This window comes from Heptranchias perlo, chromosome 4 (genome assembly GCF_035084215.1).
Source record: "Heptranchias perlo isolate sHepPer1 chromosome 4, sHepPer1.hap1, whole genome shotgun sequence".
Classification (NCBI taxonomy): domain Eukaryota; kingdom Metazoa; phylum Chordata; class Chondrichthyes; order Hexanchiformes; family Hexanchidae; genus Heptranchias; species Heptranchias perlo.
The window spans coordinates 37,325,157-37,834,902 of NC_090328.1; the positions used below are offsets into that span (position 1 = coordinate 37,325,157).

At 42.0% G+C, this 509,746-nt stretch overlaps 2 protein-coding genes across 6 annotated transcripts; one reads left to right on the plus strand and one right to left on the minus strand.

Moving 5' to 3' along the window:
- Window positions 1-1,681: 1,681 nt before the first annotated feature.
- Window positions 1,682-29,106, minus strand: tmem167a (transmembrane protein 167A). Of its 2 annotated transcripts, XM_067982801.1 has the most exons (5): window positions 28,978-29,106; window positions 20,444-20,553; window positions 13,247-13,281; window positions 7,216-7,322; window positions 1,682-2,101 (listed from the first exon to the last, which is right to left on the minus strand). In XM_067982801.1, exons 1-4 carry the CDS (start codon window positions 28,981-28,983, stop codon window positions 7,240-7,242), a joined length of 234 nt encoding a protein of 77 aa, XP_067838902.1. In that variant the 5' UTR covers window positions 28,984-29,106; the 3' UTR covers window positions 1,682-2,101; window positions 7,216-7,239. The 2 variants fall into 2 exon arrangements, with proteins under 2 accessions (XP_067838902.1, XP_067838903.1); XM_067982802.1 differs by lacking the exon at window positions 7,216-7,322 and having other exon boundaries at window positions 28,978-29,086.
- A 51-nt stretch (window positions 29,107-29,157) lies between these two features.
- xrcc4 (X-ray repair complementing defective repair in Chinese hamster cells 4) lies at window positions 29,158-451,235 on the plus strand. Of its 4 annotated transcripts, XM_067982798.1 has the most exons (9): window positions 29,170-29,396; window positions 33,257-33,425; window positions 71,609-71,767; window positions 78,564-78,754; window positions 184,178-184,344; window positions 194,077-194,229; window positions 195,151-195,278; window positions 336,969-337,104; window positions 450,104-451,235. In XM_067982798.1, exons 3-9 carry the CDS (start codon window positions 71,617-71,619, stop codon window positions 450,216-450,218), a joined length of 1,041 nt encoding a protein of 346 aa, XP_067838899.1. In that variant the 5' UTR covers window positions 29,170-29,396; window positions 33,257-33,425; window positions 71,609-71,616; the 3' UTR covers window positions 450,219-451,235. The 4 variants fall into 4 exon arrangements, with proteins under 4 accessions (XP_067838901.1, XP_067838899.1, XP_067838900.1 ...); XM_067982800.1 differs by lacking the exons at window positions 33,257-33,425; window positions 450,104-451,235 and adding an exon at window positions 305,491-305,542 and having other exon boundaries at window positions 29,158-29,396; window positions 336,969-337,080; XM_067982799.1 differs by lacking the exon at window positions 33,257-33,425 and having other exon boundaries at window positions 29,170-29,297.
- The last annotated feature ends 58,511 nt before the right edge of the window (window positions 451,236-509,746 follow it).

The following is a 509,746-nucleotide window of genomic DNA, read 5'->3' on the forward strand; positions in this document are numbered from 1 at the left end:
GCTAAAGAGCACGCTATGGACTGCCAAGAGATCCCACAACCAACGGATTAGGACAAAGATCTGCAACCCTGCCACATCTAGTTGTAAATGGTGTGGACAATTAATCAAGTAAAGGGAGGAGAAGGCTTCATGAAAATCCCCATTCTCAACAATGGCAGAGCTCAGCATGTGAATGCAAAAGACAAGGCTGAAGCATTGCAACTATCTTCAGCCATAAGTTCCCAGTAGATGAGCCTCCTCCTGAGGTCATCACGTTTATGCAACCTATCCTCAATTTAACCCTCTAAGCTCTTGTGATGAATCTGCGCTGCACCTCCTTCTAAGGCCATTATACCCTTCCTGACATGCTGTGCCCAAAACTTAACGCAGTACTCCAGATGGGGTCTGACCAAGGCTCTATACAACTGAAGCAAAACTTCCTCCCCTTTGTATTCCAGTCCTCTTGATATAAAGGCCAACAATCTATTAGCCTTTTAAACTGCTTTTTGTAACTGTGCACCGGCATTAAATGATTTGTACACAACAGACTCTAACCACCTCCCCATGGCATTCAATGGCATTACCATTGCCAAGTACGCCACCATCAACATCCTGGGACTCACTATTGACCAGAAACTCAATTGGACCATGCCGTGGCTACTAAAGCAGTTCATAGGCTTTTTTTTTTACCTGCTTCATTATTAGTGATGATCCTAAAGACCTGTAACGTCAAAGTGTATTTTAAGCTAAGCATAAATTCTAGCAGTCACGTGCTGCAGTGAGTGACTCACCTCCAGACTCCACAAAGCCTTTCCACCACCTACAAGGCACAACTCAAGAGCATGATGGAATACTCTCCACTTGCATGGATGGGTGCAGTTACAACACTCAAGAAGCTCAACAATGCAGGACAAAGCTGTTCGCTTGATCGGCACCTCATCCACTAACCTAATCCTCCACCCCTTACACTACCAGCATACCGTGGCTGCAGTGTACACTTTCTACAGGATGCACTGCAGCAACTCACCAAGGCTTCTTTGGCAGCACCTCACAAACATGTGATTTCCATCACCCAGAAGGATAAGGACAGCAGGTGCAGGAGAACCCCATCACCTCCAAGTCTCACAACATCCTGACTTGGACATATATCGCCGTTCCTTTATCGTCGCTGGGTCAAAACCCTGAAACTCCCTACCTAACATTGTGGAAGCACCTTCACCACACGAACAAATGCGGTTCAAGAGGCCCACCACCACCTTCTCAAGGGTAACTAGGGATAGGCAATAAATACTGGCCTTGCCAGCAATGCTCACATCCCAAGGATGAATAAAGAAACAAAAAAAAAATTATATTTTGGTTAACAAAATAGAAGTTATCACCTCAAGTATGCATAGGGATACTACTGAAGTTTAACTAGCTAACAGTGCATGGCTTAGCAACACAGGACACCAGTAAGTTAATCCGTAGCCAAGTAGGAAGAATCCAGCCCCCAAAGACAGGTCTGTCCACCAATGAGGCTGGATAATCAAGGGAAGGCTTGCCTGGTGCAGATATCAGATTATCCATCTGCCTCAACTCCAAAATGCCAGATGCAACCTCTTGGAGCCAACTTGCCCCAGTGAAACCCTACTTACCTTTATTTGGTGTGAGAAAGCAAACCGTAGGATCAAGATTTCATCTTTTCAATGAAAAATTTAAAAAGTTCACTTTGAAGAATTTTATTGACAATACAATGTTTAGACAGATACACAGCAATAATTGATCAGATGATTCTCATAGTGACAATAGCTCTCAAGTGCAGAATGGTTGTTTTAGTCCAATAGCAAATTCAGCCACAATGGAGCTCCATCCCAAATATCTCAGTCCTTGGTCCAGTAACAAGGTTGGAGTTGATGTCACTACTAAAAAAAAGCTTGTGATGCAATAAGCACAATATGGATTTTGGAAGCTTCAGCCATTCTTGGATCATTTTCACATTTATAAAGTTCATTTTTGTGTTTTTTTTAAACCAATGTCTATTATCCATAGTGCTGCCCTTTTCAAGCTGATTGTTACTGTGTAAAGAGAATACTGAATGCCATTACTATACAACATAGGGCGACATAAGGGCTTTTCCGTTCACCTGCAAAGGGAAGAGAAGGATGTAAATAGGATATCAAAAGCAGAATTAAATATTACAATGTACAGCTATGATTCTTTAAATACACAAATGGCACAATTCTATTAACAAATAACACTCGTTGAACAAACGAGGCTACTAAACTAAAAGGATAAATCTTTAAAAGGATTATAAAGAGCAGTAAATACCATCACATATTACAGCTGGTGTTCAACAGATCACTGTCCCTCAGTGACATCATCTGCAGGGATAGGTTAGCTTTCACATGTATACTGATGATACCCAACTCTACCACTTCTCTTGATCACTCAACTACCTCCGTGCTTTAAGACTGCCTATCTGACGTCAAGTCTTGGCTGCGTCACAACTTCTTCCAGTTCAGCATCAGAAAGACCAGCGCCATTATCTTTGGCTCCACCATTATCTCCACTCACGTGCCACTGATTCCATCCCCCTTCCACCCATACTTTGAGGAAAGTTGGAAGGGTACTGTTTATCATTTGTATTTCTTATTTGTTTACAGGATGTTGTCTTAGTTGCCCTGAGGTGGTGGTAGTGGGCCCCCTTCCTGAACCATTAACTGACTGAATTCTGTTTCTCTCTCGATGCTGCCTGACCTGCTGAGCATTTCCAGCTTTTTCTGTTTGTTTGCAGATTTTATTTGTTTAATTCCCACAACCCAGTTTCTTTTTAAATTAGTTCTATGTTTTGGAAGTTGGATCTGCGTGCAAGGAGTATTCCAACTTCTCTTCCACCCGTCGTATTTTTATTAGGGTACTTTCAATATCTCACTCTTAACTCCATTACACTTTTTCTTTTATTATGACATTTCTTTTACTTTTGTTTAACTGATCTTCCCCACCCCCCTTTTCTCCTTTTAGGAACCTGTTGTTCCCAGTCTTATCCCCCAAATCCCACTCTTCCTGGATTTCAGGGCATTTTTTCTTTCCATTATCATAAATTTCTTGGCATTATCATAAATTTCTTGGCTTTCATAAAATCATAGAAAGTTATGGCACAGAAGGAGGCCATTCGGCCCATCATATCTGTGCCGGCGAAAAAGAGCTATCCAGTTTATTCCCACTTTCTAGCACATGGTCTGTAGCCCTGTAGGTTACAGCACTACAAGCGCTCATCCAAGTACTTTTTTAAAATGAGTTGAGGGTTTCTGCCTCAACCACCCGGTCAGGCAGTGAGTTCCAGACACCCACCATCCTCAGTGAAAACATTTCTCCTCAGCTCCCCTCTAATCCTTCTACCAATTACTTTAAATCTAAGCCCCCGATCACTGACCTTTCTGCTAAAGGGAAAAAGGTCCTCCCTATCCACTCTATCTAGTCCGGTCATAATTTTATAAAACTCAATTAAATCTCCCTTCAGCTTCCTTTGTTCCAAAGAAAACAACCCCAGCCTATCCAATCTTTCCTCGTAGCTAAAATTCTCCAGCCCTGGCAACATCCTCGTAAATCTCCTCTGCACCCTCTCTAGTGCAATCACATCTTTCCTGTAATGTGGTGACCAGAACTGTATGCAGCACTCAAGCTGTGGCCTAGCCAATGTTTTATACAGTTCTAGCATAACCTCCCTGCTCTTATATTCTATGCCTCGGCTAATAAAGGAAAGTATCCCGTATGCCTTTTTAACCACCTTATCGACCTGTCCTGCTACCTTTAGGGATCTGTGGACATGCATTCCAAGGTCCCTTTGTTCCTCTACACCTCTCAGTAGCCTCCCATTTATTGCCTTGTTTGCCCTTCCCAAATGCATTACCTCTCACTTCTCTGGATTGAATTCCATTTGCCACTTTACTGCCCACCTGACCTGTCCATTGATAGCATCCTGCAGGCTACAGCTTTCCTCCTCGCTGTCAACCACATGACTAATTTGATCAAGCCCCCACACTCAAGTCCAAATCATTAATATATACCACAAAAAAGCAAGGGACCTAATACTGAGCCTTGTGGGACCCCACTAGAAACACAGCCTTCCAGTCGCAAATACACCCATCGACCATTACCTTTTGCTTCCTGCCACTGAGTCAATTTTGGATCCAACTAGCCACTTTCCCTTGGATCCCATCGGCTTTTACTTTTTTGACCAGTCTGCCATGTGGGACCTAGTCAAAAGCCTTGCTAAAATCCATGTACACTACATCAAATGCGTTACCATCATCGACCCTCCTTGTTACTTGCTCAAAAAATTAAATCAAGTTAGTCGGACACTATCTTCCCTTAACAAATCCATGCTGACTGTCCTTGATTAACCCGTGTCTTTCTAAATGGCGATTATGCCTCAGAATCGATTCCAATAATTTGCCCACCACCGAGGTTAGACTGACAGACCAAATAACTCTAGGCCAATCTCTTTCTTCCTTTTTAAACAATGGTACAACGTTAGCAGTCCTCCTGCACCATGCCTGTAGCCAGGGAGGATTAGAAAATTATGGTAAGAGCCTCCGCTATTTCCTCCCTTGCTTCTCTTAGCAGCCTGGGATACATTTTGTCCGGGCCTGGTGATTTATCTACTTTCAAAGATGCTAAACCCCTTAATACTTGCTCTCACTATGTTTATCCCATCCAATATTTCACACTCCTCAATTACAATCTCTGCATCGTCCCCCTCTTTTGTGAAGACAGACGCAAAGTATTCATTAAGAACCATACCCACATCTTCCGCCTCCACACATAGGTTACCTTTTTGGTCTCTAATAGGCTCTACTCTTTCCTTAGTTATCCTCTTGCTCTTTATGTATTTATAAAACATTTTTGGGTTTTTCTTAATTTTACCTGCCAGTATTTTTTCATGCCCGCTTTGCTGCTACTCTCACTTTTCTCTTGATCTAGTTATAAATGTCAATAAATGTCAGATTGGGAACTCCTTTATTTCCTTCTGTATTCTCACCGACTCCTAGCTTTCCCTTCTTGCTCTCTAAATTCTCTTCCTGATCTTAACACTGCAACACTTAAAAATAAAAGTGAGACCAAAGCTTGAAAATGCTGTTCTAATTATGTACTTGAACTTATTTTAATATTTTTATAGTTCTGAAGAAGGGTCTGCATGCAAAAGAGTTAATCTGCCTGTTACCTCCATGGATGCTGACTGACGTGCTCACTTTTCAGCATTTTCAGTTTTTGCTTCAGATTTCCAGAATCTGCAGTATTTTGCTTTTCACTGATTAGGTTTGCAGTTGTGAATATAGATTCAATCAAAATTAAAAGTTGAGCACAATATTAGTAAGTGACGCTTTCAAAAGGACTACAATGAGCTAAAAACAAAAATCAGGAAAAGGTTTTTTTTTCTACCAGCTCTTGGTATTTCCTCACTGGCATTTCACTGAATAGCGTACACATTGTTATATAAGGATTCTGAACATACCCGACTTAGATAAAACACCATTAACTTTCTGTAATAAAGAACCAATAAAATAGCTCTTTTAGGACAATTTTTATACGACTCCCAGAAAATAAATTTAAAGGATTACATAATACGATAGCAATACTTAAGGGAATTTTAATTCCCATTAAAATAAATGGTTAGTTTTCTCCATTTATTGCATTTCTGAAGCTCTATGCCTTTCCTAATAAACCCAATGTATTTTTGGGCAATCCACTATTGAATAAACTCTAGGATACAATTTAATGATATTATAGGGTCACCCTGACTGGACTGTTGATTTGCTGAAAATTGTGAAAAAAAGTCTACTTTCATTTCCATTTCTCATGTTGAATAAGAAAGGAAAAAATGCCTTCAGATGTCTGTGCAAAGGGAACCACCCGAGACCATCTGGATCTCCAGTTCAAGATCTCTTTGTCTGCAAAGTATTTTAAGATTACACAGTTAAGTTTTATATTAATAAGCTCAAAGGATATTTTGTGGGAGTTTATGGGCAAAAAAATTGATGGTAGATCAGAGTCCACATTTTTCTGAGCAATAATGGATCCAGTGTGGTCAATTTCTAACGGTTAACACTTCTCAAGAGTACAGCTGTCTGAACTATCACTCATTTAAATAAGTTCTTGAGAAAATGCATTTGCCCATCATTAAAGGCATTAAAAGAGGACTGAATAAGGACCTTGTATGCCTAAAAGTTAAATCTTAGTAGAGTGGCTAAAATGTAATATCGATGCAAAGCTAATTAAATATTCAACGGTGTAATCTGAAGAAATTGCAGCAGTTTGTTAGATTATCAGTCCAAACTAAATCACATGAAAAATTGTTTAGATATTTTAAATGAATAAAACCAAGCTGGATCTTGCACACAAAATACATTACTTGGCCCACCTTATTTGGAATACACTGTACTGTATACATTAACTGTCTAACAAACTAATAAGTAAAAACACACGTGTGTTTGCTGTCAGCAGTTGCCTTGAACATGGCAAGAACAGGATTTAAATAGCTCAGAAAGTGTGTACAACTCAATACCATGTAGAGACTGACTGACTTAACAAAAATCTTTGGCTCATTAGGTTTTCTGTCAATTACCAGTCTTCTCTAAAGTGGCCTCAAAAAACCTACAATTTTAGTAACTTTAATATGGCTCGGTATAATGTTCTGGTTGCTTGGTTTCCGCTAACAGCTGAATGTTGCCATAGTGACAGCATTTTACAGACCTGCGTTCTTGTTCTCATCTGTTATAAACCCTGTTGTGCGATGCAATTAGACTAGGCCTCTGATTATAGTAGAGCATAAAATTTAAAAAATTACATTTTTGTGGAATTATGAATATTTCTTAAAAATTATCTGCCAAAGCCATACACCACTCGTCAGGTTGGGAGGTAGTGCATTTAGGACTTGCTGAATGCCACTTTAAACAACCATAAGAGGTGTCCAGAACAGTCTGATGACTCGTCTTCTTGTACCAAAGGAAAATCACTTAGCTACAGCATATAGTTGAGATCACAAAAGCAGCAATGTGAAGAGTTGCAGCAGTGAACAGACAGACCATCACTGCATGACTCAATATTTTATTTTAATAAATTCAATAAAGCACAAAATAAGCTCAATATTTTCCAAATACTACTGATGGCATTGATGATTGTTAACAGCTTTCATCACAATGCAAGGTGACGATGGTTAAAATACGTGAACTAAAAATACTTTAGGTTTGTGCTTACGAATGTCCAGTATGGTGCTAATGATCATCCTACACTCTTTAGAAAAAAGTCCATTTTACAAGTGAGCACTTCTGGCTGTCCAATCTGCTCTTCCATTGGGCAAGGTCCTGTGTAGGGAACGCTAACTTGAAAATTTTATTCCACTACATAATGGTAGACAATATACCAATTTTCATACATGGCAGTCATTAGGCGTCAAACATTATGCTTAATAAAAAAAATATGCTCCATGTAGATGAGATAACAACTTGCATTTATATAGCACCTTTAACGTAGTAAAATGTCACAAGGCGCTTCACAGGAGCACTATCAAACAAAATTTGACCGAGTCACATAAGGAGGTATTAGGACAAGTAACCAAAAGCTTGGTCAAAGAGATAGGTTTTAAGGAGCATCTTAAAAGGAGGAGAGGTAGAGCGGTTTAGAGAAGGAATTCCAGTGCTTCGGGCCTAGGCAGCTGAAGGCCTTGGCCGCCAATGGTGGTGATTAAAATCGGGGATGCGCAAGAGGTAAGAATTGGAGGAGTGCAGAGATCTGGGAGGGTTGTAGGGCTGGAAGAGGTTACAGAGATAGGGAGGGAAGAGGCCATGGAGGGATTTGAAAACAAGGATGAGAATTTTAAAATCAAGGTCCGGGAGCCAATGTAGGTTAGCGAGCACAGGGGTGATGGGTGAATGGGACTTGGTGCGAGTTTTGGATGAGCTCAAAATAATGGTGGAAGATTGGAGGCTGGCCAGGAGAGCACTGGAATAGTCAAGTCTGGAGGTAACAAAGGCATGGATGAAGGTTTCAGCAGCAAATGAGCTGAGGCAGGGGCAGAGGCAGGTATTGTTACGGAGGTGGAAGTAGGCGTGTTGGCGATGGAGCAGATTTGTGGTCGGAAGCTGATCCCTGGGTCAAATAGGATGCCACGGTTGCGAATGGTCTGGTTCAGCCTCAGACAGCAGCCAGGGAGAGGGATGGAGTCGGTGGCTAGGCTTAGGGAAGGAACTAAATACTGGTACAAGATAGCTAGAGTCTGGAGTTTTAACAAATACATACTAATGCAATTATAAAGAAAATTAACCTCAATATTTTAATAAATTAGAAATAGATAATAGAGCTCGATGCTCGCCCCACACTACACTTCATAGAATCATACAGCACAGAAGGATAGCCATGAAGTTGATCGCTAGGGTGCAAAGTTTTCAAATGGGGGCTGAAAATAATGGCTTTTGTCCTCCCAAAATCAAAGTACAAGAAATTCTGGCTCATTCATGAGGTCTTGACAGTGCGGGGATTATTGTGAGGTGAAGGGAAGTGGCAGAGAGGTAGAGCTGAGCTTTGTTCGCATACACGTAGAAGCTGACCTCATGTCTGCGGATGACATCACCCAGAGGCAATGTGGAGATCTAGAGGAAGAAGAGGTGAAGGGGTGGATCCTTGGGATACAATGGAGGTGATTGTGCAGAAGCCGCCTTTACTGGGAACGCACTGGCTGCATTGAGACAGGTAGGAGTAGATCCACGCAGGGGCAATCCGACTGAAATGGACCACGAAGGTGAGGCAACGGAGAAATAAAGTGACACGTTGCAATCAGAGAAGTCCCAACGTGGTGGGCATAGCACAAAACCCACTGACTGAATTTGCATTGGGAACTGTGGGTACACAACTTGGAAAAGGGGAGAGCGAGAGAGCGCATGAATGACAAGGGAGGTGAGCAAAGGGAACCGCAAAGGCCAGAAAAGGTAGTTGGGTGGGGAGGCGAACAAGGGGATAGGAGGTGGATCTCATACCGAACCACCAAACAGGACGGGTCCTTCCCTGTTCAAATACTTAACCAGTGTCCTCTCAGCACATACCCATGATACAAGGCTTAGGACTAAATCTGGCTAAATGAAATGATGTTCACAGTCTAACATTTATAAGCCAGCTCCTGACATTTATAAGCCAGCTCCTGACATTTACATTGCTAATACCAGTTCTCTCATCCTGGCAGCAGATTCGTAAATCCAGTTTCTCGTGGGTCCACCATCAGTTTGTAGACAGCAGTCTTCCCAAATCCCAACTAAACGAGCCAGTACAAAAGTTTACGATTAATGTCCCATCCACATTAATCCAAAATTGGTGTGCATGGAGACATCCCTTCACTTCTCTCAAAAAGGTTTGCTTAACTGAAAGCAACATTTAAACCATTCCCAGGTTCTTGTTACAATTTTAATGAATTTTGTGCAGAGCACAATGTTTGCATTTGTTTAAGTATTGCTCGATCCAGTCTAGAATGACTTGTATTTTATCGCGCCTTATCAAGCATTACAAAAACATGTCGAAGCACTTCGCATTTTGTGAATTACTTTCGCTGTGCAATGATTGTCATGTAGGAAAATGCTGCGGCCATTTTGCACACAGCAAATCTCAGAGCAAGGAGATTAATAACTGGTTAATCTGCACTTAATTGCTCATCACTAAATCTACACTACTTTAATTTCTTAACAAAATCCTTTATTTTCAGCTTCTGTGCAATTATGATATAACAAGCTCTGCCTATGAAGGTGATATTACACCTGCCCAGTGTTAGCATTGGATACTGATGAATTTCCAAAACCTGTAACTTAGCTCTGAGCAACACTTTCAGAAGATCAGACCAGAAACTGTAAACTTCACTTGCTATATGTCACTTCAGTCTGTGCCTGTTGAGCTTTATGGTCTAACCTTATTGACTGCATATTTAGCAAACAGTACATGTATTCTAGAATGTAGTACTATATTTCATCATTACATAGCTTTATTATCTCTTGAGCTTTAAGATAATGTTTAAGACAGGTAACATGGAAGAGATGCCACAATAAATCCAAAGAATACCAAAGAGGTATAGAACTACATATGGTAATAGGTCATGTAACCTAAAAGTTGTGTCACACTCCTACAAGGAGGAATGAAAAACTAAGGTAACATGTACAAAAGCAAAAAACTTAATAAATGGCTGGTGTAGCATATCAACTACAGTGAGTACCACACAAAATTACAATGATCAATTATCTAAGCTGCATTGGCATCTGACATGACACACCCCATCAAAGTAGGGTCAGGAGGAGAAGAGCTAATAATGAACAGCTTGCAAATACATAAGGTTTGTCATCATTTCAGAAGCTAGCAACATAAAAGTTAGACATTTCCATAAAATCCCAACCAAAACAAAATGCAGATCAACATGCAGTATACCAAATTCTAAAAACAGAAATGTTATTCTGGTTTTGCCGTGAAAAAGGGTGCTCAAGTCTTTGATAGCTCAAAGGTTTCCATTCCTGAGCCACATAGACTAGGAAGGTCCTAGGTTTGGTCCTTGGCCTGTGCTAAATTAGGTGATCTCACCCAGAGCAGCTGTAAGGGAGCTACAATTGGTCACAGCTCCCGGGGTCAGGAAAAAGAATAACAGGATAATTGCTCGACTCCTACAGTGACCCCTACTGGAAATGTCAGCATATGGTAATATCACCTTCACAGGCACAGCTTTAAGTTGCTATGACCAAACCTTCCTTTTCTCAAAGATAATATTGTATCTCAATTTCACAGAAGCTGAAAATAAAGGATTTTGTTAAGAAATTAAAGTAGCGTAGATTAACGATGAGCAATTATGTGCAGATTAGCTCTGAGATTTGCTGTGCACAAAATGGCCACTGCATTTTCTTACATGACATTCACAAAATGCGAAGTGCTTGGACATGTTTCTGCAATGCTTAATAAGGAGCTATATAAATACAAGTCGTTCTAGGCTGGGTTGAACAATACTTAAACAAATGCAAATATTGTATACATATCTGGTGAGGATATGATTGGTCCTGAATATAATGTCCTGCTTAGTGTGACTCAACGTCAAGGCTCACATGAACAATGACCATACATGCAAGATACTGGAGGGCAATCACAGCCCAAAGAGCTGTACCCCAGTGTGTGTCTTTACATTTCAAGAGAAGAAAGAATTGGGTAGCAAATTAAAGAATTTTTAAAAATTGCTCAGAATATTCACCTACAGTAATCGAAAATGTAGCTTAAAGAAGTTTCTATGAAAAGATTTTGTGCTACAAATATTAACATCTTTATAAGCATACTTTTAAAAATACAATGGAGTACTAAAAAAGGGAAGAGAGTTTATACATAACAATATAGTGGAATTTGCCTCATTACAGTATACTAATTTAAGAAACCATATTTTTCTCTCCCCCTTTTTGTAAAAGAGCAGGCACAGCACAATCAATTTCTTTCACAGCAGCAGGAAGCATAGACTATTTGTATAATAAATAGATGAATCCTTTGAAACAGGGTGCTACTCTGGCAGCAAGAGAGTAGCTTTTGTTATCAGTTGACGTAAATGGACCTCAATTGTTTGATTTAGAGAGCAAAATGCTTCACTATTCTCAACTATTTAAAATTCTTGTAAAACAGAAACCTATTCAATCCAGCAATGTACAAAACTCTGAACTAATCTGGGCCCCATTAAGAGTTATTTAGTACAGAAAATAGTGGACTAAATTTTGCTAAAATAGTGGATCAAAAGGGATGAATACAAAAAAAATCAAAAAGGAGAGAAATTCCAAGTGCAGTACTTAATAATGGACATAGTCAGCTGTACAAACATGAAAACCTGATCTGAACCCGATCTCTAAGCTCCAATTATTCTAATATTCTAAATATGCTATATTTCATTTACATGTGATGGCCCCCAAATTACTGGGGAGGCTGGATCTTCAGCGGGGCAGAACCAGTGATCCTATTGGAAATCCCAGGGTAATTTAAACATTAAGATGGGCGCCAACGCCCTTTTTAGTGCGATTAAAGCGCCTGCTTCACTGGTTAACTGCATAGCTGACTAGCCTGGCAAATTTTCAATTCACCCCCACCCCCTTAGCAATGCTAAATACCAGGTAGGCACAGGAGTCATTTTCCTCATTTGCATCCTATTTGTAGGTAAGCATATAATGCCTTTTTTAAAATCTTATACACGGGGGTTTAAACATTGAAATTGAACAGAAGAATACCCAAACTGCCTCACATATGGGGATCATTTTGGAAAATCATAGACTCTGCTCATCCAGGACTGTAATATTTAAATGACAACTTTCCCTCCAGACAGTCCTGGCTCCAATTGCTGATTTTAAATCTTTCTTTCCTTGTATTTTAAATCAACAGCGATAGCCTGGACTGAAGCCAGGAAAGAGAGTTGCCAGTTAAGTATCAAAATGTTAGAGGAACACAGCAAAGGTTGATGGCAACACCCGATAAGAATGCACGCCGCTCCTCCGGTGCTGAAGTCGGCAGGGAGAGTTGCCATTTAAGGATAGTCACACTTTCACTTTTGCACTGATGCAAAGTGGTTTTGGCTTTGTAGTGATAATATAATTCTGGAATCAGGTCTCCACCGGAGGCTGAGCTGGGCTCCAGCAATGAGAGGAAAGAGAGGATTGAGTGGAGACAGTTGGGCATTGCGTGACAGACATGGGCCAAGGCCCATCAGAACAGGAGGCCTTGAGAAGCAGGGAAGGTGAAGGCCGACAGTTGGTGAGATGCAAGAATGAAAAGCAAAGCAGAGGTACATGAATGAGGGGGTAGCTACAACATGGTAGCGGAGGCTGGAGCTACGATTGTGGAATGGGTAATTGTCATGACAGCTGAAAGGGGTCTGAAAATAAGTTGAGTGGATTAATTCAAAAACAACTAACATTGAATGAAAATCAGAAAGTTTAGACATAAGCTAAACCAATTTAAAAAGCTGAAGTTGAGGGTTCAGACAAAAAGTTATGTAGATAGACAGAAATAACATTTTGATGGGGGGGGGGGGGGAAATATTTTTACTGAAACACAAGGCCATTTTTGGGCTTCAAGTACTCCTTAGCTGTAACTTTCACTACAATATTCTTTATTAACAATATTGTTGAAGATGGGGATTTACAACAATAAATGCTAAAAATAAAACTGAACATAACAAAAAGAAAAACAGAAAATACAGCATTCATAGTTTTTCTTTATACTTTAAAAACATGTTAGTTTTCCTTACCTATTCTGGCACATTTCCAAAATATCCCCAGAAGTCTGGAAAACAAATAATAAGTTTGGAAAAAAATCTATTGTTGAGAAAATCTGAATGATTACAGTTTTAATGAATTTTAGATTTGACACTATTTGGGAAGGGAGAAATGGTAAGGTACTTTACACAAAGTATTCTTCATCTTATGTAGGTTCCGAAACAGTCTAGCAATATACAAAATTAACTCTTCTGTGAAGAACTCCTCTATAGTTTTGTGCAGAATGAAATTCCTGACAGACAGGTCTGCACTGAAGGACCATTATGGGAAATGTACACCAAGAATTGCTCACTCTAATACATCATGAATTAAAAACATCAAATGGGAGTTTTGTTCCTGCAACCAAATAGAAATTTATATATTTTAAATATATAAAAATCAAGGAGCTGGTTATAAATTACATAGAAAGTACATGGAGTATAAACAAGATCTTTGTTTAGTGATGGCACCATGACAATAGTACATTTGTTGGATGGGTTTACTGATGGAAAGAAGTGTCAAGAACTGCCAAATTAAAATTTCAGATTCATTAGTGTGATATGCAGTTCCATAATCAACAATGACACTTCAGAGAGTTGGAGGAAATGGAAGTAGACACACTCAATCTGCCAAACTAAGGCATGAAATAAATATCAGGTTAGATTCATTAACTCCATATTCATCTGAAATCAGGCTATGAAACACAAAAAAAATGGATTTAGAGAATGCTAATTTATGGCAAAATATATCTACTGCTTAAGTCACACCCCCATATTCATTTCAGATCTTTCAGGCACAAAGGACGCACTTTAATGGGGAATTCTTCTATAAATTGAGATGTTGTTTTAAAATCTACAAATTAACATTTTTGATTGTCTCTTTCCTATTCATTTTAGATGAATACACAATGCACATGCTTAAAGATACAGAATCATGGAAGGTTTTGATTGTAATTAACAGGGAAACTTGAGTGGTTTAAGAACATCTGAATCCTAAAACGTAATAGGCTTAAAAGTCTTTTTAACACTCGTTGCGATAAAATGAAAACAGCACTTTTAGTGAAACTATTATATTGAATATTGAGAGACTGTTGGTGTCAATGTAGAATATTGTCACATGATAGGAGATATTCTGTACCTCAAGAATTAGAAGGCAATTACATTTTTTTTTTAGTGCCCATTTTTCATATTATAGCTTCGTGCTGAGTGACAAAGGACTTCACATGATACTAGGTTATGAGGAAGGAATTCACAATGCTCCATAGAATACAAATGAGAGATTGATTTGTAATTGGAGTAAGTTTTTCTCAGAATTTTTCTCCACTATCCTGATCTCTCATTTTTCCGACAGCTGACCAGTTTTCAGGCCTCCAACGTGCTGCTCAGAACCAGCTGCTTGGAGATTTGGAAATATCTCCTTCCTCGCTAGGTAGTGCTTGGGCTCAGCTAGCCCTCTTTCTCCTGTGACAAAACTGAAATAAGAAATTCAAAGTGGGAAAAGATATTGTGGGTTACCTATACCATTGTGATACAATATAAAAGATGAACGATAATTGGGGGAGGGGAGAAAAACATGTGTATCAAATTTAATTAAAATGAATGACTATTAAACTTTGCTATAGAGTAATTAATAATCATGTTCTAACAAACTTGGTAAATTAAAAGTTATATTTTTACTGAGAATGATAGATTTTTGCCAGACAAGGGTATTAAGGGTTACGGTACCAAAGTGGGTAGATGGAGTTAAGATACCAATCAGGCACGATCTAACTGAATGGCAGAATAGGCTTGAGGGGCTGAATGGTCTACTCCTATACCTATGATATGTCCAATTACCTTCAGGCTCCCCATATGTTTAAAACAATCTAATTACCACAGTGCACCTTATTATCAGCAAGCTACCCAAGATTAAATCCTATTTAAAATAAAACATGAATTAGCAAAAGTTAGAGGGGCAGGCAAGGAACAGGCGATTGCTTGTAAGGATTGTAAACAATTAATTTTATTTTTTAAAAAACTGGTGAACTTTGGTTTTACATTACAGATTGCAAAGAATTATTTTTCCTCGAGTTTCTCTAAAAGACAAACAAAAAGTCTGACTTAAAAGGCTGAAGAGCCTGGCTATTATTTAGTCATAAAATAGAAAAGCAAGTTCCTTCCCAATGATTTTAACAATAATATTTTACTTAGTGTAACATTTTTTAAGGATGGATTTTAAATCTTTCACTTGAAAACTTCCCTATTCATTTTCAAATCTTCACTATATGTTTATAGCTAGGAACTACTTTGTTCATTCATTTAAAAAAATCGGAAGAATCTACAGATCACAAAGGGGTGGCCAGGCCATTAAGCCTTCATATTGTACTCAAGAGACTATACTGGAACCATTTGTTCAACTGTATAAAGCTCTATTTTACTTCCTTGAGACTGTAGAGATGACAAGATTTTTTTTGAAAGAGTTAGATCTTTGTTACTAGAATTATAAGATTGTTAAGTATGTTTGCTTCTGATATAAAATTAATACTATTATGAGGGATCAGGATTGCTTGTTAAAAATGTTTATGATCTTTCCACACATTTATGAATGGCACATCATTGTCTTATATCTTTAAAACTCCTAAATGAGTACTTTTTAAAAATCTGTCAGAAGTAATTTGGTGAAGTACCTCATGAAATTAATAGCAGAGGTGACGACTCATGGGGTCAGTGAAGTAGCAAAGTAGTTTGAAAAATGGCTAGACAAGAAAACAGGGCAATTATAAAAAGGGTTATTTTTGGAGATGAGAGAAGCAGCTCACAGCATTCCTCAGGAAAACAATCCTTTGACTTCTATATATTTTTTTGGAGTCACCTCAATGAGGGAACTTAAATTATTTAGGGTCATAACATTCTATAAGTTAGCAAATACTTATTACAGGCACGTGTTATTCAATAGGATTTAATGGGGAGAGAAAAGTAAAACTATATCAAACCAATTTACATTCACACAACTCCAGTTCCGGAAAAATGGAACACTGTTCCATTTTTGCTACTCAGTGTTGGCAGCAAACACTCCAAGGTTAGGTGCCTCACTGGCCAAATACAGACAAAACAAACCTTCTTCCCTGCCCTAAGGACATAACTCACCTCCAACATCAGTAGGATACTCCCTGCTGCACCAGTGTGAATGTTTCCATTTCTCACGTCAGCATTCCTGAGCCTCTCAGCGAAACTGCCAGTCTGTACCAGATTACAGGCAGTTTTGTGCTATGAAATCATGTCTGCCAGGAACTAGGTTATGACTGTCTAAACTTAATTTAGGATCTTTGTAGCTGCAGAAACAGCTCCATCAGCTTGGGCTGGATTTAAAGCTTAGTCTCAGAAGGTGAAATGTAAGGGCGTAGTTAAATTACACCCACTGGTTAGACACGGTGCACATGTGTACCGTAAAAAGTTAGCTTTGTACCAGTTGTGGTGTAACAAACTGGTGGAACACTAAATTAGTCTCAGACTACCTCCTGATGGTTTCACATTCAAAGCAAAATGTCAAACTGATCCTAGTTTAGCTTCAGTTACATTGCTCACCTCATGTCATACAACATGGTTTCCATGTTGCAGAGATGCAAGCTGTGCAGGCAGATCTACACTGGAAATGGGCTAACTCCTTCTGCCAGTTTCTTTCTCTCTCCAGATGTAACATTTCAGTTGTGCCTTCTAATTACTTACAATGCACTATATTTGGTAAGTGCTTATAGTAGCTATGGTTTAATATACTTTCTTGGGTTTCAATGGACAAGTGAGGGAAGCATTTACTTGCAACCCCCCAATCTATGGTTAATGTTGCAGCAAACATAACTTTGAAGGCATTTCAAATAGTTACCAGTGTTGAAATCAGTATAAAATGGGATACATCATCTACTTAACTGATACAAGTAGGGACGGTAGATCCTCAGAGGTTTGGCTATGTAACATCTGTAAATTCATATTATAATTGTTTACATGTGCTGCATAAATGCATTTGTGCCTGTGGTATACCGAGGCAGGTACTTCCACCTTGGGATGAAAAGATTTAGTTCCATGTGGACTGGGCAAGAGATTAAATATCCTTCAGGCAGATCTGAAATGCCTCTCAGTGACTTGAACCTCCAACCTTGTGGTCTGAAGGAAGAGATTATTCTATTGTTGAACTACACGGTCTTTCCTTTTCTATTCCTTTAAAGTTCCATCTTTCAGTTCAAGCAAACACTAAACTTCTTATTTTTCCCAAGAAAATGTTGAGATCTAATGATGTTAAATTAGAGGTACAACTTAATACTAAGTCAGGGCATAAATCAGGGCCTAGGAGCAGGTTGCTTGACAGTGTGATTGGGGCTGGTATGAGAAAATTGGAGAATCCTACAGAATTCGAGGTGCCGGTGGACCGCGAGCCAATGTAGGTCGGCAAGCACAGGTTCATGGGAACAGGAGTAGGCCATTTAGCCCCTCGAGCCTGTTCCGCCATTCATTGAGATCATGGCTGATCTGTGACTCAACTCCATATACCCGCCTTGGCCCCATATCCCTTAATGTCTTTGGTTAACAAAAATCGATGAATCTCAGATTTAAAATTAACAACTGAGCTAGCGTCAAATGCCGTTTACGGAAGAGCGCTCCAAACTTCTACCACCCTTTGCGTGTAGAAGTGTTTCCTAACTTCACTCCTGAAAGTCCTGGCTCTAATTTTTAAGCTTTGTCCCCAAATCCTACACTCCCCAACCAACAGAAATAGTAACTCCCCACGTACCCTATCAATTCTCCTTACTATCTTGAAAACTTTGATCAAATCACCTCTTAACCTTCTAAATTCCAGGGAATAAAACCCTAGTTTGTGTAATCTCTCCTCGTAATTTAGAGCCCAGGTATCATTCTAGTAAATCTACGCTGCACTCCCTCCAAGGCCAATATATCCTTCCTGAGGTGCGGCGGCCAGAACTGAATACAGTACTCCAGGTGTGGCTTTGTATAGCTGTAGCATAACTTCTACCCTCTTGTATTCTAGTCCTCTAGATATAAAGGCCAGCATTCCATTAGCCTTTTTGATTATTTTCTGTACTTGTCCATGACATTTTAATGATCTATGTACATGGACCCTTAAGTCTCTTTGGACCACCACTGTTTTGAGCTTTTCACCATTTAGAAAGCACTCTGATCTATCTTTTTTATGTCCAAAGTGGATGACCTCACACTTGCCTACACTGAAATCCATTTGCCACAGTTTTGCCCATTCGCCTAATTCATTAATATCTCTAATTTTGTGCTTCTATCTACACTGCTTACAATGCTGCCTATCTTTGTGTCATTGGCAAACTTGGATATGTGGCCCTATCCAGTCGTTAATAAATACAATGAATAGTTGAGGCTCCATCAAAGTTCCCTGTGGGACACCATTAGTCACATCCTGCCAATTTGAATGTCCATTATCCCTACTCTCTGTCTCCTGCCACTCAGCCAATTTCCTAACCAGATCAATAATTTGCCCTCAATTCCATGAGCTTCAACTTTAGCTAACAGTCTCTTGAGTGATTTTATCGAATGCCTTCTGGAAGTCCATATAAACAACATCCATACACATCCCCCTGTCCACTACTTTAGTCACCTCTTCAAAAATTTCAATCTGGTTCGTCAGGCATGACCTACCCTTTACAAATTCATGCTGGCTCTCTCTGATCAGCTGAAAATTTTCAAGGTGTTCAGCCACTCTATTCTTAATTTATAGATTCTAGTAATTTCCCGACAATAGATGTAAGGCTAACTGGTCTATAATTACCTGGTTTCCTTCTCTCACCTTTCTTAAATAGCTGAGTGACATGTGCAATTTTCCAATCTAAAGGAACTGTTCCGGAATAGAGAACACTTTGGAAGATTATAGATCGAGCATCTGCAATGTTCTCACCTACTTCCTTTAAAATCCTGGGATGGAAACCCTCTGGTCCTTTGTCACTCTTCAGTGCCATTATTTTCTTCATCACTATTAATTTGTTTATGTTAATTATGATGAGTCCCCATCCCTGATTCAAAATTAGTTTCCTTGTGGTGCTCGGCATGCTAGCCTCTTCCTCTACAGTAAATACTGATGCAAAGTAATTATTTAACATGTCAGCCATTTCCTCATTTTCATTTACAATATCACCGTTATCCATTTTTAAGGGACCCACGTTGCTCTTGACCACCCTCTTTTTCCTAATATAATTGTAAAAAAAGTGTTGATTTTGAAATCCCTTTCAAGTTGAATGGATTCCTTAAATCAATGTATTAAATCAACAATGTAGTGTTTCCTCCTTTCAAATGAACAAAATGACAATGTACAGATCTGCTACCCACCAAAACAGCCATCAAAATTATTAATGTGTGTTTGGAGGAGTTAATACAGGCTAGTTAAGATGTTAAAATGGTATCAACTGTTTACTGATTACTGTTGTCATGAAGTCAATCGAAAAAGGTGAAGCACATCTGTTTCTTAATGCTGCCTAATAGTTTGTCCTTTCCAAATAAAATTTAAGGTCTGAAGAGTCACATTTGTTCAAAAAATAGCTGAAGATTAAGTCTCAAATGGTTTGCTCAAATGCATGGCTAGCATATAGATCATTAACAGAAGCCACACCTCCTTATACTGTTGATATCAATAAAGCAAATGCATGATTTGTTACAGTAAAATGGACAACAGCAATACAAAAGCAAAACACCAGAGAAAAACAGAACAGTAAATCTTTGTTAATTTCAAATAACCATATAGACAAGCACTCAAAACGGTTATCACGTAATGCATTAGTGCCACAATGCACTTCACGCAAGAGTTTGTCATTCAGAAAGATTTGCAGTAATAAAGCTTTAGCATATGGTGGATCAAAATAGCTTAAATTGAAGTTTTGCTGTTGTTGTTACTTGCGGAGCTTCTCCCAGCCATTAAATAGACCTATGCACTTTCAGAAATCACAGTGCAAAATGTGAGACGTTAATTTGGGGATAAACTTGTTAGGGACAATCCATCATTAGTTAACACTCCAAAGGCCAAAAATTATGAGTCATTAGTGATTATGAACATCCAGTATTCAACGTATTTCTCAAGTATAGCCTGCAGCATATAGCTATATCATTGCTGAAAATAGTGTTCAAATCAAAAAGACTGTTAATTTCAGTAATTTATTGAACCATCAGGAAATATAGTGTACTTACCCAGTTTTATTCTTGTCCAGAAAACTGGGAGCTAGGGCCCTGATGTAAGCACAGGTACAAATCAGGAGTAGTAGCACCGTCAGTAGACTCTGAAAATTGAAAATTGCCGACTGTGGGGATAAAAATTGCAACGAGTCTTACTTGTGTCCTGCTGGAATACAGATTACTGCAAATTCAGACCTTTGAAAAAGTAACAATGCAAATAAATTAAATGGAATAGGAAAACAGGAACGTTTACACATCTTGGATAAAATGAAAGGTTTGGCTGTGTACTACCATAGCTTCCAGCATCTTCATGAGGATTGCAGGAAGCACAAGTTTGAAAAAAAATGATAAAAGCAACCCAAGTGTTTCTCTTGAACCTTACAACGCTCTAGGATCTCATTGAAAGCCACTAACTGGCCCACACAGTCAAGAGTGAAATCCAACCTACATGCTTTCACTTTCTTCTTAAAAATGTAAACATGGAGTGCATTTCCAAAAATATTTTTATCAAAATACTATCAATTAGCCAATCCAACTGTTAAACTTACAGGTACAAATAGGATATAAGATTATAAGCACACCAAATTGTATTTAAAAAGGTATTCTAGTAGTTCAGCATTTAAATCTTTTATATATCAAAACATACCAAATATATACATCCTACTTTAGTTGCAGGTGAAAGTTTTATAGCTAGACTGTTGGACAGGACTTTGACCCGTAAAATTAGTATTTTTGTAAATGTACTCACACTATAATGAAAAGAAACAGAAGACATATGGGCAGGGGGGTGCGGGGGGGTGGAGAAATGTGCAACACTGATAGGATAGACACGTGACTGCATTTTAGAAATTATGAAGCTATGCCCTACATATCAATTGTCCATGGATTGTGGACATTCAGCTTTAGACCCAGTATCTGGTTGTCTAGTGTCCAGTCACATCTGGAGTCTTACAAGGATCCATTCCTTACCCTCATCTACTCTTCCTCCTCTGCTGTCCCTAGGTGAAATCAACTGCAGACACGCAGCCCTACCTCTCCACCCCGACATAGTCGGGCTGCTCGTTTGATAACCAGCCATAACATTATCCAGCTAAACACTGGAAAGACCCAATGTTTGGCCGTCGTCACAAACTCTATCCTTACCATCAACTCCATCTCCCTCCTTTGCCACTGCCTCAAGCTGCACCAGACTGTTTGCCACTTTGGCATCCAACGTAATCTTGAGCTGAGCTTCGGACCCCATATCCTTTCCACCACACAGAATGCCTGTTTCCACCGTCGTAACATCAACCTCTGTCCCTACTGAGTCCACCTGCTGCTGAAACCCTAATAGAGGCTTTTGTAATCTCTCAATTCAATTATTTCAACGCTGTCTAGGTCAGCTTTCCATCCGCCATAAACTGATTCGTTCAATACTCTGCTGCGCATATCCTATGCTGCAACAAGTCCTAATACTACCATAATAAACAGAAAATGCTGGAAATACTCAGCAAGTCAGGCAGCATTTGTGGAGAAAGAAACAGAGTTAACGTTTCAGGTTAAAGACCTTTTGTCAGTTCTAATGAAAGGTCTTTGACCAGGAACATTAACGCAGTTTCTTTCCCCACAGGTGCTGCCTGACTTGCTGAGTATTTCCAGCATTTTCTGTTTTTATTTCTGATTTCCAGCATTTTGCTTCTGTCCTATCACTCGCATCTTGTTGGCTCCCGGGCTGGCTGCTCCCTCGGCAGCTCCTTTGCTATGCAACTCTATCCTTAGAAATCCGTTGCCATCCTTTGCCCTTTCTCTGCAATCTCCTCTCTTCCACTGTTTGAGTCCTCCTGGCTCCAATAGTGGCTTCATTTAGCCCTAATTACAAGTTCAAGCTGTTTGCAGCCTTTGACACGGTTGACCACACCATCCTCCTCCAACACCTCTCCTCTGTCCTCCAGCTGGGTGGGACAGTGTTCGCCTGGTTCCATTCTTATCTATCCAGTCGTAGCCAGAGAATCATCTGCATTGGCTTCTCTTCCTGCTCAGTTACCCCTGGAGTCCCCCAACGATCTATCCTTGGCCCCCTTCTATTTCTCATCTACATGCTGCCCCTCGGCAACATCATCCGAAAACACGACGTCAGATTCCACATGTACGCTGACGACACCCAGCACTACCTCACCACCACCTCTTTCGACCCTGCCACTGTCTCTCACTTGTCCTACATGCAGTACTGGATGAGCAAATGTTTCCTCCAACTAAATATTGGGAAGACCGAAGCTATTAACTTTGGTCCTGCCGCAAACTCCGTTCCCTAGCCACCGACTCCATCCCCCTCCCTGGCCACTGTCTAAGGCTGAACCAGACGGTTCACAACCATGGCGTCCTATTTGATTGAGATGAGCTTCGGACCAACGCTGCTGAAACCCTCATTTATGCTTTTGTTACCTCTAGACTCGACTCTTTTAATGCTCTCCTGGCTGGCCTCCCATCTTCCACCCTCCATAAACGCGAGCTCTTCCAAAACGCTGCCCGTACCCTAACTCACACCAACTCTCGTTCACGCATCACCCCTGTGCTCGCTGACCTACATTTGCTCCCGGTTCGGGAACGCTTCGATTTTAAAATTCGCATCCTTGTTTTCAAATCCCTCCATGGCCTTGCCCCTCCCAAGCTCTGTAACCTCCTCCAGCCCTACAACCCTTTGAGATCTCTGCGCTCCTGCAATTCTTGCCTCTTGCGCATCCCTGATTTTAATCGCACCACTATTGGCGGCTGTGCCTTCAGCTACCTAGGCCCTAAGCTCTGTAATTCCCTCCCTAAACCTCTCCACCCCCCTCGCTTCCTTTAAGACGCTCCTTAAAACCTACCTCTTTGACCAAGCTTTTGGTCACCTGTCCTATTATCTCACGTGGCTTGGTGTCAAATTTTGTTTGAAAAATCGCTCCTGTGAAGTGCCTTGGGACATTTTACTATGTTAAAGGCGCTATATAAATGCAAGTTGTTGATGACATATCTTAGCTCCCAGCCCCCCAACAACTTACATTTATGATTAAATCCCTCCATGGCCTTATCAGTCCCTATTTCTGTAAGCCTTTCTAGCCTCACCCCCCTCCAAATTCTTTGGCCTGAATTGGCCATTGTATGGAATTCCCTCCCTAAATCCCGTTGCCTCTCCACCAGGACCTCTCTTAAAACTCACCTCTTTATCCAAACTTTTGATCACTTCTCCAAATGACTTCTTTAGCTCAGCAAGTGTTCTTATTGACACCCCTGAAGCACCTAGGGATGTTTTACTGCATTAAAAAGGCACTATGTAAATGCAAGTTGGCACTCTTAAAATGCATGCAAGAGAACTGTGGATTTGCAAGAAGTGTCAGATGGAGGAGCTTGAGCGGCAGCTGGCGTCACTATAGTGCATCTGTGAGGCTGACAGCTACAAGGATAGCACGTTTCTGGAGGTGGTCACCACACAGCTTAAGAGAGTGCAGGCAGAGGGGGACTGGGTGACCGCCAGACAGACGAGAAGGACCAAGCAGGTAGTGCAGGAGTCCCCTGGGGGCATCTCGCCCTCTAACCAGGTCAGAGGCTGGGTATTCTGCGGCGAGTGACCCACCTCCTGACTCCCCAAAGCCTTTGCACCATCTACAAGGCACAAGTCAGGAGTGTGATGGAACACTCTCCACTGCCTGGATGAGTGCAGCTCCAACAACGCTCAAGAAGCTCCATACAGGGCAAAGCAGCCCGCTTGATTGGCACCCCATCCACCACCCTAAACATTCACTCCCTTCACCACCAACGCACAGTGGCTGCAGTGTATACAATCCACAGGGTGCACTGCAGAAACTCGCCAAGGCTTCTTCGACAGCACCTCCCAAACCCGCGACCACTACCACCTAGAAGGACAAGAGCAGCAGGTAGATGGGAACAACACCACCTGCACGTTCCCCTCCAAGTCACACACCATCCCGACTTGGAAATATATCGCCGTTCCTTCATTATCGCTGGGTCAAAATCCTAGAACTCCCTTCCTAACAGCACTGTGGGAGAACCTTCACCACACAGACTGCAGCGGTTCAAGGAGGCGGCTCACCACCACCTTCTCCAGGGCAATTAGGGATGGGCAATAAATGCCGGCCTCGCTAGCGACGCCCACATCCCATGAACGAATAAAAAAAGTATTCAATTCTGAATACTGGTGAGGGAGAGGGTTCTTCTGATGAGTGCAGCCAGAGCCAAGTCCACAGCACCATGGGTAGCTCAGCTGTACAGGGGGCGGAGGGGCGGAGAAAGAGAGGAGGTCAGGTGAGTAATAGTGATAGGGGATTCAATAGTTAGGGGAACAGACAGGTCTGTCTGCGATTGCAGACGTGATTCCAGAATGGTATGTTGCTTCCCTGGTGCCAGGGTCAAGGATGTCACTGAGTGGCTGCAGAACATTCTGAAGAGGGAGGGGGACCAGCCAGCTGTCGTGGCCCATATCAGTACCAATGACATGGTAGAAATTAGAGGAATGAGGTCCTACAGGAAGAGTTTAGGGAGTTAGGAAAGATTAATAAGCAGGACCTCGAAAAGGTAGTAATCTCCAGATTACTCCTGGTGCCACGTGCTAGTGAGTATAGAAAAAGGAGGATAGGGCAGATGAATGCGTGGCTGGAGAGATGGTGCAGGAGGGAGGGCTTTAGAGTGGTGGGGCAGTGGGACCAGTTCTGCGGAAGTGGGACCTGTACAGGCCAGATGGGTTGCACCGCAACAGAGCTAGGACCACTATCCTTGCGGGGAGGTTCGCCAGTTCTGTGGGGATGTGTTTAAACTAATTTGGCAGGGGCTTAGGCACCAGGATGTAGCATTGGAAAGGAGAAACAAGGTTCACAAAGCATTGGGAGAGACAGATAGCACTAGAATAAGAAACAGTACGGTATTAGATGGGATCAGACTAAGAGAATACAAGAAGGTCGAAGCTAGGTTTACAGTGCATGTGTGTAAACGCACGAAAGGTAGTAAACAAGGTTGGTGAGCTGCAGGCACAATTAGCCACATGGGAATATGATGTTGTGGCGATAACAGAGACCTGGCTCAAAAAAGGGCAGGATTGGGTACTAAACATTCCTGGATACAAGGTGTTCAGGAAAGATAGGGAAGGAAAGAAAGGAGGGTGGGGGTAGCAGTATTGATTAAGGAGAATACTGCAGTGCTAGAGAGAGAGGATGTCCTGGAGGGGTCAGGAACAGAATCTATTTGGTTAGAGTTAAGAAACAATAGAGGTGCCAGTTCACTACTGGGGGTATTCTATAGGCCATTAATTAGTGGGAAGGTTATAGAAGTGCAAATTTGCAGGGGAATTAGAGCTGTGCAAGAACATAAAGTAGTGATAATGGGGGACTTCAACTATCCTAATATAGACTGGGATAGAAATAGTGTAAAGGGCAAAGAGGGGGAGGAATTTTTGAAATGTGTTCAGGAGAACTTTCTTGACCAATAAGTTTCCGGCCCAACGAAGAAGGAGGCATTGCTGGATCTGGTTCTGGGAAATGAGGTAGGCCAAGTGGAGCAAGTATCAGTTGGGGAACATTCATGGAATAGTGATCATAGTATCTTAAGGTTTAGATTAGCTATGGAAAAGGACCACACTAAAGTAATAATTCTCCATTGAAGAGCCAATTTCTAGAAGGATGAGAACAGATCTGGTCTGTGTAAATTGGAATCAAAGATTAGCGGGCAAAACTGTAATTGAACAATGGGCAGCCTTTAGAAGAGGAGATGGTTTGGGTACAGTCTAGGTACATTTCTACGAAGGAAAAAGGTAGGGCAACTCGCTATCTTTCTCCCTGGATGACAAGAGATAGAGTGTAAGATGAAGTAGAAAAAAAGGGGCGTATGACAAATATCAGGTTGATAATACAAGTGAGAACCAGGCTGAATATAGAAAGTTCAGAGGGGAAGCAAAAAAGGAAATGAGGGGCAAAGAGAGAGTTTGAAAATAGACTGGCAGCTAACATAAAAGGGAATCCAAAAGTCTTCTATAGACATGTAAACAGTAAACGGGTAATAAGGAGGGGTGGGACTGATTAAGGACCAAAAAGGAGATCTACGCATGGAGGCAGAGGGCATGGCTGATACACTAAATGAGTACTTTGCATCTGTCTTTACCAAGGAAGAAGATGTTGCCAAAGGCACAGTAAATGAAGAGGTGGTTGGACAAAATTAAGTCACTTGGATTAATTAAGGAAAGATAGCATGGATTTGTTGAAGGCAAATCATGTTTAACCAACTTGATTGAGTTTTTTGATGAGGTAACAGAGGGGGTCAATGAGGGCAATGCAGTTGATGTGGTGCATGTAGAGTTTGATAAAGTGCTGCAAAATAGGCTTGTCATCACAGTTGAAGCCCATGGAATAAAAGGGGCAGTAAGTAACAGGGAACAGAGAGTAGTGGTGAAGGGTTATTTCTCGGACTGGAGGAAGGGACACATTGGTGTTTCCCGGAGGTCGGTACTAGGACCAGTGCTTTTCTTGATATGCGTGACTTGGATGTACAGGGCACAACTTCAAAATTTGCAAATGACATAACACTTGTAAGGGTAATGAACAGTGAGGAGGACAGTGATAGCCTTCAAAAGAACATAGACAGGCTTGTGGAATCGGCAGACACATGAAATTTAATGCAGAAAAGTAGGAAGTGATCATTTCAGTAGGAAGAATGAGAAGCGGCAATATAAACTGAAGGGTACAATTCTAAAAAGGGTGCAGAAACAGAGATCTGGGGGTATATGTGCACAAATCGTTGAAGGTGGCAGGGCAAGTTGAGAAAGCGGTTAAAAGCAGATCCTGGGCTTCAAAATAGAGGCACAGAGTACGAAAGCAAGGAGGTTATGATGAACTTTTATAACACTGGTTCGACCATAACTGGAATATTGCATCCAGTTCTGGGCACCGCACTTTAGGAAAGATGTGAAGGATGAGAGGGTGCAGGAGAGATTTACTAGAATGATTCCAGGGATGAGGGACTTCAGTTTCATGGAGAAGCTGGGGTTGTTCTCCTTAGAGCAGAGAAGGTTGTGAGGAGATTTGATAGAGGTATTCAAAATCATGAAGGGTCTGGACAGAGTAGAGAGAAACTGGTCCCATTGGCAGAAGGGTCAAGAACCAGAGGACATTGATTTAAGGTAATTGGCAAAATACTTTTTTTAACACAGCAATTGGCTATGATCCAGAATGCACTGCCCGAGGGGGTGGTGGAGGCAGATTCAATCATTGCCTTCAAAAGGGGAGGGAAAAAATTTTCAGGGCTATAGGTTTAGGGCAGGGGAGTGGGACTAGCTGGATTGCTCTTTGAGAGCAGGCATAGACTCGACAGGCCAAAAGGTCTACTTCTGTGCTGTAACTATTCTATTCTATAAAAACATTACCATAGTAACTTTTGCAATCCTTTTAATGCTATGTGCACGTACAACCCCCCTCTCTGGATTTTCAATTGCTGACCACCCCTTTTTCAGGCGAGAAGTGGACAATCAGTAGTTGAAAATTTTTAAATAACTTCATCCTAAATAAAGCAGCTCAAGAAAAAAATTAAGCATGCAATGCCCCAGAAGGCAGTTAGCAAATGCAGCACTAATAAGAAAAATATTTCAGTTATGTCACTTAAATCAATCCTAAAATTAAGGGTTTATTTAAAATATATATTCATATTTAAAATTATTTGATCTAAATGTGGATAAAATATGACAAGCCATGACCTATATCCCAGTCACTACTTGAACTCAAATTTTATCAGGTTAGCTTGCTCATATCCCACAGCTCATCATCTGTCCTATATGGGCATATGTAAGGAGTCTTACAACACCAGGTTTATAGTCCAATAGCTTTATTTGAAACCACAAGCTTTCAGAGGCTTCCTCCTTCGTCAGGTGAGTGTGGGATTCCGTAAAGGTACAGCATATATAGTCAGAAAACAATGCCTGGTAATTACAGATAATCTTTCCAACTGCCAGTTATCAAAGCAATCAAAGGAGTTGAATGGTGTTCAGACAGAGAAACATTACATACAAGACTACTGAATACACAAACAGTCAGAACACAAAGACAGAGACCCACCACTATATGGGCATAGCTCTATTATATATATATATATTACACTTGGGCCTGGGGACCAGAGAATTGTGAATATTACCCCAATACTCAAAATAGAGTGAGGCACGCATTGTGGAATTTAGACCAGTGAACACGGATACTGGGGAATTTTTGCTGTTGTTGAACGGTTATACAAATATTTCTCGCCATTAGGCGGTCCTTTGGAACGAAACATCTGCATCTAGCGTTAGCCACTCCACAATTTTACTTACTTCTATTGATTGTATCAATTAATAATTTCGATTACGGCCAGTACAGCCGGGATACGACAGGTGTGAGAGAGAGAGAGTTTATCACCTGGAAGCCCTAACCTCACTCCCCCTGCCACCCTCCGCCTCCACATCACTCACAGGCAAATGTGAGCTACTCAGTAGCACAGTAACTAACCGCTCCCTCCTTCACTCCCGCACCACAACTTCAACAAGAGAAAGACAAACCCTCACTCACCATCATGTACACTTCATAGCCACATCACACTTCCTGCCAGACCTGGAAATGACGCACACCTCTTATCGCCAATTGGCTCCCTGGCTGCTCCGATCTCGCATCCTTCCCTTGGTATCGCCACACAGCCGCACGGAAGTGATGACGCTCCACACACGGACAGGGTCGGTGCTCAGGCACGAGTTTGTGTAAAACGTCATCGGAAGTGGGGTGGTTGGTGTGACGCGCTGCGATGCGGGATTGGCTGGGCCGGAGGAAGGTTGTGTGCTCGGTCTGATGTCGGTGTGAAAGTGAGCGGAGAAGTTACAGCGAGAAAACTGGCGGTAAATGTGAACAGCGTCACCATTTAAACTTAGCTGCAGTCGGGGCTGTGGCGTCAAGTGAAGCCGCCTCTGGACAGCTCGGGTATAAAGGGCCTAAAGGTACAAATCAAGGGTTTAAATGGTTCTGTCACTTTGTTGTTATGAACTTTATTCGACACGAGTTATGGCTGTTTGACCCCCGGATAGCCTAGCCCTCAGCTTCACATATTACTTTTATGAAGGTGACAGCTTGTAGACCCCCTTGAACATATGGAGGGTCACAACAGAAAGTTTGCAATTTTGATACCCGCAAGATTTCCCAAACAGACGACACTTCATTAAACCCTACACCACTCATTTGGAGGGGGGGGGAGGGGGGGGGAGTACTTTGTGGCACAGTCATCCACACTTCAGAAGGATTTTGGATGTCACTTAAAAAAATGATGAAAGCTACTTTACACTACTGGTTTTCAAATATTGCTCTGTGGGGAACCCTGCAAATATTATTATATTCCTGGGGCTCTTGTGTCCTAATTTCCAGCAGACAGTGCCAGTTATTCAAAGAAAAACAACTATCATTGCAGAAAGCATTTTTATTAGCATACCACAAAATAAATAACATGAAAGTAAGTCAACAAATACAGAAATCCGATGACTGATTGATAGAAATTTGATGACCTGTACATTCAGAGTAGGCTCTGTTTGCAATTGTATCAACAACACCACAGCTACTAAGGGCCTGTTTTTTTCCTTTGAGAATTTTATACTCGACAAAATGAAGGGTATCAGTTGCGGAGAATGGAATACTTTTCCACAGGAAAGCTTTTTGAACTCTTTTCCCAGTAGATACCTTAACCTCAACCTTAGATTCCTTATTGCAAGTAGCCACCCTGTCTGTTCCTTTTGAACTGCCCAGTTAGGGCAGTGGATTCAGTGGATTCACAGCCATAAGAATAGCCTGTCCAAACTCATTTCACTCTGGTCTATGAGGAAGATTTTCATTCTATCCTGGCTAGATTGAAAAAAGTCCCAGTGGTGAAAAAAGTTTGCTAACCGACTGTGCCATCCAGTCCAGTCAAAAAGTCTATTTTTGTGGAATTTGTGCATAATTATTGGGAAAACTGAAGCCATTGCCTTTGGTCCCCACTGCAAATGCAATTGGCACCAACTCCATTCCTCTCCCTGGCCACTGTCTGAGGCTGAACCAGACTGTTGGTAACCATGTCATCCTATTTGATCCTGAGATGAGCTTCCAACCACATATCCACTCCATCACCAAGACCGCCTACTTCCACCTCCGTAACATTGTCTGTCTCCACCCCTGCCCCTGCTGCTGAAATCCTCATCCATGCCTTTGTTACGTGTAGACTCGACTATTCCAATGCTCTCCTGGCCGGCCTCTCATCTTCCACCCTCCATAAACTTGAGCTCATCCAAAACTCTGCTGCCCGTATCCTAACTCACATCAAGTCCCGTTCTCCCATCATCTCTGTACTTGCTGACCTACATTGACTCCCAGTCTGGAAATGTCTTGATTTTAAAATTCTCATCCTTGTTTTCAAATCCCTCCATGGCCTCGCCCCTCCCCATCTCTGTAACCTCCTCCAGCCCTACAACCCTCCGAGATCTCTGCCCTTCAATTCTTGCTTCTTGCACATCCCCGATTTTTTTTTAATCGCTCCACCATTGGCAGCCGTACCTTCAGCTGCCGAGGCCCAAAGCTCTGTAATTCCCTCCCTAAACCTCTCTACCTTTCTTCCTTTAAAACGCTCCTTAAAACCTGCCTCTTTGACCAAGCTTTTGGTCACCTGTCTTAATATCTCCTTATGTGGCTCGGTGTCAAATTTTGTTTGATAATTGCTCCTGTGAAGTGCCTTGGGGTGTTTTACTACATTAAAGGTGCTATATAAATGCAAGTTGTTGTTGATGATTCCTCTATTGAAAAATGAATATCCAGCTGTCAAAGACTTTGTGGAAGAGCTGTTTCATCCCCTTTTGTCTCTGGAGACTCTCCATCCAGTTTTATCTTTTCCTATTGAGAGGTGCCCAGCCTGTACTCAGCACTTTTCTGTGACAGCATGGCCGATACCAAGAATTCAGCAGAGCCAGAGATTATACTTGCATCGCACCAGTCTGTTATAACGATATTCCAACGTGTAGTAACATTGAGCTGTCCTAATTTACATCAGATTTTAGGAATACTGCAATTTAGAATTATAATTATGAACATTAGTAAACTTTTGGCTGATGGCATGTTCAACATCTGCAATTTAATCAGTAGATTTTTCATCACAAAAAAGCACTTTTCCTATGACAGTGTTGATCTTGTTGTACTTTACCTTGCAGAATTTCTCTCCCCGCAAGGTGCTGAGATCAAATGTTGTCCTCGGACCGTGGCTCAGTGAATACAGACTGGGAATCAAACTATGGTTCTTCTGGTCTGTAAGGGGCACTGAGCAGTGGTCTTCACCCATTTGGCCACTAAGGAGGCTTGCATTCAGATTCTAAGATACCTTTAGCATATCATATAACCTAATGATTTATACCATGGCAATATTATTTCTAGTGTTTAGTGGAAGACAGGCCAAGGCTTCTTATTAGGTGCAGATTGGAAAATGAACATTTGCAGGGAAATTTAACCTTCCCTTCTTGTATCCCAATAAATTTACCCTTACCTATAGGTAATCCTTTGTGACATACAGAGAGATCTATTCATAATTGGTACAAATCTCACAGTATAGATGCAAGCTGAACTGGATTCTGGCTTTACTTGTAGTACACAGTTATAATTTGGGAGGTGAGTTATCAGTGCAGAATGACATGCTTAGTGATGTCCTGTGAAACAGCTTGAAATTGATGAAAAGTAGTTTTGAAAACAAATTCAAATAAACATGTTTATTTTAAGAGAAGACACGTTGCTGTTGGTATTTTTAAACAATTGAACTACTCTTGTCAATTTTCTGTATTTTTAAAACATTTTTCAAATGATGGCTGAGTTGTGGTTTAAACCAAGAGTCTACACCCCACATTTATATTATAATAAGTATAAATGAATATCATTTAATAATTTACCATAAAATATGCCAGAGGCAATCCCTTCAGTGCTAAATCATGTATGTGTAAGCAGCATTTACAATATAATGAGCTACCATTATAGAATTCTTCAATTAGAGTGGAAAAGTACTTTCAAAGCAAAAAAACCTTTACTGTAGAAAATTTCACAATGAATACATAATGCATTATATATAGAAAATAAGATTGTTGAGAAGGCAGTAATTTAATTTTGGGTACTTCAAATGATAAACATATAACGCTTCTGGCATATTGCATTACCTAAACTACTCAGTTGTATTATCTTCTAACTCACTGATCTTATGTAATGATTGGGGATCGATTGTTGCAGTAGATTGATCAAGGACTGAATAATGCAGTGGGTTAGATAACATACTTTCGCTATTTAGGACCTGAGTTTAAACCTAGCATAGACTGATGGGAAATTGGTCTCCCCTCTCTCTTGACTGTAATGGAACTATGTGAAATGAGTTTGAGTAGCCTCAGTCCAGTTCCCAGTGAGCATGGTCCAGAGCACAAACCTGATGCTGATTTACCATTAATTGGCAATCTCACTGAAAGGGTCTATGGGATGTCTAGTGTGGGGAAATAGGAAATTCTACACAGGCACAGTAATTGCTCTTCAGAAGTAAGGGCTGATGCACATGGTTGGAGCAGAGTAGAAGGAACTTTATTCTGCATCTGACTGCTATAATCGACATGGGACTGCTTGATGCTGATGCTGCATGTCTAAAATGGAAAGTGTTCCATTCCCTAGTACTAACATCCCTCAGCATGATGAGCAGAGTTACTATTTATTTCTTCTATCACCATTATGTATTGTAATTTCTGTTTCTTTCCTGTTTCCCTGGCTTTATTTCTCTCTCACTTTCTATCATCTTCTGATATTCTCTTTCATTCTTCGCCAGACCACAATAACCAGATTTGAGGGATTAAGCTGTGAATGCCTGCTGCAACATAATGGGCATTAAACCAGGAACAGATGAGGAAAGTCTCTGGTTCAGTCGGAGGTCTGGACTGAATTAACTGCTCTCTTAGGGCAGCAACTGGGACACCTGGGCTCGAGAGAAATATCAGGCAAGATTTACACCCCGGTTGCTATCCAGTGACAGTCACTAGAAAATCAGATGTTTGGGTGAGCACAGGATTGGGCTCTTCGATGTCACATAGCTGTCGGCACTTGCAGTGTAGAATTTCACATACAAAATGACCTTTCGGACAAGTTAGCAGGCATCTATGGAACTGCAGTCCAACATGAGTCAGCACCTTCAGGAGGGGAGAAAGAACATTGGAGGGAGAAAAGAAATGGCCATCAAGATTTTGAGGAGGCATACAATCATGCATATTTTCTTTGAGAATCTCAGCTGTCCAATAAAAAGTCTAATAAAACGGGCACTTATAAGAACTAGAGTTTCTGCAGGATCTGGAAATCCCTCCTGAAAGTGGAGTATAGAAGTGTCCAGTATCCCTCTGCATGATATAACTATCAGCTGCAAATGATTTCTTAATAAGTTGGCAATAATGATGCCAAGATCAAACATTAATTCTTCAGTGTTAGCACCATCAGGATCAATGACATGGAGAACACTGACAGTCTTTACGAGCGGCCAGCTGCTGTTGGCACAAAGATGAACTCAAAACTGAGAAACATACAATTAACACCATATAATTACTAAAACAGGAAAGAAATAATGTGATTTCAAAGCAGCAATCTAATCTTGGAGATCAATTGATGGTTTTTACAGAGTAGTTTTTTCTCATGGCTTATGACATTATCTGATCTCCCCTTGATTTACTGCTTTGTCATTTCTCACTAATATTGATTAATTTCAGTTTCCTTTCAGATAGTCCATGAGTTTCTACGATACTTTCACTCACCAAGGTAGTTAAGAGCATGATGGACTAAGAAAGACCTTTTGGCGTAGCAGTGAAGGAACAGATGTTCTCTTTTCCAATGCGTTCTAGTCACTGAATATCATTTATTTGAGTGAAGTATGCACAGTTTAGTACTTTCTACATAAAGCTATAATGTGCTTTTGGCATTTCATTTGTATGCTTCACTGCGCAAGAGAATCCCAAGTGGTAAATTTGGTCAGTTTTGCAATATTGGAAAACTAATTCATCCTATAAACTACACTCTGTGCTGTGTGGTGGTGGGGGGAACCATGATATAATCATATTTTCCCTTTCCATTGTCTTCCTTTACTGAAGGTAGGAACACTTGCTGGGGTTCGTACAGGTGCCCATCTTTCATGTGTGAATGTAGACTGCAAATGTAAGCAGACTCGAACAGAGGGGCAAACAAGTCTGATCCTGATGTCCAAATACATGCACTTTCCAGCAGGGGTCACTGCATAGCAAAAGGCAGCACAAGTTCTTGATAATTTGACCCTCTCTTTAGGCCATAATTGCTGAGGCCTATTCTAGCGCCCTTATGCCAACTAACCACAAAGGTCAGTTAATTCAATACAGACTGGGAATCAGATTAAGAGTTGGTCATTTTTGATGATTATCCACTCTCAGTTGGTGACAGAAGACCCAACTGAAGTGTGGTGTACAAAATAGTGTGATAACCGTGGGATAATAGTTGGCAGTAAATTATGAGTGTCTCTGTTGATGTCAAAGCATGAGCATTCAAAACTCATTAGTTGCTTTTTGTTTTTGTAAATCAGTAAATTAAAAATGAAGTATGCTGAATGTATAATCATTTTTGACATTTCCTGTCTAATGCAGGATGATGTAGGTGAAAGAGCAATCATGGATTTAAAGATACCATGTGACCAGTTATAATATTTCAAGTTGTTCTTGAAAAGTAAATTACTGGAAAATAGATCAGCAGATTGCATAGTGTGCAATCATAGTCACAGTTTCAATAATCTCTGCATACAGTTCCTAGGTGGTCTTTAGTTTTTGGGAACTTGAAGTTGATGTTAAAAGTTGTGCATATTTGTGTTTGGAATTGAAACTGCCAGCTAAGCAATAACACACCTGGCTAAAGGTAACCTTGGTAGGTGTTGAACTGATACTCATATTCTGCAATTTGGATTAGATCAGGAAATGTGCAGTTTCTCAAAGGTGCTTATGATACAAATTTAAACTGGGTTGAGATGCTGTCCGCTGGATTTTGTAGCTAACTTTTCCAAAATTATTGGTGTGAATAAAGAATCCAGGTACATTTTTTTTTAATGAGTACAGGTGTGCATTGTATTAGTGCCAGTTTGGGAATTTACTAAGAAAAAGTTGTAATGCCTAATAAAATTTATTGGGCAGCTATGGTCTAAACAAATATTGAGTGGAAGAATTTTTTTTTAATCGACATACTAGATTTTCTTATATTCCTGAATAATTGTATGCAGAGATTTGAAGTAAACAGCTAAAGTAGGATGTGGACAGCATAGGCCTTTTAGGATATTATTGTTTTTGGTTGAAATTGCCTCTCTTGAATGTGCCTTGCTTTCAAATTCTGTTGACCATGAGTTTGTCTTATTTCATTTTTGTCTTTTTAAAAATTTCCTCCTCAATATTCACCCCTTCCCTCCTATTCTGAAGGTATCGACTCCTCTTGGGTAAAATTCCACAGGTGCCTGTTGTCCTCTAATGCCAAGTAGTCATTATTCATGTGTGAGCCATGACGATGAGTGTTAGTGTGCTATTCAACTTCCTGAAGCATCACAGCTAAGCCCAATTGTGTTCTTGCTTAATGTCCACATTTGCACACTTCCAGTGGTTTCTGTTTCCTGAATCCAGGGATGTTGAGTCCAGTTGTAGTGCCCCATGTACCCCTACTGCCATCCTGGTGGAGATCAAATAAATTAGCACAGACCAGGGACCAAACATGTTTTTTTTTCTAGTTTGTAAGGCTCAGCTATTCATTGGATAAATTTGCTGAGATGTTGAGAGCATTTTTATTTTTCTTCCTCCTCCAGTTTTTTCACCTTTCCCCTCACCTGAAAGTAGTGACTCTACAGGCATTGGCATTTTAAAAAATTTGTTCATAGGATGTGGGCATCGCTGGCAAGGCCAGCATTTATTGCCCATCCCTAATTGCCCTTGAGAATCCCATATCTTCCCCATCCCCCATTCTCAGCTTTGCCCAAGCTATCAAGTATGTGTGAACTTAGACAGTAAGTGTCAGCAAACTGTTTGATCATGGGAGCCATCATACCCAATCCCAATTCTGTCCTGACCATCATCTACAGCATATTTACAGCAGGTGTTACTGAACCTTAGAACTCCCCTCTCCAACCTGGTGAACTGAGGTCAGTTGTATTGTCCTAGTTGCAGTTGTATCTGAGATTGGTTCGTGGGATCTTCCTAATCCGTATGACTCAGTCCCACATCACATGGTGCATTTACACACTAAGCTATGCAATTTAGCCATTAGACATTTTCAAGCACACAAGGAAAACTGGTGAGAAAAGCAAAAAAAAAGATGATGCACAAATAAATTGACATCAGTCTGGAACTGTTTATCTCATTTCAGGAACAGTGTGAACACCTACAACCTAGTTTAAATAAGTTCCAAACCAGAAATTATTAACCAAAGATCATAAAGTCGTCTTTTCACTGGTATGATTGTAAGCTGGAGAGTGGCAGAGTATAAAGCAGGTATTTGCAAGAACTGTAATGGTTTAACTTTGCTATCTGTTGGCACAGCATTTCCTATGTTCATGTGCATGGAAGGACCTCTTCTTCCGATACACAATGGTAAATTACCAAGTACTGTTAACAGTTGGAGCTTTCAGGTTATTTCTGCTTTGAATGCTCAAGTAAAAAAATAATGCCACATTCCAGGATAACATTTGTGTGATCAGCTGGTTCACCCCACAATTTTGTTTTGCTTTTTTAGGAAAAGGGTCCATAAAAAGTGCTTTATTTGTCAAGTAGAAATGTCATGAGCAATTTGAGAAATAGTTTTAAGTGAAAACTATAGCACTCAGGATTGAATGATATGGAAAATTAATATTTATTTTGTTCAAGTAGGACTGTTTATTTTGAGAGGGAGAGAATTATTTGCCAAAAATGATATTTCTAGTATGCTAAGCACTCCTGTAATTAATGTGTTTGTTGTAAGATATGGATTCTCAAAGGAAAGTTTAGGAAACATATTATGACATGATCCAAAAGTATATCATCTTTAACATTTTGCTGAAAATATACATAGCTACAGCAATATAAACAACAAGGTAAAAGGGTTGTCTACAGTTAAGTGAAAGTATGTTTAATCATATCTGCATGCTGCAACCACTCGCTTTTTCCAGGAACAACCTAATTTAATGGAACTAAAACATGTTGATCTTTGAAGGTAAAGACTATGCTGATATTACTCCGTATTGTCTACATCTACCGGCTTATCTCTAACTTTTCCTTTGTTTCCAAAGTCTTAAAACTTGTTGTTGACTTACAACAATGTTCCCAACACTGCCTGAGATCCTCTGGCTTCTGGTCTGCATTGACCAAAGTCACAAATGACAGCTTGAGTGATTGTCACTGTGGTTCACTTCCCTCATCATCCTCCTTGACCTCTTTGCTGCCTTTGTAACACCGTTGACAACTCTATGCTCTGCCAACATCACCCCTCACAGTCTATCTTCATGATACTGCTCTCCTCTGGTTCCATTCTTAACTGTTGGAACAAAGACATTTCATGGTCACTTCTGGTATATTCCTGAACTTAATCTAGGTCCCCTCCTCATTATCTTCATTTATATGTTGGCGATATTACCTGAAAGCATGGGGTCAGTTTACATGTGCTTGCTGTCAACGTCCATCTCTACCTTTCCTTCATGGACCCAAAGATGGGTGTGCACACTCTAGTTATCTATCTGACATTAATACCTGGATGAGCCCTAAGTTCTTCCAGCTTAAGTTGGCAAAACTGAAGAGACCCTCTTTGGCTTTTGTAGCTCTTGCGGAACTCTGGCCGTGACTCCATTGATCTCCCTTGCTGCTGATTCGATATGTTGTTCGATCCCGAGCTGAACTTTCTGATCCACCTCAGTTTTGTTACCAAGATGGCTTTCTTCCTCCTCGGTTACATTACCCGTCATCATCTCTACATTACCACAACCGCTGCAGAAATCCCAGTCCATGCCTATATCACCTCGAAGCTTGACTTCACTAATGCTTTCCTGAGCGGCCTTCTCACCTCCACAAATTCAAATTCATTCAAAATGCTGTGGCTTGCACATTCACCTGCACAAAATCCCACACTCCCGTCACCCTTTCCAAACTATACTGAACTGTGCCCCAGTAAATTTATTTCAAGAAAGAAGACTTGTAAACATAAAGGGAAACAGTAAGGGCTTTTATAAGCACTTAAGTAAAAGGATAGTCAACGAAGGGGTGGGACTACTTGGAGATGAATAAGGCCACTTTGTATTTGAGAGTGAATATTTACAGTAGATTCAAAAGGAAACAGTATTTAAAAAAAGTTAATGGGGCTACAAGTAGAAAGGTTACATGGCTCAGATGGTATGCATCCCAGAATTCTGAGGTTGGACAAGATAGTGGAGGCACTAATCATAATTTTCTCAAAATATTTGGAAACAAGAACTAGAGGGCTATAAGTGTTCTGTTCAAGAAATGGATAAACCAGAAAATTATAGACCAGTGGCCTTATCTCAGTCATAGGTCAACTTCTAGAGATGAAATTAGTGAACTGTTAGACAGGCATGGGCTAATTGGGGACAGTCAGCATGGATGTATAAAAGGAAATCCGTGATTGACTAATGTAATTGAATTCTTTGAAGAAATCACTGCATATAGACAAAAGGTATGTTGTTGATTTTGTATTTCAGGATTTTGAGAAAGCATTTGATAAGATACCACATGAGACTTTTAAAATTTGGGCATGTGCTATTAAAGGGAATAAGGCTGCATGAATAGAGAGATGGCCAGGAGACAGAAAGCAGAGAGGGAGCTGAATACATATTTTTCAGATTGATGGAATTTGGGTAATAGTGTGCACCAGGGATCTGTGCTGGGATCTCTTTTTTTAAAAATTAGTTCTGGGTATCCACATAATGATGTTGAGTAGGGAATTCCAGGATATTCACCTAGCAACAATGAAGGTATGGTGGTATACGTCCAAGTCTTGTGATTTGGAAGTGATGATCTCATGACATTGCTGCTTTTATCCTTTTTGGTGTTAGAGGTGGCATGGGCGGGAGGTGTTGTTGAAGTAACCTTGGTGTATTTCTTGTGAACAATTTTACAACACCAAGTTATAGTCTAGCAATTTTATTTTAAATTCACAAGCTTTCGGAGGCTTCCTCCTTCCTCAGGTGAACGTTGTTGGAAATGAAATCCTCGAAATGAAATCACATTTATAAATCACAGAACAATGCTTGGTGATTACAGACAGTTTTTTCAACTGCCCGTTGCCAAGGCAATCAGTGTGCAGACAGACAGGTGTTACCTACAAGTTCTCTGAATATACAAATCACCAAAAAAAAAACAGAGATAGAGAGGTAGAAACATAGAAAAGACAGCAACTGACCCGTTATATTAAAAACACATAACATTTGTTCGCTGGTGGGGTAACGTGTAGCGTGACATGAACCCAAGATCCCGGTTGAGGCCGTCCTCGTGGGTGCGGAACTTGTGCTCTATTGATAAGATACCACATGAGACTTTTAAAATTTGGGCATGTGCTATTAAAGGGAATAAGGCTGCATGAATAGAGAGATGGCCAGGAGACAGAAAGCAGAGAGGGAGCTGAATACATATTTTTCAGATTGATGGAATTTGGGTAATAGTGTGCACCAGGGATCTGTGCTATCAATTTCTGCTCGACGATTTTGCGTTGTGTGTCTCAAAGGCCGCCTTGGAGTACGCTTACCCGAAGGTCGGTGGCTGAATGTCCTTGACTGCTGAAGTGTTCCCCGACTGGGAGGGAACCCTCCTGTTTGGTGATTGTTGCGCGGTGTCCGTTCATCCGTTGTCGCAGCGTCTGCATGGTCTCGCCAATGTACCATGCTCTGGGGCATCCTTTCCTGCAATGTATGAGGTAGACAACGTTGGCCGAGTCACAGGAGTATGAACCATGCACCTGGTGGGTGGTGTCCTCTCGTGTGACACCTGTCTGTCTGCACACTGATTGCCTTGGCAACGGGCAGTTGAAAAAACTGTCTGTAATCACCAAGCATTGTTCTGTGATTTATAAATGTGATTTCATTTCGAGGATTTCATTTCCAACAACGTTCACCTGAGGAAGGAGGAAGCCTCCGAAAGCTTGTGAATTTAAAATAAAATTGCTGGACTATAACTTGGTGTTGTAAAATTGTTTACAATTGTCAACCCCAGTCCATCACCGGCATCTCCACATCTTGGTGTATTTCTGCAGTGCATCCTGTAGATTGTACATTTTGCAGTCACGTGATGCTGATGGAAGAAGTGGATATTGATCCTGGTTGCAGGGGTGCCAATCAAGCAACCTGTTCTGTCCTGGATTTTTTTTTGTTGATTCTCAGGATGTGGGCGTAACTGGCAAAGCCGGCATTTATTGCCTATTCCAAATTGGCCTGGGAAGTTGGTGGTGGGGCTTCAGATCGTGTGGTGAAAGTGTTAGACAGAGTGTTCCAGAATTTTAACTCAGCGACGATGAAGGAATGGCGATATATGTTCACGTCAGGTGGTGTGTGATTTGGAGGGGAGTTTGGCGGTGATGGTATATTCCCATGCACCTGCTGCCCTTGCCCTTCTAGGTGGTGGCCCCGATGTTAATGAGGAGGACCTTGCAGGGTCGACTGGGCTGATTCAATGCTTACGTGGCAGATGAGTGGTCTGTTTGGTTTTATTTTTGTTTTCCTTTGTAGCGGTTTGGTACAACGGAGTCGCTTGCTAGGCTACTTTAGAGGGTAGTCAGTCACGTTGGCTTGAGACTGGAGTCACATCTAGATCAGACCGCGTAAGGATGTCAGGTTTCCTTCCTGAAGGACAATGATGAACCAGTTGGGTTTTTACAACAATCCAACGGCTTTGTAATCACCTTTATTGATACCAGTTATTTTTTATTTCCAGAGATGGTGGGATTTAAACTCATGTTCTCTGGATTATTAGTCCAGGCCTCTGGATTACTAGTCTAGTAACATAACCACTACACTACTAAGGCAGAGATTATAATGTTATTTAAAAAAGGAACTGGACAAGTATTTGAAAAGGGAGAATGTAGATGGCTATGGGATAAAGGACAGCTTGGGGTAGATAGCTCCAGTTGAAGAGCGAGCACAGATATGGGTGTGATGAGCCGATTGGCATCCTGTGTTGCAATTTCTATTACTAACCAGAATTAAATGCATATGGTATAACTGTTGGATGGGTGAAGATGGATTTTGGAAAAAAAATACTGCTTTAAGGGTAAAAATTGTTACTTTGGCCAAGGTTTTGGAAGCTTTGTTGAGGTGTAACTCATGAGACGAATGGAGACCACATTTTGCAGTTTATGTTGTGATGGAAGAGAAGAAATACTACTTTCAGACAAGGGAAAGCAGAGACTTCAAATTAGCTCTGTGAAAATATACAGACAGTACCACTTTTGTATTTCTGACTTAGAAATTCATTTTGAGATTAGCTATGTTGAAACAGGAACTCTCAAGAGAATTTTCTAGAGTTACTGATGTCTGAATCATACTGTAACACACTCACTTGAATCATGACTTCGATTTATAGTCTTCCATGGAAAAGCAGAGATGCAGCCAAATCAGATGTTTCTGGTGGGGAAGGAAAAACTGAATGAGGTAGTGTGAGAATGGGGTTGGTTTGTCCCAGCATAGTTTCGACTTGTTTTCACAAATGAGACAGTTCAATGACTGTGACATAAAAGGGTAGTTTGTTTCTGTCTACAAAGGGAGCTTGGAGGCCACCCATTGTACAAAGAAGCTGGAAAGGAAGAAAGTGCCCAATCCTAAGTAAAGGCACTCAGCTGTGACTTAGTTACAGAGGAAGTGTCATTAAGTTCTGAAAAAAAGGAGCACACACAAATTGAAAGAATTCAGGTGGGGGGCTTTAAGGCTTCGCAAACATTTTATCTTGGCTGAAGGGTTGGCAAATGGGTAGTATAAAACCAATAAATTAGTTCATTTGATGAAAGCAGAACATGTACAATGTATGATGCCTGTCAGAATAAAATTTAATGACAAAATAAACCTTTTTAAGCAATTACTCTGGTTGTAATTGGCTGATCAGTCAATTACAATCACAAAGATCTGGTTAGTGGAAATGTGAATAAATTTGCTTATCATTTAACCAGACAATACAGGTGTGGAAGAGTTATAGTATCCACGTGTGATTCAGTTAATCAGAGCTTGTTTAGCAAATATTGCTGATGAATGTTTCTCTGATGAAATATATACTAAAATGTTTCAAACTCTCTTCCACATCATCCCTCATTTGTTAAAGGCTTTGAATCATCTTGGGGACAATAGATTCCAATGTGTGGTGAAACCAGTTTACCTGCAGATAAATCGCCAGGCCCGGATGAAACGTATCCCAGGCTGTTAAGAGAAGCAAGGGAGCAAATAGCAGAGGCTCTGACCATCATTTTCCAATCCTCCCTGGCTACAGGCATGGTGCTGGAGGATTGGAGGACTGCTAACGTTGTATCGTTGTTTAAAAAGGGAGAAAGAGATAGACCGAGTAATTGTAGGTCAGTCAGTCTAACCTCGGTGGTGAGCAAATTATTGGAATTGATTCTGAGGGACAGCATAAATCGTCATTTAGAAAGGCACAGGTTAATCTACTTTACCATATACATTTTTAAAAATCCCATAGTGAAAATTTAAAAGAACTAAATATAAGAGGCATCTCAACCCAAAATAGCATCTAGTCAAGCTGCTTTAATTCTGTAACTTGATATATATGAAGGAAAAATAAAATATAAAAATGGAGGATATACAATTTTTGTCGCTGGCAAGTATGTCCCTGTCAGCACAGATTTGTTATGGGAAGGTCGTGTCTGACTAACTTGATTGAATTTTTTGAGCAGGTAACAAGGAGGGTCAACGAGGGTAACGCATTTGATGTAATGTACATGGATTTTAGCAAAGCTTTTGACAAGGTCCCACATGGCAGATTGTTCAAAAAAGTAAAGGCCCATGGGATCCAAGGGAATGTGGCAAATTGGATCCAAAATTGACTCAGTGGCAGGAAGCAAAAGGGTAATGGTTGACAGGTGTTTTTGCGACTGGAAGGCTGTTTCCAGTGGGGTCCCACAAGGCTCAGTACTAGGTCCCTTGCTTTTTGTGGTATGTTAATGATTTGTACTTGAATGTGGGGGTCTTGATCAAGAAGTTTGCAGATGATACAAAAATTGGCCGTGTGGTTGATAGTGAGGAGGAAAGCTGTAGACTGCAGGAAGATATCAATGGACTGGTCAGGTGGGCAGTAAAGTGGCAAATGGAATTCAATCCAGAGAATTGTGAGGTAGTGCATTTGGGGAGGGCAAACAAGGCAAGGGAATACACAATAAATGGGAGGATACTGAGAGGTGTAGAGGAAGTGAGGGACCTTGGACTGCATGTCTACAGATCCCTGAAGGTAGCAGTACAGGTAGATAAGGTGGTTAAAAAGGCATATAGAATACTTTCCTTTATTAGCTGAGGCATAGAATATAAGAGCAGGGAGGTTATACTAGAACTGTATAAAACATTGGTTAGGCCACAGCTTGAGTACTGCATACAGTTCTGGTCACCACATTACAGGAAAGATGTGATTGCACTGGAGAGGGTACAGAGGAGATTTACGAGGATGTTGCCAGGGCTGGAGAATTTTAGCTATGAGAAAAGATTGGATATCTTGGGGCTGTTTTCTTTGGAACAAAGGAGGCTGAGGGTAGATTTAATTGAGTTATATAAAATTATGATGGGACTAGGTAGAGTGGATAGGGAGGACCTATTTCCTTTAGCAGATGGGTCAGTAACCAGGGGGCATAGATTTAAAGTAATTGATAGAAGGATTAGAGGAGAGCTGAGGAGAAATTTTTCACCCAGAGGGTGGTGGGGGTCTGGAACTCACTGTCTAAAAGGGTGGTAGAGGCAGAAACTCTCAACTCATTGGCAAGCTGGGTTTTGATTTATAAAATAAAGCATAATTTTTCTGTTTGTGTTTTAAAGTTGTGCTATTGATAAATGTTTTTGCATTGCATCATTTTACAGTATTTATTTTAAGAAGTGAAATCACAAGCAGCTACTACATTTTGCGTTTTATTCTGTTGTTTTGACATTGTCTGCAGCACTTTCTGTGCTGAATATGGTGGTTTATGTATACTTGAAAAAAAAATTCAACCATTTAGACTGAGTTTGTTTCAATAAAATAAAATGTTCATAATTGTAGTTAAGCTGTTATGAAATAATTCATTTCTTGGTAAATTTTTTTTGCAAGTGTTGCCTTATTTTAATTCCATCTATATATTATTAAAAAATCTTGTATAAGGCCTGCACTTCATGTCCAACAACTTTCCTTTCCTTGTCATGATTTTGAGTCATGCTTTTTATGTCAACATTTAACATTGAAACTGCCTATGGTAACATTTATCATTGCAATCCTGTATGTAAACAGTCGGATGCCACACTGTAATTGCAAGCCTTTTGCCACTAGGTGGTGTTGAAGTGCTTCCTGCTACCTCCTGCTCCCCTTGCTCAGCTGCTGACCCTCCCCACATCTCTCAACCTGCTGCTGTTTCTCTGAATCTTTGCTTTGGAAATTGACAGTCAGTTTCCAAACTTTATACTCCGATTTCTTTTCTAATTTCTGCTGATCTCCATTTTCTCTTCTCAGTAAATAAATGTTGCTCCTCATTCTCATGTTTTCCAGCCCCACGTGGCTCTCTTTTATTTCAGCCTGCATGCCAGCTCACCCCACTTTATGCTTCACTTTTGTACCTATAATTTCCATTTCTGGTCCAGCTGCACTCCTTTTTAAGGCCCTCTGGTCCTGGGAATAGCGCTGCTTCCTTCCACTAGCCTGACAATTCTGCTCCTGGTTTGGTTTCCTGCTCATCCCACTAAATTTTTCAATTGCTCCCAATTCTGTTCCCGGTTTGGGATCCCGCCAGCCTCTCCAGCTTGGTCTTGTCATACTCGCACATGACTTGATTCCTCCCACTTTACACTGCTCACATGCTTCCTGTTTCGAGCCTGCCCATTTGCCTGCTCCACTAATTTTTAAAATTTTATTCCCAATTTGGATTCTTGCTCATCTCCCCTAACTTTACAATTTTGTTCCCAGTTTTATTTTCACTAACTCTGCCCCCCCTTTTCTTTTAAAAAGGGCCATTGATTTTTAATAATACCTGCCCTGCTTCTCTCCTTCCTGAGGTCCTTTGCTTTTTAATAATGCCAGCTCTGCTCCTTAGCTTTTTTTTTTGCAGTCTGATGGTTTTCACTAGTGCCAGTTATGCTCCTCTTTTTTGAGGCCCTTTTCTTGATTCAAACTCTTCTACTTTTTCTCCATATGGTTGTCAACCCTCCAGGATTGCTCTGGAGTCTCCAGGAATTGAAGATTAATCTCTTGGAATAGGAAAGCAATCCAGGAGAAAAGGCATAGGGGCATTTAAAAAAAGTATTCTTTTCATTTTCTTTGAAGATATTAGTGTTTGGAGATGGGGAAAAGGCTGTTTGATTGACAGCCAAGAATCATCCAATTGGGTAATGTAGAGTCTGTTCACTTTTCAACTGGTGTGAGAAGGCAGTGCTACGCTAGGCGCGGAGGTTGGGGGTTGGAGGAGGGACGACAGTAATGAAACCTCCAGGAATACATCCAACCAGAGTCGGCAACCCTACTTTCCAGCCCTGCTTCCTCTTGTTACGTGTTCTCCTGCTCACCAAGGTCTTGAATTTTGCTTCTGCTTTGTTTTCACTAGCTCCCTTTTTTCCCATGGCCTCTGCCCCCAGAGTGAACAAACTAGGTAGGCAAAGAATTGAGATTGTGAAGATTTCACTTTTCAAGTAACTGTTATGGAGGGTGAATCTCATGCTGCAAGTGCTAATTTAGGCAAATTAAATGCATGATACCATTCTGCCCACTTGTATCAACATTAGGATCATTCTAATTTTGTCGCTATAAGTGGTTTGCTGAAATAAGCAGACATAAATGTATATAAAATCACCAACAAAGAACTTCTAAACTTTAGATTTCTGTATATTTATTTACATTTATTTTCCTTAACTTATTTAAAAAAAATAGTATTAAGAGTAGCCTGTTTCAAACGCAACACTTGATTTGGGATTAGTGCTTGTAGTTCATCCAAACACTTAGCTGCTGCTTCCATTTTTTTTTATGGCTCCATTGAAAAATAAATGTCTACAATCCATCACACATGCTAAATACTTCTTTGCACGTTATATGCTGTCATCATTGTTTCCATGTTCCTCGATTTCTTGTTGTCTTGACCTCCTTTACTGAGGCGATGATATCTTCATCTGTCAGTACCGCATCCAATTGACAGCAAGATTTATGAACTCTTCCTTTGCAAGCCTAAAGCTTCTTCATACAGAACATGATTGTTGGTGTCATCTTTAGCACTATAAAATGTGAATCCACAGAAATCATAATCTGGGATCGCAGAAAAAGACATGCAATTTTGATCTATCTCTTGTTTTACCAATGTCCAGGCTTTAAAAAAATTGTACATCATCTCCCAGTAGGTTTTCTGTAAACTCTTCCTTGGCATTGATGGCTGCCAATTTTTCATGAGCTATATGTTTTTGGTGGTAGCATTTTAAAATTTTGAATAATCCCTTAATCCATTGGCTGGATTAAGAAGCTGGTATTTGGAGGAATAATAGCTAATGGTTCATATATCACGAACATGAGGGGGGACTAATGATACTGTTTTTGGATCCATCTTATAAATATCAGATGTCATCCAGGCTTTGGAGTTGGCCTCATATTTGACTGGTTTTATGTTTTTAAAGCATTGTGGGTTTTTTGACTACTATTACGAGAAGCAGTAGCTTATCTCTTCCAGTCATGTCGGCAGTGATGAGAACAAAACACCGTCTTTGTGTTGTTTGCTCCCAGTGGACTGTTGCTCATTGATGCAATGGGTTTTGTCTGGGGAGCACTTTAACAAAAAAAAACAAGGTGGTCTCATTCTTGTTACAAACATGGCCCGAATTGCAGTCCCTTAGCATTTCATGGAGACTTGTCAATAGATTTACCCTCACCATGCATTTTCTTGTACGCACCACCATGCCGAACCTTGAAGCGACTAAACCACCCACCGCTGGTGGTTAAATTTTCTATGTCTAACTGATTGGCAAAAGTCTTGGCCTTCTCAATAAACATGTTGCGATCAATTGTGATGGTGGGATCTTGGGCGAGTTTTTTTTAATTGAAACACGCAGCTAATAGATCGTAAACATGTTCATATCTTGCATAGTTTTTTTGTTTATCTGTGATACGTATGTTCCTGCTTCTTACTCGGCCCTTATGCATTCAACAGATTTCCATTAGCCATATAGGATGATGTGCTTCACAGAGAAGGCTTGGCAGATTTATTTTCTGGACTTTCCACTTTCAGTTGCTTTGCGTAATGTTTATCTTCGAGCGTTCTCAAGTCAAGTTTGCATTTAATTCCAGTTTTGGTATCCATCTAAAGTAAATTATGATGAACACTCACAATATGGCTAATTTATAGGCCTAATAACCATGTGTCACACTCACTCGTGTCACATATGAAGATAAGGGCATATTGACACAAGTGGTAATAAAAGAAGGCCTTTAATACTGTTGGAGACTTAAAAATTATGTCGAATTAGGCATGCCAGAGTCTACGTCGCCGTTGACGTACATGGTAAGTATTAGTGTAACTTCACTTTTTTAATCAATATAAGCGGGATGTCGACATAAACAAGTTCAAGATAAACGGGTCGAACTGTATTACCGTTATTTTCTGGAATGAGATGGAGTAAGCTCCAGTAAGTCGAGTGCCTTTTCTGACATAGGAATTCTTTTCTTTTGTAATTTCTCCTGTCTTTTTTTAGTTTATTGATGCCTCAAAACATACTTCATTTACTATATCCAGGCTGGTGTGAACTGCTACAGCTAACTACAACAGCTCAACTTGCAAATCAAAAATAACATTTTCGGTGAAATACACCAACATTTTAAAATAAAAAAACATGGCTTTTAACACGTAGCAAATTTGATACAGAGGAGCATGCACTTTTAATACTAGGGGTATATGAGGTATGAGAAATATTTTGGTCACGCAAAATTCCACTGATTTGTGCTACTGCCTAGAATATGTGACTTTTCAAGTTAGCACATCCGAATCAAAACATTCCATCATACAGAATATCTGTTGAAAATAAGTTGTTAATTCATAGTGTGCAGTTCATCAGTTTGTGTCCTGTACAGGTCAGTGGTCATGAATCAGTCTAGCTGATGAATTAATTATAGTCAATTATTGTTTTCCAAATGGATCATAAATGATCTAATCATTTTATTGACATTATAACTGCGCTACAAGAGTGATTTGCATTTATATCGCATTTTAATGTAGAAAATGTCCGAAGGTGCTTTACAGAAGGGGAAAAATAAATAATAAGTAATGCCAAACCATGGTGGGATGGGTGGCCAAAAGTTTGGCTGAAAAGAGGAGTTTTGAAAATGTGTCTAAAGGTGAAGAGAGAAGTGGAGATGCAGATAGGTTTAGGGAAGAATTCCAGGCAGTAGAGTTGATGTCACTGAAGGCTCGGCCGCCAATGATGGAGGCGAGGGGAGGATGTATCCATTGCCAGAGTTGGAGGACAAATGGGTGCAGAAGAGGATGTCAGACTGAAGGAGGTTGTGGAGGGGTTGTAAATGAGTATTTAAAATTCAATGTGATGGGAGACAGGAGCTAGTATAGGTCAGCGAGGACGTATTTATGGTCGAGTGAAACTTGGGACAGTATATAGGCGGGTATGTTTTGGACCAGTTGGAGGATGAGATTCTTTGTAGAAATTAAGTCTAGAAATGCCAACAGTGTGGATTAGGGTTATGGTGGTGGTGATTGAGGGGCAGAGCCAGACAGTGTTGCAGAGGTGGAAGTAAGCAGTCTTGGTATTGGATGGGGTATGGAGTTTGAAGCTTAGCTCTGGGTTGAACAGGACATCAGGGTTTCACACAGTCTGATTGAGCCTGAATGAGTGGCAGGGCAAGGGTGCTAACATTTATGGCGAGGACTGAAAACAGTGGCTTTGATCTTCCTGATGTTCAGTTCGAGGAAATTATGACTCATCCACAAATTTGTGTTTGACAGGCAATCTTTGACAGCACAGAGATGGTTGAGGAGTCGAGCGAAGTACTGCAGAGGTAGAGCTGGTTGTTGTCAGCATACTTGGTAGTATTGGCATGGTGCAAATACATTTGATCCAGTCATTTATTTCTTGTGCTACAGTGAATACAACTATTATAGTTTGGAAATGAAATGAAAAGAAAACATTAGCATTTATATGAGATCTTTAATTCTTAGCCAGGCAATTTCCCAATATGCATTGGCCCAAAATGCAATTTAATATGTTGGTATCCATAATGTATTAAAAATAAATCCGCATTTAACCAGGAAGTTGCACCATTTTAATGATTTGATATAAAGTTAATTGTCTTAAGAATCTGTAGAATTGGTTTTATATATCTATGATGATGAGCAAGATTGCTCATAGTGGGTCACTTCTTGTCTGCATGCCAAAATCAATTTGTGCACATTTAAACAATAGGAGTCTGTTTAAGCAGCGTTGTCCAATACATTAGCCACCAGCCACAAGTGGCCAATTGGGAATCCAGATGTGGATAATTGTATTTCTGATTAAATAAAAAATTAGTAATAGACACAGTCATTGGGTATGTGATCTCAGTACTCCTCTTTGCATGGCATGTGCATGCGTACTTTAACCTTTTTGTGCACTTGTTGGTAAAGGATGAAAAGCAGAGTGTGTGAGCATTTTTGGATCATTGAGTGCTTTAATTCCTTGGTTACTTAATGGTGGTAGATGTTTATTAATTAAATATACATACGAAGTATTTTGCAAGTGTATGTGCAGCGTTTTCTACTAAAATTAGTGTATTTGGCTAAAACGATATCACTGTAGCTGCACCTATGACTAGTCAGCAATTTCTATTGGACAATACTGGTTTAAAGGTGATAGATTAACACTATCATTAGACTTTAATTACTATTGTTGCCACTTTATCGAAATTACACATAACTTTTCTAGGCTTGAAAAATTAATTAGAAATAGTCACAATATAAAGAACGTGTATTCCAAACACAAAATCAATCAGTATGGAACTTGATATTTTAATGGATTGTGCTTGGTTTCTAATGGTGGTGACCTATGCATTCCACTTACGGTATTGTGCAGCAGCATTAATTCTTTTTCACCGTCTCCAGAAGTAGAAATGTGGGCTGTTTAATAACACGCAATGGTAAAACTCATTATAATTATGTGGTTTCCATTATTGTGGTAATTGTAAGCCGTTAATTAAGAAAATATTGCAAGCTCTTTAGCGGAACATGGAAGTTTACATATTCAGCAAACAACTTCAGAATGATGGTATTCTGTATAATATAATTGCTGAGTAAATGGAATACTTTTGTAAACAATTATTATGGTTAAAAAAATCACTGACATCTGTGGATAAAAGCAGTATTTAAAGAATAACACAAGAAGAGGTGAAGTGCAAAATTGTCTGAAAACTGAATTAATTAGTACGGATTTTTGTACAAAATTTTGCAATTTGCGTAATGAATGCAGAGTCATTCTTAGCTAGATTAGACTTCCAGAGGTTCAAGAGTACAGTTTCTAAACATTTGACATTTGATCATCAAAACACAGTTGAAAATCCCAGAACCTTATGTAATAAAAACTGACTTTGATTCTATCCAGTCACCATAAACCAGTGGAATTATAGGAAAAAAAACATCAGCTTGACACAGTGGTAGTACTGTTGCCTGAGTCAGAAGGTTGTGGATTCAAGCCCCATTCCAGGACTTGAGCACATAATCATGGTTGACACACCTGTGCGATACTGAGGAAGTGCTGTATCGTCGGCATTGTCGAAGGTGCCATCATTTAGATGAGATGTTTTTTTAAAAAAAGGCTGCATATGCCTGCTTACATGGATGTAAAAGATTCCATGGCACTATTTGAATAATAGCAGCAGAGTTGTCTTGACCAATATTTATTCCTAAACCAACACCCACCAACACAAATCAACTGTTCATTTTTTCTCATTGTTAGAATGCAGGAGAGTAGTTAGAAGTTGGCTTGTTTGTCAAACAAGAGGACCCACTGGTATGGGGAAGTATTACCAATTGAAGGAATTATTAAGGAAACAAAGTTAACCAGAATGAACAGCTTTAACAAATGTTTTTGTTAGTTTCTTGGAACCTTTAGTAAACCAATAGCATTCTGGTAAACGATTACTCAATGGCATGAATGTCAGCTTTTTTGCCTTTGTGAGCTAACTAGGTGAGTACCAGGGAGCCTGAGTCCACATATAACATTCCCATCACTTTGTATATAATGAGCTACTGTTACTGACCTTAGTGTTCTGAATTATTCATCAATGAGGCAACAGTGGTAAGAACAGCCCTTTCCAAATGGGGCAAACTAGCAAGTAAGAACAAAATGCACAAATAGAACTGAGTTACTTGGATTTCGAAGGTTGGATTGCCTGTACTTGGGGGCCACACAGGTCGCAGTTTCGACACTCGTGATCCATGACAATATTTACAATAATTCTTCAATAAAATAAGAAACAATAAGTTTTTCCACAATGAATTTTAAATGAATTTAGATTGTGGTCTGAAAAGTCCAAGTGGGATAGATCGTACAATAAAACTGAAAATGCAGATATTTTTGATTAGCCAACAAATAAGAATTGTGAAGGGGAGAACAATATCTGTATTTTCTCATATTCATTAAATCTCTAAATTTTCCTTTTTTTGTTTCCTCAACTGAGCCACCTACAATCTTTATTAGCCCAGAGGAAGAAAGTTTTTTTAAATATATATATAGACTTTGAGAAGACTGCTGGGGTACTGCAATGATTGGCAGAAAGTTGTGCTTAGGGCTCAGTTAGTGTTGTTATGTAAATGCCTGATTGTAGATACATAGTAGTAATTGGTGCCACTGTTCCTGGGAATCTTTTCCTTCTGGTATGAAAACACTTGACTTATGCTTGAAGTTGCCCCATGGCTGAGATTGGAGACTTGCTAGTGTTAGGGTTTGTAGGCCTAAACCAATGTTTTACCAATTCCATCACAATATGTGTAGTGATTAGAAGTACTTTTGACTTGATTATATTATTCAAAATATGGTAATTTTATTACCACTTAATGTTTGGCTTGTTTTTGACATTGATTTCATTAGCTGATCTTTCTGTCAGCTTTTATCTATCTGTAATACTGAGTACAATTTCACAGTACCACTGTTCTGGCTACCCAACAAGATCATTTTTAATGTACAAAGCATTTTGTGTTATGTAGAGTCCTAAAAGCTTTTTTTGTATGGTGATATGCAACTGTGAGACTAAGTTTTTGGAAAAGTAGGTATTTTTTCTTTTCTTAAGAGTTTGAGGTCAGCTTAGTGGTGGTAGGCTTGGATTGGAGGTGAATGTGAAGTTTGTTTTGATGTAGTTCACATTTGCAATAAAACTACCTTTTTATAGCATTTTTGGTATACTGCTGCAATTATTTGAATAGTGTCAAGTGGAGAGTAATTATTAAAATTTTGATTTTGAGGGACATTTTGCAGTTGCAGCTTCTGGTGACAAAGTACAAAGAATACGCTCATAGCAAACTCTGCACAATCAGGGTTGTGGGAGGTACCCTGTGTTAACTATCTAGAAGAGGAGTGTCCAACCTTCCAACTTGTTTTCTTGGACTTTTTAGGTGAATACTGTATAGCCATATGGGCCAGTTATAAAGTTTTAATCCATGTTCTCATTAATTTGCATGTATCTCAAGCTGCAATAACTAACATATCTGGATGCTCTGCTTTAGGATTTATTCATCAATGAGGTAACAGTGCTAGGAACAGCCCTTTCCAAACCCCCAGGACCACAAAATGCAAATTTGTGAGCAATAAATATAAGCACAATTAGGACTGAGTTGCCTGTTCTTTGTAGGCTGGATTGCCAGGACATGGATACCCTTGACCTAGTGAATGACCTTCAATGGGAAGTAATTTGACTGCTTTATATCAGCAACTATTTACTTGTTACATTGTGTTTTTGTTTTGGCACGATTCAATACTTGATGTCGTGTATGTTTAGCTGTTCAGTTTAAATATGCTCAAAATATTAACAAATATGGTGCTGGTAGAAAGAAAACATGTTTCCAGCTCTGTTTTTCGGTCAAGCTGGCTTAGAAACTGTTGCAGTGTATCTCATGATACTTCTGATGGCATCACCTATTGAGTATCTCGTGCCCAAGACATAGAGACTACCAGGAAATGCCTAAGAGTGACTCTTGAAGTTATCTTCTGTCCCTATGGGGAAACACTTGACATCTGATCAACACTTCCCTGTAATGACATGGTGACATATTTGAAAAGTATAAAAGTCAGGAGAAAAAAATCATCCTGGAACCCATTTTTAACTTGTGTGAATGCATATGCTTTAAAGCACATTTAAATAATCGTTCTTCAAAATACTTACGTGCAAAAATGGTCCAAAATGCCAAACTACTCTCCCTCCCCGGGTAGCGTGCTCTCATGTCAGCTTTACAGCTTGCTCAGAAAGAGTATGTGCTCTTTATGAGGTGCACCATCATAATCCCAGGAGCCCATGAGCTCTTGCCTGATAGACATAAAACCACGGTGCCTGGCACCTCTGACCCAATGTGCCAACTACACTTCCATGTGTTATGTGGCGAAGCATCCCTGCGGCGTCTGGCAGGCCCTGAATTGTCTGAATGACCCCTGTGGTTGGACCACCATGCACCCCCAGCTTCAATTCAAGATGGTAGCTGGGTGCTGCTCTATTGTTCTGCCTCAGTCTGTTCTTCTGCCATCTAGACAAAGTAGACAGCCAATGAATGGTTTGCCATGTTCCAAGCCGTACAGTGTATCACGTGGCATCCCACGTCTACTCCCTTGAGCGGGTAGGACACACAAGGATATTTTATCCAGCACAAGGTGTGGTGCAAACCTTCTTCCCAAACATTATAAGTCCACCATGTGTGACTTAACATTCCCAAGATATGGTGCCTTTTTAAATTCAGTCTGAGGTGAGCTTTCTGATCGCTTTTCCTTGAGTCCTTGAGATGAGAAAGACAGACAGAAAGCTTACCTCTCACTTCAGCTGTATCTCCTCCAACTCCCCATAGTTTATGATATCCAGGTCTTTCTGGTCTGTGAAACCCTTAGAATCATGTGGTGTGCTGGTTGCTGCCACTTGCCCATCTCCCTGGTTCTCAGAGCTGGTCCAGTATGCCCTCTCCCTGAAGTCGCTTTATTTCTCTTGTTCCTACTGGTGTGGGAAGCCTGACACCTTGTGCAACTTGGTCAGCAACTTCTGCAGCTTCCTGTGCTGAATCAATATGGCCCACTCTGTGTTGCTACGCCCTGATTTCCTCTTCCCAGAGCTGGTTGCCGCTATCCTCCTCAGAATCTATATAATTTCCTGGTAAAACATTGAACAGCATGGATGAATAAACTCCTGCTTCCCTTACCCCTCTTACCAAAATATTCCAGCTTGACTTTGTCCAAAAATACTTTTGAGGTCATCCACTGTCCCCAAATACAGGCAACTTTGCCCTTTTACGTAATGGTAGTCCTTCATCAGGCTGCCATGTACCATCCTAGAAGTGAACATACAGAACAACAGTTAGGATCATATTTAATCAATACAACTTGTAGTGTAATATAAAATGAGGAACACATTATACTTCCCACATCAATGGGTGATCTTGCTTGACTTAAACAAAATGATTTCTGACTACTTTCTCTCATATTCTAGCCTTCTTGAACCCTTTGCTACCTGACTGCCTCACAGCATTCTGTTTCAAAACCTAACCAAGTGTATGTGACTCTGTTTTATCTTTCGGTCTTCACAGCCAGAAAAGGTATTCCTGCCAGACCTCCAGCTGAGTGCCTGTGATCAATGAATTCCCAACTAAAGGGATGTGAGGTCTTTATCAATTAGACCAGCTAATGAATTGCTTATTATTTACAATCTGTAGGGAAGCAACATCAAATCTACCACCTCAGAGCCTTTTTAAAAAAAAAATATTATTTTGTGAATACACTATGCTTTAAAATGCAGTATTTAAAAGTAATTCTGTTTCCCAAATTTTTTTTGTAGAATAATGGTCAAAAATGGTCCGGCAAGAAGAAACTAGCCAGTAATGACACACCATGGATGAATCAAGAAATAAGGGCAACATTGAAAGTGAAAAGGCAGAAACTAAGTACATAAACAACAGAGAGGATGACAAAAGGGAATTCGAAAAGGTTAGGAAAGAAGTAAAAAAACAATTAGGAATGCAAAGAGAAGACCACAAAATTAAATTATCAAGGAATATCAAAAGAGATAGTAAAGTATTCTACAGACACATCAATAATAAAAGAAAAATCAGGATAGGGCCATTAAGGGATACGCACAATAAAATCACAGGTAATGACAGCGAAATGGCAGAAATGTTAAATAATTACTTTGCCTCAGTATTTACCAGGGAGACTTACATGGTGGCATTACATTCAAAAAAGAGATCAAGAAAGATATAAAAACATTTAAGATAGAAAGGGGGGGATAATTGATAAATTAATCAAACTTAGGATAAAACCCCTGGTTTGGATGGATTGCATCCATGCATATTAAAAGAAGTTAGGGAAGAGATAGCAGAGACGCTATTATATATATTATTAGAAAAGGGAATAGTGCCAGTGGACAAGTGGACAGCTAATGTGATTCCTATATTTAAAAAAGAAGATGGAACAAGTGCAGGGAACTATAGACCAATTAGCTTAATATCAGTGGTAGGAATAATAATGGAATCCTTACTCAAAGCTGTAATAGAAAAACATCTAAAAACCAAAAATATAAAAAATAATAGCATGGATTTTTAAAAATTCATTCATGGGATGTGGGTGTTGCTGGCAAGGCCAGCATTTATTGCCCATCCCTAAAAGCCCTTGAGAAGGTGATGGTTTGCTAGGCCATTTCAGAGGGCAGTTAAGAATCAACCACATTGTGTGGGTCTGGAGTCATATATAGGCCAGACCGGGTAAGGATGGTAGATTTCCTTCCCAAAAGGACATTAGTGAATCAGATGGGTTTTTACGACAATCCAGTAGTTTCATGATCACCATTACTGATGCTAGCTTTTCATTTGACTGAATTTAAATTCCCCAGCTCCTGTGGCGGGATTTAAACTCCCGTCTCTGGATTATTAGTCCGGGCCTCTGGATTACTAGCCAAGTAACATAACCACTTTGCTACTGTACAGATTTGAAAACGGAAGGTCATGCTTGCCCAACCTTACTAAATTCTTGGAAGAAGTAACTGAAAGGGTAGACAAGGATAATGCAGTAGATGTAATGTATTTGGATTTTCAAAAGGCCTTCAATCATGGTAGATTCATGACCAGGTCTGAGCATGTGGAGTCGGGACAAGGATAGCAAGCTGGCTTAAACAGAAAACAGAGAGTATGGGTTTAAAGGTAGTTACTCAGAACGGCAAAAGGTGGGAAGTGGTGTTCCACAGAAATCAGTGCTGGGACCACTGTAGTTCATCATTTACATAAATGATTTGGACTTGGGAATCAGATGTAGAATTTCAAAATTTGTGGACGACACCAAATTGGGGGATACATTTCATACTGAGGAGGACGATGACAAAAAACAGGAAGACATTAATAAACTTGCAGAATGGGGGGGTATTGGCAAATGAATGTCAATATAGATAAGTGTGTGGTGGTACACTTTGGTAGGAAGAATAAGGAGGCCACATATTCCTTGGAAAATAAGAGTCTAAATGGGTTTGAGGAGTAGTGGGACCTGGGGATACAGATACACTATTAACTAAAAGTAGTGACGCAGGTTAACAAGGCCCTTTTTTTTAAAAAAAAAAGCAAAGGTCTGGGGTTCATTTCTAGAGAGACAGAATTGAAAAGCAGGGAAGTTATGTTAAACTTGTATAGAACCTTGGTTAGACCACACTTGGAGTATTGTGAACAGTTCTGATCTCCATATTATACAAAGGATCTAGAGGCACTGGAGAAGATGCAAAAAAGATTTACTAGGATGATACCAGCACTAAGAGGTTATACCCATCAGGAAAGATTGAACAGGCTGGGGCTCTTTTCTCTAGAAAAGAGAAGACTGAGGGGTGACCTGATGGAGGTATTTAAGATTATGAAAGGGTTTGATAGGGTAGATGTAGAAAAGATGTTTTCATTTGCAGGGGAGACCAGAACTAGGGGCCATAAATATAAGATAGTCACTAATAAATCAATTAGGAATTCAGGAGAAACTTCATCAGGGAGTGGTTAGAACGTGGAACTTGCTACCACAAGGAGTAGTTGAGGTGACCAGCATAGATGCATTTAAGGGGAAGCTAGATAAGCAGGAGGGAGAAAGGAATAGAAGGATATGCTGATAGGATTAGATGAAGTAGGGAGGGAAGAGGCTCATGTGAAGCATAAACACCGGCATTGACCTGTTGGGCCGAATGGCCTGTATCTGTGCTGTACATTCTATGTAATTCTATGGTTATTTTTCAGACTGGAGGGAAGTGTGCAGTGGTGACCCTCAGAGTCGGTAGTAGGACAACTGCTCTTTTTGATATATATTAATGACCCGGACTTGGGTACAGAGGCATAATTTCAAAGTTTGCAGATGACATGAAATATGGAAATGTACTAAACAATAGGAGGATAGCAACAGACTTGAGGTGGACATAGACAGACTGGTGAAATGGGCAGACACGTGGCACATGCAATTTAACGCAAAGTGTGAAATGATATAATTTGGTAGGAAGAATGAGGAGAGCCATATAAACTCAATTTTAAAGAGGGTGCATGAACAGAGAGACCTGGGGTGCACATACACAAATCTTTGAAGGTGGAAGGACAAGTTGAAAAGGCTGTTTTTAAAAAAAAAACTTTGGATCCTTGGCTTTATAAATAGAGGCATTGAGTACAAAAGCAAGGAAGTTATGCTAAACCTTTATAAATCACTGGTTAGGCCCCCGCTCGAGTATTGTGTCCAGTTTTGGGCTCCACACTTTAGGAAGGTTGTCAAGGCTGCAGAGATTTATTAGAATGGTACCAGGTAAGTGGAACTTCAGTTATGTAGAGAGACTAGAGAAGCTGGGGTTGTTCTCCTCAGAGCAGAGAAGGTTAAGGGGAGATTTAATAGAGGTGTTCAAAATCATGAAGTTGTTTTGATAGAGTAAGTAAGGAGAAACTGTTTCCAGTGGCAGAAGAGTCAGGAGGGAACATAGGAACAGGAGTAGGCCATTCAGCCCCTCGTGCCTGCTCCACCATTTGATAAGATCATGGCTGATCTGTGATCTAACTTCCATATACCTGCCTTTGGCCCATATCCCTTCATACCTTTGGTTGCCAAAAAGCTATCTGTCTCAGATTTAAATTTAGCAATTGAGCTAGTATCAATTGCCGTTTGCGGAAGAGAGTTCCAAACTTCTACCACCCTTTGTGTATAGAAATGTTTTCTAATCTCGCTCCTGAAAGGTCTGGCTCTAATTTTTAGACTGTGCCCCCTACTCCTAAAATCCCCAACCAGCGGGAAATAGTTTCTCTCTATCCACCCTATCTGTTCCCCTTAATATCTTATAAACTTCGATCAGATCATCCCTTAACCTTCTAAACTCCAGAGAATACAACCCCAATTTGTGTAATCTCACCTCGTAACTTAACCCTTGAAGTCCGGGTATCATTCTAGTAAACCTACGCTGCACTCCCTCCAAGGCCAAAATGTCCTTCTGAAGGTGCGGTGCCCAGAACTGCTCACAGTACTCCAGGTGCGGTCTAACCAGGGTTTTGTATAGCTGCAGCATAACTTCTGCCCCCTTGTACTCTTGTCCTCCAGATATAAAGGCCAACATTCCATTTGCCTTATTGATTATTTTCTGCACCTGTTCATGACACTTCAATGATCTATGTACCTGAACCCCTAAGTCCCTTTGGACATCCGCTGTTTTTAACTTTTTACCATTCAGACAGTACCCTGTCCTATCCTTTTTTGATCCAAAGTGGATGATCTCACATTTGTCTACATTGAATTCCATTTGCCACAGTTTTGCCCATTCACCTAATCTATCAATATCCCTTTGTAATTTTATGTTTTCATCTACACTGCTAACAATGCCACCAATCTTTGTGTCATCGGCAAACTTAGATATGAGACTTTCTATGCCTTCATCTAAGTCGTTAATAAATATTGTGAATAATTGAGGCCCCAAGACAGATCCCTGTGGGACTCCACTGGTCACATCCTGCCAATGTGAGTACCTACCCATTATCCCTACTCTCTGTCGCCTTTCGCTCAGCCAACTTCCTAACCAAGTCCGTACTTTTCCCTCGATTCCATGGGTTTCTATTTTAGCTAACAGTCTCTTATGTGGGACCTTATCAAATGCCTTCTGGAAGTCCATATAAATAACATCCATTGACATTCCCCTGACCACTACTTTAGTCACCTCTTCAAAAAATTCAATCAGGTTTGTCAGGCACGACCTACCTTTCACAAATCCATGCTGGCTCTCTCTGATTAATTGAAAATTCTCGGTGTTCAGTCACCCTAGCCTTAATTATAGACTCCAGCATTTTCCCCACAACAGATGTTAGGCTAACTGGTCTATAATTCCTTGGTTTCCCTCTCTCTCCTTTCTTAAAAAGCGGAGTGACATGTGCAATGTTCCAATCTAGAGGGACAGTTCCTGAATTTAGAGAACTTTGAAAGATTATAGTTAGGGCATCTGCAATGTGCTCACCTTCTTCCTTTAGAACCCTGGGATGGAAACCATCTGGCCCTGGGGATTTGTCACTCTTTAGTGCTATTATTTTCTTCATTACTGTTGCTTTACTTATGTTAATTTTATTGAGTCCCTGTCCCCGATTCAATATTAGTTTTCTTGGGATTTCCGGCATGCTATCCTCTTTTTCGACTGTAAATACTGATGCAAAGTATTTGTTCAACATGTCCGCCATTTCCCCATTGTCAATGACAATATCCCCACTTTCAGTTTTTAAGGAGCCAACACTGCTCCTGACCACCCTCTTTTTCCTAATGTAACTATAAAAGTTCTTCGTATTGGTTTTGATGTCCCTTGCGAGTTTCTTTTCATACACTCTTTTTGTAGCTGTTGCAATCTGTTTTGTGACCCTTTGTTGATCTTTGTATCTTTCCCATTCGCCAGGATCTGTGCCATTTTTTGCCTTTTTGTATGCCCTTTCCTTATGTCTTATACTGTCCCTTAGTTCTTTAGTTGTCCATGGCTGTTTTTTTTTGGCAAATAGAGTTCTTGCCCCTCGGATATAAACCGATTCTGTATCACGTTAAATGTTTCTTTAAACATTTCCCACTGATCATCAGTCGTTTTACCCATTAACAGATTTGCCCAGTTTACTGTGGACAGTCTCTGTCTCATCCCATTGAAGTCGGCCTTGCCCAAGTCTAGAATCTTAGCAGCTGATTCACTTTTTTCCCTTTCAAACACTACATTGAACTCGATCATGTTATGATCACTATTGGATAGATGTTCACGCACAGTTAAGCCGTTAACTAAATCTGGTTCATTACTCATTACTAAATCTAGTATGGCTTACCCCCTTGTTGCCTCTTGGACATACTGCTGTAGAAAACTATCCTGGACACACTATGCCTTTCTTACACGCTTGTCTAATCTCTGCATTTATACAATCTAGCACTTCAGAGCTCCTGCCAGGGCTCCTATATACAACTCCCATTATAGTCTTAGATCCTTTCCTATTTCTCAATTCAACCCATAAGGTCTCTGTTGGCTGCTTACCTCTCGTTATATCCTCCTTTATCATTGAAGTGATTTCATCTCTAATCATTAAGGGTACTCCTCCCCCTCTTCCATTTTCCCTATCTCTCCTGTAGACCTTATAACCTGGTATAATTAGTTCCCAATCCTGACCCTCCTGCAGCCATGTCTCAGTAATAGCTATCATGTCATACCCTCCAATTTGAATTTGAACCTGTAGTTCATTTAATTTATTCCTTATACTCCGTGCATTTGTATATAGAACTCTTCGTTGGGCCACACACCCTATCCTGACCTTCAGCTTTGATGCTGGGTTAATTGCCTTACGCCTTCTAGTTTTTATTTTATCTGTCGTGCCTAAAGTACACTTTCTTTCCGCTGCTCTACGCTTTTCCCTTTCAGTTGTTCTTGAACAACTGTTTGTACTATTTGTATTGTAAATTTCCCCTGGGTCTTCTCCTCTTTTGCTGCTCTCAACTTTACTCCCTTCTGACTCCCCGCTCAGGTTCCCATCCCCCCGCCACTCTAGTTTAAACCTTCCCCAACAGCACTAGCAAACACCCCCGCGAGGACATTGGTCTCGGTCCTGCTTGGGTGTAACCCGTCCCGCTTGTACAGGTCCCACCTTCCCCAGAACCGGTCCCAATGTCCCAGGAATCTAAATCCCTCCCTCCTACACCATCCCTGCAGCCACGCATTCATCCTGTATATTCTCCTGTTCCTATACTCACTAGCACGTGGCACTGGTAGTAATCCTGAGATCACGGTAACCAGAGGACACAGATTTAAAGTAATTGGCAAAAGAACCATAGGCTGGAGGAGGAGAATTTTTCTTAACGCAGCAAGTTGTTATTCTCGAGAATGCGCTGCCTGGTGGTGGTGGCAGATTAAATAATAATTTTCAAAAGGGAATTGGATAAATACTTGAAAGGGAAAAGTTTTTAGGGCTATGGGGGAAGGGCAGGGGAATAGGACTAATTGGATAACTCTTTCAAAGAGCTGGGACAGGCACGATGGGCCGAATGGCTTCCTTCTGTCCAGTATTATGCTTTGATTCTGTAAATGCCAAAACGTTACACTTTTATATTTTAGGTTGGCTCTGAACACTATCTCTGTAAAACTAAGTAATATAGCCATAGCCAACTTCAAGGGGAATTTCAACAATTGTGTTATGTACTGAGCCCATGTGCTACTTTACTATGCCAGCATGCATTTTGTGTTTCATCATTTGGCAATGAGATAGCAATCTAGTATTTCATGGATGTCTATAGATTATCATCACTTAAATTCTCAGAATGATGCCCATAATTCGAAGTGGTCTAGCTAAAGCTGTGACTCTGAGAATAAACAGGGAATGCCACGTGAGTAAGTAATTCATTGAGCCATGCCATAAGCTTGACTTGTAATAGGATTTTTAAAAATCATACATTACACAACATCGAAGTACACTTTTTTTAAACTGAGAAATCAAAAGTGAAGGTCCAAGCTCCACATGTAGGCTGCCACCAATATTGAAAATACTAGAAAAATCAGGAAGTAGTGATTAGGTGATGGCATGCTTGAGTTCTAAAAGTCTGAAAATGAGGGAGTTCCATTATGTTGAGAATGAGTTAGAATAAGAGATTTTGTGCAAGGAATCTTGTTTTCAACACAGGGGGAATGTAGGAAGGAATAAGACTTGGTAGAATGGAGTTTACAAGGAACAAAAAAAAACATTTAGGATAGCACTGACCAAAGCAGTGTTGATAAGATAGCAACAGATGTGTGTTTGGGACGAGAGATCAGAGTCCAATCTTCAACCAGCTTATTCTTGTTTTCTGCCTAAGCGTTATTGTATGATTGTACTTATTTATATAAGTTTTTTATTGTATAATTTATAGGGATAATTCACAGAACCGTAGAGGTTTATAGCACAGAAGGAGGCTATTCTGTCTATTGTGTCTGTGTCAGCTCTGCTTTCTCCCCATTTACAGTTTTCACCTCCCCGAAATAGTGAAAGGCAGGAAAGCTGCCATTCAAATATTAAAATCTTCTAATGCTTTAACAAACACCAATGAGAAAAGAACAGCCTAAAAGGTCGAATTAAAAATAAGCTGATCCAGTCGATTTAAGCTACTTTTATATTGTTCTTTCTTTTTATTTGTTCATGGGATGTGGGCGTCACTGGCGAGGCTGGCATTTATTGCCCATCCCTAATTGCCCTTGAGAAGGTGGTGGTGAGCCGCCTTCTTGAACCGCTGCAGTCCGTGTGGTGAAGGTTCTCCCACAGTGCTGTTAGGAAGGGAGTTCGGGGATTTTGACCCAGCGACGATGAAGGAACGGCGATATATTTCCAAGTCGGGATGGTGTGTGACTTGGAGGGGAATGTGCAGGTGATGTTGTTCCCATGTGCCTGCTGCTCTTGTCCTTCCAGGTGGTAGAGGTTGTGGGTGTGGGAGGTGCTGTCAAAGAAGCTTGGTGAGTTGCTGCAGTGCATCCTGTGGATGGTACACACTGCAGCCACTGTGCGCCGGTGGTGAAGGGAGTGAATGTTTAGGGTGGTGGATCGGGTGCCAATCAAGCAAGCTGCTTTATCTTGGATGGTGTCGAGCTTCTTGAGTGTTGTTGGAGCTGCACTCATCCAAGCAAGCGGAGTGTATTCCATCACACTCCTGACTTGTGCCTTGCAGATGGTGGAAAGGCTTTGGGGAGTCAGGAGGTGAGTCACTCGCCACAGAAAACCCAGCCTTTGACCTCCTCTTGTAGCCACGGTATTTATAGGCTGGTCCAGTTAAATTTCTGGTCAATGGTGACCCCCAGGATGTTGATGGTGGGGGATTCGGCGATGGTAATGCCGTTGAATGTCAAGGGGAGGTGGTCATTGCCTGGCACTTGCCTGGCGCGAATGTTACTTGCCACTTATGAGCCCAAGCCTGGATGTTGTCCAGGTCTTGCTGCATGCGGGCTCGGACTGCTTCATTATTTGAGGGGTTGCGAATGGAACTGAGCACTGTGCAATCATCAGCGAACATCCCCATTTCTGACCTTATGATGGAGGGAAGGTCATTGATGAAGCAGCTGAAGATGGTTGGGCCTAGGACACTGCCCTGAGGAACTCCTGCAGCAATGTCCTGGGGCTGAGATGATTGGCCGCCAACAACCATTACCGTGTTCCTTTGTGCTAGGTATGACTCCAGCCACTGGTGAGTTTTCCCCTTGATTCCCATTGACTTCAATTTTACTAGGGCTCCTTGGTGCCACACTCAATCAAATGCTGCCTTGATGTCAAGGGCAGTCACTCTTACCTCACCTCTGGAATTCAGCTCTTTGTCCATGTTTAGACCAAGGCTGTAATGAGGTGTGGAGCCGAGTGGTCCTGGCGGAACCCAAACTGAGCATTGGTGAGCAGGTTATTGGTGAGTAAGTGCCACTTGATGGCACTGTCGACGACACCTTCCATCACTTTGCCGATGATTGAGAGTAGACTGATGGGGCGGTAATTGCCGGATTGGATTTGTCCTGCTTTTTGTGGACAGGACATACCTGGGCAATTTTCCACATTGTCTGGTAGATGCCAGTGTTGTACCCGTACTGGAACAACTTGGCTAGAGGCGCAGCTAGTTCTGGAGCACTAGTCTTCAGCACTACAGCTGGGATGTTGTCGGAGCCCATAGCCTTTGCTGTATCCAGTGCACTCAGCAGTTTCTTGATATCACGTGGAGTGAATCGAATTGGCTGAAGACTGACTTCTCTGATGGTGGGGATATCGGGAGGAGGCCGAGATGGATCATCCACTCGGCACTTCTGGCTGAAGATGGTTGCAAACGCTTCAGCCTAGTCTTTTGCACTCACGTGCTGGACTCCGCCATCATTGAGGATGGGGATGTTTGCAGAGCCTCCTCCTCCCGTTAGTTGTTTAATTGTCCACCACCATTCACGACTGGATGTGGCAGGACTGCAGAGCTTTGATCTGATCCGTTGGTTGTGGAATCGCTTAGCTCTGTCTATAGCATGTTGCTTCCACTGTTTAGCATGCATGTAGTCCTGAGTTGTAGCTTCGTCAAGTTGGCACCTCATTTTTAGGTACGCCTGGTGCTGCTCCTGGCATGCTCTTCTACACTCCTCGTTGAACCAGGGTTGATCCCCTGGCTTGTTGGTAATGGTAGAGTGAGGAATATGCCGGGCCATGAGGTTACAGATTGTGCTGGAATACAATTCTGCTGTTGCTGATGGCCCACAGTGCCTCATGGATGCCCAATTTTGAGCTGCTAGGTCTGTTCTGAATCTATCCCATTTAGCATGGTGGTAGTGCCACACAACACGTTGGATGGTGTCCTCAGCGCGAAGTTGGGACTTCATCTCCACGAGGACTGGATCGTATAGCACAGGCCTCCTGAGGTCCGTGACTGGATCCTGTAGCATGCCCCCCCCCCCCCCCCCTTCGAGGTCAGTGACTGGATCCCGTAGCATGGCACCCCCCAGGGTCAGTGATTGGATCCTGTAGCACAGGCCTCCCCGAGGTCAGTGACTGGATCATCCTGTAGCACGGGCCCCCCCGAGGTCAGTGACTGGATCATCCTGTAGCACAGGCCCCCCCGAGGTCAGCGACTGGATCATTCTGTAGCACAGGCCCCCCCGAGGTCAGTGATTGGATCCTGTAGCACGGGCCCCCCCGAGGTCAGTGACTGGATCATCCTGTAGCACGGGCCCCCCCGAGGTCAGTGACTGGATCATCCTGTAGCACAGGCCCCCCCGAGGTCAGCGACTGGATCATTCTGTAGCACAGGCCCCCCCGAGGTCAGTGATTGGATCCTGTAGCACGGGCCCCCCCGAGGTCAGTGACTGGATCATCCTGTAGCACGGGCCCCCCCGAGGTCAGTGATTGGATCCTGTAGCACGGGCCCCCCCGAGGTCAGTGACTGGATCATCCTGTAGCACGGGCCCCCCCGAGGTCAGCGACTGGATCATTCTGTAGCACGGGCCCCCCCGGGGTCAGCGACTGGATCATTCTGTAGCACGGCCCCCCCCCCTCCGAGGTCAGTGCCTGGATCCTGTAGCACGGCCCCCCCCCCCCCCACCCCGAGGTCAGTGCCTGGATCCTGTAGCACGGCCCCCCCCCCCCCCCCCCGAGGTCAGTGCCTGGATCCTGTAGCACGGCCCCCCCGCCCCCCCCACTCCGAGGTCAGTGCCTGGATCCTGTAGTACGGGCCCCCCAGAGGTCGGTGACTGGACCCTGTATCATGGCCCCCCCCCCACCTCCGATCAGAAGATCAGTGACTGGACCCTGTAGCATGCCCCTCCCCCCCCCCCCCCCAAGATCAGTAGATCAGTGACTGGATCCTGTAGCACGGGTCCCCCCGAGGTCAGTGACTGGATCCTGTAGCATGGGCCCCCCCACCCCCCACCCCCCACCCCGAGGTCAGTGACTGGACCCTGTAGCACGGGCCACCCCGAGGTCAGTGACTGGATCCTGTAGCAGGCCCCCCCCCCAGGTCAGTGACTGGACCCTCTAGCATGGGCCCCCTGAGGTCAGTGACTGGATCCTGTCGCACAACCCTCCCGAGATCAGTGACACATCAATGTAAACCTGCCGGATGTTTTTTAGACGGATGGTGAGGAAGATCCATTTTTACCAGCACTTCCTGGCTACTGCTGGTCTTACTGGGGCTAGTAAATGTGCTGCTGCATCATAATGTCATCATGTAAAGAACATTTCCACTATTTCTGCAGTGCTGTCATGCACATTGATCAGAATATCACGATCAGCCTGCACATGCATGGAATGTTAAGTCCCACAGTGCAGCTGATTTACAGGAAGACCAGCTGCACATTACAAAACTAAAAACCAGCTCAGTTCGCTCATTCTCCTGACAACTGGATGCAATGTAAAAGTTGCTTCACCCTGCCATATCTACACACTTTGGAGTGACATTAATGATATGTGTGAAATAGTGTATTACCAAGACTAACCTGCCTTTCTGGCTGATGGAGACCATAAGGGAGTGATGTATGATGAATGACCACATTTTTTGTGAAAAATTTAATTCATAGAATAACAGATGAATGAATAATTCATCATTTTAAAATTATTTTGGTCATCTTTGTTTGTGATCAAGTGGAATTAAATTGGAGAACAAATTCCTTCATTCCTGATCCAGTGTAACTTTATGTACCTGTTCACAGTAATTATCATTGAACCAATACAAAACGAATTTCTTCTGTATTCCATCTTACAGTATATCCTTGTTCAAAAGCCACTGACATAGCTGCCTTTATCTTCCTTCATTTACATGTCTTCCATGAATGGGGACAGTCAATCGTTTCCCATCCTTATAAATTCTCGTGCCACCTTAGTTTGATTGATTTGAAGCTAGAAGATAACCAGCATTTTGTTCCCTGGGGCACACGAGGTCAATTGTATATCAGCACCTCACCATGTTAGAACTGAAGATCTGAGTCGAGACTGCAGGTGGTAGCAATCTAGCCACGTCCCACGCTTATAAATCATTAGCTTTATGGAGAGCTCCAAACAGCTGAGAATTAGGCTGTTTATCTTGAGCACTTGGTTTCATTAGCATTCAGTGTGATGATCTTTATTAGTTACAATCAACCCTAGTAGTCTTGTCAAAGTACTTCTATCTATTTAAGGCAATTGAGGGCTCTTTGTTGGCAGAGTTGCCTTTCACTGACGATTTCTTCAACTCCCATATAATAATTTATTTTAAACATTTTTCTGACAGAAACTTTAATCTCAATCATTTTTTAACCAATCTCAGTTTTTGGACTATTATGTCACAGAAATGTTCAAAATATCACTGGTTTTCATGCAATTTATACATTTATTTTCATGGAATAAAATCACCAATTTAATGGCTAAAAATTACACACAAAATGTGTAAGCAGTTGTAGTATTTAACATCCCAAAACAAATTTGTGGAGTGAGGTGGTTGGTTTACTGTACCCATTAATCACACTAAAATTATTTTGAAGATTGTTTGCTGTATATTTTGCCTTGAACAATATGGCCTAAATGGCATTCAATGCTTTGATTTGAACTGCTGCTATCATTTTTTATCTTATCCTACAAAAAAGCTGAATCTATGTGATACACAGTAATTACAGTACATATAACAAAGCTGCAATTCTTTCACTTAAAAAAAAATTAGTCATGAAGCTGCCAACGTTAGCACATTACCAGGAGGAAGAGCTGATGAATGCAAAAACAAATGCAGAAATTTTATTCTAAGACTTGGACAAAATGGAGGGGGAGGAGATCTGCTTTGTTTAAGTTAAAATGGAGGTGGCTATTTGCCTTTTAGGACAAATTAAACAGGACCACGCTCAAACTCCTCCTGACAGCTTGTTATAGAAAGGACCTGCTTGCTTTCTTGACTGACAAATTGTCACTGGCGCTGTGGACGACTTGAAAAATAGAAAAGGCGTCAAGACAGTGGTGGAGGAAACAGTGAGCTTTACACACCAGAATGATACATCAAGACATATGCTGGTTCCCCATATTTTTAAAGACAACCATAGAATTTTACAGGTTAGAAGGAAGTTGTTTGGTGCATCGCAGCAGTGCTGGCTCTACAACGGTTATCATTCAGTCCCATTGCTCTGCCCTTTCACTATCATTTTAAATGTTAGTATTTAACATTTTTGGGTAGATGCTAATATCATAGCTGCACTATAACAGCTTGACTAGGGGCGCAGCTAGCTCTGGTGCACAGGCCTTCAGCATTACTGCTGGGGTGCTGTCATGGGCCATAGCCTTTGCTGTGTTTATTGCACTTTGCAGTTCCTTAATGTCAAATGGAGTGAAATTGGCTGAACATTGGCATCTATAATAGTGGTGACCTTGGGAGCAGGCCAAGTTGGATCATCCACTCAGCGCTTCTGACTGAAAGTGCTGGCAAACACTTTAGCTTTGTCTCTTGCATTCAAGTGCTGAGCTCCCAATGTTTGAGTGGGCATTTCATGATGACTTCTCTTGTTAGTTGCCTAGTTGTCCACTATCATTCTCGACTGGATGTGGTTGAGCGAGAAAGCTATACTCTGATCCATTGGTTGTGGAACTCCTTAGCTCTATCCATATCCTGCGGTATTTGGTATTCAGTATGCAGGCAGCCCTGTGTCCCAGCTTCACTAGATAGGTACCTTCTTTCTAAGGTTGCTTTTATATCTTTCCTAAAACTACACAATATTCCAAATATGGCCAACTGAGGAGTTGTACAAGTTCAACATTACTTGCTTGCTTTTGTATTTTACGCTTTTAGATACACAAGCTGAAGATTCAGTTTGCTTTTTTATGGCCTGGTCTACTTGCATTGCTACCTTTTAATAAGCTGTGTATCTGCACAAAACAGTCCCTCTGCTCCTTTGTTCCATTTAGAATCTTACCATTTAAGATGTAGTTCTTTTCCATATCATTCCAAAATATATTAATTCACATTTTCCTACATTGAACTGCATCGGTCACTTAACTGCACATCCTGTTAGCCTATTGGTGTTTAACTAGTTTTTCACAATCGTTGACACAACGTTCCAAAACTCCAGTTTGGTGTTATCAAAATTTCAGTATTGTTCCTTCAATTCCTAGTCAGACCTCTGTGGAACGACACGCACAATATTTTTCCAGAAACAACTTTTATCTCGGTCTTTGTTTTCTGCCCCCCTCTTGAGTGTCAGTTTAGCTCAAGTGGTAGTATTCTCATCTCTGAATCAGAAGGTTGCAGATTCAAGCCCTACGCTTGAGCACATAATGTAAGCTGATGCTTCAGGGCAGGACTGAGGAAATAAAGAAGGAAAAAAGAAAAACTTGCTTTTATGTAGCACCTTTCATGACCTCAGGATGCCGCAAAGCGCTTCATAACCAGTGAAGTTCACTGTTGTAATGTAGGCATGATGAATTCTCAGAGGTGCCACCTTTTGGATGTGATATTAAAACAAGGTCATTGGGTTGGATGCAAAAGATCCCATAGCACTATTCAAAGAAGAGCAGTGTCCTGGACAACCTTCATTCTTCAACCAACACCAGCAAAACAAGTTAGCTGGTCATTTATTTCATTTTCTATTTATGGGACTGTGCTATGTTGGTTGCACATCTGCCGACAAAATAATAGAGACTATACTTAAATAATTAATTGGTTGTAAAGTACTGAGGATGTGAAAGATGCTATGTAAATTCATGTTTTATATTCTTTTTCCAACTATCTTAATATTTCTGTATTTAAGTGCATAAATTGAGGAAGGAAAAGGTGACCGTACAAATGGGACCAGGAGGAGAAGGAAACAAAGGAAAAGAAAGGAGCTTTCAAGACAGGAAAAAAATGCAAAATATATTTTTGAATATGGGAGTGGGTGCAGGGTGGTCGTAATGCAAGCTGAATATGGCAGGAGTAAATTCCAGCAAATAGACGCGTAGAAACAAATTGCATGTAAGACATTCTGCCAAATGTGTGGCTAGCTACTGCAGTAGGGCAATGGGGGTAGCATGAAGGCTCCATGCCAGCAGCAGCCCAGCTACCTTTTCTGAGTGAGCTTGGGCACAAGGCCTGGCTACAGCCTAGGGTACTGGGTACATACTTACCATTGGTGATGGGAGCTGAGGTTTGGCCTTTTTTCTGTTAATGTTGAACCTGGGAGCCCCATAATACAGAGCATGATGATGTTGCAAGATCTACCCATGATTTTATGTTCACTGCCAAGCTCCTCTTCAATCCTCCAATCCTCTTTTTTTCATTCCTCTCAATGTGTCTCTGTGCTTCTTTTCACTATCCAATAAATCTCGTGCCATTTAGCACTGGTGCCTCTTTTTACAGCAAGGAAAGTTAAGGAATACTATTAGGAGATGGAACCAAGTGAAAATCTCAAATACACTGAGTAATAGATGTGAGAAGAAGTTGGATCATAGCTCTTCGTGATGCACGACAAGCCAAGGGAAGTGTGAAATATATGGACTAAACATTATGAAGAATAATAAATAGCTGACCTTGAGATTAATTTAATTTTCATGTTCTGTGATGTTCATTAAACCACTTAAACTTTTATCTAATGGTTTACAACTGACCAGCACCACTTGAATGAATTGTAACTCATACTTCAATCCCAGCTATATCCTGTATCCTATATTAATACTCTTAACAACCGATTATTGCTGTTACTTAACTGGAAGCTCCAATACTACTGTAAAATGTCATCCCTCAGCCTAAAATCTTTTAGTCAGAAAATGTATTGTTTTGTTCCTACTAAATGCCATTGTCATACATCTGTAATTTGAATGTTCCAGATAACCCAGTTTCTTTTTCTTCTAGAAACTAAAATGAGCATAACAATGGAAAGACATATTTGCAGAATCTGGCCACTCTCTGCACCTGACACCATATACTATCTGCAGATGAGTTGGGAGAAAGACCTGGGACGAGGTTTTAATGTGACTCTCTGCAATGGAGAACAGGCTTGGAGTGGAAGAGGTATTCTTTAGGTGTTTTTTAACTTTTTTTTTGTTCTTGTTGCAGGCATCACATCTACAATCTCTTGTTTAGATTTGTTGTTCGATGCCCATGTCTAAGTCTGTTGCGCTCTCTCTAATATGGCAGTCTGATTATAGAGGAATGCAGCCATGCAGGACATGGTTGCTATATTTAGCTTGCACAAGAGATACTTGTTCTGAAGGCAGATTCATGGGACCAACGTCTTGTGGATCTTTTATACTTCGAAGTGCAGACAATGGCAGTAGAACCATGCGTTTGCTGTTGGCTCTGCTCCTCGAATGTTTCGCAATGCATACCAAGCATTCGAATAATGATTGACTTTCTTTAATTTTCAGAATTAAACTACTTTTAAAGAAATTAAAATTAATCCAAATGATCATGTTTTATTTGTTGTCTGGCCATGCTGTATTGGTGAGCAAATATCATTTGCATGCTAAATTCTATTCTTTGAGTGCTGTTTGACTGGATGCAATGATGCAGCACTTCACGTGATTTGGTAAAAATTCAATTTGGAATGGATTTCGAGTATTCTTTCTTTAGTGTGCCAGAAATCCAGCAACCCAACAAGAAGAAGTAACCTTGTGTGGCATACCATAACTGATGCAGTTGTTTCCTCTTGATCGTACAGTTTGGTATACTATAAAAGAAAACATCCTGCCCCCTCCACAAAGTAAAAAGCTGGAAAGGAAGCCATTTTAAAATTATTATAATTTTAATACAATACCACCAATATTCCACAAAAGATTGGAGAATGGAGAAATGGTCTTGATGGATATGTTGCTTTAAAACTGCTTCTGGAAAGCAGTGTCTGTGATCGTATGCTCCTCCTTGATGTGGGGTGTAGATTTTCGTCTTTACTGCCTGGACATTAGCATTGTGTGGGAAGAGCCCAGAAAGGAAAATCTGTCAGGTTCTGTAATGGCGTACCATCCACCCGCCAGATGTTTCCTTTCTACGCTTCACCCAGATTATGCTTAGCACCCAGGCAGTAAAATGAAAATCTAACCTGTGGTAAAATAGATGTACTAAGTGCAACCCAAATTAATTTTTTGCCATGACACAAATGTTAAAACTATATTGGTTCAAAGACAGGAAAACTGATTATAAAGGTAAAATGTTTGTGTTGACGATTCAATGCTGAATCAATTTTACCAGTGAGTCTTGTGTGCTCAGGCTGTCTTGCTTTTGGCCAAAGTAGGTGCAATAAATCAAACCATAAATAACATAGATTGCGTTTTGTTATGTTAAAGTTTCAAACAAAAAACTAAATTTGTTTCATGATTTTCATGTAAACAGAAAATTACTCACTTATTATAGCATGCGAAACTGACGTATTTGAAATGCTTCTCTATGAATGAGGCTAAAAACATATGGCTGAATAAAATTTGTAGAGGCTGCAACTCATCGGAACTCACGGGTAACCTATCTTTCTGACGGATTTTATTTATTCCAGGTGTGGTGAATATGGAGCTTCTTCCAAAACAGGTTTTTTAAAAAATTCGTTCATGGGATGTGGGTGTCGCTGGCAAGGCCGGCATTTATTGCCCATCCCTAATTGCCCTTGAGAAGGTGGTGGTGAGCCGCCTTCTTGAACCGCTGCAGTCCGTGTGGTGAAGGATCTCCCACAGTGCTGTTAGGAAGGGAGTTCCAGGATTTTGACCCAGGGACGATGAAGGAACGGCGATATATTTCCAAGTCGGGATGGTGCGTGACTTGGAGGTGTTGTTCCCATGTACCTGCTGCTCTTGACCTTCTAGGTGGAAGAGGTCGCGGGTTTGGGAGGTGCTGTCGAAGAAGCCTTGGCGAGTTGCTGCAGTGCATCCTGTGGATGGTGTACACTGTAGCCACAATGCGCCGGTGGTGAAGGGAGTGAATGTTTAGGGTGGTGGTTGGGGTGCCAATCAAGTGGGTGCTTTGTCCTGGATGGTGTCGAGCTTCTTGACTGTTGTTGGAGCTGCACTCATCCAGGCAAATGGAGAGTATTCTATCACACTCTTGACTTGTGCCTTGTCGATGGTAGAGAGGCTTTGGGGAGTCAGGAGGTGAGTCACTCGCCGCAGAATACCCAACCTCTGACTTACCCTTGCAGCTACAGTATTTATATGGCTGGCCCAGTTCAGTTTCTGGTCAATGGTGACCCCCAGGATGTTGATGGTGGGGAATTCGGCGATGGTAATGCCGTTGAATGTCAAGGGGAGGTGGTTAAATTCTCTCTTGTTGGAGATGGTCATTGCCTGGCACTTGTCTGGTGCGAATGTTACTTGCCACTTATGAGCCCAAGCCTGGATGTTGTCCAGGTCTTGCTGCATGTGGGCTCGAACTGCTTCATTATCTGAGGAGTTGCGAATGGAACTGATCACTGTGCAATCATCAGCGAACATCCCCATTTCTGACCTTATGATGGAAGGAAGGTCATTGATGAAGCAGCTGAAGATGGTTGGGCCTTTGACACTGCCCTGAGGAACTCCTGCAGCAGTGCCCTGGGGCTGAGATGATTGGCCTCCAACAACCACTACCATCTCCTTTGTGCTAGGTATGACTCCAGCCACTGGAGAGTTTTCCCCCTGATTCCCATTGACTTTAATTTTACTAGGGCTCCTTGGTGCCACACTCGGTCAAATGCTGCCTTGATATCAAGGTATTGGTGGACAAAGGCATTCTTCCAGACCCAGTTCGGAGACACTGGCCCATCCAGCTCCCCACTCTTTTTTACTATTAAAAACACCTTGCTCTTATATAGCATTTTTAACGTAGAAAGCATGCAAAGCACTGAACAGAGGTGTAATCAAAATGGACGTCGAGAGAAGAAAGGAAATGTGAGGGGTGACCAAAAGTTTGGCCAAAGCTGTGGATTTTAAGGAAGGTCATAAAGTAGCTGAGGGAGGTGGAGAGACAAAGTGGTTTAAGGAGAGAATTCCAGAACATGGGGCCTAGGTAGGTGAAAGCACAGCTGCCAATGATGTGACGACGAGATGGTGGATGCATAAGCGGCTAGAGTCGAAGGAATGGAGAGTTAGCGGGTGGGGGGTGAGGTCAGAGGGCTGGAGGAGGTTAGAGAGAGATGGGGAGGGGAGTGGACATTAAGAGATTTAAAATGAGGATAAGAATTTTAAGTTTATGGGGTTGGGGGACCAGGAGCCGATGTACGTCACTGAGGATTGGGATGATGGGTCAGCGGGAGGGTGTGGGATAGGGATATGGGCAGCAGAGTTTTGACTGAGCTGAAGTTTGCAGAGGGTGGGTGATGGAAAGCCGGCCAGGATAGCATTGGAATAGTCGAGTCTGGAGGTGACTCAAGGCATGGAAGAGGGTTTCAGCAGCAAATTGGCTGAGTTATGACTGAGATGGGCACTGTTATAGAGGTCAAAGTAAGCATTCTTTGCATTAGTGCAGGTATGGGGTAGGAAACTCAGCTTGGGACCAATAGGACACTGAGGTTTCAAGTCATTTGAGTCTGCCTTAGACAAAAACAAATCAATACCTCAATTAATCATTCATTTTACAGAGATGCTACCTTCTCTTACCCTCCCAATTCCTTCCCCTCCCTCATCAATGGCACTATTCAACCCCCTCTAACTCAGTTAAACTGATACTCTTTTACTCCCCACCTATTCAAACTGGTACTCTTCTCTTTCCCCCCTCCCCCACATAGAGCTCTGGCTGGCAGTCTTTGCCCCCCAGTTAAGCTGGCACTCTCCATCCTCATTTCCTTTCGGCTAATGTTGCCATTCTCCTTCCTCCCTCACTCAAAGCACCACGTTCAACTTCTCTCCCAATAAGCTGCTCAGAGCATCCCCCTCTTCACCCCAAAGCGCTGCTCCCAGCTCCCTTCCCCTTCTCCATCCCCTTCATTGCTCTCTGTTGTCTTCCATTTACCTTCCTCTTCAATGCCTTCTCTCACCCCTTTGTTTTCCTTCTTCCCTCTTTCCATCCATTTCCCCTTTCTCTGCCATTTACTGACCCATCTTTTACTGTTATCCTGTCCTTTCCCCTTGTCAACCATCTTGCCTCCCCCACCACCACACTGAGTAACTGAGTCCACCTGAAATGGGGCAGGTGGAGCATGTTTCAGTGGGGGAGCATTTGGGGAACAGTGATCATAATATCATTAGGTTTAGAATAGTTATGGAAATAAACAATCAATTGTGAAAATACTTAACTGGAGGAGGGCTGATTTCAGTCAGTTAAAAAGGGATCGTTCCCAGGTGAATTGGAATCAAAAATTGGCAGACACAACAGTAATTGAACAATGGGAGGCTTTCCAGGAGGAGTTGGTTCGGGTACCAAGTGGACACATCCCTACGAGGGGGAAAGGAAGAGCATCCAAAGCTAGAGCTCCCTAGATGAATCAAGATATAGTGATTAAAATGAAACAGAAAAAGGAGGCTTATGACGAATGTAAGGTTCATAATACAGTAGAGAATCAGGCTGAATATAAAAAGTACAGAGGAGATCTAAAAAAGGAAATAACAGGGGCAAAGAGAGTATGAGAATAGATTAGGGGGTAACATAAAGGGGAATCCAAAAGTCTTTTATAAACATTTAAGTAGCAAAAGGGTGGTCCGATTAGGGACAAAAAAGGGAGATCTTCTTGTGGAGGCAGAGGGCATGGCTGAAGTACTAAATGAATACTTCACATCAGTCTTCACTAGAGAAGAGGATGCTGCCATTGCAACAGTAAAGGAGGAGGTAGTAGTGATATTGGATAGGATAAAAATAGATAAAGAGGAGGTACTTAAAAGATTGGCAATACTCAGAGTAGAAAAGTCACCTGGTCCAGATGGGATGCATCCTAGGTTACTGAGGGAAGTTAGGGTGGAAATTGCGGAGGCTCTGGCCACAATCTTCCAATCCTCCTTAGATATGGGACGGTGCCAGAAGACTGGACGATTGCAAATGTCACACCCCTGTTCAAAAAAGTGGAGAGGGATACACCTGACAATTACAGGCCAGTCAGCCTAACATCGGTGGTTGAGAATCTTTTAGGGACAATATTCCGGGACAAAATTAATTGGCACTTGGAAAAGTATGGGCTAATAAATGAAAGTCAGCACGGATTTATTAAAGGAAAATCGTGTTTGACTAACTTGATTTGAGTTCTTTGATGAAATAACGGAGAGGGTTGACGAGGGTAGTGTGATTGATATTATGTATGTGGACTTTCAAAAGGCATTTGATAAAATACCACACAATTGACTTGTTAGCAAAATTAAATCTCATGGGATTAAAGGGACAGTGGCAGTGTGGATACAAAATTGGCTAGGGGACAGAAAGCAGAGAGTAGTGATGAACATTTGTTTTTCAGACTGGAGGGAAGTATACAGTGGTGTTCCCCAGGGGTCAGTATTAGGACCATTGCTCTTTTTGATACATCTTAATGACCTGGACTTGGGTATAGCAGGTATAATTTCAAAGTTTGCAGATGACAGAAAACTCAGAAATGTAACAAATAATGTGGAGGATAGTAACAGACTTCAGGAGGACATAGACAGACTGGTGAAATGGGCAGACACATGGCAGATGAAATTTAATGCAGAGAAGTTTGATTCATTTTGGTAGGAAGAATGAGAGGCAATATAATTGGTACAATTTTAAAGGGGGTGCAGGAACAGAGACCTGGGGATGTAAGTACACAAATCTTTGAAGGTGGCAGGATAAGTTGAGACAGTTTTTTTTAAAAAAAGCATATGTGACCCTAGGCTTTATTAATAGAGGCATAGACTACAAGCAAGGAAGTTATGCTGAACCTTTATAAAACACTGGTTAGGCCTCAGCTGGAGTATTGTGTGCAATTCTAGGCACCACACTTTAGGAAAGATGTCAAGGCCTTAGAGAGGGTGCAGAAGAGATTTACTAGAATGGTACCAGGGATGAGAGACTTCACTTATGTGGAGAAGCTAGTATTGTTCTCAACAGAGAGGGTTAAGGGGAGATTTGATAGAAGTGTTCAAAATCATGAATGGTTTTGATAGAGTAAATAAGGAGCAACTGTTTCCAGTGGCAGAAGGGTTGGTAACCAGAAGACACAAATTTAAGGTAATTAGCAAAGGAGCCAGAGGTGACATGAGGAAACATTTTTTTACAAAGCGAGTTGTAATGATCTGCAATGCACTGCCTGAAAGGGTGGTGGAAGCAGATTCAATAGTAACTTTGAAAAGGGAATTAGATAAATATTTGAAAGGAAAACATTTTCAGGGCTACGGGGAAACAACAGGGGAATGGGACTAATTGGCTAGCTCTTTCAAAGAGCTGGCATAGGCAAGATGGGCCGAATGGCCGCCTCCTGTGCTGTCCCTACTATGACACAATGAATAGGCAGGCCCAGCTCTTCCTTTCAGCACGTTCCCAGTGCTAATGGCCTAGATTGTCGCACGTGCATACTGTATGTGGGACCTCTTGTTCTCATAAAAGTTCTAGATTATAGTATACAGGGGCAGTATTTGAGCCATTAGTAGTGGAGGCCTGTGGAAAGGATTGGGGCCTGTCTGTTGCATAGCCAGTGGACTCGAGGGACAAGCAAGAGAATGGTCAGTGGGCATAGAAGAGGGACCAATTATTCTGATTTGTTTCAGCAAATGTTGACATGCTGACTGGGTCCCCAAAACCGTGTCAGTGCAAAACACTGATAGAGTTGGCATGTTTGATCTCACACAGGAGGTGGTACCTTTGAACCAAAATTTTGGATCTTGGTATGTAAATATGCTTTTATTTTTGTGATGAACCAAATTAAAAATGAAATTATTTGACGTAATTAATTTGCCTCTTCTACTCTTAGTGTCAAATAATCAAGTAACGAGGGAAGCAAAAGAGGCTGAAATGGACAGAGAAAAATATGTGGATGAACTTCGCAGAGCACTGACAACAGGTGAAGAAAGAACGAAAAGCTACAGCTTTGATTTTTTTAAAGATAGTGACAAAGAAGAAGTTTTCCAATTCTCGTATGAGAAGCTTTTACAAGACATCTCAGTAAGTACACTATAATTTTATATCTAAGTACAGACATTTTTATTTAAGGTGAAGAGATGGGAAGGTTATAGTAACTGTTTGCCATACTGGTAGTTTGGTTTTGATGGAATGTCTTTGTAAAGTTAATATTCTAGTCAGTATAAATGGATGATTATTTATGAATGTGCTTTTCAAACTTGGAAAAACAGTTTTGTGGAAAGACATTTCTCTTAATCTCCTAATTTTACAATGATGGTCACAAATCCCTGAAAGATGGAATATGTTGTCCCCTTGTAATATGGACAGACTTTTTAATTCTGTGTCCCAAGTGTTTCATTTTCTAGTCTGTGCATTTGGGATTTTTGAGGAGTACTATTCTGGTGCTTTTTTTTTAAAGCAGTGTTAAACGTACAATGTAATTTCTAAAACATTTATGTGTCGATGACCTATTGATTTTATCAATACAGATTCTAGCCTGATAACATTAATGTGGAGATGCCGGTGATGGACTGGGGTTGACAATTGTAAACAATTTTACAACACCAAGTTATAGTCCAGCAATTTTATTTGAAATTCACAAGCTTTCGGAGGCTTCCTCCTTCCTCAGGTGAATGTGGAAATGAAATCCTCGAACCCTTCGCATTTATAAATCACGGAACAATACTTGGTGATTACAGACAGTGTTTTCAACTGCCCGTTGCCAAGGCAATCAGTGTGCAGACAGACATGTGTTACCTACAGATCCCCCGAATATACAAACCACCAAAAAAAAGAGAGAGAGGTAGAAACATCGAAAAGACAGCAAATGACCCGTTGTATTAAAAACAGATAACAATTGTTCGCTGTTGGGGTAATGTGTAGCATGACATGAACCCAAGATCCCGGTTGAGGCCGTCCTCATGGGTGCGGAACTTGGCTATCAATTTCTGCTCGACGATTTTGCGTTGTCGTGTGTCTCGAAGGCCACCTTGGAGTATGCTTACCCGAAGGTCGGTGGCTGAATGTCCCTGACTGCTGAAGTGTCCCCCGACTGGGAGGGAACCCTCCTGTCTGGCGAATGTTGCGCAGTGTCCGTTCATCCGTTGTCGCAGTGTCTGCATGGTCTCGCCAATGTACCATGCTCCGGGGCATCCTTTCCTGCAACGTATGAGGTAGACAACGTTGGCCGAGTCACAGGAGTATGAACCATGTACCTGGTGGGTGCTGTCCTCTCGTCTGATGGTGGTATCTGTGTCGATGATCTGGCATGTCTTGCAGAGGTTGCCGTGGCAGGGTTGTGTGGTGTTGTGGACGCTGTTCTCCTGAAAGCTAGGTAATTTGCTGCGAACGATGGTCTGTTTGAGGTTGGGTGGCTGTTTAAAGGCGAGTAGTGGAGGTGTGGGGATGGCCATAGCGAGGTGTTTGTCGTCATTGATGACATGTTGAAGGCTGCGGAGAACATGGCGTAGTTTCTCCGCTCCGGGGAAGTACTGGACGACAAAGGGTACTCTGTTGGTTGCGTCCCGTGTTGGTCTCCTGAGGAGGTCTATGCGATTTTTCGCTGTAGCCCGTCGGAACTGTCGATCAATGAGTCGAGCGTCATATCCCGTTCTTACAAGGGCGTCTTTCAGCGTCTGTAGGTGTCCATCGCGTTCCTCCTCGTCTGTGCAGACCCTGTGTATTCGCAGGGCCTGTCCATAGGGGATGGCCTCTTTGACGTGGTTAGGGTGGAAGCTGGAAAAGTGGAGCACCGTGAGGTTGTCTGTGGGCTTGCGGTAGAGTAAGGTGCTGAGGTGCCCGCCTTTGATGGAGATTCGTGTGTCCAAGAAAGAAACTGATTCTGAGGAGTAGTCCATCGTGAGCTTGATGGTGGGATGGAACTTGATGTTATCGTGTAGTCCCTTTAGTGATTCCTCGCCGTGGGTCCATAGAAAGAAAATGTCGTCGATGTATCTGGTGTATAGTGTTGGTTGGAGGTCCTGTGCAGTGAAGAAGTCCTGCTCGAACTTGTGCATGAAAATGTTGGCGTATTGGGGTGCGAATTTGGTCCCCATTGCTGTTCCGTGTGTTTGGGTAAAGAACTGGTTATCGAAGGTGAAGACATTGTGATCCAGGACAACCTCACGATGCTCCACTTTTCCAGCTTCCACCCTAACCACGTCAAAGAGGCCATCCCCTATGGACAGGCCCTGCGAATACACAGGGTCTGCTCAGACGAGGAGGAACGCGATGGACACCTACAGACGCTGAAAGACGCCCTAGTAAGAACGGGATATGACGCTCGACTCATCGAGTTGACAGTTCCGACGGGCTACAGCGAAAAATCGCATCGACCTCCTCAGAAGACAAACACGGGACGCAACCAACAGAGTACCCTTTGTCGTCCAGTACTTCCCCGGAGCGGAGAAACTACGCCATGTTCTCCACAGCCTTCAACACGTCATCAATGACGACAAACACCTCGCTATGGCCATCCCCACACCTCCACTACTCGCCTTTAAACAGCCACCCAACCTCAAACAGACCATCGTTCGCAGCAAATTACCTAGCTTTCAGGAGAACAGCGTCCACGACACCACACAACCCTGCCACGGCAACCTCTGCAAGACATGCCAGATCATCGACACAGATACCACCATCAGACGAGAGGACAGCACCCACCAGGTACATGGTTCATACTCCTGTGACTCGGCCAACGTTGTCTACCTCATACGTTGCAGGAAAGGATGCCCCGGAGCATGGTACATTGGCGAGACCATGCAGACACTGCGACAACGGATGAACGGACACTGCGCAACAATCGCCAGACAGGAGGGTTCCCTCCCAGTCGGGGAACACTTCAGCAGTCATGGACATTCAGCCACCGACCTTCGGGTAAGCATACTCCAAGGTGGCCTTCGAGACACACGACAACGCAAAATCGTCGATCAGAAATTGATAGCCAAGTTCTGCACCCATGAGGACGGCCTCAACCGGGATCTTGGGTTCATGTCACGCTACACGTTACTCCACCAGCGAACAAATGTTATCTGTTTTTAATACAACGGGTCATTTGCTGTCTTTTCGATGTTTCTGCCTCTCTTTTTTTGGTGGTTTGTATATTCGGGGGATCTGTAGGTAACACCTGTCTGTCTGCACACTGATTGCCTTGGCAACGGGCAGTTGAAAACACTGTCTGTAATCACCAAGTATTGTTCCGTGATTTATAAATGCGAAGGGTTCGAGGATTTCATTTCCACATTCACCTGAGGAAGGAGGAAGCCTCCGAAAGCTTGTGAATTTCAAATAAAATTGCTGGACTATAACTTGGTGTTGTAAAATTGTTTACAATTGATAACATTAAAGCAGCACATCATGGATCAGTTTTTTAAGAATATTGTAATTTCAGTTGATGCCATTATCCTTCCTTTAGTCCCTCTGCTCTCCCCATCCCTATTGTTCTAGCCCCCTCACACTTACTCTCCATTGCTTGCTGTTCTGCTTCATTTCTGTCATTTTTATTCTGCTTAAAAAGACTTGAAATAGCCTGATGTCACATTGACACTACAGCTTAATTGGCTGTGAAGTGCTTAGGGACAATTAGTTATATAAGTTATTTTTTGTTTCAAAAAAAAAGAATTTGCTTATATTATAAATATTTGCACTGGCTAATAATATTCTGAAGAGAGAGCTAATTGAAATTTTACGAACTAGCTCACCATAAAAGCATAATCTCTGTTTGAATGTTTATTGAAATGGTAATTTGGATTTTCTTGAAAGTAATTTGAGGTTTTATGGTTCAGTGAAGTCTTCCAGTAACTTAGGAATATATTATGGTGCTGCATCTGTGTAAGCATACCATCATAATTAAACAAACTTTATTTGAGATGGCTTCTCATCAGATGCCAGGATGCTTTCAAAAATGAAGTATCTGTACATACGTGCCCATAAATACTTGATCAGATCATTGAAGGTATTTTTATATTTTAGTAAAAGTTTACAGGTGAATTTTTCTCATATTTAATTTTTATTTCACAAGGAGATCTGCTAGGAACAGTATGTGTTTGTGCAAATGTGACCACAAACACAACATATTAAATTGATAACTCCATGATGTCTGTGTGTCATTCTCCTTTCATCAGTGCCTTTCACAGATGGAATATTGGGATCTGCCTATGGGACTAGTTCCCAAAAATCAGATGGAGATTTTTTTTGTCAAAACACTAACTTCTGAGTGGGCAGCACAGAAATTAGTGTTGCTGTTTTTTTTTGCTAAAGGCAGTAATTGGCATATAAAAATATGCAGGTAAATGCTGGTGATGCATAAGCCAGAAGCCCAGCCATTACTACGAGTGAGGAGAGGGCTGGAAGTCCAGGTTAGTGGGACTGGATTGCTGTACTTAATGAAATACAGAGGACATAGTTCTGTTTGAATTGAGCTCATTAACCAATTATTAATTGTGTTCTATAACTCATCTGCTTTCTGTGTCAAGGAACAGCGGTCTATCATGGTATTACAAAACATAGATGGAATTGTATTACAGCTTTAAAAAATAAACTTCTTGCAACCCCCACCCAATCTCCCGAGTGTCATATAAGTACATAGGTAGAGTTCAAACATTCAGAGGATAAGATCTCTAGCCCTGTCTGAGCAGAGACAAACCATTGAGAAACAATATATCAGTAGAATGGGAGCAATATCGACTCAATTTGGACTTGTATCTAAGCATGCTTCTTTTTAAAAAGTGGCACTCATGTCAGTAATTTTGATACATGCCAAATATATAGTTTATGTCATACCTACTGAAAGTAAAGCAGTGCAATGTGTAAAAGAAGAAAGCCTAAAATTGATGACCTTTTAATGTCTTGAGTTATTAAAAGTAACATGACTAAAACCGCATACAAGATTGGAATTCTTACACTCACTTTTAAATGGGTCCATAAAGTGATCTCTGATGCACACTGACATGCATAATGTAAGGACAAATTATCTGTATTGTAACAAGTGGCTGCATCATGAACCATATACATGGAACCAAGATTGACCACAGAATAGGTCTTTGGAAATTGTAAGTACCAAGTAAGCGATAAGCCACAGCATTAAAACAACAGTGGCTTTAATGGGATTGGTGCACAGAAAGGCAATTGTGTGTCACCACCAGCTGCAGTGCATACTGGGCCACCCACACACCAGGCTCAGTGAGGGGCCGCCAAAGATTCCAGATTGACTAGTCAAACCATTGACACCTAAACAAACACCACAGCACAACCACAGAGTTAGCCCATGATCTAAGTAGGTGAAGAAGTTATTTATGGGATGGGGTAATCTTTATTAGCCACATACAACATTTTGAAGACAAGTAATAGATTATCTGTAAATGAAATGCCAGTGTTTTCTAGTATTGTTTTTGTCCTGAAAGTATTCATTTAGTACTGATGAGAACATTGTCTAATTTGGGAAACTTTAATGCATCTTACAAATGTCCAATATCCACTTAAAGTCTGCACATATGGCTGTATCTTAAGTGCTATCTTTCGCAGCACAGGTAGGTTTTGTAAATGCTGAATCTTGGATCCAACTTTTCAGTAGCCATTTCTGTCATGGAGCTAAAAAATAGTTGTGGCATAGAGAATAGCAAACAAAACTGCTATTACAAACAAAATATACAAGGGATATAGCCCAATGCTGTAATTAAATCTTGGTGTTTAGATGACTTAGAAATGGATGAAACTTCACTTGTGTCACTTGAACCTCTGCATTAAATTGTAGCCTACTCCTTCCCAGGCACCCACTATATTTTCTGTTCTGTTAGTGAAACTTTGAATGCTAATAAAATAAACACACCTTTTTAGATATTACTGCGAATTAAGAAATGTTCTGCAATTGCTGTATATTTTCCTACTCTTAAATAATTATTCAAAATTATGCATCTGTGTGAAGTATTTCTCAAAGCTGCAATCAACAAACTTGAATTATTGGGATCAGTGAGATAACACACAAGTTTGAGATGAGCTCTGTTTTTCATTTGGGTTTTTACAAAAGATACTCTGGTCCCGCATCACTGACCAATCCCACACGTGGACCTTGTTTTCCTTACAATCCAGAGCGTACCTTTTCTTGCCCACTATCTAGATAAATGATAGAGAGATCCAGAGATTGTTACAGAGAATCTTTACTCCGTGCACCAGCTATTGGATCGTATTATCGGCTGCCATGTATTCTCCTCTCAATGAAAAGCAGACTGGATATTTATTCTTACTGAATTGAGGCTCTGCCTCCGAACTAACAAATGGTTTTATTTAAATAAATCAGATGAATGAATAGTATTTGGTTTGAACAGTGAATCGTGCATTTTTCTACTCTCAATACATAAAATAATAATGACACTACCTGCTTTTTCTCTAAATGTAGACTTCAAACAGAAGTTTAATTGATGTAGTTTCAATCTGACCTAGCACCCCTACCTGATGGGGCTAAAATTTAAAACACATTTCGTCGGCTGCTGGCGACCAGACCGAAACGTTCACTGTAGACACAGAAATGACGCCCATTATAATTCCATGAGTGGAAAGCGCTCGTCACTGAGTTGTCCATTAAAGTGACCCTGCTCCCTTCTCAGAGGTCTTGGACACAGTTGTCAATCAAACTACCCCAGATTGGGCCTGAGTTTTGATCTTTATCAAGGTGCTGTGGGTCCACCCCTAGAGACATGGTTACCCATAGAAAAATGACTCAAATACCTTTGCAGTTACACGGAAATAAAAAACTGAATTTTCCCTGTCAATCTTAAATGGATTCCTAACCTTTGACAATGGCAAGGCAGTTTATTCCCACATTTGATCTATCTGTGATAACTGGAACTAAATATTTCTTCACCCAGCCTACATTAGCATATGAGAATACCTTTGTTTCACAGAAACCATTGCCCTGATGCATAAGAAATATGAGCAGGAGTAGGCCATTTGGCCGCTCGAGCCTGCTCTGCCATTCAATAAGATCATAACTGAGTCAATCAAGGGATATGGCTGGAAAGTGGAGTTCAGGTAGATCATCAGTGTCCAAAAATCTACCGATTTTAGTCTTGAGACTGACTCAGTCATGAGCACCCACAGCCCTCTGGGGTAGAGAATTCCAAAGATTCACAACCCTCTGAGTGAAGAAACTTTTCCTCATCTTGGTCCTAAATGGCCGACCCCTTATCTTGAGACTATGACGCCTAGTTCTACACTCTCCAGTCAGGGGAAACAGCCTCTAAGCATCTACCCTGTCAAGTCCTCTAAGAATTTTATACGTTTCATTGAGAACTCCAGAGAACATCGGCCCATTCTACTCGATCTCTCCTCATAGGACAACCCTCTTATCCCAGGAATCAATCTAGTGAACCTTTGTTGCAACCCCTCTAAGGCAAGTACATCCTTCCTTGGGTAAGGAGACCAAAACTGTACACAGTACTCCAGGTGTGGTCTCACCAGAGCCCTATGTAATTGCAGCACGGCCTCCTTACTCTTATACTCCAACCCCCTTGCAATAAAGGCTAACATACCATTTGCCTTCCTAATTGCTTGCTGTTCCTGCATGTTAACTTTCTGTGATTCGTTTACAAGGACATCCAAATCCTTCTGAATACCAACATTTCCTAGTCTCTCACCATTTAAAAAATATTTTGCTTTTCTGTTCTTCCCACCAAAGTGGATAATTTCACATTTCCCCACGTTATACTCCATCTCCCACCTTCTTACCTACTCACTTAACCTGTCTATATCCCTTTGCAGTCTCTTTGCGTCCTCCTCACAGCTTACTTACCCCACCTAGCTTTGTAGACAGCAAACTTGGATACATTACACTCGGTCTCCTCATCTAAGTCATTAATATCGATTGTAAATGGCTGAGGCCGAAGCACTGATCCCTGCGGCACCTCACTAGTTACAGCCTGCCAACCTGAAAATGACCCGTTTATTCCTACTCCCTGTTTTCTGTCCGTTAACCAATCCTCAATCCATGCTAATATATTACCCCCAATCCCATGAGCCCTAATCTTGTGTAACAACCTCTTGTGTGGCACCTTATCGAATACCTTTTGAAAATCCAAATATATTACATCCACTGGTTCCCCCGTATCTACCCTGTTAGTTATACCCTCAAAAAAACACTAATAGATTTGTCAAACACTATTTCCCTTTCATAAAACTGTGTTGACTCTGCCTAACCATGTTATGATTTTCTAAGTGCCGTGTTACTACGTCCTTAGTAATAGATTCTAGCATTTTCTCCGCTACTAATGTCAGGCTAACTGGCCTAAAGTTCCCTGTTTTCTCTCACTCCTTTCTTGAATAGCAGGTTTATATTTGCTAGCTTCCAATCCACTGGGACCGTTTTAGAATCAATACATCCACTTTCTCTGCAGCCACCTCTTTTATAACCCTAGGATGTAGGCCATCAGGTCCAGGGGATTTGTCAGCTTTTAATCCCATTAAATTCATAGAATCATAGAAAATTTACGGCATAGAAGGAGGCTATTCGGCCCATCATGTCTGCGCTGGTGGCTCCAGTACTTTTTCTTTACTAATCTTAAATACTTTAAGTTCTTCACTCTCATAAGGCCCTTGGTTCCCCATTATTTCCAGTATGTTTTTTGTGTCTTCTACTGTGAAGACAGATACAAAATATTTGTTTAACGTCTCTGCCATTTCCTTATTCCTCATTATAATTTCTCCTGTCTCTGCTTCTAAGGGACCCACGTTTACTTTCGCTAATCTCTTCCTTTTTACATATTTGTAGAAGCTGTTACAATCTGTTTTCATATTTCTTGCTAATTTACTCTCATTTTCAATTTTCTCCCTCTTTATCAATTTCTAGGTCATCCTTTGCTGATTTCTAAAACCCTCCTAATTGTCAGGCTTACTACTCTTTTTCGGAACATTGTAAGCCTCTTTTAATACTATCCTTAACCTCTGTCGTTAGCCACAGTTGGATCACTTTTCCCATGGAGTTTTAATTCCTCAAGGGAATGTATATTCATTGAGAATTATGAATTACTTCTTTAAATGTTTGCCATTGCTTATCTACTGTCAGATCTTTTAAATTTAATTCCCCATCTACCTTAGCCAACATGCCCCTCATTCTATGTAATTGGCTTTGTTTAAATTTAATACCCTAGTTTCGGACTTAACTACATCACTCTCAGAATTTTATATTGAGTGTATCATATTATGATCACTCTACCCAGAGGATCCTTAACTATAAGATTACTAATTATCCCTGTCTCATTACACAGTACTAGATCTAAAATAGCCTGTTCCCCTAGTTAGTTCCTTGACATATTGTTCCAGAAAACTGTCTCTGATGCATTCCATGAACTCTTCCTCCAAACTACTTTTGCCAATTTGGTTTGCCCAGTCTATATGAAGATTGAAGTCCCCCACGATTATTGCATTACCCTTGTTACATGCTCCTCTAATTTCCTGATATATACTCTGTTCAACACTATAGGCCCATAACAGTAGTTATAAACGACTCCCACCAGTGTTTTCTGCCCCTCGTTATTTCTTAGCTCGACACATACTGATTCTACATCCTTATTTTCTGAGCTAAGATCCTTTCTCAATACTGTCTTTATTTCATCCTTTATTATCAGGGCTATCCCCCCCACCTCTTTTTCCATTTTTCCTGTCTTTTCTAAAAGTCAAGTGCCCTGGAATATTTAGTTCCCAATCTTGGTCATCCTGTGACCACGTCTCAGTAATAGCTACTAGATCGAACCCATTTATCTCTGTGTCATTAATTCATCTATCTTGTTACGAATGCTTCACGCATTTGGATATAGTGCCTTTAATTTTAACTTTTTACTATTTTTCCCTGATATGACCGTAGTTACTAATGCCCTATTACCTTTGTTAAACTCTCTGTCCCTTCATGACACACTGCTTGTTTTTACCCAAATTGCTACTCCGCTCGACAGCCTTGAGTTTTCTCTTTAGTCATAAATTTACCCTCACCTGAACCTCCCCGCCCCCCCTCCCCCCACCCCCCCCCCCCCAAACTTATTAGTTTAAAGCGCTATCTATTGCTCTAGTTATTTGATTCGCCAGGACGCTGGTCCCAGCCTGGTTTAAGTGGATCCTGTCCCAACGGACCAGCTCCCTCTTTCCCCAGTACTGGTGCCAGTGCCCCATGAATTGAAACTCCTGCCTCCCACACCACTCTTTCAGCCACGCGTTTAACCATCTAACCTATTTGCCCCATGTCAATTTGCGCGTGGCTCAGGTAGTAATCTGCTTTTTAATTTGGACCCTGGTTCCTCAAACTTGCTCAGCAGAACCTCATTCCTAGTTCTGCCTATGTCATTGGTTCCTCCGTGGACCACGACAACTGGATCCTCCCCCTCCTGCTTCAAGTTCTTCTCCAGCCGTGAGGAGATGTCCTTAACCCTGGCACTGGGCAGGCAACACAACCTTTGGGACTTCCGGTTGCGGCTGCAGAGAACAGTATCTAACCCCCTGACTATACTATCCCCTAACACTACCACATTCCTTTTCACTCCCCCCACTTGAATGGCCTCCTGTACCATGGTGCCGTGGTCAATTTGCATATTAATTGACCTTCATCTGCCATAACAATGTCTATTTTCTGTTCATGGCAGACCCTAGCTCACAGAAAATCACAATTAACCCAGTATATTATTTCTAATAATTTGACAATACATATTAAAACAAAAATTACAATATGCTTCTGGCTCTTTTTTGGAATAAATTATATTTAGTGTTAAATTCAAAGTATAAAAGAAAAAATCTCAGTTTAATTAGTGATCTACAGTTTTGCTAATGAGATAAAAGTCACTTTTAAAGTACAAATTGTTATTCTCTGGCTTTTAACAATTAAACTTTCAGATCTTGAAATTAAACTTTTTCCACTTTTTCTGACAGAGACCTGATTATCAACTAGATATTGCTGTTGGCTAAGAAGGTTTTTAATAGTATATCCTAAAGGCATTACCTGAAAATAAAACCCTGGGTAAACTCAGCTTCTGGCAGACAATTTCCTATTTTAGCATCATATGCTGGGTTTGCTTTAACAGGGCAAGTAGGTTCCTCTGAAATAACATACTTTTAGACCAAATATAAACAGGGAATGACCTAATTGTAACCACAAAATAATAAATACATGTATACTCTATCTTCTACTCATAACTGTAAGCCAAATGGAGCTCTGAACTATTGGGATGTAAAATAATGCGCTTTGTCCACTAATGACGCCTTATTCATAAGTGTGAAGTGAATAGTTTGAATGTTTTTTTTGCATCCTGAAGAGCAAAGCCAAAACTGATGTTTTTCGTGATAGCTGAATTTTTCAACTTATTTCAGATGGACTTAAAACAAAACTGTAATACTAAATACACCATAATACACTTGACTCAGTGGGAGGGTAACTGAAAATAAAACAAAAAAAGAACAAAATGTAGGAAAGTGCTATCTTAAAGGGTGTCTGCACTTATAAGTAATTTTCAGCTGTCCACTTTGTATAATCGTTATAAATTGTATTGGGACTTTGAAGTTTGATATCTGGCCTGTGCTGAGTGAGCTGATTACAGCTAGAGCAGCAGTAGAGGGAGTACAATTGACCTTAGTGCCCCTGGATTAGGGAGAGAAAAATCATTCATTTCCTGATCTCCTGAAGTACATGTGTACAAGTGCATGTAGATGTTGGGTAATCGTCAGGCTCAATTGTGATGTACTTTTTTAAAGATTTTATAGATACATAACACTATTCTCTGACCAGTGTGGAGTCTGATGACAATAATATATCAGGGGGTTTTACCAAATCAGTGATCCTCCTAGCACTTGGCTTTGCCTTGCCAAACAATTGTTGTTGTAAAATTCCCTGATAAGTCCACACTTTGTAACTTTGGTCTTTGTTGCCAAAATCTATTAGACTGGATAATGTAAAGCAAAATGTTGTAATCCTATTATTTCTAGAATTAAATTATTAGGGAGTCATTATGTTATTGTGAGCACTTAACTAATTAAAACAGCTGATGGTTTGAGATCTGACCTTGGTTTTGCTACTTTAGCAAATTTTTCATCACTGAATATAATGTGCATCTATTTTTATGTTTGTAGTCTAACCCCATTCCTGTGTTTTGATCGTTTGCTCATGAAATTTTGCAGCACTATAAACTAGTGTAGAAATTTGTTGGTATGATTTAGATGTGAATGCCTGTGAATAAAGTTTATAATGTTTCATTGCAGTGCTTCCATCACAGTAATTACACTGATCATTTAATCACTTTGATTACATTTTTATTCATGTTCCATCTTTGTAATACCACCTTTTTCAATGTCCGTTCCTGCATATCTTGATATTTTTGCTCGATATGTCAAGTATTTTGTGTTAACGTTCTTGTCACCCCAGTCAACTGCAATGTTGGAGCTATTTATAAATGGAATCAAAATTCAGATACTAGAAAACTGCAGAAAGTGATTTTATAGGGATTTTGTTACAACAACTTGCATTTATATAGTGCCTTTAACATAGTAAAATGTCCCAAGGCGCTTCATAGGAGCAATATCAAACAAAATTTGACGCTGAGCCACACGAGGAGATATTAGGACAGGTGAAGAGGTAGGTTTTAAGGAGCGTCTTAAAGGAAGAGAGAGAGTTAGAGAGGCGGAGAGGTTTAGGGGGAGAATTCCAGAGCTTAGGACCTAGGCAGCTGAAGGCACTGCCACCAATGGTGATGCGATTAAAATCAGGGATGCACAAGAGGCCAGAATTGGAGGAGCGCAGTGATCTTGAAGGGTTGTAGGGCTGGAGGAGGTTACAGAGCTAGGGAGGGGCGAGGCCCTGGAGGGATTTGAAAACAAGGATGAGAATTTTAAAATTGAAACGTTGCCAGACGTTCCCCTCCAAGTTACACACCATCCCGACTTGGAAATATATCGCCGTTCCTTCATCGTTGCTGGGTCAAAATCCTGGAACTTCTTTCCTAACGGCACTGTGGGAGAACCTTCACCACATGGACTGCAGCGGTTCAAGAAGGCGGCTCACCACCACCTTCTCGAGGGCAATTAGGGATGGGCAATAAATGCCGGCCTCACCAGTGATGCCCACATCCCATGAACGAATTAAAAAAAATCAGGAGCCAATGTTGGTCAGCGAGCACAGGGATGATGGGTGAATGGGACTTGGTACGAGTTAGGATATGGGCAGCAGATTTTTGGATGAGCTGAGGTTTACAGAGGGTGCAAGGTGGGAAGCCGGCCAGGAGACCATTGGCATAGTTGAGTCTAGAGGTAACAAAGGAATGGATGAGAGTTTTAGCAGCAGATGTGCTGAGGCAGGGGCAGAGATGGGCAATGTTACGGAGGTGGAAGTAGGCAGTCTTGGTGATGGAGTGGATATGGGGTCAGAAGCTCATCTCGGTCAAATGGGATACCATGGAAAGACGAACTTGTACAGTGCATTTAATATTAAAAACAAGTCGTCCCATGGCGTTCCACAAATCGAAGTAGATAGGGAAACAGACGCCAAGCCACTGAGGGAGAGTTTAGGAAGACTGAGCGAAAAATTGATCAAAAAAATGTATTTTGAGATGGATTTTAAAGGAGGAGAGAGAGAGATGCAGGGTTTTAGGGATGGAGTTCCAAAGGATGGACTGATACAGCTGAAGGCACTGCCATCATTGGTGGAGCAAATGGAGGAGTTGAAGCACACAAGGCCAGAATCAAAAGGACCGAAGGACCAGGTCGTAAGGATGGAGGAGGTTGCAGATATAAAGCGGGGCGTAGCCCTGGAGGGGTTTTCAGATGAGGCCAAGGCGTTTACATTTTGGGACAAGATATGGGCAGCTGCATTTTGGACAAATTGATCTTTGTTGAGGATGGAAGGCCAGCAAGGAGTCCATTAAAATAATCAAGTCTATAAGAGGCTGAAATTCTTTTGCCATTCCGGCAGACTCCCACCAGAACTCTGGCAGGAGTCTGCTGACACAGCTACAATCTCTGGATCTGCTGGGTCCCTGCTGTGGAGCAAAGTTTCTGGGATGGGCTTATGGAGGTGGAGTCTCTACCCACCCCTACGAAGCCATCAATGTCAAGGGGGCAAGTGTCTCAGGACAGGGATTCCTTAACTCAGGGGTTTTTGCACCACAGCCTCACAAAGACACGGTGTAATTTAGGAGGTTGGTGTTCCAAGTGATGAGGTGCCTGTTGAATACTTCCACCAGGGAAATTGTTTTCTTCGTTATTGTGACCCCCTATGAAGGGGCCAACTTGGGGCAGCTTCAAAATATTTCCAGGCGTGGGAGGAGACCCTCGAGCCTGTTTCGCCATTCAGTTAGCTCATGGCTGCTCTGTACCTTAACTCCATTTATCCGCCTTTGTTCCATATTCCTTTATACCCTTAACTAACAAAACATCTATCAGTCTGAGTCTTGAAAATTTCGATTGACCCATATCAATACAAGCTAGGTTTATGCAACCAGACCTCATAATTTAACCTTTTAAGCCCTGGTATCATTCTGGTGAATTTGCACTGTACCCCTTCCAAGGTCAATATATCTTTCCTGTGGTTCAGTCACTTTGTGCAAAGGGGTTTATAAACGAGTGTGAGAACTAGTTTTGTGTTTAGGGAGGAACGTTGAATTGGATTTTCAGACAGTGAGATATCTTTACATTGACTGGTGATATTCTGTGAGCAATAATTACATGCAAATCTTTTTTTCCATTTGTTTCATCTTCTTGCTATTTCAAAATTCATTACCTTATCTTTTCTACATTAAAGTCCATCTACTTTTGTTTTTATTTGTTCTCAAGATGTGGGTAACTCTGGCAAGGCCACATTTATTTCCCTGAGAAGGTGGTGGTGGCCCCCATTTTTAATTGTATAATTGGTCCAGCTGTGTGTCTTCACTTGCCATCTCACCACATTTCATAATACATACACAAGAAGTGCTCTTATCCATGTTATTTATGAATATGTTAACGGATGTACCCTGTGAGACTCCACCAGCCACTGCTCCCTAGAGTGGGCTTTTTCCATTTACTATCAATTCCTGTTTCCTATTGCCAAGCCAGTTTTCAATCAAACTAATTCAAGTACATGAACAAGTTAAATCCATTTGGTGGGGTGGTAAGTTCAATTCCCTGTCTGTGCTTAGCTAGCTGACCTCAATTGGAGAAGTAGTTGTGGCACTATACGAAGCCTCAGTGATAGTAGGACTACATCACAATGTAGTATCATTGTGACGATCTAATGATTTCTGTATACACACTTGTTTGTGCTGAATTTCAGTGGTGTGAACTTGCTCAGAAATTTAATCTGGTTTTCCCAAGATCAAAGGGAAACAAAGACAGCCAAAAAAAACCCTCAGTTCAATTTCTTGGTTTCTGCATTGCCTCATTAATTCTGTCCAAGACTGACTAATATTATTCGTTATTAACTTTAATTTTAAATGCTATATAATTTGAAACATTTAAATTTTTTCCTAATTTCCCTCATGTTTTATGCTTTTTCTGGATTCAGACACTACTGGAAAATAGTTTCTTCTTCAACATAGAAAATATCATCCTGAACTTGTAATTGTATGCATTCTGATAAAATGTACTGCAAGTAGGAATTTGGAGGAGAAATCTGCTGTGCTGAAAGGGAGAGTACAACAAAGAATAGTAATTACTCTTATTTTACTTGTGATGAAATAAGCAAATTCATGACAATGCAAACAATACTGTTTTGTAGCTAAATGTTGGTCGAAGTTTTGAGAAACTGTTTATATATTTATGAAAATAAAAAATTAAACTGATTAGGCTGTACAAAATTGTGCTTAAAATTCAGTTTGTTTGTACTAATTCTGATGCGAGTTCTCCGCTAATACATAACTAACTTGTTTTGTTGGTTTTATTTGAAAGTGTGGAAGTAAACAAATGCACAGTAGTAGGGGATGGATGTGGTGAGGTGTAGGAGACAGAAGGAGGGGGCTTTGGGTTGTGGGAGTACTAGGAGGTTGATGCATGTTGTAGGATTAGTGTTTTAGGGGGGAGTCTAAGAGCAGTGGGTCCAGGTTGGTAACTTGGGGTTTGGGAGCAGCAGCTGGGGAGCTTTGGGAAAAAGGATGTGTGGCTGCAGGTCTTCTGGGAGGGAAGTTATGTGGGCTGGAAACATTGGGGAGAAGACCTCACAGGATGTAGGAGTGTGGAATATAATTGTGCAGTGCGCATGCGCGGGTGGGGTCTGCGAGGGTGTGTCATGACTGGGGAGAGGAGTCTTGGGGTCTGGGTGGATTGAAAGGGGTAGGGTCTGGAACTATTGAGGGGGAACTGAGTCTGTTTTTCATTATTTTAGTGTTGAGCTGGGAAGCCTGTTGTAGTTATTTAGAGCACTTAGCTCACTTGTCCTGTAGTTGCTGACTGTTTATAGAAACCTGCTCCCATGAAAAGCCCGATAGCAGTATTCCAAATAGTGACCTACGAACAGCTTTATGTTCTTTAAAGCACTAACAGAACTTTTACAATTTTAGATGGATAGACTGCTGAGATTACATATGGAACACAGTTTCAGTTTTGAGAATTCTCCCTTCAAATAGTTTTTGAGTCATTGGAGAGGGTCTAGAGATGAATGGCAAGGAGTCAAGCACTTGGTGCTCTAAATTAAGAGAAATTCACAGAACTGAACTCCTTTCTATTAACAAGGAGAGGATAGAGAGTAGACCAGGTTTTTAAGTGCTGGAAGGAATGGTTAATGCACATGCGGGCTGATTATTTAACTTGAATTTTGAACGCAAAGCTAGAGGACATGGTATAAAATTAATGAGCCTCAGTCAATACTTGGAATTTAAAGGAATTTTTTTCCCCTGCAGAATTTTAGATGTGTGGAATATCCGTTCCAGTAAAGCAGTTAATGCTTTGTTGATTAGCACTTGTAAAACAAAAATGGTTGCATGGCTATGTGGTTATGGAGAGAATTGAGAGTTATAAGGTTAAGTACAGGTGGCGATAATTAATAGCTATGTGCAACAAGATATTCCCTGAGCTCCTGGGACAAGCCACTGGTCTAGGATGTAAGATTAGATTGGTATTTTGTTTTTTTTTGTTGATTTACTTTTGGGAGACAGGGAGGCATTTTGCACAATCTTTTCTCAGAAGTTTATATGGGTTGGGTTGAGCCCATGATGGAACAAATTGTACATAGTGTGGTAACAATACTTGTAGGCAACATTGCAAAGTAAGGTAAATACTAGAATAATAGAAAACTAAGTACTAGAATTACAGAAAAATAAACAGCTGCAACATCTTAATCTATCCTTGTGCTTCGTGTAGACTGTCATACTTTTCACAGAGGATAGTGACTTGGAACCATGACTGAACCTGACCTTCCTGATCTGTGTGACCCAGTTCTATACTAGATAGTAAACTTACCAACTGAGTCTTTAGAGACGCCTTAGTCTGAATGTTAGGCATCTTAATTCAATAGTAGGTTGTCTTTTATTTTATTTTGTCGTCGTATTTTAAGAGCATTTAATTTTTCTTAAAACAGACCTCGATTTTTGGTGATGCAATTTTAGATCAAAAATAATGCATAGAATCCCATTCTCTTTTCATGGTCCTCTTTCTTTTTATATAGACCTGTCTTCCTCAGTCGCTCCATTCTTTCGGCTTCCCTGTACTCCATTAAGATTTACTTTATTTATCTCATGTCCCTGTTTTTCTACTCTGTCTTTATTTGTTCTCATTTTGTTGTCTGTGCCACCTTCACAGCTGTACCTACAAACTGCTTGTTTTGTTATTTCATCTGACCAGCAAGTTGCTGCCTAATTCTCCCTGAGGTAATGTGGATTTTTGTCTTACTTGCACAGCTGGCATGAAATTATTTTGACCAATAGTCTTGAGAGACAGTGTCTTATATTTTGGCTTCCCAACATAACCCCTTGAATTCCCATAGAAATTAATGAGACATGAGGTGGTCTGCAAAATAAATGACTCATTGGACCGGCGTTTCAAACTTTAAATGAGGTAAGCCCTTGCAGTTTCTTCCCCTGCCCCCCCCCCCCCCCCGCAAGAAACAACAGCTCAAATAACACTCTGGTTTTGATAAGATCACGGTTTTATTAATTTCCTGGTTATGTCAAATTTTGTTTTTAGGACATTAAAATGTGCAGCAGATGCAATCTATTTTATATCTGTTAAAAATATCCTACAAATTAAAATCCTATAGGCAGGTACAAATTAACTTATTTTTTTCCCAATATGTTGCAGTTTACCTGAGGTGGAATAAGTATGAGATGAAATACAAAATATACATCAAAGCAAGTGCATCATTGTTTTATTTTGGTACATCTGTGTGATCCACAACAACGATAATTCAATGTTAAATTCTAAATGTGTTGGACAAATAAGTCCCATAAGTTCCCCCTGAATAATTGAATTCATTTACTAAATATTGCTATTTTGTACACCAATTCTTAGGTGTTATTTTGCTTCTGAGGCTGAAACTAATTTCAATAGATAGTAGTCGATCTCTTGTAGCGTTGCACACGGAGTGTAAAGATCAAATGTAGTACTTGGGTCAAGTCAGGTTAGAGGACAGTGAGTGGACGATGACTAATAGACCCATGTGAGGAAAAAGTTTTGGGTAAAGGAGAGGGGTAGGGGGAAAAGGGAGCGGTAGAGGGGAATTTGCAAGAGGGGGTTGGGAAAGATGGGGGAGGATGGATGGATGGGTAGGTGTGAGGAGAGAGGGGGTGGGGAGGAGCAGGAGGAAGGTTGGGAAAGGGGCCCTTTTCCTCTGCAAACTAGCTCTCAATGGGGTGTTTGTGGCAATAGGATGGAGGGAGTGAAGACAAATGCCTCTCTCTTTACCAGGCCTGAAGTTTGCTTTGGAAGAGGTTTCATCGGGTCTTGATTTGAATAACAGCTGGAAGATGGAGGTACTCATTTCAAGAACACTACCTGATTTCCAAGCAAGCTTACGAATGCGGGTTTTTGGCTGAAGCGATGAGGGGAGTGAGGGACATCAGCAATCCGGTGCAGGTCAGATGCCAGACTTCCATTGTCGGCAGAAGCAAAGGGCGGAGTTGCTGGCCAGAGTTCTTTTTTACTTTGGGCGAAGATGGATGGTGAATACTATTGACAGTTTTACTCTATTTTGGGACATGCTGATATCTGACATTTGTTTAAATCCATGACTTAAGCCTGTTCTGTTAATGGTGGTGTATAGTGTAACTAAAGAGGACACAAAAGAAACCAAGAATTTTTATTTGCACTTCATTTTTATCAGATGATCTCAACTTTTTGTCTCATTAGATGGGCCGTAATTATTATCAAAATCATCTTTGGTCTTGTACAGTCATGTTCAAGAATTAGGTTATACAGCATGGATTTTGTTAAGTTTGTCAGTACTATGTCACACTAAAGATACACTTCTACATTAAACTTGTAGTGTGAATGCACCCATAAGCTCTCAAAATCAAAGATTAAACAATAGACCTTGCATTTTTTGTGTGTTCATTTCATGGGGGAAGTTTTGGTGAAAGTACTACTGTAGAACATATTTCAACTTTTTGCATTCGGCAACAACAACAATAACAACATGCATTTATATAGTACCTATAATGTAGAAAAACGTCCCAAGGTGCTTCACCAGGGTGGAATCAGACAACAATGGCCACTGAGCAAAAGATGATGTTAGGAGGGCTAACCAAAAGCCTTGGTTAAAGAGCTGGATGTTAAGCAGGGACTTAATGGGAGGAGAGGGAGGTGGAGGGGTTTAGGGAGGGAATCCCAGAGAGTAGAGCTTAGACAGGTGATGGCACAGCTGCCAGTGGTGAGGTGAAGGAAGGAGGGGTGTATAAAAAAAGTGATCGGGACTTGGTGCGGGATAGGTTTAGAGCAGCAGAGTTTTGGATGAGCTGAAGTTTGCTCAACAAGGAGGATGAGGCAGAGGGGGCAGCCAAGAAAGCATTGGAATAGTCAAGTCTGGAAGTGACAAATGCATGGAGGAGGGTTTCAGTAGAAAATGGGCTGGTGGCTAATGTTATGGAGGTGTAAGTAGGTGGTCTTTGTGATGGAGATTATATGGGGTCTAAAGCTCAGCTCAGGATCAAATAGGACCCTGAGGTTGCGAACAGTCTGGTTCAACCTGCGAGAGTGGCTGGGAGGTGGATGGAATCAGTGGCAAGGGTACGGAGTTTGTGGTGGGGGTTAAAGATGTTGGCTTTGGTCTTCAGTGTTTAACTGGAAGAAGCTGGCTTATTCAAGACTGGACGTCGATTGTCAAGCCTGGCAACACTGAGATAGTGGGGGGGCCAAGAGAGGTGATGGAGATGTAGAACCGAGTGTTGTCAGCATACATGTGGAAGCTGACCCCATGTCTTCAGATGATGTTGCCAGGGGGCAACATGCAAATGCAAACGCTGATGTTGAGAGAATAAGAAAGGATGAAAGTTGAAAGGCTATTTAACCCATCAAGCTCATCCCTTTCGTAGATCATGTACATTCTATTCTATCATGGATTCTAACCTAGTTATTCCATTTCCTGGCAGAAAGTTCTATGTAATAGTTTGTGATTCCCAATGATGATAGAATATCTTTTATTGAACTCTAGCTAGCTGCTACGAATTCAGTTGCTGTAGTACATGATGTACAATACAATTGGGATTGAATTTGTTTCTCAAGCTTATGTCCAACAGTGATGAAAGAACTTTAATTTGACCCTAGCCAACATTCTTCCCCCAACATCAACAAAAACAGAGTAATTGGCTAGTCATCTCATTTATTGTTTGAGAGATCTAACTATGCACACATTAACTACTGCATTTGCCTATATAACATCGACTGTACTTCAAAAATTAAACTAATTTGGCAGGCAGAGGGGCACCAGGATGAAGCATTGAAGAGGAGATGACGGAGACATTAAATAAATATTTTGTATCTATCTTCACAGTAGAAGACACAAAAAACATATCAGAAATAGTGGGGAAACAAGGGTCTAATGAGTGAGGAACTTAAAGTAATTAATATTAGTAAAGAGAAATTAATGGGACTAAAAGCCGACCAATCCCCTGGACCTGAAGGTCTACATGCTAGGGTTTTAAAAGAGGTAGCTGCAGAGATAGAGGGTGCATTGGTTTTGATCTTCCAGAATTCCCTAGATTCCAGAATGGTCCCCGTGGATTGGAAGGTAGAAAATGTATCCCTGCTATTCAAGAAAGGAGGGACTGAGGGAACTATAGGCCAGTTAGCCTGACATCAGTAATAGGAAAATATATTATTAAGGATGTAGTAACAGGACACTTAGAAAATCATAATATTATTAGACAGAGTCAACATGATTTTATGAAAGGGAAACAGTGTTTGACAAATCTAATAGAAGTTTTTGAGGGTGTAACTCGCAGAGTAGATGAGGGGGCATTCAATAAGGTGCCACACAAGAGACTGATAAACAGATTAGGGGTCATGGGATTGGGGGTAATATATTAGCATGAATTGAAGATTAGTTAACATAGGACATAGGAACAGGAGTGTAGCCTATTTAGCCCCTTGAGCCTATTCTGCCATTCGGTGAGATCATGGCTGATCTGTGACTTAACTCCATATACCCGCCTTAGCCCCATATCCCTTAATGGACTGAAAACAGAGAGTAGAAATAATTGGGTCATTTTTGGGTTGGTAGGTTGTAACTAGTGGGGTACCGTAGGGATTGGTGATTTAGATGAGGGGACCAAGTGTAGTGTATCCAGGTTTGCTTACGATACAAAGCTAGGTGGGGAAAATAAGCTGTGAGGAGGACGCAAAGAGGCTACAAAGGGACATAGACAGGTTAAGTGAGTGAGAAGGAGGCGGATGAAGTATTATGTGGAGAAATATGAAAATATCCACTTTGGTAGGCAGAATATTTTTTTAAAAGACACTAGTAAATGTTGGTATTCAGAGAGATTTGTACACGAATCATAGAAAGTTAACTTGCAGATACCACAAGCAATTAGGAAGGCGAGTGGTATGTTAGCCTTTATTGCACGGGGGTTGGAGTATAAGAGTAAGGAGGTCTTGCTGCAATTATATAGGGCTCTGGTGAGACCACACCTGGAGCACTGTGTACAGTTTAGGTCTCCTTACCTAAGGATCAGGAGTAGGCCAATTAGCCCCTCGAGCCTGTTCTGCCATTCAGTGGCTGATCTGTGACCTAACTCCATATACTCACCTTAGCCCCATATCCCTTAATACCTTGATCAACAAAAATCTATCAATCTCAGATTTAAAATTAACAATTGAGCTAGCATCAACTGCAGTTTGCGGAAGAGTGTTCCAAACTTCTACCACCCTTTGTGTGTAGAAGTGTTTCCTAACTTCACTTCTGAAAGTCCTGGCTGTAATTTTTAGGCTATGTCCCCTAGTCCTAGACTCCCCAACCAACAGAAATAGTTTCTCTCTATCTACCTATCAGTTCCCCTTAATCTTCTAAATTCCAGGGAATACAACCCTAATTTGTGTAATCTCTCCTCTTAATTTAACCTCGTAAGGAAGGGTGTATGTGCCTTAGAGGGGGTGCAACGAAGGTTCACTAGATTGATTCCCGGGATGAGATGGTTGTCCTATGAGGAGAGATTGAATAGAATGGGCCTATATTCTCTGTAGAGTCCAGAACTAGGGGTCATAGTCTCAAGTTAAGGGGTCGGCCATTTAAGACTGAGATGAGGAGGAATTTCTTCACTCAGGGTTGTGAATCTTTGAAATTCTCTACCCCAGAGGGCTGTAGCTGCTTAGTCGTTGAGTATATTCAAGACTGACATTGATCGATGAGGATCGGGTGGGAAAGTGGAGTTGAGGTCGAACATCAGCCATGATCTTACTGAATAGTGGAGCAGGCTGGAGGGGCCATATGGCCTACTCCTGCTCCTATTTCTCATATTCTTATGTTCTTAAAAATGGCAAACCAAGCTGTGGGATTCATTTCTAGTGGGATAGAATTGAATGGCAGAGAAGTAATGTTAAACTTGTATAGAATCTTGGTTAGACCACACTTGGAGTATTATGAACAGTTCTGGCTCCATATTATAAAAAGGATATTGAGGCACCGGAGAAGGTGCAAAAGAGATTTACTAGGATGATACCAGAACTGAGAGGTTATACCTAACAGGGAAGATTGAGCAGGCTGGGGCTGTTTTCTCTAGAAAAGAGAAGGCTGAGGGATGACCTGATAGAGGTCTTTAAGATTATGAAAGGGTTTGATAGGGTAAACGTAGAGAAGATGTTTCCACCAATGGGGGAGACCAGAATTAGGGGCCATAAATATAAGATAGTCACTAATAAATCCAATAGGGAATTCATGAGAAACTTCTTTACCCAGAGACTGGTTAGAATATGGAACTTGCTACCACAAGGAGTAGCTGAGGCGACTAGCATAGATGCATTTATGGGGAAGCTAGATGAGCACGAGGGAGAAAGGAATAGAAGGACATGCTGATAGGGAGGGAGGAGGCTTGTGTGGAGCATAAATATTGGCATGGACCTGTTGGGTCGAATGGCCTATATCTGTGCTGTACGTTCTATGTAATCATTCTATTATTCTATGAATTGAATGTGGAACATAAGAATATAAGAAATAGGAACAGGAGTAGGGCATACGGCTCCTTGAGCCATGATCTTACTCCTATTCAGTAAGATCATGGCTGATCTTCTACCTCAACAACTCTTTCCTGCCCTATCCTCGTATCCCTGGATTCCCTTAGAGTCCAAAAATCAATCAATGTCAGTTTTGAATATACTGAATGACTGAGCATCTACTGCCCTCTGGGGTAGAGAGTTCCAAAGATTCACAAGCTTCTGAGTGAAGAAATTTTTCCTCATTTCAGTCCTAAATGGCCAACCCCTTTTCTTGAGACTATGACCCCAAGTTTAAGACTCTCCAGCCAAGGGAAACAACCCCTCAGCAGCTACCCTGTCTAGCCTCTTAGAATTTTATATGTTTCAATGAGATCACCTCTCATTCTTCTGAACTCCAGAGAATTCAGGCCCATTCGACACAATCTCTCCTCATAGGACAACCCTCTCATCCCAGGAATCAATCCAGTGAACTTTAGTTGCACCCCCCTCTAAGGCAAGTATATCCTTCCTTAGGTAAGGATAGCAAAACTGTACATGGTACTCCAGTTGTGGTCTCACCAGAGCCCTATATAATTGCAGCAAGACCTCCTTGCAATAAAGGCTAACATACCATTCGCCTTCCTAATTGCTTGCTGTACCTGCAGGCTAACTTTTTGTGATTCATGTACAAAGACACCCAAATCCCTCTGAATGCTAACATTTCTTAGTGTCTCACCTTTTTAAAAAAAAGTATTCTGGTTTTCTATTCTTCCTATGAAAGTGGATAATTTCACATTTCCCTACATTATACTTCATCTGCCTCCTCTTGCCCACACACTTAACCTGTCTATATCCCTTTGCAGCCTCTTTGCGTCCTCCTCACAGTTTACTTTCTTACCTTGCTTTGTATAGTCAGCAAACTTGGATACATTACACTCTGGTCCCCTCATCTAAGTCATTGATATATATTGTAAACAGCTGAGGCCCAAGTACTGATCCTTGCAGTACCCCACTAGTTACAACCTGCCAACCTGAAAATGACCCACTTATTCCAACTCTCTTTTCTGTCCGTTAACCAATCCTGAATTCTTGCTAATATATTACCCCTGATCCCATGAGCTCTAATCTTGTGTAACAACTCTTGTGTGGCACTTTATCGAATGCCTTTTGAAAATCCAAATATACTACATCCCTTGGTTCCCCCTTATCGACTCTGCTAGTTACACCCTCAAAAAATTCTAACAAATTTGCCAAACACTATTTCCCTTTCATAAAACTGTGTTGACTCTGCCTAATCATATTACGATTTTCTAAGTGCCCTGTTGCTATGTCCTTAATAATAGATTCTAGTAACAGTTCACAAGAAATGCACATAGTAGTATTGTAAACGCTTTAAGAAGTCCCGAGGATATGATGAGGTATTATATAGAATCATAGAATCAAGTTCTTTTATTTCTAGAAAACTTGAAGGAACAATATTTCTACACTTCGAATGGCTTTAGCTATAATAATCTAGTGCTTAAGTCACTGCTGGCATTTTGTTAAATATTTTGTGTTTTGCATCAATGCTGTCGTACAGTTTTCTCTACTGGGACAAATTAATTAGAATAGTCATGCAAGAATGCATCTATGGTTTGCCATCATGCCTCCTTGTATTTCAACATCAATTCAGCAAAAGTAAATGTACTTCAGATCCAGATAGACAACAAAATCAGTAGTTAAGATGCACATTGTGACTACAGGGACTACTCTGGAAGTAGACCTCCCTATATTTGCCAAGAGGCACAAGCAGTTGGAATCAAATTGAAAGCCCTCAAGATTTCACAATTGCTGCAACATGTTATTGAAGGATATCTTTCAACATTTAACACATGGATATTTGATTGTTTCTTTCCCGTGCAAACTACTTTTGGCCGTGCTTCTTTGTCTATCTGTGGGTGCACTGGTCTTATTCCAGGTCTTGATTAAAATGCCATTACCATGGAGAGTTTTATTTTGCAGATATTGTTCCAGTAAAAGTTCACAAGAAATGCACACAGCAGTATTGTAAAGCAGGTTTAAGACAGAGATTTGGGTAATGCTGTTTATTTCAAAGAGTATTGCACTCCATTGTCTCAAATATAGAATGATTCAGTTACACTATACAAATAAAGTAGAGATTACATCAATACTGTGTTTGTTCACTAAATAACCTGCACAATTTGAAATTATTGCCTAGAAATGACTGTGCAGCAGTTGCGGATAAACTGAAAATCACTTGTTGATTTGGTGCTTTAAAGTATACTAGTTAACCTAATGTTTTACTCTTTTTGTTTAATGTGAGATGGCACGTGTTGTAATGATTGCATAATGGTGCAGTGAGTGATGTGAAAGACTAGCTATAGTAATCATGTCCAGCACCTTTCTAAAGTTGAAAGCAGCCACTTGGCTTTTAAATACCACTCATCAGCTCAGCCCAAATATTTCCTAAATAATTTCAATCAGATTTGGAGTTTGGGAGACAGCATAAGTCCCATTTTAATGAAGAAGTGCTTGACACTGATTCAAGAAATGAGAGAAAGGAAGGACAAAATCTGTGGGATGAAAGGCTGTTTCTTCCCCATCTCCCTGAAAAACTCCTGCTTCAGCAGCCATGGAATGTAATTGCTGAATGAGTAAATGCTGTGTTTAAAAAATAACTGCTGGACCTGGAACAATGTCAGGAAAAAGATGGTAGACCTGAAGAAATAAGGTGAATCAGGAATGTTAATACTCATGACACGAACTTGGCATAAGTGGATAAGTAGGAAAAATCAGTCTTGGCAAAGTTCTCATCATTTTCTGCTTAATGAAAACCTGTATGAAGAAGTTAACTTGTGCAATCTTGCTATAAGGTAATCAGGAGAATGGATGATTTACATGAATGGGAATATCTATCTATCTATCAAAAAAGAACTAGCTTATGGTACATCCTGTCCACAAGCCTTACTTCATGTCATGATTTTAAGTCGTACTTGTTAAGTTGTCCTTGTTTAGTCGTCATTTAACATTGAAACCGCCAATGTTAACATTTGAGACATTGATTTTTTTTTTAAAAAATCTGGCAATTTGTGGGCGAGCACCAGAAAATGACCATGAAAGCTTTTGGATTGTCATAACCCAACTGGTTCATTAATGTCCTTGAGGGAAGGGGACTTGCCAACCCTATGCAGTCTGGTCTACGTGTGACTCCAATTCCACATTACATGGTTAACGTTTAATACTCTAATGGCATCTAAGGATGGGCATTAAATACTAACTTGCCAGTGTTGCCCACATCCTGAAGAACAACGTTTAAAAACAATCATATTTGGCAAGGGAAAGGAAAATTTTGTGATAGATTGATGGGATTTTCAATTATCCAGCTTTGGTAATTATTGTAAAGCATTTTGGATTAATGCCTGCCACTTGTCTCCTTGTATCGGTGGTTCTGCAGCTACATCTTCACAGTCAGCTGTGTGATAAGCGCCTTCCACCACCCCCACCCCCCACCCGCCCCCAACCTCCAAAATTCAGCCTGGGTATCTGAAGTGCTGCTTCAAGATCCCAACTGTATGGTCTGACAATCCTAAATCAATGTACTTTAAAACCATATAATGAGTGGCACAACCAGGATGAACAACGTTACTAATGGTTTATAGAGAAATATTCACCAGCTCATTCCAATAAATTTCTCACCCTTAACTTCTGAAATAAATACGATTAAAACATGCCGGCATGCTTCAGAGTAAAAAGAAACAATAAGAAGCCAAAGAGACCAGAGGCAACACTCATAAGAACACTATTTGTACAATATAAGCTTAGTTTTTATCCACTTCATTATTCAAATTTGTGTATACCGAGTGTGTATTTTCATTTAATGTAGGCTATTGTACAGTATCCATTCATAAATTAAAAATGGTAAAATAAAGCAAATAAAACGTATTCCAGAAAACCCATATTCAGTTTTTTTTTATGACCTTTGTACTACAACTGGCAAGTCAATTATGATGAGTGTAATTTGTCTGCAAAGCAAGTAAAATGTAGAATCCTAGCTTAATTTACTGATTTCACCCTTTTCTCTCCCCTCCGATCCTGAAGGCAATGACTTTGGCTGGGGTATAATTCCAATTGCACCAGCCGCTCTCCAGTATTTCACCCAAGTGGCCACTTTTCACACATAGGCCGAGGCAATGAACATTGGCAAATTATATGAATGCATGAGATATCACAGCTGAGTTGAATCGATCTCCATAGAGACACTTTCCAATAAGCGTCACTCCTGAATGATCAGGAGCGAGAACTTGGCAGATTTTGCTCTCCTCTGGCCCAGGAGACCCGAGGTCAACTGTTAAGGACTTACTGACTCATCTGCTAAGATCAGTTCACTCAGCACAGATAGGGATTAAACCTGGGATCTTTCTGATCTATATGGCTCATTAAGAAGCTAACTTAATAATTTTAAAATATTGTCGAGGCATTAATGCAATAAAGACAAGGACATACTCATTTAACAGAGACATTCACTTATCAGGCAATGACTGATGCAGTGTCAGCTGCAATCTCCCCAGACCAACTTCAGTAGATAGCAAAAATGCAACTTACGTATTGTTTGCACCTAAATGTTAGAGTACAGGAAACACTCATAGCTGGTAGTGATGAGTTCTCGAGAAAGTCCTGTTAACCTCCCATCTATTGTAGGCATTAGAGTGATAAGGGTGGAATCGTGAAAGCACAAAGTGGGCTAACTACTTTCCCACTATCAGCAGCAACCAGACAACATTCCCTGGAAACGGAGTCTGAAATAAAGCAGAGCACATGCCATCTTAGGAGCCGGGAGGACTGATCTGCTTCTGTATCGACATAAATGAACACCAATAACAGCTGGGCCACCAACAGCCATTCTGAATCACGGCACCAATGTCTCGCTCATGTATTTTGCACATTTAGTGGAAACTAGAGCTGCATCAGGAAAATATTCAAAAGTTTTACTTCATCAGAAAATTATACATTTTTAAATATATAACCAGAAAAAGTATGGCTCATGATTTCAGCAGTAGATAGGCTGAGGCAGAGGCAGAGATGGGTGCTATTACGGAGGTGGAAGTAGGTGGTCTTTGTGTTGGAGACGATATGCAGTCGGAAGCTCAGCTCAGGGTCAAATAGGATGTTGAGATTGCGAACAGTATGGTTCAGCCTGAGACAGTGGCCAGGGAGAGGGATGGAATCGGTGGCGAGGGAACAGAGTTTGCGACAGGGGCTGAAGACAATGACTTTGGCCTTCCCAGTGTTTAATTAGAAGAAATTGCGTCTCGTCCAAGATTGAATGTTGGACAAGCAGTCTGACAAATATAGAGGCAGTGGAGGGGTTGAGAAAGTTGATGGTGAGGTACAGCTGGGTGTCATCAGCGTACATGTGAAACTGACATCGTGTCTTCAGATGAGATCGCCGAGGGTCAGCAGGTAGATCAGAAATAGGAGGAACCCAAGGATAGATCCTTGGGGGCTCCAGAGATAACAGAGTAGGGGTGGGAAAAGAAGCCTTTTTTTTTATTCGTTCACGGGATGTGGGCGTCGCTGGCGAGGCCAGCATTTATTGCCCATCCCTAATTGCCCTCGAGAAGGTGGTGGTGAGCCGCCTTCTTGAACCGCTGCAGTCCTTGTGGTGACGGTTCTCCCACAATGCTGTTAGGAAGGGAGTTCCAGAATTTTGACCCAGCGACAATGAAGGAACGGCGATATATTTCCAAGTTGGGATGGTGTGTGACTTGGAGGGGAACGTGCAGGTGGTGTTGTTCCCATGCGCCTGCTGCTCTTGTCCTTCTAGGTGGTAGAGGTCGCGGGTTTGGGAGGTGCTGTCGAAGAAGCCTTGGCGAGTTGCTGCAGTGCATCCTGTGGATAGTGCACACTGCAGCCACAGTGCGCCGGTGGTGAAGGGAGTGAATGTTTAGGGTGGTGGATGGAGTGCCAATCAAGCGGGCTGCTTTATCTTGGATGGTGTCGAGCTTCTTGAGTGTTGTTTGGACCAAGGCTGTAATGCGGTCTGGAGCCGAGTGGTCCTGGCGGAACCCAAACTGAGCATCGGTGAGCAGGATATTGGTGAGTAAGTGCGGCTTGATAGCACTGTCGACGACACCTTCCATCACTTTGCTGATGATTGAGAGTAGACTGATGGGGCAGTAATTGGCCGGATTGGATTTGTCCTGCTTTTTGTGGACAGGACATACCTGGGCAATTTTCCACATTGTCGGGTGGATGCCAGTGTTGTAGCTGTACTGGAACAGCTTGGCTAGAGGCGCAGCTAGTTCTGGAGCACAAGACTTCAGCACTACAGCTGGGATGTTGTCGGGGCCCATAGCCTTTGCTGTATCCAGTGCACTCAGCCGTTTCTTGATATCACGTGGTGTGAATCGAATTGGCCGAAGACTGGCTTCCGTTATGGTGGGGATATCGGGAGGAGGCTGAGATGGATCATCCACTCGGCATTTCTGGCTGGAGATGGTTGCAAACGCTTCAGCCTTGTCTTTTGCACTCACGTGCTGGACTCCGCCATCATTGAGAATGGGGATGTTTGCAGAGCCTTCTCCTCCCGTTAGTTGTTTAATTGTCCACCACCATTCACGACTGGATGTGGCAGGACTGCAGAGCTTTAATCTGATCCGTTGGTTGTGGAATCGCTTAGCTCTGTCTATAGCATGTTGCTTCCGCTGTTTAGCATGCATGTAGTCCTGAGTTGTAGCTTCACCAGGTTGGCACCTCATTTTTAGGTACGCCTGGTGCTGCTCCTGGCATGCTCTTCTACACTCCTCATTGAACCAGGGTTGATCCCCTGGCTTGTTGGTAATGGTAGAGTGAGGAATATGCCGGGCTGGAGAATTAACGAGCAACGTCTGAAGTTTGATACACACAGACTTTAGATAGATTAAAAAAGGGAAGTAGCTTCCTGACTTGTTTTATATTTTTTTTATTCGTTCCTGGGATTTGGGCGTCGCTGGCGAGGCAGCATTTATTGCCCATCCCTAATTGCCCTTGAGAAGGTGGTGGTGAGCCGCCGCCTTGAACCGCAGCAGTCCGTGAGGTGAAGGTTCTCCCACAGTGCTGTTAGGAAGGGAGTTCCAGGATTTTGACCCAGCGACGATGAAGGAACGACGATATGTTTCCAAGTCGGGATGGTGTGTTACTTGGAGGGGAATGTGCAGGTGGTGTTGTTCCCATGTGCCTGTTGCCCTTGTCCTTCTAGGTGGTAGAGGTCGCGGGTTTGGGAGGTGCTGTTGAAGAAGCCTTGGCTAGTTGCTGCAGTGCATCCTGTGGATGGTACACAGTGCGTCGGTGGTGAAGGGAGTGAATGTTTAGGGTGGTGGATGGAGTGCCGATCAAGCGGGCTGCTTTATCTTGGATGATGTCGAGCTTCTTGAGTGTTGTTGGAGCTGCACTCATCCAGGCAAGTGGAGAGTATTCCATCACACTCCTGACTTGTGCCTTGTAGATGGTGGAAAGGCTTTGGGGAGTTAGGAGGTGAGTCACTCGCCGCAGAATACCCAGTCTCTGACCTGCTCTTGTAGCCACAGTATTTATGTGGTTGGTCCAGTTAAGTTTCTGGTCAATGGTGTCCCCCAGGATGTTGATGGTGGGGGATTTGGTGATGGTAATGCCATTGAATGTCAAGGGGAGGTGGTTATACTCTCTCTTGTTGGAGATGGTCATTGCCTGGCACTTGTCTGGCGCAAATGTTACTTGCCACTTATCAGCCCAAGCCTGGATGTTGTCCAGGTCTTGCTGCATGCGGGCACGGACAGCTTCATTATCAGAGGGGTTGCAAATGGAACTGAACACTGTGCAGTCATCAGTGAACATCCCCATTTCTGACCTTATGATGGAGGGAAGGTCATTGATGAAGCAACTGAAGATGGTTGGGCCTAGGACACTGCCCTGAGGAACTCCTGCAGCAATGTCCTGGGGCTGAGATGATTGGCCTCCAACAACCACTACCATCTTCCTTTGTGCTAGGCATGACTCCAGCCACTGGAGAGTTTTCCCCCTGATTCCCATTGACTTCAATTTTATTAGGGCTCCTTGGTGCCACACTCGGTCAAATGCTGCCTTGGTGTCAAGGGCAGTCACTCTCACCTCACCTCTGGAATTCAGCTCTTTTGTCCATGTTTGGATCAAGGCTGTAATGAGGTCTGGAGGCCGAGCGGTCCTGGCGGAACCCAAACTAAGCATTAGTGAGCAGGTTATTGGTGAGTAAGTGCCGCTTGATAGCATTGTTGACTTCACCTTCCATCACTTTGCTGATGATTGAGAGTAGACTGATGGGGCGGTAATTGGCCGGATTGGATTTGTCCTGCTTTTTGTGGACAGAACATACCTGGGCAATTTTCTACATTGTCGGGTAGATGCCAGTGTTGTAGTTGTACTGGAACAGTTTGGCTGGAGGCGCGGCTAGTTCTGGAGCACAAGTCTTCAGCACTACAGCTAGGATGCTGTTGGGGCCCATAGCCTTTACTTTATCCATTGCACTCATCCGTTTCTTGATATCACGTGGAGTGAATCGAATTGGCTGAAGACTGGCTTCTGTGATGGTGGGGATATCGGGAGGAGGCTGAGATGGATCATCCACTCGGCACTTCTGGCTGAAGATGGTTGCAAACACTTCAGCCTTGTCTTTTGGACTCACATGCTGGACTCTGCCACCATTGAGGATGGGGATGTTTACAGAGCCTCCTCCTCCCGTTAGTTGTTTAATTGTCCACCACCATTCACGACCTTTAAATCAGCTATGAACTGCTGAACGCAAATTTGGATCACATGAAAATCATTCACTTCTTTTGCCAAATGACTATTTCAAATCACTGACTAAGATATTGAGGTCTTCATATGGCTATTTCAAATGATTATGATATTCACATTTAACTTCTAGAATACAGGTTAGGTTTTCATCGTCTAATATTTTAATTCAAAGTGTACATGGTTAAAAAATATTCAAATACTGTTACTGTTTAAACATTGTAAGAAATCTTACAACCATTTATATTTTCGAGAAAACGGGAAAATGTTATCCTTGGCATTTTCAAATGGAGCTTTAAATGTATTGAAGCTTACCTAACAGGATATGAACTCATATTTCCTGAAACAGCATGTTGAGACACTTGCATCTCCACTGACCAACCCCTCAATGTAGGCAGTGTCAATAAAAAATTTTCAAAACTTTACTATAGCTCCAGCTGCAAAAGTTATGTGTTCTGGGGACTGAACAATACCAATTGGTTTTTCTTCACTGCTATTACGATGATTCTTTCTACAAGCTTTGCAATGTGCACAGTTATTTTTATGAACACTGCAGATATTATCTTCACACTATTTCTTCGTACAATATTCAATTTGGAAACGCACTCTAATTCAATATATTTTGTGTTAGTCCAATAAAAAAAATTATATGCAAAAAACATACATTAATGCAATAAACATAAATTAATGATGTGGTCAAAGAAAATTCAGGACAAGACACAAGATCATTCATCTACTCCTCTGGAGATAATTTAGCAATAATACTTTTGTATTCTAGCTGACTTATGAGCAAAGGCCGGTTGCTTACTAAATAAGTCTCTCATTGACAATGAGACAATCACAGATACTGTGGAGTCGAGGAAAACACCCCTGCTCCTCCTGGCTCTACAAGTGGCGGTTGCTGCTTAGGCTGCAACGACTGCTGAAAAATCCTGAATGGAGCAGGCACGTCCCACTCATTGAATCCAATGGGTCTAGAGGGTGCTTAAGCTCCTCATTTAGATATTTAAAGGGCCTAATGCCTGTTTTAGGCAGCCGCCAGGGACGTAAAAATAGCCCGACCTAATATCTGCTTACACATATTTCAGGCATCTTTGAGGCACAAGATGTTGGTCCCTGAAATTGGATCTCATGGCACCTGTTTTATGGGAGCAACAAGGTCCAATTTCTACACCATAGTGTCTTTCACATCCTAAAAATGCCCCAAAGTGCTTCACAGCCAAAAATGTGTGGTCATTGTTGACTTGTAGGCAACCAATTTGTTCACAGTAAGACTCCATAAATAGTAATGAGACGATCAGTTAAGCTGTTCTTGGTGATGTTTGCGTAGAGATAAATGTCAGGAGACCAGGAGAACTCCGCTGCTCTTCGAATACTGCCATGGAGTCTTTTATGTCTACCTGAGCAGGCAGACAGGGGGGCTTCCATTTAATACATCATCTGAAAGATCGTACCTCTGACAATGCAGTACTTCCTCAAGTCCTGGAGTGGGCCTTTAATCCACAACTTTCGGACTCAGCGTGCTACTACTGAACCAAGGGTGACAATTAGCACAGCGTAGGAAACAAATAAATGTACAAATTAACCATCTTGGATTTTACCTCATTACACAGTAAAAAATATATTTGTGAATATTCCCAAAACAGTTCCAACTTGAACTTAACATATTAAGTTTTGAAAAATCGTATTAGGGATTATGTTACATTATGAATTTGTTTTAAACCACAATTAAGACAATTGATTTGGTGTTACATGATATCCTATAACAAATCCCACAAATTTTTACACTCATTGAATATAGTGTGATTTACTGCCCACGTATCACAATTTTTCATTAAGTCCCAGATGCAGTGAAAATGGCATTTCAGTGATTAATCACTTCTCGCAACAAATTAATTGCTGTGACCACAATAAATTATATTTCAGACATTTGTTGAAATGATCAGGTTCAGATTTGAAATTCCATTGCAGAAACGCAGGTAGCTCTCAATTGTATTACAGTATTTTGATTTTGCCGTGGGCTGAAAATCCTGATTCAAAATTTACAATTTAGCAGGAGTTCAAGAAGTGATGGGATTATAATTTGAGGATAATTTCATAAAGCATACATCATTTATGCAATAAATTTTCAGATTATACGAACAAAACAGGGAAAGGTTTTTTTTTCAAGACTGAAAGAAAATGTTTTAAAAGTAATGTTAAATGGCTGGATATTTGTGTGCAGTGCATGCCTGGACTTCTGGTATGCACTCCTGTCAGATGAGACCCCCCGCCAGCAGAACAAAGTCAGTGAATTTACCATAATAAGCCTGAAAATTACTGTTGGCATTGGGTACCAATAAGCTCAGCAATGAAGTACAGTACATAACTTATTTATCTGTCAAATTTTGTCTGATAACACTCATGTAAAGCGTCTTGGGACGCTTTTATTACGTTAATGGTGCAATGCCTAGATTTTCTTTTCCCAATTGGCTTGAGTTTTTGACTTTTTTGCCTCTCCCAGGAGATTGCATGGCTCTGGGTGAGTAACGAGTGTCTGTATATGTTGGAATGGCTAGATAGGCCTGTGGGTCTTTTCCTGTATATAAGAGATTACAGAAGAACATAGGAAACGTCAAGAATGTGAACAGATCATTCAACCCGTTGAAGCATATTCCTGTAGTATCCTAGATCTCCCGTCACAGCACAAAGTTATATTTTGAACAATCCTAATGTGTTTGTCTTCATTACTCTGCCTGGTAGATTTTTCCAAACATTTAACGGTCTTTGAGTACAACCTTAAAAATAGAGCCAGGCCGTTCAGGGTTGATGTCATAAACCACACAAAGGGTAGTGGAAATCTGGAACGCTCTCCCCCAAAAAGCTGTTGAGGCTAAGTCAATTGAAAATTTAAAAACTGAGATTGATCGATTTTTGTTAGCAATGTTATTAAAAGTTATAGAATCAAGGCGGGTAGATGGGGTTAAGGTACAGATCAGCCATGATCTAATTGAATGTCGGAACAGGCTTGAGGGGCTGTATTGCCTACTGCTGCTGCTATATTAATGCAAGTTATTGATGTTGTTGTTTATCGCATGCTACCAAATTACTATAGGAATGAAGTGGCTGGGTTGTCTTACGGTCCAGAATCCATGCACCAGCCTTGCTGAACTCATTAACATCAGCAGAGTTGGTATTTAAATTCAATTCACACCATCTTGCAACGTTCCCACTTCACATATGCAGTGTGTTCAACAATCTTATTTGTAACCGGGTTGGCAGCAGCTGAAGACTGCTTTACTCTAGTCAGAACTGAAGTGTTACAGAACAGGGCTACAATCTCAACTGTTATGAGTAACTGCAACTTGCATTTATATGGAGCTCCATGTGCCAGAAACAGGTCTCAGAATACTTTACAGTGCAGAGAAGGAAAATGGACACCAAGCAAGAGGCAAGAGCAGGCAAAAGAATTCGATGTTGGGACAAAAAGAATGTGTGAAGAGAAACATTTTAAGGCTTTTGAAAGCAGGAAGAGAGAAGATAAGACAGAGGGATTTAAGGAGGGAGTTTCAGATGGCAGCAGCATGGTGGCCAAAAGAGCAGCATTGCTAGTGAAATGATTGAGGGGTCTAGAATGAGGGGACGTAGATACAAGATTAATGTAAGATAGAGAGCAGGAGAAACTTTTTAACACAGAGGCTTGTAAGGCTGTGGTGTGCCCTACCAGAGTTAATGATTCAATCATGTCCACATTTAAGAAAAAGAGAATAGAGGGATATGGGAAAAGGGCAGGCACATGGGATTGGAACTACTGCTTGTGGGGAGGATAAACATGAACTGTTTGTGCCAAATGGCCTGTTTCCATGTTGTGCTTTCTTTATTATTCAGTGTAGAGGTTGAGAAACAAGGAGTTGACCAGTGTCACAGAAAGACAGGGTGTGAACAGGAACATAAGGCTAAAGGAGGTTGGCTAGGGCAGCACTGTGGAGGCAGTTGAAGATAGGACAAGGATTTAAAAATTGACATGGAGAGGCAGTAGGAGCTAATGGAGCCTGATGAGAATCAGCTGATGCAAGCCTGCTGCATTGAATGGGAAGGACACAGGTAGTGGCATTTTGAACAATTTGCAATTTATGAAAGGTGGAAGCAGGGAAGCCAGTTAGGAGAATATAAGGGAAGTCAAGCCTTGAGGTGATAAAGGCATGGATTAAAGTCTCAGCAGCAGTGGGAGAGAGGTAGGGTTGGATCAAGGCATTTTTAAGGAGGAATATGGTGGCCTTGGTGACTTCGATTTGGGGAAGAAGACTAAGCTCCAGATCAATCAGCATAACTAGGTTCCACACCACTGAACTTGGCCTGCAGCAGCAATTGAGGCAGATGATGCAGCTTAAGAGGAGATGCATGCAAGAGTTGACAGGAGCCAAAAAGGATGTCTTCTGTTTGCTTGCATTGAGTTGGTGAAAATTTTTAATTATCCAAGACTTAATGTCAGATAGGCAGTAGAAATTTGAGCATCAGTCTCAAAATCGAAAGTGGCAACAGGAAGATAAAGCTAGGTATCATTAACATGCATATGGTACCTGATCCTGTGCTTCCAGGTGATGTAACCAAGGGGCAGCACACAGATGAAGTGGAGAGGGCCAAGGATACAGCCCTGGGATACACCAGTGGTGACTATGTAGGCAAAGGAGGAGAAATCATTGGAAGATGCATAACAAGTCAATAATTGCATACAAATTGCCATTTTGCCCCGTGCACATTATAATGATGTATAAGAACTGTAAAAGCTTTTATTCTATCAATATGTAGCTGGCATGTGACCACCAAGACAGAATAATGACAGTGAATCCCTGCTTCCCCAGGAGCTCCCACATTGTCCTCATTGTAAGGCTACCTTCAATATCACCATTATTTGAAAGTGTAAGAAAATTGGAAAGTTTATTTCTGGGAGACCAACGGTGCCGTCTGCAGCCGCGATTTATGATACTATTGCAACAAACACAGATCAAAATATAGCATCGGTATAATGAGGCAAAGAGACAGTTAGGAACAGGGAAGCATCTGGGAAAATTGTGATAAGAGAGTGGGAGAATGGAGATGGTGGGAAGGAGGAGAGAGAAAATGGAGATAGAAGATAGCGGATGGGAGAGCAGAGACACTGGACAGTTGGTGGGAGAATGGAGACGGTGGGAAGGAGGAGAGCTGATGGGAGTCGAGGACCATCTTTGGGTCTGATTATTGCCTGGTGGCACAACAAACTGGTGTAATGCAACCTTACCAGAAAATAAACCACTGATTTTCAGTTCAAAAACAAGATATATGGATCATCTATGGTATCTGTAAACCCTTATTTTGTTAGTGGGAAATTACTGTAACCTTTAGTTGAACCTCAAATCCATGGGCAAGCAAAATTTGAATTTTAAAGCAGATGTAAGGCCAGTCGTAACACGCACTGAATGCTTGAAGTTGACCTTACTCTGCAGGCAGGTTGTCTTTTTAAGAAATTGGTGTTAGTACTTATAAAAAGAGCAAATGCTATATCTATCAAAGCGACATACAAGGTTAAGAGGACAGCACATTTGCTCTTTGTGAAAATAGCCTGTGGCTGTAGGTTATCAGGAACTAAAAGGGAACAAGATATCCCTTGAAGATCAAACCAGAGGAAGTTCTGGCACTTTGATCATTTAAGTAGAGTTTTTTTTCTGTCTTGAATTTTAGCCACATAATTTAAGAGATATAGAAAGTTGCTTTTACTCTTAAGACAATCCAGATCTAGTTGCTTATTGAATGAAATACAAACTTACTGACTACTGCTGTTAAGCGCTGAAGTTGCAGCTTTGAAGCCTTACACTGAGGAAAGGGATCAGTTTTTGAATGGTGCTTTGGTAAAGTACGTGATTGGGTTGAAGATTTATTGATCAAATTTGGGGACACTTCTAAAATTAAAAACTTGAGGTTTGTTATTTTTAAGTAAAGTTGCTGATATTGAAGTTGTGGAGTTGCAAAAAGACAGCTTGATTTGTGAAGAATAGCTGTTATATAGGATTAACTTCTGTAAAAATTTAAAGGATCTTTCTCACAATAGCTTTTAAAGAATATTTTGTAGATTATATCAAAGGTGCTCAAATTATATTCCTGGATTCAAATCAGGATGCTTAGTATTTTTCCAGACATCTAACAGTTGTGTTTTTTAAAATAATTTTTTGGTGAATTTTTATTCACATCAAGGTGAGAAGTAAATACCAGAAAATGGAAACTTCAGGAACCCATGATCAACAGCAAGCTCTCCCCAACCCAGCGATAGTCCTAATATTAAATTCAATAATGACAGCTTTAACAGCAGCTTAGATTTCTGTAGTGTTCCTCACATACAGAGCAACATCTCAAAGCACTATACAGAAAAGGTTGACTTTGATCAGGGGAGAGAAAAGGGAAAACCGAAGTGGTGGGGGTGGGGGGGCAAAAAGAAAACATTTATGGGGGCTTTTGAATGTCGGGGTGTAGGTGTCGGGAAGGAGCTCCAGAGGTCGGGACATGGTGGCTGAAACAACAGCTGCCCATGATAGAGCGAGGGATTAGGGAACAGATTAATTTGGTGTTGGAGGAATGGGAGGTGCACAAAAGAATCTCAGAGATAGCATTGGGTAAGTCAGTGGAGGGTATAATAACCTCAAATTTCTGTTCTTACATTAATTCTACTCATCATATACAGCTATTGGCAAGTGGTAACATAAACAATTGTGAGAAAGAATTTAAGTTTATATAATGTCTTTCACATCCTCTAGATATTTCAAAGCATTTCACAACCAATGAATTATTTTTGAAGTGCAGTCAGTGTTGTTATGTAGGCAAATGTCAGCTAGTTGTGCATAATAAGGTCCCACAGATAGCAAATGAGGTGAATAATCTGTGAATCTTTGTTTCTGGCAGTGCTGATTGAAGGCAGAATGTTAGCCAGGATACTGGGAGCACTCCCTGCATTTTTTCAGTTCTGCACTACTAACTTTCAAATCTAGATTTTGTGTTCAAGACCGTGGATGGGTCTTGAACCCATAAACTTCTGACTTAGGGGTAAAACTGCTGCCAACTGAGCTAAGCTGACACTTGTACCCACAAGAGTCAGCATTGCTGTACCAGATACTGTATTAAATTTCAGTACTCTTTAATAGATGCTCCCGTACACTGTAGAACAGTTGGGAATCTATTGGGAACTTGGCCGAGTGGATCCCACCAATATGTAATTATGTAGCCTTGCATGGTTCTGCAGTTTCTAATAGTGACATTCATAGGACTCAACTTATGAACAGAGGCTTAATATTAATATTAGGAGTGCAAAGCTACCTTAAATTGAGGTAATTGTCCTTGGGATGAGCTTGTTGCTGGAACCTGCCAACCGGCAGCCTGCTTGCTCTTTTTCAGCTACTTAAATCAGCCATTTCAAATTTTCCACGCTCCAGGAATCTGCCCCATCAGTCACTGCCTTTCTGGAGCGTGAGAAATTGAATGTGCTGACCTAATTGGCTGCAAATGACAAATGGCCCACCAGCTGACAAGCTCAAAGAATGAGCTTACCTCAGGATAAAGGCAAATGGAGCAAACTCTTTCCTGGGACTACAGAATGGAAGACTTCGACAATATGCATATAGCGAGTCCAATTGTTGGGAATTGGATAGGTGGGGCGAGTTGGCCAGAGCATCAGGAATCAAGCAGGCAGGGAGAGGCAAATGCATTGCACCTCAGTATTGATCCTCCAAAGTCTTGACCAAATTAACTCTTATGATGACATTACTGACCTAGGGATCTTATGGGACAGTGGAGTTAAGGAGCTAAACTTTCTGCCTCCCCCTGCTCCCAGCAGATTTTTTTTCATTCGTTCATGGGATGTGGGCGTCGCTGGCAAGGCCAGCATTTATTGCCCATCCCTAATTGCTCTTGAGAAGATGGTGGTGAGCCGCCACCTTGAACCGCTGCAGTCCGTGTGGTGAAGGTTCACCCACAGTGCTGTTAGGAAGGGAGTTCCTTCAGGGACGATGAAGGAACGTCAATATATTTCCAAGTCGGGATGGTGTGTGACTTGGATGGGAACGTGCAGGTGGTGTTGTTCCCATGTGCCTGCTGCTCTTGTCCTTCTAGGTGGTAGAGATCGGGGTTTGGGAGGTGCTGTCGAAGAAGCCTTGGCGAGTTGCTGCAGTGCATCCTGTGGATGGTACACACTGCAGCCACAGTGCGCCGGTGGTGAAGGGAGTGAATGTTTAGGGTGGTGGATGGGGTGTCAATCAAGCGGACTGCTTTGTCCTGGATGGTGTCGAGCTTCTTGAGTGTTGGAGTTGCACTCATCGAGGCAAGTGGAGAGTATTCCATCACACTCCTGACTTGTGCCTTGTAGATGGTGGAAAGGCTTTTGGGAGTCAGGAGGTGAGTCACTCACCGCAGAATACCCCGCCTCTGTCCTCCTCTTGTAGCCACAGTATTTATATGGCTGGTCCAGTTAAGTTTCTGGTCAATGGTGACCCCCAGGATGTTGATGGTGGGGGATTCGGCAATGGTAATGCCGTTGAATGTCAAGGGGAGGTGGTCATTGCCTGGCACTTGTCTGGCGTGAATGTTACTTGCCACTTATCAGCCCAAGCCTGGATGTTGTCCAGGTCTTGCTGCATGTGGGCATGGACAACTTCATTATCAGAGGGGTTGCGAGTGGAACTGAACACTGTGCAATCATCAGCGAACATCCTCATTTCTGACCTTATGTTGGAGGGAAGGTCATTGATGAAGCAGCTGAAGATGGTTGGGCCTAGGACACTGCCCTGAGGAACTCCTGCAGCAATGTCCTGGGGCTGAGATGATTGGCCACCAACAACCACTATCATCTTCCTTTGTGCTCGGTATGACTCCAGCCACTGGAGAGTTTTCCCCCTGATTCCAATTGACTTCAATAGGGTGGGAAAAGGCGTAATACACTGGGCTGCCTAGCCGCTGCTTTCCTGAGCCAGCTCCTGCTTGAGACTGCCCGTTTGTGGGCTAATGAAATGCAGTTGAGTGAAACACAGCCTCCACTGCAGGAATGCTGGGTACAGGTGCCACATGTTTGGTCCCAGCATCTCACATTTAAAAATTAACAGAGGGGTTTCTGGGGCTGACCTGGAAGAGTTGCCTGTGTAAGCGTTGTAAGAGAGTGGCCAATGAGTTCCCAATGTACTGTATTGATTGGTCGTGACAAGGTTATCATGGGAATGTTTGTGAAGTCGTGCTGCAGTTCAAAGCGCATCCTAAAATAGCAGAATTCACATTAAGATTCCATATGCCCACGTCGATTGGAAAATAGTGCTGGCAATATGGTGTCTCATGAGTGTTATCTGATGCAGCCCCTAGTATAAAGTGCCGATCTTAAATTCTTTATCCCTCACAATGTTGTTTTATGATTGGGCACAATATAAATCAAGAGAACAGTTCCTCTACTGAAGCGGAATTTGGACAGTCAGATTAAGCTTCTGAAGTCTTTGTTTTAAAAGAAGATTGATGTTGTGCAACAGCTTTTCAATGTACAAAGGAGACTTAAAAAGAAAAAGTATATTTACAAATGTTTTTTCTTGCTGTATAATTGCAGGTACAGTAATTGAAATATTCAGTGTCTGTGCTTTACTTTTGGGGGCTGATAATGTGCTGTAGTCTCTGCGGTATTGGCACCAGTTACGTGTGTCTATGCATGAATGGGATAATCTTGTCAAATAATGCTAAATCAGACTGTTTGCGTAATTTACTTGTGCTCCGGGTATGTGTCTCCTGATGTGCTGGGAGCACCAGGGCCACATTATTGGGCGCAACAGCCAGTGAAGGATTGGTGGCTGGCCATTGTGCACCTGGCAGTTTCCCAGCAGGGGAGGCACCGAAGGGTGCCAGGGAACAAAGAACAAGAGGTGCCAATTTTTAAAAAATTCATAGGCAGCCTCTCCTTTAATGCCTGTTCCGACTGATGCTCTGTGGCTGGATTGCCTATGCATTTGAACATAACTCAGGGATCTAATGAACCTAGCGCACAACTTCAGCCCCACTGGGGTGCACGGAGCATCTCAGGCACATTGTATACTTCAAGCCTCCATGCCCAAGTTTTTTTTTGGGAGCAGGCACCCACCATCGTCTTATCATAATTTAATTTTCCTTTGTCCTTTAACAATGTTAGTTCTGATCTTGTGAAGATAAAGTGGAAGTGCTTCCAATTAAATAAATAAAATAATTTTGAGGTTATGCTCATCTTCTGAGTAAATCAACATATGTTAGCAGTTCAAAAATTGCTGTTTAGCAAATAATTGCGCCAAAAATGCTTTATTTTGATTCATTTAAATTGCACTGAGAAAGGGCTGGAACTTACTTTAGCAAATCTAGAAAGGTGTTGTGTTGCTGTTTTTCATTGTTGTTGGAAGATACATTTTCCCCCAATTTTCACTCTGCTCGAGAAGTCCCAGAAGTACTTCTCACCGGGGTATGGTTCTACAGGCACTGATACTTCTCCCTCAAAGGGATCATTCTTCATATGTACTTCAGTTATGTGGAGAGTCTGGAGAAGCTGGCATTGTTCTCCTTAGAGCAGAGAAGGTTAAGGGGAATTTGACAGAAGTGTTCAAAATCATGAAGGGTTTTGATAGAGTAATTAAGAAGAAACTGTTTCCAGTGGCCGAAGGGTCGGTAACCAGAGGACATAGATTGAAGATGATCGGCAAAAGAGCACGAGGAAACATTTTTTTGCGCAGAGTTGTTATGATCTGGAATGCACTGCCTGAAAGAGTGGTGGAAGCAGATTCAATAATAATTTTCAAAGAAGAATTAGGTAACTACTTGAAGGGGAAAGCAGGTGGGTGGGACTAATTGGATTGCTCTACCAAAGAGCCGGTACAGGTATGATGGGCCAAATGGCCTCCTACCATGCTGCATTATACTATGATACTATGGGCTCGATTTTCAAATCGAAGTCCGGGTGCATTGGGGGTAGGGGGGCAGCGAAAATCGGTAAAACCCCGAGTGGGTAAGGAACCTGGCTCCAACCCACCGACTTCCGCATCTCATACAAACGCATCTGCATGCGGGCGCGGTTCTGGAATCCAGAAGTCCCAGCAATTAAAGCCGGCGGGACAATATTTAAAGATGCAAATGTACCTCATTGAGGTACTTAAGGTACTTTATTTGTTGCATATTAGGTAGTTACAATGGTTTTCAACTTACCTGGGTGGCTTTCCCACGGCTTCCGATTCCTGTCTGGTGAAACCAGGCATGAAGGGCCGGATCAGGCAAAAATAAACTAAATAAATTAAATGAAGTAACATTTCACAAAGTTTAAAAAAAAATAAACCTACCTTTCATACAGTCTCACCTGCACCCCCCTGCTTCGATGTCTCTCCCCCCCCCGCATGTCTCTCTCCCCCCCCCCCCCCCCCCGCATGTCTCTCCCCCCCCCCCCCCCCCCGCATGTCTCTTCTCCGATGACCCTTCGATGTCTCACCCCCGGATGTCTTCCCCCACTCCAACGATGTCTGATGTGCCCCCCCCGATCTTGGTGTCCCCCCCCCGTTGCAGCTCCTGTCGGGCGCGAAACCTGGAAACAAGATTAATGAACATCAATTGCCTTGCAATCACGTGGGGAATGATAAGATTTTACTATCCGGATTTGCCACGTGCCCTTTGAGCCCCGCCATCCTGCCGCCATTTGAAAATCGAGCCCTATGAGTCTGGACAGCGAGTATTAGCAGGCTATTCAAACATAGAATGCATCACAGTCGAAGCTAATCCTGCTCTCATTCAATGCCCATACACTTCCTGTTATGTCCCTCGCCTGCTTTTATCAGAAAACTGCCTCAGCTTGTTCTCGTTATTGTCACTGATTAGCAATCAGGAGTGGGAGTGGGAAGTTATGCCAGATCTTTCTCCTTATTAGCCCAGGAGACCAAGTTTGATTCCTAGTCTGTACTGATTTAGCTAATCTTGACCAGGGCAGCAATTGCGTAGTTACTTTCTGATGCACTCTTGCAACATTTGGTGTTGTGCCAATCAGGTGACATCACTGAATTGCTAATTTTGTGTTGGTTTTGCTTTAGCATGTTTACATTAAAAGGATAAGATAATTTTAACCAGAACGGAAGAAAGATAGAGAGTTCCATTTGACCCAGACAGAAAAGAAAGAGAAAATACATCAGACCACACAGCAGATACAGAAACAATATTTTGGTTCAAACAGAGAACGTAAAGAGATAATTTTGTGAGGAAGAGAAAGTAAATTTGTTTACAGATTTTGTCTAGACATTCCACTCAGTACAATAAAATAGACTCAATGTGTATGTAGAATTTAGAATTTAAGTTAAACTTGAATAACACTCCTGTGATTGTACCATCACAATTTTTTAATGGACTGTTGCATATCCTTCTAGTTTACATCAGTAGCAATTAAGTGAAATAATTTTCTTCTTAATAGTTTAACATTTACACTGCTTCACATATCTGGAACAATATATCCTCTCTCAAATGTGCAACCTTTCACACAGATTTTTTAGTCCATTCTATTGCGGCACTTCAATCTCAGTTGGTCTCATCCTCATTATTTCTCCTGTTGTCCAATTGTTAATTTCTCTGTCAATCTTTTTACCTTTGAGTATTCCACGACAAGTCTTTAGGGTTTATTGCTTGATGTTGGAGAAAGAATGAGAGGAAATAGAGTTTGATGAGAGAGAACATATTGCAGAGAATGTTATTGCAGTCTAGACCAGTTAGGATTGCCTGAACTTTCCTTGATAACTGATCTTCACAAGTTGGGATGAGTACAGAACAAGGAGAATTAAAATGCTAGTGGCGAAGATATAGCAGTAAAATATTTATTGAGATGAACATTGAGCACTGAGATTTAGCATCTTTCTAAATATTAAAAATGGATAGTTAGCTCTCTAATTAGATACCATGGAAAGATACCAAGTTGGACAGTCTGCCAAAATAATAATGAAAATAAAGGATGTCACAGCATTGATGAAGTAAAACAAAGAACTTGCATTTATATAATGCTTTTCATGACTCTCAGTGGATGGCTGAATATTTATATATTACAAATACTAAAAGCAAATTTGTCGATCTTTTTTTAAGAAAATGAGAAAATTATAAATATATTTGAGTGATCACATGGAGCTGAAGACATTAGAAATAATTGCCAGTGAAAAATGTTCCTCAAATATTACAATCACCTCATCAATCCCATTCCAAAACAAGAGTAACAATATTAAATAGCAAATAATGCTGCTGATACAGGGCATTTGTTATGCTAAATAAAGCAGTGAGATGTCTACCTGATATTTCCAATTGTATATGTTCTTCTCCATATACCAGCGTGAGTTACAGGAGAATTCTATTCAGAGGTCATAAACTAAAATATTGAATGCAATGAATTAAAATTTTCAGGGTCATAAACCAGAATAACTTTATATGATGCCGTTCAAACTTCAGAAATAAGTTTGTATTAATGATTGCTGACCTGGGAAGTTGTAATGTCACAATTTAGCAACTATATTTTCTTTTAAAAATATTTCTGCTACACTCCAATCAACACTACCTCTGTTTCCTAAATTGCGAACTTTCATGTTTTAATTTTTCATAAACATAAGAACATAAGATTTGTTAGAAACAGGAAAAGGCCAATAAACCCAACAAGCCTGTTTCTTTTTGGTTAATTCTAACCCCACCTATACATCTTCTAACTATATCCTTCCTCATTACAGAATTGTCTCTTGAACCCATTTATGTTGTTCACTTTGAACATAAAGCCACCAAGGCATGTCATGTACTTTAAATGAAGCATGCGTCTTGTTTATATTCCGAGCACACACAAGATGGGAATGCAGTTTCTGCTTAAGTTGGAATAATAAAGATTATAAATTCATCAGCACTGAGGTGGCTAAATGAAACTATGTCCTGATTATTCCCACCATCTTCAAGCTGACTAGTGCCCGCTGCAGTGATTTGCCTACACAACAGCAGTCACTGCAACAACAACTTGTGTTTAGATAGCGTCTTTAACCTAGTAAGACGTCACAAGGCACTTCATAGGAGCATTAACAAAAAGTTTGACACCGAGCCTCCTAAGGATATATTAGGGCAGGTGACTAAAAGTTTGGTCAAAGAGGTAGGTTTTAAGGAGCATCTTAAAGGAGGAGAGAGAGGCAGAGAGGTTTACGGAGGGAATTCCAGAGCTTAGGGCTTCGGCAGCTGAAGGCACAGCCGCCAATAGTGGAGCGATGAAAATTGGGAATGTGCGAGAGGCCAGAATTGGAGAAGCGCAGAGATCTTGGAGGGTTGTAGGGCTGGAGGAGGTTACAAACACGGAGAGAGGTGAGGTCATGGAGGGATTTGTTAATAAGGATGAAAATTTAAAAACTGACGTGTTGCTAGACCGGGAGCCAATGTAGGTCAGTGAACCCAGGGGTGATGGGTGAATGGGAATTGCTGCGAGTTAGGATACGGGCAGCAGAGCTTTGGATGAGCTCAAGTTTACGGAGGGTGCAAGGTGGGAGGCCGACCAGGAGACCATTGGAGTAGTCAAGTCTAGAGGTAACCAAGGCATGGATGAGGGTTTCAGCAGCAGATGAGCTGAGGCAGGGGCAGAGACGGATAATGTTATGGAGGTGGAAGTAGGCGTCTTGGTGATTGAGAGAATATAGGGTCGAAAGCTCAGCTCAGGGTCAAATAGCACGCCACGGTTGTAAACGGTCTGGTTCAGCCTCAGACAGTGGCCAGAGAGAGGGATGGAGTTGATGGCTAGGGAACGGAGCTTGTGGCGGGCACCGGAGGAAATTACTGCTCATGACAAGTAGTGTGACAAATCAGGGGCCGTGGAGGGGTTGAGATAAGTGGTGGTGCGGTAAACCGAGTGTTGTCCGCATACACGTGGAACCTGACATTGACTTACACCTCAAAAGAAATTAGTTGTATGAAGAGAGGTGTTAGTATTTTATATACAGCGGGTTGTTAGGAGATGGACTGCCCTACCACAAACAGTGGTGGAAGCAGAATTTATAGCATCACAGAATGTTTATAGCAAAGGAGGAGGCCACTCGGCCCATCAAGCCCATGTCGGCTCTTTGTAAGAGCAGTCTAGTTAGTTCCATTCCCCCGCTCTTTCGCTGTAGCCCTGCAATATCCAATTCCTTTTTGAAAGCCACGATTGAATCTGCTTCCACCGCCCTTTCAGACAGTGTATTCCGGATCATAACTACTCGCTGCGTAAAAAAGTTTTTCCTCATGTCGCCTTTGGTTCTTTTGCCAATCACCTTAAATCTATGTCCTCTAGTTCTTGACCCTTCCGCTAATGGGAACAGTTTCTATTTATTTATTTTATCTGAACCCTTCATGATTTTGAACACTTCTGTCAAATCTCCTCTTAACCTTCTGTGCTCTAAGGAGAACAACCCCAGCTTCTCCAGTCTATCCATGTAACTGAAGTCTCATCCCTGGAACCATTCTAGTAAATCTCTTCTGCATCCTCTCTAAGGCCTTCACATTCTTCCTAAAGTGCGGTGCCCAGAATTGGACACACTACTCCAGTTGTGGCCGAACCAGTGTTTTATAAAGGTTCAACATAACTTCTTTGCTTTTGCACTCTATGCCTCTACTTAAAAAGCTCAGGATCCCATATGCTTTTTTAACCGCTTTCTCAACCTTTCCTGCCACCTTCAAAGATTTGTGCACATATACCATTTAATTTATATTGCTTCTCCTTATTCTTTCTGCAAAAATGTATCACTTTGCGCTTCTCTATGTTAAATTTCATCTGCTGTATGTCCACCCTTTCCATGTCTTGAAGTCCATTACTATCCTCCTCACTGTTAACTACACTTCCAAGTTCTGTATCATCTGCAAATTTTGAAATTGTGCCTTGTACGTCCAAGTCATTAATATATATCAAAAAAAGCAGTGGTCCTCGTACTGACCACTGGGGAACACCACTGTATACCTTTCTCCAGTCCGAAAAACAACTGTTCACCACTACTCTCTTTCCTGTCACTTAGCCAATTTCGTATCTATGCTGCCACTGCGCCTTTTATTCCATGGGCTTCAATTTTGCTGACAAGCCTATTCAGAGTAGTTTCTCAAAGAGAAGTGGATAATTATTTGAAGAAGGGAAGTTTTGTAGGATGTGGGGAAAGGGTGAGGGAGCTGGCAAAGGCCTGATGGTTGGAATGGCCCCTTTCTCTGCTCCTGCTATGATTCTCTTAAACACTTGGAGATATTTTGCGGCACTAAATAAATGCCCTGACCGACTGCTAATCCATCACAATTGTGCACGTTGTAGTGATACTGTCACATCTATCACATTTACAGTATAACTGAAGCAACAAAGGCAACATTTCTTTCAGTACATTCAATGATGATGCCTTTTTATAATCAGTGATTATCTTTTTTTTTTAACATTTGTACATAGTCAAAGAACTAAATATTTACTAAGTTCCATGACTCACTTGTCTGTCGTGGATTTTGGCTCCAAGAAGTTCCAAGGGGAATTTAATACTTCATCCCTACAAAACAAAGATTTTTTTTATGCCAAGTGGTCATATTTGGAAAGAATTGAAAGGAAACTCTCATGACAAAATAAATAAAGAATATTAAAGCACCTGTCTGCACTTGTAATAATTACTGCTAAAGTTAAACATCAATAAAATGTTAATTTTAGTAAAATTATCTCCATGTATAAATAAAATGCACAGTGGGGAACAGTTTATCTTGCATGTTAGGAAGGACTTCATAACTGACTCATGACTTATGAGGTCTTCATCGTTCATAAACTAAACAGTCATAAACTAAACTGTATTTTATTGTTCCTCTATATCTCAGCAGTGATGGCAGGTTTCAAATACCCTCAAATTTAACTTGTAATCCCACCACAAATTAGTTATAGATCTAACGCACCCGGGAGATAACTTTCATAGCTCACCATTACTAGCGACATATCTTCTATTTCATCCCTGATAAGACAATTATCCGTTGAAGCTGAATATTAAATATTGAAACACTTGAAAGAGCATCTTTCTACTTAACTAAATTCCTTATGGCTTGCCAAGCAAATTAGTGCAATAGCAGTAAAGCAAAAGGTTACAGAATAAAACGTAATATCTGCAGATCAGAAAAAAATAATTTCCAGTGAGGAACACTGCCCTAGCATCAACTGTTTTTTTAAAATTCCCTTGAGTTTAAAGGATGTAGGTGGTATGGAAAAGGAAGGAAGATATAAAACAGACCCCAGTGCTCTTGTTAACATCTTGTGGCTAATGCTGACATTAGTTCCTGTACTGTTTGTTGGTCTTAAGGGGTGAGAGTGCTGCCTTAAGATGTGCGTCCGTCTTATAAGCCTAGCAGCTGCAGTATGACATTTGACAACCTCGAGGCCATAGGGCTTTGGCTAAAGTTCAACCGAAAGCTCTCAATTACCTACTTACACCCTCTCACACTGAGTTTGGAAGCATTATTGGACATTATGCAGATAGCAATGTAATATTTTTAACTGGACTTTGGAAAATGCATTTGTTAAAATAAATGAGTATTACAGAAGAAAAAAGAACATAAACAAAGATACGGCACTGCGTACCCTTTAAATATGAATGTTCTCTCTGAACAATAAACCTTTCTTGCATCCATTTTGAACTAACCTCACTTATACAAACTGGCTCCTCTGTTATTTCCCACCCTACCATGCCTTAAAGCATAAATAATAGATACATCTTGCATATTTTTATTTAATTTTGCTGCGATTTTGCCTTTGCCTTTACCTTTACCCCCCCAACTGAATAGGACTAGCAGTAATTTATTGGTGCATTTACACTGGATCATTGTAGAACAGGTCCAGAGTGAGCTCTGCCAAAATTATTCCCCTGCATCGCTGTTCCATTTTTACATTTAAAGTCTGCATTTGGCCTCTGCAAGTTAATTGGACCCATGGAGGAGGTAGTTCCAAAGCAGACTTATGGAAAAAGTGGATCTCCACTGCAGCCAGATAAGGTAGGTCAAGCATTTCACACTGGACAGTTTTATCTATTGCATTTCACTTGTATGTTATGAATAGATAACATCATTGTAATGTAAAGGTGCCTTGTGTCTAAGATTGCTGTGGAGCAAAATTGCATTGAACTAACCATGAAATAATGGTCCAAAGTGATGTTAGTGATAGAATTCAGTGACTCTTTGTTACAACCTCTCCCTTGTTTTTGAAATGTCAGACATAGTATACACTATATTGTAGTGGTACCTTACTACCTCACACAGAGTATCAGTGCTTAAAAGTAAACTTATTAGCTTTGTCGGCTATTTGTCCCTTGAGGCAGGTAAAATGAAAATGTTTAACAAAAAGTAGTCATGGTTCCAAATATAAGTGGAAACTCCATCTGTTGTTCTGACAAACTGAGATTGTGAGTTGTGTGGTGGAAGGAATGAAAACTTTTTGGCTACCATGATAATCCCCGTGGATTGAAAGGTAGCAAATGTAACCCCGCTATTCAAGAAAGGAAGGAGAGAGAAAACAGGGAACTGTAGGCCAGTTAGCCTGACATTAGTAGTAGGGAAAATGCAAGAATCTATTATTAAGGACGTAGTAACAGGGCACTTAGAAAATCAAAATATCATTAGGCAGAGTTAACACGGTTTAATGAAAGGGAAATCGTGTTTGACAAATCTATTAGTTTTTTTGAGGGTTTTTCGATAAGGTTCCGCATAAGATGTTGTTACACAAGATTAGGGCTCATGGCATTGGGGGTAATATATTAGCATGGATTGAGGATTGGTTAATGGACAGAAAACAGAAGATGGGAATAAATAGGTCATTTTCGGGTTGGCAGGTTGTAACTAGTGGAGTGCCGCAGGGATCGGTGCTTGGGCCTCAGCTATTTACAATCTATATTAATGATTTAGATGAAGGGACCAGGTGTAATGAATCCAAGTTTGCTGACGATAAAAAGCTAGGTGGGAAAGTAAGCTGTGAGGACGACATAAAGAGTCTGCAAAGGGATATAGACAAGTTAAGTGAGTGGGCAAGAAGGTGGCAGATGGAGTATAATGTGAGGTTATTCATTTCAGTAAGAAAAATAGAAAAACAGAATATTTTTTAAATGGTGAGAAACTATTAAATGTTGGTGTTCAGAGGGATTTGGGTGTCCTTGTACATGAAACACAGAAAGTTAACATGCAGGCACAGTAAGCAATTAGGAAGGCAAATGGTATGTTGGCCTTTATTGCAAGGGGGTTGGAGTATAAGAGTAAGGAAGTCTTGCTGCAACTGTACAGGGCTTTGGTGAGACTACACCCTGGAGTACTGTGTGCAGTTTTGGTCTCCTTACTTGAAGAAGGATATACTTGCCTTAGAGGCGATGCAGTGAAGATTAAATAGATTGATTCCTGGGATGAGAGGGTGTCGTTTGAGGAAAAATCGTGTGGTATGGGCCTATACTCTCTGCAGTTTAGAAGAAGAGGAGGTGATCTCATTGAAATGTATAAAATTCTTAAAGGACTTGACAGGGTAGACGCTGTGAGGCTGTTTCCCCTGGCTGTAGAGTCCAAAACTAGGGGGCATAGTCTCAGGATATGGGGTCAGACATTTAGGACTGAGACGAGGAGGAATTTCTTCAATCAGACATTCGTGAATATTTGGAATTCACTACCCCAGAGTGCTGTGGATACTCAGTCGTTGAGTATATTCAATACTGAGGTCGATAGATTTTTAGACTCGAAGGGAATCAAGTGTTATGCGGATAGGGCGTGAAAGTGGAGTTGAGGTCGAAGATCAGCCATGGTCTTAATGAATGGCGGAGCAGGCTCGAGGGGCCGTATGGCCTACTCCTGCTTCTATTTCTTATGTTTCTTATAACTAATATTTTGAAAATATTTCACTGGCAAAACAGTGACTTTGTGATCCCTGTGCTGCTCAACATCAAGACAGGTAAGTGTCACACACCTGCACTGGTAGGTAGGCACTTTTTTTGGTAGAAGTTAACATTCACTGTTTTAAGCCCTGGAATATAATCTGCATTTCTTTACGTTAATGGGATGCTTGAAAACCTGGCATCACTAAAGTTAATATTTCAAATTTCATTTACCATTTTCATATCACATTTTCCTGCATTGCTTCTGTAGAATGCTTTTTTGCATTTAGAATCATTGAATGATACAGCACAGAAGGAGGCCATTCGGCCCATCGTGCCTGTGCCGACTTCTATAGAATTAAGGACAGGTTCCTTATTTTATTTGAGATTAAATAATATGATGAAATGTGGTTGACAAACCTCTTGAAAGAAAATAAAGGCAATGACAGTCATTTATACAGAACTGTGAAGAATTCATCTTCTGTGATATTTAATATTGATTTTGGTTTGCATGTGTGCATATGTATATTTTGTTTTTAAATCCTTTTTATCTTGCTGTTTTTTTAAAGAATATTAAATTAATTTGGTTTGATCTTGAGTTAATACTGCCAGACATTGTAATAATTGGAAAAACAATTTGGATTGGCCATCAATGGAATATGTTGCCTCATCCTATCTAGTGGGTGGTGATTGGACATAGAAATGTTTTCAGAAGTGAAAATATTTTGAACAATAACATGTACGTGGAAATTAGCAAATTAGAAGTTGTATGTTGAATATTAGATGTCATACAATAAACTAGCAAAGGGTAAGCAACAAGATGAAACCTATTGACATCATTCACACATCACTCAATTTATTTAGTAAATTTTATGCACTTGATTTGTGCTGAGAATGTCAAAGATTGTGAAGAATAGTGCAACCTTACAGAAAAAGATGGGCCTTGATAATAGTGAGTCAGTGTTGTTGAGGGATTTTTGGCCCAGTTTCTTTGCTATAAATGGACAGGAGGATTTCTTAAAATGCAGCTAAGTGCTTGGCTAAATATAACTTGTTTTATCGCCCAGTGGACCAGTCTTTTAGGCTGTACTAGTGTTTCAAGAGCTACTTTGTCATTTTCATTGCCCCTCTCCTGCACTGGCACATCTTTTGGATTCTGGTCTTTCTCTTCGGACAACAAAGCTACATGGAGCATTCAGCACATGTTGGTGATTTGGTTCAAATGTGCCCTGGATCTGTTGTGCACTGCTTAAAGATGCCAATTATACACCCATTAATTATCCTGATGGTTGCTTGGGCATCATTCTATTGGTGCTTAGGTTCCATCTTTGGCTGCCATAATGCTATCATTAACTAAAGGATAGCCTTGGTCTCCTAGGACCAATCCTTCCACTTCACCTTCTCCTTCAAATAAAGCTGTACAAACGACTGCCACAAATAAATGCATTGCAGAACATGCCAAGAAAGCAGATGTTGACTTATGTGATTCTATGTTGGTGATTTGAAACCAGCTGTAAGTTGGGAGAGTAGAACTTCCTTCTGTTTACGTAGGCCACACCGTTATGGACAAGGGCCTGAATGGCTGCATGGGTACAGTTAGTCACTGTTTTTATTCATGGAAAACCAGCAGTGTGATAGAATTGTCAATAGAACAGAACTGTTCCTACTGTTCTTTATTCAAAGTCTTTTAGCTCTGGAATATATACTGGAGATTTCTCTCAATATCTTCAGTTCTAGAGAGTCATCTAGACTCTGTTGATATTTAAATAGCATCACCCATGTATGACATTGCATCAAGAAGTATACAAAAGTCTCTTTCATCCAGAAGTCTTGTAGGTTACTAGATTGAGTAAAACACGTGTTCAGAAGAGGATTGTTTGACTCAATCTGAACTGATTCTATGTTCTGTTAACTAAGATACAATTTGCTTTGTGCTGAGCCTTACTGCTTCGTTATATTATACTTGTAAATAAATCAGTGTTTCAGTTTTAACCTGATGATAATAGTCTGAATGTGTGGTATTTACTAGCTTCTATGCTAAAGATACAGATTTCAGTTCAGACCCTGCTGCTATGGAAACTGCCTGTCTGCTATAAGTATGAATCAAATAATTGCGACGAAGCTCAAAACGTAACAACCGCAATCATACCTCATGAAGCAGTGATATTTTCTGATAACTGTGGGCAGTTTTAATGTCTCTTATATTGTGAAACCGACATGAATTTAATTTTAAAACGGCAATTTAGCAAACTTGCTGTCACCTGCTAACAGCTTCTAGCCAGTGTCAGTACAACACAGCCACACACACACACACACACACACACACACACACACACTTGTGAGGTCACGTGACATTCAGCCTGACGTTTAGCTATTTCTATCAACAGAGGATGATGAATGGAGGGACTGGAGCCAGCTTAAGTGAAAAGTCTGAGGTTTCACAATTAACTGACCAGTCCAGATAGAAACCAAAGCTCAGTCATGAAGATAACTTCAAGTATTTTCTTCCCTATCAATGTGGACAGGGTCCAGCTGACTAACAACTTTTATCTCTTATTTGTTTCAATGTCTACAAGTTAGTTTCCTCAATGCATATAACAGAGTGATATGTTTTTGCCCATTGTAAACTAACCGATGAGTTGATTTTAAAAATGGAAGTCGGTTTTTAAAAAAACTTAGATGTAATTTGGAGGAAAAATCAAAAATAATGAGTGATTGAGGTAGTCTTCTCGTCAAGTGCTTTAGATGAGGTTGGACTTGTCCTCTGATCTACAAGGTCAGTCCACAGCTTTAAAATGACTGCAGGGTACATTACATGTATTTTAGAATACATTTTTTTTTCATGTGATGGTCTTAGTAATTTTTCAGGGTTTTTGTTTGTAAACACAGTCTGTCATGGTAGACATGAGTGTGCTCCATGTCATTGATACATGGTGATTAATAATTGTTGTGTAAACTCTGTACACTCATCAACTGAAAATAGTTGATTACCAGGAAATAGCCTGGCCACAAGGGCTTAAAAGACATAAATCACTAGGTATAGATGGTATTTATCCCAGAATGTTGAAAGCAACTAGGAAAGAGATTTGTGAGGCACTGGTAACCATTATGCGAGATCCATTGGCCACTGGGGAAGTACTGATAAACTGGAAACAGGCCAAAGAGGTATCTAAATTATTCAAAAAGAGTGGCAAAACAGACACAAACAACTATAGGTCCATTAGTTTTGCTTCCATTCAGTATAAAATAATGGAAACAATTATCAGGAGTAAACTTGAGGATCATCTGTACAATAATAACCTAGTAAACAATAATCAACGTGGATTCAGAAGGGAAAGATCCTTTCTGACCAACCTCCTCGACTTAGTGACATCCAAGTGGTCTGTGAAAATCCTACTATAGGAAGTACCTAGACTTCCAGAAGACATTTGATAAGAGTTCCACATGTCAGGCTATTAGTTAATTTCCAAACTGTGGCAATTCAAGGTAATGAATAATAAATTAGTTGAAGGGTAGAAAACAGTTAGAGGAGTTATGTTAGGGTGGGGTGGCTGAGGGTTTGATGTTCGGATCACTACTAATTGACCTGATCTCAGAATGTCAATGCAAAATGGTCAAATTTGCAGATGATATCCAACTGGGAGGCGTACTGAAATCAAAGGAGAGAGCTGAGAAATTACAGTATGAGTTGAATGTAATATGTAAGTGGGAAGAAAATGGCAAATGAAATTTAATGCATACAAATGTAAAGTACTGCACATAGGAAGAAAAAATAAGCAACAAGGTGTTGGCCTTGGCTCAGTGGTAGCCCTCTCACTTTTGAGTCAGAAGGTCGAGGGTTCAAGGCACACTCCAGGACTTGAGCACATATTCTTGGGTGACCCTTCAACATAGTACTGAGGGCTACATTGTTGGAGGTTCCATCTTTCGAATGAGAAATTAAATGGAGACCCTGTCTGCTCTCTTAGGTACATTTCAAAAATACTTCGTTAGCTGTAAAGCACATTAGGATGTCCTGACATTGTGAAAGGTACTGTTTAATGCAAGTGAGTTTGTTCTTTCTTCAATATGTACTCCAATGAATGATGTTGAAATAGTAAAGGATGAAGCCGAAAACCAAGGAGTCTTAGTGAACTCAATGCTAAACATGTCCAACCAGTGCAGAGTAGCAATTAAAAAGGTGAATAAAATGTTGAGCTATATAGCCAAGTAGAATATAATTCAGCTGAAGTCATGATCAAACTGTACAATGCTCTGGTTAGATTTCACCTTGAATACTGCATCCAGTCTGGTTGCCAAGATGGGAGGGCAACATTCAAGCATAAAAGGCAGTGAAGACAAGAGCCACAAAACTGATCCCTAGTGTCAGGGATCTGAGTTACGAGGAAAGCCTGAATGAACTTCTGCTTTTCAGCCTTGAAAGAAGGCATGTGAGTGGTGATATTATACAGGTTTATAAGGTTGTTATGAGAATGGTAAATGTGGAAGATTATTTTAAACAAAATTGCAAGAGTAGGACAAGTGGACACAGGTTTGTGCTAAAAGGCAACTTTAGGATTGATAAGAACATAAGAAATAGGAGCAGGAGTAGGCCATCCGGCCCCTCGAACCTGCTCCGCCATTCAACAAGATCATGGCTGATCTTCTACCGCAAAGCCATTTTCCTGCACAAGCCCCATATCCCTTGATGCCTTTAATATCTAGAAATCCTATCGATCTCTGTTTTCAATTTACTCAATGACTGAGTCTCCACAGCCCTCTGGGGTAGAGAATGCCAAAGATTCACCACCCTCTGAGTGAAGAAATTTCTCCTCATCTCATTCCTAAATGGCTTACCCTTTATTCTGAGACTGTGACCCCTGGTTCTAGATTCCCCAGCCAGGGGAAACATCCTCCTTGAGCCCTGTAAGAATTTTGTATGTTTCAATGAGATCACCTCTCATTCTTCTAACTCTAGAGAATACAGGCCTAGTCTACTCAATGTCTTCTCGTACGACATTTCCGCCACCCCAGGAATCAGTCTGGTGAACCTTTGTTGCACTCCCTCTATGGCAAGTATATCCTTTCTTAGGTAAGGAGACCAAAATTGTACACAATACTTCAGGTGCGGTCTCACCAAGGCCCTATACAACTGCAGTAAGACATCCTTACTCCTGTACTCAAATCCTCTTGTAATAAAGGCCAACATACCATTTGCCTTCCTAATTGCTTGCTGCACCTGCATGTTAGCTTTCAGTGACTCATGTACAAGGACAACCAGGTCCCTTTGAAGATCCGCATTTCCCAATCTCTCACCATTTCTGTTTTTCCTACCAAAGTGGATAACTTCACATTTTTCCACATTATATTTCATCTGCCATGTTCTTGCCCACTCACTTAGCCTGTCTGTATCTCCTTGAAGCCTTTTTGCAGCCTCCTCACAACTCACATTCCCACTTCGTTTTGTATCATCAGCAAACTTGGAAATATTACATTTGGTCCCCTCATCCAAATCATTGATATAGATTGTGAATAGCTGGGGCCCAAGCACCGATCCCTGCGGTACCCCATTAGTCACAGTATGCCAACCTGAAAAAGACCCGTTTATTCCTACTCTCTGATGTCTGGAAACTTTTCTTCTCACAGGGAATGTGGAATAGGCTTTCAGATAAAGTAGTGGAGGCAAAACTCTTGGGATCACTGGATCACTTGAGAAACAATTGTCTGCTGCAATGGGAGGGATGAGGGTGGGGGGGGGGGGGGGGGTGGGCTTGAGGACCTTTCTCGATGTTTGAATTTAGATGGCCTAAATGGCCTTCCTCATTTGTAGCTATCTTGTGAAATGATGAGTCAGTGAACCACTACACTGGATCCTTGATTACAGTGTCTTGATGGTGCTTGCATATTTGTAAAAATTGCTCAGAACACAGTCATGCTTCTTTATTATTTTATTGATAGGAAAGTTGAACACAAAATTGTGCAGCAACTTCCAGATACGGTAAATGGTAATAGTTGTCTAACTAAAGTGATGTGTGTAAGTGAATTGAGCTGTATTCCAGTGTTGTCAGTGTTGAAAGCATTTGATATTCCTGTCAAATTACATGAACTTAGATTTCATCTGAGGAGACTGTTCAGTGACTGGAAATATCTACGAGCTGTATACATGATGCTTTGGAGCTATCTGCTGGTAAATCTGCCACTCAAAAGCAACATGGACTGTCCATCGTACCAGTAAAGCTGAAGGCAAAAAAAAAGTGAAAACCTGGAATAAACTGAAGATTTGAACCCAGCAATGCTGAGTGATTTGTTGGGGTAGGAAAGGCTGAACAGGCTGAGGCTCTTCTTTCTGGAAAGGAGAAGTCTGAGGGGTGACCTGATAGAGGTCTTGAAGATAATGAAAGTGTTTGATAGGGTAGACGTAGAGAAAATGTTTCCACTTGTGGGGGAGTCCAAAACTAGAGGTCATCAATATAAAATAGTCGCTAAAAAATCCAATAGGGAATTCAGGAGAAACTTCTTTACCCAAAGGGTGGTATGAATGTGGAACGCGTTGCCACAAGGAATAGTTGAGGTAAATAGCATGGATGCATTTAAGGGGAAACTCGATAAGCACATGAGGGAAAAAGGAATAGAAGGATTTGCTGATAGGGTTAGATGAAGTAGGGAGGGGGGAGGCTCGTGTGGAGCATAAACACCGGCATAGACCAGTTGGGCTGAATGGCCTGTTTTTGTACTGTAGTTTCGATGTAGCATAACACTTTTCCTTGGACTGACAGGATGTAAGGTTTATGTCTTTCATTTCTCATGCTGAATTTCACTTTTAGGTGGGCTGTAAGCGAAAGCTTTAAGTAAAGATTAGACACATCTCAAAGATATTGATTATAGAATTGCATTAGTGACACCTGGAAGCTGGAGACCTCCCTGTTCTATCAATTGGAGGTAGGTATATTTAATGTGGAGATGCAAACAGTGGACTTTACTTACTTGTTTCTTAGACAATAAGGTTATTTTGAAATACATTTATTAAAACACTTTCTTAATATTATGGGGGAGATCTGTATTCAGGAATTGCATCCAGTTTTTTACTTCACTATTTGAAGGAATTCACTTTTGGAACATTAAAAATTTTCTCTTGTGTGTTACCAAATCAAATAATATGAGAACCTTAATTTGTATTCCAAACAGATTGAATTTTTATATAAACAAACCATACTATTCTAAGCAAAGTTAAATACAGTTTCACAATATGGAAAGCATAATATGCTGAAATTTGATGGTTCAGTGCACTAAATCTATTCTGTCTGTGTATTCAGAAAAATTCTGGACTTGGCTCACCAACCAATGAGAATAGTTTCACCCTATTTACCTGATCGAAACTCCCCATAGTTTTGAACAGACACATCAGATTTCCTCTTGACCTTCTCTGCTCTAAGTAAAAGAGCTCCAGTTCTCCAGTCTTTCCTCATACCTAAAGCCCCTCATCCCTGGTGTCACCCTGGTGAGAAACTAGGAATTTTTCTTTTAATTCATTCATGGGATGTGGGCATTGCTGGCAAGGCCAGCATTTATTGCCCATCCCTATTTGCCCTTGAGAAGGTGGTGGTGAGCTGCCTTCTTGAACTGCTGCAGTCCATGTGGTGAAGGTACTCCCACAGTGCTGTAGGTAGGGAGTTCCAGGATTTTGACCCAGCGACGATGAAGGAATATTTCCAAGTCAGGATGGTGTGCGACTTGGTGGGGTGTGACTGTGGGCGAGCAGAGAGATTTAGGGGTCTATGTACGGAAATCACTAAAAACTAGTGGACAAGTGCAAAAAATAATTTAAAAGGCTAATGGAATATTAGCCTTCATCTCAAGAGGGCTAGAGTACAAAGGGGTGGAAGTTATGCAACAGTTCGATTGAGATCTGGTTAGACCGCATCTGAAGTACTGTGTTCAGTCCTGTGCACCGCACCTCAGGAAGGATATTTTGTCCTTGGAGAGGGTGCTGCACAGATTCACCAGAATGGTTTCGGGGCTTAAAGGGTTAAATTATAAACCCAGGTTGCACAGAAAAGGTTTGTATTCCCTCGAGTATAGAAGATTAAGGGATGATCTAATTAAGGTGTTTAAGATGAATTAAGGATATGATAGAGTAGATAGAGAGAAACTATTTCCTCTGGTGGGGGAATCTGGAACAAGGGTCATAACCTTAAAATTAGAGCTAGACCGTTCAGGGGTGATGTCAGGAAGTACTCCTTCACACAAAGGGTGGTGGAAATCTGGAACTCTCTCCCCAAAAAGTGGTTGAGGCTAGGACAATTCAAAATTTCTAAACTAAGATTGATAGATTTTTGTTAGGTAAGGGCATTAAGGCATATGAAAGCAAGGCGGGTAAACTGAGTTAAGATACAGATCAGCCATGATTTAATTGAATGGTGGAGCAGGCTCGAGGGGCTGAATGGCCTACTGTTGTTCCCATGTTCCGATCTTAGCGAGCCTCTTCTATTTTCTTTCCATGGCCTTGATATCCTTCCTAAAATAGGTCATATTTTAGGTCAAAACTGGTCATAAGATTCTGACTGCAGTCCAACAAATGATTTATATAGGTTCAGCCTTACCTAGAATCATAGAATTAAATAGCGTAGAAGGAGACCATCCAGTCCATCACACAAGTGCCAGCTGTCTATTATGCTTTTGGACTTGATGCTGTTATTTATACAAATTAGGATCCAGTATGCTTTTTTATTTGTGGTTTTATCAACTTCCCACTTTTAAAGATTTGTGTAACTGAACCCCCAAATGTTTCTGCTCCTCCACTATTAAAGTTTTACCATATAGTGCATATTCCCTCTTATACATTGTCACAAAATGTATCACTTCACCTTTGTCTGCATTGATTTCATCTGCACAGCCTTTTAAAATCACAATGTTTAAAATCTTGAATATACACTAGGAATTTTATTGACTAGCTTCTGTTATTCCCTGTTGATAATAGAGTCATAGAGTCATAGAGTTATACAGCACGGATAGAGGCCCTTCGGCCCATCGTGTCTGCGCCGGCCATCAGCCCTGTCTACTCTAATCCCATATTCCAGCATTTGGTCCGTAGCCTTGTATGCTATGGCATTTCAAGTGCTCATCCAAATGCTTCTTGAATGTTGTAAGGGTTCCTGCCTCCACAACCCTTTCAGGCAGTGAGTTCCAGACTCCAACCACCCTCTGGGTGAAAAAGTTCTTTCTCAAATCCCCTCTAAACCTCCCGCCTTTTACCTTGAATCTATGTCCCCTTGTTATCGTACCCTCAACGAAGGGAAAAAGCTCCTTAGTATCCATCCTATCTGTGCCCCTCATAATTTTGTACACCTCAATCATGTCCCCCCTCAGCCTCCTCTGCTCCAAAGAAAACAAACCCAATCTTCCCAGTCTCTCTTCATAGCTGAAGCGCTCCAGCCCTGGTAACATCCTGGTGAATCTCCTCTGCACCCTCTCCAAAGCGATCACATCCTTCCTGTAGTGTGGCGACCAGAACTGCACACAGTACTCCAGCTGTGGCCTAACCAGTGTTTTATACAGCTCCATCATAACCTCCTTGCTCTTATATTCTATGCCTCGGCTAATAAAGGCAAGTATCCCATATGCCTTCTTTACCACCTTATCTGCCTGTTCCGCCGCCTTCAGGGATCTGTGAACTTGCACACCAAGATCCCTCTGACCCTCTGTCTTGCCTAGGGTCCTCCCATTCATTGTGTATTCCCTTGCCTTGTTAGTCCCTCCAAAGTGCATCACCTCGCACTTTTCCGGGTTAAATTCCATTTGCCACTGTTCCGCCCATCTGACCAACCCATCTATATCGTCCTGCAGACTGAGGCTATCCTCCTCGCTAGTTACCACCCTACCAATTTTTGTATCATCAGCGAACTTACTGATCATACCTTTTACATTCATATCCAAGTCATTAATGTAGACCACAAACAGCAAGGGACCCAGCACCGATCCCTGTGGTACCCCACTGGCCACAGGCTTCCAGTCACAAAAACAACCTTCGACCATCACCCTCTGCCTTCTGCCACTAAGCCAGTTTTGTATCCAAAGTGCCAAGGCACCCTGGATTCCATGGGCTCGTACCTTCTTGACCAGTCTCCTGTGCGGGACTTTATCAAAGGCCTTACTGAAATCCATGTATACCACATCCACTGCGTTACCCTCATCCACACGCCTAGTCACCCCCTCAAAAAATTCAATCAAATTAGTCAGACATGATCTTCCCTTGACAAAGCCATGTTGACTATCCCTGATTAATCCTTGCTCCTCCAAGTGGAGACTAATTTTGTCCTTCAGAATTTTTTCCAATAATTTTCCTACCACTGATGTTAGGCTCACTGGCCTGTAGTTCCCCGGTTTTTCCCTACTCCCCTTCTTGAATAATGGTATTACATTAGCGGTTCTCCAGTCCTCTGGCACATCCCCTGTGGCCAGAGAGGTTCTGAATATATGTGTCAGAGCCCCCGCAATCTCCTCCTTTGCCTCACACAGTAGCCTGGGATACATTTCGTCCGGGCCTGGGGATTTATCCATTTTTAGGCCTGCTAAAACCGCCAATACCTCCTCCCGCTCGATGTTAATATATTCGAGTATATCACAGTCCCCCTGCCGTATTTCTATGTCTACATCGTCCTTCTCCATAGTGAAAACAGATGCAAAAAATTCATTTAGAACCCCTCCTACATCTGCCGGCTCCACACACAGATTGCCATTTTTGTCCCTAATGGGCCCTATTTTTTCCCTAGTCATCCTCTTACCCTTAATATACTTATAAAACATCTTAGGATTTTCCTTTATTTTGCTCGCCAGTGTTATTTCATGGCCCCTCCTTGATCTCCTAATTTCTTTTTTAAGTATCCCCCTGCACTTTTTGTACTCCTCTAGGGCTTCCTCCGTCTTTAGCCTTTTGTATCTGCCAAAAGCCCTCCTTTTTTTCCTAATCCATTCTCGTATATCCCCTGACATCCAAGGTTCCCTGGAGTTCTTGGAACCACCCTTGACCTTTACGGGAACATGTTGCCATTGTATGGTCTCAATCTCCCTTCTGAAAGACTCCCATTGCTCCGATGCGGATTTTCCTACAAGCAGCTGATCCCAGTCCATTTTGGCCAGATCCTGCCTTATCCTATTAAAATCGGCCTTCCCCCAATTTAGAACCTTTATTTCCGGCCCCTCCCTGTCCTTTTCCATGACCACCTTAAATCTCACCAAATTATGGTCGCTGTCACCAAAGTGCTCACCTACTAGCACTTCTTCCACTTGGCCGGCCACATTCCCTAGAATTAGGTTCAGTACCGCCCCCTCTCTTGTAGGACTTTCTACATGCTGGCTCAAAAAGCTCTCCTGGATGCACGTTAAGAATTTTGTACCCTCTAAGCCTTTTACACTCTGAGTATCCCAGTTAATATTGGGGAAGTTGAAATCCCCCACTATTATTACCCTATTATTTGCACAATTTTCTGAGATTTGCCTACATATCTGTTCCTCTATCTCCCCCTGACTGTTTGGGGGCCTATAGTACACTCCCATCAAAGTGCTTGCCCCCTTTTTGTTTTTAAGCTCCACCCATATGGCCTCATTAGAGCAACCTGCTAATATATCATCCCTCCTTATGGCAGTAATTGATTCTTTAATTAATATTGCGACCCCCCCTCCTCTTATACCTCCCCCTCTGTCTCGCCTGAAGATTCTGTACCCCGGAATATTGAGCTGCCAGTCTTGCCCCTCCCTCAACCATGTCTCTGTGACAGCAACAATATCATACTCCCATGTGTTTATCAACACCTTCAGTTCATCCACCTTATTCGCAAGACTCCTTGCATTAAAATAGATGCCATCCAGCCTTGCCCTCACATATTTGCCCTGTCTTCCAAGCTGACTTGTTTTTTTCTCTATATTTGGCTGCACATCACCCCCTATTGTAGCTCCACTCTGTATCCCATCCCCCTGCCAAGTTAGTTTAAACCCCCCCCCAACAGTTGAAGAAAAAACATGATGGTCATTGCTGAGATTCCGTTTATATACACTGTAATTAGTCAGGGGCAGCTGAGAGCAGGAAAGTAGGAACATAGGAACAGGAGTAGGCCATTCGGCCCCTCGTGCCTGCTCCTCCATTTGATAAGATCATGGCTGATCTGTGATCTAACGCCATATACCCGCCTTTGGCCCATATCCCTTAATACCTTTGGTTGCCAAAAAGCTATCTATCTCAGATTTAAATTTAGCAATTGAGCTAGCATCAATTGCCGTTTGCGGAAGAGAGTTCCAAACTTCTACCACCCTTTGTGTGTAGAAATGTTTTCTAATTTCGCTCCTGAAAGGTCTGGCTCTAATTTTTAGACTGTGCCCCCTACTCCTAGAATCCCCAACCAGTGGAAATAGATTCTCTCTATCCACCCTATCTGTTCCCCTTAATATCTTATAAACTTCAATTAGATCACTCCTTAACCTTCGAAACTCCAGAGAATACAACCCCAATTTGTGTAATCTCTCCTCGTAACTTAACCCTTGAAGTCCGGGTATCATTCTAGTAAACCTACGCTGCACTCCCTCCAAGGCCAATATGTCCTTCCGAAGGTGCGGTGCCCAGAATGCTCACAGTACTCCAGGTGCGGTCCAACCAGGGTTTTGTATAGCTGTAGCATAACTTCTGCCCCCTTGTACTCTAGTCCTCTAGATATAAAGGCCAGCATTCCATTAGCCTTATTGATTATTTTCTGCACCTGTTCATGACACTTCAATGATCTATGTACCTGAACCCCTAAGTCCCTTTGGACATCCACTATTTTTAACTTTTTACCATTTAGAAAGTACCCTGTTCTATCCTTTTTTGATCCAAAGTGGATGACCTCACATTTGTCTACATTGAATTCCATTTGCCACAGTTTTGCCTATTCACCTAATCTATCAATATCCCTTTGTAATTTTATGTTTTCATCTACACTGCTTACAATGCCACCAATCTTTGTGTCATCGGCAAACTTAGATATGAGACTTTCTATGCCTTCATCTAAGTCGTTAATAAATATTGTGAATAATTGAGGCCCCAAGACAGATCCCTGCGGGACTCCACTAGTCACATCCTGCCAATGTGAGTACCTACCCGTTATCCCTACTCTCTGTCGCCTTTCGCTCAGCCAACTTCCTAACCAAGTCTGTACTTTTCCCTTGATTCCATGGGCTTCTATCTTAGCTAACAGTCTCTTATGCGGGACCTTATCAAATGTTTTCTGGAAGTCCATATAAATAACATCCATTGACATTCCCCTGACCACTACTTTAGTCACCTCTTCAAAAAATTCAATCAGGTTTGTCAGGCACGACCTACCTTTCACAAATCCATGCTGGCTCTCTCTGATTAACTGAAAATTCTCGAGGTGTTTAGTCACCCTATCCTTAATTATAGACTCCAGCATTTTCCCCACAACAGATGTTAGGCTAACTGGTCTATAATTCCCTGGTTTCCCTCTCCTTTCTTAAAAAGCGGAGTGACATGTGCAATTTTCCAATCTAGAGGGACAGTTCCTGAATCTAGAGAACTTTGAAAGATTATAGTTAGGGCATCTGCAATGTGCTCACCTACTTCCTTTAAAACCCTGGGATGGAAACCATCTGGTCCTGGGGATTTGTCAGTCTTTAGTGCTATTATTTTCTTCATTACTGTTGCTTTACTTATGTTAATTTTATCGAGTCCCTGTCCCCGATTCAATATTAGTTTTCTTGGGATTTCCAGCATGCTATCCTCTTTTTCCACTGTAAATACTGACACAAAGTCATCGTTCAACATGTCCGCCATTTCCCCATTGTCAATGACAGTATCCCCACTTTCAGTTTTTAAGGGGCCAACACTGCTCCTGACCACCCTCTTTTTCCTAATGTAACTATTAAAGTTCTTTGTATTGGTTTTGATATCCTTTGCAAGTTTCTTTTCATACTCTCTTTTTGTAGCTCTTATTATCTGTTTTGTGACCCTTTGTTGATCTTTGTATCTTTCCCATTCGCCAGGATCTGTGCCATTTTTTGCCTTTTTGTATGCCCTTTCCTTATGTCTTATACTGTCCCTTACCTCTTTAGTTGTTCATGGCTGTTTTTTTTGGCAAGTAGAGTTCTTGCCCCTCAGGGGTATAAACCGATTCTGTATCACGTTAAATGTTTCTTTAAACATTTCCCACTGATCATCAGTCGTTTTACCCATTAACAGATTTTCCCAGTTTACTGTGGACAGTCTCTGTCTCATCCCATTGAAGTCGGCCTTACCCAAGTCTAGAATCTTAGCAGCTGACTCACTTTTTTCCCTTTCACACACTACATTGAACTCGATCATGTTATGATCGCTATTACATGTACATTAACATTTTACAATAAAAATTAACCTGCGACAGCTTTGATGGACAGCACCTGAAAGAAATGCTGCTGAAGGCCTTTCAGAGCCAAGTAGCTTTATTGCATAACAGTCCATTCAGAGCCACAATAACTATATCTGTAATTGCTCTGCTAGGCATATTAGGTTGACTATTTGAAGAATGGCAATAGTTTGATCGGAGAGCCCAAGCAGGATCTAGACATGTTGTTTAATGGGCCTAATACTACTCAACTGCTCCATTTTAATTGGATGCCCAACATTAAATAATATCACGGAAAAAAGTAGCAGCAGCACATCGGACTCCTAAACCAGCAAAATCACTAATTACCAGTTCTACAAAAAAAAACACACTCCCACTCCAAGCACTGACCTGAATTCCACCCTTTCAACATGTTGCAGATTGAGAAGCACATAAATGCAAGATGTGGGGATTGGGTATTTAGTGGCATGTGGGAGGGTGGTGCCTTTTTTATTTAAAGGTAACAGGTTTTTCTCCACATTCCTCATTTTTCTGTGCCATGTAATAGCTGTGGCTGTGGGGACAAAGTACCTTTCATAAGTCTCTGCCAAGGTTGCCATGAACCAATTCCTAAGGCTATGCAGTAGTGCCATGGAATGGCTCTTCTGATTTTTCCATTCCTTTCTTTGGGGAAAGGTCTGATCTCCACTTTCTATGAGTGACATAGTTGAGATCAGTCCCATCACTTCGTGGTGTCACAAGTTGATGCTCTAATTTGCCATCTTAAATGCCATACTAACTATTCAGAAACAATTACGTTATTGATTGCACAATCCACAAGCTGAGCAAATGATTAAAACTGGAGAAAGTTGAAAAGTAATCATTTCAATTTTCCAACTGTAACATAATATCTTTGAAAATATTCATCACTGTTATGTCTAGTAGCAAATGACCCACTTGAAACAAATGCTCATTTAATCATTTACTATTAGCTGATACCTGCTAGTTCTTTATAATCTGTTAGTTTTCCACTCTGTCATGCTGGGATTATCACCTTATCTCCCTAAGCAATTTACTTACATGATAGATCCTTGGGTTGTGGAGCTGTTCTGTTGAGAAACCCAGAAGAATGAATGAATTATTTAATACGTAGTTGACATTTTTCAGCTTAGGTCGGAGAAGACTAAAAAAGCTGAGTTTATCATTTTCAGCTATTTGCATGAAGAAAGTGAGTTCACTTTTTATTGTAACATTGTCCTCAAAATGTAATCAATTGTTTACGGAATTCTGTTAGGATAGTTGAAATAATCTTTAAGTACCTTTTAAGATCAAAATACAGCAAGTGTTTTATATATATTTATGTCAACCAATGAGATTAATTCATAATTCATCTTTGGTGCTTGGGATGGGAGGAACAGCAATATTTTTTCCTTATTGACCATTATATATACATCTATCTATATCTATAGGGATCTCTGTTTTAAAAAGTAATTTCCTGTGTCTTGGGCCTGCACATTACTTATTTAGCATCAGGTTTTGTTTTCTAGTCTAGGTGAAAAACAGAAAAAAAAGTCAATTTGGGTCTGATTATCACCCATTTATTGAAACTATTCAGTCAGTTTGAGTCTGTTGTCTGGAAGGCCAATCGAGCTTTGGAATGCATCCAGGGCATTTGATTATGTCAACAGGTTATCTTACCCTTTATAATTCATTGGCGGAGTGCTCATTTGTAATATTGTGTCCTATTTTGAGCATTTTATCAATGGAGAAATGCAACAAGGTTAGCTCTGGGACTTGAACACCAAATTGTGAAGAAAGGTTAAGATAATTTAATTTTTTGTCTCACTGGACAAAGGAGAGTTGACATATAATGGATCAAAAAAAATTAAATTCTGAAATTACGTGGATGTAAACAAGTTGTTTAATGTAAACTATGATTGTAGAACATGAGTACAAAGTTTGAAAGCCTGAAGTGAATAGATATGCGGATTAGGCGCCCATCAGAAACAGTGAAGTGCTATGATGGTTAATCCCTTCAAAAGGAAACCAGACAAATACCTGGTTTAAAAAGGATTAAAGATTATAAGGTTTAGTCCAGACATTAGATGGCCAGATACTTCACAGAACACTGGTTCTAGTCATGTTGAAATCATCTGAATGTCGTCCATGGAATATATTGGTCAGAGTTCAGTATGTAAATTGTAATGTTAGATAGAGATCCCAGAGTATTCATTTAATTACCTTTTAGGGTTCAGAGTGGAATTTCACAATTTTATCTTAGAAGCTTGACCCATGAGTAGTCAACTCCCACAGAAAATTAAGTTGGAAATTCATTCCCGTGCAAATATGGGAGACACTTTCTCATGTTCCAAATATTGTATGTCATTTGGGAGGCTATGTAATAACATTAGATTGGTCAATAATTAGTTTGTAAGTATAAATGGACATTGAAGTAATTATTTTCAGGATTTGTGATGCATTTATATCTTTTTGTTGTTTGTTTGCTGTATACTGAATTTTGTATCCCTCTTGTCATAGATAAAATACCATTATACATGTGAGAAAATGCAATTGAGCAAAGATGGAAAATCCAAGTGGACGAATCTAGATGAAGGGAGAGTGGGCCAGAATAAATAAAACTCAGGAGAAACAGATAGAAGTGACATAGCTTTATAAATTTGTTGTGGGGGGGAGTTTCTGCCCTTGGAGGAGTCTTGGAAAGCCACTTCATGAGATGGTTCTGCCTATTACAGTGCTACTGCTGAAGTAGAGCTGCTTCACTGACAGTGCTTTCAATATGACAGGTGCATGAAGCTCAGAAACTCCATTATTTGTAGTAGAACAGCAGCTGTTACTGGGGCAATACACTACTATAAAAATGACCAGTTCAAAAGGAATACAGTGATGCGGTTTCTGAACACGTACATGAAGGAAATGCCATTGTATTACCTTATCATGTAGCATTCCTTTGAAGTCCTATTTACTACATTTATGCCAACTGTTGCACTTAATTTTTATGAAATTCAAGTGTATTCAGTAGGGTAAGGATTAACATAACTTTGCAGTAATTTTATGCTGTAGAATAATTAACAAATAATTTCATAGGTAGCCATCCCGTGAAACTGAAAATCTGCCATTTATTAATGCTATTGTCAATAAAACTGAAAAAAATAACCACAATAGGCACTTAATTTGAAAATGGATTTAAAACATTTTAGCACAATTATTTGCAGTAGCATTTATTTCCTTAAAATCCAAATATTCCGATCAATGCCACCTAGTTCCATCCAGCTAGATCACGACGGAAGAAACCTACAATACTAGATCTGTTCTACGTTTAAAATCCCAACATGCTGTGCAATAATGACATAACAGCCAGCTTGGAGAATAACAAAGAAATAAAAACTTATCACTATAAATTCAGTGCAGCAAACTTTCTTGTTTTAATTCTAATGTGATTGGGAACTAGCCAGGAACTGCATTATATGGAGAAATGTGTTGTAACAAAGTTCAGCCGTCATTGGTGAATGATAATTCATCAAAATAATGAATTTTTTCCCCATCCAAGTTTCCCCACCATCTCTCCTGAAGACAGTTACTCATGCTGTGGTACAGCTCCAAAGAATCCTTCAGGACTTTCCCAAGTCACCATTCTAAATAAGTGTGCCTAAGCAATGGGACGTGTGCCAGCCAAGCCCAATTCTATTCTTACCTGATGTCTACAGCCTGCACTGGAGCCACGAGATAGCAATGAGAAACTGGAATGCTGACTAATTTTTCCACTCCCTAGCTCAAGGATGTTGAGGCCAGTTGTTGCACCCCAATCATCGTCCTGGCTGAAATCAGTTTGGTCAGCATGGGCTTGGACTTGGGTCCTGTTTGGTCTTTATGATTGAATTTCATCTTGAGTAGTACAATTACCAACCGAGCTATTGGGAGTGCATACTTGAATTGGTTTAGCAAGTTCTTCTACAGTGAGAATATCTTAATTATTATCATGTAAGGAATTTTACAATAAAAAGTGCCAACTCTGTAAATACTAATATTCACAATATTCATGCATTGGTGGCCAAAACATTGAATATATAAGAGACTATTTCAACTGGAGTAGCATGCTGAATATAACTGAAAACCTAAATTAATTAAAACCATAAGTTTTGTTGGAGCTACTTATTCTGGCAAATTATATTTCAATAATATTGTAGTTTTGAGATTTCATTTTTGATTGTGGGCACAGAAAACAAAATTCAGTAGGACAGCACTGTATTCATTGTCATTGATTGCAGAGTTTTGGACAAGTAGAATATCTTCACATTATAGAAAGTAGCACAACAGTTTACTGAGCATAATTCCCAAACACAGGCTTTATAAAATTAAATCTCACAAAGGGGTTTAATTTTCTCTGCTCGTTTACAGTTTACTGTGTTTGCACAATTAATTATTTTCTACATTTTTTAATTCAAGTCATTAACTCTTTTAAAATAAACATTGAGCAGTACACTACCAGAAGAAATTTAAATCCCAAAGTGCTTCATTTAAATTTCAACATAACTTAAATAATTTTGACTGTGAAACCAACAATTAAAATAATCCAGTGTGCTATTTTCTTATACAAAAATGGTGAATTAGTGCTTCTTAAGGTGAAGGATGCTAACACCTGAAAATAGAACACTTCCCCATTCAAGGCACGCAGTATTAAGCACTCCCAGGTCAGTTATAGCAAGGTTAGTTGCAGAGTAAAGCTCCCACTATTTTGCACCAACAATTTACCTCAGTCCAAATCTCATAGGAGCCCTTCTATTGAATCAGCATGATGGTTTCCAAAATCATCCATCCTCGGCCTCTCTGAGTGAGATTGGCAAATGGTGAGTGCTGAAATAAGGCCACTTTTGTTCACTAGGAGCTGGGTTTAGACTGTCCCATCTCACTTTAAAAGGTCCTTACATTAAATGGACAGAGAGAATATCAGCTTGTACAGGATTTAGCCTAGATCCCAAAGATGAAAGCCCACTGTTTCATCGAGTTACCAAAGTGTCATTGCTAACAATTCTCATTATAGGTCTATTCAATAATATATAAATTAATAATGAAAATAAGACAAAAATAAACAAGATAACTTGGACTGGATGTATTATTTTGGCATGAGGTGAAGCTAAGTGCCCATAAAACACCAGAATAGTAGTCACGCTAATCATATCAGTGTCGTCTTGTTCACTGTTGCCATTGGGTCCCACCCTCTTTTTCATGAACTTTGAATAAAGCTCAACAATTGTTTTAAAATTGGGGAGTCAGCTCTCCCTAAAGTTTAGTGAGTTCTTGATTAGCTGAACTGTGGAGGTTCGAAGACTGGTCTTTGTTGAGTCAGTTGTGCTCAGCAGGGACAGCAGTAAGAGTGCTACTACTGATCTTAGTGACCATGGGTTAAGGAGGGGAAAATCACCTGTGTTCCAACTCCTGGTTGTTTTCCAAAGATCCCTACTGGTTGTGTAGACATCAAGTAAAGACAGGATTGGGCTCATATGTGATGTCCCCAGCAGTCAAATAGCCTGATGACAACCAGTATCCAGAATTACACATAAATAATGACTGTTTGGGAGGTATATTCAAGGGCAGGAACTTTATATGGAAAAGTATCCTAGCAAGAAGTCGATGTTTTCAGGAGGGTAGAAAATTTGTTCAAAAAAAATAATTAACTAAACATTTCTCAAACTGAGTTAGAATGAAGAATAAGAGCCAGACCAGTAATGGCTAGAAATGCAGAGGCACGATAACTAATACTGTGGATACTGATTTAGTAGTAATGTAATACTTGTTTCTAAATGGTATCTGGAACTTTATGCAAATACAAAAATATGTAAGGCAAACCTGTATGGGTTTTGGTATCCTCTTTTAACTTCTAGTACACATTGAGTAAAGAAAAATGGTAGTGCTTGTTAAAATCCCCGTGCTCAACAGTTATCTACAGAAGCAGCTAGTTTGGAGTTTGCATAAACAGCAGTGAAAGTAATTGACTTAAATTTATGCTATAATTCCAGGAAACTAATATTCATTGAAATCATTGCAGTAAGTCATCTGGAAGTACTACAGTACATAAAGTTTTTGGAGTGAATTCAGATGTCTATTCCCTGCAGTTTTTTTTATAACTACTTTATGATAACTACAATTTTGTCCCTGATGAAACAGCCCTAACCCTTTCAAAGCCATCGTAACCTTTGCACTTGGTGCCAAAAATGACCCGATTTAAAATTGCAATACGTCCAGTTTAAGGAACTGTGAAAAATTAAAATAAAGCTGCTTTGCACTATATAAATATTAACTTTTTAAGAGAAATAGTGTTGAATATAAGGTCGGACCACTGAATGTCTCAAGAGTAGATCCTTTGTGAGCTTTGTCAGTTCAGTCAAACTGGGCCAAATCTTAAGTGTGTTGTTAAAAATCTCTATTCTGGCCCCTTAAACAAAATTGTGCAAGGTTTTCTACTGAAGCTCTGGCAATTTTACATCATTTGGGAAGATAACAAGTGATGCGGTGTCAATATTGATATAATCTTGCCGGCAACAGAAAATGCCTCTTAGAAGAGTAATAAAAACAGAAAATGATCAAGATACACAGTAGGACAGTCAGAATCTGTAAAAAGAAACAGCAAATTAATATTTCAGGAAGTAATAGATCCTTTAGGCTTGGCCTTGAATATTGGAGGAAATGGTCTGTGCCATTTTGAGATTTGGATGCTGCTGGCAGTTTCATTTGTGGCCTGCAATATCTGCCAGGGAACCAGCCAATCATTGTTACTTGAGGACTAAAGCATTAGTGTTGTCAAGGGTGTAAGAAGTCTGTCAAGGATGTAAGCAGTGTTACTCCATCTCTGATGCGACTGCCAGAAAATTCACGAGTATATTGTAATTAGATCGCTCTCTTCCGGTACTCTCCTCCTCCCTTTCAAAACTGTTGTCATTACCCCTTCCTTAAAAACACCTTTGACTGCTCTTTCCTTGCAAACTACCACCCCATCTCCAACCTCCCTTTCCTCTCCAAAGTTTGAACTTGTTGTCAGCACCCAAATCCATGCCCCTCTACATGTTTGAATTTCTCCAATCAGGTTTCCACACTATTGAAAATCACAAATGACATCCTGTGTGACTGTGGTGCACTATCCCTCCTTGTCATTCTCGATCTCTCTGCAGCTTTTCACATGGTTGACCACACCATCCTCCTCCAATGTCTGTTATCCAGCTGAGTGTGATTGCCCTCGCTTAGTTCCACTCTTACCATCCAATCCTAGCCAGAGAATCTTCTGCAATTGCTTCTCTTCCCACCCTTGCACCATTACCTCAGGAAACATAAGAAATAGGAGCATGAGTAGGCCATACGGCCCCTCGAGCCTGCTCCGCCATTCATTAAGATCATGGCTGATCTTCAACCTCAACTCCACTTTCCTGCCCGATCCTCATAACCCTTGATTCATTTAAAGTCCAAAAATCTATCGATCTCAGTCTTAAATATACTCAACGACTGAGCATCCACAGCCCTCTGGGGTAGAGAATTCTCAATATTTACGACCCATTGAGTGAAGAAATTCCTCCTCATCTCAGTTCTAAATGTTCCCTAAGGAGTCCCCCAAGGATCTATCCTTGGCCTCTATTCCTCATCTACATGCTGCTCCTTGCCGAAATCATTCAAAGACGTGTCAGGTTCCACATGTGCTCTGACGACACCTACTCTACCTCTTCACCACCTCCATCCACTACCTCTGTGTTGTCAGCCTGCTTATCCAATACCAAGTCCTGGATGAGCCATAATTTCCTCCAATGATGAAGCCATTGTCTTCACCCCCTCCCCCCTTTCACAAACTCCATTCCCTCACTACTCATTCCATTCCTCTCCCTGGCCCCTCTCTCGGGTTAAACCAGACTGTTCGCAACCTCTGCATCCTGTTTGACCATGACCTGAACTTCCAACCCCATATCCTCTCCATCACAAATTCCACCAACTCCACCTCTATAAATTCTTCTGTCTCCACTTCAGCCTCAGCAATCTACTACTGAAACCATCATCCATTCTTTTGTCGCTTCCAGACTCGATTATTCCAATGCTCTCCTGCTCTTCCATCCTCCATAATCTTGAACTCATCCAAAACTCTGCTGCCCTTATCCTAAACCGCACCAAGTCCCGCTCACCCATCACCCCTGTACTCATTGACCTACATTGGCTCCCGGTTCCCTAACGCCTCAAATTTAAAATTTTCATCCTTGTGTTCAAATCCCTTCATGTCCTTGCCCCTTCCCATCTCCAGCTCTACAACCCTTTGAGAACTCTACGTTCCTCCAACTCTGGCCTACACATCCCCCAATGCCTTTGCCCCACTATTAACCAGTCTGGGCCTGAACCTCTGGGATAACCTCTCTCAACCCCTTCGCCTCTCCAATTCTCTCTCCTCCTTTAAGACTCTCCTTAAAACCTAACTGTCCTAATAGTGCCATCTTTGGCTCGATGTCACTTTTTGTCTGATTATGCTTCTTTAATGTTGCTATATAAATGCAAGTTGTTGTTGAGTATCATCTTGGACTTTTAAGGATCTTTTAGGAAAATAACATTGTTTGCCATTGAAACAACATTGTATAGGAACTATACTGTGAGGTGGGGCAATGTAGTAAATCGGTTTTATTTAGTGCTTGGAGTACCTATCGGAGAATCAAAAGTGTTTGCTGGCAAAATTATGCAACGGTAAATTTAGTATGGCTTTACTCCTGGCAGGATCCTCACTTGACGGGAGTGCAGATCAGAGGATCGGGTGTGGAAGTCAGTGAGCCAGGATTCGCAGCACTCCTGATTTTACAGTGATTAATTTTAATGACCAGAAAATTGGGAACACTGTGAATTCAGTATGCTGATTGCCACACCTGATTCTCCAACCTGCGTGCCCTTTGAGTGAGACTCTGTGTCAGAAGCCTTGCCTTGCAAGAATCACGATGGTGTGTCCATCAGTGAAAATTCCTGGAGTATTATTTGCAAAAAAAAGCTTGGAGGATCAGTTCAGCATGAGAGCCTGGAGTACCCACAAGGGGAAGATGGTGTTGAGGAAAACTAGTTTAGAATTACAAGTTTAAATTCTAAGTTTTAAAGAGCACATTACTACATGTCAGTCATTTAAGTAGCTGTAGTGAAGGTAGTGATGTATGTGTGGGTCAGTTTGTCCTTGGGTTTAATGGACGTAGGCCAGTTTTGCTCAAACCGAACTAAACCTCTGAACCTAAGCCAGTTTAATCATCCTTCCTAAAATATTGTCCTGAGGAGTACTGACATGATGGACACTGTTGGTTGTGAACATATTGGACCAAGGCCACCCTGTAGTTCATGAAATAATAAAGTGCCATTGAGAACTGAAAGACTGCAAACTTATTTTCTGAAAATTTCAGATCAGTGTTTTAAAGTACGATTAGAGAAAACTACAGAACCAAAGAACATTTCTCAGTTCATAATCTTGGAATAGACAAAAATATTGATAGTTATATTTTTGATTTTGCTGTATAACTCAGAGGGAGTACAATTGGGATTTGTTACTTTATACTCTGGCTGCCATCGCTCAACAGTAATGCAGACACACTAGCACGTCCATGACAGTTTCAGAATTATGTAATATTTATTATAATAGAGGTTGAAAGTCATCTGTCAATAATGTGTGTAGTTGTTTTGTGATTTCTGTTTTTGAAAACTATCCTCCCTACAGCACATATGAAATAATGAAAATGGTTTTTCAACATTGATTGTATTTCACTCTGTTTTATGCAAGAAAGCTGTTCAAAAGACAAGGAGTGAAGCAACTGAAACAGTTTTGAAAATATAAGAAAACTCTCGTGTTCAAGACAATGCTGGAACTTGGCAGGCTATGTCACAGAATTCTGGCAAAAAAAGAGTTTATTTATTCTGCATGTGTGACAGCTGCAGTTTACATTAATGGTGGAAGAGATCTCACTGAAAATAGCCTAGTTTTTCATAAAAGGTATGACTGGATGAATGATAAAAAAAAATAATAGTATTGACAAATCTAAATCTTCCTATTCCTATACTGTGTACAAATGAGTGAATTAAGGCTGTCGTCAGAAGAGGTAATTAGAAACACTGCTTTTTTAAGCATTTATAATGAGATAGCCTTCTGTACATCACACAATTTCTTCCATTCCCATGCCATCAAAGCACCGCACCCCTTGATCACTTTCCAATTCTTTTTTTTAAATTGCCTGCCAGAGTGTCTTTCTGTTACCGCCTCGTGAGGACGTTTTTTGGGGGGATAAATTCTTTACGTCTGTCTTGGATTTTGACTTTTTTTCAGCACTTTTGTTACTCTGGTCTATGTCCTCACTAGATCTCAAGTTCTGTTGATCTTGAATGATCCTGATCTTTCCAACAGGGCAAAGTGTGAATGACTCAAATGCTGGCAGACAATTATTAAGGACAGGACAAACTTACTAGTTGAACACTCCATGTACTAGGAGTGATCTGTTAATCAAATTGTCAGGACAAATCCAGTAAGTATGCTCAAAGAAGGAACTCTCTAGAAAGTTCATAGAGTATCCTAGTAAGGGGGATTCTGAGGACCAAACTGACATGAAAGTACCAGTTAAGATAGGCTTCCATACCATATTGTTTGACTGGAGTCCCTATTCACCATATACTTCAGTCATATTCCATGTGCAGGCAAAATTTAGGAAGTGATTTATTGAAGACACAACAACCTGTGACATGGTCACTCTGAAAAATATTCTGAAACTTTCAGATGCAGAACACTGGTTTAATTTGGGAGTTTGGCTTACAACCTAGTCATCTTGTTTCATTGACTGTGTGACTCTCTTTCTGCAGCAAGGCGAATAAAAAAAAATTCTGAAATGTTTCAAGATCCATCAATGAAACCTCATGGTTAGGCCATTAAAAGACATCAAACAACAACAATATCTTGCATTTATATAGTGCCTTTAACATAGGAAAATGTCCCAAGGGACTTCACAGGAGCGTAATCAGACAAAAATTAATACAGAGCCAAAGATGGAGATAATAGGAGGGGTGACTAAAAGCTTGGTCAAAGAGCTAGGTTTTAGGAAGATCTAAAAGGAGGAGAGAGAGGTGGAAAGGTTTGGTAAGGGAATTCCAGAGCTTAGGGCCTAGATAAGAAGACATGGCTGCCAATGTGAGGCGAAGAGACTGGGGATGTGTAAGAAGGCAGAGTTGGAGGAACCCAGAGTTCTCAGCGGGGTCTCGCTGAGTTTGAGCAGTCTCAAACCAATCCATTGTAGGTATAGATCCATAACTCAAATCCATAAAATGGCAGAACATTGGCAGTCTTAAGAAAACTGAGGGGAGGAAATAGAAAATAAAATACTCAGTGGAAGGTGAGGTTATGGTTAAGATGCTCTTTTGAAGCAGAGTAAATAGGTTTTCACTCTATACCTGAGCTTGGACTTGCTGATACTGACACTAGATGCCAAAAGCATAAGAGTATTCCATCCTCTAGCACTCAAATCCATTACCTTGAACACAAAAATTCTTCATTTTTTTTGAAAGGGTAAATGAAATGGTATTTATCTGCTGTACAAAATATTAATAGAAGAAAAATCATGTCAAGGGATTTGTAATTTGAGATGCCATTGGTTTTATTTCATCCCTGTGCAATAGGCTAACTTAACTGATGTGGTAATTGCACAGAATGTCAGTGCTACAATAATACAAGGACAGTATGTGGGAATTATTTAGCCATATCTTGTTTCTGTGCTTCAGTTTGAAATAGGATGCAAGCACTAGAAAACAGAACACGACTATTTTAAAGCAATCTGGCTGTTAGTCAGAATGGAAAGTAAAGCAGTTTGTTTGTATTGTTGTGTCAGGAAAACTATTTTATTTTGCCTCTGTCTAGGCATTATCTCATGCTTATTCATGCAGGGAGAGATTTTCTTTCCAAACGAGAAAGCCAAGATCATTTTCAATGACCCGATTTAAACCTCTGCTGACATTTCTTGCAGAACTTGTAATCTGTTATACATTGACTAACTAAATTGGGAACATTTGAGTGATAATTAAATTTTAAATAATTGCTTTTTCATTAGTGCATGAAAAATAATTTTGATGTTTAATTTACAGCTATAAATTGGAATAAAGCGCTGCCTAGCCACGTATAAGCTTTCACCCTTGAATGCTGGGTTCAGTTGTCTTGAGGCTTGTTATATTAATTTGAAATTAGTTAAACACTTAAAAATCCATGGTGTCATTTGAACTTGCATGTAGCGAATGAATGTTAGTGGTTTTACTAGATATTATATTGATCCAGATTGTCTAGATCAATTAACACATGACGAGTCCATTCTAATGTTGGACCCTATGACTGGATACATATTGTTTGTAACAGGATCCCAGTACCTTTCTGTTTATTTCATGGATCGTGTTCCTTGGAGATTATTTTAAATCCTTGTACTAGAATCATAGAATCATAGAAGTTTACAACATGGAAACAGGCCCTTCGGCCCAACATGTCCATGTCACCCAGTTTATACCACTAAGCTAGTCCCAATTTCCTGCACTTGGCCCATATCCCTCTATACCCATCTTACCCATGTAACTGTCCAAATGCTTTTTAAAAGACAAAATTGTACCCGCCTCTACTACTGCCTCTGGCAGCTCGTTCCAGACACTCACCACCCATTGAGTGAAAAAATTGCCCCTCTGGGCCCTTTTGTATCTCTCCCCTCTCACCTTAAATCTATGCCCCCTCGTTATAGACTCCCCTACCTTTGGGAAAAGATTTTGACTATCTACCTTATCTATGCCCCTCATTATTTTATAGACTTCTATAAGATCACCCCTAAACCTCCTACTCTCCAGGGAAAAAAGTCCCAGTCTGTCTAACCTCTCCCTATAAGTCAAACCATCAAGTCCCGGTAGCATCCTGGTAAATCTTTTCTGCACTCTTTCTAGTTTAATAATATCCTTTCTATAATAGGGTGACCAGAACTGTACACAGTATTCCAAGTGTGGCCTAACTAATGTCTTGTACAACTTCAACAAGACATCCCAACTCCTGTATTCAATGTTCTGACCAATGAAACCAAGCATGCCGAATGCCTTCTTCACCACCCTATCCACCTGTGACTCCACTTTCAAGAAGCTATGAACCTGTACTCCTAGATCTCTTTGTTCTATAACTCTCCCCAACGCCCTACCATTAACGGAGTAGGTCCTGGCCCGATTCGATCTACCAAAATGCATCACCTCACATTTATCTAAATTAAACTCCATCTGCCATTCATCGGCCCACTGGCCCAATTTATCAAGATCCTGTTGCAATCCTAGATAACCTTCTTCACTGTCCACAATGCCACCAATCTTGGTGTCATCTGCAAACTTACTAACCATGCCTCCTAAATTCTCATCCAAATCATTAATATAAATAACAAATAACAGCGGACCCAGCACCGATCCCTGAGGCACACCGCTGGTCACAGGCCTCCAATTTGAAAAACAACCCTCTACAACCACCCTCTGTCTTCTGTCGTCAAGCCAATTTTGTATCCAATTGGCTACCTCACCTTGGATCCCGTGAGATCTAACCTTATGTAACAACCTACCATGCGGTACCTTGTCAAAGGCTTTGCTGAAGTCCATGTAGACCACGTCTACTGCACAGCCCTCATCTATCTTCTTGGTTACCCCTTCAAAAAACTCAATCAAATTTGTGAGACATGATTTTCCTCTCACAAAACCATGCTGACTGTTCCTAATCAGTCCCTGCCTCTCCAAATGCCCGTAGATCCTGTCTCTCAGAATACCCTCTAACAACTTACCCACTACAGATGTCAGGCTCACCGGTCTGTAGTTCCCAGGCTTTTCCCTGCCTCCCTTCTAAAACAAAGGCACAACATTTGCTACCCTCCAATCTTCAGGCACCTCACCTGTAGCTGTCGATGATTCAAATATCTCTGCTAGTGGACCCGCAATTTCCTCCCTAACCTCCCATAACGTCCTGGGATACATTTCATCAGGTCCCGGAGATTTATCTATCTACTCCGGGTTATATTTTTTGTTGCTGGGACATGATGCAGCACAGGATTTTTTTTGATGTAACAAGAAAACCATGAATGTTGGAAATCTGAAATAAAAATAGAAAATGCTGGAAATGCGTAGCAGGTTTATCAGCATCTGAAAGGGAAAGGTTAATTTTGCAGTAGGGCTCTTCATCAGAACTGAACTTCTAAGATATTTTGGTCATGCATGTTCTGTGTGCATTGTCATGTTAGTATAATGAAATACTGTGTGTTATTTGCTGGGCTGAAGTAACTAGCAAGGATCATCACATCTATTTGAATGAGTTGAACACTTGCCTATACACAGGTTTAAGATAGAGCGAGAAAACGTAATGGGCCGGATTTTCCTGTGAAAATAACGGCGAGGCTAACAAGGCTCACCGTTACTTCTATGCAACTTCCTGCGACTCCACATTTGCAGTCAAATGCAAAAATCTGGAAGTTGCTGTACCACATCCCCTGCTCCCCCGTAAACGCCGCGAGAATGACATCTTTCTGGCTGGCTCCCCAATCAAATGATCGGAACAGCGTGAAGTTCCTACACTGATCTGATGGATACGAACTAATCTCACCAAAAAAGGTACGTCAAGTCATTTTTAGTCTAAGCACACTTTTAATGGTGTGGTAAGTATTAATGACTGCCAAACAATCTCTCTGGCACTGAAAATTAACTTTTACAACTGTGGAGTTTCATTCTTTCAGATTTTAATTGTTGGACATTTTTTTAAAAATGTTTTTAATTTTTATTAACTTTTTCTTTGTCTCTTTTCTCTCTGCCTCTTAATTCAATATTTCTTATGCTCTCTTTATTTCACATTTTGTAACTGATTTTACATTGAATTCACTATTCTAACTTACACTTCCTAGTTCTGACTCTGCACTGCTTAGTAACATGCTTCAATCTGATTGGTTAAGTTGCTTACCCCTTTCTCACAGATTCCAGATGCCTGGGAGAGGGCGCCATGTTGGATTGAACACCCCATGAAAGGAATTTGTCTTCCAAAAGCCCATGAAAAGTCTATGGGCAAGTGCAAGTCTAACAAACGGCGGGTGCCGTCCGTTCACCGCTCACAAGAAAATCCGGCCCGATAATATCCCACAAAATATCTGACATAAGAGAAGATTCAAAATTAGCCTTGCTTCAGCTGGGCAAGTTCTCCCATCTCATCTTGTTCTCATCTCTGACTGCTGTCTGTGAGAGTACTGTAGTACCTTCCCAAATCCCACAAATACCCACCCCACAGCCACCATTAACCCCTCTACCGTTAAAAAGTAAACTGCATCAAATATCTCAGAACTAATTGACCATGATGGTGGACTTTAATCATTTTCCAGCCATTTTAACACACCCATTAATTATAATTCATGATGTGTTTGTGTTTGTACAAAAATATTTTTAAACTGCAAGTTGATTCTGCAGCCTAATATTTAATATTTCATGCTGTGAATGCATTTTATGATCATTTATTTTGCATCAACCTTTGTACTATTTCCAATAATATTTTACTGAGCTTTAGACGTGTAGACATAACGTTGTGAACCAGGATTAATTTACCACAAACCAATGCTACACATCTGGGCAGAGTTGTATAGAATAGGTTAAAACCTTATGCAGGTAGCATATACTGAGCAATAAACTGACCTCAGTGAGGCAAGTTTTCAAAAATTGCTTGTTCATGACTATGAGCTGTATTCACACAAATTATCAGAAAATCAATTTCACATGTGAGTTCTTTAAGTGACTTAGTGTACAATTGAAAATTTGTGGAAACATTTATCAGATAATTGAGACTAATTGGCCCTCAAAGTTTTTAGCATTTGGCTTTTTTATTGGATTTTTCAGGCAATTAGGTTCTGTTACAATTCAGCCCTGTTATTGCATTACCCAACTTGCCAGCTTGTGTATGATATTATGTGAAATTATTGTCTGAAAGGTCAGTCTGTTTTTAAGTGAATTATATTTACCTATACAAACTTGGATTAGCATGACCAATTAATTGTGCCAATCATATCTAGTCTGTATAGGTAAATATATTAGATCTATCTCTATCTCTATCTCTATCTGTTAAAAAATTTAACTTTTTGAATTATTAACATGACATATAAAGTTCTCTGATAGCTTCACTACTTTCCACATCTTGCCGTGGTACATGTTGCATAGGGGAAAGATATAAAAGCCATAAGACTGAAGTCTTCTAATATCTATTCATAGTTATAATTGATGCTTACCACTTGAATCTATGTGAGTGATTGGCTGACCTGGCTATCTATATTACAACAACAACTTGCATTTGTAAAGTGCATTTGACATAGTAAAACATCCCAAGGCGCTTCACAGGAGCGATTATCAAACAAAATTTGACTCTTAGCCACATAAGGAAATATTAGGACACATGAACTAAAGCTTGGTTTTAAGGAGCATCTTAAAGGAGGAGAGAGAGGCGGAGAGGTTTAGGAAGGAAATTCGAATTTAGGGCCTAGGCAGCTGAAGGCACGGCCGCCAATGGTGGAGCGATTAAAATCGGGGATGCGCAAGAGGCCATAATTGGAGGAGTGCAGAGATCTCAGAGGGTTGTAGGGCTGGAGGAGGTTACAGAGATCAAGAGGGGTGAGGCCATGGAGGGATTGCAGGTTCTCAATAGGCAGGTCAACAACAGCAGCAATTGTGTGTGTGTGTTCTTTTAATGAACTTCTGCATGTCAGATGCTGTATGTATATAAACATACATTCTTTAATGCATTTGGATGGAAAAAAAGGAGCTAGGTCAAAGAAATGGGATATGGTGGTGAATCTGACATATTTAGATTGCACAGTTTCTGATACTGGCACAAAACCTCTCCCAAGAGGTGGTTTCCTTCAAAGTGTTGTTAATTTAGCATAAATAATTTGCAGATATTTATACTGGTTATTAGAGGTTGGTTTTAAATGGTTTTCCTTCATACTGACTCTCATTTGCCAGCGTAAACATTCACCAAGTAAAAAAGAATTATAAGAATTTATCAAAACAGATGTGAAGGGATTAAAGAATTAATGGAATGATCAGGCTGTTCAAATATTAATGTATCATCAAGCTGATAATAGGACCCCTTACAATGAAGTTTAAAAGGTTTAATACCTTATTTCTCAGTTTGTCTCATTTTGCCTCTGAGTCAGAAGGTTGTGAGTTCAAACCCCATGCTCGGACTTGAGTAAATAATCTAGGCTGACACTTCAGTGCAGTAATGAGTGAATGCTGCATGGTCGGAGGTGCAATCTTTCAGGTAAGATGTTAAATCAAGGCCTCATCTGCGTGTTCCGGTGGAGGTAAAAGATCTCAAAGCACTATTCGAAGAAGAGCAGAGATCCCCTGGTATCCTGGCCAACATTTATTGCTCAACCATCACCACCAAAGCAGATTAACATTTATCTCATTGCTGCGTGCGGGATCTTGCTGCATACAAATTGGTTGCCATATTTGTCGACATAACGAGTAATTACACTTCAAAAATAATTCACTGGCTATGAAGTGCTTTGGTACATCCTGAGATTGTGAAAGGTGCTGTATAAATTCTAATTTGTTCTTTCTAATACAGCAATATGATATTTGCTCCTGGACTCTGTTGGGAGTTCAGGAGCTGTACAAATTCTTGCTGTTCAGCTACTTCCTCATCGTTTGAGACAAATGGGAGGCTGGTTTTCCGTACTCATGCTAGAGCTGCATGTGCGCAGAAGCGAGTTCTGCCAGTACCACTCATGCATGAATATCGTGTGTCATTTCAAAATAGGTGGCTGCGGTGCTTAAACAAAAAATGTAATGACATAGAAAAGGGCGTACACTGTTTTGGTGTGCCTCAATTCATTGCTTGGAGCACTAAATAGTGAATTGTTTCTAGAGTTGATGGCACGTTATCCCTTCTTGTGCTCCTTGGTCTCTTGGCATTGTTTGATATCATTGACCGTACCATCCTTTTCCATCACCTCCTTGCTAACCAGCTTCATGGGACTGCCCTCATATGGTTCCACTGCTACTTGCCTGAACGCAGCCAGCGTAGCTACTTTCCCCGCATCCCTGCACAGTCAGTCTCCTAAGAATCTATCCTCAGCCTTGTCGTCTTCCTCATCTATATGCAGCCCCTCACTCCTACCACAGTTGCACCAATTTTGGTCCTGCCTTGTGGCCCTGTTGATGTTATGCCCAGTGTCCCTGCATCTCATGACTCTGCTCTGCTGCCCCGCTGTCTTTGTCTCTGTTTTCCTTCATTTGTTTAAGAAGGGCGGCAGGGAAAAGCCTGGGAACTACAGACCGGTGAGCCTGACATCTGTAGTGGGTAAGTTGTTAGAGGGCATTTGGAGAGGCAGGGACTGATTAGGAACAGTCAGCATGGTTTTGTGAGAGGAAAATCATGTCTCACAAATTTGATTGAGTTTTTTGAAGGGGTAACCAAGAAGATAGATGAGGGCTGTGCAGTAGACGTGGTCTACATGGACTTCAGCAAAGCCTTTGACTAGGTACCGCATGGTAGGTTGTTACATAAGGTTAAATCTCACGGGATCCAAGGTGAGGTAGCCAATTGGATACAAAATTGGCTTGACGACAGAAGACAGAGGGTGGTTGTAGAGGGTTGTTTTTCAAACTGGATGCTTGTGTCCATCGGTGTGCCTCAGGGATCGGTGCTGGGTCCGCTGTTATTTGTTATTTATATTAATGATTTGGATGAGAATTTAGGAGGCATGGTTAGTAAGTTTGCAGATGACACCAAGATTGGTGGCATTGTGGACAGTAAAGAAGGTTATCTAGGATTGCAACAGGATCTTGATAAATTGGGCCAGAGGGCCGATGAATGGCAGATGGAGTTTAATTTAGATAAATGTGAGGTGATGCATTTTGGTAGATCGAATCGGGCCAGGACCTACTCCGTTAATGGTAGGGCGTTGGGGAGAGTTATAGAACAAAGAGATCTAGGAGTACAGGTTCATAGCTCCTTGAAAGTGGAGTCACAGGTGGATAGGGTGGTGAAGAAGGCATTCGGCATGCTTGGTTTCATTGGTCAGAACATTGAGTACAGGAGTTGGGATGTCTTGATGAAGTTGTACAAGACATTAGTTAGGCCACACTTGGAATACTGTGTACAGTTCTGGTCACCCTATTATAGAAAGGATATTATTAAACTAGAAAGAGTGCAGAAAAGATTTACTAGGATGCTACCGGGACTTGATGGTTTGACTTATAGGGAGAGGTTGGATAGACTGGGACTTTTTTCCCTGGAGAGTAGGAGGTTAAGGGGTGATCTTATAGAAGTCTATAAAATAATGAGGGGCATAGATAAGGTAGATAGTCAAAATCTTTTCCCAAAGGTAGGGGAGTCTATAAGGAGGGGCCATAGATTTAAGGTGAGAGGGGAGAGATACAAAAGGGTCCAGAGGGGCAATTTTTTTCACTCAAAGGGTGGTGAGTGTCTGGAACGAGCTGCCAGAGGCAGTAGTAGAGGCGGGTACAATTTTGTCTTTTAAAAAGCATTTGGACAGTTACATGGGTAAGATGGGTATAGAGGGATATGGGCCAAGTGCAGGCAATTGGGACTAGCTTAGTGGTATAAACTGGGCGACATGGACATGTTGGGCCGAAGGGCCTGTTTCCATGTTGTAACTTCTATGATTCTATGATTCTATTGTAAATCTTTTAATACTTTGTAAATGGGGTTTGCTATTGACTCTGCCTTGCCTGCAGCTCTACCCTACTCCCTCCCTGTCCCATTCTTTATTTGGCCAAACTGGCCATTTAATTTTTTTTGCTGCTGCCTGCTTCAGCTGTTCTGATCTGCCTGTTCTGGGGGAACAGAGAGATCAGGCGAGGAGGCACATGGGGCAGGGGCATATAAATGTCAGGGGAGAAATGGGAAGAAAGATAGAGGAGAGACAGGGAAGAAAGAGAGCGAGACCTAGGTAAAAGATTAGGCAAGAGACAAATGGATGGAAGACATCACGGAGAGATGCGGAGAAAGAATGACATTGAAGATATGAGGGACAGTAAGACAGAGGAAGAGGTGCAGGTAAAAGATCGGAGAGACACAGATGGGCAGAAATAGATACAGAGACAGGTGAGAGAGATCGGGGCAAAGAAAGGGGAGGGAGGTAGGAGAGAAATAAAGAATGATACTAATGAGGTGGAAAGATCGCATGGACAGATCAAGGGAGGGAATTGAAATCAGGGGAGAAAGAGAATGAGATGGGGAGAACAGAGAAATCAACAGACAGGTCAAAAGGAGAGAAAGAAAGGCGCAAAAATTGGACAGCAGAGGACTCACTGTGAGCAATGCCATTGGAGACTTACTAATTTAATTTATATTTCCACCCCCCTGTGTAAAGTACCTGGTGATGTTTTCTACGTTCAAAGCACCATATAAATGTAAGTTGTTGTCATTGTATATGTCTACACTGAAGGATTTACGTAACAACTGTTGGCTCATTGAGAAATAATTTGCTGTTGATTACTGGAATGTAATATGATTAGTTTGTATTATAATCCCATAATTAGGGACAGCTTTTTGCTTGAATCAGAATTATGTATTTGAATATTGTGTGTTGATCAGGAAGTCTGTTTAATGAAAGTGAATGAGAATTGGATCGATGCATTGGAATAATTGGATATGTGCTTGCCTGGAGTTGACTGGACTAGGTACTCAGTCATTTGAATCAACAATGCACTCCTTCCAGGTGAAACAGCAATTTACCTGTATTTTCAATTCAGTATACTGTATTCACTGCTCACGATGTGCTCTCTGCACTGGGGAGATCAAACACAGATTGGGTGATCGCTTTGCTGAACACCTCCGCTCTGTCTGCTCTGACCCTGGCCTGCCGGTCGCTTGCCATTTTAATTCTCCGTCCCACTCCCACTCTGACCTCTCTGGTTTTGCTGTTGCCATTTGCAGCTCCTCTAGTTCCATCATTTGTTTCTTTACTTGGCCCATTACCACTCTCCTTGCCTTGCACCATCATCCCTTTTGTCATTTAATCACTCCTGCCCTCCACCTGATCATAGACCTTCCCTTTTGTTCTTTCCTTCCCCCCCACCCCCACCTACTTTCCCTGGCTCTGTACTTGCTTCAAATCTGTTAAATCTTCAACTTCTTTCAGTTCTGACGAAAGATCATCCACATGAAATGTTAGCTCTCTTTCTCCAAAGATGCTGCCTGACTTGCTGAATATTTCCAGCATTTTCTGTTTTTATTTTAGCACACATATATGTTTGTGCTGTTGGAATTTAAACATGAGACAATTTTTGCTTCTGAGGCCTCAAACGGTGGATACCCTGTGGTGTAAATAAACTGCCACTTCTACTGTAGTATTTTGTAACACTAAAACACTTGTGTGTTCTCTTTCTTTACCTACTTGTGGTAGATTGCAGTCATACTTATGTATCAAAATCAAAACATGACAAAGAACTGATCCTAATTGATCCTGTGTTCTTCAAATGCATTCCCTTTAATCCAGGCCTCATGTCCATCACTATTCTTTCCAAGGCCACTGTGGGCTTCTGCCCATCTTTATTTTTAAAAATATGTAATTAGTATTCTAAGCTTCATAAAATATTGATTACTTGCAAGTCTACAGATGATATGTTGTAGGTGAAGATTTCCTGGGAAAGGGGCCTGTCAAGGAGGAGATTTGGAGCAGATGTGAAGGTCTGCCCATTCAGCCTTGATTTATTACAGAGCTAAATAGTACACAATTCTTACTACAACATCTGCAGCTTCCATAGAATGGACACAGAGTTGCTCTCCACATGTTGGAGGGGATGTGCTGACCAAGAATCCCTGTTACTTATTTTAGTGTGCTAGGTTTTTTTAGTCTCTTACTTTCTGTCTTAAGCAATCTGTCAAGTGGTTAATACAGAGATACTGCCTGAGAGCTGGCACATTGCACCTTAAAGATCCCAGTGAGGGATTTTACTTTAAAAAAAATAACTAATGTTGATTTTCTTTTTCTCAGCCAGGTGTGTCACAGCATCGAAGTTCCCTAAAGACCCTTTCTCAATCCTTGATAAGAACATAAGAACATAAAAAATAGGAGCAGGAGTAGGCCAATCGGCCCCTCGAGCCTGTTCCGCCATTCAATAAGATCATGGCTGATCTGATCCTAACCTCAAATCTAAATTCATGTCCAATTTCCTGCCCGCTCCCCGTAACCCCTAATTCCCTTTACTTCTAGGAAACTGTTGATTTCTGTTTTAAATTTATTTAATGATGTAGCTTCCACAGCTTCCTGGAGCAGCAAATTCCACAGACCTACTACCCTCTGAGTGAAGAAGTTTCTCCTCATCTCAGTTTTGAAAGAGCAGCCCCTTATTCTAAGATTATGCCCCCTCGTTCTAGTGATGTGGTTAAGATTTTATTGGAGGCATTTAAGCCTAAAAGGATTACTTGCCCTCATTGCTAAAATGTAATTCAGCTCCATGATTAAGTTCCACAGGACCCTCAGCCAGGACAGTGTCAAAGGTTAAATGACTTTGCAGGAATTTGGCATAATTTGGAATTTTGATATTAAGAATGTCTATTTGAGAAAATTGTAGCACCTACACACTAATGAGAACAAAAACCCTTCTGCATATGTGTAGCATTATTTCCCCATACTTGCTACATCTCCCCATTGTTCTGACTTGAGGACAGAGGGTGACTGAAGATAAAGGGCAAAAGGAGAGAGCAGGTCAATGAAATTAGTTTTGGCTTGCTTTAGCAAAGAATCGGCACAGACACACTGGGCCAAATGGCACCCTTCTGTGCTGTAAACTTCTGAAATATTGGGAAGACCGAAGCCATTGTCTTTGGTCCCCACCACAAACTCCGTTCCCTAGCCAACGGCTCCATCCCTCTCCCTGGCCACTGTCTGAGGTTGAACCAGACCTTGGAGTCCTATTTGACCCTAAGATGAGTTTCCGACCACAAATCCGCTTCATCACCAAGACCGCCTACTTCCATCTCCATAACATCACATGTCTTCGCCCCTGCCTCAGCTCATCTGCTGCTGAAATCCTCATCCATTCCTTTTGTTACCTCCAGACTTGACTATTCCAATGCTCTCCTCTCCAGCCTCGCATCTTCCATCATAATCTTGAGCTCATCCAAAACTCGCACCAAATCCCATTCACCCATCACCCCTGTACTCACTGACCTACATTGGCTCCTGGTCTGGGAATGCCTTGATTTTAAAATTCTTATCTTTGTTTACAAATCCCACCATGGCCTCGCTCCGCCCTATCTCTGTAACCTCCTCCAGTCCTACATCCCTCCGAGATCTCTGCACTCCTCCAATTCTTGCCTCTTGCGCATCCCCGATTTTAATTGCGCTACCATTGGCGGTCATGCCTTCAGCTGCCGAGGCCCTAAGCTCTGGAATTCCCTCTGTAAAACTTTTCACCCCTCTACCTCTCTTTCCTCCTTTAAGACGCTCCTTAAAACCTACCTGTTTGACCATGCTTTTGGTCACCAGTCCTAATATCTCATAACGAGGCTTGGTGTCAAATTTCGTTTGAAAATCACTCCTGTGAAGTGCCTTGGGATATTTTACTATGTTAAAGGCGCTATATAAATGCAAGTTGTTGTTGTAGATGAAATGCTTTGTGCTTATATAACCAACTTGTTTTTTGGAAGTTATTTTTTGTCTTCTTTCACCTTTGCCTCTTTGTGTTTGGAGTTGAGCAATTTTCTCTGCCTACCAATAGGGAAGACTTCGGTCGAAGTCTTTCCCCAAAGTTGAGTTTGAAATCAGGAACTCACTGTGCAGCAAATTACAGGTAGAGAGCCAAATCTTACCACTGTACTCCGTTTTGCCTTCGTAATTGTGCTTGTTACTAAACAATACAAATACTCAAAAAAAAAAATGTAGACATTGACAGACAATTATGTAAATTTTAAAAGCTACATAGGGTTAATTTTAGATTCATCATTGATAGCAACTTAATGAAGTCTCAGGTTGAATAGTCAGTTATTTAACCTGTTTTAATGAGCTCATCCCTGACAGCTGGCTGATGTTTCACTGTTTGCTGGAGCATTCATACACAAACACACAGCTACGCTGTCACTGAGGCAAACACTGTATGAGCATGTAGGAGTCATCTTCTGGAAAATTGGAACTGAATACAGTACCCTTGCTGTTTTCTCATTAGTCAGCTATATGGTAATAGCCTAGTTAATATTATGCCACACATATGCTGAAGAACATTTCAACATGAAAAATAATAATCCTGTCATTACTATTTGAAATATGATTAAGGTTATAGCTCTAGTGGCTTGTTACAATTTAGTTAATTTTATCCCTGTATTACTTACGGTGGAAAGCTATCTGGGTAGCCAACTGAAATTCCTTTCAGCTGACAGTATATATAGGTGTGTACACATCAAATGATGGACTAGGGAATGCGACCTTTAGAAATAAAATAGAAACAAATTATGTCAGTTGCCATTTAAACACTGTTCACAGGAAAATTAAAACTTGAAATCAAACTTTATTAGCTGTTTGGGGGCTTTCAAAACATTTTGGAGCACACAACAACATTCTTGTACTGTTGGGACTTTCCTTCGTGCGATCAATGATGCTCTGTCAATAAAACCGATTTCTTTTTTGCCATTTAAAGTGTTGCTCACCCAATAAATAATAAAAAGATTACAATGAAGTACTCTTAAAGCACTGAGGATTTTCATATCTATTATATTGATATTGAGTTAAAGAATGTAATTCTCACTTGTGCTTAAGATTGCTCCCAACTAGATAGTCTGTGTGACATGTAGAACTCCTATTGCTGTGGTGCCTCTGCTAGACAGAGCTGTTTCTTCAGCCTCAGCCATGCATAAGACTTGTCCGCTGGCCTTTGAAAAAATTCTGACTCAGTGAATTTGGTTACTTATGATTTTTTTGCTATATAACACAGCTCTCCCTTAAAAAGGCAATGTTTTTATTCAAAAGTGCTCAAAAGGAAAAAAGATGATGTTGGAAAAATCATTGTGTTATGTAAACATGTGGAAATGGACAAGTAAAGAGCAGCTGGTCTGTTGAGCCTGTCCTATCCTAGCATGGTGTCACTTCTGTACAATTTCACCTGCATTCCTCCTACTCCTTCCCCCATGTACACAATCATGTAATCTCTTGGGACAGACAAAAAGGAGGAAAAAAACTTAGGCCAATTTAGGAGAAAACTCTGGAAAATTCCTCTCTAGACCGTGAAGATGATCAAGCAAGCTCCAGACCATGGTGAGTGAGTGACACAACCCCCAGTGACCCACCTCCTGCCTATATTTAGCTACATTAGCAGTAACAACACTACAATAAAAATGACATACGTTTGTTCCGACTGTTCTCCTGCCCCAGTAACAAGGATGGTGCTGTTCCAAAGGAAGGAAATTGATAAAATGGTAAAAGTAATAGCAATAAGAGAAAGAGTAGAGAGGGCAGGTATACTGGCCCAAGTGGCTAAAATGATTTGAGAAATCTGAATCGATGTATGGGCAACGTCCCATATACCTACAAACATTGCAATTGTGAAAATGGTTGCTATTAAGTATGTCATCTGGGCAGTATGATTTTGAGTAACACTCCCCCACCCAAATAAGAAAAGATAGTCTAACTGAGGTAAATTGGAAGCCAGCCATGGGTGACCTCAGTCTCGTGACCAGAAAAAGAAACTGCTTGGATAACAGGAAGGCAAGTGCCCTCCGGCCTAACTGCCTTAAAGGCCAGCAGAAGTCAGCATCCTTCACATAACTGTTCCCATCCTGTAGTTTGCACCTGATCGACATCTCAGTTATGGAAGCTGAATAATACTGACACTTTGACCTTGGTGTAATGCTACAATCAGCATCAGGAACAGGGAAGATGGCAATTAACGCTCGCCTTAATGGCAGGCAGCCAGAAATTATGCTGTTTCTTGGGGAAAGTATTTCACATTGAAAGTCATCTTCCCTTTAATTTGTTTGTCCTCACCCCAAAGCACTTATTTTTAAATGAACACTTAAGTATTTTGAAATAAAAATAAAGTAATGCAGTGAAGGCAAAAGATGAATTAATATTTGAAGAAAATGTCATGGTTCCGTTTAGTTTTTAATATCAACAAGACGTGTTTAAAACAGATCTCGTTGAAACAGCTTTCAACCCTGGTTTTATACAAGATGTAGGTGAAACACAGTAGCCCAGTTGCTTGGTGGATAAAAATACCTGTTTGCCATTTCTGTGATCATGGATTTGGCCACTATCTTCTGTTAGCTAAATTTGAATTGATATTGGTCTGTAAGCATATTGACACCTGGACTTTGTCAGCTATGTTGGTACTGTGGATGCCACATGGAATCATGACGACTGCTGTACTCTGGCTTCATAGCGCACCCCTAAACGTCATGGTTCCTCTGCACAACTTCCCCTAGAGACAGCAATGGCAACACTTATGAAAACATTCACATTCTCAAAAACAGAGTAATTGATTAGGAAAATAAAAGCTTATAATGTTTTCCAGACCAGCTGTTTTTGTGAACAATTGTGTCTCTGTGTTATAAAGTACTAAATGTTAGCTGTATTCCTGACTGATGCCAATTTCCCTCGCTCTATGATAGTGTTTATGTATTATGTCACTTTTTGTTAATGAGCTTGGATAATATATTTCTGTATGGTTGAAAACTACTGTTCCGCACCTTTACCATTAACCTTTTAATATTGTTGCTATCATTTAAAATTATAGACTCACAGTGGTAGAGCACAGGTTCTCTCCCATTATTCAGGACACTGAGTTCCATGCCTCAGCTGCTGTTTAGGGGAGATACTGAGAGAAGGCCAGACATGGTCCCACAGGAAATGGAACCAAAATCAGAAGGCAATTCTTTGCCAGCTTAATAACTTCATTGGAAGAAAACTAGGAACAATTTGACTTCCTGCTTCGTCAAGCAAGGAATAATGTGTTGGAAAGAGAACTAAAGGGCGGGGGGGGGGGGGGGGGCGGAGGGGGGGAGGGGAAAGAATATCAAATTTAAAATAAGGCAATAAATTTCCACATTCATGCAGTTCTGACTTGTAAATTCCCAACAAAGACATGGATAGTTTTGTTGAATGGAAATATGGTGAATGTAACATTGTTCATCCTGACTCACTATATTCCACTTTTTCTTGTGCAGTAACCAGTGATAGCGCTCTGTATGGAAAGTCAGTGTAAAATGCTGTACATGACTGCTGTATAGCAAATTTAAGCCCCTTCTTCTAGGTAATATGCTGAGTGATAAACTTCAGGCCTTTTGATGTTTACAGTTATAACTCGACACCATTCAGAAACTGTGCTTAAGTGAGATTGGTTATTCTGTTGGAAACAAATTGTATCAGGTGTGATTGCTGAATGCAATGAAGTGATGTCATCCATTAACTCCTTGTGAACCCTGCACTTAATTCTTTACTGAATGAATCTGGGAATGTCCAGCACGGTAATGATCACAACTTGGACGACATTGTAGAACCTAAAGCTTCTACTGGCTAAAAGGATTTGTTTTCTGTTAGCGGATTTCTCCCCATTACTGTCAAAACTATGGGTTCTTAATCTTCAACAACAACTTTTGCTTGATTCTAGCCCAAGTGGTTATAAAGTAGCAAGTTTAATAGGTTGACTTATAACAGAGTTGCACTAAAGCTGTCTTCAACATTACATTCAACAGTATTATGGTTATAATACAGCTGTCTACAGATTACATTAATGACCAGCAATCATACAACCTGATCTGTCCATGAATTCAGGATGGTCAGACATGACCTTCACGGACTGCCTGTGGCAATGGATTTTGAACCATTCCCGCTTGAGAGCTCTAACTTTTGGGAGGGAGCATGCCCTATCTTTACATTATGGCACAGTATATATAGTCAGAGAACAATGCCTGGTGATTACAGATAATCTTTCTGACTGCCCTTTATCACACCTCGGCAGAGAGATAATCACAGCAATCAAAGGAGTGAATGGTGTTCAGACAGGTTAGTCAGGGAAACATTACAACCAAGAAGTCAGGGAAACATTACAACCAAGAATACTGAATACACAAGGGGTCAAATCACAAAGACAGAGAGAGAGAGAGAATGACCAGTTGTATTAAAAACAGATAACTTTTTTTCGCTGGAAATCGCAGCAGGTCAGGATGCATCTGTGTATGGAGAACAAGCCAACTACGACTTGAGTCTGGATGACTCTACGTCAGGTGGGGTTACATGTAGCGTGACATGAACCCAAGATCCCGGTTGAGGCCGTCCTCGTGGGTGCGGAACTTGGCTATCAATTTCTGCTCGACGATTTTGCGTTGTCGTGTGTCTCGAAGGCCGCCTTGGAGAACGCTTACTCGAAGATCGTAGGCTGAATGTCCTTGACTGCTGAAGTGTTCCCCGACTGGGAGGGAACCCTCCTGTCTGGCGATTGTTGTGCGGTGTCCGTTCATCCGTTGTCGCAGCGTCTGCATGGTCTCGCCGATGTACCATGCTCCGGGGCATCCTTTCCTGCAACGTATGAGGTAGACAACGTTGGCCGAGTCACAGGAGTACAAACCATGTACCTGGTGGGTGGTGTCCTCTCGTGTGATGGTGGTATCTGTGTCGATGATCTGGCATGTCTTGCAGAGGTTGCCATGGCAGGGTTGTGTGGTGTCATGGACGCTGTTCTCCTGAAAGCTGGGTAATTTGCTGCGAACGATGGTCTGTTTGAGGTTAGGAGGCTTTTGAAGGCGAGTAGTGGAGGCGTGGGGATGGCCTTAGCGAAGTGTTCGTCGTCATCGATGACATGTTGAAGGCTGCGAAGAACATGACGTAGTTTCTCCGCTCCGGGGAAGTACTGGATGACTAAGGGTACTCTGTGGGTTGTGTCCTGTGTTTGTCTTCTGAGGAGGTCTACGCGATTTTTCGCTGTAGCCCGTCGGAACTGTCGATCGACGAGTCGAGCGTCATATCCCGTTCTTACGAGGGCGTCTTTCAGCGTCTGTAGGTGTCCATCGCGTTCCTCCTCGTCTGAGCAGATCCGGTGTATTTGCAGGGCCTGTCCATAGGGGATGGCCTCTTTGACGTGGTTAGGGTGGAAGCTGGAAAAGTGGAGCATCGTGAGGTTGTCCGTGGGCTTGCGGTAGAGTAAGGTGCTGAGGTGCCCGTCTTTGATGGAGATTCGTGTGTCCAAGAAAGAAACCGATTCTGAGGAGTAGTCCATGGTGATTTTGATGGTGGGATGGAACTTGTTGATGTTATCGTGTAGTTTCTTCAGTGATTCTTCGCCGTGGGTCCATAGGAAGAAAATGTCGTCGATGTATATGGTGTATAGCGTTGGTTGGAGGTCCTGTGCAGTGAGAGAACAGTGTCCACGACACCACACAACCCTGCCACGGCAACCTCTGCAAGACATGCCAGATCATCGACACAGATACCACCATCACACAAGAGGACACCACCCACCAGGTACATGGTTCGTACTCCTGTGACTTGGCCAACGTTGTCTACCTCATACGTTGCAGGAAAGGATGCCTCGGAGCATGGTACATTGGCGAGACCATGCAGACACTGCGACAACGGATGAACGGACACCGCACAACAATTGCCAGACAGGAGGGTTCCCTCCCAGTCGGGGAACACTTTAGCAGTCAAGGACATTCAGTCACCGATCTTCGGGTAAGCGTTCTCCAAGGAGGCCTTCGAGACACACGACAACGCAAAATTGTCGAGCAGAAATTGATAGCCAAGTTCCGCACCCATGAGGACGGCCTCAACCGGGATCTTGGGTTCATGTCATGCTACATGTAACCCCACCAGCGAAAAAAAGTTATCTGTTTTTAATGCATCTGGTCATTCTCTCCCTCTCTCTGCCTTTTGGGTGTCTCTCTCTCTCTCTCTGTCTTTGTGTTCTGACCGCTTGTGTATTCAGTAGTCTTGGATGTAATGTTTCTCTGTCTGAACACCATCCACTCCTTTGATTGCTTTGATTATATCTCTGCCGAGGTGTGATAACGGGCAGTTGGAAAGATTATCTGTAATCACCAGGCATTGTTCTCTGACTATATATGCTGTACCTTTATGGAACCCTACACTCACCTGACGAAGGAGGAAAGCTCCGAAAGCTTGTGATTTCAAATAAAACTGTTGTGCGACTCCTTACATTTGTCCACCACAGTCCATCACCGGCATCTCCACAACATTTTTTATGTATTTGAGGATTGAGCTTTAATGAATGAAAGAGTCTTGATAAATGACAGAGTGCAGACTTTGCTCCTGCTCTTTTGGAAATCATCTTTTTATTCATTCTCAGGATGTGGGCATCATTGGCAAGGCTGGCATTTATTGCTCATCCCTAGTTGACCTTGAGAAGGTGGTGGTGGGCCGTCTTCTTGAACAACTACAGTCTGTGTGGTGAAGGTGCTCCCATAATGCTGTTAGGTAGGGAGTTTCAGATTTTGACCCAGGGACAATGAAGGATGGTCATATATGTATAAGTCAGGATGTTAAGCGACTTGGAGGAGAATTTGGAGATGGTGGTGTCCTCATGCACCTGCTCCCCTTGACCTAGGTGGTGGAGATTGCTGGTTTGGAGGTGCTGCTGAAGAAGCCTTGGCGAGTTGCTGCAGTGCATCCTGTTAATTCTACACACTGCAGCCACGGTACACCGATTAATGGGGGGAGTGGAAGTTTAAACCAATGGATGGGGTGCCGATCAAGCGGACTGTTCTGTACTGAATAGCGTCAAGCTTCTTGATCGTTGTTGGAGCTGCACTCATCCAGGCAAGTGGAGAGTATTCCATCACTCTACTGACTTGTGTCTTGTAGGTGGTAGAGAGGATTTGGGCAGCCAGGAGGTGTGTCTTTTGCCGTGGGATACCCAGCTTCTAGTAGCCATGGCATTTCTGTGGCTGGTCCAGTTGAGTTTCTGGTTCGTGGTGACCCTCAGGATGTTGATAGTGAGGGACTCGGCGATGGTAATGCCATTGAATGTCATGGGGAAATGGTTATGCTATTTCTTGATGGAGATGGACATGGCCGTTGCCTGATACTTGTGTGGTGTGAATTATACTTGCGACTTATCAGCCAATCCTGGATGTTGTCCAGGTCTTGTTGCATGCAGGCAGTTATAATTAATTTTCCCTTTTCAAGATGTTATTTTTTTTAGAAATAAAGGGTCTTGAATTGAAATGTAAACATCTGGTGCAAAGAACTGTAGAAAATCCTGTATATAATATTACACAAAAAGTATTGACACAAAAACATTGGCCAAATCTTGCTGGAGCGTGTGCTGTTATTTAGACTTTTTCCTGCACCCTTCAGCTCAAATATAATTTGCGCCGTAACTTGCTGGAAGTGCGAGCTGATAACGGCGTGGCGAGGGCAATGGGACCAACAGTCTATCTCCTTAACCAGTGAGATTTAAGGATTGAGAAAGAAACCGAGGAACAATGGAGAAGGATGGTGAATTAGTAAAATCAGGTGCAGGAAGAGAAATAAAGAGAGGGAAAGAAAGATTGGATTAAGAGAGAAAAAAGAGACAGATAGGAAAAGTAAGAAAAAAAATGTAAAATTTTCAATTTGACATTTTTTAAAATCTCAAGAATTTACTACATGCAGGAATGAGACGCAACAGTTTAAATTGTTCTCTTTCTGGGCCGGAGAGATTGATTGACATTGCATTAACAATTATCACATTGTTAAAAGGGTACTTGCACTGTTAATTATGAGCCCTAACTTTCTGCGGCGAGTTTAATGGGCAATTAATGTGCAATCCAGCAAGTTCTTATAAACAGTGGGGAGGCTAAGGGCAAGATGCCGTTTGTGCGAGATGAGCGGCGTGAATTGACCAGCAGGTTCTGGAGATTCGCATCTCATGGCGTGTCTCTTCTTCCCCTGAACTTGAAAACCGATTTCCGCATTAATAATGGTGTCGTGAACTCACTGTTATTTTTCCAGGAAAATTTGGCCCATTACTTTCAGATTCATTTTTGATTTTGTCCTGTGTGCATCTTACAATGAACATACTGTCTTATGCTGATGCTGCAATCTGCCATAAGCTTTCTCAACAGAGAACATTTTCGATGTGACTTAAATTTTATGTCAAATAAAGTGGAAGTACCAGGGTTTTTTTTAGATGTTTTTAATAGTGCTCCTCACAGATTTTACTGTTGTGTTCACTACCATAACTGGAAAGAATTTCTCTCCACATTAATTCAGGACTGTCCCTCCCACCCCACCTTGTTGCTGGTTCTCATTTTTGACCATCCCCTTTTCTACCCGACTTCCAGGCTATTATTTCCTCCCCACCCTGTAGCTGTTTCTCTTTCTTGGCTACCTCTTTCCTCTCTACACTGCTTCCAGACCATTCTTTCCACTCCATATTGTCACTGCTTTTCTGTCTAGACCACACTGCTACCACTTTGTTTTGAAGGTTGCTCCTTTCCAACTTACAGAACTGTAGTCTTTTGGACCACCAGGCAACTTTCGCATTCTCCTACTAACAGTAATTCCAGCCAAAAAGAGCCAGATAGATTAAACTCCCTCTCACCCACACAGATGTTTCCAGCCCTACCACATATATATATATATCTGAGGAGTGAGTTTTAATGAATTAAAGAATCGAGAAAGCATTAAGACTTTGATAAATGGCTGAGTGCAGACTTTGGTCCTTTTGTTTTGGAAGCCATTTTTTTTCTAATTAATATTCCCTTTTCAAGATTCTAATTATTTTTAAAGTAAAGGTCCTTGAATTAAAATGCAAACATCTGGTGCAAAGCACAGTAGAAAACTCTTGTTTCAATATTACACTAAGATCTCCAGCTGCTTTTATTCCTTTGCCAGTTTAAAATCCTATTCTCCCCTCATTTCCAGACAGAGATCCTTAAGAGTCTCATTCTGACCACTAGGAAACAAACTGTTAGTGCAATGAGATGTACTAATGCGTCACCCACACTAAATACTTGCTGTATGAAATATATATTTTTTTTAAACAGATATTTGGTGATGTGTGTGCTTTCTGTAGAAAACACCACTGGAATTCCTGGTGACATATTCCATTGATGCCCATTATGAGGCTAAAATTTTACCTAATAATTTGAGTAAAAAACGTCTGTCTGTTTTGTTGTTCAAAATCATCTCTATCTATATAGTCTTAAAGTCCCCCACAGGAGACTGGTCAAGAAGGTACAAGCCCATGGAATCCAGGGTGCCTTGGCACTTTGGATACAAAACTGGCTTAGTGGCAGAAGGCAGAGGGTGATGGTCGAAGGTTGTTTTTGTGACTGGAAGCCTGTGGCCAGTGGGGTACCACAGGGATCGGTGCTGGGTCACTTGCTGTTTGTGGTCTACATTAATGACTTGGATATGAATGTAAAAGGTATGATCAGTAAGTTCGCTGATGATACAAAAATTGGTAGGGTGGTAAACAGCGAGGAGGATAGCCTCAGTCTGCAGGACGATATAGATGGGTTGGTCAGATGGGCGGAACAGTGGCAAATGGAATTTAACCCGGAAAAGTGCGAGGTGATGCACTTTGGAGGGACTAACAAGGCAAGGGAATACACAATGAATGGGAGGACCCTAGGCAAGACAGAGGGTCAGAGGGATCTTGGTGTGCAAGTTCACAGATCCCTGAAGGCAGCGGAACAGGTAGATAAGGTGGTAAAGAAGGCATATGGGATACTTGCCTTTATTAGCCGAGGCATAGAATATAAGAGCAAGGAGGTTATGATGGAGCTGTATAAAACACTGGTTAGGCCACAGCTGGAGTACTGTGTGCAGTTCTGGTCGCCACGCTACAGGAAGGATGTGATCGCTTTGGAGAGGGTGCAGAGGAGATTCACCAGGATGTTACCAGGGCTGGAGCGCTTCAGCTATGAAGAGAGACTGGGAAGATTGGGTTTGTTTTCCTTGGAGCAGAGGAGGCTGAGGGGGGACATGATTGAGGTATACAAAATTATGAGGGGCACAGATAGGATAGATACTAAGGAGCTTTTTCCCTTCGTTGAGGGTTCTATAACAAGGGGACATAGATTCAAGGTAAAAGGCGGGAGGTTTAGAGGGGATTTGAGAAAGAACTTTTTCACCCAGAGGGTGGTTGGAGTCTGGAACTCACTGCCTGAAAGGGTTGTGGAGGCAGGAACCCTTACAACATTCAAGAAGCATTTGGATGAGCACTTGAAATGCCATAGCATACAAGGCTACGGACCAAATGCTGGAATATGGGATTAGAGTAGACAGGGCTTGATGGCCGGCGCGGACACGATGGGCCGAAGGGCCTCTATCCGTGCTGTATAACTCTATGACTCTATGAGGAGATGAAGGTGGAGACGCAGAGGGTTTCAGGAGGGAATGCCAGAGTGCGGGGCCGAGTTGGCTGAAGGCATGGCCGCCAATGATTGGGAGGGGGGTGGGCAAGATGCAGAAGGCCAGAGTTGGAAGAACGGAGAGCTCTGGGGCTTGTAGGATTGGAGGTGGTTAGAGATTGGGAGGGGCAAGGCCATGAGGGGAATTAAACGTGAGAATAAGAATTTTAAGTTAGTGCCATAGAGTGACCGGGAGCCAATGTAGGTCAGCAAAAACAGGAGTGATATTTGGGCAACATGTGGTGCAGGATAAGATACGGGCCGCAGGGTTTGGGATCAGAGCATGGAGGATGGGAGGCCAGCCAGAAATATATTGGAATTCTCTTCCTGAAGTAACAAATAAGTATTAGATAGTTTTACTTAGGAAGCTTTAAAAATTCATCTTTCAGCTTGTTTTGACTTCATTTGAAAGAAACACTTTCTATATTCGCTGTGGCTTTTGCACTAAGAATAATAAATAAACCTTTCTGTAAACACTGTTTTTGAATTATCGTTACAAAGAAAGTAAAGTATGGGTATTTTAAACATCATTGCATGTGTGTATCTTTGTGTTTATCTCGTGCCGTTCTCGCAAGTAAAAAAGTAAACACTTGAAAAAAGTTACCTTAAAAAAAATTCATGGTCTTGCTGTTTTGAAATAATTTGGAAAAATATAGGAACATTAATACTGTTCGATTGTTTGCATGCATGTGTGTGTTTGTATGTGTCGTGTGTTTGTATGTGTCTTTCTCATGGGTGTCATCAATTAGAATTGGTCCTACAGGTGTAAGCAATTAGCCTTTTCTAACAGCCAGCTATACATAGGTAGGATAATTAGTTACCTTAAAATTGAAGTGACATTAAATGAAAAAATGCACACTCTCTCTCACCCCCTCTGACTCTCTCTAGCCATACTCTCTTCCATCTCTCAGCTTATTGCACTTTTTGACATTTTTAGAACACAACAAATGCTACCAGGTGTGTAATCATAACACTGTCATTCAACATTCACTCCCTCCCTCCCAATCCCTCCTCCTCCCTCCAAATCCCTCCTCCTCCCACTCCCTTCCAATCCCTCCTCCTCCCACTCCCTTCCAATCCCTCTCCCACTCCCACTGCCACACACTCTCCGCCTCACTCACTCACACTCACTCTCTCTCCGCCCCACTCACTCACTCACTCTCTCTCCGCCCCACTCACTCTCACTCACTCTCTCTCCCCGCCCCACTCACTCTCACTCACTCTCTCTCCCTCACATTCTCGCTCCGCCCCACTCGCACACTCACTCTCTCGCTCCGCCCCACTCACACACTCACTCTCTCCCTCCGCCCCACTCACTCACTCTCCACCCCACTCACACACTCTCCGCCCCACTCCCTCACACTCTCCGCCCCACTCCCTCGCACTCTCCGCCCCACCCCCTCGCACTCTCCGCCCCACCCCCTCGCACTCTCCGCCCCACCCCCTCGCACTCTCCGCCCCACCCCCTCGCACTCTCCGCCCCACCCCCTCGCACTCTCCGCCCCACCCCCTCGCACTCTCCGCCCCACCCCCTTGCACTCTCCGCCCCACTCTCCGCCCCACCTCCTGCCGCTCTCCGCACCCCGCCCCACTCCCTCGCACTCTCCGCCCCACTCCCTCGCACTCTCCGCCCCACTCCCTCGCACTCTCCGCCCCACTCCCTCGCACTCTCGGCCCCACTCCCTCGCACTCTCGGCCCCACTCCCTCGCACTCTCCGCCCCACTCCCTCGCACTCTCCGCCCCACTCCCTCGCACTCTCCGCCCCACTCCCTCGCACTCTCCGCCCCACTCCCTCGCACTCTCCGCCCCACCCCCTCGCACTCTCCGCCCCACCCCCTCGCACTCTCCGCCCCACCCCCTCGCACTCTCCGCCCCACCCCCTCGCACTCTCCGCCCCACCCCCTCGCACTCTCCGCCCCACCCCCTCGCACTCTCCGCCCCACCCCCTCGCACTCTCCGCCCCACCCCCTCGCACTCTCCGCCCCACTCTCCGCCCCACCTCCTGCCGCTCTCCGCACCCCGCCCCGCTCCCTCACTCTCTCCGCATGCACACATTCTCTCTTTTTAAACAAAAAATTGTAATTTTACCTCAACGCTTTTGACGTGCCCTCTTTTAAAAAAAAAAATTTGAAGAACAGCGACAGGACAGAATGTGCTAGATGCTAAAGAAAAATAGCAATATATCTGATGGTACTGTTGTATCCTGGGAAATTTAACACACTGCATATGCTCAAATTGCACAATCAAAATTCAGCTCACTGAGCTAAAATATCAATTCTCGGGATTTTGGAGAAGGTGAGGTCTTCACGTAGTAATTTTAATGAAAGCCCTAAAAGACACTGAAGACAATTCAGGGGATAAATTTAATCAAGTTATTGAGAAATACATAAATTTGTGATTTTGATTTTGTACAACCCCTTATTTTGGACATTAGAAATTTTAGTTAGAGAAAAAATTGTGGATGAAAATATTTTCAGAAAGCATTTTGTGTAATTTAAGAGAACCAGATTGCACGGTCACAGAGTGGTGTGCTTTCAGTATAAAAGAGAAGCCATTGTTTGTTGCAGTGACACCTTTAACAGCACCATCTACAGGAGTAACAGGTGCTGCAGATACTTAGAATGAGGTTTCAATGATTTCTGTACCCCACATACCAAATTTGATAAATATATATAGATATATTATTACACAGTTAATCTCATGGATGTTTTAATTTTTTGGTGGGTATTCTTATGCCTGAAACAGCTATGATTGATGAAATGAACTGCCAAAATGCTTTAAATGGTAAACGAGTGCTGACTTTCATACGGAAGCATTAAAGATGGTGATCCTGTTTCAGGAAATATATCGGGAAATAATTTGGAGTTTATTATTGTGAAATTTGTGGCTAGTGCAAGTTTTATCACAGTTAAAACTGTGCATTTACAGCACTGGGAGAAAACAGTTCTTGGCTTCAGAGTCTCTTACATGTTGCTTCCTACAGAGCCATAATATGTCAAATCTGAAGCTCCTCCAGGAGTGTATTCGTATGGGCTTCTGATTGACTGCACATATCAGCTCATGGGGAGTTCCACAGCTCATTATCTGAAAGTCACAATTGAATGTGAGCCCTCCATGTGGCACTCAATAGCTCAAGTCAGGTTGAACTAATGTGACTAGTCTCCCTTTTTTCAGCATTCAATATCTTCGACAGCACCTCCCAAATCCGCGACCTCTACCACCTAGCAGGACAAGGGCAGCAGGCACATGGGAACAACACCACCTGCACGTTCCCCTCCAAGTCACACACCATCCCGACTTGGAAATATATCGCTGTTCCTTCATCGTCGCTGGGTCAAAACCTGGAACTCCCTTCCTAACAGCACTGTGGGAGAACCTTCACCACATGGACTGTAGCGGTTCAAGAAGGCAGCTCACCACCACCTTCTCAAGGGCAATTAGGGATGGGCAATAAATGCTGGCCTCGCCAGCGACGACTACATCCCATGAACGAATTTTTAAAAAAAATTCAACTAACTCTTTGTGGACTTTCTAGACTTTGGGGCATTTAAAATTTTAAGTGGAATGAAATATTGATGAGTTATCTGGTGCTATAAGAAGTTTTAATAAAATATTTTAAAGCTGCATATTCTTCAATAACACAATCTGTATATTTTGTTGTCATTTTGAATCGAAAATGTGAGCAGCCTACAAATATTATTGGCTTTTCTGAAACTGATAAATCTTGTGGATGGAGAAATATTGGCCCAGAAATTGCTGAAAAAATATTGGCGATTTCACGGCTCCCATCATTATTATTGCATAAAAAACCCAGCAATTTGTGGCGAGGAAGAGATACGTCATGAGTTGCGAATCACCACAAATTGCTGGATGACTTGCACCACTCCGCCGTTAGTCTCGCAAAAGTGGGAACTTGATATCAACCTCCCAGTGAGTGTCAAGAAATTACTGGATTTATGCCATAAATACAAATGAATCTTTCTGCAGACATAAAGGGCTGCTAAGTCATGTTGTAAAGACCCTGTTAAAGATGTGATTTATGGTCCTGACATGAAACTCATCCCAGAAAGGGAACAACTGAAACTGTGGAGTCTCATTCCTGCAGGTAGTAAATTGTTCCTAGAGGTTTTTAAAATTTTACATTTTACATTTAATTTTTTTTTTACTTTCCCTTTGTCTCTTTTTGTCTCTCTCTTCATCCAATCTTTTAATCCAATCTCTATTTCTCTTTCTGTATCTAATTTGACCCAAATTCACCCTATTTTCTTCTCCATCGTTCGCTCTGTTTCTTTCTCTATCCTTAAATTTTATTGACTAAGAGATAAACTATTGGGCACGATGTTCATGAGGTCTCAGATACTCCGTTGACTTCGCCGTGCCATTATCAATTTGCACTTCCAGCAACTTGCAGCACAAAAATAATACGATCTGAAGGGTGAGGTAAAAATTCCAATTCACGGCGCTCGCCGCAAGATGCAATTTTTGGGTCGTTATTTTGTGATTTTAAAAAATTCAGTGTTTTAAACTTCCATTTTGGACATAAAAATGATAATTTGTGTTTCTGTCCAGTTTAAGCTTGGTTCTGTGGAATTGCGAAAAGTCCATGACTCAACAGAAGTCACTAAAGAACTGATCAACTATGTATTAGATTGCAACGCGGAACTGCGGGACAAAAATGAGCACCTGCAACAAGAAAATAAAAGACTGTCATGTGATCGTAACTACTGCTTGAATGAGTAAGTTGTAGACTAAAGATCTCTGGAACTAATGCTTGTATTGATTTTACTCCATAGACAATGAAACAATTTATTTTTAAAGTCAAGAATAAAGTTTGGGGAATTTTTCTGAACTTTGTTCATTATGATTTTGAGAAATTAGTACTTAGTGAAACTACCAACTGTAACATTGTCTGGGTTGCACTGATTGATGACGGAGGTCTAATGCCAGTTCAGTTTTCAAATTCCACAAAGTGCAGCAATAGCTTTAGCAATATGATTAAATTACAGTTTATATATTTTAAATAGAATTCTTCAGTCTAAAAATGCCTTTTCTAAATAAAGATCATTTGTTCAGTTATAATCTGCTTTAATTTGCACGGGGTGAGTGGGGGGTGGCGGCACCTGCTGTCACTGGAATAACAATGACGTCATTGCTATTTAAAAAGTGATATTGTGTAAAGAATCCTGCTCAATGAAATGAGAATTTCTGCTCCAATCTACAGAACATACTGGACTCGCCATCCATGCCATGAAAAACAGATAGAGGTACTAACTTATGTCTGGATCATGTAAAACATTGAATGTTTGGGAAAGCTGATGTCATGTGCTGAAAAACAACGAAACAGACTTAGTCCTTTGGCTGCTGTAATAAATCTTTCTGTATTATTCAAAGTTTTGTTCTTGCATGAATGTGATACCAATCAGATCGAAGAACTACAGACCACCCTTCCTTCAGTCAGTCACATAACCGAATTTGGACCAATTAGATCCGAGAGAAAAGTCAGGTTCGGAATATAACCAGGTACCAAACAGTCTCCAGAACTGTAACTCCGCTATTCAAGAAAAGAGGGAGAGAGAAAACAGGGAACTATAGGCCTGTTAGCCTGACGTCAGTAGTAGGGAAAATGCTAGACTCTATTATTAAGGATGTAGTAATAGGGCACTTAGAAAATCATATGATTAGGCAGAGTCAACACGGTTTTATGAAAGGGAACTCCTGCTTGATAAATCTATAAGTGTTTTGAGGGTGGAGCAGGGTAGATAAGGGGGATCCAATGGATGTCGTATATTTGGATTTTCAAAAGGCATTACATTCAAAAGGTGTTACACAAGGTTAGCGCTTATGGCATTGGGGGTAATATATTCGCATAAATTGAGGAATGGTTAATGGACAGAAAACAGAAAGTAGGAATAAAAGGGTCATTTTTGGGTTGCCAGGTTGTAACTAGTGGGGTTGTTGCAAAGGTCAGTGCTTGGGCCTCAACTATTTACAATATATGTCAATGACTTAGATGAGGGGATCGACTGTAATGTATTCAAGTTTGCTGACGATACAAAGCTAGGTGGGAAAGTAAACTGTCGCAGATGCATCTGTCCATGACAGTATTGGTAGGAGTGACCACCGCACAGACCTTCTGGAGACTAAGTCCCGTCTTCACATGGAGGACACCATCCAACGTGTTGTGTGGCACTACCACCGTGCTAAATGGGATAGATTCCGAACAGATCTAGCAGCTCAAAACTGGGCATTCATGAGGCGCTGTGGACCATCAGCAGCAGCAGAATTGTTTTCCAGCACAATCTGTAACCTCATGGCCTGGCATATTCCTCACTTTACCATTACCAACAAGCAAGGGAATCAACCCTGGTTCAATGAGGAATGTAGAAGAGCATGCCAGGAGCAACACCAGGCGTACCTAAAAATGAGGTGCCAACCTGGTGAAGCTACAGCTCAGGACTACATGCATGCTAAACAGCGGAAGCAACATGCTATTGACAGAGCTAAGCGATCCCACAACCAACGGATCAGATCAAAGCTCTGCAGTCCTGCCACATCCAGTCATGAATGGTGGTGGACAATTAAACAACTAACGGGAGGAGGAGGCTCTGTGAACATCCCCATCCTCAATTATGGCCGAGTCCAGCACGTGAGTGCAAAAGATGAGGCTGAAGTGTTTGCAACCATCTTCAGCCAGAAGCGCCAAGTGGATGATCCATCTCTGCTTCCTCCCATTAGCCCCATCATCACAGAAGCCAGTCTTCAGCCAATTCGATTCACTCCACGTGATATCAAGAAACGGCTGGGTGCACTGTATACAACAAAGGCTATGGGCCCTGACAATATCCCGGCTGTAGTGCTGAAGACTTGTGCTCCAGAACTAGCTGCGCCTCTAGCCAAGCTGTTCAAGTACAGCTACAACACTGGAATCTACCCGACAATGTGGAAAATTGCCCAGGTATGTCCTGTCCACAAAAAGCAGGACAAATCCAATCTGGCCAATTACCGCCCCATCAGTCTACTCTCAATCATCAGCAAAGTGATGGAAGGTGTCGTGGACAGTGCTATCAAACGGCACTTACTCACCAATAACCTGCTTGCTGATGTTCAGTTTGGGTTCCGCCAGGACCACTCTGCTCCAGACCTCATTACAGCCTTGGTCCAAACATGGACAAAAGAGCTGAATTCCAGAGGTGAGGTGAGAGTGACTGCTTTTGACATCAAGGCAGCATTTGACCGAGTGTGGCACCAAGGAGCCCTAGTAAAATTGAAGTCAATGGGAATCGGGGGGAATACTCTCCAGTGGCTGGAGTCATACCTTGCACAAAGGAAGATGGTAGTGGTTGTTGGAGGCCAATCATCTCAGCCCCAGGACATTGCTGCAGGAGTTCCTCAGGGCAGTGTCCTAGGCCGAACCATCTTCAGCTGCTTCATCAATGACCTTCCCTCCATCATAAGGTCAAAAATGGCGATGTTCGCTGATGATTGCATAGTGTTCAGTTCCATTCACAACACCTCAGATAATGAAGCAGTCCATGCCTGCATGCAGCAAGACCTGGACAACTTCCAGGCTTGGGCTGATAAGTGGCAAGTAACATTTGCGCCAGACAAGTGCCAGGCAATGACCATCTCCAACAAGAGAGAGTCTGACCACTTCCCCTTAACATTCAATGATGTGGAGATGCCGGTGATGGACTGGGGTTGACAATTGTAAACAATTTTACAACACCAAGTTATAGTCCAACGATTTTTATTTGAAATCTACAAGCTTTCGGAGGCTTCCTCCTTCCTCAGGTAAAGGAAGGAGGAAGCCTCCGGAAGCTTGTAGATTTCAAATAAAAATCGTTGGACTATAACTTGGTGTTGTAAAATTGTTTACAATTAACATTCAATGGCATTACCATCGCCGAATCCCCCACCATCAACATCCTGGGGGTCACCATTGACCAGAATCTTAACTGGACCAGCCACATAAATACTGTGGCTACAAGAGCAGGTCAGAGGCTGGGTATTCTGCGACGAATGACTCACCTCCTGACTCCCCAAAGCCTTTCCACCATCTACAATGCACAAGTCAGGAGTGTGATGGAATACTCTCCACTTGCCTGGATGAGCACAGCTCTAACAACACTCAAGAAGCTTGACACCATCCAGGCCAAAGCAGCCCGCTTGATTGGTATCCCATCCACCACCCTAAATATTCACTCCCTTCACCACCAGCGCACTGTGGCTGCAGTGTGTACCATCCACAGGATGCACTGCAGCAACTCGCTAAGGCTTCAACAGCACCTCCCAAACCCACAACCACTACCACTTAGAAGGACAAGGGCAGCAGGCACATGGGACCAACATCACCTGTACGTTCCCCTCCAAGTCTCACACCATCCCGACTTGGAAATATATTGCCGTTCCTTCATTGTCGCTGCGTCAAAATCCTGGAACTCCCTTCCTAACAGCACTGTGGGAGAACCTTCATCACACGGACTGCAGCGGTTCAAGGCGGCGGCTCACCACCACCTTCTCAAGGGCAATAAATGCTGGCCTTGCCAGCAATGCCCACATCCCATGAACGAATTTAAAAAAAGGACTCAGAGGCTGCAAAGGGATATGGACAGGTTAAGTGAGTGGGCAAGAAGTTGGCAGATGGAGTAAATGTGGGGAAATGTGAAATTTGTCCACTTTGGTAGGAAGAATAGAAAAGAAGAATATTTTTTAAAAGGTGAGAGACTAAGAAATGTTGGTACTCAGAGGGATTTGGGTATCCTTGTACACGAATCACAGAAAGTTAACATGCAGGTACAGCTTGTAATTAGGAAGGCAAATGGTATGTTAGCCTTTATTGCAAGGGGGTTGGAGTGTAAAGAGTAAGGAGGTCTTGCTGCAATTATGTCAGGCTCTGGTGAGACCACACCTGGAGTACTGTGTACAGCTTTGGTCTCCTTACCTAAGGAAGGATATACTTGCCTTAGAGGCAGTGTAACGAAGGTTCTCTCGATTGATTCCTGAGATGAGAGGGCTATCCTATGAGGTGAGATTGAGTAAAATGAGCCTATACTCTCAAGTTTAGAAGAATGAGAAGTTATCTGATTGAAACGTATAAAATTCTAAGAGGGCTAGACAGGGTAGATGCAGACAGGCTGTTTCCCCTGGCTGGAGAGTCTTGAACTAGGGGTCATCGTCTCAGGATAAGGGGTCGGCCATTTAGGACTGAAATGAGGAAAAATTTCTTCACTCAGAGGCTTGTGAATCTTTAGAATTCTCTACTCCAGAGTGCTATGGATGCTGAGTTGTTGAGTTTATTCAAGACTGAGATCGATGGAGGATTGGACACTAAGGGAATCAAGGGATATGGGGATAGGGCAGGAAAGTGGAGTTGAGGTTAAAGATCAGCCATGACCTATTGAATGGCGGAGCAGGCTCGAGGGGCACGTGGCCTACTCCTGCGGCTATTTGTCATGTTCTTAAGTCACAGCAATGTCAGTCGGAAATACGGCAATCACATTGTATCAAAAAAAATATTCTGCGACATTTCTCACATGACAGTTTCTCATTTTTTACCATCTCCCTCTAAAATAAAATTAATAGCATACTAAATGCACAAAAATTTCAGGAAGAAAATCATAAACTTACCCATTCATCTTCGAATCACACCACAAACGCACACACGTGGTCCAACGCACCCCTGGAGCCCTGGGTTTTTCTCTTGTTTTTTTGCCTCTCCCAGGAGATTTCATGGCTGTGGGGAGTTAGGAAGTGTCTAGTCATGATGCTTCCGCCATCTTGAGTGTGGGGCAGACTTGATGGACCAAATGGTCATTTCCTGCTCGTCATTTTCGTACGTTGGTATAAACATCCCTGACCTTAGGTATACCCTCCCATAATATTTACAATCCAGCTCAGGCCCAACATTTGGTGCTATACGACCAAGTTCCAATTCCCATGAGCCATAATGTGGCCCAGTCTTTGTTATTTTACATGAGCGCAAAGCTTAATTGTATGTTTTGATTGATGCAACATAACCAAGTAACCAGATTACAATTCACAGAAGTCATTGCATGTCTCCCTCCCACCCCAGAACAGCTCTAAACCTTGCATTCTCATCACTTTAACCCACCCAGATCCATGCACCTGATTCTAGATTTCTTTCAATCTGGTCTTCTATAAGTCCCACTCCTGCAGTTTTCTCTCTAAGCGTAGTCCCGTCCTCTGCTCCAGATCTTCCACTGTCCTTATCTCTGTATTTTCTTCAGCCTTGGACTTTGCTCCTCATTCTTTCCCTCCCCACTCTTTTTAGATCACTTTTAAAAATCTCAAATATAATAATTTATGCTGTGAAGAGATAAATATATCACTAAAAACATATGCACAAATAAATTAATTTTGCATAAGTAAACATAAATCAATAGAAGGAATCATGAAAGAAGGATAATCTCATTAAGTACAAATATAAACTGAAGATTGAAAGCCAAGTATTAGAGAAGAAAAAACATTTTTAAAATTTAAATTGATACAGAGAACAAACAAAATAAAAATAATTAAAGATGCCATGGATTGTTTTTAATGTATTCTGTTTAATATTATAAAATTACATTAATAATTTTGTCTGTGAGCAATATTACATAAGATCAACTAGTAATTCTTCATTTGTGATTGTGACCTGAGAGTAAACAGGCAAGCTATTTTATCATAGGAAGCTTCACAACTGACCATGGTCCTTTCCTCAACTGATGTCCACATATGGTCACAAGATAGAAAACCCTGGCTGAATTTTCTCTCTCCTAGCTTAGGAATACTGCTGATAGTTGGACTGTTCTCACTACTACATGTGGCTGAGGTCAGTTAAAACAGTGCAAATCAGGGTTTGAATCCGGTACCTTCGTGGTTTGTTTGACTTAGCACAACAAAAGGCTTTTTACTTTTTATGGCAGCCTATATTATTCCTCCATGATCAGTCGCCTTTCTTAATTTGACATTACCATAGTCCCAGCAGCTCAGGATCCAATTTTTTTAGCTTGGTGTTTCCTTATGACCCTCAATCCCATTTCTAACTAGATAACTATATAAAAATCAAAAGCAAAATACTGCGGATGCTGGAAATCTATATAGCTCATTTTTAAAGATATTAATTAGTAGCTTTAGCTTTTTCATTTTATACTCCTGCCCTTTAGATCTGTATTCACAGTCTAAGTCAAATAACATTACATTGATAGTATCTGTTTCTTTTTTTTTAAAATGTAAAGATCTGCATAATGTCCCTTCTCAATTATCTTTGTTCCCTTTAAAACATCTAGCCTTCGATCCTGCAATCATTCCTTTCACTCTTCTGTGAACCTTTTTTAATATAGTAATGTCCTGTTGAAAGTAGCTGGCTCAGATTGATGCATGATATCTGAAATATAACCTCATTAATGCTCTATAGAAGATAGAATAGTTTGTTTTCATTTATAATCAATAATATGATGAACTCCAGATAATTATTGTTGCTAATCTAAGCACCTAATTCGTTTGTACTGAATAACTTTACTACCGTTTGCTACCATTATACATAGAATTTCTGATTCTAGGTGTGTTACTTAAATGCCTAAGCATTGGTTAGCTGTTATCTAGTTGTTTGGTCCAGAAGATTAGTTACTGGTTGAAAATTAATAATATATTGGAAAAGGTCAAAGTTTTGTACCAAGCTTTATTTTCAGTACAAGGAACTAAACAGGCTAAAGTAGATATGGAGTAATGCAAATTATTAATTTCTTTGATCCAAGCATAAAATTCCATGGTAAATTAGTTACATACTTAACAGGACTGAATTGTACACTTCTACCTGTGACATGCAAAAATGATTTGCTGTAATTGCAAACTTGCAAAGAGCAGCATTTGAGAGGCTAAGTCAAGAGTATTTTGTTGGGTGCATTAATCAGAGATCTGTGATAGCATTGATAGGTTAAAATTGTATTCATATAAATAAATAATCATTGTTTATTTTGCAAATATTTGTCATTAGATAAAGGTATAAAATCTGTAAACTGTTTACATATGTCTATTTTCCAAAGGACATCAAAACCATGTCTATTTCAACTGTAATATTTTAGTGCCCTTGAAGGAAAATTAAACAAAAAGGGTGACCTTGAGTATCTGAAGTAAATCTTCAGTCACATTATGGACTGATATAATGTAAGAAAATTAGATGAAACAGCTGGAGTCTCATAGTCGTTTAAACCAACACAGATCAGGAAGACCTTGGTAGTAATAAACCGACCTTTCTTACTGGTCCTTGAATTTTCAAAGATTCTTCTTTTAATAACACAAAACATATTTTATGGTAGTAATTCCACTAGCTTTGGCTTAATCTGGTTGTTAATGACTGATTTAGTGTGGGAATGTTTTAATAATGTCTTTTAATTCATCTCAAAGTAAACATCTGTGGGTTGTAGACTTTGGGTCAAAGTCAGGCCATACACTATCTAGGTCTTAATTTTACTACATCCAGCTCTGTCTTGAGCATAGTGAATTGTACATTGTTGTGTATATATTGTCGTATAATAATCCTACCTATGGCAATAAATCAATTTAAAAATATATTTTTAAAACAAATACGATTGAATAAGTTTGTTTCTAAAATGGGATAATTTCATGTAACTTGTTCTTCAATCAATGCCAAGTCTTCAAATTGTTCATAGGTCCTCAGTTGTTGAGATCGTGAAATCCAAGACTAAAGCTAAGCATTCAGTAGCTGTTGGTGGGTTGTTTCTCTCCAGAGTTACTGTCATATCTTTAATTGCAATGGCACTGTTTTCTTTTTTTTGGTAAGCTGTTTTCTTTATTCCCATTCATTCTCTCTCTCACTCTCATTCTCACTCTCAGAATCTTTCTGTGATTTCACACTATACTTGTTTAAGAAGATGGCTGATGAGCTATTTTCTGACCTGCCATTTTGTCTCTATATCTGGCAGCTAGGAGGTCTGTAAGAGTGAACCTGAGTGACAGCTACTCTGATTTTGTTCCTACCCTTCTCATGGGAGAAGTGCCTGGCTTATGTACAGAACTTACCCTTGATAAAACAATTGAGTTTGGAAACTTGCTGTGGGGTGGGAAATTGTGGCCACAAAATCCATGTGCTATCAGCTCATTGTATAACCATTTCCCTCTCTTATATGGTAGATGTATAAATTATTCAGTAAAGCTCTGAATGGTTTAAAGAACGTTTATAGGTACATACTGTGACAGATAGTACTGGGTATTTTGGTTTTATTTTTAAGAGTTTTAGTTTTTATTTCAATAATCCCCTTTTACAAGTTTGCTCCACTGGGGTCTGCACACAGCATTTGGAGCAGACATGGTGCTGGGACTTGGAGGTTCTTGTATGTGTTCAACTTTGACAAAAAGGATGTTTTCTTCAGAGGCCTGTTCTATATTTTTTTAAGCATCTGTTGAATATTTACAAAAATACAATAAATGCCTTTCTGAAAATTGAAGCAGTATATCAGTAACAGTTATTAGGGAGTCAGTCTTTGGGATAAATAGTTACTATTTGATTTGCACCTAACCATAGAAGTGCTTTCCCTTTTAAAAAAAAATAAATGGTTAAGTATGTAAGCTGGATCACCCTGGACAGCCATCTCACCTTCCTACAAATGAGCACAAATATTATTACTGTTTTTTCAGTTTAACTTTCATGTGTTTCTCTCTCACTAACCTAATATAATGAATGCTGATTTCTTAGAGATTGCCAAGACGGGTACACAAAGTGACATTGTTATCTTACTGAAAGGTTCAGAAAATATCCCAAATCATGATAGCAAAATTTAGCTGGTTTAGCACAAGATCGCAAGATAATTACAGATGATGACCATTTGCCCATCTTAGCTCATTCATCCAGAATGATGCTAACTTTTCTCCATTGCAGCATCCAGTTGGTTCATAAATAATTTAAACGGTTTTTGCCTCCACTACTCTATCTGTTCCATATTTGAATACCCTCTGTGAAGAAAAACTTCCTGATAATAGTCCTAAGTTTGCCTTTTACTAGTTTAAACCTGTAATCCCTTGACCTACTCGTACAATTTAAAGTTCCAGATTTATGTTTTCCATACCATTTACCATCTTGTATACCTTTATAAGATCATCTCTCAGATTTCATCTGAACCTCAAGATTAGATCACAGATTTAGGATCGTTCTTTTGCATCTGTTGTTGATTATAATAAATTGTATTCCAGTTTTTAATAAAGGTTTGGTTCCACTTTGGTAATCTTTTTGGTAGTAGTTGGAGTACTACCAAAGTAATAGTACTGACTGACAAGTGCACTTGAGGGCCTTGGTGCACAATGATAATACAAAGATGAATAATTTTAGAGTCATTGTGTTGCGGGGTTTTTGACAAATAATCTGCAGTTCATTAGCAAAAATGTTCTCTCTTCAGTTTATAATTATTTGCTTTGCAAGTTCTTACATGCTTCTTGTTGCATGTTCACTTTAGATTAGAGAAATGTGTAAAGGCTAAAGAAGAGTTGGAGCAAGACCTCTATTCACGCTTCGTCTTGGTGCTTAACGAAAAAAAGGCCAAGATTAGAAGTCTACAGGAAAATTTAAAGTGTGTTGATCAGCAAATGGAACCCAAGAGTCAAAGCAGGTATTTCTTTAGGACTTGAGTTTTGTTCCAATTGTGTTCATTTAGTATAGTAACAACTGCAGTATATACATAGTTGCAGGGCATCACAGTTTTTTTATTTCATTGAAAATCTTTCCCTGAATAACATAAGCCTGAACAAAACCCCTCCAATTGTCTTTAATTGCTGGAATAGAATGGTGGTTTTATGTGTTAACTTTTAGAACTGCTTAGATAGCCCTTTAGGTTTAACTAGGATGCTTCTCTTTGTCAACAGCCCATGGCTGTGATTATACCCATAAAGCTAGCTGACAGCTGTAAAGGCAAAGAAATACAACAAATATTACATTACTATATCCCAATAGTTAAAGATACTGATTTTGGGAAGTATTTTTGAATTAAAGAGCATTGTGGGACAGTGTAACAATTTCTAGTAACTAATTACAATGGGTATTATTTATTAAAAATGGTGGGTGGGTCACTGCAATCATACAAAATACATTGAAAACTCCTATGCCACCTGGTCCTTAGAATTTTCCCTATGTCAAAAGTGTCCATATTTCACCTGCAGTATCTGTTAGGCCCCAAGGTTATACTGTGATAGGGGTTTCCAATGTTATTAAGTTATTACGTAGTTTGTCTGTGAACTAACATTACGTGACTGGCTCTCTTTATATTGATTTAATCTTCTGCTTTCTTTGAGCAGATTACAGCTAGTTAGAACTGAAAAAAATATTCAGAGCAACATAGTGCTTTTCACTGGAAATGTTGGCTCAGAATAGCCTTGATCCAGCACATCATTGGGTGTTGTTATATGTTGTGATTATGCTGGGGTAGAACAATAATGAGGCTCAATAAAATGCTTCCTTCAGGGCATCACAAATTTCAAGAGCAACGATTAAGACTATTGGTAAATGAACTATTTCTGTGGGTTTCATCTTTTAGGACTGTTGTTGCCACTAGCCAGGAGACTTCAGTAGCTGAGGAAGATTGTGATTGTAGCGCTGATGAAGAAAACAAGGGCCATACCTCTGAAACTAGAAGCTGGTCTCAACCTTCCAAGTCAGCCAATGGTAAGGAAATGTGCTTCCCATTTAGTGTAGGGAGCGAGGCCAATTATGAGTTTGGGCGGACTATAATAAGCTGAATTAGGTTTTTATTAATCATTTCCTTGTGAATATAATCTGCTTTTTTCACATCAAAAATTTGCCAACAGGAACCTGGAGTTGGCCTGAGGGAATACAATCAATGTTTAATTAACCGCAAAAGAAACAGAGGAGAGACACTGGGAAATAATTCTATAAATAGCGGTTTTCTGAGGCTGCTTTGTTTGGGTAAACTTACTGTCCTGGGTTTGTTGTGCTCTTTTTTTAATATAAGTCCTTTATAGGATAGAGCTGTCAGTTGTTGGTTCATTGAAAAAGCCTTTCCCTGACAATTGGTGCAGTTGGAAAACAGCTGCCTTAAAAACATTTATTCTTTCTGGGGCATGTATGTGAAAAGCTGTCTTTTTCAATTTAGACCAGAAATTAGCACTTTTCTACTAACCAAATAAAGAATTTATATAAGACTGCCATTTTAATGTGATTACACTTTCACAGAAAATTCAATGCTGATCATTTGAGCTTGATTATAGGACAAAATAAGTGGTTTCTACTAGAAATCTAACAAGAAATATAAATTCACTTATTTATTTCATTTATTAACATAAAACCTAATGAGCACTAGGGTAAACTTTGATATCTCCATTGCCCTTAAATGCATTGTCCGAGACAGATAATTTGAAATCCAAACTGCAAATGTATCATAAGTAAATGGAGATTTACATCAGTGGTTTTGAAACTTTCTCTGTAAGGACTCCTGAAAATAATGACATGCACCTGGAGATCAATGGCAAATATTGACACATCCCTGGGACTACCAGTCAGTGACTGAAAGGGAAACAGTAAAGGAAATGTTTATATTTGTACACATCAACAGAAATAACATGCTAGTAAGTCAACAAATACAGAATAAAGTCTGATGACAGACAATATCTGACTACCTTACAGATTCACTGGGATCTCCCATTACCGCAGTTTGAAAACTTGAGATCCATATAAATCTTTACACACTGATAAATTGTTATTTTTAGTATCTTATCGAAAAAAAAATTTCCTTATTATTAAAAAAAAGCTTTTTATGCATCAGCATTTCCTTTTGTTTATATATGCTGCTCGGCAAAAGTCTCTAAACGTAGAGGCATCACTTCATGCAGTTTGAAATATAATTAGACATTCACCTGCCTGCGTTTAGTTAAGTTTTCCATTGCAGGTGCTCTTTTGACAACCTTGGCGCAGTAACAAAGGAGTCTTATTCAGGCATGGCGCACAGGAAAAGCACCTAATATTGACTGATCGCAAACCTGTTGTAAAATTTGCAATATTTAACAACCTATCTTTTTTGCTGGATGAATCTAGTCTGAGTACAGTAGTTGGATTCTTCACCTGTGGGTCAGTTTTTTGGAGACTACGTTATAGTTTAAGGGAGTAAGAACTTAAAGATTGCAATGAACTCTTTCTGTAGAGCTGACCCTGGCTGAAACCAGCCACAAGAACCATCATTGTCTTTGCCCAGCTTTAAATTCTGGTCTTGTGCCTTTATGTGACCAATTTTTCTCCTTCTCGCCTGAGGGGGAAGATTCATGCTGGGCTATGATTCCTTTGCTCTTTCCTCACGTCAGGTTAGATGGTAAGTATTATCAGGCTATGTGACCATGGAGAAAGGGAGAGAGCATCACAGCTGAATCTGATCGTGTCCTCGCCTGATATTTACACATATACTTTCCAGTAGGAGAGAATGAGAATTATCAATGAGAAAGGGGAACCCTGGATGATTTTTCCCTTTCCTAAAGAAAGGATAGCTAATTCAGCACAACCAGTGTTGAAATTTAAATCCTCCTGATGCAAATGGCTCAGTGCCACACTCCGTGGTGGCTTTTACCTGGTGACAGGAAGTCCCAGTAGGAACATAGGATCAGGAGTAGGCCATTTAGCCGCTCGAGCCTGTTCTGCTTTTCAGTGATATCATTGCTGATCTGTGACCTAGCTCCATATACCTGCTGTTGCCCCATGTCCCTTAATACCTTTAGTTAACAAAAATCTATCAATCTCAGATTTAAAATTAACAATTGAGTTTGCATTAACTGCCATTTGCGAAAGAGAGTTCCAAACTTCTAAACCCTTTGTATGTAGAAACGTTTCCTAAATTCATTCCTGAAAGTCCTGGCTCTAATTTTTAGGCTATGTCCACTAGTCCCGGACTCCCCAAGCAACGGAGTGGGGGAGGAATTCCTGGAGTGTGTACGTGATGGATTTCTAGACCAATATGTTGAGGAACCAACTAGAGAACAGGCGATCGCAGATTGTGCATTGAGAAAGGATTAATTAACAACCTTGTTGTGCAGGGTCCCTTAGGGAAGAGCGACCATAACATGATAGAATTCCTCCTTAAGATGGAGGGTGAAGTAGTCGAATCCGTAACTCGGGCCCTGAATCTAAATAAAGGAAATTATGAAAGTATGAGGTACGAGTTGGCTAGGATAGATTGGGGAACTTTACTAAAAGGGATGACGGTGGATAGGCAATGGCTAATATTTAAAGAACATGTGCAGGAATTACAACAATTATTCATTCCTGTCTGGCGCAAAAATAAAACAGGAAAGGTGGCTCAACCGTGGCTTACAAAAGAAATTAGGGATAGTATTAGATCCAAAGAGGAGATATATAAAATTGCCAGAAAAAGCGGCAAGCCTGAGGATTGGGAGCAGTTTAGAATTCAGCAAAGGAGAACAAAGAGATTGATTAAGAGGGGAAAAATAGAGTATGAGAATAAACTAGCAGGGAACATAAAAACTGACTGTAAAAGCTTCTATAAATATGTCAAGAGAAAAAGATTAGTGAAGACAAATGTAGGTCCCTTACAGTCAGAAATGGGGGAAATTATAATGGGGAACAAGGAAATGGCAGAACAATTAAACACATACTTTGGTTCTGTCTTCACAAAGGAGGACACAAATAATCTCCCGGAAATGTTAGGGAACCAAGGGTCTAGTGAGAGGGAGGAACTGAAGGAAACCAGTATTAGTAAAAAAAAATAGTGCTAGGGAAATTAATGGGACTAAAGGCTGACAAATCCCCAGGGCCTGATAATCTACATCCCAGAGTACTAAAGGAATTGGCCCTGGAAATAGAGGATGCATTGGTGATCATCTTCCAAAATTCTATAGACTCTGGAACAGTTCCTACAGATTGGAGGGTGGCAAATGTAACCCCTCTATTTAAAAAAAGGATGGAGAGAAAACACAGGGAATTACAGACCAGTTAGCCTAACATCAGTAGTGGGGAAAATGCTAAAGGATGTGATAACAGAACACTTGGAAGGCATTAACGGGATTGGACAAAGTCAGCATGGGTTTATGAAAGGGCAATCGTGCTTAACAAATCTACTGGAGTTTTTTGAGGATGTAACTAGTAGAATAGATAGGGGAGAATCAGTGGATGTGGTGTACTTGAATTTTCAGAAGGCTTTTGATAAAGTCCCACTTAAGAGGTTAGGTTGCAAAATTAAAGCACATGGGATTGGGGGGAATATACTGGCATGGATTGAGAATTGGTTGACAGACAGGAAACAGAGAGTATGAATAAACGGGTCTTTTTCCGGGTGGCAGGCAGTGACTAGTGGGGGTACCGCAGGGATCAGTGCTTGGGCCCCAGCTATTCACAATATATATCAATGATTTGGATGAGGGAACGGAATGTAACATTTCCAAGTTTGCAGATGACACAAAGCTGGGGTGGAATGTGAGCTTTGAGGAGGATGCAAAGAGGCTCCAATGTGATTTAGACAAGTTGGGTGAGTGGGCAAGAATATGGCAGATGCATTATAATGTGGATAAATGTGAGGATATCCACTTTATAAAAACAGAAAGGCAGATTATTATCTGAATGGTGATAGATTGGGAAAAGGGGAAGTGCAACGAGACCTGGGTGTCCTTGTGCACCAGTCGCTGAAAGCGAGCATTCAGGTGCAGCAAGCAGTCAGGAAGGCGAATGGTATGTTGGCCTTCATTGCAAGAGGATTTGAATACAGGAGCAGGGATGTCTTACTGCAGTTGTACAGGGCCTTGGTGAGACCACATCTGGAGTATTGTGTGCAGTTTTGGTCTCCTTATCTGAGGAAGGATGTCCTTGGCACGGAGGGAGTGCAACGAAGGTTTACCAGACTGGTTCCTGGGATGGCAGGACTGACGTATGAGGAGAGATCGGGTAGACTAGGCCTATATTCACTAGAGTTTAGAAGAATGAGAGGTGATCTAATTGAAACATATAAAATTCTAACAGGACTAGACAGACTAGATACAGGGAGGATGTTCCCGATGGCTGGGGAGTCCAGAACCAGGGGTCACAGTCTCAGGATATGGGGTATGCCATTTAGAACCGAGGTGAGGAGAAATTTCTTCACTCAGAGGGTGGTGAACCTGTGGAATTCTCTACCACAGAAGGCAGTGGAGACCAAGTCATTAGATGTATTCAAGAAGGAGATAGATATATTTCTTAATGCGAAAGGCATCAAGGGATATGGGGAAAAAGCAGGAACAGGATACAGAGTTAGACAATCAGCCATGAACATTTTAATGGCAGAGCAGGCCCGAAGGGCTGAATGGCCTACTCTTGCTCCTATTTTCTATGTTTCTATGTTTACCTCAGTTCCCCTTAATATTTTGAAAACTTCAATCAAATCACCCCTTAATCTTCTAAATTCCAGGGAATACAACCCTAGTTTGTATAATCTCTCCTCGTAATTTAACCCTTGGAGTCTAGATATCATTCTAGTAAACCTACACTGCACTCCCTCCAAGGCCAATATATTCTTCCTAAAGTGTGGTGCCCAGAACTGAACACAGTACTCCAGGTGTGGTCTAACCAGGGCGTTGTATAGCTGTAGCATAACTTCTACCCCCTCGTATTCTCGTCCTCTAGATATAAAGGCCAGCGTTCCATTAGCCTTTTCAATTATTTTCTGTTCCTGTCCACGACATTTTAATGATCCATGTACATGGACCCCCAAGTCTCCTTGGACCTCTTTGCCCATTCACTTAATCTATTAATTTCTCTTTGTAATTTTATGCTTCTATCTACACTGCTTACAATGCTGCCTATCTTTGTGTCATTGGCAAACTTGGATATGTGGCTATCCCGTCATCTAAGTCGTTAATAAATACAGTGAATCGTTGAGGCCCCAACATAGATCCCTGTGGGACACCACTAGTCACATCCTGTCCATTTGAGTACCTGCCCATTATCCCTACTCTCTGTCTCCTGCCGCTCAGCCAATGTCCTAACCAGGTCAAAAATTTGCCCTCAATTCCATGAGTTTCAACTTTATCTAGCAGTCTCTTATGGAGGACTTTATCGAATGCCTTCTGGAAGTCCATCTAAACAACATCCATAGACATTCCCCTCTCCTAGTACTACACTAAAAGAGAAAAAGTATTTTCACCAAGAAAACCTTTGAAGCCTGTAATTTTTTGTTCAACAGATTTCTAAACAGTGCCTGCTGAGCTGTTTCTATGTGATATCAAAAGCTATGTGTTTACAGTTTTAGAATGATTTGATAATTAGCTTGTTTAATTGGACATAGCACTATTAATCCTGAAACTCTTTCCCATTGTGCCCTTTAAAGGGGAAGTTCCTCCATCAGTTTCATGTTTAGAAATTAAAGAGTGATTTTCTGCCTGCTGAGCAATAAGATCTTTTACACAATTATTTGATGTTAAGTACCTTCAATTACCACCCAGCTTGGAAGGATGCACTTTCCAATAACAGCAACTTTACTTTCTGTTTGCAATAAATTTAGACATCCAATCAACATTTAGCTGTGATAAGCACAGTTTAGCACCTTAACGAGCAGAAAATGAACCTCTTGACCCCTATAAACTACCAGGCAAATGATAATACAAAGTGCTGATAATGCTGAAAATGGTGAATGCCATGTTTTAATTAGGTGGAGGTTGCTCTCATTTTAGACGAGGTAGTGTTGAGGGAATTTCCACAAGGTTAGAAGTAGTATGTGGGTTTCATGAAGACCATGAAGTAGATATTCTTAACACTTAATACTGTAATCTAGCTCCCCTTACGACTATCTCCTGCTTCCTTCTCTATAGCCAGTTACTATTCCACGTCCATGCCTTATCCTAGATATTCACACATTTTAGTTTGCGAAGAGATACTTTGCCTACAAAACAACTGTGACAGCACTTTAATAGCAATTCTTTGGCTGTGAAGTGCTTTGGGACATCCTGAGAATGTGAAAGCCAGGGTATTCATTCAAATGTGTTTGATCTGTCTGTCTTCCTTTCTTTCTTTTAGCCCTTTCTGTCATGTGTTCTTTTTATTACAGCAACTACTTATTTATGTAGTGCCTTTAACGTAGAGAATAAACATCCCCAAGGCGCTTCAGAAGTGTAAGGAAAAAATGAATGCCGAATCATAGGAGGAGTGATCGGAAGTTCGGGCGAAGAGGTGGGTTTTTAGGAGGGTCTTAAAGGAGGAGAAGAAGAGCAGTGTAGGGAGGGAATTCCATAGCATGGGTATAGATGGCTGAAGGCACAACTGCAATGGTTGGGCAAAAGGGGAGAGGGGGATCCACATGAGGGAGGCAGCAGTAGATTCACATGTAAAGCAGATGAATAAAGTGTGGCAGTAAGAAAAAGCATACATGTCCTATGGAAAGTAATCTCATCTTGCAATGTATATATGTGTTATGGTGTTCATGGCATGTGCATCAACAAACATGCCATGTTTCAACAAAAGAACTTTTTCAATATATTGTTCTAATTTCATATAATGTTCAAAGCATCAAGAAAAATATCCACTAATTCATGTTACTGACTTTAAGCATGTTGTATGACTCACACAGGTACTTTAATCTCTTCCTCTGCACTTCGATGATTTAAATATTTGCATCAAAAGTAGAATTAGAAGCCAGATTTTACAGGAAGAATCTGTGAAGGGAAAAGGAAGTTTTGCTGACTAGCTTTGCGCACCACCCCTATTTATCATCTGACCCCCACCCAAAGCCTCTGTCCATTATTCAAGTTCTAGATGACGTATTATTTGGTTGCCACCTGAACTCATAATCCAAAGTGGTCTGCTTCACTGACATCCTGCCTGTGTGATTGGAATCTGTTGGCTGAAGTCCCTGATTTTGGATTTCCATAAATTTACTAATTTGTGTTTTTAGACTTAATTAAAATAAACTGAAAACAGATGCAGTAAACATATCTAAGAGTGACTGAAGTTGGCTTATTCTGTATGAGCTATGTGCAGGAATGCTACACAAGCAGCTGTTTTACAGACTGCTCCATATAACCTTGTATGCTTATCAATTTTGGGAGGAAAATGGTCATTTTAGTATCACGGTGGTGTGCCATTGTAGTGATTTACATTCCATTATTCTAACTGAGCTCAAAAGTGTTGTCCCACATCAAGAGGGAACATCAGAGGGCAAGTAACACAATAAAAATGTTAATTATACGGAACATAATATGATGATTTCAACTTTAAACTTGAATTTAACTGATGTACAAATGGTAGGATATGCTGCACCTTCCTGGAGTGCAGCAGGTTACTCAGCTTTTGGAAGAGAAAAATAAGTTAATGTTTCAGGTCTTGCACAGTTAGCTGGAGAAGCCCTTTTATGGAACTGATGAAAACAAAGAGGAAAAAGCAGGAATACAGAGCACAGCTGGTGAGATTAATAGCTTATTAGTGATAATAATGGATATTAAAGTGCTGGAAAGAGATCTTAGTTGCCGAATATTTTACAAAGGTCAACTCAAATTGGTTGAAGAGAAAACAGTTACTTCCACATAATTAAATGCAGCAACACTGCTGAATACACAGAACATCTGAGCAGCATCTTCCATTGATTGTTTCATAAGAATGCGCTTTACAAGATCAAGAAATCCATGCCTCCATGCTTATAACGTAGTGGGCTGGATTTTCCTCAGTTGTACAGCCCGAAATCATGTGGTAAAGTGGAGGAACTGAAGGAAGATTAGACAGGGAAGCCTACCGGCGCATCCCCGTCCTTACCACTGCCTTCTCTCACATGACACATGGAAGTAGGCTGCCTGAGCCCAGATAGAGCAGAAAGGCCTGGGTTCCTGCATGATTTCCCTCTCTACCACCACTGCTACCATCAGCAGAAGGTGGTGTTATATCCTGGGGCAATGGCAGAAGGTCCAATGAACGCCCTTTTGAAGGAAGAGGGCCCAGAAGTGAACTCTTCTCCCTCTTTCAACAATAACTTGCATTTATATAGGTCTTTAACGTAGTAAAACATCCCAAGGCACTACACAGGAGCATTATCAAACAAAATTTCACACCATGCCACATGGGGTATTAGGACAGATGACCAGAAGCTTGGTCAAAGAGGTAGGTTTTAAGGAGCGTCTTAAAGGAGGAGAGAGCGGTAGAGGGGCGGAGGTTTAGGGAGGGAATTCCAGAGCTTAGCGCCTAAGCAGCTGAAGGCATGGACACCAATGGTGGAGCGATTAACATCGGGGGTGTGCAAGGGGCAAGAATTGGAGGAGCACAGAGATCTTAGAGGGTTGTAGGGCTGGAGGAGATTACAGAGCTAGGGAGGGGCGAGACCATGGAGGGATCTGAAAACAAGGATGAGAATTTTAAAATCAAGGCATTCCCAGACCAGGAACCAGTATAGGTCAGCGAGCACAGGGCTGATGGGAGAACGGGATTTGGTGTGAGTTAGGATGAGGGCAGCAGAGTTTTGGATGAGCTCAAGTTTATGGAGGGTGGAAGATGGGAGGCCAGTCAGGAGACCATTAAAATAGTCCAGTCTGGAGGTAACAAAAATACATGGATGAGAATTTCAGTAACAGATGAGCTGAGGGCGGGGTGGAGATGGGCGATGTTACGGAGGTAAAACCTCCCCTTCCCTGCCAGTTGGTTCATGGAATCCTTTATTAAAACTTGAAAAAATAAATTCAGGGCGCTTCTGCCCCTTTAAGTGTGGCTCCCTCCTCTTCTGTCTCTAAGCGTGGCTTACTTCTCTTCTGCCACTTAAATTTTATTCCCTGGCAGTGATGGGCTCCCACTTGGTAACAAAATTCCTACAGGGAATTTGCTCTGAATAAATAATCAGACCTGACCCAGTAAAATAGTCGGATTGGGGAAGCTGACTGAAGTCCTATCCTGACTACCCCTCCCGCCCCCGCCCCCGCCCCTGGCGACAAAACAGCTCCGAAGGAAAATTCAGCTCAATCTATCACTGACAGAATCTTAATCATACTTTATTAGACTTTGTAAAAACATTCATTCTCGTTCAGCAGTGAGGCATTGCATGTCCTGATGGTGAATTAACTGCGTACTTCATCAAAAGATTGCTTTCTTGTAATTGAGCCTGAACTTGCTGTTTTCTTCGTTTTATTAGACCATCTGTCCGTAATGCTCAAGCAGCAGTCTCCTGAAACGATGAAACTCCTTATACAAAGAAACCCCAGATATGGTTTGATTTTGTTGCGAGAGCAGTGTTTAATTATAATATTTTTTCTTTGATTACTGGTTTAAAATGGATAAGCAATAAAGATTATTTCATGGGTTACATCATAGCGACATTAGTGGGGACAGTGCAGTCTCCTTGAAGCACAATGCAGCACATGTTAAAGTTCAATTGCAATCAGTGAAAAGATGATTGTGACTTAAAGTGTAACTGTACTGCCAAAAGATGTGAAACCCCTCCAGGTGCTATCTTGTACTAGTTGGCTTTCACACTGTCTGAAGTATAAATCCATTTGGGTGTAAATGCAAGTTTAAAAAATGCTCAGATGGTCCATTGGATTTGCTGGGTATTGAGTCTTTTTAATGTCAATAGACTGGTGCGTGCACTCATGGATTTAAAAATAGCTTGCAGGATAGCAGCCGTTCTCCTACAGCCATGACTGCTAGTCACATCCTGTAGAATAACTCTAGTCTTGCTATCTGTGCTTATCACTCTACAGATATCAGTAGCAAATGGAGCTAGGATATAGTTGGAGTAAATGATGTCACAGGAGCTGTTCTACATCAGAAAGCAATGTCAAATAAGAGTCATGCGTTACGCTTGATAAACAAAGCTGCTATTTTATGTGATTCCTTTACCCTCCCTTTAATTTGTCCTGTTTATGCTTTTCTAAAATCAGATTCAGTTTCTCTCTATTTGATCTTGGTGCTCTCCATTTAAAAAAAAATCAAACTAAAGATGTGGGGTTGAGAAACAAAATTCTAGTACCATCTTTGGTTCCTTTGCCTGTTCAGAGAGAATCAGACACGACACTGAACAGCCAGGACAACATTTGCCTGAATCTGAAGTGACTGAAGTGGTGGCTGAATTGGAATAAGGCCAGTGAGAAGCTGGATATATTTTATGCTATGCTGGAATGGATAAATCTAAGATTTGATGTACAGTTTTAAAGATATTGGCTATGGAGCAGTACAGTTTGATATCAAAGACAGAGTTATTATTCTGTTTTGTAGCAGTTGAGAATTCCATCTATCTCTGGGGGTGGGGGGGGGGGGGGACACCCTGCACGATCAGAACAACCACAGTAATGTAAAGAAAACCCTCTGGTTGAGATTCCAGAGGGGGGCAAGACCTGTGTTCCATCTTAGTACTGAAAATTGTGCCAGGATTGCTTGACTTATCTTTTCATATCAAAACTGAGGGGGAGATGAGTTACATGCTGTTCCTTTAGCTAGCAAAGTTTAAAAATATTTGAGGTGCTTTGGAGAATTGTAGTGAATACTAAGATGAAACGGAAGATGTCCTTGCCGGGAAATTGGCCATAATACCTGGATCCCGACGACTGCCACTTGGAAATAATAAGTCTGAGGAATTCTTTTATATTTGGCAGACTGGACAAGGCAGCTAAACAGGAAAGTTTGTTGCTTTCATTAAAATTAGAATGAACAATTATTGTGCTAACAAGCTTCAATTACTTTCTTATGATGCACTGTACTCTCCTTTCCTCCGTCACTATTATAGGTTGGGCTGTTCAGTTAGATTGAAAACAGGCTAATATTCAAAAAGCCAGATGAAACAGACACAAGCAGTTACAGATCTATTTGTCTTCCATTCCATGTAAAATAATGGAATTGATTATCGGGAATAAATTTGAGGATTATCTGTACAACAATAACCTAGTTAACAACAATTAGTATGGATTTAAAATGAGAATATCTTGCTTGATCAATGTCTGAGGAGGTGACAATCCAAGTACACTATGATAAGCCCAATGATTTGGGATACCTTGACTTCCAAAAGGCTTTTGATTAAATTCCACGTGAAAAGCTGTTGGTCAAGCTCAAAGCTATGGAGATTCCGGGTAAACTCCAGGAATGGATAAAAAACTGGCTGAAGGGTAGGAAACAAGTGCTTGGTAGAGGAGTTATATCAGAGTAGGGGTAGGTACTGAATCAAAGCAAAATACTGCAGGTGCTGGAAATCTGAAATAAAAACAGAAAATGCTGGAAATACTCAGCAAGTCAGGCAGCATCTGTGGAGAAAGAAACAGAGTTAATGTTTCACATCGATGATCCTTCGTCAGAACTAGAAGAAGTTGAAGATTAAACAATTTTTAAGCAAGTACAGAGCCTGGCAAGGAAGGGGAAGGGAGCAAAGAACAAAAGGGAGGATGGGTGGAGGGCAGGGGTGATTAAATGACAAAAGGGATGATGGTGCAAGGCAAGGAGGGTGGTAATGGGACAAGTAAAGAAACAAAAGATGGGCCCAGAAGAGTTGTAAGTGGCAACATTAGAACCATTACCAGCACTTGCTGTCCGAAAAAATGGGAGCAGTGGTTATGATCTGAAGTTATTGAATCCATGTTGAGTCTAAAAGTATGTAAAGTGCCTAATCGAAAGATGAGGTACTGTTCCTCGAGCTTCTGTTGAGCTTCATTGGAACAGTGTAAGAGACCGAGGTCAGAGTGCTTGTGGGACATGAACTAAAATGGCAAGCAGTCAGAGTCACGCTTGCAGGTTGAGCGGACGTGTTCAGCAAAGTGATCACCCAATCTGCGTTTGGTCTCTCCAGTGCAGAGGAGACCATATTTTGGGCAGCGAATACAGTATACTAAATTGAAAGAAGTACCAGTAAATCGCTGTTTCACCTGGAAGGAATGTTTGGGGCCCTGGACGGTGGGAAGGGAGGAGGTGAAAGGGGAAAGTACTGAGTTGGGTGCCTTACGGCTTAGTGCTAGAGCTGTTCCTAATTTATATCAATTACTTGATTTCAGAAACGCAATGGAAATGACACAAATTAATTGCTGTTTGTATCTTCAATGTCTTTATTAATGTTTTTACCTGAAACCTCGACTTGGACTTGATTTTTTTGCCCAGAGCTGTGGCTCGATGAGCTGAGTTTGGGTTGTCCAATCTGAGCATGTAAAGTGTACCTAAATTCCTAGGTGTGGCAGAACCGTTCAGTCAGCTGTACTGCTGGAGCCATTTTCTTTAGCTGCAATTACTTTCTGCTCTGAAGTTTTTAAAATAATTTTGAAAAACAAAATCTTCAAAAACTTTACACTTTATTGATTTTTTTTCTAAACAGCGGAGCTGTATTGGTGTGTGTATGTATGAGAAAGAAAAAAGTTATTGTTGTGATAATATGCCTATTGTAGCTTTTGTTTTGTGTTCTATAAACTTCAGAAAGTGCATTAAGCTGATGGTGACAGTGAGGGAGAGAGAGAGAGAAAGGTGCTCCTGCCAAAGCCCTTTTCTGATTTGAGGAAATACTTTGTTTTCAGTGTTTGCACCTTAATTCTAGATTGACTGAGCCTTTTTAAAGAAAACCCATATAAGTATGTCTCCTCTTCCCATTCCAAGTGGAACCCCTTAGCTAACAACAATCATTACTGAATTTAAGTATCATACACAACAAAATCTTGTAACAAATCTATAAAGCCAGGGACTGTTATTCTGGAGGCAACTGAGTTTGCAGATCTCATCTGGCTGTGCTGAGAAAAATTTACTTTTAAAGAAGGGGACCCGATATAAATTTCTGGGCTGTAGTGCAAGTTAAAGCCAGTCTTTGCTGGAAAGTCAGGACACTAGACTGCATTGAAAAATGTAAACCTCCAGGTAATGCCTGTGGTTTACCTGCCTGTATTAATCAGCGTAAAGCCTGACTTGATGGTTGATTATTTTCTGATTTTTTTTTTAAGAATGATTTTTGTCAGAGGACTGCAAATTTATTTGATTGAAGGCATTTGCAATTAAAGCCGTTTTATTTGTTCATGAATAATTCATCTATTGTTCACGTCCATGGGAATAATTTATCAGCCATTGACCACTTGATAAGGGTCAAATTCATGTACCAAATGGTACTTCAAAACTACAGCCAATAGATGTATACAGGCTGTAAAATTGTGATTCTTTCTCCCCTGTGTACTGATTGATGCTGCATACTGCAGCTCCTTACTGAATATAAAGCGTGCCAGGCAATCAATCTATATATGCTTGAGACACATGAAGCCATTAGCAAGTATAGAACATTTAGTTTAACCTTTTACTGCAGATGAGAATGGTGTAAATGTTGCACCAATGAAACAACTGAGGTTGAGATCAAAATAGAATTTTTTTTACAAAAAAGTGTAAACACTTGATATTGCCGACAGTCTGATTAGCCATTCGAAATCAGTGGCAATGCTGTGAAGCGTTCAGATCCACTTAAAGAGCTGTTTCTCACGAGCACCTCCAGTGACAGTAGTACTCAGCAGGAATATAAGAGTTGCCATTAGAGAGGCTACCAGTTTCTTCTGGCCACTGGCAGTCTGATTGGCTAAGCCCACTTGTACAGACCTGTGAAACACTTCACTTGTTCATTGGCCTGTACAGACCTCCCTTTGCCACTGGGAAGGTCCAGCAGCCAGACTTGAAAGCAGTTCGACATGTGCAAGACTGTAATATGTCTCTTGTTTTTCTGATGAAATGGAATCTTCCCTGTAATATAATGTAAATGGAGCAAATTTAACAGTCCTGGTAGACTGGGACAGTATTGCAAAACTGCTTCATGAAAAGGGGTGCATTATAAATAGGCACCTGAATTCTCTGACAATAGAGAGTCTCTAAAACTGATTTTGTAAGTTTATCATTGAATCATAGAAGGGTTACAGCACGGAAGGAGGCCATTCGGCCCATCGAGCAAGAGCAATCCAGCTAGTCCCACTCCCCTGCCCTATCCCTGTAGCCCTGCAATTTTTTTCCCTTTTGAAGGCCATGATTGAATCTGCCTCCACCAACCCCTCGGGCAGTGCATTCCAGATCCGAACCACACTCTGTGTAAAAAAAAAGTTTTTCCTCATGTCACCTTTGGTTCTTTTGCCAATCACCTTAAATCTATGATCTCTGGTTCTTGACCCTTCCGCCAATGGGAACAGTTTCTCTCTATCTACTCTGTTCAGACCCTTCATGATTTTGAATACCTCTATCAAATTTCCTCGTAACCGTCTCTGTTCCAAGGAGAACAACCCCAGCTTCTCCAGCCTATCCATGTAACTAAAGTCCCTCATCCCTGGAATCATTCTAGTAAATCTCTTCTGCACCTTCTCTAAGGCCTTCATATCTTTCCTAAAGTGCGGTGCCTAGAACTGGACACAATTTTCCAGTTGTGGCCGAACCAGTGTTTTATAAAGGTTCATCATGACTTCCATACTTTTGTACTCTATGCCTCTATTTATAAAGCCCAGGATCCTGTATGCTTTTTTAACCGCTTTCTCAACCTGCCCTGCCACCTTCAACGATTTGTGCACATATACCCCCAGATCTTTCTGCTCCTGTACCCCTTTTAGAGTTGTGCTTTCTAGTTTATATTGCCTCTCCTTGTTCTTCCTACCGAAATGTATCACTTCGCATTTTTCTGCATTACATTTCATCCACCACGTGTCCGCCCATGTCACCAGTCTGTCTATATCCTCTTGAAGTCTATCATCATCCTCCTCGCTGTGTACTACCCAAGCTTTGTGTCATTTGCAAATTTTGAAATTATGCCCTGTACGCTCAAGTCCAAGTCATTAATATATATCAAGAAAAACAGTGGTCCCAGTACCAACCCCTGAGGAACACGACTCTGCACCTCCCTCCAGTCCGAAAAACAACTGTTCACCACTGCTCTCTTTTTCCTGTCACTTAGCCAATTCTGTATCCACGTTGCTACCGCCCCCTTTATTCCATGGGCCGCAATTTTGATGACCAGCCTACCGTGCAGCACTTTATCAAAGCCTTTTGAAAGTCCATATATACCACATCAACTGCATGTCCTTATCTACCCTCTCTGTTACCTCATCAAAAAAACTCGATCAAGTTAGTTAAACACGATTTGCCTTTAACAAATCCATGCTGGCTTTTCCTAATCCATCCACGCTCATCCAAGTGACTGTTAATTCTGTCCCGGATTATCGTTTCTAGAAATTTCCCCACCACTGAGGTTAAACTGACTGACATATAGTTGCTGGGTTTATCCTTACACCCTTTTTTGAACAAGGGTGTAAAACTTGCAGTTCTCCAATCCTCTGGCACCACCGCTGTATCTAATGATGTTTGGAAGATTATGGCCAGTACCTCCGCGATTTCCACCCTTACTTCCCTCAGCAACCTAGGATGCATCCCATCTGGACCGGGTGACTTAACTACTTTAAGTACAGCTAGCCTTTCTAGTACCTCTTCTTCATCAATTTTTAGCCCATCCAGTATCTCAACTAAATCTTCCTTTACTGAGACTCTGGCAGCAGTTGAAATGCATGATGCCTACCAATGAAATGTTCTTACTGTGTCTGTGTTAGCTTTAGTCAGCACTGGAGTCACCAAAGTGCTTCAGTTAATTTTGTCATGCACAAGATGACACAGGCCTGATCAGTGCTCCGTAGTGCCAGTGTATAAGGAAGCACTTCCACTGAAATGCTGTAGTAAAGACAGACAGCTAACACAGACAGAGTAAAACCATTTCATTGGTGCGCATTATGCATTTCAAGCTTTGCGTGAATTTTTATTTTCTTAATACGTTTTTAAAAATCAATGCGTGAATGTGACAAAGTTAGACCACATATCTCAAGCAGTCAGCAAAATAATTGCTGCACTGTACATATGTCATTTAAAAAATTTTTTGTTGGCAACAGAGATATTGGCCTAAATTGGACCCCGTTTTCGAGCTTAAAATGGGGTCAAAAGTGACCAGTTTCAGGGAGCTATGTCTCGTGCCCAAGGTCGCCTGAAATACGTTTGATACCATATTGGTCCCGGACGCTATTCAGGGGTCCTAGGCGGTTACCGTAAGTTGGCATTGGGCCCCTTGCGTGTGCTAATGAGGTGCCTAATGACTGTTTAAGGACCCCTCTGCAAAATTGAGTACCTGATAACAGTTGGAGGAGTTAGAAGTTATGTATTGCAGGTAGAGGGCGCTGACTGGGGAGGGATGGCGGGGCTGATCTTGAAACTGGCTTGTGGTGTGGCTTTAGGTGGCAGTCTATTTCAGTATGTGAAAGCTTATGTCAGCCACTAAATTTTAGATTTGAAATGGCATGAGGAGTGCAAAAAATCCTATCTGCTCAAACTGAAGGGTGTGCAATTTGCTTTGAAGGGGAGCACGTGCATACAGCTAATGAGCAGACTGCAGCAGAAGTTACAACGTGGAACTCCGTGCATGCTGAACAGCAAAAGCAGCATGCTATGGACAGAGCGAAGTAATCCCACAACCAATAAATTAGGTCAAAGCTCTACAACCCTGCTACATTCAGTCGAGAATGGTGGTGGACAGTTATGTAACTAACAGGAGGAGAAGATTCCATGAACATCCCCATCCTGAATGATGGCAGAACCCAGCACGTGTGTAAAAGACAAGACTGAAGTGTTTGCAACCATCCTCAGCCAGAAGTACCGAGTGGATGATCCTTTTTGGCCTCGTCCTAAAGTTCCCACTAACACAGATGCCAGTCCTTAGCATCTAAAAGGCACATGTCAGCGGTGTGATGGAATATATTTTGTACCTGTCTTCACAGTAGAAGACACAAAAAGCGTACCAAAAATAGAGGGGAACCAAGGGGCTGATGAGAGTGAGGAACTTAAAACAATTAATATCACTAGAGAAAAACTACTGGACAAACTGATGGGACTAAAAGCGACAAATCCCCTGGACCTGATGGTCTACATCCTAGGCTTCTAAAAGAGGTGGCTACAGAGATGGTGGATTCATTGGTTATGATCTTCCAAAATTCTCGAGATTCTGGAACGGTCCCAGTGGACTGGAAAGTAGCAAATGTTACCCCACTATTCAAGAAGGGAGGGAGAGAGAAAACAGGGAATTACAGGCCAGTTAGCCTAACATCGGTCAGCGGGAAAATGCTGGAATCCATTATTAAGGAAGTGGTAACAGGGGACTTAGAAAATCAAAATATGATTAGGCAAAGTCAGCATAGTTTTATGAAAGGGAAATCGTGTTTGACAAATTTATTTGAGTTTTTTGAGGATGTAACCAGCAGGGTAGATAAAGGGGAACCAGTGGGATGAGATATATTTGGATTTTCAAAAGGCATTCGACAAGGTGCCACATAAAAGGTTGTTACACAAGGTAAGAGCTCATGGGGTTAGGGGTGATGTATTAGCATGGATAAAGGATTGGTTAAAGGACAGGAAACAGAGAGTAGGGATAAACGGGTCATTCTCGGATTGGCAGGCTGTAACTAGTGGGGTACCACAAGGATTGGTGCTTGGGCCTCAGCTACTTGAAGAAATATTTCAATATTCTCAACAAGTATACATTCCATTCAGAAATAAAAACTCCACGGGAAAAGTGATCCACCCGTGGCTAACTAAAGAAGTTATGAATGGTATTAGATTAAAAGAAGAGGCCTTATAATGTTGCCAAGAAGAGTAGTAAGCCTGAGGATTGGGAGATTTTAGAAACCAGCAAAGGATGACCAAAAAATTGATGAAAAGAGAGAAAGTAGAATATGAAGGTAAACTAGCAAGAAATATAGAAACAGATTGTAAGAGCTTCTACAAGTATGTAAAAAGGAAGAGAGTAGCAAAAGTAAACGTTGGTCCCTTAGAGGCTGAGACAGGAGAAATTATAATGGGAAATCAGGAAATATTTTGTATCTATCTTCACAGTAGAAGACACAAAAAACATACCAGAAATAGTGGGGAACCAAGGGTCTAATCAGAGTGAGGAACTTAAATTAAATATTATCAGCAGAGAAAAAGTACTTGAGAAACTAATAGGACTAAAAGCTGACAAATCCTCTGGACTTGATGGCCTACATCTGAGGGTTCTAAAAGAGGTGGCTGCAGAGATAGTGGATGCATTGGTTGTGATCTTCCAAAATTCTCTAGATTCTAGAATGGTCCCAGCGAATTGGAAGGTAGCAAATGTCACTCTGCTATTCAAGAAAGGAGGGAGAGAGAAAACAGGGAACTACAGGCCAGTTAGCTTGACATCAGTTGTTGGGAAAATGCTGGAATCCATTATTAAGGAAGTGGTAACAGGGCACTTAGAAAATCATAATATGATTAGGTAGAGTCAACATGGTTTTATGAAAGGGAAATGGTGTTTGACAAATTTATTAGAGTTTTTTGAGGATGTAACCAGCTGGGTAGATAAAGGGGAACCAGTGGATTTCGTATATTTGGATTTTCAAAAGGCATGCGATAAAGTGCTACATAAAAGGTTATTACACAAGATAAGGGCTCATGGGGTTGGGGGTAACATATGAGCACGTATAGAAGATTAGTTAACGCACAGAAAACAGAGAGTAGGGATAAACGGGTCATTTTCAGGCTGGCAGGCTGTTACGAGTGGGGTGCCGCAAGGATCGGTGCTTGGGCCTCAGCTATTTACAATCTATATTAATGACTGAGATGAAGGGACCGAGTGTAATGTATCCAAGTTTGATGTCGATACAAAGCTAGGTGGGAAAGTCAGCTGTGAGGAGGACACAAAGAATCCGCAAAGGGACATAGACAGATTAAGTGAGTGGGCGTATGGCCTACTCCTGCTCCTATTTCTTATGTAATACTTTCCACTTGTCTGGATGGGTACAGCTGCAACAGCACTTAAGATCAACACCATCCAGGACAAAGCAGTCCACTTGATTGGTACCCATCCACCAACTCAAACATCCACTCCATTCACCACTGGCCAATTGCGGCTGCAGTATGTCCGATCTACAGGATGCACTGTAGCAACTCGCCAACTGAAGCAGCTCCTCCAAAGCCCATGACTTCCACCACCTAGAAGGACAAAGGCAGCAGCTGCACGGAAACACTATCACCCTCTAAGCTCCCCTCCAAGTCACACACCATCCTGACTTGGCTATATATCGCTGCTCCTTCATCGTTACTGGGTCAAAATCCTGGAACTCCCTACCTAACAGCATAGTCTCAAGGGCAATTAGGGATGGGCAATAAATGCCAGCCTCGCAAGCGACGCCCACATCCCATGAACGAATTTTTTAAAAGTCTGAGTACCTTCACCACATGGACTGCATCAACCAGTGTGGTAGATGTTGTATATGTGGACTTTCCAAAGGCATTTGATAAAGTACCATATAATAGACTTGTAAGCAAAATGAAAGCCCATGGGATTAAAGGAACAGGGGCAGTGTGGATACAAACTAGACTGAGGGACAGAAAGCAGAGAGTAGTGATGAACAGTTGTTGTCAGACTTGAGGGAAGTTTCCAGTGGCGTTCCCCAGGGGTCAGTATTAGGACCACTGCTCTTTCTGATATATATTAATGACCTGGACTTGGGTATATAGGGAATAATTTCAACGTTTGCAGATGGCACAAACCTCGGGAATGTAGTAAACAATGTGGAGGATAGTAACAGACTTCAGGAGGAAATAGACAGACTGGTGAAATGGGCAGACACATGGCAGATGAAATTTAATGCAGAGAATTGTGAAGTGATACATTTTGGTAGGAAGAATGAGGAGAGGCAATATAAACTAATCCATACAATTTTAAAGGGGGTGCAGGAACAGAGAGACCTGGGGTGTTTGTACACAAATATTTGAAGGTGCAAAGACAAGTTGAGAAGATTGTTTTTAAAAAGAAAAGCATATGGGACCCTGGGCTTTGTTAATAGAGGCATAGAGTACCCGACAATGTGGAAAATTGCCCAGGTATGCTCTGTCCACAAAAAGCAGGACAAATCCAATCCAGCCAATTACCGCCCCATCAGTCTACTCTCAATCATCAGCAAAGTGATGGAAGGTGTCGTCGACAGTGCTATCAAGCGGCACTTACTCACCAATAATCTGCTCATCGATGCTCAGTTTGGGTTCTGCCATGACCACTCGGCTCCAGACCTCATTACAGCCTTGGTCCAAACATGGACAAAAGAGCTGAATTCCAGAGGTGAGGTGAGAGTAACTGCCCTTGACATCAAGGCAGCATTTGACCGAGTGTGGCACCAAGGAGCCCGAGTAAAATTGAAGTCAATGGGAATCAGGGGGAAAACTCTCCAGTGGCTGGAGTCATACCTAGCACAAAGGAAGATGGTAGTGGTTGTTGGAGGCCAATCTTCTCAGCCCCAGGATGTTGCTGCAGGAGTTCCTCAGGGCAGTGTCCTAGGCCCAACCATCTTCAGCTCCTTCATCAATGACCTTCCCTCCATCATAAGGTCAGAAATGGGAATGTTCGCTGATGGTTGCACAGTGTTCAGTTTCATTCGCAGCCCCTCAGATAATGAAGCAGTCCGTGCCCACATGCAGCAAGACCTGGACAACATCCAGGCTTGGGCTGATAAGTGACAACATTCGTGCCAGACAAGTGCCAGGCAATGACCATCTCCAACAAGAGAGAATCTAACCACTCCCCCTTGACATTCAACGGCATTACCATCACCGAAACTCCCACCATCAATATCCTGGGGGTCACCATTGACCAGAAACTTAACTGGACCAGCCACATAAATACTGTGGTCACTAGAGTAGGTCAGAGGCTGGGTATTCTGCAGTGAGTGACTCACCTCCTGACTCCCCAAAGCCTTTCCACCATCTACAAGGCACTAGTCAGGAGTGTGATGGAATACTCTCCACTTACCTGGATGAGTGCAGCTCCAACAACACTCAAGAAGCTCGACACCATCCAAGATAAAGCAGCCCGCTTGATTGGCACCCCATCCACCACCCTAAACATTCACTCCCTTTACCACCAGTGCACAGTAGCTGCAATGTGTATCATCCACAGGATGTACTGCAGCAACTCGCCAAGGCTTCTTCAACTGCACCTCCCAAACCCATGACCTCTACCACCTAGAAGGACAAGGGCATCAGGCACACGGGAACAACACCACCTGCCGTTCCCCTCCAAGTCACACACCATCCCGACTTGGAAATATATCGCCGTTCCTTCATCATTGCTGGGTCAAAATCCTAGAACTCCCTACCTAACAGCATTGTGGGAGAACCTTCACCATACAGACTGCAGCGGTTCAAGAAGGCGGCTCACCACCACCTTCTCAAGGGCAGTTAGTGATGGGCAATAAATGCTGGCCTTTCCACTGACGCCCACATCCCATGAACGAATAAAAAAAAACAAGGAAGTTATGCTAAACCTTTATAAAACACGGTTCGGCCTCAGCTAGAGCATCGTGTTCAATTCTGGGCACCGCACTTTAGAAAGGATCTGAAGGCCTTAGAGAGGGTGCAGAAGAGATTTACGAGAATGGTACCAGGGATGAGGGACTTCATTTATGTGGAGAGATTGGAGAAGCTGGGGCTGTTCTCCTTAGAGCAGAAATGGTTAAGAGGAGATTTGACAGAGGTGTTCAAAGTTATGAAGGGTTTTGATCAAGTAAATAAGAAGAAACTGTTTCCAGTGGCAGAGGGGTCAGGAACCAGAGGACATAGATTGAAGGTGATCGGCAAAAGAGCCAGAGGCGACGTGAGGAAACATTTTTTTATGCAGGTAGTTGTTATGATCTGTAATGCACTGCTTGAAAGGGTGGTTGAAGCAGATTCAATAGTAACTTTCAAAAGGGAATTGGATAAATACTTGAAGGGAAAAATGTTATAGGGCTATGGGGAAAGAGCAGGGCAGTGGGACTAATTGGATCGCTCTTTCAAAGAGCTGGCACAGGCACAATGGGCCGAATGGCCTCGTTCTGTGCCTTAACATACCAGGATACTATGATTTCAAGGTGGCCCATTACCACCTTCTCAGGGCAACTCGGGATTGGCAATAAATGCATGACTGTTGCTTTATCCCACGGCAGAAGAAAGTATTGGCATGTTTGGTGCAATATGTTTTAAAAAATTAAACAACTTATACTTGTTTGTAGTTTTATGCCTGATACGTTTTATAAATTTCTGTTGGTACTTAAGAGATTTCATTCTGTTTGCAAGTTGTAGAAGCTAAGTCTAAATGACATATGGCACATGACATTGATATAGAAAAGTGCTGCACAAGAGTGTTTGGGCACAGATCATCACCCAAAGATAGGAACATAGGAACAGGAGTAGGCCATTCAGCCCCTCGTGCCTGCTCTGCCATTTGATAAGATCATGGCTGATCTGTGATCTAGCTCCATATACCTGCCTTTGGCCCATATCCCTTAATACCTTTGGTTGCCAAAAAGCTATCTATCTCCGATTTAAATTTAGCAATTCAGCTAGTATCAATTGCCGTTTGCGGAAGAGAGTTCCAAACTTCTACCACCCTTTGTGTGCAGAAATGTTTTCTAATCTCACTCCTGAAAGGTCTGGCTCTAATTTTCAGGCTGTGCCCCCTACTCCGAGAATCCCCAACCAGCGGAAATAGTTTCTCTCTATCCACCCTATCTGTTCCCCTTAATATCTTAAACTTCGATCAGATCACCCCTTAACCTTCTAAACTCTAGAGAATACAACCCCAATTTGTGTAATCTCTCCTCGTAACTTAACCCTTGAAGTCTGGGTATCATTCTAGTAAACCTACGCTGCACTCCCTCCAAGGCCAATATGTCCTTCCGAAGGTGCGTTGCCCAGAACTGCTCACAGTACTCCAGGTGTGGTCTAACCAGGGTTTTGTATAGCTGCAGCATAACTTCTGCCCCCTTGTCCTCTAGTCCTCGAGATATAAAGGCCAGCATTCCAATAGCCTTCTTGATTATTTTCTGCACCTGTTCATGACACTTCAATGATCTATGGACCTGAACCCCGAAGTCCCTTTGGACATCCACTGTTTTTAACTTTTTACCATTTAGACAGTACCCTGTTCTATCCTTTTTTGATCCAAAGTGGATGACCTCACATTTGTCTACATTGAATTCCATCTGCTACAGTTTTGCCCATTCACCTAATCTATCAATATCGCTTTGTAATTTTATGTTTTCATCTACACTGCTTACAATGCCACCAATCTTTGTGTCATCGGCAAACTGAGATATGAGACTTTCTATGCCTTCATCTAAGTCGTGAATAAATATTGTGAATAATTGAGGCCCCAAGACTGTTCCATGCGGGACTCCACTAGTCACATCCTGCCAATGTGAATACTTACCCATTATCCCTACTCTCTGTCGCCTTTCGCTCAGCCAGTTTCCTAACCAAGTCCGTACTTTTCCCTCGATTCCATGGGCTTCTAACTTAGCTAACAGTCTCTTATGTGGGACCTTATCAAATGCCTCCTGAAAGTCCATATAAATAACATCCATTGACATTCCCCTGTCCACTACTTTAGTCACCTATTCAAAAAATTCAATCAGGTTTGTCAGGCACGACCTACCTTTCACAAATCCATGCTGGCTCTACCTGATTAACTGAAAATTCTCGAGGTGTTCAGTTACCCTATCCTTAATTATAGACTTCAGCAATTTCCCCACAACAGATGTTAGGCTAACTGGTCTATAATTCCCCGGTTTCCCTCTCTCTCCTTTCTTAAAAAGCGGAGTGACATGTGCAATTTTCCAATCTAGAGCGACAGTTCCTGAATCTAGAGAACTTTGAAAGATTATAGTTAGGGCATCCGCAATGTGCTCACCTACTTCCTTTAAAACCCTGAGATGGAAACCATCTGGTCCTGGGGATTTGTCACTCTTTAGTGCTATTATTTTCTTCAATACTGTTGCTTTACTTATGTTAATTTTATCGAGTCCCTGTCCCCGATTCAATATTAGTTTTCTTGGAATTTCCGGCATGCTATCCTCTTTTTCTACTGTAAATACTGACGCAAAGTAATTATTCAACATATCCGCCATTTCCCCATTGTCAATGACAATATCCTCACTTTCAGTTTTTAAGGGGCCAACACTGCTCCTGACCACCCTCTTTTTCCTAATATAATTATAAAAGTTCTTCGTATTGGTTTTGATATCCCTTGCAAGTTTCTTTTCATACTCTCTTTTTGTGGCTCTTACGATCTGTTTTGTGACCCTTTGTTGATCTTTGTAACTTTCCCATGCGCCAGGATCTGTACCATTTTTTGCCTTTTTGTATGCCCTTTCCTTATGTCTTATACTGTCCCTTATCTCTTTAGTTGTCCATGGCTGTTTTTTTTGGCAAGTAGAGTTCTTGCCCCTCAGGGGTATAAACCGGTTCTATATCTCGTTAAATGTTTCTTTAAACATTTCCCACTGATCATCAGTCGTTTTACCCATTAACAGATTTGCCCAGTTTACCGTGGACAGTCTCTGTCTCATCCCATTGAAGTCGGCCTTACCCAAGTCTGGAATCTTAGCAGCTGACTCACTTTTTTCTCTTTCAAACACTACATTGAACTCGATCATGTTATGATCACTATTGGATCGATGTTCACGCACAGTTAAGCTGTTAACTAAATCTGGTTCATTACTCATTACTAAATCTAGTATGGCTTGCCCCCTTGTTGCCTCTTGGACATACTGCTGTAGAAAACTATCCCGGACACACTCAAGAAATTCACTACCTTTCTGACAGTTGCTAGTCTGCTTTCCCCAATCAATGTGAAGGTTAAAGTCCCCCATTAAGACCACTATGCCTTTCTTACACACTTGTCTAATCTCTGCATTTATACAATCTAGCACTTCAGAGCTGCAGCCAGGTGTCCTATACACAACTCCGACTATAGTCTTAGATCCTTTCCTATTTCTCAATTCAACCCATAAGGTCTCTGTTGGCTCCTTACCTCTCGTTATATCCTCCATTATCATTGAATTGATTTCATCTCTAATCACTCAGGCTACTCCTCCCCCTCTTCCATTTTCCCTATCTCTCCTGTAGACCTTATAACCCAGTATATTTAGTTCCCAATCCTGACCATCCTGCAGCCATGTCTCAGTAATAGCTATCATGTCATACCCTCCAATTTGAATTTGAACCTGTAGTTCATTTAATTTATTCCTTATACTCCGTGCATTTGTATATTGAACTCTTAGTTAGGCCACACACCCTAGCGTGACCTTCAGCTTTGATGCTGGGTTAATCGCCTTACACCTTCTAGTTTTCACTTGATCTGTAGTGTCTAAAGTTTCTGCTGCTCTACGCTTTTCCCTTTCACTTGTTCTTGAACAACTGTTTGTACTATTTGTATTGTAGATTTCCCCTGGGTCTTCCCCTCTCTTGCTGCTCTCAACTTTACTCCCTTCTGACTCCCCGCTAAGGTTCCCATCCCCCTGCCAGTCTAGTTTAAACCTTCCCCAACGGCACTAGCAAATACCCTCGCGAGGACATTGGTCCCGGTCCTGCTCGGGTGTAACCCGCCTCGCTTGTCCAGGTCCCACCTTCCCCAGAACTGGTCCCAATGTCCCAGGAATCTAAATCCCTCCCTCCTACACCATCCCTGCAGCCACGCATTCATCCTGTCTATTCTCCTGTTCCTATACTCACTTGCACGTGGCACTGGTAGTAATCCTGAGATCACTACCTTTGAGGTCCTGCTTTTTAATTTATCTCCTAACTCCTTGAAATCACCTTGCAGGACCTCATCCCTTTTTTTACCTATGTTGTTGCTACCGATGTGGACCATGACTACTGGCTGTTCAGCCTTCCCCTCCAGAATGCCCTGCAGCCGTTCCATGACATCCTTGACCCTAGCACCAGGGAGGCAACATACCGTCCTGGAGTCACGTTTACGGCCGCAGAAACGCCTATCTGTTCCCCTTACAATTGAATCCCCTATCACTATAGCCCTGCCACTCTTCTTCCTCCCCTCCTGTGCAGCAGAACCACCCTTGGTGCCACGAACTTGGCTCTGATAAGCCATCTCCCCCAACAGTATCCAAAGCAGAATATCTGTTTGAGAGGGAGATGGCCCCGGGGGACTCCTTTCTCTACCTGCCTAATCCTTTTACTCTGCCTGGCGGTCACCCATTTCCTTTCTGCTTGCGTATTCTTTTACTGTGGTGTGACCATCTCACTGAACGTGTTATCCACGATCGTCTCAGCATCGTGGATGCTCCACAGCGGATCCACCCGCAGCTCCAGCTCTGAAATGCGGTTTGCCAGTAGCTGCAGCTGGACACACTTCCTGCACGCATGGTCACCAGGGACACTGGTAGTGTCCATGACTTCCCACATAGTGCAGGAGGAGCATATCACGGGTGCGAGCTCTGCTGCCATGACTTGCCTTAGAGTTACACTGCGTTCACCTCTCAGACTCTCCTCCCGCTCTCGGTCTCTCCTTTTATACTGTGCTCACCTCTCGGACTCTCCTGCCTCACGTGCGACGTCGCACAGTAGTTGTCTCTTGTTGCAGGTCTGCTGCTGCTTCTATCCCCACTCTCAGTCTGCTGCTGCTTCTATCCCCACTCTCAGTCTTCTGCTGCTCAGGTCCGCCGCAAGATGGTCACATTGTGTAAGCTTCTCATCTTGGCCTGGCTCTCACGATTTGTCGTAGCAAGGAGGTGAGGCATTTCTCCAGGGGTAGACTGAGTCAACCTGCCAGGCACGTGCAATGAAGCAGGTTACTCGGTTGCCCTGCCAGCTGGAGAATAGTTCAAAGCATGCTGGAGGGAAATCGCTTTTTTGAAAAAAAGTTGGGTGGGGGTGGGAGGGTGGCAAGAAAATCTAAAATGAGAAGATTGAAGCCTAGTTTATGAATATTGCAGCTGAACTATTCAGTTGAATTAACTTTTGATTCAATAGGACCATTAGCATGGGTCTTGTCGCATTAGTGAGCATTTATAAAAGATGAGGAAATGTATATTCCTCTCCATTTAAATGTAAAGTTAATCAACGTTTGTAAGAGATTCATCAGAAAGTTATGATGCTCAGGAATTGATCTTTGTATGTGGGGTTGCAAATATTTACTTCTATGTTTATAAATGCAACTTTTCATTTGTAGTGATTTTCCCTGTTTTGTTCCTAATCAATAAACATCAACATCTAGATAGATATGATGTGGAGGTGCCGGTGATGGACTGGGGTGGACAAATGTAAGGACTTGCACAACACCAGGTTATAGTCCAACAGTTTTATTTTAAATCACAAGCTTTCGGAGCTTGCCTCTTTCGTCAGGTGAGTGAAGGGATTCTAAAAACGCATAGCATATATAGTCAGAGAACAATGCCTGGTGATTACAGATAATCTTTCCAACTGCCCCCTATAACACCTCGCCTGGGAGACGATCACAGCAATCAAAGGTGTCATTGGTGTTCAGACAGGTTAGCCACGGAAAACATTACATCCCAGTATACTGAGTACACAATGGGTCAGATTACAAAGACAGAGAGAGAAAGAGACCCGAAAGGCAGAGAGAGAGAGAGAATGTCCTGTTGTATTAAAAACAGATAACTTTTTTTTCGCTGGTGGGGTTACATGTAGCGTGACATGAACCCAAGATCCCGGTTGAGGCCGTCCTCATGGGTGCGGAACTTGGCTATCAATTTCTGCTCGACGATTTTGCGTTGTCATGTGTCTCGAAGGCTGCCTTGGAGAACGCTTACCCGGAGATCGTAGGCTGAATGTCCTTGACTGCTGAAGTGTTCCCCGACTGGGAGGGAACCCTCCTGTCTGGCGATTGTTGTGCGGTGTCCGTTCATACGTTGTCGCAGTGTCTGCATGGTCTCGCCAATGTACCATGCTCCGGGGCATCCTTTCCTACAACGTATGAGGTGGACAACGTTGGCCGAGTCACAGGAGTATGAACCATGTACCTGGTGGGTGGTGTCCTCTTGTGTGATGGTGGTATCTGTGTCGATGATCTGGCTTGTCTTGCAGAGGTTGCCGTGGCAGGGTTGTGTGGTGTCGTGGACGCTGTTCTCTTGAACGCTGGATAATTTGCTGCGAACGATGGTCTGTTTGAGATTAGGTGGCTGTTTGAAGGCGAGTAGTGGAGGCGTGGGGATGGCCTTAGCGAGGTGTTCGTCGTCATCGATGACATGTTGAAGGCTGTGAAGAACATGGCGTAGTTTCTCCGCTCCGGGGAAGTACTGGACGACGAAGGGTACTCTGTGGGTTGTGTCCCATGTTTGTCTTCTGAGGAGGTCTATGCGATTTTTCGCTGTGGCCCGTCGGAACTGTCGATTGACGAGTCGAGCGTCATATCCCGTTCTTACTAGGGCGTCTTTCAGCGTCTGTAGGTGTCCATCGCGTTCCTCCTCGTCTGAGCAGACCCTGTGTATTCGCAGGGCCTGTCCATAGGGGATGGCCTCTTTGACGTGGTTAGGGTGGAAGCTGGAAAAGTGGAGCATCGTGAGGTTGTCCGTGGGCTTGCGGTCAAGTGAGGTGCTTTGATGGAGGTTCATGTGTCCAAGAATGAAACCGATTCTGAGGAGTCGCCCGTGGTGAGTTTGATGGTGGGATGGAACTTGTTGATGTTATCGTGTCGTCTCTTCAGTGATTCTTCGCCGTGGGTCCATAGGACGAAAATGTCGTCGATGTATCTGGTGTATAACAAGAGATTAGAAACATTTCTTGTGTATTTTTCGAGAGCAGTTTTTAAAAAAACACTATTAATTGCAATTGTTTCTGTGCTAAACACTCGCTTCTGAATTGACCACTTAATGTGGGCAACAGTCACAGCACCTATATTTTCCACAGGCAGACTTTCATTCTTCTGGACACGTGGAAGTGTTGATGAAGAGACTCCGAGAGATATGTTTGAAAAATAAGTGAGGGAGAACGGAATTCTCTCCCTAAACCTCTCTGCCTCTCTACCTCTCTCTCCTCCTTTAAGACGTTCCTTAAAACCTGCCTCTTTGACCAAGCTTTTGATCACCTGTCCTAATATCTCCTTATATGGCACGGTTTTTGTTTGATTACGCTCCTGTGAAGCACCTCGGAACGTTTTACCACGTTAAAGGCTCTATATAAATGCAAGTTGTTGTTATAAATAGAAGCAAAAAAACTTATGGAAGAAGGAATGAGAGAACAGATACTGAATATAAGAAGCAATTAAAAGGTTCGTGAATTCTAAAAGAAGAATTTTACTTGTTTTGTAATGTCGAAGTATAAACAGTGATACAAATTAAAATAAAGCATCTTTGTTTCCATGTACTTCATAGTGTAAAGAGAATTAGATTGTGCTTTGTGTAGTTTCCTTTGAGGGGATGGTCATATGATGCTGGACACCAGGAAGTGTACAGGTTTGCTATAAACTACCACCACATCTACAGAACTCTTTTAAACTGTACTCTGTACACCATAGATTGTGTACCACTGTCAGCAGGGCCTAGAAATTGCATCATGTCCGACTCGGTTCCGAGTCTGGCCGAGGACGTAACAAGAGTCTGGTGTGGGGGGTGGGGGGGAGGCAGCGGCAATTAGGAGCGGGGCAAATGTCAGCACTCCTCTTCCTGGCTCCACAATAATGTAATTTTTTTTAAAAGTCGAAACTTACCTTTCCAGTGGCAGCCTCCAGTGGTCCCTTTAAGAACTGCTGGTTTGACTGCCAAGCGCTTTAGAATACGGACCGCAGCATGCTAGGCCCCCTATTTGCATATGCAAAGGGACTAATGCCTATTTCCGGTGCGCACCTTGGGTGCCAATGTAGGAGCCTTTCCCAATATACTGGGCGGCATATTTCCGGTGGGGAATGAGCGTGCGCATGCTGCCCGCCATATTGGAGCTTTTGACACCTGTTTTATGCCTGTAAAATGGGCATGGCGTGATCTAATTCCTAGGCTTCGGAGCCCAATCGTGTTATAAATTATTCACCGTGACTCTTTAGATGATGTGATATTATCGTAAATTCTATTTGTGCAATACAAAAAATTATTACTTCTGGATTAGGTTTAGCCCTACAGAACATTTGCAATTTTTATTGTGTGCAATAACTTATTTGATGGAGGTTAAAAAAGGTGTAGAAGAAGTTAAAAAGAAAAGAAAACCATGGTGTCATCCTGGCTCACTAGCGGTACTCTTGCCTCTGAGTTAGAAGATCTGATGCATAATCTAGGTTGACACTTCAGTGCAGTCCAGAACGAGTGCTGCATTGTTGGAGATACCATCTTTCAAATGAGATATTAAATTGAGATCCTGTTTGCCTGTTCAGGTGGACGTAAAAGATTGCATGGCACGATATGAATAATTTTGTCGGTTCTGGCTAATATTTACCCCTCAACCAATGCCACCAAAACAGATGAACTAATCATTTGTCTCATTGCTCTTTGTGGGACCTTGCTATATCCAAATTATTTGCTGCAGTTCCCTACACAATAGCAGTGATTGCATTTCAGTTTATTGGCTTTGAGTAGAATGGGCCTATATTCTCTGGAATTTAGAAGAATGAGAGATGATCTCATTGAAACATGTAAAATTCTTCAAGGGCTTGACAGGGTAGATGCTGAGAGGCTATTTCCCCTGGCTGCAGAGTCTGGAACTAGGGGTCATAAGGGGTCGGCCATTTAGGACTGAGAGGACGAAAAATTTCTTCACTCAGACGGGTTGTGAATCTTTGGAATTCTCTACCCCAGAGGACTGTGGATGCTCAGTTGTTGAGTATGTTCAAGACTGAGATCGATAGATTTTTGGACTCTAAGGGAATCAAGGGATATGGGGATAGGGCGGGAAAGTGGAGTTGCGGTCGAAGATCAGCCATGATCTTATTGTATGGCGGAGCAGGCTTGAGGGACCGTACGGTCTACTCCTACTCCTATTTCTTGTGGAATCATAGAAAATGTTTGGCACAGAAGGTAGCCATTCGGCCCATCATGTCCGTGCCGACCGAAAATGAGTCACCCAGCTTAATCCCAACTTTCCAGTCTTGGTCTGTAGCTTTGTAGGTTATGGCACTTCAGGTGCATATCCAGGTACTTGTTAAATCATTTAAAGGTTTCTGCCTCTACTAGCCGTTCAGGCAGAGTGTTCCAGACCCCGACCACAGTCTGGGTGAAAAATTTTTTCCTCAGCTTCCCTCTAATCCTTCTACCAATCACTTTAAATCTGTGTCCCCTGGTTAGTGACCTCTCTGCGAAGGGAATTGGATCCTTCCTATCCACTCTATCTAGGCCCCTCATAATTTTGTACACCTCAATTAAACCACCCCTCAGCCTCCTCTGTTCCAAAGAGAACAACCCCAGCCTATCCAATCTTTCCTCATAGCTAAAATTCTCCAGTCCTGGCAACATCCTCGTAAATCTCCTCTGTACCCTCTCTAGTGCAATTACAACCTTCCTCTAATGGGGTGACCAAAACTGTACACAGTACTCAAGTTGTGGCCGAACTGGTGTTTTATACAGTTCTAGCATAACCTCCCTGATGTTATATTCTATGCCTCGGCTAATAAAGGAAAGTATTCCATATGCCTTCTTAACCACCTTATCTACCTGTCCTGCTACCTTCAGGGATCTGTGAACACGCACTTCAAGGTATTCCTCTACACCTCTCAGTATCCTCCCATTCATTGTGTATTCCCTTGCCTTGTTTGCCCTCCCCAAATGCATTACCTCACACTTCTCCGGATTGAATTCCATTTGCCACTTTTCTGCCCACCTGAGCAGTCCATTGAGATCTTCCTGCGGTCTATAACTTTCTTCCTCACTATCAACCACATGGCCAATTTTTGTATCATCTGCAAACTTCTTAATCATGCCCCCTACATTTAAGTCCAAATCATTAATATATACCACAAAAAGCAAGGGACCTAGTACTGAACCCTGCGGAATCCTACTGGAAACAGCCTTCTACTCATAAAATCACCCGTCATTCCGCTTACCATTACCCTTTGCTTCCTGCCACTAAGCCAATTTTGGATCCAACCTGCCACTTTCCCTTGGATCCCACGGACTTGTACTTTTTTGACCAGTCTGCCATGTGGGACCTTGTCAAAAGTCTTGCTAAAATCCATGTAGACTACAACAAACGCACTACCCTCATCGACTGTCCTTGTTACCTCCTCAAAAAATTCAATCAAGTTAGTCAGACACGACCTTCCCTTAACAAATCCAGACTGACTGCCCTTAATTACTCCGTGCCTTTCTAAGTGACAGTTTATCCTGTCCCTCAGAATTGTTTCCAATAATTTGCCCACCACTGAGATTAGAGTGACTGGCCTGTAATTACTCAATCTATCCCTCGGTCCCTTTTTAAACAACGGTACAACGTTAGCAGTCCTCCACTCCTCCAGCACAACACCTGTATCTGGTGAGGATTGGAAAATGATGTTCAGAGTCTCCGCTATTTCCCCCCTTGCTTCTTTTAACAGCCTGGGATACATTTCATCCAGGATTGGTGATTTATCTACTTTCGAAGATGCTAATCCCCTTAGTACTTCCTCTCTCATTATGATTCATTAAGAACCATACCAACATCTTCCCTCTCCACAGATAGGTTACATTTTTGGTCTCTAATAGGCCCTACTCTTGCCTTGGTTATCCTCTTGCTCTTTATGTATTTATAAAACATCTTTTGGTTTTCCCTGATTTTACTTGCCAATATTTTTTCATGCCCCCTCTTTGCTTTCCTAATTTCCTTTTTAATTTCACCCCTCCACTTTCTATACTCTTCTAGGCTTTCTGTAGTATTGAGTTCTCGGTGTCTGATATAAGCTTTCCTTTTTTGCCTTATCTTACCCCGTATGCTCCTTGACATCCACGGGGCTCTAGAATTGGCAGTCCCGCCCTTTTTCTTTGTGAGAACATGTATACTCTGAACCCCTTGAATCTTCCCCTTGAATGCCTCCCACTGCTCTGACAATGATTTACCTTCAAGTAGCTGCTTCCGGTCCATTTTTGCGAAATCACTTCTCTGCTTAGTAAAATTGGCCTTTGCCCATTTGAGAACTTTAACTCCTGGTCTATCTTTGTTCTTTTCCATAACTATGCTAAATTTAACTGAATTATGGGGCTCGATTTTAGGGTCGGGTTTCCTGCGGGTTTCCAGCGGGGGGGCCCCGAAAATCCCGATATGAGGTCACGTGACCGGATCGCGCCGCGATCCCGACCACTTCCGGGTTCCCCGATGACGTGCGGGGCTGCGTGCGTGGCCCCCACTGGTGGGAATCCCGCAGGCAATTAAAGCCAGCGGGGTTCCACTTGAGAGTACTTACCTTGCTTGTGGAGGTCAGTTAATGAGCTGAATCAGCTGTCAAAAGAGGAAGTGTGGGATTTCACCTGCATCGCAGCGTGTTTCCCACACTGGGGGAAACAGTCTCTCTCCAACCAGGCGTGTTGCAGCCAGCAGCCTGTGGCAGGTGCCAAGGTGCACCCCACGGGGGAGAGCCCTCACCCACGCAGGAGGCCACCGCGTCACATAGGGCAACCCCTGCCCCCCACCACCCCCCGCCAAGCCAGAGGACAGACCGACACGAAACTGCAGCCCCAGTCCGAGGAACCACCCACCTACCCTGCACAACCCCTCAGACCAACACCTGCCAGATGGGTGGTGCGTGGACACCCTCTGAGGACGAACAACATGACCAGCCCCAGCAGCCTCGCAGTCCACGCCGTCCGCCGCAGAGACGTGGAGCCCCCCAACACGGGGTTGTTGCACGCCCACCTGCACAGCAGGAGGGAGGGCTACCGCAGAGAGAGACGCATCGCAGAGGGCACTACCCTCGCCACAGGGTCCACAGACCGAGGCGCAGCTCCCCGGACCTCTCCGAGCAGCAGTGCACACGGAGGCGCAGATTCGCTCGACATGTAGTCGTGGAGATCTGCAGGCTCTTTCATGCCGAGCGGCTCCTGGCTGGCCCCAGCACCAACTGCTTACCTGTCGCTGTCAAAGTCACCACTGCCCTCCACAACTTCTCCTCCGCATCCTTCCAGGGTGCAGCCGGCTACACCGCCGATGTCTCTCAGTCGTCTGCGCGGAAGAGCCCTGCAAATACACCTGCACCTACTCTGCAGTAACACGATGGGTGGCATCAGTGGTGGGTCCTCATAGTGATACCCAGGAGCGGGCATTATTGGACACAACAGACAGGATTCGCGGAGACATGGCAGTGGTGGTGCCAATATAATGTGTGCTGTTTGTTGCTCTGAAATTCAATATAGGTAACACCCATGGCAAACCCTCCGACACCCTTGTGCACCCCCTTCATGCTCACGAAACATTTGCCTTACGCTGCCTACTGCACATATGTGATGCATGCCCTGTGGCTGCAGCACAGGTGGTGGCAGGTTGAGTGAGGCTGGCCGTGAGGGAGATGCACGAGAGGGTGAGTATGGGATAGAGCCATGAGATTGTATGAGGATTGGGTCGCGTGTTAGTGGCAGGATGAGTACTGGCGAGGTGAGTAGGTGGAGGTAAGATGAGGATGGGGTTTGAGTGGGTATGAGGGGTGATGTGACAAAGTAGTGTTGGCGGTGCCGAAGGAGATGTGGGGTTGGGGCAGTGTTGTGGCAGATGGAATGTAGGGGATAGACTTCGTGTTCTCACTGTGGCTGACCTACTGAGGTCATTGCAGCGCCTCCTGCACTGTATGCAGGTGGGCGATATGTTGGTTGCGCAGGTGACCCCCTCTGCCACCTCGAGCCAGGCCTTCTTGGTGGCAGAGGCTGGCCGCTTCCTCCCGCCCGCGCCGGGTGGAAGATCTCTGTCTTCGCCCTCCTCCTCACCCCATCTGATGATACCTGGGGTGAGGCATCATTAAACTGGGAGCAGCCTTCCCCCTGGGCTGCTCCATGCTGAAATTTGTTCCATTGGTTGCAGCATCTGTCAGTGGAGGACTGCCCCTTTAACTAGAGAGCCTCCAGCTGACAGATCGTACTGCACATGCGCAGCCCGCCCGACGCGCAGACCAGCAGCGTGGACCCCGGAGGAGCAGGTAATTGATTCCTATTAGTGTGTTGCCTGCTACGATCGCGCGGGCAACCCACTAATTTCACCGAGCGTGTTGACCACGCTCCCGAAACCCAACCCACCGGAAACCCGCAGGCCTGGTAAAATCGAGCCCATGATCACTACCACCAAAATGCTGTCCCACTGCTACTCCTTCCACCTGCCCAGCTTCATTTTCTAAAACTAAATCCTGAACTGCCCCCTCTCTTGTTGGGCTTGCTACATACTGGCTAAAAAAGTTCTCCAGAATGCAATTTAAGAATTTTGTACCCTCTATATCCTTCACACTATTTGTGTCCCAGTTAATATTAGGGTAGTTGAAATCCCCTGCTATTACTGCCCTAATGTTTTTGTACTTCTCAGAAATTTGCCTACATATTTGCTCTTCTACCTCCCTCTGACTGGGGGTCTGTAGTACACTCCCAGTAGTGTGACTGCCCCTTTTTTGTTCCTTAGCTCAACCCATATGGTTCCATTTGAAGATCCTTCTAACATATCATCCCTCCTCACAGCTGTAATTGTTTCTTTAACCAAAATTGCCACCCCCCTCCTTTTTTATCCACCCTCTCGATCTTGTCTGAAAACTCTGTAACCAGGAACGTTGAGCTGCCATTCCTGCCCCTCTTTAATCTATGTTATTGTAATAGCTAAGATATCATACTGCCACATGTCCATCTGTGCCCTCAGCTTACCTGGCTTATTCACTATACTCCTCGCATTGAGGTTTATACCTTTAAGCACTGCTAAACTCCTTTATTTTCTGACCTTTGTTTCCTGACCTTTGTTTCCTCTGTCTTCCAAACTCACTTACTAATTTTCTGCCTTCCATTTCCAGATTCCATGTTCTTGAGCTTTGATCAAGCTTGGATGTCAATAGCTATGTCAAGGTGTTAATAGCATCTATAGGCTGGTATACACCTTATCCTTCTAGCTGAGGTGCATGATAGGACCTGGAATGGGATTAAGTGGAACTATCACCATGTGTTATTTTAATCTAGTGTTGTGTTTAGAATTTTTTTTCCTTGCTCTTTCCAACAGTTTTCTCCCATTTCTATCTCCTGTACAGAAGAGTTGATTCCTTCTTTGGATGCCAGGTGCTCTCTGGTACCTTGCCCAAGTGGCCATTCATTTTGAGGTAGTGAACGTCATCAGGCTGGGGGCATCGCAGTCAAGCCCAATTCTGTCCCCACCTTACGATGACATGCCCACTTCCATCAGGGGTTGCTGAAAAGTGATCAGAAGCAGGAACCCTGGCTGATTTTCCTTTCCCTAATGTTGAGGTCAGTTGCAGTACCCTTACTGCCACATAACTAAAACCAACTGACAGGGAGGTCGAACTTGGGACCTTTGTGACTTGTAGGACTCAGCTGCTTACTGCCTTAACCAGCTAAGCCTTCGAGGAGTCTCCGAAGCTGATTATAAATGTTATACCAAATTAAAGTTACAGGGTTTTGAAATAAAATCACAGTACTTTTGTCTTCAGGTCCCAATAAAGATGCAAATTTATTACAGTTAATTTTGCCCTTTTTAAAAGCAATTTGTTAATTGCAACATAATTACAAACATTTTGTTCAGTAGATTACCACATGTTTATTTTCCACGGTGCAATTTAAGATTCTTTGTGTTGTAGAACTAGAGGCAAGTTAGGATAGGCATACAGTGAAGCCAGTGTGTTCAGCAGCCCCCTCTGGGATTGAACTAGACTGCTTCCTTAAAGGCCATATGCAAATCCTTATTTCAGTGCCATCTGTTTTCAATTCACACACATCCAATTGTTTCTATACCTCCCTGTATGTGTATGATTCAATGTTGAACTCAAAATACAGCTCATTGGGCTGTAAGTCAGGTTGCAGCATATGGTATAACCCCGTAACGGCTTTATTTGTAAAGCAAAGACTCTGAAAGTAGTGCTATTCGGGCAAATGAAGTAGCAGCGTCCCCGTCTATATATTGTGTGGGGGATCCTGAGGTTGGATGCCACATACCTCCAATGCTGCCAGACAAGCCTGGTTTGCCACCATTGCTTCCCCTTTTTCAAAAATGCATGGGTATAGGGGAATTCCCAACAGGAAACCCATGGTGCTCTGTCTAAAAGGGAGGGGGTGACCAGCAGCCCCACAACAAAAGGCATGAAGGTAGTTGGCGAAGTAGCTGGCAATAGCAAAAAAACCCCAAAACTCTCCAAAAGCAAATGAGAAATAAGGATTCTGCAAGTCTTAAAATATGTCTGCTGGGCTCTTCTAAATTCAGTTCCACATTTTCATGACTGGGCACTAATGAGACGGAAATGATGACAAATAAGATGTATGATGTCAGCCTATTGTTATCGCCTCATTTCCATAAATCTGCCCAAACGGCAGGTATTTCCCCAAGTTATGGAAATGACATCAGAAAATAGGGCAGAAACAAAAGTACAAAAGTGGGCAGAGTTCCAGATGGCTGGGACTTCCAACCATTTTCCGCTCCTGGCTATCAGTTTTATGTCACTACGATGGTTTTTAGTATTAATAAAAACAGTTTGCTTATGCCTACGGTACAACAGTGTCTACACTTCAAGAGTACTTCATAGGCTGTAAAACGCTTTGAGGAGTCCTGAGGTCATGAAAGGCACTATATAAATGCAAGTCTTTCTTTTATAGACACTGGTGTTGTCCTTCCTCCTGACAGAATTATTTTTTTTCTTTTGCTGGAGAACAAGACAATAGATGAAAAGAGTGATTCCTTTATCCTAACACAGGTAAAATTCTACAGGCTTTGAACAGGGGCAAAGAGAGGGAAGAAAGAAAATAGGAAGAACAAGAGATAATGGTAGAAAAAGAGAAGAGAGAAAGAAAGGAATTAGTAAGTGCAAACAGAAATGGAAGTTTCCTATTCCCCCAACAGCTCCCCGACAGTAATTTATTCATATATATTTTCTCTTCCCTTTCATGTACATGCTTCACCATAGGTAATGGGCTGCACTTCTCCCTGAACTCTGCAAATGTTGTACCCAATTACTAGAATGCATGATTGAGTGATCCAGCATCACTGATCTGTCCACTCACTCACACTGTTGTGAAGAGCCGAAACCCCCTCTGCAAGGGTATGGTAGCATAGTGGTTATGTTACTGGACTAATAACCCAGAGGCCTGAACTAATAATCCGGAGTCATGAGTTCAAATCCCGCAATGGCAGCTGGGGAATTTAAATTCAATTAAATAATTAAAATCTGGAATTAAAAGAAACTAGTATCAGCAATGCTGGCTGTGAAACTACCGGATTGTCGTGAAAACCCATCTGGTTCACTAATGTCCTTTAGGGAAGGAAACCTGTCGTCCTTATCCGGTCTGGCCTATATGTGACTCCAGACCCACAGCAATGTGGTTGATTCTTAATTGCCCTCTGAAATGGCCTAGCAAGCGACTCAGTTGTAAAATCTCGCTTAAAAAAGTCACAATAAGAATAAAACCAGACGGACCACTAGGCACAGGACACGACAAAGGCAAACCAAGCCCAGTCGACCCTGCAAAGTCCTCCTCACGAACATCTGGGGACTTGTGCCAAAATTGGGAGAACTGTCCCACAAACGAGTCAAGCAACAGCCTGACATAGCCATACTCACAGAATCATACCTTTCAGCCAATGTCCCAGACTCTTCCATCACCATCCCTGGGTATGTCCTGTCCCACCGGCAGGACAGACCAATCAGAGGTGGCGGTACAGTGATATACAGTCAGGAGGGAGTGGCCCTGGGAGTCCTCAACATTGACGCCGGACCCAATGAAATCTCATGGCATCAGGTCAAACATGGGCAAGGAAACCTCCTGCTGATTACCACCTACTGTCCTCCCTCAGCTGATGAATCAGTCCTCCTCCATGTTTAGCACCACTTGGAGGAAGCACTGAGGGTTGCAAGGGCACAGAATGTACTCTGGGTGGGGGACTTCAATGTCCATCACCAAGAGTGGCTCGGTAGCACCACTACTGACCAAGCTGGCTGAGTGCTGAAGGGCATAGCTGCCAGGCTGTGCCTGCGGCAGGTGGTGAGCGAACCAACACGAAGGAAAAACCTACTTGACCTCGTCCTTACCAATCTACCTGTCGCAGATGCATCTGTCCATGATAGTATTGGTAGGAGTAACCATCGCACAGTCCTTATGGCGATGAAGTCCCGTCTTCGCACTGAGGACACCATTCAACGTGATGTGTGGCACTGTCACTGTGCTAAATGGGGTAGATTCAGAACAGACCTAACAGCTCAAAACTGGGCATCCATGAGGTGCTGTGGGCCATCAGCAGCAGCAGAACTGTATTCCAGCACAATCTGTAACCTCATGGCCCGGCATATTCCTCACTCTACCATTACCAACAAGCCAGGGCATCAACCCTGGTTCAATGAGGAATGTAGAAGAGCATGCTAGGAGCAGCACCAGGTGTACTGAAAAATGAGGTGCCAACTGGTGAAACTACAACTCAGGACTACATGCATGCTAAACAGCGGAAGCAACATGCTATAGACAGAGCTAAGCGATTCCAGAACCAACGGATCAGATCAAAGCTCTGCAGTCCTGCCACTTCCAGTCGTGAATGGTGGTGGACAATTAAACAACTAACGGGAAGAGGAGGCTCTGTACACATCCCCATCCTCAATGATGGCGGAGTCCAGCACGTGAGCGCAAAAGACAAGGCTGAAGCATTTGCAACCATCTTCAGCCAGAAGTGCCGAGTGGATGATCCATCTCGGCCTCTTCCTGATATCGCCACCTTCACAGAAGCCAGTCTTCAGCCAATTCGATTCACTCCATGTGATATCAAGAAAAGGCTGAGTGCACTGGATACAGCAAAGGCTATGGGCCCTAACAACATCCCAGCTGTAGTGCTGAAGTCTTGTGCTCCAGAACTAGCCGCGCCTCTAGCCAAACTTTTCCAGTACAGCTACAACACTGGCATCTACCCGACAATGTGAAAAATTGCCCAGCTATGTCCTGTCCACAAAAAGCAGGACAAATCCAATCCGGCCAATTACCACCCCATCAGTCTACTCTCAATCATCAGCAAAGTGATGGAAGGTGTCGACAGTGCTATCAAGTGGCACTTACTCACCAATAACCTGCTCACCAATGCTCAGTTTGGGTTCCGCCAGGACCACTCGGCTCCAGACCTCATTACAGCCTTGGTCCAAACATGGACAAAAGAGCTGAATTCCAGAGGTGAGGTGAGCGTGACTGCCCTTGACATCAAGGCAGTATTTGACCGAGTGTGGCACCAAGGAGCCCTAGTAAAATTGAAGCGAATGGGAATCCAGGGGAAAACTCTCCAGTGGCTGGAGTCATACCTAGCACAAAGGAAGATGGTAGTGGTTGTTGGAGGCCAATCATCTCAGCCCCAGGACATTGGTGCAGGAGTTCCTCAGGGCAGTGTCCTAGGCCCAACCATCTTCAGCTGCTTCATCAATGACCTTCCCTCCATCATAAGGTCAGAAATGGGGATGTTCGCTGATGGTTGCTCAGTGTTCAGTTCCATTCACAACCCCTCAGCCCGCTTGATTGGCACCCCATCCACCACCCTAAACATTCACTCCCTTCACCAGCGGCGCACTGTGACTGCAGTGTGTACCATCCACAGGATGCACTGCAGCAACTCGCCAATGCTTCTTCGACAGCACCTCCCAAACCCGCGACCTCTACCACCTAGAAGGACAAAGACAACATCACCTGCACGTTCCCCTCCAAGTCACACACCATCCCGACTTGGAAATATATCGCCGTTCCTTCATCATCGCTGGGTCATAATCCTGGAACTCCCTTCCTAACAGCACTGTGGGAGAACCTTCACCACACGGACTGCAGCGGTTCAGGAAGGCGGCTCACCACCACCTTCTCAAGGGCAATTAGGGATGGCCTCTCCAGCGATGCCCACATCCCATGAACGAATAAAAAAAAAGATTTCTGATGGCAACATGAGAATTTACAGACTCAGACATGTGTTTCCCTCATTGGTGGGGTGAGGAGAGAAGGCTACAGTTAGGGAAGACATAATTAGAAATCCTACATAACTTTGTTTGTGTATGCTCTTTTCATATCAGTAATTGTCACACAGAATTTTTTGATTTTAAATGAAAGGAACTATTTCTTGCAGTGGTCTAATTTGCTTCTATTTGGACGATATGAAAGATATTCACTGAAGCTCTGAAAATGAAATGTCAGTTTCTGGGCTGTTAATGGGCTTACCTACTTTTACTCCCCACTCCTGCATTTCACTACCTTGTCCACAACCAATGCTTCGATAGGGGAAGATTTTTCAGTCACTGAGGTCAGTACACAGAAGCAGAATCAGTGCTGGGGGACTGTAAAATTGGCTTGAATGTAGTCAGAACTTGTACCACAGCAAATTTTCCAGCAGCCCTTTCAGACCAGTCTAAAGTGGTCTTCCTGAAAAGGGATCATACCTTCATTTAAGCATTATAATAGATTTAAATGACGATTTGGCTTAATGTCAGCTTGGTTAACTTTGTAGCACTCGCCTCCGAGTCAGAAGGTTAAGAATTCAAACCACACCACAACTTATGCATGCAGCCTAGGCTGACTCTGCAGTGCAGAGGAAGTCCTGCATTATCAAAGGTGCTGTCTTTTGTATAAGATATTAAACCAAAGCCAGGAGGACATAAATGATCCACTGTTTGTAAGGGAGCAGAGAGTTCTCCTGATGTTCTGGGAAATGTTCCTCCCTCAAACACGACCACCAAAAACAGATTATCTGATCATTAAATCATTATAGGAAAGATGTGATTGCACTAGAGAGGGTGCAGTGGAGATTTACAAGGATGTTGCCAGGACTGGAGAATTTTAGCTATGAGGAAAGATTGGATAGGCTGGGGTTGTTTTCATTGGAACAGAGGAGGCTGATGGGTGATTTAATTGAGGTGTATAAAATTATGAGGGGCCTAGATAGAGTGGATAGGAAGGACCTATTTCCCTTAGCAGAGGGGCCAGTGACCAGGGGACATAGATTTAAAGTAATTGGTAGAAGGATTAGAGGGGAGTTGAGGAGCAAAGTTTTCATCCAGAGGGTGGTAGGGACCTCGAACTCTCTGCCTGAAAGGGTGGTGGAGGCAGAAACCCTCAACTGATTTAAAAAGTACTTGGATGAGCACTTGAAGTGCCGTAACCTACAGGGCTACGGACCAAGTGCTGGAAAGTGGGATTAAGCCGAATAGCTCTTTTTTGGCTGGCACGGACACGATGGGCCGAATGACCTCCTCTGTGCCTTAACTTTCTATGATTCATGGGCCATTTGTGGGACCTTGCTGAACCCGAATTGGCTGCTAAGTTTGCTCATATAACAGTGACTGCACGTCAAAAGTAATCCTTTATTATAAAATGCTTTATAACCTATTGAGGACCTGATAAGATGCTATATAAAGTCATGTTCTTTTTCTTTCCTTTGAAAGGAAGTTTCATGAGCAGTGGATCTGTTAAAAAAAAAAGGTCTGAGGCTTTTTTAATCTTTCCTATTTTCCAGTTCTGCAGTGTATTGCAATACTAGTTTCTGTTGCAAATCTTTTTGTTAACGTTATGATTTTTTTCTATCACTTCGGGGTGGTCGAACATTTTAGAGGCTGTCAGCTTTTTTGAAGTTGTTGGTCAGCATTTGTGACTTTTCTAGGCTGATATATGTTTGATCCCCTTGTCTGCTTGAAGCTGATCTTAGATGGGGTCATTGTGGAGGAGCTGCTGTGCTGCTGGTTTAGAAGAGGAATTACTACTGCCCATCACAATCCAACGACCCTGCTGAAAGTGTGCCTCTGTGGCTGTTCATCGAGGATCAAGCATATTGATCAGTTGAGCAGCTTATTGGCATTCACTATCAAGACACGTATGGCAAATGATCAAGTGAATGTTCGTGTAAAAGGCCTGTAGAATAGTATCTCAGCAAGGAAGCAACACTTTCAGGAAAGGTGTAGAGGGAAGAAAATTGGAGAAAAGGGGGAGAATGCATAGTATTCAAGTCCTCCATGGACTTTGGCTTTATAGAAAGTTAAGAGGAAAATAAGTAATTGCTATGAAAGAGTTTTTTGGAGGCTGCTTTAGCAATGGAGGGGCTATGTGAGATTAGAGGAGATATTGAAGCCAAGAATGTGACTGAATAGGCTCACGCACGAAGAATAGCAACTTGGGCAAAGTCACAGATAGTTGCTGATGCTCCCAAAACCGTACCCTAGCATTATTCACAGTTTTCAGAAGAGGGGAGAAAGGAGAAAATGTGAAAAATAGATTCTAAAAAATCATTAATAAAATCAATAAAAGTTACTGTATAAACATTTTATCCAAAATGTAACCAATTTGAAAATACACTGATACTTTCAGAGAATGCAGCACATGCCCTGAACTTTATTCACAGTCGGCAGAATCTTCTGGTGTTCCTCATTAGAATTTAACAATGTTATTTCTGGCTCTCGGGCAAGCAAAATGTAACAATTAGAGTCAGCATTGCATCCACAGGAGATCCCACAGTCATTTTCTTCTTTACATGCAGTGTATTTTGTCCAGATATAATAAAAAGGAAATAATTTCTATTAGGTCCTTTGGAGAAATAATCAGCAACCCATCTTCCCCCCCCACCCAACCAAAAAAACCTGATAAAATTAGACATTTAAAAATTTAAAATGTCACAATATGAATAACAAGGAAGGTCATTTAAGAAAGAAATGCTTGGTAATTTATGTACTATTTTGGCATTCCCTTCTTGATCTTAGCAGGGTATCCTGAAGAACAAAAGTTTGTAGGGTAGGAACAAACGAAAGTAAGTTTCTGGTTGATATTGGGACCATTCCAAGAGTGCTTTCTGCATGCCTTTAATGCAGTAAATGATGCATAAAAAGGAAATATACAAGTGAAATAAGTTTTTATAATGAAAGACATAGTTTTCTTTTGTTAACAGGAGTTGTGTTAGTACTATACTGGGATTAAGACTAGTTTACTCATCTCAGTGTCTCTGGCTCTCCTGTAAACTAACTGAACACCTACCCATTGTTGTCAGCCATTTGAAATGACAGCTTTGGGATATAAACCCAGAGCCATCTGGTTGTGAATTGAGGGCTGTAATATTTTTTGCAGTTCAAAATTTTGTTCTGAGAATATAAATTCAAATGAAACAAACATGTGAGCAGTATTTAACAATTCACACAGACTGTACTTAATTAAGCAGTGAGAAAGATTCAGAAGGAAGGACAACTGATTTTTTTTGGTGAACATTGGCTATGACTGAATCAACTACAGACAGTGCTTATTAAATTAGTACTATATACACAAAAGATGAAGTAAGTAAAGCTTATTGTGAATAAACGTACAGTTTCCCTTTGGTGACAGGGACTCAGGTGTCCACTGAGGATGTGTTTACATATTGTTCAAGGCATAGGTCCAAGGAAGAATGGCACCATAGTTAAAATACATAACCCTCCCCCCCACCCCAAGCCCAATTTTAATTGGTCTTTATAAACATGCTGGGCTCTGAATTAAAGTCTGTTGAAAGGGAAGCCTGGGTGTTAAGAGTGCATGAATCTGTGAAGATTCACAACCAGTGTTATGAGACTATAGCGAAAACAAACAGGGTATTAAGATGTACAGCTGGGACAATACAATAGAAAGCAAAGAGCTCCATACTGTCCCTGTATAAGACCTTGGTTAGGCTCCATCTAGAATACTGAGTTCAGTTCTGGTCCCGTCACATGGCGGGAGATACAGATGTCCTAGCATAGGTTCAGAGGAGGGCCACTACCTAGTCGAAAAATAAGTTCAGGGAGCTGAGTCTCTTTACTGTAGAAAAATGAAAGGGCTAGACTGTGTACAAGTGGATAGATTATTTGAATTAGATAAGTTAAGGAGAATAAGGGGACATGCATACAAGTTATGTAAGCATAGAGCTAGGTTAGATGTCAGAAGGTTTTTCTTTTCCCAGAGGATTATTGACCTCTGCAGTAGGTTTGCCAGCTTGTGCAGTGCATACAGATTCACTGAAAATGTTCAAGTGTGAGCTGAACAAGTTCCTGGAGGAGGCGGATAACCCTGCATACAAAAGGTAAGTGGGATGTTGGGTAATGTATCTCGTGGACATTGTTATCTTCTGGAATTCATTTTTGATCGCCCTCGAGAATTCTTTTTATCCCTGAATTAGCTGTTAGCGTAAAATTTGGACTGTTGAGTTAAAGGCAACGTCTGACTCCGAGTGGTGATTTTTCCCACAACATAGCTGACAGGTATTATCTTTTTTTGCCTCTTCCAGGAGATTATTTTGGCTGGTGGTGGGCGTGGAATATGGGTGTCATGTTGCTTTTTTGCAACACAGCTGAATGAGACAGACATGATGGACCAGCTGGTCTTTTTCTGTCTGTCTTTTCCTATGTTTGTATGCTGATACTTAGTGTGTTCACCACTCTTTTGGCTGTATAACTGCTTTTGCAGCAAGGTTGTGGTATTACTAGGGATTTAGATCTTCTATTTTGTTAAAAGATTGCTTGCATATTATTTTTCATCAGAAAAGTTGGAAATTTATAGGATCATAATGTTTAATGTTCTCATCTTGGTTTGTTCTGAATTAATTTTTTTTTCTGTCACCGGTTATGTCTGGGTGCTTGCACATCCTGACCAAGAATAGGTTGCTGTTTTGTGGTTTATAATGTAAAATGTTTGAGCACTGATTTTTGTATTGCAGAGATTGTGGTGCAGTTGAGGGATCTATTGCCTGACCACAGTTTAAAATCAGTTTAGCATCTGGAATCTATTCATAATGGGCAGAATTGAGGGTTGAAAAAAATCAACCCTAGTTGAGACGTTGCCCAACTTTATCCTAAGTTTTTCAAGATAGTTCTCTACTTCAAGAGCTATTTTTGTGTGAAGGAAATTAACCTTTAAACACTGGATAAATAGTGTTCTTTGGACATGGTTTGTCAACATATTCCAGGAGTTTGTCCAACTGATTGATTGCTCACAGCAAAGAAGGTTTCCTGTTTTTGGAGTTGATTAGCAACAGTAAAACTGAGTCATAATTCCCTCTGCTGTTGGCTGCGTGACCTTGTGAGACTGAGTAGATCTCCCCAAAAACATTAAGTTTGTTTTAAGATTAATCATTTTGGGAATAAGGCAAGCTTGTGTTCGTACTGAGTGTAACATGTTCTTTCCTTAGGTGTGCCCAAAGTTAAACAAAGGAACATATACTGCAGCTGTTGGAATTTTTTGCATTTTTTTAAACTGTTAACTTATGGCTTGCATATTGGACACTGAGCCATTTCATTTGTGATTTAAAATATGTGAATATTGGCACCATTTTACCCAGCACGTGCTAACATAGAAAAACGTAACTAAGATCAAGAAAACTATAGTACTGTACATATTTCTAACACATAGCAGCACATGGCTGGTTTTAACAGCATGTTGCTATTGTATGGATCCAGTCTATTATACAGGAGAAACTAATCAGATGATATATAGAAATACTTTTGTTCTGTTTTTATATATTTACACTGTATTCTTAAGGAGTCTGTATCTTAGGTCGACCATTCCATTTCAAAAAAATTAGTATGGTCTATGTGGGTGCCTTTTTTAAATTCATGCCTCAAAACAGAACAACTGCATAACTTAAAATGATTTTTGAGATTGCTGAAAATAATGGCAAAATGTCTTTTTTCAACAATTCCAGCATGTTCATTATGCCTTTACAAACTTTTCAAAAACATTGATATGCAAAGAAAAATAATTTGTATGATTCATTTTGTCATTCATTAAATCAAACTGCTAAATATGTTGTTATACTGGATTTGCTGTCCTTGAAATGTGGAAGTTTATGAAAACCCAAACATGACATGACATAGGCAGTACTGAGTACGCTAAATTCAGGTCAACAATCATGCAGTAAATCTCTTTAATACTCTTTTGCCAACATTGCAAGATGTAACATTAATACCATTTTGTAAGTGTCATCACATATTAAGCACACAGATTGCAATGACAGCTGTTGGCACAAAATATAATTAGGCCCAGATATTTACAGGGGGGGAACGGGGGCACGTGTCAGCGGCCGGGAAACTCGGAAATACCAGGAAGGCGGAGGTCCTGACGAATAAAACGGCAGGACCTCATTAGAATATTTTACTCCGTTTCCTACCCAGCAGCCAGCCAAATTGAGAGGCTGGCCAGCTGCTGAGCGGCAAACCCTGCTGTAGAAGGCAGCAGCCGGGGACCGCTGGGAACGGTCCCCAGCAATTGAAAAGATCAGGGGTTGGTGGGGGGGGAGGGGATCGAAGCACAGCAGCGAGGTGGGAGGGAGAGATCAGGGGAAGGGGTCGGCCGATTGCAGGGTGGGAGAGATCACAGCAGAAAGATTGCTTGAGGGGCCAGGGTTGGGGCGGGGTGGGGGTGGGGGGAGCATTCCTGCTCCTTCTGGCCCATAAGCAGTGTTGGAAAAGCACTTGCCTGCTCGAGCCGGCAGCTCCTGCCTCCCTTCAGCTGCCAGGTTTCCTGAGCCCTGTAAAACCCGGCCGGCTAACATTAAATTCAAATGGCTGCCAAAATCTGAGGAGCACAGCCTCGTTTAAATATTAAAATCACTAACCCGCCTCTCCAGAGCAGGTTACTTGGTCGCCCCCCCAACCTGCCATGATAAAACCGGAAGTAGATCCGTTCACGGCGGGTTGGTGTCGGGACATTTTTAACAATTTATTCCCTCCCCTCCCCGACCCTCTCCCGCCTGTCTTGGAGGGGAGGGAAGGGAGGTTAGAATTCCCCCCTTAATGTCTGAATTTAAAAATGCCACAAATAAAATCATTCATATTATTGGAAAGACCGCATACACACGTACCAGTGCTGGTGGTGAGACTCCTAGACTGTAATCTAAACTTGGAGTTTGGATGATGGTTCAAATTTTGGTTTGACATTATTTGAACTTCTTGATTATTAGTAACTCACTACTAATTTAGTCTGTAATACTGATGGGGACAGAATGCGGAGTAGCAGTATGAGTTTTGGATTGCTCTAGCAAAAGTCGGCACAGATACGATGGACTGAATAAATTTCTATTCTTCTATGGTGGTGGACATAGAGTAAAGGGCCTGGTTTGTCACTTCTGTACTGGCCAGCCCATAATTTTCCACCCATTCACTTTAATGGAGGGAAAATTATGGGCCATTGGACACAGACGGAAAGTCCAGGTCAGGGTGTCCAAACTTTATTTTTATGAGTCACTCAGTTGCATATTGTGGAGCCCAGGGGCTAGATATCAAAATCTGTATACCACTATTACTAATATTGAGAACATGCTTAGGATGATTGAAAGAGTCTTATCTTTTTCAGGCACTTTTGATGCCTTGCTAATTTTCTCCTGCTTTCCTCCCAGTTCACATTGGCACTCTTCTCCCTTCCCTCCTCTGAAATTTCATACTCAAACTTTTCTTCTCCTCCCACCACCATTTTATTGTGGCCAATAGTCCCTCTTCCCCAGTTTCATGCCAGCACTCTGCCTCACTCCAATTTCACATGACCAATCTTTTCTCTTACCCCTTCCCCCTTCATACCAGCACTGTTCTTTCCTGTCTCTTGCTCAGTTCCTGCTGGCATTCCCCTCAACTTCGAGGCACTGCTGTCAGCTGTTTCTCCCTCCGCACCACTGCTGGCTTCTAACTGCTGCTTTGCTCCAAGCAATTGAACCTCACTGCACCGTGGATAAGAATTTGTACGAGAGTTTTTTTTTTATTCGTTCATGGGATGTGGGCGTCGCTGGCGAGGTGTGCAGTGGCATTCAATTGTTTAGAGTGGCAGCAGCAGGCAAGGGCCAGCAGCGATGCTGAAGAGGAAGAACCTGGGAACCATGCTGAATAGTTGGGCAGGAGACTGGACACTCCATGTAGGTTGAGTAGTGCAAGCACCGAGATCTGTAGTTTGGACACCATTGACGTAGAGGAAGTGTGTTCAGAGGGAACATAAGAAATAGGAGCAAGAGTAGGCCATACGGCCCCTCGAGCCTGCTCCGCCATTCGGTAAGATCATGGCTGATCTTTGACCTCAACTCCACTTTCCCGCCCTATCCCCATATCCCTTGATTCCCTTAGAGTCCAAAAATCTATCAACCTCATTCTTGAATATACCCAACAACTAAACATCCACAGCACTCTGGGATAGAGAATTCCAAATATTCATGAACCTCTGTGTGAAGAAATTCCTCCTTATCTCAGTCCTAAATAGCTGACCCCCCCCTTATCCTGTGACTATGTCCCCTAGTTCTAGACTCTCCAACCAGGGGAAACATCCTCTCAGCATTTACCCTGTCAAGCCCTCTCAGAATCTTATGTGTTTCAATGAGATCACCTCTCATTCTTATAAACTACAGAGAATAGGCTCATTCTGCTCAATCTTTCTTCATCGGACAACCCAGGATTCAATCTGGTGAACCATCGTTGCTTAGGTAAGGAGACCAAAAATGTACACAATGCTCCAGGTGTGGTCTCACCAAAGCCGTGTACTATTGCAGCAAGACTTCCTTACTCTTGTATTCCAATCCCCATGCAATAAAGGCCAGCATACCATTTGCCTTCCTTATTGCTTACTGTACCTACATATTAACTTTCTGTGTTTCATGGACAAGGATACCCAAATCCCTCTGAACACCAACATTTAATAGTTTCTCACAATTTAAAAAGTATTCTGTTTTTCTATTTTTCCCACCAAAGTAAATAACCTCACATTTCCCCACATTATACTCCATCTGCCACCTTCTTGACCACTCACTTAACCTGTCTATATCCCTTTGTGGAATCTTTGTGTCCTCCTCACAGCTTACTTTCCCACCTAGCTTTTGGTGTCAGCAAATGTGGATGTATTACACTGGGTCCCTTCGTCTAAATCATTGATATAGATTGTAAATAATTGAAGCCCAAGCACCGATCCCTGCGGCACCCCGCTAGTTATAACCTGCCAACCTGAAAATGACCCATTGATTACTAGTTTCTGTTTTCTGTCCGTTAACCAATCCCATGAGCCCTAATCATGTGTCACAACCTCTTGTGTGGCACCTTAGCGAATCCTATTGAAAATCCAAATATACTAAATCCACTGGTTCCCCCTTATCTACCCTGCTAATTACACTCTCAAAAAACACTAATAGATTTGTCAAACATGATTTCCCTTCCATAAAACCATGTGTACTCTGCCTAATCATATTATGATTTTCTGAGTGCCCTGCTACTACATCCTTAATAATAGATTCCATCATTTTCTTGATGACTGTTGTCAGGCTAACTGGCCTTTCGTTCCCTGTTTTCTCTCTCCCTCCTTTCTTGAATAGTGGGGTTATATTTGCTACCTTCCAATCCATGGGGACCGTTCTAGAATCTAGGGAATTCTGGAAGATCAAAACCAATGCATCCACTATCTCTGCAGCCACCTCTTAAAATGCTAGGATTTAGGCCATCAGGTCCAGGGGATTTGTCAGCTTTTAGTCTTATTAATTTTTCTAATACTTTTTCTTTACTAATCTTAATCACTTTAAGTTCCTCCCTCTCATTAGACCCTTGGTTCCCCACTATTTCTGGTATGTTTGTTGAGTCTTCTACCGTGAAGACAAATACAAAATATTTGTTTAACATCTCTGCCATTTCCTTATTCCCCATTATAATTGCCTCTAAGGGACCCACACTTACTTTCACTAATCTCTTCCTTTTTATATACTTGTAGAAGCTCTTACAATCTTTTTAATATTAATTGCTAGTTTACTCTCATTATTCAATTTTCTCCCTCTTTATCAATTTCTTGGTCATCGTTTGCTGATTTCTAAAACCCTCCCAAACCTCAGGCTTACTACTCTTTTTGGCAACATTGTAAGCCTCTTTTAATCTAATACTATCCTTAACTTCTCTAGTTAGCCACGGTTGCATCACTTTTCCTGTTGAGTTTTTATTCCTCAAGGGCGTGAATTATGAATTATTTCTTTAAATGTTTGCCATTGCTTATCTACGGTCATATCTTTCAATCTAATTTCCCAATCTACTTTAGCCAACTTGCCGCTTACACCTACATAATTGGCCTTGTTTAAATTTAAGAACCTAGTTTTGGACTTAACTACATCACTCTCAAACTCTATGAAATTCTATCATATTGTGATCACTCTTTCCCAGAGGATCATTTATTATAATATTACTAATTAACCCTGTCTCATTACACAATACTAGATCTAAAATAACCTGTTCCCTAGTTGCTTCCTCGACATATTGTTCTAGGAAACTGTCTCTGATGCATTCCATGAACTCGTTCTCCAAACTACTTTTGCCAATTTGGTTTGTCCAGTCTATGTGAAGATTAAGGTCCCCCATGATTATTGCATTACCTTTGTTACATGCTTCTCTAATTTCCTGATTTATACTCTGTCCAACACTATAACTACTGTTAGGGGGCCTGTAAATACTCCCACCAGTGTTTTCTGTCCCTTGTTATTTCTTAGCTCCACCCATACTAATTCTACTTCCTGATTTTCTGAGCTAAGATCCTTTCTCACTACTGTCTTTATCCCATCCTTTATTATCAGAGCTACCCACCCCTCCCCCTTCTTTTCCATTCTGCCTGTCTTTTCTAAAAGTCAAGTTCCCTGAAATATTTAGTTCTCAACCTTGGTCACCCTACAGTCACGTCTCGATAATGGCTAATAGATCAAATCCTTTTATCTCTATTTGTGCCATTAATTTATCTATCTTATTACGAATGCTTCGTGCATTCAGATACAGTGCCTTTAATTTTAACTTTTTACTTTTTTTTTCCCTTATGTGACCTTAGTCACTAATGCCTTAATGCCTTTGTTAAACTCTCTGTCCCTTCCTGACATACCCTGCTTGTTTTTACCCAAATCACTGCTATGCACTGCAGCCTTGACTTTTCTTTTTAGACTGATAAAATTAACCTCACCTGAACCCTCTCTTCCCCGCCCCCCCCGCTCCCTTATTAGTTTAAAGCCTTATCTACCGCCTAGTTATTCGATTCACCAGGATACTGGTCCCAACCAGGTTTAAGTAGTGCCCGTCCCAACGGAACAGCTCCCTCTTTCCCCAATACTGATGCCAGTGTCCCATTTGAATTGAAACCCCTGTTTTCCACACCGCCCTTTCAGCCACTCATTTAACCATCTAATCTGTTTGTCCCTATCATAATTTGCGCGTGGCTCAGGTAGTAATCCAGTGATTATTATCATTTCAAGGTTCTGCTTTTTAATTTAGACCCAAGCTCCTCAATCTCCCTCAGCAGAACCTCATTCTTGGTTCTACCTATGTCGTTGGTTCCTACATGGACCATGACAACTGGATCATCCCCCTCATACTCCAAGTTCTTCTCCAGCAGCGAGGAGAGATCCTTAACCCTGGCAACGGGCAGGCAACACAGCCTTCGGGACTCCCGGGCGGGGGTTAGGGCTGTAGAGAACAGTATCTATCCCCGTGACTATACTATCCCCTACCACTACCACATTTCTTTTTACTCCCCCCACTTGAATAGCCTCCTGTACTACGGTGCCATGGTCAATTTGCCCATCACCTGCGGTCTTTGATCTCATCCATACAGGTAGCAAGTACCTCGTACCTGTTGGACAAGGTCAAAGGCTGAAGCTCCTCTATCACTGCATCCTGGGTCCGCATATCTGCCTGACTCTCAGTCACATCCTCCTGTCCCTGACCACTGACCAAATCTAAACTACTACCTAACCTAAGGGGTGTGACTGCCTCCTGGATCAAAGCGACCATATAACTCTTTCCCCTCCCTGATGCATCGCAATGTCTGCAGCTCGGACTCCAGCTCAACAACTCTGAGCCGAAGTTCCTCAAGCTGCAGACACTTATTGCAGACGTGGTTGCTCGGGATCTCACTGGTCTCCACAAACTCCCAAATGCTGCAGTTACGACACATCACCTGCCCTGCCATCCCATGTTTTATATATTTAATTAAAGTTTTTATTCACTCGATATTTTTAGTTTTATTAACTAATTAGTTTATCTGGTTTAAGTTATTAATTTAATAAAGTAATAGCAAGTTAAAGTTTCCCAGCTCTTAATTTAAACCACTGCTCTAACTTAGAGCAAAAAAACCAGTAATACTCACCAACCAATCACCTACCTGTTGTAATGTGATGTCACTCTTTCAAATTTCTGCCTGTGTCAGTTGGTCTCAATTGTAAGTGAAGGACGGGCCCCCCTCCGCCCCCCCCGGGCCCCCCCCTCCGCCCCCCGGGCCCCCCCTCCGCCCCCCCCGGGCCCCCCCTCCGCCCCCCCCGGGCCCCCCCTCCGCCCCCCCCGGGCCCCCCCTCCGCCCCCCCCGGGCCCCCCCTCCGCCCCCCCCGGGCCCCCCCCGGGCCCCCCCTCCGCCCCCCCCGGGCCCCCCCTCCGCCCCCCCCGGGCCCCCCCTCCGCCCCCCCCCGGGTCCGCCCCCCGGGCCCCCCCTCCGCCCCCCCCGGGCCCCCCCCTCCGCCCCCCCCTCCGCCCCCCCCCTCCGCCCCCCCCTCCGCCCCCCCCCGGGCCCCCCCCTCCGCCCCCCCCGGGCCCCCCCCTCCGCCCCCCCCGGGCCCCCCCCTCCGCCCCCCCCGGGCCCCCCCCCTCCGCCCCCCCCCCTCCGCCCCCCCCCTCCGCCCCCCCCGGGCCCCCCCCGGGCCCCCCCCCTCCGCCCCCCCCGGGCCCCCCCCTCCGCCCCCCCCGGGCCCCCCCCTCCGCCCCCCCCGGGCCCCCCTCCGCCCCCCTCGCCCCCCTCCGCTCCTTTTATCCCCGCACTCAGGCCTCCACTCCCGCTCTGCTCTCGGGCCCCCCGGCCCCCTCCGCTCCTTTTATCCCCGCACTCAGGCCTCCACTCCCACTCTGCTCTCGGGCCTCTGGTAATGGATTATTCAAATAAAACATTGAATGACATGGGCCCACATAAACATCAAATGCAACGAGAGAACAGAATTATGTTAGCTTTGTTGCCAGCAATTTATTGTGTAATCCACTACTAGTCAAACATGTTTTAATTTTACCCACATGCACTTTCCTTGAAGATGTTTCAGTTGTTACGGTGGAATAGTTGATGAGTCATACCATTGCTGCACTGGTCCAAAGTAGTTGAATGTTTTTGGAAGCTCAGTATATGATTCCAGGTTCATTGTTCACATCGGGAAACCAGAATGGAGGACAGCAGGGAGGAAAGAACACTGAGAGATCAGCACAGGAGCATGAGAGAGGGAAAGCCTCAAGAAAGACAAATTAGGATTGAAAGGGGCCAAAAGAAAATGAGTAACTGTCAGTCCACAGTTGAGCAGGGGGAGGTTGTATTATGTATACTACTGCTGCTGCAAAATAGTCCCAGCAGTGACAAAGACCTGTAAGTGTTAAACCAATGTGTGGTATAAAGATCTGGAAACTGCTTTGGAAAATAACACTTTCTAATTTGTCCTGAATTACTGCTGGAAAATAGTTCTGACTACGATAGTACTGCTAATTTATGCTGTATACCTTCAAATCAAATGTTAGCTTCAAGTTGATTACCTTGTCACCTGCGTCATGCTAACTTTACCAGGCAATTATGCTTAGCATGCTTATCACACAGTTTTAAGAAAAGAAAAAAAACAAAGTTTTGAATACAAAAGTCTAGGTCCTGCTTCACTTTGGAAATCTGATACCATTCAAATCTTGAGGATTAAATCACATTGTTAACTTGCTGTGAGCTGTTGTCCTCTCATTATTCCATGGGTGTGATCACTTATGACATAGTTGTGCATGGAATTCACAAACTCATTTAAAGGCACACACTTTAGACAATATCTCAACAGGGATGGGGAAAAAACAGATGTGGCTACTTGAGCAAGAAACAGTCATCATTTACTGGTACATAGAGTGCTAATGATTCACGGGATCTATACAGAGGCGAAAGGAGCTGTGCAATCTGTGCATAATTTAAGTTTATGTGAAGATGTTGAAACAAAACTTAGTTTACTTGCAAAATTTAAAAGACACACACTGAAAAGTTTTCAGTAGCAGCCACTTGTAGGAATTAGTTGTCATATATCATTGATTATCTGTAATCTACTCATTAGTAAGATGGCAGACACATTAGGTAGAGGGGAGATAATTGATAAACTAATCAAACTTAGAGAGGATAAAACCCCTGGTCCAGATGGATTGCATCTGCGCATATTAAAAGAAATTAGGGAAGAGATAGCAGAGGCACTATTACATTAATAAAAATTCATCAGAAAAGGGAATAGTGCCAGAGGACTGGCGAACAGCTGATGTGACTCCTATATTTAAAAAGGGAGATAGAACTAGTCCAGGAACTACAGACCAATTAGCTTAACATCATTGGTAGGAAAAATAATGGAATCCTTACTCAAAGATGTAATAGAAAATCATCTAGAAACTGAAAATATAATAAAGAATAGTCAAGATTTCAAAAGGGAAGGTCATGTGTGACCAACCTTATTGAATTCTTTGAAGAAGTAACATAAAAAGGAAACAAAGGTAATGCTGTAGATGTCATATATTTAGATTTTCAAAAGGCCTTCAATAAGGTACCGCATAGTAGACTCATGACTAAGGTCAGAGCATGTGGAGTCAGGGGACAAGTAGCAGAAAGGATAGCAAGCTGGCTACAAAACAGAAAACAGAGTAGGGGTTAAATGTAGTTACTCAGACTGGCAAAAGTTGGGAAGTGGTGTTCCACAAGGATCGGTGCTGGGACTGCTGTTGTTCACCACATACACAAATGATTTGGACATGGGAATCGAAAGTACAATTTCAAAATTTGCAGACACCAAATTGGGGGTATAGTTAATGCCGAGGAGGACTGTGACGAAATACAGGAAGACATTAATAAACTTGCAGAATGATAAGTGTGAGGTATTACATTTTGATAGGAAGAATAAGGGGGCCACATATTGCTTGGATAATAAGAGTCTAAATGGGGGAGAGGAGCGGAGGATCACAAATCAGTAAAAGTAGCGACGCAGGTTAATAAGGCCATTTTTTTTTTAAAAAGCAAACCGAGCACTGGGGTGTATAGAACCTTGGTTAGACCACACTTGGAGTACCATGAACAGTTCTGGTCTCCATATTGTAAAAAAGGATATAGAGGCACTAGAGACGGTGCAAAAAAGATTTTCTATCAGGAAAGATTGAGCAGGCTGGGTGAGGCTCTTTTCTGTAGACAAGAGAAGACTGAGGAGTGACCTGATAGAGGTATTTAAGATTATGAAAGGGTTTGACAAGGTAGAGGTAGAGAAGATGTTTCCACTTGAGGGGGAGACCAGAACTTGGGGCCATAAATATAAGATAGTCACTAATAAATCCAATAGGGAATTCAGGAGAAACATCTTTATCCAGAATGTGGTTGGAATGTGGAATTCACTATCACAAGAAGTAGTTGAGGCGACTAGCATAGATGCATTTAAGGGGAAACTAGATAAAAATATAAGAGAGAAAGGAATAGAAGGATACTCTGATAGGGTTAGATGAAGGCGGGAGGAGGCTTGTGTGGAGCATAAACACTGGCATGAACCTGTTTGGCCGAATGGCCTGCTTCTAAGCTGTACGTTCTATGTAATAAATCCAAACTTTCTGTAGGTATCATGGTTTTCAAAATTACTGATGCTTTTGATGTACCATTACCTATAAATTTAGATACTAGTATATCAAAAGTATCAGATTTTTAAACAGTAGGTTTATGATCTTGGCTTAGCTTAGAAGTGCTCAGGCATTTTCCCATAGTTAGCAAGGGAAAAATGAGTCACCCATGGTTACTCTTGCACAACTCCTAGTGGTCAGGTGCCATTGGAAAAAGCCTGACAGAAGACCACCTGTGTGTGCACTTCTAGACAGTAAAGAAAGAAAATTTAAAACTGAACCACCTTTGTTCAGAATAACTCCTATAATGTTACTCATTGAAAGGGATATTTTGATATTCAACTAAATATGTGTGATTAAGAAAGTGTGCACACTGTACGATACATGTGCATTTGTTCAGTTTTTCTGGAATGTACTCATTTCACATATTATTGATGAAAATCAGACTTTGAATGACATTAAATGTCTTTTTTTAATTAATGGTTTATAGACTTAGAATGAATGTCTATAAACCATATAAGTTTACTTTTATGGAAGTAGACTTCATTGAAGTTTACTTTTTACTGAAAGCCCATATGTCAGTATGGACCGTTCAAACTAATAATGCTAATTACAACTCAAATGAGGTTAAGTGCTGGCTGGGGAAAGATAAATTACTATCCATAATGAAAAAAGCATTTGACTGTAATGTTATTGCAATTGAGAATGATACTTAAAAGTGTCACCAACCACACACATTAGCAGTCATGATTATTTTCAAGAGCGGTGACATGCTAAAGACATCATTATCGATTTTGATTGCTGCTAATTGTGTACAAAAGCTTGTACCGTAGAGTCCCTAAAATACCTAACATTTTTGCTTTCATAGAGTCTAGCCAAGGTATAGGTTATCTTCGGAACATGCTCCAAAGTAATTCTGTGTGTCATTGTCCCCAGTTGTCATGTGGCACTGCTGCCACAGATGACTTCCATTATGACACATGCTGCTTACATGATGGGGAAAATGTAATAGTAGTGAATGACAGAAGCCTAGGGATAGAAATATGATGGACAAAATCAAATGACAGTTAAGTGAAAGACAATGCAAACCCATAATGTAGAACAACCTGGTGATAGGATAACATAAAACATGTACACCAAAACTAGAGATTGTTTGTACACGGTGAAGTTGGACTGGAATGAAGATCCCAATACACTTGCAGGGCTCCAATGACTACTTATTAGTGTTTAACAATCACACACAATAATTTGCAATTAAGCTCCTATTTTAAAGTTTCTTTGTTAAAGACTTCACCACCGCCAAGCAAATTCTTAATATACCTGTGTTTCGCAAAGTTCTACAAAAAAGAAACAAAATCCACCTTTAAAACTTTATAAGTAAAATTTTAAAAAATAATTAGCTGCTTATTTAGATGTGTGCAGCACTCCAATGTAAGGCTCTATAGATTGATGAGAGGGAGACTCGCTTTCATCTCTATACATTTAATTGCCATGGAAGCCTTAAAAAAAAAATTCAGGGTAGCTACTTTTCCATTTGTTCCTAGATATAGAGCCACTAAAAATAAATATGCACTTTCAAGATGGCTGAGTCTCCTGATCAAATGGTAGGCATTTGGCTGGTTCTTCTCTCTCACCTCTTATGCAGTAAACTCCAAATAGTCAAAGTGAAGTTAATTAGCAAATTCCTGCAGAGCCAAGTTATTAACATCAAAGTGCTTTTTTTCTCAGTCTTGCTCTGGAATATTGTGCAGCTTCAAGCAAATGCTATAAGAACATAAGAAATAGGAGCAGGAGTAGGCCAATCGGCCCCTCGAGCCTGCTCCGCCATTCAATAAGATCATGGCTGATCTGATCCTAACCTCAAATCTAAAGAACACAAGAAGTAGGAGCAGGACCCGGCCACTCAGCCCCTGGCCTGCTCCGCCACTCACAAGGCCTTGACAGATCCGAACTCAGCTTCGTGTCCAATTTCCTGCCTGCTCCCCGTAACCCCTAATTCCCTTTACTTCTAGGAAACTGTCCATTTCTGTTTTAAATTTATTTAATGATGTCGCTTCCACAGCTTCCTGGGGCAGCAAATTCCACAGACCTACTACCCTCTGAGCGAAGAAGTTTCTCCTCATCTCAGTTTTGAAAGAGCAGCCCCTTATTCTAAGATTATGCCCCCTAGTTCTAGTTTCACCCATCCTTGGGAACATCCTTACCGCATCCACCCGATCAAGCCCCTTCACAATCTTATATGTTTCAATAAGATCGCCTCTCATTCTTCTGAACTCCAATGAGTAGAGTCCCAATCTACTCAACCTCTCCTCATATGTCCACCCCCTCATCCCCGGGATTAGCCGAGTGAACCTTCTTTGTACTGCCTGTCTTTTCTTAAGTATGGAGACCAAAACTGTATGCAGTATTCCAGGTGCGGTCTCACCAATACCTTATATAACTGCAGCAATACCTCCCTGTTTTTATATTCTATCCCCCTAGCAATAAAAGCCAACATTCCGTTGGCTTTCTTGATCACCTGCTGCACCTGCATACTAACTTTTTGATTTTCTTGCACTAGGACCCCCAGATCCATTTGTACTGCAGTACTTTTCGGTTTCACGCCATTAAGATAATAACTTGCTCTCTGATTTTTCCTGCCAAAGTGCATAACCTCACATTTTCCAATATTGTATTGCATCTGCCAAATCTCCGCCCACTCACCCAGCTTGTCTATATCCCCTTGTAGGTTTATGATGTCCTCCTCACTCTCTACTTTCCCTCCCATCTTTGTATCATCTGCAAACTTTGATATGTTACACTCGGTTCCCTCCTCCAAATCGTTAATATAGATTGTAAAGAGTTGGGGACCCAGCACCAACCCCTGCGGAACACCACTGGCTACTGGTTGCCAGTCTGAGAATGAACCATTTATCCCAACTCTCTGCTTCCTGTTATATAACCAATCCTCCACCCATGCCAGAATATTACCCCCAATTCAGTGATTCTTTATCTTGAGCAATAATCTTTTATGTGGCATCTTGTCGAATGCCTTCTGGAAGCCTAAATACACTACGTCCACTGGTTCCCCTTTAACCACCCTGTACGTTATGTCCTCAAAGAACTCAAGCAAATTTGTCAGACATGACTTCCCACAGATGTTAGGCTAACTGGTCTATAATTTCCAGCCTTCTGCCTACTACCCTTTTTAAATAAGGGTGTTACATTAGCAGTTTTCCAATCTGCCAGGACCTTTGCTGAGTCCAGAGAATTTTGGAAAATTATTACCAAAGCATCCACAATCCCTACTGCCACTTCCCTCAAGACCCAAGGATGGAAGCCATCAGGTCCAGGGGATTTATCCGCCTTGAGTCCCATTATTTTACTGAGTACCAATTCCTTAGTGATTTTAATCGTATCTAGCTCCTCCTCCCCTAGAGCCCCCTGATTGTCCAGTGTTGGGATATTCTTAGTGTCCTCTACCGTAAAGACTGAAACAAAATATTTGTTCAGCATTTTTGCCATCTCCATGTTTCCCACCATTAATTTCCCGGTCTCATCCTCTAAAGGACCGACGTTTGCCTTAGCCACCCTTTTTCTTTTTATGTAACTGTAGAAACTCTTGCTATCTATTTTTATATTTTTTGCTAATTTATTTTCATAATCTACCTTCCCTTTCTTAATCAATCCTTTAGTTACTTTTTGCTGTCTTTTGAAGACTTCCCAATCTTCTATCCTCCCACTAAGTTTGGCTACCTTATATGTCCTTGTTTTTAGTCGGATGCTATCCTTAATTTCTTTACTTAGCCACGGATGGCTGTCATTTCTTTTACACCCTTTTTTCCTCAGTGGAATATATATTTTTTGAAAGTTGTAAAATAACTCCTTAAATGAACACCACTGCTCATGTACTGTCTTACCCTTCAATCTATTTTCCCAGTCCACTTTAATCAATTCCGCTCTCATACCATTATAGTCTCCTTTATTCAAGCTCAGTACGCTTGTATGAGAACCAACCTTCTCACCCTCTAATTGGATATGGAATGTAACCATGTTATGGTCACTCATTCCAAGGGGATCCTTAACTAGGACATTATTCATTAATCCTGGCTCATTACACAGGACCAGGTCCAAGGTTGCTTGCCCCCTTGTAGGTTCAGTTACATACTGCTCAAGAAATCCATCCCTAATACACTCAACAAACTCTTCCTCAAGGCTGCCCTGCCCAATTTGATTTGTCCAGTTAATATGATAGTTAAAATCCCCCATAATTATAGCTGTTCCCTTATTACATGCCCCGACTATTTCCTGATTAATACTTCTTCCAGCAGAGTTGCAACTATTAGGAGGCCTATATACTACGCCCACTAGTGTTTTTCTCCCCTTATTATTCCTTATCTCTACCCAAACTGTTTCATTATCCTGATCCTTTGTCCCAATATCATTTCTCTGTATTACAGTGAATCCTTCCTTTATTAACATAGCCACCCCACCTCCCCTTCATTCCTGCCTGTCCTTCCTGATTGTTAAATACCCTGGCATATTTAATTCCCAGTCGTTGTCACCCTGCCGCCATGTTTCTGTAATGGCCACAAGATCATACCCATACGTAGTTACTTGTGCCATTAACTCGTCCATTTTGTTGCGAATGCTACGTGCATTCAGATAAAGAACTTTCAAATATGTTTTGTGACACTTAGTTCCTGCTTTTTCCTTTTTTAACACTTTACCTTTTACTCCATACCTTCTGTCCCTTCCTGACACGCTTTCCTCTGTCTCCCTGCTCAGGTTCCCAACCCGCTGCCACTTTAGTTTAAACCCTCCCCAACAGCACTAGCAAACACTCCCCCTAGGACAGCGGTCCCGGCCCTGCCCAGGTGCAGACCGTCCGGTTTGTACTGGTCCCACCTCCCCCAGAACCGGTTCCAATGCCCCAGGAATTTGAGTCCCTCCTCCTTGCACCACTCCTCTAGCCATGTATTCATTTGAAATATCCTCCTATTTCTACTCTGACTAGCACGTGGCACTGGTAGCAATCCTGGGATTACTACCTTTGAGGTCCTATTTTTTAATTTACCCCCTATATTCTGCTTTTAGGACCTCATCCCCTTTTTTTACCTATATCGTTGGTGCCTATGTGCACCACGACAACTGGCTGTTCGCCCTCCCCCTCCAAAATGTTCTGTAGCCGCTCCGAGATGTCCTTGACCCTTGCACCAGGGAGGCAACACACCATCCTGGAGTCTCAGTTGCGGCCGCAGAAATGCCTATCTATTCCCTTTACAATTGAGTCCCCTATCACTATAGCTCTTCCACTCTTTTTCCTCCCAGCCTGTGCAGCAGAGCCACCCATGGTGCCAGGAAGTTGGCTGCTGCTGTCTTCCCCTGATAAGTCATCCCCCCCAACAGTATCCAAAGTGGTATATCTGTTTGAGAGGGGGATGGCTACAGGGGACCCCTGCACTACCTGCCTGCACCTCTTACTCTGCCTGGTGGTCACCCATTCACTTTCTGCCTGTACACCCTTTACCTGCGGTGTGACCAACTCGCTAAACGTGCTATCCACGTGGTTCTCAGCATTGCAAATGCACCAGTATGTATCCATCCGCAGCTCCAGGTGAAGGTGAAAACAGCTAGACTTTTATCACTTTGCAGAGATTAATTTAAAATTGCCCAACTTTGTGCAAGAAGATTACTGAAGTCAGAAGCTGGTGACTAGTTGCTGAGAGAGTTGGGTTTTAACTAGACAGCCTAACTTTTTGTTTAAATGCAGCTTTGCCATAAAATACAATTCAAGAGCACAATGACAACATAGCAGGGTGTATGACCAGCATGAAACCCAACACTACGTTTAAGAGATGGTAAGCCAAGCTACTGAGAAATCTGCACAGTTATAGTTTCTGTTTGCCTGATGTGAAGTGCACACCTCCCTGTAGGGACACACCCTACTTAACCAAGTCCAGAGCTGGAAACTGGTAGAGCCCAGGCTTAGGGACCTGATGAGTGTTGTAAGGGTGCTGGAGTTTAACCAGCTAAATCTACACAGCATATCAATGCAAAATAATGGCAAGTTTCCTGCTGCTTGTCCAGGCTAGAGTGCCCTACCATTGGAGCACTGGTTGCAGGATTGTCTGAAGCCAAGTAAGAAGAATCCCAGCCCCAGAGTTAAGTCTACCCTTCCAAGTTCCATTAGTGAGTCACTCTGGCTGGTCAATCAGCAACAGCGCTCTAAAGGATGGCAGACTTGTCGAGTTCTCCTGTCAGATTATAGAAACTGCCACAGAGGGTTGACTTGATTCTAAAATTCTGTTATCTGGAGTGTGATCTTGGAGCCGCTTCGATCCCAAAAAAACCCTGCGTATCGCCCCCGCTTTCTCCTCCCAAGGAGGAGAATTACTACTTGGTCGTCAGACAAATGATGAGCATGAATTTGAGCTCTCTCCAGTCAGACAGCAGGAACCAGGAGCTCCTTGTAAGCAGCATGCTGAGAAGCACAACACTGTTGAAAATGTATGAATGCAATGCCACCATGCACCTGATCAAATCAGAGACACACATATCGCAATGAACATCTGCAAGAAAGGAACAATCTCCTATGCTGCAATGTTTGAGATGTTGAAGAAAGTATTACTGCATTGGCACCTACAAATTGTGCGCACCTTGTTAAACCATGCATGCAAGCACTGGATGTCACGAAAAGTACTATTGGTATGGGTGGACACCTTGTGGTTTGCACAAGGAATGAAGAATATGAACAGCTATGGGAGAAGTTTCTCATGTACCAACTATCAGATGAGTCACTACAGAATATCCCAATAAATACAACAATTATCTTGCATTGCTGGGAAAACAGATTATAGTAGTTGTCTGTCTCTGAAGGACAGCAGACCAATTGCAACAGTTACGCTGGCCTTACTGGGTCTACTAAACTCAAACATTGACTGACTGTTCATTCAGTAAGATGTGGGAGAACCTTCAACACATGGACTGCAGCAGTTCAAGGCGGCGGCTCACCACCACCTTCTCAAGGGCAATTAGGGATGGCCAATAAATGCTGGCCTTGCCAGCGATGCCCACATCCCATGAACAAATTTTTTTTTTAAATAAGGGAAAAATGAAGAGTGTCAGTTCCTTGTTAGCCATCAGTCTGAATGAGGACACAAACTGTTGAGATAGTGAGCTGGAACTTGCTCAGAGCGGCGTGGCAACGTTCGCAGCAACTCCTGCGAATTAAATGTACGAATTTATTTACTGCGGATCGATGGTGTAGACTTGTGTGATTTTGAAGTTTTCAAAAAATGCGCGGCATCAACCCAGCCTCTGAACAACGTAGGTTGATTCACATGGGAAATGTCTGAGAGAATAGAAGACACACCCACAAAATCTGTCAGGAAGAGAAGTCATGCCCACAAGCAGGCAAGCAAAGTTCATTCATTTGAAGTAATATTCTGCAAGTCATTGTAAATAAAAAAAATTATATAAAAACCCAAAGAAGTAATTCAATTAAAAAGACAAAAGTGAAAAGTAAAAAAAAAATATTTTTTTTAATGGCCAAAAAATATTACAATAAGGAGTAATATGAGATTCCACATTTTTAAAATATAATTTTTAGTTGTTTGGCAGTCATCAAAAAATAGTGCATACCTTTTGGGCAGATGGGCACGTTTACGATTTTTCTGTGATTTCAATGATTATGGCATGCGATTCCCCTTTAATTCGCCAGTGAACTAATAGGAGCAAGTTCACGATTTCTGGGTTTTAGTGTGCATGTGCTAATGCGTGAACTTGCTCCATCGATTTGCTGGTGGAGACACGGCGCCATTGAGGAATGCCATTCTCAGATGAGTAATTTCAGCGCCATTAAGGATGTACTGGAACCTGCCAAGAAAGCTATGGCTGTGTACAACATAAAAATATCCAGGATTGACTGCTAAATAAACTCACTGGGTCATCATACAGAAGTGTACAAAAATTTAAAATCAGTGTCGTGCAATGTTTAAAAGCATTGCCCAGGAAGACACTGATTTATTTACAACTGCCTAAAAAAAAATGTTAACTGAGGTTAGCAAACTTCTAAAACGTATGTAGGAGGGAAGTTAGCGAAGGAGTCCAGATTTACCTGTACACAGTTAAATTGCGCACTCAGTATCAATGATAAAATGATTACAATGAATTATATAGAAATTACAACATGGTAATAGGCCGTCTGGCCCAACTAGTCCTTATTGGTGTTTATCCTTCACATGAGCGTTAATCCTGATCCCATGTCCCTGCCCTGTTGTCATATTCTTTAATTGCCCCTTGCCTTCAACCTCCTATCTAAACTACTTTTGAATGTTGACATTGTGTCTGCTGCAATCACTAAGTCCGGGGGTGCATTCCACAGTCTCTCAATTCTGTGTGTAAAAGATTCTCTTGTTCTTGGTCCTAATTCTCTCACATTTAATCTTATTATCGATGTCCCTCATTCCAGACCCCTCAAATTGTTGGACACCGCTCCCTCTAACCCTCTATCCAAATCATTGATGTACACAGTGAATAGAAGTGGTCCCAGAGAACAACCTTGTGGGACACCACTATTAGCTGCCACGCTGAGAAACTGCTTTTAACTTCTACTATCTATTCCATCCATTATAACCAGTTTTTAATCCAATTTGCTACTTTTCCACCTAATATCATACCCCCTAATCTTCCTTATTCCAGCTTGTGGCTGGGGGTGTAATCTCGAGATTATCACCCTTAAAGTCCTGCTCCTGATACTGCTTCCTGATCTTCTAAATTGCTTTTGCTGACTTCAGGCCTTTCCTTTCCTATATCGTTGGGTCCCAAGTGGACCATGATGACTGACTGCTCTTCCTCCCCTTCCTTAAACTTTTCCAATCTTTCTGAAATGTTTTGTACCTTAGTACCTGGGAGGCAGCAAAGCATCCAGGACTTTCAGTCCGGACTGTAAAAGATAGTGTCCACCCTCTAACAACTGAGTCTCTTATTACTACTGCATTCCTAACTGAATTGCTAACATTGAGCCATCTCATCTTTTTGGTGCCATTTGATGGTCCTGCCCAGAGTCATCCTCCCCACTAGAAGCCAGTACTTCAGACTGTTGGAGAGGGTAATTTTCTCTGGGTGTTCCTGCTCTTGTCTGTCCCTCTTTCCTATCCCTGATCTGTAGATAGTCAACACTCCTTCCTCTATCACTGTCAGTTCCTTATATCTCAGCAGCGTGACCACCCTCTGAAACTCTTGCTGCAGAAACCTCCCTCACTCCTTGAAGTGTCGGATTGTCTCCGACCTCCTCTCAAGTTCTGAGATCTTGAACTTAAGTCATTTCAGTTGAAGATATGTCTTGGTTCAAGTTAATATCTGCTACTCAAAACCTCCAAGTCCTGCTGGAACCGCACATCACTGCCCATTCCTGTGCTGGCATTCTTACTAAAAATGGTAATGTTACAGTTAAGTTTTAAGTTTATATTTTTTATCTAGTTAAATTTCAATTAAACCAATCTTTTTTCATCCCCTTCTGCTCCAAATTCTCACTTTAGACAAATTTCTGTTTTGAAAGTACTGTTTTTACTCAGTTCCTACCCTCAGTCTTTTACCAGCTCACTCCGTCGTGTGCTCTCTGCTAAAACTGGTGTCTTCTCATTTTATATTCCTGGCAAATTAGGTCACAATCCTGTTGCAGTTGCTCAGTCAGCCCAACCATATAGCTGATTAATTAACACCTAGCCAGTGACTAATGATTACTTGCTAGTCATTAACTGCCAATTTACTATCAGTTGCACAAATTAAATTTAAAATTCAGTTGAGGTGGCAGGGGGGGCTGGGTGCGGGTGGAGGAACCACAAAGAAAACACAAAACATTCTGAACTAATTACCGCATACTCAAATCTACTCACCACTGAATTCCTACTTTGGCCAAATTCCAATTTTGAAAGTATTTTGAAAATCTCACAACTAGGATTTGACCAATGTCGTCAGCGCTGGCAAAGTGACAATGTGGCATCATAAAGAAGTGTTATCTAGTTGGCTAAAAAAACAGTCCATGGTGTAAATAGCGCCTGCTAAAGCTCAATCGTGACAGATCTAAGAATGGGACCAAATATATAATCCATTACACCACTGAATGTATAATCGACTAGTCCTGAAGCAGAAACTGAAAAATATTCTGTGTCCTGTGGATGCAAGGCCAGATTGTTAAGTAAACAGACTATTTTTGATGGTTTGTAGCTTCATGTGAGGAAATGCTACCATCTACCCATTTATTTCTCTTCACCCCCACTCCTACAACAAAGCACTTCTTACCTGTTCCAAGATCACCACCAGTGCCATTTTAGATATTTTGCCTTATTGGTGGGGGAAGTGGGGGGAAGCAATGATCAAAATCCTGTTCCTATATAACTCTGTTACCAGCTCATGGTGTGCTCTCTGCTCAAACTATAATGCGTGCAGTTATGCTATATGTAATACGATGCATTGAACAATGTTATCAATAAAAAAAATAATTGGCTATGACTCCATTTTATTCCTGTTGTGTTTACTTGCTTTTAACTATTCATTTGTAATTGTTGAATGCTATAACATTCGAACGTATCAAAATTTCTTTCTGGAAAAACAACCAGAATCATAGCATTATCTCAAGTATTAACTGCAGAACGAATTTGGGCCTTGTACACTTCAAAAAATGTTTTCTATACATTTGATCATTGCTTTGTTTTATCATTGTTTAATCAACAGTCATGCTCTCCAGCTCTAGAGGAGACCAGTAGTATTTCACTCCACATGCTTTTGTTTAGCCTGAACACTGCAACTATCACCTTCTCAAAGATTTCCTTTCACAATGGTGTGACCCACACTTGCAACATACAAAATACAATTTTCATATAATGCAAAGTAGCACATAAAATGAGGCCTTTTAAGTGTTCTGTGCATGGGAAATGCACAAGGCAGCTACTGAATGCCATAGATTTGGGTTGGAATACACTTTACACTACTTCAGTAATCCATTGAAAGTTCTATTTATTTTGGTTTTTTTTATTTTGTTTAATATGATTTGAATTTTTGTTCTCTGTTTGCTACTGTGATTTAACCAAAAAACAATTTGGAGAGCTGTTGAATGTAATATTTAGCCTATGGCATTATAATACACTCCCATTCCAGTCAATCACCCTGGTATGGCCCTCATCTTCTCACCCTCGGGTTGAATGAGTGCAGAATTGAGTGTATCTGGCCCAAAACTGGTTTAGCCATCCATCACCAGATCTGGCTGGATCACATCAAACGCATTCTCCTCTGCCAAAAAGGCGCACAATTATTGGGTGATCCAGAGAGCAAAGATAACCCTTGGCTTCTTTTCTCCATTACGTCTCCTTAAACCTCTCTCTCCTGCCCCTCCACCCTCACCTCCAACAACAAGTATAAGAAGCTCATGGACTTTTTTTTATCAATAAGATTTATGTCTCTGCCGTTTTTCCCCCCTTCCCTTTGCCAAAACTCCCCCTTGCCCTAGCCCAGAACCAGTTTCGCTCCTGTCTCCTCTTATACTCGCTCCTGTCTCCTCTTATACTCTCTCCAAGCTCATCTCGTCCCTGAGTCCCACCTCCTGCTCTCTTGACCTCATTCCCATTAACCTGCTGACCTCCTAGCTTCCCTTTCAGGCTTCCATGCCAGCTGACATTCTAAATGGCTCCCTCTCCTCAAGTGCCTTTCACTTTCAAAACCGCCATTGCCACCGCCTTCAAAAAACCTACCTTCGATCTCTTTGTCTTGGAAATGACCGCCCCATCTTCAGCTTTCCTTTCCCTTCCACAATGCTTGAATATGCTGTTGCCTTCCAAGTCCATGCCCATTTTCCTGCAAGTCCATGTTTGAATCTCTCCAAATAGGTTTCTGTCCCTGCCACAGCACTTAAATGGCCCTAACCAAAGTCACAAATGAGAACCTCTGTGACTGTGACCATAGTTCTCGATCTCTCTGCAGCTTTTGATATGGTATTCCACACTATTGTTCTCCAATGCATTTCCTCTGTTGTCCAGCTCAGTGGGTTTGCTCTCACTTGATTCTGCTCTTACCTACCCAATTGTAGCCAGAGCTTCTCCAGCAACGGCTTCTTTTCCCTTCCCCACACTGTTACCTCTGGATTCCCCCAAGGATCTATTCATGATCTCCTCGTCATCATCTACATGCTGTCCCTTGGGGACATGGGTCAGCTTCCACAGTATGCTGATGGCACCTACTTCTACTTCTCCACTGCCTGTGCGTTGTCAGCCTACTTGTCCGATATCCAGTCTTGGATGAGTCAGTTAAACATTGGGAAGAGTGAAGCCATCACCTTCGGTCTTTGCCAAAAGCTCCATACCTACGCCACCGATTTGATCCCCCTCCCTGGTCATTGTCTCAGGTAGAACCAGACTGTTAGCCATCTCGGTATCCTATTTGATCCAGAGCTGAGCTTCCAACCCTATTTGCTATCTATCTTAAAGACTGCTTACTTTCACCTCTGTAATTTTGCTCAGCTCTGCCCACCTCCAGACTCGACTGTTCAAATGTTTTCCTGACCACATAGTTTGTGGTATATTCAGACAGTCTGCTTGCTGGATAAATACTTCAGTTTTTCAGAACAAATTCGTCAATAATTCAGTGGATGCCTTTTTTATGTAAATGCGTGCAGTGTCGATCTCAGTGAGTGAAAGACGCAAGTGTACTTATAACGATTTATTCATAGTGGTAGCCTGTAATTTATATATAGTGGCGACTGTTGGCTTGATGTTCTCTGGGTCCAGTAAAGCAGAATTGTAGTGCCCCTATTAGTTTTCAAGGTCTAAGACTCAGTACCACAGAATTTTACCAGTTCTGAGAATTGCAAGACCTTACAACACTCTGTATGAACTGGGCATGTAAGATAAACATTTATTTAATTGCATTTCTGTGAAAGGCCTTACAAATAAATGACCCCACAACTTTCTGAAATAGTTAACAAAATAGTCTTGACTTTTTAAAAAAGGGTTTAAGTTATCTTTTATAACCAATCGTCATTGAAAGTTTATATTTAAAGCTGTCTGTCAGTCTGTCAGCTAGGTGTGGACAGGACCCCAGGAATCTCAATCTGACAACAGCCTGGATCCCTGTTGTTCCCTTAAGACCAACTGTGACAGCCTTGAAGCTAAACAAATGTATATTATTACATCAAGTAATTGAGAGAGATTTTGAAGCTGTTAACACCACCCCCGCCCCCCCCATACATTAGGGTGACTTTGGAAAATACTTCATAACTGTTGTTTCTTTTACAAAATTAAAGTGAATTGGCCACATTGTGTCCTGAAAAACTGAAGTATATTTCTTTAGTGTCAGCTTGTGTTAGTGGCCAGTCCAAGTTGAGAGCAAAGTTTAAATTTACAACAGTTCAGATATGCAAGCCAACCTGCAAAAGCTGGCCAGCAGCTTCAAAAAAGCTAGCAGTCTCAAAAACGCTGACCACTCAAAAATAGCTGGGAATATCGGCCTGTGATCGGCACGCAAGAGTAAAGTGGTGTTTGGGCGTGTCATAATTTTAGCTGCAAGTATACCCAACATTTCAACACTTGTAAAGCTGAAGATTATGGCAACAATTATGGGGATTTTCTCTCATTTCTTGTCAAGAAATTGCAGGCAATTGTCAATACGTACTGGTAACCTCTGTTGCTAGATTTGATTGTTACATTGTTTATACAGTTATGAAATTGACATGGAAGCACACTTCTCTCTGCTCCAACCAAGGTCATGCTGGTACTTTTCTCCTGCTCGTGTCAGCTCAGTTGTTAGTACTCTTGCTTCCGAATTACAAGATTGTGGGTTCAAACCACACCATAGACTTGAGCACATAATGTGGACAGGCACTTCAGTGCAATACTGAGAGAATGCTGCATTGTCGGTAGTGTTGTCCAATGGATGAGATGTTAAACAAGTGTCAACTTCTTCCAATGATTCAAGTGACCCCTTAATAGCATTGAAAATAAGAACAGGAAGTTCTCCTGTAGTCTTGTCCAACATCGCATCATTACCAAAAACTAAATTAATTTGCCATTCATCGTATTGTTGTTTTTAGGTCTTCGCTGTGTGCAATATGACTGCTGTGTTTGCCTACACAACAGTGATTACATATTGGAGTAATTCATTGTACGTGCTGTTGGGTTAAGATTGGCAATTAAATATTACGGGTTATAGAACTTTCAGGAGGAATAAAGAAAGATAAAATGGAGGAGGAATGTGCTATGTAGAGACATTTAAGGACGATTTTAACTACCAGTGGAGAATGGGTGGGTGGATGAGCCCACCGCCCCCTCGTTCTTGCTGGCGGGACACCCAAGCCATTTAAAGATCTCTTCTACTGTCATATCCCTCTTGTTGTCTCGTTATTTAAGACTCCTATTCTGTCTTCGTCCCTTGATTCAGGTTTTGAAGCCTCAGACCATGGATTCTGTCTTTCTACCTAGGTGGAGGACAGTTTTATATTTTGTATAGCAGCATGGACAGAGAACTGATTGACAGACAGGAAAACAAAGGGTTATGATTGGTGTTGGAAGGAGTCAATAGTGGTTCACTTTTATTTTCTGCATTTATAGATTTGCATTATCTTAAAATTTGCTGATTGCACTAAAGTTGGGCAGTTGGCAAGCAACAAGGAAGACTGTAAAGTGTGGAGGTATTGCATTTTGGGAGGAATAGCAAAGGAACGGGAGGATACTCTCAATGGAAAGATGCGGAAAGGTGTGAAGGAACTGAGATACCTTGGGGTGCAATTGCATCATTCCTTGAAAGTGAGTGCATGTGGATAAAGCTATAAAAAATCAATAGCATTTTAGGTTTTATAAATAAAAAAGAATGAGCTCAGCCACACATAAAGAAAGAACTTGCATTTATATAGCGCCTTTCATGACCTCAGGACGTCCCAAAGCACTTTACAGCCAATGAAGTACTTTTGACGTGCAGCCATTGTTGTAATACAGGAAACGTGGCAGCCAATAGGGGAATAGATTGCAAGAGCAAAGAGGTTATGATAAGTTTGTACAAGACAATGGTTAGGTTACAGTTAGAGTACTGCATGCAGTTTTAGGCATCCCATTAAAACCATTATAGATTCACCAGGATGAGACCACGGATGAGAAACTATAGTTGTGAGGAAAGATTTGAGAAACTGCTATTATTTCCACTGCAACAGAGAACAATTAATAGAGGTTTTTAAAATTATGAAGGGTTTTGAGATGGTGAATAGAAAAAGACTTGCTGCTGGTGACAAGGGTAATCAATTTATAATTGTCACTAAAAGATTGAGAGGAAAAAATTCTTTACACAGGATTGTTGAAGCTTTGCCACAGGGAGTAGTAGATGAGGAAGTGATCATTGCATCTTTTAAGGGAAAAGCAGATTATTGTTTGACACAGAGGAAGATACAGGGCTCTGGGGAGAAGGCAGGGCATTGGGATTAGTTATAGATTCCTCTAGCAAAGAACGAGCACAGACACGATGGTCGAATGGCCTCTGGGGCTGGAAGCTTCAGTGGGAGTAGGAAGGCGGGAAGAAAAAAAAGGAAAGCATAGAATTTTAAAATTAAAAGGAAAAACATTTTAGAAGGGACAGAAAAGAGTAAAAAGGGATGATGGAGAAATCCATATTATTATGATAAATTGTGTTATTGCTGTTTAATTTGGTAGCCTAGTGTTACATTAATAAATTTACTCCTGACGTTTGATCTTTATAACTAGGAATATTTGGTTTAATGTCACAGTGCACATGATAAAAAAATAAACAGAATTAGTCAACCTCGGGAGGGAGTTTCCTGAAGCTGGTCTGAGGGTTAAGTCGAACTGTTTGATCCATTTTAAAAGGCAGCAATTACTGCTGGTATTGAAAAGACTCCAGCATATAATTCTCTGCTACATGCAAAACAGCTAAAGTACCCTTCTCTCAAAGAATCACAAAAAGGTTACAGCATGGAAGGAGGTCATTCAGCCCTTTGAGTCCGTGCCGGCTCTATGCAAGAGCAATCTAGCTAGTCCGACTCCTCTACCCTATCCCCGTAGCCCTGCAATTTTTTTCCTTTCAAGTACTTATCCAGTTCCCTTTTGAAAGCCATGATTGAATCTGCTCCACCACCATTCCTGGCAGTACATTACAGATCCTAACCACTCGCTGTTTAAAAAAGTTTTTCCTCATCTCACCTTTGTTTCTTTTGCCAATCACCTTAAATCTATGTCCTCTAGTTCTTGACCTTTCCACCAATGGGAACAGTTTCTCTCTCTCTATTCTGTCTAGACCCTTCATGATTTTAAATACCTCCATCAAATCTCCTCTCAACCTTTTCTGTTCCAAGGAGAACAACCCCAGTTTCTCCAGTCTATCTATGTAATTAAAGTCCCTCATCCCTGGAATCATTCTCGTAAATCTTTTCTGTATCCTCTCTAAGGCCTTCACATCTTTCTAGTTGTTGTCGAACCATTGTTTTATAAAGGTGATGATTTTAATAGTTTGAAAATGAACAAGACTGAAATTTAAAAGATGTTGGATTTAGTGATTTAAAAAAAAAACTCAACAAGTCCATAGCGTACTAACATGGCTGGGTATATTTTTCACCAGTTGCAAGTGTGAGTATGAAACAGGAAAATGTATCCATTAATGTTCAAACTGTTTTGCAGCAGAAAAATGAGACAGGTTCTTGTATTCATTTGTGGAATTTACCCAACACTTCCAGGAACACGCCACCACTAAAGGCTTGAGGCAGTGATATGTTAGGAGCTCGGCTGAAGGATTTTTTTCCAACATGGTTGAGTGCTGTTGCCTACTGTAATAAATGATCTGTTTGAACTGTAGGACTTGCTGTTGGTTTATGTCAGGTTTGATCCAAAGACATCCAATACCTAATTGATAATCAGTATAAGTCAGCAATAAAATCTAGAATTATGACTGGTCAGGAGTGAGTAAAAAGTTTATAATTTACTTTGGGGGTTCAGATAGTATGTCATGAGAACAAAGTTCGAGTGGGTTATTGGTGTTATATGAACCTCAGATTAGGTTGCAGCCTTATATTTGCCCCCTGCCATCTATAACTTTTATAAGATGTACTATGTTCTCTGTGAATTGAAACTAAGCTGGTGACAGTTGAAGTGGAGCTGCAATTATATTGATTGAATACTCTGAGGGAGACAATTGTCACATCATCATTACACAATAATCTCACATGATTCACAGAAGGGTAAAGTAGAATTGTTTTGCAGCCCTAAAGCAGAATTTTAAAGGGATTGAAGGTCTAGTTTTATATATCTATATATAATATATAGATATATTAAGAAAAAGGATTTGTTTCTCTCCTTCGACTCCAGAATTTAAAAAAGGTAATATTGATCTTTGTTAGTACATTGAAATAGTGGATATTTCAGAGTGATTACAAGGCAGTAATCTCATCAAAAGGTTCGGGTGATATCAGAGACTCTTGTCTGAACCTGGAAAGAAGATTACTTCATTCAATCGCTCCCTGGTTTTCCATATACTGTCAAGTTCTTGGAACTGCTTTATTCTATTTTCTGTTTTGTTTTTGCTCATATCGCAAGCATTGCCAGGCTGTTGCATGATGACGTGCACTGGAGAATTAATGATTGTGTTGCAATCACTGAAAGGATATTAAATGATAATGAACAGTCGATTATAGAAAAATAATATAGACCATGCATATTTATATTAACTCTGGAAGATTGTATTTTTAATCTTTTCTTCCATTTCAAATGTTATTTTTATTTTCCTCCCTTTTTGGGTCTCATACCCTGCCTCTGCCCACCCCACATTTCCTCTTTAAGAAATCAGTCAAGAAATCTGCTCCCAATGCCCATCTTTAGTCAGGTATTCAAAGACCCATGAGAGCAGCCCATGGTAATTTGCTCTTTGGTATTTCCTGTCCCTTCCGCCTCAAACTCCGTTCCCTAGCCATGACTCCATCCCTCTCCCTGGCTACTGTATGATGCTGAACCAGACTGTTAGTAACTTTGGTGTCCTATTTGACCCTGAGCTAAGCTTCTGACCCAATGTCGTCTCCATCATCAAGACCGCCTACTTTCCCCTCGTCTCTGCCTCAGCTTATCTGCTGCTGGAACCCTCATCCATGCCTTTGTTACCTCTAAACTCAACTATTCCAATGCTCTCCTGGCCGGCCTCTCACCTTGCACCCTCCGTAAACTTGAGCCCATCCAAAACCCTGCTGCCCGTATCCTAACTCACACCAAATCCCGTTCACCCATCGCCCCTGTGCTCACTGACCTACATTGGCTCCTGGTCTGGCAACGCCTCGATTTTAAAATTCTCATCCTTGTTTTCAAATCCCTCCATGGCCTTGACCCTTCCTATCTGTGAAACCTCCTCCAGCCCTACAACCCTCCGAGATCTCTCCACTCCTCCAATTCCGGCCTCTTGCGCATCCCCGATTTTCTTGCTGCACCATTGGCGGCCGTGCCTTCAGCTGCCTAGGCCCTAAGCTCTGGAATTCCCTCCCTACACCTTTCTGCCTCTCTACTTCTCTCTCCTCCTTCAAAACGTTTCTTAAAATCTACCTCTTTCCTGTCCTAATATCTCTTTATGTGGCTTGTTGTCAAATTTTGTTTGATAATTGCTCCTGTGAAGCACCTCAGGACATTGTACTACATTAAAGGTGCTATATAAATGCAAGTTGTTGCTGTTGTTGTTGTTGAAGTGTTTGGTCTCCACTCCACCCAACGACCATGATCAGGAATTGAATGCATGGGAAATGTTTGTAGTACACAGTGTGTTGAAGTGCTACAGTGTTGTGCTACCTGCACATTGTGGTTTTTATGCACTGTTTGCTATTTGCTGCATTAACATTGCTCTATGTTTTATTTGATTCAATATCTGTAGCACTTTCTTGAATTAAGTGCTGAAGCTTCATTCCTTAACAAGCATGGAACACTGACTAACGTCATTGCATTTTAGTGGGTTTTCAATGGAAGATAAACTATAAAATATAGAAAGAAAGAGAAGTGAGAAACAGAGTAAATGAATTACAGAATGAAAAAGAAGTTACTGAAAATTAAAAGTCAACATGAAATAAAAATGGTGAAAGAAATCAGTACCTTCCCACAAAACAAACTTTGGGCCAGATTGTGTCATGGCAGGGCATTTAATGGCATCTGCCCTAGCATGTTTAGGTTTTTACATTTTTTGCGTGGCGAGTTGCTGAAAATGCGAGCAGATAACATCGCAGCGAGGGAAACAGGACATCAAGGACCTGAGTGAACAGGACAAGCAACTGGGTATCTCCTTAACCAATCAGATTGAAGGATTGAGAAATAAACAGTGCAAGGACTGAGGAGGAGTGTAAATTAGAGTGGGTGAATTCAGTGTCAAATCAGGTACAGAAAGAGAAATAAAGAGAGGGAAAGAAAGATTGGATTAAGAGAGAGGAAAAAAAAGAGACAACGGCAAAGTAAAAAAAAAATTTAAATTTCAACAAAAATGGGAGGAATGAGACTCCACACTTGTAATAGTTAATTTTCAGTGCCAGAGAGGTTGATTGGCACTAATTAACACTTATCACGTCTTTAAAAGGGTACTTGCACTTGAGATGACAAGACGTAACATTTTATGGCGAGTTTAGTTTGTAACTGCCACGTAAGTACAGCAACTGCATGACATCCACACCAAGGAATGTCATTTTCACGAAGCTATCAGCGGAGCCGCGCAACTCAGACAGCAACTTTTGGATATTAGCATTTAAACACACATTTGCTGCTCCCCTGAAGTTGCTGTACCATTTGCGAATAAATAACGGCAAGTTTAGCAGCACCATTATTTTGACAGCAAAATCTGGCCCATTATTGTATGTGCGCTTTGGTGCCTTTCAGTTTTTGCATTATTTTAAAAAGACACACTTCATTTTACATTGTATTTTTTAATTCAGTTTTTTCACCAGAGCAATGCAGTAGTAATTACTGTAAGCAGTGCATGATACTATCTTCAGGCATGCAGCCCAACATCTCTTGGCATATGTACAGATGAGGATATCTGGAGCTTATGGAAGAAAGAAGTTAATTTTTTTATCATCTCTTTACTTTATAAAAATAGATAGTTGCATGGAAGCAAGATCCCTTTCCAAAGATTTAAGTCTTTGTGCATTCTGCAAATTAAACAATTTTTGAAATGTGTTGGATTTTTATTATGCTTCAAATATGTGCTACAACAAAACATTTGACAATCTAGCCTAACTGATCAGTTGTTTGTTACTAGTTTTATAGAGATTTTATTACAAAATTGATCTTGCATATTCCTGTGAGGAAAATTTGCATCATATTAAGGCATGTGCCTGTAATTGTGCCTTTTGTCAGTGCTATGGTTAGCAAACTGCAAGTGACAATAGCAGAATTCAGTGATTGTATTGGTGCATTAGGCATGATCCTGGTTTGCTTTGATGATTAACAGTAGTCACGTTTCAAATCAGTCAGCACTTTGGGAGCCGTTTGCCAGAACACAGCAGTTACAGACACAGAACCGTGGACACCTGATATATTAAGTATTAGGTGATCCTGAATTATAGGCTCATAAAATGTTAACATTTGCAATAACACACAATAGTTTTGAAAGGTCAACTGCTATTTGGTGCAACCTGGTCAGTTTCTCATAAATGTTTCCAATTTTATATCTTTTGCTATTTGTAGGCAGCTTACTATAAGGTTGGCAGTCTAATACGCAGCCTCAGGTCAGAATGATTTATACTGGTGCAAAATAGTGAAATGTAGACTTTTGTTGCTGAGGATGCAGTCAGCAATGTTTTCTTTGTGTTTACTCAAATAACAAGACAAACACATTTCTCTTATAAATGAAAATGAATTTCTGACATTAACAGGTGTTCCACTAGTATTCAAATAAATCAATAGAGAGGTTTTGTTTTCCTAAGGAAAAACCTGAAAAAACAGGGGTTTTGACATGAGTTTAAGACCCAGTATCCTACACAGGTTACTGACTAAAAAATAGTTAGCAGCTGTGAGCACTAAATGTGTGGCATAGAACTCCCTATATTCAGAGTAGCCGTTAACCTCAAAGTAAAAAATAAACTAATTGATGATGCTTCATGCAGAGATGGTTTAGTTGCATGTGTGAAAAAATTTGGCTCATTATTGTCCCCTTTACAAGTGTAAAAAGGTTAAGTTACAGGATTGGGTGCCGAGAGTTCAGTGGATATTTGACTCTGTAGTTTAGACATCTTTATATTCCATGTGTCCCTTAAAACCTACCTCTTTGACCAAGCTTTTGGTCACCTGTCCTGATATCTCCTTATGTGGCTCGGTGTCAAATTTTGTTTGATCGCTCCTGTTTAAGCGCCTTGGACATTTTACTATATAAATGGCGCTATATAAATGCAAGTTGCTGATGTGTTTGATTTTACAAGTACATTATTGCATGGCACGTCCTGAATAGTTTTCAAGCGTATGTGCACTCAAGTAATTGAAATAGAATTTCTTTATTATTTAAATGGGAACGTCAGAATAAAAGTAAGCACAGAGAATGATGTGTGCTTACAGCTGCATAAATTGCATGCAGTTGAGTTTTGTTCTTCCATCAAGGATTCAACTCCTCACCATTGGAATTATGTCCACATGTAATATTTAATGTGTATTCATAGACTTGCTTTGGGAAGAGAGTTGTGAGATCTTTATATAAACAGACCATAAATATTATATATGTACATAGCTACAATTCGTGTTTTGGTAAGTACGCATTATTCTTCGTACTTGCCTTTATACTGAAGTTTCCTTTTAATGATTTTGTTTACAAAGTATGTTCATTTTGTCGTTAATCTCCATTTATTTAATGGAAATTTGCATTGCCTGAATGTTCTGGAACTGTGAAGGTATTTTGATAAAAACATGAATTTATTTAATAATGTCAGACAGCAATGAGATGTAATAAACTAAGCTGCCTGACCGATATCTGGGTTTTTACACAAGATATTCTCTCTGGTTCAGCATCACTTACCACCTCCATAAGCAAACCTTGTATTTCTTACAATCTGGAGTGTACCTTTTTCTGCCAAATATCTAGGTAAATTATAGCAAGACCCAGGGATTGTAACAGAGAACCCATATTCTGTATAACGGTTACTGGAATGTGTCATGTACACCACATCTGTTTGAAATTCATACTGATAATACACTATCAGACGGAGACTCAGGTTCTAAACCAACAGATGGTTTATTTAATTAAAACAGGTAAATGAATAATGTACTATGTAAGAAACATTATATAAGCAACTGCACTATTAAAGAAAGAAAGACTTGCATTTCACAACCTCAACCAAAGCGCTTTACAGCCAATTAAATACTTTTGAAGTGTAGCCACCATTATAATATAGGATTGTATAAAACAATGAACCATACACTTCACTTTTCTCCTCGATACATAAATTAATGAAGGTGTAACTCACTTTCACTCTACTAAGACTTTAAAACAGAAACTCACTTCTTAGGCTGTGATTTATGCTACAGTTTCAAATTGGCCTAACTTCTCTGTGGCCGGCACAATTTTAAACACAGAACTTTCCTGCTGGATGGAAAGCTGAAACTGACCTCCACTAGCATACTGTCGGACCAGATACATGATTCAATATCCTTTGAATATATACTGAAACAAAAGGCTGCATTTCCCTTATCCATATTAAATGTATATTGACAATGGCATATGATGCTTGCCATGCATGTGAAATCTGCAGTCATTTAACTCATTTGGCACCTTAGACTTCCTATTATGCTTTCCCTAAAATTTCCACCTTATGAAGCCTACTATAGCTAGCCATTTTTCTGAATGAGTTTATGGCTTTTCTTTTGAGAAATATCCTGTATGACTGTTGGTTTTTAATTTCTCCTCTGCTGTTTCTAAGAGAAAAAATACAAGTTAATAAATCAACATGGACAAAAATTCATCTTTTGTCACAGTTACCATAACTTCATGGTTGCTTGCGGATGTAAAATAAAAATAGAAAATGCTTGATACACGGAACAGGTCAGGCAACATCTGTAGAGAAAGGAAAAAGGTTAGGTTAACATTTCAAGCCTATGACGCTTCGTCACAACATTTTGCCTTCCTTCGCGGATGCTGCCTGATTTGCTGAGTGTTTCCAGCATTTTCTGTTTTTATTTTAATTTCCAACATTTGTAGTATTTTGCTTTTTATTTCACTTGTGGATGTAGTTATATTTCATTGCTCATCATGACATGTCATCTATATTGATACAAATGGTAGGGTCCAGTTCTGTTTTTGACAATTGTACCCATCTTCATTGTCCCATTCACAGTTTCTCCTTCCCTGGCCTGTCTTCTGTCCACTTCCATGCTGTCCCAAGGGAAGGAAATGATGACATGTATTAATATAATACACATCTCAAAAACATCTCAAAGCATTTTACATACTGTGAATTATTTTGATTCCAGTAACTGTGTTGTATAAGCCAACCCTGCTGCAATCTCGTACATAGCAAGATCCCACACACAGCAATGAAGTGAATGATAAGTTTATCTGCTTTTGGTGGTGTTATTTGAGGTGCTGGTAGCCAGGACGCTGGGAGAACTCCTTATTCTCCTTTGAATAGTGAGATGGGATGTAGGGGCCTGGATTTTCCTCACAAAAACTGCTGCTTGTTCTGCAGGTCAGTGGCAGTAAGTAAAGGGGAAAATGGCACTCTGATGTTCTGCTGCAATCTTGCCCAAAAATTGCCTCCAGTGTTTTTATCTGCATGACCTGCCAGATAACAGTACCACCATCGAGTCTGCCCGCCACATGTAAATGAAGGTGGGCCAGCTTACCCCAGTGATTTCCCTTTGCCTCCAACCTACCCATCGGTAACTACACCACTATATAAGGGGCGATATCAGGAAGAGAATAGTGTCCCAGAGTTCATATTTGTTGAAGTTCCTACAGCTTTCTCAGACACCTGAAAATTTGAACTTTGGAGGGGAGAGAGAAATGTTGTAACGAGGAGATGAACAGCTTCCTCCTCGTGGAGCTGTTCCTCCTCCCATGGCACTTGTTTGCCACTGATTGTAGGCAACCTTTCCTTTGCAAAAAGACAGATTGAGAAATGCACCTGACTGCCACAACAACATTTCATTTCACCCAGATGTCAAGCCATTCCATGTTGAGAGTGCTTTTGAATGCAGACCATTCACCAATCTTTTTTTCACCCCACACTACCACCCTTGATCTCGAGCACTGTGATAAAACACAGAGTGTGGCTGTGGCAGGGTATGGTGCCTTATAAATATCCATCCATCACTTCAGTTACTGTGAGGGCTTGGTAGATATGGAGGTGGGACATGGTTCTAGTATTCCTTCAGGGCATGTATGGGTACTCATGCCTTCACTTACCTTGACGAACATCGTGAGGTCATTAAAATATTTCTGGGACTTTGACATATGTCTGGCGGTCAAGCTGACAATAACTACTTGAGGCCCGTCCCTCCCTACTGCCTGTGCCACCTTCTTCAGAGGTTTCTTGTATGCTATGCCAAAGAGCTCCTTGTCCTTAGCTCTGCCATCAGAGCCTTCAAAGAAGCTTGCTAAAATCGGGAAGTTTTTTTCCAAGCAGGTGCCTTCAGTGCTGATGCTCTTCTTGCCATTTTAGACCTCTGTTCTCGTTCTCTCTCTCTCTCTCTCTCTCTCTCTCTCTCTCTCTCTCTCATTTAAGTGCTGTGTCAAAACCACATTTCCCTCCCTCGCAATGGTGGTCAACCTCTCAGGTCCAAGAATATCACTGAAAATTCACTTTGCTTACCACACGTGGCCTACCCCAGTAAAATGCTGTGGGCTTCCAGAGGTATCATATGAGCTGGTGGGAAATCCAGCCCTTCATCTCCACCCAAGGTGTGGTTCAGGAGTGGCAGGTATGGTTAAACATCTCATCTTTTAAAAACAGCTGCACTTCTTTAGCATAGCTGTGGAGTGTTAGACTATTCATTCAGTTTGTGGAGTAAGGCTTGCATCCACAACCTTCTGATTTTAGAGGTGAGAGCATGTCCAGCTGAGTCAAGTCGGCACTTCAAAGCGAGAGTGGTGCAACTTCAGTACTGCAATAAGTGGGTGCACTGTTGGTCTATTTTCCTAATGGTATGCATGGTAACTCTGTTTGGCTCCCGGTCCAGGAACGCCTCGATTTTCATCCTTGTTTTCAAATCCTTCCATCTCCCCTCCCTATCTCTAACCTCCTCCAGCCCTACAATCCTCCGAGATCTCTGCACTCCTCCAATTCTTGCCTCTTGCACATCCCCGATTTTAATTGCTCTACCATTGGTGGTCATGCTTTCAGCTGCCTAGGCCCTAAGCTGTGGAATTCGCTCCCTAAACCTTTCCGTCTCTCTACCTCTCTCTCCTTAAAGGCGCTCCTTAAAACCTACTTCTTTGACCAAGCCTGTCCTAATTTTTTTTTATTCGTTCATGGGATGTGGGCGTCGCTGGCAAGGCCAGCATTTATTGCCCACCCCTAATATCTCCTTATGTGGCTCGGTGTCAAATTTTGTTTGATAACGCTCCTGTGAAGCACCTTGGGGTGTTTTACTATGATAAAGGCGCTATATAAATGCAAGTTGGTGGTGTTGTTTTCATTGCCTTCTAACATTATTTTGCACCCAAGGTAGGTGGAGCTATGCACGTCATGAAATGCATGCAGAGCACACCATTTGTTAGCCTCGTTTAAACAGCGAGAGTTCCAACTGATAGAAGAAAGCTGATGAGATAGTCTGCTCTTTTTAATTATTAAAATGTAAATGGCAGTATAGCTGGCCACAAGGTTTATTCCCTTTATCATTGCTGTTTTACAGTATTTGCAGTTATACAGTAGCTGTTAAACATCATTACTGGCACTAGAACCCATCTTCCAAGTAACTATGTATTCATTGCACTGATGCACATTACCCATTTTATGCTAAACTTTTGACATTGGATTGATGCCCAAGAGGATGCCACACTAATATTAAAGGTATACTATACTGGAGTTATACTGTTTTGAGTTTAGATAATAAATATAAATGTGAAATTCTTGATTATTAGTCACCAGTTCCTTGTGGGCACAAGCCCGCAGAACAAAACTGACCGCAAATTGGCACTGAGCTGACTGTCTTACTCAGAGGGTTACAGCGGCCGTAGGATGGCTGGTGTGGGAATAGGAAATATTCACACTTGTACATTGTGTGTTTTGTGGAGATGCTCTCCTGAGGCTAGGCTCTAAGGCAGATTATTAGGTAAGTAGAGGGAGCTTAGCATCAAGCAGTGTTTTTCCTTACTTGGGAGTGCTTGATTCTAGCGCTAAGTAACAAAAGTGGGAAGAAATTTTCCATTCCCAGGCAAACTGAGTCCTCTCCTTGATGACCACACAAATTCACCAAAGGTGGTGGGTGGGGTGTGAGGGGGAGGGGGTGATTGATACCTTTTGTTTTCAAAGATCATTAACAGAAATATCAAGAGGCCGCAAATAACCTGTGTGGGATGCTTTTACTATGTAGAGTTTGCCGGTGTCAAATATAGCAAGTAGATGTTGCAATATGTCTAGCAAGTTGGGCTTCTTGACGCAATTTGACATCTGTGAGCACCACTGTGTCAATTTAACATAGCATTGTTGATAATGTTGTGCAGTGATTATCGGAGTGGTAAATATCTCCTGTGGCTTTTATCCATTTCAGACCTGAACAGAAGCTGATGTGTTAACAGATCTGTAGACAATTTGTATGGCCCTGCCGTGACTCTTCTCTACTGGTACTGTCATATGGTGCTTTTAGATTAGAGGAGTGCAGCCAACTGCAAACATTTGGTTCTTCCTCTGCTGCATTCCTTAGTGTAAATGACGATAAATTCAGGAAATTGACGGCATTATGGCCGAGTCTCCCAGCAAAGTAAACGAGAGAGATGATTTCCATATTTTCACTCAGTATCCTAAGGTTTGTTTGTACTGTATTGTGTAGCTGTTGCTGAGCAAAGCACCAGAAGCCTTTTGCAAATCAGCCAGGAAATTATTTGCTTTGAGATGGTCAATTTCCAGCAACTGCCAACTTTTAGAGAATGATGAAATGGAAACAGCACACATTACTTACTATAAAGCAGTCAGGTGTCCATCAGAACTCAGCATGAATGGCATCTGACATCAAATGTAAAGGGGGAGAATAGTGAATAAGGATGCTCTCTGACGTTAGATGGAATTTTTAGATATAGGTAAGAATCCCTATAGTGGGGATTGGACCGGAAATTACTCCAAGCAGCGAACCAGCAGTGGTCACCACTCATTAGATTTAAATTCACCCACTAAGTTACCGCGTTCTTTTTGGTGGCAACTTCCTTGAATTGCGAGTTCAAATAACATCAGTGTTCTTTCCTGGGCTGTGTGAGTGGTGAAAGGATCTCTAAGGCCCTTCAACCGTTCAGCTTGAAGCAAGCCACGGTGTGAGAACCAGGAAGTGCAGTTCGTGGACAAACAGTGCTAAAACCCCAGATGTGCCTGATAAGGTATTATAAAATGACATAGAGAAAGCGAAATAAAGAGAGGATAAGATTAAAAGACTGAGATAAAAGAGACAGAAGGAAAAAGTTTTTTAAAAAACTTCAACTTTAATTTTAATTCTTTTTTTAAATGTCCAAAAACTATTAAAATCAGGAGTAATGAGACTCCACACTTTTTAAAATTAATTTTTAGTGCCAGAGAGTTTGTTTGGCGGTCATTAAGACTTACCTCGCTGTTAAAACATAGTTTAGACTTTAAAAAAAACTGAGCATACCTGTTTTGTAGCAATATTAGTAAATTTCCAGCTGGACAGGAGAGCAAGTTGGTGCTGGTCCATTGATTCTATTGATTGCGGCCGGCGATATCCCTTTAAGGCGAAGCTGCCACATCGGCAGTGAACCAGGAAGAGCAAGTTCTGGATTTCCACGTTTAACTGTGCGTGTGAGATCGCTGGAACTTGCTCTTCGAACAGTTAGACCCACCGTTATTTTAAAAGCAATTTCTGGGCCATTATTGAATTTCTTCCCACATCTACCATAGTATATTAAGGCATTAGTAGCTTTGACATTTGCATTTTTAAGTCTGTAAAAGGAATCCAGTGGTCCTAGCACTAGGAGTGTTCTCCTGATTAGGACTTCAGGCAGTTCCTTGTCCAGACTAGCTGCATAGTTAGTTTTTTTTCTTTTGGAATAGATAAACCTTTTTGGAATTGCTGTTATATGTTTCCATGGAATAAAAAGACAGAATTTTCTGTGATTTTTGGAGGAATTTCATATGGAACTGTCTATGCAGAGTAATATCAGGTCAGTATAATAATGCAAGTTATTAGGTGAATAGCAGACTGATGTCATGGAAAACAGTGGTGCTACAAAATGCAGTACTTCTGGTGGGTGGCACTTATCCTATAAGTCCTCTCTCCACATTATCTGGCACTTTACAGAATTGCAGATGCTAACAATCCAGCTGCTTGTAGTCTGTTTACTGCCATTCTTTTCATAGGTCTATATTATTGCAGTTCTCCACAAGTTAAAAATTTAGGATTGAGCTACAGATCAGTGATGATATAATTGAATGGCGGACAGGCTTGAGGGGATGAATGGTCTACAACTGTTACTATGTTCCTATGTTAGGCAGCACTAATCTGAAATTAAGGATTTTGTAGCTCCTTTAAGTTTTTGCAAAATTTGTACAATTGTTTCACTCTCTGAGGATATGTTGATGACGAGATCTTTTGGACACGTTCAGGTGCTGTTATTCACTCTTTACTGGCCACGCCTTGCTCCACTTACGAATGACAGGAACAACCAATCACTTGTGAAAACATGCCTTGAAAGTAATTGTGATCAGTTTCAATTTCCAGATCATCTGGGGTTTTGAAACTGGCCCATTGCAAGCTTGATTCACTGCTTCATGTCTGCCATCCAATTAATGTTCTTCCTGATCAGTTGGTCAAGGATGATGGAAAGAAATAATTTGTATTTATATAGTGCCTCCTCAGGACACCCCAAAAAGCTTCACAGCTAATGCAGTATTCACTTGTAAAGTAGGGAAAGGCGGCAGCCAATTTACACACAGCAGAATTGCACAAACAGTAATGAGATAAATGGCCAGGACACCAGGAGAATACTCCTGCTCTGCAAATAGTGCCAAGGTCCACCTGACATAGAAGATGAGACCTTGGTTTCTGAAAGATGAAATCTCTGACAGTGCAGCACTCCCTCAGTACTGCACTGAAGTGTCAGCCTAGATTATATGTTCAAGTCTCTGGACCATGGCTTGAACCCACAACATTCTGATTCTCAAGCAAGATTGTCACCATTGAGCCGAGGCTGACACTATGAACCATTATCTTGCTCTAGTAATTCTTGGAACGTTCTTCATGCATTTTGTTCTTTGGCAAACATCTTGTGCAACATTGTAAAGATCAATGGAGAGCAACAGGCAGGTTCAAGACCAAAGTGGGTGTTCGGCAAGGATGTCCATTATCACTGCATTTCTTCAAAGTTATGCATAAGATGGTGGTGGAGATCATGAAAATGAAGATTGAAAACATTGACCATTATTTGACCAAATAATGAACAATTTGAGATTTGCTGATGACATTGCACTTCTGATGAAGAGAAAGGTATTCCAGAAATTCACTGAAGTAGATCTCAGCAGTCATTTTGGACTCACAGTTAGCACTGATAAGACACAGGCAATTAGAATCTTGAAAGAGTAAGAAAGATAATGCAACAGTGCAAGAAAATGACATCAGTAAAGCAGAATTGACCTGATATTCTGAAATTAATTTGTCATTAAGTATGATCTGTTTTAAACAACGAGTTGTAATGGTGTGAGACTCGTATACCTGTGGTTGCCTAGATACCAAATTTTACAGTGGTTAAAAAAACATCATTGTTGGGCTGTTAGTGAAGTATTAATCATAGAATGGCTACAGCACGGAAGGAGGCTTTCGGCCCATCGAGTCCATACCGGCAATTAATGTGAAACTATCTAGATTTACTTAGTATAATACATAAAGAATAATGAATATCTCATTTAATCACATGGCAATGCTTCCATCAAAGGCTCGGTGATGTCTTAAACTACTACCGAGAAGCTCGAGCAGTGTATGTTTGTCATTTGAATCCCTCAATTGGATTACTAGCTTAAATTTATTCAGAGGTATTATTACTGCTTGTATTTTGTGGCAGTTTGTGAGGAGTTTCATTTCTGTCGTACTTTGAAGCAAAAGTAAAGCAGCACAGATGTAGGTGTTTTTGACTTTTTTTTGACAAAGTCCAATAGATTTCACATGCAGGATCTGAAAGTGCATTACATTAATGATTTAAACCTGTAATGTCAATAGATTATTTTTACGAGTTAGAGGAGAATTCACTACTTTTATATGTCTTTTCAAGATTTGTTTCCTGCCTTTCCATTGGGTGGGTCGGAGGACATGCAGAACGAAGGTAGAACCTTCTTTCGGCTCGAGTGAGGGAAAATTGGAGGATAGGCCTAATCGCTGTCATTTAGAATGGCATTAGCAGTCTTGTAAGCAAGACTGTGGAAGGGTGCATGTCATGGGAGAGGGGAGCCAAAGAGGGGGAGGTAATGCATTCAAAATAGAGGAAAACAAGCAAAACAGCATAGCTGATAAATGGGCTTACAAGTCTCTGGCTGTAGTAGTGCTGTACCCTATCATTTTGAAAAAAGTATCAAGGTAACTAACTGATATTCTTATTTAAACCCACAAGACTAAGAAAGCTGACAGAGAAATGTGGCAGACATACCTAGAATTGTTTGGAATGCTAATTTAGAACATTTCCACACAGTTAAAGGGGGAAAAAAAAGAAAGACACATTTATGTAGCGCCTTTCATTCCCTCAGGCTGTCCCAAAGTGCTTTACAGCCAATGAAGTACTTTTGGAGTGTAGTCACTGTTGTAATGTAGGAAACGTGGCAGCCAATTTGCACACAGCAAGGTCCCACAAACAGTAATATGATAATGGCCAGATCATCTGTTTTTTAGTGATGTTGCTTGAGGGATACCAGGGAGAAGTCCCCTGTTCCCCTTCAAAATACTGTCATGGGATCTTTTATATCCACCTGAGGGTGCAGATGGGGCCTCAGTTTAACGTCTCATCTGAAAGATTCCCTCAGTACTGCACAGGGTGTGTCAGCCTAGCTGTTGTGTTCAAGTCCCTGGAGTGGGACTTGAACCAACAACCTTCTGATTCAGAGCCGTGAGTGCTACCCACTGAGCCATGGCTGACATCGTGGTTATTAGCAATATTAGTTTATAAAGGAAGAAGACCGTTAACTCCTTTCTTATTGACAGAGAATAACAGATGGTTCTGTTGAACATGAGTTTACTGTGCCATAAAGCAAGAAATATCAATCAGTGTGTGAATTACACTTCAAATAAGCCACTGAGTGTCCTGTGGCACTCACTGAATGGATGTATTCCATCTTCAGTTCAATAACTTACATAAGATGAATATCCACTTTTCTAAGGAGAAATTTGTATCTGAGACACTTGAAAAAAGATGTACACAGAAGGATAATAATCAGCTTGAATAAATCTCCTGGCACTGAAATTGCAACAAATGTAAATACTGTGACTGATATACTAACCAGTACTACAAAGACACTCGCCTTACAATTCATCAAAATGATTAGATACTGTTCAAAGGGAGTCCTATCAAAGGAAGTTGAGAAGCCAGTTGTAAGACTTGATTGTGAAGATACTCTAAGCATCTGAAAAGCCATTTCATTGAGAGGCTGATTAATTGCTCCATGTATGAAGTGCCATTTGAAAGTGAAACAGAACACTAGACCCACATCTGATTAGATAAACATGCATATTGCACATCAGAGTTTTGCGATTGCCACATCATAAAACACATCAGACACTGGAAGTTACACTTGCATAGTAGACATCAGAATTTTGTGATTGCCATATCATAAATCACATCAGACTCTGAAAGTTTCAAGAGGCTTTCCCCATTTTATACTTGCACCGACTTCTTTGCTCACATCAGTGACAGGAAGAAAATACACCTACAAATCACTAACCTGTCACTTACAGCGACAACCCTTCTGAACACAAAGAAGTTGAAACATTTTTCAACAACTTATAAACCAGGCAACTTGAGCATCTTGTGCATGTTCAAATACGTGGCTCATCTCAAACACTTAAAGAAAGTGGCGTTGACAAGAACATACTAAGTTCACCTCCTCCAAATAGAAATCTTTTGTTAGGTAGAACGGGCAGAAAAATATCACAGCCGATAGTGTGTTTAAAAACATTAGCAACATGCCCAGTAATTATGCCTGACTAATCTAGTTGAATTTTTTTTGTAGAGGTCACAAGTATGGTGGATAGGGGAGCATCTAACGGATGTGGTCATTTGATAAGGCTCCATACAAGAGATTATTAGGAAAAATGAAAGCGCAAAGAATTGGAAGTAACCTTGCGAAATGCATCAGTAATTGTTTGGAAGGTAGGATAAAGGAAGTCGGGATAAAGGGTTTGTTTTCTGATTGGCGGGATGCAATAAGCGGTGTTCTCCAGGGATCTGGGGCCTCAGCTTTGCACCATATATATCAATGATTTGGATGTAGGAATAAAGAATGAAGAATCCACTGCCTCTGATTTGTCACTCTGCTTGTCCGACATCCAGTACTGGATGAGCAGAAATTTCCTCCAACTAAATATTGGGAAGACCAAAGCCACTGTCTTCGTTCCCAGCCACAAACTGTGGTCCCGAGCCACCGACTCCATCCCTCTCCCTGACCACACTCTGAGGCTGAACCAGACCGTGAACTTCCGACCACATATCCGTACCATCACCAAGACCGCCTACTTCCATCTCCGTAACATCGCCCGTCTCTGCCCCTGCCCCTGCCTCAGCTCATCTGTTACTGAAACCCTAGTCCATGCCTTTGTTACCTCTAGACTTGACTATTCCAATGCTCTCCAAGCCGGCCTCCCGTTTTCCACCCTCCATAAACTTGAGCTCATCCAAAACTCTGCTGCTCGTATCCTAACTTGTACCAAGTCCCATTCATCCATCACCCCTGTGCATGCTGACTTATATTGGCTTCCTCTCCGGCAATGCTTTGGTTTAAAAATTCTCATCCTTGTTTTCAAATTCGTCCACGGCCTCGCCCCTCCCTATCTTTGTAACCTCCTCCGGTCCTACAGCCCACCGAGAACTCTGCGTTCCTCCAAACGTGGCCTCTTGCGCATACACAATTTGAATCGCTCCATCGTTGGCGTCTATGCCTTCAGCTCCCTAGGCCTTAAGCTCTGGAATTCCCTCCCTAAAACCTCTCCACCTCTCTACTCTCTTCCTTTAAGATGCTCCTTAAAACCTACCGCTTTCACAAAGCTTTTGGTCACTTGTTCTAGTATCTCCTCATGTGGCTCGGTGTGAAATTTTGTTTGAGAACACTCCTGTGAAGTGCCTTTACTGCACTACTATGTTAAAGGTGCTACATAAATGCAAGTTGGTGTTATATATCCACGTTTGCTGTTAACACTAAGTTAGGAGACACAATAAGTTGTGAGGATGGAAGCAGGAAGTTGCAACGGTACAGTCCAAGTGAGTGGGCAATACTATAGCAGATTTTTTTTAATATTCGTTCATGGGATGTGGGCGTCACTGGCAAGGCCAGCATTTATTGCCCATCCCTAATTACCCTTGAGAAGGTAGTGGTGAGCCGCCTTCTTGAACCGCTGCAGTCCGTGTGGTGAAGGTTTTCCCACAGTGTTGCTAGGTAGGGAGTTCCAGGATTTTGACCCAGCGACGATGAAGGAACGGCGATATATTTCCAAGTCGGGATGGTGTGTGACTTGGAGGCGATCGTGCAGGTGGTGTTGTTCCCATGTGCCTGCTGCTCTTGTCCTTCTAGGTGGTAAAGGTCCCGGGTTTAGGAGGTGCTGTCGAAGAAGCCTTGGCGAGTTGCTGCAGTGCATCCTGTGGATGGTACGCACTGCAGCCACTGTGCGCCGGTGGTGAAGGGAGTGAATGTTTAGGGTGGTGGATGGGGTGCCAATCAAGCGGGCTGCTTTGTCCTGGATGGTGTCGAGCTTCTTGAGTGTTGTTGGAGCTGCATTCATCCAGGTAAGTGGAGAGTGTTCCATCACACTCCTAACTTGTGCCTTGTAGAAGGTGGAAAGGCTTTGGGGAGTCAGGAGGTGGGTCACTCACCGCAGAATACCCAGCCTCTGACCTGCTGTTGTAGCCACAGTATTTATATGGCTGGTCCAGTTAAGTTTCTGGTCAATGGTGACCCCCAGGATGTTGATGGTGGGGAATTTGGTGATGGTAATGCCGTTCAATGTCAAGGGGAGGTGGTTAGACTCTCTCTTATTGGAGATGGTCATTGCCTGGCACTTGTCTGGCGCGAATGTTACTTGCCACTTGTCCAGGTCTTGCTGCATGTGGGCACGGACTGCTTCATTATCTGAGGGGTTGCGAATGGAACTGAACATTGTGCAATCATTAGCGAACATCCCCATTTCTGACCTTATGATGGAGGGAAGGTCATTGATGAAGCAGCTGAAGATGGTTGGGCCTAGGACACTGCCCTGAGGGACTCCTGCAACAATGTCCTGGGGCTGAGATGATTGGCCTCCAACAACCACTACCATCTTCCTTTGTGCTAGGTATGACTCCAGCCAGTGGAGAGTTTTCCCCCTGATTCCCATTGACTGCAATAATACTCGGGCTCCTTGGTGCCACACTCGGTCAAATGCTGCCTTGATGTCAAGGGCAGTCACTCTCACCTCACCTCTGGAATTCAGCTCTTTTGTCCATGTTTGGACCAAGGCTGTAATGAGGTGTGGAGCTAATTGGCCCTGGCGGAACCCAAAACTGAGCATCGGTGAGCAGGTTATTGGTGAGTAAGTTCCTCTTGATAGCACTGTCGATGACACCTTCCGTCACTTTGCTGATGATTGAGAATAGACTGATGGGGGCGGTAATTGGCCGGATTGGATTTGTCCTGCTTTTTGTGGACAGGACATACCTGGGCAATTTTCCACATTGTTGGGTAGATGCCAGTGTTGTAGCTGTACTGGAACCGTTTGGCTAGAGGCGCGGCTAGTTCTGGAGCACAAGTCTTAAGCACTACAGCCGGGATGTTGTCGGAGCCCATAGCCTTTGCTGTATCCAGTGCAGTCAGCCGTTTCTTGATATCACGTGGAGTGAATCGAATTGGCTGAAGACTGGCTTCTGTGATGGTGGGGATGTCGGGAGGAGGCCGAGATGGATTATCCACTTGGCACTTCTGGCTGAAGATGGTTGCAAAGGCTTCAGCCTTGACTTTAGCACTTACGTGCTGGACTCCGCCATCATTGAGGATGGGGATATTTGCAGAACCTCCTCCTCCCATTAGTTGTTTACTTGTCCACCACCATTCACGACTGGATGTGGCAGGACTGCAGAGCTTTGATTTGATCCATTGGTTGTGGAATCGCTTAGCTCTGTCTATAGCATGTTCCTTCCGCTGTTTAGTATGCATGTAATCCTGTGTTGTAGCTTCACTATGTTGGCACCTTATTTTTAGGTACGCCTGGTGCTGCTCCTGGCATGCTCTTCTACACTCCTCATTGAACCAGGGTTGATCCCCTGGCTTGTTGGTAATGGTCGAGTGAGGAATATGCCAGATCATGAGGTTACAGATTGTGCTGGAATACAATTCTGCCTGCTGCTGATGGCCCACAGCGCCCCATGGATGCCCAGTTTTGAGCTACCAGATCTGATCTGAATCTATCCCATTTAGCACGGTGATAGTGCCACACAACACGTTTGATGGTGTCCTCAGTGCGAAGACGGGACTTCATCTCCACGAGGACTGTGCGGTGGTCACTCCTACCAATACTGTCATAGACAGATGCGACAGGTAGATTGGTGAGGACGAGATCAAGTAGGTTTTTCCCTTGTGTTGGTTCGCTCACCACCTGCTGCAGGCCCACTCTGGCAGCTATGTCCTTCAGGACTCGGCCAGCTCAGTCAATAGTGGTGCTACCGAGCCACTCTTGGTGATGGACATTGAAGTCCCCCGCCCAGAGTACATTCTGTGTCCTTGCAACCCTCAGTGCTTCCTCCAAGTGGTGCTCAACATGGAGGAGGACTGAGTCATCAGCTGAGGGAGGATAGTAGGTGGTAATCAGCAGGAGGTTTCCTTGCCCATGTTTGACCTGATGCCATGAGATTTCATGGGGTCCGGAGTCAGTGTTGAGGACTCCCTGGTCCATTCCCTCCTGACTGTATATCACTGTACCGCCACCTCTGGTGGGTCTGTCCTGCCGGTGGGACAGGACATACCCAGGGATGGTGATGGAAGAGTCTGGCACGTTGGCTGAAAGGTATGATTCTGTGAGTATGGCTATGTCAGGCTGTTGCTTGACTCGTCTGTGGGACAGCTCTCCCAATTTTGGCACAATTCCCCAGATATTAGTGAGGAGGACTTTGCAGGGTCGACTGGGCTTGGTTTGCCTTTGTCGTGTCCGGTGCCTAGTGTTCCGATGCCGGGTGGTCCATCCGGTTGTGTTCTTATTATGACTTTTTGTAGCAAGATTGTACAACTGAGTGGCTTACTAGGCCATTTCAGAGGGCGATTAAGAATCAATCACATTGCTGTGGGTCTGGAGTCACATATAGGCCAGACCGGGTAAGGACGGCAGGTTTCCTTCCCCAAAGGACATTAGTGAACCAGATGAAGTTCAATGTGGAGAAATGTAAGGTTATCCACTTTGCGTCTGAGAAAGGCAAATCAGAATATTTTTTTAATGGTGAGAGATTAGGAGCTGTGGAGGAGAAATTAAATTTAGGTGTCCATGTACACCAATCACTAAAAGCTCATGCCCAGGTACAAAACATAATCAAAAAGACGAACGGAATATTGGCCTTTATCTCAAGGGAGCGAGAATACCAAAGTGAGGAAGTGATGCTCCGGTTGTACAGAGCCTTGTTCAGACCCCAGTTCAGTCCCCATCTGGACCACTGCATTCAGTTTTGGGCACCAAAACTCAGGGAAAACATACTGGCCTTGGTGGGGGCACAGCGCAAATTCACTAAAGTGATACTGGGGCATAAAGGGTTAAATTATGAGGATAGGTTGCGTAAACTTGGCTTGTACTCCCTTGAGTTTAGAAAGTTGAAGGGTAATCTAATCGAGGTGTTCAAAATGATAAAAGGATTCGATATGGGTACATAGTGAAACTATATCCCCCAGTGGGGGAATCCAGAACAAGGGACATAAACCTTAAAATTGGAGCTAGGCCATTTAGGAGTGAATCCAGGAAGCACTTTTTCAGCAAGGGGTGGTAGAAATCTGGTACTCTCATCCCCCTGCCCCACCCAAAAAAGGTTGTGGATGCTGGGTCAATTGAAATTTTCAAGACTGAGATTGATAGATTTTAGTTAGGTAAGGATATCAAGGGATATAGAGCAAAGGTCGGTAAATGGAATTGAAGTACAGATCAGTCATGATCGAATTTAATGGCGGAACCGGCTGAAGGGACTGAATGGCCTACTACTCCTATGTCCCTCTGTTACACTCTGGAAGGTATTCTGAGGATCTAAGAATTGCGCTAATTTTAACTGTGCTGGCAGTCATTCGGTGGATGCTGTGAAATGCTGTTGCAATGTTCAATGAGTTCACCAAACTGATGATGAACAACAGCTTGCATCTATTTAGCACCTTCAATGTAATTAACATCCCAAGGTGCTTCACAATAAAATTAGATAGGGGAACAGATGCCGAGTCATAAAGGGAGCAATTAGGAAAGGTGTCCAAGATCTTGGTCAGAAAGATGTTTTTTGAGATGGTTTCTAAAGGTGGAGAGATAAGTACAGTGGCAGTGGGGTTTGCGGAGGGAGCTGCAGAGAGTGTGATCGAGGCAGTTGAATGCTTTGCCACCAATGGTAGGGCGGAGGAGGGGAGTGTGTGAAAGGCCAGAATCAGAAGACTGAGGAATGTGGGAGGGGATATAAGACTGGAGGAGGTTGAAGAGATAAAGCGGGCCGAGATGCCAAGAGATTTTAAGCTGAGACCGAGATTTTAAATTTAATGCATTGATGGACAGGGAGTAAATTAGCAAGGACAGGGGTGAATAGTGAGCAGGACTTAGTACGGGCAACTGAATTTGGAGTTTATGGAGGGTAGAGGATGGGACGCTGGCAAGCAGGGTCTTGGAAGACGAGAGTTAATTAATCGACATGCAGTCAGGAGGATGGTGACAATGCACTCTGACATCTTATGGTGACTGGAATGTATTTGAGAGTAGCTCCCGGTACCTGCAGAGACTCAAACCTATGCTTGTCAGTTGTCTAATGGCCAACTGGTAATTTCCGTCCTTGGTGCGAATGGGGAACAAGGTGGTAGTGTCAAGGTGACATGCTTAGCAACAGAAGTTCGGAACCAAGTCGATCGTCTTGACAAACCTGATTGACTTTTTTGAAGAGGTGACTAAAGTAGTGGTCAGGGGAATGTCAATGGATGTTATTTATATGGACTTCCAGAAGGCATTTGATAAGGTCCCACATAAGAGACTGTTAGCTAAGTTAGAAGCCCATGGAATCGAGGGAAAAGTACGGACTTGGTTAGGAAATTGGCTGAGCGAAAGGCGACAGAGAGTAGGGATAATGGGTAAGTACTCACATTGGCAGGATGTGACTAGTGGAGTCCCGCAGGGAACGGTCTTGGGGCCTCAATTATTCACAATATTTATTAACGACTTAGATGAAGGCATAGAAAGTCTCATATCTAAGTTTGCCGATGACACAAAGATTGGTGGCATTGTAAGCAGTGTAGATGAAAACATAAAATTACAAAGGGATATTGATAGATTAGGTGAATGGGCAAAACTGTGGCAAATGTAATTCAATGTAGACAAATGTGAGGTCATCCACTTTGGATCAAAAAAGGATAGAACAGGGTACTGTCTAAATGGTAAGAAGTTAAAAACAGTGGATGTCCAAAGGGACTTAGGGGTTCAGGTACATAGATCATTGAAGTGTCATGAACAGGTGCAGAAAATAATCAGTAAGGCTAATGGAATGCTGACCTTAATATCGAGAGGACAAGAGTACAAGGAGGCAGAAGTTATGCTGCAGCTATACAAAACCCTGGTTAGACCACACCTGGAGTACTGTGAGCAGTTCTGGGCACCGCACCTTCGGAAGGACGTATAGGCCTTGGAGGGAGTGCAGCGTAGGTTTACTAGAATGATACCCAGACTTTAAGGGTTAAGTTACGAGGAGAGATTACACAAATTGGGGTTGTATTCTCTGGAGTTTCGAAGGTCAAGGGGTGATCTGATCGAAGTTTAAGATATTAAGGGGAACAGATAGGGTGGATAGAGAGAAACTATTTCCGCTGGTTGGAGATTCTAGGAGTAGGGGGCACAGTCTAAAAATTATAGCCAGACCTTTCAGGAGTGAGATTAGAAAACATTTCTACACACAAAGGGTGGTAGAAGTTTGGAACTCTCTTCCGCAAACGACAATTGATACTTGCTCAATTGCTAAATTTAAATGTGAGATAGATAGCTTTTTGGCAACCAAAGGTATTGAGGGATATGGGCCAAAGGCAGGTATATGGATCTAGATCACAGATCAGCCATGATCTTAACAAATTGCGGAGCAGGCACGAGGGGCTGAATGGCCTACTCCTATTCCGATGTTCCTATGTCTTTGGCAGACTCGGTAATTTAATGAGGAAGGTCACAGAAGCTGTCAATATCACTGGGAAATTACCTGGTGAAGTAAATGCACTGTTAATTGACCAGCCAGCCTGACTCACCAATGGAACCTGGAAAGAGGGAGGTCGACTTTTACGGGGCAGAGGGAGGTTAGAGAGTTGGGGTTTTTCGAGTTGGCTCCACATTATCCTGCAAGCAAATACTATAATGGGTACGATTGGTTGGAGAAACTTTGGTAGCTTACCATTGTTCTGTGCTGGATAGGCTGCCTGATTTTAGCTGGTTAATCTCTAGCAATGTCACTTGGAGATCCCTAAGCCAGGCCTCTGGCAAACCAAGCCTAAACTCTCTGCTATTAGATAAGCAAACTGTGTTTCTATGGGTAGAAACTTTGCAATCCACACTAGATAAACAGAAGGTCTATCTGTGTAAATTTCTCAGTAATTTAATTTGGACACTCCTAAGCCTGGTGATGGGTTTCCACGTGTGAGACAGCTGACTGACCCAAACAAAATGTTCTGTTGCCTGTAACTATAATACATAGAATTCTACGTCCCAACAAAGACAAATTTAAGTCACAATTGTGATATGCATTGTAATTCCTGAAATATTGTTCATCCTTGGTGAAATATCATTCAAGAGTGGTGAGAATGTGGAACTCGCTACCACATGGAGTGGTTGAGGTGAATAGCATAGATGCATTTAAGGAGATGCTAGATAAGTACATGAGGAAGAAAGGAATAGAAGGTTATGTTGATAGGGTGGAAGGAAGTAAGTTTGGAGGAGACTCGTGTGAGCATAAACACCAGCATAACCTATTGGTTCGAATAGCCTGTTTCTGTGCTATAAAGTTCTGTGTAATTCTTTGTGTGTTTGTACAAACATGATGTGGAGATGCCGGTGATGGACTGGAGTTGACAAATGTAAAGAATCTTACAACACCAGGTTATAGTCCAACAGTTTTATTTGAAAATCACAAGCTTTCGGAGATGATCTCCTTCGTCAGGTGATTGAGTGGGATTCCTTGAACGTTTCGCATTTATAGTCAGAGAACAATACCTGGTGATTACAGATAATCTTTCCAACTGCCTGTTGTCAAGGCAATCAAAGTGTTCAGACAGAGAGATGTTACCTACAGGACCACCGAATATACAAACGGCCAGAACAAAAGAGAGAGAGAGAGAGAGAGAGGGAGAAACATCCGAAAGGAAGAGAAAGACAGAGAATGACCCGTTGTATTAAAAACAGATAACTTTTATTCGCTGGTGGGGTTATGTGTAGCGTGACATGAACCCAAGATCCCGGTTGAGGCCGTCCTCATGGGTGCGGAACTTGGCTATCAATTTCTGCTCGACGATTTTGCGTTGTCGTGTGTCTCGAAGGCCGCCTTGGAGAACACTTACCCGAAGATCGGTGGCTGAATGTCCTTGACTGCTGAAGTGTTCCCCGACTGGGAGGGAACCCTCCTGTCTGGCGATTGTTGCGCGGTGTCCGTTCATCCGTTGTCGCAGTGTCTGCATGGTCTCACCAATGTACCATGCTCCGGGGCATCCTTTCCTGCAACGTATGAGGTAGACAACGTTGGCCGAGTCACAGGAGTATGAACCATGCACCTGGTGGGTGGTGTCCTCTCATGTGATGGTGGTATCTGTGTCGATGATCTGGCATGTCTTGCAGAGGTTGCCGTGGCAGGGTTGTGTGGTGTCGTGGACGCTGTTCTCCTGAAAGTTGGGTAATTTGCTGCGAACGATGGTCTGTTTGAGGTTAGGTGACTGTTTGAAGGCGAGTAGTGGAGGCGTGGGGATGGCCTTAGCGAGGTGTTCGTCGTCATCGATGACATGTTGAAGGCTGCGGAGAACATGGCATAGTTTCTCCACTCCGGGGAAGTACTGGACGACGAAGGGTACTCTGTTGGTTGCGTCCCGTGTTTGTCTTCTGAGGAGGTCTATGCGATTTTTCGCTGTGGCCCGTCGGAACTGTCGATCAACGAGTCGAGCGTCATATCCCGTTGTTACTAGGGCGTCTTTCAGCGTCTGTAGGTGTCCATCGCGTTCCTCCTCGTCTGAGCAGATCCGGTGTATTCGCAGGGCCTGTCCATAGGGGATGGCCTCTTTGACGTGGTTGGGGTGGAAGCTGGAAAAGTGGAGCATCGTGAGGTTGTCCGTGGGCTTGCGGTAGAGTGAGGTGCTGAGGTGCCCGTCTTTGATGGAGATTCGTGTGTCCAAGAAAGAAACCGATTCTGAGGAGTAGTCCATGGTGAGCTTGATGGTGGGATGGAACTTGTTGATGTTATCGTGTAGTCTCTTCAGTGATTCTTCGCCGTGGGTCCAGAGAAAGAAAATGTCGTCGATGCATCTGGTGTATGGCGTTGGTTGGAGGTCCTGTGCAGTGAAGAAGTCCTGCTCGAACTTGTGCATGAAAATGTTGGCATATTGGGGTGCGAATTTGGTCCCCATGGCTGTTCCATGTGTTTGGGTAAAGAACTGGTTCTCGAAGGTGAAGACATTGTGATCCAGGATGAAGCGGATGAGTTGTAGGATGGCGTCTGGAGATTGGCTGTTGTTGGTGTTGAGTATTGATGCTGTCGCAGCGATGCCGTCATCGTGGGGGATACTGGTGTGGAGTGCCGAGACGTCCATCGTGGTGAGAAGTGTTCCTGGTTCAACTGGTCCGTGGGTACTGAGTTTTTGTAGGAAGTCTGTAGTGTCACGACAGAAGCTAGGGGTTCCCTGTACAATGGGTTTCAGGATGCCCTCGACGTATCCAGAGAGGTTCTCACACAGGGTTCCGTTGCCTGATACAATAGGACGTCCGGGTGTGTTGGCTTTGTGTATCTTTGGAAGGCAGTAGAAGTCTCCCACGCGGGGAGTACGTGGGATGAGAGCGCGTAGGATGCTTTGAAGGTCTGGATCGAAGGTCTTGATCAGTTTGTTGAGCTGGTGGGCGTGTTCTTTGGTCGGATCTGCGGGTAACCGTCTGTAGTGTTCCTGGTTGTCCAGTTGTCAGTATGCTTCTTTGCAATAGTCTGTTCTGTTCTGTATGACGATGGCTCCTCCTTTGTCCGCTGGTTTGATGACGATGTTGCGGTTGGTCTTGAGAGCGTCGATGGCGTTGCGTTGTGCTCGGGTGACATTCTGGACTGTCTTGTGAGTGCGGCTGATGAATTGACGCATTTCCTGACAGCTTGAGCATACATGTCAAGCTTAGGCAGCGACCCTCCGGAGGAGTCCAGTTTGACTCTTCTTCGGTTGCTGTACCGCGGATCCCTCTGTCTGCTGTTCTGGATCGTTGATTGTCTCATTGGGTTCGCTGCTGAAATCTTGGGATTTGTGGAAGAATTCCCGGATCCTCATTCTCCTGATGAATTCCTCTGTGTCCGCCGCGAGACCAATGGGGTCCATTTTGGTAGTGGGGCAGAAATTGAGCCCTCGGCTGAGAACTTCGATTTCGTCTGGTTGAAGGGTGTGGTCGGACAAATTGACGATAGACTTCCCTGTGGTTGTAACCGTGGTACCGGGGGAGGCTTGGTTGATGCTGGTGGTGATGCCGAGTTTCTCAAGCTTCCTGCTGTTGGTTTTCATGTAGGCAGCGTAGTTCCGTTGCCTCGTCTGTTTGGCGGTGTCTCATAGCTGGTCTGCTGTGTCCTGAGTACTGTGTCTCCACAGCCTTCAACATGTCATCGATGACGACGAACATCTCGCTAAGGCCATCCCCACGCCTCCACTACTTGCCTTCAAACAGCCACCTAACCTCAAACAGACCATCATTCGCAGCAAATTACCCAGCTTTCAGGAGAACAGCGTCCACGACACCACACAACCCTGCCACGGCAACCTCTGCAAGACATGCCAGATCATCGACACAGATACCACCATCACACGAGAGGACACCACCCACCAGGTACATGGTTCATACTCCTGTGACTCGGCCAACGTTGTCTACCTCATACGTTGCAGGAAAGGATGCCCCGGAGCATGGTACATTGGTGAGACCATGCAGACACTGCAACAACGGATGAACGGACACCGCGCAACAATCGCCAGACAGGAGGGTTCCCTCCCAGTCGGGGAACACTTCAGCAGTCAAGGACATTCAGTCACCGATCTTCGGGTAAGTGTTCTCCAAGGCAGCCTTCGAGACACACGACAACGCAAAATCGTCGAGCAGAAATTGATAGCCAAGTTCCGCACCCATGAGGACGGCCTCAACCGGGATCTTGGGTTCATGTCACGCTACACATAACCCCACCAGCGAATAAAAGTTATCTGTTTTTAATACAACGGGTCGTTCTCTGTCTTTCTCTTCCTTTCGGATGTTTCTCCCTCTCTCTCTCTCTCTCTTTTGTTCTGGCCGTTTGTATATTCGGTGGTCCTGTAGGTAACATCTCTCTGTCTGAACACTTTGATTGCCTTGACAACGGGCAGTTGGAAAGATTATCTGTAATCACCAAGTATTGTTCTCTGACTATAAATGCGAAACGTTCAAGGAATCCCACTCACTCACCTGACGAAGGAGATAATCTCCGAAAGCTTGTGATTTTCAAATAAAACTGTTGGACTATAACCTGGTGTTGTAAGATTCTTTACATTTGTACAAACATGCTTATATGTAAACATATGAAATTGAACATATTGATGGTACATTACTATCTTCCTACTAATACGTAAGACCCATAACTTATGGGTGTGACAGGCATAAATATTTTTGGAAGGGGAAGAGGGGATTTAAGTTATGTTTTCCCTACATTATAACAGTGACTATACTTCAAAAATCCTTAATTGGTTGTATAACGCTTTGGGACGTCCTGAAGTTATGAAATGCGCTATATAAATGCAAGTTCTTTTTTTCTTGAGAAATGTGAAGTGAGATGAGCCTGTACTTTTGCACCATTGCAATACATCCATTGAGGTAGATGAAAAAGAGTTCTGTATGATCCACCCTTGCAGAAGGTTTATTGAACTGTTTTGTAATGGTACTACTGCATGTTTATCCAGAAATAACATTCAGTTGATTACAGAGGAATTGAATGTAGAATCATAGAAAGTTACAGCACAGAAAGAGGCCATTCGTCCGATCGTGTCCGTGCCGGCCGAAAAAGAGCTATCCAGCTTAATCCCACTTTCCAGCACATGGTCCGTAGCCCTGTAGGTTACGGCACATCCAAGTATTTTTTAAATGAGTTGAGGGTTTCCGCCTCTACCACCCTTTCAGACAGTGAGTTCCAGACCTCCACCACCCTCTGGGTGAAAAAATGTCTCCTCTAATCCTTCTACCAATCACTTTAAATCTATGCCCCCGGTCACTGACCCCTCTGCTAAGGGAAATAGGTCCTCCCTATCCATTCTATCTGGTCCCGTCATAATTTATACACCTCAATTAAATCCCCCCTCAGCCTCCTTTGTTCCAAAGAAAACAACCCCAGCCTATCCAATCTTTTCTCATAGCTAAAATTTTCCTGCCCTGGCAACATTATCATAAATCTCCTTTGTACCCTCTCTAGTGTAATCACATCTTGATTACTTCAATTACCATAATAAATTTTTTTAAACTATTTTTTTAAAAATCTGTGTAATGCAACATTATTACAGTTAAGACCACATTACTCTGTTTCCTACTGGAAAAGGTTCATTATTAAAAAAAAGCTTTATTTTTCAGAAAGATGAAACCTGAGGCTCACAAGACGCTGGTTGGCTAGCTGCCAAATGCACTAGTATTTATTATTTATATTTATTTTTTGTGCAAAAGTAAAAAACTTGGTAAGTTTAAAAAGCAAAATTAAAACGGTCATTGAGTCGCTTTTTTTTTTATTTGTTCATGGGATGTGGACGTTGCTGGCGAGGCCAGCATTTATTGCCCATCCCTAATTGCCCTTGAGAAGGTGGTGGTGAGCCGCCTTTTGAACCGCTGCAGTCCGTGTGGTGACGGTTCTCCCACAGTGCTGTTAGGAAGGGAGTTCCAGGATTTTGACCCAGCGACAATGAAGGAACGGTGATATATTTCCAAGTCGGGATGATGTGTGACTTGGAGGGGAACGTGCAGGTGGTGTTGTTCCCATGTGCCTGCTGCCCTTGTCCTTCTAGGTGGTGGAGGTCATGGGTTTGGGAGGTGCTGTTGAAGAAGCCTTGGCGAGTTGCTGCAGTGCATCCTGTGGATGGTGCACACTGCAGCCTCGGTGCGCCGGTGGTGAAGGGAGTGAATGTTTAGGGTGCTGGAGGTGGTGCCAATCAAGCGGGATGCTTTATTCTGGATGGTGTTGAGCTTCTTGAGTGTTGTTGGAGCTGCACTCATCCAGGCAAGTGGAGAGTATTCCATCACACTCCTGACTTGTGCCTTGTAGATGGTGGAAAGGCTTTGGGGAGTCAGGAGGTGAGTCACTCGCCACAGAATACCCAGCCTCTGACCTGTCTTGTAGCCACAGTATTTATATGGCTGGTCCAGGTAAGTTTCTGGTCAATGGTGACCCCCAGGATGTTGATGATGGGGGATTTGGCGATGGTTATGCTGTTGAATGTCAAGGGGAGGTGGTTAGACACTCTCTTGTTGGAGATGGTCATTGCCTGGCACTTGTCTGGCGCGAATGTTACTTGCCACTTACCAGCCCAAGCCTGGATGTTGTCCAGGTCTTGCTGCATGCGGGCACGGACTGCTTCATTATCTGAGAGGTTGCGAATGGAACTGAACACTCTGCAATCATCAGCGAACATCCCCATTTCTGACCTTATGATGGAGGGAAGGTCATTGATGAAGCAACTGAAGATGGTTGGGCCTAGGACACTGCCCTGAGGAACTCCTGCAGCAATGTCCTGGGGCTGAGATGATTGGCCTCCAACAATCACTACCACCTTCCTTTGTGCTAGCTGTGACTCCAGCCACTGGAGAGTTTTCCCCCTGATTCCCATTGACTTCAATTTTACTAGGGCTCCTTGGTGCCACACTCGGTCAAATGCTGCCTTGATGTCAAGGGCAGTCACACTCGCCTCACCTCTGGAATTCAGCTCTTTTGTCCATGTTTGGACCAAGGCTGTAATGAGGTCTGGAGCCGAGAGGTCCTGGCGGAACCCAAACTGAGCATCAGTGAGCAGGTTATTGGTGAGTAAATGCCGCTTGATAGCACTGTCGACGACATCTTCCATCACTTTGCTGATGATTGAGAGTAGACTGATGGGGCAGTAATTGGCCGGATTGGATTTGTCCTGCTTTTTGTGTACAGGACATACCTGGGCAATTTTCCACATTGTTGGGTAGATGCCAGTGTTGTAGCTGTACTGGAACCGTTTGGCTAGAGGCGCGGCTAGTTCTGGAGCACAAGTATTCGTTAAAACTTTGGTAAGGTCTGTGACATCGACACCGTTGTAAATTTATTAAGGTAGCTTTTCCGCAAGATTCAAGAACATCACTTCTGTCGCAAAACCATTGTTATATTACTGGCAACTTATGTTGTGACAAAACAACAACAGTTTGCATTTATATTGTATCTTGAAATGAATGGTGGCATGACTGAGTGTTGAAAGAAGAGGAAACTAGGAGAGGGGCCAAGAAGAAAGTAAAAAGGGAGATGGAAGTAATGGGCTTGAGTTTGGAGCAGCAGCCAAAATGCACATGCAAATTAACGCAGAGGAAATTCAGATTAATGACAAAGATACATGGGTAAGATGGGTATAGAGGGATATGGGCCAAGTGCAGGCAATTGGGACTAGCTTAGTGGTATAAACTGGGCGACATGGACATGTTGGGCCGAAGGGCCTGTTTCCATGTTGTAAACTTCTATGATTCTATAAGGAGAGCTAGCAGGGTTGGGCGATGAGCAATGTGCTCTGGATAGGTAGCTTCAACTTGTAACTTGAACTTGTAAATTGAGCTAAAATGGACCCACTATGAGGAATGGGGGGTCTTAAGAAGTGGAGGAGAGGAGGCTGGGGGGAAATGAGCAAAGTATGGCAATTGATGGAGTTACAAAGAAGAGGAGTTCAGTAGGGTGCTGCCAGCCTGAGGAGCCGTCTTGCTACAAGATGAGTGCCTGCCCCAAAACTGATTACCCTTTAATGCCCCATATATATTACAGTGCTGCCTCCAGAGGCACAGATCACCTCGAGAAGTGGTTTCACCTCCTGCCTCTTCCTATCTTCCCCCAAATCCCCTCAGTTCATGACACTCTCCACCTTCCCCCGGAAAGATTTTAGAGACATTCTTTCATGTGAGACGCATTACGTAAACGTAAAATGAAGTTGCTGTTGTGTACAGCTCTTCACCAGTCATCAGTGATCAACCGTGGACAGAAATGTAATGAATCTGAGTTTTGAGCAGCCATGCAAATGTAATTGTGCATATACACAATTGCTCCACTGTTGCCACAAGCGCTCTGAATCTGTCCCAGAATGTAAACAGAACAAATTCAGAGCAACTTCCTCACATTGCGGAACTGTTTGAATGGGATATAAAAGAGAATTGTCGGTGAAAGTGTCTAATAATTGGTTGATTGATGAATTGTTAATTAATGTGCCAACTTTCTTCTAATTTAATTTTTTGATTTCTTTGCTGTCTTTGACCAAAACTTGTAATGATAATGAGGTAGTAATTAGAATGAAAAGACAGAAACAATGAATTGTAATGATCAGTAATATAATGATGCAATGAAGAAGAATTGCAGGGTCGTTGGAAGATATCAGTCTCAATGAGCATTGAGAGCTTATTATCCTATTTACAGTCTGAAGTTTTTCTACGCCCCAGGGCAGTATTTCACTCAGACTAGTGATTCTGATGGACCTGCATCCCCTATTTAATATCAGAGCTTTCTCTGTTTTAAGTACTTGCACCTGCAGAGTGTCTGAGAGCCCTCATTCTTCTGCAGCTCGGTAACCTACGCTGTCTTCACTCTCACATCAACACTTCTGATCAGTAAGCTAGCTAAGTTACTAATGAATCAGTGGTAATACCTGTCTCTGTTGGAGAGAAAATATATTAAAATCTAAGATCAGATTTTTTTTATTCGGGAGCCTTTTTCAGTCCTTATTTTAGATTTTAATGTTGCCGAAGTCTTGCTGTTCTCTTCCTTTGGACTGTGCATGGTAGTTTACCCAGCTCTCAGCCTTTTGTAACATATACATTCTCTTACTGATTTTTGATATTTTTTTATGTGTATTAATTACTGCCTAAAATAAATGCTAAGTACTAAATAAAATAATAAAATGATATTCCTTGCAGCGATCCTGTTAAATAATTTGAATATGGTGCTGTTAGCTCAGGGACATACTTTCTTAGAATTTGTTAGCCTTCTGAACATATGGGAGCAGCTGGAGAGGTTTTGTTCAATACAGCCAAGCAATTGCAACTGAATGTTTGAAGCTACTTTCAATCTGGAATACTTATCAAAAGGCAAAGCAAGTGGTAATTTTGCAGGTTGCGGCTGCTGGCTTTGAGTGTAGCTATATTCTTCCAAAACAAGCTTCTGTTACGGACGAGCTAATCTCGTTGTTTTGGATTTTGTGTCCCCTGGGCTAGGGTTTTACTACCTGGCAGGATTTTTTAATATGATATGTTGGAGGTGTCATTTACAAAATTATTTTAAAAACACAGTTAAAAATGTCAACCAAAGACATTTTCTCAACCTAGTTGGGCTAGCCATAAACTGGCTACATGGTAACCCCCATGCTCCTCAGAAAAGACTTCATGTTAGCCTTTTATGACACTTCCACAATATTGGTTTTGTCACAAAAGTTATCTCACAGTTTCTATTTCAAAATGTGAATGTCTATTAACATCTGCTGCTTCTCAACATATGCCACTTTCGCATTGGCATCAACTGAACTTTTACATGTTTTATATCATTTTATATCATTATACTGAATGCAAATTATTATTTCTCAGTAATCAACTATTAATTATCACTTAACAAACTCAGTGATTAAATCACCATAATTAATCTTTCAGTTGTGAACTTCATCATGCATCATAAAAGTAGTAGTGTAGTCAGAGCATTTCTACCTCTGGCTTCTCTTCCCACCTCTGGAGTTCCTCAAGGATCCTTTCATGGGCCCTCATACATACTGCTCCTTGGCAACATCATCCTTAGACATGAGTCCAGTCCTCTTCCATATGTATAATGATGACACCCTGCTCTACCTCTCCACCACCTCTCTTGACCTCACTCTTCCCCACTGCCTCTGTGCCATCAGACTGCTTCTCCAGCCTTGCATGAGCCATAATTTCCTTCAAATAAACATTGGGAAGACTGAAGTTACCATCTTCAGCCCTTGCTACAATCTCTGTACCCTAGCCACCGACTCCATCCCTCTCCCCTGGAACTTGTCTCAGGCTGAACCAGACTGTTCACAACCTCAACAGCTTTTACAGCCCCGAACTGCACCTCTGACTGCATATCCTCTCCTTCACAAAAACTGCCTACTTCCATCTCTGTAACATCACCCACTTCCATCCCTATCTCAGCCCATTTGTCACCATCATACCTTTGTCAGCTCCAGACTTGATTATTCCAATGCTGTCCTAGCTAGTCCCCATTCCCCACCCACCATAAACTTCTTCCAAAATGCTGCTCCCCATATCCTATCCCACACCATGTCTTGCTCACCCATCACCCCTGTGCTTGCTGACCTACAATGGCTCCTGGTCCCCCAATGCCGAAAATTTTAAATTCACATCCTTATATTTAAAACCCACCAGGGCCTCACCCCTATCTAGTTCTGTAAATTCCTCCAGCCCTACAATCTCCTCTTTTGGTCACCCCTCCTAATCTCTCACCCTTTGGATTAGCATCCATCTTTCTCATGATCCTGTGCAGCAATGTTCCTTTACATTAAAAGCGCAATATCAATACAAGTAGTTGTTACTATTGAAGTGCAGTGAGTATCAATGCCTGCCATCTGATGGACCCTTAATATAATTATATCACAGAGATGCAAACTAGTTTGTACACATACTGTGTAGTGTAATTTGATTGTGAAGTCACCCAAGTCAAGTTTAAGCATCTGGCATGAGACCATCTCTGTGGGGGTAGCCTGACATTTCTTGGACTTAATACCAGCAACAGTATAAGTGCAACCAGACAGTCCACTTCGATTTTTATTTTAATGCTAACAGGCTTGTAGTCGCCCGTTCTACTTGCTCACACTGACTGATTTGGATCCTTACTGATATTAGAGGCAGCAATAGTTTGACCTTCCCTGTGATTTTGGCACAACTTTAGGTTTTAACTCTTTGTACACCTTGAATGGAATTTTTCATACTTGAAGCTAATTTTTAAGAATTAACCGTCAGAATTCTTCCAATATTTCACCTGACGTGCATTTTTTTTCTCAAAATGTTTCCATTGCAGTCAAGAGGGTATCCCTTGACACCCAATTTATATTGGAATTACTCCCTTAACCGGAGCTATGTTACTATTTACATGGGGTGAGACATTCATTCTTGAACAAAAATGCCTGAAAAACTGTGTGTACAGCTGTGTTATGAATAACTCCAAAAAAAAAGTTGCAGAAACAAGAGTTCAGGAGGATTGATGTACAGTACTCCCAATGAAGTAAATCAACACTAGCATAACACTGCACATTTCTCTTGGGATAAAATCTTGATAACCCTGTTATAAAGTGCGTTTGGGTCCAGAGCTTTGCTGACATCTGCTAAAATCCAGACTCGAAGAGTAATAGTATGGCCGCAGTGCCTTCCCGAACTCTCGCAGTAACAATACCACCACAAAATGGTGGTTTTATTGCAGTTTTATATTGTGTCAGAAGCAATGCAACCATAAATTGGTTTCACAGCTCCAATGTGGTTCTCCATTAACGATTCAAATAATCAATTTTCATCAGTAATCTTTTTTTAAATGTTTCTCACATTTATATCTGAAGAATAAACAGTGCTTCTGCTAATGACTCAGCTGGTAAGTGCAGTGCAAAGGGTGAGACTGAGCCTTGGTCAGACCCCAACTGGAGTACCGCATTCAGTTTTGGGCGCTGCAACTTGGGATAGCTTTTTGGCCTCGGGGTGGGTACACCACAAATTCACCAGAATGATACCAGGGCTTAAAGGGTTAAATTATGAGGAGAGGTTGCATAAAATGGGCTTGTATTCCCTTGAATTTAGAAGGTTGAGGGGTGATCTAATTGAGATCTTTAAAATAATAAAGGGAGTCGATAGGGTAGCGATAGAGAAACTATTTCCTCTGGTAGGGGAATCCAGAACAAGGGAGCATACTCTTAAAATTAGAGATAGGCAATTTAGGAGTAAAATTAGATGGCACTTTTTCGTACAAAGGGTAGTGGAAATCTAGTACACTCTCCCAAAATGGTGTGGACGCTGGGTCAATTGAACTTTTCAAGACTTGAGATTGACAGATTTTTGCTGGGTAAGTATATCAAGGGATATGGAGCAAAGGCTTCAAATGGAGTTGAGGTACAGATTAGCCATGATCTAATTGAATAGCAGAACAGGCTTGAGCGGCTGAATGGCCTACTCCTGTTCCTGTATTCAACCGGGAGGTTTGATTCCATTCTACGCTTAGGCAGCTGATCGCTGCCATGGTGGCAATAGAGACACTAAAAACGGGTTACAAGTAAAAAGTCAGCGATGGTTCTGGTACCTGATATCAACAACTTGCATTCACGTAGCACCTTTAACATTAGCAACATACCAAGGCACTTCACAAATAGGCGTACGGAAAATGGACATCGAGCTGGAAGCAATCTGCAAATTTAATGCAGATAAGTAAAAAGTACTGCGCATAGGTTGGGAAAAAAATAACATATATACTCCATGAATATAGCTAAGGAAAGAAGAGACCTATGAGTCTTCGTAAACTCAATGCTAAATGTGTCCAACCAGTGCAGAGCAGCAGTCAACAAAACCAATAGAATGTTGAACTACATAGAAAAATCGTTGACTATAAATTGGATAAAGCTATGACGAAAGTGTCTGGTGCTCTGGTCAGATCACACCTTTTGAGTACTGTGTCCACTTCTGGTTGCTTCAAGCAGTAAATGCCATGCAGGGAAGAACCACAAAGCTGATCTCTAATTTCAGGGGTCCAAAATATGAGGAAAGATTAGAGAGATTTGGCTTTTCAGCCTGGAAAGGAGGCATCTTATGGAGGTATATAAAATAGGAAATGGCATGGAAAGGTAAATCCAGAGTATTACCTTAAGTTGAAAACTAGTAAAAGGTAACTTTCAGACTGTTTTCAGGAAATTCTTCACACAAAGCGTGATCAATAGTTGGAATAAACTTCCAGATAGAGTGGTGGAGGCGGAAATCCTGGATGCATTTAAGAAACAATTAGATCTTGCAATAGAGGAGAATTTATGGAGCTTCTGAATAGAAGAACTAATATGAGTCTTCATAATCCAGAGTTATCATGTGATTTTGTGAAGAGACAGATGTAGAAGAGCATGTAGCGATAAAAGAAAAGCAGGGACTAGCATGAGATGAAAAATAGGGAGAGAAGCAGAACAGAAGAGAAACGGAGTGATAGCAAGAAGATGAAACAGAGTGAAGCAGGAAATGAGATAAAGAGAGAGGGAGAAGCAACAACAGGAAAGTAAGACTTCTTCGACTTATAGTAACGAGAGCCTTGGGAAGATTCACTTTCTGTACGTGTAATATATTCCTTTCAATTTGGCCCTGGATAAGTGTATTTATTTCCGTAGTTGCTCGTTGTCGTGCCTGACGAGGATAGAGTTAATTGTGCTCAAGGTTAGTCCAGTATCGTAGATACACTGATTTTATGTAAAATGAGTTCTAAAGATGGATATTTATTATGTGTAATTCTATCTTTTGATTACAGTTTACCTCCACTGGCCCACCCCTGTGATCCTCCCCCTTCTACAACCACCACTGTAAGTTTTAGGTTTCAAAAGATCAAGCCTTGAATTACTGTCAGGATATCAGGTGTTCCTTCAATTGGCAATAAATGCCCAGCTGGGGTTCATACCACAGACCAGTGAATCTCTGCAAACTGAATTGAGAAAAGCGATACTGCTCCTGCCATACTTAGTTGCAATTTGCTTGTGTTAAATTAGTGCGGTTGGAAGATCAAAGAAGCAGTTGCTGGTGCCACTTTTTAAATATCCTGGGTTTTTTTTGTTTCTTGCATCCTCCTGTTGATTAAAGTAAAATGCCAAGCAGAATTACAAATAACGATGTTTTAAAATTCTGAAAGTAATGAATCCCATATTAAAGTTATGACTGCTGACCTTGCAGAACAGGCTTGAGATGCCGAATGGCCTAGTCTTGTTCCTATGTTCCTGCAGTCTTACTGTCAGATTTATTTTACATTCCCTGATCTTAATGTTGCATTGCCTGCTGCCAATTGACATTTTCAGCGATGACATTACCAACTTCAACTTAGCTCGGCTCCACGTTTAGCGCTGACATTCTTTAGCCGAACCGTTCATAAAATTGTGGAACAACATAATTGTACAATATAAGGTGCTGTAGAATTCAGAGTAATATGTGTGCGTGGGCATGTCGCCGTGCACATCAATTTGTGGAAGTCCTTGTGAGGGATGTTAGTCCTTGGGAATGGAGCACTTACCATTTTTGAGAGCCAGTGTCACGATGAACCATTCCCAAGTCAGATACTGCATAGTTAGATGTAGTATCTTCAACAACAATGTGCCTCAAACGAGGATCCCTTTTTGCACCAGTATAACATGTTCACATTTCACACACCAGCAGATCTTAGCCTGTCTGAGTGAGAACCAGGGACTGGATTAATGCCATCCAAACTCATTTCGCCTAGGATCTTTACAGTCAACAGAGAAAGGAGACTTTCATCCTGGGCTGGATTTGAACCCAGGTACCAGAGGGGAAAGGCTAGTATCCTACTGCAACATCCAGACCCCCTATGTAACACCTCCAGAAACTGATCGTGTGATTTATAATATTGGATATTATCGACATTATTTTGTATTTTGCAACATTATTCAAATAAACCCTAAATTATTTTAAAATGATAAATTGAGCTCATATAAGTGGTGCGTGGTATCCCCATTGTGCAACACCCCAGATTGGTAGGATGTAGTTTATCTTACAGTCCCCAACCTGAGTTTCCAATCCTGTTATGGGAGCTCAGAGACAGATTCAGGAATACTTGGGAACTGGGAGTAGATGCTGTCTGAACTAGGGAAAATGCTTGGCATTGGGATTTCTGAGAAAGGGTAAGGGAAGAAAGCTATTTAAAAACAAGATAATTTCCTACGACAATCTGATTGGTTATGTGGTGCCCTCAATTTTCAGTTGAGAGAGAGTGAGAATGGCAAATGTTTAACTCAACCAACAACACCCACATTCAAACATAGGAAATTAACAGGCAGGAAAAGACCAGCTGGTCCATCAAGCCTGCCCCACACCATGGTGGCCGGCGCATCATAACTAAACACTTCCTCCCTCTCTTCCCACCTCCCCCCCCCCCCCCCCCCCCCCCCCCGAGCCATGTAATCTCCTGGGAGAAGCAAAAAAAAGAGAAAAGGCCAAGGGCCTATAAGGGAAAATCTACTCTGGAAAATTCCTCTCTGAACCCATCTGGCAATCGAAACCAGTCCAGGAGATCACATGGATCAAGGATCTATAAAGACATTTAACTTCTATATGATGCAATCACACATATCTGAATGAAACTGCTTCATCGCCTTAAAATAGTTTGTTATTACTAAAAAATATTCTTTAATTTAAAACATTGTCATTTTCTTGTGTCTTTGTAAGCCTTGGCTCAGTGATAGCACTCAGACCCCTGAGTCAGAAGATCATGGGTTCAAGACGCACTGCAGAGACTTGAACCAATAATCTAGGCTGGCACTTCAGTGCACTACTGAGGGAGTGCTGCACTGTCGGAGGTGCTCTCTTTCAGATGGACCCGTCTGCGCTCTCAGGTGGACGTAAAAGATCCCACGGCACAATTTGAAAGAGCAGGGTGTCATGGCCAACATTTATCCCTCAACCAACACCTAAAACAAAAGATCTGGTCATTTATTTCATTGCTGTTTGTGGGACCTTGCTGTACGCAAATTGGCTGCAGCAATTCCTACATTACAACAGTGACTACACTTTAAAAGTACTTCATTGGCTGTAAAATGCTTTGGGACGTCCTGAGGCCATGAAAGATGCTATATAAACTTGCGTTCTTTCTGTAGCTTTCACTTGAATGCCACAGTAGCCTATAACAAAAACAGTAGAGCTTTCAAATTAAACAAAAATACAATGCAAAAAAAGACAAAAACCCTCTTTATTCCTTCAAAGAAGAGCGTTTCAATTCTGTAAACAAAAGTAGAATTGAAAATAGCAGTAAGCAATTTACTGTTACACAATGGCAGGCACAGCTTTTCTGCTTAATTGAAGGTGTTCTTCAGGAGTCTCATCCTTCAAACAGCTAAGCCTCAATGCTATCCCATAATGTTCCCATGTCCAATGTTGCTTAATTAGAAAATGGAAACAATAACAATGGACTTTTAAGATCTTTCAGTGTGTTGTGTAACACATTCATGCCATAAAATACAACCCCAATCCTTCAATTTACTACTTTGCAATTTTTAAAAATGCTAATTAAATAGCAATTTGAAAAACAGAGCTGCCAGTTTCAGTAACTAAATCTAAGTGCATTAATTTTTATCTCAATTTTTCATGTACTTCAACTGAAGTCCTAATGTGGGGATGATCATTAGTTTGGTACCTGATTTATTTGATTTCATAGATTTACATTCTCTGATGTCCAAAACACAGCGCTTCTAAATAACTAATCTTTGGAGGGAAGCTAGTGCATCTAATTAAAATACTAGCAGACAAAGAGGCTGTACCTTAAAAGTTTAGACATTTTATGGTGGGGGGGCTCTTTAGACAAAGATAGTAATAAAGGAAGCTAGACTGACAACTTCTTTGTTTTAAACTAATTTTCCGGTGAAATCCTCCATTTGAGAATAATATGTAGGTGGGTGTGTTAACAAAATGTTTCCTATGCACTTAAATCATTGTACAAAGGAAAGGAGGTGGAGATGCCATGTTTCAGCTCTGCTGGCAGCATAATTATTCTATTAGCACTTAAAAGGGGAGCGAAATTATTTTATGGTGTGAGTGACACTATGCTTTCTTGTTCACACTGTCAATTCTCGTGTCGCCAATAGCAATTAACATGTCACTGCCTAGCACCAGAATGCATTTCAACAGTGTGGCTGATGAAGGACAATCACTTTTGTTGACCTGGATATAAAATAGGATCACAAAAATTCAGACTCGAGATTAGTTTCTCTTTTTGCTAAACATTTTATAAACTCCCAACTGATTTTGTAATCCAGTCAAAACAGTAACTGTTAAATTACAGAATTAAGTGGTGGTTGTTTAGAGCTCGAGGACAAACATCACTTGTATTTTCAAGAGAAAATGTTCTGAGAATTTTTAGCAATTTGTGCTGTGGCCTACTTTATCAAATATGGATATAATCTTTACATTTGAAAATTGGCAGGATAAATGTATGGATAATAATCTATACTTAAACTGTTTTTAATTATAATATAACAGGAGGACAGCCAATGTGAGATGTATGGGTTTCCCTCTGTCGATTGCACTCCATGGTATAAATGCACCACAAAAAAGTGGTCTACAAATTCAGTGAGTTGATTTCCCAAATAAACACAGAGAACCAGTGTTGCTGACATAAAAATGAAATACCATTCATGATATATGGATTTCACTCTCCCAAGACAGAAACAGCAAAAAGAGGCAGTGTAAGAGCACTGATGATACTTAGAAGATGCTAAATAGGGACCGAGCCAAATAAAATTTATTCCATCTGCACTGAACACCTTTATAATTCATTCACAACATAGTGTCACAATCTCAGTTTACCTCATTTTAGTATTCTGTTCACACAATATGCAGTTTACGTGATTAAAATAACTAAATGTTGAATATAATATCCAGATAACAGAATATGTAATATTTGGGTTTGCATATTCTTTGCACACCCACACGTTGCATAAATCTAAGGCTGGATTTTATGTTTTTCTGCCTGTAAAACTTATTTTGCTGTGAAGGAAGATGCATGATTCTTTTCTCCCCTCAAACAAATCAAGAAGAATTTTCTCTTCATTTAGTTTACCGGTTACCAGTTGTATGTCATGGATTTTAAAAAGTAATGGGTTTCTCCACCGCAGTAAGGGTCAGAGCTAATGCGTGCTTAGGGTAACTAACTTTGAGAGCCCCTTTGGGCCTTTTCAAAAAAAAATGCCATGGTTGCCATGCAGGAGTCAGAGTACAGCTCTCATGTGACCTGTGATATTTTGCGGGTCACTGCAGTGCTTGTCAGAGAAGCTATGCATCTCCTGAATTGCAGTGGTCAAACTATTTTTGAACCTACTCCTTAAGTTGATAATAAAGATTTGGTCTCTGTATGGTACAGGGAAGTTAGTTTTGACACTGTGACAACCCGACATAAAAAAAATCTCAGTTAGAATGTAATCTCTTACAAGAACACTGTCACTAGTCAATTTAAAAACATAGGCTTTAACAAAGGGCATTTAGATTTTTCCCTGGTCACAGTGCAATTCAGGGTGGGATTTTCCACCACAGTCAAGTAATCTGTTTCCTTTTGCTGTTCTAATACCTGATTTTATTACTTTACAACTGAGGTCATCTATTGAAGTTGTAACAGTTCCGTGTACCCTTATTGTTTGATCCTGAACAGTTCAGTGTAATGTGATGATATAGTTGCCTTTAAAGTTACAATACCCCATAGGAATTTCTACATAGAAATTGGAGCTAAACAAAAGCCACCAGGAAAAACATTTTGTTCTACCCCAGATCTGAGTGAGTTTCCCCTCCACCCCCCCCCCTCAACCAGTGCTATTGGTATTGATAAAGATGTAGTCTTGTCCGCTGCTGTCTTTAGTATCTACTAACTGCAGGAGCTTGAAGCAAAAAATGAATTTTATTTTATAATACAGATTGCAAGACTTACCGACTCAATGTTCCAGGGCACGGGAGATAACCTCAACACATCTCCATGGTCAATTCTAAAGTTTTATTGAATACAAGCCACCGTCCTTGCTGTGTTGTACACCTCAATTCTTTTTTCTCCTCCCTCTTTCTCCTTTTCTCCCATTTTTTTTTCTCATCTGAAGGTGTTGACTCCTTGTTGGGGGTATCGTACTGCAGGAGACTGACTCCGATACTTTGCCTAAGTGGCTGTTCTTCCTGTTTTGCATAAGTCAACTACTCGCTGTCTTAACTAATTGAAGGAATCTTACAACACCAGGTTATAGTCCAACAATTTTATTTTAAAATCACAAGCTTTCGGAGATTATCTCCTTCGTCAGGTGAGTGAGTGAATTGAGCCACTGGGGAGTTGCCAATTTTTTGTAACTGTTGTAAACAGGAAACGCTCCGTATTTTAAATTATTTTTTTCCCACACTAACGGTCATTTGTATAGTGGCACATCATGTGGAGTGACTGAATACAAGGTTCATAACCACCATTTTCAAGCAGCAAGTTTCTGAATGTATCTGTAAAATCAGGGGGAGGCACCAAAGAGATTCCAGACACTTCCTTATTTCAGCCATGAAATCAAGAGTAGGCACTGAACAGACACCCAGCACTTTTCCTCATTGTGGAGGGAAATCTGAAGGGTAACCTATCCCAAGCCACAAACAGAATTAAAATAATAAATAACTAATTACATCAACTTAAAAATTGTTACTGCATGTAAGTGAAGATTAAATCGAGCTCATTACTGTTGCAGAGGAAAAGTGGAAAACAGTGATTTGCTTTTGTGTTGCACACTTCGCCACAGGCATATTATGAAGCTGCCTTGTTTCTGTGAAGCACTTATAAGCCGTGTAACCTAGGCAAGGTCCCAGCATTAGCTATATTCATGTGCAATAGTACCAGAAAGCTTCAATGCAAAATAATAAGAAAATAAAGAAACCAATGAACAATTTCCTGGTTTACACAACCTATTACATTCAGGGGGTAAATAGAAGGTGTGAAGCTGGTAGAGCTTTTCTCTACTTTTTCCTATACAATTCCTTACTTGTGACAAAATGTTAACCCCTTCCCATCCACCCTCTACAAGCGTATAACTATCCTGACCTTTCCCTTCAATCAGAGAAATCTTCCACTTTTTTTTCCTCCATTCCTTTGACAGGAAATTCATTCTCTTATAACATGGAAGCAAACATTGATGGGGGATGGGGAGAAGGAGTTTCCCGTGTGAATACAGCTTTTGAGTTGGTCTGGGTACATTACTGGAGACCCTGGGGGTAAGAGTCAGAAGTGTATTGATGTTTGGAGTAATTAAGAGGAAAATTGCTGCTTTTGTTTGATACAGCTCTCCAGGTGTCTCTAGGCTCATTCTGCTTACAGTACCACTTCCTTCACGAGCCATAACATGACCTCACAAAGGGCAAATGGGCTGACATATCTCAACTGATCCTATCAAAAATGTTAGTAACCAATGGAAGAAAAGAAAGGTGAAAGATTGATTACAAAATTAATAAATAGTTTGCAGCTCAATAATTGACTAAATTATCCATGGAATCCCAAACCAATCTGCAAATAAATCCTTGTACTTAAAATATCTTGTTAAAAAGGGTTAAAAAAATGCAGTCATTTATAGTTAATTTTCATGGCTGAGCAAAAGTGTAATGAGCAACTCCTTCCAGACAAAATGTATCAGTCATCATCGACCGTCAATCCGCAATTCAGAATGAACCCAAAGCTGTGTTAAATTGTCCGTAAGAAGAAATGGCATGAAACTATTTGAACAAATTTAACTGCATTTAATTATTCTCACGTCATCAGCTTCATGAGACGATCACGTTTATAATGTCTGTGTCTAATAGGTCATATTTAGTACCAGAATTCCATTTTTATTACTATAGTTTTTCAGAATTCATAATTACACATACCACAGTTTCTATAAGCTGATGATCTTCTGTGACAGCTTCATTTATTTACGGATTAACATTTTTTAGTTGGAAAGAAATATTGAAAAGAACATTTAGGGCTCACCCATTTCTGTGAGGTTAATTTTAACTTGTTTTATTTTAGCAAAACCAAATAAAGAATGAATTCACAGCTCGGCATTGACCAGGGAAAGAACCCAGCAAGAGGTGTCCCTTTATTGTTCTGAAACCAGAGCTTCTACGACATAAAACTTTTCTAGTCCATACCACAAGTACTAACTGCTGTTTGTGCATGCACTCTGTAAATCTCATTTAGGGGAATTAATTGTTATTTTGTTAAGTGCAGTTGCAATGCGAGTTGGTAACAGCAGGCTTGTACACCGAACTCCTGTTTAACGCCAGCTTTCTGTACACTTTTCAGAGTACATTATACAATGCAGATTAACCAGTTGGTAGTGTCCCTACCTGGGTCGAGATGACTCTATATTGGTTCCCAAGCTTGTCTGAAGTTTCAGCCCCGAGAACATAAGAAATAGGAACAGAACTGTACGGCCGCTCGAGCCTGCTCCGCCATTCAGTAGGATCATGGCTGATCTTCGACCTCAACTCCATTTTCCTGCCCGATCCCCATATCCCTTGATTCCCTTAGAATCCAAAAACCTATCGATCTCAGACTTGAATATACTCAATGACTGAGCATCCACAACCCTCTGGGGTAGTGAATCCAAATATTCATGACCCTCTGAGTGAAGAAATTCCTCCTCATCTCAGTCTTAAATGTCCGAACCTTTATCCTGAGTCTATGTCCCCTAGTTCTAGACTCTCCAGCCAGAGGAAACATCCTCTCAGCATCTACCCCGTCAAGCCTTCTTAGAATCTTATATGTTCCAATGGGATCATCTTTTATTCTTCTAAACTCCAGAGAGTATAGCCCCATTCTACACAACCTTTTCTCATAGGACAACCGTCTCATCCCAGGAATCAATCTAGTGAACCTTCATTGCACCGCCTCTAAGGCAAGTATATTCTTCTTTAGGTAAGGAGACCAAAACTGTACACAGTACTCCAGGTGTGGTCTCACCAAAGCCCGGTACAGTTGCAGCAAGACTTCCTTACTCTTGTACTCCAACCCCCTTGCAATAAAGGCCGGCATACCATTTGCCTTCCTAATTGCTTGCTGTACCTGCATGTTGACTATCAGCGTTTCGTGTACAAGGACGCCCAAGTCTCTCAACACCAAAATGTAATAGTTTTTCACCATTTTAAAAAGTTCTGTTTTTCTATTCTTCCTACCAAAGTGAATAACCTCACATTTCCCCACATTATACTCCATCTGTCACCTTCTTGCCCACTCACTTAACCCCTTTGCAGACTCTTTGGGCTGGATTTTTGGACGTCCGAGTGGGTTCGTGGCAGGGGGCCTCCGAAAATCGGGGATTCCCGGGCGGGTCCGGAGCCCGGCTCCAACCCGCCCACTTCCGGGGTTCCCCAGTGACGCAATTAAAGCCGGCGTGATCCCACTTAAACCAATTAATTTAATAGTTCAGGTTGTTAGCAGACCTGATTTGTAGGATATTTTAGGAGGGGTGGGATTTTCATCTAAACTGAGAGTGTTTCCCCTACTGGAAACTCATTGCAGGAAGCCGCTCTGTCACTTTGGATAAAGTTTGGCCTCCACCACCCTCCTCCTAACAATAAATTTCACAAACTTGCAACCTCAACCCCAGTGTGCAGACACATTTATCTACCTTGCGGACCCCCTCAAATGTACATCTTCCGGATGGGGGCCGCCGTAGCTGCAGTCATGACCTCCTCGGAGGACGAACAGCATCACCAGCCTCGCTGGCCACGCCATCCACGTCTGACACGTGGAGCTCCACAACACAGCGCTGTGACACATCCACCTGCACAGCAGGAGGGAGGGCAACCGCAGAGAGAGATGTGTCGCAGAAGGCACTACCCTCACCACAGGGTCTACAGACCGAGGCTCAGCTTCCTGGACCTCTCTGAGCAGCAGTGCACACGGAGGCTCAGAGTCATTCGACATGTAGTCGTACACATCTGCAGCCTCCTTCATGCCAAGCTGCTCCCGGCTGGCCCGAGCACCATCTTCTTACTTGTCACTGTCAAAGTCACCACTGCCCTCTCCTCCGCATCCTTTCAGTGTGCCACCGGGGACATTGCCGGCGTCTCTCAGTCGTCTGCACAAAAGAGCCCTGCAAGTACACTTACACCCACTCTTCAGTGACACAATGGGTGGCATCAGTTGTGGGTCTTCATGGTGATCCTCAGGAAAGGGCATTATTGCACAAACCAGACAAGATTTGCACAGACGTGGCAGTAGTGGTGACAATATAATATGTAATGTGAGTTGATCAGAAATTAAATTTAAGTAAAAACCATGACAAACCCTCAAACACCCTTGTGCAACCCCTGCATGCTCACGACACGTTTGCCTTACACTTCCTACTGCACATATGTGATGCATGCCCTGTGGCTGCAGCACAGGTAGTGGCAGTTTTGGTGAGGCTGACCGTGAAAGAGATGCATGAGAGGGTGAGTATGAGAGAGAGCCATGAGATTGTATGAGGATTGGGTTGAGTGGTAGTGGTGGAATGAGTACTGGCGCGGTAAGAATGAGCTTTGAGTGGGTGTGAGGGGTGATGTGACAGAGTAGTGTTGGTAGTGCAGAAGGAGATGTGGGCTGGGGGCGGTGATCTGGCAGACGGAGTGTAGGGGAATGAGTAAGTGTACTCACTTCGGCTGACCTACTTAGGTCATTGAAGCGCCTCCTGCACTGTATGTAGGTGCGTGATATGTTGGTGGTGGTGGTGACCTCCTTTGCCACCTCGAGCCAGGCCTTCTTGGTGGCAGAGGCAGGCCACTTCCTCCCGTCCGCCAGGGCGAAGATCTCTGTCCTCCCCTTCCTCCTCACCCTATCCAGTAGGACTTGGAGTGAGTCATCATTAAACCTGCGAACAGCCTTCCCTCTGGACTGCTCCATGCTGTAATTTTGCCTATTTTCTGCAGCATCAGTCAGTGGAGGACTGCCCCTTTTAATAGGGCTCCTCCAGCTGACAGTCTGTGATGCGGGCGCGCAGTCCACCCGCTGCGCAGCTTTCCAGCGTGAAACCCGGAAACCGAGGTAAGTGCCTTCAATTAGGCTGCGATCGCGGGCGGAGCACCCCAAATTCACTGGGCGCGTTACCCACGTGCGCAGTCGACCCCCCCCCCCCCCCCGCTGCCAACCCACCTCCCTCCTAATATCAAGCCCTTTATGTCCACCCCACAGCTTACTTTCCCACCTAAATTTGTTAGCAAACTTGGATACATTACATTCGGTCCCTTCATATAAGTCATTAATATAGAATGTAAATAACTCAGCCCCAAGCACTGATCCTTGCGGCATTCCACCAGTAACAGCCTGCCAACCTGAAAATGACCCGTTTATCCTTACTCTCTGTTTTCTGTCTGTTAACCAATCCTCTATCCATGCTAATATATTACCCCAAACCCCATGAGCACTTATCTTGTGTAACAACCTTTTATGTGACACCTTATCGAATGCCTTTTGAAAATCCAAATATACTAGATCCACTGGCTCCCCTTTATCTACCCTGCGAGTTACATCATCAAAAACCTCTAATAGATTTGTCAAACACGATTTCCCTTTCATAAAACCATGTTGACTCAGCCTAATCATATTATGATTTCCTAAGTGCCCCATTACCACGTCCTTAATAGTGGATTCCGGCATTTTCCCGACTGATGATGTCAGGCTAACTGGCCTGTAGTTCCCTGTTTTCTCTCTCCCTCCTTTCTTGAATAGCGGTGTTACATTTGCTACTTTCCAATCCACTGGGACCATTCTGGAATCTAGGGGATTTTGGAAGATCATAACCAATGCATCCACTATTTCTGCAGCCACCTCTTTTAAAACCTAGCATATAGACCATCAGGTCCAAGGGATTTGTCGGCTTTTAGTCCCATTAATTTCTCCAGTACTTTTTCTTTACTAATATTAATTACATTAAGTTCCTCACTCTCATTGGACCCTTGGTTTCCCCACTATTTCTGGTATGCTTTTTGTGACTTCTACTGTGAAGACAGATACAAAATATTTATTTAATGTCTGCCATTTCCTTATTCCCCATTATAATTTCTCCTGTCTCGGCCTCTAAGGGGCCCATGTTTACTCTCGCTACTCTCTTCCTTTTTACACACATGTAGAAGCTCTTACAATCTTTTATATTTCTTGCAGTTTACTCTCATATTCTATTTTCTCCCTCATTTTTTTGGTCATCCTTTGCTGGTTTCTAAAACTCTCACAATCCTCAGGCTTACTACTCTTCTTGGCAACATTATAAGCCTCTACTTTTAATCTAATACTGTCCTTAACGTCTTTAGTTAGCCACGGATGGATCACTTTTCCTGTGGAGTTTTTATTCCTCAGTGGAATGTATATTCGTTGAGAATTACAAATTATTTCTTTAAATGTTCGCCATTGCTTATCTACCATCATATCCTTTAATCTAATTTCCCAATTCGCCCCTCATACTTATGTAATTGGCTTTGTTTAAATTTAAGACTCTAGTTTCGAACTTAAGTACATCATTCTTGAACTCAATGTGAAATTCAATCATATTATGATCATTCTTCCCAAATAAGTTTGACTTATAGGGAGAGGTTGGATAGACTGAGACTTTTTTCCCTGGAGAGTAGGAGGTTAAGGGGTGATCTTATAGAAGTCTATAAAATAATGAGGGGCATAGATAAGGTAGTTAGTCAAAATCTTTCCCCAAAGGTAGGGGAGTCTATAACGAGGGGGCATAGATTTAAGGTGAGAGGGGAGAGATACAAAAGGGTCCAGAGGGGCAATTTTTTCACTCAAAGGGTGGTGAGTGTCTGGAACGAGCTGCCAGAGGCAGTAGTAGAGGCGGGTACAATTTTGTCTTTTAAAAAGCATTTGGACAGTTACATGGGTAAGATGGGTATAGAGGGATATGGGCCAAGTGCAGGCAATTGGGACTAGCTTCGTGGTATAAACTGGGCGACATGGACATTTTGGGCCGAAGGGCCTGTTTCCATGTTGTAAACTTCTATGATTCTATTGAAAGGTGCTGTTTTGGGAAGCATGTGACATCATCAGCACGGTTGTGTATGGAGACATGAACAGGCAGTGGCAGTAAACTTTGAAACAATATTTTTTCATAACTATATTTAGCATAGACAATGGGTGAATGCTATGAACGAAACATACTCGTTCTAGAATGCTCACTAATTTTTGGTCCCAACTGTGGACCTGCTCAAGGGCCACTCCCACAAACTCACCATAAGGCAACTCCATCTGGTTATTAACTTTAACATATGTGCCTTATCTATCTGTTAGACATCTAGCACACATTCTCTCTATTGTTTCGTGGGCATCACGTTGTCTATATACAGATTTCTATGTCATACATTCATTTGATTGGCTCAACTTTCATATTCACAAATCAGCAACAATTCACAACTCAACAGGTAGGTGGTGTACCAACCAGCAAGGAGCAAGCGGGAATGAGAGCCACAAATCAAAATTGTGCAGAAAAGCGATAGAAAGACTACCAATGAAGAACTGCTAAGGACATATGTGGCTAGTGGTGTCCCATAGGGATCTCTATTGTGGCCTCAACTATTCACTGTATTTATTAACGACTTAGATGACAGGATAGAGAGCCACATATCCAAGTTTGCCGATGGTTCAAAGACAGGCAGCATTGTAAGCCATGTAGATGGAAGCATAAAATTACAGAGCTATTAATAAGTGAATGGACAAAACTGTGGCAAATGGATTTCATGTAGGCAAGTGTAAGGTCATCCACTTTGGACCTAAAAAGGACAGATCAGAGTACTTTCTAAATGGTGAAAAGCTCGAAACAGTGGAGGTCCAAAGAGACTTAGGGGTCCATGTACATAGATCATTGAAATGTCATGGTAGAAGTCTTGCTGCAACTATACAAAGCCCTGGCTAGACCACACCTGGAGTACTGCATTCAGTTCTGGGCACCGCACCTTAGGAAGGATATATTGGCCTTGGAGTGAGTGCAGTGTAGATTTACTAAAATGATACCTGGATTCCAAGGTTAAATTACGAGGAGAGATAACACAAACTAGGGTTGTATTCCCTGGAATTTAGAAGGTTAAGCGGTGATTTGATCGAAGTTTTCAAGATATTAAGTGGAACTGATAGGGTAGGTAGAGAGAAACTATTTTTGCTGGTTGGGGAATCTAGGACTAGGGGATATAGCCTAAAAATTAGAGCCAGGACTTTCAGGAGTGAAACTAGGAGACACTTCTACATGCAAAGGGTGGTAGAAGTTTGGAGCTCTCTTCTGCAAACGGCAGTTGATGCTAGCTCAATTGTTAATTTTAAATCTGAGATTGATAAATTTTTGCTAACCGAAGGTATTAAGGGATATGGGGCTAAGGCGGATATATGGAGTTGGGTCACAGATCAGCCATGATTTCATTGAATGGCGGAACAGTCTTGAGGGGCTAAATGGCCGACTCCTGTTCCTATGTTTCTGTGTTCCTATAACAGATCAACAATATTTACCAATAAAAAGAAAGAAGGCGGCGCATCAATGAAATTCGTCTAAATATTTCTTGAAAATAATTTTGACTGCCATCTTATTTTCTCTTCTAATCCAAGGATTTACTACTGGTAGATAAAGCTGTAAAAAAAGGCCAATAGCATTTTGGGTTTTGTGAATGGGGGCATAGAGTACAAGAGTACAAGTATTGATTAATTTGTACAAAGCAATGGTTAGGCCACAGTTAGAGTACTGTGCACATTTTGGGTGCTGCATCTTGGAAAGTACATTAAAACCATAGAGAACATAGAGTATAGATTCACCAGGATGGTGCCAGGGATGTTTCACACTTCTAGAATCATGAAATCTTACAGCACAGAAGGAGGCCATTTGGTCCAACATGCCTGTGTCGGCTCTTTGAAAGGGCTTCCAATTCAGTACCACACCCCAGCTTTTTCCCCATAACCCTGCAAATTAGTCCTCTTCAAGTACCTGTCCAATTGCCTTTTGAAAGATTCTATGGAATCTGCTTCCACCGCTATTTCAGCTAGTGGGTTCCAGATCTTAACAACCTTCTGTGTGAAAAAAATGTCTCCTCATTTCTCCTCTAGTTCTTTTGCCAATTTTTAAAAATCTATGACCTCTGGTTACCGACCTGCTTGCCAAAGGAAACAGTTTGTCCCTACTTCCTCTATCAAAACCCCTCATTATTTTGAATATCTCTATTTGGTCTCCCCTTAACCTTCTCTGCTCCAAGGAGAACAATCCCAGCTTCTCCAATCTGTCCACATAACTGAAGTCCCTCATCCCTGATACCATCCTTGTAAACCTCTTCTGTACCTTCTCCAAGGCCTTGATATCCTTCCTAAATTGTGGTGTCCAGAATTGTATACAATACTCCAACTGTGGCCTAACCAGTGATTTGTAATGGTTTAGCATGACTTCCTTGTTTTTGTATTCAATGCCCCTATTTACAAAGCCAATTATCCCATACGCTTTCTTAACCACCTTATCAACTTGCCCTGCTACCTTCAAAGATTTGTGAATATGTACCCCCAGGTCCCTCTGCTCTTGCACCCCTCTCAAAATAGTACCATTTAGATTTTGCTGGCTCTCCATGTTGTTCCTCCCAAAGTGCATCATTTCACACTTATCCGCATTAAATTACACCTGCCACGTGTCTTCCCATATCACCAGTCTGTCTATGTCCTCCTAAAGTCTGCCACTATCCTGCTCACTAATTACTACTTTACCAAGTTTTGTATCATTCGCAAACTTCGAAATTGTGTACTCCCTATACCCATGTCCAGGTCATTAATGTAAAACAAGAAAAGCAATGATCCTAATACCGATCCCTGGAGGACCCCACTGCTTACTTCTCTCAGAAAAACATCCTTTCACCACTACCCTCCGCCTCCTATCTCTTAGCCAATTACGTACCCAAGTTACTACTGCCCCTTTAATCCCATGTGCTTATATTTTCCTAATAAGTCTGTTACATGGTACTTTATCAAAAGCCTTTTGAAAGTCCATATATACAACCCTCTCTGATACTTCATCAAAGAACTGTAAGTTCGGTTCAGTTGGCAATACTCTTGTCTCTTAGTCGGAAAATCATAGATTCAAATTTTACAGCAGGATTTGAACGCTTAATCTAAATTGACACCTTAGTGTAGTACTGAAGGAGTGCTGAGTTTTGGATGAGACGTCAAACCAAGGCCCCAAGTGCCTGGTGCAAAAGATCGCATTGTCACTATTTGAAGAAGAGCAGAGAGTTCTGCTGGTGTGCTAGCCAGCATTCATCTCTCAACCAACAAAAGATTAACTGGTAATCTTATCACATTGCTGTTTGTGGGATTGTGCTATGTGCAAATTTGTGCATGTTTGCCTACATGGCAACAGTGACTGTACTTTAAAAGTATTTAATTGTTGTGAGGCACTTTGGAGATGTAAAAGGCACTATATAAATGGTAGTTCTTTTTTAAAAAGTAGGAAGAAACAAAGCAACTCTGTAGAAATAACATAACTAAGCAAGTTAAATCAGCAGATAAAATAGCAATACAGACTTACTTTTAACCATTTTGTAATATTACAAGGTTTTTGACTTACTTATAGACCTTTTTCAGAGTCCTTTAATCTGAATCTTTTGATGGGGTTTCTGCCAGGGTAGAAATGTAAATAGGGAGGAAGCCACTGGGAGGCCAAAACAGCACTGCTCTCCAGAAACCAGTACTGCAGTGTAAAAATGAGCAGGTTTGATCCCCAGTCTATGCTTAAGGCATTTTTACAATGCAGCAGTGGTGTCTGGAGAGCAGTGCTGTTTTGGCCTCCCAGTGCCACCTCCCCATTTGCATTTCTACCCTGGCAGAAACTGAGCTGATGAATCCATCAGCAGCTTGTAAGACCTGTGGAAAAACTGGGTGTCTGCTACTGCTGGAACATGGTAAGTCTGGCAGTTTAAATTTGTAACTGAAGTTCACAGAACCACACATTTGCCATTGGCAGCATATTTTAAGTATAAAAGTGCCTTTAATTAATTCCAGCTGGGGTGACAGTAAAGCATCATAATTGGCCCTCAGTGTGGGCTAGGAAGTGGATCTCACTCCTCATCATTGTCCAGTGGCTGCTGTTGAAAAGTACATGTGTGGGTATCAGGTGAGGAGGGATCAAGATCGACTGTGATGTCCTCTATAGCTGAGTAACATGACAACAATCAATCTCTAGGCTCACGCTTGAAGAAGGCACATTCAGAGTGTGGCCTAGCTCCTGTGGAACCATATCCCAGCAAGAGTTAGCATCTGCAGGAAAGGAAGTTAGAAAATTGCAAGGGGAAATAATAGTCAACTTTTTAATTTATAAATTGTAAAATAATCATTTTTTTTACAATAATGTTTCTGTATTTTGGATTTTTTCCTTTAAATTTCTGAATTATTTCTAATTTATGTTTAAGGTTTTGCTTGCCACTTTTCTCTGCTCACTGTACTGTCCTCCCATCCTCTCCTGGAGTTGTTAACTGCTAGCTGGGGGTACAGTTCAAAGGTAGTTATGTGTCCCCTGGTACCTCATCCAAATTACCTTTATTCATGTGTGAGTCTTGGGTGAGTAAGTGGATTATGGTAAAGATCAGGTTCAGCTGTGATCAGAGACGAGCCTGTTCCTGTCCTCACTCGTCTACACAAATTAGGTGCTTTCAGCAGAGGTTCCAAAGAGACTTCAAGGCGATTTAGACAAGTTGAGTGAGTGGGCAAATACATGGCAGATGCAGTATAATGTGGATAAATGTGAAATTATCCACTTCAGAAGGAAAAACAGAAAGGCAGAGTATTATTTAAGTGGTGGTAGATTGGGAAATGTTGATGTACAAAGGGACCTGGGTGTCCTTGTACACCAGTCACTGAAAGCAAACATGCAGGTGCAGCAAGCAGTTAGAAAGGCAATTGGTATGTTGGCCTTCATTGCAAGAGGATTAGAGTACAGGAGCAAGGATGTCTTACTGCAGTTATACAGGGCCTTGGTGAGACCACACCTGGAGTATTGTGTGCAGTTTTGGTCTCCTTACCTAAGAAAGGATATACTTGCCATCGAGGAAGTGCAGCAAAGGTTCACCAGACTGATTCCTGGGATGGCAGGACTGTCGCATGAGGAGAGATTGGGTCGACTCGGTCTGTATTCACTCGAGTTTAGAAGAATGAGAGGGGATCTCATTGAAACCTATAAAATTCTGACAGGGCTAGACTGACTGGATGCAGGGAGGATGTTTCCCCTGGCTGGGGGGTGTCCAGAATGAGAGGTTACAGTCTCAGGATACGGGGTAGGACATTTAGGACTGAGATGGGGAGAAATTTCTTCACTCAGAGTGGTGAACTTGTGGAATTCTCTAACACAGAAGGCTGTGGAGGCCAAGTCAGTGAATATCTTTAAGAAGGAGCTAGATAGATTTCTAGACACAAAAGGCATCAAGGAGTATGGGGAGAGAGCGGGAATATGGTATTGAGATAGAGGATCAGCCATGATCATATTGAATGGTGGAGCGGGCTCGAAGGGCAGAATGGCCTACACCTGCTCCTATGTTCTATGTTTCTAGGTTCCTGGGTAGCAATCAGGAGCAGGGATCCAGGCCAACCTCCCCCCTCCAACTAAGGGACATTGAAGTATCTTACTGCTGCCCTGGTTGAGATCAGCTAATTCAGAACAAACAAAGGATCTCTTCCAAGGATCAACCTTGGGGCCTTTCTGGTCTTTAGAGCTCAACTACTTGCTGGGAAAACTTACTCAGCCATTGGGGACCTTCAATGTTTTCTATCAGTATTCTTTGCAGGGAGATTTTAGTTTCCCATTTTCAATTTATATTTTTTCCTTAATTTTCCCACTTCAGCCTCCGCACAGTCTGAGTATCTTACTCATGAGACACCAGTTAGTGGCCTGGCCAAGAGCTGACAAAAGTAGTCAGAATGAGGATAAGTTGTGAGGCAGCTTGGGAATCAAATGTCCAAAATTTGGATTGTGAGATGAGCACACTTTGTTCAGAAATAGAAAATCCCATGGCTCAGAGGTCCAGAATTTTTCATTTTCCTTTTTTTCAGAGGAAGAAACTGAGGACCTGAAGAAAGTCTCTGGAAAAACATGAGACCTAGGAAGTGAACTGACATGCTGCAGTATCCATTCTCAGCTTGGGGGGTAGCTTCATGATTTAAGTATTTCATTAAGGACATCTAGTGGCAGAAACCTGATATTGCCAAATCGTAATATTAATGGGCCAGAAGTTGCTCGGAGCAGAGAGGCAACAGTCACCGCTGCCCCTGGGAACTAAATGAACAAAATTACTTACTGCGGGCTCTGTGGCGTTGAATTGCTTGAATTTGAACTTTAACAAAATTGTACGTTATCAACCCAGCCTCTGAGCAGCGTGACATCAAGGCAGCATTTGACCGAGTGTGGCACCAAGGAGCCCTGGTAAAATTGAAGTCAATGGGAATCAGGGGGAAAATTCTCCAGTGGCTGGAGTCATACCTAGCACAAAGGAAGATGGTAGTGGTTGTTGGAGGCCAATCATCTCAGCCCCAGGGCATTGCTGCAGGAGTTCCTCAGGGCAGTGTCCTAGGCCCAACCATCTTCAGCTGCTTCATCAATGACCTTCCCTCCATCATAAGGTCAGAAATGGGGATGTTCGCTGATGACTGCACAGTGTTCAGTTCCATTCGCAACCCCTCAGATAATGAAGCAGTCCGAGCCTGCATGCAGCAAGACCTGGACAACATCCAGGCTTGGGCTCATAAGTGGCAAGTAACATTCGCGCCAGATAAGTGCCAGGCAATGACCATCTCCAACAAGAGAGAGTCTAACCACCTCCCCTTGACATTCAACGACATTACCATCGCCGAATCCCCCACCATCAACATCCTGGGAGTCACCATTGACCAGAAACTTAACTGGACCAGCCATATAAATACTGTGGCTACGAGAGCAGGTCAGAGGCTGGGTATTCTGCGGCGAGTGACTCACCTCCTGACTCCCCAAAGCCTTTCCACCATCTACAAGGCACAAGTCAGGAGTGTGATGGAATACTCTCCACTTGCCTGGATGAGTGCAGCTCCAACAACACTCAAGAAGCTCGACACCATCCAAGATAAAGCAGCCCGCTTGATTGGCACCCCATCCACCACCCTAAACATTCACTCCCTTCACCACCGGCGCACTGTGGCTGCAGTGTGCACCATCCACAGGATGCACTGCAGCAACTCGCCAAGGCTTCTTCGACAGCACCTCCCAAACCCGCGACCTCTACCACCTAGAAGGACAAGGGCAGCAGGCGCATGGGAACAACATCACCTGCACGTTCCCCTCCAAGTTACACACCATCCCGACTTGGAAATATATCGCCGTTCCTTCATTGTCGCTGGGTCAAAATCCTGGAACTCCCTTCCTAACAGCACTGTGGGAGAACCGTCACCACACGGACTGCAGCGGTTCAAGAAGGCGGCTCACCACCACCTTCTCGAGGGCAATTAGGGATGGGCAATAAATGCTGGCCTTGCCAGCGACGCCCACATCCCGTGAACGAATAAATTAAAAAATTTAAAAAAATTGCCATGGCTGGAAAAGTCTGTGAGAGAAGACATAGCCACAAAATCTGTCAGGAAGAGAAGTCTCGCCCACAGATTCAGGCTGCATTGCTCAAGCAGGCAAGCAGATTTCATTCATTGAAAGTTAGTATTCTGTATGTAATTGTAAATTAAAAAAATTAATTTTTTTTATAAAATGCCGAAGAAATAATTGAATAAAAGAGACAGGAGGGAAAAGTAAAACATCTTTTAATTTTTTAATTAAAAAATTTTAATGACCAAAAACTCTTAAAATAAGGAATAATATGAGACTCCATATTTTTAAAAGTTAATTTTTAGTTGTTTGGCAGTCATTAAGACTTAACGCGCTGTTAAAACTTAGTTTAGATCTGTATTTTTAAGCGTACCTGTTTGATGGCGTAATTAGTTACTTTCCAGCTGGGCAGATAAGCAAGTTTTCATTTTTCAATGATTTCCCTGATTGCAGCGTGTGATGTCCCTTTAGTTCAAAGCTGTCATATCGCCGGCGAACCACTAGGAGCGAGGTCCGGATTTCTGAATTTCACTGCACATGTGCGAACGCCAGAACTTGCTCCTTCAATTTGCCACTAACAACGGAGAGTGCTGTTGAGCCCCTCCATTATTTCGGGAGCAATTTCTGCCCCAATGTTAGACTTATATGCAGCTTTAGGACCTGGAATAGATATAATGTGACATAGAATTACATATAATTTACAGCACGGAAACACCATTCGGCCCAACTGGTCCATGCCAGCGTTTATGCTCCACACGAGCCTCCTCCCACTCCTCTTCATCTAACCATATCAGCATAACTTTCTATGCCTTTCCCCTTCATGTGTTTATCTAGCTTCCCTTTAAATGCATCGATGCTATTCGCCTCAACTACTCCTTGTGGTAGCGAGTTCCACATTCTAACCACTCTCTGAGTAAAGACGTTCCTTCTAAATTCCCTGTTGGATTTATTAATGACTATCTTATATTTATGACCCCTAGTTATGGTCTCCCCCACAAGTGGAAACATTTTCTCCACGTAAACCCTATCAAACCCTTTCATAATCTTAAGGACCCCTATTAGGTCACCCCTCAGCCTTCTCTTTTCCAGGGAAAAAAGCCCCAGCCTGTTCAGTCTTTCCTAATAGGTATAACCTCTCAGTTCTGGTATCATCCTTGTAAATCTTTTTTGCACCTTCTCCAGTGCCTCTGTATCCTCTTTATAATATGGAGACGAGAACTGTCCATTGTACTCTAAGTGTAGTCTAATCAAGGCTCTGTATAAGTTGAACATAATTTCTCTGGGTTAACAGTTGGATGGAATATTGCTGCCTGTAGTTTGACCAAGCCACAAAAACCTTATACATGATAAAAGTCAGGAGGTTTCATTTTTGCTGGATGTTTAGCACCTTCACCAAAAATAAATGATCCAATTATTACATCTATTTTTAGTGCTGTGGAAAATAATTTTAAAGCTTTGAGGCAAAGATAGTTCCAAGTTCAATTCTGGGTCGAGCCGGCTGGGTGGCACTACTGATCTAGGAGGACAAAAATTGTACTTGCTCCTAGTCGCAATCCAGTGATCAATGCTGGAAAGCGTGTGTGTGTGGCTATCAAGTGAGAACAGGCTCTGGCTCGACAGTTGAATAGGCCACTAACATTCACTGTCTAGGATGACACATAGAAAATGGACAATTAGGTGAGGTATCAGAGGGCAATGGAGGCACAGAACTGTACCCTGGAATGAATAAGTGTCTTCAGGAAAGGAGGGGAGAAAACTGGAGAGATTTTAAAAAAATCATACAAAGGCAGTGGTTACTCTGCTAGAGTAGCTGCAGTTTAAAATGAAGATAGGTAATCTTATTCTACGTGGTGCTACGTGGTGGAATCAAGGAGATGTGGATATATCACTTTTTTAAAAAAAAGAAAAACAGAATCTTTCTCTACACCAATTATGGTGCTAACATTCAGCAAGCTACATTTGACCCCAGACTTGTTCACCACAGTGCTTTTGGAACTTAATTTACAACTGATTTTTTTATTTCAAAAATTACTTCATTCATAAAATCTGCAAGGTACATACAGTACAATCCAAATATCACAATTCAAATAATATTGTACAGGTAATACAGTTTGCGAGGTACAAAACACTAATCTACACATGCAGACCAAACCTGTCTCACCTCTCATTCTCTCACAACAACAGACATTTCCACACAAATTATTCAGCAGTCAGAATCACTTCTAGTAGCAACAGGACCCTGGTAGGAGTGGTGTGGAGGGGAAATGGGAAGGGAGGGAGGGAGGAGTATGGATGTATTTAAAATGAACCAGAATGTCCTATCTTTAGTGTAAATATTTACCAGAGTACATATGCCCAAAGCCCTATAGAAATGCACCTCCAGTTGACATTGGGTGGGAGGGGACTGAGTGTATACAATTCTAATTTATTGCCTACAGCTCTGACTGGAATGATGCCAGGATCAAAAAGATTGGATCTGAATCCCCTCTGTGCTCTTAGGCAATTTAAAGAAAATTATTTTTAAAGTTTTTTTTTCTTCCAGTAATAGACTATCTGCTGCTGCTGGGAGAGTGAGTTCTTAAAATATAAAGAAAGTTAATTAATTCCCAAATGGAAAATAGAGAATGGTTTTCAAATAAAATGAGCAAATATCTTTTCCTTTTCAGATGGCAAAATGTGATGTCCATGTTCATTGTGCATGCCAAAATACTGGAAAGTATGTCAATGAAATGTCAGAAATCAACGATCAATGCAAAGGCCCATAGATATTTACAGCACAGAAAGAGGCCATTCATCCCATCATGTCTGCACCAGGTTCTTTGACCAAAAGCTGCACACGGTACTCTAACTGCGGCCTCACCAATGTTTTGTATAAATTCATATTTTCTTCTTTATTCTTGTACTCTACACCCCTACTTGTAAATCTCAAAATTCTGCCAATTTTTTATGGCATTACCTACCGGCACACTCAATTAAAGGAATTATATATTTGAACACCGAGGTCTCTCAGTTCATCCACACTCTTCTACCTATCTGCTCATTTGAGATTGTGTTCCCTATAACAAAATCCAAATCATCTAAATATACCAAGAACAAAAATGGATCCAGCATTGACCCCTGAGGTATGCAACGTCCAACCCTTCTCTAGTCCTAACAATACATATTTACCCTAATTTTGTTTCCTGTCCATCAACGAACTTTCTATCCACTTCGCTACATTTCCTCTTGCACCATATGCCATTTTTCTAACAAGCCTATTGTGCGACATCGTATTGAATGCCTTCTGAAAATCCATTTACACAGTATCTACTGTGTCTTATCTACCCAATCAGTCACGTCTTCAAAACAAATGTGAAATATGAATTCCATTTTTAAAAAAAATCTGTGTTGCCTATCCTTTGCGCTTGTGTGGAGGGTGGGCACAATACCAATTCTAAATTTGCTCCTACAGCCCTGACTAGAATGGTACCACAGTCAATGAGAATGAGTTCAAATCCCCATTTTACTCTTAGGCATTTTTCTTAAAAAGAAAATTAATTCAAACTTTTTTCTCATTGTGATTATTTGTTGCTGGGAGAAAGTTTAAATTGTACATATATAAACAAAATTCCAAATGCTAAATAGAGAGTAGTTTTCAATAAAATTTGAAATGTCCCTTTTAGTTGAAAAAAACGCAATGTACATGTTGTAGATTCCAAAATACCTGAAAATGCACTAAATTAAGTTCCAAAAATCAAAATTTGTAAGGGGAACATGTTCCCTGTCACCTCAGAACAAATAAATATTGCACCTTCAACATTCACCTAGAAAACAACAGTGACTGCAATTTTTTTAAAAATTGGCTTTGAAGTGGTTTGGGATGCCCGGAGGAAAAGGCGCTATATAAATGCAAGTTTGTTTGTTATTTATATTTCCCCTTCAGATTTTCAGGTATTTACGCTCTTATCTCATAGTACATTGCCATCATTCTTATCCTGCCTGGGGATCTGCGGCAGACTCCTGTTATTAACCCTGCCTCCCCACTGCTACATAAATCTCTAACTCAAGCATGTTATTTCCAATGCTTCTAGCATAGATAATCAGTACCAAAAGATGCCACTCCTTTTATGTTATGGATGTTATCCAGGTCATCGGTAAACACTAGGTCTAGATGCAAATTACCCCTCGTGAGATCTGCACAGAAATACAAAGAAGTTACAGCACGGAAACTGGCCATTCGGCCCAACCAGTCTCTGTTGGTGTTACCCTCCATGTGAGCAAATAGCCCTGATTGTTCAATTGCTCATATAGTTGCTGGGTTATCCTTACAACCTTGTTCAATAATGGGTGTAAGGATAAACCCAGCAGCTATAGGCCAGTGAGTTTAACCTCAGTGGTGGGGAAACTTTTTTAGAAACGATAATCCGGGACAGAATTAACAGTCACTTGGACAAGGGTAGATTGATTAGGGAAAGCCAGCACAGATTTCTTAAAGGCAAATCATGTTTAACTAACCTGATGGAGTTTTTTGATGAGGTAACAGAGAGGGTAGATGAGGGCAATGCAGTTGATGTGGTGTATATAGACTTTCAAAAGGCGTTTGATAAAGTGCCTCATGATAGGCTTACCATCAAGATGCGGCCCATGGAATAAAGGGGGCAGTAGCGACATGGATACAGAATTGGCTAAGGTACAGGAAACAGAGAATAGTGGTGACCGGTTGTTTTTCAGACTGGAGGGAGGTGTACAGTGGTGCTCCCCAGGGATCAGTACTGGGACCCCACTGCTTTTCTTGATATATATTAATGACTTGGACTTGGGTGTACAGGGCACAATTTCAAAATTTGCAGATGACACAAAACTTGGAAGGGTAGTAAACGTGAGGAGGATAATGATAGACTTCAAGAGGATATAAACAGGCTAGTGGCATGGGCGGACATGTGGCAGATGAAATTTAACGCAGAAAAATGCGAATTGATACATTTCAGTAGGACGAACGAGGAGAGGCAATATAAACTAGAGAGCATAACTCTAAAAGGGGTACAGGAGCAGAAAGATCTGGGGATATATGTGCACAAAACATTGAAGGTAGCAGGGCAGGTTGTGAAAGCGGTTAAAAAAGCATACACGACCCTGGGCTTTATAAATAGAGGCATAAAGTATAAAAGTATGGAAGTCATGATGAACCTTTATAAAACACTGGTTCGGTCACAACTGGAGTATTGTGTCCCGTTCTGGGCACCGCACTTTAGGAAAGATGTGAAGGCCTTAGAAGGGGTGCAGAAGAGATTTACTAGAATAATTCCAGGGATGAGGGACTTTAGTTACGTGGATAGACTGGAGAAGTTGGAGTTGTTCTCCTTGGAACAGAGATGGTTGCGAGGATTTTTGATAGAGATATTCAAAATCATGAAGGGTCTAGATAGAGAGAAACTGTTCCCATTGGCGGAAGGGTCTAGGACCAGACGTCATAGATTTAAGGTGATTGGCAAAAGAACCAAAGGTGACATGAGGAAAAGCTTTTTTACACAGCGAATGGTTAGAATCTGGAATGTACTACCAGGGGGGTGATGGAGGCAGATTCAATCATGGCCTTCAAAAGGGAACTGGATAAGTACTTGAATGGAAAAAATTTGCAGGGCTACGGGGAAAGGGCGGGATAGTGGGACTAGCTGGATTGCTGTTGCATAGAGCTGGCACGGACTCGATTGGCCAAATGACCTCCTGTGTTGTAATCTTTCTATGATTCTATAATCACATTTAAGAATGTAAGAAATAGGAGCATGAGTAGGCCATACGGCCGCTCGAGCCTGCTCCACCATTCAGTAGGATCATTGCTGATCTTCGACCTCAACTCTACTTTCCCACGCAATTCCCATATTCCTTGATTCCCTTAGAGTCCAAAAATCTATTGATCTCAGTCTTGACTGAGCATCCACAGCCCTCTGGGGTAGAGAATTCCAACGATTCACGACCCTCTGAGTGAAGAAATTCCTCCTTATCTCAGTCCTGAATGTCCGACCCCTTATCCTGAATCTACGTCCCCTAGTTCTAGACTCTCCAGCCAGGGGAAATATCCTCGCAGCATCTACCCTGTCAAGCCCTCTTAAAATTTTATATGTTTCAATGAGATCACCTCTCATTCTTCTAAACTCCAGAGAGTATAGACCTAATCTACTCAATCTTTCCTCATAGGACAACCCTCTCATCCCAGGAATCAATCTAGTGAACCTTCGTTGCACCCCCTCTAAGGCAAGCATATCCTTCCTTAGGGAAGGAGACCACAACTGTACACATTACTCCAGGTGTGGTCTCATCAAAGCCCTGTACAATTGCAGCAAGACTTCCTTACTCTTGTACTCCAACCCCCTTGCAATAAAGACCAACATACCATTTGCCTTCCTAATTGCTTGCTGTACCTGCATGTTAACTTTCTGTGTTAATCCCTCTCATACCATATTTGCTAGTTCTATTACCTCACTTATATTTGGCGTTGTTAGTTCACACTGAGTTGCTTGAAGTCATTATCATTACAACATTATTATCTGTATCTACCCATCTTATCTCCTCATATGGTATGTTGTCATCTTTCTTATCCTGTGACAGATCCCTATTGTGAACCATGTCTTCTGTCTGATTGCTAACTCACTCAAGCCAGGCAATTTCATAGAACCGTAGAAAAGATACAGCACAGAAGGGGGCCATTCAGCCCATCGTGTCCGCGCCGGCTCGAGAAACAACCAGGTGCCCATTCTAATCCCACCTTCCAGCACCCGGTCTGTAGCCCTTCAGCTTACAGCACTTTAGGTGCAGGTCCAGGTACTTTTTAAAAGAGTTGAGGGTCTCTGACTCTACCACCAATTCGGGCAGCAAATTCCATACACCCACCACCCTCTGGGTAAAAAAGTTTTTCCTCATGTCCCCTCTAATCATTCTGCCAATCAGCTTAAATCTATGTCCTCCAGTTCTTGAACTCTCCGCTAGGGGAAACAGGTACTTCCTGTCTACTCTATCTCGGCCCCTCATAATTTTGTACACCTCAATCAAGTCTCCCCTCAGCCTCCTCTGCTCCAAGGAAAACAACCCCAGCCTTTCCAATCTCTCCTTGTAGCTGCAATTTTCAAGCCCTGGCAACATTCTTGTAAATCTTCTCTGCACTCTCTCCAGAGCAATTACGTCCTTCCTGTAATGTGGTGACCAGAACTGCGCACAATACTCCAGCTGTGGCCTTACCAGCATTTTATACAGTTCCATCATTACATCCCTGCTTTTGTATTTTATACTTCGGCTAATAACGGAGAGCATTCCGTATGCCTTCTTCACAACCTTATCTACCTGTACTGCCACCTTCAGGGACCTGTGCACATGCACTCCAAGGTGTCTCACTTTCTCTACCCCTCTCAATATATTCGCGTTTACTGCGTATTCCCTTTTACTGTTTGCCCTCCCTAAGTGCATTACCTCACACTTCTCCGGGTTGAACTCCATTTGCCACTTTTCCGCCCACTCCACCAACCCATTGATATCTTCTTGGAGTCTACAGCTATCCTCTTTACTATCAACTACTCTGCCAATTTTTGTGTCGTCTGCAAATTTGCCAATCATGCCCCCCTACATTCAAGTACAAATCATTTATATATACCACAAACAGCAAGGGACCCAATACTGAGCCCTGTGGCACACCACTGGAAATGGATTTCCATTCGCAAAGACATCCATCGACTTTTACCCTTTGTTTCCTGTTACTGAGCCAATTTTGGACCCAATTTGCTACATTTCCCTGTATCCCATGGGCTTTTACCTTTCTAACCAGTCTGCCATGTGGGACCATGTCAAATGCCTTACTAAAATCCATGTAGACAACATCCACTGCACTACCTTCATCAATCCTACTTGTCATTTCCTCAAAGAATCCAATCAGATTTGCAAGGCATGACCTTCCCTGAACAAATCCATGCTGACTATCACTGATTAAACCATGCCTTTCCAAGTGACAGCTTATCCTATCTCTCAGTATTGATTCTAATAGTTTGCCCACCTCCGAGGTAAGACTGACCGGCCTATAATTGTTCGGCCTTTCCCTCGTACCCTTTTTAAACTATGGTACTACTTTGTGTCATACCTCGGGATATCTAATCAGCTTCTTTCATTTCCAAACTATCTTAAACATATGCATCTATATTTATCAACCAAAAACACTTCAGATTCCACATGTATGCTGACGACATCCAGCTCTACCTCACCACCACCTCCCTCAACGTTTCCACTGATTCTCATTTGCCACACTGGTTATCTGACATACAGTACTGGATGAGCAAAGATTTCCTCCAACTAAATATTGAGAAAACTGAAGCCATTGTCTTTGGTCCCCGCCGCAAACTCCGTTCCCTGCCACCGACTCCATCCCTCTCCCTGGCAACTGACTGAGAGTGAACCAGACCGTTCGCAATCCTGGCATCCTATTTGACCCTGAGATGAGCTTCTGACCACACATCTGCTCCATCACCTACTTTCACCTCCGTAACATTGCTCGTCTTGGCCCCTGCCTCAGCTCATCTGCTGCTGAAACCCTCATCCATGCCTTTGTTACCTCTATGATGTGGAGATGCCGGTGATGGACTGCGGTTGACAATTGTAAACAATTTTACAATACGGGTTCTCGAGTTCCTGACATTTACCTGAGGAAGGAGGAAGCCTCCGAAAGCTTGTAAATTTCAAATAAAATCGTTGGACTATAACTTGGTGTTGTAAAATTGTTTACATTTGTTACCTCTAGACTTGACTATTCCAATGCTCTGATGGCCGGCCTCCCATTTTCCACCCTCCATAAACTTGAGCTCATTCAAAACTCTGCTGCCCGTATCCTAACTCGTACCAAGTCCCGTTCACCCATCACCCCTGTGCTCGCTGACTTACATTGGCTCCTGGTGCGTGAATGTCTCGATTTTTAAAATTTTCATCCTTGTTTTCAAATCCCTCCATGGCCTCACCCCTCCCTGTCTCTGTAATCTCCTCCAGCCCTACAACGATCTGAGATTTCTGCGCTCCTCCAATTCTGGCCTCATGCGCATCCTCGATTTGGCGGTGGTGCCTTCAGCTGCCTAGGCCCCAAGCTCTGGAATTCCCTCCCTAAATCTCTCCACCACTCTGCCTCCCTCTCCTCCTTTAAGCTGCTCTTTAAAACTTACCTCTTTGCCCAAGCTTTTGGTCACCAGTCCTAATTTCTTCTTATGTGGCTCGGTGTCAAATTTTGTTTGATAACGCTCCTGTGAAGCGCCTTCGACGTTTTACTACGTTAAAGATGCTATATAAGTACAGGTTGTTGTTATCCTTTCCTGTGTTCTCTAATCGTCTTGAACATCTTATGCTCCTGCATATTGAATTCACTCTTATTTTTTAGTATGAGCTACAATTCTGTAATCCGTATAATGTCATATCTTCTTGCTGCTACAAAAACTCCTAACTCATGCATTTTATTTCTAATGCATCTAACAATCTGGTATGGGGATCTAATTGCAGTCATTAGATGTTTTATGTAGTCTTTTAGTCTCTGCATTTGTTCAGTTTGGCAGCATTTACCTTTTGCTTTATATAATACTCTCCTTCCTTTTTCCAAGTTCTGCTTTTTTGTAAATAGTCTTGGCACCTCCCCTTCCATATGTAAGGTACTTGAAACTCAATTCCTTCTTCCATGTTGATAAATAGTTTTTTTTAATCCTACCCTGCTTTACTCCTAAAGCAAATGTGAGTTACTTCTAAAAATAGACCTCCACCAAATGACTAGCCACTCTTATTTCCCCATAGACCTGCTCATTTGCTCATCAAAGAGTGGTAATAATCCAGAGAGCAGAGGTTTACAACTCTTCTCTTTCAATCTCTAGCCAATATACTTCTCCATGTGCATTCTCATCACTGGTTCTTTTGTTCTCTGAACTAGCCCCTCCATTCTTTTCTCAAAATCTGCTACCCTTCCTCAAAATCTGCTATCCTTCCTCAATATCTGATATCTCACACCAGTTAATAAATGATGTGGAGATGCCGGTGATGGACTGGGGTTGACAATTGTAAACAATTTTACAACACCAAGTTATAGTCCAGCAATTTTATTTTAAATTCACAAGCTTTCGGAGGCTTCCTCCTTCGTCAGGTGAACGATTTTTTTCACATCGTTCACCTGACGAAGGAGGAAGCCTCCGAAAGCTTGTGAATTTAAAATAAAATTGCTGGACTATAACTTGGTGTTGTAAAATTGTTTACAACAGTTAATAAATCATCACCCTAGTTAGTTTGCCTTTGCAGCAAAAGTAACTGGCCACAAATTGTACCATTAATCCTCCTACTACAATAATATATACATCGGTTCTATTTATGGACAGTTAATTCTGCTGTTCGATAAAGTTACTAAGGCAGTTTTAGGCTTTGACGTGCAGAAATGTTTCCATTTCAGCATTATATATTTTTATCTTTTCATTTAAAGTAACACTGTTTGTGTAGTGCACTCCTTTTTGAGCAATGTTGTGATCTTTGCCCTTTTTTAACAAAATTAAATGGGGAACATTGAGTTATTTAAATGCAACACAAAATGATATGACTCGAGGGCTATTTCCCTTGAAACAATGAAAATCCCCCTTTCGTGTTTTCTGTTTTACTCCTGGTCAACAACAAATAATTCTTAGTGTATTGCCACAATTAAATGCAAACCTGTAAATTCAATAACCCTTGCTTCCTTCTCCCTGCCAAAAAAGTCATATCAGATAATTTCCCCAGAACATAATTCTAGAAATTTAAGTGTGACAGATATTTTGAACTTAATTTATCTTGTGGTTTTCCTTGTTTATAATTAAGGTTATGAAGTAACTTATTCTCCACTGAGTTAATGTACGGAATTGTCACATAGCACAATGAAAGCTTTCAAAATTGGGTCGATAGATTTGACCCTGGTGAAGGAGAGATGAAAAATGCTCAGTGCAGGTTCTGAAAGAGGGCCTAAATTAGAGAGCAAGGTAGGATTAAATGCCTTGTTACTACATCCTTATGTTCTTAAATTATCCATTCAACTATCTATCTATCTATGTGGTCATGATGTGGAGATGCCGGTGGGACTGGGGTTGACAATTGTAAACAATTTTACAACACCAAGTTATAGTCCAACAAATTTATTTTAAATTCCACAAGCTTTCGGAGGCTTCCTCCTTCGTCAGGTGAACGGTGTTCATTAAGGTTATGAAGTAACTTCAAGTTATAGTCCAACAAATTTATTTTAAATTCCACAAGCTTTCGGAGGCTTCCTCCTTCGTCAGGTGAACGGTGTTCATTAAGGTTATGAAGTAACTTCAAGTTATAGTCCAACAAATTTATTTTAAATTCCACAAGCCTCCGAAAGCTTGTGGAATTTAAAATAAATTTGTTGGACTATAACTTGGTGTTGTAAAATTGTTTACAATTATCTATGTGGTATCATCTATTTGAGAGAGGCTGTGATTGACCAGTGAGAGAGAGTTTTAAATATACGGGAAAGTATTTTAAATTAATTTCAGCTCTTTCCACATTGATACTATCAGGGAATATGCCAGTAATCCCACTCATTGCCTTACCGTGATTCAACCAGGTGGCCTGTATATTAGGTTTGTTGTTCTAGGTTTGAGATCAGTAGTTCAGACCCTTTGACATGCAGATGTGAAAAATATAGGTATTCATTACATTTGTCTCTCATCTTTCTCAGTTCCATCCCAGAGCGATCCCATTGACAGCAGTCTACACGATGTGGTTGACATAGCACCAAGTCGAAAGCGACGACTTCGGCATCGACAACAGAAGAATGAAGTGGCAGAGACCCCAAAAGTTTCTCAAGAAAAGAGGTGAGAGTTTTCTGAGGAGATAATGTGTTTTTTTGTGAACTGAGGCTTTGAAATGAAGCTGTGAGCTATAAGCATGCGAATGCTTAACACCTCCGTTAAAAGAAGTGGCCAGCTCATGTTCATACAAACACATTAAGCATTTGTATGTTAATAACACACAGTACCATTTCAAGGCTGAAATGTTATATGATCTTTTTTGTGCGTAAACTAGTTGCTTAGGTGAGTTAGAAACAAAATTGAGTTAATTGGTTATGTAAATTATATGTTGTAAAACAGCAATAGTGAACACTATCCAAAATGGTGTGGCTTAAACTAATTAGCAACATTCTGTGAAGCAACTGTGTGCCTTTAGAATTTCTACAGCAAGGATTAGCATCTCTCTGGTATTCAATGGCTTCTTGTTCTGTTGTGCGATCTATTTGGAGATGTGTGTGGATTTAATGTGGAAAGTTGGACCTAAATAATTCAGACATTTTGGTACTGGTTTATTAAAGTGATCCTGGAGACGTGCAGTTTACTTCAGCTTAGTATGTGTTCACTATATTTGTATTCCACTTATGCATAAAATTTCAGAATCAAAAATGGATTTCCTAACAATCCTGTGAAATCTAATCCTGATGCATGAAAAGGGGAAAAAAAAGTATGCAGTCAAACTTAATGACCAATTTTGGGAACAACAAAGTGGTTGCTCATGTTTTAGGAGTTGATCATATTGAGGTTTGAAGTCCCTAAAACGTATGATCAGAGCTCAGAGGTAGGGTGAGTGTTATTTAACATTTGCACTCATCTAAACCTGTTTTCCATATCAGGGAAGGAAGAATTCTTCACTTTTGTTTTGTGAGGTATGCAATTCTTGGTAGATGTTATCTACTTTCTTATTGGTTCTACTTCCAGTTTGACCATTAAAAAGTGACAATGTAGTTTTATTGGTTCAAAATAAAAATATTGGTGGTAAGCTGGCTTATTCCATTTCACTTCACTATTTCAAGCTCAGATCATAATAGCCGCTCAGCCAGAATAGGGAAAAGGGTTGTAATGACAGATTGTTATAGTAAGGGCGAATGCATGCAGCATTTTCCATTTTGGAACAAATAGATACTTACTGCAAAGAAATGTCCTTAACCCAAACTCCTCCAAGGAGAATTAGACACTGGTTTGATAGGACAAATTTTTCTTTAGAGAAAACCGCAGGTCCTTGATTTAGTCTTAAGTAGAGTAACCTGCACTTCATTTCAGTGCATGGAATAAGAAACCTTTGACAACCTGTCATTATGGCCCTGAATTTTTGCTGGGGTTCTTCCTATCTCATGTCATAACTTTGGCAAAGATTAACGGAAACCCTGGAGAAATTACATAAACGGCTGAAAATGTTTGTTTACGTCGTGTGAACGTATATTTCGCCATTCATTATCATATTTTGGAAAAGGAGTGATGCAGCTTGAACGAACATATCAATTTTCACCTTGATATTTGTAGACCACAGTGAATGACTGATTATCAGGCTATAATTAACTAAAACATTTTATAAGTGAAGTGAACAGAAGTTTTTTTGGACATTGTCAATATCTAACTTTCACATATAGTAAATGACACACAATAACACAATGTGTTCTTCAGTTTTAAAATATAGTAGGACAAATTGTACATATACTTTTAAAAGAAATAACAAGCTGAATTCAGCCATAAAGATGTCTGGTGTGAGAAATGAAAATATTCATACAATTGCACGAGGGAATGTTTGTCTGAGGCTGAGTTCAACCACATTGCTGGGGCAAAACAGAAGGAAATTTAAATCTGACTACAGACTGTTTCTCTTGATTGAATGTTATCTTTTGCTTAAAAAAAAATGTAATTATCCAATACTACGAATGAAACAATTTTAACAAAGCAGTACAGGAGATTTTATTTGTATGATTTTAATTCATAATAACTAATCATTTCCACTAAGCAGCTTCAAATTAAGAGTAGACTGTACACTATACTTGGTCTCCAGGAATACTTATGGCAGACTCTGGATAACAAATGGAAATATGCTACATTCCCAGAACTGCTGCCTTGCTGGGAAAAAAAATCAGTAAAGAAATGAAATATTATGTGCATTTTTTTTTTAAAAGGATGGGAAGTGAAGGTGTAAAAGCCAAAACAGTAATTGGCATAAATCGTTTGGCCTGCAGTTTCCACATTAACAAAATGTTGCAGAATAATACAAAGCTTTGGTCTATGACATTGTGTTGTAATTTGGACTGTAGATTCAAATCTTAGTATGAATCAGCAAACATTCTCAGCATGATTATATGTAGAGGAACATTTTGTACCAGAGTTAACTTTACGTGGAACAGATTTTATAGAAGCAGTGCCAACTTAAATTGCACTTCAGTTCAGGTTTGTTCTGCTTTCCTTAATTTTGCTCAACATTTAATTAGATATGGCGTTGCAGACCCTTTCTTAAGTTTTTAAATGAGCAGATCTTTGAATCCTTTACTTTGAATGATAATTATAGCTGTCGGTAAGAATTAATAAGTTAGTTTGAAGAACACAGGCACTACCTGCTGCTGCCTTTCCTCTTTCCCCTTCTCCCAACAATGTCCTGCGGCGTGTGGCTAAATCGCGTGCATTATCAGGTTCGACTTCCAATTCATTTTATGGAAAAATAAAGTGATCTTTACAGTGCCATTGAAAACTATCAGAAATATAAATGCTACATGTTAACCATTTCTCACTTATCCAGGTCAAGTGAGTGTCACTTCCAGGTAATTGAACTCTGCTCCATATCTTTTCTGTTAGGTTTAGCAAATATGCAAAATAAAGTTTATAAATGTGTTTATAGTTTTGTTAAAACTAAGGACAGAGGAAAATGTCAAATTCTGACTAACTGCCTACCCACCACTGGCTTTGATGGTTGAGCAAATGATTCCCACATTATTTTCCAGCTAAAGCACACTTTCTGAAACATCTAAGATTAGAAAATAAGAAACAGTGTAATTCAGGCAACAAGTTACTCTCTATCTCTGTCTCTGTCTCTTTCTGTCTCTGACTCTCTCTCTCTCTCTTTCATATGTTCTAATACATACTTTGTTACACATAACCTGAATGGTTACCTATCTGGTACACAATGCATTAACCAATCTGTAACCAATTAGATTAATTTCATTCACTGGCTATACTGCATAATTTATCAGTAATATGTTTTCCCAGGTTTGGGTGCTGTCGATCATCTCCCACAATGGCTCAAAGTTACAATCCCCATTAAAATTAATAGAGTTGCTCCAGTGTGCAGGCAGATCCTCACCATTAGTGATGTCACCAGAATGGCCATGACAGGGGGACACTCAACATGGTGGTTTCCGTTGTGGCAGGGAATTTAACTTTTTTTTAAGAGAAAGGCCGTGAATATTTTTATAATATTTTTTACATAGATCTGTAGGGAGCACCACTTCACATATCAAGTACCCTTCCTAGGCTTTCCTTCCTTTGTTTTTAAAAAAAGCTAAGAATAATAAAACCTCATATTACACAGAGATTTCCCTTTTGTTTTTTATTTCATTTGTAACCAATACTAAAATAAATTCCCTAGATACATTAAAGGTATCAGCCAGAGCCCCAGAATGTCTGTCTGCATTGTTTGCTAGAATCCACTAACATTTGACAGTGATGCCACTTTCATCTTCTGCCTCCAAAAAATAATGTAGGAACATTGACCAAATATAAAGGAATTAGATGTGGTACAGGTGAAATGAAAACATATTGGCCCAGAATTTGTTGGAGTGAGGCATCTCTCGACGTGCCCTGATAGACTTGTTCCTGCACCTTTCAGCTCAAAAAATCTTTGCCCACAAAGTTGCTGGAAATGCAAGATGATAACAGTGCAGCAAAGGCAACAAGATTCTGGGACCTGAGTGAACAATGGGATAAACAGTGTATCTCCTTAATCAATGAGATTGAAAGATTGAGAAATAAACAAAGGAAGGACTGAGAAGGAAGGTTAGAGTGAGTGAATTTAAAGTCAAATCAGGTACAGAAAGAGAAATAGAGTGGAAATGAAAGATTGAATTAAGAGAAAATTGTTTTTTGACCCGTGCTCAACCCCTGTAGGACAGCGGTACTGCCTAGCGCCCTAAGCGAGCGGTGACTTTGGTCTCTAGCTCTTCCTGGTTTGATGGCCAGGCTTCCCAAGTACAGGAGTTGGGTGGTGCTCCAAATGAGGACCCGGAGCTCCTCCGGCAGGGAGTCTACCTGCCATTGACCTACCAAGAGTGCAGAACATTTGTCCCAATTGATCCTTGCAGAGAATGTGGCAGAGTACACTTACTAGCACTTGCGCATCCTCCGTAAATCAATGGGATCTGTGATCGTGAGGAGAATGTCGTCAGCATAAGCCAAAAGAAGGACCTCCATGCCCAGCTCGTGCAGAGCCAGTCACAACAACTTCTTACCAAGAGGCACTGGAAAGGCTTTACACAAATTGTATATAATTAGCCGGACATGGAGCAGCTCACAAAGTGAATGGAGACCGTCAAAGATCCATTAATCTTAATTAGACACTCTCCGGCAGCGTACAGAAGTCGGATCTGGGCGACCCTCACCCTACCTCCATTGTTGAGGTGGGTGAAACTAAAATAAAGTGAGTGGTAACCTCACAGATCAAGTCCCAGTGCTATCTGAGTTGGAGATCTCAAGGTCCACTCTCCACCACCTCCAGAATGCATTGAAATGCCATGGTGTAAGGAAAACAAAAGGGAATAATGAAGCTAAACTGACTAAGGAAGCAACGTGCAGGAACTTGAGTCCTGAAATTTAGATAGTGATGAAATGTAAATGCAAACGATCTGGTAACGTTACCCCACACCTCTGGCTGAGGTGAAAATATCTCAGTTGGAGATTTTTCTGAAAAACAATCATTAACTGACAGACCATGAGCTTTTTGCAGCATGTGCTAAAAACATAACCCACTGTTCTTCAATATTTTGCATTTCTGACCAATTGACTTAGCTCACTACATTAGAAAACCTTCTATAATCCACATATTCAGATTTTTCCCAAAGGAAAAGTGGCCTAAAGGATTTTGCAACTATTGTCTGATGTTGTGCAAAACCAAAATGCCCAGAACAAATTGGGAGCCCTAACCAATCATGTGGCAAATTAAATATGAGCCATTAAGAGGATGCCAAAAGCAATGTGTTCCCTGCAGAATCTTAAAAGTTGAAATCTCTTTAACCTATCCTAGATTTCTTACCGGCTCGTAGAAATCTAATGATATTGCTGACTACCACCTCGAAGATAGCTGTAGGAAGCATCTGGAAAAGTTAGAGGGGCTATAGCGTAATACTCACCTTGGGGACACTGGCCTAGTTATATGTGCACTGCTAAATCGGCATGACAGGGGAGGCAGTGGGTCCAGATCCATTCTACTAGGTTCCTGCCAATTTTAGTGTCTGTGCAATTTCCTAATGGAATTGACGGGGGATGTATAATTTCTCCACCCATATACTGGCAGGCATATTGAAGTGGAATGCTAATTAAGGAAATACATCATGCAATGTATTTTCCATTATTTGTGACATAGCAGCATTGGTGGCAAGAGATGTCTGCTTGCCCCTGGCGTCCAATGTTACTACATGTGACAGAGAGGGTTCTTTAAGTGCTAATTGCAGGTGCTAAGGCATCTTTTTTGAAAATGTTTACACTGTGGCAGGCAGCACAACGGTCGCTAGACTTGTTACCCTCCAGCGAGTCTACCACAGTCATTCTCCGCACTTCCAGCAAAATTATTCAAATGACTCCAACTCCAGAAAATTGTCCAGACTCAAAGCATCTTTGTGCTGAGTGGAGCTCCTGCTCTTCAATACTTATGCTGGTATAATGGCTGAGTGGAAAATCTGGAAAATCCTCTCGAGAGACCGAAAGAAGGGAATAAATTGGACCAATGATTCACGTCCGTGCAGGTGGTAGCTCTCGCTTCTGAGTCAGAAGGTTATGCATTCAAGCCTCAGTTCAGGACTAGAGCGTATAATCATGGTTGACATTCCAGTGTAGTATTGAGGGAGTACTGCACTGTCAGAGATGCCATCTCTCAGATGAGCTGCTAAACCTAAGTCCCATCTGCCCTCTCAAGCAGATGTAAAAGATCCCATGGCATTATTTGATGAAAAGCAAGCGAGTTCTCCTGATGTCCTCGCCAATATTTGTCCTTCAAGCAACACTACTAAAACAGTTTAATTGGTCATTCATCTCACTTCAGTTTGAGAAACTTTGCTGTGCACAAATTGGCTGCTGTGTTTCCTTACATTACAACAGAGCTTGGTGAGAGTTGGGTGAATCTGCTAAACGGAGTGGCTTGCTAAACAGAATGACGACAGGAATTTGGTGAGAGTGGGATTTTGGTGCAGAGGGGGAAGGAGATGCTAAGTAATTTAAACTAAGGGATAACAGTAAATATATATATAAATAAATAATCAGTAATTAATTAGATCTAAGAGATTAAAATTAACTAAATAGAGGATACCAACATTAAAGGGATCTGAATTGCATTAAATAAAACATCTGGTATACATAAATAGGAGTTAAGGGGATACTAAAATAAAGAAGTTAATAAACAAAAAACAAGACTAAGTAGTTACAAATTTATCTGAAATCAAGCTAAATCCATCCACTAAATATAATCTCGATCTCAAGTGATTCTATTATGTCTAGAATTAAATTACTACCTATAAATAAATAAGTAAAAACTAGAAATGGTAGTGCAGGCTATGTGTTGGGACTGTGACATGTGGGGGTTTGTGAACAGTGCGACTGTCTCGGATTGCCACTTCTGCAGGAAATGCCTCTGCCTTGAGACACTCCAGCTCAGAGTCCTAGAGAGTACAGTCAAACCTCAGAAGAAAGCACTGGTGCAGGAAGGAGAGAGTGTGACTGTCAGTCAACAGGTTAGGGGGAACTGAGAGGAGGTAGAGGAGGAGATTCCACATACACTGGTCCTATCCAACAGGTACAGTGTACTTGATACCTGTGAGGATAAGGAGAAAGACTGCGGGGTGGACAGCCAAAATGATGACCTAGGCACCATGGAGCAGAGGGCCGTCCAAAGGTGGGAGGAGCAGAATAGAAATGCAGTAGTTATAGGGATTCAGTAATTAGGAGGATTGATAGCATCCTCTGCAGCCACGATCGAGAGTCCCAAAGGGTGTGTTGTCAACCTGGTGATAGGGTTTTTTTAAAATTCGTTCACGGGATGTGGGCGTCGCTGGCAAGGCCAGCATTTATTGCCCATCCCTAATTGCCCTCGAGAAGGTGGTGGTGAGCCGCCTTCTTGAACCGCTGCAGTCCGTGTGGTGACGGTTCTCCCAGTGCTGGAGTTCCAGGATTTTGACCCAGCGACAGTGAAGGAACGGCGATATATTTCCAAGTCGGGATGGTGTGTGACTTGGAGGGGAACGTGCAGGTGGTGTTGTTCCCATGTGTCTGCTGCTCTTGTAAGGGATATCTCAATGTGGCTGGAAAGGAATTTGGAAAGGGAGGGGGACGATCCTGTTGACTTGGTCCATGTTGGGACCAATGACATAGGGAAGAAAATGGAGGATGCCCTGCTGAGGGAATATCAGGAGTTAGGAGCTAAACTATAAAGCAGGACCTCAAGGGTGGTAATCTCAGGATTATTACCCGAGCCACGCGCTAATTGGCATAGGGACAAACCGATCAGGAAAGTGAAAGTGAAGGTGAAGGCTAAAGCGGTGGCGTGGGAAGGAGGGGGTTCCATTTCATGGGACACTGGCACCAATGGTGGGACAGGAAGGAGCTGTACTGTTGGGACAGGCTGCACCTGAACTGGGCTGGAACCAAGGTCCTAGCGGAAAGGATAAATAGAGTGGTAAAAAGGACTTTAAACAATAAATGGCGGGGAGGGCTCAGTAAGAAACAATAGTGAAAATCATAGTTGAAAGATTTTTAAAAGGGATAACAGCAGAGTTCAGGTCACAAACAATGATATTGATACTCCAGGTGAAGGGAATACTAAAATAACTAAAGTAGTTGCAGCAGGAGTGACAAATAAGAAACGTGTTAAGTTAAACAGTGAGAAAGACAGCATCAGGGCAGAAGGACAAGTTAGGGTCTCTTGCCCAAATAAGAGTTTTATATACTAATGCATGGAGTATAAGAAATAAATTGAGTGATTTGGAGGCTCAAATTCAGGTTAGAGGGTGTGACATGATGGCCATTACTGAGGCATAGCTGCAAGCTGGTCATGATTGGGAGTTAAATATTTCAGGTTATAAGGTCTTTAGAAAGGATAGGGAGACTGGAAGAGAAGGAGGGGTAGCGTTATTGATTAAAGATACTATTACAACATTAGTAAGAGAGGATCTAGGTAAGGGAAAGCAGAGACTTAGAATTGAGGAATGAGAGGATTTAAAACTGTAATGGGAATTGTCTACAGGCCTCCTGATAGCAGCAATGAAGTGGCAGAATGTACTAATTCAGTGATTAGAGGGGCTTGTAGCAAAAGCAGAGTTGCTTTAATGGGAGACTTTAATTTTCATGTAGATTGGGATGCAGGTAGAAGTGCAAATGAAAATAAGGAAATGCCAGACTTGTTGAATAATTATTTAGTGCCAGTCTTCACAGTAGAAGAAGAGGATAATATACCTGACATTCCAGGGAAACTAATAATGAATCAAGGACTGGAACTCACTAATGTAAGTGAGAAAGCAGTATTAGAAAAAATAATGGCATTAAAGACTGACAAATCCCCATGACCTGATGGTTTCCACCCCAGAGTTTTAAAAGACGTAGGTGAGGAGATTGTAGATGCTTTCGCCATAATCTTCCAAAGCTCTCTCGATTCAGGAATTGTCCCTTCAGATTGGAAAATTGCAAATGTAACTCCATTATTTAAGAAAGAGAGAAACCAGGAAATTATAGACCTATTAGTCCAATATCTTTTGTGGGGAAGTTATTGGAATCTATAATTAAGGACCAAGTGACTGAGCACTTAGAGAAATTTGAGCTGATTAGAAAGCACCAATATGGATTTGTAAAGGGTAGGTCATGTCTAATGAACCCAATTTAATTTTTTGAGTAAGTAACTAAAGTAGTAGACACGGGAATGTCTAGTTTATATGGACTTCCAGAAGGCATTCGATAAAGTTCCACGTAAGAGACTGTTAGCTAAAATTAAAGCTCATGGAATTGAATGCAAATTACTGACCTGGTTTGGCAGTAGAAGACAGAGAATAGGGATAATTGGTATGTATTTGAATTGGAAGGAAGTGACTAGTGGTGTCCCACAAGGATCTGTGCTGGGGCCTCCACTATATTTATTAATGACTTAGATAACACAATAGAGAGCCGTATATCCAAGTTTGCCGATGACACAAAGATTGGTGGCATAGTAAGTAATGTAGACGTGAGCATAAAATTACAAAAAGACATTGATAGATTAAGTGAATGGGCAAAACTGTGAGGTCATCCATTTTGGACCAAAAAAGGAAAGATCCAAGTATTTTTTTAAACAGTGAAAAGCTAGGTCCAAAGATATTTAGGGGCCCATGTACACAGATCACTAAAATGTAGTAGTCAGGTACAAAAACTAATCAAAAAGGCTAATGGAATGTTAGCCTTTATAACTAGGGGGCTAGAATATAAAGGGGAGGAAGTTTTGCTACAGCTATACAGAGCCTTGGTTAGACCACATCTGAAGTACTGTGTACAGTTCTGGGCACCGCACCTTAGAAAGGCTATATTGGCTTTGGAAGTAGTGCAGCGCAGATTCAGCAGAATGTTACCAGGGCTCTAAGGGTTAGATTATGAGGAAAGATTACATAAACTAGGCTTGTATTCCCTGGAAAATATAAAGTTAATGGGTGATTTGATTGAAGTTTTTAGGATTTTGAAAGGAATTGATAGGGTTGATAGAAACTTTTTCCGTTAGTGGGGGAGTGTAGGACAAGGGGACATAACCTTAAAATCAGAGCCAGGCCATTCAGGAGAGAAAGAAGCAAACACTTCTTCACGTAAAGGGTGGTAGAAGTGTGGAAATTTCTCCCACAAAAAGCAGTAGATGCTAGCTCAAATAATAATTTTAAATCTGAGATCGATAGATTTTTGCTAGCTAAGGAATATGGAACCAAGGCAGGAGAATGGAGTAAGATTACAGATCAGCTATGATCTCATTGAATGGCCTGCTCATGTTCCTATGTTCCCTAACAGTGACTACACTTCAAAATTACTTCATTGGCTGTGAAGCGCTTTGGGATGTCCTGAGGTTGTGAAAGGTGCTAAATAAATGCAAGCTCACTCTTCTTTCTATAGGTTGTGCAGCACCATGAGAAAGTTTGTCCTTCTAATTTTTACATAATCTTAATGCAGGAAGTACTTGAACATAATTGATGCAATTTAAAGAGGAGTTGTTAAGGCTTTGTTGGCTCTGACTTTCCACAGTTAATCTCATGTCACACCAAGTGTTGTCAGTATTTCAGAATGCTGGGGAGTGATGCTGGATGGCGTAAACCAAACATGTCTACATATAATAAAATGCAATGCTCTGAGCCTCTCCTGTCAGCCTGTTGCTAACCTGGTGAGTTTCTACTGCAAGTGCCAGCAGTTCAAGAGATAATGAAAACAAAATAGGAAATGTTTCTTTGCTCTGTTTTTACTCCAGTGCAGCAGCAAGCTGTGCAACCCCTACACACCTCCTGTTAGAATTTGAGCGTGCAGGCTCAAGTAAGCAATGTCACCACAAATAAAATGGTACAGCTGTACCTACGACTTTCAGAAAGTGCCCCTCAAGTGTCTTTTTAGCATCCAGTGAGAGCAACAAGGCAGGGCACAAGCAGATATTAATGTGCTCACTAAAGAACCCTGCTTTTCAACTGAAGGGAAAATCAACTCGCCACTTTAGGTACAGGGAGGTCACTAGCTTATGTAAGGTATTCTACAGGCAGTGTGCTTTCTGCTTTTCAAAGGATAAATTCATTGGTGACATCAGCTGACAATATAACAAGAGTATATTGCCCCAGTTGATGCACTGTTGAGATCACTGTCTCAAATGTCATCCACTAGAAACACCAGCCTGTTTGATGAATAAAATATGTTTAAGCTTTCCTGTGGCTTTATTGAATTTAGCTTCAGGATGTAATAACGCACATGTTGAGGTAGAAGGTCAGCCATGATCTTACTGAATGGCAGAGCAGGCTCGAGCGGCCGTATGGCCTGCTCCTGCTCCTATTTCTTATGCTTTTATATTCTTATGTTGGGTGGAATTTGTCTTTCTGGCAAGAAAAAATATTGTCCACTTTCAGCTTGGAGGTTTCCAACACACACTTAGTCCATTTTATCATCTTTGGGTCAGTTTCAATCAATATTTGAACAATGTATTCAAATTCTGTGACTTGGATCACTAATTACAACATCTAACACAGTAACCTAGACTGAAGTAAACACATCATTAATATCCATAACAAATCAAACAATGGTAAAAATTAAATGTGAAAAAGTTCTGTAAATTAATATCTAAAAGAGCTGCCTTTTCATTCATGGAACGTAAATGATCGAAGAATTGGCCTGGAACAGCATATATTTCTAATTATAGATTTGTTTTATACATTTTACAATTCCAGATCTATCAGAAGATCAGTGATTTTCTTGAACAGGATTGGATAAATGTCATCGAGTGTTTATTTGCTAAGTCATCCATCCTGAATGTGTTAAATAACCAAATATCTGCCTTTATGCAACTACGAACATAGGAACAGGAGTAGGCCATTAACCCCCACAAGCCTGTTCTGCCGTTCAATTAGATCATGACTGATCTGCATCTTAACTACATCTGCCCATCTTGGTTCCTAACCACGTGCTTTGCTGCTGTTTCTGTTTGCACCCAAGCAGAATTGGTCACTTTCTTCAGATTTCCACAAGGTTGTTGAATGGAACAGTACAGGGGTATCAAGGTGCCCTATCTTGAGCAGAAGATAAAACCACTACAATTGAATGGTGCCTCCGCCTAGCCAGTCACAGACAAGCACTCACAAAGGCCATGGGAAAGTTTGTGTCTTAGACTATTCTAGTCTCCTGACCGATGGAGCAGTGCTGAACAGCCTGCATGGAAATAGGATTTGTTTATGAAATAGGAGAAAATTGAGGGGCAAAAAGTAATATTTAAAACTTTTTGTGCATTCAGGAACGCTCAAAACATGGAGATGGAAAATGTTGTGTGTAGCAACCATAGCAAAATTAAGAACTTCAGAAATTTTTCTGGTACTCAGCCAAGCCCTTTTTTACATCTATTTCCATGTCTTTTTCTCCAGAGAAAATGGTTGGGTGAGTGACCTACTCCCAGGCCTCTGCCAACGCAGCTCTGAACCAATCACAAAGCTAATATACACTGTGAGTCTCCAACCCACCTAATACTTCATTTGCACTTACAGTGTATTCGATTGCTGTCCTTCCCTGAGATCCCAATTTTGAATACAGTTTGATAAATAGTATTTTCTATTTGAGCTGCAGTGCACATTCCACACTTGCCTTAAAACTTTGCAGCATTAAACCGAGATTTTATCCTTAAGGCTATAACTTGATGCCTACTTTTAAACATGATTATTTATTTCTGACATTTAAACACCAATATTTAGTTTCACTGGCACTGATCCAGTATTGTATTGACTATTGGAATGCAGAATTTCAAATCACCAATAAATATTAATCAACTCTCTCCAGTAAATTTCTGTTGTGCTTCTACATTGGTCCATCGAAGGGCCACAGGGGCATCAGCAAGGAAATAGCCTCAACGGCATTGCAGTTATGCCGAGGCCATTTTCTTCGCACAATGAAATAGGAAGGGTTTAATTTTTTTAAAAGAACCAGGAAGAATACTTTGGACAGATAAATATTTTTTCTGGTAATAGTCCAGGTAATACTTTTGTTAATTTAAACAGCCAAACCCGGCAGCATATTGAAAACCTGAAGTAGACACAAAGCTGTAGGATGGTTAGTCACCAAGGTGCTATCCTGAATCTGTTTAGCCGCTGGTTCTACCCACTCAAGTCCCATTGCTGCTGTTACCTTTTCCTGTCCACTCACTTGAGTCCTGAAGACGATGCTGCCTCTCTTGCCTACCCAAGTCCCAATCTTCTGCTCCAACCTTATGATAGCCAACATTTAAAACACGCTGATACAGACAATTGTTACAACTACTGCTTTGCATTTCTGTGGTGTCCCTCGTGGAAAAACGAGCAGGAGCATACTCAACCTGAAAATCAGCCTTCAGTGTGGAGTGGGCAAAGCAGGGAACAAGCAGTAAATCCAGATTAAGAGGACCTGCTGCTCTGGGCTGAGACATGTGCCTGGAGAAGATCACTCAGATAAAGTGGAGAAATGCCAAGAAGGAATTTGAAAACCAGTACCTTGAAATCAGATAAGGTAAGAGTACTCTGAATTACCTTATACCAAATAGCTGGGCAATGTCTGCATTCCACAGAAGTGGAATGAGTCAGTGATTCTTGGAAAGGATAGGGGTGATGGATGTCCAAGACTTTTTGTGAGAGAGGGCTCAGGCTGCAGAATTCTGGATTAACTAGCTGGTGAAGGGGAAGATAGTGAGGAAAGAGTTCAAAAAATCAATTTTCGAGATGCTGAAGGCATGGTTTGGCAGCAGCAAAAGAGAGGTAGGGGTACAGTGTAATGTATTCCAGAGATGGAAAAATTGAATTCTTGGTGACTAACAAGATTTTGGGTAAGAAGGGCAGTTTAGAGTCATGCGAAACTCTGAGATTGTGCACCACCTTGCTCAGCTGAACTTGGAACTGGCAGCTGGGGAAGATGATGGAGCTAGAACAAGATGCATCTAGATGCCAACTGGTGTGAGTATAGGAACAGAATAGGCTATTTGGCCCATCAAACCTGGTGCTCAATTTTGTTAGCCGTGGCAGTTCTATAATCCTAATTCCCTTTCTCCATATCCCAAGGAAATATCCATCTCCCTTTTAAACGCCTCAATTGATTTTTTGCATCTGGGGGCATTTGCTCCACATTCTCAACTCTTTTCTGAATTTTTTCATGGACTCTTTTTTTAACCAGCTTAGTTCAAATTCTAGGATTATGCCAACTTGTTCTGGATTTCCATAATAAAGGGAAGAGTCATTCCCTATTTACCCTCTCAATTCACTTCATTATTTTAAACCCCTCAGTCAGACCACAGCTTAATCACCCTGTCTCCTGAGACTGTAACCCAAGTTTACTCAGTCTCTCATCACAACTAAGTCTGTTCCTCTCATGAATCATCCTGGCGAATTGTTGCTGGACTTTCTTCCTTAAGTGAATGCCCAAATAGAACAGAACATTGCAAATGAGGCCTGACCAGTGATCTGTATAGCTTTACTATCACTTCCCATTCACAATATGGATGAGGTTAGACTGTTCAAGTGAGGCTGAATTACAAATTGCTCATTACAATGGATAAGGAAAAATATAATGTAATGCAGTTCAATGTAGAAAAATGTAAAGCATTTGGGAAGGAAGAATAAGGAAAAGAACTACACTGTAAATAGTAAAACTTTAAACTGAGCAGAACAGCAGAGGGACCTTGGTGTGGCGATATACAGGTCATTAAACATAGAAGTACAGGTAGATAGGATCCTAAAAAAAAAAGCAAATGGAATCCTTCATTTTGTACCTAGTGTTATAAAATACAAAAGCAAGGAGGTAATGTTGAATATTTAAAATACCTTGATTGGCTGCAATTAAAGTACTGAGCGCAGTTTTCTGAATTCCATTATAAGATGGATATAAAAAGAATGGAAAATGTGCCGCATAGATTCACTGAGAGAGTTCCAGGAAGGAGGGTTTACGGTTATGAAAAAAGACTTGGGACTCATTGAGCTGCGTGAAACTGACCGAGTGTGATGTTGACCATGAGTTTTGCTTAGAGAAGCTAAGGAAGTTGGCCCAAATAGGAGTTTGGTACTGAAACAGAGTGGGCCTGAATCTGCAGGATCAGGCCTGGAAGCATGTGCATGTCGTTTTGAGAGGATTCAAGTAGATTGTAAATTGAGAGGCAGTAGAGTTGTGCACAGCCATAGAGCTAGAAGGCAGCTGAATGAGGTAATTTGGACTGAACTGGAGTTCAGCACTGAAGTGCCAATGGCTTTAAACAACATTCAGTTCTTTGAGTTTAGGGTCCTTTGCATTCATTATTGTGGCAGGACAACAACAACAACTTGCATTTTATATAGCACCTTTAACGTAGTAAAAGGTGCTTCACAGGAGCATTATAAAATAAAATTTGACACCGAGCCACATAAGGAGATATTAGGACAAGTGACCAAAAGCTTGGTCAAAGAGGAAAGTGGAAACCTATGTTTTGTGGAATTTGTATGATGTGGGAGTTTCAGGAAACTGAATGTATAGAACAATCACAGGTAACATCACTCAAGCTCAAGTTTACTGAACTTGAGGAGCAATTGGAGACACTTAACACTCTGCAGGAACAAGACAGTTCCTAGAGCCCATATTGCTGTAGGTGGTTACCCCACAGCCACTTAGGAACAGTGGGAACAAGATTGAAATTTGCTGATGACACCAAATTGCAGGGTAGAGAAAAGTGCAATGAAAATATGAAAAATTGAAAGAGAGCATGGATAGAATCACAGAATCGTAGAAAATTTACGGCACAGAAGGAGGCCATCCAGCCCATCGTGTCCACGCCGGCTGAGAAACGAGCTACCCAGCATATTCCAACAGGATGGGCAGATAGGTGGCAGATGCAGAACAGTGGAAAAATGTGAATTAGTACATTTTGGAAGATAGGAGAAAGGAAATAATCTTCAAATTGTAATATTTTAAAGAAGTAGAGGAGCAGGGGGACCTTCACTTGAACATAGGCATTAAAGGTAGCAACGACAATAGATAGAATCATAGACTCTTACAGCACAGAAGGAGGCCATTTGGCCCTTTGTCCCTGTGCCGGCTCTTTGAAAGAGCTATCCAAGAGCTAGTCCCATTCCCCTGTCCTTTCCCCATAGCCCTGCAAATTTTTCCTTTTCAAGTATATATCCAATTCCCTTTTGAAAGTTACTATTGAATCTGCTTCTTCCAGTCTTTCAGGTAGTACATTCCAGATCATAACTCGCTGTGTAAAAAAGATTCTCCTCATCTCCCCTAGAATCATAGAATGATCCAGCATAGAAGAAGGTCATTCAGCCCACCGTGCCTGCGCCAGCTCTTTGAATATCTAATGAGATGCATTTCCCCATAGCCCTGCAAATGTTTCCCCTTCAAGTATTTATCCAATTCCCTTTTGAAATTTATTATTGAATCTGCTTCCACCACCCTTTCAGGCAGTGCATTCCAGACTATAACAACTCACTGCAAAAAAGAAAATTCATCTCATTTCGCCTCTGGTTCTTTTGGCCAATTACCTTAAATCTGTGTCCTCTGGTTACCGACTCTTCTGCCAGTGGAAAAAGTTTCTCATTTACTTATAATGCCAAAAAAAGGCAAACATATTCATATACAAAACCAAGGAAGTAATGTTGAACTTGTACAAGACAAACTGCAGCTGGAGTATTGTGTACAGTTTTGGGCACTCCATTATAGGAAGGATATAAAAGCAATGGAAAAGATGCAGGTCAGGCATTTCCTCCGTGGGTGCAAATACACAGGAAATTCCAGGCTGCAGTGTAGATTCACTAGAACGTTATAAGATGAAGTGTGTACAATGCCGAAGGGTAGTAGAACTTGGACTTGGACTTGTATTTGCAATTTGCTATATTGAGAGTTCCAGGTCCCAGCTATAGCATTGGGATGGGAGGAACTGAATATTGGGCAGTAGATTAACTCTCATTCATTTTATAATATGAATTTGAAAGGAATATGTCAAATGCACAAACCTCAATGTGTTAAGATAGATACATGAGTAAGTAGAGAAACTGTTTCCATGGCAGAAGGGTCAGTAACCAGAGGAGACCGATTTAAGATAATTGGCAAAAGAACTAAAGGGAAGATGAGAAATGTTTTTACGCAGCAAGGTTTTATTGTCTGGAATGCACTTCCTGAAATGTTGGTAGAAGCAGATTCAATAGTAACTTTCAAAAGGGAATTGGACGTATATTTGAAAAGGAAAAATCTGCAGGGCTATGGGGAAAAAAGCATGGGAGTGGGACTAATTGGATCGCTCTTCCAAAGAGCTGGCACAGATGCAATGGGCCAAATGGCCTCCTTCTGTGCTATATGAATCTATGATTCCGATCCATGAAGTGAGAGTTTTTACATGTTTATTGATTAGGGTCTGAAAATTTTCAAGTTCCAGAAGAGCACGCTAAGTGGTTTCTTCTGTTTCTTTTATTCCTTTACTTAACAGTTTCTAAGAATAACACTAAATGAAACTTTTAGGTGCTATTTCTATGTATATGGTTCCTATTCTATTCGTATTTCAACCGCTCTTTAAGAATGATCGTCAACATTTTCAATCAACATATTTATACGGGATGTTAATTTCAGTTTGTCATAAGTCTTTCATTCTCATCTTACCTGCAGCTACTATAATAGTTATTATAATTAGTTATACTGTAGTTATGCCAATTGAGGGGTTTGATACAAATTGAGTGTTTTAATGAAAGAATCCTTCGCAACAGACTATTACTGTTCTACTGTTTCAGAATTCCTGCAATTGCAGCCACAGTAGCACATGATGTGATGGTTTCCTATAGACCCTGGTCAAATCTGATCATTAATGCCATTCATCAAAGTTAATGCTGTAGCATGGCTTGAAAGAAGGGATCATAGCACAATGTGTTGTGCCAGAACTGATAAATCCAATTAATATTACTTTGAACGGTAAAAGGATAAAAACAAACAGGTGTGGGGTATGAGGGTCTGAACAGTATCATCCGTAATTCCCGTCTTAAGACTTAAGTGCTTTTGAAAAAACTCTTAATCAATGATGTTATTCATTATGGAGTACTGTACTTGAGTTTTTATATAACATACAACAGTGAGATCTCAAAGTATAGTGTTAAGGAATGTGCCTGGATTGACTGAGAGCATACCAACTATTATTGGAAGTATTACTACATTAAAAGGTTTGCTTTTTAATATTTAACTGCTTATTAGTTTTATTTATGCTGGATGTTGATTCCTAAACCACTGTGACCATGACTGCTTGATTACTGTCCGATACCTAGAGCAAATTTGTAACTTATATGTCTGCTTGTGACACTGCCAGTGGAACTTTTGTTTGCCCCCAACTATGTAACAGTAATTTTGTCTTGGACATTGGGCTGTGGCTTTCTTCAGGTGGTAACCAGGAGAAGAAAGCATGGGCAGCTCTCAAATTTTTCAAACAGTGGTAGCAGGAAAAAAATTGGCCAAGACCAGAATCTTAATTTTCTTTCTCCCCCACCCCCTCCCACAAAGTTTGAGCAAAGGATGCGATGGTGCCATTACACAGCTTAATATGTAGCATAAGGATCACCTGACCGTTCTGTGTAAAACCAAGTATTAGCAGTATATAAATATATATATTAAACGGAACTTTTTGCGGTGCCAGGAAAGAATGGTCTCCACATCCATTTTGTTTCTTGAACATTGTAATTTCCCATTGGACTCTTGCCTCTTTCAGAGACCATTTACAAAATCAAATTAAATTGAATTGTAGCCAGGCCTGCACAAAATCGAAATTGTGCTTAGGGATGTTTTCTGCATATTTAATGTCAGTAACCTTCTCATATGTGCAGAAAGGCAAAATTCCAGTACTGAGACACAAGTCAAGAGAAAACTGCAAAGTTCTGAGTACTGGCTAAACCTATGCTTGCATTGTTAAGTTGCCCAAAGTTCAGGATTGTGCCTGAAATAAAATTGAAGTTGTGTAAGACTCTTGCAATATTTTCAATTAGCTTTGGTAAATTTCACTGAAATTTTGTTGGTTGCCCCGCGCCTAGTCCTGCCACTGTGAAAACCAGAAATTGGCTGGTTTGGGGGCAGGTTTTAGATTTTTGCAATTGTTACTGCTCCCCACTCCCCCGCCCTCAACCCACCCATTTTTCCAGGCTAAAATCATGCCCCAAGTAGCAGAAGAGGTGAGCCAAGGTTTGATTAAAGAGATAAGTTTAGAAGGTGGGAGATGTCATGCAGAAGGATTTAGGTAGAGTGTTGCAGAAGATACGGCTAAGACGGCTGAAGGCTTTGCCACTTATGGTGGAACAAAGTGAGGGAGAGAGGCCAGTGTAAGAAGACACATGCACAACCTCCTCCTGCAAAAGTGAAAAGCATCAAGAGGAAATGGATAAAAGAAGTAAAGCAGCACAGAGAGATAAAGAGGAGTCAAACAAAAGAAAAAGAGAGGATTGGAAGAGACAAAGAAACTGAAGTGAAGGAGTCACTGGTAACTGAAGATGCCTCTATCAGGCTTGTAATAATTAGACTTTTGTTTTCAAATAATGATTTGTTTATGTAATACTGCTTTCATTTCCTTTATTTGAAATCTATATTCAGCAATAAGGATGGTTATTTCTTGATTTACTATAGGAATTAAAGTAGAAGCATGAAATTTATATCTAGTTGCAGTACTTGGAGACAGTATGGATAATGGTCACAGATAATTAACAGCATAAATACATTAATAGATTTTCTACTAATTTGTGGATTTTGGCCTCTGTTCCAGATGAACAGGACCATTTAACATCATTATTATACCTGTGGGTGCAGTTTTTTAATTTTTAAAAATTTGTCAGAGAAAACAGTGCGCAGTGTACTATAGATTTACAAAAGTTAATGTTAATACATTTTGGTGATTAGTATGTGACAAGAATACGATTAATTGGCCCCAATGTAAATGAAGTACATTATTCTGGACCAGAATGTATGCCTTTGTGATACATTAGGTTTTTATTGTATTAAATAATGCTGTGCAGTTACTAAAATAAAGATATTAATTTGTGTTTAATACAAATTGCCCTGATTATAATATGCTATTTGAGAGACTGCCAAAGAGCATGTTTTAACGAGGTAGCAGAACAAAGGAGAAGCTCATTCACTTCAATAGGCCAGCTGTGTGGTGCCATTGTCTTTGAAGATTGCTACTTAGCTGCTGATTGTAGTCTGAAAGGCTACTCTTGTGTAATCTGCTCCCAACTGTCTAATTTCCAACATGATTTTAAATGATGTAGATTTTTAAAAATGCAAAAGTCTCCTAATTGGACACCAGTTATTCATTTGTGAAGCCCTGCTTTTGTTTTTACAGCTACATTCCTTTTGAAACCTGAGATGCAAATGTATTAAACCACATAAATTAACCATATATGCTGGATAAAAATGGAGAAGAGCACAGTTACAAGTGAATTATACTAACTCATTGAATATTCCACCCATTGGAACCCTGATGTGTCTTTTACTTGCACTTTGATTCTTGTTGGTTTCCAAGGACAGTTTTACTTGGCACACCAGCCTAGATTTTCTATTTTTGGCATAGTTTGAACTTAAATGGCTATCTGGTTCAGACAGATTCAATTGGAAACGTGCTGTTACAATCAATTTCCCAAAGTCACTTTTTATTACCTTATTTCAGGTACAGATTTGGATGAATGTAGGGTTTGGATTTGCAGAAAACATCCAATAAGGATGGTTGTTACAAAAAAATCAGGGGTATCATACAAGGGAAATGCAACATCATGGACATAAAGTTGGTTGATGAACCAGAAGCAATAAAGAAAGGAGGGAATATAAATATATAGATAGATATGTGTGTGTGTATATATATATATATATATATATATATATATAATAATAATATCTGAATTTTTTAAGATGTGGGGAGCTTGATATTGAAATTTGCTGATGGCACATGGGGTTAGGCAAACAGCGAGGCGGTCTACAAAAGACCAGAGGCACATCGAGCTAATTCCTTCCATAGGCCATGTGCAATACACTCTATCTTGGAGTCTGTCCAATCTTCTGAGGATAGATTCTGCAGTTCGCCTCTGTTGCTCAGACAAAATTTTGCGTTATATATATTAATTCTCAGGATGTGGCGTCACTGGCAAGGTCGATATTTATTGCTCATCCCTAATTGCTCTTGAGGAGGTGGTGGTGGGCCTCCTTCTTGAACTGCTACAATATGTATGGTGAAAGTGCTTTCACAATGCTATTACGTAGGGAGTTTCAGGATTTTGACCCAGCGACAATGAAGGAACGGCGATACTTCTCCAACTCAGGCTGGTGTGTGACTTGGAGGGAAACTTGGAGGTGATGGTGTTCCCATTGTACCTGCTGGCCTTCTCCTTCTGGGTGATGGAGGATGTGGGTTTCGGAGGTGCTGCCAAAGAAACCTTGCAGAGTTGCTGCAGTACACAGTATGGGTAGAGGGATTGGATGTTTAAGCTAGTGGATGAGGTGCCAATCAAGTGGACTGCGTTGTCCTGGATGGTGTCGAGCTTCTTGAGTGCCATTGCAACTGCACCCATTCAAGATTCAAGCAAGTGGAGTGTATTCCATCACACTTCTGACTTGTGCCATGGTGGAAAGGCTTTGGGGAGTCGGGAGGTGAGCCACTCGCTGTAAAATACTCTGACCTGCTCTAGTAACCACGGAATTTGTGTGGCTGGTCTAGTTGAGTTTCTGGTTAATGGTGACTCCCCAGAATGTTGACGGTGGGGAACTTGGCAATGGTAATATCATTGAATGGCAAGGGGAGGTGGTTAAGCTCGTTGACGTTGAAGATGGTCATTGCCTGGCACTTGTGTGGTGTGAATGTTACTTGCCATTTATCAGCCCAAGACTGGATGTTGTGCAGGTCTCGCTGCAGGTGGACATGGACTGCTTTATTATCTGAGGAATTGCGAATGGAGCTGTATATTATGCAATCATCAGTGAACAGCCCCACTTCTGACCTAATGAAGAATGGATGGTCATTGATGAAGCAATTTAAGATAGTTGGGCTTAGGATGCTGCCCTGAGGAACTCCTGTAGCAATGTGCTGGAGATGAGATGATTGCACTCCTACAATGAAAACCATCTTCCTCTATGCTGGGTATGAGTTACTATCCAGTAACATAACCACTACGTTATCGTCATGTGCACGTGCATGAAAGAATTAAGTGGAAGTATTTTGAGCAATGTGCTGAGCCTCACTATGACCTTCAGGAATTCTCACAGCTCATCTCAAGCACCCGTGTAGTAATGTTTTCATATGCAGTATCAAAGTAGTTGTAACAAAAATCATATTAAGGATTTTTGATGATTTTTTCCTTTACAGAAAGGATTTTGAAATTGAATTGTGTTGTGTTTTAAAACGGTCAATTTGCTCAGGTTTTTAAAAAAAGAGCCAGCTGATATAGGCATTGAATATATGTATTAGAGCCAGAAAGGATGGTTTGTGGATTGTCACAACTGATTAATGAGGGTCAGTTATCTCATCTCAGTCCCAATAGCCAGGATGGCCCCATTTATTTTGAGAACAGCTAGAGATGTTTTCCTTGAACCCACACTTAAAGGGGGAGGAGAGGTAGCCAGTTTTATTAGCTTGCCAACTGGCGAGTCACTAGAGGGAAGGAAGTCAGTGTCTCAGCCCTACCCCTAGCTGGGAATAGAGACCAAAGGGACACATGGGCTGCTCATATCATAGTTCAAAATATCAGAACTGCATTACTTGGTACAGTGTAATTGAGGCTTCATTTACCAGATATCAATCTCGGGAAACAATGCATTGTTTATCTTCCTTTGTACAATATTTCCAATTAGGAACACACTTGAACAGGATAATGATGGAAAAGATCTGGAAGCAAACTTATGCATTTTAACCAATATTGTGTTAAAATAAGAGCATTATGGAGAAGTGGGTGGACGATACATTAGCTGTTAATATGCTGAATTTGCACCATCCACTGTAAGGCCTCCTGTGAGTTGCAGTTATCGTCTCTCTTATGCATGTAAATGTCTCTTTCTGATATATACTGATTCCTGAGTCTTTTCCAAGTTTTTTGTTCCTGATAATTCTAAGTAAATCTTTGTTATCCAGGCTGTGATCTTGGTATTCCTGGCTCTGTCCTTTCCCCTCTTTGGGCTTTGTCCCAGCTCTATCTCTGTGATCTACAAGCTCGGATCACTTCACCATTGTAAACATGTGCATGTTGCTGTCTCTAGTATGACATCACAGCAATGTATCCTGGTGCTTGCATTACTACCATGGTACAGCTTTAAACTTTACTCTTTATTTTAACTGGACCAGAAAGTACTGAGAACTGCCAAAATCAATACTAAATGTTATTACTTATCACCCACATAAGTTGTATTTTTAAATCCATTCTTTATTTAACGTGCATTGACTTGGTAACGTAGACAGTCAGGCAGAGGTAGAGTACCAGTGAGTCCTTTCAAACTTCACAAAATTACATCCAAATATAGTAATTTCTAAAATTGTATGGAAAATTTTACTGAAAATGTTAATTTTAACATGAGTCAACTATAGTCTTCAGTTGTATCTGTAGAATTAAAATCAGTAATAGACAGTACTGTACTAATTAAGAAAAACAGACAACCAAGAATACATCAGGTTACTATTGAGGATGAGTAGTTTGGCCCTGTACTTCAATCAAACTGTCTGGCCTCAGTTATAACTCACTGTTCTGCTTATCCATTATTACTAGAATCTATAGTTTAATGAGAATATTTGAATTATCATGTCTAGGACTAATTTACCTTTTTTGTTTGTGGTCTTGGAGCAATGTTTCAGACAGATTGTCACGGTCAGAGGTCACTCAGTGAAATGGAGACATTAATAATTTATCTTCTACGACAATACAACTTGCATTTCTTATTTGCTGTTTAAGTGTCTAAATACATCTCAAAGCAGTCTATATTAAGAAGGAGAGAACAGTGGATTCTGAGCAGATGGGAAAAAGGAAGGATGGAGGAACCAAAGACGCTGTCAAAGAAAAGGGCTTGGAGGAGGTTTTTGAAAGAAGGGATGAGCAGATGCTGCATGTGGGAACATAAAGCTAGAAGAGATCTATGAAGTGGGATGGGGTGAGGTCATGGAGGGAATCAAAAGTGAGGATGAACATTTTGAAGTCAACTCATTGAGGCATAGGGAGCCAATGGAATTTGGAGAGTGCAGGGGTAATGGGAGTGCAGGACTTAGTGCACGAGAGGATGCAGGCTGCAGCATTGGTCACAGTGGCCACTAAAGAATCCTGAGAGGAGCAGGCCCGGCACTTGCTCCCCATTCCTCGCAATCCAATTTGGTAGAGGGAGCCTAAAGCATACGTTAGGCCCCTCATTTATATATGTAAGGGCTCTAATGCCTATATTAGGCGGCCGCCAGAGAGGCCTGAAAAATGGCCTGTCCTAACATCGGGTTGGATGTCCTGCAGGAGTTATTGAGGCGTAGGACTTTAGCCTCTGAAATTGGCCCTCGTTGCTCCCATTTTGCGCCTATAAAACGCGTGCTATCAAGTTTGATTTTTTATTCGTTCATGGGATGTGGGCGTCGCTGGTGAGGCCAGCATTTATTGCCCATCCCTAATTGCCCTTGAGAAGGTGGTGGTGAGTCGCTTTCTTGAACCGCTGCAGTCCGTGTGGTGAAGGTTCTCCCACAGTGCTGTTAGGTAGGGAGTTCCAGGGTTTTGACCCAGCGACGATGAACTAACGACGATATATTTCCAAGTTGGGATGGTGTGTGACTTGGAGGGAAACGTGCAGGTGGTGTTGTTCCCATGTGCCTGCTGCTCTTGTCTTTCTAGATGGTAGAGGTCGTGGGTTTGGGAGGTGCTGTCGAAGAAGCCTTGGCAAGTTGCTGTAGTACATCATGTGGATGGTACACACTGCAGCCACAATGCGCCGGTGGTGAAGGGAGTGAATGTTTAGGGTGGTGGATGGGGTGCCAATCAAGCGGGCTGCTTTGTCCTGGATGGTGTCGATCTTCTTGAGTGTTGTTGGAGCTGCACTCATCCAGGCAAGTGGAGAGTATTCCATCAAACTCCTGACTTGTGCCTTGTGGAAAGGCTTTGGGGAGTCAGGAGGTGAATTACTCGCCGCAGAATACCCAGCCTCTGACCTGCTCTTGTAGCCACAGTATTTATATGGCTGGTCCAGTTAAGTTTCTGGTCAATGGTGACCCCCAGGATGTTGATGGTGGGGGATTTGGCGATGGTAATGCCGTTGAATGTCAAAGGGAGGTGGTTAGACTCTCTCTTGTTGGAGATGGTCATTGCCTGGCACTTGTCTGGCGCGAATGTTACTTGCCACATATCAACCAAGCATGGATGTTGTCCAGGTTGTGCTGCATACTGCCTTTTTTAGTAAAGTTAAGGATCTTTGCAGTGCTCCCGTATCTATGAAAATCTCGGTATACAACAGGAGGTCCTTCGGACAGGAAGAGGCTAGCCGTGCTTCCCAACTTAGTGTGATCTGATTCTTTTGTGATTGCTTCCAAGAAGTTGGTGATATGTTTTAAAATAGCCGCCCAGATTGTTGGATGAAATATGCAACCTTAGATTTCAGAGAAAGAATATAGGGCCATCTGATCTCTGAGAAATAAACAAAATAAGTTATTCTGTTCTGAGCTTCTGAACCCATGTTCTCTCCATCACAAAGACCACCTACTTCCACCACCATAACATGCCTCTGCACCTATCTCAATCCATCTGCCACTGAAGCCCTCCTTTAAGCTGCTGCTTAAAAGCCACCTCTTTGAACAAGCTTTTAATTTTTGTTTATTCTTTCATGGAATGTGGATGTTGGTGGCAAGGCCAGCATATATTGCCCATCCCTAATTGCCCTTGAGAAGATGGTAGTGAGCCGCCGCCTTGAACTACTGCAGTCCGTATGGTGAAGGTACCCCCACAGTGCAGTTAGGTAGGGAGTTCCAGGATTTTGACCCAGCGATGATGAACGAACGGCGATATATGTCCAAGTCAGGATGGTGTGCGACTTGGAGGGGAATGTGCAGGTGGTGGTACTCCCATGCACCTGCTGCCCTTGTCCTTCTAGGTGGTAGAGGTCGCGAGTTTGGAAGGTGCTGTCAAAAAAGCCTAGGCGAGTTGCTGCAGTGCCTCTTGTAGATGGTACGCACTGCAGCCACTGTGCACAGGTGGTGGAGGGAGTGAACGTATAAGGTGGTGGATGAGGTGCCAATCAAGCAGGCTGCTTTGTCCTGGATGGTGTCGAGCTTCTTCAGTGTTGTTGGAGCTGCACTCATCCAGGCAAGTGGAGAGTATTCCATCACACACCTGAATTGTGCCTTGTAGATGGTGGAAAGGCTTTGGGGAGTCAGGAGATAAGTCACTCGCCGCAGAATACCAAGCCTCTGACCTGCTCTTGTAGCCACAGTATTTATATGGCTTGTCCAGTTAAGTTTCTGGTCAATGGTGACCCCCCAGGAAGTTGATGGTGGGGGATTTGGCGATGGTAATGCCATTGAATGTCGAGGGGAGGTGGTTAGACTCTCTTGTTGGAGATGGTCATTGCCTTGCACTTGTCTGGCGCGAATGTTACTTGCCACTTATCAGCCCAAGCCTGGATGTTGTCCACGTCTTGCTGCATGTGGGCAAGAACTGCTTCGTTATCTGTGGGGTTGCGAATGGAACTGAACACAGTGCATCCCCACTTCTGACCTTATGATGGAGGGAAGGTCATTGACGTTGGGCCTAGGACACTGCCCTGAGGAACCCTGCAACAATGTCCTGGGGCTGAGATGATTGGCTTCCAACAACCACTACCATCTTCCTTTGTGTTAGGTATGACTCCAGCCACTGGAGAGTTTTCCCCCTGATTCCCATTGACTTCAATTTTACTAGGGCTCCTTGATGCCACACTCTGTCAAATACTGCCTTGACATCAAGGGCAGTCACTCTCAACTCTCGTCACCTCTGGAATTCAGCTCTTTTGTCCATGTTTGGACCAAGACTGTAATGAGGTCTGGAGCCGAGTGGTAAATGGCAGAACCCAAACTGAGCATTGGTGAAAGTGTTGTTGGTAAGTGCTGCTTGATAGCACTGTTGACAACACTGATGATTAAGAGTAGACTGATAGGGTGGTAATTGGCCCGATTGCATTTGTCCTGCATTTTGTGGACAGAACCTGTTACCATTCTCTTTCTTTGACTCAACATCCATTTTTCCTTCTACCTCTGAAGCACCTTGGGATATTATTAACTTTTGATTCAGGTTTCTCAACAGTTTCATTGTTATTGCGCTTAGATAAGTGGGCAAATTGTCAATGAAATAGAGGGAAAATATAAGGAAAATATGCAGTATACGAGAAATGTCTAATCATGGGCTAGAAACTCTGTCAAGTTTCCGAATGCTAAATAAAAAAAAAATACTTTTCCACGTAACTGAATCGAGCAACGTTTTTTGAGGCAGCTGGGGAAGTGGGAGACCACAGTCTATCACGTGACTAGTTTTTCAATATTGAAATTGCCCTCGGATGAAAAAGTGAAGACATCAGGCAACCAATGAGAAACCTGTCATTTAACTATTATAAAATTAAATGTGTAACAATTATTGAATTAGGATTTTACAGGCTAATGAACTTTTTCGCAAAACCAAACCATGATCCAGAATTCCCCACCATCAACATCCTGGGGGTCACCATTGACCAGAAACTTATCTGGAACAGCCACATAAATACTGTGGCTACAAGAGCAGGTCAGAGGCTGGGTATTCTGTGGCGAGTGACTCACCTCCTGACTCCCCAAAGCCCTTCGACCATCTGCAAGGCACAAGTCAGGAGTGTGATGGAATACTCTCCACTTGCCTGAATGAGTGCAGCTCCAACAACACTCGAAGCTCGACACCATCCAGGACAAAGCAGCCCACTTGATTGGCACCCCATCGACCACCCTGAACATTCACTTCCTTCACCACCGGCGCACCGTGGCTGCTGTGTGTGCCATCTACAGGATGCACTGCAGCAACTCGCCAAGGCTTCTTCGACAGCACCTCCCAAACCCGCGACCTCTGCCACCTAGAAGGACAAGAGCAGCAGGCACATGGGAACAACAGCACCTGCACGTTCCCTCCAAGTCACACACCATCCTGACTTGGAAATATATCACCGTTCATTCGTCGTCGCTGGGTCAAAATCCTGGAACTGCCTATCTAACTGCACTTTGGGAGAACCTTCACCACACGGACTGCAGCAGTTCAAGAAGGCGGCTCACCACCACCTTCTCAAGGACAATTAGGGATGGGCAATAAATGCTGGCCTTGCCAGCCACACCCACATCCCATGAACAAATAAAAAAAAATCCACGGAATTAACCACCAGCCTCCATATTAACCTTTTCATCACTAAAGAAACGTTCAATTGAGAATAAAAATAAATTAGCAGGATTACATTTTTTTAAGAATGCTGTGAATTTGAGAAGTGTATTCAGTGCTTTCTTGTAATTCTACTTTGAAATGTTTAGAATTCAAAAAGGTGTTGAAAGTGCTTGTATGTAGATGCTACATCCCAGAAAGTTTGTTTAATTTGAAAGATGACAAAGGACTTTCGGTATTTGATTTTTAAAATTTTCAACCTTATATTCAAATCCCTCCATGGTCCTGCCCCTCCCTATCTCTGTAACTTCCTTCAGCCCTTCCACCCTCCGAGATCTCTGCGCTTCTCCATTACTGGCCTCTTGCGCATCCCCGATTTTAATCGCTCCACCATTGGCAACCGTGTCTTCAGCTGCCTAGCCCCTAAGCTCTGGAATTCCCTCCCTAAACCTCTCTGCCTCTCTACCTCTCTCTCCTCCTTTAAGACGCTCCTTAAAACCTACCTCTTTGACCAAGCTTTTGGTCACCTCTCCTAATATCTCCTTATGTGGCTCGGTGCCAATTTTGTTTGATAACGCTCCTGTGAAGCGCCTTGGGACATTTTATAAATGCAAATTGTTGTTGCTGATGAGCTATCGTCTGTCCTCACAATTATAGCAGTCAGTAGCATATCAGCAGCTATTAATCACTGCACAAAAAATACAGGCATGAAATACTCTGTAGGTTCCCAGGATCAATCATGGTTCATTTATCACTCAGTAGATGTATCATAAATGAAATCTCGTTCCATTATATGCTTCAAAGTTCCTATTTACCTGCCAAGAAAATAAAAGTATCAGAAGGTATCGGTTGGCATTTTCCCTTTATAATTTTTGTTTGTTGCTTATGGTTAAAATAATTGTTAGTTTTTAGTTCTGTGGTTAGATTTCACTAAATGAGTTCTGCTCTTTCGCAGTATTAAGTGGTAGGATTCTAACACATTCTTGGGTAAAGTTTCCTCAGAGATTTGTACCAGCGTTACCTCATAGCATTTGAAGTAATTTTTTTCCAACATGATTTAGAAGGTTGCAATTGGATTCATTTGAATTATTGCTGTAACCTTTTGTGTCACAATGGAGTATGATAGTTGCACCACATTTTTCTCCCTTTTTGAGAAAGTATCAGTAGCATTGTCACCATTCTAGACTTTATTTATTCACTCTGAATAATGGTAAAAGAGAGTTTCTGCATTTGAGACAAGAATCACTTGTCTCACATTGTGCACATTATTTCGGTCTTCTATTTGGAAGGTGGTTGAGTATTTTATACTAAGACATTTAAGCTAAGAACCTTAGTCCTTTCAACAGGAGTCTCGGAATTATCTGATAATGGTGTTCATAGCCTAATAAAATTGTGCTTGCAAATCATAAGCCTTTTTCACAAAACATTGTTATCGGTAATTATTCACTACATGGAAGCTAAATCTATCTACACCTGTGGTTTTAAAGCCACAGGACAAAAGGAGGCTTTATATTTAACGGCCAGAATGCAAACCTTATTTTTTGAATTTTATGTTAATGTATTAAACAATAGAAAAGTGAATGGTTTTCACATTTCAAATGATGATCAGTTATTTGTGTACCAGGCTTGTAGTTTTGTTTTATATTCTGTTTCAACAATAGCCTTTCAAAGCAGTGTTGAAAGGTAAAATCCTACTGCTTAGTTGCAAGACCTCAACAAATTAGTGTCTATGAAAGAAATCTGAATCTTACAGTAATTAAATTGAATTATATAATTATGGTGCACTGTCTGACAGCTCAGTTTGATTTCGGCAGAATACTATGCTATACAATTCTATTAAGTGAGATGAAGAAACCAGGTTATATTTAATTTCTTGACTGCCTGTGCAATATTCTGCCATAATGTACCTAATGGTTTGAAGCCGGCACCATGGGTGCCTGTGATTTTAATTATATGTCTTGGCAGGAGATTTAGGGTTAGATTGATGGAAGCCTTGCTACTGTGCTTGAATGACTTGATTTTAATATTGGAAGCAGACAATACATAGAAATCATTCAACACTAAAGCTTTTAAAAAAAAATTTTGGGTTTACTGGGTCAATAGTTTATGGATCAGAGTTTAGTAATTCTATGCTGTTGTGTCTGTGCCAAATGATAACATTTAACGGTATGCAAACCACGTCTTTATATACAGTCCCTATGGCGCTAACCATTTGCCATCACCATAGTCATCAATTACAAAGGCGCTGCTTAAAACTTATTAAGTGCACTGACTATTTCGGGCAGCTCGAGCAGCTGTTCGCACCTCTATTTCTTTAGTCCCATTCACAACATCCTGTAACGGAACACATTCCTGTTCCGTTTTAAAATTAACACATTACAAACTTCTGTAACCAGTGACAAAGATTAGAGAATGGACTCATTCCATTTAGCTCACCCTCCTATAGACATCTTCCGTCCTACCTCGACACAGTCTGAGTGCCTCTTAAATGGTCCTAGGGCTTGTAGAAAATGTAGAGTCTGGGTACACGAAGCATTGAGTTACGGCACTGGGGCATTTCAACAGTAAATGGAGAGACGGAGAATGAAGATTCCCTTCATACTCTCAGTGTAGCTACATTTCTTGTTGCCTGCCACCTCCAGGATCTCGGCCGTCCGGTTACACCGGCCACCATGTATAATAGACAGATTGCGTTGACACCAACTATAAGCGGTGGGGACTATCTAGAGCCTGTAAAGATCTGAAAAACCCAGCAAAAAATAATAAAACATTTCAATATGTTCAGTATTTAAATTAATATATATTTGTTAGATAGTTGAACTGTCAGATTACAACTCTATGTGACTATTGCATGTTTGACTCCAAAAGAGATATTATTAAAAAGAATAGCTAAAATTTAAACATGGTTTTCAAGATTTTTGTTTTAGTCTACTCACCCAATGGCTCAGCAATTTATCCTATTAGTGGCTGAGCTGTCCAAACTAGGAAAGCCACAGGTTCCATCGCAGTCCACGCTAAGTGACAACATACACATCTGTAGTAAGGATATACACATGTGTGGATGTTAGATAAGGACAGAATTGGCCTTGGTGTTGATTTCCCATGCTTCTGTGGTGAAATAGCCCGACAAACATTCACTTTTAAGGCTCACACATGAATAATGGCCACTTGGGCAATGAGCTAGAAAACAACCAGCGTCCTTGGAACTGTATCCCATTGGGGCATGTTACAGATCTATTTTCCAGGGAGTGGATACCTACTATCATATTATCCATCCCTATATAAGAAAGAAAGAACACGTTTATATAGCGCCTTCCATATATGTCATATCTATATATTTTCTGTCATATAAGTTTGCTTTTAAGACCATTTATTGTTCATAGTAAGAGGGGAAATAATTTAGTGTGGGTGATTAGTAATATCAAGTCTTTTTAATTAATCCGAATGGCAACCTATGGTTAAATTTTTAAAAATTAATCTCTTAATCCCATTAAACTCCTCCATATCCCTCCCACCCCAGAAAGATTCCTCTACCCACATCTTTTTCACTTAGCAAATGACAGAAATCTAAATTGGGAGAGCTGAATTGCTCAATACTACAACTTCAATGTGGTGGAATGACAATGTGGGAAGAATGATGTAGAATCGAAGGACAAGGCAGAAGGCTTCATTTTGACTTATTTGGGTAGCCAGTAAAATTAGATTTCATTTTCATTGAGTAATGGGTTACATTTTTAACAGGAAACAATTTTGACATGAAGGATAGGTATTTTTGGACATACCACTTTATTTTCTTATTAGTATCTTCATTTTGTGATAATTGCTTAGTTAACTACAAACACTGCATCAAACATTTTCAGCAACTCAGACAAGCATAATATGTACAGGCTATTGAGTTAGCCACATTATCTCACTGCAAAAGACACTTTTGTCATCTTTCAGATGATGCATTACTATTTTACTTGGCTGTAACTGGCCATTAATGACACAACCCAGTACTGGTTGTCCATAGCCTAGCAGGCTGGCCAACTTGCGATAACTACACCATATGGAAGAGCTCAGCCCAAAGAGCTAGAAAATGTCACAAAGGCTGGAAAGATAGTCAAGACCAGAACAAAAACAATGAAGCAAAATTTTTCTCTTCTGCATCACCAGTTCCTATTCTCTACCCGAATGTTGCTCTCTTGTTTCTCCTAAGCTGCACATATGGTAGCCTGCATGTTCTTCCCCCTCCCTGCAGCCTCACTGTGTTGGAATGAAGACACTTTGTACCGTCTCCTAGTCTGACTCATTCTTTCTAAGGATGTCAAAACTATGGAACTCATTTACTTCCTTTCATTTTTGCTTCCTCCTATAATGTAGAGACTTTTAAAAACCCAAATTTGACATCAACTAATTACTGTATGATTTATCTCTTCTCTCAATTTTTTTTCAGCTTTGAAGATGCCTTGTACTATAAGCTTTTGGCCCTTCTTTATGTTTCAGTTAAAAATTGAAAATTGGATTGAAAATTGGTTAACAGACAGGAAACAGAGAGTAGGAATAAATGGGTCTTTTTCAGGGTGGCAGGCAGTGACAAGTGGGGTACCGCAGGATTCGGGGCTTGGGCCCCAGCTATTCACAATATATGTCAATGATTTGGATGAGGGAACCAAATGTAATATTTCCAAGTTTGCTGATGACACAAAACTAGGTGGGATCGTGAGTTGTGAGGAGGATGCAAAGAGGCTTCAAGGCGATTTAGGCAAGTTGAGTGAGTGGGCAAATACATGGCAGATGCAATATAATGTGGATAAATGTGAAGTTATCCAATTTGCAAGGAAAAACAGAAAGGCAGCGTATTATTTAAATGGTGATAGATTGGGAAATGTTGATGTACAAAGGGACCTGGGTGTCCTTGTACACCAGTCACTGAAAGCAAACATGCAGGTGCAGCAAGCAGTTAGAAAGGCAAATAGTATGTTGGCCTTCATTGTAAGAGGATTTGAGTACAGGAGCAAGGATGTCTTACTGCAGTTATACAGGGCCTTGGTGAGACCACACCTTGAGAATTGTGTCCAGTTTTGGTCTCCTTACCTAAGAAAGGAAATACTTGCCGTAGAGGGAGTGCAGCGAAGGTTCACCAGACTTATTCCTGGGATAGCAGGACTGTCGTATGCGGAGAGATTGGGTCGACTCGGCCTGTATTCACTCGAGTTTAGAATGAGAGGGGATCTCATTGAAACATATAAAATTCTGACAGGGCTAGACAGACTGGATGCAAGGAGGATGTTTCCCCTGGCTGGGGGGTCCAGAATGATGGGTCACAGTCTCAGGATACGGGATAGGACATTTAGGACTGAGATGAGGAGAAATTTCTTCACTCAGGATGGTGAGCCTGTGGAATTCTCTACCACAGAAGGCTGTGGAGGCCAGTATATTTAAGAAGGAGCTAGATAGATTTCTAAACACAAAAGGCATCAAGGGGTATGGAGAGAGAGCGGGAATATGGTATTGAGATAGAGGATCAGCCATGATCATATTGAATGGCAGAGCAGGCTCGAAGGGCCGAATGGCCTACACCTGCTCCTATTTTCTATGTTTCTATGTAAAAGGGATGTAGAATTTTAATTTTGTGTGTTTGATAGGTGCATCATTGCCCCTATACAGTCCAACATAATTGAATGTTTTGTCAATGCCATTACGTAAATAGATATAGGTGTCTGCATCAAATATAAGGTAGGCTATTAGGTAAGAAATGAATAGATACTAAGGGGAATGATCAGCATCTCGGATATAGACTAAAGGGATAATATAAGATGGAGTTTTCCCTATGCTTCACAAATAAGTGGAAAATGTCATCACTGATGATGTTAAGGAGTTAAAGGCATATTTTGTTATCAAAAAGCTATTGGATACACTAGGTTAATAATGAATATTAAAACAAAGTTTATGATAGATCTCTCTGGTTCCATCAGATAATAGTAGGAGTATAAATCATTTTGTGCACTTGGGTTAGAACATCAATAATAGTAGCAATCTGGATAATGAGATCACACAACTAAATTGTGAAGCATTTGCATTGCACAAACTGAACAAGGGATTTATAGCAACACCATAACATAATGCACTAAAAAGCAAATTGATGGCTTACAGATACAATCATGTTTACTGTCTGCACAGAATCCTGGATCCCACTCAAAGGCCTGGAATTGTTTCCGAATTTCTGCCATCATGTTCTTTGTGATATCACCCTCTGAGATTGATTATACTTTAGTGTAACGTCTGTATTATAATGAGGTGCTAATTGAAGAAATCCTGTGGAGAAGCCGATTAAGGCGGTGGGGCACCTCTCACATTGACCAAACACACGCAGTAGAAGAGATCTTACTTGGCTCTATTCCCAATGAGCAATAACTGCAGTGACAAAGGAAGTGCTAGAGTGAATTGGTCAAAGAGGCCTTCACAGCCACTTAAATGAAGAAGATGTGTAATAGCAGGTGGTCACATGCATTTCAGGCAAATCACACATGGAAGTGCTTATAGAGGCACAATTCTAAACAGCAATGCCGATCTAAACAGAGCTCAATTTTATTTTCTGCGTCCATTATTGTAGAGTTTGTATGATTGCCCCCCCCACCGCCCCAGCTGTGCTAAACAGCACATCACTAGTATTCTTATAGCTCTAAGTTTTATTGGATTCTACGATACAGCACCCAAGAAGTGAGAGCTCCTGTCAACAACGGCAATGGTCAAACAGTTTTTGTAGTAAATGGTTACTCTAGCTTATCTGCATTTCAAAAATAAATGTAAATCTAGGAAGAAGTCATGTAGAATAGCAAATGGCTGGGAATGTGTTATAAGGACAAAATGCAATTAAAAGGTGACTTCAAAAACCATGAAAATGAAGCTGGATTTATATCTTTCTCTGCCATTGCTGATGTTGGCAAATTTTGCCAGTCAGGTTTTACTTACCACTGTGTTGCCCTTTGTACTCTTATCTCATGTCATTGCCGCTGAGTCTCATTTTCACAAGCTGTACCTTCTGTTGCTGCTACTGTGTGTTAGATAAATAAGGTGATATATGTAAATACGGTAAGACACATAAATACGGTGAGACAAGGTCTGTGACATTGGATAATTCAATCTAACAATATGTTACTTGCTGGACTGTATTACTCAAATCTTACTATAAGGCTGAAACATGGGATGAATTTTCACTGGGCATTTCACATCGATAAAATAGGTCCTGGGACTCTTAAAAAATCAGGTCACAGTCTTGCCTGCCTTTTCCGTCCGTTTGGGCCAGGCCTTCTCTTGTCCAGCGTATTTGCCTGAAATCAGCAAGTGCCAATTTAATACATGCAAATAAGGCTCCTGTGATTGGAGGAAAGTGATGGAAAGCTGGAGTGGAAAAGCTTATAAGTGCTGGGGTTACAGTAGAGTGTTGCAGGTCTGTGTAGGAAAACTGTGAACGGGAGCCTTATGTTAGCAGTTCTAGTCAGGTCATTCACTTTCTTCCTACATTGCTGCAAGAACCCACGGCCTTCTGACTAGAGACGAGTGCCAGCACTGAGCCACATTGGCACTTAATACCTAAAATACAGAGGTGTTCCCAAAAGGAACCCCATTGTGCCTTCTTTAGAATTGTTGAGGACGCAATGGGAGTTGCACAGTAAAGCAAGAAATGGCAGATGGGAGAGCAGTTGCCAGCAGCCATAAAACAAAAAAAAATTAAAATGAGTTCCTGGGCCCTTTAAATGAAGCTGTGCCTTTTCCTTAGTGCTTAGTTACACTGGACATCCATTTTATATAGGCATATAGTCAGGGTAAATGAGGTGCAAAAGACAGAAAATATAGTTGATGATGTCACCTTATCATTGCCGCCTCATTTAAATATGCATGTGAATATTAAGGTGGACGCTCCTGTCAAACAGAAATGACAGCGATAATTGGGCAGAGATCTGGGATAACTGGTTCCCACCACATTTCTTCTCCTGTCCTCACCCACCACAATACTGGGCAGTACATAAAGGAAATCTTGACATCTAGGTGTCCTATCTATATTTCACCTCATTGTGCGTTTCACAAAAAAGTTGGAACATCTCTGATCTGGCCTTAACCATTTATGATAATCTAACTGTGTAAAATGATATGCATATATTTCAGTAATGTATCAATACTTGTTTGGGTGGATAATTTGAAATAATGGATTCTGCATTATATCAATAGTAATTTGCATGTGTAATTTAAAATAATGCTTAGACCAGCAAAAGCAGAACGTGTGTAGTGCAAGTAACCAACAGACTGTGAATGTATGTCCGGATTAAATTATAAATACAACTGTGTATAAATACGAATAACAACATAAATGTACGAACATTGGATTCTGCCATAGAGTTAGAATTATCGGGAGTAAATAAAGTCATAGGGTACGGTAGCATAGTGGTTATGTTACTGGGCTAGTAATCCAGAGGCCTGGACTAAAATCCAGAGTCATGAGTTCAAATCCCGCCACGGCAGCTGGCGAATTTAAATTCAATTAATTAATTAAATTCAATTAATTAAATAAAAATCTGGAATTAAAATACTAGTATCAGTAATGATGGCCATGAAACTACCGGATTGTCGTAAAAACCCATCTGGTTCACTAATGTGCTTTAGGGAAGGAAGCCTGCCGCCCTGACCCGGTCTGGCCTATATGTGACTCCAGACCCACAGCAATGTGGTTGATTCTTAATTGCCCTCTGAAATGGCCTAGCAAGCCACTCAGTTGTAAAATCTCGCTACGAAAAGTCATAATAAGAATAAAACCGGACGGACCACCCGGCATCGGACCACTAGGCACCGGACACGACAACGGCAAAACACCAAGCCCAGTCGACCCTGCAAGGTCCTCCTTACTAACATCTGGGGACTTGTGCCAAAGTTGGGAGAGCTGTCCCACAGACTAGTCAAGCAACAGCCTGACATAGCCATACTCACAGAATCATATCTTTCAGCCAACGTCCCAGACTCTTCCATCACCATCCCTGGGTATGTCCTGTCCCACCGGCAGGACAGACCCACCAGAGGTGGCAGTACAGTGATATACAGTCAGGAGGGAGTGGCCCTGGGAGTCCTCAACATTGACTTTGGACCCCATGAAATCTCATGGCATCAGGTCAAACATGGGCAAGGAAACCTCCTGCTGATTACCACCTACCGTCCTCCCTCAGCTGATGAATCAGTCCTCCTCCATGTTGAGCACCACTTGGAGGAAGCACTGAGGGTAGCAAGGGCACAAAATGTACTCTGGGTGGGGGACTTCAATGTCCATCACCAAGAGTGGCTCGGTAGCACCACTACTGACGAGCTGGCTGAGTCCTGAAGGACATAGCTGCTAGACTGGGCCTGCGGCAGGTGGTGAGCGAACCAACACGAGGGAAAAACTTACTTGACCTCGTCCTCACCAATCTACCTGTCGCAGAGCTAAGCGATTCCACAACCAACGGATCAGATCAAAGCTCTGCAGTCCTGCCACATCCAGTCGTGAATGGTGGTGGACAATTAAACAACTAACGGGAGGAGGAGGCTCTGCAAACATCCCCATTCTCAATGATGGCGGAGTCCAGCACGTGAGTGCAAAAGACAAGGCTGAAGCGTTTGCAACCATCTTCAGCCAGAAGTGCCGAGTGGATAATCCATCTCAGCCTCCTCCCGATATCCCCACCATCACGGAAGCCAGTCTTCGGCCAATTCGATTCACTCCACGTGATATCAAGAAACGGCTGAGTGCACTGGATACAGCAAAGGCTATGGGCCCCGACAACATCCCAGCTGTAGTGCTGAAGACTTGTGCTCCAGAACTAGCTGCGCCTCTAGCCAAGCTGTTCCAGTACAGCTACAACACTGGCATCCACCCGACAATGTGGAAAATTGCCCAGTTATGTCCTGTCCACAAAAAGCAGGACAATTCCAATCCGGCCAATTAACGCCCCATCAGTCTACTCTCAATCATCAGCAAAGTGATGGAAGGTGTCGTCGACAGTGCTATCAAGCGGCACTTACTCACCAATAACCTGCTCACCGATGCTCAGTTTGGGTTCCGCCAGGACCACTCGGCTCCAGACCTCATTACAGCCTTGGTCCAAACATGGACAAAAGAGCTGAATTCCAGAGGTGAGGTGAGAGTGACTGCCCTTGACATCAAGGCAGCATTTGACCGAGTGTGGCACCAAGGAGCCCGAGTAAAATTGAAGTCAATGGGAATCAGGGGGAAAACTCTCCAGTGGCTGGAGTCATACCTAGCACAAAGGAAGATGGTAGTGGTTGTTGGAGGCCAATCATCTCAGCCCCAGGGCATTGCTGCAGGAGTTCCTCAGGGCAGTGTCCTAGGCCCAACCATCTTCAGCTGCTTCATCAATGACCTTCCCTCCATCATAAGGTCAGAAATGGGGATGTTCGCTGATGACTGCACAGTGTTCAGTTCCATTCGCAACCCCTCAGATAATGAAGCAGTCTGAGCCTGCATGCAGCAAGACCTGGACAACATCCAGGCTTGGGCTCATAAGTGGCAAGTAACATTCGCGCCAGACAAGTGCCAGGCAATGACCATCTCCAACAAGAGAGAGTCTAACCACCTCCCCTTGACATTCAACGGCATTACCATCGCCGAATCCCCCACCATCAACATCCTTGGGGTCACCATTGACCAGAAACTTAACTGGACCAGCCATATAAATACTGTGGCTACGAGAGCAGCTCAGAGGCTGGGTATTCTGCGGCGAGTGACTCACCTCCTGACTCCCCAAAGCCTTTCCACCATCTACAAGGCACAAGTCAGGAGTGTGATGGAATACTCTCCACTTGCCTGGATGAGTGCAGCTCCAACAACACTCAAGAAGCTCGACACCATCCAAGATAAAGCAGCCCGCTTGATTGGCACCCCATCCACCACCCTAAACATTCACTCCCTTCACCACCGGCGCACTGTGGCTGCAGTGTGTACCATCCACAGGATGCACTGCAGCAACTCGCCAAGGCTTCTTCGACAGCACCTCCCAAACCCGCGACCTCTACCACCTAGAAGGACAAGGGCAGCAGGCGCATGGGAACAACACCACCTGCACGTTCCCCTCCAAGTCACACACCATCCCGACTTGGAAATATATCGCCATTCCTTCATTGTCGCTGCGTCAAAATCCTGGAACTTCCTTCCTAACAGCACTGTGGGAGAACCGTCACCACACGGACTGCAGCGGTTCAAGAAGGCGGCTCACCACCACCTTCTCGAGGGCAATTAGGGATGGGCAATAAATGCCGGCCTTGCCAGCGACGCCCACATCCCGTGAACGAATAAAAAAAAAATTAAAAAATATGCCAACTCCTTTGTTGAGAAACTCAATAAGATTTGCAAATTAAGGATTCAGTACTCATTACTTTTAACATAAGATCACTTTTTTTTCCAATCAAGTAAAAATCATTTCTTGACAAAGAATCTAATTCTGCCGAAGTCACTCTGTCTCCAAGCTTATCATTGAGACATTTAGATCTCAACCTATTAAGGCAAAAGCAGGAACACCAAGAATCAAATATGAATTAATTTGTGTGCATTGAAAACGCAAAAGCATATATTCCATTAACCAGCCCCACTGTTAAAGCTTCAATTTGCCTCTGTTATATTCCCAATGGTTTGTGTTGGAATTCACAATGCAAATCACTACCAGACATGGATTACTTCTCGTACATGACAGCTAAACACTAAAACCCCCCCAAATGGTTTAAAGACTTCCCACTTTTTCAAGTCAGGGAATATGTATTACTTGTTTTCCACTTAGACTAACAATGTAAGTGTCATTGTATTCTTAGGGCAGGACTTTTACTAGTGTGTACTATCACATACTTTATCCTACTTACATGTACCTGGCACTGAAGCCTGCAAGACTATTAAAAAGACGCTTGCCCTTGTCACAATTACATCATTAATCAATCTGCAAGGTTTGTACATAGTCATCTATGAGTGATAATCCATATGATACAACTCAGAAATAAAGACATTAGGGCTGCTTTTGGAGTAGAAGAAGCTGGAAACAGATTAACCCTTGATCCACAGATCATTACTTTTTCAGCTGACAGAACAATTGCAGTGTAATTTTAAAACAAATTTTAGACAACATTTTTTTAATATTCCTTTTTGATATACTTTTACTTTTCTTTAACATTTTGTAAGACAATTTGTGAGATTCTCACAATATTTGATAATATTTACTAGCTCAATAATGATTTTCCAGTAACCACAGTCAAAGGGTGAAAATTGAAGTGAATGAGCTAGAGTTGTCAAGACAAAGGGCCTTTAATCTATCTTCCTAAATGAAAGGTGCAGTTGAATAGCTATTCACTCTTCCTGTAAGCATCAGAGCAGACATTTCTGTCAGAAGATCCATAGTATGTGATTGTTAGGGCCACTTGGTTTACATTGACATTGTTTCTAATATAGGATTCTGGGATTTCTACCAATGTTTTTGGGATTGCAGTCCATGATTTTGTTTGTTTTCCCCTTTGTATTACCCCAGTGTGATATTTTAATTTCCAAAACCAGCCATCTTTGTCAATTCCTTAATTGAGATAACTAATCTAGTTCTGTTAATTCCAAATTACGTGCAGCTTTGTGCTGCGAATTTATGCTCACCTGCCCACCTGGATTGAAACTGCCCAAACTCATTTTAATAGAATCCATGTAGGTAGTAGAGAATGGAAACTTTCATCCCACCAGTTTGTGCAGGAGTCAGACCTACATTCCAGTGGTAGAAGAACAGTACATCTGGTAACAGCAGCCTTAAAGGGACAGGTCAAATGGAAGCCCCATGACAGAGCCTGAAGGGCTTTGAATTTGTCAGGTAATGGGAGCAGGGTTTTCATGTGGACAGCTTCTGAAGACTAATGGTACGTTTTAAATCCATATCACAAAAGGTGGGGGTGGCAGTGCCAAAGAAGGCTGTCATCATTTAAATGTAAAGGACTAACAGAATTAGCAAATAGCAATGAAATAATGACCAGATAAGTTGTTTAATAATGTTGGTTGAGCAATAAGTATACTGATAAGAACTCCCCTGCTCTTCTTTGAATAGTGCCATGTGATCTTTTATGTCCACCTGAGAGGGCAGATGGGGCCTCAGTATAACATCTCATCTGAAAGATGGCACCTCCAATAATGCAGCACTCCCCCAGTACTACACTGAAGTGCCAGCCTAGATTATGTGCTCAAGTCTCTGGAGTGGGACTTGGAACCCACAACCTTCTGACTCAGAGGCGAGAGTGCTACCATTGAGCCAAGGCTGACACCTAACCCCATGGCACTACTTGAAGAAAAACAGGGGAGTCCTCATGGTGTCCTGGCCTACATTTATCCCGCAACCAACATTATCAAAATGTGGTCATTTATCTCATTGATGTTTGTGGGACCTTGCTGTGTGCAAATTGGCTCCATGTTTCCCTATATTACAACAGTGACTACATTTCAAAAGTACTTAATTGGTTTTGAAGTGCTTTAGGACGTCTTGAGGTCACAAAAGTTGACGTGTAAACTCAAGTTCTTTTGTTTGATTATTTCTGTACACTGACTGACTGATGAAACTATGTGCCAGCTCCTTTTCTTTTACAATAGGTACCATTTTTGGGGGGGTGGGGGGGGGAGGCGCGAGAATAAAATTGTGTGCAATAATTTGTGGGCTATGAATTTACGATGTAGCTCATTAGTGAACTGTACCATTTTGTTCACTAACTTCTTAGGGTTACCCGTTGGCATAATGCCAAATTCATGCTTAAGAACTTGGTCATTGCAGTATGGAGACCCATAAATGTAGCAGTGGAAAGATTTAGAACAATGAACAACAAGCAATGATGTGCACTCAGCCAGCTCTGGATTTTCCTGGCTCTAATGCTGTTGTGGGGATTTCCTACAGAGCCGTTCATTGACAGTCCCATAGCTGACAGAAGCTGAGCAGCTCTCCATTGTGAAGGGAGTCCCCGAAATGCAACATCTCCAGAGAGACGAAAAATAACAATGAATCTACTAATTAAGTGTCCGCCTGGGCTCAGTGGTAGCCGTCTCGCCTCTGAGTCAAAAGGTCGTGGATTCAAGCTCCTCTACAGAGGCCTGAGCACGTAATTTAGGCTGACACTTCAATACAGTACTGAAGGAGTGCTACACTCTTGGAGGTGCCATCTGACAGATGAGGCACTAAACTGAGGCCCCTTGGATGTAAAGGATCCCAGGGCACTATTCAAAGAAGACTTCTTTGAGTGTCGCGGGCAACATTTATCCCTCAATCGACAGTACTAAAACAGATTATTTGGTCATTAATCTCATTGCTGTTTGTGGGACCTTTCTGTGTGCAAATTGGCTGCCTCATTTTCCTACATTATAACAGTGACTACACTTATAAAGCACTTTATTGGTTGTGAAGTGCTTTAGGGTGTTCTGAAGTTGTGAAAGGTACTATATAAATGCATGTTCTTTCTCCTTTAACACAATAGCAATTTAATTCATGTTTGTTTCATATTACTTTATGTTGAAAGCTCTTTGGTAAATACTTTCCTTTGCCTTTTACCAGTATTTACTCTTTCTGTCCGAAACATAGGTTTGTTATGAATTTTGATTTTCAAGCCCTTTTGCACGATTTACCACCAGTTGAAGATAAGCCATATTTAATGGAATGAAAGTATAGAGTATTGCTGAAGGGAGCAATGGCTGAGATTTTTCCCACCGTTAACTTTATTTAATTTTTTTTTTTAAAGAACTGATGCAGCAAAGCCATTTATTTATGGCTAAGATGCATAATTTCATCTCCCTTACCAATTGACAACTTAACTCACAGTTTAGCATGAATATGTACCATATGTCAATACCTACTACCAAATATGTTTTAATCTTCTACACAAGATGATGCAGCCCTCATTCCCTTACTTCTAGTAACATTTTTTCTGTTTTCTTGTCAATTTTCTTGTCAATCTCGTGCCAGGTGCCATCCAGTTCCTGATTATTCATTTGTGCAACTTTACAGTGAGTGTCAATGGGCTATTCAACTGCTGAGGTCATGCAACAGGAACCCTGGCCGATTTTCCTGAGGTCAGCTGTAGTGCCCCTGCTGCCACACCAGCTGAGACCAGCTAATTCTGCACAGAGCAGCAATTGAGCCTGGGACCACCCTGTGGCTCGGCTACTTCTTTGAAAAGTTCAGTGAGGCATTATGCGAGCTCCTCCTTGTAGCGTTAAAGAATTATCAATGAATCATACAGCACAGAAGGAGGCCATTCGGCCCATCATGTCTTTGCCGGCTCTCTGAAAGAGCTATACAATTGGTCTCATTCCCCTGCTCTTTCCCCATAGCCCTGCAAATTTTTCCTTTTCAAGTATATATCAAATTCCCTTTGGAAAGTTACTTTTGAATCTGCTTCCATCACTCTTACAGGAACATTGTTCATTTTTTTTTAAAACTGTGTATCACACAATATTTGATAAAATATTTTTATTGCACAGATTGTTCATTACCTGAAAATTACTTACAAAAAAGTCTTGGGAAGAAATTGGTCCCCGTCACGCCCGATTTCTGGGTGAGAAATAGGAGTTGGGGACTGATTTCCGGATGCGATCTCCCACAACTGATGTCAACGGCTACCAAATTAGCAGCTGACGACTTCTGAGTGCCTGGGGCATCCACCTAAAACAGGCGTAGGACCCCTTGAATATGATAATCACGGGTCTTGCATCTGTTTTAGACTCTTGCCAAATTCAGCAAAAACTGGGTGGAGCATGCGCTGCGTCCTTAAAGATACCACTGGAGGCCGCCGAAGAACAGAGAGTTTTCATTTTTTTTTAACCTTAAAGTGGAGCCAAGAAGAGCAAGGGTGCTCCTCCTGGTTCCACAGCAATATTGCGGGCCGCTGCCGGTCCGCGCTCGCCCCCCCATCCTGTTCACCTTCTTCCCCCCGCTCCCCCCAGGACATACCTGTGGGGCCAGTTTTGCGTCAGAGCTGGTTGAGTCCCCACAGGCAAGCTGCAACGGGCTGCCCGATTGGCATCTGCAGCTCGCCAGTATTGTGTAGATGAGGCCCAAGGCTCAATGTCCAGCGAGCCTCGGGCCTTCATCTTCAGGCGCGTGTTGTAGGTGCGTGCTTACTTCTCACCAGTTTCTGAAAATCTGTATTTGAACCAGACGGTAGCACACACAGCCACTACTTTTTCTGTGCCAGATAATTTTATGTAAAAAAGTTTTAGTTTCTTACTCAGCTTTGCTAGTATGCACTCTGTATAAAAGTGTTTATTTGTTGCCATAACATAAATCCCTGAGCACCATTGGCTGAGCTGTGAAAAGGGCACTTTTGCTGCTTGTGTGCGCAACTGCTCCCATGAGAGCTACAAGAAGGCTAGAAAGAAGATATCTCTTTGCCAGAAATTAAAAACAAAACAATTTATTACTATGCAACTGAAAGTAATTACTAAAAAACAGTGTCAAAACATGACTTGTGAAAGCTCTTTTCAATAAGTCTACACAGACCTGATAAAATACAGCCAAGACTGGTTGCTGGTTGAGAAATCGGTCCTCTCCAGGGGAGGTTCACATGGAAATCTGAGATCTTTCAAAGGAGTTTCTGCAGCAACGAGGGAAACATTTAGTTTATCTTGCTTTATAATTATGATTTTTTTTTGTGCTGTGAAACAGCAGCAGAATGACATGCAAATGAATTCTCCTGAATTTAAGCTGCATCTACAAGCACTGGATATGTGGCAATCTCCAGATTTCCTTATAAAACACAATACTGCATTGAAAAAGATATGCCATTTTTAAAGGGATCAATCTTCATCCACTTTTTTACAGACTCTTTGGTCGCTTTATGCTGAAACCTCACCCCTTTTCTGCCACATCTGCCATCGATAACAATCCTGATAACCCTTCTAGTGTGCTGATGGAGCATATTTATTACACTTATCATGGCTTTGTATGAACCCCAGATTGTGGGTACTGCTGATGGTAATTATTTTGCATACAGTCTACTACTGGTATTCATTCATATGCTAGTTACATGTGAATAGCTTATATCAGAGTTCCAGACATTAGATATAATTCCTTTCTGTTATATAATTGCATTCTTAACATTTAAATTGACTATTGTATTTTGTCATCATAGAGGAAAAAAAACTTTGTTCCCTAGCCACCGATTACGTCCCCCTCCTTGGCCACTGTCTCAGGCTGAACCAGACTGTTTGCAACCTTGGCGTCTTATTTGACCACGAGCTGATCTTCCGACCCCATATCCTATACATCACTACGACCGCCTACTTTCGCCTACGTAATATCGCGTGTCTCCGCGCCTGGAGTACTGTGAGCAGTTCTGGGCACCGCACCTTCGGAAGGACATATTGGCCTTGGAGGGAGTGCAGCGTAGGTTTACTAGAATGATTCCCGGACTTCAAGGGTTAAGTTACGAGGAGAGATTACACAAATTGGGGTTGTATTCTCTGGAGTTTAGAAGGTTAAGGGGTGATCTGATTGAAGTTTATAAGATATTAAGGGGAACAGATAGGGTGGATAGAGAGAAACTATTTCCGCTGGTTGGGGATTCTAGGAGTAGGGGGCACAGTCTAAAAATTAGAGCCAGACCTTTCAGGAGCGAGATTAGAAAACATTTCTACACACAAAGGGTTGTAGAAGTTTGGAACTCTCTTCTGCAAATGGCAATTGATACTAGCTCAATTGCTAAATTTAAATCTGAGATAGATAGCTTTTTGGCAACCAAAGGTACTAAGGGATATGGGCCAAAGGCAGGTATATGGAGTTAGATCACAGATCAGCCATGATCTTATCAAATGGCAGAGTAGGCACGAGGGGCTGAATGGCTTACTCCTGTTCCTATGTTCCTAATCTCCTGCTGAATCCCTCACCATGCTTTTATTACCTCCAGACTCGACTATTCCAATGCTGTCCTGGTTGGCCTCCCATCTTCCACCCTATACACACTTGAGCTCATCCAAATCTTTGCTGCTCATAACCTGACTCGCACCAAGTCCCGTTCACCCATCGCCCCTGTGCTTACTGACCTACATTGACTCCCACAAATTTAAAATTCTCATCCTTATGTTCAAATCCCTCCGTGACCTCACCCCTCCCGATCTCTAACCTCCTCCAACCCTACAACCCTCTGAGAATTCTGCATTTTTCCAATTATGGTCTCTTCTGCATCTCTGACTTTCTTTGCCCCACCATTGGCGGTTGTGCCTTCAACTGTCTAGGCCCTAAGCTTTTGAATTCCCAGCCTAAACTTCAACACCTCTCTCTCCTCCTTTAACACGATCCTTAAAACCTACCTCTTTCGCCAAGCTTTCAGTCACCTGTCCAAATGCCTCCTTCTTTGTCTTGGTGTCAATTTTTTTTGTCTGATTACACTCCTGTGAAGCGCCTTGGGATGTTTTATGACATTAAAGGCGCTATACAAATGCATGTTAGGAACATAGGAACAGGAGTAGGCCATTCAGCCCCTCGTGCCTGCTCCACCATTCGATAAGATCATGGCTGATCTGTGACTAACTCCATATACCCGCCTTAGGCCCATATCCCCGAATACCTTTGGTTGCCAAAAAACTATCTATCTCACATTGAAATTTAGCAATTGAGCTAGTATCAATTGTCGTTTGCGGAAGAGAGTTCCAAACTTCTAACACCCTTTGTGTGTAGAAATGTTTTCTAATCTCACTCCTGAAAGGTCTGGCTCCAATTTTTAGACTGTGCCCCCTACTCCTAAAATCCTCAACCAGCAGAAATAGTTTCTTTCTATCCACCCTATCCGTTCCCCTTAATATCTTATAAACTTCACTCAGATCACCCCTTAACCTTCTAAACTCCAGAGAATACAACCCCAATTTGTGTAATCTCTCCTCGTAACTTAACCCTTGAAGTCCGGGTATCATTCTAGTAAACCTACGCTGCATTCCCTCCAAGGCCAATATGTCCTTCTGAAGGTGCGGTGCCCAGAACTGCTCACAGTACTCCAGGTGCGGTCTAACCAGAGTTTTGTATAGCTGCAGCATAACTTCTGCCCCCTTGTACTCTAGTCCTCAAGATATAAAGTCCAGCATTCCATTAGCCTTCTTGATTATTTTCTGCACCTGTTCACGACACTTCAATGATCTATGTACCTGAACCCCTAAGTCCCTTTGGACATCCACAGTTTTTAACTCTTTACCATTTAGAAAGTACCCTATTCTATTCTTTTTTGATCCAAAGTGGATGACCTCACATTTGTCTACATTGAATTCCATTTGCCACAATTTTGCCCATTCACCTAATCTATCAATATCCCTTTGTAATTTTATGTTTTCATCTACACTGCTTACAATGCCACCAATCTTTGTGTCATCGGCAAACTTAGATACGAGACTTTCTATGCCTTCATCTAAGTCGTTAATAAATATTGTGAATAATTGAGGCCCCAAGACAGATCCCTGCAGGACTCCACTAGTCACATCCTGCCAATGTGAATACTTACCCATTATCCCTACTCTCTGTCACCTTTCGCTCAGCCAATTTCCTAACCAAGTCCATACTTTTCCCTCGATTCCATGGGCTTCTAACTTAGCTAACAGTCTCTTATGTGGGACCTTATCAAATGCCTTCTGGAAGTCCATATAAATAACATCCATTGACATTCCCCTGTCCACAACTTTAGTCACCTCTTCAAAAAATTCAATCAGGTTAGTCAGGCACGACCTACCTTTCACAAATCCATGCTGGCTCTCCCTGATTAACTGAAAATTCTCGAGGTGTTCAGTCATCCTATCCTTAATTATAGACTCCAGCATTTTCCCCACAACAGATGTTAGGCTAACTTGTCTATAATTCCCCGGTTTCCCTCTCTCTCCTTTCTTGAAAAGCGGAGTGACATGTGCAATTTTCCAATCTAGAGGGACAGTTCCTGAATCTAGAGAACTTTGAAAGATTATAGTTAGGGCATCTGCAATCTGCTCACCTACTTCCTTTAAAACCCTGGGATGGAAACCATCTGGTCCTGGGGATTTGTCAGTCTTTAGTGCTATTATTTTCTTCATTACTGTTGCTTTACTTATGTTAATTTTATCGAGTCCCTGTCCCCGATTCAATATTAGTTTTCTTGGGATTTCCGGTATGCAATCCTCTTTTTCGACTGTAAATACTGACGCAAAGTAATTATTCAACATATCCGCCATTTCCCCATTGTCAACAACAATATCCCCACTTTCAGTTTTTAAGGGGCCAACACTGCTCCTGACCACCCTCTTTTTCCTGATATAACTATAAAAGTTCTTTGTATTGATTTTGATATCCCTTGCAAGTTTCTTTTCATACTCCCTTTTTGTAGCTCTTACTATCTGTTTTGTGACCCTATGTTGATCTTTGTATCTTTCCCATTCGCCAGGATCTGTGCTATTTTTTGCCTTTTTGTATGCCCTTTCCTAACGTCTTATACTGTCCCTTACCTCTTTAGTTGTCCAAGGCTTTTTTTTGGCAAGTAGAGTTCTTGCCCCCAGGGGTATAAACCAGTTCTATATCTCATTAAATGTTTCTTTAAGCATTTCCCACTGATCATCAGTCGTTTTACCCATTAACAGATTTGCCCAGTTTACTGTGGACAGTCTCTGTCTCAACACATTGAAGTCGGCCTTACCCAAGTCTAGAATCTTAGCAGCTGACTCACTTTTTTCCCTTTCAAACACTACCTTGAACTCGATCATGTTATGATCGCTATTGGATAGATGTTCACGCACAGTTAAGCTGTTCACTAAATCTGGTTCATTACTCATTACTAAATCTAGTATGGCTTGCCCCCTTGTTGCCTCTTGGACACACTGCTGTAGAAAACTATCCCGGACACACTCAAGAAATTCACTACCTTTCTGACAGTTGTTAGTCTGCTTTCCCCAATCTTTGTGAAGGTTAAAGTCCCCCATTAAGACCACTATGCCTTTCTTACACGCTTGTCTAATCTCTGCATTTATACAATCTAGCACTTCAGAGCTGCTGCCAGGGGTCCTAAACACAACTCCCACTATAGTCTTAGATCCTTTCCTATTTCTCAGTTCAACCCATAAGGTCTCTGTTGGCTGCTTACCTCTCGTTATATCCTCCTTTATCATTGAATTGATTTCATTTCTAATCACTAAGGCTACTCCTCCCCCTCTTCCATTTTCCCTATCTCTCCTGTAGACCTTATAACCCGGTATATTTAGTTCCCAATCCTGACCATCCTGCAGCCATGTCTCAGTGATAGCTATCATGTCATACCCTCCAATTTGAATTTGAACCTGTAGTTCATTTAATTTATTCCTTATACTCCGTGCATTTGTATATAGAACTCTTCGTTGGGCCACACACCCTAGTCTGACCTTCAGCTTTGATGCTGGGATAATCACCTTATGCCTTCTAGTTTTCACTTTATCTGTAGTGTCTAAAGTACACTTTCTTTTCGCTGCTCTACACTTTTCCCTTTCACTTGTTCTTGAACAACTGTTTGTACTATTTGTATTGTAAATTTCCACTGGGTCTTCCCCTCTCTTGCTGCTCTCAACTTTACTCCCTGCTGACTCCCCGCTAAGGTTCCCATCCCCCTGCCACTCTAGTTTAAACCTTCCCCAACAGCACATGTTGTTGATGTTGCTACTTACATCAAGACCATTTGGTTAAAGAAAGCTCATCTTTCTCCTCCACCCCTACGAACAGTAAAGAGCAAAATGTATCTGTATGGAGTAAAGTACAAACAGCAGGAACTAGCATGTCAAAATAGTTGTAAATTACAATGACTTAAATAGATGCAAAATCTACACGATGTGGGTCTGACTGAAAAGCAAATCTACAATGATTCCATTGAACAAAGTACAATAACATATACTACATTATAATCAGAAGAAAATCTGGTTCTAAGTAAAATATTAACATTCCTATTCAATAATATACAGCAAGTTAATTAGATTACAGTATCAGAACATATGTCTTTTGATCACATTGAGATTGAGAGAGTATTTACATTGTTGAAACAAAATCCAATTATGGCAGCCTGCACTTCTTAGTTTGTTTCACAGGAAGTATTGATGCAATATTAGCTGTACCAGTGACTGTAAAGAGCTATCAAGTTTAACTGGAGAATTGAGATTGATCTAAACGGTGTGGTTCATCCTAGGCAGCTGTGAGCCGTGTGGTTGCAGGAGGCCCCTGAGGTTGCAGAAGGGTCTAATATGACTCACCGGGAATACAGTTACAGTTCTGAAGAAAAAAGGTTAAGTAAATAGTTCCAATACATCTTGTGTAGGGTCCTGGAATAGTTGCTGCTTAGGTACCCATGCTAATCAGCAGCTTGGCTACATTGTCAACATGTCTTCTGGACATTTATTTGTAGATATGATTTGGAGTAGCTGGAGGCCTGCCATACCTCTTCTGCTTGTTTTTATTCTTTATCCTCCACTTCTGCTGACAGGAAAGTAAAGAAAACATAGCTGGTCCTATTGGCCCTAATTTCTGAGCATGCATATCACTCAGCTACCTTTAATCTAGTTATTGTTCTGGTACTGTTTTGATTTCATTACTGCTGCACCAAGTATAAGCTGCCGATGCTGGTCTCTTTCAGTGTAAGCAAGTATATCTTCAAGAGAAGTCTCATGTTATTTTTGCTTCACACTAGCAGCAGAATTGAAAAGATCAGCCTGTCTTGTCAGCTCTTTGCAATCTATAGAAAACAAAATGGCAGTAGAATGGTAGTAAGCAGCACTTGGAGTGTGCATTTGAGTAAACACTTGAAACTCTGTCACTTCCCCCCAGTTAATACAATTGTGAGAAGACAATATAACTGTGCGCTCCCCTTTCGTACTGATGGCAATTCTGCACTGTCCAGTCCAATATAACAAAAGCATAAGTGTCAGATAAATGCATCTGTTCCTTTTGAAATCCAGTTAACTAATGGTTACAGCTTTGGAGTGACTTCATTCAGATTTTTTTAGAAAGATTGTCAGCCCTTGGTGAGCACAAGATAGTTACGGATGAAGATGATCATTCTGGTCCATCTTAGTCTGTTCCTGGCTGCAGTGTGTACTGCAGCAACTCGCCAAGGCTTCTTCAACAGCACCTCCCAAACCCACGACCTCTACCACCTAGAAGGACAAGGGCAGCAGGAACATGGGAAAACCACCACCACCTGCACGTTCCCCTCCAAGTCACACACCATCCTGACTTGGAAATATATCGTCGTTCCTTCATCGTCGCTGGGTCAAAATCCTGGAACTCCCTACCTAACAACACTCTGGGAGAACCTTCACCACACGGACTGCAGCGGTTCAAGAAGGGAATGGGCATTAAATGCTGGCCTTGTCAGCGATGCTCACATCCCATGAATGAATAAAAAAAAGTCCACCCAGAAAGTTCCTGAATCCCTCCATTTTAGTATCCAATTATTTCCTAGAAGATTCCAGGGCTTTCATGTCCACTACTCTTCCTGGAAATCTATTTCATATGTTGATCACCCTTTGTGTAAAGAAGAACTTTCTGACATCAGTCCTAAATTTATCTTTTACTGGCATTAGTCCATGAACTACTCTCGCTATATAACTTGGTGATATTCCAGGTTTACCTTTTCCATTCCCTTAACTATCTTCTATGCCTCTATAAGATGACCTGACTAAGACCTTCTTTCCAGGATGATGAACACACATTTCTTTAGTCCTTCCTCATAACTTGGACCTTGAACACTAGGCTTCAGCCTTGTGGCTCTTTTCTGCACTGCCTTTAGTGCTTGAATGCCCCCCTTGTGTCTCAGTAACTAGGACTGAATGCAGTACTGAAGGCGTATTCTGATGAGAGCATAATACAGTTTGGTCACAACTTGCACTGACTTGTATTCTACTGTTTTGGCTATGTAAGTTTGACATCCTATTGGCTTTTGTTGATTGCTGCTCAGCAATGGTTGGACATGTTGAGCATCAAATCTACAAAGATCTCTTTCAGCTTCATCCTTAACTGTTTCAACACCATGGAGTACATGTGTCACTTACTTTTCATTTGTCTGCACACTCCCCACTTACATATTTTATTCTACTCATTCTGCAATTTCTAAGCTGCTTCCTCCGATTGCCCCTCCTAAACTGCTTCCAGTGTTTGAATGTCTCCCTTGGTGACCATGATTGTACACAGTACTCAAGCTGTGATATAACGAGAGCACTCTACAGTTTGAATATGACTTCTTCTGACTAGGACTCCACTGTTTTGGCTATAGTGTTCAACATTCTATTTGCTTTGTTGATGAAAGTACCCACCTCTCTCGATCGCTCTGCTACCTCTGCTGCCAGACTGCTTGTCGAACATCTAGTCCTGGATGAGCTGCAATTTCCTCCAGTTAAATATCAAGAGGACCAAAGCCATCATCTTCGGCCCCTTTCGCAAACTCTGTACTCTTGCTACCGATTCCATCTCTTTCCCCAGCTCTGTCTCAGGCTAGACCAGACTGTTCACAACCTTGGCATCCTATTCGACCTTGAGCTGAGTTTCTAATCCATATTATTTCCATTACAAAGACCACCTACTTCCACCTCTATAACATCGCCTGTCTCCGCCCCTGCCTCAGCCTGTCTGTTGCTGGAACTATTCCAATGCTCTTCTGGCTGGCTTTCCATCCTCCAACCTCCGTAAACTTCAACTTATCCAAAATTCTGCTGCCATTATCCTATCCCACACCGCGTCCCACTTGCTGACCTACATTGGCTCACGGTCCCCCATTGCCCCAAGTTTATAATTCTCATCCTCATGTTCAAATCCTGCCATGGTTTCACGCCCCCCCCCCCCCACCCCATAACTTTCTCCAGCCCTACAGCTGTCCCATAACTCTGCATTCCTCCAACTGTGGACTCTTGTGCATCCCAAAATCACTTCACCTCCATGCTTTCAGCCGTCTCGGTCCTGAGCTCTGGAATTCCCTGCCTACACCTCTCCACCTCTCTCTCCTCGTTTAAGCCCCTCTTTAAAACCCACCTCTTTGACAACACCGGATTCCTTGTCCCACATTTGATACTATATGTTTGACATGTTTTATAGTGAACGTAATAAAAGTTCTCTTTCTCTCCCAAGTCCATAGAACACAGTGAAAACATTGCATTAAGCACACAAATTGTGGTGCCATATTATGTATATAATGTACTAGTAAACTTACCTTCTAAATGAACCAATCTGCTGATCTCACCGAGCCAACTCAAGTATGCTGCTTATTTTATGCAGGTTTTGTCTTTTCTTGAGCTATATAAATGGATGTTTTACAATTAATTGTAAAAGATTATAAATTAATCAAATTAGTTCCAAATAAGAGATAAGAAGAGAAATTGGGAGCTTGGAAATCTAAAATGAAAATGAAAAAGCTGGAAATACACAAGGTCCTATAGCACTTGAAAGACAAAAGACAGGTTATCATTTCGGGTAGATTCTAATAAAGGATCCCAAACAAAACATTAACATGTCTTTTCTCTTCAATGATGTTGCAACTGCTGTGCATTCTCACCATTTTCTGTCAAAACAAAAATAGCCTGCATCTTCACTGTTGAATTCAAGACTAATCTCACAGCTTACTACTCTAACTTATTCTATCCCAGGACCACAAAACATCCCTCAAATGTCCCTCAGTCTTTTCTTCCTCCTACAATCTTCAGGTTTTTAAAACCCTAGGTGCCTTCTAACCATTATGTCCTTTTTTATCTCATTCTCTTTTACGCTTTTCAACATTGTTGATGTCTTGTTTAGGCCCTTCATTTTGATGCTTCAGTTTCAATGAAAGCAAAAGAACAGATGATGATGGTGGCACTGTAGTGCCCTCTGACACATAAAGGGTGAAATTTTACCAGTGTAGGCACAAGGGGAGTCAATTTTCTAATACTGGGATTCGAAGTCTCAAAAAAGATCTCCAGGAATTGTAAATAAGATTACAGAAAGGACTAGGAGACATAGCCTAAAAATTAGAGCCAGGACTTTTAAGAGTGAAGTTAGAAAACACTTCTACGCACAAAGAGTGGTCGAAGTTTGGAACTCTTCTGCAAACGGCAGTTAATGCTAACTCAGTTGTTAATTTTAAATCTGAGATTGATAGATTCTTGTTAACCAAAGGTATTAAGGGATATGGAGTTAGGTCACAGATCAGCCATGATCTCATTGAATGGTGGAACAGGCTCAAGGGGCTAAATGGCCTACTCCTGTTGCCGTGTTCCTATGACAAATACTGGAAATATAGTAAGGAAACTTTTTCCCATCTAATAATACGTTTTTATCCTTATCAAACAACATAACTGAAAACCAGCTTCTCTCTTCCATAATTCCAAACTTCCACCCTTCTAAATGTTCTGGATTACCACACTGTGTCAAGAGATGACAATTATTACTTTTATTCTGCAGTGCAATAACGTAGAGGTAAACATTAATATAAATCAATGGTTAGAGCTCAGCAAGGTCCAGATAGAAATTTGCATTTTCATTGTCTTGTTTTAGTAAGTGTTGTACCCATCTGCCTCTGCTGAGGAATGGAACTTTTTTTTTTAACAATTTCGTTACTCCATGTCAGCTGAAAATACTCCCAAATCAGGTATAGGTTAGTTGCAAATTAGAGGTCCCAATACTTTTCGAATAAGTGATTTAATCCCTACCTTCACCAGAGTAACATTTTCCTTTGTAAACTATCTATCTTTGAGCCTTTATGAGAGGACTAATTTTAGTGCCAAAGACCTGTTCCCACTTGGAAATGAGTATTAACTGCTCAAGCTCATTGTACTTGGGACAAAAGTCTTCAGTCAGGTTCCTAGCAGTCTGGGCTGGATTTAAGGGTTAGAGTCCCACCTCTAATTCAGGAACAATGATTGCTCAAGCCTGCAGTATCCCAGGTGAACAAAATTAATCTCTTTTGCAGAAAAGTCTGCCCTAACGGACAAAGAACAATTGAAATGGCAGTTCAAATATAAAAGACCATAAATCTGTTTTAGTTAACACAGGTTTTTCTTTAAAGGAAACATGTTTGTGTTAATGTGCTTACACCACTGCGGCAGAAATATTCCTACAGCTCAGGTGGAGTTCCAGTGATTAGAATGTCTGGCACACTCATGTGCTATTGTCACACTGAGCCTGGTTGTTGGCTGTTATTAACAGCCTGAGTGACTGTATGCAATAAACTTAATGTACAAAATTGATGAAAAGTTACAGCACCCCATATTAGACAGAAGAGGCATGTCAGGAATTACCATAAAGTTTAGAATGTCAATTAGATTTTAATGTTTCTAAACAAGATTGTTTTACTTGGATGGCCAAAGCCAGCGAGACCCAGGTAAAAAAGGTTATTTCATTCTTCGGTTCTGTCATATTTAAATATCGAATATAGCCATAAAAAAGCTCCAGGATAAATAGTTGTTCTAAAAAAAACACAGCATTATTCTTCACTACAATAAATCTATTGAGTAAAATTTGTTGGGATGTTTCCCAATTCATTCAAAAGGTTGTAAAACAAAATATTCAATTACTGGAGAAAGCATTCTTCTCTAAATCAAACAAAGAGCCAATGAAGAACAAATGCTAAATCAGTTCTAAAGAGTGAAACACTGTGACCAAGTAATAGTTTCAGCTGAATTTTGACCAGATACTCCATTCCAAAAGGTCGCTAAATGGATTTTAAATGACTGCATGGTGTTCATGACATGTTTGATTTAATTATTCATTTTTTGTTTCACCAGTGATGGTGTGCAAAAGCTCCTAGAACTACTACTTCTAGTAGTTGCTTTATGGTCACTAATGTTTTTTTTAAAGGTAGGCAGTTGTTTTCAGACATTGACCTATACAGCTGTTGAATTGTACTCTAGTAAATGAGTATGAATTGTACAGATTTACTGGGTCTCCATATTTTGTCCTTTTTTCTTAACATTCTTAACTCCCCATTAATTCTTTTTGTGACTATATTAAATTTGTACCTTCTTGTTGGGGTCTCCTTGACCAGTAAGCAATCTATCACAACCCATCCTAATCTTGAAACACTATCAGGTCACCCCTTAACGTTCTTAGTTCTAGTCGAAAAAATCCTATTTTTTTTCCAAGTTATTTCATAATGGAAATCCCTCGTTCTACTGCTTTTATAGCCTTCCAGTGTGTTGGTTGAGAAACAAATGTTTACCAGAAGAACTCTCTGCTCTTCAAAAAGTAGCATAAGGTTTTAAACATCCACCTGAACAGACAGATAAGACTGTTCTCCACTGGAGTGTCAACTAAGTCTGTTACAGTTTGGTCTCTCTCCTAATGTTTTTTATTTGTGCTCACAATGAATTGCAGGTTCCATAAGCGAATCCTTATCCACTATGATTCAAAAATTACAATACTGTGTGTGTCATGAGTGACAGTAGCATGCTAGAGATTAACAGTTACCTTTTTTGCAGAAATAGTTCTCAGTAGAACCAGCACAGACTTCTTACTTTGGACTCCTGCTCACCCAAGTTGGAAGAAAACACCACACTGTCAGACCATATTGTTCAGTTGTAAACTTCATTTAGAAGAACTAAAGCACTGGCAAAAGGTGGGAAGTGGTGTTTCACAAGGATTGGTCCTGGGACCCATGTTGTTCATTATTTACATAAAGGATTTGGACTCTGGAATCGGTAGTACAATTCGAAATTTGCAGACGACACCAAATTGAGGGGTATAATTAATATCAAGGACTACGACAAAATACAGGAAGACATTAATAAACTTGCAGAATGATAGGAAGGATAAGGGAGCCACATACTGCTTGGATAAGCGTCTAAATGGTGTGAAAGAGCAGAGGGATCTAGGGGTACAGATACACAAATCACTAAAAGTAGTGACGCAGGTTAATAAGGCCATTAAAAAGCAAACCAAGCACTGGGGTTCATTTCTAGAGGGATAGAGTTGAAAAGCAGAGAAGTTATGTTAAACTTGTATAGAACCTTGGTTTGACCAAGTACTGATGGAGTACTGTGAACAGTTCTGGTCACCATATTATGAAAAGGATACACAGACACAGGAGAAGGTGTAAAAAAGATTTACTAGGATGATACCAGAACTGAGTGGTTAGACCCATCAGGAAAGATTGAGCAGGCTGGGGCTCTTTTCTTTAAAAAGAAGACTGAGCGGTTACCTGAGAGAGATCTTTAAGATTATGAAAGGGTTTTTTTCTATTCGTTCATGGGATGTGGGCGTCGCTGGCGAGGCCGGCATTTATTGCCCATCCCTGATTGCCCTTGAGAAGGTGGTGGTGAGCCGCCGCCTTGAACCGCTGCAGTCCATGTGGTGACGGTTCTCCCACAGTGCTGTTAGGAAGAGAGTGCCAGGATTTTGACCCAGCGACGATGAAGGAACGGCAATATATTTCCAAGTCGGGATGATGTGTGACTTGGAGGGGAACGTGCAGGTGGTGTTGTTCCCATGTGCCTGCTGCTCTTGTCCTTCTAGGTGGTAGAGGTCGCGGGTTTGGGAGGTGCTGTCGAAGAAGCCTTGGCGAGTTGCTGCAGTGCATCCTGTGGATGGTACACACTGCAGCCACAGTGCGCCAGCGGTGAAGGGAGTGAATGTTTAGTGTGGTGGATGGGGTGCCAATCAAGCGGGCTGCTTTATCTTGGATGGTGTCGAGCTTCTTGAGTGTTGTTGGAACTGCACTCATCCAAGCGAGTGGAGAGTATTCCATCACACTCCTGACTTGTGCCTTGTAGATGGTGGAAAGGCTTTGGGGAGTCAGGAGGTGAGTCACTCGCCGCAGATTACCCAGCCTCTGACCTGCTCTCATAGCCACAGTATTTATATGACTGGTCCAGTTAAGCTTCTGGTCAATGGTGGCCCCCAGGATGTTGATGGATAAGGTGGACGTAGAGAAGATGTTTCCATATGCGGGGGAGACCAGAACTAGGGGCCATAAATATACGATAGTCGCTAATAAATCCATAGGGAAGTCAGGAGGATCTTCTTTACCCAGAGAGTGGTTAGAAAGTGGAATCCGCTACCACAAGGAGTAGTTGAGGCGACTAGCATAGATGCATTTAAGAGGAAGCCAGGTAAACACATGAGGGAGAAAGGAATAGAAAGATATGCAGATAGGGTTAGATGAAGGAGGGAGGAGGCTCATATGGAGCATAAACACCGGCATGGACCTGTTAGGCCGAATGGCCTGTTTCTGTGCTGTACGTTCTATGTAATTCTATGTCAGATTTGGAAGCAAAGGGAATTTTTTGAAAAATCATGGAAACAATATTTATACAATAAAAATTGAATCAGTCCACAAGTATTTAAAAAATATCTTTGGAGCAATTTTTTTTACACACAATCCAATAAACCCCAAGATTTGTGAAGGACACCAACTTTATTGGACTTACTGTTCATACGTGGGTACGATGATGTTCTTCCACACGTTTAGACACAACAGGACCTGAACTTAAGATGTGGCAAAAGACTGCATTATGTATCCCAGATCAAGAGGCCTTTGAACAAAAGGCCATCAATCAATAAAGTTCAAAGACACAGTACAGCATCTTGAACATAGCAAGAACATTTGTACATCAAGTTATTGTATGTCCAGGCCTTGCATTATCAGTTAATGCTTTGACAACACAGTTCCTGTGTGATCTCCCTCCCATGTTATAGCCCACAGAGCAACACAGCTTCCACCTTAACACTACTTAGTTCAAAAAACACCACCTTACCTTTTAATTGAAGTCATAAATAAAAAAAACTATAATACTGAAATGTTATCATTTGAAGCAGGATGGAATTATGCTTCTGTCACAAGTATTATCGCATGGTGGGAGCACTGATTGGAGAATCGGGCATTCAGATCAGTGCTCTCAATGCTTCCAATTTTCTAGTGATTAAAGTAGAGGAGGTCAGCCTCACAAAATTTACTGTTATTTCCTGAAATTATTAAGTCCTGCAATAGCCCTGACTCCACAGCTTTCTACATCAGAGGAAAGAGTTGCTGTGCTGCTTCTTTTTGCTGGAATGTACTTAAAAGTTCCTAGCGTTATAATATTTCTGGTTCAAATTTGGCCTTTCAAATTTTAAATAGAATGTAAATTGAATTCTCCTCTACATGGTAATGTTGGATAATGTAACGTTACGCTGCCAGCACCACCTACAGGTATACTTGCAATTGAATGTTACGACCACACATCATTTTATATAAAATTTACACACACACACACACACACATACATAAAAATATATAAATAAATTAATTCGAATAGATGGGGATTGAATTGGGCCGCGTAGCACGCATTGTGTAGGCGCTAGAAGGACAAGGGCAGCAGGCACATGGGAACAACACCACCTGCACGTTCCCCTCCAAGTCACACACCATCCCGACTTGGAAAAATATCGGGTTCCTAAGCCTGGAAAACGGCGTCCGAGATGCGCACGCACACTTCCGGCGTGACAGCCACAGGACGCCATCTTGGTAAAGACATTTGCACCCACGCACCTAACGTATGCCAGCACCATGTAAAGTAGGGAGATTATGACGTTAATCAGTGTACAACGCTGATTTGAAGCAGTTGACGCCATTTTCAAACTCCCCGCTCCAGCCTACGCACTGTCCTAATCGCGCACACATTTTTTATTCGTTCATAGGGTGTGGGCGTCGCTAGCGAGGCCGGCATTTATTGCCCATCCCTAATTGCCCTTGAGAAGGTGGTGGTGAGCTGCCTTCTTGAACTGCTGCAGTCTGTGTGGTGAAGGTTCTCCCACAGTGCTGTTAGGAAGGGAGTTCCAGGATTTTGACCTAGCGACGATGAAGGAACGGCGATATATTTCCAAGTTGGGATGGTGTGTGACTTGGAGGGAAACGTGCAGGTGGTATTGTTCCCATGTGCCTGCTGCTCTTGTCCTTCTAGGTGGTAGAAGTCACGGGTTTGGGAGGTGCTGTCGAAGAAGCCTTGGCGAGTTGCTGCAGTGCGTCCTGTGGATGGTACACACTGCAGCCACGTACGCCAGTGGCGAAGGGAGTGAATGTTCAGGGTGGTGGATGGGGTGCCAATCAAGTGGGCTGCTTTGTCCTGGATGGTGTCGAGCTTCTCGAGTGTTAGAAGCCATGAAGGACCCCCCACCAGCACTATTTAAAGGGAGCGTACAGGAGTTACAGGTTAGTTGCTGGATTAGTTATTTGCACTGCTGGTACAATTGTAGGTGTTTATGGAATTTTCCTATACTTGGAGAAAGTTGAAATATTATATAGAGAGCAGTCTAGCTGGTCGTTCAGTACTGTTCGTGGCATTTAAATTGCTGAACAAGGTTGCTGCCATACATGGATGGCCTGCTAGGGCTTCCTCTGGGAATTGAACATGACTGGGAGCATGCAGAGAGGCACGCAGAGCAGGACAAGCTGCCAGAAGAGAGAGGAGGTGGACGAGGCAGCTTAGGGCACTCAGCAGGAGGCCATATCCAACCAGGGCTTTCAGGGACCAATTCTCTTATCTCAACTTCAGCGACGACCAGTGCATCAGACGGCTGTCGTTCACGAAAGTGGTCGTGACTCAGATTTGTCAACTGCTGCAGCCTCAGAGCAGGGGAAGGACAGCATTGCCTGTGGCTGTCAAGGTAACCACGGTGTTTAATTTTTACGGCTCTGGCTGCTGCTGGCGATATAAGCAACATCTCGCAGTTTGCAGTGCACCGCTGTATAAGGGAGGTCCCTGAGGCCCTGCACACACTCAGAAACAGATTCACCGCATTCCCTCTTGACAGAGACAAGCAGCAGGAGCAAGCATGAGGGTTTGCTCGCATTGCAGGCTTCCCCATAGTGCAGAGTGCCATTGACTACACGCATATTGCCATGCATGCTCCACGTCTGAACTCGGCCGTTTTCATGCACAGAAAGGGATTCCACTCCCTTAATGTGCAGCTGGTGTGCAACCACACGCAGCGCATCATGCAGGTCAATGCCCGCTATCCTGGCAGCAGTCGTGACTCCTTCATTCTGCGGCATTCCAACTTGCCACCTATATTTCAACCAGCACGGCAATCAAAGGCTGGCTACTGGGCGACAAGAGTTATCTCCTCATGACATGGCCCATGACTCCGGTCCGGAAACCACGCACACGTGCACAGCAGGCCTGCAATGAGATCCATGCTGCCACACGGAACATCATCGAGCACATCGTAGGCGACCTCAGACAATGCTTCCGCTGCCTGGAACACTCTGGAGGAGCCCTGCAGTACTCAGCTGAACGGGTATCAAGATTTGTCGTTGTATGCTGCACAACCTCGCCATTATGAGGAAACAGCCTTTGCCACCACCTATCAGGCGAGAACCTGAGCCAGAGGAAGAGATGGAGGAGGAGGAGGTGCAGCAGAGAGTGGAGGAAGAGGCAGGGAGGCAACAAGGTAGACGGGCCCAGTCTGCCAGGGCTCTGCATGACCAGCTGATTAATGAGTGATACCAGTAACCTCAATGACACCTCCCCATTCACCAACAGTCCCTCACTCCTTACCTTTCTGCTCCCACATGACCATCAAATCGTCATCCTTATGATTACACATTGCTTCCTCCTTCAGCTCATTGCAGAAATGTAAACCAACGCCAAATGCAAATTCAAATCAAAATTTATAAATTAACACATGAAATCATGCAAACAAAATGAGACTATTCACCCTTGTGCATTCCCTTAGTGCCTATTGTTCATGTGCCTTTACCTTTCCTAGTGCTCCTGTGAGGTGCATCCCCAGTGGCTGAAGCATGGGTGGAGGAAGGCTGCTGACAATCAATTGAGGAGAGTGCAGACGGCCTTGGAGTTGGAGGACAGCCTCGAGCAGCTCTGGGCCGGGAGGGCTAGGCTGCAGACTGCACCATCTTGGCCTGTGCTACAGCAGTCTGGCCTGGCTGGCTGACAAGCAACAGCAAGGACACTGGCGGAGTGGCAGGGATGGGAGCAGGAATGCTGTCATCCTGAGAGAGGACAGTAGGTTCATCTTCCATGGCACCACTGCCAATCTCCTGGGGCAGCGCCTCAGCAATCCTTGTGATCTGCTGGAGAACAGTTTGCTGGACTGCTGTGATGCGCTGGAAGCCCAGTTCCACAGTGGAACCCAGAGCCACGATACCAGCAGTCTGAGCTTCCAAGGCAACAGTCAGACCTTGGATGGCAAATATCGGGTACGGTAGCATAGTGGTTATGTTACTGGACGAGTAATTCAGAGACCTGGACTAATAATCCAGTGTCATGAGTTCAGATCCCACCACAGCAGCTGGGGAATTTAAATTCAGTTAATTAAATAAAATCTGGAATTTAAAAAAACTAGTGTCAGTAATGGTGGCCATGAAACTACCGGATTGTCGTAAAAACCCATCTGGTTCACTAATGCCCTTTAGGGAAGGAAACCTGCCGTCCGTACCCGATCTGGCCCAAAAGTGACTCCAAACCCACAGCAATGTGGTTGATTCTTAATTGCCCTCTGAAATGGCCTAGCAAGCCACTCAGTTGTATAATCTCGCTAAAAAAAGTCATAAGATTAAAACCAGACGGACCACCCGGCATCGGACCACTAAGCACGGACACGACAAAGGCAAACCAAGCCCAGTCGATCTTGCAAAGTCCTCCTCACTAACATCTGGGGACTTGTGCCAAAATTGGGAGAGCTGTCCCACAGACTAGTCAAGCAACAGCCTGACATAGCCATACTCACAGAATCATACCTTTCAGCCAACGTCCCAGACTCTTCCATCACCATCCCTGGGTATGTCCTGCCCCACCGGCAGGACAGACCCACCAGAGGTACCAGTACAGTGATATACAGTCAGGTGGGAGTGGCCCTGGGAGTCCTCAACATTGACTCCAGACCCCATGAAATCTGATGGCATCAGGTCAAACATGGGCAAGGAAACCTCCTGCTGATTACCACCAACCATCCTCCCTCAGCTGACGAATCAGTCCTCCTCCATGTTGAGCACCACTTGGAGGAAGCACTGAGGGTAGCATGAGCACAGAAAGTACTCGAGGTGGGGGACTTCAATGTCCATCGCCAAGAGTGGCTCGGTAGCACCACTACTGACCGAGCTGGCCGAGTCCTGGGCCTGCGGCAGGTGGTGAGCGAACCAACACAAGGGAAAAATCTACTTGACCTCGTCCTCACCTATCTACCATTCGCAGATGCATCTGTCTATGACAGTATTGGTAGGAGTGACCACCGCACAGTCCTCGTGGAGATGAAGTCCGGTCTTCGCACTGAGGACACCATCCAACGTGTTGTGTGACACTATCACCGTGCTAAATGGGATAGATTCAGAACAGATCTACCAGCTCAAAACTGGGTATCCATGAGGCGCTGTGGGCCATCAGCAGCAGCAGAATTAGGAACATAGGAACAGGAGTAGGCCATTCAGCCCCTCGTGCCTGCTCCGCCATTTGATAAGATCATGGCTCATCTGTGATCCAGCTCCATATACCTGCCTTTGGCCCATACCCTTAATACCTTTGGTTGCCAAAAAGCTATCTATCTCAGATTTAAATTTAGCAATTGAGCTAGCATCAATTGCCGTTTGCGGAAGAGAGTTCCAAACTTCTACCACCCTTTGTGTGTAAAAATGTTTTCTAATCTCACTCCTGAAAGGTCTGGCTCTAATTTTTAGACTGTGCCCCCTACTCCTAGAATCTCCAACCAGCGGAAATAGTTTCTCTCTATCCACTCTATCTGTTCCCCTTAATATCTTAAACTTCGATCAGATCACCCCTTAACCTTCTAAACTCCAGAGAATACAACCCCAATTTGTGTAATCTCTCCTCGTAACTTAACCCTTGAAGTCCGGGTATCATTATAGTAAACCTACGCTGCACTCCCTCCAAGGCCAATATGTCCTTCCGAAGGTGCGGTGCCCAGAACTGCTCACAGTACTCCAGGTGCGGTCTAACCAGGGTTTTGTATAGCTGCAGCATAACTTCTGCCCCCTCGTACTCCAGTCCTCTCGATATAAAGGCCAACATTCCATTAGCCTGATTGATTATTTTCTGCACCTGTTCATGACACTTCAATGATCTATGTACCTGAACCTCTAAGTCCCTTTGGACATCCACTGTTTTTAACTTTGTACCATTTAGAAAGTACCCTGTTGTATCCTTTTTTAATCCAATGTGGATGACCTCACATTTGTCTACATTGAATTCCATTTGCCACAGTTTTGCCCATTCACCTAATTTATCAATATCCCTTTGTAATTTTATGTTTTCATCTACACTGCTTACAATGCCACCAATTTTTGTGTCATCGGCAAACTTACATATGAGACTTTCTATGCCTTCATCTAAGTCGTTAATAAATATTGTGAATAATTGAGGCCCCAAGACAGATCCCTGCAGGACTCCACTAGTCACATCCTGCCAATGTGAGTACTTACCCATTATCCCTACTCTCTGTCACCTTTCGCTCAGCCAACTTCTTAACCAAGTCCGACTTTTCCCTCGATTCCATGGGCTTCTATCTTAGCTAACAGTCTCTTATGTGGGACCTTATCAAATGCCTTCTGGAAGTCCATATAAATAACATCCATTGACATTCCCCTGTCCACTACTTTAGTCACCTCTTCAAAAAATTCAATTAGGTTTGCCAGGCACGACCTACCTTTCACAAATCCATGCTGGCTCTCTCTGATTAACTGAAAATTCTCGAGGTGTTCAGTCACCCTATCCTTAATTATAGACTCCAGCATTTTCTCCACAACAGATGTTAGGCTAACTTGTCTATAATTCCCCGGTTTCCCTCTCTCTCCTTTCTTAAAAAGCGGAGTGACATGTGCAATTTTCCAACCTAGAGGGACAGTTCCTGAATCTAGAGAACTTTGAAAGATTATAGTTAGGGCATCTGCAATGTGCTCACCTACCTCCTTTAACACCCTGGGAAGGAAACCATCTGGTCCTGGGGATTTGTCACTCTTTATTGCTATTATTTTCTTCATTACTGTTGCTTTACTTATGTTAATTTTATCGAGTCCCTGTCCCCGATTCAATATTAGTTTTCTTGGGATTTCCGGTATGCTATCCTCTTTTTCGACTGTAAATACTGACGCAAAGTAATTGTTCAACATGTCCGCCATTTCCCCATTGTCAATGACAATATCCCCACTTTCAGTTTTTAAGGGCCAAAACTGCTCCTGACCACCCTCTTTTTCCTAATATAACTATAAAAGTTCTTCGTATTGGTTTTGATATCCCTTGCAAGTTTCTTTTCATATTCACTTTTTGTAACTCTTACTATCTGTTTTGTGACCCTTTGTTGATCTTTGTAACTTTCCCATTCGCCAGGATCTGACATTTTTTGCCTCTTTGTATGCCCTTTCCTTATGTCTTATACTGTCCCTGACCTCTTTAGTTGTCCATGGCTGTATTTATTCCAGCACAATCTGTAACCTCATGGCCCGGCATATTCCTCACTCTACCATTACCAACAAGCCAGGGGATCAACCCTGGTTCAATGAGGAGTGTAGAAGAGCATGCCAGGAGCAGCACCAGGCATACCTAAAAATGAGGTGCCAACCTGGTGAACCTACAACTCAGGACTACATGCTTGCTAAACAGCGGAAGCAACGTGCTGTAGACTGAGCGAAGCGATTCCACAACCAACAGATCAGATCAAAGCTCTGCAGTCCTGCCACATCCAGTCGTGAATGGTGGTGGACAATTAAACAACTAACGGGAGGAGGAGGCTCTGTACACATCCCCATCCTCAATGATGGCAGAGTCCAGCATGTTAGTGCAAAAGACAAGGCTGAAGTGTTTGCAACCATCTTCAGCCAGAAGTGCAGGGTGGATGATCCAACTCGGCCTCCTCCCGATATCCCCACCATCACTGAAGCCAGTCTTCAGCCAATTCGATTCACTCCACGTGATATCAAGAAACAGCTGAGTGTGCTGGATACAGCAAAGGCTATGGGCCCCAACAGCATCCCGGTTGTAGTGCTGAAGACTTGTGCTCCAGAACTAGCCGCGCCTCTAGCCAAACTGTTCCAGTACTGCTACAACACTGACATCTACCTGACAATGTGGAAAATTGCCCAGGTATGTCCTGTCCACAAAAAGCAGGACAAATCCAAACCAGCCAATTACCGCCCCATCAGTCTACTCTCAATCATCAGCAAAGTGATGGAAGGTGTCGTCGACAGTGCTATCAAGCAGCACTTACTCACCAATAACCTACTCATCAATGCTTAGTTTGGTTTCCACCAGGACCACTCGGCTCCAGACCTCATTACAGCCTTGGTCTAAACGTGGACAAAAGAGCTGAATTCCAGAGGTGAGGTGAGATTGACTGCCCTTAACATCAAGGCAGCATTTGACCGAGTGTGGCACCAAGGAGCCCTAGTAAAATTGAAGTCAATGGGAATCGGGGAAAACTCTCCAGTGGCTGGAGTCACAGCTAGCACAAAGGAAGATGGTAGTGATTGTTGGGGGCCAATCATCTCAGCCCCAGGACATTGCTGCAGGAGTTCCTCAGGGCAGTGTCCTAGGCCCAACCATCTTCAGCTGCTTCATCAATGCCTTCCCTCCATCATAAGGTCAGAAATGGGGATGTTCGCTGATGATTGCACAGTGTTCAGTTCCATTCGCAACCCCTCAGATAATGAAGCAGTCCGTGCCCGCATGCAGCAAGACCTGGACAACATCCAGGCTTGGGCTGATAAGTGGCAAGTAACATTCGTGCCAGGCAATGACCACCTCCCCTTGACATTCAACGGCATTACCATCGCCGAATCCCCCACCATCAACATCCTGGGGGTCACCATTGACCAGAAACTTAACTGAACCAGCCACATAAATACTGTGGCTACAAGAGCAGGTCAGAGGCTGGGTATTCTGTGGCGAGTGACTCACCTCCTGACTCCCCAAAGCCTTTCCACCATCTACAAGGCACAAGTCAGGAGTGTGATGGAATACTCTCCACTTGTCTGGATGAGTGCAGCTCCAACAACACTCAAGAAGCTCGAACACCATCCAGGACAAAGCAGCCCACTTGATTGGTACCCAATCCACCACCCTAAACTTTCACTCCCTTCACCGCTGGCGCACTGTGGCTGCAGTGTGTACCATCCACAGGATGCACTGCAGCAACTCGCCAAGGCTTCTTCAACAGCACCTCCCAAATCCGCGACCTCTACCACCTAGAAGGACAAGAGCACCAGGCGCACGGGAACAACACCACCTGCACGTTCCCCTCCAAGTCACACACCATCCCGACTTGGAAATATATTGCCGTTCCTTCATCGTCGCTGGGTCAAAATCCTGGAACTCCCTTCCTAACAGCACTGTGGGAGAACAGTCACCACACGGACTGCAGCAGTTCAAGAAGGCGGCTCACCACCACCTTCTCAAGGGCAATAAATGCTGGCCTTGCCAGCGATGCCCACATCCCATGAACAAATAAATAAAAAAGATGTTTGTGCTGCAATGGAAGCTGTAACATCGGTCATCAGACGCTGCATCATGTTGGGTTCCACAGGTGTGCTGTATGAGGTGACCACCTGTTTCATGTGGGAAAGGATGGACTCCAAACTCCGCGCAAAGCCCTGTGCCAAGTTGGAGCTGGACTCCTCCATGCCCCTTGACATTGCGTGCTGGCTTTCCAGTGCACCAAGTATTTGGTTGTGTACGCTCATCAGCCGCCTTCTGTAGCCTGGCCCATCGAAGTCTTCATCTGACTCATCGGCAGCAGAACTAGTGAGCGACCTCGCCCTCCGGTGAACTGGCACCTGTGGTATCCATTTCCCCCCCGCCCTGGCTCCTGCGCACTTGTGCCCGGTGTCTCACCACGTGCAGATCCCTCCTTTAACCTAGCCTCTGAAGTACGCACATTGTCCGTATCTGAGCTGGTGCCTGTGAGTGTAAGATCGATTGACGGTGTATCTGCATCATCACTGTTCCTCTGACCCCTCTGACGGTGCTGGTTACAGTTCTTGGGTATCCGCAATACAAAACGACACAGGTTGAGTTGTGGTGAGGAGAGAAGAGAAAGTAACACGTGTGCTTACACCATCTGCAGCTTGAGAGTCAGAAAAGATTGTGTGATGAGGGAGAGGTGGGAAGCGAGAAGGAAGATTAGGTATGCAGAGACCCTCATCATTGATACCTCCAGCACCACCAACAGTCACGGCCACAGCAGTGGCCCGCCCAATGATCGACAGTGCTGTCTCCTCCGTGAAGGTGAAGACATGTAGGTGCGCCTGTCCTCCCCCAGGTCTTTCCTGCTGCCTGTTGTTATGCACCACCTTCTCCTGCAAGAAAGAGGGAAGTGTGTCAGTGTCCTGCAAGATGTTTGGGTGATGTGGCTGTCATGGATGAATAGCTGCCAGTGTGTATGACCTGTGAGTTGTGGGTGTGTGGCTTGCATGAGTGGTACTGTGTGAGGGTGAGATGCAGCATCTGATTTGAAGAGTTCTGTACTTATGGAAGGAGTTGGTTGGTAAGGTGATGGGGGTATATTGCATGGAGCAGTGGATGAGGCTAATGGTGCAGTTGGTAGGATATGCCGCTTGACAGTTGAAGTCACTCACCTTGACCACTCATGTCAAATTATTGAAGTTCTTCCTGCACTGCGTCCATGTGCATGGTGCAGTGCTCCTGGCATTTACCTTGTGCGCCACTTCCTCCCACTGCCTCTTCAGCATATGTCTGGAGGGCCTCCTGCCCCCCATGGATAAAGGATGCCCCTCCGTGCGCCCACCTCTTGCACCAAGGCCTCTCGAGCATCATCCGAGAAACTTGGTGCAGGCCCACATTCTTCAATATATTCCAGAACAAAGTTAGTTACCACACCAATTCCAGGTCTCCCTGCACCTCCCCTTTAAGAGGCCCAGGCTGCCTTTTAAGTAGTGCTAACCACTCCCGATATCGAGGCCCTCTGCTGGTGTGTGCAGCCGATTAACAGCAGGTAGCGCTGGCTGCATGCAGCAATCACTGAAATCACCAGGCAGCACGAATGTTACGTGCAGCCTGCATCGCAGTGACTAGGCACGGGTTAATCGCACGTCGCGATCCCTGCGCCCGTTTTCGGGGATTAACCAATTTAACCCCTGTAATCTCCATAGCTATTCATCTACTGCTGGGAAAAAAGTATGTAATATACTTGTGACAGGATGCTATCTATCTTCAGATATCACAACAACTTATACATATCTAGTGACTTTAAAGAAACAAATCTTCAGAAGTCGCCTTACAAGATGGTGGGGGGAGAGGAAATGGACAGTGAGTTGGAGGAAACGAACAGTGTTGTCAATGAGATCATTTTGAGCAGGTTTTGAAGATGTAATAGATGTTGCAAAACTGAGGGATTTAGGTAGAAAATTCCAGATTTCAGGTATGCAGTGGTTGAAGGCTCTATCACCAATAGAGGCATGAAGGGTGGTGGGGGGGGGAAGCACAGTGGACCAGAGTCTAAAGAGCAAAGGCTGTAAGTTGGGATCTAAGCCATGGAGGGATTTGTAAGTTAGGACGAGTATGCTGAAATTAAAGGGGCTAAGAATTTATTGTTGGTCAGAGGGGACTGGGGTAGTAGTTATGTGGCCTTTAGTAGGATGTGTACAACAAAGTAATAAAAGAGTTTGAGTTTATCTACGGTGCAGATCGTGAGATCGAAGAGGAGGACATTGGAAAAGTAGTCTGGTGGTGACAAAAGGTATTGATGAGGGCTTTATTACCCATGTTTGTTGCATCAACTCTATTGTGCTTGATCTGACTCCCACAATAACAGTAAAAGTAGAAAGCAAATTTCCTTTAGTAATTGTACGTCATGTAGACAATAACAAGTGGCTGGTCGTGAATTTAAAGCTTTAATTTGATGTTCCTAAACTGCTTGTCTTCAAGTGGTTCCTATGAAACCAAAGTATTAAAATGCATTTTGTGAGCCATTTTATTCCTCTTTGGTAAGTTTAGGCATTGCTTCTAGTGAGGAATTAGTTTGTAGGTTACTGTCAATGTACAATGAACATGCACATTACTCTGTTGGAATGAACTTGCATTTCTTTGGAAAAGGTAGCCAGCTCATAAACTAGTCAGAGAAAGGACAGACGATGCTGTAAAATGGAAGTAATTTAGATCTGTAGCAAAGCACAAAGCTTTGGAACTACATAAAAAAACTGAAGAAAAGCTCCCCCGATGGCTCAGTTGGTAAAAGCAATGTGTAACTGAGCCATACAGACCATAAGTTCCCAGAATCGATTGTCATTCTGTGCTGACTTAGCTTATCTCAGCCACAACAGCATTTTAAATTTGGCTGCAGCACTCCCAGGGCTATGGAGGGAAATTGGCCAGGCTTCCTCATCGCTACCCAGTGATATCTGCTGGAAAATGCATATGGATGAAGACTGGATCAGGCTGTGAGATCCCAGAGGTTAAATAACCTACTAACCTTTGTTATCTAAGTTCACACAAGGAATGACTACTTGGGTAAGGTTTTAAGAGGGTATCAGGAACCTCTGGAATTAGAATCATCAAAAGTTAGGAGAGAGAGGAGAAAATTAGCAAAACCTGAATAAAATACTGTTGTTTTTTTAATTAAATAGGGTTGCAAAAAAGCAAATCCAGCCTTCTATGTCCACAGGTTCTGCATTTGTTTCATTTGTGTCGGTGATACATTGGTAACAACATATACAGGTACTCAAATTCAGTGACATGTTTGTTATGCAGCTTTGCTAAACACCTAATCTTGTGTGTTCTCCGTTCTCTACCAAATACATTAGCAATTTCTTTACAAATTTTGAAAAGGCACAGCAGCAACCGAATAATAACTTTCGAGACTGGATTCAGAACAGAAATTTAAAATATTCACAAGAATAATCCATTTTAGGATTCTAATGGAAATCATTCAAGAGTAAAGTCCTGTTATCGCCATGACGAGTTTGTAAACGAGATTTCTGTCTGAGAAATCTCAATTCAGTGAGCTGTAAAACTGCTCTAATGGTTTGAAGTGAAATTTGGCAATGCATGGCACTTGTGACTTATTGAAAAGCAGATAATAGGGTATTATGAGCAATTAAAATTATCTTAATTAGTCAGGCTGTAATTCCTGATTTTGTTCAAAGGAAACTTGCAGCCAGTAGTAAATCCAACGAGAAAGCCTAGTATGCTCAGGCTTTAGCCAATTCAGTACTTTTTGTTCTGAAGTAAATGGAGTCCTGAAAAGATCATTCTTTCTAAGCAAGGACTTTAATGTTAAGTAGAAAGTGTTATTACCGGAGGTAAATATTATATTGATGGATTGAGGCTATTGAAAGAATTATCTTAGAATTTTCTCACATTCGTAGTCAATGAGAGAAAATTATACGCTTGCGATCTAATACGATGTAATCTTAAAGAAATATAGCAACTGTTTTGCAAGACATTTTTTAAAGTCTGACTAGTTTATTTCTTGGTTAATTTTGTGCTTATCATGATGAGTGATGCCAATACTCCGCATTGGGACAGTTCCACTAACAACATCCAGTGTCGGCATCGAGCAGTGCCAAGTCAAACATGGTAGGGGTCAAATACAGAGTAAAGTTCCCATACTCTGCCCAACAATCTGTCTTAAACTCAATTTCAGAAGATTACTCCCTACCATACCAGTGCACCATTCCCATCTGACCCAGCCATCTTTGTGGCCTCTCTAAGCAAGACTACCGATTTAGTGTCAGTTAGCGGGGAGTTTAACATTGTGAGCACCTGTCTAGTCCGTAGTAGGTCAAGACTGCTCAAACTTTCTGTATTGGCAACATCCAGATTTCGAGCACCAAGTCAACTGAGACAGACCCGAACTCCAGTATTATTCCCTATGAAGCATGATAGAGGCATTAGGGGACAATTGGAGGATAACAGAGGACAATCAAACAAAATACAAGGAAACACTAAGTAGTATAAAATGGGTACGGTAGTGTAATCATTATGTTACTGGACTAATAACCCAAAGAATATGAGTTCAAATCCCACTATGGCAGTTTGAGAATTTGAATACAGTTTTTTTTAAAAGCTGGACATAAAAAAAATCTGGTACCAGTAAAAGTGACCATAAAGCTGTCAGGTTGTCGTAAAAATCCAACTAGTTCACTAATGTCCTTTAGGGAAGGAAACCTGCCATCCTTACCTGGTCTGGCCTATATGTGATGTGGTTGATTCCTAACTGCCCTCTGAAGTGGGCAAGTAAGCCACTTAGTTACTACTGCTTTATCAGGGCATAAAGGGATGGGCAATAATTGCTGGCCTTGCCAATGACACCCACATCCCAAGAATCAATAAGAAAAAATATAAAATCGATACAGAACAAAACTCAATGTGAGAGAGGACACTACTGGTTATCAGTAACTGCCTAAACAAGGCAAAACGCAACTACAATAAAATACAATACAATAAAAGTTTCAAAAAAAGCACCCCAACGTTTTTGTGATGAAAGAGCTAAAATTACTTGTAGGGCACAGAGAAATAATGGACTGGATCTTGCTGAAAAAATAAGGGCGTGTGAAGGCCGCACACCGTTATTAATGGCCAGCATTAATATTATTGGCCAGCAAGTTCAGGGGATTAAGAGATACACCATGATTTGTGAATCTCCAGAACTTGCTGGTTGATTTACACCTCTCCGTCGTTTGCTTCGTACTAACTGCATCTCCCCCTTAGCCCCTCTCCGTTATTTTTAAGAACTTGGTGGATTTGCACATTAATTGCCCATTAAACTTGCCACAGAAAATTAAGTTTAGTAATTATCAGCGTAAGCATCCTTTTAATGACATGATAATTGTTAATGACCAATCAACCTCTCTGGCCCAGAAAATGAACAATTTAAACTGTGGAGTCTCATTCCTTCAGATAATGAAGTGTTGTTGGAGATTTTAAAAATGTCAAATTTAAAAATTTTTAATTTTTTTCTTGCTTTTACTTTCTGTCTCTTTTCCTTTTCTCGCTCTCTCTCTCTCTCTCTCTCTTAATCCAATCTTTCTTTCCCTCTCTTTATTTCTCTTTCTGTACCTGATTTGACTCTAATTCGCCATCCTTCTCGGTCGTTCCTCTGTTTATTTCTCAGTCTCGGTCGTTCCTCTGTTTATTTCTCAATCCTTAAATCTCATTGATTAAGGAGATAGCGTGTTGGTCCCACAGCTCACACTTCCAGCAATCTAGGGCGCAAAAAATATTTGTGCCGAAAGGTTCAGGAGAAAGTCTAAATCATGCCACACATGAGATGCTCGCTCCAGCAAGATCCAGCCCTCCAAGAGAAAATGAGTATTTTCTCCCATTTAAAAAAATGATTTAAGTTTAAAAATCAGACAACCTGCATGAATGAAGTGATTCTCAATGCACTACCCCTTTCAGAGTGACACTAGTCAATCTCAAGTGACATTGCATACAGGGAGTCAAAATCAAGTGTAATTTTCAGGTGAAGTGTGGTTAGAGGGAGGGGGATAATTAGACCAAGTGCACTGATGTCATTCAGTCCCCAGTTTAAAGTCATACATTCTGCCTTTATTTCTATATTTACATTATAAATTCTTATGTCCACATTGACAATGGCAACTGCCTATGCCAACCTGCCATGTTGCAATTACACCCTCCTGCCTCCACTGGAGGCAGAGTGTAATTAATGTGACAAGTTTACTTAGGATGTAGGAATTTATAATAGAAAAAGTTAACAGAAAGCACATGTAGATGTAAGGTTTGTAATATATTACTAATGGATCTCCTGTGGTGCTGCTCATGGCAAGTCAAGATTTGCTATTTTGTTACATTAGGGGTGTTTATGCTATGTTGGGAAAACATCAAGGCCACTGATTTATCATAACTAAATAAATCAAATTCCATTTTTGTTAAATGGTAGTACAGGATTTTTATTAATGCCTTAGGGATTCAATTTCACAAATCTATCCATTATTCTGTGAAAACTGTAAATCAGTGGCCTTTGTATATTCCTTTACCTATGCATTTAATTTTTATCCCTTACCACTTTTAAAGCTGAGAATACACCAATTGGAGGTACATATCTGGTATTTAGCAGTGTTGGGGAGGAGCAACGGGGATAGTATTGGTGAATGGTCCTTTGACAGTACTACAGTGCGTCTACTGGAGATTGGCAGCATGAGGTGTCCTTTGATCTTAGCATCACTGTGAAGGAGGATCTTGGGATTTGACAGGACTGTGGAAGATGAGCTTGGGGTTTGGCCCAACTGGGAGTCGAATGTGAGATTTGGCATACTGGTGGATCTGGAGTGGGCCACATTCAGCAAAAGGTATCTGGACACACTATTTCTGCAGCTTTTAGCATGCAATTCTTCAGAAATTCTGCGTCAGAAAATGGTTTTGATCACACCTATTTTATGGGCAATCACATAGCGTGTCTTAACAGCAGCATCACTTACATTGTGAGCATTAGTAAACATTGTTTGCTGCTTTTCAACTAATGTGCTGATTCAGGAAATTTATCTTCACGTAACTTTCCTGTGTACTTATCATATTCCTCACCATGGATGGCTTCATAGTGTCTTTGAATGTTCTATTCTTTCATCACAGCTACCTGTTGCTTACAAATCAAGCACGTGGGATTCCCATTCAGGTCCACAAAGAAATATGAGTACAAAAATGACAGTGAGAGCTATTCACACAGTTTAAGGAACAATTATTTTTGCTTTTGAAAAGTCTAGATTTTCTTTTGTAACAAGTGTACTGAAAGTGGTAGTAATTATTTTTCTCTGTGAATCAGTAGCTTGGGTTCAGCTGAGGCAAAATAACTACTTTATTTTTAAATTAAATCCCTGAAATGTTAGATTTATCACTACTATCAGTGAAGTAAATGCTGCAAATAAAAGCATATCAATGGATTTAGGCATGGACACATCTGCCTTTCCAAGATTTAGAGATTTGTATCATTAAAATCCCAGCCACCAGGACAGTATCCCCCTCCAACCCCATCTTTCAGCTGTTCCTCATTGTCAGACCCTGTGTACCATTGAATTAGGAAGTCAGTTTATCATAGAATCATAGAAAGTTACGGCACAGAAGGAGGCCATTCAGCCCATCGTGTCCATGCCGGCCAAAAAAGAACGATCCAGCTTAATCCCACTTTCCAGCACTTGGTCCGTAGTCCTGTAGTTTACAGCACTTCAAGTGCACATCCAAGTACTTTTTTAAATGAGCTGAGGGTTTCTGCCTCTACCACCTTTTCAGGCAGTGAGTTCCAGACCCCCACCACCCTCTGGGTGAAAAAATTCTCCTCAGCTCCTGTCTCATCCTTCTACCAATTACTTCAAATCTATACCCCCTGGTCACTGACCCCTTTGCTAAGGGAAATAGGTCATAGAATCATAGAATCATAGAAGTTACAACATGGAAACAGGCCCTTCGGCCCAACATGTCCATGTCGCCCAGTTTATACCACTAAGCTAGTCCCAATTGCCTGCACTTGGCCCATATCCCTCTATACCCATCTTACCCATGTAACTGTCCAAATGCTTTTTAAAAGACAAAATTGTACCCGCCTCTACTACTGCCTCTGGCAGCTCGTTCCAGACACTCACCACCCTTTGAGTGAAAAAATTGCCCCTCTGGACCCTTTTGTATCTCTCCCCTCTCACCTTAAATCTATGCCCCCTCGTTATAGACTCCCCTACCTTTGGGAAAAGATTTTGACTATCGACCTTATCTATGCCCCTCATTATTTTATAGACTTCTATAAGATCACCCCTTAACCTCCTACTCTCCAGGGAAAAAAGTCCCAGTCTGTCTAACCTCTCCCTGTAAGTCAAACCATCAAGTCCCGGTAGCATCCTAGTAAATCTTTTCTGCACTCTTTCTAGTTTAATAATATCCTTTCTATAATAGGGTGACCAGAACTGTACACAGTACTCCAAGTGTGGCCTCACCAATGCCCTGTATAACTTCAACAAGACATCCCAACTCCTGCATTCAATGTTCTGACCAATGAAACCAAGCATGCCGAATGCCTTCTTCACCACCCTATCCACCTGTGACTCCACTTTCAAGGAGCTATGAATCTGTACTCCTAGATCTCTTTGTTCTATAACTCTCCCCAACGCCCTACCATTAACGGAGTAGGTCCTGGCCCGATTCGATCTACCAAAATGCATCACCTCACATTTATCTAAATTAAACTCCATCTGCCATTCATCGGCCCACTGGCCCAATTGATCAAGATCCCGTTGCAATCCCAGATAACCTTCTTCACTGTCCACAATGCCACCAATCTTGGTATCATCTGCAAACTTACTAACCATGCCTCCTAAATTCTCATCCAAATCATTAATATAAATAACAAATAACAGCGGACCCAGCACCGATCCCTGAGGCACACCGCTGGACACAGGCATCCAGTTTGAAAAACAACCCTCTACAACCACCCTCTGTCTTCTGTCGTCAAGCCAATTTTGTATCCAATTGGCTACCTCACTTTGGATCCCATGAGATTTAACCTTATGTAACAACCTACCATGCGGTACCTTGTCAAATGCTTTGCTGAAGTCCATGTAGACCACGTCTACTGCACAGCCCTCATCTATCTTCTTGGTTACCCCTTCAAAAAACTCAATCAAATTCATGAGACATGATCTTCCTCTCACAAAACCATGCTGACTGTTCCTAATTAGTCCCTGCCTCTCCAAATGCCTGTAGATCCTGTCCCTCAGAATACCCTCTAACAACTTACCCACTACAGATGTCAGGCTCACTGGTCTGTAGTTCCCAGGCTTTTCCCTGCCGCCCTTCTTAAACAAAGGCACAACATTTGCTACCCTCCAATCTTCAGGCACCTCACCTGTAGCGGTGGATGATTCAAATATCTCTGCTAGGGGACCCGCAATTTCCTCCCTAACCTCCCATAACGTCCTGGGATACATTTCATCAGGTCCCAGAGATTTATCTACCTTGATGCGCGTTAAGACTTCCAGCACCTCCCTCTCTGTAATATGTACACTCCTCAAGACATCACTATTTATTTCCCCAAGTTCCCTAACATCCATGCCTTTCTCAACCGTAAATACCGATGTGAAATATTCATTCAGGATCTCACCCATTTCTTGTGGTTCCGCACATAGATGACCTTGTTGATCCTTAAGAGGCCCTACTCTCTCCCTAGTTACCCTTTTGCCCTTTATGTATTTGTAGAAGCTCTTTGGATTCACCTTTGCCTGATCTGCCAAAGCAATCTCATATCCCCTTTTTGCCCTCCTGATTTCTCTCTTAACTCTACTCCGGCAATCTCTATACTTTTCAAGGGATCCACTTGATCCCAGCTGCCTATGTATGTCATATGCCTCCTTCTTCTTTTTGACTAGTGCCTCAATCTCCCGAGTCATCCAAGGTTCCCTACTTCTACCAGCCTTGCCCTTCACTTTATAAGGAATGTGCTTACCCTGAACCCTGGTTAACACACTTTTGAAAGCCTCCCACTTACCAGACGTCCCTTTGCCTGCCAACAGACTCTCCCAATCCACTTCTGAAAGTTCCTGTCTCATACCATCAAAATTGGCCTTTCCCCAATTTAGAATTTTAACTTTTGGGCCAGACCTATCCTTCTCCATAGCTATCTTAAAACTAATGGAATTATGATCACTGGTCCCAAAGTGATCCCTCACTAACACTCCTGTCACCTGCCCTTCCTTATTTCCCAAGAGGAGGTCAAGTTTTGCCCCCTCTCTAGTCGGGCCATCCACATACTGAATGAGAAATTCCTCCTGAATACACTCAACAAATTTCTCTCCATCCAAGCCCCTAATGCTATGGCTGTCCCAGTCAATGTTGGGAAAGTTAAAGTCCCCTACTATTACCACCCTATTTTTCTTGCAGCTGTCTGTAATCTCCTTACATATTTGCTCCTCAATTTCCCGTTGACTATTTGGGGGTCTGTAGTACAATCCTATCAAAGTGATCTCTCCCTTCTTATTTTTCAGTTCTACCCATATAGACTCAGTGGGCGAACCCTCGGATATATCCCCTCTCACTACTGCCGTGATGTTCTCCCTAATCAAGAACGCAACTCCCCCTCCTCTCTTACCTCCTGCTCTATCTCTCCTATAGCATCTGTACCCTGGAACATTGAGCTGCCAGTCCTGCCCCTCCCTTAGCCATGTTTCAGTAATAGCTATAACATCCCAGTCCCATGTACCCATCCATGCCCCCTATCCACTCTATCTAATCGTGTCATAATTTTATATACCTCAATTAAATCTCCCCTCAGCCTCCTTTGTTCCAAACAAAACAACCCCAACCTATCCAATCTTTTCTCGTAGCTAAAATTCTCCAGTCCTGGTAACATCCTCATAAATCTCCTCTGTACCCTCTCCAGTGCAGTCACATTTTTCCTGTAATGTGGTGACCAGAACTGTTCGCAGTACTCAAGCTATGGCCTAATCAATATTTTATACAGTTCTAGTATAACCTCCCTGCTCTTATATTCTATGCCTCAGCTAATAAAAGAAAATATCCCTTATGCTTTTTTAACCACCTTATCTACCTGTCCTGCTACCTTCAGGGATCTGAGGACATGCACTCCAAGGTCCCTTTGTTCCTCTACACCTCTCCGTATCCTCCCATTTATTGTGTACCCTCTTGCCTTGTTTGCCCTCCCCAAATGCATTACCTCACACTTCTCTGGATTGAATTCCATTTGCCACTTTTCTGCTCAACTGACCAGTCCATTGATATCTTCCTGCAGTCGACAGCTTACTTCCTCACCATCAACGACATGGCCAATTTTTGTATCATCTGCAAACTTCTTGATCAAACCCCCCATATTCAAGTCCAAATCATTAATATATACCACAAAAAGCAATGGCCTTGTGGAACCCCACTGGAAACAGCCTTCCAATTGCAAAAACACCCGTCAACCATTACCCTTTGCTTCCTGCCACTGAGCTGAATCTGCATCCAACTAGCCACTTTCCCTTGGTTCCCATGAGCTTTTACTTTTTTGGCCAGTCTGCCATGTGGGACCTTGTCAAAAGCCTTGCTAAATCCATGTACACTACATCAAACGCGTTACCCTCTTCAACCCTCCTTGTTACCTCCTCAAAAGTTCAATCAAGTTAGTCAGACACGACCTTCCCTGAACAAATCTACACTGACTGTCCTTGATTATGATGTGGAGATGCCGGTGATGGACTGGGGTTGACAATTGTAAACAATTTTACAACACCAAGTTATAGTCCAACAATTTTATTTTAAAATTCACAAGCTTTCGGAGGCTTCCTCCTTCCTCAGGTGAATGTCAAGAAATCCTCTAACCTCTCGCATTTATAAATCACAGAACAATACCTGGTGATGACAGAAAGTCTTTTCAACTGCCCGTTGCCAAGGCAACCAAAGTGTTCAGACAGATAGGTGTTACCTACCGGGCCACCGAATATACAAACGGCCAGAACAAAAAAAAAACGGAGAGAGAGAGGCAGAAACATAGAAACATCCGGAAGGAAAAGACAGCAATTGACCCGTTATATTAAAAACAGTTAACTTTTGTTCGCTGGTGGGGTTACCTGTAGCGTGACATGAACCCAAGATCCCGGTTGAGGCCGTCCTCATGGGTGCGGAACTTGGCTATCAATTTCTGCTCGACGATTTTGCATTGTCGTGTGTCTCAAAGGCCGCCTTGGAGTACGCTTACCCGAAGGTCGGTGGCTGAATGTCCTTGACTGCTGAAGTGTTCCCCGACTGGGAGGGAACCCTCCTGTCTGGCGATTGTTGCGCGGTGTCCGTTCATCCGTTGTCGCGGCGTCTGCATGGTCTCGCCAATGTACCATGCTTTGGGGCATCCTTTCCTGCAACGTATGAGGTAGACAACGTTGGCCGAGTCACAGGAGTATGAACCATGCACCTGGTGGGTGGTGTCCTCTCGTGTGATGGTGGTATCTGTGTCGATGATCTGGCATGTCTTGCAGAGGTTACCGTGGCAGGGTTGTGTGGTGTCGTGGACGCTGTTCTCCTGAAAGCTGGGTAATTTGCTGCGAACGATGGTCTGTTTGAGGTTGGGTGGCTGTTTAAAGGCGAGTAGTGGAGGTGTGGGGATGGCCATAGCGAGGTGTTCGTCGTCATTGATGACATGTTGAAGGCTGCGGAGAACATGGCGTAGTTTCTCCACTCCGGGGAAGTACTGGACGACGAAGGGTACTCTGTTAGTTGCGTCCCGTGTTAGTCTTCTGAGGAGGTCAATGCGATTTTTCGCTGTGGCCCGTCGGAACTGTCGATCGATGAGTCGAACGTCATATCCCGTTCTTACTAGGGCGTCTTTCAGCGTCTGTAGGTGTCCATCGCGTTCCTCCTCGTCTGAGCAAACCCTGTGTATTCGCAGGGCCTGTCCATAGGGGATGGCCTCTTTGACGTGGTTAGGGTGGAAGCTGGAAAAGTGGAGCATCGTGAGGTTGTCCGTGGGCTTGCGGTCGAGTGAGGTGCTGAGGTGCCCATCGTTGATGGAGATTCGTGTGTCCAAGAAAGAAACTGATTCTGAGGAGTAGTCCATGGTGAGCTTGATGGTGGGATAGAACTTGTTAATGTTATCGTGCAGTCTCTTTAGTGATTCTTCGCCGTGGGTCCATAGAAAGAAAATGTCGTCGATGTATCTGGTGTATAGCGTTGGTTGGAGGTCCTGTGCAGTGAAGAAGTCCTGCTCGAACTTGTGCATGAAAATGTTGGCGTATTGGGGTGCGAATTTGGTCCCCATGGCTGTTCCGTGTGTTTGGGTAAAGAACTGGTTATCGAAGGTGAGGACATTGTGATCCAGGATGAAGCGGATGAGTTGTAGGATGGCGTCTGGAGATTGGCTGTTGTTGGTGTTGAGTATTGATGCTGTCGCAACGATGCCGTCATCGTGGGGGATACTGGTGTAGAGTGCCAAGACGTCCATCGTGGTGAGAAGTGTTCCTGGTTCAACTGGTCCGTGGGTACTGAGTTTTGTAGGAAGTCTGTAGTGTCGCGACAGAAGCTGGGGGTTCCCTGTACGATGGGTTTCAGGATGCCCTCGATGTATCCAGAGAGGTTCTCACACAGGGTTCTGTTGCCTGATACGATAGGATGTTGGCTTTGTGTATCTTTGGGAGGCAGTAGAAGTCTCCCACGTGGGGAGAACGTGGGATGAGAGCGCGTAGGATGCTTTGAAGGTCTGGATCGAAGGTCTTGATCAGTTTGTTGAGCTGGTGGGTGTGTTCTTTGGTCGGATCTGCGGGTAACCGTCTGTAGTGTTCCTGGTTGTCCAGTTGTCGGTATGCTTCTTTGCAATAGTCCATTCTGTTCTGTATGACGATGGCTCCTCCTTTGTCCGCTGGTTTGATGACGATGTTGCGGTTGGTCTTGAGAGCGTTGATGGCGTTGCGTTGTGCTCGGGTGACATTCTGGACTGTCTTCTGAGTGCGGCTGATGAATCTGGCATTGACGCATTTCCTGACAGCTTGAGCATACATGTCAAGCTGAGGGCAGCGACCCTCCGGAGGAGTCCAGTTTGACTCTTTCCTCTTCGGCTGCTCTACACCAGTATCCCCCACGATGACGGCATCGCTGCGACAGCATCAATACTCAACACCAACAACAGCCAATCTCCAGACGCCATCCTACAACTCATCCGCTTCATCCTGGATCACAATGTCTTCACCTTCGATAACCAGTTCTTTACCCAAACACACGGAACAACCATGGGGACCAAATTCGCACCCCAATACGCCAACATTTTCATGCACAAGTTCGAGCAGGACTTCTTCACTGCACAGGACCTCCAACCAACGCTCTCCACCAGATACATCGACGACATTTTCTTTCTATGGACCCACGGCGAAGAATCACTAAAGCGACTGCACGATAACATTAACAAGTTCCATCCCACCATCAAGCTCACCATGGACTACTCCTCAGAATCAGTTTCTTTCTTGGATACACGAATCTCCATCAAAGACGGGCACCTCAGCACCTCACTCTACCGCAAGCCCACGGACAACCTCACGATGCTCCACTTTTCCAGCTTCCACCCTAACCACGTCAAAGAGGCCATCCCCTATGGACAGGCCCTGCGAATACACAGGGTCTGCTCAGACGAGGAGGAACGCGATGGACACCTACAGACGCTGAAAGACGCCCTAGTAAGAACGGGATATGACGCTCGACTCATCGATCGACAGTTCCGACGGGCCACAGCAAAAAATCGCATAGACCTCCTCAGAAGACTAACACGGGACGCAACCAACAGAATACCCTTCGTCGTCCAGTACTTCCCCGGAGCGGAGAAACTACGCCATGTTCTCCGCAGCCTTCAACATGTCATCAATGACGACGAACACCTCGCTATGGCCATCCCCACACCTCCACTACTCGCCTTTAAACAGCCACCCAACCTCAAACAGACCATCGTTCGCAGCAAATTACCCAGCTTTCAGGAGAACAGCGTCCACGACACCACACAACCCTGCCACGGTAACCTCTGCAAGACATGCCAGACCATCGACACAGATACCACCATCACACGAGAGGACACCACCCACCAGGTGCATGGTTCATACTCCTGTGACTCGGCCAACGTTGTCTACCTGATACGTTGCAGGAAAGGATGCCCCAAAGCATGGTACATTGGCGAGACCATGCAGACGCCGCGACAACGGATGAACGGACACCGCGCAACAATCGCCGGACAGTGGGGTTCCCTCCCAGTCGGGGAACACTTCAGCAGTCAAGGACATTCAGCCACCGACCTTCGGGTAAGCGTACTCCAAGGCGGCCTTTGAGACACACGACAACGCAAAATCGTCGAGCAGAAATTGATAGCCAAGTTCCGCACCCATGAGGATGGCCTCAACCAGGATCTTGGGTTCATGTCACGCTACAGGTAACCCCACCAGCGAACAAAAGTTAACTGTTTTTAATATAACGGGTCAATTGCTGTCTTTTCCTTCTGGATGTTTCTATGTTTCTGCCTCTCTTTTTTTGTTCTGGCCGTTTGTATATTTGGTGGCCCGGTAGGTAACACCTATCTGTCTGAACACTTTGGTTGCCTTGGCAACGGGCAGTTGAAAAGACTTTCTGTAATCACCAGGTTTATAAATGCGAGAGGTTAGAGGTTTTCTTGACATTCACCTGAGGAAGGAGGAAGCCTCCGAAAGCTTGTGAATTTTAAAATAAAATTGTTGGACTATGACTTGGTGTTGTAAAATTGTTTACAATTGTCCTTGATTAGACTTCAGAACAAAGTCAGTGCCCCAATAGTTCACCTGTACCTGACTTTCCAAATGGACAACCCACAATTCAACTGGGACTGCTTCTATTAAATGAGTCCTGTTGGAAATTACTTCCTGCCAATTTTAGGTATTGCAAAATTGAACTTTTTTGTAAAATGAGAAGGTAACACAGACCCTCTTGGTCACTTAATTGTGCAATATTTAAAATTTGCAGGAAATAAAATCTCTTTTAACAGATGCCTGCTGCATAATTCTGCCATATTTTAAATGTTACTCAAGTCAAACAACAATAGAGGATTCTGTACCTATGTCATGGGATTTGATTTGTCTGCAGGCAAGTAGTTACACATTAATACAGATGCCTGTGCTTTGATGCGGAAGAAATGAAGATTTTTTTTCAAGAAAATCTTTGCAACAGTTTTGTATTCCCATGTTTGAGGCCTTTGGCTATAACTTGGGTGTGCAACCAGATTTCATGAGAGTGCTTACAGTGTATATTCTGAGCTCAGGCACTACTATAGCTATCCAGTACTGTGCAGAGAGAGAGACACACACAGTATACTGCACCCATGTTATTTTGTATCTATTCATGTTGGATATCTGGATCTGAAGATGATGCATTCTACATCTATATATGGCACAACTAGATATAGAAACCCACTGCAATTAATGTTTTGTTTTAAAAATCTGGATTTTACACGATAACACAGTCTGAGATGTGTTTGAAAAATTTTGTTGTGAGTGAGCAATCAAGTTTATATTTACACCCATATTAATGAGTTCTAACCAATGATTTTTAATAGATGGAAAGTATAAAAACACTAATAGATGGTACAAACTTCATAATTTCTGCTATTCATTGTAGTCATCTGCATGATAATAGCTATACTGTGCTGTAACTCTTCTGTGTTTTAAAAGAGTCGTTTCTGTAAGTGCAATATTTTCACACATTGCAAGATACCATAAAATCTTTCTTTTATAGTTCCTTACCCTAGAGCAGTTTATCTTGAATGACAGATACTTTTAACTTGTCCTGTGAATAAGTAGTTGCCAGAGTTATAACTCACCTTAATTCCGTATTAACTTGAGTACTATTTCATTTCTGTGCATATATCAAAGTTGTGATTTTTAAAAATACTTGGTTACCTAATTATCTTTTTTTTAAACTGGCGTTACAATGTTTATGGATATTAGGAGAACAGTAACATTTCTTCAGGAATTCTGTTCCTCCTCCAGTTTTCTCTCCTCCTGAAGGCACATGCTGGGCTATTGTACCAGGGGGGCTGACTGCCAACTGCCCTCCGGTACCGCGTCCAAGGTGGGCATCCTATGTGAACCTTAACAGTGAGTGTCAGCCAGCTCTTTGACCATGAGGAGCATCACAACCCCAAGGCCTATTCTGTCCTCACATAAGAAATAGGAACAGGAGTAGGCCATATGGCTCCTCAAGCCTGCTTCACCATTCAATAAGATCATGGCTGATCTTCAACCTCAACTCCACTTTCCCCCCGATCCCCATATCCCTTGATTCCCTAGAGTCCAAAAACCTATCGATCTCAGTCTTGAATATACTCAACGACTGAGCATCCACAGCCCTCTGGGGTGGAGAATCCCAAAGATTCGCATCCCTCTGAGTGAAGAAATTCCTCCTCATCTCAGTACTAAATGGCCGACCCCTTATCCTGAGACTATGTCCCCTAGTTCTAGACTTTTCAGCCAGGGGAAACATCCTCTCAGCACCTACCCTGTCAAGCCCCCTCATAATCTTATATGTTTCAATGAGATCACCTCTCATTCTTCTAAATTCCAGAGAGTATAGGCCCATTCTACTCAAACTTTCCTCATAGAACAATCCTCCCATCCCAGGATGAGAGGATCCCTCTCATCTCTCTCACCTTGTGTTGACACGCATACTTTCCAGTAGATGGCTGAGTTATTTTTTGTCCCCCGCCCCCCTGACCCCTGGCAAAGGTATACCGAGGTCAGTTGCAGTGCCCCGACTGCAACTCTGGCTCAAATTAGCTAACTCAGCCCAGGCAAGAGATCAAATCTGGGACATTCCTAATCTGTATGGTACCATACATTTATCCACAAATCTGGAGGTGGGAATCAGAAATCCTCTTTGAGAAATATACCACTTCTTAGTGCAAAACAGTTAAGGTGATGTGATCATCTTTGGCAGGAGGGAAAAAAAGTCACTCGAGCAGATCATGCTGACTTTTAGCAACCACGTGTACACAATAAAAGTTGAACTCGTTTGAATATGAGCCAGTATCTTAATTTACATATATACTTGGAAAAATATGTATAATAAGATGGGCAAAGAAGATATCATATATCTTGCTCTTTCAAGTTTAACTCAAGCCACCTTTTATTTTCTTTCCACTTTAACCTTTGTTACCTGTGTCAGTATCTTTCTTGCAAATCCTTTGATTTGACAATCTTTATCGTTCTGAGGTCACAATAGGTCAGCTGGACACTTGAAGAGCCCAAAAATTCCTCCTTTAAAGAAAAATTGGAGAATGCCTTTTTTTTCCTGTAACTGATGGCCTGGTACAATAAAGAAGAAAACTCACCCTTTAAAGTTAATAGCATATTCATAACTGAAGGACCTCCACCACAGGAAAACTGGATTCCGTACAGTTAATTTCATTGCGATACATAGCACTCCGTAAATAAGGACTTTAATACCTTGAAAAATAGTTTTTTTTAATTAATAAAATGAAAAGTAAGCTAATTTTTGTTACATCTTATAGTGCAGTCTGTAATTGCTCTATATATGTATCGAGGATCAGAGCCAATATTTTTGTTTGCTGCACCTTTGGGCAACTCCATAAAGCTTATATATTCAAAATCTGTGCCTTTTCACATCGCTTCAGAGTTTATCAAAAGGGGGAAAAAAGGTTGGTTCAAAATTAAATTGTTGGTTTTGTTATTCTGGATGTAAGCTTCTTAGTTAGCTAGATTCATCTACAGTTCAACTATTAGCACTTTTATACAGTGTTCACGATACTACATAAAGACCCTATCAGTGAATATTGATTTATGTCCACCGACAGCTGCTGCATTTGATAAACATTGGTTGTAAACATTTCCTTGGTCCTTCCATAGTACCACTAATAGCAAGGGCTAGTATGTTTATACTGCAGATTGTTGCTCGGAAAGTTAAGATTTGAAATAGACTTGTACAGGTTGACAGTTTCTGCTGGTTTAGTACTAGCATTAATACACCACAGTTTCTCTGTTCTTGTTCATTCAAAGTGTGTTAATGACATTTAGTTCTGTACACATTTAGGAGCACTGGAAAGCAAAGCGTGACGTTTGAGTTGCTGATATGTTTTAAATAATTTATTGATAATTGTCCACATACCAGGTCAGCATATCAATAGAGAACCGCTAGAGATGCCTGCCCCTTGAATACTTTTCCAACAAAGACCATGTGACTCCTATCCAAAACCCAGTATGTGGACCATCCATAGTCACCTCTTTTTCCCATTGCCAACATCAATTACACTTGCATTGTTAGTGTGTGAGAAAGAAACTTTCTCATGAAAATTCTGTGTTTGTGTTGTGTACCAATATGAGTTACTTTGCAATAGCAATTGTCAAGTTCAACTCTTGTTTGTCAAATATGGTTGGAAGAGTGCAGTGGGGCTGCTGGCTAACAGGAAAAGAATGACTAAAAGGAGGAGGATGGCATCGATGAAGTAGCTGCACAAGATTGGTGTGGAGCATACCCTCTTAAAAAATGTTTGACTTGGCTTCTCAGAATAGTAAGGAGAGAAAGCCTTCGACTATCTCCCGGTGCAGGGAAATGATAGTCTCCCTGAGCCAGATGATTTTGTAAATTTTCAACTCATACACTGTGACACAGAAATGAATTATTATTTTAACTGAAGCCATTTAAATGTAGGAGTGGCTTTATTACTGTGGCATTCACCATAAACGACTATAATATTTAAAATGCAAATTTAATTGAAAAAAATGAAACCGTTTAATTCTACTTGCCCTGTCACCCCTTTTATTTCCTACTCTCTCTCATTGCCTTCTCTTTAATTTTTACTTTTTTTTAAACCACCTATTAGCAGAAGGCTAATTGGCTCAATTTAATTCCTCCATCTAGAAAGTCTCCGTATTGCAGCACCCAATTGGTTCTTAGATGATTGTAGATTTTTTTGCCTACGGTCAGCCGCCCGTTCCGGCGGCAAAGATGTTCCCATGATTTTGAGGCCCGGCATAATTTAAATTTGGCAGGCAAGCTGCGGGGCGCCAAATGCAGCTCACCGGATTGAGACCTTAAGCCCTCGAGCCATTATATTGTGCTTGATGTCATATGTATGTTATTATGTATGCATGAGAATTCTGGTGCATTTTAGACTTCTTTCAGGATCATTTCCTGATTGAAGTCAGCTCATTTAATGTATGTGCTAATTGATTTTAGGAGGATTTAGTGCAGTTTTGTGATTAATTATGACAGTCTTTTGTTAAACTAGCCTAGTTTATTTTGTCTGTACAGTTCTGTTGAAGTCAACTACTGACAGAAGTATCCAATATTCACTTCAAAAAAGATTATTTTGATATGTTAGTATTTGTTGCATGTGTTTGGTTGCTCAACTGAAACTTCAGTCCTTTGTGGCATACTTCCTTTTCATTCTTTCCAGCAACTATTAATTGTGAGCCATATGGGGAGGCTCATTTGTACTGCACATTTGGGCTACACCCAGTTTCATGCTTACATTTTGTAAGATAGCATATTGTATGTGTCTGGAAAATGACTTTCATGTTGATCCAGCATCTGTTAGATGCAATTATTTCATCCTTTTGTCATCAAATTTTAAAAAACAGTATCATTGCCTTTTGAGTTCATTTCAGCTCTCAAGCTGATATTTTAATATTTAAGAAGAAGTTGCACCACTGTGCTTGATTTTAATACTCATGCAACACGTGATCTGGAAGTAGCAGTACATGTTGGTTATCTTCAGAATTTCATTAAACGTTAGTTAACCTAGAATCATAGAAAATTTACGGCACAGAAGGAGGCCATTTGGCCCATCGTATCCGCGCCAGCTGAGAAACGAGCCACCCAGCCTAATCCCACTTTCCCGCATTTGGTCCGTAGCCCTGCAGGTCACGGCTCTTCTGGTGCACATCCAGGTATTTTTTAAATGAGTTGAGGGTTTCTGCCTCTACCACCCTCTCAGGCAGTGAGCTCAAGACCCCCACCACCCTCTGGGTGAAAACATTTTTCCTCACTTTAAACCTATGCCCCCTGGTTATTGACCCCTCCGCTAAGGGAAATAAGTCCTTCCTATCCACTCTATCTAGGCCCCTCATAATTTTGTACACCCCAATCAAATCACCCCTCAGCCTCCTCTGTTCCAAGGAAAACAACCCCAGCCTATCCAATCTATCATCATGGCTAAAATTCTCCAGTCCTGGCAACATCCTCATAAATCTCCTCTGCACCCTCTCTAGTGCAATTACATCCTTCCTGTAATGTGGTGACCAGAACTGTATGCAGTACTCAAGCTGTGGCCTGCCTAGTCTTTTATACAGTTCCAGCATAACATCCCTGCTTTTATATTCTATGCCTCGGCAAATGAAGGAAAGCATTCCATATGCCTTCTTAACCACCTTATCTACCTGTCCTGCTACCTTCAGGGATCTGTGGACATGCACTCCAAGGTCCCTTAATTCCTCTACACCTCTCAGTATCCTCCCATTTATTGTGTATTCCCTTGCCTTGTTTGCTCTCCACAAATGCATTACCTCACATTTCTCTGGATTGAACTCCATTTGCCACTTTTCTGCCCATCTGACCAGTCCATTGATATCTTCCTGCAGTCTACAGCTTTCCTCCTCACTATCAACCACACAGCCTATCTTTGTGTCATCCGCAAATTTCTTAATCATGGCCCCTATGTTTAAGTCCAAATCGTTAATGTATACCACAAAAAGCAAAGGGCCTTGTACCGAGCCCTGCGACACCCCACTGGAATCAGCCTTCCAGTCGCAAAAACACCCATCGACCATTACCCTTTGCTTCCTGTCACTGAGCCAGTTTTGGATCCAATTTGCCACATTCCCTTGGATCTCATGGGCCTTTACTTTTTTGACCAATCTGCCATGTGGGAACTTGTGAAAAGCCTTGCTAAAATCCATGTAGATGAGCGCCGGCTGAGAAACGAGCCTCCCAGCTTAATCCCACTTTCCCGCATTTGGTCCGTAGCCCTGCAGGTCACGGCTCTTCAGGTGCACATCCAGGTATTTTTTAAATGAGTTGAGGGTTTCTGCCTCTACCACCCTCTCAGGCAGTGAGTTCCAGATCCCCACCACCCTCTGGGTGAAAACATTTTTCCTAATTTCCGCTACCCTCATCGATACTCCTTGTCACCTCCTCGAAAAATTCAATCAAGTTAGTCAGACATGACCTCCCCTTAACAAATCCGTGCTGACTGTCCTTCATTAGTCCGTGCCTTTCTAAGTGACAGTTTATCCTGTCCCTCAGAATTGATTCCAATAATTTGCCCACCACCGAAGTTAGGCTAACGGGCCTGTAATTATTGGGTCTAACTTTCGCTCCCTTTTTAAACAACGGTACAACGTTAGCAGTACTCCAATCCTCCAGCACTACGCCTGTATGCATTGAAGTTTGGAAAATGATTGTTAAAGCCTCCGCCGTTTCCTCCCTGGCTTCTTTTACATTTCATCCAGCTCTGGTGATTTATCCACTTTCAAAGATTCTAATCCCCTTAATACTTCCACTCTCACTATGTTTATTCCATCCAATATTTCACACTCCTCCTCCTTAACTTCAATCCCTGCATTATCCCTCTCCTTTGTGAAGACAGATGCAAAGTATTCATTAAGAATCATACCCATATCTTCCACCTCCACACATACAGCTCGATTTTCGCACCCGCAATCGGGTGCGTTCATGGTGTGGGGGGCTGCGAAAATCGGGGATTCCCGGGACGGGTCTGGAGCCCGGCTCCAACCCGCCCACTTCCGGGTTTCCCCACTGACGCGCTGATATGCGCGCGCAGCCCCCAATGTGGGACTCCCACCGGCAATTAAAGCCGACAGGGTGCCACTTAAAGTACTTGAACAGGTACTTCAGGTTGTTTACAGACCTGATTGACCTGTTATTTTAGCAGGGATCGGATTTTGCAACTGACTGAGACTGTTTCCCGTACTGGGGGAAACACTCCCAGTTCAAATGGACGTGTTGCAGCCATCAGCCTGTGGCAGCTGCAAAGGTCCATTTGACAGGTTGGTGGGAGACCCTCACTCATTGCAGGAGGCCACTCTGTCACTTGGGACAAAGTTTGGCCTCCACTACCCTGCTCCTAACAACAAAATTCACCAACTTGCACACTTAACCCGGTGTCCAGACACATTTACCTACCTTGCGGATCCCTTATACATCTTCCGGATGGGGGCTGCCATAGCTGCAGTCATGACCTCCTTGGAGGACGAACAGCATCACCAGCCTCGCCGTCCACCTCACAACACAGTGCTGTGACACATCCACCTGCACAGCAGGAGGGAGGGCAACTGCAGAGAGAGATGCGTCGCAGAGGGCACTACCCTCGCCACAGGGTCCACAGACCGAGGCTCAGCTTCCTGGACCTCTCTGAGCAGCAGTGCACACGGAGGCTCAGAGTCACTCGACATGTAGTCGTGGACATCTGCAGCCTCTTTCATGCTGAGCTGCTCCCGAGCACCATCTTCTTACCTGTCGCTGTTAAAGTCACCACTGCCCTCAACAACTTCTCCTCCGCATCCTTCCAGGGTGCCACCGGAGACATCGCCGACGTCTCTCAGTCGTCTGCACAAAAGAGCCCTGCAAATACACCTACACCCACTCTGGGTGGCATCAGTTGTGGATCTTCATTGTGATCCTCAGAAAAGGGCATTATTGCACAAACCAGACAAGATTTGCAAAGACGTGGCAGTAGTGGTGCCAATATAATATGTAATGTGAGTTGATCAGAAATTATAAGTAAAAACCATGACAAACCCTCAAACACCCTTGTGCATCCCCTTCATGCTCACGACACGTTTGCCTTACGCTGCCTACTGCACATATGTGATGCATGCCCTGTGGCTGCAGCACAGGTAGTGGCAGGTTAAGTGAGGCTGACCGTGAAAGAGATGTATGAGAGGGTGAGTATGAGATAGAGCCATGAGATTGTATGAGGATTGGGTTGAGTGGTAGTGGCGGGATGAGTACTGGCGAGGTGAGTAAGTACAGGTAAGATGAGGATGAGATTTGAGTGGGTGTGAGGAGTGATATGACAGAGTAGTGTTGGCAGTGCAGAAGGAGATGTGGGGTGGGGGCGGTGATGTGGCAGACAGAGTGTAGGGGAATGAGTAAGTGTACTCACTTTGGCTGACCTACTTAGGTCATTGGAGCGCCTCCTGCACTGTATGCAGGTGGGCGATATGTTGGTGGTGCAGGTGACCTCCTCTGCCACCTCGAGCCAGGCCTCCGTGGTGGCAGAGGCAAGCCGCTTCCTCCCGCCCGTCGGGGGGAAGATCTCTGTCCTCCCCCTCCTCCTCACCCCATCCAATAAGAGCTGGAGTGAGGCATCATTAAACTGGGAGCAGCCTTCCCCCTGGGCTGCTCCATGCTGTAATTTTTCCTATTTGCTGCAGCATCAGTCATTGGAGGACTGCCCCTTTAAATAGGGCTCCTCCAGCTGACAGACCTTACTGCACATGCGCAGTCCGCCCGACGCACAGCTCAGCAGTGGGGAACCCGGAAGACTAGATAAGTGGATCCAATTAGGCTGCGATTGCATGTGGAGCAGACTGATTTCACCGAGCGCGTTACCCATGCGCCCAATCGACCCCCCGCCGCCATGGTAATATCGGGCCCATAGTTTACCTTTTTGGTCTCTAATAGGCCCTACTCTTTTCTTAGTTATCCTCTTGCTCTTAATGTATTTATAAAACATCGTTGGGTTTTCTTTGATTTTACCTGCTAATATTTTTACATGCCCTCTCCTTGCTTTCCTAATTTCCTTTTTAACTTCACCCCTGCACTTAGTATACTCCTCTAAGCTTTCCGTGGTATTGAGTTCCCGGTGTCTATCATAGGCTTTCTTTTTCTGCCTTATCTTACCCAGAATGCTTCTTGACATCCAGGGGGCTCTAGATTTGGCAGTCCCTCCCTTTTTCTTTGTGGGAACATTTACCCTGAGCCCCTTGAATCACCCCTTTGAATGTCTCTCACTCCTCTGACACTGATTTACCTTCAAGTAACTGTTTCCAGTTTACTTCTGCTAAATCACTTCTCAGTTTAGTAAAATTAGCCTTTGATGGGTAATTGCACTCACTGATGTGGTATTGCCCCTTGGAGACAAGGAAGGTCCCAGGTTCTACCCTTGGTCTGTACGAAGTTAGCTAATCTTAGCTGAGGCAACAATTGGGGTGCTACAACTAACCTCAGCATCCCTTGGCCAGGGAAAGGAAGGAAACAAGTCTGTTCCTACTCTTGAACACCATCCAGTGACCTGTGCTGTAAAGTGTGTATACGTGTGTAGGGATATGGTGAAGCTTGGCTGTGATGTACCCACCGTTGAAAAGCCTGTTAACACCCAGTGTCTAGCCTCATAAATTAAGAATAGGCACTTGGGGTGAGGTAGCGGAGGGCTGCCGATACCTGTGAAACCCTACCCTGGCATGAGTTAGCACCTTCAGATGAGAATGGGAGAAAATTGGGGGGTTATGTTTTCTATGTCAGTTTTGCACTTAACAGCTTTTTCTACAGCTGAAGCCAGATATCAACTGCAAAAAAAATTCCAAAGAGCTACTGTTAAATAAGCATCCAATACTCCAAAATCTCAATCTTCAGACCTCATTATTCAGTTATTTTCAACAATTTTGTTCTTTTCAACGGTCACTGATGGTTTTGCTTTCTTCTGCCAGAGGACCATATCCTCAGGGATTCCCGTATTTGCAGGGGAAAAGGAAACAGTTCCCTGTATTGCAATAGACAGAAAATAGCAAACTGGTATTTCTTAAGGCCTCTTTTAAAATGGCCACTTTCTCCCAAAATTCCCGACAAAAGTACACAATCGGAATACGTGTTTTCATCGACAACTTCTGCAATCATTTTAAAATATAAAAATGGCATTTCTCACTTCTACAGGAGCAAGTGCTGAGAATGGCAGCAAACCAGGGGATTAAGAGGTGCTCCATTTAAATATATTCCCACAATTTTAAACAGGCAAGCAGACTTGAGAGGGTGAAGAAAAAATGAGCAGAGACACTAAGGAGAAAGAAACTCAAATATAGGGAATATTCAGTTGATTATTCTCCATTTGGGTGAGCAGATATAAGCACCAATGACTCGTACTGTGGATAACTCTGTGACCCAGACGGTCTGAGCTGAAACAGGAAGCATGATAGTTAAAGGCAGACATAGGGATCATTAAAGGAGCCAGAATTCATAAATATAATGTAATCTTGAATCATATTATCTTAAGTTTCATTGTTTCCTTGCTTTACACAGATGTATACAGGAAAAACTGCAAAGGAATACAGTGGGGGAAATCTGTAGAGCAAGTCTGATCTTGATCACTTGAGGTATTGCGTTCAATTCTGGTCACCATGCCACAAAAACATATACAATCATTGGAGGGGTGTTGAAAAAGGCAGCAAGACTGATCCCTAATGTAAAGGGTCTCAGCGTTGAGGAAAGATTAGTGAATCAAGCTCCACAGTCCAGAGAGAAGGCATTTAAGCGGATGTTCATTCGGCGAAATAAAATGTTATCGTGTAAATAGACAAGATAAATCCTGAATATTACTTTAAAATAACACAAGTGATTAGGATCAAAGGGCATAGTTTTAAATTAATGAAAAATAAATTCAAAATTAATATTAGGAAGAACTAAGGATGATAAATGTTGAGATTAATTTGCCAGGCAGGGCATTGGAGGCAAAACATTAGGGTGTTCAAAATGCAGCTGGACGCTATAGAGTTAGGGTGCTAGAGGGATGAGTTTTGATGATCCTTGACAGTTATGTTCTTACAATCTTTTTAAGAGCAGGAGTGGAAAAGCTATGCTTTTTTGTCAAGATGGCATGATAGACAATTTTACATCATTATGATCTATCTTTGTAAACTAGTAGGATTTGGCACATACTTTGAGGCATATGCAGATGAACTCCAAGCTCACAAAAACTCCCCAGAGCCACTTGATTGAGAACTGATGAAAAGTGCTACTTTGACTGGCGCTGCTGATTGTGTAGGACATGACAACCGGCTGGTATGGTTGATTATTTGAGACTGGACTGTTGCAGGAGCAACAGTAAAGGATCTGGACCCAGAAAAGAATGGCTGCCACACATGATAATGTAGCTTGAAGGCATAGATGCATATGCATAAGAAATGCGTGAAGTCTGTGGCCTGAAAATAATGGTGATCGATCTGGAAGGGGAGTGTCCTGAGTAGATATTGTGGTTTTACAGTACTGTGGATGCAATGTGTCAGTGATCAGTTCTCTTGCACTGAAAGTGCCAGACTCTTACACAGAGACCATTAATAATAAATAGATCCAACTGAGATGTTATTGCATGGATGTTATTCCACAGTTCCACAGACCACACACTTGGTATAAAAAGGTTTAATTCTGTGTCTTCGTGTTCTTTTCTCAAAATAAATTGTCTGACTGACAGGTTAACCCTTTCCAGCCCATCGAGGTAACAAAAAAAAACATATTTTTGAGCCAAAAGATCAACTAATCAAAGCATCTTTATTCTCCTCGGTATGAAACAGCTGAAAATAATGATACAGTAATAAACAGATCAAAGTCATTGTAAACTTTTCAGGGTAAAGATGTCTAAATATACTGTTAGGTTTACATTGACCTTTTGACTCCAAAGTCAGTTAACTGGACATCAAAAGAGACAGATGTTTGCTGCAAATGTTCCTGCCAGCCTGAACCTGTATTAATTTAAGATCAGGGCTGGAAAGAGTTAAGAGCTCTGCTGTTCCCTCTCAATTCATATTTCAGTATGAACACTAGAACAAATAAGCTTGTAAGGGAATGGGTTTCAGAAGATTAAGTTATTTGAGGTCTTTGACTGTCACTTTGCAGTTGAGTGTGCTTTGCATACTGTACAATCAAATAAAACATTTATACTTGCGACCAAATGACAGAAAATGCATTGCTCATCCGAAATGTATTTGTTTTAACATTTCAAAAAATGCAGTTTATTATTGGGTCAAATTTGAGTCTTTTATTAAAAGGAGTTTTAATGTGAGGATTTTTAATACCAGTGTTTGTTTTCAGAAAAAAAAATTGGCAATTCTTTTCTTCTTTGGGCCAGGAAGGATAGGAGTTGCACATCATTTTCATGTCACATTCACGCGACACAACGATGTATTTCAAAATGACTTATGTCAACTAAAGAAGAAAAGGTTTGCCAATCACTTTTTCATCAAGACTGTGTCCCTTTACGATACAATGATAAGTTTCTGTGTAACCTTTCAAAAAAAAAGTGTTCTGTCTGGTTTACCAAATTCTTTAGTGTAACAAATGAATTGCTGAAATGTCTTTAAGATTTTGGTTGCCAGTATATTTTAATGATCTAATAGTTTCCAGTATGTGGGAATGCTTTGAGCGGCTCTTTATTCTGTGCATCTGGAGACAGATTTGCTTTCCACCCTACTTACGTAAAGGAAATTGAAGAGTTCTCAGTTTGTTAATTTAATGCTGAGTGGACTGTAGCTGCATTAAACTATTAAACCAGTTCTGTCAACTATTTTGATATATTCAGTGTTTTGAGAATCTGTTATATAGGAGGCACTGAAGTAAAAAGGTGAAAAGAAACAAAAAAGAAAGGCTTGCATTTATATAACACCTTTCATGACCTCAGGACGTCCAAAAGCACTTTATAACCAATGAAGTACTTTTGAAGTGTAGTCACTGTTGTAATTTAGGAAACATGGCAGCCAATTTGTGCACAGCAAGGTCCCGCAAACAGCAATGAGGTAGTAACCACATAACCTGTTTTAGTATTGGTCAAGGGATAAGTAGTGGCCAAGACACCGGGGAGAACTCCCCTCCTCTTCTTCGAATATTGTCATGGGATCTCTTACGTCCACCTGAGAGTTTAACGTCTCATCTGAAAGACAGCACCTCCAACAATGCAGCACTCCCTCAGTACTGCACTGGAGTGTCAGCCTAGATTGTGTGCTCAAGTCTCTGGAACTTGAACCCATGACCTTCTGACTCAGAGGCAAGAGTACCACCACTGAGACAAGGGCTGATGTTGGTAGGTGCTGGGACTACAGATGGGGCACTACAATTGGCCTCAAAACTCCTGGACTGGGTAGGAGAATAAATCAGTCAAGATTGTGATCTGTGCTATTGCATTTTTGTTTTAAATAAAAAATATCAGCTTCTTAACTGGAATCTGTTTAATCCTCATTTGAGTGCCCCATGACTTGGTTGGTAGATGCTCTGCCCAATATAAACTGAGCCATAAAAAGCATGATCCAAGAATCAGTACCCACCCAGTCTGTGCCAACCTAGCCAGCAAAGGAGTTGAGGCACCAGAACTGGCCTCAGTGTTTCCAATTTGGAAGTGGAAACTTCAATCAGCTTCTTCACTCCTGATCACAATTACATAGAATTTACAACACAGAAACAGGCCATTCGGCCCAACTGGTCTATGCCGGTGTTTATGCTCCATACAAGCCTCCTCCCACCCTACTTCATCTAACCCTATCAGCATATCCTAATCTGGTTACTCCTGCCACAAAGTTTGCGTGCATGGACATTGGTGATGAAAGGATCAGGGTCGCCTGTAGAAACGCCGTTGACAGTTACTGTCTGGGCTTGCAGATGAAGAATAGTCACTTGAATGAGGTATCAGAGGGTGGCCAGCACCAGATGAACCAAGCCCCAGCATGAGTCAATGTTTTCAGGAAATGAGGAAAACTGAAGAGACAAAAGAAATCTTCAAAATTGTTAATTATACAAACTGTAATTTTTTTAAGCACACTATTTTAGTATAGGTTAGCTTTTCATCAGATTGATCAGTGTCCCTTTTATTGTGAAATGGTGTACTAATGCTGTGAAAATCAAAAGGATCTGAAGTTGCTACCATGGTTATAAAGACAGGATTGCATAGAAATTATACCTACAGATGGTTTGGGGATTGCAATTATTATTCTATACTTAAAAGTCCTAAGAATTCTACAGTAATTATTTTAGCAGCCTGCATAGCTTCCAGTATTAAACTCTGCTTTGGACCAGCAATGATTATCTTCCAGTAGTGAATGAACTAAACCCATTTAAGCAGTTGTAAACAATTTTACAACACCAAGTTATAGTCCAGCAATTTTATTTTAAATTCACAAGCTTTCGGAGGCTTCCTCCTTCCTCAGGTGAACGATGTGGAAATGAAATCCTCGAAATGAAGTCGCATTTATAATTCACAGAACAATGCTTGGTGATTACAGACAGTTTTTTCAACTGCCCGTTGCCAAGGCAATCAGTGTGCAGACAGACAGGTGTTACCTGCCAGGTCTCAGAATATACAAATCACAAAAAAAAAAAACAACAAACAAAAAAAAACAGAGATAGAGAGGTAGAAACATAGAAAAGACAGCAACTGACCCGTTATATTAAAAACAGATAACATTTGTTCGCTGGTGGGGTAACGTGTATCGTGACATGAACCCAAGATCCCGGTTGAGGCTGTCCTCATGGGTGCGGAACTTGGCTATCAATTTCTGCTCGACGATTTTGCGTTGTCGTGTGTCTCGAAGGCCGCCTTGGAGTACGCTTACCCAAAGGTCGGTGGCTGAATGTCCTTGACTGCTGAAGTGTTCCCCGACTGGGAGGGAACCCTCCTGTTTGGCGATTGTTGCGCGGTGTCCGTTCATCTGTTGTCGCAGTGTCTGCATGGTCTCGCCAATGTACCATGCTCTGGGGCATCCTTTCCTGCAACGTATGAGGTAGACAACGTTGGCCGAGTCACAGGAGTATGAACCATGCACCTGGTGGGTGGTGTCCTCTCGTGTGATGGTGGTATCTGTGTCGATGATCTGGCATGTCTTGCAGAGGTTACCGCGGCAGGGTTGTGTGGTGTCGTGGACGCTGTTCTCTTGAAAGCTGGGTAATTTGCTGCGAACGATGGTCTGTTTGAGGTTGGGTGGCTGTTTAAAGGCGAGTAGTGGAGGTGTGGGGATGGCCATAGCGAGGTGTTCGTCGTCATTGATGACATGTTGAAGGCTGCGGAGAACATGGCGTAGTTTAAGCAGGAGTAGGGATAAGCCTGCTGTTTAAAAGCACTGTCATAAAGAATAGGATGATGTCAGCATCAACATCCTGAGGAGGAAATATCATTTTGATACTTCAAAAGGAGCCCCAACAATATGAGCAATGTTATGAAGAGGGCCTCTAGCACTCTCCAGGAAGACTGCTTGTTCTATACTATAAGCAGAATTGGTCTTCAACCAGACCCTGTTGGCCACATTAGTCTTTAAGCCATTACTATGTGGATGTCAGGGCTTACTTTTAGCAACAAAAATTGGTGAGATCTACAAACAGAATAATAAACAGAACTGTATTGTTGGTAGTTCAAATTGTTCCATTGCTGCAGATGATCCAGATGATATAATGACTACACAAAACCTCAGTTTATAACCTCCAGTCAATTGCTACGACTTGTACCCTCATTCTGTTCATAGATAAGAATCCACCACTATCAGGTATTGTCAAATGTGTTTGTGAAGGGCTCTGGTGGCAATATTCCCAGTAAAGCAAGCAAGCAAGTAAGCTATGAATTTTGATCTTCTTTCTTCTCTGTATAGACCTTGTAAGGACTGGGTGTTCACCAAATCAGTTTTCATTGATGAGATATTTAAAAGGGCAATATATACTTGGAAAATAAGGATGTTGAAGGATATGGAGAAAGGGCATGGAATTTGGATTTTAAAAATTTAAAGTTGCCTAGGCTAAAAATATGGCAGAACAGACTTAATAGTGCAGGTCATGACACCACTAAGGTTGAAAAGAGTAGGAGACAATATGAAATGAATCAAGAAGTGGTGACTAAATGTATATGAACCGGTAAGCTATATCCATCCAAAATGGTAAAGCTGCTTTGATGGTGCAATTCTGAATCTGTGGCAATTTTAGACACTGATACTGAAATATGACAATGTTGTAGATACAGGTTCACTCCAAGATGAGTGGAGCATTCACAATGAGCGATCTGAGTGATATGGCACTGAATGACTCCTAGTCTCACAGACGTGATTGTAGTTTAAGATTCAATACTACTGTTCCTATATTCCAGATAGAAAGATTTCCCTGAATTGTCTTCCAATTTTTCTGAAGCTGGAAGCCAGCATAATGGCCCCTTTTCTCGACTTAATTTATACCACAAATGCTTAACATACTAAGACTGATGTATCTCTCCAAAGTGACTTAAAAACAAAATGATACAAACATTAACGAGTGGTACTTGAATTTTAAACTACAGTCACGTCTGTTGGACCAGGAGTCAATCAGTGCCATATCACTCAGACCTCACTGTGAATGCTCCACTCATCCTGGAGTGAACCTGTATCCACAACATTGTCCTATATCAGCATCAGTGTCTAAAACTGCCACAGAGATTCAGAATAGCACCATCAAAGCAGCTTTACCATCTTGGATGGATATAGCTTACCGGTTCATATACATTTAGCCACCACTTCTTGATTCATCTCATATTTTCTCCTACTCTTCCCAACCTTGGTGGTGTCATGACCTGCACTCTGGGTCTCAACCTTTCACCTGGAGATTCAATAATAAAAAATAAAACTCTTCCGTAGTATTCTAAGAATAACTGATGAAGAAGAATAGAGGTTCTGCACTACTGTGTGGGAGGAAATGAATTTTCTCCATGAACACATGGAAAAACATAAAATGAAGTGAAGTATTGTCTACTTGGAGAAGGGAAGTTAAACCATAGCAGAGTTGTAACCTCAGGTGAAGATGTTTCTGAGTAAATGAAAACCACAAGGGATAGCTCCACCCCTCACATTTCCACTATGATGTGGGGGGAGGGTAAGATGAGACAATTTACTGTACTAATGCACTGAAGATGACAGTGCACTTAATCGTGAATTATTACCACCAGGTAATATTTCCACCACAACCCTAAGGGAAAGTGTCATTGGCAAACACAACTTTTGTCTTTTTTTGTTGAACGCTTGTTTATAGTATGAATGAATCAATGTCTCCTCATCTGTTGTTCCCACCAATTCCTAAATGAACCCAGATTTTTGGACTCGGCTGGAAGCCAAGTTAGTAAAGGAGAGTGCACGGCAGGTCAAACAAGCAGGCCTGTTTCACGCAGTGCATTACTTCAAAAACATCCCAAGAAAACTTTATACAAATACAAAAAGTCACTGGAATTGATGTTTGCTATCAAATAAATATTAGCTTGCACATTTACTTGCCATTCTTGATTTATTAAAAGTCACTGCAGCAGTGCTGTTCAATAAATGTTTGAGTGACAGTAGTTAATAGCATAATTCATAAAGAGACATGAGAAAATTAATATAGTATCTAAATGCAAACCTGTTGACTGCTGGGATTCAAAGCTCCAATACGTGCAGAACAATTGAAAATTGTTCTTTCAAAAATGTTAAACACAGAACCTCAAAAGAGCTTTTGTGCTTGTAAAGTTTTCAGTTGTAATGTTTCTATTTCCATGTAGTTTGGGCTGGATTGCAACAGATGGAACAGAAAGAAAATGCCCAGACTAATAGCTAGGACTGATGGGTAATTAACTTCTCAATGATTCATCTGTGTAACACCCTGGGTTATTTTACAGAAGGAGCATCTGGTTCACATGTGTACTATAGTTTGCTTGCTATGATTGACATCTGCAGTTTGCTCATAAAGAGCTGTTGTTGCAGATGTATGGCTCTGCCCCCTTCCTTTGTGTTCTTACAGAGGCCAATTTTTTCACTAGCTCCAGTTCACATGAACAATTTAAATTGGGAGTAAATCTCGATTAAAGAATGGTCTCAACAAAAGTTCATTCTCTTAATTATGAAACATCTGAAAATAGCGAAATATTGTGTGGCCTATACATTGCAGACCAAAATCATGTTGATACCATACTAAGGCCATGCCATAAGATGGTAAAGTCTATCGATTTTAAAATATCAGTTTAAAAAACCCTAGAAAATAAACCTGGGTTTTATATTTTTTAATTATTTTATAGAGCCCAGAGAGAGCATAATTTGGCATCTTTTGTACATTAGATGGCATAACAACTAGCAAGAACCAGAGACAACTTTCAGTAAATTTATCAAACTGATCCTGTTGGGAATAAAGAAAGACTTGCAGAAATTGTATTAGGGTACCAGTGGATAACAGGTTTCCCATAGCCTTCCATTACCCTGATGACTCAGCAAGTTTGTGCAGTGAGTAGCTGAACCATACAGACTAGGAGGGTCCCAGGTTCAATCTATAGGTGTGCTGAATTAGATGATCTTATCTAGGATAGCAGTGATAGTGCTACAGTTGGCCTCAGCACCCTGGGTTAGGGAGAGGACAAATCAGCCAGGGTTCACATCCTGATCATTATCCAATTACCCTGTTGGATGGGATTTGTGACCATTGGTTGAGCACAAGATATCTGGCTTGGCCATAATGCCTCCAATAGTCAAATAGCCCATTGACACTCACTGTCAAGACTCACACATGAATAATGGCTGCTTGGGCAAGGTACTGGAGAGAAAGTGACAACTGTGGAATCAAATCCCAGCAACAAGCTAACGCCTTCAGGGGGATCATTTGGCAAGGGAAAAAAATTATTCCCACAGCCCAGTGCGCGCTTTGCCAAACTTGATTCAGCAAGTGATGGCTAACTTTGTATTTAAACTTCCGCATATAAGAGGTAGAGTTCCAGACATTGACAACATCTGGGAAAGAATTTCACATACAAAAGAAACTGTGTGAAGCTCCTCCACTGGTATTCTTTGAGGGATTCCTAGGTTGGTATAGAACATTGAGGGGCAGCTTCAGCAGCTATTGTGTTCTTAGCATTAGCATAGAGGTTAAATTTAAAATACTCTGCTCTAGTCATAATTTTTTTTTAAACTATCATCCCAGCCCCATTTCTGCAATGTTGAACGATGGGCTCTGAATTTAGACCTCCTCATCAGATCCATTCTCTATAGCTTTGGATTAAATTGAGTCCAAGAGCAACAGATACATTTTCTTTGCCAAATGGGGCTACAATATTCCAGATATAAACTGTGTACAACACTGAGATTGCTAACATGAATAAAGCTGAACTTTCTTGAGGATTTTCATTCTTCTTGCATTTCCAGCCATATTCACCACTTGGTTGCCTCAGTATATATCAAATGTCATCACCAAATCAAGCAACTGAAAGTTTGTAACTGAAAAGAGTTTTCAGGTATCCTGCCATCAACATACAGCAGGGCAGCTTTACATCTGGTCAGTGCATGACCTGTGTTTATGCAACTTCCCCAGAGTCTCCAAATGGCTCAGACAGTTGACAAGTGAATAGCTGAGCCATGCTGACCAGGAAGATCCACCTTTGATCTGGTCTGTGTGAAATCTATGCTGAGTTAGTTGATCTCAACCAGAGCAGCATTCGAATAATATGGTTGCTACAATTAGCTTCAGTGTCCCTGTGTAGGGAAGAGAAAACGGGCCAGTATTCCTGCATCTAATCGCTTTATAGGAGTCCCTGCTGGAAGTGCAGATGTCAGATAAGGACAAGGTCAGCTTGGCTGTGATGTATTTTTCTTCCCCTCTCCCCTCCCCAGTGGTTCAATAGCCTGTCTACCTTCTTTGTCTAGGCTCCCATATGAAGATTTGCTACTTGAGCATGGTACCAGATGGAACCCAGTGCCCATGCAACCATACTCCAACAAGAATTAATGCCTCCTGAGGAGGAGTGGTGAAAATTGGTAGAAAAAGAAAAGGGGGAGAAAGGTAACTGTCCGTTAGTTCAGAAGTAGGTCAGATGCAGAGTAAGAATTTCAGTGTATCTGTAGAAAATAAGCAACCGTAAATTGTTAGCTGTGCAGTTAGCCGATCTACTACATCCAAATTGTTTCCCCCAACCACTTAGCATAAGGATCACATCTGAAAATACTGAGACAAACAAGTGATGCAAACGTCTAGAAAAGGAATGGGAATCCTCGAGAAAGTTCAGTACTATTTATTATTGTCAGCAATTTCAATGCATCTGGCATTATTTTTCCTTGCTGAAATACCTAAATTTATCTTTGCCCCTTTTCTGTTAACACAACCAGATTCACATCTTCCTCTTACTGTTTGCCTGGCTACATTAGTTCTGCTCCTCTTCTATCCACTCGCATCTTTAACTGAGTGGGGAGTAAGAATGAGGAGGAAGATTTGGTTAATTTAAGGGACAGAGTTGTCTGAGGAAATGGAGGGGAGACAGATAAAATTGGGTTTGAAGGGTAAGGGTTAATAACTTGCCTTTGGCACATCTAATGCACACGTATGAATCTTGTGATGTAAGTACATCTTGTACTATTCTGTGGTAAAAATTCTGAATTCACCTCTCCAAAAGTCACTCTGTGCTAGTATGAAGGAGGAGATAATGTGAGCAATGTTTTTATTAAGATTAAAGTGATCTAAGTAGGATTTCCTTTCTCAATTAAATCGAATTACAAGAAATTCAAGGTATATACTATAGCATAAAGTCTGGTCACTGAGATACAAGGGAAACATTCAAGCCCTGGAGGTAGTGCAGGGAAGAGCCACAAGATGAATTCCTAATGTCAGAGGACCAAGTTATGAAGAAAGATTAGAAAAACCATAAAAGGAGGTGAGGTGGCTGAGAAGGATCCTCATTTAAAGACATAAAATAGTAAAGGATATGGAAAAGTACTTCAAATTAAATTGTAAAATAGGGCAAAGAGATACAAATTCAAACTTGAAAAAAGACAAATTTAGGAATGATGTCAGGAAGATGATCATATAAAGAGTGATCAGCACATTGAATGGACTCCCAGGTAGGGTAATGTACATAAAAACCCAGGAATATTTAAAGAAAAAGTTGATGGGGTTCTTTCTGGCTGAATGACCTAGGTCATCTTCACTGCATCAATCTTTCAGGTACTTGCATGTTGTACATTAATTTTGTCTTTTCCCATGCAAGTAATAATAGCAGTTAATAACCATGTTTAGTTCAGGGATGAGGGATTATAGTTATGAAGAGAGACTTGAGAAGTTAGTGCTTTTTCACAGAAGGCTAAGGGATAGCCTGATAGAGATCTTCAATATTATGGAGGGTTATTATAAGGCAAATAGTGAAAGATTGTTTCCACTGATCTGCAAAATGATAATAAGAGCGAACAATTTAAAGTAATCATGAGTTAAAAGTTAGAAAAAAGTTTATTTGCGCAGAAGATGGTCAGAATGTGGAATTCTCTGCCACAAGCCATTGAAGCAGAGACCATAAACTCTTTTAAAAGATTATTATAAATTTGCTTGAAAAGGAGCAATATGAAGGGGTACAGGGAGCAAGCAGAAAAGTGGAATTAGACTAGGTGACTCAAGAAGAAAATCATTGGCTTGATGGGATAAATTACCTGTTTCTGTACTGTAACATTCTATGGTTCTAGGATATTTTTCAAACAGTGAGTACACCTTAAATTACAGTTTCTGTAGCTATTAAAGCTTTTCCTGGCTCTCTCTATCACTTTCTCATTAATATAATAATTATGATAGACCTGATGTAATTATTTCAGCATATTTATAAAAATGCTATATACGTGGGGAAAAATTAGAAAGTGATAATCTGGTAAAACATCAATTCTACTGGAAAAGTGAGAGACAAAAAAATTCTTATATCACAATTTTAGCCATTATATGTACCATTTTTTTAAAGCTTAAAAGTAGCAAACAAACCCATAAAAGTTTGATCCAAGTCCAGTTCTATGTGTGAGGCAAACCGTTCTGCTTGTGTGAGCCTAGACAGCAAAGCACCACAGACAAACCAATCCTGTCCTAAACTGACATCCAGACACATAGTTTCCATCTGGGGTCATTGAATGATGATAATATTTAAAAACAACAACTTCCACTTCTAAAGCACTTTTAATTTAGAATAACGTCCCACGGCACTTGACAAAGGCATTGGGAAAACGTACGCTGAGCCAAAGAAGGAGAAATGAGGAGGGTAATCAAAAGCTTGGTCAAAGAGTTGGGTTTTAAGGAGAGACTTAAAGGAGGACGGAAGTAGTGGAAGACTTTAGGGAGGGAATTCCAGAGAATAGAATATAAGCGGCTTAAGGCACAGTCACCAATGGTGGGTCAAAGTGGGGGAAGGTGGACAAGAGGCTAGAGTCAGAGGAACGGAACGTTCAAGGAGGGGAAGGGGGGTTGTGGTAAGAGGTTGTAGGACTGGAGGAGGTTACAGAGATAGGGAGGGGCGAGGCCATGGATGGATTTAAACAAAAGGATGAAAGTTCTAAATTTGAGGTATTGGGGAACCAGGAGCCAATATTGGTCAGTGAGGGCAGGTGCGATGGGGAGCATTACTTGGTGTGGGATAGGATACGGGTAGCAGAGTTTTTAGGTGACCTGAAGTTTATGCAGGAATGGAGGCCGGACAAAATAGTAATGAGAAGCAGGAAACCTGGCTCATTTTCACTCATTTTAGCCCAGGGGCACTGAGGTCAGTTGTAGTATCCCCATCCCCATCCCTGTTCCAGCTCAGAACAGCTAACTCCACACAATCTGGTAATTAAATCTGGGACCCGCCAATTCTGCACGGCTCAATACCGCATCAGGTAGTGTATTCACCCACTGATCCATTTGGGGGTCCCTTTCTGCTTTAGATGTGATAACATTTGTAAAGCAATGTACTCTAGAACTATTAGTGCAATTTGGAACATTTAAAAAATATATGTTGCAGAACTATAAACTGTCTTTCAGTGGTAGAATCCACTGGAAAGTACTGTACTTATCTGTCAGTTGAACAATACTGTTGTGCAGAAAATTTGAAGGTGAGTGTTACAGATCAAAGGTAACAGGCTATAGCAGCTGTTACTGTGTTGAATAAGACTCTTATTAATGGTGGAATAAAAATAATAGGTATCTTCTGTTTTTACAACTAATAGGGAGCTCTGGTGACATCCTGCAAATAATGTAAAGCTTTTGTACAATAGTCAAACAGAAGTGCCTGTCCTGTATAATGTCTACCCACTAGGGTCTATATACCAGCACATGTTTGTAGCTCTACATGAGAGGATTTGTTTTATGATTTAATGGGCATTCATACTAACGCATAGACCTTTTCTTTGAAACACATAAAGAGCAGTGCGATTAAGGGCAGATGCAGCACTCTCGCTCTACCAGAGGGGTGCCTAACTCAACAGGATCAAAGGTCAGAGATCGGACAACAACACTGTAGCTCTGATTCTCCAACCCACACTCCCATTGGGCAAAGTTTTAAAAATATTATTTGTTCTTCTCTCGCCTCTCCTTTAAAATCCATATTGTCTATCACCCCTCTCCCCCCAAAAAGGCCCATCCTGAGTTTCTACCGGAGATATCCTCCCTCAGCCTCTGCACTGAGCCACTACTCACCCTCAGTGATTTCAATCTTTATCTCAGCTCTCTTTGCCTGCTCTCCTTTGATTTCACTGCCCTTCTGTTCTTAAACCTCCCCAGGCTCCCCCTTTCCTACCCTGAACTCACATTTTTCTCTTGTTTCTCTCCTATTTTCCTTCATGCTCTAAGTTCATCTTGTCCATGAGACCCACTTTCTACTTCCTTGACCCCATTCCCACAAAACTGCTGACCACCCAACTTCCCTTCCGACATGCATGCTAGCTGACATTGTAAATGGTTCCCTCTCCTCAGGTCCTGTCTTCCTCCCTTTAAAACTACCATTATCACCCTTCTCCTAAAAAAAACACCCTAGGCCCTCTGCCCTTGCAAACTGCCATCTCTAAACTTTCCCTCTTCAAAGTCCTTGAACATATTGTCACTGCCCAAATCCATGCCCATCATTCCCACAACTCCATGTTTGAATCTCTAACCAGGTTTTCACCCTTGCCACAGCACTGACATTGTCCTAATGAAAGTCACATATGACATCCTCTGTGACTGTGATCATGATACATTATTCCTCTTCATCCTTCTTGAACTCTTTCAGCCTTTGACATGCTCGACCACACCATCTTCCACCAGTTTCTTTCCTCTGTTATTCAGTTGGGTGGGACTGCTCTCGCTTGGTTCCACTCTGATCGTAGCCAGAATATCTCCAGCAATGGCTTCTCTTCCCACCCCTGCATTGTTGCACCTGGATTCCCCAAGGATATATCCATGACCCTCTCCTCTTCCTAGAATCATAGAATGAATATAGCACAGAAGGAGGACATTCGGCCTATCGTGTCTGTGCCGGCTCTTTGAAAGAGCTATCCAATTAGTCCCATTCCCCTGCTCTTTCCCCACAGCCTTGAAAAATTTTCTCCTTCAAGTATTTATCCAATTCCCTTTTGAAAGTTATTATTGAACTGCTTCCACCAGTCTTTCAGGCAGTGCATTCCAGATCATAACTACTTGCTGGATTTTTTTTTTCATGTCGCCCCGGCTCTTTTGCCAATCTTAAATATGTGTCCTCTGGTTACTGACCGTTCTGCCACTGGAAACAGTTTCTCTCTATACTCTACCAAAACCCTTTGATTTTGAACACCTCTATCATATCTCCCCTTAACCTTCTCTGCTCTAAAGAGAACAAGCCCAGTTTCTCTAGTCTATCCACGTAACTGAAGTCTTTCATCCCTGGTACCTAGTAAATCTCCTCTGCATCCTCTCTAAGGCCTTGATATCCTTCCTAAAGTGTGGTGCCCAGAATTGGACACAATACTCCAGCTGGGGCCTAACCAGTATTTCATAAAGGTTTAGCATAACTTTCTTGCTTTTGTACCCTATTCCTATTTATAAAGCCAAGGATCCCGTATGCCTTTTTAACAGCCTTCTCAACTTTTCCTGCCACCTTCAAAGACGTGTACGTACATCCCCAGATCTCTCTGTTCCTGGATTCCCTTTAAAATTGTACCATTTAGTTTATATGGCCTCTCCTTATTCTTCCTACCAGAATGGATCATTTCACACTTCTCTGCATTAAATGACATCTGCAATGTGTCTGCCCATTCCACCAGTCTGTCTATGTCGTCCTGAAGTCTGTTACTATCCTCCTCACTGTTCACCACATTACTGAGTTTTGTTTCATCTGCAAACTTTGAAATTATGCCCTGTATACCCAAGTACAGGCCATTAATATATATCAAAAAAAGCAGTGGTCCCAACACTGATCCCTGGGGGACACCACTACACACTTCCCTTCAGTCTGAAAAACAACCGTTCATCACTACTCTCTACTTTCTGTCCCTTAGCCAATTTCGTTTCCACAAAGCCACTGCCCCTTTAATTCCATGGGCTTCAATTTTGCTAACAAGTCTATTATGTGGTACTTTATCAAATGCCTTTTGAAAGTCCATATACATAACATCAACCGCACTCCCCTCATCAACCCTCTCCGTTACATCTTCAAAGAACTCAATCAAGTTAGTCAAACACGATTTGCTCTTAACAAATCCAAGCTGACTTTCGTTTATTAACCCATGTTTTTCTAATTGCCAATTAATTTTGTCCCAGATTAATGTCTTTAAAAGTTTCCCCACCACTGACGTTAGGCTGACTGGCCTGTAGATGCCAGGTTTATCCCTCCCCCCACCTTTTTTTGTACAAGGGTGTAACATTTGCAATCCTGCAATCCTCCAGTCCTCAGGCACTACTCCCATATCTAAGGAGGACTGGAAGATTGTGGCCAGAGCCTTTGCAATTTCCACCCTTACTTCCCTCAGCAACCTAAGTTGCATCCCATTCGGACCAGGTGACTTTTTTACTTCCTCATCTACATGCTGCCCCTTAGCAATGTCATCCACAGACATGGGGTCAGCTTCCACATGTATGCTGATGACACCAATCTCTCTCTACCCCTCCGCTGCTCGTCTAACATCCAGTTTTGGATGAGCCGCAATTTCCACCAGTTAATCATTGGCAAGACCAAAGCCATCACCTTCAGTCCGGTCACAAAATCCATACCTTCACCATCAATTCCATCCCCTCTCTGGCTTTTGTATCAAACTGTATCAGGCTGAACCAGACTGTCGCAACCTTTGCATCCTATTCAACCTCAAACTGAGCTTTTCACCTCATCCCTCTCCATCACAAAGACTGCCTACTTCTACCTCTGTAGCATTATCTACATCTGCCCCTACTTCAGCCCATCTGCTGCTGAAGCCCTCAACAATACCTTTATTAGCTCCAAACTCGATTGTTCCAATACTTTTCTGGCTGGCCTCCCATAAATTTCAGCTCATCCAAAACTCTGCTGCCTGTATCCTATCCCACATCAGTGAACCATTTGGTTTTTTTTCTGACAATCTGGTAGTTTTCATGGTCATCTGGTACCAACCCACAAATTTCCAGATTTATTGAATTCAATTTCACAACTTGCCATGACGAGATTTGAACTCACAGCCTCTGGGTTGCTCGTCCACAGATGCTCCAATCACTAGGCCACCAAGGTAACCTTTGGGTTACTTGCTTTCATATTTTCTAAAGTCATTTTCTTTTTGTTTTTTTCCTTAAAAGTACTTTAAAAATGTAACAATATCACAGCCTGCACATTCTCCCCCAGTTAGCAGGTGCGATAGTGAGACAGTGACATCAGTTTGTGTATCACACGCTGTGTAGGACATAAGGTTGGAGGAGCAAAGTGTGTGGAATCACTGATCTCCCAGGCTGCGCATAATAAGAACTGAATCTTTGGAGACATTGCAAGCTCGATATTCTGCTTTTAAATTTATTTTTAAATATGGTAAGGTCTTTAGAAAGATATATACTTGAATTCAACAAACTATTATGAGTAGAATCTCAGCAGCAATTCTGCATTTAACAAATAAAGCTTGAGGCACAGTTCTCCTTCCAACATTACCTTTTATATTTTAATGAAAGCAGCATTTTAACTGTGTACTGATTGATGCTGTCACTTCACATTTGGACGCTTGCAAATCCTTACTGACAAGAGTTGGGAGATTTAGCCTTATAATAGCTATCGTTGTCTGTATAAATTAACAAACCTTCAGCAACCCAACTCTGATTGAAGGGTGACAGAAAATAGTAGCATTGTGTTCTTACATTTATATAAAATGTTAGAAATGTACAAACACATGCATAAATGGTACTTAATTTATGCTGTGCTGATAATCTCAAGACCATTCTCTGCATTTTAGGGGAGGGCTGAAACAGAAATAAAAGATAAAGTTCTATTGTATAGGAACTGCTCTTAACCTGTCATGAGAAAGAACTATATTTTCATTTTTTAAATCTATGTGTATATATGTGTGCTTTGTTTTTACAATCTGTTCTTGGTTCTTTTGTCACGCTTCAGCTTACCATCACACTGTTTCCAGCTGGTAAAACAAGATGGTCTGAGCATGGCATTCTCATTGGCTGGTATTAATACCACAATGATTTTGTTCTTTGCAACCCCCTCCTTCCAATGTGGATCATCCTCTCACTACACAGATGCTCCATTTAGTAGCCTAGTAAAAGCTATATTTAACTGTTGGGGTTAACATTCAGATTTAGTCTTTCTAAATGGAAGTCCATTTCTTTACCTGGCAACCCTAGGTTTTACATTTTGACACATACTCACAAATAGTAACAATGAAGATATAATATATACAAATACCATTCATTGTTAAGAAAATTAAGTACCTTCTTGATGAAGGATACCTGTTGTTTGGTATACTAGAATTAATTATCTTTAACAGTAAATGTTCTCTATTAAATGTTTTCCTAATATGAACACACAATAACATAACATATTTCTGGACATCACTGCAATAGAAAATATTTTGCCCTGTTATCTCTGAATTTGACAGTGATCTAAAGCAAGAGCAAACCAATGCATGATGCTGCTGGCATTGAAGGTTACATACAAGCTTAAGATAGTGCAAAGTGTTTTGTAACTTTTCCATTGTAAAAAGTAACTTTGAACTTCTGAAAGTACACAACGCGGAGTAACTTCTCTAGCCTCAAGCTACTGGGAACATCTGGATTATGAACACAAGACTGAAAGTTTATAGGTGAATTTGCAGTCTCTTTTGACCAAGCGCCTCATCCAACTTGTTTCCTCTGGTATAGCTCTTCATTGTTCTAAAGTTGGTGATTAGTAGTATAGTATGTTGTTAGTTAAAGGAGAGTTTTCTACAGGAAGTAAGCAGTAAGCAGCTTTCTGTGTCGTTCTGTTCCTCCACACTCCGCTCTTTTGAAGTGTTCAGTACTCCATTGTAGATGCTCATTTCCCAATTTTAAATGGTAGTACCACATTAAGGAGTTATAAACCAATTTTTTTATAACTAGTGTAGCAGCAAGCATGCTTAAACATTCAATTTCATAATTGCACGTGATTGGATTCTTATACTAATTAAAACTATTGCTTGTCATTATGGATAACACTTATGAATGTCCTAGATGATTTTTTGAGTTTTCTACCATAAGCAGGCGTTTGTTTAAAATATAGGGAAAAGCTATCTGGTAAGTGGTCAGGTTGATGCATCACAGGTCACATTAATAAATCCATCTTGATCAAGAAAATGGCTGTAGTATAAAGTACATTATTTTGCTGTAGTCTGTACTGTCCATATTTCCATAGTAGACTATAATTACTTATTTAAATAATTGTACTTTGTTAAATAGAAAATAAACACATCATTGGTGTCCTGAAGTGCTACAATATAATTGGAATTCAGGCCACATTGTTAAAGGTCCATTTGCGTTTTTCTGGACACGTTGTTTGCATGTCTGATTATAGAATTCCCAAAGCTGTCTTCTGTGGTGAGCTGCAGAGCTAGGCAGATGAAATGCTATAAAGACATACTAACGGCCACCTTGAAATCATGCAGTATTAACCCCAACACCTGGGAACACACAACCACTGACAGACCACGATGGCAGCATGACTGCCTGGTTGGTTTGAATGAATTTGAGGTTGCGAGATCTGGCTGCTAAGCGCCAGGCATTCAAGGCAAGCCATCTATTCACCTCATCTGGCTTTCAATGCGAAATGTGTGGCTGTAAATTTGTATCCAGGATCAGGCTCTTCTCCCATCAGCACACCTAAACCAACTGATACTCATCTGTTGATTCAACAGGAGACTCCATCAAACAGGAAACTCCATTAAATACATCAAAAAGTGTGTCTGTGAAAGTATTATTGCGATATCAAGTTGATTCTGTGGATTAAAGTTAAAGGAACAAATGAGCCTTCAGCATGTGAGCAATTCCTAGAAGCGGGTAATTTTGTCTCAGTAGGGACCCTTACATATTCTATAATATTGTAATGGTCAGTAACAAGTACTAGTAGTCAATACTGTCCTCGCATTTTAGGAGATGCAGACATTTTGCAAACAAAGATCAAAAATGATTCAAAATTTCATGGAGCCAATGGTTTAGTTTCTACTAATTTATTTGCCTTATTATTATTCTGCAGGTCGTGCTCTATGAGTTCTGCATCATCAGCTAGCCATCATCAAGATGGAGAGGAACAATCACTGAAAACCTTACCCAACACTGCTGAGCCAGATGATCTCTTCGACAATATCTAAACTATCTTTGCTCTATGAAAACATGATATATACAAAGAATAGCAAACTAAGTGTGTAGTGCATCCTGTAATGTTTTTCATAGTTGAATAATAGAAATGAGTACATTGAAAACAAATGAAAAACCCAAATTATACAACTCTTCAAATGGAATTAGTTGAGATTAGCTGTGTGTGTTTATATTTACAAGTTACACAGTCCATGTTTGTAGATTACCAGGTAGTAAAACAAGGTATTTTCACTATGTTAAACCCTTAGAATTGTGAAAAGGTCTAGGAAATAAAGGGGTGTCAAATAATGAGGCTAAAAGAAATAAAAACTGAAGGAGGAGAAAATTAGAAGAAAACAAAAAATAAAATGAGGTTGTGATACATATTATATAATATTCCTTTCTAGCAATATTTCAAATGAGATATTTTAACATTTAGTATACTTTCAAACATTTACGGATTTTTGTAGAGAACTCACTTGATCTTTCACAATTTGAACAGGCCATTCTCAGCCTGCATTTAATTCCAAAATGCAAATAATGGAGACATTTTCAAATATCAAACCATTTAGTGTAAGATATATAAATTATATCATTCACCATGTGTTCTTCTGCAACCATAAAAACTCTACAAAATCTGTGGATTTACCAACAAATTATTATATTAAAACACATTTCTTAACAGGGAAAAAAGACATACTTTTATATAATTAATCTGGGTTATATTTTACAGGGTTTGCATTGTGATGCTTGCCTGTATTTGTGAAACAAGATAGAGCCAGATTAATAATTGTTTTTCAAGGACAATATTTGATCCCAGACTTGGACATATTTGCATGGGTATCCCAGAAATCATTAACTTTTGATGGCAAATAAGTTCTATATTACAAATGGTTGACTAATATATTTGTGTATGCTATCCATTGGCTAAAGAATTAAAATTTGAAAATTTCTGGAACCAGATAAAGTAAAGCTATATTGCAGACTGGTTCCAGTGACTTTGCAATAAATATTTTTTATTTCTTCTCCCAGTTATTAATCTTCTCAATTATGGTTTATTTGGTGTGGTGAAATGCAAACCATATTTCATGGCAATTGCATCATCTGTGATATGAAAATGGCAGGAGTTTTCCATGGGGGACTGAATTCCACAAAAATCTGTTCTGGGTCCTCTGCTATTTGTATTACGAATACTAATCTAGAAGAAGGCACTTCTAGTGTTATAAAGTTTGCAGAAGACTACAAGCTATGTGCCAAAATAACCAGTGCAGTGGAGATTTGTAGCAGTTAAAGGAGTCTGGATAAATTAATTTAAGGACTAAAGAGTGGCAGAAGGGATTTCATATGGAAAACGTGTGCAGTAAATGTCAGCTACTCAAGTCTTGGGATCATGAGTGTTTACTTACAAGTCAAAGCAGGTTAGCCTATAACTCAATGATAAGACCACTTTTACAATACTCTACAATTTTGTGAAGCTTACTGCTAACCATTAAATGGACATTAATCAATATGAGAGGGCGCTGAGAAAACCCATAAGGAGTTGAATGCCAAATTTTGAGATTAAGCTGATGGAACAGGATTTATTTTCAGAGAAGAACATAAGATTGAGGGGATTTAATGCTGGCCTTGAAAATGCTGAAAGAACTGGATCATTTAGGGTAGATTTTCTGATCTGGTTTCCCCAATTTACAAGCATAAATTGGGTCAAGAAGATGCAAAAAGTAGGCAGAAATATTACACCAGATCTTTGCCCACCTTGCATGTTGCACACATTTCTGAGGGTAGGAAAATCAGGGAAGGAAGCAGTCGCCAGGTAGGAGCTTCTTTTAAAATTGTAAAATTGGGGATGGGCAAACATCTTTCACGTGGGACACTCAGTCATATTTACATATGTAAATAGTGGGTGCCCAGGGTTGCTGGGGAATCGGTTGTATGATAAATTAATTTAAAGGACCTACTAAGAAAATGTATTCAAAAGTTTTAAGACCATTTCAGCATTTTTCTTTTTTTTCTGCTGTCATTTAGGCTTTGGAGGAGCCTTTGTAGCAATTGCTCTATTTCTTTCATTGCTACATTAGTGCCACCTGTGGGAACCCTCCATCTCAGCTTTTGGAGAATGAAGAGGATGACTAATGGAGGGGTTCTAGTTAGGTCAGGCTGCGGCACTTGCCAGCACCCTCACACACACGTCTACAACATGCATCTACAAACAAGTGCATATGTCTCTCTTTGGCAAAGGATAAGTGCATAGGAACACTCCAATTCCAATACATAGGTACAGTTGTGTAATCGTTACGGTACTGGACTAGCAACCCAGTAGTGAGTGTCAATCTCACCATGGCATGTTGTGAAATTAAGTTCAATAAATCTTGTAATTTGCAAGTTTTCCTTCAGGTAAGAGACTTTGCGACCCCTACCCAGCAACTAAGCATGGGCATTAAATGTGGCCTTTCCAACATCGCCCATGTCCTGAGATCAAATACAAAATAATATGTGAAGGCCTAACCATGTAATGCTGATGGTTCTTCTGAAGGATCCCAATCACAGTCCGTCATATTTTCAGTGGTACCGCATGAAAGAAGGTATGTTAGGGTGATCAGCAGCCAGAATAGCCTGATTGGCTGCTTCCGCAAAGATGTCACCAACCATAGCTGCGGGCACTATTGTATCTACCTGGTAACAACCACAGGAACTGTCTTCACACAATCTGGGTTGGCAGAGAGCCAGATGCAGATCTGTGCATCTGCTGCAAGGACACCTGCAGCAAAGATGCAGCATAGAGCTCCTTCCAGGAAAGCTGACCTATGGGGTTAGTGCTGTGCAAAGGCAAACAGGGCCACCCGCCTCACTGCACTGGTTGGTTGGTGGGCTGCTCAGTCACCTGGCTGCAGACTTATACACACCGAGTTTCCTTTCATTTCACTTTTGTCCATCATATTCTCCCCCTTCAGACTTTGTAAATTCATAATGCCTGAAGATATGGTTGGTGACATCTTGGCAGGTGTGGCCACACTAGCTGTGCTGCCTGTTGATCATCCTAGCATGCTTTCTTTTATGTAGTACCTTTGAAAACGTGATTGGGAAGCTTCCAAAGAACCACAGAGCAAATAGTATAAAATCTACCTTTGTGAATTTAACCAGATTCTATTAAACTACAGAACTATAGGAGATGAATACAATGGCAGCAAAGCTCAAGAAAGGTTAGAAAAATGTATTATTTTAAATTGTGTGTGCCTGTCAAGGTACAGCAGGTCATGCTTAGATTACTTCCTTTTTGTACCCATGTCAGCATCGAACACTCTAGATCAAATCCTACATGGACTAGATACAGAGTAATTCTTCCTCGGCAATTAAACCACAGGCACCCTATTCATGTTACCTAACTCAACTACTAGGGACTTCCTGAGTATTTACATATGAACATACGAATTAAGTGCAGGAGTAAGGCCATTCGGCCCCTAGAGCCTGCTCTGCTATTTGATAAGATCGTGGCTGATCTGATTGTGACCTCAACCCTACTTTCCCGTCTACCCACTATAACCTTTGACTCCCTTGTTAATCAGGAAGCTGTCTAACTCTGCCTTAAAAATATTCAATGACCCTGCCTCCACTGCTCTCTGGGGAAGGGAGTTCCACAGACTCACGACCCTCTAAGAGAAAAAAATTCTCCTCATCTCTGTCTTAAATGGGAGACCCCTTATTTTTAAACTGTGGCCCCTAATTCTAGTCTGTCCCACAAGGGGAAACATCCCCTCAGCATCTACCCCTTCTAGTCCCCTCAGGATCTTATATGTTTCAATAAGATCACCTCTCATTCTTCTAAACTCCAATGTATACAGCCCCAACTTGTCCAACTTTTCCTCATAAGATAACCCCCTCATCCCAGGAATCAGTCGAGTGAACCTTCTCTGAACCGCCTCTAAAGCAATTATGTCCTTTCTTAAATAAGGAGACCAAAACTGCACACAATATTCTAGATGTGGTCTCACCAATGCCCTGTACAACTGTAGCAAAACATCTCTACTTTTATATTCCATTCCCTTTGCAATAAATGACAACATTCCATTTGCCTTTCTAATCACTTGCTGTACCTGTGTACTAACTTTTTGCGATTCATGTACTAGGACACCCAGATCCCTCTGTACCTCAGAGTTCTGTAATCTCTCTCCATTTAAATAATATACTGCTTTTCTATTTCTCCTGCCAAAGTGGACAAGTTCACATTTTCCCACATTATACTACATCTGCCAAATTTTTGCCCACTCACTTAACCTATCTATATCCCTTTGCAGACTCCATATATCCTCTTCACAACTTACTTTCCTACCTACCTTTGTGTCATCAACAAATTTAGCAACCATACATTCATTCCCTGCATCCAAGTCATTGATATAGATTGTAAATAGTTGAGGCCCAAGCACTGATCCCTGTGGCACTCCACTCATTACATCTTGCCAACCTGGAAATTACCCATTTATGCCTACTCTCTGTTTCCTGTTAGCTAACCAATCCTTTATCCATGCTAATATGTTATCCCCTACACGATAAGCTCTTATCTTGTGTAATAGCCTTTGATGTGGCACCTTGTCAAAAGCCTTCTGGAAATCCAAGTACACCACATCCACAGGATCCCCTTTATCCACGTTGCTTGTTACTTCCTCAAAGAACTCGAATAAATTAGTCAAACACGATTTCCCTTTCACAAAGTCGTGTTTACTCTGCCTGATTGCATTGAGATTTTTAAAGTGCCCTGCTCTAACCTCCTTAATAATAGATTCTAGCATTTTCCCTATGACAGATGTTAAGCTCACTGGCCTGGAGTTTCCTGCTTTTTGTCTCCCTCCTTTTTTGAATAGAGGAATTACATTCGCTATTTTCCAATCTGATTGGACCCTTCCAGAATGTAGGGAATTTTGGAAAATTAATACCAATGCATCTATTATCTCTGCAGCCACTTTTTAAGACCCTAGGATGAAGTCCGTCAGGACCTGGGGACTTGTCAGCTTTTAGTTCTAATATTTTTTTCAGAACCTTTCCCTGGTGATTGTAAATGTTTTAAGTTCCTCCCTCCCTTTCACCTCTTGATTCACAATTATTTCTGGCATGTTATTTGTATCCTCTACAGTGAAGACGGATGCAAAATATTTGTTCAATTCATCCACCATTTCTTTATTCTCCATTATTAATTCCCCAGACTCACTCTCCAGAGGACCAACGCTCACTTTACTTACTCTTTTCCTTTTTAAATACCTGTAGAAACTCTTACTATCTGTTTTTATATTTCTAGCTAGCTTTCTCTCATACTCTTAATTTAATATATGAACATAAGAACATAAGAAATAGGAGCAGGAGTAGGCCAATCGGCCCCTCGAGCCTGCTTCGCCATTCAATAAGATCATGGCTGATCTGATCCTAACCTCAAATCTAAATTCATGTCCAATTTCCTGCCCTCTCCCCGTAACCCCTAATTCCCTCATTATTCTTTTAGTCATTCTTTGCTGTTTTTTATATTCTGTCCAATCTTCTGACCTGCCACTAATCTTTGTGGAATTGTATGCTTTTTCTTTCAATTTGATACTATCTTTAACTTCCTTAGTTAGCCACAGATGGTACATCCTTCCCCTAGAGTCTTTCTTTCTCACTGGAATGTATCTTTGCTGAGTGTTATGAAATATCTCATTAAATGTCTGCCACTGCATCTCTGCTGATCTATCCCTTAACCTAATTTCCCAGTTCACTTTAGCCAGCTCTGTCTTCATGCCCTCATAATTGCCCTTATTTAAGTTTAAAACACTAGTCTTAGGCTTACTCTTTTCTTCCTCAAACTGAATCCGAAATTCAATCATATTGTGATCACTGCTACCTAGAGGCTCCTTTACAATGAGGTCATTAATTAATCCGGTCTCATTACACATTATCAGATCTGGAATAGCCTGCTCTCTGGTTGGCTCTAGAACGTGCTGGTCCAAGAAACTGTCCCAAAAGCACTCTATGAACTCATCTTTCAGGCGACCTTTGCCAATCAGATTCTTCCAATCTATATGTAGATTAAAATCAACCATGATTATCGCTGTTCCTTTCTCTCAAGCCCCCATTATTTCTTCCTGTATATCCTATCCTACAGTGTGGTTACTGTTAGGGGGCCTATAAACTACTCCCACAAGTGACTTCTTGCCTTTACTATTTCTTATCTCTACCCAAACTGATACTACATCTTGGTCTTTGGAACTAAGGTCATTTTTTTTTTATTCGTTCATGGGATGGGGGCGTCACTGGCAAGGCCAGCATTTATTGCCCATCCCTAATTACCCTTGAGAAAGCAGTGGTGAGCCGCCTTCTTGAACCACTGCAGTCCGTGTGGTGAAGGTTCTCCCACGGTGCTGTTAGGTATGGGGTTCCAGGATTTTGACCCAGCGATGATGAAGGAACGCCGATATATTTCCAAGTCGGGATGGTGTGAGTCTTGGAGGGGCACGTGCAGCTGGTGTTGTTCCCATGTGCCTGCTGCCCTTGTCCTTCCAGGTGGTAGAGGTCATGGGTTTGGGAGGTGCTGTTGAAGAAGCCTTGGCGAGTTGCTGCAGTGCATCCTATGGATGGTACACACTGCAGCCACTGTGCGCCGGTGGTGAAGGGAGTGAATGTTTAGGGTGGTGGATGGGGTGCCAATCAAGCGGACTGCTTTGTCCTGGATGGTGTCAAGCTTCTTGAGTGTTGTTGGAGCTACACTTATCCAGGCAAATGCAGAGTATGCCATCACACTCCTGACCTGTGCCTTGTAGAGGGTGGAAAGGCTTTGGAGAGTCAGGAGGTGAGTCACTCACTGCAGAATACCCAGCCTCTGACCTGCTCTTGTAGCTACAGTATTTATGTGGCTGGTCCAGTTAAGTTTCTGGTCAATGGTGACCCCCAGGATGTTGATGGTGGGGGATTCGGCAATGGTAATGCCATTGAATGTCAAGGGGAGGTGTTAGACTCTCTTGTTGGAGATGGTCATTGCCTGGAACTTGTCTGGTGTGAATGTTACTTGCCACTTATGAGCCCAAGCCTGGATGTTGTCCAGGTCTTGCTGCATGCGGGCACGAACTGCTTCACTATAGATTTCTCTCTATTAAACTCATGTCACCCTTAATTAACAGAGCTACCCCTCCACCTTTTCCTAGCTTCCTGTCCTTCCGAAATGTCAAGTACCCTTGAATACTCAGGTTCTAGTCTTTGTCATCTTGCAGCCAAGTCTCTGTAATGGCTATCAGATCGTATATATTTATTTCTATTTGAGCTGTCAATTCATCCATTTTGTTACGAATGCCATGCGCATTCAGATACAAAGCCTTTAGTGCTGTCTTTTTACTATTTGTGCAACTTCTTAAATATATTTCGATACTGCATTGGAGTTACACTTTACCCAATGTCAAACCCGGTTGGTATGAAACTGTCCACTCCAGGGAACCTCACATTGCTCGTCTCTGGAGTCAGGTTGATCCCTGACTCCAAATTTATACTGCAACTTAGCTTTGAAATGCTCCCAAAGTTGTGGTATAAAAACACCCTTAATTCCAGAACAACACTGCACCCTCTAAGTGAGGCTGCCCATTTAGTGCCGATCAATTCAGAATTAGGAGCAGTATTGTGATGCACTAAAAGTTGGTTTGAGGCTGTCCAAACTCATTCCACATTGGACTAAGATAACTGGTAGGGGGATTTCTCATCCTTCTATCTCGGCAAGATTCAAATTGACAGGTGAACGGTGCTGATCTGAAAATCTCAACGTCCAACTTGACATAAAAAATGACTCAATCACTTAATTCAAGTTATGTTCATGTACACATACTTTTGGTATTTTCCTTGCTGTGCTTTGTGCTGTGGTTTGTTGGCTCGATTAACAATATTCTGACTGGCATCTGAAGCTAACTGTATTGGAACCACCACATTATCAGTATAAACCAAACTATTCCCTTCTTTTGCACCTTCTCACAACAATTGTTGAGTTTAAGCTGATAAATCACAAAATCATAAAATAATACAGCACAGAAAGAGGCCATTCGTCCTGTCGTGTTTGTGCAGGCTCTTTGAAAAAGCTTTCCAATTGGCCCCACTCCCCTGCTGCTTCCCCAATGCCCTGCAAATTTCTCCTTTTCAGGTATATATCCAATTCCCTTTTGACCGTTACTAGTGAATGTTTCCACAACCCTGTCAGGTAGTGCATTCCAGCTCCTAACAATTCTCTGTGGAAAAAAGTTTCTTATTTCCACCCTGGATTTTTTGCCAATTATCTTAAATCTGTGACCTCTGGTTACTGACCTTACTGCCAGTAGAAACAGTTTCTCCCTATCTACACTTATCAAAACCCCTGATAATTTTGGACACCTCTATTAAATCTCCCCTTAAAGTTCTCTGTTCTAAGGAGAACAATTCCAGCTTCTCTAGTCTCTCCACAGAACTGAAGTCCCTCATCCCTGGTACCATTCTGGTAAATCTCCTCTGCACCCTCTCCTAGAACTTAACACCCTTGCCCAGAATTGGACACAATACTCCAGCTGGGGTCTAACTAGTGATTTATAAAGATTTCGTACTCACGCCTCTATTTATAAAGCCAAGGATCCATATGCTTTTTTTTAAAACAGCCTTATCAACTTGTCCTGCCACTTCAAAGATTTGTGTGTGTGAATCCCCAGGTCTCTCTGTTCCTGGACCCCCTTTAAAATTGTACCATTTAGTTTATATTGCCTCTCCTCATTTTGCCTTCCAAAATGCATCACTTCACACTTCTCTGCATTAAATTTCATCTGCCCATTTCACCAGTCTGTCTCTGTCCTCCTGAAGTCTGCTACTATCCTCCTCACTTAAATTTTTAAAATTCATTTGACAATGAATTTCATTGTGTAACGATGATAGGAATTGCATGAAGTGATGATGGTAATTAATTAGTGCGGGCAATTAGATATTAAAGAACTGGTCCCTCTTGATTAAGTGGATCTCATTTGCAGCTACACTTCTGCATTTACTTGTGAAATAAAACTTACAATTTTCACATGTGAAATGTCCTATTTAAAGAGAGTTCTCATTTCAATTATGGAGTATTGATCAGTAATTTAAAAAGTGAATTGGTTTGAAAAGTTATATTCTTTAATACAATCATTCATATGGATAGAACACAAGACCAGAATATCATCATAACATCATAGTAGGTACAGCACAGGAGGAGGCCATTTGGCCCATCGTGACTGTGCTGGCTCTTTGAAAATGGTAGCCAATTTAGTCCCATTCCCCTGCTCTTTCCCCATAGTCCTGTAAATTTTTTTCCCTTCAAGTATTTATCCAATTCCCTTTTTAAAGTTACTATTGAATCTGCTTCCACCACTCTTTCAGGCAGCACATTCCAGGTCATTACAACTCGCTGTGTAAAAAAAAATGTTTCCTTACGTCGCCTCTGACTCTTTTGCTGATCACCGTAAATCTATGTCCTCTGGTTACCAACCCTTCTGCCACTGGAAATAGTTTCTCCTTATTCACTCTATCAAAACCGTTCATGATTTTGAACATCTCTATCAAATCTCCCCTTTACCTTCTCTGTTCTTAGGACAACAACCCCAGCTTCTACAGTCTCTCCACATAGCTGAAGTCCCTCAACCCTGGCACCAATCTAGTAAATCTCTTCTGCACCCTCTCTAAGGCCTTGACGTCCTTCCGAAAGTGTGTAGCCCAGAATTGGACACAATACTCCTGCTGAGGCCTAACCAGTGCTTTATAAAGGTTTAGCATAACTTCCTTGCTTTTGTACTCGATGCCTCTATTAATAAAATCCAGGATCCCATATGCTTTTTAACAGCCTTCTCAACTTGTCCTGCCACCTTCAAAGATTTGTGTAAATCTATCTCTCTGTTCCTGCACCCCCTTTAAAATGTTACCTTTTAGTTTATATTGCCTCTCCTCATTCTTCCTACCAAAATGCATCAATTCACACTTCTCTGAGATAAATTTCATCTTCCAAGTGTCTGCCCATTTCACCAGTCTGTCTACGTCCTCCTGAAGTTTGTTGCTATCCTCCATATTGTTTCCTACATTTCTGAGTTTCGTGTCATTTGCAAACTTTGAAATTCTACCCTGTATACCCAGGTCATTAAGATATATATAAAAAGAGCAGTGGTCCTAAGACTGAGCCGTGGGGCACATCACGATATACTTCCCTCCACTCTGAAAAACAACCATTCATCACTACTCTCTGCTTTCTGTTCCCTAGGCAACTTTGTATCCACGCTGCCACTGTCCCTTTAATCCCATGGGCTTTAATTTTGCTAACAAGTCTATTATGTGATATTTTATCAATAATAACAGAAAAGAAGGCCTCTTAAGAACATAATAAATCAGAACAGGAGTAGGCCATACGGCCCCTCGAGCCTGCTTCGCCATTCAATAAGATCATGGCTGATCTTCAACCTTAACTCCACTTTCCCGCCCGATCCCCATATCCCTTGATTCCCCTAGAGTCCAAAAATCTATCTCAGCCTTGAACATATTCAACGACTCAGCATCCACAGCCCTCTGGGGTGGAGAATTCCAAAGATTCACAACCCCCGGAGTGAAGAAATTTCTCCTCATCTCAGTCCTATATGGCCGACCCCTTATCCTGAGACTATGCCCTCTAGTTCTAGACTCTACAGCCAGGGGAAACAACCTCTCAGCATCTACCCTGTCAAGCCCCCCTCAGAATCTTATATGTTTCAATGAGATAACCTCTCATTCTTCTAACCTCCAGAGTATAGGCCCATTCTACTTAATCTCTCCTCATAGGACAACCCCCTCATCCCAGGAATCAATCTAGTGAACCTTCGTTGCACCGCCTTTAAGGCAAGTATATCCTTCCTTAGATAAGGAGACCAAAACTGTATATGGTACACCAGGTGAGGTCTCACCAAAGCCCTGTACAATTGTGGTAAGACTTCCTTACTCTTGAGCCCCAACCCCCTTGCAATAAAAGCCAACGTGCCATTTGCCTTTCTAATTGCTTGCTGTACCTGCATGCTAACTTTTTGTGTTTCTTGTACAAGGACACCCAAATCTCTCTGAGCACCAACATTTAATAGTTTCTCATCATTTAAAAAATATTCTGCTTTTCTATTCTTCCGACCAAAGTGAATAACCTCACATTTCCCCATATTATACTCCATCTGCCAACTTCTTGCCCACTCACTTAACTTGTCTATATCCCTATGCAGACTCTTTCGGCTCGATTTTCAAAGTAAAAAAATGGGTGGGTTAGCGGCCGGGGGGCATTGAAAATTGCCACCAATTCAGACCCCCGCCTCCAACCCGCCCATTTCCGGTTTTCACAGGGGCGGGACGAGGAGCGGGCAACCAACCCACTCACAGGAGGTGGGTCGGGCCTTAAAACCTTTCAAGGAGGCGAGAAGGCCCGAGACTGCAGGTAAGTGCTTAGAAAGGCACAGCTCGTGGGCCCAGTGAAGTAGGAGTGCTTTCCCCAGGCCCAACAAGCCTACCTGCACCGACCCATCGCCCACCCAATCCTCCACCTCTGACCGCGATCCTCCCCCCCGATATTTATCCTCCCCCTCTGACTCTGATCCTCTCCCTCCGATCCTCCCCCTCAATGATCGCGGACCCCCATGATGACCCCCGATCCCATCCCCCATGACTCACGACTCCTGCACCCACCTATGCCCACCCTTGCCCGTCAGTGCTCCTTGCCCACCCATGCCCCTTGCCCACCCATGCCCCACCTCGTCATCCATGCAAACAAAGACTCACCTGCAGACTTATCTGCAGACATCCTCTTCCTGGCTGGTCTCCCGTCCAACTGGGACCAGCCTGTCAATCAGCCGGTCAGTCGGACGGGAGACCAACAAAAAAAAATGAAAGACGTCAAAATCGTACGGACATCGGGGAAACCCATACTAATGGGTTTCCCGACCTCAAATTGACCCCCCTCTGTCCCCTTCCAGGCTCCGTTTGAAAATTGAGCCCTTTGTGTCTTCCTTATAGCTTACTTTCCCACCTAGCTTTGTATCATCAGCAAACTTGAATACATTACACTCGGTCCCTTCACCTAAGTCATTAATATAGATTGTAAATAGCTGAGGCCCAAGCACTGATCCTTGCAGTACTCCACTAGTTACAGCCTGCCAACCTGAATATGACTTGTTTATCCCTACTCTCTTCCGTCCTTTAACCAATCCTCTTAACTCATCCATCCAGAATGACCCAAAACTCCCCCCCACCCGCTGCGAACTGGCAGGCTGCCTAGTGCACTTAGCATTCACCTAGCACTCGCCACAGCCATGACTCCTCCACCTGCCTGTGATGTCACGAACACCGCCTCAAGTGGGTCGAGGGTTTTCAGATCTCCAAAGCAGCATCGGAGATCCTGGGGGCCCGATCTACAATTCGTAGCCATTTTTCTCCTTCGGAAGCATTCCCTCCTGTCTGCATCCAGAGTGCAACACTCCTTTATGAGGTACAGACCACCTTTAAGTGGCACCAGAGGCACCTGATTTCTCCCCTCCCCCACCAATAGGCACGCAGCCAATAAGCAGCATGGGTAGCGCTTGCTACACGACTGTCTCAGTATAATGAGCTCCAAGACCAATTTCATGTGGTCCCTAGGCCTGGGTGAACAAGCGAGTTCAACGTGCCCATTTTCAGGCACAATCGAATTTCTTGGCCCAAGCCTTTCTAGTCTGCCCTCATAATTCAGAACTTTAACACTAGGGATCAATCTTGTGACTCTTCTTTGCACTACCGCCAACAATTGAATGGCTCCCTTGTGTCTTGGTGACCAGAACTCTGGAATTCTGTATCTTTCCGTTATTTTTAACATTATTACCGGTAATTTAAATTCCTCATCTAATCCACATCCCTATAGATACACTTCATCTGCTTAGTACCCGTCCAATGATAAATCATTAGGGATGGGCAATAAATGCCGGCCTCACCAGCAACGCCCACACCCCATGAACGAATAAAAAAAAACCTATAGGATCCCAAAAGCATGATGATAGATCAGTGTAAAGAGGAATGTCATTCTGGAAGCAAGTACTTTATGACTGTTTTATGTGAATCTGTTGTGCTTAAGGTGGGAGATGTTAGTGCTGGTACACTTTCTATTATCGGCATCCAGTGACAACATTTAGCATTTCCACGTCAGTACAGCACAGTCAGATGCAGTGATACTCCTCTCCAACAATGTACTTCAGTCCCAATCCCTACTGCACCATTTTCTGTAAGCCATCCTGTGGTTTCTCCAAGTAAGATTGCCAATTAGTGTCAAATTAGGGCAAGTTGTGTGCTGCCTGCTCAGGATCCCTACTGGGAATTGTATTGAGACTGGCCAAACCGAGGTTTGCAGTGGGACCGAGTTGTAATAGTGGGGGACTTGACCTATCATAAGATTAACTGGGATAAGACAAAAGTTTGTGCTCAAAGTAGGAAGAGGGTTCTAAAATGCATTCAGGACTGTCTTCTTAAAGAAAAGAAAGAACCAGCATCAATGTAGCAACTTATCCTGTCCTCAAGATGTCCCAAAGCGCTTCACAATCAATTAATTGCTTTTTGAAGTGTAGTCGCTGTTGTTGTGTCGGCAAATTTGGCTGCCAATTAGTGCACATCAAGGTCCCAAGAACAGTAAACGAGAATAACCTAAATACATCAACCTAAATAGACAGACAAGGCCTTGGTTTAACATCTCTGGCTGACACAGTGGTATTAATAGTTACTCCAAAAAGATAGCACCTCCAATCATGTAGCACTCTCAGTACCGCACTAAATGCCAGCCTAATTATGTGCTCAAGTCCTGGAATGGGGCTTGAATCAATGACCATCTGAGTTAGAGATGATAGTATAACCGTGAGCAAAGCTGACAATCAATATATTGTGTGTCTAACAATGTAAGAAGCAGGTCCTTTATCTAGTCCTAGGCAATGGAGCAGGATAAGAACGAATACATAAGACAACTATGCAAAGTATTAAAGTATAAAAAGAAATCATAAAAAGATTAGGAAGCTAAGAGGAAGTAAGAAGAATGGCAGTCAACTTAAAAGGATATACCAATGGCTTTTTATAAGCGCATAAGTAAAAGGACAATTACTTAAGAGACAAAAGAGGGTCATCATGTATTTGAGAGTGAGGGAATGGCAGAAATGCTTGCTTAATATTTAAAATCAGCTTTTACAGAGGAAAGTGAAAGTGGGAGAAGTACCCGAGGAGGATGTGGAAGAGCCATTTATGGGTATTCAAAAGGAAACATTTATTAATAAAGCTAAAGGGATTAATAGTAGCAAAGTCATCAGGCCCAGATGGCTTGTATCCCAGAATACTGAATGTTTTTGCAGAGGAGGCAATGGAGGCACTAACTATAATTTTCCAAATATCTTTGGAAATAGGAATTGTGTGGAAGGGTCTGAGGATGGAAATTCTTTCATTATTTTCTTCTGTTATATCCCTGTTTAAGATAGGGGCAAGGGATACACCAAGAAACTATAAGCCAGTTAGTCTTACATTAGTTGTAAGTAACCTTCAAGTCCATAATATGGACTGAAACTAGTGAACACTTGGAAAGACACAGTTTAATCAGGGAGAGTGAGCATCGATTTGTAAAGGGCAATCTGTGCTTGACTAATTTAATTAATCAAGGGAATTATAAAGTATACAAATAAAGGGATTACGGTGGATTATCAGAAGATATTTGATAAGGTGCCACATAAAAGATTTGTTACTAAGACTGAGGCATATGATAGTAAAAGGAAGGTAGCCACATGGTTGGAGGGCTGATGGAGGGACAGAGAGCAAATAGTGGGGATAAATACTAAATCAGCACTGATTTCAATAACTTTAGACCATAACCACTGCTCCCATTTTTTTTGTGGCACTGCAGCTGCTGGTTATGGTTCTGCTGTTGCCATTTACAGTTCCTCTAGACCCATCTTTTGTTTCTTCACTTGTCCCATTACCACCTTCCTTAAAAATCAAAAGCAAAATACTGCGGATGCTGGAAATCTGAAATAAAAACAGAAAATGCTGGAAAAGCTCCGTAAGTGAGGCAGCATCTGTGGAGAAAGAAACAGAATTAACATTTAAGTTCGAAGATCTTTGTCCGAAACTAGGGTCCTGAATCTAAATGAAGGAAATTACGAAAGTATGAGGTGTGAGTTGGCTAGGATAGATTGGGGAACTTTTTACTAAAAGGGATGACAGTGGATAGGCAATGGCTAATATTTAAAGAACATGTGCAGGAATTACAACAATTATTCATTCCTGTCTGGCGCAAAAATAAAACAGGAAAGGTGGCTCAACCGTGGCTTACAAAAGAAATTAGGGATAGTATTAGATCCAAAGAGGAGTCATATAAAATTGCCAGAAAAAGCGGCAAGCCTGAGGATAGGGAGCAGTTCAGAATTCAGCAAAGGAGGACAAAGAGATTGATTAAGAGGGGAAAAATAGAGTATGAGAGTAAACTAGCAGGGAACATAAAAACTGACTGTAAAACTTCTATGAATATGTCAAGAGAAAAAGATTAGTGAAGACAAATGTAGGTCCCTTACAGTCAGAAATGGGGAAATTATAATGGGGAACAAAGAAATGGCAGAACAATTAAACACATACTTTGGTTCTGTCTTCACAAAGGAGGACACAAATAATCTCCCGGAAATGTTAGGGAACCAAAGGTCTAGTGAGAGGGAGGAACTGAAGGAAACCAGTATTAGTAAAAAAATAGTGCTAGGGAAATTAATGGGGCTAAAGGCTGACAAATCCCCAGGGCCTGATAATCTACATCCCAGAGTACTAAAGGAAGTGGCCCTGGAAATAGTGGATGCATTTTAAGATCACATAACAAAGATCTTAAAATGCGAAGGATTCGAAATTGTCATTTCCACACCGCCTGAGGAAGGGGAAAGCCCCCGAAAGCTTATGGGATTAAAAATAAAATCGTTGGACTATAACTTGGTGTTGTAAAATTGTTTACAATTTAAAAAAGGAGGGAGAGAAAAAACAGGGAATTACAGACCAGTTAGCCTAACATCAGTAGTGGGGAAAATGCTAGAGTCTATTATAAAAGATGTGATAACAGAACACTTGGAAGGCATTAACAGGATTGGACAAAGTCAGCATGGGTTTATGAAAAGGAAATCATGCTTAACAAATCTACTGGAGTTTTTTGAGGATGTAACTAGTAGAATAGATAGGGGAGAACCAGTGGATGTAGTGTACTTAGATTTTCAGAAGGCTTTTGATAAGGTGCCACACAAGAGGTTAGTGTGCAAAATTAAAGCACATGGGATTGGGGGAATATACTGGCATGGATTGAGAATTGGTTGACAGACAGGAAACAGAGAGGAGGAATAAACGGGTCTTTTTCCGGGTGGCAGGCAGTGACTAGTGGGGTGCCGCAGGGATCAGTGCTTGGGCCCCAGCTATTCACAATATATATCAATGATTTGGATGAGGGAACGGAATGTAACATTTCCAAGTTTGCAGATGACACAAAGCTGGGGTGGAATGTGAGCTGTGAGGAGGATGCAAAGAGGCTCCAATGTGATTTAGACAAGTTGGGTGAGTGGGCAAGAACATGGCAGATGCAGTATAATGTGGATAAATGTGAGGTTATCCACTTTGGTTGTAAAAACAGAAAGGCAGATTATTATCAGAATGGTGATAGATTGAGAAAAGGGGAGGTGCAACGAGACCTGGGTGTCCTTGTACACTAGTTGCTGAAAGCGAGCATTCAGGTGCAGCAAGCAGTCAGGAAGGCGAATGGTATGATGACCTTCATTGCAAGAGGATTTGAGTACAGAAGCGGGGATGTCTTACTGCAGTTATACAGGGCCTTGGTGAGACCACATCTGGAGTATTGTGTGCAGTTTAGGTCTCCTTATCTGAGGAAGGATGTCCTTGGCATGGAGGGAGCGCAACAAAAGTTTACCAGACTGATTCCTGGGATGGCAGGACTGACGTATGAGGAGAGATTGGGTGGACTAGGCCTGTATTCACTTGAGTTTAGAAGAATGAGAGGTGATCTCATCAAAACATATAAAATTCTAACAGGACTAGACAGACTAGATGCAGGGAGGACGTTCCCGATGGCTGGGGAGTCCAGAACCAGGAGTCACAGTCTCAGGATACGGGGTATGCCATTTAGAACCGAGATGAGGAGAAATTTCTTCATTCAGAGGATGGTGAAACTGTGGAATTCTCTACCACAGAAGGCAGTGGAAGCCAAGTCATTAGATGTACTCAAGAAGGAGATAGATATATTTCTTAATGCTAAAAGGATCAAGGGATATGGGGAAAAAGCGGAACAGGATACTGAGTTAGATGATCAGCCATGATCATTTTGAATGGCGGAGCAGGCCCGAAGGGCTGAATGGCCTACTCTTGCTCCTATTTTCTATGTTTCTATGTTGAAGAGTTAACGTTTTTAAGCAAATACAGAGCCAGGGAAAGAGGGGGAGGGAGGGGAGGAAAGAACAAAAGGGAAGGTCTGTGATAGGGTAGAGGGCAAGAGTGATTAAATGACAGAAGGGATGATGGTCCAAGGCAAGGAGGGTGGTAATGGGACAAGTAAAGAGACAAAAGATGGGTCTAGAGGAGCTGTAAATGGCAACAGCAGAACCATTACTGGCACTTGCTATCTGAAAAAATGGGAGTAGTGGTTATGATCTGAATTTATTGAAATCAGTGTTGAGTCCGGATGGTTGTAAAGTGCCTAAACGAGCGATGAGGTGCTGTTCCTCGAGCTTACATTGAGATTCATTGGAACAGTGTAAGAGGCCGAGGACAAAGAGGTCAGAGTAGGAGTGGGACGGGGAATTAAAATGGCAAGCGACCGGCAGGTCAGGGTCACGCTTGTGGACAGAGCGGAGGTGTTCAGCAAAGCAATCACCCAGTCTGCGTTTGGTCTCTCCAGTGTGGAGGAAACCTCATCGTAAGCAGCGGATACAGTATACTAAATTGAAAGAAGTTCCAGTAAATTGCTGTTTTACCTGGAAGGAGTGTTTGCGGCCCTGGACGGTAGGAAGGGAGGAGGTGCAGGGGCAGGTGTTGCATCTCCTGCGTTTGCAAGGGAAGTTGCCATGGGGAGAGAGACTTGGGTGTCCTGGTACATGAAACACAAAAAGTTAGCATGCAGGTATAGCAGGCAATTTGGAAAGCAAATGGCATGTTGGCCTTTATTGCAAGGGGGTTGGAGTACAAGAGTAAGGATGTCTTACTACAATTGTACATTGCTTTGGTGAGACCTCACCTTGAGTACTGCATACAGTTTTGGTCTCCTTATCTGAGGAAGGATATACTTGCCTTAGAGGTGGTGCAACGAAGGTTCACTAGATTAATTCCTGGGATGGGAGGGTTATCCTAGGAGGAAAGATTGAGTAGAATGGGCCTATACTCTCTGGAGTTTAGAAGAATGAGAGGTGATCTTTTGAAACATACAAGATTCTAAGGGGGCTTGACAGGGTAGATGCTGAGAGATTGTTTCCCCTGGCTGGAGACGCTAGAACTGGAGGGCATAGTTGCAGGATAAGGCTTCGGCCATTTAAGACTGAGATGAGGTGGAATTTCTTCACTCAGAGGGTTGTGAATCTTTGGAATTCTCTACCCCAGAGGGCTGTGGATGCTGAGTCACTGAATTCTATCTATCAAGGCTGAGATAGATAGAATTTTGGACTCTAGGGAATCAAGGGATATGGGGATCAGGCGGGAAAGTGGAGTTGAGGTTGAAGATCAGCCATGATCTGATTGAATGGTGGAGCAGGCTCGAGGGGCCATATGGCCTACTCCTGCTCCTATTTCTTATGTTCTTATGGGATGAGAGTGGGTGTTGGGGGTGATGGAAGAGTGGAACAAGATGTCGTGGAGGGAGAGGCCCCTTCAGAATGCTGAAAGGGGAGGCAAAGATGTGTTTGGTGGTGGGATTGCGCTGGAGGTGGCGGAAATGGCGGAGGATGATATGCTGAATGTGGAGGCTGGTAGGGTGGAAGGTTAGGGTTAGGGTTAGGGTTAGGGAAAAGGAGGCCCCTATCATGGTTATGGGAGGGAAGTGAAGGGGTGAGGGCAGAAGTGCGGGAAATAGGACAGACACGGTCGAGGGCCCTGTTAACTACAGTGCAGGGGAATCCTCAATTGAGGAAAAAGGAAGACATATCGGAAGCACTGGTGTGGAAGGTGGTATCGTCAGAACAGATGCGATGGAGACGGAGAAACTGGGAGAAGGGAATAGAGTCTTTACAGGAAGTGAGGTGGGAGGAAGTGTAATCAAAGTAGCTGTGGGAGTCGGTGGGCTTATAATAGGTTGACAGCTTATCCCCATAAATGGAGATAGGGAAGTCGAGGAAGGGAAGGGAAAAATTGGAGATGGACCACGTGAAGACGAGGGAAGGGTGGAAAATGGAAGCAAAGTTGATGAAATTTTCCAGTTCGGGGCACAAGCTGGAATCAGCACCAATAGTCATTCAATATACTGGAAAAAGAGGTGAGGGAGGGGACCTGAGTAGAACTAGAACAAGGAACGTGCCACGTATCCCACAAAAAGGCAGGCATAGCTGGGACCCATATGGGTTCCCATAGCAACACCTTTTATTTGGAGGAAGTGAGTGGAGTCAAAGGAGAAGTTGTTCAACATAAAAATAAGTCCAGCCAGGCAGAGGAGGGTGGTGGTAGATGGGGGCTGGTTAGGCATCCATTTAAGGAAGAAGCGGAGGGCCCGCAGGTCGTCCTAGTGAGGGTTGGAGGTGTAGAGGGACTGGACGTCCATTGTGAAAAGCAGACGGTTAGGGCCGGGGAACTGGAAACAGTTAAAGTGGCAGAGGGCATCGGAAGAGTCACAGATGTAGGTCGGAAGAGACAGGACAAGGGGAGAAAAAAGAGTGAAATAAGTTCCATGGAGCAAGGACTGGCTGAAACGATGGGTCTCCCAGGGCAGTCCTGTTTGAGGATCAAGGGAAGGAAGTAGAAGTGGGCTGTGCAGGTTTGGGGGACTGTGAGGTTGGAGGCCATGGAGGGAAGATCTCCAGAGGAGATGAGGTCAGTGGCAGTCTGGGAAACTATGACTTGATGTTCGGCAATGGGGTCATCGTCCATGGGGAGGAGAGTTGGCGTTCAGCCTCCACGAGGTAGAGATCTGTTTGCCACACAACAACAGCGCTGCCCACCTCAGCAGCTTAAATGACAATGTCAGGGTTGGACCTGAGAGAATGGAGTGCTGCAAATTCAGAGGGAGGTCGGTTAGAGTGAGTGAAGGGAGTAGAGAAATTGAGACGGCCAATGTCACACCAGCAGTTCGCAATGAAAAGATCAAGAGAGGGTAAGAGGCCTGAGGGAGGGGTCCAGGTGGAACGAGAATTCTGAAGGTGGGAGAAAGGGTCCGCTGTCGGGGGGGAAGACTCCTGGCCAAAGAAGTGGGCACGGAGGCGAAGGCGACGGAAGAATAGCTCAGCTTCATGTCGAGCTTGAAATTCGTTGAGTTGGGGGTGTAAGGGGGTGAAGCAAAGGCCTTTGCTGAGGACTGATCATTCGGGGTCAGAGAGGGGAAGGTCAGAGGGAATGGTGAAAACACGACAAAGGTGAGATTGGAGGGAGGGATGGGGTCAGAGGAAAGTGAAGGGGAAGACGGATCAGGAAGGGTGTTGGTATCTAAGAGTTATTGAAGCTTGCGGTCCTTGACACCTGAAAGGAAGAAGAAAAGGTTTATGTTAAAGCGCGGATGAGGCGAAGGATGGAATAGGACTGTGGACCAAGACAAGTATGAAATAGAGTGAGCCGGTGCTGCTGGAGAGAGAGGTCGATACCACCCTCCTTGCCTTACACCATCATCTCTTTTGTCACTTAATCACTCCTGCCCTCTAAGAGACCTTCCCTTTTGTTCTTTCCTCCCCTCCGCCCCCCCTCTTTCCCTGGCTCTGTATTTGCTTAAAAACAGCTAACTCGTTAACATCTCCCAGTTCTGACGAAAGGTCTTCGACCTGAAACGTTAACTCTGTTTCTTTCTCCACAGATGAGCTTCTCCAGCATTTTCTGTTTTTATTATAATGGGGATAAATAGATTTTTTTGGATTTGGGTAGTGATGTTCCCTCAGGGATCTGTGTTGTGATCTCTTTTTTTCCCCATCAATATAAATTATTTGGACAAGATGAATTATATCTAAATTTTCTGCTGATACCAAACAAAAATTCATGACAAATTTTGAGGTAGAGTGCACAAAACAGATTAGCAGAGTGGGCAGGTTGATGGTAGACGCAGTTCAATGCAAAGAAATATAAACTAGTGCAACTTGAAGAAAAACGCAGTGAAAGAAAATATATTCTAAGTGGTAAGGTTCTTAACAAAGTGGAGGAACAGAGGTACACAAGAATGCAGATACATAGATCTTTAAATGTGGGAGTGAAGGTAGAAGAGGGCATGGAAAAGGCAAATTGAATTCTGGGTTTTATATATGAGGCACTAAATGTACAAACAAAGAAATGATGTTGAATTTGTACAAGACATTGGAATGGAGCGGGGAATGGGCCAGACCTGGGCCACGTACAGCAACACCGCCAGCACCTTACACCTTGACACCAGGTTCCTGCCGGCCATGGATGGGAGCCCCCGCCGCCCCCCCCCCACAACGCACATTCCAAGCTTCTGTATGGCCTTGGCGACCCACTTCTCCCAATTCTTGGTGCAGGCCTGGGACTCCCCCGAACCAGATTCCCAACATCTTCAGGTAGTCGGACCTGACGGTGAAGGGGACAAAGGATCAGGTGTGCCACCTGCCAAAGAACATGGCTCGCTCTTACTGCGGCCCACTCTGGCCTCCAAGGCCAGCTCGAACTGGTTGCAGATGCCCATCAGTCTGTGGACCGACCGCTGATCAGAGCAAAAGACAGTAAAGTCATCCATGTACAGGGAAGCCTTAACCTGAGAACCTCCGCTGCCTGGGATCGTCACCCCCCTGATACCTGCGTCCTTCCTGATAGGCTCGGCAAATAGCTTGATACAACACACAAACAAGACCGCAGAGAGAGGACAGCCCTGCCTGACTCCAGATCAAATCGGAAAGCTCTCTGACTCCCACCCGTTGATTAGGACTGCGCTACGGATGCACGCGTAGAGCAGTCGAAGCCAATCGCGGATTCCCTCCCCAAACCCCATTTTAGAGAGCACATCCATCATGTACGTGTGGGAGATGTATTGGAAGAATATTTGTCATCGAAAAATCACAGCAACAATTCAGTATATTTGAAGCCACTAATGAGAGGCTCTATTGGGGCTTTTTTCACTGAAACAGAGAAGGTTGAAGGGATCTAATAGAGGTCTTCAAAATTATGGAAGATTTTGGGAGGGTAAATAGTGAGAGATTGTTTCTACTGGTTAGTAAGGTGACACAGACTCAGGACTTTCGCTCAAAAAATGAAGGAGAAAGTTAGAGTAAATTATTTTCACAGTGACTTATTGGAACATAGAATGTTTTACTGTGAGTGGCCATTGAGACAGAAGCTATAACATTGTTAAAGGGGGATTGGGTATATATTTAAAAAGGAAGAATATAAGAGGATATGGGGAAAGAGCAAGGAAAAGTTATTCGGGTAAATTGCCTCAGTTGAAGCTAGCACTAGCACAGACGCAGTGGGCTGAAGGACCATCTTCTGTGCTGTAATTGCTACATGGTTCAGCTATTCATTGGATAAACATGCGCCATCAGCAGAGAAATGTAACCATTATCAACTGTCGACATTTTGGGTCCCTTATCGGGCCAGGAAGTGTACTGATCTCCCGCTCCCAAAGCAATACTTAACAAGATCATTGTTAGGCGCACACATTTTAAAAGCAATCACTTTTCATCAGTTCTCAGAAACACTTTTTATCAGTTCTCAATCAAGCACTGCTGCTTTGACTGGCAGGACACAATTAGCTTTTAACCTGTTAATCACTCTCTTCTATTGTGTATTCAAATGCATTTTAAGCAACCTAAAGGCTAAAGGAGCACTGTCCTCTTGTAAGTGTGATTGGCAAAAGCTTTTCTGGGGTTGGAAAAGAGAAAAAGCAGAAAAGCTGTGTGTCATTTTCATTAAAAGGCAGAAGTGACATGACAGTGCATGTTGATGAGTTACACCATTGCATTTTCTGTTTATAAGCAAAATAAAGGAATGTTTTAGTGAACATTGTGCTCCTTTAAAAAGAAGAATTTGTGAGAAACTGTCTGAAAAGTCAAAGGTTAAAAGTTGATACCTCAGTGCCACAAATAGTTATGAGGTCATAGCACGTGAGCTGCCCATAATAAGTACATGTAAAGCTGGGACCTGAACCTCACCATTTTAAAACAGAATACCTTAAACATCTCAAAGAGCCATCCAAGAATTGGGTGGTTGGCACTTTTATCTTTTTGTAAATGAATTCAAAATGCCAAATCATTATATCTCAATGGATGGTGAATTATTACTTCTATTTTCAAATGATAAAAGTGTAACTTTCTGTTCATCTTATTTTAGACTCCATATTTTCTTTGTACAAATATATTGAAGCTTACGACTTAACAAGTTTTCATGAAGCTCAGAAACATTAGGTTCTGCTTTTCAGCTTGGCACTGTCAAAATGGCAGTCTTTGTAAATGACCATAAAAGTTTGACCTTTCACAAAATGTTCTTTTATCTTTCTAACATCATTATCAGCTTAAGCCTCTTCATTGTTTTATTGGGATTCATTTTGGTCACTTTTTAAAACATTTTGCTTGGGCACATAAAATTGCACAAAATAAAAATGTCTACACTCAATATTTATTTTAGTCATAGTTGACAACCTGGTAGACAAACTTTATGGGTACAACAGTCATTTTACTGCACAGAAAATCATCCTAAATTTGGGATTTTTGTGGGGACTTAGCACAAAATATCCCATAATCCTTATTTTGAAAGGTCGCTAGTGGCTATGTGGTAATATTCTTCAGCTTGTGCATTTGGCTTTTATTCTGTTTGTGGTCTATGATCATTCTATAAGAAGCCTTGATGTTTTATAATACCTAACATTTCAATGAGTTGACTATCAAACTGACTGTTTAAGTGCAAAGCCTTAACTAAACATGGATGACATTGTGTTTGAACATTGTTAATTGTTATAGTCCTTTTGATCTCCACAATCTGATGATCTTTGGCACTGACCAGACTAGATATCTCCACTAACATTAATTTACTCCCGGGGCCTCTGAATGTGCCTTGATGATTAACTCAAGTCTATTGATTATAGTTGTTTAAAAAGAAGCATTGTTTCTTTCACTGTCCTCAGAAATCTGAAACCACACTGCAGAACAAGAGAACTAGTAACAATTACAACAATGAAAAATATTTGAATATGGATAATAAATACATTTTTGTAGACATACACATTTTTTTAGTGGACATAAAACTACCTTCTCTCGTAGACACTAGATGTTTATATAGTTGGACTCGTTTAGTTCAGAATCTGAGCAGCTGGTGTCCGTGAGCTGGCTGCCTACATTTACAAGGCTCCAAACTCCCTTCGTTTTCTGTTCCTCCTTGATTGTCTCCCTAAATTTCGACTCTTTGAATCCTTGGTACTATGATCCACGACGCTTTACCTCCTCTTCAATGTATATTTTTTAATATTTGTATAATGTCTGCTGAAGCCTTCACTTTTGAAACAGAGCTGCAAGATGGTATTGTGTGCTGATTTTCCTGACAAAATAGCTAATTAAGAGAGATGTAGTACTAATTCTTCTGAGATACTTATTTCATGGCTAGCAATAAAGCTTCATTTTCTTAGACCTAAATTCAGAAGAGTGTTATCTACCAGCCAACTGGCACCCCGATTCTTCAAATTTTAACCGAAGCTTCTCAAATATTTTAACCAGTTTCTCAAATATTTTAACCAAAGCTTCTCAAATATAACAACCAAGATAAGTGATGTGACAAAAACTGACAATGTATCTCAAGTAGAACCTGTAAGAGCCTTAAAGGTAACTTGCATCACCTTTTCCTGGCGCTGAATTAGACACACGTCCCCAGAGTTGAAAAACATAATGTTTTAGTGGAGAAGCATAATTTCATCACGCTGGTTAGATCATAGCTCTGCTGCTTTTTCCATTTTTGGAACCCATACTTTATGCAGAAACCTTATGTATTTTCATCATGTGATGTTGAAAATAAAGTGGTTGCACTCTTGCCATGGAGTCAGAAGGTCGGGGTTCAAGTCCCACTCCAGAGACTTGAGCACATAATACAGGCTGACACTTACAGTACAATATTGAGGGAGTGCTGCACTGTCATTGGTGACGCCTTTCAGATGAAATGTTAAACCCAAGTCCCATCTGCCCTCTCAGGTGGATGTAAAAGATCTCATGGCGCTATTCAAGGAAGAGCAGGGGAGTTCTCCTTGGTGTCCTGGCCAATATTTATCCCTCAACCAACATCACTGAAACAGATTATCTGGTCATTATCTCATTGCTGTTTGTGGTACCTTGCTGTGCACAAATTGGCTGCCGTGTTTCCTACATTACAACAGTGACTACATTTCAAAAGTATTTCATTAGCTGTAAAATGCTTTGGGAGGTCCTGAGGTCGTGAAAGGCGCTATATAAATGCAATTTATTTCTTTTCTTTTGGTAAATAATGAAAATTACTTCTTCCTCTTGCAGCCTCTCCCCCACCCACACCGTTATTTGTCTGAGATGGTGAAGAGATGATCTGCTGCCAAGCTCCAGACAGTGCGTCTCTGGTTACTAAGAGTGCTTTAGCGCAGCGCAGCACTAATGAATCCGCCGTCATAATTTTCCTCCCTCACTGTGGGAACGCACATCACTTTTACCCAATTTCTTCCCCAAATATTTTTTTTCTTAAATCCTGTTTTTGATAATAGTGCCAGATACCACAAATGGAAACATTATCTCGGAGTTATCAAACAGCTAACTCCTTAAGAAAGATACATTGACTCCAGATTTTCTTCATCAATTTTCAGGCAATGCTAGAACAGTTACATTTTGTGATATCAAGCAGGTAATTTGGATAATATCCCTTACTCTGAAGGTGTGCAATATGTATGTAGCCAAAATGAAAAGAGTTATTTACCATGTAAGATGACTTTCTGCATTAATCCATCGTGACATATGCATAATGTGCCTCTAAATCTAATCTCCCCACAATGCCATCATCAGTTGAAATTCGGTATAGCAATTCTATGATTATGCCAGAATTATACACCAAGAAGCTAACCCTGACCATGTCCAGACTCACTTAACATGTGTATATACAAAGGTCACGTTTTTGCTGTAAGGTCAGCTCTTTCAGCCTCAGGGTTCCTACAGAGGATTTTTGTTAACTTGTTATTTTATTATCAGTACCATTACTAAAATGTTTTCTGTACTTCTGATAAGAGAAAGCTAGCTTTAATTGCTCACCAGTTAAGTATGTATGATCTTTTGACATACAGCGTATTCACAAATGAGAAAGTACCAGAGTGAAGAAATCCACTAATCTTTTTTGCATTCAGATAGTCACCAACCTTCGTGGTTACTGTCTGCTGAGCTCTAAGTTTATCAGAAACTCACAAAGAGCTTCTCTGATAAACTTCTGGGTTTTAGGTAATGACATAGAATGATGGCAGTACCAAGAACAATGCAGAACACAGTGAGCCAAGAATCGAAAGGCAAGCTTGCCCACAAGCACAGGGATTGCTTGGGATAGAGTTACAACTTAGTGACTAGCCCACAATAATAAGGCCATCATAATGTTATTCAACCATCCTGTACTACCACAGTCCAGTGATCCAGTGTGGATGCTACCACCTCAACCAAGTTATGGAGCCACTCGCCTATTCTTAATACTTGTACTGTTTCACCCCATGGGTAACCACTCAATCCCCAGTTGCTTATACTCGCTCATGACTACCCTCTTCTATGTCATCCGTCTTTTCCACATTACTGGTATCTACACAGGTATACCTATTAGAAAAATCCAGCTCCCCTTTCTAATCTCACCTGTCGCTTCCTGCCCTATCTGCCAATGGTCACCCAGTCTCCTTAGCAGCTTCTCTGCACCAGGAAATTGAGCACAAAATCCAGGCTGATACTCCAGTGCAGTACTGAGAGAGTGCTGCATTGTCGGAGGTACCGTCTTTCGGATCAAACATTAAAACCGAGGTCTCGCCTGCCCTCTCAGGTGGATGTAAAGGATCCCATGGCACTATTTCAAAGAAGAGCAGGGGAATTCTCCCCGGTGTCCTGGCCAATATTTATCCCTTAACCAACAACACTAAAACATATGATCTGGTCATTATCACATTGCTGTTTGTGGGAACTCACTGTGCGCAAATTGGCTGCCACGTTTCCGACATTACAACAGTGACTATGCTGCAAAAAAAAAGTACTTCATTGGCCATAAAGCACTTTGGGATGTTCTAAGGTCATGAAAGGCACTATATAAATACAAGTCTTTCTTTCTATTAACCTGTGGAGTGACCACCCGTAGGAACATCTGCTCCAGAAAAAGTTCTTCCTCCTGAGCGTTGTAAAGCAAAGCCTAAATGGCTTTCCATGCCAAGATAGAAGCAACCATTTTCGCCACTACTTAGTAATGGCTGTGGGGAGGGTCAGGGTCAGAGTCACACAGAGCCAGATATGGAGCTGTGATATTTGCTGTAAGGACACAGGCTCTTCACATGCACCACGAGACCAGTGCAGCCAGTAACAGAAGCAATCAGCTGCAGTCTCAAGCTTGCACATGTGGGTTGATTTCCCTTAATTTTTGTCTGTCACTTCTTAATTCTCGGCCCCTTCAGTCTTGGCAAAGGCTGCTAATGGGTTGGAGTGCATTTTGAACCTTATTAAAGGCTTTCAGAATTGTTGTTTCCCATTGTGACAATCCACTTTAGCTGTCTCTAACCCTTTAAATTTCAAGTATATGTAATTTTCCATTCCTACAATGACAGTCTTCTCTCCACCTGCTGTGAACAATTATGTAAATGAGCTGGCCCAAGAAATTTGAGTGCTAATAGTACTCTGGCACGATTAACTTTTAGGCACCAATAGAGGAAAACTGGCCTCAATATGTCAACAACAACTTACATGAATATAGCGCTTTTAATATGGAAAAAGTCACAAGGTGCTTTACAGAGCGAGGGTGGAGAGAAAAATAAATATAAATAGGTAAGGGAGCAGATACCAAGGTCTGGAGATATTAGAAGGGATGACCGAAAGCTTGGTTGATAGATTGGAGAAGGTTTTTAAAGGTGGAGAAAGAAGAAGAGATGCAGGGGTTTTAGGCAGGGAATTACAGAGAATATGGTTGAGACTGCTGAAGTCTGTACCAGCAATAGTGGGGCAAAGAGAGGGGGGAATTCACAAAAAGCCAGAGTTTGAAGACTGGCATGCTTCTGAAGGTACAAGGTTGGAGGAGAGGAGATTGCAGCAATATGGTGGGGCAAGGCCATGAAGGGAATTGAAGAAGACTTTATATTCAATGGTTTGGGGCACAGGGAGTCAGTACAGGTCAGTGAGGACTGGGTGATGGATAAGCGAGACTTAATGTGGGACAGCATATGAATGGCATAGTCTAGGACAAGTTGGAGTTTATGAGGATGGGAGTCCAGAAAGGAAGACATTGGAGAAATTAAGTCTAGAGGTGGAAAAGGGTATCAGCAACAGAATGGCTGACTTAGGTGCAAGGGCAGGTAATGTTGCAGAGATAGAAATAAGCGGTCTTGATACAGAAAGAACGCGAGGCTTGAAGCTGAGTTCAGGGTCTAACATGATACCAAGATTTTGCACAGTCTGGTTCAGCCTGTGAATGCCTGGGGAGGGAAATGAGTCAGTGGCAAGGGAGTGGGGTTTGTGGCAAGTACCGAAAACAATGGCTTCAGTCTTCTCGATGTTAAAGCTGGAGGAAGTTGTAGCTTATCCAGATATAATGCTGGACAGGCAGTCTAACATCACAAGATAGTCATGAAGAGGTAGACAATTGTAAACAATTTTACAACACCAAGTTATAGTCCAGCAATTTTATTTTAAATTCACAAGCTTTCGGAGATTTCGGAAATCTCCGAAAGCTTGTGAATTTAAAATAAAATTGCTGGACTATAACTTGGTGTTGTAAAATTGTTTACAATTGTCAACCCCAGTCCATCACCGGCATCTCCACATCATGAAGAGGTAGAGCTGAGTGTCATCAGTAACATCAACTTAATTTATATAGCACCTTTAACATAGAAAAATGTCCCAAGGCGCTTCACAGAGGCGTAATCAGAAAAAGAATCAACGCCAAGTCAAAGGAGATATTATGAGGGATGACCAAAAGATTCATAAGTAATCTGGAGTTAGGAGTCACAAGAACAATGGCTAAATTTGTAGATGATACAAAGCTAATGAAGGTAGTGGATTCCAAAGTTGAACAGGATAGGCTACGGGAGAATTTGAATATACTTGGGAATTAGGCAGACAGTTGGCAGATGAAATTCAATGTAGTGAAATGCAAAGTGCTTCATATGGGGGGAGAAAAAAATCGAGGGAAGGACTGTTACTTAAATGGAAGGAACATAATGTGTATGGAAAATGAAAGAGATCTGGGTGTCCTGATTGACAATGTATTGAAGCTATCGCAACAACGCTTGGCAGCAGTGAGCAAAGCAAATCAAATGTTGGGATGTATTAAAAGGTCAATATTGCGCTGAAATAGAGAGGTAAGCCTGCCATTTGAGAAAGTAAGTATTCAACAACAACAACTTGCATTTATATAGCGCCTATAATGTAAAACATCCCAAAGCGCTTCACAGGAACGTTATCAAACAAAATTTGACACCGAGCCACATAAGCAAATATTAGGACAGGTGACCAAAAGCTTGGTTGAAGAGGTAGGTTCTAAGGAGTATCTTAAAGGAGGAGAGAGAGGTAGAGAGGCGGAGAGGTTTAGGGAGGGAATTCCAGAGCTTAAGGCCTAGGCAGCTGAAGGCACGACTGCTAATGGTGGAGTGATTAAAATCGGGGATGTGCAAGAGGCCAGAATTAGAGGAGCGCAGAGATCTCGAAGAGTTGTAGGGCTGTAGGAGGTTATAGAGATAGAGAGGGGTGAGGCCATGGAGGGATTTGAAAACAAGGATAATAATTTTAAAATCGAGGCATTGCCGGACAGGGAGCCAATGTAGGTCAGTGAGTACGGGGATGATGGGTGAACGGGACTTGGTGCGAGTTAGGATACGGGCAGCAGAGTTTTGGATGAGCTCAAGTTTATGGAGAGTGGAAGATGGGAGGCCGGCCAGGAGGGCATTGGAATAGTCAAGTCTAAAGATAACAAAGGCATGAATAAGTGTTTTAGCAGCAGATGAGCTGAGGCAGAGGTGGAGATGGGCGATGTTACAGAGTTGGATGTAGGCAGTCTTGGTGATGGAGCAGATATGGGGTTGGAAGCTCATCTCAGGATCAAATAGGACGCCACGGTTGCAAACGGTCTGGTTCAGCCTCAGATAGTGGCCAGGGAGAGGGATGGAGTCAGTGGCTAGGGAACGGAGTTTGCGGCAGGGACCGAAGACAATGGGTTTGGTCTTCGCAATATTTAGTTGGAGAAAAATTCAAGAAACAAAAGCAAAGATAAAGGTTTCAACAGATAGGGGTTGAGGCAGGGGCAATGGTATTGCAGAGGTTATCTTGGGGTTGGTGATGGAAGAAGATATGTGGTTTGAAACTCAGCTCCAGGTAAAACAGGATAGAGATTATATACTGTCTGATTCAACCTGGGTGAGCAGTCAGGGAGGTGATGGAGTTGGGAGCAAGGGTATGGAGTATTTGGTGGGAGCCGAATAAGATGGCAATAATAAGCAACCTGTAAAGAGTGAGGGGAAATATATTTTGTATTCACCCTGTAAAAGTGTAAAAGTTTATTCACCCTGTAAACGTTTTTATTTACTCTATAAAAGTCAAACTCAGAAGAAAATTCTTCATTTAGTGCAATCTAAAGTCTTGTTAAAATGAATCTTTACTAACTTCGATGGAGAGATGCCGGTGATGGACTGGGGTTGACAATTGTAAACAATTTTACAACACCAAGTTATAGTCCAGCAATTTTATTTTAAATTCACAAGCTTTCGGAGGCTTCCTCCTTCCTCAGGTGAACGATGTTTCGACATCGTTCACCTGTAAACATTTACCTGAGGAAGGAGGAAGTCTCCGAAAGCTTGTGAATTTAAAATAAAATTGCTGGACTATAACTTGGTGTTGTAAAATTGTTTACAATTGTCAACCCCAGTCCATCACCGGCATCTCCACATCATGACTAATGAAACTGGGATAGTAGTCAGCATTGAATATGTCTTCAAGTCAGTCAAGCACAATGCAGTAATTCCAGTTACTGCTGAAACATAGAAGCTATTGCTTGCACCAAGTTATAGTCCAGCAATTTTATTTTAAATTCACAAGCTTTCGGAGGCTTCCTCCTTCGTCAGGTGAACGATGTGAAAAGATAAAGGTTTAACTTGGTGTTGTAAAATTGTTTACAATTGTCAACCCCAGTCCATCACCGGCATCTCCACATCATTGCTTGCACAGTAGGGGAGATACTTCAGTATCTGAGGGTGTGTTTTTGAACCTTTGTAGCCTGGAGGCATATGATGTGACAAGAACAAATGTGGCCCAAATAGCACCACAATAGTTGTGAGTGATTCCTCCCCAACCCCCCTGCATTAACACCAAGAACAAGAGCGGCATTTCAACAATCTGCGTCAATCAAAAAAATGTTGTGTGGAATACCAGCCAGTGAGCCTTCACACCTTACAAGAAATGTTCTCCTGTAACAGTTGCTTGCATGTAGAATTTCAAACACAAGACTCATCACCTGCTGAGTTATAAGGGGTAATTTTAACCCCAAAGAACAGGTGGATTGTGGTGGGTGGATGGGAGGTTAAAATAGCAGCATTTTGAAGTGCGACTGCAATCCAGCTCCAACGTGCCCACTTCAGGGCTTAACCCAGGTGCATTTGGATGCACGTGCGTCCCCACTTAATGGCGGCGGGCGGATTGTTAAAGGGGCAATTTACCTCTATGAAATAGTTGAGGTACTTAATTTTTTGTGGATTCTAAGTCCGAAATGAATTTAACCTCACCTGCATGGGCTTCCCATGACTTCTCAATCTCGCCAGTGAAACGAAGGCAAGATTCATGCAGAAGTTAATTTGGCCCTTTAAACCTATGATTGGTACATCTGAATAAAAGCTCAAGCATTGCAGCTGGTCTCTCAGTTCTCTCAGGCAAACGTTTGGCTGAGAGTTCTTCTTGTGTTGAGACTGTGAGTTCTTTGTTGAGACTGAGAGTTCTTTGTTGAGACAGCTTTAGGAAGACTTTGGAGCCTCTTAAACTGACAAGATCAGGATCGGGGGGGCGCAATGGATGTATTCGATGGGACATCTGAGGAGGAGGAAAATGACCGTCCACGTCAGCCCACGTCGTGCTGTGTTGGGATCTGCAGGTGCACAAAAGAGAGGTGTGCAACAAGGACCTGGAGAGCACAGAGAGGGGACCAACTGAGTGACCGACGTCACAGGAGGCACAATCCACGTGAGAGGGTATACAGGCAGAGGCTGAGCTTTCTGAACCTCTCTGAGGACCAGTGCCTACGCACAGGCTCAAATTGAGTCAGCAGGTGGTCGCAGACATCTGCAGCCTCCTAGAGGAAGAACTGCTCCCCGCTAGACCTGGTGTATACACATTGCCCGTCACAGTAAAAGTCACAATTGCCCTCAATTTCTTCGCCTCTGGGTCCCTCCAAGGCTTCACCGGTGACATCTCCAGGATCTCTGAATCATCTGCTCATAAGTGTATAAGGCAGGTTGTTTGCCAGGGCGTCCGATTACATGAACTTTCCCCGTGACAGCAGTCAGAATGACAGCAGCCAGAACGTGGGGGCAATGAGTTTTGCATCTCTGGCTGGCTTCCCAAGGGGGAAGGGCGCAATCAATTGCACGTACGTGGCAATCCGAGGACCACCACATGAGCCAGGAGTAAACCGAAAGGGCTATTACTCCATCAACGCACAGCTGGTGTGCAACCACAGGAAGAGATTTCTGCATGTGTCTGCCAGATTCCCTGGCAGCTGTCATGATTCCTTCATTTTGCGCGAGATCAACATTCCAGACCTCTTTCATACAGGAGACAAATTTAAAGGCTGGCTCGTCGGAGACGAGGAATACCCCCTGAAAACATGGCTCATGACGCCTGTGAGTTTCCCCACCAACGGGGCGCAACAGCGATACAACCAGAGCCACATGACCACCAGGTGTGTCATTGAACAAGCCATCAGCATGTTAAAGATGCACTTCAGGTGTCTGGAAAGGTGTGGAGGAGCCCTTCAGTACTCGCCAGCGAGGGTCTCCAGAATAATCATGGTGTGCTGCGTCCTGCACAACATAGTCCTGCAGAGAGGTTTACAGATGGAGGAGGACGAAGGCGCTCGTCTATCATCCTCTGCTAGCGGCAATACTGAAGAAGAGGAAGAGGATGAGCAGGAGGAGGAGGGGGAAAATGAAGTCGGGGCACCCATGGCCAGCCCATCTGTGCAAATTGTTAACCGGGATGCCCTCATATCTCACAGGTTCTCATAATAAGAGTTGCAAAATAAATAAAATTAAGATGCTCAGGCCGCCTGTCACAACCACCACCACCCAACCCCCAACTTTGCACAAAACAGTCCTTCAACCAGGCATACACACATTGTACATTCACCTAATGGGTACCATCATGTATTGGCATTCATCATGAAGCAAATGAAAGGGTGACTTAACACTTGGGATGCAATAATGGGCAAGAGGTGGAAGTAGTGCTAATCAATCACCACTTTGGTTGTGAAAGCAGAAAGGCAGATTATTATCTGAATGCTGATAGATTGGGAAAAGGGGAAGTGCAACGAGACCTGGGTGTCCTTGTACACCAGTCGCTGAAAGCGAGCATTCAGGTGCAGCAAGCAGTTAGGAAGGCGAATGGTATGTTGGCCTTCATTGCAAGAGGATTTGAGTACAGGAGCACGGATGTCTTACTGCAGTTATACAGGACCTTGGTGAGACCACATCTGGAGTATTGTGTGCAGTTTTGGTCTCCATGGAGGGAGTGCAACGAAGGTTTACCAGACTGATTCCTGGGATGGCAGGACTGACGTATGAGGAGAGATTGGGTTGACTATATTCACTAGAGTTTAGAATAATGAGAGTTGATCTCATCGAAACATATAAAATTCTAACAGGACTAGACAGACTAGATGCAGGGAGGATGTTCCCGATGGCTGGGGAGTCCAGAACCAGGAGTCACAGTCTCAGGATACGGGGTATGCCATTTAGAACCGAGATGAGGAGAAATTTCTTCACTCAGACGGTGGTGAACCTGTGGAATTTTCTACCACAGAAGGCAGTGGAAGCCAAGTCATTAGATGTATTCAAGAAGGAGATAGATATATTTCTTAATGCTAAAGGGATCAAGGGATATGGGGAAAAAGCGGGAACAGGGTACTGAGTTAGACGATCAGCCACGATCATTTTGAATGGCAGAGCAGGCCCGAAGGGCCGAATGGCCTACTCTTGCTCCTATTTTCTATGTAAATGCAATGTGCCAAAAGAAAGAGAATGAACATAGAAACATAGAAAATAGGAGCAGGAGTAGGCCATTTGGCCCTTCGAGCCTGCTCAGCCATTCAATATGATCATGGCTGATGATTTATCTCAATACCATATTCCCGCTCTCTCCCCATACCCCTTGATGCCTTTATGTCTACAAATCTATCTAGTTCCTTCTTAAATATATTCAGTGAATTGGCCTCCACAGCCTTCTGTGGTAGAGAATTCCACAAGTTCACCACCCTCTGAGTGAAGAAATTTCTCCTCATCTCAGTCCTAAATCTGCTACCCCATATCCTAAGACTGTGACTCCTCGTTCTGGACCCCCCAGCCAGGAGAAACATCCTCCCTGCACCCAGTCTGTCTAGACCTGTCAACATAACATTTCTTTAAATACCCTTGTACATACCCTTGGTGAACTACAATTGCTTTAACTTACGCTTCCTATCACTTCTACATGGAGCATCCCCTATGGCTTCAGCAGAGGTAGTGGCCAGCTGCTCAGATCCCTGTCCTGACTGCTGAGATCCTTTGGAACTACGAACTCTAGGTTTTGGAGCCCATTAGTGCCTGCCAAAGACTGCTCCACCTGTACCTGTGCAGGGGCAGACTCGGCCATAGGGAGCGGAGGCAGCATGTGGGTACTGGTTGGGGTGGGGGAATGGTAATGGGTGAGACGTGTGAGCGCTTTGAGTGGAGTCCCCACTTTGATGTCTCTTCTCACCATCATTCCTCTACTGGGCCAGCGTCACATCACTCCTACCACTCTGCTGGAGTGCAGCTTGGTGCAGAACAGTGATGCCTTATAAGGCCACAGATAAGGTATCATCTGTCATCTTGTTTAAGGCAGCAGACATGTTGGCATCCAAAGTCTGCACGGCCGTGGTCGTGGCCTACATAGACTCAGTTGAGAGCCGTGTTTGAAGCTCGGAGGCGGCCCTCTCTCCATGGCAGACATTCTCGCAATTACCTGAGACATCAATCCACTAATGTTGGAGTTGGACTCCTCCATCCTCTCCGCTATTGTGGAGAGTGTGTGAGGCACGGCTGCCAGTACCTCGCAAAGGTGTAGCTGTATCTCAATCATTCTCATTCCCAACGATGACCCCTGGGGTTCAGCATCTGTGTCCAGCTGAGCAGAGCTTGGAGAGGAGTGCGTTCACCGACATGGACTCTCCACAGCTGCCCCTGCCACCAGTGTCTGCTCGTGCTCACTTGTGAGTGATGAATCACCAGGTGACAACCCAACTATCTGGCTAACAGGACCCATCGAAGTGCCAGTATCTGCACTGGTGCATGGCTGTATGTCCTGTGACGGTGCACCCTCAGAAGGAATGAGGTCCTCTGAGGAATTGATGTCTTTCATCTCACCACATTCTTCTTGAGCGTGTGAAGGCCCTGGAGGACAACAGAAAGTGATATGAATTATTCATCAGCAAAATGATGATCTTGCTAATCATCATATTGAGGTCTGTCAGAGTTCAGTCATTGATGAAATAAAGTCATCATGTGTGAAAGATTAAGTTCTGTCACCAGGCATCTCCGGGTTCCCAGTCTCTCCATCTCCGATGGTAGGGATGCTGCTGTTCCACTTATCTCCATGGCCTCCTCCTCTGCATCTGTGAGCTGGACTACCTGTGGTGGTCCATCTACAGTCCTCGTCCTCTCCCTTGCGTTTTGTGATCTCTTCTCCTACAAGGGGAGAAAGAACAGACCTGTGAGTGACTGAAGGTGCTGTTTTCACCTGATGGAGGCAGTGGATTGGGTGAGGCTGATTATCATACGCATCAGAGGGTGACTATCAGACAGATGCATCACATTGCATCAGGATTGGGGTGAATGGCAGTGGTGGGTGCATAAATGAGGAAGTACACAGAAAGTGAAGGATGTTTGATGCTGAAACTTAAGTGGGTGTGAAGAGTAATGTGATGGAGTAGGCTTGCCAAGACAGAGTGAGAGGGGGTGTGTTATACACCACAGGATGTGGGTGAATCAGCAACTGTACTCACTTTTCCTGACCTAATTCGGTCCTTAAAACGCTTCCTGCACTGCAGCCAAATCCTGGGCACTATGCCCCTTCTGCTCCTCCTCTGCCACCTCCAGCCACACCACCTTCATGGCAGAACCAGGTTTCTTCCTCCGATCACTTGGGTAGATGACCTCCCTCCTGGTTCTCACAGCACCCAGCAGTACTTCAACCGACGAATCCAAGAACCTGGGTGCTGCCTTTCCTCTATGTCCATCCATCCCTTCACTTCCTCCTTTCTCCTCCAAAATCCATTTTTGCATTGACCCTTTAAATAGTGGACTTCAGATCACGTCATGCAGGTGCGCAGTACGTCTGCTGTGCAGTTTGGAGATGCGAAGCCCGAAAGTAAAATTAAGTACCTTCAATTGAGTTGCGATCGTAGATTCCGAAGTGCTCACTTTATTTCCGGGTTCCCCACGCGATTATCTACCCACCTACTGAGTTCCCGGCTCCAGGTAAAAATCATGCCCATGGTTGCTGAAACACACATTAGAGAGCAGGCTCTGGGCCTATCCCTGAATACCCTTAATACAAATGTCCCAGACCTGTTTGTGCTTGCAGTGAGTACTTCAGCCAGTTTCATCAGACATGCGTCCTCATTTTTCGCTGCTTGTGCAAAAAAGTCCCAAGTCTAGACAGAAATATCTGAAGATGTAAAGAATTATTTAGCCATTTAAAGTTATAGTAGGATAGACAAAATATTTCAACTGTAATAATGTGAGACAACAGCATTTTCCTTTGATTACTGAACATATGACACAGGACGCTGCTCTGAGCCGGTACACTGCCAGCAGCAACAATTTATATTTACATAGTGCTCCTCACACAGAAGGACATTTCAAAGTATTTGATAAAGAGAAGAGGTGGACACTAAGCAGGAAGTGGAGGAACTTAGGTGGTGAGATGAATGACACAGTCAAGAAGTTTTAAGGAGGCTTTTGAAAGCACAAAGAGAAATAGCATGTATATGGAAACTTTGCAGTTTATACCTGCTGGTAACCAGACCTATGGCAGAGAAATGAACTGAAATACTTCACTAACTTTGAATATAATTACCAATCTACTGAACCCTATAATTTAAAAGGAAAGTGAACCCAATGGGAATATGTTTATTTTAGCACTGCAGTATCCATTTATCCCTCAGCTTTGTTTATCCCTATTCAGAAACCTAGTGTTCTTAATCCATAATAAACACATACCTTCTCATTTACTATTGCCTAATACTTGTACTTAAAGGTTACCATCAAACTCTAAATTGTTTTACTTTAAAATATCACATGCATCTTGAAAACAGTTTTATTTTGTGTGATAGATAATTACTTGGTAAAGAATAAAGCAAATTGATGATATTTTCTGTGCCGATCAAATCAAACTAAAACAATGGTGGGGGGGAGGGGTGCATAGATGACTGGATAAGTGGAGGCTTCACTGTAGAACAGAGCCCGATGGTCTTTGTGGTGGAAAGTTTAGGACTACTATTATTTTGAATTGTTTTTATTCTTGACCACAAAAGGACCATCATAAAATGAAAGAATACACCACATCTGTGTGGGCTTATTATTTGTGGTTTATTTCGCTGTAAACTTCTGCTGCCCGTCATGCATCCTATGTACACAGGGCCTCACTGGATTGTCAAACACTGCTGTGATGTGGTGCCAGTAGACTTCAGCGTTTCTGTTGTGTATTTTATCTTTGTTTAATCTCAGTGGACTTTTAAAAGCAGTTGTGTTACAATTTAAAAAGCCCTTTTAGACATAAAAATATGCCTGAAGGTAGTTCTCACACATCTAGCTTTTACACAAAGAATCTCAACAATAGACTTTAATTACCTAAGTGTGGGTTCAGTTTTCAGAACTCAATAAAATATTGATGGTGCAATTGTTCTCTGCTTTGACATTTAGTTACAAATATTGATGTAAACATAAGGAGACATAAAACTGTCTATATGAACATAGGGTCCAACAAAAATTGAGCACATCTTCTCTGGACCCAATCTCCTGCTTTCACTGTCTCTGCTTTTCATCCAAGCATCATGAGCTCTCTCAGTCTTCCTGTATTTTTGGGAATTCAACAGTCCTAATGTCAGGCCATTTGTCAGTGTGTGTTCAGTAAAACAAATACATCAGAATGAATAAGTGGAATAAGCCAGCCTCTAATATCCGTTGCTATTCAACTTTAACAGCAGTCATTGTGGAAACTGGCTAATTTTACTTAAAATGTCTATGGGCTGAATTTCTTCCCCTCCCCTGTCAGAAATATCAAAAAAAAATGTTAGGTCTTAATTTGGATCTATGACTATTTTCTCTCGAGAGGGAAAATTACATTAATTAAATAAATACTAATACTCTGGGAGAACGTAGTCATAGCAACCATTTTCAACATTTCCAATGGAAAGAATGCCAATAAAAGGACACTTTTGTTCACTTCAACAATATTGATTTTGATTTTTTTTTAAATTGAAAAAAGTTACTTGCTGGATTCTTGTGGTGACACAGGTATGAGTCCATTTCTAATGCTTTCAAGGAGACAGATCTTAAAAATATAGAAAAAGCAGCTGATAAGCACAGAAGGACGGCCGCATCTGTATGCCGATCCAAATGTCTGCTTGTGTTAAGTGAAAGTTGTCCTGGTCACAATGACTGTCCACTTTAAGATTTGCCAGCCTACCTCTCCTGTGAACAGGCTGTCAAGCACCCGTGAGGGGAAGTGGAGGGGGAGGGAGAGGAAAGGATAGAAGAGAATGCAGAAGTTATGACTGGGGAGAAATAAATTTTGTGCCTGTGCCAGATGGAAAATGTATTTTCCTCAATAGCAGGGAAAAAGTAAGGCCTTCATATTTCTTTAGTAAAATAATTCACGGATACATATATGTATACATTGCAGAAACTGTACACTGTATGTCTTCATTGTTAATTCATCATTGGAGTTAAGAAATTTAAAAAGGCATTTAGGCCCTATTCAGTTATGGTCGAGGTCCAGATTTTCCACTTTAATGCTGCCGACATATCAGGAAATTCTGTACATCAGAATTAAAATGAACGGTCGGAAAACCATGAGCTGGGATGCATAATTTCCCGATAAATGCTCCTGTCATATGCCAGAAGTGCTGAAGTGAAAAATCCTGACCAAATCTCTAGATTTGATCTACAGCCAGTAATTTCCATCTTAACCATGTTGTGTCATCTTAACATTCCCACTAGTGGGAATTTTCTTTTCAAAGAAGAGTTAATAAATCTAATTTTTTTAAAAAATGTAATAGTCGGCAATCAAAATGGCGACTGGGCATATTTCCTCCTTGATTTTGTAAAATATGAATTCAATAGCAGGAGTGACAGAAAACCAGTGCATCTGTGATGATAACACTCCTTTCATACTTCTCAAGTGGTTAAATTGCAAGTTAAAGGCATACAGATATGAAGTTTAATAATCCAGCTGAAGGGAGCACAAAACTCACACATGGAGCTCAATTTTCCAGGGCAACTGCGGGCGTGTTGGGGGCGGGGGCTCCGAAAATCGGGAAGATCCCAATCAGGTTGGGAACCTGGCTCCAACCCGCAGACTTCCGGTTCCCCGCTGACGCGTCTGGGCGCGCGCGCGCCTCCCGAATGCGGAAGTCCCACCGGCAACTAAAGCCAGTGAGATGATACTTGACACAGTTGTTTAGATAGTTTAGGTTGTTGAACTATTTAATTTTCTCTACATTGAGGCAGGGGTGCGATTTTGAAGCATCCTCAGCGTGTTTCCTGTGCTGTGGGAAACACTCCATGTTCTAACAGACGTGTTTCAGCCAGCAGCCAGTTGCACATTCAAATGCTTGTTTGACAGATGGGGAGAAAAGGTCATTTATTGTAGCAGGGCACTCAGTTCTTTCAGACAAAGTTTTGGCTGCAAGATCTTTGTGTTTTCACTGAAAATTCTTACTTTCCACCCAAAATTCTTCTGTTCACACATATTTAACTACTTTGCGGACCCCCTCAAACTCACACTGTCAGGATGGGGGGGGCGCCATGGCTGCATTCACCACTACATCCGAGGATGAGCAACATCACCAGCCTTGTCAGGCACGGCATCCACCTCTGCCACTTGGAGCTCCACAACACAGTGCTACGCCACAGGCACCTGCACAAAAGCACAGAGGGCAACAACAGGGAGAGCGACATCGCAGGAGGCACTACCCTCGCCACAGGGTCTACAGACCGAGGCTCAGCTTCCTGGATCTCTCTGAGGAGCAGTGCATATGGAGGCTCAAAGTAAGTCGCCAGGTAGTTGCAGACATCTGCAGCCTCCTTCATGCCGAGCTGCTCCCGGCTGGGCCGAGCAGCATCTCCTTACCCGTTGCTACCTACCACTGCCCTCAACTTCTTCGCCTCCGGTTCATTCCAGGGTGCCACCGGGGACATCGCCGGAGTCTCTCAGTCGTCTGCACACAAGTGCAAAAGGCAGGTCACTGATGGCTTGTTTCACAGGGCCTCGCAGCACGTCAATTTCCCCATGGACGACCTCAGCCAGACGGAGAGGGCAGTGGGATTCCACTCTGTGGCTGGCTTCCCACGTGTACAGGGTGCAATCGATTGCACCAATATAGCAATCCAAGCACCTCCACACGAGCCAGGACTGTTCATCAACAGGAAGGGTTATCACTCCATCAACACTCAGCTCGTTTGTGACCACCACAAAAGATTCATTCACGTATGCGCAGATACCCTGGCAGCTACCACGATTCCTTCATCCTCCGGGAATCCAACATCCCGCCCCTCTTCCACGCACGGAACACTCTTAAGGGCTGGCTCCTCGGGGACGAGGGATACCCGCAGCACACGTGGCTCATGACACCTCTGAGGAACCCCACCACCGAGCAACAGCTTCGATATAACGACAGCCATATCGCCACCAGGTCTATAATTGAGCATGCTATCGGGCTGCCAAAGATGCGATTTAGGTGCCTTGATCATTCTGGGGGAGTGCCTCAATACACACCAGAGTGGGATGCATTATAGTCGTGTGTTGTGCTCTCCACAACATGGCACAACAGAGAGGGGTGCCACTTGAGGAGGCCCCATCCACATCTGCCATCCACATTGAGGAGGAGCAGGAGGAAGAGGAGAAGGAACCCACGGGCAGAGCAGCGGCTCATCTGGCTGCTCGTGAGGCCAGGGAGTCACTGATATGTGAATGGTTCTCCTAACATCAGACAGTGTGAAGAGTCCAGTTCTCACACCACCTGGAAAGAGCAGCGCCCACACCAGACCGCCCACCCCTCCCTGCACAAAACAGTCCTACAACTACACATGCACCCACTGTAAAGTGACCCAATGGGTGGTATCAAGTGTTGCCGTTATTGGTGAACCTTATGAAAGGGCACTATCACAAAAGCCAGTCAAGAATGGCCAAGGCTTCGCAGTAATGGTGACAATCATAGCTTTTTGTTAAAATCACATTAAATGTTAATATAAATAAAAAACGTGACCAACCGTCAAACAGCCTTGCACATCCCCTTCATGCTTACAAAACCTTTGCCTTTCTCTTCTGACTACTTCTACGTGGTGCATTCCCTGTGGCTGCAGCAGAGATAGTGGCAGGTTGCTCTTGTTCATGCCCTGACCGATTAGATGCTTTGGGCCTATGCCCTCTGGGTTTCGGTGCCCCTGAGGGCCCCTCCAAAGACTGCTCCACTTGCACCTGTGCAGGGGCAGACTCAGCCACCTGGAGAGGTAGCAGCATTGCGGGTACTGGTTGAGAGGAGGGCAATGGGTGAGACGTGGGAGCGCTTTGAGTGGCGTCCCCACTTCCATGTCCCCTTTCACCATCATCCCTCCCGTGGACCAGGACCACATCACTCCTACCACTCCGCTGGACAACAGTTTGGAGGACATGTGTGATGCCTTGTAAGGCCAGTGCTAGTGTATCTGTCTGCCTGTTTAAGGTGGCAGGATGTTGTTCAGCCTGAGTCCGAACAGCTGTTGTCAGGGCCTAAATGGACTCATTTGTGATCCATGCTTGAAGCTCAATGGAGGCTAGCCTTCTCCCCATCGCTGACATTCCCAAACAGTCCGCCCGCTGCGCAGCTTTCGCACGGCAAACCCGAAAGCCACGTTAAGTGGCACCAATTGAATTGCGATCGCGTGGGAAATGGACATTTTTTATTGGTCGGGTTATCTGCACGCCCATTCACCCCCTCCCCCCGCTGCCACTCTGCCTCCACTCTAAAATCGGGGCCATGATGTAAACGTCGGAAATGACAATTTACCCACAAGGCTCAATGTTCCTAAAATGGAAGTTCTAGTTCCAGAAGAGATCATGCTCTTCCAGTTCAAATTCGGCCCATCTTAGTTCATCTGACTAGAACATCCTATAGTTCCAACTTCCTCTTCACCAACGTCCTTGATCCCATAACTGTCCTGAAGTGAGCAACAGACTGATAGATATCAGACACTGATCCAGCAGAGTTTCATTTAGGCTGTTGGTACATACCTTATTTGACAATACTGAAACATTGGACTAAGATTGAGCATTGCCATCACCAAGGCGCTGTCTCAGAGCAGCGTGGCAATGTCTATGAGACCTGTCTTTGAAGTTGTTCTCAGTTTTAAATATTTACACTGGGTGTATCTCTTAAGAGCGTCAAATATAGATTGGTAATTCTGTGCACAGGCTTGAACTCTTTTGTAACTGTTTAATGCCTTGGATCATACAATTAAGGATTTAACTTGCCTATTGACAAGGTTTCTTGCTAAAAGAGCTAGTCACATGCTGTGCCATCTTCATTCCAATACATGGTCTAGTCCACATGGATAACTACCCCTGTTGTGACAGCCGAACCAATCTCTGAATCTTCTGCAGCAAGAACATTGACGTCATTCATTGGAAGAAGTAGTACCATTGGTTCTGATCCAGGTATTTCCTTTGAATTAAATACCTATTCATCTTTATAGTGGCACCATTTTTTTAAGGAAATGGTGCCATTATCAGTCTGCTGCAAACATACCTTGTAATCTGTCCCACTAGCTGCTAGGGTATCTCACTAAAGAAGTTTCAATGTCATCTGACATGCAATAGCTATAGGGTTCCAAATATCAATTTCAGCATATTTTCTTACAAAGCCATAAGCTGACTCTTTGATACCCTACACTGAATTAATAGCTGGAGGGCATAAATTGAAAATCATCACCAAAAGAACAAAAGAAGTTAGGAGATTTTTTTTTAACCAGAGGGCTATGAAGATGTGGAATTTCCAACTAGAAACAACGGTGGAAGCAGTATCCATAATAGGATTTTAAAGGGAAGTGGATAAATATTTTATAAAGAAAAATTTAAAAGGTTAAGGGGAAGGGGCAGGAAATTGGAACTAAGTGGATCGCTATTTCAGATAACTGGGACATTCACAATTGGCCAAATGGCCTCTTTCTGTATTGTACAATTCTATGATCCTACCTTTCTCTTCCCTGACTTTAGCCCTGGATCTACTTGATGCTTATACCCTACCTTGCTGTGATACAGGCTTCCCTTGTTGAAAATATAGTTTAAATTTGGTTGCACAGGTACAATTTTTTGTTAAAGCTTAATTATTATTTTTATAAATCTAGTTCGACAAGGAAAAATAAAGGTCCTTTCACCATTTGGCATTCTTGTACATTCCCTCTGGGCAAACGGATTGAAAATGGCCATGTGGGAACACTTGTATGTAAAACGACTATCATGAATTAACAAAACAAACAGTACAGTGTCACTGCCTATAAATGTTAAATATCTGTTTATTTGGGCAGCAGATAAAGTATACTGTAATGCTGATTTTAATTACTAAACCTTCTAAACCTTAACATTTTAACAATTAGACACAGGGCATGTTTGCTATAAATTATTATTTGGCAATTTTTTAAAAGATAAGCATCACTCTGCAGTCACAACGCTAAAACTTCATGAAAAGAACATGGTAAATATCTTATGCTTAACATTACATTGCAGATAGAAAAAAAAATGTATTTATTTTTAAAATTTTAAATCCAAGCAAACATACCTTTTAATCCGTCCCGGGATGTATCCAACTGCTTTGGTATCCAAATTTTAAAGGAGTTTATGTTGGAAGTGATTAAATGCTTTAATGTTAACAATTCAAATAAGGTCAATTATGAACATGTGTTACCTTGTGTATTTGTTTATTATAAGCAGTGTTTTATGTTTTAAAGGGGCATGATCTTTGTGAAAAACTGTTTGGCAAATCTTTACTCATTTGTTTAAAAATGCATGACACAATATAGTAAATCACATCTAAACACATCTTTATTACACTTGCTTGTGACATTATTGTATTAAAATGGCACGCAGCTCTTTTAAATCTTTGCCTTGACCTAAGATCTTGACTTAGTAATTCAACTGCTCAGTACCCGTTTTTTGGGCACTAAATGGCCTACTATGCTCTCATATGGCGGGCATGAAGCACGCGCACATTTCTGTCCGGAAGTGCACACCGGCAACATTTTAAATGCAGAATAATTTATTTAAATTAAGGTCCTGAGCATCTTGCTGGACCCATTCTCGATTTTCGCTCACCCCAGTGTTTCACTTGCCACATGCTGAACTTGCACAGTGTAAGGTGGTGATAACTGGCAGGAAGGGCCCCATACTTACCTGAATGTGGAGCTGACCTAGTAAGAACGGGATATGACGCTCGACTCATCGATCGACAGTTCCGACGGGCCACAGCAAAATATCGCATAGACCTCCTCAGGAGACTAACACGGGACGCAACCAACAGAGTACCCTTTGTCGTCCAGTACTTCCCCGGAGCGGAGAAACTACGCCATGTTCTCCGCAGCCTTCAACATGTCATCAATGAGGACAAACACCTCGCTATGGCCATCCCCACACCTCCACTACTCGCCTTTAAACAGCCACCCAACCTCAAACAGACCATCGTTCGCAGCAAATTACCTAGCTTTCAAGAGAACAGCGTCCACGACACCACACAACCCTGCCACGGTAACCTCTGCAAGACATGCCAGATCATCGACACAGATACCACCATCACACGAGAGGACACCACCCACCAGGTGCATGGTTCATACTCCTGTGACTCGGCCAACGTTGTCTACCTCATACGTTGCAGGAAAGGATGCCCCAGAGCATGGTACATTGGCGAGACCATGCAGACGCTGCGTCAACGGATGAACGGACACCGCGCAACAATCGCCAAACAGGAGGGTTCCCTCCCAGTCGGGGAACACTTCAGCAGTCATGGACATTCATCCACCGACCTTCGGGTAAGCGTACTCCAAGGCGGCCTTCGAGACACACGACAACGCAAAATCGTCGAGCAGAAATTGATAGCCAAGTTCCGCACCCATGAGGACGGCCTCAACCGGGATCTTGGGTTCATGTCACGCTACACGTTACCCCACCAGCGAACAAATGTTATCTGTTTTTAATATAACGGGTCAGTTGCTGTCTTTTCTATGTTTCTACCTCTCTATCTCTGTTTTTTTTTGTTTGTTGTTTTTTTTTGGTGATTTGTATATTCTGTGAGACCTGGCAGGTAACACCTGTCTGTCTGCACACTGATTGCCTTGGCAACGGGCAGTTGAAAAAACTGTCTGTACTCACCAAGCATTGTTCTGTGAATTATAAATGCGATTTCATTTCGAGGATTTCATTTTCACATCGTTCACCTGACGAAGGAGGAAGCCTCCGAAAGCTTGTGAATTTAAAATAAAATTGCTGGACTATAACTTGGTGTTGTAAAATTGTTTACAATTGTCAACCCCAGTCCATCACCGGCATCTCCACATCACGAGCTGAGAAGGAGCAGGAAAGCTCCTCCCGATCCCACATTAAAAGGACGGAGGCCTCTTGCCGGCTCCATTTGAATTAAGCCTGAGGCCCAATATCGGGGGAATCTTGGGCCTCACATTCAGGCACAGGGATTGTACCAAACATAGGTGTGCCCGAATTTCTAGGCCCTTGTCTTGAAAGCAGTGGTTCTTAAAAATTTATGGTAATATTCTGTGAAAATTGTAATTGTAGATCAGTGAATTTTGTTAAGATGAGCAATTTCCTGTGGAACGATACATAGTACAACTGACACAGATTTTCCTTTTGACCTAGTGCTTAAATAGTTCTTACTTATAAAGCTGTATGGTTATATTCCCCAACCTTAAAGATAATGACCCTTGCTGGAAAGAGAATCAGAGGTAGATTCTCAGCTTGCCACCTGGGCATAAAGCTGCCGTTGCAAGTCAGCCGCCCGTTATAGAAACTGCCTGATTTCCAGTTCTAGAACAGGCGGCAAATCTGCAAGGGCAGCTTCTCGCCCTTTTGAAAAATTGAAAATTTACCCCAGTCTCGATTGCACTATTGAGTCCAATAGAAGATAAGTACACTCTCCTACACATTCAGAGATTATGTAATATTTCAAAGACAATACCATTAATCTCAATTCCCACTTAATCGTAAATACTACAATGGGGAACTATCTGTAAACTAAATGGTGTGTCTCAGCTTGCCCTGTTCCCATGTTTCAAACTATTTTAAAACTGTTCTTCATGCACATTTGGGATACAGATGTTTTGAGTAGAAAGGTCAGCTGCGGTGACATCATGAGGTTCTATTCCAGCTACATCATTATTAGGGAGTGAAATTCAGTCAGGAGACTGTGAGCTTTAGACAGCACTCATGATATCACTGGGGACGGGGGCAGGGGGGTGGTGGGGGGAAGAGAATTCTCCACAACATGACTTTCTCCAGACTGCTGCTGAATATTACAAATTGCCTTTTTCAGACCAATGCTCGGTTTTGATTTTCTTTCTTCATGATAAGAGTTGATATAATGATGGATAAGAAATTCCCGTCGAAAACACTTTGTGGATTGGAAACAGTTGTCCACGACTCTATCATTTTTGGGACTTTCTATTTTTGTACATATAGCTTAATGAATAAGAAACATCAAGTGGAAAAGGCAATTACAAAAAAGGATGACTGAAATGTTCAGGTTTGAATGTCCTTTGAAATGGCTGTCGGCCTTTTTATAAATCTCACACAAAGCTTTTATCGTCACTATACTGGTAACACGTTGTGGCACTCACTGCACACTTCATTTGTTTTGTTTTCTTCAAGTGAAGGTTACTTGCCTTCATGCGAAGCATATGAGAACCCTTGTAAGATCAAAAAGAAATCTAAAAGAAACTTCAAAGGTCTTGACTCATCTCTGCTGCAGGAAGTACTTCATCCAAGAGCTTCCTGTACTCAGCTTCACCATCACATCTCATCAAGAAGATATGATGGTGATGACCAGGTGCACTGCAAGTAGTTTTTTTTAGCTCAAGCAGAACATTACTCACCTGCACACAAATTTGACCATAATGGAGTTGGTCAGTGACCTTCTGGCTCACCATGGTTACATTTTAAACTTCATTGCACCTTAAAGCAAACAAGAGCTTTGATTAACTATATTATCTACTCACTTGTTTAACATTAATGCAAACCAAATAGGCCAATAATAATGATGTTAAAGTCAATAAGTAACAGGCGCATTATTTCTATTTAACAAACATGGCTCACATTGCCTTTTATCTGGAAGAATGAGGGTATACAAGCACTTTTTGTACTACAAATTTGATAAGAGTTCATTAAAGATGCATTTGCTGGCTGAGAAACACCAGCCCCGATTCTGGACTCTCTACTGCACTGTTTTTCCAATGCAATTTTCCAGTCGGCCTCAATTTAGGCAGCCAGCGCTCGTGCTAGAAACAGGCTGGAGCCTCATTATGCCATGTAAATCACAGTCCTATGATGTAGTTAGGACTCCAATGCCATTTTGGTAAAGGACAGTACAGTGCCCACTGAGTGATGGGCCCACCCACTATACAGAATGGAAAATGGTCAGAGCCACCATCCCTTAAATGGCTCGCTGGAAGCAGAATTGACCAGAAGAGAAAACACTTCATATGGCACTTTCTGGTCTTCACAATAGGCATAAATGCCCTCCTTGCTGCACGCTATCAATCCTTCATTGTTTCAATTATAGTCCAGCCTGCCCCTTTAATATGGTGCAGCAGGCCTGTGCTCAGTAGCTGACCTGCCGTATTTCCCATGCCCTGCAAATGGTGAGCTGCCTATCAGTACTCGAATCATGCGGGCACCTTATCAATTACATTTAAACGAGGCCTGACCATGAAAATGGTTTGAGCCTCTCACCAACGTCGGGTGATTGTTGCAATCACTTCACCCACCTGAAATATGCTAAAATCCAAAATCAGGACCACTCTCTGTGGAAAGGTACTGAGGCTAACCAATGGGCAAAAACCACCATTTTCAATAAAGTCTAATTTGTGATCATCGCTAAAACTGAGTTTCGTTGGATAGCAGTATTTTATCTAATGTGAAATGTTTAAAATAGTGTTTGAGATGTGTGATGAATGTGAATGTGATCAAAATACTTCAAAATTGATTTGCTTGAAACTCAAATTACATAAAGATGGCAGTGTAGAGTACCCTTGAGGCTTTCAAAAGCACAGGGGCCTCTTCAGATGATAAGTGGTTATCAGATAGGATAAATGCTATCATATGTGCAGCTAAACCAGAAACCCCAATCACACAACCAAGTAGTGCAATTCTTCATCTTGTATATCAATTATTTATTACATTGGTAAATGCATGTATTAACCTCAACACATGCAAAATGAAGAATTGTTACATAGATCAATAAATTTACAAAGTTTTAACTAGGAAAATTGTGAAATTATGACAATTTCATCTTTATTATTTCTGGGCAAATTCAATTTTAAGTCCCACAGTTTATTATAGAACTGCAATATACTACATCTATCTAAACAGAAGTTAATCTTTCCTGAGCAAAAGGTAAAAGTCTATTAATAAACTAAATTTATCAACAGGTATTACACGATGATAATTATATGTTTACATGCAAAAGTTCATTTTTAATGAATCAACCTTTCTAATATCAAGGTCATTACTGTGGTGGTGCTATAGCTTCACTTACCATTTCACTGCATAGGCCGTGATTAGAATTTTTATTTAATATGCAAGTCCTCTGTTACATCTTGCAAGTGTCATTTTATAATGAATTTAATTGAATGGATTTAATTCAAAAAGACTAAAGACCAATTTTATAACACATTCAGGCATTATATTTCCATTGAAAAATGATGGGTGGATGAGAGAGCATGAGAACTCAACTTGACTCTTGGCAAGGTCATTTTTATTTGCAGACTCATACACTCAGAAGAGCAGAAAGTATTGATACAAGCTTTCAGCATCACTTTACCTTTTGATCAAAATTGCTATGTTTAACATAGATTATGGTCTTTTTACATGAACGAATATTAAGACCTAAACAGGGTGTATTATAAAATATGATGCAGAATCCGTTTATCACCGTGTGGGGTAAGTTCTGATAGTTTTACCATGACTTCTACGTATGGCCCCTCACAATGGTGGAGTGTTCTACCCTTTGGGGAATGTAGAGCTGACATTGCCCATCAGATCAAAACAAATATGCTCCCCAATTACAAAAGACATGTGGTTTGAGATGTGGAAAAGCCCACAAACTGCATGTCTGCATTCTGGCAGGAGATCAAATGATGGAAATTGGCTTTTGAAGAAGAACATTTTGGGAAATAAAAAGTAAGTATTTTTCAACTTAACTTTCATGGATTTTAAGTTCATATAGGTCTGGGATGCAGACATGGCATCAGGCATGTCCGATGTAGCGGCAAAATCCCATTGATTCCTTTTAACATTCTAAGACTGCAAATATACTGCACTACTGGCCTGCAACCAGTAGCTGTACAGTATGAAGTGCAGCCAGCAAGACTCACGTTATATTAAAGGCTGAGGATTGCACTATGTCCGGAGAGAGAGCTCCCTACTTCTCGGTCAATAAAGTTTTAATGTTTTGAAAGTGCAGGCAGGAACATCCACACTCTTATAACATTAAAAGGTTTACGGTACCATTATGGAAGTTGGGAATGTTTACGCTGGAAAAAAGAAGTCACAAGGGAGATCTTAAAAACATTTTCAAGATTCTGTCGGGTATAGATAAACTAAAAGCATAAATTATTGAAAACCATAAACTCCATGGCCCAGGACGTGGACTCAAGCGAAGAAGAGGGAAGGTGAAAAGACAGTTTAGATTTAACTACTTTATGCAGAGGATAGTGAATATGTAAGGCAGACTGCCCAGTGAGACCGTGCAGGTTGATAGTGTTAGCAAATTCAAGATGGAGCTGAATAGAATTTTGGTGACAAAGCAATTGAGGGATATTAGAGATGGGGGAGAGGCACAAATTTCATCTCTTTGCTACGCCGGGGCAGTAGCGGACAGAAAGTAAAGTAGCTGGTCGTCCAGCCCACTTACCACTACTCTTACAACCGCTCATATTTTTCCAGTGGGGATTAATGCTGGTGGCCAGAATTCCCATCTGAAACAGGTGAGGGCCTCATGAATAAATGCAAAATAGGGAACAAGTGACATAATTTAGACCCCAGCACCATTTCCCGCCCTCTCCGCCTGGCTACTCCCAGGTCCTGCTCCCATCCACCGAACATGGTGGCACAAGTCTGGAAGCAGCCATTTTCAGCAACATTTAAAGGGCTCCTCAGCTGCTCTCAGGTAAAGCTGTACAGAGCTTTTCCAGATATTTTTCTTGCAGTAGCTTCAGGATATTTTGGTGCTAAATGATTTGAAAATTCTAACTTGCTCTACCAGAATTCCCACCGTTGCATCAGAAAACCTCAGGGCCCTGTCTGAACTTATGTTGCCTCAGCATTGCTTCTCTCTGTTCCTCACAAAAAGATGCACCTCCCCTTAACGCTGCTGCAGGCCTTTAAGAACATGTCCAGTGCTCAATTTACCACCTCCTGATCAGCAGGCTTCCTATGGGGAGCACGCTTTACGCTGGCAGCTCGCCTCAATCATGCCTCAATCCCCTGCAGAATTCCTTGGATGACCCGCTCTTGCACCACCCACTTCCCCCTCGCTTTCCAGACCAAAATTACCCCTAGAGTTTAGGAAGTGTTTTTCGGATGTAGCCAGATGGAACACAGTGATTCTTTTCTAGTCGTGTACTTTATTATGTTCTTCAGTTTATAAAAAAATTCTCAGGAGATCCAAAAGTATCTTAATATTTTTTAAACCTGACTTCACACCATATTGGAGTTATAGTTCACACAGTGCCAAACCCAAAGAGTGGGTGAGATGGCCTCCCTGAGAGTTTACACCACCGGATGTTAGTCTGTTCTGGAATAGGATTGGGACCTGACTTCAAAGTTTTCACATTGATGTGCACCCAAAACTGCTTTGCATCGACACAATAACTGCTATTCTGTAGCATAGAAGCACTCGCTTCGTCACTTTGGTTTTAATTCTTAAACAATCTGTACAACTTCTATATTACATAGAATTACATAGAATGTACAGCACAGAAACAGGCCATTCGGCCCAAAAGGTCGATGCTGGTGTTTATGCTCCGCACAAGCCTCCTCCCTCCCAACTTCATTTAATCCTATCAACATATCCTTCTATTCCTTTCTCCCTCATGTGTTTATCTAGCTTCCCCTGAAGTTCATCAATGCTAGTCACCTCAACTACTCCTTGAGGTAGCGAGTTCCACATTCTAACCATTCTCTGGATAAAGAAGTTCCTCCTGAATTCCCTATTGGATTTATTAATGACCATCTTATATTTATGGCCCCTAGTTCTGGTCTCCCCGCAAGTGTAAACATCTTCTCCATGTCTGTCCTATCAAACCCATTCAGAATCTTAAAGACCTCTATCAGGTCACTCCTCAGTCTCCTCTTTTCTAGAGAAAACAGCCCCAGCCTGTTCAATCTTTCTTGATAGGTATAACCTCTTAGTTCTGGTATCAGCCTAGTAAATCCTTTTTGCTCCTTCTCCAGTGCCTCTATATCCTTTTTATAATATGGAGACCAGAACTATTCACAATACTCCAAGTGTGATCTAATCAAGGTTCTATACAAGTTTAACATAACTTACCTGATTTTCAATTCTATCCCTCTGGATATGAACCCCAGTGCTTTGTTTGCCTTTTTTATGGCCTTATTAACCTGCATCACTACTTTTAGTGATTTGTGTATTGGTACCCCCAGATCCCTCTGCTCCTCTACCCTATTTAGACTCTTATTATCCAAGTAGTATGTGGCCCCCTTATTCTTCCTACCAAAATGTGACACTCTTATTTATATTGAAATTCATTTGCCAATCACATATCCATTCTGCAAGTTTATTAATGTCTTCCTGTATTTTGTCGCAATCCTCCTTGGTATTAACTATACCCTCCAATTTGGTGTCGCCTGCAAATTTTGAAATTGTATTTCCGATTTCCGAGTCCAAATTGTTTATGTAAATGGTGAACAACAGTGGTCCCAGCACCGATCCTTGTGGAACACCACTTCCCACCTTTTGCCAATCTGAGCTATACTCAGCTTTTGAATCACATTGCCTGTTGTGACATTATAGATCGAAAACATTTTGTAACATTTTGCTGAATAATAGCAATATAAAGCCAGCCATAGTGAAATAATGCATAGGGAGATATATTGTGGAAATATTTTTGTAAAAGATTAACATATGTAGAGCATCTCTAGGGCAGTCTGTTGGGAAACCAGATATTATCCAGTTTATTTAAATCCTGCCATTTTAGCTGCTATTTTCTCTCCAGTGTGTGAGAAAACACTCTACTACCATTTTGTTTTCAAAACAAATTGAAAAGGGAATTTTGATGAGGCTACCATAATGAACATTTATTGATAATTTGACTTTTGATATGATTTTATAAGTGTACCCATCTATGCAGAAAGGCATACTGCAGAATCATGGGACACTGCAGCTTCCACTGCTGTTTGAATGCACAATGAAATGCTGAGTAATTAAAAACACAGGCTACTAATAGACTTCATGTATTTGTAGCAAGCTGCCAAATTAAGCATTATAAATTACATCTGTGGCAGGATTTATGTTTTTTTTGTTTTTCTTAACAGATGTATTTCATACTAGTTTCCATTTTATCTACCCACTCATGACATTACAGTAATCATTCAGTTTTCTCTCCATTATTTTCTCTGCTGTGATACTGTGCTTTATTCTTCCAGTCTAAAAAAATTCTGTAATCACTTATTTAGCCCCTTAGAGTTTCTATGGAAAGATTTTTCTATTTAGAAATGTGGGATGATGTCATGGAGGACAACTATTTGTTTTAAGCTAGTTCTCTATGACAACATTAAAAAACAAGTATCAACAGACAAAACATCACAGGAAACAAATAGGAAAGTCAGTAATGCAGTTTTGTAGTAAAGAAGCCCTCACAGAGCTACTTTGGTTTTAATTCTTAGACAATCTGTACAACTTCTATACTCAGCTTTTGAACCACCTTGCCTGTCGTGACAAAGAAAATACCATTGTAGATTGGAAACATTTTGTAAAATATCATTTAATAATAGTAATACAAAACTAACCTCTGGGAAATAATGCATAGGGAGATATGTGTTCAGAGCAGTTCTATGGGAGTCTGTTGGGAAACCAGATGCTACAGACTAACAAACATCACACAGCTGGTTTGATATTAAATCAAATGAGTGATTCTTACAGTGAATGGCCTTGCTGTTCAGAAATAGTATTTGGCAAAGGACAAAACTATACTAAATGTTGTCATTCAATTTAAGTCTGCACATTGAAGATTCATTACTGCAAATGTGGAAAATATAAGTGTTACACTCTTGGAGTAAAAAGATCTGAGGTTAAAACAGTACTGCACTGTGAGACTAATCCACACCTTATCTGACTCAGTGATACATTATATCATTTCCTGCAAAGTGGGGTGGGGGATGATATTCCTTCACCAGGCTAAACTCTTTGGTGATCTCTCTTTTCTCTCCCTCCTATTTGATTTCTAAATAACCAGACCTTAGTAAGATTCACTTTTCCAAACTACAGAGTGGGAGCATAAGAGGAAATTCATCCCAATGAATTATATGGCCCATAACATCAAAAGATACATTATTCTATCAGGTGTAAGATCTATAATGCGCAAGTACGAACGAAGTATGAAGGTGGTGGTGAGCCGCCTTCTTGAACCGCTGCAGTCCGTGTGGTGAAGGTTCTCCCACAGTGCTGTTAGGTAGGGAGTTCCAGGATTTTGACCCAGCAACGATGAAGGAACGTCGATATATTTCCAAGTCGGGATGGTGTGTGACTTGGAGGGGAACGTGCAGGTGTTGTTGTTCCCATGTGCCTGCTGCCCTTGTCCTTCTAGGTGGTAGAGGTCGCGGGTTTAGGAGGTGCTGTCGAAGAAGCCTTGGCGAGTCGCCGCAGTGCGTCCTGTGGATGGTACACACTGCAGCCACGGTGAGCCGGTGGTAAAGGGAGTGAATGTTTAGGGTGGTGGATGGGGTGCCAATCAAGCGGGCTGCTTTGTCCTGGATGGTGTTGAGCTTCTTGAGTGTTGTTGGAGCTGCATTCATCCAGGCAAGTGGAGAATATTCCATCACACTCCTGACCTGTGCCTTGTAGAGGGTGGAAAGGCTTTGGGGAGTCAGGTGGTGAGTCACTCGCCGCAGAATACCCAGCCTCTAACCTGTTCTTGTAGCCACAGTATTTATGTGGCTGGTCCAGTTAAGTTTCTGGTCAATGGTGACCCCCAGGATATTAATGCTGGGGGTTTCAGCGATGGTAATGCCGTTGAATGTCAAGGGGAGGTGGTTAGACTCTCTCTTGTTGGAGATGTGCCAGGCAATGACTATCTCCACATTGTTGGAGATGGTCATTGCCTGGCACTTGTCTGCCGTGAATGTTACTTGCCACTTATCAGCCCAAGCCTGGATGTTGTCCAGGTCTTGCTGCATGCGGGCTCGGACTGCTTCATTATCTGAGGGGTTGCGAATGGAACTGAACACTGTGCAGTCATCAGCGAACATCCCAGGACACTGTCCTAGTGCCCTATTAAAGAACATTAATAACACCTCCTGCACTGTCCAATTTAAACAACTCTGAGATGTGTATTGGAGTCTGGTTGTTAAATGAGATGTGGAAATAACAACAGCTGTAAAACATTTTGGATATTGTACCAGCAATTGTCTTATTGTCATGCTTTCACAAGTGTGAAAGACCCAAAATTCACATGAGTAGCAAGTATCAGTGTGTTATCATTGGAAGTCAAAATTCACAGTAGACAAAGACTAGCAAAATATGAATAGGGCATCTAAATTTCAATAGATACAACTCCAGTTGGAATTCAAAACTTATTTTAGAACCAAATAAAAATCATTACTATCACAGTAAATGTCTGCTCTAATCTGCACATCATAAACACATGCTGAAATATCTTATTTGTTTTGGTCACAGGGAACTTCATGACTCACTGTTTAGATGTGGCTACTTTCAAAAGGGCGAACTGGAAGTAATTGTTGTGACTGAGACTATCAGGCTTGATCTAATTTTATGGTTTGGCACCAGCTTTGTTAAGGTGGCAACCTGAGCAGTCGCATTTGACCTTAATGGGGAAAATAATTAATTACCAGTACTGGCTCTGAGATTCCTTCAATGCAGGTGAATGAAGTTCAGTAACATATTAGCTGTAACACATCAGTTGATTTCAAGTAATTCAATGTGTTCTAGGGTGTACCCTGTGGATTGGACCATTGGGTGATTATTGACTGAAATTAAATGTTCGGTTTTGATCTCAGTAGAGCAAACAATCAGATTGTCTGGTAGAAATATCCATGTTCACCTTTTCATGAAATATAAACAGTTAAGCAGCATGGCGGTAAGGATGCTACAATTGGCCTCAACCTTCCTGGGCTAGGGAGGGGCAATCTCAGCCAGTATTCCCCTCCTGATCTATTGACCACTCCTAGAAAGTGCCAATATGTGGATGTCGGGTGTGAGGCTCTGCTGCCCCTCACGTTGCTCCACCTCTCCTCCCACCCCCCCAAACACACAGTGTCCCACTCCCCCTCAGTGCCCAACAACCCCTCCCCCCACACTGCCCCATCCCCCCCACAGTACCCACTCCCCCTATACATTTTCTAGGTTGACAGGGAAAAGCATATCAGAGGTTCCTGGCACTTATGGAACAGTTCCCAGCAAGAGGAGGAACGCAAATGAAAATGAAAAAGCACCATGTAACTGTTACAATATTAGAAATACGTTTTGATGCTTTCATCTCCACCGTATTTGTTTTTATACCTGTGCTGCTCTCATTTCCCCTCATTCTCTCCCTCACTCCTGCCTGCCTGTCCAATAGCTTGGCTCTATATTTCTCTTCCTTTTTTATGTTTCAAAATAAACTTTATTCATAAAATTTGTAAAGGTACATACAATGCAATTCAAGTCACGCTTCAAACAATACAATACAGGTCCATGCAATTCCCTCCTTCCCGTCTCCCATGTCGGGCAATCCCAACCGCACGTTCTTGCTTTCATTCGATAAGACTGGTTACATACAGTTAATGCGGCAGATCGATGACAGCTCGATTAGAATGGGATTAGAATGACCTGTGGACCAGCCGGGGAGGCCACCCACCCAGAGAGTAATGAGGGACGGGCAGTGACCGCAGCCAGTCCCCGAGGCCAGGAGATGAGCAAACTCCAGGAAACCCACACACACATCATCCGTACATTTTAATAAACTCAAAGCGGGTTACACATAAACCTTTTACTGAAAAAATGAGGTGAGCGTGGTCCAAAAAAAAATCATTTCTCCCCCGCCCGATCTGCCTAAAAACCAGCTCCCCCTATAGCCACGTTGCCTTTTGTCTTCAAAATTTGGAGAAAATTAAGATTTGAAAAAAAAACTCTCCAGGAAGTGGGCCATACAACCTTGAGACTGCAGGAAGTTTGATGAAATTAGTCCATCAACTCACAGACTAGAAACCTTTGTACAATTGAGACAACCCAGTTAAAAATCTACCCCGGTAACAGGAGTGAAAGAGATCGACAACGTGTCTTTATTCAAAGATCAAATGCGCCGACTGTGAAGCGGCACCAAGGACCCGCTGGAAGACGCGTATCCGTTTCCAGCTGGTTAGAAAAAAAAACTTGGGAATTGAGAAACTCATTCTAAACAGACATTGTAAAACTGAAACGAAACTTAAGCTAACAAACACTGATGCTTAACATGGTTAGAACCACCACTGATACTAAACTCCCAGCTTTGCTTTCCTTTAACAACAAATCTCTGTTCAGTACTGCATTCCCCCGGAACGAGCCGATGAAGTGGCTAACCCGGTACTGAGGAGAAATTTGGGATCTAACCCAACTGTCTCCCAACAGCTCTCCAAATCACTAACTCGGTCTTAAAGCTATACCCGCTCTCTTGCCTCTTCCCAAAATATTTTCTTTTGGACTGTGAGGCAGTGGAATCATTAGAAAATTAGCTGAGAAGTAACACGCCATTTCTCACACAGTACTTTTGCTGCATAAAACCAGCGCTCGGAGACGATTTAAAAAAAATCCTTAATAGAAACTGAATTTGGGGCAGCGTATAAGGGGGAATGAGGCAGGCTGAGTGCAGCTTGTTCTGACGGGCAGCGGTGGAAGCACGGCGTGTTTGACCAGCGCCCGCACTGTATTCCCGGTGCATTTCATACTGACTGATGTGAGAATGAGCAATGCCCAGGTTTTGCTGTGGTGATATGTGGTTGCTGGGTTTCTTGAGGTTAATTATTTTACAGCAGGGAAGGCGGTTTCAAGAAATGATTACGGTGGAGCAGGGTCAATCTTGTTCGAGCAGGAACTTTTCTCTCACTTTGTACTGGAGGATGTATGAACCTTTCAATGAGAAAAGCTCATGGTTCGAGGGGGAATCGCACTGTCCAAAGCGGGGAGGGGCCGTTCAACACGCCCTCTCCCACCCCCAGCCCAAGCCGCATGCGTCCCCTGCAAAATGAAATGCCCAGATGTAACTCTTCTCAAATCACTTCTGTCCTAAAATAAAGTTTGCGAAAACCCAGCCACCCACTCGCCGAGAGGCCAGAGTACAAAACATTTACAGCCCAAAAAAATCTGGGAGTGGAGGCGAGGCTGTGCTGATCTGGGCAGTGTATAGTTAGACCAGCCTATTATCGAGATCACTCCTGCCATTTAAACTAACCCGAAATCAAAATCGCTCCTGCTATTTACCCTAAACCGAGATCACTCCCGCTGTTCACCCTGATCCTAAACCGAGATCACTCCCGCTGTTCACCCTGATCCTAAACCGAGATCACTCCCGCTGTTCACCCTGATCCTAAACCGAGATCACTCCCGCTGTTCACCCTGATCCTAAACCGAGATCACTCCCGCTGTTCACCCTGATCCTAAACCGAGATCACTCCCGCTGTTCACCCTGATCCTAAACCGAGATCATTCCCTCTGTTCACCCGGATCCTAAACCGAGATCACTCCCGCTGTTCACCCTGATCCTAAACCGAGATCACTCCCGCTGTTCACCCTGATCCTAAACCGAGATCACTCCCGCTGTTCACCCTGATCCTAAACCGAGATCACTCCCTCTGTTCACCCGGATCCTAAACCGAGATCACTCCCGCTGTTCACCCTGATCCTAAACCGAGATCACTCCCGCTGTTCACCCTGATCCTAAACCGAGATCACTCCCGCTGTTCACCCTGATCTTAAACCGAGATCACTCCCGCTGTTCACCCTGATCCTAAACCGAGATCACTCCGGCTGTTCACCCTATCCCTGAATCAAATTCGCTCATTCTGTTCGTCCGAATTGTAGCCATATTTCCATTCATTTTAACTCTAATCATAAAGGATGATCGCAGTTTCGGATAATCCTCAAACCTAAAGCGAGATTGCAGTTCTTGCTAACCATAATGCACCCCTAAACCTATTAAAACGGCTGTCCTCTGAGCATCAGTCATACCTACACCAATTTGCCTAAAAGAGATATGGAATTTATAACATTC

Bases quoted from the DNA above. Each gene is read 5' to 3' on its own strand.
- xrcc4 (XM_067982798.1), top strand. From the start codon at position 71,617: ATGAGCATAACAATGGAAAGACATATTTGCAGAATCTGGCCACTCTCT. The intron at 71,768-78,563 runs GTATTCTTTAGG...TTCTACTCTTAG, and splicing joins ACAGGCTTGGAGTGGAAGAG to TGTCAAATAATCAAGTAACG. The intron at 337,105-450,103 runs GTGAGAGTTTTC...ATTATTCTGCAG, and splicing joins AAAGTTTCTCAAGAAAAGAG to GTCGTGCTCTATGAGTTCTG.
- tmem167a (XM_067982801.1), bottom strand. The intron at 13,282-20,443 runs GTAAGTACACTA...TTTGTTTTCCAG, and splicing joins CTGGACAAGAATAAAACTGG to ACTTCTGGGGATATTTTGGA. The intron at 7,323-13,246 runs GTAAGGAAAACT...TTCCCTACACAG, and splicing joins TTGGAAATGTGCCAGAATAG to GACCTTGCCCAATGGAAGAG.